The sequence below is a fragment of the Squalius cephalus genome (genome assembly GCF_949319135.1).
Source record: "Squalius cephalus genome assembly, chromosome: 3".
NCBI lineage: Eukaryota > Metazoa > Chordata > Actinopteri > Cypriniformes > Leuciscidae > Squalius > Squalius cephalus.
This window is the reverse complement of record NC_137124.1, coordinates 50,600,502-51,155,224: the sequence shown is the minus strand read 5'-3', so window position 1 is coordinate 51,155,224 and position 554,723 is coordinate 50,600,502. Positions and strand designations below refer to the sequence as shown.

At 38.8% G+C, this 554,723-nt stretch overlaps 10 protein-coding genes across 32 annotated transcripts; 5 read left to right on the top strand and 5 right to left on the bottom strand.

Annotated features, from left to right (window-relative positions):
* Positions 1–61,561: 61,561 nt before the first annotated feature.
* On the bottom strand, positions 61,562–67,536 carry slc35c1 (solute carrier family 35 member C1). Of its 2 annotated transcripts, none has more exons than XM_079866300.1 (4): positions 67,459–67,536; positions 65,806–65,938; positions 64,917–65,422; positions 61,562–63,585 (listed from the first exon to the last, which is right to left on the bottom strand). In XM_079866300.1, the coding sequence occupies exons 2-4, from the start codon at positions 65,847–65,849 to the stop codon at positions 63,014–63,016; spliced, it is 1,122 nt and encodes a 373-aa protein (XP_079722426.1). In that variant the 5' UTR covers positions 65,850–65,938; positions 67,459–67,536; the 3' UTR covers positions 61,562–63,013. The 2 variants fall into 2 exon arrangements, with proteins under 2 accessions (XP_079722426.1, XP_079722425.1); XM_079866299.1 differs by lacking the exon at positions 67,459–67,536 and adding an exon at positions 67,129–67,226.
* tollip (toll interacting protein) lies at positions 66,829–86,460 on the top strand. Its single transcript, XM_079866301.1, has 6 exons — positions 66,829–67,014; positions 75,342–75,491; positions 76,765–76,947; positions 79,525–79,677; positions 80,043–80,133; positions 85,865–86,460. Exons 1-6 carry the CDS (start codon positions 66,982–66,984, stop codon positions 86,083–86,085), a joined length of 831 nt encoding a protein of 276 aa, XP_079722427.1. The 5' UTR covers positions 66,829–66,981; the 3' UTR covers positions 86,086–86,460.
* A 693-nt stretch (positions 86,461–87,153) lies between these two features.
* On the bottom strand, positions 87,154–119,075 carry LOC307155271 (mucin-5B-like; the record flags this gene model as incomplete). The annotated part of the gene is made up of 32 exons (XM_079865833.1): positions 87,154–87,378; positions 87,959–88,079; positions 88,383–88,422; positions 88,504–88,632; positions 88,771–88,866; positions 88,996–89,121; positions 89,216–89,256; positions 89,354–89,458; positions 89,745–89,913; positions 90,382–90,644; positions 90,729–91,190; positions 91,294–91,367; positions 109,206–109,277; positions 109,672–109,819; positions 110,316–110,444; positions 110,555–110,711; positions 110,825–111,061; positions 111,246–111,425; positions 111,699–111,837; positions 111,920–112,071; positions 112,494–112,594; positions 113,238–113,531; positions 113,746–113,872; positions 113,958–114,052; positions 114,154–114,318; positions 114,500–114,640; positions 115,627–115,696; positions 116,709–116,847; positions 117,226–117,343; positions 117,851–117,976; positions 118,168–118,381; positions 119,010–119,075. The coding sequence occupies 32 exons, from the start codon at positions 119,073–119,075 to the stop codon at positions 87,177–87,179; spliced, it is 4,698 nt and encodes a 1,565-aa protein (XP_079721959.1). The 3' UTR covers positions 87,154–87,176.
* Positions 119,076–213,356: 94,281 nt separating this feature from the next.
* On the bottom strand, positions 213,357–247,104 carry rph3ab (rabphilin 3A homolog (mouse), b). Its single transcript, XM_079865412.1, has 16 exons — positions 246,842–247,104; positions 243,553–243,715; positions 242,505–242,634; positions 241,723–241,806; positions 241,490–241,640; positions 237,880–238,065; positions 236,387–236,572; positions 235,086–235,165; positions 234,676–234,750; positions 231,544–231,653; positions 230,679–230,805; positions 230,504–230,560; positions 227,733–227,887; positions 227,477–227,558; positions 222,449–222,545; positions 213,357–217,436 (listed from the first exon to the last, which is right to left on the bottom strand). Exons 2-16 carry the CDS (start codon positions 243,696–243,698, stop codon positions 217,306–217,308), a joined length of 1,797 nt encoding a protein of 598 aa, XP_079721538.1. The 5' UTR covers positions 243,699–243,715; positions 246,842–247,104; the 3' UTR covers positions 213,357–217,305.
* A 15,606-nt stretch (positions 247,105–262,710) lies between these two features.
* Positions 262,711–268,743, top strand: LOC307155270 (group 3 secretory phospholipase A2; the record flags this gene model as incomplete). Its single annotated transcript, XM_079865832.1, has 4 exons — positions 262,711–263,327; positions 266,169–266,301; positions 267,072–267,206; positions 268,104–268,743. Exons 1-4 carry the CDS (start codon positions 262,799–262,801, stop codon positions 268,741–268,743), a joined length of 1,437 nt encoding a protein of 478 aa, XP_079721958.1. The 5' UTR covers positions 262,711–262,798.
* A 13,388-nt stretch (positions 268,744–282,131) lies between these two features.
* Positions 282,132–377,281, top strand: hectd4 (HECT domain E3 ubiquitin protein ligase 4). 4 transcript variants are annotated; one of them, XM_079865509.1, is made up of 76 exons: positions 282,132–282,467; positions 287,921–288,519; positions 295,024–295,113; positions 295,974–296,101; positions 297,644–297,752; positions 298,855–298,993; positions 300,332–300,502; positions 302,600–302,792; positions 305,138–305,299; positions 305,679–305,792; positions 307,537–307,677; positions 308,755–308,984; positions 309,257–309,399; positions 309,804–309,874; positions 310,014–310,119; positions 310,737–310,857; positions 312,303–312,431; positions 313,841–313,965; positions 314,069–314,222; positions 318,105–318,193; positions 318,284–318,488; positions 318,577–318,696; positions 319,285–319,389; positions 320,097–320,260; positions 321,610–321,855; positions 322,623–322,815; positions 322,916–323,020; positions 324,179–324,267; positions 324,599–324,768; positions 324,856–324,991; positions 326,413–326,557; positions 326,659–326,825; positions 327,667–327,813; positions 329,489–329,673; positions 329,748–329,901; positions 330,367–330,647; positions 331,798–331,987; positions 332,135–332,216; positions 332,304–332,506; positions 333,188–333,323; positions 333,447–333,629; positions 335,847–336,011; positions 336,995–337,164; positions 337,290–337,405; positions 338,732–338,835; positions 339,125–339,286; positions 339,790–339,938; positions 340,084–340,163; positions 342,728–342,891; positions 343,422–343,659; positions 343,861–343,997; positions 344,130–344,256; positions 346,515–346,652; positions 346,816–346,952; positions 347,484–347,644; positions 347,788–347,969; positions 350,079–350,284; positions 351,591–351,721; positions 351,929–352,134; positions 354,159–354,338; positions 354,568–355,904; positions 356,424–356,631; positions 356,758–356,981; positions 357,409–357,554; positions 357,749–357,852; positions 358,576–358,699; positions 359,443–359,633; positions 359,762–359,908; positions 362,283–362,402; positions 362,481–362,636; positions 363,468–363,571; positions 363,669–363,890; positions 370,490–370,656; positions 370,819–371,014; positions 373,645–373,867; positions 376,578–377,281. In XM_079865509.1, exons 1-76 carry the CDS (start codon positions 282,321–282,323, stop codon positions 376,712–376,714), a joined length of 13,326 nt encoding a protein of 4,441 aa, XP_079721635.1. In that variant the 5' UTR covers positions 282,132–282,320; the 3' UTR covers positions 376,715–377,281. The 4 variants fall into 4 exon arrangements, with proteins under 4 accessions (XP_079721635.1, XP_079721634.1, XP_079721633.1 ...); XM_079865508.1 differs by having other exon boundaries at positions 358,573–358,699; XM_079865507.1 differs by having other exon boundaries at positions 354,156–354,338; positions 358,573–358,699.
* Positions 377,282–380,611: 3,330 nt separating this feature from the next.
* mrpl21 (mitochondrial ribosomal protein L21) lies at positions 380,612–385,488 on the top strand. The gene is made up of 7 exons (XM_079867852.1): positions 380,612–380,744; positions 381,511–381,571; positions 382,161–382,246; positions 383,246–383,409; positions 383,811–383,863; positions 385,144–385,247; positions 385,341–385,488. The coding sequence occupies exons 1-7, from the start codon at positions 380,654–380,656 to the stop codon at positions 385,400–385,402; spliced, it is 621 nt and encodes a 206-aa protein (XP_079723978.1). The 5' UTR covers positions 380,612–380,653; the 3' UTR covers positions 385,403–385,488.
* A 620-nt stretch (positions 385,489–386,108) lies between these two features.
* mapk8ip1b (mitogen-activated protein kinase 8 interacting protein 1b) lies at positions 386,109–408,272 on the bottom strand. The gene is made up of 12 exons (XM_079867851.1): positions 407,845–408,272; positions 406,049–406,160; positions 399,215–399,454; positions 394,743–394,824; positions 392,345–393,196; positions 391,194–391,269; positions 390,302–390,477; positions 389,189–389,292; positions 388,398–388,505; positions 387,999–388,069; positions 387,553–387,651; positions 386,109–387,463 (listed from the first exon to the last, which is right to left on the bottom strand). Exons 1-12 carry the CDS (start codon positions 407,898–407,900, stop codon positions 387,391–387,393), a joined length of 2,049 nt encoding a protein of 682 aa, XP_079723977.1. The 5' UTR covers positions 407,901–408,272; the 3' UTR covers positions 386,109–387,390.
* A 5,473-nt stretch (positions 408,273–413,745) lies between these two features.
* Positions 413,746–440,440, top strand: LOC307156472 (equilibrative nucleoside transporter 2). Of its 2 annotated transcripts, none has more exons than XM_079867849.1 (13): positions 413,746–414,130; positions 420,066–420,120; positions 420,868–420,949; positions 423,580–423,725; positions 423,814–423,953; positions 425,290–425,424; positions 426,289–426,386; positions 426,481–426,556; positions 427,603–427,781; positions 427,893–427,995; positions 435,409–435,494; positions 438,040–438,239; positions 439,608–440,440. In XM_079867849.1, exons 2-13 carry the CDS (start codon positions 420,089–420,091, stop codon positions 439,717–439,719), a joined length of 1,389 nt encoding a protein of 462 aa, XP_079723975.1. In that variant the 5' UTR covers positions 413,746–414,130; positions 420,066–420,088; the 3' UTR covers positions 439,720–440,440. The 2 variants fall into 2 exon arrangements, with proteins under 2 accessions (XP_079723975.1, XP_079723976.1); XM_079867850.1 differs by lacking the exon at positions 413,746–414,130 and adding an exon at positions 419,599–419,774 and having other exon boundaries at positions 439,608–440,101.
* Positions 440,441–444,852: 4,412 nt separating this feature from the next.
* On the bottom strand, positions 444,853–550,080 carry mpdz (multiple PDZ domain crumbs cell polarity complex component). 18 transcript variants are annotated; one of them, XM_079867843.1, is made up of 48 exons: positions 550,004–550,080; positions 546,648–546,722; positions 522,298–522,467; positions 518,091–518,201; positions 517,735–517,874; positions 515,078–515,291; positions 513,305–513,433; positions 512,720–512,908; positions 512,190–512,292; positions 507,145–507,233; positions 506,514–506,715; positions 494,369–494,455; positions 494,202–494,284; positions 493,056–493,202; positions 492,085–492,252; positions 491,154–491,327; positions 489,244–489,453; positions 487,121–487,228; positions 486,682–486,840; positions 482,887–482,998; positions 481,179–481,377; positions 478,960–479,001; positions 475,929–476,021; positions 475,729–475,824; positions 474,348–474,525; positions 470,903–471,013; positions 469,122–469,211; positions 467,540–467,602; positions 464,448–464,519; positions 462,942–463,113; positions 461,946–462,142; positions 460,954–461,045; positions 460,802–460,874; positions 458,789–458,842; positions 458,583–458,675; positions 457,960–458,053; positions 457,720–457,865; positions 455,972–456,055; positions 455,668–455,861; positions 452,477–452,624; positions 451,483–451,569; positions 450,775–450,844; positions 450,659–450,696; positions 448,491–448,613; positions 448,242–448,346; positions 447,531–447,619; positions 446,308–446,431; positions 444,853–446,231 (listed from the first exon to the last, which is right to left on the bottom strand). In XM_079867843.1, exons 2-48 carry the CDS (start codon positions 546,661–546,663, stop codon positions 446,085–446,087), a joined length of 5,685 nt encoding a protein of 1,894 aa, XP_079723969.1. In that variant the 5' UTR covers positions 546,664–546,722; positions 550,004–550,080; the 3' UTR covers positions 444,853–446,084. The 18 variants fall into 18 exon arrangements, with proteins under 18 accessions (XP_079723969.1, XP_079723957.1, XP_079723972.1 ...); XM_079867831.1 differs by having other exon boundaries at positions 450,659–450,844; XM_079867846.1 differs by lacking the exon at positions 464,448–464,519.
* Between the last annotated feature and the right edge of the window lie 4,643 nt (positions 550,081–554,723).

The following is a 554,723-nucleotide window of genomic DNA, read 5'->3' as shown; positions in this document are numbered from 1 at the left end:
ATTTACAGTAAAAAAAAACAAAAAAAAACAAAAAAAAAAAAAACAAGCAGAAATGGATGTTGCCAGAAATTCACCATAAAAAAATACTGACAATGTTTCCGGTATTACAATAGAGCATATTTGTGACTGTATATTTTACAACTGTTTTACAACACTTGTAATTGTTTTTTGTTTGTTTTTTACCTTAAAATGTACAGACCGCTTGGCCTAACTGAAAGCCACATGATGAATCATAGTTCATCATAAGCCAATATTGTAGATGGCCCACAATGTGCATGTTGCACATTTTCTCAAAACACAATCAGCATTACACACATATGACACATACATTATGCTATAAACCTTAACTATAAAAATTAGCAATAAAAATAAGCAAAACTATTTAAATAAAATAAATGTGATTTGTCATAGGGACTTCTGGAAATGTTTATTTATTTATTTATTTTTACTATTTTTCACTGTAAATTTTACAGTTATAAATAGTTTTTACTTGCAAAACATACATAAATTTGATTATTTTTTTTTAGTAATCTTTTAAACCATTTACAGTTTTTCACTAGTAAGGTAAATTACATTTAACCCTTAAATACATACCTCGGGTATTTATAATAACTATATAATGAACAATTCATTCATCAAGGTGTAGATGTCTGATACACATTGATGAAGTAACGTTTCACTAGTTACTGCAGCCAGAAAACAAAAGAACAGGAAGTATCATCAGCAAAACTTGAAATGGCTCAGCGATTTACCGCAGAGCAAGTACTGAATGCAATCAAATATTAATATCACTGTCACTTGATGGTGGATCTGGTGAAGAAGCAGTCAGCGATCAAAATATTAATTTTGAAGATGTTGAAAATGATAAGACTTTGTCGAGAATTCCCAGGGAAGATAAGATTATTCTCCTAGGAGACTTCAATGCCAGGGTTGGCCAGGATCAACACATCTGGAAGGGCACTATAGGAAAGGAAGGCATCGGGAACATCAACTCTAATGGAGTTATGCTTCTCAGCAAGTGTGCTCAGTATGACCTCACCATCACTAACACTCTCTTTCGCCAGAAAAACAAATTGAAAGCATCTTGGAGACACCCCCGCTCCAAACAGTGACATCTCATTGACTATGTCATTGTACGAGCCAGGGACTGCCGTGATGTGAACATCTCAAGGGCCATGGTCAATGCCGATGACTACTGGACAGATCATCGCCTCATCCGCTCCACAATGTCAATCAAACTCAAGAGGAAGAGGAGAGCTTAAAAGAAACAGATCTGACCGAGAAAGAACCTTGATAGCCTGGATGAAACTAGTTTGAGAATATGTTTGAGATTGTAAATATGAGCCAGATGCTGAATGTACTGGGAAATGAGCTCTGACAAAGACAGTGATGATGGTATAAAACATATCAAACGGAACCCATCCAAGCTCCAAAATATGCTTTATTTTATCCTTCTGTAATTGTTATTCGAACATCAGGAGAGTTTTATATTATCGCAACAGGTCGCTAAAGACCCGAATATGTAATAATGATTGGTGAAACATTCATGCATTTAAGGGTTAACCAATTAAAAGGTTTAGTATTTTTACTTTTTCTGTTAAAAATACAAACATTTTTTCAATATAATCTGTTTAGAACAATTAAAATGAAACAGACATAGACTGTTATGCACAATGGTATGTTTGTTTCATTTGTATTGTTAACTGCTTTCTTGAAGTCATTAAATAAGTGTAAAGTTTTGAGAGTTTGAGAGTCAATAAAGTCTTTGTAAAATGACCTTGTGGCTTCAGAAGACATGGGATATGCCAGAGTCACAATTGATGTCATGCAAACTTTACACCCTTTTTGGAGCTTGAAAGTCCTTGACCCTGTTGACTTTGTATGTACAAAAGCTGAAACATTCTTCAAAATATGTTCTTTTGTGAACATCATATTTGTATATTGACATACAGTATATAAAAGTGTAATAGATTTTTTTTTTTAATTTGTGGACAGCGGACAAAACCAAATGAGTTGCATGAACAGGAACAATCTCAACTAAAACTATTATCTTATTATACAGAGCTACTTCTCCGGAGTGCCAACTTGTCGTGGTGGAGAGGCTTGTGTGGTCCTGTGATTCCAAGAGCAATGCCGTCTGGAGCTATGCTCCTGGTAGGGCCACCCATGGTGGTAAAGTCAAGGAGGGGTCCCTGACAAAGAGCAATCCAACCAACCAAGACCTCAATGGTGGAACAGGCGAAGGATGATGATGACAGCATCACAACGGCTGGGAAGACGGATGAAGGCTGCAGCAGAAAAGGGCCCCCAGTTGTCTTGGACTCCATGCCACTGGATTCTGACCCAGATCTGTCAAGGACCGTGTGGTGGCTGTCTGTGCACCAGTCTCCCCACGCTAAACAAAATCACACACAGGCGTCCTCTTTGGGAAACCACCCTAACACCCCGGTTTAAGTCCTATGGCGACCAGAAACTGGCGACAGGGGCAGGATTGTGAGATCTGGAAGCCCCTAGTCATAAACTGGCACATTAGGTGGTGAGTGCTAGACTCAGTCGCTAGGCTCTTGGAACGAGGCAGAAAGAGCCCTCCGATGACTGAGCAGCCCTCTTTAGGATCCACTCTGCTCACCCCACATGGGGAAGGGGCTTAAAAAGGTGCCCTAAAAATAGCCTTCCTCAAACCTCCCAACTGGATTACCACGTCCAGAGGGATCACCATTTGCGGTCAGAAACACAAAACTATGAACTTTGGAACCTGGAATGTGCGCACACTGATGGATAGTGCAACCAGTGATAGACCGGTGAGGAGAACTGCAATCATCACTAGAGAACTGAACAGATACCGGATTGTATCAAGCCGCCCTCTCTGAAACCCGACTAGCAGACGAAGGACAACTGAAAGAGGAGAAGGGTGGCTACACTTTCTTCTGGAAAGGAAAAGCTGCTGATGGTGTTGGAATTGCCATTAGGAACCAGCTTATCAGCCACCTCTATGAACTTCCTGTGGGAATTATTGAGCATCTCATGGCCATCTGGTGCTTGCCAACAACTCTGGTATCACCCAAGTCTGCCAGTCTCTGGATCTCCAGAGCCTTCCCTCTCCACCAAGCTAATGGACTAATGGACTAACTAATGGAGTTATGCTTCTCAGCAAGTGTGCTCAGTATGACCTCATAATCACTAACGCTCTCTTTCTCCAGAAAAACAAATTGAAAGCATCTTGGAGACACCCCCACTCCAAACAGTGGCATCTCACTGACTATGTCATTGTACGAGCCAGGAAGAGGAGAGCTCAAAAGAAACAGATCTGACCAAGACTGAACCTTGATAGCCTGCATCAAACTGCCATCCAGCAGCGACTTCAGGCCTCTCTTGGGGAAAGCCTCCGACAAGAATACCATGATGACATCAAAGGACACTGGAGTCTGCTTAAGTCTACCATCCTTGCTACCTGCAAAACCATTATTAGGTACAAGTCCAGAAAACACCAGGACTGGTTTGATGAAAATGACACAGAGATAGAACAACTCATCTCAAAGAAAAGGAAAGCCTTTTGTGCCTGGCAAAACGATGTAACCTGCAAGGCAAAAGGTTGGCTCAGTCCAGGGCCAAGGCGGATGTCCAGAGACGGGTGAGGGAGTTAAATAACTCTTGGTGGAGAGGGAAGGCTCTGGAGATCCAGAGACTGGCAGACTTGGGTGATACCAGAGGCTTTTTCAGTGCTACCAAGGCCGTCTATGGTCCAAGTTACCGCGGCCTAAACCTCCTGTGTACAAAGGATGGTCTGGAGCTGCTGAAGGACAACGAGTCCATTAATGCCCGATGGAAGGAGCACTTCCAAGAACTCCTCAACAGTGACAGCACAAAGGAAATAGACATTATCAAACACATTCCCCAAAGTCCCATCAGAGAAGACATGGGGGAACCTCCAACTATAACAGAGGTGCAAGACGCCATCAGGAGCCTAAAGAACAACAAGGCTGCCGGTCCAGATGGGATCCCAGCTGAGATCTTAAAGGAAAGTGTATCAGAGCTCCTATACCACATTCATGCCCTACTCCTCAAAGTCTGGGAAAAATAAGTACTTCCCTCAGAGCTCAGGGACGCCCTAATAGTGACCATATTCAAAAAGGGGGACAAGGCTGAATGTGAAAATTACAGGGGCATATTGCTCCTGTCGACAATAGGCAAAGTCCTTGCTCATGTCCTTTCAAACCGACTGCTACCACTGTCTGAGGGAGTACTCCCAGAATCACAGTGTGGATTTCGCTCATCCAGAGGTACAGCAGACATGATATTCACAGCATGGCAACTACAGGAAAAGTGCCGTAAACAAAGGCAGCCTTTGTACATGGCCTTTATAGACCTGACAAAGGCTTTTGACATGGTGGACCGCCAGGCCTTGTGGAGCATACTATCAAGGTACGGCTGTCATGACAAGTCTATCAGAATATTAAGGCTTCTACATGATGGCATGTCGATCACAGTGCTCAGCAATGGTGGCTCCAAGTCTGAGCCTTTCACAGTGGAAACAGGGGTCAAACAGCATCGCACCCACCCTGTTTGCAATCTTCATTGCAGCCATACTCCACCTCATTGGCGAAGAGCTGCCACAGGGGATTCCAATGTATAGAACCGATGGCAGACTTTTCAACCTTAACAGGTTCAAGGGCCAAGAGCAAAGTCAACTACACTACCATCACAGAGCTTCAGTACGTGGATGATAACGTCATCGCAGCACACTCCGAAGAAGACCTCCAGGGCATTCTGAATGCCTTTCCCTAGGCATACAAAGCCTTGGGCCTAAAATTAAACATCAAGAAGACCCAGGTCCTATATCAATTTCAACCCAACCAGCCAGCTACCCAGCCCACCATAAAAGTGGACAACACCACTTTTGAAAACATGGGCCACTTCTCCTACCTTGGCAGCCTTCTTTCCGCAAAAGCTAACATAGACTCTGAAGTAGTGTTGTCACGATACTAGAATTTCTAACTTCGATACGATACCTTGAAAAATGTCGATATTCGATACCATTTTCGATATTATGGAGAAAAAAACTGCCACAATATTAAGGGGGTATTTTTTTTTATTTAAAGCTAAATATAACAAGACATGACAGTGAGGTATATTTTACATGAACAAACATGTCCTGAGGTAGTGCACTTGTTCAAAAGCATAAAAGCTGGTTAATACATTAACATTATTTGATGAACAGATTGAAACGCAAATGTGCGTGCATCACACGCAAAAACAATGCTCACTGGATCGACATGAAGTCAAGTCACCTTTATTTATATAGTGCTTTTAACAATACAGATTGTGTCAAAGCACTTAACAGTATCAAATTGGAGGAAGAGTTACCAACCTCTCAAAATTATTTATATCGATCCGGGTGTCAGTCTTTCAGGTGCTTTGCTATATTAGGCCCCGATCACACCTAAGGGGCCGATCACACCTGACACGTTTTTTGCAGTGAGAGGCGCCTATTTTCAATTGGTTTCCTATGGCAGCGAGCGTTCTGCGCACTGTTTATGCGCCTGCTGCGCCTCACGTTTTAGCGCCTGCTGCACCTCGCGTTTTTGAAGTTGAAAAAAAAGCAACTCCGAGCGGAAAAAACGCTGGACGTCATCGCGTTTTTTTCCACTGTCCAATCGACTGAATGGAGAGGCAGGCCTTCCGTTTTAGTGATGAAAGCTAGTTACTTGCTTGAACGCCGGGAGAGTGCGATGATGGAGGATAAACTTGTGGTGCTCTCGCGGGTTACCAGGAGCTTAACGACTTCACGAACCGTAACTACCACAATGTTAACAGAAAGTAAATAAAGTTAATAAAAGGCTGATTTGATGTTTACTTGACAGACAGGACAGCTGTCTGTCAAGAAAATATTTCCAGATAGCACTCTTGCTGTGTTCTTTATCAACCAAAGCCGGGCGCGGGGGCGCCGCACTCGCCATCTTTCCATTCACTTAACTTTTGCTATTTAACCTGAGCGAATGAGACGAGTGCACGTGTTGTGTTTGTCAACGCACCTTTGGAGAGAAGTGAAAGTGACAGCTCAGCTAGTATTGGTGTATCGATACTTTGGGAAATTAGTATTGGTACCGTTCAGATATTTCAGTATCGATATTTATCGAAATATCTATATTTTTGACAACACTACTCTGAAGTTAACCATCACCTGAGTTGTGCCAGTGGAGCCTACGCCAGACTTAGGAAAAGAGTCTTTGAAGTCCGAGACCTAACAGCCCAAACCAAATTCTAGGTCTACAAATCCATTGTCCTCCCCACCCTGCTGTATGGAGCCGAGTCATGGACCACCTACAGTAGGCACCTGAGAGCCCTGGAACAATACCATCAAAGATCCTTACGAAAGATTCTGAGGATCAGCTGGGAGGACAGACACACCAACATCAGCGTCTTGGAGGAAGCCAACATGACCAGCATCACCACTACAATAATGCAGTACCAACTTCGATGGACAGGCCATGTCATCTGCATGCCCAATACACATCTCCCCAAAAAGATCCTGTACTCCCAGCTGAAGAAAGGTACTCGAGCAACTGGTGGGCAAAAGAAACGTTACAAGGACAATATCAAGGCCATTCTGAAGAAATTCCATATCACATCAAGCAACTGGGAACGCATTGCACTGGACAGGAGCTCCTGGAAGAAATCCGTGCAGGAAGGTGCAGCATGCCATGAAACAGAACTCGACAGCTTCACAAGGAGAAAGACAAAAAGGCTCAACCACCAACAACAATCACCACTTTCTCCTGCCCACACTGCACCGAAGTATGTGGATCACGGATTGGCCTCTACAGCCATCTGAAGACCCACAAGTAGACGACCCAATGGGGAGGACAGTCATACTCACTTCGAGTGACCGCCGATGATCATGACTGGCCTTATTCAGAGCTGTACTACTCTTGCCTTGATGACATTCAGAGAAGCCAGCTATAGACATGATAGGTTCTCTTGAAATTTCAAACCAGAATTTTTACACCTTTAACCTTCTCGGATCTCTATGTGAACACTGTTGACAGCTAATAAAACTTTTAAAACAAGGCATCAACAGGCTGTCCATTACTCACTCCAAACAAACATAATACAGTGAGATTTATGAATAGGTTTTTAAAAACATTTTGCTTTGCTTTACTTTATAAAAAAAAAGGTATTTATACTGGACTGCTCAAATAGATTATGAGAACACACACTGTGGACACACATCTGTGTTCAAACACCTTATAAAAGTGAATTTTACATAGGTCCCCTTTAAAGAAAGTTTACCCCTTTAAAGTTCTCTTGTCCTCTCTCTGCCCTGGAGGTAATCACTAGTTTCATGCATTGCAACTGTTTGAAGTCTATATAAGTTTGATCTGCTCTGAATGACTGTATAAAATGATTATTATATCCTCATGTTATTGTTCCACCTGAATGAAGCTAATGTTTTAGGTGGGTCCTGATCAAATGTAACCTTGGGGGAAGGTTGTTTGTTCTTTGTAATGGTGCAATTGCAGGGCATGTTTGGACTTATGAAAGGTGTGTGCCTATGCTTGAAGATTTCAGGAATGTTCAGACGAGATGATGCATCCTGGATTGATGACTGACCTGAAATCAAAATTTGACACTTTCGTAGGAACAGAGGGTTTCAAAAAATCTGTTTTATTTCTCCACATCATTCACATGGCAGAAAATAACTATGTTTGCAACAATTCTGGAATTATCTGGTACTGTAGCCTATTGGAATATTAGAAATTACATTGACTGATTTTACATTTGCTAATAAAGTAATAATGTTTCCATATTGCAAATTATTCTCAGAGTTGGGTCATTGAACTCTATGGCTGTGTTTGAAACTGCATACTCAATGAGTAGGTACTTAATTTCAGTAAGTACTTACTTAACGAGCGCAAAAAGAGTAGGTACTATATAGCCAGATCTCGTTAAGTATGAATGCGATCCGACATCTGCCATGTTGACGTTAATCATTTGACCTACGACTCGTTATAACAAGCGCATAAACTTAAAAGATACAAACGAAACGTTTAATCTACCTGTAAATATCTTGATATTGATGAAACTTGCTCATATTGTGGAATTGTTGAAGAAACAGCTGCCCATTTATTTTGTGAATACATTTAGGGTTGATTTAAGTTGTTATATTTTAAACCCTGATGTGACCCACAGTTTTATCCTTAGTACGATATAATTATTTATTAAGAAACCCCAAAATCATAATCTCTTGAATATGTTGTTAATTTCTTTATTTTATATATAAAAAAAAATCTCCTTTAAGTTTTCCTCTTTTTCTTGTTTCATCCCTCAGGCATATAAATAACAAAAACAAATCATTTTTTTTATGTATTATGAAGAACAATTTAAAGATATTTAAAGATATTTATAATTTTTTTCCTGTGTATAAAATATCATATTATGATGTACACAAACCCATGATCTTTATGTTTTCTGTTTTTGTCATTATGATTGTTCATTGTTAAAGATACAACTATGGTATCTTTCCCTGATCTTCTATGTAACTAAGTTCTGCAATAAAACATTATACAAGCGACAGGCACACTAACACCTCATAACATCAGTAACTCGACAGCCCTACCTAGAATGGTTTTCCACAGCGTTTGTAATGTCTGCACAAAGGAGACAGGCAGCTGCTTGAAGATCTCGCCTTTGGAGAAAACTGTTGATTTTATACTCGAAAAATGTAAGTATCACTCCTTAAAAATTAATATTACCTCAGAATGAACAAAACAATAATAATAAATGCTGACCAATACTTAATTATATTACTTTTTTTATACTGAAAATGATATAATTTAATAAAACAAGCTAAATGTATTTTTTTTTTTTGTCATATGACATAGCTATGCATGAATACTAGATAAATGCAGTGAAACATCTCAATTTTCAGTTAATGAATTAATGCATACATTAATTAAATAATGATATTTTATATACTGACAACAATAAGAAACATGAATAAATTAGTAAAAGACCAAAAAAAAGTAACCATTACAATAAACAAATGCATATACAAGTCAACAACACATGAAACAAAGCTGTATTCAAACTACAAGCATTTATTTACAGGCACTGAACCCCAAATCCTACTGCCATCTCAACACAGCGGTTCCCATTCTGCGGCTTTATTCTGATGAATCAGCTGACCAGCAGAGGTGAGCCATGCCTTTGTGCCAGAGGTTGTTGTGTGCTGCGCTGTGCTTCACAATCTGAGGCAATAAGAGCAGGTGGAGTGACTTACTTTATTTTAGTAAAATCCCTAAAACCTTTTTTTCCAAACAAATACCGCCATCATCTTTCCTTGCAGGTAAGATCTCCACCACAAAAGATTTGCAGAAAATGCACAGAAATCAAGAATCAGAAAAGTGTTGTAAAATCTCTAGGATCTGTCTCTGCACCCCAGAAGAAATTCCACTTATGATACTCGCCCCATCATATACTTGGCCTCTGCATTTTTTAAGTGACAGACCCTTACTTTGGATGAGATCAAGGATTTTTTGTTGGAGACCCTGCTGTTGATCGGTGATATTCTGGAATCCGAGAAAACTCTCAGTGACGTTACTCTCAATCCGAGTGGATTATCATTTTCATCTTTTCGAACGGTAACGTATCTGAAAACTTGACTGAGTTGATCAACTTTGCTGATGTCCTGAGTAGTGTCCATTATGATTTAACTAAACCTCTGGTCAGAGCCTGACTCCACCCACTGGCAATATTTGAAAAATGCTGGAAAAGTGGGCAGACCCCAGCGGAGATAGAGGGGACGAACTGAGGGCGGGGCTGAGCAGGGGGGCGTGCACCTGAGACCCACAGTGACGGATTAATTGACAGCTGCTGTCAGACTCTAAAATGGAGAGTGACGTGACGCAAGTAGCTTTGCAACAGAGCTGTCATTTGAAGTCGAGGACACCTTCACCTGAAGTGGAGGAGGGTGAATTGTTTGTGGACACAGGGCCAGAGCCATATCAATTTGAGCCGCTGGCTCAAACTGCGGTCTTAACTCCCGCATCGCGATCGGCATCCGACGATGCTAGCGAAGCAGCCGCGCAAGGGAGAATGGGGCCAGTGTCTGAGTGAAAATAAATACTTCCTCACAGGGTCACAAGACGACGTAAAGTACATGCATCTGATGAGTTTTATCGAGTTGATGTCAATAGCTAGTAGCTCTGTAGGCATATTCATATTTTGCTGCTATGTGAAAAAATTCAGCAAAATGCGCCAACGCGTTTGTTGATCCCAGAGGATTAACTTTAGCCTTACCATAAATTGTGATTAATATATATATATGATAATTTACATCAAGACACCGCTGCGGTGGTGGAGTCCATGCAGGAGGAGCAGCGTTTGGCACTGCGCCGCTTTTCAGCGCAAGCTGTGTGGAGAAGCCCATTTCTACTCTATCCTGATCGTTTTCAATACTCGCAATTCCAACTTCTCCTGACTCGCTACAGTGGTTTTGACGAAACAAGATGGTTTTTATACCGCCAAGGGTGTGGTGAGCTCATACCAAGGGCGTGGTGAGCTCATACCAGGGGGCGTGGTGAGCTGGAACCTGCTTACGTCACGTAGTACCGCTTATGTCACGCAGTACCGCAAACATCCAATAGGAAAATTCAACTGCAGTAGCCACCAAAAAAGTTCCCATTGTTTGGGTCATTCAAATTTTCATTATGAATGCCAGATTACATGAGGCTAATGTCAGAGTGACGTCAGTGGTTCTCGTTAGCACATGAGTCCAAAAATTAACCTGACCCTTGTATTCGTTGTCAAGTTGTACATCAATTGTAATGGTCGTTTTTTCCACATACAGTATCATATGCAAGCTGCTATATGAGAATGTGAAGATTTGTGTTTCTTTATTTTGCCTGAAAGGCCCTACCAGTCATTAATTACCACAGTCCATGACGGATGATGGGACGGACATCTCCTGTCTCCAAAAAGTCAGCATGGCTCACAATAGGCGTAATATATATTACGTAATATTATAATATTTGGCGAGTAACACAACCCTTTTCGAGGAACCGTGCACATTTTAGAATGCTTCAAATAATAATCTTTCGAAAAGCATCTGCTATTTTTGTTTCAGGTATAGGTTCCCTCTGGTTTACATGGTCCAAGGTTAAGTATTGCCCACTTCACACTTGCATCGGTTAACTCAACGGGAAAATTCGCACTGTCTGTTGAATAATGTGTACATGTCGCTGTTAACTCCGCTGTAATATTTGCGCTGCTGTGACAGTCATCGGCTGGACTGTGAGATCTGCTTTTGGTACACGAGTCTATATCTGGTGGGTCAGTTAGCAAAGCTGCACCCATGTTAGAGGTAGTAGCATCCATGCTGACACCGTAAACATGCTAACTGCTAACTGCCAGTTGGCCTACAAATAAACGTCATACCTGCACCACCTGCACCACTAATACAATAACTAAAGCTTTTTTCACACTGGTTCCCTCAACAAAAACCCAATAGGATTTTTCCATAGGCTTTTGGATTATCACAAAAAAACAAGCTCTATGATCAACAAATGTTTATGATACTTACGTCACCATCACTAAGCTTCCGACAACTCTTTCAGTTTTTATCTAAAAACAGTTTTCCAGAACATTTAGGCCAGCGACACACTGGCTGCGTGGCGTGAGCATGGTATTTCTGTTGCGTGTCAGCTGCGTGGTGGCTGCGTGGCGTTTTCTATGTCTTTGCACACCAGAAACGTGTCTAACGCGGCGCTGCTGCTGCTTGGTGACATAATGATAAGCTTCATTGGTGATACAGTGCCTTGCGAAAGTATTCGGCCCCCTTGAACTTTTCGACCTTTTGCCACATTTCAGGCTTCAAACATAAAGATATAAAACTGTAATTTTTTGTGAAGAATCAACAACAAGTGGGACGAAATTTATTGTATATTTCAAACTTGTTTAACAAATAAAAAACTGAAAAATTGGGCGTGCAAAATTATTTAGCCCCTTTACTTTTAGTGCAGCAAACTCTCTCCAGAAGTTCAGTGAGGATCTCTGAATGATCCAATGTTGACCTAAATGACTAATGATGATAAATAGAATCCACCTGTGTGTAATCAAGTCTCCGTATAAATGCACCTGCTCTGTGATAGTCTCAGAGGTCTGTTTAAAGCACAGAGAGCATCATGAAGAACAAGGAACACACCAGGCAGGTCCGAGATACTGTTGTGGAGAACTTTAAAGCCGGATTTGGATACAGAAAGATTTCCCAAGCTTTAAACATCCCAAGGAGAACTGTGCAAGCGATAATATTGAAATGGAAGGAGTATCAGACCACTTCAAATCTACCAAGACCCGGCCGTCCCTCTAAACTTTCAGCTCATACAAGGAGAAGACTGATCAGAGATGCAGCCAAGAGGCCCATGATCACTCTGGATGAACTGCAGAGATCTACAGCTGAGGTGGGAGACTCTGTCCATAGGACAACAATCAGTTGTATACTGCACAAATCTGGCCTTTATGGAAGAGTGGCAAGAAGAAAGCCATTTCTTAAAGATATCCATAAAAAGTGTCGTTTAAAGTTTGCCACAAGCCACCTGGGAGACACACCAAACATGTGGAAGAAGGTGCTCTGGTCAGATGAAACCAAAATCGAACTTTTTGGCAACAATGCAAAACGTTATGTTTGGCGTAAAAGCAACACAGCTCATCACCCTGAACACACCATCCCCACTGTCAAACATGGTGGTGGCAGCATCATGGTTTGGGCCTGCTTTTCTTCAGCAGGGACAGGGAAGATGGTTAAAATTGATGGGAAGATGGATGGAGCCAAATACAGGACCATTCTGGAAGAAAACCTGATGGAGCCTGCAAAAGACCTGAGACTGGGACTGAGATTTGTCTTCCAACAAGACAATGATCCAAAACATAAAGCAAAATCTACAATGGAATGGTTCACAAATAAACATATCCAGGTTTTAGAATGGCCAAGTCAAAGTCCAGACCTGAATCCAATCGAGAATCTGTGGAAAGAACTGAAAACTGCTGTTCACAAACGCTCTCCATCCAACCTCACTGAGCTCGAGCTGTTTTGCAAGGAGGAATGGGCAAAAATTTCAGTCTCTCGATGTGCAAAACTGATAGAGACATACCCCAAGCGACTTACAGCTGTAATCGCAGCAAAAGATGGCGCTACAAAGTATTAACTTAAGGGGGCTGAATAATTTTGCACGCCCAATTTTTCAGTTTTTTATTTGTTAAAAAAGTTTGAAATATCCAATAAATTTCGTTCCACTTCATGATTGTGTCCCACTTGTTGTTGATTCTTCACAAAAAATTACAGTTCTTTATGTTTGAAGCCTGAAATGTGGCAAAAGGTCGAAAAGTTCAAGGGGGCCGAATACTTTCGCAAGGCACAGTATATTCGACATATGGGGAGAGAATTGTGGAAGGCCTATACTTCATGTTAAACATAAATATATAGTAGCAAAGACAATGTCGGCAGTATTGACGGCTAAATAGGCTACAGAATATTTCATTCTGTATTGACAGGTGCAATATTTGAAAATCGATCTTTTTTTTTTTTTTATTACATTTATATCTGCATTTATGTCAAAACCTAGAGATTTTCAAACATCAAAATGTCATTTATTAATATGTATTCGTGTCAAAATTACATATAAACATCTTTTTGCCTGGAAACGCTTCCAACACGCATGCGTGTCCGTGAAAAATAGGTGTCGGTTCTAGTTCTAACATGCACGTGTTTTCCGTGCGGCTCGAGCCGTGCCTGAGACGCGTGTCACGCAGGCAGTGTGTAAGCTCTAACCTGTTAACATGGGAGCCAAAATAAAAATGGACATGCCACGCAGCTGACACGCTCACGCCACGCAGCCAGTGTGTCGCCGGCCTTAGTCTAGTCTAGTTTATAAGAGCACAATTATAATCATAATTAGGCTGTAAAAGCAGATTGATCTTACCTTTTTGGCGTGATGATTTATAATCTCCTCGACAGCCTGGCATTTAGCCACTTGTTAGCAACCGCCTTTTTCAAGACACATAACAGGTTAAAAAATGTTGGGTAGGGCGAAAAACTCCATCTCATTTTCTCCTCCAACTTCAAAATCATCCGACATCATTGTTTTACCTTTTATTTATTCATTTTTTATTGTAAATGGCATTTGACTTAGTCTTTGCATGTTCGCTTTGTAAACACTAGGTGACCTTTAAATGTGATTATGTAATGTGTGGTGCATCGCAGAGCTAGTGCAAAACGAGCATTTGTGGTTAAAAAGTGCATTTTTCTTTTTTTTTTGAATATGACAGATCGTTTGGCTAGATAAGACCCTTATTCCTCGGCTGGGATCGTTAGAGCCCTTTAAAGCTGCATTGAAACTGCAATTTGGACCTTCATAGTGTTGTACCCCTCTATATGGAGAACAATCCTGGAATATTTTCCTCAAAAACCTTATTTTCTTTTCGACTGAAGAAAGAAAGACATGAATATTTTTGATGACGTGGGGGTGAGTAAATAATCAGAATTGAATTGAATTGAATTGAAGTAATCCTTTAAATGTGCATTAATTTAAAACATTTACACCATTAAATTGCTATATGCTAATGCTATTGAAAGAGCTATTTCTCCTTTCCCCTGGTTTCCATGCATTAGTTAGCCATAGTGTGGAGATTGTAAACAGTTTATTAAATATTTTTGAGTACATTTTGGCCCTGTTCAACAGATTTTATTACTAATATAGATTGTGATAAAATAGTGTTTGGGATATCAATCATTCATTTTGAAGAACTACACAACACTTTTTTTGTTCAAGATAAGATTATTCGTTGTTGTTTTTCCACAGATCACAGTCACATGGAAGGTGCACATTCCAATGTGACTAATGTTTGTTATTCTCTGTATCTGTGGTTCTGTAAACAAGAAATCATCAATTGCAAGTAGACAAACAGTGCTTGGTTTAATAATTATGGTTTTCTTTTGTCTTACCTTCTCCTTTGAGCCTTTCTAATAGGAGAGGCCCGCAAACAGGAAGCCACATATATACCGTCCTGAGGGGGAGGAGTTTAACTGAGAATGTTTCTGCATTAAATGCATATGCTTCTAAATGCTTATAGGGTTTTTTTTTTTTTTTTGTAGTTGAAATAGAGCATGATGAAGAATATGCTTGTACTGATGTTTGTAGAATAAAGTAGAAATGTTCCTAATGTTAATTTTAAACTTAGAATATCCAGTGTGTGATTGACTAAGGGGTTGTCTTTGGATTGTTTGAATTTAGGGGGAGGAGCCTGATCTATAAAAAAAGTCCAAATGTTTGATGATGGAGACAAATAGGGTGTTTGTTGGGCCTGTAGCCAACTTTTGATATTCTTTGAAATATCAAGATGACTGCTAAAGGGTATGCTGGTCCTCAACGAATTACCAGAGCACATCCTGTTTTGTTCTCAGAGGGAGAAGAGGATATAGTGGAAGCTCAGGTTGGTGATTGGTAGCTGGGGGCTGCTGCACATGAAGAAGCCATTTCAAAAATGTTCGACCAAGTGAATATTCAAGATGTTGAGACTGAACCTGTTGTAAGACCCAAGACTGGGAAAGTCTCAATCTCCTCGAGATGATACAGATAATGTTGTGGTTGGACAGGAGTTTTTGGTGAAAATGAGAGATTTTATGTGACAACAACAAAGAAATGAAAAGATTTTGTTTGAAGAACTGCATGACTTAAAGGCCAGCATTTTTCAAAAACCTAAAAATGAATGGGGATTTGAAGAACAATTCAGCCAACATACTCACCACCCCTTACCTACACCAAGGACTTTTCCACCACTGTTAAGAGGTATGTCCCAAGCTCACCCTGTTGACAGCATACAAGCTATAACCAGGGATTAAAGTGAAAAAAAATTATTCTGACTGAAAAAATTTTTCAGGCCAAGTCATATTCTTTTAACTTGACTTAAATAGTCGAGACCAATAGCGTTTTAAGGGGAGATGTTTTAAACCGCTTTAATATTGCCAGTTTACGCATTTTAAAAGCTATTTTAATCTATGAAAAAAATATACTTAGCTTGACAAATAATCATCCATCTACATAACTTTTCAGTGCATGTTTTTATTTATCTTATAAGACCAAACAATATTTTGTGAAACTCTTAATTAACAGAAAAGAAAAAGAAAAAAGTAACAGCACCACCATTAAAGTGCTATTCTTGTGCAAAAGTCTCTAGAGTGCTTTTCACTTTTTCTGCCTTTTGGCTGTGAAACCATATTCCTGAAGCTTGGCTACACCTGACACCCTTTTTAGTGTTTGACTAGCTACAGTACATGTGCAGGAGTTGCTCCAGGAGAGGTGGAGGCTGTAGCAGCAGTTTTGCCTTTAACTCCAGGGGTGGAGACTGTAGCAGCAGTGTGTTTAAGTCCAGGGGTGGAGGAGGTGGAGGCTGTAGCAGCAGCAGTTTTGCCTTTAACTCCAGGGGTGGAGGAGGTCGAGGCTGTAGCAGCAGCAGTTTTGCCTTTAACTCCAGGGGTGGAGGAGGTCGAGGCTGTAGCAGCAGTGTGTTTAAGTCCAGGGGTGGAGGAGGTCGAGGCTGTAACAGCAGCAGTTTTGCCTTTAACTCCAGGGGTGGAGGAGGTTGAGGCTGTAGCAGCAGTGCGTTTAAGTCCAGGGGTGGAGGAGGTCGAGGCTGTAGCAGCAGTGCGTTTAAGTCCAGGGGTGGAGGAGGTGAAGGCTGTAGCAGCAGCAGTTTTGCCTTTAACTCCAAGGATGGAGGAGGTGGAGGCTGAAGCAGCAGCAGTTTTGCCTTTAACTCCAAGGATGGAGGAGGTGGAGGCTGTAGCAGCAGTGCGTTTAAGTCCAGGGGTGGAGGAGGTCAAGGCTGTAGCAGCAGTTTGTTTAAGTCCAGGGGTGGAGGAGGTCAAGGCTGTAGCAGCAGTGTGCTTAAGTCCAGGGGTGGAGGAGGTGGAGGCTGTAGCAGCAGTGTGTTTAAGTCCAGGGGTGGACGTGGAGGCTGTAGCACCAGCAGTTTTGCCTTTAACTCCAAGGATAGAGGAGGTGGAGGCTGTAGCACCAGTTTTGCCTTTAACTCCAAGGATGCAGGAGGTGGAGGCTGTAGCACAAACAGAAGAGTTGGAACCTTTCTTTACTTTTTTAACCCTAACTGCTGAGAGGACCTTCACAGCTTCCCTCAGTTTCCTTTCCTTTTGCTTGTCAAGGTTCTCCTTCTTTTTCTTCAATTTATTTTGGTATGTCCCATAAGAAGACAGGCACGATCTCCTCAATGCAGGGGTAATTTGCATTTTGGAGGCAGTTTTGCCAATTACCTTCATGTGGGACTTGATAATGGCTAAGCCTTCATAAGTCTCAATGTTCAGCTTAACCCTGTCTTTCTCAATTATGTCATCCATGATGTTAAACGATCCTTCGATAAGAGGGCCAGTGAACAATGACAGAAGAGCCTTTACCAACTTCCCTAAGATGGGGAATCTCATTCCTTCTCCTGGCATCTTCATGGCAAAGATCTTACTCCACCAGTCAACATCGATTCGTGCAATGTTCTCCTCAAAACATTTGGCCAGTGCTCCTAGATCTGTATCAATCTGGTAGGCTCGCACCTCTTCATCCAGTTGACCCAACTCCTCAGACTTCACAGCATTTGGCAAGGCCTTGGCCAAAGTGTTGAATGCACCTTGAACTGATTCGTGGAGAATCAATGATGGCGTCAGCACAGATAAAGAGGTGATGATGTTGTTGTTGAGGGGAAGGTTTTTCAGGAGGAATGTTGCTGCCTTTATGTAGCCTTCTCTGAGAGAGCTGTAGACCTTCTGCACCCAGGGCTTCTTTTCCACTCTAGCCTTGTTTAAGGCAAAGAAGCTGAACTTCCCCACAGACAACCTTTTGTCAGTGTACTGCAGGTCTCTTTTGTGAACATTAAGCTTCAACAAGCCCTTTGCACTCAAGGGGATAGTTTCAGGCTTCATAAATTTGGAGAGAATTCCCTAACCAGTAGCAGCATTTCAGCATGCAGCACATGGATCATGGGCTTTTCCTGCTGCAACTTCTTCAGGAACACCTGGAAAGTTGGAAGTACACCTGAAAATCACAATAGAACCTGATTAGAAATGTGTCTGAATATTTTATACATTTATTCATTATTATATTCATAGTAATGTAACATACTCTTCCTGAAATATTAGCTTTATTGTTGTTTATTTTCATCTGTATTATTTTACTTTGTTTTGAAATGTGCTGTTTAAATAAAGTTTATTATTATTAGTAGTAGTAGTAGTAGTACACTGCTCAAAAAAATTAAAGGAACACTTTGAAAACACATCAGATCTCAATGGGGAAAAATATCATGCTGGATATCTATACTAATATGGACTGGGTAATGTGTTATGAACGAAAGGATGCCACATCGTTTGATGGAAATGAAAATGATCAACCAACAGAGGATTGAATTCAAAGACACCCCGGAAATCTAAGTGAAAAAATGATGCAGCAGGCTTGTCAATTTTGCTGAAATTTCATTGCAGCAACTCAAAATGGTACTCAGTAGTTTGTATGGCCCCCACGTGCTTGTATGCATGCCTGACAACGTCGGGGCATGCTCCTAATGAGACGACGGATGGTGTCCTGGGGTATTTCCTCCCAGATCTGGACCAGCGCATCACTGAGCTCCTGGACTGTCTGAGGTGCAACCAGGTGATGTCAGATGGACCGAAACACAATGTCCCAGAGGTGTTCTATTGGATGTAGGTCAGGTGAGCGTGGTGGCCCTTCAATGGTATCATTCCTTCATCCTCCAGGAACTGCCTGCATGCTCTCGCCACATGAGGCCGGGCATTGTTGTGCACCAGGAGGAACCCAGGACCCACTGCACCAGCATAGGGTCTGACAATGGATCCAAGGATTTCATCCCGATACCTAATGGCAGCCAGGGTGCCATTGTCTAGCCTGCAGAGGTCTGTGCGTCCCTCCATGGATATGCCTCCACAGACCATCACTGACCCACCACCAAACCGGTCATGCTGAACGATGTTACAGGCAGCATAACATTCTCCACGGCTTCTCCAAACCCTTTCCTGTCTGTCACGTGCTCAGGGTGAACCTGCTCTCATTTGTGAAAACCACAGGGCACCAGTGGCGGACCTGCCAATTCTGGTGTTCAATGGGAAATGCCAATCGAGCTCCCTGGTGCTGGGCAGTGAGCACAGGGCCCACTAGAGGACGTCGGGCCCTCAGGCCACCCTCATGAAGTCTGTTTCTGATTGTTTGGTCAGAGACATTCACACCAGTGGCCTGCTGGAGGTCATTTTGTAGGGCTCTGGCAGTGCTCATCATGTTCCTCCTCGCACAAAGGAGCAGATACCGGTCCTGCTGATGGTTAAGGACCTTCTACGGCCCTGTCCAGCTCTCCTAGAGTAGCTGTCTTTCTTCCTGGAATCTCCTCCATGCTCCTGGTGAAAAACAGTCCAAAAAGATGAGTAGGGAAAAAATGTCAGTGGCCTACACCTGTAAAACCATTCCTGTTTTGGGGGTTGTCTCACTGTTGTCCATCTAGTGCACCTGCTGTTAATTTCATTAACACTAAAGCAGCTGAAACTGATTACCAACCCCCTCTGTTACTTAACTGACCAGATCAATATCCCAGGAGTTTAACTGACTTGATGCTATTCTCTGATTAAAAAGTGTTCCCTTTATTTTTTTGAGCAGTGTATTTAATATAACCAAAGTGATCTGATTAAAAGTGATCTAAAAACTGCATTTATGGTTAATTTAGATTCCATTCCAGGATTCCAGGAAAAATAAGCATATAATAAATATACCAATAAAGGGATTTCAATACATAATAAATCTCTCTACTTTACTTTTCTTACCACTTAAAGTGAATAAAAAGTGAACATACCTCGGTATAAATCAATCATGGTTGTGAGCCTGTCAAACTCTGAAAAAAGCATACAGATGCGCATCTTCCGATTTTTGTTGACATCACTTCCGATCTTCGCAGATTTTGCCATTTGCTGTTGCAGAAAAATGATCCTGGCCTTCTCATCAGATGTAACTGCATGCTTATCAAGAAGCTGGTTTAAGAGCCATCTGCATCACAAAAAAAAACATATAGACAAGGATTAAGGAGAGAAAACAGACATTGCTATTTCTTATTGCCAATACTTCATTTGTCATGATATAATGTTTGTGTTTACAGGTCAAGGCACTTTCCATCCCTTGTATGAAGGTTATTTAATAATTTGATTGCATCTGTAATGAAGCTGAGCTTCAATATTTGTTCTAACATATTTAACCCTTTGAGTCACTACTGTATATACATTATATAACGTGATATAACCTGATTGATCATTGAGCCATCTCAAGTCAAGTCAAGTCAAGTCAAGTTTATTTATATAGCGCTTTTCACAATACAGATTGTATCAAAGCTGCTTCACAGTATTAAATTAAAATAATACATCAATGTTTGTTTTTAGTGGAAAACATCCACGTTTGGGAATGCTGATCTCTCCACCACTCAGTTTAGATTTATGTTAAAAAAAAATCCACTAAATGTCTGCACCTTTAAATATTATTTAAAATGTTATATATATATAAAATACACAAACTTTTGCACGATATTCTATATATATATTGTTTGTTTGATTATCGTCCCAAAGAAAGAAAAAAAATCCATTGATTTTTTTCTTTAACACTGAAAGGCTAAGGAGATCTTGCAAACTGGGCCTACTTGTACAGAAATTAAATAATAAAAAAAAGAGAATGCTATTGCCATGTACCTGTGTTTGTGTTGATCATGAGGAGACAGGACGCTGTAGAAGTGCACAATCAATGGATCCATAAGCTCCCGTATTCTGTTGCACACATCTAGCATTTGCAGGAACCTGCTGCTGATGGGACGTGTTAGGCTTTTATTCGCCAAATGAAGTAAGGACTGAAACTCAGAAAAAACTTCTTTCTGTGTGGGTGATTTTTCAATGTCATAGTATACATCAGAGCAAAATTGTTCCACAAATCCCTGGAAAGGATTTAAAAGGGCCTTGGCTGCATTTGAGACCATATGGACAGTGTCTCCGCTGATGTCCAGGAGTGATGGATTTTCTCTCCTGACTAGTGTCTCTACTCCAGACTTTTTCCCTCTCATTACATTGCAGTTATCCAACAGTATACCAACAACCTGATTCCAGTTCAGGCTATATGACTGGAGAATATCTGTCAATGTGTGTGTGATTGTTAAGGCATCTGCAATATTCATTTTCCTTGAGGCCAGATGCTGGGTCGCCACTTTACCCATATCCTCATCAAAGTATCGAACAAGAACATTCAGAATCCTGTCCATGTTTCCATCTGTTGACTCATCTACATTTAAAGAAAACATCTTCGTTTTTAGCTTAGATGACAATTCGTTTTTCCAATGAACAGCAATGCCATGTGTGCACAAGTAGGAGGTGTGTGCATTAGATACAGACAATCTTGAAAGTGCACTCTTGTCTTTGACAACCGATTGCATTAAATTAACTAGCGGCTGTGAGACTTTGAACGACAGGTCATGCTCCGCTATGAAAGAACATATGCGCACTTTTAGATCGCACACATGGTCGGCCATAGATGCACGAACCTCCGTTGTGGTACTTGTCGCACCAGGCAGGGGGCATGTGTATTGTAGAGCACGAACGGCAGCATTGTGACTAGGGCTGGGCTATATGGCCAAAAAAAAATATCACGATAATTTTTTTTATATCAGTCGATATCGATAATTATCACGATACAAGTCAAATCTTTATTTCTTTAAAGTTTAAAGGCAGATTTTTGCTCCTAAGTGAAAGTTGTAGAAACCAGAGCGTTAACTGTGGTTTTAAACTACTCTTTATTGTCAGAACATATCATGACAAACACTTGCCAAACTGAGGTAGAACATTCAAACATTTGTCATTTTTCCTTAACAAAATAAATATATTTATTGGACAATTTCTTAGTTTCTGCATGTGCTAATTATTATTATTTATTTATTTTATTTTTTTTTGTAAAATGTAATATTCTGACTGTTTGAGTTTTATTAAACTTAACCATTGGTCATCCAGTATCATGCATTTAGATCATGATAAACACAGATAAAACCAGGGATAGCCTATAGCACCTCACTATCATGGCAAAATGTAACTTTATGGTTTCTATGGTATTTGTATGAAAAACAGTAGTCTAAATACATTATTAAATACTGTAATTATATTCCATTAGTCCTTTAATACATTGTCTACATTTAATAATATAATACAATTCAATATGTATATCCTACATTTCATGGTGCAGTTAATATTACTAAGCTAACAGTAAATCCGTGGTAAATGATGGGAATTACAGCCTTCAGACTGTATCGTTGCGCACAGTTTGTCAGCGCTGTTTCATCTGCCTTTAAGCTGGTTTAAATCACTGAGACATTTGTGTTCCTCGCTGAATTCAAGCGCTTCTCACTGGATTTCGTGACCGAGACCGATCAGATTAAACATCTGCTCTAACCTTTTACTGTCTATGGCTCTAACTTTAGTGAGCTCGCGCTCGCGCTGCGGTTTCATAGACAGTAAAAGAAATGGACACAGCGACCCCATAGGTTTCAACGGAGACAAGTGAAGTAAATTAGAAGCACTGACTTCCTGGGGGTCGAGCGTACTGCGCAGACTCAAACTGAGCTTGACGACGTAGATGTGACGTGAGCAGCCCGTCTGTCTTCTATTAGCTGTGCCAAGAGAAATCTGAATCATTCCCTTCCGAAACTTGCAGAGACAGAGATCGTGAGTAGGAGGTGTCCATGAGCTAGGAGCAGGAGCAACTTTTGCTAAGTATTCTGATTAATTACTTTGTCATTTTGCCTCCACGTCCCCCCGATTGCCCGCGAGCTTCTCCTCCTGTCCATTAGGGGTGGGAATCTTTTACCATCTCACGATTCGATTCGATTCCGATTCTTGAGGCCACGATTCGATTCAAAATCGATTTTCGATTCAAAAAGATTTTCGATTCAAAACAATTCGATTTTATTCATAATGATTTCTAATCAGGTTTCTGATCATGATCTACTCTCATCTGCTTTGCTATACAGAATGACAAACATAATGACAGACATTAAAGTGTCTTTTTCACATTTATGAAGTTCAATTCTCAGGGAAGTGCCTTTTATCAAAAACATTGAAAAAATGTTTTTACTTGGTACTTTTAAAGCAAAGTATTTATGATGACCCATAACGAACTTACTTCCAATACTTCCTATATTAATTTTATTAATAAAACAAATGGAAGTGATTTGGCAAGTCAACTGTAAGGTTACATTTGTCAGCATATGTCCCAACATTGCTGAGAACCAACAGGAAAATAAATGTGTGCTTGTACTAGCAGCGTACTTGTAGTAAATGAATACAAACTTCAGCATATTCTGAATCTCTAGCATAGTAGCATTTAATAATAGACTTCTAACCAACATCCTCTTGTTATTTCCAATGAGCAATATAATCCTTCAGACAAAAAAAAACATTTTGCTGTAGCAAATTCACAAACAGTTTTCGTTCAAAAATATAGAATTATGTACCAGAAGCTATCATAACGTATAATGCTTGTGGACTTATGCATATTCTGAATAATTAGTAACATTCAAAGTCGCTCTTGACTTATACACAACTAAATAATAAAGAGTTATGACTTGAAATGTTTGCTGTATACCACAATCAAAAACAGCTTATACAAAGAAAGTGAATGAACATCTGCAGAGAGTAACTTACAGTCAAAATGTAACTTTTTGTGACTGGCATTGCACATTTGGCGCTCAGCCATCATGCGTCCGTTATGTGCGCGTCTCTGTTATGTGCACGCCACAGACTGTCCGCGCACGTGCACGTCCGCTTCAGAGTTCCGCCTTTTGCGTTCCGTCAATGTTACGTTATTAGAATTTTTTTTTTTTTTTAGAAAATCGATTTTTGACATTTGTGAATCGATTCAGAATCGTCCACGTCCCGAATCGCGATTCATCTAAGAATCGATTTTTTCCCCCACCCCTACTGTCCATACGGTAATTTCTCTACTGTGCGACAGAGAGTCGCAGGTTATGACGCAATCGTTAGCCTATTTTTACAAAAATTGCTTCTACGGGGCCATAACGTAAGCTACAAGGTAATGGAGCCTTTTATACATTTTCATGTTTGTTTAGAAATAAAAAATGGACAAATGGAGTCTTTAAACACCTCAGATGTAAAGTTATTCGCTGTCAAAGTGATGCCAAAATGAATGGGAGTCAATGGAATGCTAACAGCAGGTGGGGGTCCGCTAATCAATGGCGGCGCCCGGGGAACCTTCAATAAAATATTAAACCCTGCCCCCCTGTGCGGTTTGGACTTTGAGCCGAGCGGATAAATGGTCCGTGTGGCGCGCGGTTCAAATGAGTTTCGTTCCGCTTTTGGCGCATAAACATTATTGAACATTTATCGACCTCTTGATATCGTTTTATCGAGAAAAATTATATCGCGATAATTATCGTTATCGTTTTATCGCCCAGCCCTAATTGTGACTAGCTTCTGACTGATGGCGAGCAAGCACTTTTTTGCCATTATTGCAATACTGAAGTCTCCTGTGGCATACTGTGCAAAGACACGTACCTGGCTGTTTGATTTTTTTAGCCCACGAACTAAAAGGCTTGCCATTCTCCCCCATTTCGCTAAGCCAAGCCCATCTCCATTTATTTTTTACACTTTTATCAATCTACGATACATCGGAGCCTTCCTGCATTTCAAGTGTGTCCATGGTAACTGAAATATAACGTTAGTTCTATCTCAGCGCTCAGTTGTGGCTGACATGCACTTATCCAAAACTAAGATTAATTGAGTGAACACGGAGCAGTTTTTCCGTGAGCGGGAATTGAAAACCCGGAGTTTCCACGAGCGAAGTGATTACAGAATTCTTAGAGTGAAGAGAGGAACGTGCTTTTACTCCACTCCAGGCTTTGATCACATCACCCTCAGCAGGGTGAATACACCTCGTCTTTCCTTAATTTAAGACCTATTCAAACTAAAATTAAGACATTTATTACACTATTTGAGAAATGAAAGCCTATTTACGTCCTTAAAATGATGAAAAGTAAATTTAAGACATTAAGGACAGACGGGAACCCTGTAATTGACGGAAATCCGTCATAGACTCGCTGCAATTAACGGAAATCCGTCGTAGCGACGGAGAACTTTAATCCCTGTATAACTGTAACTATACAGCTGTATCACGGGCTGTACCTTATAGACGATGTCATGAACCACGAATACCTGAATTTGTAGAGGGGGAAGATGTGGAGAGTTTCTTCATTCGTTTTGAATGCATTGCAAGAACTTGGGGATGGCTAACGGATGAATGGGCGGCTCGAGTGGTCATTTTGTTGACAGGCAAGGCCTTGGAAGCATATCTTGGGATGGATGAACAAAAATCTGTTTTCTACGAGGACATCAAGGCTGCAGTACTGGCTAAGTACAACGTAACGGAGGAGACATATCGCCAACGCTTCAGGAATCTCTTGCCACACCATTAACTGATTTAACTAAAAAGAGCCCAACTAAGTTCCATTGGACGAGGGAATGTGAAGAAGCTTTGAAATCCCTTAAAGATCTGTTATGCCAAGAGCAAGTTTTGCAGAGTCCTAACTTTTCTAAGAGGTTTCTTGTGCAGGTGGATGCCTCTGACGTCGGACTAGGAGCAGTTCTGGCCCAAGCAAAATCTGGGACCGAAAAACTGGTGCTGTTTTTGAATAGAAAACTCTTTGATAGAGAGAGAAGATACTCTACCACAGAGAAGGAAGGCCTCGCTATTAAGTGGGCTGTGGACTCTATCAGATATTACTTACTCGGACGGGAATTCACATTGCAAACTGACCATAGGGCATTGAAGTGGATGCAATCAATGCAGAAGAGTAACTCCAGGATAATGTGCTGGTGTCTGGCTCTGCAACCATATAAGTTTACAATTGAGCATTGTCCAGGTAAGAAGAATATTATTACTGATTACTTATCCCGTTTACCTCACTAAGACAATCTAGAGGGGGTGAAAGGGAGAAATGGTGTGGCAAGAGATGCAGAATAAAACGGCGATACCATCAAAAAATGGTGTCAACATGGGCACTAGTTTGCACTCAAGGTACAGTTCTACAAAAATTGTGGAACACATAGCAAAAGAGATGCAGAAAAAAGTTGTTCACAGTATTGTGTCATCTTCAAGCAAGTTATCTGTTCTCATTGACGAGGCTACATCTCTCAGCCACAAATCTGCCATGATTGTCAACTTGAAAGCCTCAGTAAATGGAGCTACTCTTGGATTTGTGTTTCTGCAGCTGGTTGAGCTGGAGAGCCAAAGGGCAGAGGATATAGAAGCAGCTCTACTTAACTGTTTGTACACTACAGGCTTTAGTGAAGAGTGGCTTCAAAATAACCCAAAGGTCTCATTTGTTTCAGATGGAGCCAGTGTCATGTTAGGCAAGAACTCTGGTGTGGCAACTAGGCAGACTCCAAGGTACCCTAACCTCTTTACGTGGCCCTGCATGAACCACTGTTTGGAACTGGCCATATCTGATGCTGCAGATGAGGTTCAGGCAGTCAACAACTTCAAAGTGTTCATGGAGAAGATCCATAATCTCTATAGTCAGTCCAATAAAAATTCACGGGAGCTTCTGGAAGCAGCACAAGAAGTGGGTTCACAAGTCCTGAAAATTGGCAGAGTTTTAAATACGCAATGGGTGGCCAGCAGCTTCAACTGAACAGACACTTTGAAAATCCTGTGGGAGGCCAAACAAGAAACAACAAAGAGAACAAACTTACAAAGGCCTGGCACGTCGTATGCAAAGCAAGAAATTCCTGTGTGACCTTGGACTCATGTACAATGCACTGTCTGAACTTGCAAACCTGTCTCAGCAACTCATTCAATCACACTTTTGAGAGCAGACCAGCTTCTGAAGTGCACAGTCAGAATGCTGGCATCATTCAAAGACACCCCAGGAGGGAAATCAGAGAAGGCACTGACAGCACATTTTTGGGACATTTTGGATCGGTTCCCCTGGAGTCAAATGCAAAGCTCACACCAATCAATGCAAAGCAGTTCCTACAAAGTCTGATCAACAACATGGAGAAGCACCTCTCATTTGAAGATGAAATGCTTCATGATCTCAGCATTCTGGATACAGGCAACTGGCCATCAACACCTGGCATACGGCATAGTAAGGCACAAGTGAAATGACTGTGCAGGCGGTTCAATCTTTGTGAAGAGCAAGCAGTTAATGGTATGAGAGATTTTCTTGAGCACACAGACAGTGAGTCTGAAAGCTTAAAGGGGTGGTAAAACACCTTTTTTCGAAGGCTTGATTGTGTTTGTGGGGTGCACTGTAACTTGTTCATGTTTCGTTTTTAAAAATTTGCATTATTTTTCACATATTTAACCATTATTCTACACTGCTCTGTCCCTCCTTGTAAAAACGGTCGGATAATTTCCGGGTTCCATGAAGCCCCCCCTCCCCTCAAAAATATGCAATGGGCTCAGATTGGTTAACTGGCCCAGTATGCTGTGTTCGGAAATGTCACGCCCCTTACCTTTACCAGTAGTTTGTGCTTCGGTGTATTATAAACAATGGCGCCAATATTGCCATACCAATTTGAGCCCGAATCAGACCCAGAGAATGTTAGTGGAGATGATTGAGCAGAACCTGTTCAAGAACGGCTGTTAAAGGACGTTTCAGAATGGTATTTTTTGTTTTTGTTTTTTGACTGCAGATCTATTGTGATCGCTACTGACTATATGGCACTGTTACTTTTGTATTTTTAGAACAATTGTAGCCAAATATCTGTCGCCAGAACTATTAACCCAATACGAACACTAAACATTGGCTTTACAACAGTAGCCAAATCAAACACAAAACCATGTTTAGCATACCTGTAGATAAAGCATGTAGATAAACAATACATAAAAGCTATAATCAAAGAATAATTTACACTGATCACATAAATGACAACAACCACAAACATTCCAAGTTCGCTGTGCTGGTGATATTAAACATTAGTTTGTATGTGTTTGTCGGATAAGTATGAATTAGCATTTAACAAACTGGTTTGTGGAGCCAAACAGCATTGTCCTTCGTTTACTTCCTTGCTGAAATACGTACAATTAACAATACGAACTATTATAGGAAAACACATCAACGAAAAAATCATACTTATAGGTTGTGGCTCGTAAACAACAGCTTCTGTTTTTAGGAAAGTTGGAACCGCTCCATCTTTCAGGACAAGCCGTTGTGCGAATCCTGCATTGAACTCGCATAGATTGAGGAAGCTTTCCTCCGGAAAATGTGCAGCACAGAGAGCGACATTTAGATTATAATAATGAGGGACAGAGTTTAAAATAAAATGTAACCATTGCTCCCTAACTCCACCGTCCTTAGGAAGACTGAACAAAGTGGACCTGCAATCTGGGTGAAAATAACAGCGTTTTGATGGCATGGCGGCAACGACACTCTACTACCACAACAACTCTTCTCCAAAGCCTAAAATGGCCTCGCCCCCTTTATTTATTGTGTTCCCAGAGGAGGGGTTTATGTAAATGTTGGGGTTAGTGATGTCACTAACCCTGGAGGAATGTCTTTTAGTCCCTACCACCCATTTGCTGTAGTCCTTAGAAATTGATTTCTTTAAAAGCAAATATCTCCCTTTGTATTGAACTTTGAGCATTGTAACTTTGCAGATGTTGTTTATGCTCAAACAGCAACATTACATACTAGCTAAAGTTAAAAAAGTGAAATCACATTCAACCACCCCTTTAAAACCCCTAATACGATGCATGCAGACCATCCTTTGCAGCACTGCTGAGTGTGAAAGGGGCTTCAGTCTCAATAACAATGTATGTACGGACAAAAGATCTACACTGCTGTTGTCCAATGTTGTGAATTTGATGATGATCAGCATCAATGGGCATCAATGTACATCAATGTAAGACTTCTTGAGCCAAGGAAGTATGTTACAACATGGCTGAAAAGCCATTGCTCTGCCACACAAGCAAGGAGGCAATGCACACCTCAGATGCCTCAGAGTACAAACATATTTGGAAAGCTTTGTAGGCTACCAGGCTGTTTTTTGATTTGAAGTTTATTTGTCTTGTAACTGCTTTGCAATTCCTGGATGCTTTCTCATGCATTTAAAGGGATAGTTCACCTAAAAAAAAATTGTCGTTATTTGCTGACCCTCATGTTGTTCCAAACCTGTATACATTTCTTTCTTCTGTTGAACACAAAAGAAGAAATTTTAAAGAATGTTGGTAACCAGACAATTGACGGCATTGACTCCCATAATATTTTTTCCTACTATGGAAGTCAATGGCTAATATAAAAGGAAGAATATGTTACAGATTTTAACTAGTTAATTTATGCAAACAGTAGAAGTAGAAAATCAGTCCAGTCTCCCCAGCTGTAAATGTCATAACACATAAGGGTAACACTTTAAAATACGGATCCTTCGTTAATGAATAACTACACAGGAACAAATGAGTAACACAATATTAACAATCTAGTAACTACAATTAACTAAAAAGTAACTCTGATGACTACACTGGTCTCATTGAACTTGAGAGGTATCAAACTAAAAGAGTTTATCGCGATTTGGTTGTTATTTGTGGCATGAAAGGCATATACATTTATTGAAGTGAGCTACCTGTTTCTCATGCCGATTAACCTAATTTTGGCCTTCATATTTATTTATTTTTTCTCTTTTTTTCTTTTTTTTTTTTTTCTTTTTTATAATGATGTTGGCCATTGTATTATTCTATTTCACATTACTAACGGCTGTGAATCAGCTTGACTCAAATTATTATTTTTGTATGGAAAATGATCTAATATTTGGCTATCTATCACTTCATGTAATTTTTATGAGAAACTTGGCAGACTGTATCTGTATTTTGTTATGTTTTGGCCTAATCGGTTTTTGACTGTGTGTGTGTGTGTGTGTGTGTGTGTGTGTGTGTGTGTGTGTGTGTGTGTGTGTGTGCGCATGTGCGTGTGCGTGTGTATGCTGCTCACCCCCACTCCTTTCAACTGTTTCTTTTATGTCTCTGAATAGTCAACATGGGTAAAGGTTTATTTGTCATCCACCTGAACATAAGGAGTTTACCACATAAAATCGATCTTTTAAGGGCCTGGCTTGTCTATAATAAACCCAAAGTTATCACACTGTCTGAGACTTGGTTGAATAATAATATATTAGATGAGGAAATTAAACTGGATGGTTATGTTCTGTATAGAGCTGATAGGGGTACTCGAGGAGGAGGGGTAGCTATTTATGTTTCCTCAACTTTATCATCTGAGTCTTGTAACAACATTGGCTATCGAATCATTCGTCGTTGGTTTGAATTAACAAATTCAAATACTCTGTGTTGCTAAAAACATTTCTTCCTGAATACAAAAGCTGGTGCACTTTGAACTCGTGAGTGCAAATCAGGCTTTGGCTCCAGCTAGTCGGCCAATTGACTTTTACGACACTAATTTCACCTCAGAGACATTCCGAACCCCCCCTTTCCCCTCTCTGGACCACAGAGAGATAACGAAACTTGAAACTTTCTACACACACACAAACACACACAAACATCCCTTTGTGTTTAAATTAGGATAGAATATACTTTAATTTATGTACAATTACATTAGGCATGTGTGATTTAGTTTGGCTTTATAATAGAGGTGTGGTTTTGAAATGTATTCTTTAATCAATAGTGTTTTAGTTAGAGAATGTTCAACAATATTCTCTGGCAATTGCCTTCCCCCCACTTTGCTGTTTTATTGCCTAATGGAATGTCAACTGGGTTTTTAGGAGTGGAGCAGAATTAACGTGGTAATCTTTACCAGGGACGTGCACAGACATTTTGAGGGGCAGGGGCTCAAGTGAAATAAAGGGCACTTCTCATAATTACGTATTTTTTTTTCTCTTTTTTAAACAAAAAAGTATATATATGTACGCAACTCTAACTTCCTTTTTAAAAAATTAATTAAAAAAAAGTTAATTAATTTTATCTTCCTCAAACTCACGCAATTGTTTCATTTTCAAAAGATGTCTACAAAATAATCAGTTCACACAGAAACCATGGTCTCCTTAGTATTCACTAGGTTTATAGAGCAGCAAAGGAAACCATTCCACAATGTGCATGTTTTGAAAACATTTTCTATGCTACTAGTTTCAAGTATATATTTATTAATTGTTTAAATACTTTTTGTTTCACAAGCAAAATAACTTTTTAGCTTCACACAACCAAGCATCAGAATACTGAATTGCCTTAATGTTTTAATCAAATACATTAATATTATTATTGCTATGCATGTACACACACAGACACATACACAATAACTGATGGTGACTGACATGGACTTAGTTTCACATTTGAGGAGCAGGGAGGACTATCATCAAATAAAACCTTCAAAATCCACATTTAGATGGAGTTTGTTTTAAACCTACTACACTCTTAAAAATATTCTGTGGCTTAGTAAATATTACAGAAATATTTAACTTTATTAACTTAATAAAATCTCTGAAAATCTTACTTGATTGTTTGAATTAAACTTACCAAAATAATTGAGTAAAAATTCAATAGGCTAAAAGCCAACGTCATGTATGTATTTGTGGTTGTATGTGTAGTGGGACGTATTGTGGCGCTGTAATTAGACTAATGTGCTTGGGGTAGTGTAGGTCCAATTACGAGCAGGGTGGGACAGTATAAAAGAACATGTAGTCACCTCCTGCGTGTGCTTGGCGTTTGAGCGTCGCGTCATTGCCCGTGGGACCGCCCCTTGTTTCTGCAGCGCTTCCGCTTTGAGCTGCGTGGATGGCCCGCGGCTGTTGGCGGCTCCGGCTCTCACGTTACATGCCTCTTGCAGTCCCGTGTCTCATATGCTTTGAGCTGCGTGGATGGCCCGCGGTTTGAGTTTTGAGTGGCTGCTCTCCCTTTGCATTCCCGTGCTTCGGGGATGTTGTGTCCTGTTCCTGTGTATGCGTGGATGGGCGATGGGTTTATGAATTAAAGGAGAACATATGTTCTGAGACGCCTGGGCCCTGGTGGGCAACGTTGATTTGACGCTGCTGTTTTCATATCTCAAGATTATCCTTATAACAAACTTCTCCAACACACGTGTGTGTGTGTGCGTATGTGTGTGCGCACTGCGCAGCCTAACGTGACGCCCGTTCTCCAGTATGAACCACTCTAAACGATGAGTGTTTTCCACACTATACATTCAAATATTGCAGTATTTTCATTTATAATTGTTTGTGTATTGAGTGATCTGATTTGTTTATTTTGAGTGTTTTACAGTGTTGTATTTATTTTGATTTGTGAGTTCCTTCAAGAGGTGCTGGTAGAAGGTCAGTGAGTAATACCCAATGCCAGCACCAAACTTCGACTTTCATATTTTCATTTTCTGTAGTATTTTCTTGTTTGTTGATCTAAATGTTTATTATTTGTGCATGTTTGAGTGAGGGTGTTGTATGTTGAGACCATAAATAATTTCACACTCTTGTTACAGGAGCTGAGGCTTTGGGGCAGACCACTAGTAGGCCCGTACGTGGTGGTAGAGAGCTCGTCACAGAGTGCTGTGTGATTATTTCTTGACTTTATTGCAGTGTGTGTGCTGTTACTTGTACACGGGGTGTTGAGAGTGATATTGAAGCCTTGGGCGTGTGTCTGCCATCAAGCCTCGGCCTCCTTTGGATTATGGTCTCTCCTGCATGTGTTTGTTGATGATCCTCAGCTTTTATATATATTAAAAATGATTGTATTTAAATAAAAACTTTTGTATTATTGGTATCCACGTCTCTAGCCCTTTCTTGCTAATCACGTTCCTGTGTATCCTTTACCAATTCTTAGTAGTAACATCTATATTTCCCTATTAAATAGGGTGGCGTAGTCATGTGACGCTAGAGGCAGTGTTCCTATATGTGCCCCAAGTGTGAAGGGCCAAGGTCCCCGCTACATATGGAATACTATTTTATGAAGGTTTAGAGGAAACAAAAAAAAGTTAAATTACTCATAAATAAAAAGTTAATTTATAAATATTGTTATTTTTAATGTTTAATGTTAACTTATTTCTACTCAGTTTTATTTATTAATGTACCAGATGCAGTTACTCAGATTTACTACATTTTTGTGTGTATCCTCCATCTGTTTGCGTCTGTAGATTTCTTCTAAATTCACCAATTTAGATTTCTAAATTTCAGGGGGAAAGACTCTTGATGTAAGTCATTAACTGGGGACGTTCTGTATGCAAATTAGGCATCAACTAGTTAAAATGCGCACATTGCATCTAATTGACAGGGCAATGCAGGTAAATAGGATAAACAAAATAACTAAAGCATATCACCTGGTGGTGATATATGCTTATTTTATTACTAACTTATTTTATTACATGGCTTGGTTGAATTCCAATGCATGATTTGCGGTGTGTTATTTCTTGATAACAGACCGCTGTGCGGAGTATAACAGACCGTTGGCATGAAAAACGATACTCGGTTACTCACGTAACCTCGGTTCTCTCTAGAGAGGGAACGAGTATTGCGTAAGGAACTTACGCTACGGGAAAAGTCATCTTTTCTCGAGATACTGAAGCCAAAAAATTATCCTTAATTTTTCATAATTTGTCAACGCAGTGCAGCAGGCAGCACAGCAGAGCTAGAGCGGGCAATACTGCGTGCTCATTGGCTGCCGCGCGGCAACTGCTTAAGCCTACCAGTGAGCCCCGCGTGACGTCATGCCCAATCAGGGTGCGCGCGCCCTCGCGCGTCACAGCCCGCCAGAAGGGGCGGCGTCAGAGCATATAAAAACAGGGCTCGGAGGCTTAATTCTCTGGTTTCTGTCGAATGAAGCGACATGAGCTCGAGGCGCAAGCACGGCAGGGAACGCAATACTCGTTCCCTCTCTAGAGAGAACCGAGGTTACGTGAGTAACCGAGTATCGTTCTCTTACGAGAGGTTCTCTCGTATTGCGTAAGGAACTTACGCTACGGGAACCCTTTGTCAACGCCGTGCGCGCCATGCATCCACACACAACTCCAGGGGGAGGGGACCCGGGGAGTGAAGAGTGGGGAGAGAGGTGGCCAGCAATGCGGGCCAACACATGTACATAAGCACCCGTAGGGAGAAACAGAGCGGCGCAGCCGGTCTGTATATAAAAGCTTTCCCTGAAAGTGCGGCTCGACCAGAAGAGTCAAATCTAATATCCAGCCTGCGAAGAGCAGGGCATGAACATGATTTTAGACTGCAAGAAGTTTAGCCTGCAGGGCGGGAACTTCCAGGTTATAAAACCTAACAAATGTAGACGGGGAGGCCCAGCCTGCTGCCGTACAAATGTCATAAATGGAAATCCCACTGGACCATGCCCACGATGAGGCAACGCCTCTGGTGGAATGAGCCCGTATGCCCAGAGGGCACTGCAGGTCTTTGCAGGTATGCTGTAGCAATAGTGTCCACTATCCATCTGGATAGCGTCTGTTTCGAGGCGGCGAGACCCTTGGTGTGCCCACCAAACGAAACAAAGAGCTGCTCTGAGAGCCTGAAGGCTGCAGAGCGCGTAATATAAAGCCTTAACGCCCTGACAGGGCAAAGGAGGTTATTATCGACCTCGCTGGCTGCCGGCGGCAGGGCTGAGAGGGAGATAACCTGTGCTCTGAAAGGAGTACCCAACACTTTAGGGACATAGCCATGTCTAGGTTTGAGAATGACTAACGAGTCGTTAGGTCCAAACTCGAGACACGACGCGCTAACTGATAGCGCATGCAAGTCACCCACACGTTTTACTGAGGCGAGGGCCAGCAGAAAAACGGTTTTGAAAGTGAGGTATTTGAGACCCACAGAGTCTAGCGGCTCGAAGGGAAAAGCTTTAAGGGCCTCCAGGACCAAAGACAGATCCCATATCGGAACCGAAGGTGGCCGCGGAGGGTTCAGCCTCCTGGCGCCTCGCAGGAAACGGGTAATGAGTTCGTTTCTTCCTAGTGCGCGGCCGCGCGCCGAGTCGGCGAATGCAGCAATCGCCGCAACATATACCTTGAGCGTGGAGGGGGACCTGCCCGCGTCCAAGAGCTCTTGGAGGAAGTTCAGAACCTGTGGAACCCCACAGGACTGAGAGTTCAAACTCTTCCCTGCACACCATTTGTTAAACACTGACCATTTAGACGCATAGAGCCGCCTCGTCGAGGGGGCTCTGGACTGCGAGATCGTGTTAACTACCCCTTCTGGCAGATCAGCGAATATTCGTTGATTACCCACGCATGCAGAGACCAGCGCTCTGGATGGGGATGCAGAATTGACCCTCGGGCTTGAGAGAGACGGTTTCTCCTCGCCGGAATCGGCCACGGGGCTGTGTCTGACAGGCTCACCAGCTCCGGGAACCAGGGTTGGTTCTCCCAGTGCGGGGCTATGAGGAGCACTGCGCAGCACGTTTCCCTGATCTTTGCTAATACCTGAGGCAGCATTGAGATCGGGGGGAAAGCGTACAACGGGACACTGGGCCAAACTTGGGCCAGCGCATCCTCGCTCTTCGAAAAGAACCTTTTGCACTGAGCGTTCTTGCTTGTGGCAAAAAGGTCCAATTTCGCTTCGCCGAAGTGGCGCCACAACGTCTGTACCGTCTGGCTGTGTAACGCCCATTCCCCTGGGGGAACATTGTCCCTGGACAGTTTGTCCGGGTCGTCGTTCAGGTGCCCGGGCACGTGCGCGGCTCTCAGCGAGCGCAGCGAGCCCTGAGCCCAGACCAAAAGGCGTTCTGTTAGAGCGCGCAGGGCTCTGGATCTGAGTCCGCCCTGGCGGTTCACGTAGGACACCACTGACATGTTGTCTGAGCGAACTAGCACGTGGTGTCCCCGCAAGTATGGGAGAAAATGCTTCAAAGCCTTCTCGACCGCTAACATCTCCAGACAGTTTATATGGAGGTTCCGCTCTGGGCCCGACCAGGGGCCGCAGATTGGTCTGCCCTCGTAAAGCGCTCCCCAACCCATGTTGGACGCGTCTGTCGAGACCACTTTGCGGTGTGAGATGACTCCCATTGTCACTCCCTGTCGGTACCATTCGGGCGCTAGCCAGGGCTGCAGGGCTGAGACACAGACCTGAGTCACGCTGACTTGAGCGCTGCCCGAAACCCACGCTCCGCGGGGTATTTTCGATTTCAGCCAGCATTGAAGCGGGCGCATTCGAAGTAAACCCAGCTGTAGGACCGCTGCGGCTGATGCCATATGGCCTAACAGCTTCTGGAAACGTTTCAGAGGGAGGTATCTGCCCTTTTGGAAGGATGCGGCGAGGTGTCGAACACAGCGCGCGCGCTGTTCTGACAGCCTGGCCGTCATCGCCACCGAGTCCAGTTCTATTCCTAGGAAGGAAATTGACTGACTGGGGATAAGTGAGCTCTTGGCCCAGTTCACCGAAAGACCCAGGCTTTCCAGATGACTGAGAAGCGCTATCTTGTGAGAGATGAGTTCCTCTTTTGACTGCGCTAGAATGAGCCAATCGTCCAGATAGTTCAGAATTCGCATGCCCTGTTTTCTCAGGGGAGCGAGAGCTGAATCCATGCACTTCGTAAATGTACGGGGTGCTAGGGACAGGCCGAACGGAAGGACGGTATATTGATACACCTGGCCGTCGAAGGCGAATCTCAAGAATGGCCTGTGACGGGGTATAATCTGGATTTGAAAATATCCATATATATCTGGAGTCTTTCAGATCGAGAGATATAAACCAGTCCCTCGGGCGAATTAGCGCGAGGATCTGCCTGGTCGTAAGCATTTTGAACGGCCGTCTCATGAGAGCCCTGTTCAAATGTCTCAGATCTAATATGGGTCTGAGCCCACCGTCCTTCTTGGGCACGAGGAAATAACGGCTGTAAAAACCCGCCTCGGTCAGAGAAGGAGGAACTCTCTCTATCGCCTTTTTTCGTAGCAGCTTCGCTATTTCTGCATGAAGCAGATGGGCTGCTTCTGCATTCACTTTCGTTTCGGTCCGGGCTTGAAAGCGCGGAGGCCGACGACTGAACTGTAGCGAATAGCCCTGTATTACCGTGTCCAGCACCCATGTCGACACACCCGGAATAGCTTTCCATGCATTCGCACTCATAGCTAGGGGTCGAATGGCCTCTGAGTCCTGCCCGCTGCATAGCGCGGGACGAGGGACCTGCAGTGGCGGGCGCGCGGTGCGCGCTGAGACAGTGCTGCGAGACGGGGACTCGCTGATAGCAGTGACCGGCCGGATTGCGCTGAGAGAGCGCGCGTGAGTGTTTATAGCAGAGTGTGAACGCGGGGGAGCGGGCACAGGACTCTTTATTAAAACACGGCCGGTGGCAGTGGCGATATCTGAACCCTGAACGTGTGAGACAGAGCGAAATGGAGAATGGCCCGGCCTCAGCGGGGCTACAAACATCTCCCTCCTCATTCCGCCGGTGAGTGAGGCACGCGGGGTGCTGAGCATTACTCGTGACCGTCCGCTCTGACATCCCTGAGAACGGCGCAGTTTGCGCGGGAAGCGGGGCGAGTAGCCGGAGCGTCGTCATGTTTTGCAGGCGAGCGTGTAAGGTAACAGGCTCGTTTACTGCAATATTTCCAGCCGCCTGAACTTAGAGGGGACTGAGAAATATGTGAGAAAGGCGGAAGCCAAGCCTCGGTGGGACTCGAACGCTCTCTTTCCTCCTATCACCGGCGAGTGACGGACGCGGGGACAGTAGCTTTCTTGTAACGTAAAGAAAACTAACCCCGCGACTGTCAGCTTCTGCAATCCCTTGTGAGCGGCGCAGTCCGCGCGGCTCGAACAGAGGGAGAGAGTGCGGGGAGAGCGAGTAGCCAGAGAGCGTTATCATGTTTGCAGGCGTGCGTGTACTGTGACAGGCTCGTTTACTGCAATATTAATATTTCCAGCCGCCTGAACTTAGAGGGGACTGAGAAATATGTGAGAAAGGCGGTAGCCAAGCCTCGGTGAGACTCGAACACTCTTTTTTCTCTCCTTGTAACGTAAAGAAAGCTAGCCCCGTGACCGTACGCGTCTGCGATCCCTTGTGAGCGGCACGTTTTGCGCGGCTCGAACAGAGGGAGAGAGCGAGCCCCGTAATCATCCGCATCTCTAACACACCTTGTGAGAGGCGCAGTTGCGCGGCTCGACAGAGGGAGAGAGAGAGCGGGGAGAGAGAGTGTGTGTCGCAGCGGCGAACACACACAGCATGTAAAGATACATCAGTAAAACACATAATGAGAAAGGATATATCGCCGGATAGCTGAGCTGGCACGGCAGGCTGAAGGCGGCGAAGATTCGTCCGGCTTCCTCAGGCTGTCCTAGGCTGGCTCGTTGCTGGTTTCGACGGCGACGGCTTCTCTCAGAGAGCAGCGATGCGAAGAGCTTCGCTGAAGAGACAGAAATCAGAGAATTAAGCCTCCGAGCCCTGTTTTTATATGCTCTGACGCCGCCCCTTCTGGCGGGCTGTGACGCGCGAGGGCGCGCGCACCCTGATTGGGCATGACGTCACGCGGGGCTCACTGGTAGGCTTAAGCAGTTGCCGCGCGGCAGCCAATGAGCACGCAGTATTGCCCGCTCTAGCTCTGCTGTGCTGCCTGCTGCACTGCGTTGACAAATTATGAAAAATTAAGGATAATTTTTTGGCTTCAGTATCTCGAGAAAAGATGACTTTTCCCGTAGCGTAAGTTCCTTACGCAATACGAGAGAACCTCTCGTAAGAGAACGTTGCGTTGCTATGGACTCTAACCGTAGAGACGGGGCGTACTATTTTCTTTAGCGGAAGCAATACAATCGGGTTTTAATCGGGAGAGAGAGAGAGAGGGAGCGCTTCAGAACTCCTGCCCTGATATTTAGATATACTATTCTTCAATAAATATATTTGTTTGACAGGGAAGCTGTGCGCAAAAAGGAATATATATTATTTTTCCACAAAAAAAAAAAAAAAAAAAAAAACACCCCAGAAAAAAGGGCACTTTCTCTCCAGCAATAAAAAGGGCTGGTGCTCAAGCCCCCTTTGATGTCTATGTGTGCACGTGCCTGATCTTTACTCCTACTTAAATCCTACATTTTCTACTTAAATCCTAAATTTTCTATATGCATAACCACCGAAGAAATGTAAACATGGATGTAATTTCCCATCTCATAATTTTTCTTTTACGTGGTGTAGTTTGTGTATTCTGGTAAACTTTGGTAATAAGGTTAGACAAATCAGGTGTGTACCGTGTTTAGTTCCTCAAGCTTCATATCCATTTGTACCCTATAGGGTACAACACATTTTGGGTAAATCTTATTTCTAGACATGTAACGAACTTTAACCCTCTGGGGACCAAGGTGTTTTTGGGGCCCTTGAGAAGTTCTGACATGCCTTGACATTTGTGCTTTTTTCAGTTATTTATAAACATGTTAATGACAAAGGTGTAAATTCACTCTATATAGCACAAACAGGGCTACCATAATATGCAAGCAACTTGTATGTAGATGTTTGTATTTTTAAGAGAATAATGTTTATGCGTGGTTATTGGAAAAAATAAAAATGAAAGTTGCTGAATTAAGACCACAAAACACATATTAAATATGTGTCCACAAGACTTTTGACCAATGGATGTGGTCCCTTTGAGTTCTAGCTTCAAAATTATATGAAAATAGTCTTGCTTTATCGTTCACAAAAAAAAAAATACATTGATTTAAATGGTGTAAAACAGGTTTTGCTTGGAAAGCCAATATGCGAGGGGGAGGAGTAGTTCACACCCACTCTGCATAATGACTCTGCATAATTAGCCATTCATTCAGGTGTGACACTGACTGAGCCACAATACAAGGACAAAGGATGTATTTAGAAGAAGACTTATATTGACCATTTAAGATTTTGCTTACATCTCTCTTGTAAATATGTTTTGCTATTTTATTAAAAATGTTACAATTACAACAATAATTACAATTTCAACAATATTTCAAGTGTACTCTTTCTTTGTAAAAAAGAAAAAGAAAAAAAGATTATAGGCCTACATTTTATCATATGTATTCATTAGTTTGAATATAGCCGCATTGGAACATCTAACATCTTAGTCTATGACTTTATTTTTGACAAATATATATATATATATATATATATATATATATATATATATATATATATATATATATATATATATATATATATAAAACGTTAGATATGAGCAGAAATTGCTAAACAAAAGCTTATTTTATGTGGCAGTATATTTTACAGTAGCCTAAAAACTGTACCCAAATCTAGTCAACAAGTGACTGACTGTAGCGTTGTTTTTATGAAATATTAGGGCATATAAATGCTAATTTGCAGTTTAATACGTTGCTTGTACAAATACATTTTATTTCAACATATTCCAGTCGATTTTTACTCATCTCAGTAGGCTATAGCAAAGCAGTTTATTCTTTCACACACAGACGCGCGATTTATATTTAGGCTAAACAGTCTTTACAAATATGTACCCTTCATTCATCTCACAGAAAGGCGAGTCATATTATAGAAATGCGATTCATCTTTTTGCGGTTTGCATAGGCCTACACTAACGTTATTCCATAACGTTATTCCACACGTGAGAAAAGAAAACAGCCTACCTCACTCCTCAGCGGGATCTGCTCCTCATATCAGGATATATTGTTCCTCATATCAGCACTGTTCTGAGGAATCTTTTCTCCATAAGGTAGGCTATATTATGCCTCACTCGATCGCGACGCGCTTTGTTTACAGCTGATGTGGGCGTTTCACAGATCTTCAATAGTTCTCAGAATTTGCGTTTGAATAGCACGCGCTCTCCGTGGGCGTGTCACATTACTGTGAATTAGCTCGTAATGAGGTCGACTGGAGTCGCTCTCTTTTTATACAGATTACAGAAGCTGATAATATTTGTTTTTTATATAAATGACTTCATTTAACAGATGCGATCTCAAGCTTTATGCCCGTGGGTCTGTTTGCCTGTTTGACTGAATTTTCGCGGAGTTATAGATCATTTTCGAACGCGTTTCAAATGGGAGTTTACGGATAGAGAGAAGGCAGAAATCGCATCATGTTAAAGTTTCTTTATTTGTCAAAAAGCAAAACACTTTATTTTTATTTTGAGTATACAGAAAAAAAATAGAAACTGAACAGGATCGATTGATGTATAACACGAAAACTAAAGATCAAAATTAACAGAGCATTTTGTGTTTATTTTTCATTGCTAAAAAAAAAACCGAGCAAAACGCGCCGGCGCGTTTTTGGTCCCCAGAGGGTTAAAATGCTTGTAAATATGCATATCTTATGTAACTTGATTTTCTTAATCTTCATATGACGTGTGTGATATCGTTGAAATTCTCTCAATCTAACAGAGTCGAATTTCGATAGCAGAATGAAGTAATGTGCATTATTTTACACTTTTTCATATTTCGGGAGCCGAACAGCTCAAAGCTCATCTCCTCATGACTCATCCGAGTGGGCGTGGCCCCAGAGACAAAGACATTTTTCCCGCTTCAGACCTTTGGACGTTCATTGGTTGTTCGCGCGAACAGAGGCGTCAACCCATATTGTCCATAAAAGACCGACTCAGAAAATCCTCTCTCTCTCTCTCCTGTTTTTACGAACCCTCTTCTTCAGAAGACCCATGGCTCCCTTTTAGGGAGCATTCTTTCGTATTCGGACTCAGCGAAGCAAACGCAGCAAGCAACTTCAACTCAAAGAAAAGACTCTTTTGAAAATCCCGCGGCCGCGCTCACCTGAAGACGCATGAGAGAACAAAGGCCCATGCGCGCGCGCCTGCCTCATCCACAGACCACATGCAAGTCTCGAAATCTAAATGCTGTTTAAGGTTGCTTTCACTTTCGCTCGCTCATCCTTTCCTACTCTCTCCTTCCTCCTCCAAAACCCAAGTCCGGACCGGCTTCGGCCTGCTTCTCTTTTCTTTTTATTTATTTCTTTTATGTTTTTCTATAGTCTAGTTTCGTTTTCCTCTTCGCCTCTGTTCATTCACGAGCTGAATGAACTTAGCCTGAATCATTCCCGGCAACTTCACCACAAACTGTGCGTTGAAAGAGACTCTTTGAAGCTCCCGCGCTCGCACGCGCGCCGGAAGACAGCACGCGCACGCCTCCCCTCAGACGACTCGCGCTGCTTTTAAAGACACGCAGAACCCTGCGGTCCTACACACCTCATACAAAGAGAACCATATGCCATGCAAGTATCGATTATTGAATTGAACTTATGATGTGATTTCTTTGTTGTGTCTTAAGGGTTACTGTCTGTGACTTTTGCCATGCTGAGATCATCTCGGTGATCTCTCTCGTCCTGAAACTTTTGTTTCACTTTCTCCCTTCCTCTCCCTCTCTCATCTGTTATCCGTTTAGTCTTGTATTTTGTTTACGTGTCCTGTACATACATATTTACTCGTGTAAATTGTAGAACTTGTATTCCTTAGTTCGATGTAGTATTAGTCCAATTATTAAATTCCATATGCCCTTGACTGACTCTGATTTAATTGCCCATGTTACTTAGTCCCTGAAATGTTCGATCTTAGCTATATGCTTTATCTTGGTAGGCTACGATTTAAGTAACCTAATTTTAGTCTACAGACACCGAGAGTGTCTTTTCAAGGCCTGGAAAAGATACTCTTTCTCGTGTTTGTAAGAAGGATAATTTTCCTTGAGAGTTAATTTAATCTTACGTACAATCTGTTCGCTGGACAAACAGATTGTTTGATAACTAAATTAATTCCATTAAAGTTATCCCATAACTTCGAGCTGAAATAAGAACAATTGATGTATTAATGACGAACCATAACCCGTTATGGTAATCGTTCATATATCAATCTAGTTCAGCTGCGATAAATTAATGTAACTGTAACATACAAAATATTAATCATATTCATGATTAATTATTAAAATTCCCTATAGATCATTTGAGCTAATATTAATATTAATGTACGACCCATTGTTCTTACAGTCTATACCTCCTAAGGAAAACCCAGTATACTTTGAATGTCTTTTTGTTAAAATTAGTTTACATGTAAATAAACAGCTAATTATAGGGAACATTTACAGACCTCCAAACTCCCCAACAGAGTCAATACACTGCATAGGCACTACCATCAAATCTATGGGTAACTCAAATGAGATGATTATCCTAGGTGATTTTAACATTAACTGGTTAGATCGGTCATCTTTAAGTGATAGAAATTATTTTGAAGGTTTAAATCTGACTCAATTAATTAGAGAACCTACCAGGGTTGACCATAGATCCAAATCTTTGTTGGACTGGATTTTGGTCACCCACTCTAACAGAATTATTGAATCTGGTGTCCTACCCGATTGCTTCAGTGATCATTCCATGGTCTTCTGTGTATGGAAAATTAGATTACCTCGTCTACCACCCAAGGTGATCAGGATAAGACAGAGTAAACATCTTAACACTGACTTTTTTATCCAAGATTTATTAGAAATAAACTGGAATAGGTTCCATCTTATCCCTTTTGTTGAGGATGCTTGGAATTTTTTTTATACGGAAGTTCTCAAAGTAATTGATAAACATGCCCCTTGGATATCAGTAAAGGTTAAGGGCCGACATTTACCATGGATTGATGCTGACTTAATACATCTTTTTAAACAAAGAGATAAGGCATGGGAAAAGTACCGCCTGTCAAAGGACTCAGTTGATTTGGCTTCATATAAACAATTAAGAAATACGTGTACGACTAAAACAAGAAATGCTAAATCGAATTATTATAAAAACTCTTTGTCTAATAACTTCAATAATTCTAAGAATTTCTGGAAAAGTCTTAATTCTTTATTAAATAATTCTTCTAAAAGCATTGCTACCAAAATTAAAGTTAATAATGAGGTTATCAGTGATCCTTCCGTAGTTGCCAATGCTTTCAACCAACACTTTTCCTCTATTTGTAGCTCACAATTTTCTAATTTCCCTTTCTTTGGTTTGGCAGATGAGCCTAACAGTTCCTTTTCATTTGCTACAATATATCCTACTGACGTTCAGCAGGTAATCTATGAACTAAAGTCAGGCAATGGTACAGATCCAGATGGTCTGGAGATTAAGTTTATTAAGCTTGCGTCTCATGTACTGGCATTTCCTTTATCAGATTTATTTAATTTATCTTTATCCACCTCGGTGGTTCCATTAATGTGGAAATCTGCCAGAGTTACACCAATACATAAAGTTGGAGATACACTTGATCTCAACAACTACAGACCTATTTCTATCATTAGTAGTATAGCAAAAGTCTTCGAAAAACTATTATTTAAACAATTATTTAAATATATTAATGAATTTTCTATTTTGTCACCAAATCAATCTGGTTTCAGACCAAATTTCTCCACAACTACTGCTCTTCTAAAATTTACCAACGATGTTTCATCCTCCCTAGACAATAACATGTCAACTGGTGCAATATTCATAGATCTTACTAAGGCCTTTGATATGGTAGATCACTATTTGCTTCTTGATAAGTTATATGCGATAGGCCTTTCTAAACACTCTATACTTTGGTTTAATTCTTATCTTCACTGTAGACGTCAGTGTGTCTATGTAAATGGTTATGTATCTCAGTCCTTAATAATGGAGAAAGGTGTTCCTCAAGGCTCTTCTTTAGGGCCTCTTTTATTTTCTTTATTTATTAATGATCTTCCTCTAATTTGCTCAGATTGTTGTATTCATCTATATGCAGATGACACAGTGATTTATTCATCTAATGTGACTGTTTCTAAGATTCAATCCTCATTACAATCTAACTTCAATGCTATTCAACACTGGTTCCAATCTAACCATCTTCTATTGAATAAGAATAAATCATATAGTATATTGTTCCCCACTAGATCAGCTATACGGAAGCAAGATAATAATCTTTCAATTAAATTCTTAGATGATACTCTACTTGTACAAGTTGATGAACTTAAATATCTGGGCCTTTGGCTTGACTCCCAACTTTCATTTAGGTGTCATATTAATTCTGTAGTAAAAAAGATTAACTGTAATTTACGAATATTATATCGTTCTATTAACTGTTTTACTCAATTAATTAGGTTAAGAATTGTGTCACAATTAATATTTCCCATACTAGATTATGCAGATGTTGTCTATCAAAACGCATCCGAAGCAAATTTGAAAGCATTAAATGTTGCTTTCAATAATATATGTAGGTTTGTGTTGAGATGCCCATTTACTACTCACCATTGTGTAATGTATGACTCATTGAATTTATTATCACCAAAAGCCAGAAGACAGTATCACTGGTATCAGGTCATCTTCAAATGTATGTACTATGATTACCCCTCTTACTTGAAGGAATACTTAATTCCATATAGACCCAGTTATAGATTGAGACACACTGAATATCTCTCTTTTACTGTGCCAAACATCTCTAAAGAGAGTGGTAGATGTGCATTCAATTTTAAAGCCCCTTCAGAATGGAATAGTCTACCTGGGTCTCTAAGATCTGTTACTTCCTTTCGTTCCTTCAAAACATCTCTTTTTGTTTATTTGCAATCAAATTGTAATTGTTTTCTTTGATTTTGTTTTTTTATACCCAATATGTGGGTTGCTTTTTGTCCTTTTTTCTTATTTATGTGTATATATGTGAGTATGGGTTTGGGTGTGAGTCTGAGATATGTATATGTAAATGTTGTCATGCATCCAAACATCACAATGTGTTTTATACATGGATTTGTTTCCAATAATGACTTGTTGGGTCAGGTGAGGTGGGACGAGGGAGAGCTTTTGTGTGTGTGAATGTATATGTGTTGTATTATCTTAGTCTATGTTTCGAGGACCCCCTCGAAAACGAGATGTTTCATCTCAAGGGGTTATCCTCATCAATAAATAAATTTCAAATATATTAACGAATTAGTAAGTAATAGCACACAGATTTAAGTGGTAGTTCACTATTAACTAATCAATAACTACTATTTTTTTAATACTTCACAGAGAACTACTGATTTTTTTTACAGATTTAAGTGGTAGTTCACTAATAACTAATCAATAACTACTATTTTTCAATACTTCCCAGAGAAATAATGAAAAAAATTCACAATTCATGCAAAACTAATATCTTCACTTTAGAATACGGATCCAAATTATTTGTAATTACTATAGAAGTATGTAGTAACACTTGAGTCATTACTAGTTAGTTAACATGATCTTCACTTTAGAATACGGATCCAAATAATTAGTAATTCCTATAGAAGTATGTAGTAACACTTGAGTCATTACTAGTTAGTTAACATGATCTTCACTTTAGAATATGGATCCAAATAATTAGTAGTTCCGATAGAAGTATGTAGTAACACTTGAGTAATTACTATTTATCGTGATTCCATGCTGTAGTTACGGTAAGCCAACCCGAAAGGGTAGAATCATCTAATCATTCACAGGATATATATACACACACACACACACACACACACACACACATATATATAGGCCTATATATATATATACATATCTACATATGAGCAAAGAGACATACATAAAAGCCATTTTGAGAGGTAGGTTAAATAATAAAATAACTGGTATTTGGATGGCTGATGACTCAGTATGTTCCAGTACTCACCATGATGAGTCTAGTTATTCAAAGCCAGTCCAGAGGAATGCCGGAAAAGCGGCCACAGGTAAGTGTTCCAGACAAGTGCATTTATAAAAACAATTCTTAAAAATTATTTAGTTTATGAATAGTTCTCTAAAAGACAGCAGTGCATAGGCTAATTATTGACAGCTTTCCCAAATCATAAGTCTGCTACGCTATTACATATTTATAATTAGTGTACAGTATCTAGCAGTAATGTTAATCTAGTGCTAGTAATTTGTCCTGCATTAGTTATTAATTAGTTTTGCATGAATTGTGAATTTTTTTCATTATTTCTCTGGGAAGTATTGAAAAATAGTAGTTATTGATTAGTTATTAGTTAACTACCACTTAAATCTGTAAAAAAATTCAGTAGTTCTCTGTGAAGTATTAAAAAATAGTAGTTATTGATTAGTTAATAGTAAACTACCACTTAAATCTGTGTGCTATTACTTACTAATTCGTTAATCAGAGTTACTTGTTAGTTAATTGTAGTTACTAGATTGTTAATATTGTGTTACTCATTTGTTCCTGTGTAGTTATTCATTAACGAAGGATCCGTATTTTAAAGTGTTACCCACATAAGTAGTCTTTTACATGTAGATGGATATTGTATGCATTTGTGAGTGTTGTGGTGCTTATGGGGCGTCGCTCTGGATGAGTGAGTTAGAGTCTGGGAGGGAAAGATCACAGTATAGATACTCACTGCAAAAAAACTAGACTACACCACTGCATATAGCCTATCCATACAGATATGACCATTAATGGACATCACATGGCTTTTGGTTTAAACCAATAACATTTTATGTTTTTATAATATGAGTACTGCCTGGTCACTGAACAACCAATTACAATGAAAATATGACCCATAACTGAATCTAATTGGATTTAGGCATCTCATAATAAGCCCCGTCCACACTACTGCGTTTTAGTTTAGAAACAGAGAATTAAAACGAATACGATCTCCGTCCACACCAGCGTTTTACCTGCGTATTAGAATTGATCTCCGTCCACATTAAAACGACTGAAAACGCGGATCACGTGACCATTCACCAACACTGGGCATGCGCGTGCCGGTGTAAACACAACTTCATTGATAAAATTATCCCACCATGCGCTGGTTCTTCCCGGGTTAACCCAAAACCGACGCTCCATGTACGGTCAATACCGCCGCTGCACAAGGGAATTGTCACAGATCGCTCGAATAATAGCTTGCCTCCGGCGCATGTAGGCAGTTATAGCATTGTAAAATGCAGAATTTACTTGCACAACAGCTGCTAGCAAAGATATACGCCATGACTGATGACACCCAATCATAGAGCCGAGCGTGAGCCTCTACTACGTCATCGTTTCTAAAGTCCTCCGTTTTGACCTATGGTTTTGACCCGTCCAGACTAAAACGCCCTCCGGAGATTCAAAACGAAAAACGGGTCGGCAGCGTTTCTAAACTTCTCCGTTTTTGGGTCTCCGTTTTTGCCGTTTTAGTGTGGACGGGAGGTGCAAACGTAGCAAAAGGTCTCCGTTTTTAAACGAAAACGCAGTAGTGTGGACGGGCCTAAGACAGGCATGGTTAACCAACTAAACAGGAGGAGCTCATGGTAGCATCATCAACTTGTCTGCTAACCCCGGATCGCGGCCAAATCGGTGCTTGTTGCGCTCGCAGATTCTCGTTAGTATGAGCAGATCAGCGACCGCGACGTGATCTGAACCTGTCTCGAGCAGTCATAGACGCTGCAATATTTGAGTTTGATATTATCGCCAAGTGATATTGTAGTGTGAGCGATGAAACAATGGTAAAATGCTCATGCAGCTTAATGTACATGAATGCAAGGTGGCAATTTGATCATAATTGTTTTCACGATTTCACATGTTAATGAAATCTGATGTAATATTAAAATGCGTATTTGGCTTGCTGTCCGGGGGGAGGGCTCCGAGCTCGGAATTCAGCCCGACCCCAGAGTACTCCCCCCTATAAATGTATAGATCATAGGTATCTATGAGCAGACCCAGCCGAATGTGAGGTGATGGGGTGGTGGTGGGATGCTGAGAAATTAGTCATGAGACAGGAGGTAAGGGAAGGCTTTATTTATACTGGCTATTTCTTGTGCTGATTGGATGATTACCTGAACATGCTCCTCCCGAACTTTGTTACATAAAACTTAATTTATACTAATATACTAACAAGTAATATATTTTTAAAATGTGAATATTAAGTGGTCTTTGATCTAGTTTTAACATTATGATATATTTTATTTAGCCTACCAGTTTTTTTTTTGCTGAACAGACATGGACAGCCAGCCCGCTTGTATTTCTGCCCAGTTTTCTGCACATATATGTCTTGGACAGCGAGCATAGGCGGGTCTCTAATGTCTTGCATGAATTTATGTGATGTGAGAAAACGTTTTTTTATTTGTTGGTCTAGGGTTGCCGTTGTCCAAAGATCTAGTAATTTGTGCACGTTAAAGGCGTTGTGTTGTGTAGGGGAGCACGGGGCACATTTTAGTTTTGGCTCAATTATTAAAAAAATAAAAAAAAGATTAATCTTTTTTTTTTTTTTGCACACAAGCAACATACCCATCTCTGCTACAAATAAACAAAGTTTTTTTCTAGGACCTACCATTTTCATACAGTTGCACTGAAAGTGACAGAAGTGCAAATGTTACAACTTACCCCATATGCGGGGTTAATTGTAACAGACAGAGGGGTTAGTTGTAACACTTGTGTGTAACACACATAATTCAGTACTATTTTATCTGTATAGTTTGATATTGTTTGTACATCTGTATAGATAGATATCCATACATCCATCCCTCATTCAATCATCCTTATTATGGATCAATATCATGGATAGAGATATATGAAAGGGCTGCACAGTTTTGCAATAAATAAATAAATAAAATCATCAAATATTGTAATTGCTATTGAATTATATTTGTGTGTGGTAGCTGCATACAAAATTATTATTATTAATAAAAACGAGCTCAAAATCACATTTTAAAGGGTTTATTGCATGAAAAACAGGCTTTTTGATAAAAAAAAAAAAATAAAAAAAAGTGATCAATGCAACAAATGTGAAAAAATAAATAAATAAATCATACTTTGACATTTAAATTCCATCATTGTTTGTGAAAGTCCAACAAAATTAAATGTGGCAAAATAAATTTTTTCTTTTTTGGATATATTTAAAATAATAAATATATATATATATACACATTTATAAATTTACTTGCATGGTGTCAAAACACTCTTTGTCAAGTATCTTCACGAAATCTAATCAAAACTTTCCACAATTCAGCGGGAGACCGTCTTCTGGCAGCGAGAGAAAATAAGCGGAAACACAACCTGCTTGACCCTGACTAACTATGTGTTACATTTAACCCTGCGTTAGGTTGTGCCTCGCGCTCCCCTTGTACGAGTGCTGCTAAGACAAGAAGACGATAAACGATAAGAAAACTTGTTGTGTAGTGTGAGCACCATGGCGATTCATGTAGTATCATAGTTTTGCACTATAAGAGAGACAGTGAAGATGTTTATGATGATAATAAGGAATCCACCACACACACACTGCCATGATGCAACAACAATGCGCACAATAATATATTTTTCAAATCAACCAACAAGCACACATAAACACTCAAAAACACCTACAGACATATACACATTTTACAAATCCACAAACTAGTTTTTTTAGACTTCATCTTACAACAACCCTTTTTTCTATAATCTTAGCTTGTTACAGTATGTAGATTTCTTTCAATGTCTTCAAGAGTAAATCACATACTGTACCTGTTTAAACTCTAGTTCATAAATATGGTTAAAATACAGGTTTTTTATTCGCTTTGGTACTATTTTCACAAGTAAGGTGTACATTTTCAAAACTCTTAGTACAAAAATCTATCTATCTATCTATCTATCTATCTATCTATCTATCTATCTATCTATCTATCTATCTATCTATCTATCTATCTATCTGTCTGTCTGTCTGTCTGTCTGTCTGTCTGTCTGTCTGTCTGTCTGTCTGTCGATCTATCGCTGTGGTAATATTTAAATATTTAATATTTAGCCATATTCAAAGCCACCAGATGCCGCTGTTGTCAATACGTAGAACATGGGTCCCAAACCCTGCTCCTCGAGGGCTACCATCCTGCAGTTTATAGCTCCAACCCTAATCAAACAGCTAATGAACCAGCTAATCAAGTAATTACGTCACAACCGCTAAAAAGTATGTTCTAGTATGAGTGTCAGTAGTATGAATGTAAACAAATTATATACTGGTAGGACAATCTATTTTGCACTGTCAGATCATCCTACCTGTTTATTTTATAACTGTTACAAACTAGCTAGTACTAAGTCTCTAGTTTGGACTTTACGTTTCAGTTTAAGTAAGAACTTATGAATGGCTGGTGTAACCCTACCCTGGTGATGAGCTCATGCCGACTAAGCGTCCGCATTCCTTTCACCCAACCCTTCAGGATATTAGCCCGGCTCTTCATGCTCTCTCCTCCATGGTGGAGCTGTGAGCCGAGCACGGAGACTACAGCTAAGGGTTTTCATGTCGACACAGATCGTTGAAGATGACAAGATGAAGCAGCGCTGCTGCTGCCTTTGTGTTTCATGTGCATGGCTTTAACTATGATTATATTTTAATGCTCATTTACATGAAACACCTTCAGATACTGCTCTTGATCACGCCAGCGTTAGTATAACCCCACTTGTATTATGCTCATGACAGCACCGGCAATAGAATAATGTTGGCACATCCGCCTCCATTAACCACACAGTACGGCCAAGCTTGCCACTTGTTGCAACATTATGCGATAGTGCTGGCGTTCATGCCGTTTGCATCATTCGGCCCCAGCATACTGTGATGGGCCAGAGCTCACACTGTGGATGTCACATAATCCTCTGGGATAAACATTGGTAGGCTATAGTGCCATCAACCACATTGTTCATTCATCAAGTAAGCAGAATCGGAATCATTAAGATTCAAACAATACCCCAACCTGGCTATATCTAAATTGATTTGCAGAAGGTATTCAGCTTAAATGGTTTGCACGTGCTCGTATTTTGACTGGTGAAGTTATGTCACACTTTAATAGCTTATGACAGGTTTGAAAGAACACCACAAGACACAGTGCAATAATCACCATGGGAAAATCTCAGAGTAAAACTGGGAGCTGTGAAAAAAATTATACACCGGTGTTTTGCCAGATGAGAAGTTTATCCATGTATCATCTTTTTACTCTTTTAATTCCTTTTATAACTGTATCATCTTTATATCTCTTTTAATTCCCTTTAAAACTGTTTTAATTTTCCTTGCTTTTATTTTGTGATTATTTTAATTCTATTCTGAAGCACTTTGAGTTACCATGGTGTATGAAATGTGCTATATAAATAAACCTGCCTTGCCTTGCCTTACACTAAGAAAATACAAATCGGCATGCATGTGCGAGAGACTTAATAATATAAATATAAAATAAATACGCGTTCCATAGTTTGTGTATTTTAAGCATATTTTGAATTGCAACAACTATTATACACTCACCTAAAGGATTATTAGGAACACCTGTTCAATTTATCATTAATGCAATTATCTAATCAACCAATCACATGGCAGTTGCTTCAATGCATTTAGGGGTGTGGTCCTGGTCAAGACATTCTCCTGAACTCCAAACTGAATGTCAGAATGGGAAAGAAAGGTGATTTAAGCAATTTTGAGCGTGGCATGGTTGTTGGTGCCAGACGGGCCGGTCTGAGTATTTCACAATCTGCTCAGTTACTGGGATTTTCTCGCACAACCATTTCTAGGGTTTACAAAGTATGGTGTGAAAAGGGAAAAACATCCAGTATGCGGCAGTCCTGTGGGCGAAAATGCCTTGTTGATGCTAGAGGTCAGAGGAGAATGGGCCGACTGATTCAAGCTGATAGAAGAGCAACTTTGACTGAAATAACCACTCGTTACAACCGAGGTATGCAGCAAAGCATTTGTGAAGCCACAACACGCACAACCTTGAGGCGGATGGGCTACAACAGCAGAAGACCCCACCGGGTACCACTCATCTCCACTACAAATAGGAAAAAGAGGCTACAATTTGCACGAGCTCACCAAAATTGGATAGTTGAAGACTGGAAAAATGTTGCCTGGTCTGATGAGTCTCGATTTCTGTTGAGACATTCAGATGGTAGAGTCAGAATTTGGCGTAAACAGAATGAGAAGATGGATCCATCATGCCTTGTTACCACTGTGCAGGCTGGTGGTGGTGGTGTAATGGTGTGGGGGATGTTTTCTTGGCACACTTTAGGCCCCTTAGTGCCAATTGGGCATCGTTTAAATGCCACGGCCTACCTGAGCATTGTTTCTGACCATGTCCATCCCTTTATGACCACCATGTACCCATCCTCTGATGGCTACTTCCAGCAGGATAATGCACCATGTCACAAAGCTCGAATCATTTCAAATTGGTTTCTTGAACATGACAATGAGTTCACTGTACTAAAATGGCCCCCACAGTCACCAGATCTCAACCCAATAGAGCATCTTTGGGATGTGGTGAACGGGAGCTTCGTGCCCTGGATGTGCAACCCAGAAATCTCCATCAACTGCAAGATGCTATCCTATCAATATGGGCCAACATTTCTAAAGAATGCTTTCAGCACCTTGTTGAATCAATGCCACGTAGAATTAAGGCAGTTCTGAAGGCGAAAGGGGGTCAAACACAGTATTAGTATGGTGTTCCTAATAATCCTTTAGGTGAGTGTATAAGACTTAGCTTATAACATTACAATATTAACTAAATATGGTTTGTGAAAGATTTCTATCTTACTTTTGAACATTTTTTTTTTGTATATTTGTCACAATATCTTTGTAGTCTATATTTTATAAACACATTTTATTTATCATTTTTCCTTAATTGCAATACTATTGCAATACTACGCCGACTTTAGTCAGTAACTTACTTAAGGTGTATGTATTTACAACAAAGGTGTTGTATGCATGACATGAGTAAAATGTTTTCATATGTCTATGCCCTAGGCACTAAAAACACACATAGGTTCCCTTATTTATGGAGGTCTTAAAAGCGTGCAGCATTAATATTTTTTATTATATTTATTATTTCTTGTTTTATCTTCATCTCGACATAAGTTGTTTTCTCATGATCTAGAGTCTAGAAATAATAAAAAGTTGAGATCACGAGAAAACAAGAAAAAATAAATAATGCATGGCCTCTCAGAGCTTCTTGGATGGTTAAAAACATCTATCCAGGTTTGAAAACAGACAAAAATTGGGAAACGGCCTTTTTGTTCCATAGAGAGGGACGGGAAGTTATTCCCGTGAGGTATTTTCTCTCAAAAATTTCTCTCAAAAAATCCTGTCGTCACTGGTGCGCAATAATTTCTGGGGTAGACAAGGCCCCGAAAGATCGATCTGTTTTATCTTTTTTTTCACGGGAAACAATGGATGCATTTAGAGGCTGCATTTAAAGGATCGATCTGTTTTATCCTTCATTTCACGGGAAACAATGGATGCATTTGGAGGCTGCATTTGAAGAATGCGCCATTCGAAGGATGCAGCCGCTGAATTGGGACTTAGCATTGAAGTGGCTTTGTACAGACCAATCTGTGTATTACATCAAAGTTCAATAAAAGCTACTCGAAAATGTATGGAGCTTTATTTATTTGTGGTAAATACAACATGGGATGAACACAGCAAAATTAATTTCCAAGGCACATAAATAGCAGTATTCCATTAAAAAGTCAAGAACTGTAAATTTTGACTTCATGGTGACTTTAAAAAACAAGAAATATTTAATGTCATATAGCATTACACCATGGTCTGTCTGAATATTCTGATTAGCTTGAATGTGTGAGTTGAAACTAAGCAGTTCAGTCAGTTTAATCCCCATTTTAAATCAATGCTCTGCCTTTACGTCTCAAACGTAAGGCTGTATCCTAGTAATGAGCCTGCATATCTTAGCAGCCACGTCATCAATGCTATCTCAATTTGAAGTTCTCTTACGAGAGGTCTCTCGTATTGCGTAAGGTTAGCTTACGCATCGGGAAAGTCTTCTTTCTTCGAGATCTGAAGCCAAAAAATTATCCTTAATTTTGTATACATTGTCAACGCAGTGCAGCAGCCGACAGACCTAGGCAGGCTGTATAAGCGTGCTCATTGGCTGCTCGGCGGCAACTGCTTAAGCCTATCGGTGAGCGCTCTGAACGCGGCAACCAATGAGGGCGCTTCGCGCCCTCCACACCCTTCTAACCGTCAGAATGGGTGTGGCCAGCGTGTATATATTCAGCGCTCATAGGCTAAAATTCTGATTTTCTTGTCTTCAGCGACGCTCTTCGCATCGCTGGATCTTGAGAGCCGCCGCCGTTGAAACCAGCGACCAGCAAGCTTAGGACAGTGCCTGAGGAAGCCGGCCGTCTTCGCCGCCTTCAGCCATCCGTGCCTGCTACGCTATCCGGCGACATATCCTTTACTTTATTACTGTTTCTGTGTGTATTCTAAAAGAGCACGAGGCGTTTTTGTAAAAACGCCTCGTTTTTGTAAAAACGCCTCGATTTTGCGGCTCGTGCCGCGCCCCGCTCAGCAACGGAGACCGCCACCTCTCTGCGCTCTCCGCCTGGGCCGCGGGCACGCCGCCACCGCACTCTCCGAGTGCGAAGAGCTTTCAATGTCGACCCTGCGGGCTCGACTTGAAGCTTTCGACCAAGCTGTCGCTCCGCCTGTCCCTGCCGGGCCGCGCAATAAGAAGCGCCGCTCGCAGCGACCACCGGAGACTGTTGTGACTGAGGAGCTCGCCGGAACCTCTCCCTCGAGCTCTCTCTCGCCCTCTCCCTCCCGGCCGCTCAACCGCCGGCTCTCGCCCGCGCCGCCGCCGCGTCAGGAGATGAGGCGAATGTGATAGATACCCGTACTCTCCCTCTGTTCGAGCCGTGCAACTACGCCGCTCACAAGGGATGGCAGAAGCGGACGGTCTCGGAGCGAGTTTCCTCTCCCTCTGTTCGAGCCGCGCAAACTGAGCCGCTCACGAGGGATGGCAGGAGCGGACGGTCTCGGAGCGAGTTTCCTCTCCCTCTGTTCGAGCCGCGCAAACTGCGCCGCTCACAAGGGATGGCAGGAGCGGACGGTCTTGGAGCTCTCTTTACGTTACAAGAAAGCTACTCCGTCCTCGCGCGTCACTCACCGGTGAAAGGGGAACAGAGTGTTTTCGTCCCGCCGTGGCCTGGACTATAACCTCCATTTCTCAGTCCCCTCTTAAGTTCAGGCGACTGGAATTGTTACTATTGCAGTATACGAGCCTGTTATAAATACACGCTCGCCTGCAAGCAAACGCCGTCACAATACATGATGACGCTAACCGAGTACTAATGTATTCTCCCCTGTGGCTCAGTGGCGGAATCCTAGACTGTCAAGCCAGAGACCCGGGTTCGGTCCCCGCTCTCGCGGCAGATAAAGTTTATGCTTTTCGCTTCTCCGAGCTCGCGGCCAGTTTTTCTCATACAGAAAACAAGCCCGCTCTCTCCCTCGTTGGGCCGCGCAGATTGCGCCGTTCAAGGGATGACAAAGCGGACGGTCACGAGCAGCGTTCAGCGTGCGCGCCTCACTCACCGGCAAAAAGAGAAGAGAGTGTGTTAGTCTCGCTACGGCTGGACAACCGCCAATCCTCACACATTTCTCAGTCCCCTCTTAAGTTCAGGCGACTGGAAATATTACTATTGCAGTAAACGAGCCTGTTTTAAACACGCACGCCTGCAAACAAACGCCGACGCGACACATGAGGACTTTTTATATGCTCGCGCTAACTGAAAGCTAATGTGTTTTCCCCTGTGGCTCAGTGGCAGAATCATACGCTTTCATGCGGGAGATCCGCGTTCGAACCCAGCTCTCGGGGCAGATAAAAATTTATGCTGCTTGCTTCTCCGAGCTCGCGGCCAGTCTTTCTTACTTACAGAAAGCGAACCCGCCTCTCGCACCACACCTTCTCAGGGTGCTCGAGTATTTTGAGCGTCTAAACACGAGAGAAGAAAAGAGGGTTAAATCCCGCAGCCCTGCGGCTGGACCACCGTCGAAGCTTAACGCTCTGTCAGTCCCCGTTGCCACGGCTACTGCAGCTGTTTACCTCGCAGTCAACGAGCCGGTATCTACCCGCTCGCCTGCGCGCATCCGCCGTTCTCACGGCAACCCAGAGAAATTTCAAAAGAGCATAATGTCTGGTTGCACGGCTGACGCCGTATGTGTTTCTAGTACAGTGAATGTGCCCATGTTCTGTGCTCACCCCTGTACACAAGCACTATACATCCCGTGTCTCTCACAGAGCCCACTCTCATGAAGCAGGCAAAAGCCGCTTTAGTGTTAAAAGTAGGTCACGTGTCCACTTCTCCGTGCCCACACCTACTCACTGCCCGCTCTGTCACACGGCCTCGCACGACCGGTCATGTTTTAAATGTAAGTCCTGTGCCCGCCCTCGAGCGCTCACACATACTAACATTTTCGCCCCGACGCCGACATCGCGCGTCGCGCCTCACACTATATGTTCCCCGTCCAAAGCCACCGGGACACTGTGTGTAAAACGGCCAGCTATCGCTGCGTGCGATCCGCCGTATCTAAGCACCAAGAGCGCGCGCGCCGCGCCCGCCCCTCCGTTTCGAGCTCTCGAGCCCGCGATGCGCGGCGATCGGAGCCCGGAGGCCATTCTGCCCCTGGCTGCACACGCAAAAGCGTGGGAAGCTATTCCAGGCGCATCAGAACGGGTGCTAAGCACAGTAAAACAGGGCTATACTCTGCAGTTTGCTCGCCGCCCTCCGCGCTTTCAAGCGCGTATCGAGACCAGAGTGAATGGGGAAGTAGCACATCTACTTCGAGCAGAAATAGCTACGCTTCTGTGCAAAAGGGCTATAGAACCGGTTTCCCCTTCCATGAGCGAGTCGGGCTTTTACAGCCGTTATTTCCTCGTTCCCAAGAAGGACGGAGCTCTCAGACCAATTTTGGATCTGAGACGTTTGAACAAGGCTCTTATGAGAAGACCGTTCAAAATGCTCACAACCAGACAAATTCTCGCGCAAATTCGCCCGAGGGACTGGTTTATATCTCTCGATCTAAAAGACGCGTGCTTTTCAGATCCAGATAATACCCCGTCACAGGCCATTCTTGAGATTCGCCTTCGACGGTCAGGTATATCAGTACACGGCCCGCCTGTCGACACAGCGCGCGCGCTGCATTCGACGCCTGGCCGCATTCCTCCGGCCGGGCAGCACCGTACCTCTCAAAACATTTCAGAGGTTACTGGGTTGTATGGCCTCAGCCGCAGCAGTGCTTCGGCTGGGTCTTTTACGAATGCGCCCGCTACAACGCTGGCTGAATGCCCGAGTGCCTCACAGAGCATGGGCTTCCGGCGGTATTCGCATCAGAGTGACTCAGAGCTGCGTTTCAGCTCTGAAGCCCTGGTTAGCGGCCGACTGGTACCAGCGGGGAGTGACAATGGGAGCTATCTCACACCGCAAAGTTATCTCGACGGACGCTTCCACCTCAGGCTGGGGCGCTCTGTTCGAGGGCAAACCGGCTTTTGGCCTATGGTCAGACCGGGAAAAATGCCTCCACATAAACTGTTTGGAGATGATAGCGGTCGAGAACGCGCTCAGGCGCTTCCTCCCATTCATACGGGATCACCATGTGCTAGTCCGCTCGGACAACACGTCCGTGGTATCCTATGTGAACCGACAGGGCGGTGTCAGATCCAGGAATCTGTGCAGGCTGACAGAACGCCTTCTCGTGTGGGCTTACCGCTCGCTGCGCTCGCTGAGAGCCGTGCACGTGCCGGGCCACCTGAATGTCGGTCCAGACAGACTGTCCAGGGACAACATTCCCCCGGGAGAATGGTCTCTGCACCCCCAGACAGTCCAGTTTCTCTGGCGCCTATTCGGCAGAGCGGAAATCGACCTCTTTGCGTCGAAAGACAATGCTCAATGCCCGAAGTTTTATTCGAAGAGCGAGGACGCGCTGTCCCAGACATGGCCCAGCCTCCCGCTGTATGCTTTTCCTCCGATCTCCCTGTTGCCACAGGTCATTTCGAGGATCAGAGAAACGCACCACTCAGTGCTGCTTATAGCCCCGCGATGGGAAAACCAAACTTGGTACCCAGAGCCTAGTGAGGCTGTCGCACTCACCCCCATGGCCGATCCCGGTGAGAAAGGATCTCCTCTCCCAAGCCGGTGGATCGATCTGGCATCCCCATCCAGAGCGCTGGTCGCTGCATGCATGGGTGATCAACGGATACCCGTTGACCTGTCAGAAGGGGTCGTGAACACGATCACACAGTCGAGAGCCCCCTCCACGAGACGGCTCTACGCGTCTAAATGGTCGGTGTTTTCTAAATGGTGCGCTACTAAAAACTTGGATCCGCGCGCATGCGGGGTCCCGCGGGTGCTCTCCTTCTTACAAGAGCTGTTGGAAAAGGGCAGATCCCCTTCCACGCTCAAAGTATATGTGGCCGCTATTGCAGCGTTCGCTGAGACGACGCGCGGCCGGGCAATGGGAAGGAATGAGCTCATTATCCGCTTCCTCAGAGGAGCTAGACGGATGAATCCCCCGCGGCCCCCCTCGGTTCCCTCGTGGGATCTGTCCTTGGTCCTAGCGGCCCTAGAGGCTTTTCCCTTTGAACCGCTTGAATCCGCGGATCTAAAGTATCTGTCGCTTAAAACCGTTTTTCTGATAGCTCTGTCTTCAGTCAAACGAGTGGGTGATTTGCACGCGCTATCTGTTAGCCCTGCATGTCTTGAGTTCGGGCCGAATGACTCGAAAGTCATTCTCAGACCGAGACACGGTTACATCCCCAAAGCGATTGGAACCCCGTTTAGGGCACAAGTTATGTCCCTCTCGGCTCTGCCAGCATCCGACAGTGGGGACAGTGATAACCTCCTATGCCCTGTCCGGGCGCTGAGAGTTTACATCACGCGCTCCGCCGCTTTCAGGCGTTCAGAGCAGCTCTTTGTTTCCTTCGGCGGACGCACCAAGGGTCTTGCCGCCTTGAAGCAGAGCTTGTCCAGGTGGATAGTGGACGCGATAGCAGCAGCTTATGCCTCCAGACACCTGCAGTGCCCTCTGGGCATCAGAGCCCACTCCACTAGAGGCATGGCCTCGTCGTGGGCCTGGTCCAGCGGAATTTCTAATCACGGTATTTGTATGGCGGCGGGCTGGGCCTCCCCATCAACATTCGTGAGGTTTTATAACCTGGAAGTTCCTGCCCTACTGGTAAAAATACTGTCAGCATAAGTGACATGTATGCTCTGCCCATTTCTCGTGTGCAGACTACGTTCATATGCTGGCGCTATTCTGGTACTATACTCAGGGTGAAGTGTTTGACTCAGACCGGCTGATCCGCTCTGTTTCCTATTTCCCGTTACGCGCTGTTGTCGGTGCTGGCCCGCGCTGCTGGCCGCCCGTATTATTCTCTGTCGCGCGGGAATTTTTCCCTTCATGTGAGACCGACTATGTCGTTTTTCTCCTACCCTTATGAGTGCTTATGTACTGTATGGGCTCGCTCTGCCGGCCCTACTGTTTGTACTGTTATATGTTTATAGACCGGCCGCGCCGCTCTATTTCATATGCTGCATGAAGTGCCTGTACTGCGCTGGCCCGTCTCTCCGACCGGCCACATTTCCCAGCGAAGCGCCCTCATTGGTTGCCGCGTTCAGAGCGCTCACCGATAGGCTTAAGCAGTTGCCGCCGAGCAGCCAATGAGCACGCTTATACAGCCTGCCTAGGTCTGTCGGCTGCTGCACTGCGTTGACAATGTATACAAAATTAAGGATAATTTTTTGGCTTCAGATCTCGAAGAAAGAAGACTTTCCCGATGCGTAAGCTAACCTTACGCAATACTCGTTCCCTCTTCTAGAGAGAACCGAGGTTACATTAGTAACCGAGTACGACTCCTCGTATGGCAGTTTTTTTCATGCCACTTTAGCTCCAACACAGTTTCTAGTGATCCTGAATATCCTGATTAGCTGGTTCAGGTGTTTAATTAAGGGCTGAAGCTAAACTTCCTCGATCAACAGGTTTGAACACCCCTGAAGTAGGCTACACGTTGTATGTCAATTTGGTTAGGCGATTAAAGTATTTCCTCTTGTGACGAATGTACAACGGGGCTAAAGGCTCCATGGGGTTAAAGGCTCCTTTGGTTTTATTTTCCTCTAAACCACAAGATGGCACAAAAAATTGCCGCAGCATATTCTGAAACATCCGTTTTTTAAGAAGCATGTGGATTTTTGGCTGATCCTTGATGCGATCACGTGCAGCAGCTCAAAGTTGATTCTGCACTACTTTGACCTAATATTTTATGTTTTTAAAAATGTTGCAGATTTAAGTAGCAAATGAGAATCGCTAAAATTATTGAATAGAGAAAAAAAGGTCCTTAATGATTTTCAGTTTTGATCAAGGTATTTAAACTATAGAACGAATTTTATTTCTCGTGTCATTTATACGCCAAAAATAGTTTTCGCGTGCATATGATTTGCACTTTATGGCGTGTAATACGCACGCACTCCACACCCCTAATCCTACCCAAGCGGTTTACTGTGCGTATCATATGCACGCAAAAACTATTTTTGGTGTATAAATGGCACGATGAGTAAAATTCGTGCTATAAAGATAATCACGATATTTATAATGAAACCATCATATTTAAAACATGACGAGCACAAAAGCGCAGCTCAAATAATAAATAGGGTTTTCATATTTCTCTTGCACAGGCAGGGTTACTTGCATTTTAAGTGCTTTGCATTATGATAACATTATGATATAATGTTATTTACTGTTATAAAGTATATATATATATAAATCTGGAGACCTCATTAAAAAAACCCCATAAATATTCAATATTTGTGTCTTGTCTCATTTATCAGTATCTGTTAACTCATCCTATAAATGGCCAGAAATCCAAACCAGACATTTGTTGTATTTATAGTTTTAATGTCCTATAACAGGACACGATGCAGATGCCTGAGACAAAAGTGACAATGGCCCAGTGAATAAATAACATCATCCCAGGGAACAGGTTATTCCTGATCTGTCACTTTGTCTTTTAACCCCAAGCAATCATGTACTCACTTTCACATAGATGTGTCCTCCTTAAACAAACAAGTCTGTGCAACAAGTTTAAAGGTTTCCAAAAATGAATATTTTGTCATCAATTACTCACCCTCGTGTCATTCCAAACCCATAAGACTTTCATTCATTTTTGGAACATAAATTAACATATGAATTTAATGAAATCAGATATTTATGTCCTTCTATTGAAAACTCTGACTGTTCAACACTAACTCAAAATTCTGACTGTTCAAAACATTCATAAAGAGATTATAAAAGAAATCCATATGAATCAAGCGTTTTAATCTACGTTTTCTGAAGAGACCCGGTCCCTATATGATGAAAAGATTTAATTGAGCAATTAAACATTAAACATACATAGATCACTCAAATATGGAAACGGAAGCTCAACTGTATTTGCTTTCCTCTCGAGAAAGAACCTCGTTGGTTCTCATATGTCAAGCAAGCATGCTTGAGCTTCTGTTTACCAAATTTGAATGCTCCATGCATAGAAATGTATACATAGAATCCACATTCAACCACTCCAAACATGTCAACGTGTCTGCCATTTTGGAACGGATAACATGAGGCTGTTCATCACTCACAATTAACAAATCTATTAATTTTCATCGAAAATATCACAGCATTGTGCAGCCTATGGCTGTAAAACACTGAGCTATAAATTCCAGACGAAATGAGATAATCTTTGAGAGGTGAGAATGTGCTGGTTTGTGTTTATTGCGGTTTTGTTATAATTCTGGTGTGATGTCTCCAGATCTTCAAGCAGAAGGAACTGGATGAAATATTCTGAATGATCAATCCACAATCTGACTTGATGCAGGCTGAAATTAAACCACACCATTTTTTTCCCTCAGGCCCCCCTGACTAAGCCTGGTTTCTCACCTGAATAAATACTGTTTACATTGTATTTTTGTCATGTGCATGTAGCTTAACTGACATAAGTATTTGACACTTCAAGAATGCTGGGGCTGCATAATCCACATATTTATACATAAAAATTACTATAGTCTATAGCCTTAATTTAGAAGTATGTCTTATTGATTGATGCAATTAATACTAATATATAAAATTAAAAAAACTGTCAGATTTGTGAGTACTTAATCTGTCTGGCACAGCAACTATGTTGCTGGAAATATGGTGTTGTTAAAAAAGTTAGATAGAGTATTATTAAAAAGGTTTTAATAATAATAATTTACACTTCAAAGGAAATTTTATACATCGAATATTCAAATGCCCATAAAATATACATATATATTGATGTGCTAAACAGAAAGTCTCTACAACAAAATAATTCCCAAAATATTTTCACACCCCTGGGTCATCTTTAGTTTTCTCTGTGTTTGTGATTTGTGTTTCCACAGGCACTTGCTCTTTCTTCATCTCACGTCCTTTGACCCAGGTGTAGGCACAGGATCCACCCAGCACCATCATATTGCTTGTCCACCAGAGCCCACTCTTATTGGACGCCAAGTAGACAACTGCCAACACAGTCTGTGCACAGGATTTGGCTGTGCCGGACACATTGTGCGTCAATGGACTGGTGAATTTGATCTGAAGTCCCGTCACGTATCCAATTGCAAAGCCGAAGACTCCACCTAAAATCATCATGCCCCAAAAATGTAAATCTGTTAGTCGACCAAACTCAAACAAGCTTTTAAATTCCCCGAAAATGACCATAAGGGGAATAAAAAGTACACTAGCATTGAGGTTGTTGTAGAAGGAGAGCTTCCAGATATTTCCATCCACCAATGGCAACACTTTCTTTGTGTAGATGGCATTGAGAGATACGCAAAGGCTGGCAACTACACCAAAAATGACGCCTGTCCAAGAAAGGGATCCTGCCACAGATTCTTGGTCCACACCCAGCCAGAATCCACCTGAAGGCAAAGAACAAAGCACAAACTGTCAGCATTCCTCTTTTATAGCAGACACCATTGTGTTGATGAGCGGGATCCTCACAGTCGCTGGGAAAGTATAAAAAAAAGAAGTTTTACTTTTTAGTTTTAGACCAGTGAAGAATAACATTTTGTTTATTCTAAGGGTATATTTATGACAACGATGTATTAAGAAAGTAAAGTTTTTTCCTTTGCTTTTTTCACATACAGACAACAACATTGTTCAAACAATACCCATTCACAAGGATCCGTGAAAAGAACATGTTATGCATACCAGGCCAGTAGGCTAGTTGGATGTCACTTTAGAAACACTATGCAACTTTAGGGCCCTATCATGCACCTGTCGCAATGCAGCGTTTTTTGCTAGTTTCAGCCCGACACAGTTATCATTTTCACATCCTGCGCCACGTTGTTTAAATAGCAAATGCATTTGCGCCCATGGGCGTGCTTTCCCGTCTTTTCCCACTTGTGCCGTGCGCTTTAGACCATGTGCTTAGATCGTTAAAATAGGGCCCACTGACTGTACACGTAATACACCTGTGCATGATGTTTTCACAAATTAGCTTTTTTGTGTTCCATGGAGACAATAATGGTATCGTTTTCAAAAACTTGCACTTTTGAAACCTGATTTCAAAAGCTTGCGTTTTAGGTCACCAAAACGCTGTTGTTGTGTAAATGAACGGGAAAAAAGTTTCGTTTTTAGTTTAGTTGAAAACGGTGTCATGTAAACGGCCCATGAGTGCCCGATAAATCGTTAAAAGCTCAAGCTCTTTTAAGTCGGGTGAAATCTGATTAGCTGTCACTGTTTTTTATTATTCCTCAGTTAAAAATACATAAAATACTGAGAGTGATAATGATACTGGTCCTCTGTTTTGATATTGTCATAGCTGTGGTATAGACTCTCCTATTATCATAGCATTATAATGTTTATTAAAAGTTTATAGTTATAGTCCACACTAACGAACAAAAATATTCTGTTTATTATAATCGTGCGCTGCCATTATGTCATCTGCAGTCAAGTGCTCGACCACTTTAAAAGTCGGGTGGATTCTGATTGGCTCTCCATGCTTTTATTTGACGTTATCCTTATAGACTTGGTGCAGACTTATTTTCTTAGAATCAAAATAAATATTATTTTTATTAGAAGTATGCATCTTTACTTGCCTCGCGATTTGATTAATTATAGATGTTTTAAAACTCACATTGTTAAATGTTTTAATAATTATTTGTATTTACTTTGAAGAAACGTGTAACTTCCATTTGTGTGTTAATTTCTTTATTCATAAGAGAGATGGGAAGGGTTTGATACTCACCTAGAATGACTCCACAACACAGCACCGCGTACAAGGACGTTGATTGTTTTAGAACAGTGTAGGACAAAATAACATTAAATACGGTGGAAAGCGAGCGGCCAACCGTATAGAAAGCAACTCCCACATGTTTTAGGCACAGGTTGTTGAATGTGATCATGCTGATGAACACGATCGTCAACGGCAACATCTCTCTGGACACTCTCAAATCAAATTTTAAAGTCGGGAAATCCACGTATCCCGGACAAAAGTTTGCGAGAACGTTCATGAGCAAACATAGTCCAACGCTAACAACACACTGGAAAAATGTGATGAAGATAGGCGCATCTAGGTCCTTGTTGTCTAACAGGTCGTTGTTCAGGAATACCATGGAAATCGAAACGAACCAGTAAAGAGCCACGACCAATCCGATTTTTGTCGCTCTCATAATAAAGGTCTCTTCTTTGTCCCCCGGACGAGTGTAGTCTGTGAAGGCCATTCTTAATATTCTGGATCGTTTTAGTTGGGACCTGTTCATGTTTCAGGAATAAAGGAAGAGGAACAATGTAAATGAACATTAGTTATTTCATAATAACAGCAACATTTCGCGTCGGCTCCCTGTATATCTCTGAGCTGGACATGAGAAAAGCGACAGGCGATAGATAGCCAGAGTGGTCGACAACTTCCCTGTTCCGCGTTTCTTAAAGTGATACCCTCACCTAACAATAAAAAATAAAACCGCACAACATAGACTCTCACAATAAAACAAATACTAGGGGAGCGTTTTCAGATGCTTAGCCATATAGCCTATTTATTCTCTTACCTAAACAACAACAATAACATAACTTCGAATTTTATGTTTGTAACGTTTAAAAATGTAAAAATATGTTCGAATTTGATACTAGAGTCTTACCTTACTGGACGTCTGACTTGCTCCAAACCATTTGCATTGCACATTAGTACATCAGGAAGTGTTTTTAATTTTGAACTCCTCCTTTCCCTTAAGACAATATACCGTAGTAGGCCAACGTTTTGGATTGTTATCACTACAACAGAACAAATTTAATATCTGTCAACACAGACTTCAGTCCCATCAAAAACGATGAGATCAAAAACGATGAGAAAAAAACAAAAAACAAAAAAAAAAACCACAATTTAAAAAGTGCTATAAGTCTAACATAGAAAGCAAATTTCTGGATCTTCACCAACAAAAACCAAATTAGACAATCTCCCAAGAAATAGTGTATAGTTTTGTTATAATGATGAAAAATGTATTATTTCCTTTTTTGTACTTGATAATATCCTCAGAAATTTGTTTTTGTTCTTTTACTAACCAAATTAATGATAACAGTATCGTTTTAATAACTTTATTTTAGAGCATTTTAGAGCTTTATGGCAGAAGTTATCATAATTCAAAATATTTTTTTGTCTATGATATAGGCTATCTGCTTATAGGTTATGAACAATAGTAGCCTAAACACATTTAGAAGCTACTTCCATAATCAAAACAAAAGTGTGTAGCTTCCCTACATTATTTAGCATTCATGTAATTTTCAGATTAAGTATATAGTGCAGTTATGTGCAACACCACTAGTGTTGTAAAAATATCTTAATCCATTATTTTGTTAATTGGTATATTTATTTGCCTGGAACATCTTATAGGGAATAAGAACATCAAAACAGATTAATCACTGGCTCTGGGAAGGTAGATTCAACTTGACAGTTATTACAGGGATTTCTGTGTACAGGTTCAAATGTGGTAGGCCTATGTTTGATGAATGTTTGAATGAATGAGTGTTTGTTTGTGCGCGCGCGAGTGTGATTTGCATAATTTTATTTAAGTATTTTTTGTCATGGTGATTGAGTTTTTATTGAGAAGCCTCCGATGTAATCATTCTAATTTTAAATAGATACCAAAAGACTTTTATTCTGAAATGTACAACGGGGCGGCGCCTGAGAGGGTGGTTGGTCATTTCCGGTCGCGAGCTTCGCTAGTGCATATCGTTAGATATCAGTGCATTCTGACGTAATTATTTTTATATTTTGCTTATTTGAAAAATAAGACAACCGTTGTCTACCTTACCTCGAAATGGCAACAACAATTAGCACGCAACGGGGGCAGGTAAGAGTTCGTTTTGTTTAAATACAGTCCAATACATGTTAGCTAGCTCACGCTGCATAATAAACATTTTCCCCAATGAAAACAAACATTGAAAGTTGCGCAGTACAGAATTACCAATGTAACAATAGGCATGTGTAGATGTTACACGAAGAAGACAGCTCAAGTGGCGTCTAAACATCACAATGTTTGACGCACAAAGTATCGAAAAGTACAAAATGTATACGTATACCAGTTCTTAATTTTGTGTTGTCGAAACGTCGAGTTCTTCATAACAAGTAGGTCGTTTGTGTTAAGAAAGATGTGATGACTATACGTCATCAAATATAATTTCATGCCAGACCAAATTGTGTCCGTGTTGTAATTAAACAGACTATTTATTATTTAGTTTATTTGAACATTTTTCTTGAACGTTATTTGAGTAAAAACATACAGTTTGCGCATTACCATGATGGATGATAGTTGTTAGACGTAATTTCGTGCACGGTATTGTTGGCTACATCGGGCTCGTGATTTAGCAAGCAGTTTGTAAAGGGAAGTTGACGCATGACGTAATAACGGACACTTCTAGTCAACCTCAGTTGTTTAGGTTTGGTGATTATCAATATAGTAAAATACAGTCATAGTAAACAGATATAATAGAAGTGTATTTGGGTGAATGACGGATAATGATTTAAAATATGAAAAAAAAAAAAAAAAAATGGTTTAATAAAAGAAAGCCCAGACTTTCTATACTTATTAGAGTGTTGTGTATGTAATGCAATGACGTACACATTTCAAGAATGTAATTAACTATTTTTTTTGGTGAATCAGATCTTTTTCCCCATGAAAATGTCATTCCTGGGTAACGTAATGCATTTTTAAATTAATTACATTTCTACCATTGTTGGTATATACATATGTACTGATATCCATAATTGGAGCTCAACAAACAATTAGTGCTCGGAAAACTACATTTTAATCACAATTAATATAATCAATTTGGGATTTCACATAGACATGGGCTCATTTTTGGCTGCTGATAACTCAAAATTCAGAACCAAAAAAAAAAAAAGCAAAAATGTTTTCCAATAAATTAAATAAGACTTGTTTTATCATTAACTCAACAAAAACAGAATTGTGTAATCTAACACACAAATATGGGTTAAATTAATTTCCTGTGTCATTGCTAGCCAGAATGACATAGGCCTACTGTTAGAAGGAAGGACATTCTGCAAATATGTTTAAGTATTAGGCCTACCATAAAAACCATCCTCAGTATCATTTTTCTTTCCAACACTCAAACTTGAAACCAAGTAAGAGACTCTGATAAGTTTGGAATGATTTAAAAATCTGTAAAATTTACAGTAAATCTGTAAAATTATAATGTTTCATAAACAATGGCCAAGGAAATAGTACAAAACATTATACAGCTAAAACATTTAGGCTTATTGCAAATGACTGTGAACCTATTTCGATTAATATTTCAAGTTTGCTTGTTACTGACATGTAGTCATCACTATAATACCTTGCTCTCTTTTTTCCAAGATACTCAGCCCTAGCTTCTGCATCTGCGTTTATCCTGGCTTTGAACTGTCTCTGCTTCTCTTTATTAGACAGAGGCATCTGGAAGGACGGAATTGACCTTAAAACACCAGAGCTATACCAAAGCTTTTATAAAATGTTGATATATTAATAAATATGATTACATTGTTCATGATTTGACCATTAACATTACAAAATTCAAATCAATGATAATGACCCATGTGACTCATTGAATCATATGAAATCAAGATGAATGACAGCAAAAATATGGCACCATTTTTCTTTATAATCAGGCACTAACTTAACCACCTATGGAAAACTACAACTTAGCTATCATCACTTAAAGTAATCTTTTAGATCAAATAGATATTTTTTTAATATAAAAACATTGTAAATGTTTTATTAGTGTTATCCAAAAGGACACATGATATTGCTACAAAGTGGGACCAAAAAAGTCAAAATATCAACATTTTAAGAGACGCTTACTGATCTTTGCACATGTTCTGGTGCTCCTTCAGGGTCTTCTTTTTGGTACAATATTATGTCACATGACATACCAAAATGCATTATGGTCCAAAATGGTCATTGATGTCTGTTATCCAGGAATGACATGAGAGAAATCACAATTTGGAGACAAAAGTCTTTCTGTCATAAAAATGTAAATAAGCTTAGTATTATCACTATATTTGTAGGTATCTTTGAAAAAGTCATTACAATTATGACCAAGTAGATTTTAAATACTTTTATTTTGATTTTTTTTACATTTTTGTTGTATTTTTGTATTCAGATTTTAAGCTGGGACAGTTACCCGGAGTGACATTTTGGGACTTTTGAGTTCAGTAAGGGATAATGTAGAGCGAGGTGGTTGTTATAGCGAATACAACCCCGACAGGCTGATTCAAGACCCTGACGCGAATGTAATAAGCGGGATAATGTAGAGCGAGGCGGTTGTTATAGCGAATACAACCTTGAATTTGTAATTTGTAAAGTCTTGAATCAGCCTGAAGGGGTAGTATTCGCTATAACAACCGCCTCGCTCTACATTATCCCGCTTATTACATTCGCGTCGGGGTCTTGAATCAGCCTGAAGGGGTTGTATTCGCTATAACAACCGCCTCGCTCTACATTATCCCGCTTGTTACATGGCTACCTACCAAATAAATCAATAATTTGACACAAGTGACTTTTGAGTTCAATAGTTCCTTAAAGATTAAGTAAGGGATAATGTAAAAATTATTAAATGTAAAGGCATTTTAAAGGGATAATTCGCTTTGCAAATTCACTTCCACAAATTCAGTGGTTCAAATTCGACAGAAAACTCTACAGGAAAAGCAGTAGATTACCGAGCATACCCTTTACCTGCTGTTAGTCGACCTCACCAGCAGATGGTACAAAAGCACGTGTTGTTTACGAAGACCGAGCAACAGTTAGAGTAAGCCATTCATTCATAAAAACTCATGTCAGCAATGTAAGTGTATTTGTGATTATTATGACGGCTTTTTTATGTTAAATTCAGTGTCTTCACTATTTCTTTTCCCGTGTAGCCTACATGCATCTTTCTCTACCGTGAACGAGGTTATTATGTTATTCCCCTGATGCGGATGTATAGATCCAATGTTACATTTGAGGTTGACACATATTTCTCTTGGTTGTTTTGTTGCCTTAACTTTATATTGCAGCGATGTGCTGCATGCAGTAGGCTATTAGGGTTTACCTCAATACTTCAGGATTCCCCTGCTGGACATATAAAACGCTTAACGTAGCTTAATGGACTAATACAGTGATTTAAAAGACCAAACTCACAGGCAAGCAGATGGACTCAGAATATGAACTTAACGCGCAAAGTTTAATGCGTTTCCCAGTGATATACTGGCATAAAGTTGGCTTGACATTGGACATTCGTACATTTAGGGACCGTCTCTAAAGTTATATACAACATTGGTACACATTTCTAACTTCAATAGCATTTGAATAGAATGACTTTCAGTCATAAAACCAACTGTAAAGTGTCCATGTAGGTGTCAGGCATAATGCACACCCTTTAGATTTTTTTTTATATTTATTCAAATAAATTGAAGTTTGCTATTGAAGTTAGAAACGTGTATGCCAATGTTGTATGCAACTTTAGAGACGGCCCCTAAATGTGCGAGCAATGCAATGCATAACTTTTTCAAGTAGTGCAATTCAACAGGCTTTTTTGTTTCAAAAAACATTTGCCATTATTTTACTTCCATAAACAGACCACTGCTGTTGTCAAGTCATGTTTTTACCAACTCCGCTTTTTTTACCAACTCCGCTTTCTCAGTATAGTTAGGCTAAGCCTTTTTTATCCAGGAAAACAATTTTGCGGTGGCTTTTCTCAAAATTTGCGCCAATATTTGTGGGAGAATCTAACATTTTTATTACTTTTCTGACCTCAAGAACCATTGGACTCTGTAATTTCTAAAAGGAGAACACTGATAATAACTTAAAAATATAATGTCAACATTTTATTTAAAATGTAACATCAAATTAAAATAAATAAATAATTTAAAATGTTTTTTTTTTTCCATAGGATTTGGTGAAACTATGGGGGGATGGTCCCCATGTAGGCTAGATTTAAAGGTTTCAATCAATTTAGTATATATTATGTTTCAAATATGATACAACAAGCTTTTGAGGAATGCTTATTTCTCAGTCATCATTGTAGGACTATTGCCTTACATTGTGTTTTGCCCCAACAATGAAAATTAATGATAGAGCTTTCATCTTAAAATTAAGCATTTAAATATCATCTTAGACACATTAGGCCTACTTGGAGATATAGAGTGACAAATGATATTAAGATGCATTTTATGCAAGAAGTCTGCTAAACTGTTAGAAAAAATCATTTTATAATGGGGGCGTCACCCATGAGTGATATTCACTGTAGAGCGGCAAAGCGATTATGCGCAGAATGATGCACTTGAAGCAACGTGGAGTCACAGCGTGCAGCGCTTCGCATTGAAAAGTTCAAAGCACAAAGTGAAGACATATTAGATGCTTGGTGTATTTATATCTATGCAACAGTTTATTGAGCCTTTTCTTTTAACAGTTTTAAATTTCAGTTACAGTGCGCTCGAAGAACAATTCATTGTACTGTAATCTAACAGACACCTGGGAGAAAGGAATATGATTTAGAAAGTGCAATAAACTCCAGCAAGATAAAGTCATTTTATGCAAACCATAGACCTTTATCTATAAATAAATAAATAAAGCATAATAATGGGAACCAGGCACGGCGTTATGGGTGGGACTGACGGGCCTAGGCCCACCCACTTTTCAACAGGCCCACCCAAAACTTTTCTTAAAAAAAAAAAAAAACGTTCTAATTTTGTCAAGAACTATAAAAAATCGTCAATAAGCTCATAATTTGTGCTAAAATAGTCTAAATGTTTAGTTTTAAAAACAAATTTAAGCTGCTGGTTACGTCTATTTTGATGTTTCTGCGCAAATTCAGCAGACAGTGGTTCGGGTTTGTTCCGATCAGAGCTCGTGAGCGGAGAGCGCATTTCTGAATATTCCGCTCTGCTCGCTCATTCCGCAGGGTCGCTCGCTCAACCCAGAATGGCCTGCTTCCTGGTTCGAAAATATGTGGAATAAGGGCTGCCTCCGACTTAAAAAAAAAAAAAAATTCTAGTCGACTAGTAGCTGTTCATTTAAGCCATTCGTGGACAAATCGCCCCTGTATATTATTTTAATTAAATAGGCTATATAGCCTACACAGGATAATGAGCGTTTGTAATATCCGCACTCAAGCGCACGACCGAACGCTTAAAGCTAGCCACAAAGAACCGGTAAAAGTAATGATTATGAATGTGTCTAAAATAGCAAGGAGACATTTAATTATTGATTAATAAACTGGTGTTTTCTTTGTCGCTGCAAAGATGAAGTTGACGATGCGGACTCGCCATGAACGCCAGAGAGAAATGCACATTTCATATGGATTTCATAATCAGAGAGCCTATTTCTTTTGGTTTTGAATATTTTCGTTTAAAAGTAGACATGTCAAGCTTTCTATAATAGATATAGCCTATATTTCTCAAATCTGTGAGGCACAAGCTGAGTTTCGGCGCCCTTCAGTTCACGTGCAATGCGATCATGCCGGCGCCTTATTACATTGTCTGCTATATATTTTCTTCTTATTTTAAATACAGGCAAATGGTTGACAAAACATTGATCAAAATTAAGATACAATTTATACAAAACGAAAATCTTTTAAAAAGAGTCTTTCTACAAAACAAAACTCATTGAAGTGGTCAAAATCATGTCTTACATGTCATGTCTCCAGACATATTTGCGCATCTCATGATGTATCATATCTTTCTCGGCGACCAGCGCCGTTGCTAGGAGGGCGCCAGCGCATCTGCCTCGAGAGTGGATGATAGCCCTGAAGACGCCTAGCAATGGTATACCTTTAGTGGTAGTAGCCTATACCTTTAGTTAAGTTATAGTCAAGAGTCTTGACTATAACTTAACTAAAGGAAGAGTCTTCGTAGCGCACTAAGAGACAACGCCAGGTATGATGCGTAATGGAGATTACAAAGCGCTCTTCTTTGGTCAGAACCATGGAGAGCGATCGCGGATAGGTCCGTCCTATGCACCGACACTTTTTACAATGCAACAAAATATTTAAAGAGCATCAAGCTATTAAAATCTATATTATACGCACAGATAATATTAGTCAGTTATTTTTATTAGGTTAAACAGTGATTGGATAACGTTTTTAATTTAACGTTTTTAATTTAAGGCCCACCCACAATTGGTCTGGCCCATCCAAAACTGAAATCCTGGCGCCGTGCCTGATGGGAACATTGATCTTGGAGAGAGTGTCATCGTTTTACTGTCGTAACCGAACGCGACGCGCTGCTTGAATGCTGAATGGAGAATGACTGAGGAGAGATGAGTTTCCATCAACTTTAACTTAACAACTTAAATATTCATTTTTACCTCACATTATGCTATCGAATGACTTTAGAAGTCTTGGAATATAGTGCACGAAAACTTTATGGTGATTTACAATGTTTTTATGACTTTAGTGGGGCTTAACAATAACACAATAGTATGCACAATATCGGACCTCACTGAGAAGCTGCAGACGTGTCGGGATGATTTTTGGTGTGGCGGCCCGCCACCACAGAATGAATGTAGAGGAAACACTGTGGTTATTTAAAATATAATGGATGAACACACGCCTCGACTCATGTATTTAATAATGCACTGCCAATCGTTGTAAAACTGTTTTATGGACACTGCCATGTTTGACACTGTAGCTATGGTTAAACAAATTATTGTTAGATTTAATCAGGGAAAACAATATCGGTAGCCTAGATGAATCGATTGAAAAAATAATCGTTAGTTGCAGCCCCACTTTGAACTTGCGAACTATGCTTCCAATGGTGTCTCTTGGAACATTTAGTGCCTTCACTATCTTTTTGTGTCCTGTTCCTTGTTTGTGAACGGCGATGATATCTTCTGTTAACTTTTTGGACCATTCTTTTGACTTACACCGTGTCCTAACCAGACGCGATGCGATAAGATTCCAGCGACAAATAATTTCCCTTTCCACACTAGAGTGACGTGACGCGACTGCGAGATACGTCAAAATCAGTCAAAACCCACTGCCAATCAGAACAGCGTGAGTCTCGCGGCAAGTGCTTAGCACCAGAGAGTAATCTTGATGGCATTCGCAAGAAAATGGATAAGTAGGCTACATAATCTAATTGTTATTACAGCCATGACATCGGAGAAAAATAGAAACCGTTTCTAAAATAGAATTGTTGTGTGTTGCGGCTGGTTAAGACAAAAGCTCTGATTGACATGGAAAAGATAGGCCTACCTTTTATCACGCGTCGTTAGGGTAGTTAGGACACGGTGTTAGCCATATTTCTAACATGCAGTCAAACATGAGACTCAACAAACCTAGCCAGTTCAGATATTTCATGTGTTTTAGCTCAAGCAAACGTGGTGCAACTAATGAACTTCTTGATTTGTTGCATCAGGTGTGCATTAAACAACACCTGGTTTGCAGATTTGTGCTATTGTGAGGGATTCTATTCAGAGGGTTGAATAATTTTGAGACTGCGGAAGTCCTTAAAAGTGACATTTTCAGTTGAATTTGGGGGAAACCACTTGAAACATTTGTTGTGTTGAGCTATTGCAATTACTTTTCTTGGATTTGTTCATTGCAAACAGCTGAAAGTCTCAAATTTTGCCAATAAACCTGATTTGGAATGGGGGTTGAATAATTTCGATTACAACTGTAATAAGACATCACCCACTGATAATGATGAACAGTACACTACAAACTAAAACTGGATGGAGTTTCCTTTGGAGACTTATTAAAAGACCTATTCTATGTTAAAAGAAGCAGCAAGGTATGTTTTAATTAGTTTTTACCAATCACATTATTAAACAACGATTGCAACAACTTTTGATTCAATTAAACACCTGTTTATTTTCCATTGTTTCCATGATTTGAGTTTGGAGATACATTTGGACATACATTTCTTTTTATGCAAAATTCAAACAGTTCAATCTCTACAGTTTAACCAGGAGGCACATCAACCCGATTTTCCATCAAACGTGGGGGTTAAACAGGATTGCCCTATTTCTTCACTTCTTTTTATAATGTCTACTGAAATGCTTTGTCTTTATTAACCATACACATAGCTCCATTAGAAGTACTTGGACAACCAGTAGTCAGTGATTTGAGATGATCACATTAATGAATGACTAGTAATTACTGTTAAAACTGTATATTGTTTATGTTCTTATTCTCTGTTTAGGTCTACATTGGTGAGTTGCCTCAGGATTTTCTGAGGATCACCCCGACTCAACTACAACAGCAGGTACAGTTAGACGCCCAGGCAGCCCGCCAGCTGCAGTACGGAGGATCTTTGGGAACAGCTGGTCGCCTCAGCATCACTGTAGTACAGGTACCTTTATGTGTTATGTTAATATTAGACAGCAATAAAGTATTTTTTTAACATAGATGTAGAAATGTAGATACTTTGCTACATTGCAAAGCATAATACCTTGTGTTTTTACGTTACTACATATCAGAAAACATGTCATTTTTCATTATTGTAAAGTTAATTTAATAGTACTTCTCATTTTCCCAGTTGACTTGCTATTTAATTCAGTTCAGTTCACATTTATTTGTATAGCTTTTCACAATACATATCGTTTCAGCTTTACAGAAAATGCATGTCTATATTACAATTTAAAGTCATCTGTTATCAGATGTGACTGTCCAAGTAATGTATTTCAGAAATCTCCATATACAAATCACGCCGTTAGCTAACAATGTATTAATTTATGGCAGAAATGATTTGCTCATTGAACTAATTATTACAAGTTGTGAACATAATGATTACAATACTACAAATTATTATAGCATTGGTTATTTTTACTTATTACACAAATTATTATAGCATTGGTGCATGTTGATTCATAGTTTGCGTCATCTGAAGTCCTCAAAGGAGTTGGAGTCATCTCTTCACAGTTGTTTTTGTTTCTAAGGTAAATATATTTCCAAGAGGTCCCAGAGTGGCCTAAGCCGATCCCAAGCTAGCGTCTCTCAGTTGTGAAGTGTTTCTGATCTGTCGACTGATTATTTATTGAGCTGTTATTGACTGGAAAATGAATCAGCATCTAAGTTAAGGTGCCGTCACATTAGCAAATTCTTTCGTTGCATGGATTCCTATTGAAATTACAGAATTTTGCCTGCCAAAGTTCATTGGACAACAGTAAATGTGACTGCACCTTTAGGATTAGGGTATGCAACTTTGCCTTTTTGGGCAGTGTCAATAATTTATGTATAATTCTAGTATAATAAAAAAAAAATTATATAGAAAATATGTCTGTTTTACCACGTGTATTTTTATGTTTTATGCTGCAGGTCTTTCTCGTAAAAGTGACTAACCTGTTTAAAGGTATAATAATAATAATAGTTTAGTAATAATAACAAGTTATTTATATCGCTCACATTTTCTGTGGTTAAAACACTGATTAGGCGCTTACATGAGCAATGCATTTCAGCCAGTTGCTTTGCTTAATACTGAATTTGTACATGAATGGCTCATTGCGACTTTTTTTGTTTGTGCATCTGTGATTTTAGGTGTCCAAAAATAATACAGAATATTTGAAAGGAAATTCAAAAGCCTATAAGTTATGATATTATCTTATACCAGATTCTTATTTCAACAGGCAAAGCTTGCAAAGAACTATGGTATGACACGCATGGACCCTTACTGCAGGATTCGACTTGGGTATGCTGTCTATGAGACTCCTACTGCCCACAATGGAGCAAAGAACCCTCGCTGGAACAAGGTCATCCAGTGCACTGTCCCACCTGGGGTGGATTCCTTCTATCTGGAAATCTTTGATGAGGTCAGACTGAAATAACTTTGTATTACATATAAAACCTTTTAATTTTTGTCGAGCAACGAGCATGCCATCATTTTGTCTTACCTCATTCTTTCTACTTCATTCTTGTCTCTTTCTCATCTGAGCTATAAATAATGGAAAGCTCTCATCAATTTTTGTACATGGATTACTTCCTTGAAATAAAGCAATCTTAATAGTGTTATAATTTTTTTTTTAATATATGTATTTAATTTTGTTAACGAAAACTATGACAAAATGTTTGTTTTTTACACGGCACCACCATCATTAAACAATAACTGTGACTAAAGCAACATTCAGTATTGTTGACAAGAATTGATTAATATTTAGTTTTAATAAAAAATAGACTAAAATCTGTCTTTATATCTAACAAAAAAGAAGACAAAATAATTTAGACTTTTACAATATTACAATACAAATATCCTGTTGGAGCAGCAATTTACTTTCCTTTGTTTCCTATCATCACAGTGGGTTTGCCTTTCAAGTAGTTCAAAATAGTGAAAATTAGAAAATAGCAATAAACAAAATTAAAGAATTTTTTCATTCTTCAATGTCTTAACCATTTTTTTTTCTTAGTCAAGTTTTAGGTGACTAAGTTCAATTAGGATGTATAAGTAGCTTTTATAAATAATGTTTAGAATAAAACATTACTGCTGTGCATCTTGAGACAAAACAATGACACTGACATATTTTAAGATAAGTCAGTGCAAGTTGCTTTTAGTCTGGGATTAGGCTTATGCCTATGTAATGACTTATGTGTTTTTTTTATTTATTCAGTCAAACATAATGTGTTTGAAAGTAAAAATAATTATGTTGTAATTGAAAAATAAAAGATTGCAAATAAAAAGTCGTCTTAATGCTCTTCTTAATTACAAAAATAAAGTAATTGAGATATGACAAATTTGGCCAGGATGCTTGTGGCCAAATTGTTGCGCCAAGCGAGAGTGACCAATAGAAACAGGCCTGTCATAGTGGCGCTTAGATACCGCCCCCTGAACTGCAGCTTCACTTGAATTCAAAACTTTTCAACTCGCAAGTAAAGGTTTTAGTATTGCAAACAATGACAGCAGAACTGAGAGCAATTTTGTGTGTGCATAATAAAAACTGTACAAAGAAAATCTTTTCTTTGAGAAGAGTTTTGTTATTATTATTTTTTTTTTATTTTTTTTTTTGTAATTAAAACCGCTTTGAGACTTTTTATTTGCAATCTTTTATTTTTTAATTACAATATATTTATTTTTGCTCTCAAACACGTTGCGTTTGATTGAATAAAAAAAGACACAAAAGTAATTCTATTTAAACCTGTTATGTCTGTGAAACTGGGCATAAAGGTCTGGGTGATTTAGTCTAGTTGTAGTCATTGAAAACTGCACTTTGATGAATTACAATCACAATTATAAATCATGATTGTTGTTATTTCAGATTTTTTTTTGTTTTTTTTTTTCAGAATAATGCTCTCAACTATGGACTTGTATCAGAGAAATAGGCAGCTGTTTATGCTACTGGAACCCGAACCTTTTTCACAGCAATAAGTGAAAAGGGTTTACAGGGTCCCCACAGGTCCTTAAAAAAGTCTTATATTCAGTTAAATCAAATTTAAGGACATAAGTCTTATATAGTGTAAGAAAAGTTTTCATTATAATTTCAAGTATCTTAAGTAAATCATTAAATTTATATTCCTTTAAAAAATATGTGATAAATATAATATATTTTTTTAAATTAATATAAGCATAATAATTTGTTATTTTGATTCATCCCTTTTCTTAAAAAATGGGTTAAAGGCTAAAATGTGAGGTTTATTATTTTATAAAACACTTAGTTTTTTTTGTCAAAAATCTGTATTTGAAGTTGTTAAAATTGGGGGGTTTATGGTCATATTATGGTTTAATGCCGTCCTTCGGATGAGATGTTAAATCGAGGTGCTGACTCTCTGTGGTCATTACAAATTGCAGGATGTCCTTCGGAAAAGAGTAGGGGTGTAACCCCGGCATCCTGGCCAAATTTGCCCATTGGCCTCTGTCCATCATGGCCTCCTAATCATCCCCATATACTGATTGGCTTCATCACTCTGTCTCCTCTCTACCAATAAGCTGGTGTGTGGTGGGCATTCTGGGCGTTCTGGTGCAATATGGCTGCCGTCGCATCATCCAGGTGGATGCTGGACATTGGTGGTGGTTGAGGAGATTCCCCATTCCATGTAAAGCGCTTTGAGTACTCAGAAAAGCGCTATATAAATGTAACGAATTCTTCTTATTATTATTATAGCATAAAATAGACACTGAAAAACTACACTCATATGGTATTACTTTTATTTGTGCAAATCTTAAAAATAGGTCTTAAAAAGCCTTTAATTCGTTTTTTTTTTAATCCTGCAGATACCCTGCTTTAGAAAGCCGTTTGTCTGCTATCTATTACATCACTCACAAATATCACAAATGTCAATAGACAAACAACTTTTTTATTTTAAATCATGAAATTTTAAATTCTGAAAACCTAAATGTAATGGTAACTATTCTGGCAGTAACCTCTCCTAACTAATGGTTGTTGTGTGTTGGTGGACAGAGGGCGTTTTCCATGGATGATCGCATCGCATGGACACACGTGACTATCCCAGAGGGCCTGCGCGAGGGCACCGTAGTGGATGAGTGGTACAGTTTGAGCGGAAGACAGGGTGATGACAAAGAGGGCATGATTAATCTTGTCATGTCTTTTGCAGTAAGTCCTAAGAAATACTTCTGTGCTTGCAGTAAGTCCTAAGAAATACTTCTGTGCTTGAACTGAAAATTTTCGCATGTCTTGACCAGGTGTTATTGCAAACAAAAGATAAAAGCTGTTGCTTAATGTTGACGTTAAGTTGTAAACCAATTTGATTGTGATTGGTATATGTTCTCTTTGCTGCAATTGTGTCATTTTGCATTTTTGCTCAAATTACTTGTAATCTATACAAATTTCCTGGTCAGGACATGCTCTAAAATTCACACATGTGCTATAAATTGGGAAAAATTGTAAGAACAGTAGCTCTCTCAAGGAAAGAGCTTGTCAACTTTTGCTGAATCTTTTTTTTCTTTTCTTTGAACAAGTCAATACCAGCGGGAATGATGATGCAGCCGCAACCTGTGGTTCTGATGCCTACAGTTTATCAGCAAGGCGTTGGATATGTGCCCATAGCAGGTTTGTTTAACAATCTATCATCATAACTAGGGAAGCACCAAGCGATCAGGCAATATTCATTTTAAAACTGTAATCGAACATTGGCCGATTGTGCTTAAATTCAGGGTCTATATGATAGAGCTTCATGATTAATTGTTAAAAGATCACAATCTCGATTTCAACACCCATGTGATCTTATTCCTGAATGACAATGATTCGGCTATGTCTATTAGACCTTTGACAAGAACGATCACACTGGAACATTCAAATGCTCGTTGCAGCTGAGCCAGAGAGAGCGGTTGTCATGTTTAGGTATGAAACAACTTCACAAAAGTTTATAGTTCGGTTATAAACACTGATGTCTACGGTAGTAACTAAAATAGAGCAAATCACCTTTTGAAAGTAACTTGGCGCATCAAATAACGATTGTATCGATTGCATTGTTAAACCACTAGGTGGCGACAAGTGACTGTTAAATATGTATTTGTCATTGAATCATTCATTAAAGAGATTTGTTTAAAAACGATTCATCCAGTAATGAAACCAGTATGAAGGAATGAGTCATTCCTTCTAACCGATGTTTGTTAAAAAACAAACAAAAAAAAACGAATTCATTCAAATTATTAAACATATTTGAATAGACTGTAGCAAGTTTTAATCTCTATTTCCAGTGGCGCAATTCCCGGGGGGACAGGGAGACATGTCCCACCCCCACACTTTATGAAAGTTCCCCCCTTTACTTAATCCTGGGTTTCCCCATGCTGCCTTGCGCGCAGCGTGATTTTATTCACCTCAAAAAGGGAACCAATCACAGAACGGGGAGGGAGCAGCAAGACGATGACGGCGTCTATGCGACACACCGAAGCAGTTTGTTTATATCTATGGATCCAACATGGCATCAGACGCGAAGTTACCTTTCGATGCAGCCTTAGATAGTGTTCTAAGTAGTTTAGAACGCAAGTTTATTTCGTCTTCTTCCTCGTCGAATTTCTGTCGCTCTACATACGTCATCTGGTATAATTGAAACGATTGGCTATGAGCTACGTACAGGCGCATTTGATAGACATTCGTAGCGCCCAATAAACGACTCTGGGCATTCGAAAAAACAACGCCTCAAATACGAGAAAATGAAAATGTGACTAGGTCTGACGTTAGCCAGGCTAGCATGAAAGGGCAGCTTCATTTTCTGGATTTTTTTCAGATATCCAAAAATAAGGAAGTGTAATGATGATAATATATTTCTGATGTTGTTTTAGTCAATTATTAATTACCTTAATTATTATTTTTGGAATAGATCGGGTCTAACAGATAACTTATAGTTGTAGTAGTTTTAATATCTTATAGTAGTTTTTTGTAGCCCAGCGTAAAACTATTTCAGTATTTTTTTAAATAATAATTGTGTAATAATTATTTTATTAAATATGCTAATTATTTACAGTATATAAATATGGTATGAAGACTCTAATGAGACTAGATGACTAAACCTACAGCGTGTCGGCACTGAATAGTCGGCTAATATTGTTTCCCTTTAAACTTTTTCAATATCTTATTTACATCGCCTATGTGCTTTACTTTATTTATTTATACAATGGCTAAAATACTGTCATGACAATGTAATGGTTAAAACAACTGCAGGTTAACAAAGATTTAAAAACCTGACAACTGATTGATGCGAGTCTGGTGAAACGGGTGTTCTATTTATTTCTCAGAACTGATGAATGCAGGCTATTAACAATATTGAAAAACTGATAACTAAACTAACTAATTATCTTACATATTTACTTTTTTGGAAAGGGCCGTTGACTCACATTCTTGGCTGTGAGCTCTCTCTCTCTCTCTCTCTCTCTCTCTCTCTCTCTCTCTCTCTCTCTCACTCTCTCTCACTCTCTCTCACTCTCACTCTATCACTCACACTCTATCACTCACTCTGTCCAAATGACAGCGCATTTTAAAAATATTCGTCAGTTTAAAAATCGGTAATTGCTGAATAACAATATTTAAGCTAACTTCTACTTTGCATTCTGTTAGAATAGCAAGAAAATATGTTTGCTTTTATTGCTCCTGCACAGACTACAATAATAGTATGATTGTATTAGTGTTTGTTACAGGTATTACAGTGTATTAATACATTGACTTAGATTATAACATGCTACATGGGTCAACATTAAGAGTTATATTTCTGGTTTTTGACCTCTCAGAACAATGATTAAGAATAGTTCAGGGATAAATGTGAAAAAATTAGCAAAGAAATGCCCAGGGAGAGAGAGAAACAGGAACTTGCCAGAGCTAGAGAGAACACCCAGGGAGAGTAGTAAAAGGAGGGCAGCCAGGGAGAGTGACAGAGAAAGAAACCCCTGGAAAAAGGTAGAGATAGAAACCTGCAGAGGAATGGAAAGCAGTGAAGAATGAAATACAGACACAAACAAAAAGATATATTCAGCACAGAAAGAAACCAGCAGTGAGAGAGACTGCAGCACAGACAAAGACCAGCAGTGAGAGACAGCAACGCGGACAATGAGAAGGTTCATTTTAAACCATATCAGCCCCCTTGAAAGTTTGCTGTTGAACAGAGGCTCACAAACAAAACTCTGCAGTTTCAAGATATAAGTGGTATTGTGACTTTCCTTGGCTTTGGTTTTTTGCTTTTACTATGTAAATGAATTCAAATCTCAAACATCAGCAATGGCTATAACACAGACTAGGCCTTCATCACAGCAAGACAGGGTTCAAAAACTGGAAAAAGGCCATCGATAAACAACTGATTAGCATATGGCTAAGGTCGCTTTCAATGTTATGATGCGCTTGAATCTGCCTTTGTCTTGTCTGTGTGGACAAGCGTGTCTGGAAGAATCAAAGGAGCACTAGCCAAGAAACTAGAGCAGCAGCCACTAGCCTTGTATGTGCACTGTGGCCCTCATTGTGTGAGTCTGGTTTCCCAGGCTGCTTGCAAGTCATCAACTCTGACATGTGATGCATTGGATTGGGTCCACAGTCTTGGCTGTCTGTACAATCCTTCTGGAAAGTACAGAAATGCATTTAAAGAAATAGCAGCCACACTGGGAAATGTCCACAGCTTACAAACCCTGTGTCCCATTAGGTGGGTTAAGAGGACTCTTGCAATTATGCCTGTACCACCGCAGTATGATCATGTTACTCTGCTTAGAACAGAAGGCAGAAAATGACTCCCAATCTACCACAGGAGCAACTGCCAGGGGATTGTTGGATAGATTTGAGAGAGGCACCACAGTCCTAGGGCTCTTGATGGCTTCAGAGGTTGGAATATTCAGGAGTTGGAATGCCTCAATTGCACCTTGAGAATCTGAATAAAAAACTGCAAGACCATCTATAAACATTAGACATGGCATCTAAACCTAATGTTCAGCCCTTTACATTGCCCAACTTAAGCAGACCTCCAAAACACCTTTCAGGTAACACTGCACCTTAAAGCAGGTGGAATAGTACTGTTAACTGTTGTGTCTGGTGGAGCTCTATATGCAGAATGATGTTTCAGTGCCCCGAGACGGCTGAAAACCTGGCTCAGAAGTACCATGTCACAGTGTTGACTCAACAGTGTGGCAGTTTGTCACATACATAAAGACAAACTTGACCTACTTGACAAAGAGAAGATCTGCCAACAGTTTGTGTGTGTCTTTTTGAAAATAGAAACATGATATTTGGCTTTTCTTTAGGTCAGGAAGAGGGAGGCATCAAAAAATATGGCTTTCACTTTAGTCTACAACATCCTCCTTATTCTTTATTTCAGGTTCATCCACTAAGGCCTCGTTTACACTGTCAGTGAAATGTGAACCAATTCCGATTTTTTGCTCATATGTGACAGATCCGATGTGTTCTATGACAGTGTAAACAGGAAAAAAAACGCATGCATTCAGATATTTCGAGATCGGTTTCAGGCCTCATTCATATGTGGAAATAAATCGGATATGTGCCAATGCGACTTTCATGTAAACAGGCTGATCGGATTTTCTGAGGCATTAGGCAACGTCTCCGCGGTTTAATGACGAGAGAAACCCCGACGTGCATCTGCAAAGGGACGGATGGCCCGATGAAATGTGTCGTCGTAGGAGAGGAATGTGAAAAAACGTTGATACAACATATTGTTGTATACAACAAAATTTCGGACCCACTGCTCCTCGTTAAAGCCAATATTTAAAGACAATATGCTCCCACCAGTCCTGAGATCTCTCTCACACACAATAACTGAAGCATATGTGCAATGATGGCACTTTTCGTCCTCCTTCGCCTCAAAATCATGGTGATGTTTGGCGAACTTCGCATATATCGCACAGCTGGCATCAAGCATATTTCGTGTCTGCCCATCTGTGCAAGAGAATTTAACCCTTTAAGCATGCGCGATGTTTCAGATAGTATGGCAAGTGTAAACACATGAATCGGATATGAGTCACAGTTGAAAGAATGTGTAAACGGACGGTCAAAAAATCGGATAAAGGTAACAAATCAAAATTGGGCATCAAGACCTGCAGTGTAAACGAGGCCTTAGTGCTGTCTTCTGACTCATTTTTCATAGTTTCATACACAGAAACATGCTTGTACTTGATCTAATGCTTTGAGTAACTGTTACATAATATAGTGTTGTATACACACTCATAAAGTTTGTGTATTTCTTTTACACCTATTGTTATATAGTCCACATATTGACAACTATGAAACATTTACACAATTCTCAACAAAACTTCTGGATGCGTATATTTAGCTAACTTAAGATATGCAAATTAATTCTTGAAACAAATTAAATAAATTTGGTTACACTTTATTTTAAGGTGTCATTGTTACAGTGTAATTATATATTTAAGTACTGAGTAATAATAAGCAACTACATGTACTTACTATAGGGTTAGGGTAGGATTAGGGTTTGGTTGAGGGTTAGTTGCATGTAATTATGCGTAATTTACTGTTATTACTATGGTAAGTACATGTAACATATGTAACACTGACACTGTAAAATAAAGTGTTACCATAAATTCTATATATGATTTCCTGAAAAAATGCCATAACGTAAAAAACGTAAAATGCAGAAAAAAACGTAAATCATAAATTTGCAAAAGTTTCCAATTTATCAGTCAAAATGTATCAAAACTTTGCTGAGGAACCTGTTGTACAAAATCTTCTACATGCCTTCTGTCGCCTGCTTGAGAGTTTATACTTGTTTATCGGGTAAAAGGCCGTTTTGTATAGTCTTACTTACTGTCTTCCTTCTGGAAATAGCATCTTACTGATTTTTATGAAGTAAATGTAAGAATAACTTACATTTGTTAGTAAAATTCCAAGATAAATCTTAGAATGTGAGTGTCAAATACGATCCATCAGTCTTTTGGGGAATATTTGTTTGTTCATCTCTCAATCATCATTGTATTGCATTACATAATATGTTTTGAAACTACAGAGTTTTGATCATAACACTAAAAAGTCTGCTGTACTGCTGTGTTTTTTCCTCCTTGAGTTCGAGATCCATATTCTCACTACACCATACTATCTTAACCATAAAACTCTGATGTTTCAAATATGATGAAAAACATAAAGCATGTGTCATTTTTTTCTATTATTTCATATGTCAGGGAGGGTTATAGTGATAAAGCAAACCTATTCTGTTTTAAATAGTAAGACTCCCCAGAAGAATCCCCAAAATTGTTTCCTGTGTATATTTAAATACTTCTTTCAATTATTAAAAAAAAAAAAAAAAATTTTTTTATCTTTTGTCCAAATTTGCACCTAGGTGTCCCTGGTCTGTACAACCAAGGTGTGGTACCAATGGGAATGCCAGCTGTGCCTCCTGTTGCACCACAGAGCACCCCTTGCAGTGAAGAAGACCTTAAAGCCCTTCAGGATATGTTTCCCAACCTGGACAAGGAAGTGATTCGCACTGTTTTGGAGGCCCAACAGGGCAACAAGGATGCTGCCATAAACTCCTTGCTACAGATGGCAGAGGAGCTTTAACTGGAGAACTGCCACTCAGAGCTTAAATATTCAACTGTACCAACAATGTAAAACTTTATACCAAAAATACCTTGTAAAAATGCACACTGAAGTCTATCAACCCTTAATAGTAGCAAGTAAATCTAACAACTTGTAATTGTTTTTGCTAAATCAGCATTCAGAATGAATGTTTCTGGAATGTTATAGAGAATGTAGGATAATTTTGCAAAAGAGTATCTTGTCGTATGTCCACTGAGGGCAGTATACCATATCTGTATTGTAGTGATCCCATGTCTTAAAGATGTTTGATATTATGCTTTTATCTGTATGAATTTAGTTACATAAATGTACATGCATATAATTTATTTTGAAGATTATTAAAGAGATATCAGAGTATGTCGTTTTGATGGGTCTTTTGTATGTGCACAAACCACTTTATGACAATTACCAGAACAGGTCACTGAGAGCATCTGTTACACTAAGTGTAAAATGACAAATATCGTCACAGTATATAAGTACGTTGCCTGTCATTGCACTGCACACAAAACATTTGCAAGACCTTTCAAATTATGATAGTGTTTTTGTGGACACAAAAGGATAAAAATTGCATACTATAAATTGTGTATACTATATATTGTATATTAAAAATATTGGATCTGTGACAAATTGCTGTTCTTTTATTGTAAGTTGCTTTGAATAAAAGCATCTGCAAAATGTAAATTAAAAGGCTATACTTGCCATACCACTCTAACTTAACATGGATGTAACTTCTAATTAAAATATATAAGACCATGAGCAATGGTCATTGGTTGCCCACAATGATAATTTTGCATCCAAAATCAATACAATGCGAATCCATAATCTTTCCACCATGCCATTTGCAGATTAATTTCTATATGCAGAATTTTGAGACCATTGTAATTTTCCGGAAAAATGAAAATGTGCAAGAAAACTTCAATTTGCATTAGTTTATTAAGAGCTACTAGACAAGAAACAAAAGAGCTGTCATTCTCATGACACCATAGAGTTAATCACAAACATTTAAAATGTACAGTTTCATGCCATCAGATACATTTGAAATGGCTCTACTGTATGTTGTTAAAAAAGCAGGTTCACAATCTCCTCCGACGTCTCTTTAAGGAAGTAGATTGACCAGGGCAATCGCTGGCCTTGCAGCCACAAGAATCAATGTGAATGTATGAGTGGTTGATGTTTGACCCATCTGGGCAAGTCAGAGTCACTTCCTTTTTGGTGGTTGTCATTTCTTGACAGCACGAGCATGAATGCACAAGAGAGTTCGCTTCTACAGAATATCTGTTTTAACATACAATGAAGAGACGGTTCTGTTGTTAATTACCAGCACAGACAGTATAATTTTGTCTCTATAGTATGGAAGCTTGTTACTGCCATGGATTAAAAAAAATTGAAAATATAATTGCGACTTTTTATCTTACAATTCAGACTTTTTTTGCAATTCCGAGTCTTAATTCTCAGAATTGCGAAATATAAACTCACAAAAATGTCAAATGTCAGATATGAACACCACAGCAAGAAAAGTCAGAATTGTGAAATAAAAAGTCACAATTACCTGACTTTGCCATGGATTAAAAAAAATTGAAAATATAATTGCGACTTTTTATCTTACAATTCAGACTTTTTTTGCAATTCCGAGTCTTAATTCTCCGAATTGCGAAATATAAACTCACAAAAATGTCAAATGTCAGATATGAACACCACAGCAAGAAAAGTCAGAATTGTGAAATAAAAAGTCACAATTACCTTTTTTAAAATGTTTATTCTGTGGCAGAAACAAGCTTCCATACTATGTGGAGCAGTGGCATGGCACAAAATGTACATATATTTAGAAATTAATGATTCTGATTTTGATACTCACATTGATGAGGTACCACACAAGCCTGCACAAGACGTTATTTCCACAGGTGTGCTGCTTATACAGCCATTGCTGACCAAGATGGTGCTGTTCTTCTGGACATTACATTTGCTCTCCAGTATACCTAATAGAAATGAGAAACACATTAGGTAAGTGTTACAAAATATACTTCTACATCTTTTATGTCCTGGAAAAAATTTAAAAAGTACTATTATCTTCCCTCTCAAAATATTATTTTGCTCCCAAAAACAATATGGGCATCAGATGTATATGAGTGGCATTAACTGTCAATTTTATAAATCACAAATCATGATTCAAATGGTACATAAATGTTTCTAAAAGTGAAAATCGATTCTCATATGCAATTGTTGAATAATTATTTTTATATAATTCTTTTCCGTAATAAATTGTCTCAGCTGAGTCTCACATGTTTTACAGCAGCCATCTGCGTCTGTTGTCTCTGTTCCCTGTAGAAAATGAAAAAGCATTGACCATTACAAAGACTTAATTTTAACATTTAAATACCAACAGTTGAAAAAGCCACTTACAGGGATACAATCTTCAGCATTAAAGACAGGACAAGCAGTCTTAATCTCAACTGCCGATGATTTACCGCCGATTCGTTCACACTTGTATTTCACACATTTGTCATTAGTTGGTTGCCATGTCTGGTCAACCTGTTAGTGAAGAAATATATAGATTATAGACATATTAAAAGGTTTCTTCATGCAGAAATGAATGTCCTTTAGTTTGATGTAATAAGATGTGTTTTACAATACAGTTGTTAAAATGCTAGAAAGAATGTAAGAACTTACTGAAATCGTAACTGTGATGTTGTCATGCATAACCACACAATCAGTGCTAACACACTCTCCACAGCACTGACCAGGAATAAATTGGTACTCCTGATTCTATAGGAAAAGAGGAGAAATTGATACCTAACTGGGCATTGTGTTCTTTTAAAGCTGTCTTTGTTTATTATTCACATGTATAACCCAACTGAGCTAGTCTTCATTACAGGAATAAATAGACCTCTGTACCTCTGGACAGTTATAGTTGCAATCAGCTATCACACACTCTGGAGAAAGAAGTTTTGTTTCAGGGTCTACATTCCAACCACAGTAACAAAGTGTACAGGGATCATCATTTGGAATAGGTGAGCCAGGCTAGAGAGGAAAATAATGAGAGGGAATAAATGAGCACATAAGTTGTTTAGATATTTGATATGGTATTTATTTATACACAAAAATCAAATTTTACCTGATACACTGTGGTATTATGGACACAAACTTCCGCGGGTGCTGTAAAGAATAAGAAATGAATTGAGTGCACACCTGTGCATTGCACAATACTGAAACAGTAAATTATCATTCATTGAGAACTGTTTTTTATACTGACAGCAAACAAACTCTGGACAGCAGTTATCTGGAGTTACACTGAAGGATGGTATAAAGCCCAGTGGACATTGTAGTGTGGGAATAGGGCACAGATTTATATCGCAACCTGTAGAACAATATAAAACATTTTTGCTTAGCATTTCATTTTAAGTGTACAGACATTTCTACAATAAATGTTTAGACCACAAATGTGCTGTTTAACTTTTACAAGTCAAAGAGGCTCATCAGTTGAAAACCAGTTTAACAGTAAATATATACAAATAAATAGATGAAATATATAAAAGTAAATATATAAAATAAATAGTACTTAAATTAATTCTTATATGCACTTATGGAACCATATGTTTTAAAATGCCTGTCTCTCCAATCTTTGTTGTGTTCAGATCACTTACTGCATTCATAGATCTCACAGCAGTCAATTGTTTTGTTGACAAGCACTTGTCCAGGCTTATCACAAGTAACAGGTGGTGAAACAGGACAAGTAACAGGCTGGCAAAGGACCCTCAGTGTTTCACTCTCACACTGACACATTTGACATCCACTCTGCCAAGTATCATTGGGCTGCAAAACCAATAAAATTGGTCAGGTTCAACCCGTTTTCGTAGATGAGAAGCTGACATGGTTTACTTAATTCTGTTAACTTAATTATGTGAATGACCAATTGTTAATTTTGTGACTTTGCTTGATTTAAAGATGTTCATTGGTCCCCTACACCTGAGACTCCATTCATATTTTAATGAATGGTTCAGCAATCTTTCCATCAAAATATGCAAATCTACTATGCATATTCAAGAGGCTGCTTAACATCCATTTGCATTAGCTTGCCAACATGTTATTATTAAATATGATTAATTAATTATTAATCCAGAAGTACTTATCCAATGCAATGTAAGTTGCTTTGGATAAAAATGCCTGTCAAATGTAAACATGCTAATTTAATTTTTTTTTCCGGCTGAAATGGAGGGCCATGGGCCTACTGATCATACAACCTATGAAACAAAGGACCAAGTTATTTAAAGTAGGATGTACCTGTCTTGGTGGATCAAGAGCATCACACTTAGGCCCAAAGGTTGTAGTTATTACTTCTGTGTTTGTATTAGTTGTGGATATTAATGTGACTGGTTGTTTTGTGCCTATTGTTGATGCGCTCGAATATGTGGTTGTTTCAGGAGAAATGGATGGTGATGGAGAGGTTCCACAAGATGTTGAAATCTTTACGATATGACAAGTTGCATTACAGTGTGCAGTGAAGCACCAACCAAAGCCATCAGTAACATTATAAATGATATCACCTGTAAAAGACAGAAGTTACACAATTTTATACTGTCTCTCAAATATTCAATAACAATAAAAAAAAGTATGAGAAGTATTTGTACCTGATTGAAAATGTGTGCCATTCACAAGACAACAAACAATAGAAGTGGTTGAGAAAAGAGAGGATTCTGTAGTCACAGGAAGGGAAAAATGTGGTGGTGTTTGTGTAATGGGAGCAATTGAGGTCTCCATAGATGTGGATGAGTAGAAAACGTTGGTAGTGGTAATTGCTGTACTGGATGATTTGGTTGTTTCGAATGAGGTTTCCTCTTCTAAAGTGGATGTTGCTGTAGTTGTTGGTTGGCCAGTTGTTATCACCTTCGGAGGCCTGGTGGTTGACAAAGGTGTCTCAGATGTGGTCAATTCATTCTCAGTTACAGTCTCAGTTGTTGTTACTTCTCCAGTTGTTTGAGTAGCTGTAGATAATTTTGAAGTTGTGTAGACACTGCTTGGAGATGATGTTTCTGTAGGTGGCTGGACAGTGGTGCTTCCCTCCTCGACAAGAACAGTGGTGGATGAAATGGCTGGTGTGGTTGTTGAAAGAGTTGTTTCAGCTTTGACTGGTTTTGTTGTTGAAGAAAGACCCTGAGTGCTAACCTCATACCCAGTGGACGATTCAACACTCACTGTTGTTGACACAAGTGTACTGACTGGCACTGCAGTTGTCTTTGTTAGCGTTGTTGGTTGCGTAGATGTAACAACTGGTAGTGAAGTTTGTGTCACTGGGAGAGATGTGCTTGTGGATGTCGACGTTTCAGATGATGTAGCTGTTAACTCTTCTAAAGTGGTCGCGGCTGTAGTTGTTGGTAGGCTTGTTTGACCAGTTGTTACTACCTTTGGCGGCCTGGTGGTGGACAAAGGTGTCGGAGGTGTGGTCAATTCGTTCTCAGTTACAGTCTCAGTTGTTGTTACTTCACCAGTTGTTTGAGTAGCTGTAGATGATTTTGAAGTTGTGTAAACACTGCTTGGAGATGATGTTCCTGTAGGTGGCTGGACAGTGGTGCTTCCCTCCTCTACAAGGACAGTGGTGGATGAAATGGCTGGTGTGGTTGTTGAAAGAGTTGTTTCAGCTTTGACTGGTTTTGTTGTTGAAGAAAGACCCTGAGTGCTAACCTCATACCCAGTGGACGATTCAACACTCACTGTTGTTGACACAAGTGTAGTGACTGGCACTGCAGTTGTCTTTGTTAGCGTTGTTGGTTGCGTGGATGTAACAACTGGTAGTGAAGTTTGTGTCACTGGGAGAGGTGTGCTTGTGGATGTCGACGTTTCAGATGATGTAGCTGTTGACTCTTCTAAAGTGGTCGTGGCTGTAGTTGTTGGTAGGTTTGTTTGACCAGTTGTTACCACCTTTGGCGGCCTGGTGGTGGACAAAAGTGTCGGAGATGTGGTCAATTCGTTCTCAGTTACAGTCTCAGTTGTTGTTACTTCTCCAGTTGTTTGAGTAGCTGTAGATGATTTTGAAGTTGTGTAGACACTGCTTGGAGATGATGTTCCTGTAGGTGGCTGGACAGTGGTGCTTCCCTCCTCGACAAGAACAGTGGTGGATGAAATGGCTGGTGTGGTTGTTGAAAGAGTTGTTTCAGCTTTGACTGGTTTTGTTGTTGAAGAAAGACCCTGAGTGCTAACCTCATACCCAGTGGACGATTCAACACTCACTGTTGTTGACACAAATGTAGTGACTGGCACTGCAGTTGTCTTTGTTAGCGTTGTTGGTTGCGTGGATGTAACAACTGGTAGTGAAGTTTGTGTCACTGGGAGAGGTGTGCTTGTGGATGTCGACATTTCAGATGATGTAGCTGTTAACTCTTCTAAAGTGGTCGTGGCTGTAGTTGTTGGTAGGCTTGTTTGACCAGTTGTTACCACCTTTGGTGGCCTGGTGGTGGACAAAAGTGTCGGAGATGTGGTCAATTCATTCTCAGTTACAGTCTCAGTTGTTGTTACTTCTCCAGTTGTTTGAGTAGCTGTAGATGATTTTGAAGTTGTGTAGACACTGCTTGGAGATGATGTTCCTGTTGGAGGCAGGACAGTGGTGGTTCCCTCCTCGACAAGAACAGTGGTGGATGAAATGGCTGGTGTGGTTGTTGAAAGAGTTGTTTCAGCTTTGACTGGTTTTGTTGTTGAAGAAAGACCCTGAGTGCTAACCTCATACCCAGTGGACGATTCAACACTCACTGTTGTTGACACAAGTGTAGTGACTGGCACTGCAGTTGTCTTTGTTAGCGTTGTTGGTTGCGTAGATGTAACGACTGGTAGTGAAGTTTGTGTCACTGGGAGAGATGTGCTTGTGGATGTCGACGTTTCAGATGATGTAGCTGTTAACTCTTCTAAAGTGGTCGTGGCTGTAGTTGTTGGTAGGATTGTTTGACCAGTTGTTACCACCTTTGGCGGCCTGGTGGTGGACAAAGGTGTCGGTGATGTGGTCAATTCATTCTCAGTTACAGTCTCAGTTGTTGTTACTTCTACAGTTGTTTGAGTAGCTGTAGATGATTTTGAAGTTGTGTAGACACTGCTTGGAGATGATGTTCCTGTAGGTGCCTGGACAGTGGTGCTTCCCTCCTCAACAAGGACAGTAGTGGATGAGATGGCTGGTGTGGTGGTTGAAAGAGTTGTTTCAGCTTTGACTGGTTTTGTTGTTGAAGAAAGACCTTGAGTGCTAACCTCATACCCAGTGGACGATTCAACACTCACTGTTGTTGACACAAGTGTAGTGACTGGCACTGCAGTTGTCTTTGTTAGCGTTGTTGGTTGCGTGGATGTAACAACTGGTAGTGAAGTTTGTGTCACTGGGAGAGGTGTGCTTGTGGATGTCGACGTTTCAGATGATGTAGCTGTTGACTCTTCTAAAGTGGTCGTGGCTGTAGTTGTTGGTAGGTTTGTTTGACCAGTTGTTACCACCTTTGGCGGCCTGGTGGTGGACAAAAGTGTCGGAGATGTGGTCAATTCGTTCTCAGTTACAGTCTCAGTTGTTGTTACTTCTCCAGTTGTTTGAGTAGCTGTAGATGATTTTGAAGTTGTGTAGACACTGCTTGGAGATGATGTTCCTGTAGGTGGCTGGACAGTGGTGCTTCCCTCCTCGACAAGAACAGTGGTGGATGAAATGGCTGGTGTGGTTGTTGAAAGAGTTGTTTCAGCTTTGACTGGTTTTGTTGTTGAAGAAAGACCCTGAGTGCTAACCTCATACCCAGTGGACGATTCAACACTCACTGTTGTTGACACAAATGTAGTGACTGGCACTGCAGTTGTCTTTGTTAGCGTTGTTGGTTGCGTGGATGTAACAACTGGTAGTGAAGTTTGTGTCACTGGGAGAGGTGTGCTTGTGGATGTCGACGTTTCAGATGATGTAGCTGTTAACTCTTCTAAAGTGGTCGTGGCTGTAGTTGTTGGTAGGCTTGTTTGACCAGTTGTTACCACCTTTGGTGGCCTGGTGGTGGACAAAAGTGTCGGAGATGTGGTCAATTCATTCTCAGTTACAGTCTCAGTTGTTGTTACTTCTCCAGTTGTTTGAGTAGCTGTAGATGATTTTGAAGTTGTGTAGACACTGCTTGGAGATGATGTTCCTGTTGGAGGCAGGACAGTGGTGGTTCCCTCCTCGACAAGAACAGTGGTGGATGAAATGGCTGGTGTGGTTGTTGAAAGAGTTGTTTCAGCTTCGACTGGTTTTGTTGTTGAAGAAAGACCCTGAGTGCTAACCTCATACCCAGTGGACGATTCAACACTCACTGTTGTTGACACAAGTGTAGTGACTGGCACTGCAGTTGTCTTTGTTAGCGTTGTTGGTTGCGTAGATGTAACGACTGGTAGTGAAGTTTGTGTCACTGGGAGAGATGTGCTTGTGGATGTCGACGTTTCAGATGATGTAGCTGTTAACTCTTCTAAAGTGGTCGTGGCTGTAGTTGTTGGTAGGATTGTTTGACCAGTTGTTACCACCTTTGGCGGCCTGGTGGTGGACAAAGGTGTCGGAGATGTGGTCAATTCATTCTCAGTTACAGTCTCAGTTGTTGCTACTTCTACAGTTGTTTGAGTAGCTGTAGATGATTTTGAAGTTGTGTAGACACTGCTTGGAGATGATGTTCCTGTAGGTGCCTGGACAGTGGTGCTTCCCTCCTCAACAAGGACAGTAGTGGATGAGATGGCTGGTGTGGTGGTTGAAAGAGTTGTTTCAGCTTTGACTGGTTTTGTTGTTGAAGAAAGACCTTGAGTGCTAACCTCATACCCAGTGGACGATTCAACACTCACTGTTGTTGACACAAGTGTAGTGACTGGCACTGCAGTTGTCTTTGTTAGCGTTGTTGGTTGCGTGGATGTAACAACTGGTAGTGAAGTTTGTGTCACTGGGAGAGGTGTGCTTGTGGATGTCGACGTTTCAGATGATGTAGCTGTTGACTCTTCTAAAGTGGTCGTGGCTGTAGTTGTTGGTAGGTTTGTTTGACCAGTTGTTACCACCTTTGGCGGCCTGGTGGTGGACAAAAGTGTCGGAGATGTGGTCAATTCGTTCTCAGTTACAGTCTCAGTTGTTGTTACTTCTCCAGTTGTTTGAGTAGCTGTAGATGATTTTGAAGTTGTGTAGACACTGCTTGGAGATGATGTTCCTGTAGGTGGCTGGACAGTGGTGCTTCCCTCCTCGACAAGAACAGTGGTGGATGAAATGGCTGGTGTGGTTGTTGAAAGAGTTGTTTCAGCTTTGACTGGTTTTGTTGTTGAAGAAAGACCCTGAGTGCTAACCTCATACCCAGTGGACGATTCAACACTCACTGTTGTTGACACAAATGTAGTGACTGGCACTGCAGTTGTCTTTGTTAGCGTTGTTGGTTGCGTGGATGTAACAACTGGTAGTGAAGTTTGTGTCACTGGGAGAGGTGTGCTTGTGGATGTCGACGTTTCAGATGATGTAGCTGTTAACTCTTCTAAAGTGGTCGTGGCTGTAGTTGTTGGTAGGCTTGTTTGACCAGTTGTTACCACCTTTGGTGGCCTGGTGGTGGACAAAAGTGTCGGAGATGTGGTCAATTCATTCTCAGTTACAGTCTCAGTTGTTGTTACTTCTCCAGTTGTTTGAGTAGCTGTAGATGATTTTGAAGTTGTGTAGACACTGCTTGGAGATGATGTTCCTGTTGGAGGCAGGACAGTGGTGGTTCCCTCCTCGACAAGAACAGTGGTGGATGAAATGGCTGGTGTGGTTGTTGAAAGAGTTGTTTCAGCTTTGACTGGTTTTGTTGTTGAAGAAAGACCCTGAGTGCTAACCTCATACCCAGTGGACGATTCAACACTCACTGTTGTTGACACAAGTGTAGTGACTGGCACTGCAGTTGTCTTTGTTAGCGTTGTTGGTTGCGTAGATGTAACGACTGGTAGTGAAGTTTGTGTCACTGGGAGAGATGTGCTTGTGGATGTCGACGTTTCAGATGATGTAGCTGTTAACTCTTCTAAAGTGGTCGTGGCTGTAGTTGTTGGTAGGATTGTTTGACCAGTTGTTACCACCTTTGGCGGCCTGGTGGTGGACAAAGGTGTCGGAGATGTGGTCAATTCATTCTCAGTTACAGTCTCAGTTGTTGCTACTTCTACAGTTGTTTGAGTAGCTGTAGATGATTTTGAAGTTGTGTAGACACTGCTTGGAGATGATGTTCCTGTAGGTGCCTGGACAGTGGTGCTTCCCTCCTCAACAAGGACAGTAGTGGATGAGATGGCTGGTGTGGTGGTTGAAAGAGTTGTTTCAGCTTTGACTGGTTTTGTTGTTGAAGAAAGACCTTGAGTGCTAACCTCATACCCAGTGGACGATTCAACACTCACTGTTGTTGACACAAGTGTAGTGACTGGCACTGCAGTTGTCTTTGTTAGCGTTGTTGGTTGCGTGGATGTAACAACTGGTAGTGAAGTTTGTGTGACTGGGAGAGGTGTGCTTGTGGATGTCGACGTTTCAGATGATGTAGCTGTTAACTCTTCTAAAGTGGTCGTGGCTGTAGTTGTTGGTAGGCTTATTTGACCAGTTGTTACCACCTTTGGCGGCCTGGTGGTGGACAAAAGTGTCGGAGATGTGGTCAATTCGTTCTCAGTTACAGTCTCAGTTGTTGTTACTTCTCCAGTTGTTTGAGTAGCTGTAGATGATTTTGAAGTTGTGTAGACACTGCTTGGAGATGTTGTTCCTGTAGGTGGCTGGACAGTGGTGCTTCCCTCCTCGACAAGAACAGTGGTGGATGAAATGGCTGGTGTGGTTGTTGAAAGAGTTGTTTCAGCTTTGACTGGTTTTGTTGTTGAAGAAAGACCCTGAGTGCTAACCTCATACCCAGTGGACGATTCAACACTCACTGTTGTTGACACAAATGTAGTGACTGGCACTGCAGTTGTCTTTGTTAGCGTTGTTGGTTGCGTGGATGTAACAACTGGTAATGAAGTTTGTGTCACTGGGAGAGGTGTGCTTGTGGATGTCGACGTTTCAGATGATGTAGCTGTTAACTCTTCTAAAGTGGTCGTGGCTGTAGTTGTTGGTAGGCTTGTTTGACCAGTTGTTACCACCTTTGGCGGCCTGGTGGTGGAAAAAAGTGTCGGAGATGTGGTCAATTCGTTCTCAGTTATAGTCTCAGTTGTTGTTACTTCTCCAGTTGTTTGAGTAGCTGTAGATGATTTTGAAGTTGTGTAGACACTGCTTGGAGATGATGTTCCTGTAGGTGGCTGGACAGTGGTGCTTCCCTCCTCGACAAGAACAGTGGTGGATGAAATGGCTGGTGTGGTTGTTGAAAGAGTTGTTTCAGCTTTGACTGGTTTTGTTGTTGAAGAAAGACCCTGAGTGCTAACCTCATACCCAGTGGACGATTCAACACTCACTGTTGTTGACACAAGTGTAGTGACTGGCACTGCAGTTGTCTTTGTTAGCGTTGTTGGTTGCGTAGATGTAACGACTGGTAGTGAAGTTTGTGTCACTGGGAGAGATGTGCTTGTGGATGTCGACGTTTCAGATGATGTAGCTGTTAACTCTTCTAAAGTGGTCGTGGCTGTAGTTGTTGGTAGGCTTGTTTGACCAGTTGTTACCACCTTTGGCGGCCTGGTGGTGGACAAAAGTGTCGGAGATGTGGTCAATTCGTTCTCAGTTACAGTCTCAGTTGTTGTTACTTCTCCAGTTGTTTGAGTAGCTGTAGATGATTTTGAAGTTGTGTAGACACTGCTTGGAGATGATGTTCCTGTTGGAGGCTGGACAGTGGTGCTTCCCTCCTCGACAAGTTCAGTGGTGGTTGAAATGGCTGGTGTGGTTGTTGAAAGAGTTGTTTCAGCTTTGACTGGTTTTGTTGTTGAAGAAAGACCCTGAGTGCTAACCTCATACCCAGTGGACGATTCAACACTCACTGTTGTTGACACAAATGTAGTGACTGGCACTGCAGTTGTCTTTGTTAGCGTTGTTGGTTGCGTGGATGTAACAACTGGTAATGAAGTTTGTGTCACTGGGAGAGGTGTGCTTGTGGATGTCGACGTTTCAGATGATGTAGCTGTTAACTCTTCTAAAGTGGTCGTGGCTGTAGTTGTTGGTAGGCTTGTTTGACCAGTTGTTACCACCTTTGGCGGCCTGGTGGTGGAAAAAAGTGTCGGAGATGTGGTCAATTCGTTCTCAGTTATAGTCTCAGTTGTTGTTACTTCTCCAGTTGTTTGAGTAGCTGTAGATGATTTTGAAGTTGTGTAGACACTGCTTGGAGATGATGTTCCTGTAGGTGGCTGGACAGTGGTGCTTCCCTCCTCGACAAGAACAGTGGTGGATGAAATGGCTGGTGTGGTTGTTGAAAGAGTTGTTTCAGCTTTGACTGGTTTTGTTGTTGAAGAAAGACCCTGAGTGCTAACCTCATACCCAGTGGACGATTCAACACTCACTGTTGTTGACACAAGTGTAGTGACTGGCACTGCAGTTGTCTTTGTTAGCGTTGTTGGTTGCGTAGATGTAACGACTGGTAGTGAAGTTTGTGTCACTGGGAGAGATGTGCTTGTGGATGTCGACGTTTCAGATGATGTAGCTGTTAACTCTTCTAAAGTGGTCGTGGCTGTAGTTGTTGGTAGGCTTGTTTGACCAGTTGTTACCACCTTTGGCGGCCTGGTGGTGGACAAAAGTGTCGGAGATGTGGTCAATTCGTTCTCAGTTACAGTCTCAGTTGTTGTTACTTCTCCAGTTGTTTGAGTAGCTGTAGATGATTTTGAAGTTGTGTAGACACTGCTTGGAGATGATGTTCCTGTTGGAGGCTGGACAGTGGTGCTTCCCTCCTCGACAAGAACAGTGGTGGATGAAATGGCTGGTGTGGTTGTTGAAAGAGTTGTTTCAGCTTTGACTGGTTTTGTTGTTGAAGAAAGACCCTGAGTGCTAACCTCATACCCAGTGGACGATTCAACACTCACGGTTGTTGACACAAGTGTAGTGACTGGCACTGCAGTTGTCTTTGTTAGCGTTGTTGGTTGCGTGGATGTAACAACTGGTAGTGAAGTTTGTGTCACTGGGAGAGGTGTGCTTGTGGATGTCGACGTTTCAGATGATGTAGCTGTTAACTCTTCTAAAGTGGTCGTGGCTGTAGTTGTTGGTAGGCTTGTTTGACCAGTTGTTACCACCTTTGGCGGCCTGGTGGTGGACAAAGGTGTCGGAGATGTGGTCAATTCGTTCTCAGTTACAGTCTCAGTTGTTGTTACTTCTCCAGTTGTTTGAGTAGCTGTAGATGATTTTGAAGTTGTGTAGACACTGCTTGGAGATGTTGTTCCTGTAGGTGGCTGGACAGTGGTGCTTCCCTCCTCGACAAGAACAGTGGTGGATGAAATGGCTAGTGTGGTTGTTGAAAGAGTTGTTTCAGCTTTGACTGGTTTTGTTGTTGAAGAAAGACCCTGAGTGCTAACCTCATACCCAGTGGACGATTCAACACTCACTGTTGTTGACACAAGTGTAGTGACTGGCACTGCAGTTGTCTTTGTTAGCGTTGTTGGTTGAGTAGATGTAACAACTGGTAGTGAAGTTTGTGTCACTGGGACAGATGTGCTTGTGGATGTCGACGTTTCAGATGATGTAGCGGTTAACTCTTCTAAAGTGGTCGTGGCTGTAGTTGTTGGTAGGCTTGTTTGACCAGTTGTTACCACCTTTGGTGGCCTGGTGGTGGACAAAAGTGTCGGAGATGTGGTCAATTCGTTCTCAGTTACAGTCTCAGTTGTTGTTACTTCTCCAGTTGTTTGAGTAGCTGTAGATGATTTTGAAGTTGTGTAGACACTGCTTGGAGATGATGTTCCTGTAGGTGGCTGGACAGTGGTGCTTCCCTCCTCGACAAGAACAGTGGTGGATGAAATGGCTGGTGTGGTGGTTGAAAGAGTTGTTTCAGCTTTGACTGGTTTTGTTGTTGAAGAAAGACCCTGAGTGCTAACCTCATACCCAGTGGACGATTCAACACTCACGGTTGTTGACACAAGTGTAGTGACTGGCACTGCAGTTGTCTTTGTTAGCGTTGTTGGTTGCGTGGATGTAACAACTGGTAGTGAAGTTTGTGTCACTGGGAGAGGTGTGCTTGTGGATGTCGACGTTTCAGATGATGTAGCTGTTAACTCTTCTAAAGTGGTCGTGGCTGTAGTTGTTGGTAGGCTTGTTTGACCAGTTGTTACCACCTTTGGCGGCCTGGTGGTGGACAAAGGTGTCGGAGATGTGGTCAATTCGTTCTCAGTTACAGTCTCAGTTGTTGTTACTTCTCCAGTTGTTTGAGTAGCTGTAGATGATTTTGAAGTTGTGTAGACACTGCTTGGAGATGTTGTTCCTGTAGGTGGCTGGACAGTGGTGCTTCCCTCCTCGACAAGAACAGTGGTGGATGAAATGGCTGGTGTGGTTGTTGAAAGAGTTGTTTCAGCTTTGACTGGTTTTGTTGTTGAAGAAAGACCCTGAGTGCTAACCTCATACCCAGTGGACGATTCAACACTCACTGTTGTTGACACAAGTGTAGTGACTGGCACTGCAGTTGTCTTTGTTAGCGTTGTTGGTTGAGTAGATGTAACAACTGGTAGTGAAGTTTGTGTCACTGGGACAGATGTGCTTGTGGATGTCGACGTTTCAGATGATGTAGCGGTTAACTCTTCTAAAGTGGTCGTGGCTGTAGTTGTTGGTAGGCTTGTTTGACCAGTTGTTACCACCTTTGGCGGCCTGGTGGTGGACAAAAGTGTCGGAGATGTGGTCAATTCGTTCTCAGTAACAGTCTCAGTTGTTGTTACTTCTCCAGTTGTTTGAGTAGCTGTAGATGATTTTGAAGTTGTGTAGACACTGCTTGGAGATGATGTTCCTGTTGGAGGCTGGACAGTGGTGCTTCCCTCCTCGACAAGAACAGTGGTGGATGAAATGGCTGGTGTGGTTGTTGAAAGAGTTGTTTCAGCTTTGACTGGTTTTGTTGTTGAAGAAAGACCCTGAGTGCTAACCTCATACCCAGTGGACGATTCAACACTCACGGTTGTTGACACAAGTGTAGTGACTGGCACTGCAGTTGTCTTTGTTAGCGTTGTTGGTTGTGTGGATGTAACAACTGGTAGTGAAGTTTGTGTCACTGGGAGAGGTGTGCTTGTGGATGTCGACGTTTCAGATGATGTAGCTGTTAACTCTTCTAAAGTGGTCGTGGCTGTAGTTGTTGGTAGGCTTGTTTGACCAGTTGTTACCACCTTTGGCGGCCTGGTGGTGGACAAAGGTGTCGGAGATGTGGTCAATTCGTTCTCAGTTACAGTCTCAGTTGTTGTTACTTCTCCAGTTGTTTGAGTAGCTGTAGATGATTTTGAAGTTGTGAAGACACTGCTTGGAGATGATGCTTCTGTTGGAGGCTGGACAGTGGTGCTTCCCTCCTCGACAAGAACAGTGGTGGATGAAATGGCTGGTGTGGTTGTTGAAAGAGTTGTTTCAGCTTTGACTGGTTTTGTTGTTGAAGAAAGACCCTGAGTGCTAACCTCATACCCAGTGGACGATTCAACACTCACGGTTGTTGACACAAGTGTAGTGACTGGCACTGCAGTTGTCTTTGTTAGCGTTGTTGGTTGCGTGGATGTAACAACTGGTAGTGGAGTTTGTGTCACTGGGAGAGGTGTGCTTGTGGATGTCGACGTTTCAGATGATGTAGCTGTTAACTCTTCTAAAGTGGTCGTGGCTATAGTTGTTGGTAGGCTTGTTTGACCAGTTGTTACCACCTTTGGTGGCCTGGTGGTGGACAAAAGTGTCGGAGATGTGGTCAATACGTTCTCAGTTACAGTCTCAGTTGTTGTTACTTCTCCAGTTGTTTGAGTAGCTGTAGATGATTTTGAAGTTGTGTAGACACTGCTTAGAGATGATGTTCCTGTTGGAGGCTGGACAGTGGTGCTTCCCTCCTCGACAAGAACAGTGGTGGATGAAATGGCTGGTGTGGTTGTTGAAAGAGTTGTTTCAGCTTTGACTGGTTTTGTTGTTGAAGAAAGACCCTGAGTGCTAACCTCATACCCAGTGGACGATTCAACACTCACTGTTGTTGACACAAGTGTAGTGACTGGCACTGCAGTTGTCTTTGTTAGCGTTGTTGGTTGCATGGATGTAACAACTGGTAGTGAAGTTTGTGTCACTGGGAGAGGTGTGCTTGTGGATGTCGACGTTTCAGATGATGTAGCTGTTAACTCTTCTAAAGTGGTCGTGGCTTTAGTTGTTGGTAGGCTTGTTTGACCAGTTGTTACCACCTTTGGCGGCCTGGTGGTGGACAAAAGTGTCGGAGATGTGGTCAATTCGTTCTCAGTTACAGTCTCAGTTGTTGTTACTTCTCCAGTTGTTTGAGTAGCTGTAGATGATTTTGAAGTTGTGTAGACACTGCTTGGAGATGATGTTCCTGTAGGTGGCTGGACAGTGGTGCTTCCCTCCTCGACAAGAACAGTGGTGGATGAAATGGCTGGTGTGGTGGTTGAAAGAGTTGTTTCAGCTTTGACTGGTTTTGTTGTTGAAGAAAGACCCTGAGTGCTAACCTCATACCCAGTGGACGATTCAACACTCACTGTTGTTGACACAAGTGTAGTGACTGGCACTGCAGTTGTCTTTGTTAGCGTTGTTGGTTGCGTAGATGTAACAACTGGTAGTGAAGTTTGTGTCACTGGGACAGATGTGCTTGTGGATGTCGACGTTTCAGATGATGTAGCGGTTAACTCTTCTAAAGTGGTCATGGCTGTAGTTGTTGGTAGGCTTGTTTGACCAGTTGTTACCACCTTTGGCGGCCTGGTGGTGGACAAATGTGTCAGAGATGTGGTCAATTCGTTCTCAGTTACAGTCTCAGTTGTTGTTACTTCTCCAGTTGTTTGAGTAGCTGTAGATGATTTTGAAGTTGTGTAGACACTGCTTGGAGATGGTGTTCCTGTAGGTGGCTGGACACTGGTGCTTCCCTCCTCGACAAGAACAGTGGTGGATGAAATGGCTGGTGTTGTTGTTGAAAGAGTTGTTTCAGCTTTTACTGGTTTTGTTGTTGAAGAAAGATCCTGAGTGCTAACCTCATACCCAGTGGACGATTCAACACTCACGGTTGTTGACACAAGTGTAGTAACTGGCACTGCAGTTGTCTTTGTTAGCGTTGTTGGTTGCGTGGATGTAACAACTGGTAGTGGAGTTTGTGTCACTGGGAGAGGTGTGCTTGTGGATGTCGACGTTTCAGATGATGTAGCTGTTAACTCTTCTAAAGTGGTCGTGGCTGTAGTTGTTGGTAGGCTTATTTGACCAGTTGTTACCACCTTTGGCGGCCTGGTGGTGGACAAAAGTGTCGGAGATGTGGTCAATTCGTTCTCAGTTACAGTCTCAGTTGTTGTTACTTCTCCAGTTGTTTGAGTAGCTGTAGATGATTTTGAAGTTGTGTAGACACTGCTTGGAGATGTTGTTCCTGTAGGTGGCTGGACAGTGGTGCTTCCCTCCTCGACAAGAACAGTGGTGGATGAAATGGCTGGTGTGGTTGTTGAAAGAGTTGTTTCAGCTTTGACTGGTTTTGTTGTTGAAGAAAGACCCTGAGTGCTAACCTCATACCCAGTGGACGATTCAACACTCACTGTTGTTGACACAAATGTAGTGACTGGCACTGCAGTTGTCTTTGTTAGCGTTGTTGGTTGCGTGGATGTAACAACTGGTAGTGAAGTTTGTGTCACTGGGAGAGGTGTGCTTGTGGATGTCGACGTTTCAGATGATGTAGCTGTTAACTCTTCTAAAGTGGTCGTGGCTGTAGTTGTTGGTAGGCTTATTTGACCAGTTGTTACCACCTTTGGCGGCCTGGTGGTGGACAAAAGTGTCGGAGATGTGGTCAATTCGTTCTCAGTTACAGTCTCAGTTGTTGTTACTTCTCCAGTTGTTTGAGTAGCTGTAGATGATTTTGAAGTTGTGTAGACACTGCTTGGAGATGTTGTTCCTGTAGGTGGCTGGACAGTGGTGCTTCCCTCCTCGACAAGAACAGTGGTGGATGAAATGGCTGGTGTGGTTGTTGAAAGAGTTGTTTCAGCTTTGACTGGTTTTGTTGTTGAAGAAAGACCCTGAGTGCTAACCTCATACCCAGTGGACGATTCAACACTCACTGTTGTTGACACAAATGTAGTGACTGGCACTGCAGTTGTCTTTGTTAGCGTTGTTGGTTGCGTGGATGTAACAACTGGTAGTGAAGTTTGTGTCACTGGGAGAGGTGTGCTTGTGGATGTCGACGTTTCAGATGATGTAGCTGTTAACTCTTCTAAAGTGGTCGTGGCTGTAGTTGTTGGTAGGCTTATTTGACCAGTTGTTACCACCTTTGGCGGCCTGGTGGTGGACAAAAGTGTCGGAGATGTGGTCAATTCGTTCTCAGTTACAGTCTCAGTTGTTGTTACTTCTCCAGTTGTTTGAGTAGCTGTAGATGATTTTGAAGTTGTGTAGACACTGCTTGGAGATGTTGTTCCTGTAGGTGGCTGGACAGTGGTGCTTCCCTCCTCGACAAGAACAGTGGTGGATGAAATGGCTGGTGTGGTGGTTGAAAGAGTTGTTTCAGCTTTGACTGGTTTTGTTGTTGAAGAAAGACCCTGAGTGCTAACCTCATACCCAGTGGACGATTCAACACTCACTGTTGTTGACACAAGTGTAGTGACTGGCACTGCAGTTGTCTTTGTTAGCGTTGTTGGTTGCGTAGATGTAACAACTGGTAGTGAAGTTTGTGTCACTGGGACAGATGTGCTTGTGGATGTCGACGTTTCAGATGATGTAGCGGTTAACTCTTCTAAAGTGGTCATGGCTGTAGTTGTTGGTAGGCTTGTTTGACCAGTTGTTACCACCTTTGGCGGCCTGGTGGTGGACAAAGGTGTCAGAGATGTGGTCAATTCGTTCTCAGTTACAGTCTCAGTTGTTGTTACTTCTCCAGTTGTTTGAGTAGCTGTAGATGATTTTGAAGTTGTGTAGACACTGCTTGGAGATGGTGTTCCTGTAGGTGGCTGGACACTGGTGCTTCCCTCCTCGACAAGAACAGTGGTGGATGAAATGGCTGGTGTTGTTGTTGAAAGAGTTGTTTCAGCTTTGACTGGTTTTGTTGTTGAAGAAAGATCCTGAGTGCTAACCTCATACCCAGTGGACGATTCAACACTCACGGTTGTTGACACAAGTGTAGTAACTGGCACTGCAGTTGTCTTTGTTAGCGTTGTTGGTTGCGTGGATGTAACAACTGGTAGTGGAGTTTGTGTCACTGGGAGAGGTGTGCTTGTGGATGTCGACGTTTCAGATGATGTAGCTGTTAACTCTTCTAAAGTGGTCGTGGCTATAGTTGTTGGTAGGCTTGTTTGACCAGTTGTTACCACCTTTGGCGGCCTGGTGGTGGACAAAAGTGTCGGAGATGTGGTCAATTCGTTCTCAGTTACAGTCTCAGTTGTTGTTACTTCTCCAGTTGTTTGAGTAGCTGTAGATGATTTTGAAGTTGTGAAGACACTGCTTGGAGATGATGTTTCTGTTGGAGGCTGGACAGTGGTGCTTCCCTCCTCGACAAGAACAGTGGTGGATGAAATGGCTGGTGTGGTTGTTGAAAGAGTTGTTTCAGCTTTGACTGGTTTTGTTGTTGAAGAAAGACCCTGAGTGCTAACCTCATACCCAGTGGACGATTCAACACTCACGGTTGTTGACACAAGTGTAGTGACTGGCACTGCAGTTGTCTTTGTTAGCGTTGTTGGTTGCGTGGATGTAACAACTGGTAGTGGAGTTTGTGTCACTGGGAGAGGTGTGCTTGTGGATGTTGACGTTTCAGATGATGTAACTGTTGACTCTTCTAAAGTGGTCGTGGCTGTAGTTGTTGGTAGGCTTGTTTGACCAGTTGTTACCACCTTTGGTGGCCTGGTGGTGGACAAAAGTGTAGGAGATGTGGTCAATTCATTCTCAGTTACAGTCTCAGTTGTTGTTACTTCTCCAGTTGTTTGAGTTGCTGTAGATGATTTTGAAGTTGTGTAGACACTGCTTGGAGATGATGTTCCTGTAGGTGGCTGGACAGTGGTGCTTCCCTCCTCGACAAGAACAGTGGTGGATGAAATGGCTGGTGTGGTTGTTGAAAGAGTTGTTTCAGCTTTGACTGGTTTTGTTGTTGAAGAAAGACCCTGAGTGCTAACCTCATACCCAGTGGACGATTCAACACTCACGGTTGTTGACACAAGTGGAGTGACTGGCACTGCAGTTGTCTTTGTTAGCGTTGTTGGTTGCGTGGATGTAACAACTGGTAGTGAAGTTTGTGTCACTGGGACAGATGTGCTTGTGGATGTCGACGTTTCAGATGATGTAGCTGTTAACTCTTCTAAAGTGGTCGTGGCTGTAGTTGTTGGTAGGCTTGTTTGACCAGTTGTTACCACCTTTGGCGGCCTGGTGGTGGACAAAGGTGTCGGAGATGTGGTCAATTCATTCTCAGTTACAGTCTCAGTTGTTGTTACTTCTCCAGTTGTTTGAGTAGCTGTAGATGATTTTGAAGTTGTGTAGACACTGCTTGGAGATGATGTTCCTGTAGGTGCCTGGACAGTGGTGCTTCCCTCCTCAACAAGGACAGTAGTGGATGAGATGGCTGGTGTGGTGGTTGAAAGAGTTGTTTCAGCTTTGACTGGTTTTGTTGTTGAAGAAAGACCCTGAGTGCTAACCTCATACCCAGTGGACGATTCAACACTCACGGTTGTTGACACAAGTGGAGTGACTGGCACTACAGTTGTCTTTGTTAGCGTTGTTGGTTGCGTGGATGTAACAACTGGTAGTGAAGTTTGTGTCACTGGGAGAGATGTGCTTGTGGATGTCGTCGTTTCAGATGATGTAGCTGTTAACTCTTCTAAAGTGGTCGTGGCTGTAGTTGTTGGTAGGCTTGTTTGACCAGTTGTTACTACCTTTGGCGGCCTGGTGGTGGACAAAAGTGTCGGAGATGTGGTCAATTCGTTCTCAGTTACAGTCTCAGTTGTTGTTACTTCTCCAGTTGTTTGAGTAGCTGTAGATGATTTTAAAGTTGTGTAGACACTGCTTGGAGATGATGTTCCTGTAGGTGGCTGGACAGTGGTGCTTCCCTCCTCGACAAGAACAGTGGTGGATGAAATGCCTAGTGTGGTTGTTGAAATAGTTGTTTCAGCTTTGACTGGTTTTGTTGTTGAAGAAAGACCCTGAGTGCTAACCTCATACCCAGTGGACGATTCAACACTCACTGTTGTTGACACAAGTGGAGTGACTGGCACTGCAGTTGTCTTTGTTAGCGTTGTTGGTTGCGTGGATGTAACAACTGGTAGTGAAGTTTGCGTCACTGGGAGAGATGTGCTTGTGGATGTCGACGTTTCAGATGATGTAGCTGTTAACTCTTCTAAAGTGGTCGTGGCTGTAGTTGTTGGTAGGCTTGTTTGACCAGTTGTTACCACCTTTGGCGGCCTGGTGGTGGACAAACGTGTCGGAGATGTGGTCAATTCGTTCTCAGTTACAGTCTCAGTTGTTGTTACTTCTGCAGTTGTTTGAGTAGCTGTAGATGATTTTGAAGTTGTGTAGACACTGCTTGGATATGATGTTCCTGTTGGAGGCTGGACAGTGGTGCTTCCCTCCTCTACAAGAACAGTGGTGGATGAAATGCCTGGTGTGGTTGTTGAAAGAGTTGTTTCAGCTTTGACTGGTTTTGTTGTTGAAGAAAGACCCTGAGTGCTAACCTCATACCCAGTGGACGATTCAACACTCACTGTTGTTGACACAAGTTTAGTGACTGGCACTGCAGTTGTCTTTGTTAGCGTTGTTGGTTGCGTGGATGTAATGACTGGTAGTGAAGTTTGTGTCACTGGGAGAGATATACTGGTGGATGTCGACGTTTCAGATGATGTAGCTGTTAACTCTTCTAAAGTGGTCATGGCTGTAGTTGTTGGTAGGCTTGTTTGACCAGTTGTTACCACCTTTGGCGGCCTGGTGGTGGACAAAAGTGTCGGAGATGTGGTCAATTCGTTCTCAGTTACAGTCTCAGTTGTTGTTACTTCTCCAGTTGTTTGAGTAGCTGTAGATGATTTTGAAGTTGTGTAGACACTGCTTGGAGATGATGTTCCTGTAGGTGGCTGGACAGTGGTGCTTCCCTCTTCGACAAGGACAGTGGTGGTTGAGATGGCTGGTGTGGTGGTTGAAAGAGTTGTTTCAGCTTTGACTGGTTTTGTTGTTGAAGAAAGACCCTGAGTGCTAACCTCATATCCAGTGGATGATTCAGCACTCACTGTTGTAGACACAAGTGCCGTGACTGGCACAGCAGTTGTCTTTGTTAGCGTTGTTGGTTGTATGGAAGTAACAACTGGTAGTGAGGTTTGTGTAATTGGGAGGGATGTGCTTGTTGATGTTGATGTTTTAGACAACGTGGTAAATTCATACTTTGTGGTGTGATCTCCAGTCGTCTGAAGTGTGGACACAGATTGTGATTCTGTGGAAAGTGTTGTCCACACTTTACCAGTGACTGTTGGAAGTGTTTTTGTAATGGGTGCAATTGAGGTTTTTGATGTTACTGTACTTTGTGTCTCTATGGAACTTTCAGTGTCAGTTGTTTTCTTTGCTGTCGTTGATAAGGACAGTGTTGATGTTTGATCTGATGATGTTGAAGGCTTTGAAGTTACATACACCAGTTGTTCAGTTGAATGTTTAATTTCCGCAGTAGAAGCAGTTAAAATAACTACAGTTGTTGGTCCGCTTGTCAATTGTTCTGGCTTGTTGGATGTAGTTAAAACCTCATGAGTTGTGGTTGTTTCTTTTTCAGTTTCCGGTGAAGTGTATTCTGTGGTCATCAAGTAAATAAGTTATTAAATGTAAGATGAATGTAAAATAAGCATTTCAATAAGACAAATCTTAAAGTAATTAAGAATAAGAGCAAATTAATAATTTTGTGTTGTAAAATGCATGCTCAGTGTTTGAATAATATGAAAATATTTTTCAGTTCCATTGTCTGGAGAAGCTGTGATCATTTGTAATTAAATGAAAATAATCAATGTTTACTACTACAAGTCCTTCCAGTATAACTAATGCTTAATAAGCTTTGATTTCCAATGAATGAACCCTAAATATACAAGCAATATATATGGAAAAACTGTCTATTACAGAAATAACAAGGTACCTGGGGTGCTGAAGACAAAAACTGTTGTCGGGGTTGGTGTTAATTTCTGTGTTGTGGTCTGGGGGGATGTGACTGTTGGGACAGCAGTCGTTTCACAAGGTATCAAAGTCCTCTCAATAGTTCCATTGACTGAACATCTGCCTGTGATACATCCTCCCAGTCCATCCGTTGTGTGATAAATTATATCTCCAAAGTAGTACTCTACATTGTTGTATTGGCATGTACATGCTGTAAATGAAGAAAAAGTATGAAAAAAGGAGTTTAATAAAAGTAGACTTTCAACTAAGCTAAACTAATCTTCAAAACTAAACTATAACTGAAATGGCAAAAATCTTACCATTTACATCAAACTCACAGACAACACCAAATGATGAACAATAACTGCATGAAAAAAAACACAAATAGAATATTTAAAAACTATTAATGACCTATATGGAACTTGAATACGAGTAGAAAATACGCATACCATGACTGACAGTTTTCTGTGGTTGGCACCTGCTGGCCAATATCATAATGTAACATTTCAACAAAGCAGCCACAATCTTCCTGTGTCACACATTTCATGTTATCCTCATCAAAAACAGGCTGCTCAGGAGGGCATTTAGGATAGCATCCTAAAAAAGGTTCAAATGGAAAAATATAAATCAGATTAAAACAAACAAAGCATGTGATGTGCAATGTGGCAATGTGAAGTTCAATTTAAGAATAGATTTCAGTGAATAAATTGTTGTGACAAATGTTTTGAAGACAAATATAAACTATAATATAAACTAACTATTCTATAAACTTGTCCAGTTTAGGGGACATAGCCTATTATGATTTTTTATGATTCTGAACCAAGGTGATATTTGAATGATACATTTGCTTGACAAAAATCACTTTGAAATTTTTTAAGCTGAAGCAAAATCCCCCCGAAATTATGTCTAGGGTTTCTACAATAGTAAATGTACACTGATTATTATGCATTATTTAAAAATATGAATTTAATAGAATACAAAATAAGTGTGATGTGACAAAATTATTTCAATGTGTCTTCCAAATACAAGTATTTATAGTTGTTTTCTCAATAACATGCAAATGATATAACTGGTTGTAATTATGAGTTCTCACCTTCAAGCGCTGGTATCTGACTAGAGCAGTTTCCAGAAGGGTTTCTGCATGTCTGCATACAAGGAGCTCCACAAGGTTTGTAATGCCACTCACATTCACCAGGGGGGTTGTAATAATCACAGAACAATGCTGCAATGAAAAGGCAAACCTTAAACTTGTTTTAGGCTTTTGTGGTGTACAGTTTTTAATCATTCTTTACAGCATATCTGATGACAATGTGATAGTTATCAGTGACTCACGGCATATTTTAGGTGTTCTCCAGGCAACACAGGCTCCAGCCTCGTTACAGGCTTGTGCATAGGCTGTTACAGCAGTGCAAAAACATTCATAATCTCCACCACTATCACAGGCACATGCGTCTCTCACACAAGCATCATAAAAAGGAGAGGGGTCCACCTTTAAAGCAATATTCATAACAATGTGGCTGGTAAATGCGATCGATTTTTCAGACATAATATACTTAACATATGGATATTCGAGTTCCCTAAATAGCAGTTTGTTGTAACTACCTGTGAATGACAGGTTGAGAAGACATTGCTAGTAATGATGCTGCACTGCCTCTGTGCCCAGGCCTCTCTATACGGATTATGGACACATGGTTCTTGGATGAGAGTTGCGTCTGGACAACTAGAGAGCTTCCAGCTGTTTACAAAATCCAGGGCTTCGACAGCAATTGCTTGACTGCGTGTAGTGAAGTCATTGTTTGCGTTCCCATCGTAGTTTCCACATAGACCACACACGCGCCCCTGTCAATATGAATAGAACACTGTTATTATAAACATAAATACGATATATATATATATATATATATATATATATATATATATATATATATATATATATACAGTATATATATATATATATATATATATATATAATATTTAATATATTTGACAAAGATTGAGGTGATAGTCCTGCCACATTACTCACACTAAACTCTGGATTCAGTTTGATGTGTATTGTTGTTTTTCTGTCCCAAATGAGCATCAGACCATTACTGGCCTCAATCACCAAGTAAAGCCCCATGGTGCGCATCTGGTAGGGAATCTCCTCTCCTGCATCTCTGTGAACAACTTGGTAGGATCCATCTGTCAATCTAAGCTCATTGCTCTGAAATATAAATGACAAATACAATGTTCATTCTGTACTAATTTAAGGTTTTATATGCCTGCTTTGGTAAATGCAGAGAGTTAACTCACTCCAAGAAAAATCTTGATAGCCTTGGAACAAGTGGTGCCAGTGGATCCGCAGGGGATATTTTCAGTAATGACTCTAAAAGTGCCACTGGTGCTATTGCAGAAGTCCTGGGCATAACATGAAACTTTAGATTTAGATTAAGTTATAAAGAGCTTCAGGCCTCATAAGAAAGTATAAGGTTAATACCTGAACAAGGCTGTATTCACAGTTTCCGCTAAAGACGTATCTTTTCTCATCAAAGGTTCTATAATGACCATCTCCATAGATGCTGCATGTCCCACTGCACTGGTTTGTGGTACATATCCATCGTCTATTCTCACAAGCACTACAAAAAGTAATGTAAGTGCATTATAAACAATAGTATCTAAAATACAAAAAATTATTAAAAATCTCACAGTTGTACTTACCATGTATTGCAATCAGTCTTAATGCTTTCCCCAGGTTGGTAGGCAACTCCATTATGGATGCAAGGACAGAGGTCTTCAGCAATGCAGCCACCTTTCCCATCTGACACCAGCCCAGATGGGCACACACAGCCAGACACACACTCTGTGCTGATCTGCAGTAACACATTTGCAATATTTCACAACAAATTATTACTGCAGAAAGGAATAATTCACCCTTATATTGCAATTTATTGGTTATTTACTTACCCCAATGCTATTCTAAACCCATATGATGTTATTTTCTCAGTGGAACACAAAAGGAGGGAGTTTATAAAGGATCTTCACACCTCTCTTTTCTGTACAGTCTGTCTCATTTTCCATTCTGCATATTAGATCTGGTACTACTTTTGTGGTGCAATTCTGGTGTTTTATTATCCCTATTGGAGCTCTACTTTTGCAGAAGTACAGTGCACAATGACCATGTCATGTCACTTAAATGTCTTGTTTTGAATCACACAGAAACAGAAAAACTAGCATATTGGTTTAGAATAACATAAGCATGACCTACACCTTAATAAGCATTCAAGTAACTCACACAGGCCATGTCTAATGTTTTGCAGCTCTTCTGACACTCTGATCCCTTGGAACCAGGGCTAGCGCTGGAGCAGTTGAAAAACATCATTGGCTCTTTGCATTCTAAAAGTAAAGATTCAAAGAATTGGTTAAGACAATGTATTCACTTAAAGGTATAAGTGTAGCAGATGTCAAATAAAATCACTGATAAAATAAATCTCAGAAAGTTCTAAAAACACTTAACTTAGAAACATATTATTTTAACAATTTAAATATAGCCTATCTCTCTCTCTCTCTCTCTCTCTCTCTCTCTCTCTCTCTCTCTCTCTCTCACACACACACACTCACACAAACAGATACACACCTTCCCCATTTGATCCACCAGAGCAGCTCAGTTTCCCTTGTTCGCAAATACTGAAATTTAAAAGTAAGAAAAAAAAGTATTTAAATCACATTTGGGACAGTAATCTACAACAGGGTTTTTCAAACTGAAGTCCTTGGACCCCCAGCATCCCCTTGGTTAAGATTATTAAACAATTTAAGAGAAAAACAAGACTTGCAAAAAGATAGTGAAATGCTCAATACAAATTTAGTTTGGCCAGAATACAATGATGATACTAAAATCAATTCTTTATTTTTCTCAAAATTGTAACCTAACATTATTAAAAATGTGTATATACAGGTGGTTAGATTTTCATGAGTGCCTGAGAGTTTTGGGGGGTCCTTGACATCAAAAACTTTGAAAAACCCTGTATGCAAAATATACCCTGTTTAACAGAAATGTAACCAACTCCATGTCCATACCATGATCCTCCATCTTTGGAGATGGAGATCCCAGCAGGAATAATTTTGCCTGAATCATAGCATGAGCAGCTGGCAGATGCAACACAGTCACCATTCTCGTTCATGTATGTTCCTTCTGCACAGCCACAGCCATCTACTGGCACAAAGTCAACCGCGCAGGTGGTGTCTGATTGGCTGAGGGATCGGCAAGTGCGGTCACAGCTGGTCATTTGATAGGAGTAGACCGTGGTGGCGAGGCAAGTTAGGGTGTACTTTTCTGAGAAGAAGGAGAGGATATTTATTTGAGTTTAACTACAATCCACTTAATGAACATATGTGAGCAAAAACTTTTATTTGAACTCCCATCTCACATATTGTTTTTAATCAGCATGACTTTTTAAGTAAAATCCCAAAACAGCTTGTCAAGCTATCAAATATCAATATCAAAATATCAAATATTCTCAAGCCTTTCTGAGAAGAAAGCAACTCACTGCAGGCAGCATCTCTCCAGGCATCAAGGGCAATCCCTCTTGCAGCACATGCATGTACGTATGAAGACAATGCAGCACACATACAGTCCTCACTCTTCTCACAGTTGCAGCTGTCATATATACAATTCTAAAAAGTATGGAAAAGTTAGATTCAGCTTGCAAATAAATATTACAATTATATCTTATAATATATTATTATAGATTTCACTTACTGCTTTGTAGACTTCAGGGCTGATTTCAGAGTGGCAGGGGGAAAACACTGATGAAGGATCTGACAGCAGGGAGCACCAGTGCTGTGCATATTTCTCTGTGTGTTTTTAGAAAAACGATCAGTTCTAGATGACATTCCAGAGTTACAAACGCAAGTGTTGTGGAAATCACATGACAACAGTAAAAGTAAATTCATACCATTTTCAGTGCTAAGACTGCAAGGATTCTCAAAGGTTCTTTTAACATCAAGGCAACTTGCTCTTGTTTTCCAGGTGTTGGCAAAGTCCAAAGCTGTTCCTTCCCTGAGTCCGCCAATGGTTGTAAAGTCATCAGCCTCAATGTTGTTGAAATTGCCACAAAGACCTATGGATTGATTCATTAAATTAATCTAGGATATAAAATCAAATGAACCGAAGACATGTAAATATTCCCACAGGAAAAACTAAAAAATACAGAAAGCCTTCACATAAAGTAAAATAATGTTGCTTTTGTCTAGAGGATTGTACGAGAGGGTTAACGCAAAGAGGTCTGTAAAAATAAATACCACATGTTTCTCCTTGGTACGCTGAATTGACTGTGATGTAAAGTTGCATTAACGGTACAAGCTGGATCTCCAGACGAAGCCCAATCAAATGGGCCTGAATGATAATGTAGAATGAGGAGGGCTTGAAAATGCTCACATCAGCTGAAAATAAAATAAAAATACAAATTTAGAATTACAGACATTGGTGTGTGTTTAATATAAGGCAAGACATCAAGTAGTAATCAAGTAGTTCTTTACATAACCATAGTCCACATAACCATATTTTTCTCTTCATTATCAGTATTTCAAAACAAATATTCAATGCGCGCCCACACCATTTGAAATCAGATCACTGTAAAGGCTCTTCTGCATTCATCAAATTACCTTTCTCTGTTTATTAGTAACACTATGTAACTTTTTTTTTAATATAAAGAAATAACAAAAAAACGGCCCCATACACTTAGTGCACTATTTTAGGGGAAATCCACTTGTAGTGGAGTCCTAAACCAGTAAACCACTGTGGATATCAAGTGCACTCATTCGATACACCACGATAACGAGTGTATAACATGTACAGACTAGCCACTAGCTAGAGAATACATGCACTGTGAGCATCATGCCGAATGTATTCCAGCATCTTGTAACATTTGTCGGAGGTTTAGGTGGCCGGTCTCGCCATAAGATACCGACACGGCACTCATCATTGTCCTAATTCGCGCAATGGTTTTTATTCATACAGTGAACTAATATTATTGGAGTAATGTGAAAACTGACTGAGGGTATAATAGTTGATTTCAGATAGCCTACAGACGTTGTTTATTTGTTTATCCGCTCTGATAAGATGTCATAAATCCACATAGTTTACCGGTGCCTCGAACCACATTCATGCGCGCAAAGAAGCAGAGCCGAAGCACAACCAAAGCAATCTTCTTCCGCAAGACACACGTTTTAATTATTTTTAACCACTGGAGGGCCAAAGGTTACATAGTGTAGCTTTAATATCATTTAGCTATGTGATAGTAAAATTATAATAACAAAAATTGATTCGGTATACTTTACGAATGTTTAATTATATTTGTGTGCTAATTATTAATTAATGCATTTATTTATTTATCCCCCTACATTTTCTGTTGATTTGTCTACCCTACCTGTAAAAAGTGGAAGCTGGGCAATTATTCTGTTGACCTCAATATTTCCACTGGAATCCACTTTAAACACCTGTGTGCACAAATAATTTCTGTTCAGAAATGCTTTGGAAAGACATCCAGATTATTTATTTATATACGGTATATATATATATATATATATATATACAGTGACACAAAACGTTTTTTCATCCCCAATCCTTTTTAGTACTTACAGTATTTCCATTTGACAATGCCAAAGTTATTGCCTTCAAACAGGTTTCAGTGTCAGTCACACCACATTTCACCAGGTCTCCTTGAATTGTGAATTCTGTTCCTGTGCATTGCTTTCAAAAAGAAAGAAAAATGGACCAGTTAATTAATATAACCTAAAAAAATGAAGATTAAATTACCAACCATTTTAAAACACATTCACATTTATTTCCATATATGATTATCTTAAAAACGTCCATAGAACTGTGAACAGAGAGTTAATAATAAAATCAGAATAATTTTTAAGATAGGGTTTTGTTTGTGTGGGCTCACATTTTGTTTATCCTTTATAAAGCCATAATCTATTTATCTATGTCTGTACTGTTAACATAGATCTAGACAGCAATGTTTAACTTCTGTGGGTTAATTTGGTGAAAACAAAAAAACATATCCAATTAATTTCTTAAACTACAGACATGCAAATGTAATCCCTGTTTCCACCACACATCAATTTGCACCATTTGGATCTTATCATGCATATCATGTCAATCATGCAATAGCCACAATTATCCCTAATATCAGCCTCAAAACAGATTTTAATGGCTTTCTTAAAGCTCTTCAGTTGTTAAGCAGAAACTCATAATTATCATTTTTAGTTGAAGAAAAAATACATTTTATTAATAAAATGAATTGTTAAAAATAAAATAACTATTATCTGGACATTTATTATCCGACAAGTTTTTTTTTTTTTTTTTTTTAATAATATGACACTGTTTAGCACAAAACTTAGAAATCCATTGTTAATTTACTAGTAATTAGTACAAGAACAGCTCATACTGCATGTAATGTCTTCTAATGGTGTCTTATAAAGTTAATTGCATTCAAGCACATACTTTGGATAGGACGTAAGTGCAGTCTCCATGAAAGGTGTAGGCTTTTCCATCATAAGTGGTAATATGGGATCCACCCTCAACTGAACATGCACGTGGACAATCCTTTTCGTTACAATTCCACTGTCCCTGTTCACAGGTACTAAATGGGAAATAATAATGTCAATGTAAACCTATACCTTTTAAAACACTCAGGCCTGGTTTCACAGGACTAGGCTTTAGTTCAATTAGGACATTTAAGTATCTTTTTTTTATCTTTTTTGTGCCTTTAAATTGTTTTTACTGGTGTGCATCCTGAGAAAAACAATGGCACTGACATATGTCAGTGCAAGTTGCTTTCAGTTAAAACAGCTCAAACATGCATTTCAGATTGGGACTATCTTAAGCCTTGTCTGTGAAACCAGGTCAATATAGTACATAATAGGCTATAATATTAAAACATTAAATCTTCAACAGCTTATTTTTTTAAATATAATGGGTTTAGAAAATTGAGTGTGAATTTCAAACAATGGAGGCTTACCACTCTCGGCAGTTGCTTGTGTAATTCTCCCCAGAGGCAAATATTTTACCTCCAAGGATGCAGGAGCATTCACTGTGTGGAATACAGCCAGTCTTGTGTATATCATCGAAAATAGTGCCTTAAAGCGAGAGAAAAAGGAAAATTGGTTATGGCTTAGACTCACAGTGGGACTCACTTTCATTGAGAAAGAATGGACACGTTCAGAACACCAGTAAAAAAATAAAATAAAATGAACACTAATTTTAAAGCTAGCTGAGGTTAGGTGGATTTAGAAGACCATTTAAACTTTTCTAATCATGTCCAAGATTGTGTGTGTGTGTGTGTGTGTGTGTGTGTGTGTGTGTGTGTGTGTGTGTGTGTGTGTGTGTGTGTGTGTGTGTGTGTGTGTGTGTGTGTGTGTGTGTGTGTGTGTGTGTTCATACAGCAAGTGTCACAAAAGTCACCAAGTTTAGCATAAAGTAAAAAAAATAATAATAATTGGCTGTAGACCACTAGAGGATTACACAAAATAATATCAGATTAAAGACAAAAAGACATTAGATTAGGAAGGTATCAGTGAAATGATTGTAGTCAGTTACTTTAGAAGATAGTGTCAATAAGGAAAATCATAATAAAAACACTATACCAGGAGGGCAGAAGCATCCATCAATGCAGTGGCGCTCACACACTTGTCCTCTTTCAGGGTTGGTACAGGTGTCAGTACAGGGATTTCCACACTCTTGGTATACCATGCTTTCTGGGCACGGATGTGCTGCAATATAGAAAAAAAGAGCATCGGTTATCAAAAAGAATACAAAACTACAAGAAGAGACTCTAGATCAGCGGCATTGCGAGGGTGTTTAAGCCCCAGATCTTCTTTTGAAAACTCACACAATGGTAAGACAAACATTGACAAAGAACTAAAAGAATGGGCCATGCACGGCATAAACATGGCATACTTACGACAAAAATATTCTGTTCTCCATTCTTCAGGCCTTCCACCTGCATGTACACACTGTCTAGAATATTCAGCGATGGTTTTGCATAGGCAGAAGGATCCAGAGGAGCCATTGCAATGGCATAAGTCTTTCATGCAAACTTCGACAAATGAATCGATGGAAACCAGACCTCTGCAATCACTGAACACTGAACTGGAGAAGATATCACGGCAAAAATTCTGTGGAGAATGAGACAAAAAATAATCATTAACAAACAGGTACAATAATTATGACGAGAAATAAAGACAATATATATATATATATATATATATATATATATGACTTGAACCCTGATTACATATAATATGAGATTTATAATGCTGAAAATGTTCAATAAAATGTGTTCTTCATTTATCAAGTCACTTTAAATAAATGCATCTGCATTTATTTTTTCAGAAGCATTAATTTTATGTAAGTAAAAAATGGTGGGTAAAGTGGGTGAACTTTAGGACCAGAAGGACTCTGGACAAGAAGAGAGCATAAACCAACACCTTGAGCAATGCACTTTCTGGGCTGTAATAATAAGTGTGGGGTCTCTACGGATAAAAGTCACTGCTAAATGACTATTTTATACATAATATGTTCTTGTTTTTTTTAACAGCATACTACAAGAATACGTGTTAAACCTGAATTCACCCCAGTCCCAATTTCCTTGGACACCCAAAACAGGCATTTTAACCGAAACTGGCCATTTTTTTGCCCAAAATGTAATTATTACCACCCCAGTTTTAAGGGGAGTTAATTGCTTGTCATTTCTGTGTAGACAAAGGAAACGTCTAATGGAGTGTGGACAATTTCATTTCTTACCTCATCTCCACAGTTTTCATCTAGAGATATTTTGTCTTCATTACAGATTTCTGTTGGACCATCCATCTTCCAGAGGTTCCCATAATCAGAAACAGACAGCCGAGTTCCTAAAACAAGACATGCAATGATTCTTTATTGTCTCTGGACAATCATGTAAAACATGCAAGAAAATTATACATTTTTCTATAGACAGCATTGCAAAAATGAATAAATAAATGAACAAATACCATCACTGATGAATTCATTGTAAATCTGGATTCCATTGAAGTCACCACACAGTCCACATGTCTGGTTTTGATATTTTTCATCTAACTTGACCTGAAAATAGATTATATTACACCTGTATTAGTTCCCTCCTCCTGTTGGTTGGTTAAAGGGATAGTTCGCCCAAAAATGAAAATTCTGTTATCATTTATTCACCCTCAAGTTGTTCCAAACCTATTTTTGAATATTTTAATATTTTGAAGAATTTCGGTAACCAAACGGTTGATGGGCCCCATTGACTTCAATAGTATTTTTTTCAATACTATGGAATCAATGGGGCCCATCAACTGTTTGGCCCATATTCTTCAGCAGAGGAAAGAAATGCATACAGATTTGGAACAACTTGAGGGAGAGTAAATGATGACAGAATTTTCATTTTTGGGTGAACTAACACTTTAGGCTATTGGAGGCAGCTGGTTTGTTGCATAATGAAGATATCCTTACCATGAAAGAATCATCTTCATTCCACATGGCTACTAGCCCCAAAACAGCCTTGACTGCAATATAAGATGTCATCTTCTCGATGAAAACTTCAGAGTTGGTAAATGGAAGTGTCACTCTACAGACAAAGGGAAGATTGACAGCAAAGTGAAATGAAGTCAGAAGTCAACACAATTTAAGTCAGATTATATGATCTGAAAAATCACACAAACTTAATCAGAATCACTCACATTTGCCCATTTACACTGAGAGAGCCTTTAGTAAGCTCTATTGTTGTCCCCTGTAGTTTCATCATGATTTTGCTGATTGTTGGATCATTGTTCACCACCTGATGCCTCAACTGGATGTTAAAGTCTTCATAGCTGGTCGAACAGTGCGATGTAAAAATGTAGTTGCAGGAAGATGAAAGCTGGAAGTAGCTCCCATCATAGGTCTTGAAATGGTAGTTACCCCAAGCACTACAAACCAGCTCATTGTGTTGTGAAGTCAGTCCTGGTAAAAAATAGATGAATAAATAAATAAATAAATCGTTTCTTTTAAAGTTGATTATGAAAAAACCTTTGAATTTCAATGATTTCGAGATTTTTACCTGAAACAAATTCTACTGTAGCAGTTGGTTGCATGTTCATTGTTGTGAAAAACGCTGGAGGAGTTTGAGAAATATTCATAAATATTAAAACATAGGTAAGAATCATTTGTTTGACTGCTTTACAAAACGCCCAAATCTTACATTTTTCAGTTCCACTAAACATAATTTAATTACAGTAATTTTTTTCTTTATAATATCTCATAAATATTTGATAGTTATCTTCCCTTTTTAATTATTCAAATAATCTCTGCCTTTAATGATGATATTTCTGACTTACAAATTATTTCTAAATATTAGCATGACATTACATGTAACTGCATGCAATTATCTAATTATTGTATTACTACAATTTTACAATTAAAGTAAAATCCAGTATTAAGAAACACTTGTTATAAATTTGTCTTACTGGTTTGTGTTTCCGCAAGTCCAATAGACAGTGTCACCCATATCAGCACTCCTATAGATATTCTTTTTAACATCCCCATGGTGTTGGTGGAGCGTCAAGCTCTCCACAAGATCAATGAGAAAGACACAGTCCTATACTCAGAGTTTTATACTTGTCCTTCAGAAGGGACGTAAGATTGAACTAAAGGTGGGGCCAAATGTTTATCTTCCATGACAGCATAATGTAACATTTCGCTGATAGATTTCCATATCTGATTTTAGAATCCGTGACTAAAACAGGTAAAGTCAACTACATAAGAAAATACTACTAATAAGAAGAATGATCACACAGAAATTTGAAGCCACATCCATTAATATTCATTCAAAGATGTTTATGTTGATTTTTAAGTATTCTTCTTTCAACCATGCACCCTTTTGCTCATGCCATATTTATTCTATCTTTATAGTTCCTTCTTTAAAGGTTTTTTTTTTTTTTTTGATTCGCTTGGTTATAAGAATTGTAATATGTATTATTATAATACTAAGTCTTTTTTAGTAATTATGACTATATTTAGAAATTATATTTCAGCTAAACCATCTATATAAAACATCACCATGAAAGAACAATTTGATCATTTGGTTTGAACATTTTAGTTTAGTTATTGATCTATTTCCAGGACTTTTTATTTTGCATTTTGAACTCCATCTGTATACAAAAATGCTGAAAACATGTTAGAATAAAATAATAGAAATATTTGAAATAGCTGGAAATGTAACTATGTAAATGTTTGTGATTTTGGTGTGCCTTTCCTTTTTTTTTTTTTTTTTTTTTTTGTAATGCAAGAATCTTTAGAAGAGAAATGATTGTAACAATGCATGGGGTGGGGTACTTTTTTGAACTAATGATGTATAAATATTGAGTCTTTAGTACATTAATCCTCAACTTTGTGAACACTCCTTAACAAAACTTCAGGCCCTGTACTTTTGTGTAGGGGAAGGAAATGTTTTTGCATAATAGCAATTATTGCTTGTGACCAATAGTGTGAGTCATGAGATTTTTCCAGGATCTGCATCCTGATCAAAGGAAATTTAAATCTAAACACCAAAATTTAAATAATCATATTTAAAATAATTATAATATTATTAAATAAATAATTCTCGCTCATAAAGAAATAAGAAATAAAAAATAATTAATTATAGCCTATGGCTGTCATAAATATTCATATTTAGGATTTACTATCTTCCAAAGCAGAAATGTTCGACTTTTTTGTTATTATTAATTTACTGTGAATATTATTACTATTATTTTTAATCAAGACTAAGGCGATCCACTCTCCAAAACCTTACAAACCACCCTAACCACTGTTTTTTGCCTCATCAGAGGTTGTGTGCGTAGCCACCAAGCCTATGAAAAATGTTTGTTGAAACTGGGAGCTCTGGCATGTTTTCTCACAGTCTTCGTCATACTCAGCTATATGGTGCATTATCTCAGAATCACAAAGTAAACAGATGGAGCTTAATATGGTCTTTGAGGTAAACTGAATTCAGGATTCTGAAATAAGCTCAATGGCTCAACAACGTAATTCAAGCACACATTGTGATGATTGATGCTCTGCTATGGCATGGTATATGCCAGTGAAGATTAAACTTAGGTACGTTAAAGCCTTTATGTAAAGGTCATTTTCGCAATACTTGAATAAATACACTTGATGGAGAGAACAAGGAAAAAATATTTGTCTCAAATGAAAGCTATGATATATGCTTTAGCTTTTTCAGATTTAGAAATGGTTGGGTATAATCAATATTAACAACAAATTATGGTACAAATTATGTGATTTATGGTACAAGAGCCATAAAACAGATATCTTGTGACAAATAGCTTGTGATGGTCCTTATTTGTAAGTCATTTTGCTAAATGAATCAATATAAATGTTTCTCGTTGATCTGTTAATGTTGCAAAATGGATCATATATGATGACGATATATGTAATGAGTATGCACTGGATGTAGTGCATTGTATGTTCCTCTGTAAGAGTAAGTAATAAAACAATGACATTATATTTTATATATTAAATACAATTTTGGATTCAATGTATGTAAATGTTTGCTGATTTGAAACCTTATGTATTATTTGCACACTTGGTTGTGCTGATTAGAAAAGTAGGAATTGGTCAAATACAATCACATTTTTTAAACAATTCAGTTGGTTGTTCTTTTGATATATGAAGGCTATTTCATGTAATACTGTCTTGAAATAAGAAAATAAACTGGATCAAACCAGGAGAGAGTGGAGTGGACAAGATGAGGAGTACATCTGACAATCTAGTTTGAGGAACAAACCATTCATTGGTTCTCAGCTGATTCATTTAACAGCAGCTTTCCTCTGCAATATCGAAAAGAAGACTTTGGGATGTTTCAAAGAAAATCTGACACTACCAAAAAACAAACAAAAAAAAAAAACACTGAATGAGATTAAATTATAGATGAAGCAAAGTTTTACGTGTTGAGATGTTGTGGGATCTTTGTGAGAAGCACCGTACTAACCAATCACATCTATGGAGTTCATTTTCTGAAGTATACTTCAGTAAAGTTCAAGTGTATTTTATGTATACTTTATGTACTAATATCAGTGTACTAGTTGTAAACTTGTAAGTGTTCAATTCTGCTTGGGACTAAATTTGCCCACTTTTTAGTATATAAAATTATACATTTAAGTGTTCTATAAGTGTAGGATAACAGTAGTAAACTTTAAGTGCACAACTAGTTCACAACTACATTTATCATTTGTACTGAATCTGTACTACAGGTAAACTTAATAGTAGTAGTTTACTATTTTAGTACTTGTAGCACACAATTATTAGATTATGAAAGTACACTTTGAAGTATTTCAGTAAACTACTGGTTTAGTAGTTTTGTAATGCAAGTATACTTGTAAGTTTTCTTCAAGTGAATATAACATCATTCTTATAGTTTACTATTTATATATTATTTTTGTACTTTAAGTACACTGCTATGTTTCTATTAAGGTCATTTATTTATTTTTTATACTTGAACTGTTAACTGTACTTTAACTCTTTCCATTTTAAAAACATTTTTATTCTTGCATCATCCTAATAGAACCATGGCAAAATGCAAACTAAAACTCCACATAACAAAAACACAAGAAACACAAAACCAGGGAATATATAACACTATTGTTCTTACTGAACAAACCTTTCACACATCTGCCAGGTATGAGACCAAATCTTCATTTTTCTTTTATCATTATTTTATTCTGGCAATTCGTGGCTTGCCCATCCACATCACTTTGATCCCATATACATTTATCCCCCTATTATAAAAAGTCTTTCTAGAAAACAAAACAAAACATTTTCCTACGACATTACGTGAATTCTTTTGACGGAATATATCATAAAATAACTGCACCTGTTCAGCAGGTTCATTAGAGCTAGAATTAGCCTAAAAATTGCATAAGACCATTTATACAATTAATACTAAGCTTATACGATTATACTACCAGCAATTTACAGCACCACTCAGCCATTTACACCAAGAATGCTTGAGGAAGGCTCTGAAGTCACTTTCTTTTTCTTTCTTTCTTTCTTTCTTTCTTTCTTTCTTTCTTTCTTTCTTTCTTTCTTTCTTTCTTTCTACAAACAAACACACACACACACACACACACACACACACACACACACACACACACACACACACACACACACACACACACACACACACACACACACACACACACACACACACACACACACACACACATTATAACTTGTATACAGAAGACTCCTATTTTTATCTTTTCATTGTATCCTACAGGGCATGTGGAGTTCTTGCAGGGATAAAGGCTAACATCACACTCTTCAAAGCAGACAAAAAAGTTTGGATTTTTGATTGTTTGTTTTTTCAAATTAGAATTTTCAAACATTATATGTTGGTTTAATTGAGCTGTACTTTCCATGTTCTAATCCTAAATTTAAAGACTGAAATCAAAATTGACAATTGACATTTTTGTGTATTGCAATAATTTATTATGAGACTTATCCATGCCCATTTTAAAAAATAAAAGAAATAATTCATGTGTCCTCATAATCTTTAATCAAAATAACTTTGCAGTGACATCTCTTCTCTTCTCTGATAAAGTGTTACTGGCGCGAGGGTCGGACAAGCTGTCACTCACATTAGATCGACCAATAGCAAACCACAACAATCCAATAAATTCTGCATGGACAAAATCAAGTCCAGCCCTACATTTTCTCTTGTTCCAGGTGCCATGCCACTTGGAAATATGTCACAATAGGGAAGAAAAGTCAATCACAACTTCCATTTCATGCCAACTTTAATATTATAGTTTGACAAACTTCCTTTTAAATAAAATTATAGGACAATTACAGCAGAGGTTAATACACTTTTGACACTTTTGACTTTTTTTTGTTAAAAGGGTTACATAGTGTAGCTTTAAAAACAATTTCACACTAGATATTGATACAGTGACGACTGTTAGAGATTGAGAGCAAGCAATTTGGATTTTGTAGTAATTCACAGGTCACAAATATTTTATTTCTACATTTATTCAATTTGTTAAATTTAGTAAAACAAACAAACACAAAAAAATACACCACCACTGTTTACACATGCCCTTTATATTGTATGAATACACTTCTAAATACAGTATATCTTTTATACTTTTTAGTAATTTATATATTACCTACATATTAAAAAAAAAAAAAACATTTAACATTTAAAAGTAACATATTCACGTGTAACTGTTCTGTTTCATCCCTTTTTTACCGAAATTGTTCTGGTTCTCATGCTGGTGTGTTGCTGAAATTTGAGTCTGTGCTGAATGGTGTACGGTGGGGAACTGCGAACCTCAGGCCGCTGCCCCAAGTTTCTTATAGCCGAAAGAAGTTGTGACGTCCTTATAACCTGCTCATAAATAAACAGAAAACATGTTAAAACATGAAACAAAAATTCTCTCTTACTGGTGAGCACAGGCGTAACTATCAGTAAGCATGGTACGCGGTTGCTTACGGGCCCGGACCAATCAGGACCCTATCGCGTTTTACTACTTTTAGTCTGATCGCATTTTACTTTATTGCAAACTTATTTGAATAAATAATGACAACAACATATTTTACTGATCATTAAACATGTTTGAAACGAACAATGATGGATTTTGGTGTAATTTGTTTCGAATTGGGACTGGGGAATCCCCGGGTCCCAATTCGAATCCCGGATATGGTAAGTGAACATGCGTATTGCGTGCAAAACAGTAAAAACGTTGAACTTGAGACAGACAATATCGATATGGAGTCGTCCTTAAATTACAAACACAAAAGTGGCTTTCAAAAGCGAAAACGAAAAGAGGAATTGGAGAAATTAATGAGTAAATTACCAAAAATAGGAAGCTTCTTTAAAAAGATAGCACAGAAGGGGAGATTGAGCTGGTGAGTAACAATGTGTAATGTGTGCCGTCACCAGTGGTGTTTTTTTGTGGGTTTTTTTGTGGTGCGCGTAGGCTACTCCTAATTTTATTTTTTGTATTTTTTTTAAAAAAACACCATATTTTTTCACTATTCCCCTGTATCTGTATCCTGGTATTATTGTAAAAGCTCAATAAACAGATTAAAAAAAAAAAAAAAAAAATTTAAGGTAGAACTGTAGTACAGTCTGCGAGTTGTGAAATAGACATACACCTACATATGAGACATTAAAGGTGATCAAAGCATTGATATAATCAAAATTAAGTTACACTTACCACAGCTTGGAACGCAGATATTAGAATTATGTCGCAAAAGTGTGGTACCACTTGGGCAGTAACATCCCTCCCATTGCATGGATTTCAAATTACTGAATGCATTATTGTCATGTAAATATTTTAGATTAAATCTAAAATCATACAAAACAAAGTATTAATCATTTCCATCCAACTTCACTTCTCTATATTGCACATTTTAAATATATATACATTCTTAAGTGTTCAAGATTTCAAATACCTTCCATCACAGGTTGGTTCCACTTGAGGACCACATGCTACATATATCTGTGGCATTTTACACTTAAAATCTAAATGGGAAAAAAAATGGTAATGTGTGTTTATAAATACAACAATAAAAGTTATTCTGCTGCAGTTCTGTTAAGATAATAAATATACTGACCACACATTCCATTGGTAGCATCTCTCCAGTCAACACATATTCCTACCATAGCACATTTCTTAGCATAGGCCTGCAGTCTGGCACAGCCAACTGTTTCATTGTTCATGTTACACACATCAATGTTACAAGCTGACACATAGGGCTCAGGAGGGACGAACTTATGGCATTTCTCAAAAAGCCTGTTGAGTTTTTTAAATAAATTGTGTTAATAGAGAAAAGCACAACTTTTTGGAAATCTTCATTAACTACATAATATTAGAAGTTGAAAATATATTCACAAACTAGTATTACTTTCATCATATATGCAGTTATTATTGTTTTTAAAGAATAGTTTAATGACATGCTTACTTGCTTTCAATAATTTTGCATATTGCAGAAGAAGGGCATGGCACTGATGTGGACCGATGTCTTGGTGACAGAAGGGTTTTGTTGTTGTTGTTGTTGTTGTTGTTGTTGTTGTTGTTGTTGTTGTTATGAACATACCAATATGGAGCCATTTCTTGGCAAGATGATATAATGGTGCCATTTGGCAAGCGACAATCATTTGTGTGGTTATTATCACAAACACCTAAAAAGACCAAATCAGAGCTTAAAAAGTCCCTGAATACAAGACTGAGACAACATATTATATAATCCTAATATTTCATTTCTGTTTGAAATATCATTGGAAATATAAAGTACAAGAATTACACATTCACAAAATATTTACTCACTTTAAAAAAGAAGAAGAATGATTTACTGTACACCCAGACAACCTAGCAGTGTAATTTAATCTGTTCATAATCATTTTAGCAAGACTGTGAACCTACCACAATGGCCTTCGGTGTTACCATGGAACTTTTGCCATGGGAGGTTGATGGAAAACATTGTGCCATTAAAAGAGATCTGTGCACCAATCTCAGATATGACCACAAGAGACTCTTTGCCGTTCTCTGTGGCACGGACATCTTTAATTTGAAATGGCAACTTGACTTCCTTGTGGTTAACATAAATCTAAAAATATATAAAAAATAAATCAAAGCATAAACTTATATATAACATTCCATTTTATGGTACTTCTCTACATGTCTTTCTCAGAAAAAGTCAATCAATAACAATTCTCAGGGTTACATAACCCGGTTCTCAAAAAGGTACAAGACGCTCCGTCATGGTGTTGACGCTATGGGAAAGCTTCAGTGGAACTGATGTCAGAAGCACATGTGAAATCATGCCAACCTTGTTTTGGCTACGGCAGTCATATGATGTCACTGGGTGTGCTGGCATGTCTATTAAAGGGCACCCACATTAAACCAACTTGAATTGTCTAAAGAAAGACGTGCAGGCATGCCTGAAGTATGTCAAAACGACGCAGTTCTTGTTCCCTTCTGAGGAAACTGGGTTTCACATGTAGGGGAACTTGATGCTGCTTTATTGTTTTGATGCTTTGGGAACGTTTATACCCACTACAACATACTGAATAAATTTCTGTATGCCAGCTGTGAAAATAAAGTGCAGCTAAAAAATGATAGCCCAACCCAAAGGATCTGAGATGGGCAACTGACGCCTGTTTCACACATACTGCGTTTGCAGTGTGTATGAGGTGTGTATTTTGTTCCATACCCATGTTAACAGGTTAGAGCTTTCACACTGCAGGTGGATGCGGTCCGTCAATGCGTTCCAGGTGTGGTGCGTATACAGCAGTGCAGAGATCGTTTCTGCATTATTTTTGCTGTGCTGCACGCGCTGAATTAAAGTGACAGCGCATGGTTCATGGTCAAAATGAACAGGGATTGACATGAAAATATAGTAATCTCACCATAAATGCATTTAATTAAAGTGTACTACTATTTTTCACAGTCATTTTCTTTTTAGCCCGGGGTAATTAAAGCAATGAAAACTACACAGTACTTCAACAATGCGACATAATGGATGTAGCCTACTCGTCTCTTCGTGGAGGTGGAAAAACAAGTTCCCTTTCAGTTGTTCACGTTCGACGTAGTCGACGTCGACTGAATGGGATCATGCTAGGGAGCCTGTCATCTTCGAGTACTATTGAACAAGCCAATGCAATTGGCGTGCATGATTTGCATCACACACTCCGCCTCTGCGACACAGGTATAAATACAGAAGTGGATGCACACACTGGTTGCTTTTTGCTTCGGAGCCGATCGTTTTTGATGTCTCTGAAGAGTATTGTTGTATACAACGAGCGAGTGCGAGACTCTCCCAGTTTCTGGTGGTTCTACAGCGTGACTGCAGCGGTGATCGCGAGCTTTGAGCTCTCAACAGCTGTTTTAACAGCATCAAACGGTTGGTTAGAGGGCGGAAAAATGAGTGCTTCACTGTTTCAGTTCACTGTTCAGCGTTGCCGCGGTCATTCCCCTGTGTGCTCCAGCACTGGTGATGGGTCTCATTTCCTGAAAGAGCAACACGGGTGCGTTTGCATCTTTTTCAAGATGCCATTCCACCGTGCGTTTCTGGATGCGATCGTTCCCTGTCCCCCCAAAATGGACGGTCACAATAGTTGTATTACGTGTTTGTAGAATGTATAATGTTTATGTATATATATATATATATATATATATATATATACATGTGTATATATGTATAATATATATGTGTATATAATTTATGTGTATATATGCAGCACGTTGAAGCAGCTTTTGTGGATAGTTTGTGTTCTCATTGCGAGGATATGACTATCGCGGTGTTGAGATCGAGACTCGCCTTCATGCGTGAATTCACTCCTCTATCACATCGCAGCCGGTGGAGCCCCCCGTTGAGCACGCTGGTCCCTCTGTAATGGACCGACCAGCTGTTTCATTCTGGGCCTCTCCAGAGGACAGAATGCCAATTGCAGCATCGGAGGGTGAGCTGACTTCTGTAAATGATGACTTGGCTGTGTTATCTCCCTCTGGGAGTGTAACGTTGCCCGAACCAGATCCAGAAACATCAGTTATGATGAAACGGGCCGCCGAGGCTGTCGGGCTCAAGTGGAATCCTCCACCGTGGTTGGATGATTGGTATCTCGGGACAGAGCTGGTATCTTGGGCTGGTTGTCAGCTCGCCGCCCCAGTGCCTTTCTTACCTGAAGTGCATGGAGAGCTTACCAGGTCGTAGACGGCACCTTTCTCTGCCAGAAACTGCCCGAATAAGCTTTCCCCCCCTTATTACCCTTGACGGAGGAGCGGTGAAGGGTTGCGAGGCTGTCCCTCCAATAGAGCGGTCTGGCGCGACACAGGTGCACACCTGTGTCCGGCGGCCGCTGCTTTTTGGACGGGGCTCCTCAACTCCCCCCTAAAGCCTGTGAGTTCTCGCCCGTTCTGTTGGGCAGAGCTTACAAGGCCTGTGGGCAAGCCGCCTCCTCTTGCATGCCATGGCGCTGCTACAGGTCTATCAGGCCAGGGCACTCATGGACATGCACGAGGGTAGCCCAGACTGTGCGCTCATAGGTGAGCTCCGCACCGCATCCAACCTCACCCTCTGGGGCACGAGTGTCGTGGCGTGCGTGATCGGTCTGGCGATGTCCACGTTAGTGGTCCAGGAGCGCCATCGTTGGCTCAGCCTGGTTCTTATGGCGGATGCGGACAAGGTTCGGTTCCTGGTCTCCCCAATATCCCAGGTTGGGCTGGTCGGCGACGCGGCGGAGAACTGCGCCCAGCTGTTTTCTGCCGCCCAAGCGCAGACGGAGGCCATCCGGCACATCCTGCCCTGGCGGCCCGCTGCTGCCTCTACCCCGCCATCGGTGGCAGTTTCTCCACCTGCTTGTCGCCGAGGGTGTTCTCCTGCTGCCGCTCCCGCTGGACCTCTGCAGCAGCCTCCAGCCAGGCCTCAGCATAGAGCCGGCCGCAGTAGAGACGCCCAGCCCACTCTAGGCGCTGCCAAGCGTACCCTCTTTCCCAGTGGTCCTGTGGAACAGCAGCTGACTTCCCTGGCCTAAGCCTTGCCCTTCTCCACCTCAAAATTGCAGGTCAGGAGGCTTTCGTCCAGGCACTGGAAGGTGGCAGCTCTAGTGCCGCTTTCCATAGTAGATCCCATTTAGTCAATGTTGACTACATCGAACGTGAACGACTGAAAGGGAACGTCTCGGTTGCATATGCAACCCTCGTTCCCTGAAGGAGGGAACGGAGACGTAGTCCGTTAGCCACTATAGCTGGACCACCGCTGACTCTCGGCTCCTCAGCGAAAAGCAACTAGTGCGTGCATCCACTTCCGTATTTATACCCGCGCTGCGGGGGCGGAGTGTGTAATGCGAATCATGCACACCAATTGCATTGGCTCGTTCAATAGTACTCGAAGACGACAGGCTCCCTGGCGCGATCCCATTCAGTTGACGTCGACTACGCAACCGAGACGTTCTTTGTGACCCACAATATTTAATGTAAAAAAGATTTAAATGCAAAAGAAAAGGTATGAGAGAACTGTTTTTGTCAATTGTATGTTTTAATTTAAAATGTTTACGATGTTAACATAGCCTAAGGCCTACCTACATGTTTAAATGTTTTGCCACTTGCTTGAGCAACTTCATTTACAGTATAAATCTATATAGTTTTGCATTGAATATGTTTTTTAAGTGTATTGAGTTTAAATGTGAATACATCTGTGAAAGAGTGTAGACCTATAACTACTGTGTACAAATAGAAGACACTGATAATAAAACTAGTGATATGAAATAAAAAATAGAGAATAAATGTTGTGTTTGTGGTGCAGCCATAGATCAGTTGTGCACTGCAAACGCAGCATACTGTATGTGAAAACACATTAGCGCGTGCTGCTCCTGCGCCACATACACACCGCAAAATGCACCGAATACGCACTGCACATGGAGTATGTGTGAAACAGGCGTTAGTCCATCTTCTGTTCTGCCCATATCGTTTCCCTGTATCAGGGAAGAATTAAATGGCTCTATAACTAGAAGTTGGTGAGGGTGACAGACAAAAGAGTTGGATGCTAAAGGCAATTCTTTCTATTCCCTGGGCCTAAGCTCCTATGTAATGATTAAGCAGGGTTTCCACAGAGAATAATCTATGTCAGTTTCTCAATTCCCACGCCCTACAAAGGGCTGAAGAGGGCAACAAAACAGAAGTTGCTGAGCTGAGATGACTTCTTCGCCGGCACCGGCAGAAGTACCGCCCCACTTTACAATGCGACCGTACGTAGGAGGATAGTTCAAATAGTATTGTTTGCTATTATATATATAGTAATAGTATTCAGTGAATATGAATATGAATAGTATATGAATAACATTCTGATGAATATGAATAGTAGTTCAAATAGTATTGCCGGCGCCGGCGTGACCTTTCAACGTCATGACGTAGTTCCCTGTCCGTTTGTTGATCAGCTCAATCCGAACTATTGAAGGTAAAAAGTCTATAAATTATAATTTTTTTTTGAAAATGACCTATCGTTTCGCTAGATAACAACCTCTTCTTCAGCTGTGATCGCGTACAGACCGTTTAAACACTTCAAAGACTTTTGAAAGTGCATTGATTTGGACTTAAAAACGATGGTAACCAATGAAGTCCATTGTTAGAAGAAAAATCCAGAAATGTTTTCCTCAAAAAACATAATTTCTCTCCCACTGACTGAGGAAAGAAAGACATGGATATCTTGGATGGCATTGGGGTGAGTAAATTATTAGGAAATTTTCATTTTGGGGTGAACTAATCCTTTAACATTATAAATGTGTGTGCCAGATAATTTTAATGGAATATATAGCAAAGTTCTTTAAAAGGAATTTGTCACAGAAGGAATCTGAAATTGTAAAATAAAATTTAGACAAAAAAAAAAAAAAAAAAAAAGATTACCAAATTCATTACACTTCCACCAGAAAACCTCTGAGTCATGATGATCTCAGAAGATTTGTAATGAACCTTCAGGGCCTTGGGACAGGAACGACTTTCTTCAAAACCACAGATATTAACAACTACAACACTAAAATTATACTTTGTATAAATTTCTTGCACAAGCACATAAGTGGAGTTTCCTTGAAAAGGGTAATATTTTCCATCAAATGTGACATAATGTAGGTTGAGAAAGCCACTGCAGACACCTGAAACATATACAGTTTACAAATTAACATATACAGTTAATTTGTGTAGTGCAAAAAAATAAAAATAAAAAATGAGACAGTAACTCAATACTTCAAGAGAACATTAGATAGCCATTAACTCACATTGGCACTCATATTTAAAACAGCATCCAGACTCGTCAGCAACTTTTATGGGGGGAATTTTGTTATCACACACAGGATACTCTATAGGATCACAGTGTACTGGTTTATGCTCTATTGTACCATTTATGCATGTGTCTATATAGCAATTTCCCACATGAATAGATGCACCATTCTAAAAAAAGAAAGAAGAATAGTTATTAAGCGGTGTTGTAGTCTATTTGAAGTTACTCAAAGAAAGCAAAAAATCTGGATTATATAAAATATTATGCATGAACCTTAATTATACAAAGTACTTACTGTAAGGGGAGGCATATATTTATCACAGTTGTGACCTGAAGGGAATACTGTTGTTAAACAGGGTTGTGATAATTTTATCACATCACACTTCTTCTCTTCTGTTTTTACACATTTTGCAATGTAACACCATCCATCACCATCAGTTTTATTGTAAATGTCTGATTCTGTGGATTAAGAGAAAGAGGTTGAGAGATATGCATTTTATTTATTAGGACAACAAAAGAATTATAAATAAATGTATAAATATAAATATACAGTATATAAAAATAAATATATTGTATATAAAAAAGTTTTTAGAGAAGTAGAGAAGAAAAAATAAATTACCTGGCTTAAACGTATTGCCATAAATTTCACAGACACAATCTTGATGTGCAGTTTTGTGACCTCTTAATGAACCTGTGATAATTGGCAAACTTGGTGTGGTAATAATTGTGCTGTGGGAAAGATACTGATCTGTTTGTGAAATTTTTGATGATATTCCACACAATCCATGGCAACATAATACTTTAATCTCATAATCAAAACATTGCTGAGTAACACCTTGGTTCTTGTTTAAACAAACTAGTCCATCTTTAGTGTTGCATGTTACTACCTGGCCCAGTTGTGAAAGTAGTAGTCCAGGGAAAAGTTTTGCATGGCATTCAACCTCAGTTGGAGCAGAGCAGGTGTTAAGATATGTATTTGTTATTTTTTTTATAGGTACAATTTCACCACCTTCAGGCCCTGTTGTTGGGCTGCCAAAGTCCATCCAGTCGGACCACTGGCAAATACATTTAGAAGGAAATTTTTTTGAAATGGTTGTAGTCATATCTCTTGTTGTGGGTGCAGTGGTTGTGCTTGTGGAGGAATTGTGTAAAGCTAGATTCAGTGCTGCTGGTAGAGATGCGCCAACACAGTCTCGATGACAGCACAACAATCTCATCTCATAGTCAAAGCACTGCTGGGTAATATTTTGTTTTTTATTTAGGCAAACAAGTCCATCTTTAAGATTACACTTTACTGACTGGCCAAGCTTTGAAACAGGAAGTCCAGGATAATGTTTTGCACGGCATTCAATTTCATGTGGTATTGAGCTGGTGGTTGGAAAGGTGTCAGTGATGACTTTGACTGGTATTAGTTTACCTCCTTCAGGACCTACTGTTGGGCTGCCGAAGTCAAACCATTTTGACCACTGGCAAATACATTTAGAAGGAAATGTTTTTGAAATGGCTGTAGTCATAGCTCTTGTTGTGGGTGCAGTGGTTGTGCTTGTGGAGGAATTGTGTAAAGCTAGATTCAGTGCAGCGGATAGAGATGCGCCAACACAGTCTCGATGACAGCGCAACAATCTCATCTCGTAGTCAAAGCACTGCTGGGTAATATTTTGGTTTTTATTTAGGCAAACAAGTCCATCTTTAAGATTACACTTTACTGCCTGGCCAAGCTTTGAAACAGGAAGTCCAGGATAATGTTTTGCACGGCATTCAATTCCTTGTGGTATTGAGCAAGTGGTTGGATAGGTGTTAGTGATGATTTTGATTGGTATTAGTTTACCGCCTTCCTGACCTGTTGTTGGGCCACCAAAATCCAGCCATTTTGACCAATGACAAATGCATGGAGAGGTAGGAGTAAGTTGGGTTGGTTTTGATGTATTTGAAGGTGTAGAAGTTTGTGAAGGTATACTTGATGTCGTTGTTTTTGTTGAAGCTGACAACTTAGGAATAGTTGTTGGTGCCTCTGTGGAGTTGTCACATTTTCCATGACAGCATAATACTCTGATATCATAGACAAAGCATTGCTGTGTGATATCTTGGTTTTTATTCAAACACAAGAGCCCGTCTTTTGCATTACAAGTAACAACCTGTCCAAGCTGTAAAATTGAAAGATCAGGGTAAAGTTTTGCACGGCATTCTAATTCTTTTGGTGCTGAGCAGATGGAAGGATAGGAGTCAGTTATTCTTTTGATGGAAATAATTTCTCCACCTTCAGGACCGGTTGTTAAGCTGCCAAAGTCCATCCAGTCTGACCAATGGCATTTGCATCCAAGGGAAGGAGTAAGCAAAGGTATTTTTGGTGTCAGTGCTGTTGTACTGCCACAGCTTCCATCACAGCAGAATACTCTAATCTCATAGTCAAAGCATTGCTGTGTTATATCTTGATTTTTGTTAAGACACACAAGCCCATCTTTTGCATTACATATCACAACCTGGCCAAGCTGTGAAAGAGAAAGTTCAGGGTAAAGTTTTGCACGGCATTCTAATTCTTTTGGTGCTGAGCAGATGGAAGAAAAGGTGTCAGTTATTCTTTTGATGGAAATTATTTCTCCACCTTCAGGACCGGTTGTTACGCTACTGAAGTCCATCCAGTCTGACCAATGGCATTTACATCCAAGGGTAGGAGTAAGCAAAGGAATTGTTGGTGTCAGTGCTGTGGTACTGCCACAGTTTCCATCACAGCAGAATACTCTAATCTCATAGTCAAAGCATTGATGTGTAATGTCTTGGTTTTTGTTCAGGCACACAAGACCATCTTTGGCATTACATTTAACAACCTGGTTTAGCTGGGAAAGAGACAATCTGGGGTAATTTTTTGCACGACATTCAACTTCTTTTGGCACAGAGCAGATGGTAGGATAACGGTCCAAAACTTTTTTGATTGACACTGTTTCACCACCTTCAGGACCTGTTGTTGGGCCCCCAAGATCCAACCACTCTGACCAAAGACAAATGCAGCCAGGGTTAGGAGTAAGTGTGGCTGTTTCAGACAGTGGAGACGTCATTGAAGCAATGTATATGCTAGTACCACTGGAGAAATTTTGGGCTGTGTGTGTTGTAGATGGCGGGGTAGGCATGATAGGTGACAAAGTTGGTATAGAAATTATGGATGTGATTGTACCTGTAGAGAAACTCTCACTTGTTTTTTTTGTACTTGGTGATACAGATGTGGTACCTGATGAAACCATAGTGGTGGATGGACATTGTGTTGTGATGCTGCTATTGTTTCCAACACAACAAAGTACTCTGATCTCATAGTCCAAGCATTGCTGTTCAAGGCCTTGGTTTTTGTTGAAGCAAATCAGTCCATCTTTCACATTACATTTCACAACCTGCCCAAGCTGTGAAAAAGGAACTCCAGGGTAAAGTTTTGCACGGCATTCCACATCCTTTAGTGATGTGCAGATGGGAGAATAGGTGTCAGTTATTTGTTTAATATGTACTATTTCACCACCATCAGGTCCTGTTGTTGGGCCACCAAAATTAATCCATTCTGACCAACTGCAAATACACCCAGGGATAGGAGTAAGGGTCATGGAATTTGGTGTTATGGAAGTTGGAGAAATTGTTAAAGAACTTGCGGTAGATGTAACTGAAATTGTAGTTATGCTTGTATAAGCGGAGGAACTTTGGACAGTTGCCGTTTTAGTTGATGGCATAGGCAAGCTTGTTGATGAGATCCAAAAAGAAGTTGGAGTTGTGTATTTTGTTGAGAAGTTGCCACATTTGTTGTCACAACAGAATACACTAATTTCATAGTCAAAGCATTGCTGTATGAGGCCTTGGTTTTTGTTCAAGCAGACCAGTCCGTCTTTCACATTACATTTTACAACCTGACCAAGCTGTGAAAGAGGAACTCCAGGGTAAAGTTTAGCACGACACTTCACTTCTTTTGGTGCTGAGCAGATGGTAGATAAGGCAGACATAGGTATTACTTTACCACCTTTAACACCTGTTGTTGGGTGACCAAAGTCATTCCAGTCTGACCAATAGCAAATACATAGCGGGGTAGGAGTATAGTTGGTTGTTTTTAATGTTGTGAAAGTTGGGGAAGTTTTTGAAGGAGATGTAGAAAATGTTGTTGTCATTGGAGTTAGAGATATGCTTGTTACATTGTAAGAGATGCCAGCTGAAAATCCTACTGAATGTGTACCAGACGAAATTGCTGGTAGAGTTGTGGATATGCTTTTACTAGTGGTTGGACTCTGGACTGTTTTTGTAACCGGTTGTGTATAAGTACTTGTGGTATAAGTTATTGTAGATGGACTTGTGTATGTGCTTGTATTTTGGACGATTACTGTTGGAGTTGGTAGTATACTGCTGCTTGATGACAAAATTGTAGCTACTGTAGTTAAGGATTGCGTTGCCATGTTTGTAGTATTAGAGGAATTATGTACTGTTGATGTTTTAGTCTGCAGTGTAGAAATGCTAGGTGAAAATGATGGTGATGGTATACGATTAGAGATTGTTGGTAAAGTTGTGGATATGTTTTTACCAGTGGAGGAACTCTGGTCTGTTGCTGTCATAATCTGTTGTGTAAAATTGCTTGTGGAAGTTTTTGCTGTAGTTGTTGGTTGGCTCATACGAGAGGGGGAAACAAGGCCTGCTGAATATATAGTTGGTGCTTTAGGCATGCTGGTTGAAAAAGTTGCTGAATGTGTAGCAATATAAGTTATTTTAGATAGATTTGTATACATGCTTGTAACAGTGGAGGAATTTTGGACCCCTAGTGTAATATTTGGAAGTATAGTGCTGCGTGTTGATGACATCATTGTTGCTGTTGTTGTTAAGGATTGTGTTGCCATGATTGTAGTATTAGAGGAATAATGGACTTTTGGTGTTTCAGATTGTGTAGTCATGCCAGTTGAAGGTTTAGCAGTAGATGTTGTTGGAGTCGTGGATATGAGTTTACCAGTGGGGGAACTCTGGACTGTTGGTGTTGTAACTTGTGTCAACCTGCTTGTTGAAGAAATTGGAGGTGTAGCAGAAAACTTTGTTGAAGTTGTTGCTGTACTTGTTGACATGCTTGTACTTGTGGAGGAAGTAAGGCTTAATGATGTCGTAGATGAAGGTGTAGGCATGCTGGTTAAAAAAGTGTGTGAAGGTGTACCAACAGAAACTGTTGTTGATTGATTTGTAGATATGCTTGTAATGATTGAGGAACTATACAATGTAGATGTTATAGTTGGTGTTATATGCATGCTTGTTGATGACATCCTTGTAGCTGCAGTAGTTAAGGATTGTGTTGTCATGCTTGTAGTATTGGAGGAATTCTGGACTGTTAGATTTGTAGTTAATTGAGTAGTCATGAAAGTTGAAAGCAATCGGGAAGGTGTACCTGTAGAGACTGTTTTTGGAGCTGTAGATATGCTTTTACCAGTGGGGGAACTCTGGACTGTTATTGTTGTAACTTGTGTCAAACTGCTTGCTGAAGTAATTGGAGGTGTAGCAGAAAACTTTGCTGAAGTTGTTGCTGAACTTGTTGGCATGCTTGTACTTGTGGAGGAAGTAAGGCTTAATGATGTTGTGGTTGGGGGTGTAGGCATGTTGGTTGAATATGTTGGTTTACCAGCAGAAATTGCTGCTGAAGGATTTGTGGATATGCTTGTAGCAGTGGGGGAACTATGCACTGTTGATGCTGTAGTTACTGTTGTACGCATGCTTGTTGATGACATACTTGTAGCTGTTGTTGTTAAGGATTGTGTTGTCACGCTTGAAGTTTTTGGGGAATTCTGTTTGGTTGGTGTTTTAGTTGATGGTGTAGTCATGCCAGCTGAAAACGTTTGTGAAGATGTACCAGTAGATATTGTTGTTGGAGTTGTGGACATGGTTTTACCAGTGGATGAACTCTGGACTGTTGGTGTTGAAACTTGTGTAAACCTGATTGTTGATGAAATGGAAGGTGTATCAGAAAATATTGTTGAAGTTGTTGCTGAACTTGTTGGCATGCTTGTACTTGTGAAGGAAGTGAGGCTTAATGATATTGTGGTTTGGGTTGTAGGCATGCTGGTTGAATATGTTGGTTTACCAGCAGAAATTGTTGCTGAATGATTTGTGGATATGCTTGTAGGAGTGGGGGAAATATGCACTGTTGATGTTGTAGTTGCTGTTGTACGCATGCTTTTTGATGACATACTTGTAGCTGTTGTTGTTAAGGATTGTGTTGTCATGCTTGAAGGTTTTGGGGAATTCTGTTTGGTTGGTGTTTTAGTTGATGGTGTAGTCATGCCAGCTGAAAACGTTTGTGAAGATGTACCAGTAGATATTGTTGTTGGAGTTGTGGACATGGTTTTACCACTGGATGAACTCTGGACTGTTGGTGTTGAAACTTGTTGTGTAAACCTGATTGTTGATGAAATGGAAGGTGTAGCAGAAAATGTTGTTGAAGTTGTTGCTGTAGTTGTTGATGTGCTTGTATTTGTGGAGGAAATAAGGCTTGTTGATGTGGTCGATGGTGTAGTAAGTATACCAGTTGAAAACGATAGTGAAGGTGCACCTGTAGAGATTGTTTTTGGAGCTGTGGATATACTTTTACCAGTAGGGGAACTCTGGACCGTTGGCGTTGTAACTTGTTGTGTTGACGCGCTTGTTAAAGAAATGGGAGGTGTTGCAGAAATCTTTGTTGAAGTTGTTGCTGTATTTGTTGACATGATTATATTCGGGGAAGAAATGAGGCCCAATGATGTTGTAGTTGGGGGTGTAGGCTTGCTGTTTGAAAAATCTGGTGAAGGTGTACCAGTAGACTTTTTTGTTGATGGATTTGTAGATATGCTTGTAAAGATTGAGGAACTATGCACTGTTGATGTTATAGTTGGTGGTATATGCATGCTTGATGATGACATCATTGTAGCTGCTGTAGTTAAGGATTGTGTTGTCATGCTTGTAGTATTGGAGGAATTCTGGACTGTTGGATTTGTAGTTAATTGAGTAGTCATGAAAGTTGAAAGCAATCGGGAAGGTGTACCTGTAGAGATTGTTCTTGGAGCTGTAGATATGCTTTGACCAGTGGGGGAACTCTGGACTGTTATTGTTGTAACTTGTGTCAAACTGCTTGCTGAAGTAATTGGAGGTGTAGCAGAAAACTTTGCTGAAGTTGTTGTTGAACTTGTTGGCATGCTTGTACTTGTGGAGGAAGTAAGGCTTAATGATGTTGTGGTTGGTGGTGTAGGCATGCTGGTTGAATATGTTGGTTTACCAGCAGAAATTGCTGCTGAAGGATTTGTGGATATGCTTGTAGCAGTGGGGGAACTATGCACTGTTGATGTTGTAGTTACTGTTGTACGCATGCTTGTTGATGACATACTTGTAGCTGTTGTTGTTAAGGATTGTGTTGTCATGCTTGAAGTTTTGGGGAAATTCTGTTTGGTTGATGTTTTAGTTGATGGTGTAGTCATGCCAGCTGAAGACGTTTGTGAAGATGTACCAGTAGATGTTGTTGGAGTTGTGGACATGGTTTTACCAGTGGATGAACTCTGGACTGTTGGTGCTGAAACTTGTGTAAACCTGATTGTTGATGAAATGGAAGGTGTAGCAGAAAATATTGTTGAAGTTGTTGCTGAACTTGTTGGCATGCTTGTACTTGTGGAGGAAGTGAGGCTTAATGATGTTGTGGTTTGGGTTGTAGGCATGCTGGTTGAATATGTTGGTTTACCAGCAGAAATTGTTGCTGAATGATTTGTGGATATGCTTGTAGGAGTGGGGGAAATATGCACTGTTGATGTTGTAGTTGCTGTTGTACGCATGCTTTTTGATGACATACTTGTAGCTGTTGTTGTTAAGGATTGTGTTGTCATGCTTGAAGGTTTTGGGGAATTCTGTTTGGTTGGTGTTTTAGTTGATGGTGTAGTCATGCCAGCTGAAAACGTTTGTGAAGATGTACCAGTAGATATTGTTGTTGGAGTTGTGGACATGGTTTTACCACTGGATGAACTCTGGACTGTTGGTGTTGAAACTTGTTGTGTAAACCTGATTGTTGATGAAATGGAAGGTGTAGCAAAAAATGTTGTTGAAGTTGTTGCTGTAGTTGTTGATGTGCTTGTATTTGTGGAGGAAATAAGGCTTGTTGATGTGGTCGATGGTGTAGTAAGTATACCAGTTGAAAACGATAGTGAAGGTGCACCTGTAGAGATTGTTTTTGGAGCTGTGGATATACTTTTACCAGTAGGGGAACTCTGGACCGTTGGCGTTGTAACTTGTTGTGTTGACGCGCTTGTTACAGAAATGGGAGGTGTTGCAGAAATCTTTGTTGAAGTTGTTGCTGTATTTGTTGACATGATTATATTCGGGGAAGAAATGAGGCCCAATGATGTTGTAGTTGGGGGTGTAGGCTTGCTGTTTGAAAAATCTGGTGAAGGTGTACCAGTAGACTTTTTTGTTGATGGATTTGTAGATATGCTTGTAAAGATTGAGGAACTATGCACTGTTGATGTTATAGTTGGTGGTATATGCATGCTTGATGATGACATCATTGTAGCTGTTTTAATTAAGGATTGTGTTGTCATGCTTGTAGTATTGGAGGAATTCTGGACTGTTGGATTTGTAGTTAATTGAGTAGTCATGAAAGTTGAAAGCAATCTGGAAGGTGTACCTGTAGAGATTGTTCTTGGAGCTGTAGATATGCTTTGACCAGTGGGGGAACTCTGGACTGTTATTGTTGTAACTTGTGTCAAACTGCTTGCTGAAGTAATTGGAGGTGTAGCAGAAAACTTTGCTGAAGTTGTTGTTGAACTTGTTGGCATGCTTGTACTTGTGGAGGAAGTAAGGCTTAATGATGTTGTGGTTGGTGGTGTAGGCATGCTGGTTGAATATGTTGGTTTACCAGCAGAAATTGCTGCTGAAGGATTTGTGGATATGCTTGTAGCAGTGGGGGAAATATGCACTGTTGATGTTGTAGTTACTGTTGTACGCATGCTTGTTGATGACATACTTGTAGCTGTTGTTGTTAAGGATTGTGTTGTCATGCTTGAAGTTTTGGGGAAATTCTGTTTGGTTGATGTTTTAATTGATGGTGTAGTCATGCCAGCTGAAGACGTTTGTGAAGATGTACCAGTAGATGTTGTTGGAGTTGTGGACATGGTTTTACCAGTGGATGAACTCTGGACTGTTGGTGTTGAAACTTGTGTAAACCTGATTGTTGATGAAATGGAAGGTGTAGCAGAAAATATTGTTGAAGTTGTTGCTGAACTTGTTGGCATGCTTGTACTTGTGGAGGAAGTGAGGCTTAATGATGTTGTCGTTTTGGTTGTAGGCATGCTGGTTGAATATGTTGGTTTACCAGCAGAAATTGTTGCTGAAGGATTTGTGGATATGCTTGTAGCAGTGGGGGAACTATGCACTGTTGATGTTGTAGTTGCTGTTATACGCATGCTTGTTGATGACATACTTGTAGCTGTTGTTGTTAAGGATTGTGTTGTCATGCTTGAAGTTTTTGGGGAATTCTGTTTGTTTGGTGTTTTAATTGATGGTGTAGTCATGCCAGCTGAAAACGTTTGTGAAGATGTACCAGTAGATCTTGTTGTTGGAGTTGTGGACATGGTTTTACCACTGGATGAACTCTGGACTGTTGGTGTTGAAACTTGTTGTGTAAACCTGATTGTTGATGAAATGGAAGGTGTAGCAGATAATGTTGTTGAAGTTGTTGCTGTAGTTGTTGATGTGCTTGTATTTGTGGAGGAAATAAGGCTTGTTGATGTGGTCGATGGTGTAGTAAGTATACCAGTTGAAAACGATAGTGAAGGTGCACCTGTAGAGATTGTTTTTGGGGCTGTGGATATACTTTTACCAGTAGGGGAACTCTGGACCGTTGGCGTTGTAACTTGTTGTGTTGACGCGCTTGTTAAAGAAATGGGAGGTGTTGCAGAAATCTTTGTTGAAGTTGTTGCTGTATGTGTTGACATGATTATATTTGGGGAAGAAATGAGGCCCAATGATGTTGTAGTTGGGGGTGTAGGCTTGCTGGTTGAAAAATCTGGTGAAGGTGTACCAGTAGACTTTTTTGTTGATGGATTTGTAGATATGCTTGTAAAGATTGAGGAACTATGCACTGTTGATGTTATAGTTGGTGGTATATGCATGCTTGATGATGACATCATTGTAGCTGTTTTAGTTAAGGATTGTGTTGTCATGCTTGTAGTATTGGAGGAATTCTGGACTGTTGGATTTGTAGTTAATTGAGTAGTCATGAAAGTTGAAAGCAATCGGGAAGGTGTACCTGTAGAGATTGTTCTTGGAGCTGTAGATATGCTTTGACCAGTGGGGGAACTCTGGACTGTTAGTGTTGTAACTTGTGTCAAACTGCTTGCTGAAGTAATTGGAGGTGTAGCAGAAAACTTTGCGGAAGTTGTTGCTGAACTTGTTGGCATGCTTGTACTTGTGGAGGAAGTAAGGCTTAATGACGTTGTGGTTGGGGGTGTAGGCATGCCGGTTGAATATGTTGGTTTACCAGCAGAAATTGCTGCTGAAGGATTTGTGGATATGCTTGTAGCAGTGGGGGTACTATGCACTGTTGATGTTGTAGTTGCTGTTGTACGCATGCTTGTTGATGACATACTTGTAGCTGTTGTTGTTAAGGATTGTGTTGTCATGCTTGAAGTTTTTGGGGAATTCTGTTTGGTTGGTGTTTTAGTTGATGGTGTAGTCATGCCAGCTGAAAACGTTTGTGAAGATGTACCAGTAGATATTGCTGTTGGAGTTGTGGACATGGTTTTACCAGTGGATGAACTCTGGACTGTTGGTGTTGAAACTTGTTGTGTAAACCTGATTGTTGATGAAATGGAAGGTGTAGCAGAAAATGTTGTTGAAGTTGTTGCTGTAGTTGTTGATGTGCTTGTATTTGTGGAGGAAATAAGGCTTGTTGATGTGGTCGATGGTGTAGTAAGTATACCAGTTGAAAACGATAGTGAAGGTGCACCTGTTGAGATTGTTTTTGGAGCTGTGGATATACTTTTACCAGTAGGGGAACTCTGGACCGTTGGCGTTGTAACTTGTTGTGTTGACGCGCTTGTTAAAGAAATGGGAGGTGTTGCAGAAATCTTTGTTGAAGTTGTTGCTGTATTTGTTGACATGATTATATTCGGGGAAGAAATGAGGCCCAATGATGTTGTAGTTGGGGGTGTAGGCTTGCTGTTTGAAAAATCTGGTGAAGGTGTACCAGTAGACTTTTTTGTTGATGGATTTGTAGATATGCTTGTAAAGATTGAGGAACTATGCACTGTTGATGTTATAGTTGGTGGTATATGCATGCTTGATGATGACATCATTGTAGCTGTTTTAGTTAAGGATTGTGTTGTCATGCTTGTAGTATTGGAGGAATTCTGGACTGTTGGATTTGTAGTTAATTGAGTAGTCATGAAAGTTGAAAGCAATCTGGAAGGTGTACCTGTAGAGATTGTTCTTGGAGCTGTAGATATGCTTTGACCAGTGGGGGAACTCTGGACTGTTATTGTTGTAACTTGTGTCAAACTGCTTGCTGAAGTAATTGGAGGTGTAGCAGAAAACTTTGCTGAAGTTGTTGTTGAACTTGTTGGCATGCTTGTACTTGTGGAGGAAGTAAGGCTTAATGATGTTGTGGTTGGTGGTGTAGGCATGCTGGTTGAATATGTTGGTTTACCAGCAGAAATTGCTGCTGAAGGATTTGTGGATATGCTTGTAGCAGTGGGGGAAATATGCACTGTTGATGTTGTAGTTACTGTTGTACGCATGCTTGTTGATGACATACTTGTAGCTGTTGTTGTTAAGGATTGTGTTGTCATGCTTGAAGTTTTGGGGAAATTCTGTTTGGTTGATGTTTTAGTTGATGGTGTAGTCATGCCAGCTGAAGACGTTTGTGAAGATGTACCAGTAGATGTTGTTGGAGTTGTGGACATGGTTTTACCAGTGGATGAACTCTGGACTGTTGGTGTTGAAACTTGTGTAAACCTGATTGTTGATGAAATGGAAGGTGTAGCAGAAAATATTGTTGAAGTTGTTGCTGAACTTGTTGGCATGCTTGTACTTGTGGAGGAAGTGAGGCTTAATGATGTTGTGGTTTTGGTTGTAGGCATGCTGGTTGAATATGTTGGTTTACCAGCAGAAATTGTTGCTGAAGGATTTGTGGATATGCTTGTAGCAGTGGGGGAACTATGCACTGTTGATGTTGTAGTTGCTGTTATACGCATGCTTGTTGATGACATACTTGTAGCTGTTGTTGTTAAGGATTGTGTTGTCATGCTTGAAGTTTTTGGGGAATTCTGTTTGTTTGGTGTTTTAATTGATGATGTAGTCATGCCAGCTGAAAACGTTTGTGAAGATGTACCAGTAGATATTGTTGTTGGAGTTGTGGACATGGTTTTACCACTGGATGAACTCTGGACTGTTGGTGTTGAAACTTGTTGTGTAAACCTGATTGTTGATGAAATGGAAGGTGTAGCAGATAATGTTGTTGAAGTTGTTGCTGTAGTTGTTGATGTGCTTGTATTTGTGGAGGAAATAAGGCTTGTTGATGTGGTCGATGGTGTAGTAAGTATACCAGTTGAAAACGATAGTGAAGGTGCACCTGTTGAGATTGTTTTTGGGGCTGTGGATATACTTTTACCAGTAGGGGAACTCTGGACCGTTGGCGTTGTAACTTGTTGTGTTGACGCGCTTGTTAAAGAAATGGGAGGTGTTGCAGAAATCTTTGTTGAAGTTGTTGCTGTATGTGTTGACATGATTATATTTGGGGAAGAAATGAGGCCCAATGATGTTGTAGTTGGGGGTGTAGGCTTGCTGGTTGAAAAATCTGGTGAAGGTGTACCAGTAGACTTTTTTGTTGATGGATTTGTAGATATACTTGTAAAGATTGAGGAACTATGCACTGTTGATGCTATAGTTGATGGTATATGCATGCTTGATGATGACATCATTGTAGCTGTTTTAGTTAAGGATTGTGTTGTCATGCTTGTAGTATTGGAGGAATTCCGGACTGTTGGATTTGTAGTTAATTGAGTAGTCATGAAAGTTGAAAGCAATCGGGAAGGTGTACCTGTAGAGATTGTTCTTGGAGCTGTAGATATGCTTTGACCAGTGGGGGAACTCTGGACTGTTAGTGTTGTAACTTGTGTAAACCTGATTGTTGATGAAATGGAAGGTGTAGCAGAAAATATTGTTGAAGTTGTTGCTGAACTTGTTGGCATGCTTGTACTTGTGGAGGAAGTGAGGCTTAATGATGTTGTGGTTTGGGTTGTAGGCATGCTGGTTGAATATGTTGGTTTACCAGCAGAAATTGTTGCTGAAGGATTTGTGGATATGCTTATAGCAGTGGGGGAACTATGCACTGTTGATGTTGTAGTTGCTGTTATACGCATGCTTGTTGATGACATACTTGTAGCTGTTGTTGTTAAGGATTGTGTTGTCATGCTTGAAGTTTTTGGGGAATTCTGTTTGTTTGGTGTTTTAATTGATGGTGTAGTCATGCCAGCTGAAAACGTTTGTGAAGATGTACCAGTAGATATTGTTGTTGGAGTTGTGGACATGGTTTTACCACTGGATGAACTCTGGACTGTTGGTGTTGAAACTTGTTGTGTAAACCTGATTGTTGATGAAATGGAAGGTGTAGCAGATAATGTTGTTGAAGTTGTTGCTGTAGTTGTTGATGTGCTTGTATTTGTGGAGGAAATAAGGCTTGTTGATGTGGTCGATGGGTTAGTAAGTATACCAGTTGTAAACGATAGTGAAGGTGCACCTGTAGAGATTGTTTTTGGGGCTGTGGATATACTTTTACCAGTAGGGGAACTCTGGACCGTTGGCGTTGTAACTTGTTGTGTTGACGCGCTTGTTAAAGAAATGGGAGGTGTTGCAGAAATCTTTGTTGAAGTTGTTGCTGTATGTGTTGACATGATTATATTTGGGGAAGAAATGAGGCCCAATGATGTTGTAGTTGGGGGTGTAGGCTTGCTGGTTGAAAAATCTGGTGAAGGTGTACCAGTAGACTTTTTTGTTGATGGATTTGTAGATATGCTTGTAAAGATTGAGGAACTATGCACTGTTGATGCTATAGTTGATGGTATATGCATGCTTGATGATGACATCATTGTAGCTGTTTTAGTTAAGGATTGTGTTGTCATGCTTACAGTATTGGAGGAATTCTGGACTGTTGGATTTGTAGTTAATTGAGTAGTCATGAAAGTTGAAAGCAATTGGGAAGGTGTACCTGTAGAGATTGTTCTTGGAGCTGTAGATATGCTTTGACCAGTGGGGGAACTCTGGACTGTTAGTGTTGTAACTTGTGTCAAACTGCTTGCTGAAGTAATTGGAGGTGTAGCAGAAAACTTTGCTGAAGTTGTTGCTGAACTTGTTGGCATGCTTGTACTTGTGGAGGAAGTAAGGCTTAATGACGTTGTGGTTGGGGGTGTAGGCATGCTGGTTGAATATGTTGGTTTACCAGCAGAAATTGCTGCTGAAGGATTTGTGGATATGCTTGTAGCAGTGGGGGTACTATGCACTGTTGATGTTGTAGTTGCTGTTGTACGCATGCTTGTTGATGACATACTTGTAGCTGTTGTTGTTAAGGATTGTGTTGTCATGCTTGAAGTATTTGGGGAATTCTGTTTGGTTGGTGTTTTAGTTGATGGTGTAGTCATGCCAGCTGAAAACGTTTGTGAAGATGTACCAGTAGATATTGCTGTTGGAGTTGTGGACATGGTTTTACCACTGGATGAACTCTGGACTGTTGGTGTTGAAACTTGTTGTGTAAACCTGATTGTTGATGAAATGGAAGGTGTAGCAGAAAATGTTGTTGAAGTTGTTGCTGTAGTTGTTGATTTGCTTGTATTTGTGGAGGAAAAAAGGCTTGTTGATGTGGTCGATGGTGTAGTAAGTATACCAGTTGAAAACGATAGTGAAGGTGCACCTGTTGAGATTGTTTTTGGAGCTGTGGATATACTTTTACCAGTAGGGGAACTCTGGACCGTTGGCGTTGTAACTTGTTGTGTTGACGCGCTTGTTAAAGAAATGGGAGGTGTTGCAGAAATCTTTGTTGAAGTTGTTGCTGTATTTGTTGACATGATTATATTCGGGGAAGAAATGAGGCCCAATGATGTTGTAGTTGGGGGTGTAGGCTTGCTGTTTGAAAAATCTGGTGAAGGTGTACCAGTAGACTTTTTTGTTGATGGATTTGTAGATATGCTTGTAAAGATTGAGGAACTATGCACTGTTGATGTTATAGTTGGTGGTATATGCATGCTTGATGATGACATCATTGTAGCTGTTTTAGTTAAGGATTGTGTTGTCATGCTTGTAGTATTGGAGGAATTCCGGACTGTTGGATTTGTAGTTAATTGAGTAGTCATGAAAGTTGAAAGCAATCGGGAAGGTGTACCTGTAGAGATTGTTCTTGGAGCTGTAGATATGCTTTGACCAGTGGGGGAACTCTGGACTGTTAGTGTTGAAACTTGTGTAAACCTGATTGTTGATGAAATGGAAGGTGTAGCAGAAAATATTGTTGAAGTTGTTGCTGAACTTGTTGGCATGCTTGTACTTGTGGAGGAAGTGAGGCTTAATGATGTTGTGGTTTGGGTTGTAGGCATGCTGGTTGAATATGTTGGTTTACCAGCAGAAATTGTTGCTGAAGGATTTGTGGATATGCTTGTAGCAGTGGGGGAACTATGCACTGTTGATGTTGTAGTTGCTGTTATACGCATGCTTGTTGATGACATACTTGTAGCTGTTGTTGTTAAGGATTGTGATGTCATGCTTGAAGTTTTTGGGGAATTCTGTTTGTTTGGTGTTTTAATTGATGGTGTAGTCATGCCAGCTGAAAACGTTTGTGAAGATGTACCAGTAGATATTGTTGTTGGAGTTGTGGACATGGTTTTACCACTGGATGAACTCTGGACTGTTGGTGTTGAAACTTGTTGTGTAAACCTGATTGTTGATGAAATGGAAGGTGTAGCAGATAATGTTGTTGAAGTTGTTGCTGTAGTTGTTGATTTGCTTGTATTTGTGGAGGAAAAAAGGCTTGTTGATGTGGTCGATGGTGTAGTAAGTATACCAGTTGAAAACGATAGTGAAGGTGCACCTGTATAGATTGTTTTTGGGGCTGTGGATATACTTTTACCAGTAGGGGAACTCTGGACCGTTGGCGTTGTAACTTGTTGTGTTGACGCGCTTGTTAAAGAAATGGGAGGTGTTGCAGAAATCTTTGTTGAAGTTGTTGCTGTATGTGTTGACATGATTATATTTGGGGAAGAAATGAGGCCCAATGATGTTGTAGTTGGGGGTGTAGGCTTGCTGGTTGAAAAATCTGGTGAAGGTGTACCAGTAGACTTTTTTGTTGATGGATTTGTAGATATGCTTGTAAAGATTGAGGAACTATGCACTGTTGATGCTATAGTTGATGGTATATGCATGCTTGATGATGACATCATTGTAGCTGTTTTAGTTAAGGATTGTGTTGTCATGCTTACAGTATTGGAGGAATTCTGGACTGTTGGATTTGTAGTTAATTGAGTAGTCATGAAAGTTGAAAGCAATCGGGAAGGTGTACCTGTAGAGATTGTTCTTGGAGCTGTAGATATGCTTTGACCAGTGGGGGAACTCTGGACTGTTAGTGTTGTAACTTGTGTCAAACTGCTTGCTGAAGTAATTGGAGGTGTAGCAGAAAACTTTGCTGAAGTTGTTGCTGAACTTGTTGGCATGCTTGTACTTGTGGAGGAAGTAAGGCTTAATGACGTTGTGGTTGGGGGTGTAGGCATGCTGGTTGAATATGTTGGTTTACCAGCAGAAATTGCTGCTGAAGGATTTGTGGATATGCTTGTAGCAGTGGGGGTACTATGCACTGTTGATGTTGTAGTTGCTGTTGTACGCATGCTTGTTGATGACATACTTGTAGCTGTTGTTGTTAAGGATTGTGTTGTCATGCTTGAAGTTTTTGGGGAATTCTGTTTGGTTGGTGTTTTAGTTGATGGTGTAGTCATGCCAGCTGAAAACGTTTGTGAAGATGTACCAGTAGATATTGCTGTTGGAGTTGTGGACATGGTTTTACCACTGGATGAACTCTGGACTGTTGGTGTTGAAACTTGTTGTGTAAACCTGATTGTTGATGAAATGGAAGGTGTAGCAGAAAATGTTGTTGAAGTTGTTGCTGTAGTTGTTGATTTGCTTGTATTTGTGGAGGAAAAAAGGCTTGTTGATGTGGTCGATGGTGTAGTAAGTATACCAGTTGAAAACGATAGTGAAGGTGCACCTGTTGAGATTGTTTTTGGAGCTGTGGATATACTTTTACCAGTAGGGGAACTCTGGACCTTTGGCGTTGTAACTTGTTGTGTTGACACGCTTGTTAAAGAAATGGGAGGCGTAGCAGAAATCTTTGTTGAAGTTGTTGCTGTATTTGTTGACATGATTATATTAGGGGAAGAAATGAGGCCCAATGATGTTGTAGTTGGAGGTGTAGGCTTTCTGGTTGAAAAATCTGTTGAAGGTGTACCAGCAGACTTTTTTGTTGATGGATTTGTAGATATGCTTGTAAAGATTGAGGAACTATGCACTGTTGATGTTATAGTTAGTGGTATATGCATGCTTGATGATGACATCATTGTAGCTGTTTTAGTTAAGGATTGTGTTGTCATGCTTGTAGTATTGGAGGAATTCTGGACTGTTGGATTTGTAGTTAATTGAGTAGTCATGAAAGTTGTAAGCAATCGGGAAGGTGTACCTGTAGAGATTGTTTTTGGAGCTGTAGATATGCTTTTACCAGTGGGGGAACTCTGGACTGTTAGTGTTGTAACTTGTGTCAAACTGCTTGCTGAAGTAATTGGAGGTGTAGCAGAAAACTTTGCTGAAGTTGTTGCTGAACTTGTTGGCATGCTTGTACTTGTGGAGGAAGTAAGGCTAAATGATGTTGTGGTTGGGGGTGTAGGCATGCTGGTTGAATATGTTGGTTTACCAGTAGAAATTGTTGCTGAAGGATTTGTGGATATGCTTGTAGCAGTGGGGGAACTATGCACTGTTGATGTTGCAGTTTCTGTTGTACGCATGCTTGTTGATGACATACTTGTAGCTGTTGTTGTTAAGGATTGTGTTGTCATGATTGAAGTTTTTGGGGAATTCTGTTTGGTTGGTGTTTTAGTTGATGGTGTAGTCATGCCAGATGAAAACGTTTGTGAAGATGTACCAGTAGATATTGTTGATGGAATTGTGGATATGGTTTTACCAGTGGGGGAACTCTGGACTTTTGGTGTCGTAAATTGTTGTGTCAACCTGCTTGTGGAAGAACCTGAAGGTATTGAAGAAAACATTGTTGACGTTGTTACAGTAGTTGTTGATATGCTTGTACTTTCTGAGGAAATGAGATTTGTTGGTGTCTTAGTTAGTGGTGCAGGCATGCTAGTTGAAAAAGTTGGTGAAGGTATAGCAGTAGAAATTGTTGTTGATGGATCTGTAAATATGCCCATAACGGTGGAGGAACTTTGGCCCGTTGATGTTGTACTTGGTGGTATATGTATGCTTGTTGATGATATTGTTGTAGCAGCTGTAGTTAAGGAATTTGTTGTGATGTTGCTACAGTTTTCATCACAACACAGTGCTCTAATCTCATAGTCATAACATTGCTTTACAAGGCCTTGGTGTTTGTTCAAGCAAACTAGTCCATCATTTGTATTGCATTTCACAACCTGGCCAAGCTGTGAAAGAGGAACTCCAGGATAACGTTTTGCACGGCATTGTACGTCCTTTAGTGCTGGGCAGAGGCTAGGAGAGGTGTCAATTATTCTTTCAATAGATACTATTTCACCACCTTCAAGGCCTGTTGTTGGGCCACCAAAGTCGTTCCAAACTGACCAATGGCAATTACATCCAGGGCTAAGAGTATATATGCTTGTTTGCAATGTTGTGGATGTTGGAGAAGTCATTGATGGAGTTGTAGATGTTTGTGTTGTTGGAGTTGTAGACATGCTTGTAATACGGGAGAAATTCTTGACTGTAGATGTTTCATTCATTGATGTAGTCATGCCAATTGAAAACGTTGGTGGAGGTGTAGACATTGTTGGAGTTGTGGGTATGCTTCTACCAGTAGGGGAACTGTGGACTGTTGGTGTAGTAACATTTAGTGTGAATCTGCTTGTTGAAGAAATTGAAGGTTTGGTAGAAATTATTGTGGAAGTTGCTGCTGTAGTTGTTGATATGCTTATGCTTGTGGTGGAAATGTGGCTTGTTGATGTTGTAGTTGGTGGTGTAGGCATGCTGTTTGAGAATATTTTTGAAGGTGTACTAGCAGAAATTGTTGTTGATGAATCTGTTAGTATGCTTGTAACTGTGGACGAACTTTGGACTGCTGATGTTGTACTTGGTGGCAGATGTATGCTTGTTGGTGACATCGTTGTAGCAGCTGTACTTAAGGACTGTGTTGTGATGGTGCCACAGTTTTCATCACAACACAATGCTCTAATCTCATAGTCATAGCATTGTTGTGCAAAGCCTTGGTTTTTATTCAAGCAAACTAGTCCATCTTTTGTATTGCATTTCACAACCTGGCCAAGCTGTGTAAGTGGAACTCCAGGATAACGTTTTGCACGGCATTCTACGTCCTTTAGTGTTGGGCAGATGCTAGGAGAGGTTTCAGTTATTCTTTCAATAGATACTATTTCACCACCTTCAAGGCCTGTTGTTGGACCACCAAAGTCATTCCAAACTGACCAATGGCAATTACATCCAGGGCTAAGAGTAGATATGCTTGTTTGCAATGTTGTGGATGTTGGAGAAGTCATTGATGGAGTTGTAGATGTTTGTGTTGTTGGAGTTGTTGACATGCTTGTAATACTGGAGAAATTCTTGACTGTAGATGTTTCATTCATTGATGTAGTCATGCCAGTTGAAAACATTGGTGGAGGTGTAGACATTGTTGGAGTTGTGGGTATGCTTTTACCAGTAGGGGAACTGTGGACTGTTGGTGTAGTAACATTTAGTGTGAATTTGCTTGTTGTAGAAATTGAAGGCTTGGTAGAAATTATTGTGGAAGTTTTTGCTGTAGTTGTTGATATGCTTATGCTTGTGGTAGAAATGTGGCTTGTTGATGTTGTAGCTGGTGGTGTAGGCATGCTGTCTGAGAATATTTTTGAAGGTGTAGTAGCAGAAATTCTTGTTGATGAATCTGTTAGTATGCTTGTAACTGTGGACGAACTTTGGACTGTTGATGTTGTACTTGGTGGTAGATGTATGCTTGTTGGTGACATCGTTGTAGCAGCTGTACTTAAGGACTGTGTTGTGATGTTGCCACAGTTTTCATCACAACACAATGCTCTAATTTCATAGTCATAGCATTGCTGTGCAAGGCCTTGTTGTTTGTTCAAGCAAACTAGTCCATCTTTTGTATTGCATTTCACAACCTGGCCAAGCTGTGTAAGAGGAACTCCAGGATAACGTTTTGCACGGCATTGTACGTCCTTTAGTGCTGGGCAGATGCTAGGAAAGTTGTCAGTTATTCTTTCAATTGGTACTATTTCACCACCTTCAAGACCTGTTGTTGAGCCACCAAAGTCGTTCCAATCTGACCAACGACAATTACATCCAGGGCTAAGAGCAGAGATGCTTGTTTGCAATGTTGTGGATGTTGGAGAAGTCATTGATGGAGTTGTAGATGTTTGTGTTGTTGGAGTTGTAGACATGCTTGTAATACTGGAGAAATTCTTGACTGTAGATGTTTCATTCATTGATGTAGTTATGCCAGTTGAAAACGTCGGTGGAGGTGTAGACCTTGTTGGAGTTGTGGATATGCTTTTACCAGCAGGTGAACTATGGACAGTTGGTGTAGTAACATTTAGTGTGAATCTGCTTGTTGAAGAAATTGAAGGTTTGGTAGAAATTATTGGGGAAGTTGCTGCTGTAGTTGTTGATATGCTTGTGCTTATGGTGGAAATTTGGCTTGTTGATGTTGTAGTTGGTGGTGTAGGCATGCTGTTTGAGAATATTTTTGAAGATGTACTAGCAGAAATTGTTGTTGATGAATCTGTTAGTATGCTTGTAACTGTGGACGAACTTTGGACTGCTGATGTTGTACTTGGTGGTAGATGTATGCTTGTTGGTGACATCATTGTAGCAACTATACTTAAGGACTGTGTTGTGATGTTGCCACAGTTTTCATCACAACACAATGCTCTAATCTCATAGTCATAGCATTGCTGTGCAAGGCCTTGGTGTTTGTTCAAGCAAACTAGTCCATCTTTTGTATTGCATTTCACAACCTGGCCAAGCTGTGTAAGAGGAACTCCAGGATAACGTTTTGCACGGCATTGTACGTCCTTTAGTGCTGAGCAGATGCTAGGAGAGGTGTCCGTTATTCTTTCAATTGGTACTATTTCACCACCTTCAAGACCTGTTGTTGGGCCACCAAAGTCGTTCCAATCTGACCAATGGCAATTACATCCAGGGCTCAGAGGATATATGCTTGTTTGCAATGTTGTGGATGTTGGAGAAGTTATTGATGGAGTTGTAGATGTTTGGGTTGTTGGAGTTGTTGACATGCTTGTAATACTGGAGAAATTCTTGACTGAAGATGTTTCATTCAGTGATGTAGTCATGCCAGTTGAAAACGTAGATGAAGGTGTAGACATTGTTGTTGGAGATGTGGGTATGCTTTTACCAGTAGGGGAACTGTGGACTGTTGGTGTAGTAACATTTAGTGTGAATCTGCTTGTTGAAGAAATTGAAGGTTTGGTAGAAATTATTGGGGAAGTTGCTGCTGTAGTTGTTGATATGCTTGTGCTTGTGGTGGAAATTTGGCTTGTTGATGTTGTAGTTGGTGGTGTAGGCATGCTGTTTGAGAATATTTTTGAAGGTGTACTAGCAGAAATTGTTGTTGATGAATCTGTTAGTATGCTTGTAACTGTGGATGAACTTTGGACTGCTGATGTTGTACTTGGTGGTAGATGTATGCTTGTTGATGACATCGTTGTAGCAGCTGTACTTAAGGACTGTGTTGTGATGTTGCCACAGTTTTCATCACAACACAATGCTCTAATCTCATAGTCATAGCATTGTTGTGCAAAGCCTTGGTGTTTGTTCAAGCAAACTAGTCCATCTTTTGTATTGCATTTCACAACCTGGCCAAGCTGTGTAAGAGGAACTCCAGTATAACGTTTTGCACGGCATTGTATGTCCTTTAGTGCTGAGCAGATGCTAGGAGAGGTGTCAGTTATTCTTTCAATAGATACTATTTCACCACCTTCAAGGCCTGTTGTTGGGGCACCAAAGTCGTTCCAAACTGACCAATGGCAATTACATCCAGGGCTAAGAGTATATATGCTTGTTTGCAATGTTGTGGATGTTGGAGAAGTTATTGATGGAGTTGTAGATGTTTGGGTTGTTGGAGTTGTAGACATGCTTGTAATACTGGAGAAATTCTTGACTGTAGATGTTTCATTCATTGATGTAGTCATGCCAGTTGAAAATGTTGGTGAAGGTGTAGACATTGTTGGAGTTGTGGGTATGCTTTTACCAGTAGGGGAACTGTGGACTGTTGGTGTAGTAACATTTAGTGTGAATCTGCTTGTTGAAGAAATTGAAGGTTTGGTAGAAATTATTGGGGAAGTTGCTGCTGTAGTTGTTGATATGCTTGTGCTTGTGGTGGAAATTTGGCTTGTTGATGTTGTAGTTGGTGGTGTAGGCATGCTGTTTGAGAATATTTTTGAAGGTGTACTAGCAGAAATTCTTGTTGATGAATCTGTTAGTATGCTTGTAACTGTGGATGAACTTTGGACTGCTGATGTTGTACTTGGTGGTAGATGTATGCTTGTTGATGACATCGTTGTAGCAGCTGTACTTAAGGACTGTGTTGTGATGTTGCCACAGTTTTCATCACAACACAATGCTCTAATCTCATAGTCATAGCATTGTTGTGCAAAGCCTTGGTGTTTGTTCAAGCAAACTAGTCCATCTTTTGTATTGCATTTCACAACCTGGCCAAGCTGTGTAAGAGGAACTCCAGTATAACGTTTTGCACGGCATTGTATGTCCTTTAGTGCTGAGCAGATGCTAGGAGAGGTGTCAGTTATTCTTTCAATAGATACTATTTCACCACCTTCAAGGCCTGTTGTTGGGGCACCAAAGTCGTTCCAAACTGACCAATGGCAATTACATCCAGGGCTAAGAGTATATATGCTTGTTTGCAATGTTGTGGATGTTGGAGAAGTTATTGATGGAGTTGTAGATGTTTGGGTTGTTGGAGTTGTAGACATGCTTGTAATACTGGAGAAATTCTTGACTGTAGATGTTTCATTCATTGATGTAGTCATGCCAGTTGAAAATGTTGGTGAAGGTGTAGACATTGTTGGAGTTGTGGGTATGCTTTTACCAGTAGGGGAACTGTGGACTGTAGGTGTAGTAACATTTAGTGTGAATCTGCTTGTTGAAGAAATTGAAGGTTTGGTAGAAATTATTGTGGAAGTTGCTGCTGTAGTTGTTGATATGCTTATGCTTGTGGTGGAAATGTGGCTTGTTGATGTCGTAGTTGGTAGTATAGGCATGCTGTTTGAGAATATTTTTGAAGGTGTACTAGCAGAAATTCTTGTTGATGAATCTGTTAGTATGCTTGTAACTGTGGAGGAACTTTGGACTGCTGATGTTGTACTTGGTGGTAGATGTATGCTTGTTGATGACATCGTTGTAGCAGCTGTACTTAAGGACTGTGTTGTGATGTTGCCACAGTTTTCATCACAACACAGTGCTCTAATCTCATAGTCAAAGCATTGCTGTGCAAGGCCTTGGTGTTTGTTCAAGCAAACTAGTCCATCTTTTGTATTGCATTTCACAACCTGGCCAAGCTGTGTAAGAGGAACTCCAGGATAACGTTTTGCACGGCATTGTATGTCCTTTAGTGCTGAGCAGATGCTAGGAGAGATGTCAGTTATTCTTTCAATTGGTACTATTTCACCACCTTCAAGACCTGTTGTTGGGCCACCAAAGTCGTTCCAATCTGACCAATGACAATTACATCCAGGGCTAAGAGTAGAGATGCTTGTTTGCAATGTTGTGGATGTTGGAGAAGTCATTGATGGAGTTGTAGATGCTTGTGTTGTTGGAGTTGTAGACATGCTTGTAAAACTGGAGGAATTCTGGACTGAAGATGTTTCATTCAGTGATGTAGTCATGCCAGTTGAAAACGTAGATGAAGGTGTAGTCATTGTTGTTGGAGATGTGGGTATGCTTTTACCAGTAGGGGAACTGTGGACTGTTGGTGTAGTAACATTTAGTGTGAATCTGCTTGTTGAAGAAATTGAAGGTTTGGTAGAAATTATTGGGGAAGTTGCTACTATAGTTGTTGATATGCTTGTGCTTGTGGTGGAAATTTGGCTTGTTGATGTTGTAGTTGGTGGTGTAGGCATACTGTTTGAGAATATTTTTGAAGGTGTACTAGCAGAAATTGTTGTTGATGAATCTGTTAGTATGCTTGTAACTGTGGACGAACTTTGGACTGCTGATGTTGTACTTGGTGGTAGATGTATGCTTGTTGGTGACATCGTTGTAGCAGCTATACTTAAGGACTGTGTTGTGATGTTGCCACAGTTTTCATCACAACACAATGCTCTAATCTCATAGTCATAGCATTGCTGTGCAAGGCCTTGGTGTTTGTTCAAGCAAACTAGTCCATCTTTTGTACTGCATTTCACAACCTGGCCAAGCTGTGTAAGAGGAACTCCAGGATAACGTTTTGCACGGCATTGTACGTCCTTTAGTGCTGAGCAGATGCTAGGAGAGGTGTCCATTATTCTTTCAATTGGTACTATTTCACCACCTTCAAGACCTGTTGTTGGGCCACCAAAGTCATTCCAATCTGACCAATGACAATTACATCCAGGGCTAATAGTAGAGATGCTTGTTTTCAATGTTGTGGATGTTGGAGAAGTTGCTGATGGAGTTGTAGATGTTTGTGTTGTAGACAAGCTTGTAATACTGGAGATATTCTGGACGGAAGATTTTTCAGTCAGTGGTGTAGTCATGCCAGTTGAAAATGTTGGTGAAGGTGTAGACATTGTTAGAGTTGTGGGTATGCTTTTACCAGTAGGGGAACTGTGGACTGTTGGTGTAGTAACATTTAGTGTGAATCTGCTTGTTGAAGAAATTGAAGGTTTGGCAGAAATTATTGTGGAAGTTGCTGCTTTAGTTGTTGATATGCTTATGCTTGTGGTGGAAATGTGGCTTGTTGATGTTGTAGTTGGTGGTGTAGGCATGCTGTTTGAGAAAAGTTTTGAAGGTGTACTAGCAGAAATTCTTGTTGATGAATCTGTTAGTATGCCTGTAACTGTGGAGGAACTTTGGACTGCTGATGTTGAACTTCGTGGTAGATGTATGCTTGTTGATGACATCGTTGTAGCAGCTGTACTTAAGGACTGTGTTGTGATGTTGCCACAGTTTTCATCACAACATAGTGCTCTAATCTCATAGTCATAGCATTGCTGTGCAAGGCCTTGGTGTTTGTTCAAGCAAACTAGTCCATCTTTTGTATTGCATTTCACAACCTGGCCAAGCTGTGTAAGAGGAACTCCAGGATAACGTTTTGCACGGCATTGTATGTCCTTTAGTGCTGAGCAGATGCTAGGAGAGGTGTCAGTTATTCTTTCAATTGGTACTATTTCCCCACCTTCAAGACCTGTTGTTGGGCCACCAAAGTCGTTCCAATCTGACCAATGACAATTACATCCAGGGCTAAGAGTATATATGCTTGTTTGCAATGTTGTGGATGTTGGAGAAGTCATTGATGGAGTTGTAGATGTTTGTGTTGTTGGAGTTGTAGACATGCTTGTAAAACTGGAGGAATTCTGGACTGAAGATGTTTCATTCAGTGATGTTGTCATGCCAGTTGAAAACGTAGATGAAGGTGTAGACATTATTGTTGGAGATGTGGGTATGCTTTTACCAGTAGGGGAACTGTGGACTGATGATGTAGTAACATTTAGTGTGAATCTGCTTGTTGAAGAAATTGAAGGTTTGGTAGAAATTATTGTGGAAGTTGCTGCTGTAGTTGTTGATATGATTATGCTTGTGGTGGAAATTTGGCTTGTTGATGTTGTAGTTGGTGGTGTAGGCATGCTGTTTGAGAATATTTTTGAAGGTGTACTAGCAGAAATTCTTGTTGATGAATCTGTTAGTATGCTTGTAACTGTGGACGAACTTTGGACTGCTGATGTTGTACTTGGTGGTAGATGTATGCTTGTTGGTGACATCGTTGTAGCAGCTGTACTTAAGGACTGTGTTGTGATGTTGCCACAGTTTTCATCACAACACAATGCTCTAATCTCATAGTCATAGCATTGCTGTGCAAGGCCTTGGTGTTTGTTCAAGCAAACTAGTCCATCTTTTGTACTGCATTTCACAACCTGGCCAAGCAGTGTAAGAGGAACTCCAGGATAACGTTTTGCACGGCATTGTACGTCCTTTAGTGCTGAGCAGATGCTAGGAGAGGTGTCCATTATTCTTTCAATTGGTACTATTTCACCACCTTCAAGACCTGTTGTTGGGCCACCAAAGTCATTCCAATCTGACCAATGACAATTACATCCAGGGCTAATAGTAGAGATGCTTGTTTTCAATGTTGTGGATGTTGGAGAAGTTGCTGATGGAGTTGTAGATGTTTGTGTTGTAGACAAGCTTGTAATACTGGAGATATTCTGGACGGAAGATTTTTCAGTCAGTGGTGTAGTCATGCCAGTTGAAAATGTTGGTGAAGGTGTAGACATTGTTAGAGTTGTGGGTATGCTTTTACCAGTAGGGGAACTGTGGACTGTTGGTGTAGTAACATTAAGTGTGAATCTGCTTGTTGAAGAAATTGAAGGTTTGGCAGAAATTATTGGGGAAGTTGCTGCTTTAGTTGTTGATATGCTTATGCTTGTGGTGGAAATGTGGCTTGTTGATGTTGTAGTTGGTGGTGTAGGCATGCTGTTTGAGAATAGTTTTGAAGGTGTACTAGCAGAAATTCTTGTTGATGAATCTGTTAGTATGCCTGTAACTGTGGAGGAACTTTGGACTGCTGATGTTGAACTTCGTGGTAGATGTATGCTTGTTGATGACATCGTTGTAGCAGCTGTACTTAAGGACTGTGTTGTGATGTTGCCACAGTTTTCATCACAACATAGTGCTCTAATCTCATAGTCATAGCATTGCTGTGCAAGGCCTTGGTGTTTGTTCAAGCAAACTAGTCCATCTTTTGTATTGCATTTCACAACCTGGCCAAGCTGTGTAAGAGGAACTCCAGGATAATGTTTTGCACGGCATTGTATGTCCTTTAGTGCTGAGCAGATGCTAGGAGAGGTGTCAGTTATTCTTTCAATTGGTACTATTTCACCACCTTCAAGACCTGTTGTTGGGCCACCAAAGTCGTTCCAATCTGACCAATGACAATTACATCCAGGGCTAAGAGTATATATGCTTGTTTGCAATGTTGTGGATGTTGGAGAAGTCATTGATGGAGTTGTAGATGTTTGTGTTGTTGGAGTTGTAGACATGCTTGTAAAACTGGAGGAATTCTGGACTGAAGATGTTTCATTCAGTGATGTTGTCATGCCAGTTGAAAACGTAGATGAAGGTGTAGACATTATTGTTGGAGATGTGGGTATGCTTTTACCAGTAAGGGAACTGTGGACTGATGATGTAGTAACATTTCGTGTGAATCTGCTTGTTGAAGAAATTGAAGGTTTGGTAGAAATTATTGTGGAAGTTGCTGCTGTAGTTGTTGATATGCTTATGCTTGTGGTGGAAATGTGGCTTGTTGATGTTGAAGTTGGTAGTATAGGCATGCTGTTTGAGAATATTTCTAAAGGTGTACTAGCAGAAATTCTTGTTGATGAATCTGCTAGTATGCTTGTAACTGTGGAGGAACTTTGGACTGCTGATGTTGTACTTGGTGGTAGATGTATGCTTGTTGATGACATCGTTGTAGCAGCTGTACTTAAGGACTGTGTTGTGATGTTGCCACAGTTTTCATCACAACATAGTGCTCTAATCTCATAGTCATAGCATTGCTGTGCAAGGCCTTGGTGTTTGTTCAAGCAAACTAGTCCATCTTTTGTATTGCATTTCACAACCTGGCCAAGCTGTGTAAGAGGAACTCCAGGATAACGTTTTGCACGGCATTGTATGTCCTTTAGTGCTGAGCAGATGCTAGGAGAGGTGTCAGTTATTCTTTCAATTGGTACTATTTCCCCACCTTCAAGACCTGTTGTTGGGCCACCAAAGTCGTTCCAATCTGACCAATGACAATTACATCCAGGGCTAAGAGTATATATGCTTGTTTGCAATGTTGTGGATGTTGGAGAAGTCATTGATGGAGTTGTAGATGTTTGTGTTGTTGGAGTTGTAGACATGCTTGTAAAACTGGAGGAATTCTGGACTGAAGATGTTTCATTCAGTGATGTTGTCATGCCAGTTGAAAACGTAGATGAAGGTGTAGAAATTATTGTTGGAGATGTGGGTATGCTTTTACCAGTAGGGGAACTGTGGACTGATGATGTAGTAACATTTAGTGTGAATCTGCTTGTTGAAGAAATTGAAGGTTTGGTAGAAATTATTGTGGAAGTTGCTGCTGTAGTTGTTGATATGATTATGCTTGTGGTGGAAATTTGGCTTGTTGATGTTGTAGTTGGTGGTGTAGGCATGCTGTTTGAGAATATTTTTGAAGGTGTACTAGCAGAAATTCTTGTTGATGAATCTGTTAGTATGCTTGTAACTGTGGACGAACTTTGGACTGCTGATGTTGTACTTGGTGGTAGATGTATGCTTGTTGGTGACATCGTTGTAGCAGCTATACTTAAGGACTGTGTTGTGATGTTGCCACAGTTTTCATCACAACACAATACTTTAATCTCATACTCATAGCATTGCTGTGCAAGGCCTTGGTGTTTGTTCAAGCAAACTAGTCCATCTTTTGTACTGCATTTCACAACCTGGCCAAGCAGTGTAAGAGGAACTCCAGGATAACGTTTTGCACGGCATTGTACGTCCTTTAGTGCTGAGCAGATGCTAGGAGAGGTGTCCATTATTCTTTCAATTGGTACTATTTCACCACCTTCAAGACCTGTTGTTGGGCCACCAAAGTCATTCCAATCTGACCAATGACAATTACATCCAGGGCTAATAGTAGAGATGCTTGTTTTCAATGTTGTGGATGTTGGAGAAGTTGCTGATGGAGTTGTAGATGTTTGTGTTGTAGACAAGCTTGTAATACTGGAGATATTCTGGACGGAAGATTTTTCAGTCAGTGGTGTAGTCATGCCAGTTGAAAATGTTGGTGAAGGTGTAGACATTGTTAGAGTTGTGGGTATGCTTTTACCAGTAGGGGAACTGTGGACTGTTGGTGTAGTAACATTTAGTGTGAATCTGCTTGTTGAAGAAATTGAAGGTTTGGCAGAAATTATTGGGGAAGTTGCTGCTTTAGTTGTTGATATGCTTATGCTTGTGGTGGAAATGTGGCTTGTTGATGTTGTAGTTGGTGGTGTAGGCATGCTGTTTGAGAATAGTTTTGAAGGTGTACTAGCAGAAATTCTTGTTGATGAATCTGTTAGTATGCCTGTAACTGTGGAGGAACTTTGGACTGCTGATGTTGAACTTCGTGGTAGATGTATGCTTGTTGATGCCATCGTTGTAGCAGCTGTACTTAAGGACTGTGTTGTGATGTTGCCACAGTTTTCATCACAACATAGTGCTCTAATCTCATAGTCATAGCATTGCTGTGCAAGGCCTTGGTGTTTGTTCAAGCAAACTAGTCCATCTTTTGTATTGCATTTCACAACCTGGCCAAGCTGTGTAAGAGGAACTCCAGGATAATGTTTTGCACGGCATTGTATGTCCTTTAGTGCTGAGCAGATGCTAGGAGAGGTGTCAGTTATTCTTTCAATTGGTACTATTTCACCACCTTCAAGACCTGTTGTTGGGCCACCAAAGTCATTCCAATCTGACCAATGACAATTACATCCAGGGCTAAGAGTATATATGCTTGTTTGCAATGTTGTGGATGTTGGAGAAGTCATTGATGGAGTTGTAGATGTTTGTGTTGTTGGAGTTGTAGACATGCTTGTAAAACTGGAGGAATTCTGGACTGAAGATATTTCATTCAGTGATGTTGTCATGCCAGTTGAAAACGTAGATGAAGGTGTAGACATTATTGTTGGAGATGTGGGTATGCTTTTACCAGTAAGGGAACTGTGGACTGATGATGTAGTAACATTTCGTGTGAATCTGCTTGTTGAAGAAATTGAAGGTTTGGTAGAAATTATTGTGGAAGTTGCTGCTGTAGTTGTTGATATGCTTATGCTTGTGGTGGAAATGTGGCTTGTTGATGTTGAAGTTGGTAGTATAGGCATGCTGTTTGAGAATATTTCTAAAGGTGTACTAGCAGAAATTCTTGTTGATGAATCTGCTAGTATGCTTGTAACTGTGGAGGAACTTTGGACTGCTGATGTTGTACTTGGTGGTAGATGTATGCTTGTTGATGACATCGTTGTAGCAGCTGTACTTAAGGACTGTGTTGTGATGTTGCCACAGTTTTCATCACAACACAGTGCTTTAATCTCATAGTCATAGCATTGCTGTGCAAGTCCTTGGTGTTTGTTCAAGCAAACTAGTCCATCTTTTGTATTGCATTTCACAACCTGGCCAAGCTGTGTAAGAGGAACTCCAGGATAACGTTTTGCACGGCATTGTATGTCCTTTAGTGCTGAGCAGATGCTAGGAGTGGTGTCAGTTATTCTTTCAATTGGTACTATTTCACCACCTTCAAGACCTGTTGTTGGGCCACCAAAGTCGTTCCAATCTGACCAATGACAATTACATCCAGGGTTAAGAGTAGAGATGCTTGTTTGCAATGTTGTGGATGTTGGAGAAGTCATTGATGGAGTTGTAGATGTTTGTGTTGTTGGAGTTGTAGACATGCTTGTAAAACTGGAGGAATTCTGGGCTGAAGATGTTTCATTCAGTGATGTAGTCATGCCAGTTGAAAATGTAGATGAAGGTGTAGACATTGTTGTTGGAGATGTGGGTATGCTTTTACCAGTAGGGGAACTGTGGACTGTTGGTGCAGTAACATTTAGTGTGAATCTGCTTGTTGAAGAAATTGAAGGTTTGGTAGAAATTATTGTGGAATTTTCTGCTGTAGTTGTTGATATGCTTATGCTTGTGGTGGAAATTTGGCTTGCTGATGTCGTAGTTGGTAGTGTAGGCATGCTGTTTGAGAATATTTTTGAAGGTGTACTAGCAGAAATTGTTGTTGATGAATCTGTTAGTATGCTTGTAACTGTGGACGAACTTTGGACTGCTGATGTTGTACTTGGTGGTAGATGTATGCTTGTTGGTGACATCGTTGTAGCAGCTATACTTAAGGACTGTGTTGTGATGTTGCCACAGTTTTCATCACAACACAATGCTCTAATCTCATAGTCATAGCATTGCTGTGCAAGGCCTTGGTGTTTGTTCAAGCAAACTAGTCCATCTTTTGTATTGCATTTCACAACCTGGCCAAGCTGTGTAAGAGGAACTCCAGGATAACGTTTTGCACGGCATTGTATGTCCTTTAGTGCTGAGCAGATGCTAGGAGAGATGTCCATTATTCTTTCAATTGGTACTATTTCACCACCTTCAAGACCTGTTGTTGGGCCACCAAAGTCGTTCCAATCTGACCAATGACAATTACATCCAGGGCTGATAGTAGAGATGCTTGTTTTCAATGTTGTGGATGTTGGAGAAGTTGCTGATGGAGTTGGAGATGTTTGTGTTGTAGACAAGCTTGTAATACTGGAGATATTCTGGACGGAAGATTTTTCAGTCAGTGGTGTAGTCATGCCAGTTGAAAATGTTGGTGAAGGTGTAGACATTGTTAGAGTTGTGGGTATGCTTTTACCAGTGGGGGAACTGTGGACTGTTGGTGTAGTAACATTTAGTGTGAATCTGCTTGTTGAAGAAATTGAAGGTTTGGCAGAAATTATTGTGGAAGTTGCTGCTTTAGTTGTTGATATGCTTATGCTTGTGGTGGAAATGTGGCTTGTTGATGTTGTAGTTGGTGGTGTAGGCATGCTGTTTGAGAATAGTTTTGAAGGTGTACTAGCAGAAATTCTTGTTGATGAATCTGTTAGTATGCCTGTAACTGTGGAGGAACTTTGGACTGCTGATGTTGTACTTGGTGGTAGATGTATGCTTGTTGATGACATCGTTGTAGCAGCTGTACTTAAAGACTGTGATGTGATGTTGCCACAGTTTTCATCACAACACAGTGCTCTAATCTCATAGTCATAGCATTGCTGTGCAAGGCCTTGGTGTTTGTTCAAGCAAACTAGTCCATCTTTTGTATTGCATTTCACAACCTGGCCAAGCTGTGTAAGAGGAACTCCAGGATAACGTTTTGCACGGCATTGTATGTCCTTTAGTGCTGAGCAGATGCTAGGAGAGGTGTCAGTTATTCTTTCAATTCGTACTATTTCACCACCTTCAAAACCTGTTGTTGGGCCACCAAAGTCGTTCCAATCTGACCAATGACAATTACATCCAGGGCTAAGAGTAGAGATGCTTGTTTGCAATGCTGTGGATGTTGGCGAAGTCATTGATGGAGTTGTAGATGTTTGTGTTGTTGGAGTTGTAGACATGCTTGTAAAACTGGAGGAATTCTGGACTGAAGATGTTTCATTCAGTGATGTAGTCATGCCAGTTGAAAACGTAGATGAAGGTGTTGACATTGTTGTTGGAGATATGGGTATGCTTTTACCAGTAGGGGAACTGTGGACTGTTGGTGTAGTAACATTTAGTGTGAATCTGCTTGTTGAAGAAATTGAAGGTTTGGCAGAAATTATTGTGGAAGTTGCTGCTGTAGTTGTTGATATGCTTATGCTTGTGGTGGAAATGTGGCTTGTTGATGTTGTAGTTGGTGGTGTAGGCATGCTGTTTGAGAATATTTGTGAAGGTGTACTAGCAGAAATTGTTGTTGATGAATCTGTTAGTATGCTTGTAACTGTGGAGTAACTTAGGACTGCTAATGTTGTACTTGGTGGTAGATGTATGCTTGTTGATGACATCGTTGTAGCAGCTGTACTTAAGGACTGTGTTGGGATGTTGCCACAGTTTTCATCACAACACAATACTTTAATCTCATACTCATAGCATTGCTGTGCAAGGCCTTGGTGCTTGTTAAAGCAAACTAATCCATCTTTTTTATTGCATATCACAGCCTGGCCAAGCTGTGTAAGAGGAACTCCAGGATAACGTTTTGCACGGCATTGTACGTCTTTTAGTGCTGAGCAGATGCTAGGAATGGTGTCAGTTATTCTTTCAATAGGTACTATTTCACCACCATCAAGACCTGGTGTCGGGCCACCAAAGTAATTCCAATCTGACCAATGACAGTTACATTCAGGGCTAAGAGGAAGGATGCTTGTTTTTAATGTTGTGAATGTTGGAGAAGTTGTTGATGGAGTTGTAGATGGTTGTGTTGTTGGAGTTGTAGACATGCTTGTAATACTGGAGGAATTCTGGGCTGAAGCAGTTTCATTTATTGATGTACTCATGCCATTTGTCCACATTGGTGAAGGTGTAGATACTGTTGAATTTGTGGGTATGCTTTTACCTGTAGGGGAACTATGGACTATTTGTGTTGTAACTTTTGGTGGAAATCTGCTTGTTGAAAAAACTGAAGGCATGGGAGAAATTATTGTGGAAGTTGCTTCTGTAGTTGTTGATATGCTTATTCTTGTGAAGGAAGTATTGCTTGTTGATGATATAGTTGGTGGTGTAGGCATGCTGTCTGAAAATGTTGGTAAAGTTGTTCCAGCAGAAATTGTTGAAGAATCTTCTGTGATGCTTGTAACAGCAGAGAAACTTTGGACCGCTGATGTCATACTAGGTGGTAGATGTATGCTTGTTGTTGACATTGTTGTAGCAGCTGTACTTAAGGACTGTGTTGTGTTGTTGCCACAGTTTTCATCACAACAGAATGCTCTAATCTCATAGTCATAACATTGCTGTGCAAGGCCTTGGTGTTTGTTCAAGCAAACTAGTCCATCTTTCATACTGCAATTCACAACCTGGCCAAGCTGTGAAAGAGGAACTCCAGGATAACGTTTCGCACGGCATTCTACTTCCTTTAGTGCTGAACATATCCTAGGAGAGGTATCAGTTATTCTTTCAATAGGTACGACTTCACCACCTCCAGGACCTGTTGTTGGGGCACCAAAGTCATTCCAATCTGACCAATGGCAAATACATCCAGGGTTAGGAGTAAGAGTGGTTGTTTTCAATGTTGTGGATGTTGGAGAAGCTGTTGAAGCACTTGTAGTAAATGCTTTTGTTGACGGAGGTGTTGATTTGCTGGTAACAGTGAGGGATTTTTTAACTGTTGGTGTTGTTGGTGGTATAGGTGTGCTAATTGACAAAGTTGGTGAAGGTGTAGAAGTAGAAGTTGTTGTTTTTGGAGTTGTAGATATGCTTGTAGTAGTGGTGGATGTACTTAATGAAAATAAGGTTTCTGCAGTGTATTTTTTTTGAACAGTTGTCTCTGCAACAATATATTCAAAATTAAAATAATTAATGTAATAAGAACACTTGATTATACAAAGATAATTAAAACAATTACACTTTATGACACTTTAACAATCATTAAGCCGTTTGCTGCAATGAATTGCAAGCGGTGATGCAGCATCTGCTTTCTCAAGTCGTATTATTGGCGTATGACTCACAAACACTGTGGATGGTAAACGGTACGGTACATTTTAAAGAACCATTTTACCCTTATTACACACCAAACTATCAACATTATCAAAGTTATATACTTTATTTTTTTTTAAATCAGTGCCAACAAAATATATCAGATTGGCCTTTTTCAAAAATATCAACTCATGAAGTACTTGTTTTAACTCAGGGAGACATATAAGTACATAAAGACTAAAAACTTGTTGTACTTGAGAAGATAGAAGTATAATAGTTACCTGTTGTTTTACTGGAGAAGTCAAATATAGGTGTTGGACTATAGGTTGTTGTTGGATGTGATGTTTGACAAGTGTATGAAACTTTTTTAATTATTCCATGTTCTTCACAGACAGCTGTCATGCAGCTGCCAAGTCCATCTGTAGTATTGTATATTGTATCACCATATGGATATTTTTTCCCTTTGAATATGCAGGTGCAAGCTGCAAATTTGGGAATAAAGACATGTTCTCAACCAGTTAAGTGCCTAATTAAAGACAAAAGAAACTAGAGGTGTAAAAAAAAAAAAATTCTTACCTGTTGCATTGTATTTGCAGTTGATCTCCATAGAATCGCAGTAGCTATAGAATAAACCATTTTAAAATTAAAACTATATTTTATGACAGTAGGCGTAATTCTTGACATGAAATGAAAGCATACCATATTTGACAGTTTTCTGTTGAAGGAACTCTCTCATGATTGCTGTAATGTTCCCCCTGTTTATCATAGCAGCCACATTGCTCACTTTTAACACATTTCATTGTATCCTCATCAAAGTAAGGATGTCCAGAGGGACATTTGGGGTAACAACCTTATAAAAAAAGGAAAAATGTGCAAAAAATACAAAACACAGAATTAATTATGTTACCTCTATGTGACATAGATTGCTAGGCAGGGGCACTGTAAGGCTCATCGGGCCCCATATTATTTTATATATTATGAATTATATATACTTTAAATTTAAATTTGCTGTCTGAGAAGCCGTCCAAAGGAGCAATTTTCTAAAATAAGACAACCTAGGCTAATATGGACAATAATGACAATGAAAATATCTCAACAGGACAATACTGACAATGAAAATATCTCAAGCTTCTTTGGCCAAAAAATATTTAAGGGCAAGGGGGTGACATTTCTTGCAGAATTCACACAGTGAACACATAGACCGTCTGGTAGAACAAAAGAATTAAGACGAAACTGACATTTTTATCCTCTACGGTTATAGCTAAAATGTATATTAGGGGGTAGGGGGTAGATAAGCAATGTTATAGTACATGTTAACAAATTGTACCAAGGGGTGAATAGAAATGTTTACATAAATGATATAGAATTTTATAGTAAATAATCAGGCACCAGTATCTGTTTGACACTCCAACAAAGTAGATGACAGTATTGCACCTTAATGCTGGTTGTCACCCGCCAGACAACAAAATGAAATAAAAAAAGTTAAAGATTATCACAGTAATGTCGTGTCATCATGTCTTGTTTAGTTTAATAGTTTCATTGTCATGTTCTGTTTCAAGATCATGGTTTTCTTTGTCATAGTCTTTGCCTAAGTTCTCATTCATTTGTTACTATGGTTTCTGATTAGTGTACACCTGTTCCCTGTCTCTTTGATTACCATTCTCAATGTATTTAATACTGCATTCACACCATGTCTTAATTACCGTAGTCTAAAGATGACAACATGTGACGTTCTGTTCAGAACTGCTCACATCCTCGGACTGGGAATTATGCATTTCTATAGAACCACTATCAACTCTTAAAGGAATCTGCAGCGGTCAGGTGGTATAGCCGTCACATGGTACAAGTCATTGTGACTCACTGTTCACCATCTGCCCCATTAATGAGGACATCGCTAGCCCCGAATCCACCACAGACCCAGAGCCCAGCCAGCCTTCAGCCATGCCCGAAATGGAACAGATGAGGTTTAATCCTCAGTTCCCAGCCCCATCCATTCATCTGAAGGAATGTGGTAATAGGAACCCTTTGAAACGACAGTTTCCACAAGATGAGAAAGGACATGGTAGAGGATGATAAGGGGTATTGATATCTCACTGAAGTTAGCCTGCAGTACTGACTGAATCACACACTCATACAGTTGTGGTCAAAAGTTTACATCATATTTTCATGTAGAAATTCAGCCACAGATGCTTCCCGCATGAGCTGAGGTGCGGTCGTAGATGGCCGTCCAGCCCAAGGAATCTGGAGAGGTCATCATCTCAATTGGCACATCACTGATTTTAGACATATGTCTTTGAAAAGCTTGAAGTCTTTATTTTGAAATGATGTAAATTCTATCAAAAACAAATATTCTCTGTTTAAGTAATCTGTATGAAAGCAACGACATGTACAGTTTCTTCAGTCCGTGCTCTTTATCTCTAATGTGACCACGCCCACGCGCACAAGAGCAATTGACATGCAAATCGTCCACGTGAAGGAACGCAGACCTGAAAACTCCCTCATTACCTCAAAAACAAAGAATTGTTCTGTGCTGTCCTGTTTACCTTGGATTTACCTCAGAAGAATTAGAAGAACGCGATTTGAAGATGAGAAAGATTTTTAAGGTAAGACATGTCCACTCATAATAGTAAGCATGTTATTGTTATATAAACTTTACATTGTAGCAACTAGTCAAACTGGTGCCAGACTAAAATGTACGTTATGAAATGAGATTGGAGTAAAAACATGAAGCCTAATTCTAAATTTATATACATGTACAACACAAGGATGTTTTTATGTTCTATAATAAAACACAGCATGATATAAAAGTAGGCTAGTTTGAGTGTTTACTCTGATATGGTGAATATTATAATGTTTAGACCCATGTTTACTGTTAAATACTGGATATCTGTGGATAACTGCTCAAACGTAGATATGTATAATGTGTTAACAATAATGTTTCATAGTTTAGAGTGGCTCGCTTCAGTAAATATTCTCTGCATGCTCTGTGAGTTTGAGTCACTTGCACTGTGCGTTTGAAAAGCAAAAAGCGACAAACATTAGGCTTCATGTTTTTACTCTAATCTCATTTCATAACGTCATAACGAATGGAAACATTTGAAGTAACATATTTTTCTCTAGTGTAGTGTTACTAAAGTGTTAATTTTTAACGATTTATAGGCCGCCTGCTATAGGCTAATGTTATTATTATTTTAAGCAGCCCTACACGTATATGCCTACAAGGCACAACAAACCTTGTGTTCATTATATATACAGTGGGGAGAACAAGTATTTGATACACTGCCGATTTAGCAGGTTTTCCCACTTACAAAGCATGTAGAAGTCTGTAATTTTTGTCATAGGTACTCTTCAACTGTGAGTGACGGAATCTAAAACAAAAATCCAGAAAATCACATTGTATGATTTTTAAGTAATTAATTTGCATTTTATTGCATGGAAACATTTTGTGGATTGGCCAGCACATGCAAGTTCGGTGCGTTGCAGGACGAAATGATTCGCGACCAGTTAATTGAACATACCAACAACGAGAAAGTACGTGAAACTCTGCTATTACAACCGGATGATTTATCACTGTCCCGAGCAATCACGGTTGCATTACAAATAGAGAGTGCAGCTGCATGTGCGTCGGCGCTGACTAAACAGCAAACAATCACGGACTACCCAGCCCCCTCCCCCATGCCCCCATCAATATTACAGCCCAGCCAGAACGACACATTGGCGGCAGCAGACTCCTCTGCAGTTATGCTACTGAGACGCCCGCAGCGGTCTCAGCCACGCCCACAAACAGTAGCGTCACGGCCCTGTGATAACTGTGGATCTTCATCTCATCCGTCTAGACCACAGAACAGAACTGCCCAGCCCGTGGCCAAACGTGTCGCAACTGTGGCAAACGCAACCATTTTGCTTCAGTCTGCCGCTCGGCTCCAGTTGAGTCAGCCACTATAATTCACAATGTCTATTCTGGACCAGTCTCATTTAAAGCATGCTCAGTGCGCCTAAATGATGTGTGTATCCCACTGCTTTTGGACACTGGTGCCAGTGTGTCTCTCTTGAACATGCACACATACAGATTTTTTTTCAGTGCGCTGCCACTTTCGCCACCCTCTGCTTCACTCTGTGGCTATGGCGACTCAAAGATTGACCTAGTGGGTTCCCTGCAAGTGACTGTTGGATATGGCAACAAATTGGTACCCGGCTTTACCTTCCATGTTGCCCGTTGCGGGGCCAATCTGATGGGTCTGGATTTGTTCTCAGCTCTGGGATTCTCCCTAGTGGACACAAAGGCAGCTACGATCCTGACAGTCTCCACGCCTTGGCAGCAAATATGGCCGTCCCTGTTTGAAGGCTTGGGTTGCCTCACTGCTTTTTCCCACCAACCTCTCCTGAACCCCGCCATTAAACCAGTCATTCAACCACTTCACAGCATTCCTCTGGCTTTCCGTGATGGTGTCTCAGCTGAACTTAAGCAGCTGCTGGACGCTGGTATTATCGAACCCTGGGTGCATCGCCCTGGGTTTCAAACCTAGTCGTAGCTCAGAAGAAATCAGGGGCCCTACGGGTGTGTGTCGACCTGCGAGAATAAGGCAGTGATCCCAGACAGTTTCCACTGCCTAACTCTGACGAGCTCACTGCTCAGTTCCATGGCTCAACCGTGTTCTCTAAACTGGATCAGACAGGGCTACCTACAAGTGCCTCTCCACCCCAGCAGCAGAAACCTCACAGCCTTTGTGACCCATGCAGGTGTGTTTCGTTATACGCACATGCCGCTGCTTTCAAAAAATCATGGTGTCGGTGTTGGCTGGTATACCGGGCGTAGCCATTTACCTGGATGATGTGGTTATCCATGGGCCTTCTCCTGCGAGTCATGATGAACGCCTCAGCAGAGTTTTTGCAGCCCTAGCTGAACACAAACTAATCGTCAATGCCGATAAATGTGTTTTCTCTGCACCGACCATTGAGTATGTGGGTTTCCGACTGTCGGCGGATGGCGTCACACCACTTCAGTCAAATGTAGACATATACTGGCAATTCCCGAACCCAGCTCGGCTGCACAGGTCGCCTCCTTCTTGGGCATGACAGGCTACTATCTGAAGTTCCTACTACATTATTCTGCTACCACCGCCCCACTAAGGCGTCTGCTGCGTAAGGATGAGCCTTGGATATGGTCACGGGCATGCTCAGGCAGTGCGGGCACTCAAGGTGCAGCTAACCACAGCTCCAGTGTTGGCTCATTTCGATATCTCTAGCCCCACCTTGGTGACCTGCGATGCATCAGCTACAGCCATAGGAGCAGTATTGTCACAGACTCAGCGTGGCGTGGAGAAGCTCATCGCCTTTGCGTCGCGGGCCCCCAATCAGACGGAGCAGCGGTACTCAGTGGTGGAACGTGAAGCATTAGCCCGCATCTGGGCCTGCGAGAGGTGGCACTTGTATCTCTATGGCTGCTCCTTCACCCTGAGGACAGATCACCAGGCCCTGACTGCACTGCTTTCTACATCTGGGACAGGCCACAGACCACTGTGGCTACACCGCTGGTCCGACCGTCTTCGCCAGTATAACTTTGACCTGAAGTTTACCCCTGGCAAGGACAATGTTGTGGCTGATCTACTGTCCCGCGCTACTCCACCCCACCCTGCCATACACACATACCGACACGGACCAGGTGGAACGGGACATTGTCCAGATGTTACACACACCCCTTCAGGTCATCGTATCGTTACAAGAACTGAAGGATGCATCTGAACAGGACCCGATTCATTCTCAGCTCCATGTCTATATTCTGAATGGCTGGCCTCAGGAGATATCGGAGAGGCTGACAGCATTTTCCAGAATAAAGGAGCTGTCCTGCTGGAACGACACCTGTGTGGCACGCGGCCTTTGCACAGTCATCCCCAGCACCCTACATGCACGTGTCTTGGCAATGGCTCATGAGGGCCACCTGGGTATTGTGAAGTTGAAGCAGCGCTGCAGAGACCGGGTTTGGTGGCCAGGGATAGATAAAGACATTGAGGCCCTGGTGAAAGACTGTGTCGCCTGTCTCTTGAGCGGTAAGATGGGTCACCAGGCCCCCCCACCCTTACAACCTCTTTCTTGGCCATCACAGCCCTGGGATCACCTGCAGCTGGACATGTGTGGTGAGATACAGGGAGTTCCTCATCACCAGTGCTTCCTAGTGGTTGTCTATGACCTGGACTCGAAATGGCCTGAGCTCATTGCCACCGGCTCTGTGACCTCTCTGGTCATAATCAACATTCTGGACTCTCTGTTCTCCCGCTGGGGCCTCCCAAATACTATCACTACTGACAATGGCCCGCAGCTGATCTCGGCTGAGTTCACCTCATACCTCAAAAACAAGGGTATTCACCACATCCGCACAGCATACTATCATCCCCAAGCTAACGGTGGCGTCGAACGCTTCCACCAGTCGCTGAAAAACAGTCTCAGAGCACACCTGTTCCAAGGATGGACCTTCTCACAGGTCATCTGTCACACACTGCTGCACTACAGGGCCACCCAGCACTCTACAACGGAGGTCTCTCCAGCTTTCCTCATGCACTTCAGACACCTCAGGCACTTACAGGACTTTGTGTCAACATTTCATGTTTGAAAACCCATAGGAGGGGGGGAAATGTTGTGTTCTCTTAAGTGGGGTTTAATAATGCATTGAGTTAGTGTTCAGTAATGCATAGAGTTTGATTGTGCTGAATCATTCTGTTATGCCTGACGAATGTATGCGTTCATTTACTTGGGTCTGAAAAGACAGTGAGATGGAAGTAAAAGTTACGATAAGTTGATGCTACTCTCTGTGTCAGTGTGATCCTTACCAAACACAACACTCTCCTCATTCTTTGTGCAAGGTTCCTCATAATGATAGGGCCTGATAGCACCTGATAGGGCCATTATGGGAGGGTTTCAAGTGTGAAACACATGAATATTCATGATGATTCATGCCTCCTCGCTTAAAGCTTTCTTAAACAAAACATGTCTTTTAAATCAAATTTTAAATCAATATATTGTTTTATCTGAATGAGTATGCAGGATGATTTTCACATAGTTTTGAAGTACGGTATTTTCCGGACTATAAGTCGCTCCGGAGTATAAGTCGCATCAGTCAAAAAATGCGTCATGAAGAGGAAAAAAACATATATAAGTCGCACTGGACTATAAGTCGCATTTATTTAGAAATTTATTTCACAAAATCCAAGACCAAGAACAGACATTTAATCTGGAAAGGCAAGTTATTCAACTACACAGAACAACAGGCTGAATAACGTTAGGTGTCCGGTATGTTAACGTAACACATTAACAGTTATTCAGCTACACGATAACATTAAGAACATATACCTGGGAGGCTGAATAGGCTAAATTAACATAAGCCAGCGAGCCCAACAAGCAAGTTACCAATAAACAAGTTCACCAAGCTCCCGCGATCTCATTCCACATCATTTTCTTCATCCTTGGTGTCGCTTTTGAACAACTCCGCCAACTAGAGCGCCCTCTCACGGCTGTAGACGGTAATGTTTTCTCTTGGTTCATCTCAGTCTGAATTAATTTTGATATATAAGTCGCACCTGAATATAAGTCGCAGGACCAGCCAAACTATGAAAAAAAGTGCGACTTATAGTCCGGAAAATACGGTATATATTTTAGGCTACGTGATACAATTTTCAAAAGTCTTGTGAAGAAATAATCAGTATGGGTTTCATGACCTTATTTCAGTGATTTTTTTTCACAAACCACGCATAAACGTCATTATCTCAAAACTACAAACTTTTACATACATGCTGCTGACATATTATTGTAGCAGTGTTTGTGCTGAATACAGTGTAATCAGACTTTAGCCATGAAAATGTCACAAGTAACAGAAATAAGCACAAATGTCAGAGCATGTCAGAACACCTCCAGGACCCAGAAAACACCTCAGACCCCAGAGGGTTAATCTTGTGTTTCATCATCATTCTGCGTCACATATCTCTCTTTATTGGATTTGATACATGCAAACGTTATGAACAAAAATTTATTTGACTAATAGTGTTCTTTCTGTTTTTCCTTAATAAAATATTTACAGCTATTAGAATGAGAATAATCTCATTATTGTGAATTCTTTTGTCCAAGATAATTATGTAGAGAATATCTGTTGTTCGTGACAATCCTAGTCCAACACAACAATATCCGTAACTGTTGCTATTTTCTTTCTGAACCCCAACATACCTTTTTGAATTTAAAAAAAAGTTTTTGTTTTTTTTTCAGTTATGCTATCACTTTATTTACCTTCAAGTGCTAGTATCTGACTTGAGCACTGCCCAGTTGGATTTCTGCAGGTTTGCATACAGGGAGCTCCGCAAGGTTTGTAATGCCACTCGCATTCATCCGAAGGGTTGTAATAATCACAGAACAATGCTGTAAGAAAAAAAAGAAAGAAAAAGGAAAATAAATATATTTTGTGCTGGTCTCTTATATGTAATTTGTTTTCAGTGAATCAAATTAAACTGAGAAAATGATCAGTGACTCACGGCATATTTTAGGGGTTCTCCAGGCAATACAGTTTCCAGCCTCATTACAGGCTTGTGCATAGGCTGCTATAGCAGCACACAAACAGTCACGATCCCCACCGCTATCACAAGCACATGAGTCTCTCACACAAGCATTATAAAAATGACTGGGATCCACCTTAATGAGACAAATACAATATGACTATCTATACAAGAACAAATGGGTATTGTACAAGCTCACTATGCTGTTAACTTACTTGAGAATGACATGTTGTAAAAACTTGACTTTTAATGATACTACATTGTTTCTGAGCCCATGATTCCCTGTAAGGGTTATTTGAGCAGGGATTTCTAATTTCCCTAGCAACAGGACAGCTAGAGGACTCTTTCCAATCATTTCCAAAGTCCAAGGGTTCAATTACCACCTCCTGACTTCTCAACATGAATTCGTTGTTTGCGTTCCCATCGTAGTTCCCACAAAGACCACAAACAGTACCCTGTGATGGAACAAAATGCATATTAACTAACACATCATATATCAAATACATCCAATAGCCTTTCAAGACAACTAAATCTAACAATAAACTGTAATCTCTGAGGCATAAATATATTTGTACTTACTTTTTAGGCAGTTATTCAGTCATTGACTCTAAATTTATTTCTCACCTTAAAGTTTGGACTGAGTTTGACGAAGATATTTGTCCTTTGGTCCCACATGACAATTAGACCATTGTTTGCCTCAATGACCATGTAAATTCCTCTTATCCAAATTTGATAAGGAATGTCCACCCCCTCATCTCTATGAAGAATCTGATAACCCGCATCTGTCAATTTAATCTCCTTGTTCTAAAAGAGTAAAATGTTTATTTATCAGCCACATGTGATCTGTTCATAAATATATGTATTAACAAATCAGAAATATAACTGTAGAAATCCAAGGACTCTCACCCCAAGGAAGACTCTGACAGCCTTAGAGCAAGTGGTGCCAGTAGTTCCACATGGTATGTTTTCAGTGAGAACACTGAAAGTAGCACTGGCATTGGCATGACCACAATAATCCTGCATAAATCACACAAATTTGTCTCTGTATTTATATTAATTCTGATTATCTTATCTTATTTTTATTAATAACATTAGGGAAATCCCTGGACTAAGCTTGGGGTCTGTCATTCAGTTTCTATAGTGGCACCAACAGTTCAATTGCAGATATATTTAGTATGATGGTTATTATTATTATTTTAATAACGTTATCATAAAACATTTGTTGGCAGAAATTCATGTAAGCAAATGAAATCAAAGTGTATTGTGTTTTGTATAGGTTTATTGTGTACTTACTCTAATTAATGTGTATTCGCAGTCTCCATCAAAAGTGTATCTTTTCCCATCAAATGTATTGTAATGGCCATCTCCATAAACTGTGCAGGTTCCATGGCACAGGTTTGTGGTACATTGCCATTTCCTACCTTTACAGGTACTGCACATACAGATAAGTCTTGATGTAAGTATTCCTTAGTATTATACAAGTTGGTGATTTCATATGAATGTATATGATCCAACTTATCATTCTTTATTTTAAACTTTACTTAGTACGTAAAACGTCACCATGAAGGTCCACCCCTAAACCTAACCCTTAGGTGGGCATGAGCAGATTGTACAAATAGAAAACAGACAAGCTTGAAAAAAAAAACTCATAAGATAAGAGTATATATATAAAAAATATAATATATAAAGATGCATACAAGTGTGTTGTGTGCATACAAGTGGTAAAATTAGTATCAACAGTGCAAATTCCAAAGCAGTGTAACAGGTATGATATTTGCATATCATATATATAGCGGATGGCTTGCGTATAGCTGCCCATAAAAACAGCTGCGATAGATAGATAGATAGATAGATAGATAGATAGATAGATAGATAGATAGATAGATAGATAGATAGATAGATAGATAGATAGATAGATAGATAGATAGATAGATAGATAGATATACATTCAAAATCACACACTCTCTTGAGTAGGTAAATATTTGTAATTACTTTGTGACCACTAAAAAAGTACATTCTATAAAGCATGAATCTGTTGTATGAATGTAATCTGGGACATAGGGAATCATTTGTTTCGAACCAGCGATATGGTGTGTGTATTCAACTAGCAAAGTCACATGACTTCAGTAAACAAAGCTTCATAACGCCAACAACTGCCTCAAAATTGCAAAATTTCAATGGTTTGCTGCTAGAGGTGATCTCTGTGAACCCATGAACCAGTGTCTACATATGATTTTTACCTGATCACGGATCAATTTAATAAGTTTGTTGTTGTTTGTTGTAATAATGTTGACATTTAATGATGCATATGCATAATATAACAGAAGAGTTGTAGTTAAAAGTATCTTATTGATCTGATTAACCAAGCTTACTGTAAAACAAACAAAACAGACCCTACAATTTAATAAAATAACACATATTATTAAGACACTTTATATTTAATAGTATTAGATGATTCGTTAATTGTATGTAATAGGAAAAAACATTTGCAGTTGGTTTGTAAAAGGTGTTTATGGCGAGCAGGACGAGGCCAAGGGCTGTGAGAGGGCGGCACGAGGCCGGTGGCGTGATTACTGAAGAGCGACACCTGCGCGACGCACCGGTCTCGTATCTCTCACGGAGGAGCGGAAGCATAAAGGAGGAGCGATGACAGTGAAGAGCGAGAGAGGAACAGGCCTGAGTTTGTGTTGTGTTTTGTTTTATTTTATTGTGACAGCAGTCGTCCGTGAGGGGCTGCTGTCTTTTACTTTCATTTTGTATTTGTTTTATTTTTATCATTAAATATGTTTGAATGTTCGCCGGTTCCCGCCTCCTTCTTCCCATAACATCTGAACTGCGTTACACTGGTGCCGAAACCCGAGGAGAAGGAGGAACGCGCTGTCAAAGAGCCCTCGTCGCTGTGGGGAATCTGCGGTGCCATCGAGCATGGCGGGCACAGTGTTGCCAACTTAGCGCCTTTGTCGCTATTTTTAGCGACTTTTCAGACCCCTTTAGCGACAGTTTTTCAAAAAAGCGACTAGTGACAAATCTACTGTGACAAAGCTACTTTTTGGACAAACCTCAGTAACCTCCAAATGTTGCCAGCACAGTCCTGCGAGCGCGAGTTTTGCTTTCTCCTTGCCGTCACATACCTTTCTCTGCATCTCTGTTCAGTGAATGGCTCAGAGAGGAGCAGCAGCACGTCAGCTAACAGACGTGAATGAGCAGTGTTGTTTCCATGGACTTAACACTTTGTTTTATATTTAAAGAATTTAGTTTGACCATTTTATTTTCCTTTCTTTCTTGTGCTTATCACTTGTAATACTCAGTATCACAGTGCTTTAGTTCACCCAGTTCCCGAACTCTCTCAATTCAGATAATTTTACACATATAAAAAAATAGTCATTCAATTGCTACTCGTTCTATTGTCTGACAAAAAAATATAGTAAATGAGAACAGCTTTATTGGACATTCAGCTATATTATATTATATTATATTATATTATATTATATTATATTATATTATATTATATTATATTATATTATAATATTATATTAAAATACAGTATGTGAGCATGATTTTAATGAGAAAAAACATTAGGCAGGCAGAACGCAAGTACGCCACGATGACGTCATGAATATGCTAATTGACATATGACGTCATCTAGCGACATTTAGTGACTTTTAGGGGAGGCGTTAGCTACTTTCCTTTGAAAATAGTTGGCAACACTGGGCGGGCAGTTTCCGTCGCCATGGACGCTCGAGGCGGTGCACTGGAGTGAGTTGCCAGGGGGACGGTCGAGCTCGCTGCTGGCCGCCTGGGTGCTGGAGGGGTGGCTGCAGTCCGTTAGGGAGCGGAGGAGTTGCCGCCGTTCGCCGTGGGCCGGAGTTTTTTGAGAGCCAATGAGTTTTTGAGGGCCAGAGTTTTTTTCCATTTTGAGAGCACTGTAACAAACAGTGAATAATTTTGTATAGCAATTGACCTATCGGTAAGCCCCATCCCCCTTAGTTACTGTTGCAAACTCGGACAAACAAATGTTGTTAACTGTCATTCAATGACAACTGTCAGTGTGAAAACCTTGTCTCAGGATGTTTTTGATACATTTTGGACACAGAAGGACCACCTCTCATCGAGGAGCATTCATGTGGGCCTTAAATATGCCATGGAGGGATATATAAAAGATTCTAAAATAAATATGGTGGGTAACAAGATTAATTTGGAAGCGAGGGTTTACAGATCACAATGCAAGCGGGATAAGCCTCATGTTCGATCGCATATGACAACATCCAGGATCAACACTGTTCATACACCGCAAGGTAAGATTAAATTAATTTACATTTAATCAGTTTAATATGAAGAGACACTGAATTGTAGACCAGTCTGTACATGACATGAGAACAGTTAGATATTTAGGTTTGTACGTTAGCATGGACTCACTAATTTTAATTGTAACTTAATGAGAATATGACAACCAGAAAATTAACGTGTTCATTTTCATTGGGATTGGGGTTGAATCCTTAGGGAACCAGGTTACTGCACCTACATCAAAAGCAGACATTTTGCTCTGTCTAGTATGGGTTTAGGAAATGGAATCAAATAAATTCCATTACCAATCATCTCAGCATACCTGGAATCAGTGTTACAAGTATAATGGAGGCCAGCTAGTAGTTGCTGTGCGAGTAAACCTCACTCCTCTGATCTCAAGAGGCGCTCTAGCGACTGACGCTAGAGGCTGTAGTCTTTAGCCTCCTATATTGGTTACATTGGTGCCATGACCCAGATGGGAGTGAGGTTTAGGGGGTGAGTGTAATGGAGGGTACAGTCTTTATCCTCCTTGTTAGAGCGCCGGAGACCCGGGTTTGATGCCCGCGCAGAGCGGCCTAGTAGGACCTGGGTGAGGGGTTACATTGGTGCCGTGACCCAGATGGAAGTGAGGTTTAGGGGCGTAAGTGTAACTAATGCTGCAGTCTTTATCATCATTGTTAGAGCGCCAGAGACCCGGGTTTGAGGCCCTTGCAGAGCGGGGCGAGTACGGCCTGGGTGAGGGGTTACACAAGTACCCCAGGCAAATCGTTTTACCATTTTTGTAGCATAAACACCATCAAACCGATAAGAGCTTTGGATCTTCCAATGTTTCTCTATGGCGCTGAAACTAAAGATTTCCAAGATCCAGTCCCTGTGCAACTGATACTCAACTGCAAGTGGCTCATCTGCATTCAAGTAGAGGGGCTTACTGATAGGTCAATTGGTTTAATTTATTCAAAGTTTCAAAAAGCTTTGTTTCTCCCATTCCTATTGTTATTTAAAGTGTTTAGATGTCTGTTTATAAATAAAATAGTCACATATTTTACTACTAATATGATTACTAAGATTTTGAGCTTAAATCAATTTGATCGAAGTATTGCGCTTACATAAGGTAAAATTGAATTTCAAAATTGCCTAAATCTCTTTATAATCACATTATGAGGATGCATGTAAATGTAGTCAATGATATTGTTATCATCGTTAACATAGCTAACATTGGCAGAAGCTCAATGCTTATCTATCAAGACGAAATTAACCAAATCAGCATTTTGTTTTAAAGTCTTTCTGGGCTTTAAGGTCTCCATCTCTCAAACACAAGTATTTATCCGCATTTTAATATTCCTCTGGGTCAATGAGCTTTTATGATGGATGCTGAGGTTTTTAGATCAGATAGAATCTACGATCTCTGAACCTGTAACGATCACCAGCTGGAGTGCCCTTGAGAGCCACCAGAGGGCACTCCACATAAGACTATTATCACTCACAAACTACATTTCCCATAACTCACTGCCCGGACTCATCATCACTTATCACTGATCACATTCACCTGTACCTCATTCACTGATTGCATTCACCTGTGTCTCATCATCCTGTTAGTCTCAGTCTATTTATACCATGTTCATTCATTCACTCACCGCGAAGTCTTGTTTTAGTGTTACACTGCATTTCTGAGCATTCTCCTGGTTTTCTTGTCTCTTGGTTTTGGATATCTTGCCCTGTTTCCTGGATTACTCTCTTGCCTCTGGTCCCTGGATTACTCTCTTGCCTCTGGTCCCTGCCTGTTTTGTTTGTTTGTTTGTTTGTTTGTTTGTTTGTTTGTTTGTTTGTTTGTTTGTTTGTTTGTTTTATTTTGACTGCCTGCCTGTGTATGACCCTTGCCTGTACATTGGATTACGCCTCTGGATTGCCCCACAAAATAAAGCTGCATTTGGATCTCCTACTTCATGTCTCTGAGCAGTTCGTAACAGAACCAGTTAGTTTCCTGCCATCCATCGCTGTAATACACTGTCTTTTCCACCAACTGGCAACCCGGTTTGTCGGAAAACAAATGGGTAAATTGGCAGTGGGCGGCATCACACAGACCAAAACAAAAAGAAACATTCCGATCCGGAACGGATTCAAAAGTAGGATACAAAAAACTGAAGGTTGTGAAGATGTGCAACATATACATAAAATATATATTCACCATTCTTTACAGTTACTTCTGTAAGTTTGTCCAGGTTTGTATATTATTCCATTGTGGATGCAGGGACACTGATTATTGGCAATACAGCCTCTACCAGTGAGGTCATCAAGCAGGTATCCTATAACACAACATATCATGCAGCCATTTGCTTAATGTGGAAATAATTCTGCATTTGCATGAAAAAATTGTAAAAGCTGACAACTGTACATTTAAAATCAGATTATACCTGCAGGACAGAAACACCCATCGATACAATGGTCCTTACAAATATGACTTCTGTCAGGGTTTGAACAAGTGTTAATACAAGGGTTTCCACATTCTTGGTGCACCATATTGTGGGAAGGACATGATTTACCTAAAGAGATATATAATGTTAATGCCATTCACACTTCAAATTAAAACAGAGTTGGAACAGGCTGCTGGAAAGTTTTAACTTACCACAGAACTGCTGAGTCCTCCAAGAGTCAAGCTTTCCACCTGCTTGTTTACATTGGCGAGAGTATTCTGAGATGGTTCTGCAAAAACAAAAGGATCTGGTCCTGTTGGTGCAGTAGCGCATGTCCAATTCACAGGCTTTGATGAAGACGTTGAGAGATACGAGGTCCTTACAGCTATTGAAAGATGGGCCTGAGAGCAGCTGCTCACATACTGATGTCTAGAAAAAGCATGAAGCAAGATATGTTGAAATACATAATGAGCAACATAAACACCTGGGCTAAGCATTTGGTAAAGACTGGGTATCAGAAATAGTGGTGCTCAACTTCATAGAGATTAATTGTGCTTATCTACAACACAATTTCATGCTTTCAATTACCATTTTTTAGATGTTATTACATACTTCTTGTTTCAGACCGTTCAGAGAACATTCAAAAGTAACACTCCCATAATGTTTGCAAAATGTTCAAATAAAACATTCCCTTATTGTCTCTAACGTTCACATAACTAAGAAAAAAATATTTTGAAACATTGGAGGATAAATAAGAGAATGGGAGGCTCTCATTTGATTTTACACACTTTTAATCCTTTCACATGTTGTCAAAGGGTCGGCCAAACATGGAAAATTAGGCTTTTAACATTTCTCATTGGTAAACATGCAAAACCATCTCTTTATGTTTTAATAAGTTCCTCAAACAAAACTCTTGAATGTCTCCAATTGTTTATAACACGCTTCACATTAGCAATGGTAGATAACTGAATTTCAAAATTGTGAGATACAGCACTTATTTTGGGTCACTATCGTTCCGTTTGCAATGTATGGAAGCTTGTGTCTGCCATAGAATAATAAATAAAAAAGGTAATTGCGACTTTTTATCTCATAATTCTGACTTATTTTTCTTGAAATTGCAAGTTTACATCTAAAAATTCTGACTTTTTTCTTAGAATTGCGTGATATAAACTTGCAGTTAAGTTATAAAGTCAGAATTGTGAGATATAAACTCGCAATTGCAAGTTATAAAGCCAGTAGTGTGAGATATAAATTCCCAATTGTGAATTATAAGCATCCTGCTGTCTTTAGCATCCTTGTTAGCGCACCCACCTCCCACGCTCAGAACGGGTCGAGTAGGACCGGTTACATTTAGTGCTGTGACCCGGATGGGAGTGAGGAATGGGGGGTGAGTGTAACAGATGTAGGCCAGTGAGAACAGTGCATGTAAACCTCACTCCCCTGGCCTCCAGAGGCAATCTAGTGACTGTGTTGTCCTTGTTAGCACGCCTGCCTCCCACTCCAGAGACCCCGGTTCAAATCCTGCTCAGAGCGGGTCAAGTAGGACCAGTTACATTAACTCGCATTTCTGAGAAAAAAGTATTTTTTCCCTCAGAATTGAACTCTATATCTCGCAATTCCGCATTTATATCTCACAATTCTGACTTTATAACTCACCATACCGGCATGATGACTCCGATCTTCAACCAGATGGAACTAGATAATTATCCAATCTGACTTCTGACCTGTAATACTGCCTAAATCATAATCATACACTGTTTTGTTCGTTCGCCAGAGGAGAACTGGCGCCCCGACAGAGCCTGGTTTCTCCCAAGGTTTTTTTTTCCATTCTGTCACCTGATGGAGTTTTGGTTCCTTGCCACTGTCACCTTATAATCAACCAATAATACCTTGGTTTGCTTAATTTGGGACACTTAATATTCAACAATATTACTGATCTGCCTGCATTGACACCATTATATTAGAACTGAACTGAGCTGGACGACGACATAACTGTTTTCTCCAGAGAGGCTATATACTGTATATAAATGGACTAAATTAATAACTTTTTTAAAACAAAAATGAACCATCACTGAACATACTTAAGCTGGACTGTGACGCCACTTTCTTCTAGATCTGCTGTACAGCTGAAACAATCTTTGTTGCATTATTTTCTTGTTATCACTGTAAAGTTGCTTTGATGCAATCTGTATTGTAAAAAGTGCTATATAAATAAAGTTGACTTGACTTGACAATTGCGAGTTTATATCACACAATTCTGAGAAAGAAGTCAGAATTGTGAGATGTAAACTAGCAATTGTGAGAGAAAAAATATCAGAATCGTGAGATAAAAAGTCTCAATTTCCATTTTGATTTTTTTATTCAGTGGTGGAAACAAGCTTTCATACCAATGCCATAAGTTCTAAACAACAGCAAAAATCTAAATTCTGTTCTGTGTGGCTTGGTCTGAAAATTATCTGAGCCACTGACCAGATTTGTAGGAAAAACTTAAAGAAAAAATATTAATGTCAGACTCAAATGCTGTGGACAGTGTAACGGGCAAAGTTTAAATATAATAAAATAAATCTAGATTTTACATCTAGCTATGCTTGAAATTGTTAACAATTATAACCAGAATAAAGGTTGTTTTTTTTGTTTGTTTTTTTCTTAACTGGTGCTATAGGGTCACGCTTCAGTGGGCCATGTTTCAGTACTTTCCTATGTATGGCTAATATAGCTGCCATTGGGGAAGAAAAAATGACAAGAACAAAGACAATACCAAAACAAAAATAAAGTAACAAAAAAAACATTACGTTTTCTAATAGTGAAGACACACAAAGAACTTACCATTTTTTTGCATGCCTTTGTTGAACTGATCTGTTCCATACAACTCTCTTTTGAACTATCCATCTTTACGAAGTGTCCATAGTCATTTACAGATCTGTCTGAGTTTCATATAATTATGCATATAAAACATATTTTAGGCTTGTTGTTTTGTATACATTTTTACAAAATTCTATTTTGTGATATATATATATATATATATATATATATATATATATATATATATATATATATATACATAACTAAATAAGTATGTATGTATTTATTAGTTACCATATTTTATGAACTCATTGTGTATCTGGATGCCATTGAAGTCTCCACACAAACCGCAGGTCTTATTTTGGTACATCATGTCCAGTTCAACCTGAAAATAAGCAATTACAGCTTCTTTCTTGCTAAACTGGAAAAATCTGGAATTTTGCATATTGATATTCTACTCACTGTGAAAGAGTCATCCTCATTCCATTTGGCCACTAGTCCAAGCTTAGCAGTGACTTTGATGTAAGAGGAACTCTTATCAATAAGAACACCAGAGTGGCTAAAGGGTAGAGTCATCCTAACACAAAACATATATTGAATCACAGCCTTTCAAAAAAGTTGCTGTAACTTTCACCCTCATAAATAACTTTTACTTACAGTGATCCATTTATTCTGACAGAGTTTTTGGTGAGCTCCACTACGGTGCTGTTCAACTTCATTGAGATGTTAGAGATAGTTGGTTGGTCATTTACCACTTTTCGTCTCAGCTGAATGTTGAAATCCTCATAGGTGCTCCCACACATTGCACACATGATATAATTACAAGTGGATGGTAGGTGGAAAATGTTTCCATCAAATTTCTTGAAGTGGTAGTTACCCCATGTGCTACAGACCTGTTTGTCTAAGAGTTGGGATGACACATTTGTTTTAGATGTGTTTAGCAGTTACATTGAATGACCATTCCTGTGTTAATATATTTATGTATATTAGGGTTGGGAATCTTTTGGAATCTCACAATTCAATTTTTTATTTTTAACTTGTTTTTTATTTATTTTTTATTATTGTCCTTGAGGCCTCCCTCCAAGAAAACCTGCCCCAATTGATTGGTGTTGAATATAACTCATAGGTGTAATTAAACTTTAATTGACGTTTTGTTGAATTATTATTTTTCAACCTCATGTTATTGTTTTACTTCATCCAATCAATTTATTGGCTAATATCTAAATATTTTATATTGAACTATTTTATTTATAATAAATTACATGTCCTGCCTATATGGTAATACTACTTTATATTGTTTACATTTGTTCCCCTGGTCCAGTTTGGCATGTCTGTTTTTTTTTTTTTTTTTTTTGTTTTTTTTTTAAGGAGCTTTTGCTTTTTTGTGATATCAACCAAACTGGAGCTTTAATGAAGAGAGGAAAAAGTTCTGAACAAACACATCTTGTAACCACATTATTATTATTTTACTCAAGCCCGGTGGACACTAAGATGCCGTCGCTGCTCAGCCTTTCATATTCGCCTCTGACGGCCTGAGCACACACGCGTCTTTTGCATTAGCAAAATGTGTGATCAGCTGGTTCCGATCATTGACCAATCGTTTGGAGTTAGAAAAATATAATACGCGTTGTTGCATTCTCAACATTTAGTGATTTAGCCTCAGACAGGATATGTTCTTTTACAAACAGGTATTGCGCCTGCACGTCCATATTGAACGCGCTTCTCGTGTGTAAAAAGTACAAACTTGTGCCGGATATTATTTAATTATTTAATATTATACATTATTTAAGGCTATTTACGATTCGTTAAAATATTGATATGGAACTGTTTTAAGGCCTTTCTGTTGTCTGTGCGCTCTCTATCCAGGGTAGGGTTGCACCGGCCATTCATAAGTTCTTTCTTAAATTGGAATGTAAAGTAAAGGCTTAGTAACTACTAGCTAGTTTGTAACTAACGCTGTACTTTTTTCAGTTGCATTATTTGTTCTTTAGGCAGTAGCTACCCAGCAAACACAGAACGTTGGCACAATGTACTCAACCTTCAAACAACGTTTTAACCACATGGCCAAAAGTTTGCTATAACTACGCTGTGTGGTGAAGGTTGTTACAGCATTGTCACAGTGTTGACATTAACCCCCCGTTCTGGGCCATTGCTTAAGGTTGTGCCTAGGGTGTCTGGACAACCACTGGACGACATATGTACTCGTCACTGCCCTGAAGCGCGAAAATCAGCCTTTTAAATTTCAACTGACCGTTGGGCCGTCTCATTCTTCATCAAGCAAGGATACCTGAGAATTGCATTTAATTTTCCTCAGCTAAATAAGATACGTAATTGTTCAAACACAACCTACAACTTCCTTGTCTAATGTGACATTTATTTGAACATCTTCTGGTCAGGTATGACAAAAATTTAACTTATGCCAAAAGTATGAAGCCAAAATAGGGGAGAGCCGGGACGATTGTAACATGGGACGGATGAACCATTGAGATTTCCTTGAAAACCACTCACCTCATGTTTTAAGAAATTCAAATTTTAAGAAATTTCAAAAAACCTTTAAGAATTGAAGGATATCTGAATACTAAAAGAAATATAGCTAACGTTAGCATACACTGGTAGGCTACTGTAATTTACACAAGATCGCAAATTCTGTCCCTTCAGTTAGACTGAACAAATACATGTCACATTAGACAAGGGAGTTGTAGGTTGTTTGAATAATTACGTATATTATTTATCTGAGGTCAATTAAATGAAATACTCAAGTATCCTTACTCGATGAAGAATGAGACGGTCCAATGATCGGTTGAAATTTAAAAGGCTGATATTCGCGCTTCAGGGCAGTGACGAGTACATATGTCATCCAGTGGTTGTCCAGACCATAGACATAATATATACGTAGACGCTCTATTGGCCACTTTGGAAACTTGCTGCGATACTTCAACGCGTCCACCATATTGCTGAGGGCAAGACTGCGCTGTAAACAAATGCAAGAAAACATACTCGGTTACTAACGTAACCTCGGTTCTCTCTAGAAGAGGGAACGAGTACTGCGTAATATCTTACACTACAGGAAAAATCTCTTTTCCGCGAGATACTGAAGTAAAAAATTATCCTTAATTTTGAAATAATGTAAAACGCATTGCGGCAGCATGCAGACATAGTCAAGACGGCTTGAGCGCCTATTGGCTACCCTGCGGCAACTGCAGCAGCCTATCGAGAGAGGCCCCACATGACGTCAGATCCAATGGGGGCGCTTCGCGCCCACTGCGTCACGTCCCACCGAAACAGGCGTGGCCTGGGCCAATAATACAGCTCGACAGGCGGATAGAATCTGGTTTTTCATCGCCGAAGCGAACCAGAGTGTGTTGCAGGCACGGCAAAGATACGCAGTACACGTTCCCTCTTCTAGAGAAAACGTCTCGGGTTACGTATGTAACCCTCGTTCCCTGAGTAGGAAACGAGACGCTGCATCGATACTCGATACTTTGGGGAATGCCTTCGGCATGAAGCGTCTGAAGTCAACTATGGAACTATTCCAATCTTGATTGGTGCAACGTCACCCGTGACGTCGCATGTGACGGTGATCCGGAAGCTACAAAAGGGTCACAGGAACCAGGAAATGTTAGCTTCTAATTGGTCAAAGCAAGTCGTTCTCAGGGGCGCGAAAAGTGTGGCCGAGGGATGCAGCGTCTCGTTCCCTACTCAGGGAACGAGGGTTACATACGTAACCCGAGACGTTCCCTTTCGTAAAGGGAACTCCCGCTGCATCGATACTCGATACTTTGGGGAACGAATACCCACGCCGCCACACTGAGAGAAAAAACGCCCTGGTATAAAGCATCTGGTACACTCACGGACGATAGAATGAGTAGAGGGCAGATCCAAACTAGCTTGTCATAAGATTTGGTGCAAGAAGGGGAGGTCTGGAGCCGGAGGCTCGACTGACCTCATGGCTGGGAGCCCCAGACAGTAGAAAATATTAGATGAGAGGTGAAGGCAGAAGCGCACCTTGTACTTCATATATGAGTGGTTTTAGATAACCAACTGTACTCTTAATAAAGGGAATAGCTCCTAACCCTTGATGCGTAACTAGATGGACTGACTCCTCTCAGCCTGAGTCCTAATTTAGGAACCTCAAAGGCTACGACCTTGACCATCCGACACATGCGATGGAGGATGGAATACCTGAAGAATCTTAACATTGCCTACAAGTACCTCAGTACCGGGCAAAAATAACGTTGAGTGGCTCCCACGCTAGCAAGTAAGAGGGGGCAGCACCACCACTCTTCCAGGGAGTAAGACGAGCAGGAAGCAGACTCAATAGATTCTCCTATATATACTTATATATCTCAAATATATATTTGTATACCTCACCCACAGGACATGATGGGTGCCAGGGATAACCCATCAGCCTGATGCCAATAGGCTGGATGACAGGATTCATCCTCCAATCTACAGGAACATGGAGTTTCAGTGGGAACGTCCTTTCGAGAACACCCTTAGAGGCTTGCGGAGGGCACTGAGGCCGCCACAGAGGCCCTAAGCATGAACAGGAGATCCCGTTAGAGAGCGGGATGGAACACCAGTACTGAAGCCAGTGGGCAGTAATAAACTGGGTTCAATGCCCTCCCTAACTTAATTGTTTAGTTCCTAGTAGAGTGGGGTTCTAGTATGGATGTCCTGACCACCTCGGTGGAAAGGGCAACCTAATTATGGGTGGGACCCCCTCAGGGGCCAGACCCATAGTCTCCATAACTCTGGTCGGGGATGAAATAATATACCATCAGCCTGAGACAGAAGATCTCTCCTAATAGGAATTTTCCATGGAGGACTCTCCAAGAGACTAATAAGGTCCGAAAACCAAATTTGGGCCGGCCAGTACGGAGCTACAAGGAGTAGTCTCACTCCGTACCTCCTGACCCTTTCTAGAACCCCAGGGAGCAGAGCGATCGGGGGAAAAGCATACAGATGTGACCTCAGCCACATCTGTACCGTGGCATCCAAGCCCAAAGGAGCTGGATGTGAGAGAGAGTACCAGAGCGGGCAATGAGAGTTCTCATGAGAAGCGAACAGGTCAACCTCCGCCCGGCCAAACTCTCTCCATATAAGCTCAACCACTTCAGGGTGGAGCCACCATTCCCCGGGCCTCGGCCCCTGCCTCGACAGGATGGCTGCTCCCATATTTTCAACCCCAGGAATATAAATAGATCTGACAGAGAGAAATTTGTCCTGGGACCAAAGAAGAATTTGATGCGCCAATCTACAAAGAGGGCGAGATCTCAAACCTCCTTGGCGGTTGATATAAGAGACCACCGACATATTGTCTGTCCTAACAAGAACATGATGGCCTCTGAGGTCTACAAGGAAGTGCCTCAGGGCAAAAAATACAGCCAACATCTCCAAGCGATTAATATACAATGTGAGATGATGGTCTTTCCAAGTACCTCGGGTGTAACGGCCCTCCATAACCGCACCCCAGCCCGTGAGGGACGCATCCATGGTCAGAGTTTTTCTCTCACATGGTGCTCCCAAAACCGGGCCCTGAGACAGGAACCATGGTTTCTTCCATACGACAAGAGAACGAAGGCATCTGCGCGTAACTCTGATCGTACGAAAAGGGTTTCCCAGAGGAGAAAATCCCTTGTTCCTGAGCCACCACTGCAAGGCCCTCATATGGAGCAGACCAAAGGGTACTACCGTGGAAGCTGCAGCCATAAGACCCAAAACTCTTTGAAAGTGTTTGACAGTGATAGCCTGGCCTAACCTAATACTCTTCATTGTGTTTAAGATAGTATTCATACAAGCAGGAGACAATTGTGCCCGCATTGTGACTAAGTCCCACTCTACTCCCAGGGACGTAGTCCTCTGAAGAGGAGTTAAGGAACCTTTCTTGACATTGAGTCTCAACCCCACGCACCTCAGATGGCGCAAAACAACATCTCGATGTTGAATTGCTAGTTCTTTTTGACTGAGCCAAAATGAGCCAGTCATCTATAAGATACGGACCCCCTGAAGTCTCAATGGAGCAAGGGCCGTGTCCATACATTTAGTGAAGGTGCGAGGGGATAAGGCTAGGCCGACTGGAAGAGTCCAGAACTGATGCGCTTTCCCCCCCAAAAGCGGATCTCGGAAACTTCCTGTGATGGGGTTAGAAGGGAAAGAGGAGTTAAGGAGCTTGTGGATCTATCAAGACAGACCAGTCCTCGGAGCTGGTCTGACTGACAGTCGGTAACTTGAATCTGAACCCCCTCGGAGGTTGATCCAGTACCCTGAGATCCAAAATAAGGCCTAACTCCCCCCCCTCATAGGAACTATGAAGTGCCAGCTGTAGAACCCGGGCTCCCGTAACCAAGGAAGAGCCCACTTTGAGGTTTCCTGTGTTAAGAGGGACTAGACTTCCTGTTCCAAAAACCGACCCTGCTCGGGGCTGGCCGACATGTGAACCACCCTTAGTAGATAATATTTGTATATTAGCTCCACCATAAGCAGGACCCCCTAGGCTATATTTTGAAGAACCCTCGGGGTGTCTAAATATGCCATTATGGGGACCAGTCCCTCGAGACTGGCCTCGGCTATAAATTTCCAAATGGCTTTGGTGACCTGAAGCAGCTAACTGGCAGGAACTAACCGAAATATGCTCTCTACAGACCTCCTGAGAGGCGGCGAACTCGACAGTGCCGCAACGTCTTCGGGCAGATACTGCGATTTGTGTTCGCTGGAAGCCGATGTGTCCCGAAGCGCCATCGGCGGCGGGAAGCAAACATCGATTTCCTAAGGGCTGCATAAGGGGGCGAGACTCCTGTACTCGCTCTCCTGGGGGAACGCCCATAAGGGTCTGCGTGTTACGACAAGACCTCTTAGTTGAAGCCCTCTTAGCCCGAGAGACAGTCCTCAGACCTGTCTTCGGTATGGAGAGCTTCGTGCGAGAATGTTTCTTCTGGCCCCAAGCCTTATACGGGGAGGCACGAGAGGAAACCTTCTCAAAATATGAGGAGCTGGCGGCTGTCCCGTGAGGCTGCCCCCTGGCAGCAACCCCATGAGACCTGGACTGACAACTGGGGATAGCTGATTGTCGCTCTGCCTCCTGAAGCCTCTCGACAACGGTTCTTGCCGCGTCGCCAAAGAGGCCAGAAGGTGAAAGGGGAGCATCGAGAAGGAAAGCCCTGTCTTTCTTCCCGCTCCACAAGCGAATAAGCCATAAATGTCTCTCTGAGACGACTAGTGCTGCCATAGAACGGCCAATAGCACGGGCCGTCTCTTTAATAATACGGAGAGATAAGTCAGATACTCTACGATATTCAGTAATATAGAGTGAGACCTCCCAGTTATCATCCACCTGCTTGAGGAGGTCAGCCAGGTATGCCTGTAATAACCCCATCGTGTGTGGGCATGCACCAGCTCGACCACCGCCATATATGCTTTCCCTAACAAATTCGATGTACGAGATTTGGAGGGAAGTGTCTGAGCTATCAGGGGTGACGCAATGTCGGGGAGAAAATATTTCGCAAAATATTCCTCAACCCGAGCCATCACCTAATAACCATTTTCATTAGATTCCCTAATGGATGAGTAAATATATACATGGGGGAAAATAATTGAGATGAAAATGGATTTTTCCACGATCTTGATACCTCAGTATGGAGATCAGTGAAAAAGGGAAGGCTCTGACACGAAGATTGTGACTGGGTCTGCAGGAAGCGCTCATTCATTTTATTTTTCTTAGTCGCTTCCTGCTTATTATATGGCCATTTAACATTTAATTTAACCACTGCCCTGATTACAACCTCCAGCAACTCCTCACTAACGGGAATATGGGGTGGCGAATCCCCCTATCCACGTGATTCAGTGTTAATAGATAATATCTAACTCCTCGGAGCCAGATAAATCAAACGCTGTGTCTTTAACACGGTCGGAAGAAGCCGCAGCGCGGGCTTCCGAACCGTGCGCGAGACCAGTGGAGCTGGTTAATAAACACTGAGAAAGGGTCGCAACCGTCTCAGTATCATATGCCAGCCCCACGTGTGAATCACATGCATACAAGCGCCGCGCTGCCTCAACAGACGCGGGACCTGATGCACTGGAAACGCGAGCCTGATCTAATTGATCGAACAAGCTCAAACGGGAGCGGAGCTTTTTCATTGAAAACAGTTTGCACAGACAGCGCCCTCGAGCACCGCCCGTGCATGCTCCACTCCCAGACAAACTACACAAAGCGTGTGTGTGTCATCCTCGCTTAAATAATGTGGGCAAGGGGACGCACACTGCCTGAATAGCTTATCTTTTTTCGCCATAAATAATACTCCTTTTCACGGGACAAACAACACCAAATAGAACAGACAAGATGACATAGAGCGCTTGCTGAAGACCAGAAGCTAACATTTCCTGGTTCCTGTGACCCTTTTGTAGCTTCCGGATCACCGTCACATGCGACGTCACGGGTGACGTTGCACCAATCAAGATTGGAATAGTTCCATAGTTGACTTCAGACGCTTCATGCCGAAGGCATTCCCCAAAGTATCGAGTATCGATGCAGCGGGAGTTCCCTTTACGAAAGGGAACCGAGGTTACGTTAGTAACCGAGTACGTTCTCTTACGAGAGGTCTTTCGCACTGCGTAATATCTTACGCTAGGGGAACACAGTGTAAAACGCCGTGCGTGCTGAGATCCAACACCAAAGTCCCAAGGGCAAGTGCCCGGGGTTCATATAGTGCATGATCATCAGGGACTCACAGAGAGTCCAGGAAAGAGGGGCTGGAACAGCATCATTCCTGTAATAAGTAGCGTCCTATAAGGAGCAAATTATATCAATAGTGTTCCACACAGTCAGGGCGAAAACTCGGCCTGGTCTGATGAATACTATGGGTCTTACACACTGCCCATAGAGTTATTTAATCGATCAGCGAGTGGCGCTCGAGCAGTTTCAGTATTCTGAGCCGATAGCATCAGAACAGACAATACTGATTTTTTAGACTGAAAGCAGCTTAGCCTGCAAGGCGGGAACCTCTAGGTTATAAAACCTTATAAATGTAGACGGGGAGGCCCAGCCTGCCGCCATACAGATATCTTGCAAGGCAATCCCACTAGACCAAGCCCACGACGAGGCCATGCCTCTTGTGGAGTGCGCTCTGACACCTAACGGGCACTGCACGCCCTTAGAAGTGTAAGCCAGCGCTATAGCATCAACTATCCACCTGGATAGACTCTGTTTCGACACAGCTAGTCCCTTAGAACATCCGTTGAACGAAACAAAGAGCTGCTCCGTCTGTCTGAAGACAGTCGAGCAAGACACATAATCCCTTAATGCCCTGACCGGGCAAAGGAAGCTTGCGTCCTTCTCCTCATTAGAGACCGGCAGGGTCGACAGGGAAATCATCTGAGCCCTAAACGGTGTGTTGAGGATTTAGGAACGTACCCGTGCCTTGGTTTGAGTATGACTTTCGAGTCATTTGGCCCAAATTCCATACATGTCGCGCTCACTGAGAGCGCTTGCAAGTCCCCTATACGCTTTACTGAGGCGAGAGCCAGAAGAAACACTGTCTTGAAAGACAATTGTTTGATATCTATTGATTGGATTGGCTCGAATGGGGCACCTTTCATGGCTTCCAAAACCGTAGAAAGGTCCCACATGGGAACTAAAGGTGATGATACACAGGGCAACTTTTTGGGCAATGTTGCTGGGCAATGTTGCCGTCAACGGGGAACCAGATGAGACACAGGGCCCACAACCGATCTAAATTATCCAGATAGAAATGTATTGCCCATTTTCAATGAGAAAGTGCCCAAGCAACAATCGCTCGGCAAGATTGCCCAGCAACATTGCTCAAAAAGTTGCCCAGTATATTATCACCTTGAGGGAGGTCTGGGAGGATTCAGCCTCTTAGCTCCTCTAAGGAAGCGAATGACCAGATCGTTCCTTCCAAGTGACTGGCCAAGCGTCGGTTTAGTAAACGCTGCTATGGCCGCCATGTAAACCTTGAGCGTGGATGGGGTTCTGCCCTTATCCAGTAGCTCTTGCATGAAGGAGAGAACCTCCGTCACCCCACAGTCTGGGGGTGATATTCCGCGAGCTGTGCACCAGCTAGAGAACACAGACCATTTCGAGGAATAGAGCCGTCTAGTAGACGAGGCCCTAGCCTGCGTGATCGTGTTTAACACTCCCACCGGGAGGTTAGCGGGTACCCGTTGATGGCCCACGCATGTAGGGACCAAAGCTCTGGGCGAGGATGCCAGATCGAGCCCTTGGCCTGAGAGAGGAGGTCCCTCCTCACTGGTATCGGCCATGGGGCAGTGCTTGTCAGCTGCATCAGAACTGGGAACCAAGCCTGGTTCTTCCAGAACGGAGCCACAAGTAGCACTGAGCATCCGTTTTCCCTGATTCGCTCTAATACCTGAGGTTGGAGCGTGGTACTTTTCGCTCGTTCAGTTCCAGAAAATGCGACTGTTCCAGTGTATTTTGCAGAAAACAAGCCGGTACCACAGCCCGTTTGCTGTGGTACCGGCTTGTTTTCTGCAAAATACACTGGAACAGTCGCATTTTCTGGAACTGAACGAGCGAAAAGTTTTGGTGGAAGTCTGGCCGCAGCGAGACTTGAACACCGTTGTTTTCCTAGGCGGGCTAGGAAGACTTTGAGGCCTCAGGCTTTATCACAATCTTAGGCCGGGGCCCACGCGGAGGGGGGTGGTGGCCACCAGAGGGAGAGCGCGGTCTCGGGTCCCGGGCCTGTCGACGCTGAGAAGCAGCTGCGGGCTGAACTGAGTTTGACACCCCTGCCATAAAGGATCCATCACTTATCTTTGTTATTGTATATTTGGAGTATCTATCTGTAAATATGTTTGACACCCCTGCTTTATGGTAATACATATGACAGGGATGGGCAACTTCTGTCCTGGAGGCCCACTGTCCTACAGAGTTTAGCTCCAACCCTAATCAAACACACCTGAACAAGCTAATCAAGGTCCTCAGGATTACTAGAAAATTACAGGCAGGTGATTTTTTCAGGGTTGGAGCTAAACTCTGGGGACTGACAGGACCGAAGTTGCCCATCCCTGACATATGATATGGTACAGTGCAATGCAAATAGTAAATATAAGATAAAGTGAGAAGTAATAGTAAATATTTTAGTGTAAAGTCAATAAAATAAACAAACCGTAAACAGCAAATAAAATAGTAATGAATAGCATAATTATATAATATCAGTACAATAATATAATAATAATAAAATACTGATAGCATATAGTTTATGTATAAACTATAATAATAGCAATAGAGTATGAAATATCAATTACATATGTAGCATATGAGCAGTTCATTCATTCATTCTTTGGTTTTGAATCACATGACTCATGGCTCGTTGAATCTACAACTATGGGCATTCCTTATGAAACCCAAAGCTTTTAGCCTCTGAACTCATGTATGTAAATCAAACTCCCTGCAAGTTAACTGACCAGCCTGGTGCCAGCATGGCTGGGTTAGATGGCTCTCTAACACCTTTTATGAGCCTCTAGACACACTACAGAACAACGTTCTGCATTCCAAACCCCCTTTTCTCTCTGCACTAAAGAGATAACGAAACCTTCTAGACATTCCAAACACACACACACACACACACAAAGAGACCAACCCTTGTGTGTAACTTAGGATAAGAAATATCCTTTTAAATATATGTACAATTCCATTATGCATGTGTGGTTAGTTTGCCTTATAATAGAGGTGTGGTTTTGCTAGGGTATAGTTTTGAATTCTAAATGGTCACTGAAAGAAGGTTCCTCAATAGTGTCTTGTAACCCGACCTCGACCTGGTCATAAACTTTATGACTCCAAAGCTGCAGCTCATCCAGTTCCTCTGCAAGCCAACGTTCCAACACATTAACACACACACACACACACACACACACACACACACCATTCATGGAACTTTTCAGAGAAAAGTACCTCTAAAATGTTTGATATGTATTCCTTTGTTTCTCAGGTGTCTTCACATGCCATAATGGAAATACTGACAATTTTATTGTGTGTTAATCAAACTTTAATTGTGTGTAATCCTGCATATTAATGTAACTTTGTGTTTCTTCTACTTGTACCTGCCATCCTTGGTATCTGTCTGACCGTCCTGTTTTGACTGAACCAGTCCCACATAGGAGATTACAGTAAAATGTATTGTTCTGTGTGTACAATTTTTCTGGGTAGAAATGACTAAATTCTATACCATCATAAACTATGCAAAGAAGTTCTCCTGACAAGACAAAAGAGAATCTTCCCGCTCGGAAATCTCTGAAAGTGATTGGTCCCCGTATGCAAACTAGGCGTGAACCGATCCTTTCCATAAGAGACCCGCACAGAGCTCGCTTCCTCTCTCTCTCCTGCACTTGTCCGAACCCACTTCTTCAGAAGACCCATGGCTCCCTTTTAGGGAGCATTCTCCATTCTCCGTTTCTCTTTTATTTTTCTTTAAGTATTTTCTTTATTTTCGTCTTCGGACTTTTCCTACGTTCAGTGAAATGAACAGCCGGCAACTTTAACTTTAAGGAGACTTGAGCATCCCGAGGCCGCACGCACTCTTAAGAAAGCACGGCCGAGCCTATGGCTCTTCAGGGAGCCCTCATCTCCGTTTTTCTTTCCTTTACTAAGTTTTATTTTCATATTCGCCTCTCCCCCCACAAAGGGAGATGAACTCTGAATCATTTATTTGGTAACTTCACGTTCTGTGAACCTTTAAACCTTCGCGCGAGTCTGCTCGCACCGGAAGACACGAAAGACCGCACAGATCCAAAAGGACGACCCACGCACGCTCGTCTTTCACAAATACAAAGAGAACCATACGCAAGTATTGATTGGATTTGATTGATGTGATTTCTTGTTGTCTCTCTCAAGGTTACATTGCCTGTGATTTTGCCATGCTGAGATCATCTCGGTGATCTCTCTCATCCTGACCTTTAGTTTCACTTTCTCCCTTTCATCCTCTCCCTCTCTCATCTGTTATCCGTTTAGTCTTGTATTGTTTAACTGTATGTTATGTACATAGACATATAATCCGTGTATATTGTGTAGTCCGTATATTCTGTAGTTTTGCATTTATTAAAACCATTATATCCATGACTGCTTCTGTTTAAATGCTCGTAATTACAAAGTCAATGAGATGTCGATCCCAGCTACAAGCTTTTATTATTTACTACGTTGAGTAGTTTAATTTTATAAACACAGAAAAATTTATGTTCACGGCCAGAAAGTTAATATTCCTTGGAGTTTATAAGAAGTGATAACTTTATTGAGAAGTTGATAAGTTAATCTTACGGCCGTTTTGCTGGACAAACAGCTGTTCGATAATTACATTAATTTCCATTAAGGATATCTCATAAACGATCTGAAATAAGATTATTGATATATGAATGAGGAATTATAATTCGTTGTGATTGATTATTCATATATTCATATAATCGATTTATTTTCAACTTCGATAATTCAATTTAACTGTAATATGCAATATATTAATCATATTCATGATTAATTATTAAAATTCCCTATAGATCATTTGAGCTAAGGTTAACGTACTACCCAGAGTTGCTACACATATAGACAATAAAAAATAACAAGTTAAATAGTGACTAGTGAATAGTACAATAATTTAACAGCATAACGTCCCGGTTACGTATGTAACCCTTGTTTCCTGAGTAGCGAATGGGGTTTCGCTTAGAAAGCCTCTCACTTTCGAGAATACAAAACGAGCCAATGACAAGAAAATGAAATGGGTCTGCGGAATTTGCATAGCATAACTCGTGGGTATTTAAGGAAGTACGCTGGCAACATGCAGATTTCTTCGCTGAGGAACCGAGACTGAACTCCGGCGTTCCAGTGGTACAGCGGAAGTGGCAGGGAGACGTAACCTCTCTGTTCCCTACTCAGGGAACAAGGGTTACAAACGTAACCGAGACGTTCCCTTTCGTGGTCACTATGAGTTACGTCGTGACGACGAATGGGGTTCCCAGTCGAATCACGCCACCTCGGCTGTCTTCCAGTGCCCTGCGTAAGTCTGAGCTCCCTGTCGTGATACTGGCACGGACGAAGGACTCCTACTTAACACAGGAATACCAAGGTACACTGGGAAGCATATCTCAGTGGAAATATGCAATTATTGCCTGCCCGAAGGCGGGGGATTTACAAAATACACATATGACCCGAGAGGGGGCTGCATATGGAGAAACACTGGGCTGTCCAGCCCACATGGTGGCACCTAGCCAATTGCGAAAGCTGCCGGTGGCATAACTCTGGCGTTGATGTCAACAGTGCTGGAGGAACTCAGGGCTTCTCGGGGAGGCTCACCTGAGGAGAATATCACACGTATCCAGTCCGTGGAGTGGAATGGCGAGCAAGCAGAGACACCTGAGCAGATCCTAGTACCGGCTGGTTGAAGCGAGTACATGAGAGGACAGTGGCTCCACTCGGAGATTGTAGAATCTCGCGAAAGTGTTGAGTGTCGCCCAGCCTGCAGCTCTGAAGATGTCTGTTAGCGAGGCGCCATGCGCTAGAGCCCAAGAGGAGGCCACACTCTGGGTGGAGTGGTCCTTCACACCAAGGGGGCACGGTCGACCTTGCTGCTAGTATGCCAAAGCAATGGCGTCCACTATCCAGTGAGACAACCTTTGCTTGGAGAGAGTCTTTCCCTTTAGCTTCCCACCATAACAGACAAAGAGCTGGTCTGAGGTCCTGAAACAATGTGTTCTGTCTACATAAGCATGGAGGGCTGTACTGGACAGAGCAGTGCCAAGGCTGGGTCTGCCTCCTCCAAGGGTAGCGCTTACAGGTTCACCACCTGATCTCGAAAGGGAGTGGTGGGAACCTTGGGCACATATCCAGCACTCTGCAGGGCAGTTAAAACCACTGAGTGGTCCCAAGAGAGAACAAGAGGAGGGCGAGGAGGATTCAGTCTCCTCGCTCCTCTCAGGAACCTGATGACCAGGTCGTGCTTTCCCACGGACTTACCCTTGACTGCGTTGTGATGTGCGGCAATAGCGGCAACATACACTTTCAGGGTGGAGGGAGACAGCCTTCGCTCCAACCCTTCTTGCAGGAAGGAAAGCACGACACTGATCGAGCATTTTCTGGGGTCTTCTCGGCAAGAAGAGCACCAGGTGACGAAGAGGTTCCACTTCAACGCGTGGGCATGTCTCATGGACGATGCTCTAGCGGAAGTGATGGTAGCCACCACCGCTAGTGGTAGGGTACTCAAACCTGCCCCATCCCATCCAGGAGCCACACATGGAGGTTCCAAAGATCGGGATGAGGGTGCCATAGGGTGCCCCGTCTCTGAGAAAGGAGGTTCTTCCTCAGAGGAATTGGCCAGGGAGGTGCTGTCGCGAGGAGTACAAGTTCGGAGAACCAGGTCCGGTTGTGCCAATGAGGGGCAACTAAAATGACCTGCTCCTTGTCCTCCCTGGGGGAAACACATACTTGCAGAGGCCAGCTGTGCACCAGTGCATCCATGCTGAGCTTGCCCTCTGTCAGGGAGTAAAACTACCTGCGCGTCCCCGAACTGATCCCAAATCAGCTGAACCGTCTGGGGATGGAGTCTCCATTCTCCAGGGAGAGGCTGAAGCCGTGAGAGCTCGTCGGCTGCACAGTTTAGGTCTCCCGGGATATAAATGGCTCGAAGCGACCTCAGATGCTTCTGACTCCATAGGAGGAGGTGGAGAGCGAGTTGTGACATACAGCGGAAGCGTAGACCACCTTGTCGGTTGATGTACGCTACTGTCGCAGTATTGTCTGATCGGACTAGTACGTGTTGGTTCTTGAGCAACGCATGGAAGCGGTGCAGAGTGAGACGTACTGCCAGCAACTCGAGGCAATTTACATGCCAAAGTCGCTGGGGTCCTGTCCAGGAGCCCGCGGCAGCATGTCCATTGCACATGGCACCCCAGCCCATGGTGGAGGCATCTGTTGAGACAAAAACATGCCTGGAAACTCGTTCTAAGGGTACTCGGAGTGTGCTGTGTTGCCATGCCCACCTCAGGACTCGATCGCGAAGCCAGAGCTGAAGCGGTCTCATATGAAGCAGTCAGAGCAGCGTTACTGCGGCTGCGGATGCCATATGCCCCAGGAGCCTCTGAAATAACTTCAGTGGAACCGCACTCTTGCCCTTGAACTGTCAGGCAGTGGCGTCAGCAGTGACTGCGTGCACTCGCTCGTAAGCTGCACGCACATGACGACCGAGTTGATTTCTATACCGAGAAAAGAGATCCTCTGCACGGGGCAAAGTTTGCTCTTCTCCCGGTTGACCAGAAGGCCCAGACGGGCTAGGTGCCGGAGCACTAGGTCCCTGTGTTCGCAAACCTGGTCTCGAGAGTGAGCTAGGATCAGCCAGTCGTCGAGATAATTCAGGATGCGAACCCCGTTTTGCCGTAGCGGCACAAGGGCTGCCTCGATGACCTTCATGAAGACGCGAGGAGACAGGACTAAACCGAATGGGAGAACTGCGTACTGATATGCCCGCCCTTTGAAAGCAAACCGTAGGAACCGTAGGACGCGCAGGTCCAGGATTGGCCGTAACCCACCGGTTTTCTACGGTACAATGAAGTAGGGGCTGTAGAATCCGGACTTCATTTCGGCTGGAGGGACAATCTCGACTGCACCTTTCACCAGTAAGGTAGCAACCTCCGTACGCATGACAGGGGCATTGCCACCAACAATACTGTAACGGACTCCCCAGAAGCAGGGGGGAGTTTGTGTGAACTGAGTCGCATAGCCGAGCCTGATGGTTCTCTCGACCCAGTGGGACAGGGTGAGAAGCTCTAGCCAGGCTCCCAAGAACTGAACCAGCAGGCTCATGGAAACCACAGATGTACCCTCAGTGGGGCAGCGAAGCGGAATGACCGTCCCGGACATGGGCGGCGTAGCGACACGTTGTGGGGGCATGGTCATTTGCCACGTCCTGACAGAGGAGGCCAGGGAAGGACCAGCGTTCCTGGGGCCTGCTCTAACAGGGGTCTGGCGACAGAGGGGGACGAGAGTGGCAAGTGTAACCAGGTCTTAAAACGAAGTCTTGGCATAATAATCCCTTTCTTAAAGTTAATCTTGAGTCTTGAGATAAATGTTTTAAGTTAATTAATCAAAGTACATTTTCTATGTATTAAAAAAAAAAAAAAAAAAAAAAAGTTAAGTGATGACAATGAATAAATAAGTGTTTGTTAAAAAGGTTGGTTTAAAAAAAAAAAAAACGCCATCTACAATAAGTGATCAAATGCATAAAAAGATAGAAAAAGAGCGATTTTCCCCCTGAAAAACTGTTCGCACTACAATTCCCATGCTCCTTTTGTGAGGAGATGACCAATCACTGAGCTCCAAAGCTTCAGGCAATCGAGCTCCGCCTTCACTTCCTGTTAGCTACTTCCTGACTGAAAGACTGCATGGCTGTTTCGTTGCCTAGCTGAATTCCGAATCAATTACCATCCATAGGGTAAGGAACATAAATATCCCCTCCAACGGGATTCCATTAATTAATGAGGATGTTAAACATATGATGACGGCTATGTTGTCATGTTTACACTTTATAGAGAGCGCGATCGGCAGACGGCTGCCGCTGATCAGACAGCCAATTTAGAAAGACCCACTAATTGACTCAACGGTGAGTGGAAAAAAAAACTCTGAGACCTGTTAGGTTACCTGTAAAGGAACTAATTATGCTGGAAATGGTAACAGTTGATAAGCTGCCGTTTAGAAAGGCTGTTAACGGCTGTAATAGCTACTCAATGCTGTATCACGATGCTAATGTTGCTAATGTGAGCCTAGTTACCCTGCTAGCTTGGGTGTTCAGTGCTACATGTGCTCTTATCCTTGCAAAAATGGATCTATTTCCAGTTGGGTTTGCAAAAGATGCTGTTTTCTATATCAATATGTTTACTATGTGTGTAAAAGGAAAAAAGGTGTTAAAGCATATGTATGTGAATTTCTTGTCAGTGATTTAAGAGGTCAATTTTTTAGTGCATTCCCTCACTGTTACCGGTGCAGGGAGGGATGATAAAGCACGCTTAGCCTTACTAGTACCTCCTAGATCTCTATGAATGTTCTTGCATTATTTGTTTTGCACAAACTGTAGCTCTTATTTGTATTGTATTTGTATTGTGAGATTGTTACTACCTTGAATAGCAATAACCATTAATACTTGAAATTGGTTTTATTTAAAATGAATGAACATGGATGTAAAAGCGCTCTAGGATATATTTATAGTTCACTACTATAAACACTTGGATCTGATACTTGATATATTATTGTCGTACGACTGAACCTTCTTGAGAACATGATTTGAACCAGTTGATATAAAGTGGAATGTTATTGATTGGTGATAATTCATGAGATAGACAGAATATGAATGTAATGAGCTTTTGGATTTCCTCTGGCCAACCCATAGGTCAGGGTTTTTTTTGCCAGATTTATTCCGTTGATGCACATGGATCGGAAGTCACGCCCGACCTGGAGCTGAAGCCTTCCGGTTGGATTGGGATTGGATGTTCACACCCTGAAACCCCGAAAGATTCCCAGCATACGTTGGGTGGCGAGCCACGGACCCACGAGCATAAGTCTATGCGCAGTCTCACTTTCCCTCCTTCGCGGATTGTGTGGTAGGATCCACGAGCACTGGCATACTGATACTGTCACGACACTGATTCAACCAAAAAAAGGGCCCCAACGAGCAATAAGACTATTTTTGGAACTGGGTTTTATTTCTTTTGTTTTAAGGGAAACTTATGCCGGCTTTATTATTTTCTTATTTCTTTACATACATTCTCTGAACTAAATTGTTACACTGTTTGTTATTGTTCCTGTTGTTAAACAAAGAGTGATCACAACAACACAAATTACTGTTTTCTGTCTTTATTGATGTCAAACCACTGGCTCTTAAAGACTTAGCATCTTCTGTTACTGGTCCAAATACTGTTAAAGATAACTAATTACCTGTTACTCTGTTATTATATCGGAAAAAGGGTTACACAAGGCAGAGCGTCGCACACTGCCATCCACGGCCTCTTGGGGCTCGGAGGAAGGGGCATCAGTTCTTAGAAAAAAGATTCTCCCCTTGCCCTCCACCGGGGGAAGGAGTGGTCCTGCTACCAGCTCCTGAGCAGAACTCTGAGCCCTGACTCCAAGCTGCCCGTCTCAGAAGCAGTGTCGCCTTCTTGCGACCTCCTTCTGCTCGGGGCCGGTGAAGGCTTCACCACAGGGAGGTGGCCTCGGCGGGAAGCAGACTAAGGAAACCGCACGTATGGATTACTGTCGGTGCAGAAGTCTGCTTCTGGCAAGGTTGAAGACTGTTGGGCGCTGTCCTCAACCACACCACCAAAGAGCCCAGCCAGGGACATGGGGAAGCTGAGAAAATGAGTTCCCAGACACCCTCACATCAACCTGACTGAGCCCATTCCTGGACCACACTTGTGGACATCACCTGGCCAAGGGATCACGCAGGTACCGATGTCACCCGTAGAGCAAGGTCAGTAGTGTGCGTGGCGGATCGACCAGCCCGGACATGGGAGGCATAGCGTCCCTGCGTGGGGGCGTGGTCTAGTTTCTGCGTTTATCAGTGTTGGCCAGGGAAGGACCAGCGTTCCACGGCGGCCTGGTCTGATAGAACTCCCAGGTCAGCACTGCCTCGAAGGCGAAGACGACACACAACACTGCATGGCGGAGAACATACAGACCATGATTACCGCACCAACGAGGGCAGTGAAGGCGGAGGATGCCCGCGGGCCGTGATAAGTCACGGGAACTCTCGCAACCCGGAGGCGTCCTGATGCACGTCCGGGAAGAAAGGCACTCGGGGCGAGTGCTGGTAGTGCAGCACGCGCCGCGCCCAGGAACCAATCGCCCAGCCTACAGCGCTCGGGGGAGGGTGGCGCCACCGATGCTTTCAGCTGCCCGGGAAAGCATGGCCATCAGCTCTGGATCTGACTCGGCTAACGATGGCACTCCTGAGGGAGGGAACACAACCAAATCCTCATTTCCAGAGGAATCAAGCCCGCTGTGAGTGACATGACATCATCTGCTGGAGCCCCGAATGAAAACACTGGGTCCCCGAGAGGATCCAGGCACACACGGAAGCTCCAGGGTTTGCGATGTGGAGGGGGGCGTGGCCCGAGGAATGACTCGTCGGTTATTGTGCCACACCGTAACCCTCAGATCACCCTGGCCACCAGCCAAAGTATCCCCTCTCGAGGAAGAGATAGATTGAGGTGTAGCAGAGGGGACTCTACCCACACAGAGATCATCGAGTCTCGATCTAAACATCGCGCTGGTCATGTTCCTGCAAAGAAAGCATGACTCATCCACGAGCGCTGCCGAGCGTGATTAAGCCCAACATGCCAAACAGCGCTTGTGACCGTTAGGCAGATGAATCACGCACCCACATCCAGAAAACACACAGGCGAGTTGTCTTGAAAAAGACGTGCCACATGCAGCTCTTTTAGAGAGAGGAAAAAGCTTAGCAGAGTGCTGAAGCGCCCAAGGAGAAGCACACACACTGTCGACAGATCACTGCACAGATCAGATCAGCAGGCAATGTGATCTCGCTGGAACGGGCCATTGCACCAACACGCTGGAGAGCCGCTCGTCTCGTAGAGTGAAGATAATTCAGAATGGCGTGTGGGAGTGAAGAAAACTCCTGGCTCCGAAGCGAAAACATATCTGCATGTTGCCAGCGTACTTCCTTATATATCCACGAGGTGGGGCAGAGTTACGCTATGCAAATTCCGCAGACCCATGGCATTTTCTTGCCATTGGCTCGTTTGGAATTCTCGAAGGTGAGAGGCTTTCTAAGTGAAACCCCATTCGTCGTCACAACATAACTCGTAGTGGCCACAAAAGGAAACTATAATAGATTGATAATCGCAAGTGGTATAATATAATAATAATAATAATAATAATAGCAAATACAATGTAATATCAATTGCAGAATAATATAGACAATAATAAAAATAGTAAGTTAAATAGTGACTAGTAGGCCTACCTACCCGAAACGAGTACTTGTCATAAAAGTCGGTTTTAAGAAAATCTAGATGAATAATTCGATTTCAGGAAATTTACTTAATATAAATTATAATATAAACTAAAACTATAATATAAATCATGTCAATGTCTCATGTCTCAACTTTCACAGCTAAGTCTGACTGACCACGGTGGCCAACTAACGTTACTATTACTAATTATATAATGACCAAATACAACCAGAAACAAATGTTCAGTCTTGCTTGTGAAAGGTAATTCCCCGAGACCTGTTTTCAATTGTGTGGCAATTTGTATAGCCCCAAGCAGCACACAAAGCAGGCATTTTTCTCACTTACCGTTATGAGGGTTATGGGAAAGTTGCCCTCCATATGGCGGCGCTGTTGACGTACGATCCAGCAGCCAATAGGGCGTCTGTATTTATTATATGGTCTATGGTCCAGATACCCTTACGCATGGCCCTGAACCGTGTCAATGACCATGCTGTAACAACCTTCACCACACAACGGAATTATAGCAACCTTTTGGCCATGTCGTTATAATGTTGTTAGAAGGTTTGGTAGGCTACGTTGTGCCAACGTCCTGTGTTTGCTTGGGAAGTATCTTCTAAATGTTTTGCCTCGCGTAACTAACGGTAAAAATAAGTTTCACTTAAATGCGATACTTAATCATGAATAACATAAGTGTTTTTGTATGTAACAGTCAGAAACTGTATTTGAAATTAAATTAATATGTATTATGACTTTATTTTATTTGACATGCAAAACATGACATGTTGGTTCGTGTTGAAGAGCCGCTAACAAAGGAATCTATTCACATATGTTTTCTCTCTTAAAATGTAAGCGAGTGGCAATATAAGCATTATCATATGTCTAAAAGATTGAAATCTGTCTGGTAAAACAAGAGCTTATTGATACAGTTAAGTCTATCTGCTATTTTATTCCAACATTTAGTTTATACGTAGAGTTACGCTTCAGCTAAGTTTAATGGTGCAATGCAAAAATATTTTGTAGTGCGTAAGTTGTAACTTAGTCCCCATTTACGTCAAAACTAGCTGGTGCTGGTGCAACCGACCCCAGGTGCTGCATAGTTCTTTGTTCCGTCAACATCGCATTATTAAAGGGATAGTTCACCCATAAATTCCTACCAGTAAATATGAAATGCATTTGTATTTTATTTTTAAACACCTTAATCTAGAAAGAAAGAAAGAAAATAAGAGTAAATAATCAATGAATAATAATATAATTAATAACCTTTTATAATTTGAGACCATATATTGTGGTCGTTTGATGAATTATGTCACGCTGACATCATTGATCAATGTCAAACTAAGATTATGTACCACAATGCCTTCTAACTATTTCATAGAAATACTAATGCCTTTCTTAAGGATTGCTTATATATGAATTGTATCTCTGGCTTATAGTGTCACAATAGAAGAAGACAATAGAAAAAACTGGAAAAGCAGGGCAGGGAATTTAACTGATTAAGCAATCAAAGTCACATAAGAGAATGTACTTTCATTTACTTCACTTAACATGTAATATTTATAAAATATATATATATATATATTTACCTGTCTGTGAGGCACTTAGTCCAATGTACAGTACTATCCATTGAAGCATCCATATCAATTTTCTGGTACATCTCTCCATGCTTACCCTGTGGATTTGTGGATCCCTCCACAGGTGTTTGAGAATGTTTGAGAAACTGCTCGTGTTTTCCATTTTATACCACCCGCTTTTGTGTGAAGGTCTAGGAGGGGCTGAACATGGTTATGTGTCAAAATGTCAATAATCCTCAGAATAAAGGAATGTATGAAATGTATAACATTTTAAAGAAAACATTACAAGTTCTTGTGCTTTATGGCATTTAAAAAAAGTGAAATCAAACCGTTTCAAACAAAGTAGATTGGTTATGTGGTTTATATAAAAATGAACATAATTGTGACTCTGGATCACAAAACCAGTCACAAGTCGCACGGGTAAATTTGTGGCAATAGCCAACAATACATTGTATGGGTCATTAGGATATTAATAAAGATCATGTTCCATGTAGATATTTTGTAAATTTCCTACCGTAAATATATATAACTTTTTATTTTTGAGAGAGAATGCAGCACAATCGCAAACATAAATGGACAACTTTAAAGGCGAGTTTATCAGTGTTTCGATTTTTTTTGCACCCTCAGATTCCAGATATTTTAAATAGTTGTAACTCAGCCAAATATTGTCCTATCCTAACAAACCATACATCATCTGAAAGCTGAATAAATAAGCGTGCCATTGGTGTATAAATCTCAATTTTAAAAAATTGACCCATGTGATTGGTTTTATGGTCCACGGTCACAATTAGTATACAATGGTAGAACAGTATTTTATTAATCTCCTGAGGGGAATTAGCAGATGTCAAAAGTGTACACTGAAAAAAAAAAAGAGACATGAACGGCCAGTAACGCATTGAAATGTGAAATTTTGTAGAAGAAAAACTGAAATAGTATTTTATAACAATAATAATTTACAACTGTGAAAAAATGATTTTATTGTAGTTACAATGTGATATAACCAAAATGATGACTTTTATGTTAATGGAAGGTTAAATTTGTAGAATTTGAAACTTGAAAGAATTCAGGTGTTCTTAATATTTAAGCTCTTTTAAAATGTTTAGGTGTTTTAACTTGACACGTTTACCTCATTTTGAGGTGACATTCTAGGTGACATTCTATTTTCTATTGTGTTTCTTATCAACAGCAACCCATTTATATCAATGAGAATAGCATTAGAAGTTTGTAAATTACTAAAATTTACATTTACCCCTGTAATGTGCCCTAACATAATGGATGCATAAAGGAATAGTTTGGCCAAAAATTAAAATTCTATATTCATTTATTCACATTCATGTGGTTTCAAACCTATATGGCTTTCTTTCTTGTTTCAGCTGTTTTTTTGTTTTTTTTGTTTTTTTCAATGAAATACAAGCTTTACGAGAGTTCACAAAGCATGAAGGAAGTGTGAAATTAATCCATATGACTTGACTGATATATTTTAGGCCTTTAGAAGAAATAAAATAGATTTGTATTATGACCAGATTGAAATTTAAGCACATAAATTTGAGAGTAACACTGATCAACCCAATCAAACCTGCCTGCCATCATAGTGAAAGTTTGGAAAAACAAACCAGCAAAATAATCATAGCTCACAAGCATGTATATGTTATACATACTGTAGTTTGAATAAAATGATTTGTCTATAAACGGATCTGCTGATCTAAATAGAGTCACGACGGCTATTCTGTTGTTGTCATGTGTTGCACTGTCCAATGATCAGCACAGATAATTGGTCCACATTGTGTGGTCCTGTCTCAGTTTTAGACATTCTGTCACATTAACAATCACATGCAAGATACAAGATATGGATTTTACCATGGGAAGGTGGTAGTTTTGTCAGCTGTGTCTTTTGTTTTTAATTAACGTTAGTCCTTCTTCTTCAAGCTGTGGGAAAAAATATTTTTTTTACAGAACAAAATTATGACCAGGAGATTAGACAAAGTGAGAGACTCCCAAAAATAATTCAATTAAAATTGTAAAATGTCACCTGCATGTCATTACAAAATGCTATGTTTAGACAAAGCTGATCAAGCAGGCAGACACAATGTTGCAGCAAGCGTGTATGGATTTCACAAGCCAGGGAAAAATATTTAGCAATTAATGAAGTAAAATGGCTGCATATACTATGAAAGAATAGGTGGAGGTGTTTTTCAGCGGCAGGGACTGGGGAATGGTCAGGGTAGAAGGAAAGCTGAATGCAGCAAAATACAGAGATAATGAAATCCTGGCCCAGAGAGTCCAGGGGCCTATACCATGAAGCCGGTTTAGGTGGCTAGCCAGGCATGTTTCAGTTTAGTTTGCACCACCAACCCTGGGTTTTAGGCACCATGAAAGTGGTTTGGCTTTTAGCAGTGTTCATCACCATAGTAACTTACGCTCCACAGCTAACCTGGTCTGGGGCAGGTTAGTAATGCTTATTTAGAATAAAATTTTTGTATGATTTAAATATTATTTATGATTTATTATTATACCCTTAATCGATCACACATTTACACTTTATCAATTATTATTATGCAGTTTAAATGCATAATTTTATAAAGGTAATATAAATACGCTTTAGAATTAATAGATTAAGCTATAAAATGACTACATGTGAGCATAAATGTTCAATTCTCTCTATACCTTTATCAACTGTATAAACTAACTTCACAACTTGTTCTTGCACTGATATAGAAAGACTTTATCTTTCATAGACAGCTATTTTCTTCTTGTTGTGTAAATTTGTTTAAATTCTTAATATTTTTCAATCTCTTAATATTCTGCAGAATAGAGAAGTCAATCGCGTTGCTGTAAATAAGCGTTCGTTGCTGTAATTGCTGTCAAACTTGCTTCAGTTTTATTTAGAGGCCCAAACTGAGCAAAAATATGCAATTTAGTGCAGATGCTGATATTTATATGGCCAAAAGTAAGATGAAGTTCTGATAGTTTGTCATGTAAATTAGCCAGACCTTTATAATAGTATATTTAAATGCTTAGTTTTATGATCAAAGCTCTGTAGTTTTAAAACATATAATGCAATGCAATACATTGATTCAACTTCCTCAAAAGCCTGATGGATCTTTGATACTCATATTTTAACATGTTTTTTATAAAAATGAAGTAAACCTCAAGTAAAGTTGTAAAGTGTTCATCTTGAAATATTACTAACAATATAAAAGTTATTCTTATGTGTTAACCCAGTAAATATTTCACAGCAAAAAGATACGTGAATCACAAGCTGAATGTGGACGTTTTTACAATTATACTAAAAGGCCTTTTACTCGCTAAAATGTATAAACTATCAATCAGACGACAGAAGACATGTAGTAGATTGTGTGCAACAGGTTTTTCAAGCAAAGTTTTGATAATGTTGATCATTTAAAGGCCTTAAATTTGTCTATCAAATATAATACAGTAAGCGTTATACAGTTAAAGCATAAACAAGAAAATGGATGCATTGTCAAAGATGCAGAGATCTACCAGAGTAAATGTGTGACTTGTGCACAAAATATACACACACAAAGCCCAGCACACTCTACAAAAGGTCTACCACGCACTGGCCAGCCTCTTCTGGTTTTGAGAGGTGAGATTAATGCACTCAGAAGGCTTCCCCAGCTGAATTTCGGTCTCTCCCTCCCCTCCCTTTTATATTTGGATTTGTTTCAAATTAAATACCAGAGTAATTTTATTAGCATCTTTCTCACACATTGAGGAAGTGCCTAGATAAATGCAAAAATAGATTGGGTTGGCAGTTAATAAATAAACAGAAAAAAAAACATTAATGCATCACATTTATAAGCAATTTGTATAGGCAATAACTTCAATATACATAATAATTATATGTAAATAATACTATAGTGCCACTATCTTGTTGATTTGTGGATGGTGTTTAATTCTGTGTATTGAAAATAACCACCAAATAATAATAAAAAAGTCTATACAGAAAACTGCTTCTGAAATATTTTTTTGGCCCATAAGGGATGATTTTAAGGGAGGATTATTCTTTTATTGAGTTACTAAAATACAGTATCTGTGTGTAAAAAACACAGTTATTAAAATACAGACAGACTTCCCCACTTACACTTACATTTGTAAAGAAACATTGTGTTAAGAGAAACAATGTCATTACCGTTACAGAGATTTTTATTTATTTATTATTTTACTATTTGTATTACCTGATAAGCAAACCAATAAGCCTAAATGTAAAGATAAAAAGATTGACAATATGGTTAAATATCCATACAGATTTTATACATACATTTTTTAAATTGTATTTTTGATTGTGATTAGTGACATTTCAATACATAAACACATAAAGAGTAGCAGAACACAATTTATGTAAATTTGGAATTAAAATGAATTCTCTATATTTTCTTTGGAAAATTCATTGAAAAGGAAGGCATGTTTGATGTGAATGTTCCAGACATGGGTGGACTCATAGTATTGTAAAACTGACAATGAATTTACCAACGCAATTAGACGTCAGTATGTCAATATTTATGCAGCCTTTTCTTTAGCAAATATTTGACACGTTGAAAACTCCTATAAATAAATTGCGTAGAAACAAAACTAAATGTTCTGGTTTTCTCAATAGTATGTTTTCCTGAGTTTTCCTAAGCCAATTCAGATGCTGTGACAAGAATTACTGATAAACTGAAACAGATTTGTGGTGAGGTTTAATGGTCCAAAATTGGTTAAAAGTCTTAAAAGCAGCTACAGAAAACGTTTGGTGGAGGCTTGGTTGTTATTAAATTCATGTTTTCTCATTTTCTCCATCCTGCACTGATTTTTTTTGCAATAAAAATAAAGTGAAAAGTACAATTATTTTTGTTATTAGTCAGATTGTGTCCACATTTGTGCGTTAAACTGATATTAAACCACATTGTCTGCACTCAAAGCAGAAATACAGATATTTTCAAAGGGCTCACAAACTTATTCTTACCACAGTGACTCCAAACGGGACTGATATAAAATAAAAATAAAAATAAAAATCCAATCATTTTCTGTATTCATTCATTCACATTGGTATAGACATGAAAGAAGTGCACATAAATGAAGTAAACAAATGACAGCAGTTTATTCTGACTTTTATTGGCCTCTGTGTTTTGAACTCCAAGTAAAATCTTTACATGCAAAACACTTCCCTGCTGTGCAAGTACATGCACTATATATATATACAATTGCATCATGGATGAAAGACTAAATTTATACAATAATCATTCACAAACTAAACTGGCAAATATGGTTTTAAGTATTAGACTGGTGTGCTCTATTTTGTTTGTTTTTTGAAAATGTCATACAATCATAGATAGCTCTGTATGTGAATAAGATGTCATGAAAAATACAGCAAGATCACATTCATTTTGAAAACCTAATTGACTCATCTGGACTACAAAAGCTTAGAGTTCGTGTTCAACCCGATCTCACAGGAAAACGCAACTATTTTACAAGGTGGCAATTTCATCTGAATTTGAATGATATGTATCATACAAATGAAATCATGTGTAAACATACGAATGAGATCGTACAAATTTGCGACCAATTCGACAAAATGTAAAATAGTTACAAATTGCCATGAGATTGTGTTGGTCATGTCACGTTTTTTTTATTGTTTTTTTAAATATGATATTCATTGAGGTTCACTTATAATACTTGCTCTAAATTTAATAATAAGTGAGCATTTTTCACCAGTCTCTGACCCTACAACCAAATCACTCCACTTTGAGGACGCTTACCCTTTGAGACTTCAATATCAGCTACCACTGTTATACTTAAATATCCTAATTTCACAAAGTGCTGATTTTGCTGAGTAGTAACAATAAATGTTTGTTTTTGGAGGATGTTTTAAATGGTTTTTATAGTACAGTGACCTCTTATATATCAAAATATCAAGGAAAACTTGATTCCACATGACATGACCCTTTCAAATTTTCTGTGATGTCAAACAACAGGCAACCACACTTCTGGGTTCTTCACACAAGCAGCTTATAGTGATTGACATGAGCATTGTTGCGGTTCTAATGATCTGTTTTGGCATTATATAGTCGGAGCTGTGGCACAGACGGTGGTGCGGCCCATATATAAACAACTGGCGTGCTCATGGGGACCCAGGTTTGAGTCTGGCTCAAATCATGTCCCAGTCCCTTTCCAGTATTTTCTCCCCAAAAAATAGCTTTAACTTTATTCATTATTTCATTTGTTGGACGTATAACAGGATGTTCTAAAGCCTAAGGCATGACATAAAAGTAAAATCAGATAAGCAATGCGTCTTTATTGCTTGAATACACATTTGAAAATTTGAAAACATTCTGGAGCTTTAGTTGTGGACATTATGGGTGGGTGACATACTGGTTGACAATTTTTGGACTATCGCGGTATCGGTTATATGTCTGAGAGATGGTTTTTGAGTGCTGTCTTAAGGGCCGTTTACATGACACCATTTTCAACTAAAAATGGCCTTTCATTTACATGACAACAGTGTTTTGGGGAGCTGAAAAAGCTAACTTTTGAAAATGGGTTTCAAAGTGCAGGTTTTTGAAAATGATACTGTAATCGTCTCCGTTAAACTACAAAAACATGAATCTGTGAAAATGGTGACGGCATGCACATGCGTATTACGTGTTCAGTCTATAGATTTACATCGCCAACTACTGGCCTGGCATGCATAATACAGCGTTTTTAGTCATTTTCGCTGATCCGTGTGAGTGGAGATCTTTTTGACAACATTTGTCATCTGTACAAAGAACTTTTTTTCTGTTTTTAATACATCGTTGTTGTGTAAACATGAAGCCGCTGCTTATAGAGCATGCAGGTACTGAGTTCTTTTTGCCGCCTAATTGGGCTTCAACGATTAAATACACACACTTGTCAAAATCCCAGTCTTTGCCAGTGTCCTCATAAACACAATCATTTATGTCTTAAGTGAATGTAAACAGTTGAGAAAAAAAACTCATGTGTAACAGTATATTGGATCAGTGCATTAGGTCTTAAAGTGACAGCAGCCTAATAAACCTGCTGTCATCTGTGTCAATGCAAAAAAAGAGAAAATCTCTCAATGCTCTTGACTAAATCACTTATGTCTCACTTTAACAAAAATAAATGTATATTTTTTTACGAAGGCTAGTGTTTGTTTGTTGTGACTGAAATTGGTGAAAAGAATTCTGAAATTTCTATGGTTTTTTAAAGCAAAAATAATTACATTGTGATATATATCGTTATCATAAAATAACCTTACTCGTGATATAAGATTTTTGTCGTATCACCCACCCCTTTTTTTGTTTAAACACATATTTGATCACATAAATAATAATATTTGATATTGATTAGGATTAATAAACACTGTTTTTGATTGTACAGTTACTTCGAGCATAACAAAAACCAACTACAACATTTTCGCATTTTTCTGCTTTGAAAAGTTTTCATTCTCATATCTTTTCATAAAAAGCCAATACGTGCCACAGTAGTGCCGAGACCGTTAGATCACTGATGGTCCTTTGGTGATTTAGAATGAAACGTATTATACAAAGCATACTATCACCACAATTATGGTTTAAAATGTTAAATCAGCTGTTTGTGTGATGCCTTGGTGAAATGCAAATCTACCAAGAGCAGCAGTGGGGCAATTGGCCATAATAAAGCAGAGGTTTTGTCCAGGACCAGTGAATTCTCATAATTTGTATAAATTCCAGAGTTTGCCTTGATCCAGTAATCTTGATGAAAAGCTCCAAAAAGCTTTTGGAAACATGTTTTAGCTCTTCAATTTAGATTTTTAAGCTCAAATTGAAGTGCAACAGCTCTGTTTCTGGGATCCTGAACAGCCCGGAAGTGTCGCTTTGAAGCGTTTGTTGGTAAACAGTAATTTCATTAACAGGGAGTAAATTATACAAAGAAAACGAATTGCATTCGCAATGATCACAGACACTCTCGTGCATTAGAGCTGGTTATAATAGCAAAGAATGGAAATGCTGAGGTCATTCCATTGTAAATGTGCTTTCCTGATGCAATCCTGTGATTAGACTGCAGTCACAAGACAAACAGGCTACAGGTGACTAATTAAAGTAATATTGGCTTGCTTCACAGCCATTAAACTATTTTAGTCTATTCTTTTATGAAATAATTTAATTTGTCCATGGAAGTCGTTGTCTTCACACAAGGGCATTTGTATTTTCAGCATATTATAGACCACAAATAAGATGCATGTTTGAAATGGTTTTGTGGAATAGTGTGCTTACATAGAAGTGTTGTTATAAACCAGGCATACAGAGCAATGTGTTACAAAATTTGTATTCATTAGAAGATTATCTAACCTAAGTCATATTAAATGTATCCTTGTCAAACAGATCACATAAAATGATTTGTAATGGTTTAAAATTCTTAAACATTCTTTGGATTTAGTCTTATCTGTGCTGTGTAAACATCCCTACATGCTGTTTGCCTATTGGTTTAAAATAATTATTTAAATTTGATGTTGAAGGTGTTTAAATAAGTCAATAAAGTGTTAGTTTTGTTAAAGTGTAAATTTTAAATTTGACCTGACATTCTAAATGGCCTGTAAACATTCATAGACTGGGTAAAACTGGTTAAAATAGGGATTATATATTCTGTATCTGCCTTTTTTTTAAAGAGAAAGACTTTAATAATTATTTTTAATAAGAGGTTGCTAAGAGACATGATATTAACGCATTCCCACAACAAGGTAAATATTTGGAGTTTTTACAACTTAAACTTTAACTTAAAAAAACACAATGCTACTTTGGCCAGATAAGAGAACATGGCATGACATAACAGTGCAGTTCTTTTACTTTTACAATGCTAACCGATGGTCATTTGTATGTAAGTCACAGTGAACAGTAGAGCTCCAGACATCACATTTTGTTCTTTGAAAGCATATTGTGTGTCAGCCGGACAAGAACAATATCGGTACAGCCCAAAATATGCATTAGTGGAGGGGAATGGAGTTGGCAAATGGGCCAAGTACAACTTAAGGAAGTGAAACTGTCAAAGGCATGCACAAAGCTTTAAGAGCCTAATCACTTGAGATGTGATTCTCGTTATGAAGAGTATGCCAACGCTCAATCTTCTTGTCTTTGTTCTTTAGGCATTCATACCAGTGCTTCAAACGCTCACCTTTGGCAGTGATTCCAAGCTGGCAGCCCCCTGATCATGAAATATTAGTAGTATTAAAACATACCAATGCAATGTTTATTTTCAATAGAGGAATGAAATGAAAGTCAGTGGTGAATGGTCAATTTGAAACATAATGACAACTGTTTACACCTAGTATCAACATGTTTTCTGGTTCACAAGTAGACATTGCTAAATATATGTGCAAATGGTATCAAGATGGCGTAGATCAAAACCCAAAAATGGTTTGGTTCCATCACCCTGAATTCAATGTTTGTTTGTTTTTTTGAAAAAGTGTTTTTGGTTAAATGCTTGAAATAAGGTCTGTGGATAACACAAGCTCAAGCTATTTTCATGTTCTATGACATAAAATACATCAATATTACCCTCTTGTGATATTTTTTTTAAAGATTTACTGGTCTTGAAAAAGGCAGTTGCTAACAAGTGTCTAAATGGGACTACAGAGGTTCAGGGAAACTTTCAGAGAAAATGTTTTTTTTTGTTGTTTTTGTTTTTTAAATAAAGATTGTAAAAGTTATCAGAAGCTTAATGGTGGAGACATTGAAGTCATATGACCGTGGTGTAGTTCGTTTATATGTTACACTTTTTACTTCTTCCGAATGTATTATTCTGAATTTCAGAATTCATAAGTTGTGTTAGTTTGTGAAGATAACCATGATGAACAAAATGTGCAAGAATCTTTTGTTAGTCACAAAGCTTATTTTCTCTAATAATCCAAAAGCCAATTGAAAAATCCTATTGGTTAAAAAGTGGAATTTGGAATTTGTGGAATTTGCATGCCGAGCTACTCCCCCAAGCAAACGGGTATATAAGATGCCGGCCCACATCCACTCATTCAGATTTTGCTTCGGAGCTGAGTGGTTGCAGACAGTGGTCACTCTTTCCAGTAACAAAGCAATGATAAGAGTGTGCAATGGAGGAGATCTCTCTTGGTGGTGGAGAGGGCACATTCAGTGGGTTTTGCCATTCACAAATAGAGCAGTGCACAGTAAAGTGCAGCGAAATCCCCTTGTGCACTTTAGCACAAAAGAGCAGATTTTCCTAAAAGAGCAAGCAGGCGAGCATCTTTTTAAAGATGCCTTTCCGTCCATGTGTTTCTGGATGCGGTCGTTTCCTGTCTTCATCTGATGGCCACGATCGCTGTCTCACATGCCTGGGGCGAGAGCATGCTGAGACAGGCACTACAAGGGCATGACCATGTCGACATTGCGGTCGCGACTCTCCTTCCTTATGAAGGCTACAGTCCCCTCTGATGTTACCCAGCTTGCTGCCTCTGCTCAAAGCAGAGCCACGAGTATGGTTAACATTCTGGGAGACCTGAGGGTTACAGTGGGAGCGTTTTACCCATGCCAGTCCCCACGGACCTCCCGCTCCTCTGCAGTGCTGTGTGCCATTGAGCTGCCGAGTGATGGCACGGGGGACCCAGCATGTCATTCGGCACTCCAGGTGAGAATTAGATGTCGATAGTTGCATCGGAGTGCGGGATAATTGTCCTCTGCAGAGGAAGATAAGGCTGAGCTTCCCTCTTTGGCCGTGGTCGCTCATGCCGAGTCGGATGCAGAGTTGATGGCCATGCTTGGACACAATTGTCCTGAGCACTCAAGGTTGGATGATTGGTTCCTTGGTGCAGTGTGCGGTTCACAGCCGCGTTCTGCCTCAGTACCTTTGTTCCCGGAAGTGCATGAGGAGGTTCTGAAGTCCTGGAAGGCACCTTTTACTGCACGAAGCCACTTCGCAGCCTCCTCCACTCACACTACCTTTGAAGGTGGGGCTGCCAGGAGATTCCCCAGGTGGAGCGTGCAATTGGCAAAGTGCGCTTTCTTTCATCTCACAAGGTGGCCTCTTCGGGGAGACTGTCGAGGACTACGCCCAGCAACCAGGGGCTGCCCCCCAGTCTGCTCGTCGCTGAGGGCATCCCCCCCGGGGCGTCTACATCTGCTCTGGCGCGACCAGAAACTACATTCCAGCTGCCCCGATGAGCCTCCCAGGCCCTTCACAAGCTCCCGTTCAAGATGCTAACGCTGAAGTGCATTGTCACATGCGATCGTCCCCAAGATTGCTTCGCAGCAATCAACCGGAAGGACATGTATTTCCACATCTCGATTCTGCTTCGACACAGAACGTTTCATTGGTTTGCCTTCGAGGGTCGGTCATACCAGTACAAGGTCCTCCCCTTTGGGCTGTCCCTGTCTCCCCACATCTTTACCAATGTCGCAGAGGCTGCCTTTGCCCCACTAAGGGAAGTGGGCATTCGCATTCTAAATTATCTCGACAAATAATTAAGTTCACTCTCAGGATCTTTTGTGCAAACACAGGGACCTGGTGCTCAGGCGTCTCAGCCATCTGGGGCTTCAGGTCAACAGTAACTGCCTAGAGTTGTTCGCAGTGCTGCTCACCCTGTTCCAGTTTCGGCCAAGGCATTGTATGCTTACGTTGCATGTCACAACTCGTCCGCCATCTCCTCCCCTTGAGTTAGCAGCGGCTTAGGTCACTCTGCACCATTTACATTCCGAGCGAGCTCAATCGTGCGGCCAACGTGCTCTCATGACAGCTCACATTCCTGGGAGAATGGAGACTCCATCCCCTGGAAGTCCAACTGATCTGGGGTCAATTCAGGAATGCACAGGTAGACCTGTTTGCCTTCCAGGAGTCCTCCCACTGGTAGCAATTTTACTCCCTGATCGAGGCCCCCCTCAGCACGGACACATTGGCACACAGCTGCCCCAGGGTCCTACACAAATACGCATTTCCCCCAGAGAGCATGCTCGCACAGACACTGTGCAAGGTCAGGGAGGACGAGGAGCAGATATTGATGGTTGTGCCTTACTGGCCCACCTAGTTCCTGGTTCCTGGTCTCTGGACCTGAGGCATCCCGGCCTAGGCAGGACCTACCGCAGAGATCTTTCCATATGTAACACTGCCCCACGGGTCAGTCCATATGTGTATTTCCACATGCTCCTCCCTACGGGTAGGATGTGGCCTCCCTTTCCATTGGAATAGGTGCACTTCCCCAGCGTTAACACAATGATAATGGATGAAAAAAAGGGGGAATAAAGATCCGAAGCACTCTTTCCGTGAAACAAAACCACAAGGACAGCAGCTACGACCGTCTCCATGGTAAGCCCCATTGGCATGGATAGCTATCACTTGGGCTTACGTGGGGAGCTGGGGGAATCGGAGATGTTATGTCCCCCCTGCCAGAACCCTGAACCACCCACTGAATGGCCGGGACACAGTCTTGGCTCCACAGCATAAACCTGGATGTATGCCGCCATCTTATATACCTGTATGTACGAAGGGTGTGGCTCGGCATGCAAATTCCACTCGCCAATTCCATTGGCCATTGGCAGAGGTGATTGGGGCTTCCAAGTGAGACCCCATTTGTCAGTCAACATAATGTCTCCGTTCTCTCCATCAGGGAACGAGGGTTACGTCAGTAACCAAGAGGTTTTCAGGCATAGTTGTGCTTGGAGTTAATTGTTTTATTTGTGATAATGCAATAAAACATGCCAAATTGTGCAGAAAAATGTTTTGGCCAGGCTGTCATATAAAGTAATTATGAACACATGCAAATCAATTTATGCAAATAAATGAATATGTTGTAGTCCATGTATGCTTTTTCCTGCAAGCTTTTTTGCTTTTCTATGCCTTTTTTTGCATAGTAAAATAAAACCTGTAGTTGTAGATTGACTTTTTGCCAAATCATTTTGTCAGATAAATATCTTAAACAGGTTAAGTGTTTTGATCTTCCCTCATATGTAAAATATTTAGGAAATATAAAATATTTTCATCATATTTTGACAGTTTAATCAAACTATTAGGGTCATTTAAAACAAATATCCCTTCCTAATGTTATCTCCATATCTCCAAACCTGACCAGATCAGCCAAGACAGATGTTAATACCAGGTGTAAACATAGCTTAAGAAAAAGTGAATACAATGACATATAATAATATACAGGGCCTGAAATTAACACCCGACCACACGCCAAATGCGGGTGAATTCTGCCATTGGCGGGTAACACTGTCAATCTACCTGCCACATTGGCAGGTAGCCAATGAGAATCGACCCTTCGCGGGGAGTTTGATTGACGGCGATCTGGCCAATCATAATCCGCCGAATCCGCCTTTTTTTTTTGTCGACAAAGCAGTCAGGAGAGTTCAACGTTGGATGATTTGAACTTGAAAAAACGGAGTGTACTGAGTAGACCTACTGACATCTTTCCGCAGTTAAAACTTCATTCCTTCTTATGTTCATTCATGTTTATTTTATGCTATAAATTAACTAGAAAGAAGAGATGATCGGTTCACAAGCAGGCACCACAGCGATCTGTAAAGACACATTACAGAGCCACAAAAACGGTATTGTCTAAATTTCTTTAAAAATGACCAAATTTTAACGTTGATACTTTGTTTAAAATCAAAAGTAACCAGGACTGTCTTGTCTGTCAGCGTGTTGTCAGTGTCCTCCTCTCTGCTGCGCGATGTGTTTTTCATTGCGTGAGATCATGGTTTGGCGTGAGCGCGGTGTAGCTTGTCGGACATAGCAACAGTAACTAAAGCGGCTGGGTCTTTGCGTTTTTTTTTTTTTTTTTTTGTTTTTTTTTTGCAACTGTTGTTATTTGACATTTAAACGAAGTCAGCCATACGCACCAAACGCGAATATGCGTCTAAATTCGCGCCTGACGCGCTATTCGCGTCCGGTGCGAACGCAACATAACGGTTCCTGAACGCTGTAACTAACAGCTGCCCAGCGATCAACACAGCCGCGTGTGATTTGTTTACATAGCCTACGAGCTGCACTCGGTCTATATCTGTATTCTAAGAGTTATTATTACTTGTATGGATCTCGTTAATAACTTGACAGCACTTAAATGTGTATTCTTACAAGTTAAAGAACAAATGTTTGTGCAGTTCCTTTTTTTTCACCTTTTATGAGGCAAAAAAAAAAAAAAAAGCTGGCTGGTGGTCAAAAAAGTTAACTTCAGGCCCTGATAATATATATTACAAAATAAAAATAAATACCTATATAATCATTGGATTTGCCAATGTCGTAGTCCCATACTGAGATGTCAAGAGTCTTTTTAGCCAGCTCTGCATGCTTAATTTCATAGCTGAATTCCTGCAAAAGAACAGTTCACATGTCAAACGAGGGGAATCTTAGAAAAAATATCAAAGCAGCAGGAAAATAGCAAGCACAAAGAAGAACTCTCGGAATTGCAAAAGAACACTAACAAGGCTTCACATTGTTAAAATGTTGGACCAGATTATTCAAACACAACTACAGGAAAGAGATTACAAATGGAAATTATTGTCAGCATTGCAGTTGTGTTGCTGGCTTATTTACTCAATTAGGGTCATAAACTTAAACTAATGTTTACCTAAAATTACCAGTAGATTGAAAATATTTAATCATGATTAATCGCACAATTTTTTAGACTTAAATCACAGATTTCACACGGGCAGAAATTCGACTATACATACTTAATTTCCTATAAAAATGTAATATGTAATTAACATTTTGCACATAATTATAGACAAGCATTAAAATACCCCAAGTTTAAAATAAAATCAAGGGGAAAAAATTCCTAAGTCAGGGATTCCCAAAAATGTTTTGTCAGAGTTGATTTTATGCTCTTTGGCATAAAATATTAACTTTAAGTAAGTACCCCTGATTTTAAGTTAATATTTCAATAATTAAGTTAATATTAATCCTCTCTTTAATATGATCACCATGTTTAACTTGAACATTTATAATTACTAGTTCAGTCAGTAGATTAAAATATTTAATCAATTATTTACACGATTTTTCAAAGTGAATCACAATTAATCACAGATTTTGTTATGAAATGCAGAAATTTGTCTATATATACTTTAAAAAAAACCATCTAAGGTTACTTGACTGTAACCCTGTTCCCTGACAAAGCGGGAACGAGATGCTGCGCTGATTTAAGTGCTATGGGAAAATATCTTTGTTTGACCGGTTGTGAACACGTGTGGCAAACACACCAAGAATTTGCCTTAAATAACCTTTGATGATGATGTATATCAGAATGCACACGTCAGAGGCTATAAAAAGATGTGAAATAGGTGCGCTTTTCAGGTCACTTTGTCTGAAGAACGTCCTGAACACACCCTAAGTGTGGCAGTGCATCTCGTTTCCACTTTTTCAGGGAGCAGGTTTACGGTCAAGTAACCTGAGACATTCCCTTTCAAAAGCTACTCTAAATGCTGCACTGATTTAAGCGTTATGGGAACGAGAATACTAATCCCGCCACACTGGAAGTGTCTGGACCCCTCAAGGTGGTGTAGTGTGTGCACACAAACAAGAGAAAGGCCTCAGACATGAGTTTGGGATGTTGACTCAAGGACGTGTGAGCCCGGAGTAACATGAACATCCAAACTATAGAATCTAATAAATGTGTGCAGAGAGGACCAGCCTGGCGTATCACATACTTGCGGCAAGTCTCTCAAGCCTCTTGCTAAAGCCCTGGAGGAAGCATCACCCCTGGTAGAATGAGCCGTAACACCCAGAGTCAAAGCTTGACCATGTGCCTCATAGGCTAGGATGATGGCATCCCTAACCCAATGGTTACGGCTACTCTAGCACTGAAACAATCTGGCAGTGGACTGGGTCTGCATGAGAGAATACATACATTCTCCTAGTGGAGGGAGCCCTGGCACTCACAATTGTCTCTATTACATCCGCTGGAAGTCCAGTGTCTCTTAGCCGGTCTTTTAAAAATGTGACGCTTTGAGAAGCCCCCGCTTTCTTTTTGCCTCCCGGAACATACTGACAACGGCGTTGCCGAATAGGCAACTCCTTATCCAAAATTCCTTCTCCTTGATGCCAGTGAGGTTGATCCACAGATGTCTTTCCATGGCGACCATAGCACCCATGGAACGGCCGATGGTACGGGCCATTTGCTTGGTTGTGCGCAGAGACAGGTCTGTGGCTAGGTGCAGCTCAGTGAACACATTCTCACTAACATTTCTCCCGCTCGTGCTCAGTTCTTTGAGCAGGTCAGCCTGGTACGCCTGCAATACTGCCATGGTGTCCAGGGCAGCACCTGCCTGACCTGCCACCTGGAAAGCTTTCCACACCAACGTGGATGTAACTCTGCATGGTCTGGAGGGAAGTGCAGGCTTTTTAAGTGATGATGTGCTGCCAGGGGAGAGATATCCCGAGAGCATCTCTTCAAACTGGGGCATCATCGTATAACCCCGTGCCTTCACACCAACGATAGTCGAATAAATCGATGTCGGGGGCACAAAGACACAGAAAGAATATGGTTTACTCCATGACTTTGATAGTTCGTCATGGAGATCTTGAAGGGGAGGGACCGTCTCTCTGGTGCCTTCCCTTGGCCACCCGACAGAAATCTGTTGTCTAACTTCGATCATCTGGGGGTCTTTTGTTCCTGTGGCCAATCTAACTGAAGACTGTCCACAGCGCAAGTGACTAGCTCTAGTAGCTCATCGTATGATCTGTCATCACAACAGGAGCGCTCAGAGGCAGCGCACTCGAAATCCATTTCCCCAAGAGAACAAACGTCCTCAGCCCGGTCTGAAGAAGTGCCAGAGTGTGCTCCAGAAGTGTGCTCAAGGACCTCACGATCTGGTTAAAGAGCAAGAGAAAGGGGAGGACCAGTCTCCTGCTCTTCAGTCAGATCGACACGCGAGCCCCATGATCTTCTCATCAAGGACACGCAGGCTCGCTCTTCCCTATAGAAGGCAAGTCTGGAGCGGAGCACTTTGATGGGAAATGACTCGCAGTCCTGACACTCTGATATAGCGTGCTTCTCCCCTAGACAATCAATACAAAAGATCATCCTCCGATATGGGCTGTGAACAGGGTGGCACACATCTCTTTGTGGATTCTCGCAACATGATTCTCTTTTTTTTCCAACTCTTTTCTTTCTGTTGCAGAGAAAGAGAACGAGAGTGAGAAAGACTTTATTCCTGCCTGACAAAACTAACTCCTAGCAAAAGGGATAGTTTAAGGAGTAGCACACACGGCACACAATGCGGTTCTGAAGACAAAGGAACCTGAAAGCGCACCTGTCTCACGTCTATTTGTAGCCTCTGACATGCGCATTCCGATAACGTCATCATCAGAGGTTATTTAAGCCAAATTCTTGGCATGTTTCCCACAAGTGTTTACCACCGGTCAAACAAAGATGTTTTCCCAAAGCGCTTAAATCAGCACAGCATTGAGAGTAGGTTTTGAAAGGGAACAAAACAATTAAATGTAATTAACATTTTGCACACATAGCCATCATTTAAAGATAGAAAAGCATTAAAATAGCCAAAATTAGAAGAAAAATAAATAAATAATAAATTATTGACATAAAATATTTACTTTAAGTATGGCTGTGTTACAGGAGATCTGTGTTCTTTGTATGTTGGGGTGGGTTTTCACTAGGTTAGTTCAGTTTCTAGTGTTTTCAGTTGGTTAATCATTGTTTTTACATTCATTTTGCTGAGCAAGTTTTGCCAATCAGGTTTGTTCTGTGTATTTAAGCCTTGTGATTATTTTTGTTCTTTCTCAGTTCTCATTGTGAAATTACAGTTGTTCTTCTCCTGTTTTTGAGTTTTGTTTAATAAACATATTGACACACTGCTGCAAACAGATCCTTTCCCTCACGTTTGTACAACCGTTTGTGACACCCTGAGATTTTATGTTAATATTTCAATAATTAAGTTAATATTGATCCTGCCTTTATTTAATGAATGAGCAATGTTCCAATGTTAAACATGAACATATAATTACTAGTGCTGTCAGTAGATTAAAATATTTAATCAATCGGTTGATTGCACTTGATCACATATTTTTAAAGTGCTAAAATTTGACAGTGTATATACACTTTTATGTTTTTCCTGTCAGATTGCATTTAGTTCATTCTGAAAGAAAGAAAACAAAATAATATAATTAGCATTTTCCAAACAAAGCCTTCCACATAAAGATAGAAAAGCATTAAAATAGCCCAAATAACATTTCCCTAAGTCAGGGATTCCCAATTTTAAAGAATGTCTTTAACATAAAATATTTAATTTAAGCATCCCTGATTTTAAGTTAATATTTCAATAATTTAACAACAAATTTTCATGTTCACAGTTCTCTGATGTCGGTTAATGTCACATGACGGTAAATACAATTTTTTATTTTTTATTTTGAAATTGTTGAATTTATTGAACATATGGAATTTTAACATAAGAACGCACAGTATATCAGACAACGCAATCCAGAGATTTAATTAAATCCACCAATGCATTTGAATAGGCCTACCCAAATAAGCAACAGATGAATTATCACAATTAGAAAATCTTGGCATATGTCATAATCTCAGATGTATTAAGCAAGGCACAGTGAACAGGCTCCTGCTCCTGAACTTAAAGGGTTTGTTCACCCCCAGAAATGAAAATTCTGTCAGTAATTACTCACCCTCGTAGTGTAACAGCGCAGCGCTACGTCAGAATGTAGGCTCACTATTGGCCGACGCTGGTCATGTGTGTGATGCTGGCCAATAGTGACCCTACGTTCTGACGTGAACTCATGTCAGAGGCCCACACAGAAGAAAATGAATAGTTGAATAAAGTGGTTATTTTTGGGGGGGGTTTGCGCACAAAAAGTATTCTCGTCACTTGATAAACTTATGGTTGAGCCACTGTAGTCACTTGGACTATTTTAAACATTGTCTTTACTTTCTGGGCCGGCTATACAATAACATAGAAGCCTATGGAGGAGTGAGACAGCTCTCAGATTTCATCAGACATATCTTAATTTGTGTTCCGAAGATGAACGAAAGTCTTACGGGGTTGGAACAACATGATGGTGAGTAATTACTGACAGAATTTTCATTTTTGGGTGAACTTACCCTTTAAATAATTAGTAGTTGGGTATGAATAACCTGGTCAAACTTTTGTATTTGTGTCTGCATTTCTCTGGATCACTGTAACCTGATCCAGAGTATAGACACCTAGAAATAAACAACTATTTGATTAATTAATAAAGAAATATGTGAATAAATGCATTACAAGTGGACAACATACCTCATTAAACTCTGGGTTGAGTGTCTTCTTCTTGATCTGCGTCTTGTTCTTCGCTTTCTTCCCCATATCAGGTTTCAGACATCTATTCATAGAAATATGCACATAATTCAAAAGGTATTGGTTTAATTTTTTAGAACAGATTTAATATGAATGCTATATTTTAATGTTGTTTAATGCCTTAACTTATATAAGTGTTTCCTAAGCATATAATAAATACTGTATCATGTATATAAACATTGAGCAGAGAGAGACTTACATTTTGACAAAGGGATCAGAGTAGCCATTTGCATCCATTGCTGCTAAGTGAACACAGCGTACAACACCTACAATGAGACGACTCAGCTGGGTGTTGTACATTAGGGTAATCAGGATACGTCCTCTCTCTTCCAGCTCAGTGCCATCCTTCCCAGTCTACACAGGTACAAAAATAGAATGATAGCACAGGAGTGTTCATTGTAAATGTAGTTATTGTAGAAACACCTCATGCTACAAATAGCATGGATGTTAATTCATTCTGCTTCTGCTGGTATTTGCAGTTGACATACAAATACACAGGATGCACAAAATAATGGAATCAGTAAATGAAAATCAGTGTAAAAAGACTAGGGTTGGGCTTCTGTGTCATCTGGTCAAATCTGCAAACCTCTGTTAATGATATCCTTGAGAAAAAGAACTGCACTTAATTGTAGTGAATGTGTACATAGTGTAAATTTCAAAAGCATGTTTTTAATTGGGTCAAAAAAGCACTCTAAATTTCAGCGAATTGCATTTATATATAATTTTAAACTATAATATATTTTGATTTAATTGCACCAAAGTGCAATTGAGTGTCCAAAAAACATTACATTCAGTTTGCACTCAAGTATATTGTTTTAAAGTATATTATTTGTGTGATAAGTTATTTTAAAAGTATGCTAGCCTGTATAATAATAGTATAACTGCAAGCTGAATGTGACCTTAACCCTCAGGTGCTCCTCATTTGGCTGTAGCTCTTGTTATCGTCCCGGTCAGAAGTGACCGGACACCTAAAAATTAAACTTCCTCCACCCCAGTAAAACCAATGCAATTTATTTTTGTTCAATAATATTTTTTATTTTTTAATTAGTATTTAGTATTTTATGGTACTTATTAATATTTGTGCAATATTTATGGATAATTTTTGCCATTGAAAATAATACCAATTTTTTTTTTCTAATTTTTTAAAATATTTTTTCAATTAATTTAATTATTTATATTTCAGATTAATATAGAGACTAGGCCTTTTAAATCCAATTTTTGAAGTCAGATTAGCGCCATCTGTTGATAGAAAATAAAATAAAACATGTCGTTCCATGGTGTTACCACTAGATGCCTGTATAGCTCTCTGTGGAGAGGCATTTTGTTTTTTGTTTTTGGACAAAATTACGTACTTTTAGATGTGGATTTGAATGGTTTTTTTTTTTTAGAAATTCTCAAATAATACTTTTTGTTGTTAAGGTTTATAAAAAAAAATGTAATGTGAAGTGTACACGTTTTCTTTGCATTATCACTAGTACAGTCAAAACTGAATACAGAGAAAAACAGGTAACATTACAATTCAATAAAAAAATTACAAAAATAAACAGTATTGTTTTATCCCAGCTTATTATTATTTATCTTATTATTATTAATAATGATTATATTGATTATTATTATTTTTAATAATTATATATATATATATATATATATATATAATTATTCTATATGTAAGGGATAATGCCCGACGAGGTGTCCATAGAGCTGGTAAGTCCCGCCCATCCGTAAAACCCCAAGTGGACCTCTAGGTTGAAAAATCGTCAATGCAAGTGAATGGGAGAAAATAATTATTTTCTGGTCCCGTTTGAATTGTGCCATGAATGTGAACATATGTTGTCTGTGAATTTTTTATATAATCTTTCATGTTACGAGTTTGACAGTATATGGTATGATTCTTAGGCTAGCAGTTGTGGAAAAGACATAACGAGAAAGACTACATGTCGCCTATGTGACGTCACCCCATAAAGTTGACTTACCCGTGGTTTTCACCAACCTCAACGATTTTGTCCTCTCCCTGAAAGAAGGCGGTGAAGTGCACCAAAGACACAGCCATGTTTAGCGGGATCCGTGAGCTAGTGTCCGTGTGCTAGTGGTGTTGACGTTTCAAACGCGTCGAAAGCAGCGAAGAGTTGTAGTCCACAAAGTGCTCTCACACAAAGTCTAACCGTATCAAACTTCTACACGCTAAATTGTAGCATTCTTCACACGAAAAGTTATATAAAAAATTCACAGACAACATATGTTCACATTCATGGCAAAATTCAAACGGGACCAGAAAATAATTATTTTCTCCCATTGACTTGCATTGACGATTTTTCAACCTAGAGGTCCAGGGGGATTAGCGGAAGGGGCGGGACTTACCAGCTCTATAGTCAACACCACTAACATACATACATACATACATTATATATATATATATATATATATATATATATATATATATATACATAATTAATAATTACAATATATATATATATATATATATATATATATATATACATACATATATATATATATATATATATATATATATATATATATAAATTATAATTATTAATTATGTTATGTTTTTCACTATTGATGTTTTAGAGTTTCACCCCTCAATTGCTGAGCACTTTTCTTTCTGCATCGTGGCCGATTTGTAGAGAATTTTTGTGTTTTTGTCAATTTCCCATTCATTTCATATGGTCGGTCATTTTTGACCGAAGAGCACAAAAGGGACTATTTTTTTTTAAGACCACTTAGCCTGCTCGAAACATTCCCTCACTTTTTTTGTGTGTTCACATTCCTAATGCCATAAATGTCACCAAGTTTCGTACCATTCCAATTAAGCTGTGATTTTTAAAAATTCAAAACAGAAAATTTTCCGGTCAGAAGTGACCGAAGAGAACCTGAGGGTTCTTAATGTAAATACATTGTTAGGTGTTTTCAATAATTTAATATACCTCTATAAATATGAGTATAAATATTTACCTCATCCTCATAGAGGGCGATTCCTCGTGCACCACCTGCAGTTGATGTTCTTTTTGTCTATGCAAAGAGAGGCAAAAAAAAAAAATCATTACGTATTTGAAAGTAATATATCAATGGTTGTCAGTAATAAGCATGTCTGTTACGGGTATATGAGTATGAAGTATGAAGCACTCACTTGGACAACCCTCTCTAGACACACATTAAAGTTTTTCTTCTGATTGAACTTGAGTTTTTTCAGTGCAACTCTGGTTTCTCCGATAAACTCATTGTGGCCAAACTTGTCTTCATCACAGACAGATATTCTGCATAGACATAAGTAAAATCCCTTAAATAGTTAAACATGTATCCATGATTACTGAATGTCCAATACATAAAAATAAAACATCACTTTCAAAACACAAGAACAAAATACTTTTATAGTCTATGATTAGCTAATTAACTGGCAGTGTTGTTATTGTTAACTAAAACTAAAACTATTAAAAATAGTTTTTAGCCATTTAAATAAAGTTGCAATAAAATAAAATATAAATATAAGATGAAAAACTTAAACAACAAATTTGTAATGTTGCACTGGCAACTGGTGAAGAACTAAAATTACTAAAACGAAAACTGAAATCAAAATAAATTAAAGCTAGATTGAAATATTAAAAAAAAAATACAAAAGCAAAAAACAAATAATAAATAAATAAAAGCGAATTCAAAATATCTATAACTGGTATACATATTTAGTAATGAGATTTGATGTTGTCTTAGAGTAAAAAGAAGAAAAAACTGTTACATCATCAAATTAATTTACTATATGACCAAGTGATGAGCATTGCATTTAAGTTTCACATTTTATCAGTTCTTGCTTTCCCTGGGAATCAAACCCATGACCTTGGTGTTGCTAGCGCTATATGCTCTACTATTTGAGCTAAATCTTTCCACATCTTCCACGCAATTAGAAAATATGTCAATTTATTTTGAATGTGGCCAACATGGCAGAACTATGGCAACTGTAGAAGAGCACTGTGTGTGACTGTAACAAAGTAGACTTAAACCTGAGGGTCTTGCGCTGCATATCGTCATCTGTCAGCCCGTGGTACACCAGCGTCTCATTCCAGTTTGGGTTGCGAGTGTTGCGTAGGGTCTTGGTACGTAATTTAGTTGACTGCATTGACAACAAAGATGCTCTGTTTAACCATCATTGCTTGACCAGTATTAAGTATAACTTGCATAATTGAGGCCTTTCTCATGAAGCTATAGTGGTTCTGAGTTGACAAAACCGAACGGGATCAGTGATCTCAAAACGCCACTGTACATGCAATAAAGTTACCCTGTACATGAATGTAGTGTTAACAGCGAACAGTCAAACACATGAAACATGAAGAGTCCTTTCTCTGCTGAAGATAAAGAGATTTATGCTAGAATCAATGGAAGTGAGTTTATTTAGTTTATAATTAGTATAACGTGCAGTACATCGAGTTTAAGAGAAAACATAAGCTCAGTCATTTGAAATGCTTAAAAAACACTATGTAGATTAATTCTATAGCCATGGCCAAAAGTATTGACAGTGACAAAAATGTTTCGCAATGTTTGCAGCTTCAGTAGATTATTATTTGGTATACTTGAAAACAATAGTTTTAATGGCTTTTTTGTTAAAAACATTCAATATTTGCAAAGAGTCAATAGAGTGTTGACCCTTCTTCTACATAACCTCTACAATTCGCTCTGGCATCCTGGATATCAGCTTCTGGGCCAAATCCTGACTGATGCCGATCCATTCTTTCCTTAGTGCTCAGAGCAGATCACAATTTGTGGACTTATGCTTGTCCACATGCCTTTTGAGAATTGACCACAGGTTCTCTATGAGGTCATGATTGGGGGAATTGCCTGGCCACAGATCCAAGATTTCAATGTAATGATCTCTAAGCCACTTCATTATCACACTTTCCTTGCTCCATCATGTTGGAAAATGCAGGGATCATCACCAAATTGCTCCTGGATCAATGGGGGAAGTTGCACTTGTAGGATGTTTTGATACCATTCTTTATTCCTTTCAGAGTTTTTGGGAAGAATTGTGAGAGCCCACCCCCTTGGATAAAAAGCAACCCCACACATGGGTGGTCTCAGGATGCTTCACTGTTGGGATGACACGTAGCGTTCTCCTTTACTTCTCTGGACAATTGATTTTGAAGATGTACCAAACAGTTAGAAGGTAGCTTCATCAGAGAAAAGAACTTTGCAGCAGTCTTCTGTTGTCCAGTCTTTGTACTCCCTGCAGGATTTCAGTCCATCCTTGATGTTTTTCCTGGAGAAAAGTGGCTTCTTTGCTGCCCTTCTTGAATCTGCATGCAGAAGCACTCGAAACCATCTGCTGCCAATACTGAGAATACTGAGCAAGCTCTGCACTGGTAGTGACAATTCTGAAGCTGAATCCTAAGGAGGGGATAGTCCTGGTCCTTTCTGGCCACTCTGGGACATCCTGAACCTTATTCACGGCAGTTGAAATTCTCTCATTGAAGCTCTTATTGATCCGGTAAATGGTTCTTTTACAGGTGCAATATTCTTTGCAGCAATTTCCTTGCATGTGAGGCCATTTTGATGCAAAGTGCTTTCTTAGGAGGTAACCATTGCTAACAGAAGAACATAACTGGAAGCACTTCATTCTTCCTTTTATGGCAATCAGTCTGCTCTTATAATTCAATCAGAATTATCGAGTGATTTCACCTGACTAGCACTTGTTCACACTTTCATATATGCTGATATGATTAATAAAATTATGTTAGCTGGTCATTTTGTGTCAGGGTCAAAAAACAGTGAAATTTGGTTTGTGTTGGCCAATGAAGCTTTTTGCAATTATTTCAAATGAATCTCATCACTCTGCACATTAATCTAGAAATGTGAATCAGCACCACAACATCTGAAACCGCAAAACAAAACTTATATCACTGCCAATAATTTAGATGGACAAAAGCCATAAAGCCTTATTTAGGTTACACTTTCTTTCAATAGTCCACTTATGACATTGTCACAGAACAGAAGATTGCAAACACAGGTAAAATATGAACAGAGTTTATTGAATGACACAAAGGAATTTTGCAGGTGAGTCTCTGGATTTCAGATCATGATGGTGATACTGGTATATAAATGATAAGTCTTATCTTTTGCAGGTAGTGAAGAGAATTGGCTGGATGACTGAAAACTGGCAGACAATGACACACAGAGGACAAATGATGGGACATTTTGATGCGCAGGTAGGTATTCAGATAGAAGTTCCATGTTGAACTACGAGACCAGACACTGCTGAGTGTGTGAAGCAGGTTTAATGGAGTGGAGCTGATGAGGGTGAATGATAGCAGGTGTGGATGATGTGAAGTGTCTGCAGGTGTGAGCCAGAAGGGGTTATGGGATATGTAGTGTGAAGTGACTGGTCTGGTGACTGAGTTTGTGACAATTATACAAACTATAGGAATTTTGCAACCACATGTCAAATAACTCATTAATTTGCAACTACATGTCAAATAACTCTCATTAGAGTATTAGTAGACTGTTAGATTAGGGTTAGTAGAAGTTAACATGTTTAGTACTTTTATAGTTACTTATAGTCAGTAGAATGTCTGTTGAGCATCAAAATAAATCTTTAGCAGATATATTACACAGCCAGTCTACTAATACTCTAATGACTGGTGGTTGCAAAGATACTTATAGTTAATAGAATGTCGAAAGTGGACTTGGAATAATGTGTTACCCTTATTTGTATTATTCTTTATATTTATATTAATTTAAATATTAAGTTTAATATTATTGTTCAAATATAATTGCTCATGGTTAATGCATTATAGGTTTGTAGACTAGCATGTTGTTCTCAACATTTAACTTGAAAATGAACACAATAATAGACCAGCAATAATAATAAAAAAATACCAAAAAACGACTGGTCCAACTACAATCAAACTTAACCAGGTAGCTTCTTAAACCTGCTTGGTGAGACTGGCCTCTATAGTATTATAATGTTTTAAATATAATTTGAATAATGAACACCAGACAAATTCTGTAACTTTAGTAATATAAGTACTCTTCTATTACTTTAATAAACAATACAGACATGGTTCAAAATTATTAAGATTTGAGAATACCAATTGCAAAGGTAAAGGGCTACAAGCAGCACATTAAAAAGCCCACTATCTCACCTTACTTGCACCTGGCAGTAGATGAAGCTTAATATATGGATCTGCCAGTCCATTTGAATCCATTGGCTTTAAACCCTACAAAAAATATTAAAACAAATAAAAAAAAGCAAGCACAGTGCAATATTACTGATATAACATTTCAAATTCTGATCAAGATTGTCATTCTGGTCTATGAAGTTTAGACTCGTAAATACATAAGAAGCAAACAGTGAAAAGCCCCAGTACAAGACTATATATCAACACAATACTGCTCAGGCAATCAGATTCAAGGTCCGGAATTACTGCTGCATGATGATAACATAGTCACAATAATATTACAACATAATTAACCCACATGAATTTTATAGTTCTTTTTGTTTGTGTGCAATAATTTGACTTTTAATATTAATATGTGAAAATACTGAAGATACCTTTGCTTTAATAATGTTGCAATGGAGGCTGCTGTTCCCTTGGTCATATAGTAAAGTGAACTCCAGAGCTCCCAGAGTTGCTGAAACAAACAAAATATATTGCATTAGACATAAGCATTTCATTAGGTTTGAATGCATGAGGAAAATCTCACAGGTCAACATTTAAGTGTATGCCATAAATAATTGTGTTGCCTTTTTCCTGTTGCATTTCATTTGATTGAAATGTGCGCGCACGCACACACACACGCGCGTTTGTTTCACCATATTAGTAAGGACATTGCATAGACCCCCACTGATTTTATATCAGGTTAATGATATGAGGTAATCTCCAAGTCCAACCCCTACCCCTAAACCTATACCAATCACAGAAACATGTGCACAACACTAGATTTAAATAAAACATGTTTTGGCTGATTTATGAGCATTTTTAACTAGTGAGGATCAGTAACATGTCCTCACTAGTCGGTTGTCATAATATTATACATGTGAGGAAATTTGGCCCTCACAAGTATAGCCAAACCTATACATACACACACACACACACACACACACACACACACGTCTGGTTTGCTATCTTTGTGGGGACCCTCCATAGACGTAATGGTTTTTATACTGTACAAACTGTATATTCTATCCCCTTACACTAACCCTACCCATCACACAAAACTTTCTGCACTTTTACATTTTCAAAAAATCTCATTCTGTATGATTTATAAGCTTGTTTCCTTATGGAGACATGGTGGCATGAGTCCCTGTGAGTCTGTGTGTATTCAGGTTATGGAGACATGGTGACACAAGTCCCTGTGAGTGTGTGTGTAATCAGGTTGAAGTCCCCACCGGGATAGAAAAACATGAACACACACATGCGCACATAATATTAAAATTTTAATGCAACAGCGACATCTAATGGTGTAAAGACAAGCTGTTTTGGCAAATCCAACAGATCCAACAGAATTCTTGGTAAAAAATCATTTCAAGCACATAAAAGTGCAGCAACATTTTCTCAATTGACTTCCACTGAATTTTATACCAATGACACAACTTAAAGTTAGACATAGATCGACACATTCTGCATTAGTTATAAACTCTGCTTAATTATATTTGGTGCTACACACACTTAGTGATTAATGTGAGGATATAATAAATCCAACAGGTAACAAAATCCCACAAAGGCCTCTTTCCACCAAAAATGAGAAAATGGACAGCAACAGTCTCACAATGATTTGATGCCAGTCATTTTAAAATATGTTTCTTCCAGACAGAGACCAGGAAGAACAAGAAGTCAGTGAAAATCTGCTTACTTGCTTCATCTGAGTCATAGCTGTTGGCCTCTTCATCGTCGTCCATTGAGGGAGCCGCCTGATGCTGGCCGGGTCGAGGGATGACAGCAGACTTTTGCTCCTCCCTCTCTGCAGGATGAGCTCTTTCCTGAACATTAGATGCATTGCTAACGGTTTGGTAGGCTCCTCTCTCTGCCTCCTGAGCAACTGGTAGGGATAAAATTCTCTTTAGATTCTTTCAAGCATATTAATAAATACTCCTTGAGTAGTTGTTTAAATGGGTGGTAAAATGCCCTTTTCACAAGATGTAAAATAAGTCTCTGATGTCCCCAGAGTGTGTGTGTGTGTAAAGTTTTAGCACAAAATACCCCACATATATTTTTATATAGCATGTTAAAGTTGTCACTTTTTGAGGGTTTGCAATAAACGCACCGTTTTGTGCCTGGCCCTTTAAATGCAAATGAGCTGCTGCAGAGGGCGGGGTTTCAAGTGTGTTAGCAGCTGCGATTACCTCACGCAGACACACTAAAATGACAGAAACTGTTCTGCCTTTAATGTTAAAACGGAGTCAGACAAAGATGGAGAGACTCAAGAAGAAGTGACAACATGTAGAATGCAACAGGACGTCTCTGAATGGTTAATTGATGAATTTATGTTGCTGATGTGGAGTTAACTATCTTCAATTAGCATATTCTGTCATGGTAATCTATAAATCACTCGTATAGGAACTGTTGTGAGATGCACACAGAGACATGTGAAAAGACTGATGCTAAGTTTGAGCTGACTCACAAATGTACTCTTATACAACTTTTCCTCTTCTCAACATGGACTGCGTGTTTATGTAAATTTTAGGGTTAGTGATGTCACTAACCCTGGAGGAGGTTTGTTGTAGTCCTTTTCTTTAAGAAACTTTACTTTGAGAGTTGTAACTTTGCAGATGTTGTTTATGCTCAAACAGCAACATTACACACTAACTAAAGTTAGAAAAGTGAAATCATAATCAACCACCCCTTTAAAGACTATTTATTGTTTAACATGTTGCTACCCTTGTGAAAAAGACGTGTTTAAATGTATTGAATGTGCATTGTATTGTACTTCAAATCCCAAAAGTATATTTTTTTGTAATGAAAATGTAATGAAATAAAAGGCCATTTAATTAACACTTTAATTAAGAGAGAACACTTTCGTGACTGTTTCTTAACACACACTGTCCTTGATTATGATTGTTTGAGCCGCATTCGAAGGCGTTGTAAATTTCTCTACAAACATACACCTGTGACCGACTGCATTACATCAGTATTACTGTGCCCCTGCATCTGTGTGTTGCTTGGCAACCATTCCGCATCAGAAGAACTACATTGCTTGGCGGAAGAATAATATTTTTTTATCAATAGCATTACATTTTTGTGTCTGTGTATTTATTTTATGAAACCTTGCCAGGTAAGCACAGTGAAGCCATGATTTGCAGTGAATTTAGAACAGCTAAGGGGGTTAAAGTCAATGTTTGTTCTTACCTGGCTGGAATGTGCTGGATGAGTTTGGTCTGGCAGCATGGACATTCACAGTCTTTTTCATCATCACTGGAGTATTCTGGGGGCTTGCAGCCTCTCCATCTGCTTCTGAGTAACTCTGACTTTTAAGATAAGCAGGTTTTGGAGCCACGGGTGGTTTTGGGGTGATTGGTGGATCCGTTGTTGGTTCTGGAGCATTTACAACAAACATACACATTCAGCAGTATACATTTGAGAAACACTGATGTAGCTGCATTTATTTCACACAGTAACATTTCAAAGTCAAGTCACATTTCAGGGCTCTACATTGCGACCATTTCAGTCGCATTTGAGACTGAAAATTACTGTGTGCGACACATTTAGGTGCACCGATGCAAGTGACCTGATTGAACCTCATGAATATGAGTACAATACAGTTGGCTGGTTTTCATGACTTCAACATGAAAAGTCAACAGAGCAAGCGTGGAAAAAGTTCAGAGATTGTTTTTTTGTAATTATGTTTGTGAAACAGGTTAACATGAGCTGCTGTTGTCGGTAAATTAACTGAAAATATTACATTTGGATTATCAGAAACGGGATCGGAAATTAACGAGGACTTGGTGCAAAAATGCAACTGAAATTTTAGATACTGGGGCAAAAATTCCCCTAATAAATATATATAGTTAAGCAACATCGCATGAGCAAGACTGCTATTTTTCCAAATATCATTACACAAGGTAAGTGATAAACATTTTTTTTGACATTTCGATCTTTTTTGCTTTATTTCGCCAATGCAAATACACTATACAGACAAAAGTATTGGGACACACCTTCTAATTCTTGAATTTAGGTGTTTCAATCAGACCCATTGACACAGGTGTATAAAATCAAGCACCTGGCCATGCAGTCTGCATTTACAAACATTAGTGAAAAAAAGGTTTGTTCTGAAGAGCTCAGTGGATTCAAGTGTGGTACTGTGATAGGATGCCACCTTAGCAATAAGTCAGTTTATGAAATTTCATCCCTGATATTCATCGGTCAACTGTAAGTGTTATTTTTGGAAAGTGAAAGCATTTGGGAACAGCAGCAACTCAGCCAAGAAGTGAAAGACCAAAAGTAGTGACGGTGAAATGTAGTGACGGCTTTGTGAAGCACCGGGGCTTTCCCCCTCGACTGTATCATAAAATGGTTCATTACTCGAAGCTTTTCAACACGTTGCACACTAACGACATCTTGTGGTCAAAAAGTGGAAAAGTTGCCTTTCTGTCCCAGAAGACCGATCCAACCACAAAGCAATAAAATTAATCCTCATAATTCATGTGTTAGTGTTGATGTAGTTCTTACACAATGTATGAACAAACAACTCTATGAAGAAAAAAAATTAATAAATGGGACAAATGAACAATTCTTATGAATCTGCTTTGATCAACAAATGCAGCCTTATTCACATAAACTTTAGCCTCAGTCCTAATCGTATGAGTTAATAGGCAAGGCTGATGTAGGCATATATAATCAAAATAAAAGAAAATTAAAGTGGAATGGTGAAGTGCTTGTAAACTGGGGAGCTGACATTTTATTTTGTGGGTAATTTAAGAAATTAAAGATTTTTATTAAGGAACAGGACTTGTTCAACTGTGTGAGGGCTAAGTCTATTTCTTTGTTTATTTACTACTACCGAAGGGTATGAAACCTGCTCAAGGTGTTCGCGCTATTTTTGAATCCGAATACGAAGCAGTCACATGACTGTGTGTGGAAACGAAGCTTCGGACGTCACAGATCACGTGGTTATGGCAAAACTAATCAAGCTCCCATACACTGCTTCAATGTGAGATGTTTCGTTTTTTTGATACAAGCTATGAAGCCTCGGTGCCGAACGTCACATCACTAACCAAAAGTTAGCGAGCAGGGTCAACGAGTGCTGCAGCACATGGTGTGTAAAAGTTGCCAACTCTCTGCTGATTCCATATCTGAGCCACTGGCATTATTATCAGCACAAAAACTGTGCGGCGGGAGCTTTATGGAATGGGTTTCCATGGCCAAGCAGCTGCATGCAAGCCTCATGTCCCCAATTACAATGCCAAGCTTGGATGGAATGGTGTAAAGGACGCCGCCACTGGACTCTGAAGCAGTGGAAACATTTTTTGCACTCTGATGGGCGAGTCTGGGTTTGGAGGATGCCAGGAGAATGTTACCTACCTGACTGCATTGTGCCAACTGTAATGTTTGGTGGTGGAGGGACAATGGTGCAGTACTGTTTTTCAGGGGTTGGGCTAGGTCCCTTACTTCCAGTGAAAGGAAAGCGTCGTAATACCAAGACATTTTGGACAACACTATGCTTCCAAATTTGTTGGAACAGTTTGGGAAAGGCATTTTTCTATTCCAGCATGACTGTGCCCCAGTGTACAAGGCAAGGTCCATAAAGACATGGCTGGATGAGTTAGGTGTGGAAGAAATTGACTGGCCCACACAGACCCCTGGAAGGGACTGAAATGGAGATTGCCAGGCTTTCTCATCCAACATCAGTTCCTGACCTCACAAATGCACTACTGGATGAATGGGTAACAATTCCCACAGAAACACTATCAAATCTTGTGGAAAGCCTTCCAAGAAGAGTGGAAGCTATAGCTGTAAAGGGGGGACCAACTCCATATTAATGTCTATGTATTTAGAATGCAATGTCATTACTGTCCATTTTCAAGGTCAAGGTACTGTTTATTGTCTCCCGTAGGAGAAATTTGTCTTGGAAGAGAGAACTGCTGCAACTTAACCCACCAAAAACATACATCATTCAAACATTAATATCCATTCCACATAAAACACTCTTCCCTAAAAAAAAATAAAAAAAAATAATACCTAAAAATCATGCAACTCCTATCTTTATATTACCTCTAATCCGCCAACAATACATGCAGTTGTATCACTGGAGTTGTTTAATCAATTTTGTCAACAATGGAACAAACGAATGTTTATAGTGATTATGCTTGCATAAAGGGACCCTGTATCTCCTACCAGAGTTCATCAACACATACTCTGGATACAACACATGTGAAGGGTCCAATAAAATCTTATTGGCCTGCTGTATTATAGACATCTCAAAAATATCTTGTAACATGTTGAGTGTCTGTATTCCCAAAATGTTTTGGTGTAATGGTCAGGTGTCCCAATACTTTTGTCCATACAGTGTAATTCTAAACAAAGTCTCTGTTGCGCATCTCTGAGCAACAGCTGTGTTTTATTACTGAATGAATCAGCATTTTTGAACGAATTGAGTCAATGATTAAGTGACCCACTCATAAACACAGTCACTTGCTTCACTCCTGAATTAATCAGTTGTTTTAATTAATCGACTGAATCAATGACTCACTCATTGAGACAGTGACTTGCCGCCTGGTGATTTTAGTTTCATATTTAAAAGTATTTATTCATTTTTCATATAAAAAAAAACTATTTATTTCTATATCCAAAATATTGAAATTAAAATATTAACCTTATAACATTAGTTATGCAATTGTAACAGCAGTGTAAATTTATTCATATCACCTCTCAGCTGTATTAAAAGTCTGTGTAGATAAATCTAAAGGCCACTGCAAAGATGGATTTTATTGATACAGAAATCTCAGCTTGTCCACCTCACCTGTGACCGGTGCTTGAGATTTCTTAGTAACTGGAGGTGTTGCAGGGGTCTGCCGAGGACTGGGATCTTTAGGTCTGGAAACGGGCATAGGTGAGGGTAAGAACTGCTTAGGGAGACCTTTGAAGAACCAGGCTCCAGATCTTTTCCATACCTTTAATGGAAAAATATGCAAGCAACATTTACAGACAGTTGTACTTTAGATTACTTCCTTATGATATTGTTATTTCCCTCACCTCTCTTTGTTCACCGCAGATCTTGCAGAGCCATACAGACCGTGGCCGAGTGTTAGTCTGCACTCCACACTTGGTGCACATGTTCTGATGTAATAACAGAACATACTTTTAGAAAAACAGACTAGACGTAACATGCATTTCATTAAAACAGTTAACAACTGTAGAACAAACAGAATACTAACAATTCAAAATGTTATTTAATGTTTTAGAATCCTCCTGTATGTAGACAAATTGCATTAAAGTTGGCATGAAAAAGACATTTCGAAAGACTAATTCTTCCCTATTGTGACAAAGTCCGAGTGAAACGGCTTCTCGAATAAGAAAGAGTGAATGGCGGGACTTGATTTTGTACATCAAAAATGGGAATTGACTGGATAGTTGGATAGTTGTGATTTGCTATTGGTCGATCTCATGTGAGTGACAGGTTGTCCCGCCCTTACGTTAGTAAACGTCATCAGAGAAGAGAAGAGAAGAGAAGAGAAGAGAAGAGAAGAGAAGAGAAGAGAAGAGAAGAGAAGAGAAGAGAAGAGAAGAGAAGAGAAGAGAAGAGAAGAGAAGTTATTTTAATTAAAGAGGGATGGATCATTTAAAATAAATACTGCAATTTAATTAATCAAATTTGATTTAATTGGTGACTTTAACAAAAATGTATTGCTGTACTTGCTGTAAGTTATTTAGGAGTTTGCATGTATAAAAACAGTATATATACAATCCCATTAGAATTCAAATGATTTAAATATGAGGTTTCATTTAAATAATTATTATTTTGATTAGTTTCTCACCTTTTTACAGTCCTCACAGACCACTGATCTATCACCTCCTGCACCCAGCTGCTCGCCACATAAAAGACAGCGTGACACTCCATCCCCACAAACTGCTTTTTTCATGGTGTCCAGACGATTCACCAGACGTCTATCATAAATAACGGTATTTACATGTCAACTGCATACATACAGTATGTATTGGTCAGTATGTTAACATTAGGGCTGTCAAACGAATTAATCGCGATTAATCGCATCCAAAATAAAAGTTTGTGTTTGCATAATATATGTGTGTGTATGGAGTATAATTATTTTCTATATATAAATACACACACATGCATATATATTTAAGAAAAATGTGTTATTTATATATAAAATATTTATATATAATATAAATTATATATAATATAAATATATATACACAGTATATACATGCAAATATTTCTTAAATATATACATGCATGTGTGTGTATTTATATATAGAAAATAATGATACACCGTACACACACATATATTATGTAAAAACAAACTTTTATTTTGGATGCGATTAATCGCGATTAATCGTTTGACAGCCCTAGTTAACATATAAATATAACATACTGTATCTGTACTGTAACATGCTGTATCTGTCATTTTGAGTATGTACAATAATCAAACCTTTATTTAAAGCTATATGCCACACTTATTGGTACTGCCTCCCTTTGTCTTTACTTCATATACTGTAGTACTTCCTATAGAAAACATTGGAAGTCCTCCAAATTTAATCTCTTCAAGTGTATAAAAATGAAAGTTTAGATGTTTTGTGAATGAAAGACCAACAGAATAAACTGCTAAGACATGTTCACAGTCTGTGTTGATGCCAATATTAGTGGAGGGTGCAGCATGTAATCTCACATCATATATTAAATCTATCACACTTTAGATTTTCCTCAGGCTTTCCACACATGATAAACACTAAACTGTTCACACTGAAAATATTCAACCGAAAGCCTTGTTGAACCTTAATGTATAATTCACAAGGTGGCAGTGACAACAATGATTTGCTGTTCATCAATGAACTCTTTCTTACCCAATCCTCTCTTGCTCCATTGCCTCCATCTTTTCTGCCCGGACAATTACGCTGTTGATGATCTCCTTCTCTTCATCAGTCAGCTCAGCGCCAAGAGGCCCAGACTTCACGTGGACACCCTTTGTGCCCATCACAGCATCTGTCATTGTGAAATCACTGGAAACTGTGACACAAAAATGAATAACAGTGATGAAGATAATGAAATAATCAAAAAGTACTGTAAAAAAATAAATGGCCAACTCAGCAGTTTTAATTGGGAATTGTTTGCAATTTAAATGAGTGCAAAAATCCATCTTCACTTTACCCAAGCACACCTTAATAAACCTATAATAAAGATTTATATTTTAAAGCTGTTGGGATGTTTTTTTTTTTTTTTTTTTTTTTTGTGGAAAATTGCATACAGTACATACGTCATTCACCATGCCTGTCACATTTATTTATAATTCAATTTATAATAAATATTTAAATAAGGCACATGGATGTATATATGTGTGTGTGTGTGTGTGTGTGTGTGTGTGTGTGTGTGTGTGTGTGTGTGTGTGTGTGTGTGTGTGTGTGTGTGTGTGTGTGTGTGTGTGTGTGTGTGTGTGTGTGTGTGTGTGTGTGAGTGTGTAAGAATGGTCATTTATTTGCATTTATTTATTTATTTATTTAACCAGGAAGGTTCTGTTGAGATACTGTATCTTTTCAACCAGGGAGTCCTGGTCAAAACCACAAGCAAAAAACAAAAAAATTACAAAGAAGCACATAAAACCACCGAATAAACAAACACACCAAAATCTAATTACCAATGCAAAACGCACACAGCTAATTAAAACATTGCAATTGTTCTTTAAAAACAGATTTAAAAATATTTTTAAACATTTTATTTACAGAAGAATTATGTTTACTTTATATTTATGTAATCTTAACTCAAACTCTAATACTGTAGGCAGACTCAAATTTCATCTGTGTGATGACATTGCAGGGTTTTTGAATGAACACATTTTGTCAAGTGAAGAGAATTTCAGCAGATATCGCCTGCGCAGTGAGTAGGGAGCAGTGAACACTGCGCAGGGACCCTGTGAATCGGAATGCAGCTCAGGTCTTGAAGTGTCTGCTTGATGAGTTGAATCAGAAGTGCTAGATGTGGGAGAATTACGAAATGTGCAGAGGTGCGGAGCCTCACTGACAATTTTAAGAAGAGCTAGAGGCTTGAAACTTGGTGGGATGATGGTGCTACTGGATACTCAGGTGCAAAGACTCATTCCACACGACCAATAGAGGGCACTAAAACAAAGGCGAATGCGTTTTGGGCTGTAACTCATATGTGTACCAAAATAATTCACTAATTTATAAGATAGATAGATAGATAGATAGATAGATAGATAGATAGATAGATAGATAGATAGATAGATAGATAGATAGATAGATAGATAGATAGATAGATAGATAGATAGATAGATAGATAGATAGATAGATAGATAGATAGGAATGCCATATAGTGTTTACATGTAGCCTACCTAATAAGCCCAGTCCAGACTTTTCATATTTTCAATGTAAAAAAAAAAATATATATATATTATTTTGACAAAACATAAGGAGTTATAAGAAAGTGTTATAAGGAGAAATTTGTCTTTGATTTATTACCCAGTTTATCAGAGAGCTATTCAGATATGAGTAAGAAAACGTGCGGCTTAATAAGGTAATCTGCACTAATGTAGATTAGTAAGTCTAGACTTAGATCTCATTAAAACTCTACAAACACAGTTTTTGTTCTTAAAAAATAATTATTTTCAAACTGAGAACAGTTATAACAGTAACACTATATTTCACCTCTCACAAATGTTTTTTAACATATTCACATTAGCATGCTCTCCCTATATTTGGAACATTTCAAGAGCATAGTCCACTTTCCTGCAAATATATTGAACATTGTATATTGTACATGTTGGTTTAATATCTAATTTAGCTCATTTTATTTTATTATTCTTATTATTATATGGACTTATATGGACAGCATAGCAGGACACCATTATGCATTCCAGCAAAAAGCAAAAAATGTTACAACGTTACTCGGTCTACCCTCTACGCAATGAATCAATCTAAAAAGCCAACAATGTAACAACTTTACTTGGTCTGAACGCAATGAATCAATGAATCAATCCATGTCTAAATATAGCCTACATATTTATACCCTTCCCTCATGTCTTTCCACATCACTGCTCTATGCCACATTAATGCATCTTATAAATCATTTACCATGCTATTTCCTGATAATTTTCCTGGAAATGTACAACATAAAGTTTATTTTGAGAATAGGTAAGTGCATTACTAAAGATAACTCGCATTTATAATTAATAGCAGTCAAATTATCTCATCAAACTACAGCAGTATTTTTGTATAGTCATTTGACTGCAATAATCCACGCCTTCTGTGCACATTGAGTGTTACTGTAAAGAAAATACTTCAATTATCATTCTCAAACATAAAATAGAAGCAGATTGATTCAGAGAAAATTATTTTAAAACTCGCAACCCGCAAACAAGCAGAATGACTAAATATATGTATGCGATAAGTCTAGGTCATATCAGCAAAAATCATACAGAAAACACTTATTTGGAGACGCCTGAAAGCAAGTGCCTGGTCATATAGCCTACTCCCATTGAGGGGGAGGAGGGGGGAACGATGGTATAGTAGTATTAATTTAATTCTCTAAAATGCACGAGGGAAAATTGACTGCTGCCTTGCTGCGCAATAGGAGTCGAAGCGCTCGCGGATCATGTCTTTATTACCATTAGAGCTGCTTCGAGTGAAAGCACCTGCATCTCACAACGTAAAACAGAAGCAAACCCGCATCGAGATGACACACCTTACGCTTATCTTATAGAATACAAAAGCATGTAGGTTCTTACAGTCATACAGGATACGCATCCATCGATAGAAAGCTAATTTCTTACATAAATTCACATTTTTACAGCAAACCATTGTTCAGCCATCATGTCGATATAATTTTATATAGCCTATGGTTACGGATGACTGTGGGCAGAATACATTCAGACTTTACCGGCGGTAATATAGCTCAATTGCCATCTCATCCATGTAAAATCAAAAGATACCATTGCATTTTTGTCATGCAGGATTTTTCTGTATTAAATAAATCGCCAAAAAAGTCATCAGGATTTAGGTGAGACCCAAATGCACATAACGTGCATGTGTGTCGATTAGAAAATGCTGTCATTGTTTTAACATGTCTGAAATAGAGCTAAGTGAGAAAAATATAATTTCGAAAATTTCTTGATATCCTTACCTGATAATAACCGCCCACTCTTGAAGGAAGGCGACTGCAAACAATGCGGACTATAGTGCGGTCAGTAGTGAGAGGAATCAGCGGCTGCGCATAGAGAAGAGAGCGGGTCTAAACCAGAGGCATTAAAAACGCTTGTGCACATCAAAATCCTCATACTCTTTTCCTGATTTTCTTTTCAGCAGACGCTTCTAAGCTTTGCATAGAGCTCTCTTTAATTATTTTAACGCCCGTGATACCTTGCGGCGGAAACCCCAGTACTATCAAATGTGTTGAGAAGAGAAAGATCTGTCCCAGCTAACAGAAATAGGCTATGCCACAGGCTGTAGAACGTTTGCCTAACGTTCCCATTAAGTTATGAAAACATTATTTCTGAATGTTCTCTGGAAAGTTTTAAAACACGTTTTAAAAAGTTTTTTTTTCATGGTTATGCGAACGTTAAAGTTCACCTAAAAATAAAAATTCTGTCATAATTTACTCATCCTCAAGTTGTTCCAACCCTGTATGAATTTCTTTCATCTGCTGAACATTAACAAATATATTTGGAGGGGGGGGGGGGGGGGGGGGGACTACTGTGGAAGTTTGGTTACCGACCGACATTCTTCAAAATATCTTCTTTCGTGTTCAACAGAAGAAAGAAACACGCATAGGTTTGGAACAACTTGAGGGTGAGTAAATTATAACAGAATTTTATGGGGGGGTCTTTTTTTTGTTTGTTTGTTTGTTTGTCAATTTTGCAAACATTATGGAGTGTTTCTTTTGAATGTTCTCTGAACATTTTTAAAAAGGTAGTAGGCTAATATTTAAAAAATGTTAGTTGAACACCCAATTAAAATTTTTAGAAAAAATAATTTTCATTCCATGAACGATGTATTATGTGCTAACGTTTTGAGGTCATTATTAAAGACCAGATAACTTTGAACAAATGTTACTGGAAGAATGTTTGTCCATAACTTTAAGACAACCTTGCCAGAACATTAGGGAGCTTCTGGAGAACGTCCCCTGTTAGCTGGGATTTGTCTTCAGAACAGTTTCACTCAGCTAACCCTCCTTAATGTCTACAATAAAATAATGCACAAAAAAATCAGTAAGTCTGCTGAGTTAACAGCTAAAGAGAGCAGAATTAGTCACTTCTTGCAGCACCTTGCACAATGATGGGGAGAATCTTCAGCCAGATCTTTTGAGTATAGCTTGAAGGCCTGTGGGAAAAGCTGTCTTGAGTATTTTATCCTTGCACGGATGCTTCTGAGAGCTCCGTGCAAAACAAGGAATGGATGTTGTCCTTTACAATGTTTTTTTTTTTTTTTTTTTTTTTTTTTTTTTGTGATGGGGAAACCTGATGACATGGAACCATTTTTTCTGGCTTTCTGCACAGGAGAAGATTAACATCATGCAAGATATAATGGCATTTTTAGTTTAAGTGTGCTATGAAATGAAAAGCAGTTTTTAAGCATTCTGTTCAAATCATGCTTTGGCCGACATGCTTACACCAATGAAAGAGTGTGTATGCATGATCCAACACAGAAAAAAGAAAGATCAGAAATGAGATCTCTTTAACACCTCAAAAGTTTGTCCTTGATGGAAATTAGCATAAATTTCAAATGTAGATGTTTGCTTAAGTCTCCTCTTCTCAGAGTTTCCTCCTGAAAAAAATACTCTACCCTCTCACATTTGTCTCCTCTAAGGTTTTAGAAGAGAACTCAACATTTTTCTAACTCTGATGCTCCCATGTTTTTTGTTGTTTTTTTTTCTCTTAAAGAATTTTCAAAAAATAAAAATTCTATCATCATTTACTCAACCCCATGTCGTTCAAAACCGGTATGACTTTCCTTTTTTTTGTGTGTGGAACATAAAAGTGTGGAATATTTTGAAGAATGTTGATAACCAACAATAACAATAAAATTCAATAATAATTATTACAAACACAACTAATTGCAATTTCAGCTGAAATCCTTCCCAGATGTCCTATTTTTAGTCTATATTTACAGTAATATTTTATTTTATTTATTTATATATATATATATATATATATATATATTTTTTTTTTTTTTTTTTTTTTGGTAAATCGGGATGGCTTCAGAATGATTTTGTTTGAAAACCTGGATCAAGGAAGACACACTAGTGGGGAAAGAAGAGTGGCAGAGAGAGGGAGGACTAGAACCCTCACAGTACTTTATAGCCATCCATCCATCCCATCTATTCCATCCATCCATTTTCCAAAGCATTTGTCCTATATAGGGCCTATGGGGCCTACGTCTCGGGTCGTAGACAGGAAAACACCCTGAACAGATGGCCGGCCCGGTCCATCACAGGGATGACACACTCGCACACATTCATATTCACACTCACACCTATAGGCAAACTTACAGTCTCCATTTCACCTGTTCTTTATGTCTTTGGATTGTGGGGAAACCCAGAGGAAACCAGCGTCAACACGGAAAGAACATACAAACTCTACACAGTAAAGGCCTCCTACATAGCTGGGACTCCAATATTGCACATATGTGATTATACTATACATGTTTTTTGATATTTTATTATTATTATTTATGTATTTATTTATTTTTATTTGTAATTATTATTGCTTCAGGATTTTGTTGTTGTTTCAACTTTTCATTTTTTGCTTGTAAATTACTATATGAAAAGATATAGAAAAAAAACAAATTGCTGCATTTTTCATTCATTCTTGCTGTAATACAGTCAGTAAAAATGAAAAGATCTTATAAATGAATGTTTATTTTAAAAAAATCATTCAAACTTCAAAGATAATAGTTCATCATTAATGTAATGCTCCCTGTTGTTAGTTTTTTTTTTTTTTTTGTCAGTGTGTAATGAATGACATGTATTTTTTTCTGAATGAGAATTGTTGCCAGTGTGCTTATTTTGAGACATATGAAGTGTTTTGTTGGTCTGAGTGAGTTTTGGGGGTGAGGTTAACTGTTTGGCAACGAATGTGATGAAAATCTTGTGATGAAGAATTATGAAGAGTTTTGAAAATGTGTCTTCAAGACTGAACAATGCTTGTTAGCAAATGAAAAAACTAAAAACTAAATGTAAGCCAAATGAGATTTAAAAGAGAAAAACTTTTGCACGTAAACAAAGACAGAAAAAGTCTATGCAACTGCCATGGTACACACTGGTACACTAGTGTAACATTTATTAATGAGAAAGTATTCTCATAGACTTATTTAATCCCTTTGTAGTGCGTATAGAAAATGTGCTGTATATACAGTGCAGAGCTGCTTTATAGATTAAACAAACCAATTTAATAATTGATGATCTTTATGAACCTGAATCAACAATGAACTGACTTCAGCTGAACAATGACACTACACTTTTTAGAGCTGCTGTACAGCCGAAATTAACTGGATCATTGAATAATTTATCACAGTAAAGCTATTTTGAAACAATCTGTATTGTATAAAGCACGATATAAATAAGGTGACTTGACATGGAATTGAAGATAAATTGAACCCTTGATATTCAGATATGAAAATGCAATTTAAAGGATAGTTTCAGTATTTACAGTATTTCTCCTAAAGCACAGAGAACCTCTGTGACCCCATGACTTGCAACCACCACAGAGATGCCAGCTGCTCACAACGACATCAGCGGTGTGTCAGCCAAACTGGAAGTCAGTCCAAACACTTAGGGACCGCCTTGGTAGCTTCAGATGCAGCGTTCAGGACAGGCGGAAACACTGACGTGGCAGCCATGTTGTGAACAGGCTCTAGTGTGTGGCGGCCATGTTGTGAACAGGCTCTGATGTTGGGAGCACCATCAAAACCGGACATTTTGGAAAACATGGCGGGCTATGCTCCGTGGCCGCCGTGGTATTGGTTGAGTCCATGGCAGTAAAAGTTAATGCGTGCGAAGTCTGTGAGATACTCAATGTCCAAAAAGTCTCTGGTGTGGTACTCAAGGGAACAGTTGCCCTGACAGAGCTGGATTAAACAGACTGCTAGATCCATTGTGGTGAGGTCTTCTGTCACGAAACTGCTCTGAAACAGAGGGTTGAAGATCCAAACGCAGCTTTATTGAGGGTAATCAGGCATAAGGTCAAAACCACGGGCAAACAGTCCAAGGTCCAAGACACAGGCAAATAGGGAAATTCAAGGAGACAAGCAGAAGATCAAAACCAAGACACAAGGAATCAGGATAACACGCAGAAAAACATTGTGACACTATACAAGACTTCACAGAGAATGACTGAATAAACAGCACTGTAATTGATTTCTGTTGTTTTTACAGTAATATTACTATATTCTCAACAATTCCCTACTGTAGAATCTGAATACAGTATATTACTGTAGATTTTGTCATTTTCACTGCATTATTACTGTATTCTTAACATTTTCTTACAGTATAAGCTGTTTACAGCATGTTATTGTATATTTTAAATGCATTCTGGGAAAATTTGCCAACTGTAAATCTAAATACAGTACTGACCGCAAAAAACAACAACCACACACCTCCTCACACAATGGCTCTGTGACAGACCGTCTGACGCATCATGAAGATGAACAAGAGGTAGCCTATGGTAGGTTAACTATAATTTTTTAGACTTTTTAAATTTAATCTGATGTTATTTGCAATATATAAAGCTACGTTTTAGTTAATACGTTAATACGCTAATTTTCTGGCCTTTTCCTCATGCAGCTTTCGTAAAGATTATAAAGTCCTCCAAGGACTGGAGTAGATGTTAAATTGGTAGGTATACTTCAAAACACATGTAATCACTTTATTTGTTTTATCCAAATGTTATTTGCATGGTATAAATACGTTTGAGTTAATATATATCTGTAAGAATATTGAAGCGGGCGCTCATTTCCTATTTAAGCCGTGCTGACTATATTTTCCTCCCTCAACGGCGCTGGTAGCCTGGTTAAAACCAGACCATTCTCAGTAGTAACTGAGTTATGGTCTGGCAAAGCTCCAAAGACAAATCATTTCCAAAGGGGCGTCACCAACGGACGTCGCTCAAATGCCTCTGGGCGCAGTTGGATAGACCTAAAACTAGGGCTGGACGATTTTGGAAAATAATCTAATTGCGATTTTTTTTACCAATATTGCGATTGCGATTTAATATGCGATTATTTTTTAAGCTCTTTATCTTTTCTATTATTCAACAAAAACAAGCAATAAATCATTGTAAAATAGGGAAAGGGAATCTTTAGGCACCTCATGAGCCGATACAATTTTTTTTCTTTTATTGATCTTATTAATAAAACTTAAAATATTTAATTACATAATTATAAGTAGGCCTACTTATAATAATTACACATTAAAAAACTAAATTAATACAATTACATGTTAATAATTTTAACAAATATAGCTTCAAAACAAATAACAAAGAGGGAAAAAAATATTACAAGCAATAAACAAAGAGTGCTTTCAGTATTTAAGAGTAGGCTGTCTGAACGTGTTCATCTCTTTTGAAATGATAAGATGTGGTTTGTCCTGTTTGTTTAACTAGTGCAAAATGCCCGTGCAAAATTAGTTTTTGTGTGTGTTTTTAGTAATTGTTGGTTTGGTGCCCGTGAAAGAGACTGTGAACGCATTGAATTCAGGGAGCAGGCTAGGTTACTACAAATGATGGCTGTGAATAAACTATAATATTCAGAAGTAAACAGTGTAGCTCACTGAGTGTTTATGTATACCACCATCTTCTAAGTGCTAGTGCAAAATGCCCGTGCAAAATTAGTTTTTGATTGTGTTTTTAGTAATTGTTGGTTTGGTGTGTTTGAGTGCTCATAGTTACAATTACACAGCAAAAGTTCAGTGACATTTTTATTTGTGCATGGTAGAAAGCACACAGTGAACTCCGAGAAAACGCTGCGCTTGAGGAAACAGTTTGTGAATAGGCAACTACAAATGATGCCCGTGTAAGAGACTGTGAACGCACTGAATAGGATATGTTTAGTAGTTGGTGAATAGCATAGGCTACTATTACACAGTAGCGACAACGTTAAGCGCACCAGAATGAAATATAATATTCAGAAGTAAACAGCATAGCTGACTTACAGATTCAGTTAACATCCACAAATGAATAAGCGCCTCGATTCAGGGAGCAGTGCAAAGTGCCCGTGCAAAATCAGTTTTTGTGTGTGTTTTTAGTAATTGTTGGTTTCTTGGTAAAGAAAACACATTTTTACTCAAATTAATCAAAATGGATTTATCACGTTTTGGAACCAAACTATAATATTCAGAAGTAAACAGTGTAGCTGACAGATTGTCAGAATGTTTATTTTTAAACCACAACCTTCTTGGGGCTTCTTTGACCGATACAACTCTCTAGTGTCAGAATGTTTATTTTTAAACCACAACCTTATAAAAATGATATATTTAACGATATATTTAGCATTTCTCATCCAAACAACGTCAAACTTGGCACTGCACTTACTCGTGCCCGTAGCGAGACACCTGTCAAGTTTGAAATCCATCGGACCAACGGTTCGAGAGATATGTGGTTAACACACACACAGACAGACAGACAGACAGACAGACGGACATACAGACAGACAGACGTTTCTGTAATTTATAGATAGATAACTGACTGTGTCACATTACCGGTAAATTCGCGTCATAAAAGTATTTTGAGATGCAAACGTACATTTAACCACGTACTAGACTCGCTCACAGCCGCATGCTCAAATGCTCTTCGCAAAACGCACGTGAGTATTTGAAATTGAAAGCAGCTTCTGTCGGTGATTTTCATATTTTTAATATATAAGCCAACTGCATTCCAAGACATATGATGCCTTCGTAGAACATTTGTAAGTAAAATACCGGCGGGCGAGACCGCGCACTACTGAAGTAACATCACGCAAACCGCGCGTATCTCATATCTTGCGCAATGAAGCCCGCGAATGTCCTTGTAACTCGCTTAAACTTTTCCGAATTTTATTAAAGATTATTTCTCGTAAGGTTCGAGTGGTGTCGTGTGTGTGTGTGTGTGTGAGAGAGAGACAGAGGAATTAGAAGCAAGCAGAATACGGTTGTTTATAAAGCACGCGCGTCGTGCACGTCTGTGTTTAAAACTAAGCTCAGACATATACAATACAGAATCGTTGGAGAGAATCTATAACACAATATCACATAAATTAAACATAAACTGTTATTTCCTGTAGCCAGGTCTATATGTGTCGCGTGCCAAGTTGATGCTTCATCTGCAATACAGACTGGTTTACTCTCGCGTGTCACGTGACCAGACTATAATCGCAGCTTTGCGGTTTAAAAAATCGCATTTCATCATATCGCGATATTATCGCAAATGCAATTAATCGTTCAGCCCTACCTAAAACCAATCAGAGCGATCGTCATCATGTAAAGCCATATGCTGCGTCCCAATTCGCCTAAGTTACACTACGCCATAAAAGTATGTACTCTTTTTGTGAAGAAAAGGTATTTACTTTTGAATGTGTAGCAAAAAAGTAGGTAAGCTTTGGGACATACTACTTCGTCATCTTTATCGGACGGATCTGTCGCGTGCATCCTGTCACTTAAACTGCCCTGTCAATCATTGTGTCACAGTTAAAATCCTCTATTAAATCTAATTTCATTTTCTACCGTTTCGGAGAGAAATGTAGTAGCACGTTCATCTGCCAGTGGATCTTTCATGGAGACTGTCCTCATGTGTTTGCAATTTGAATATAATAATGCATTTAAAAGTTGAACGGACGTCGCTCAAATGCCTCTGGGCGCAATTGAATAGACCTAAAACCAATCAGAGCGATCGTGATTGTGTAAAGCCCGCCTCAACGTTTCTGATTGGTGGCGCGATTTCTAGGCCATGGAAATGGGCTTGAATGAGCTCTTTGCCAGACTACTTCTCGAGCAAATCTGAATTTGCCAGAAGTTGTCTGGGTTTTCCCAGGCTACGGCGCTGGCAGACCGACGGGGAGACTCGTTGTGAAGATGAAAAGCCTACGAGAACATTAAATTGGTACAGTAGGTCAACTTTAATACACATGTAATCGCCTTATTTGTTTTGTACCAATATTATTTGCATGGTATAAATACGTTTGAGTTGTCCGTAAGAACATCGGAGCCGGTGCTCACTCATTTCCCATTTCAGCCATGAGAGAGGCAGGAAGAGTCGTTGTGGACCTTTATCTTTAAGGCATGTGGTTTTAAACGTTTTAAGATGATATCACTGATTATTGTTGTATACTACTACTAATTAAGTAGACAACTTTAACTCTTCAGACATTTATTTTAATATTTCCCATTCCAACATTTATTTTCCACTGGACCAAAGTGTTAGACTACTGAGATTTGACTGGTAGGCCTATGGCTATAATTTTATTTTGTTCATTGATGAAATATGGCTAATATGCTGGTAAATCTATATATTCTATTCAGCAATGAAATGTAAAATATGAAACCTGAATAAAGCTGTTGATGTGAAGCACTAACATAACCTTGGTTCCCTGAGAGTAACGGGAGCGAGTATTGCGTCTGCTAGACGCTATGGGAAAACTCCTTTTCTCAAGAATATTGAAGCCTTTATTTTAAAATGCAGTGCAGCTGCACAGCCAGCACAGTGCAGAGCTGTATAGAGTGCTGATTGGTTGGGCTGCGGGAACTGCACGAAGCTATGGCGAAGCGGCGAGGACACGCAAACATATCAGGGCGCTTCCTGCCTCACGCATGCCGAAACACGCCAAAATGGGCATGGCTGCTGACTATATAAGCGGCCCAATTCGCCATAGGAATCGGGCTAAATCGAATGAAACGACAGTACCTGAACGTGAAGCTTAATAGTACAGCCGTCTACGCAATACTCGTTCCCGTTACTCTCAAGGAACCGAGGTTACGTTAGTAACCAAGTACGTTCCTTTTCGAGAACGGTTCACTCGTATTGCGTCTGCTAGATGCTATGGGTACCCATTTCAAAACGCTGTGCTATTAGCTGACGACTTCGCTCTGAACTACCGTCTGGGTCTGTGAAGCCCAAGGCTTATAGTAGAACTAAAAGTCAAAATCCAACGGGGACTGGACCAGTGTCGGAGCCTGCGAAGGGATACCTAGAGGTTTGGGTCCTTCAGGGGCCTAAATGTCTTTAATTGGTTCACCACTGGACCATGCCCATGAAGAGGCCATGCCCCTTGTGGAATGGGCCCTGACGCCTATGAGGCATTGAAGGCCCATTGAGGCGTAGGCTAAAGAGATAGCATCCACTATCCATCGTGACATTCTCTGCTTCGTGACCGGGAGCCCTTTGGTGCGACCGCTGAAGCATACAAAGAGCTGTTCCGACTGTCTGAACGGGGGGGAAATAAACTCTGAGAGCCCTAACAGGACAGAGTAGACTCGATTCTCTATCGTCTTTCGATAGGGCAAGGGCCTATAGCGAAATGACCTGGGCTCTGAACGGAGTTGAGAGCACCTTGGGTACATAGCTATGTCTTGGTTTGAGGATGACTTTGGAGTTGTTGGGCCCAAACTCAAGGCAAGAAGCATTCATGGAGAGCGCTTGTAAATCACATGTAAAGCGCTTGTAAAGAAATGTAAGTATCAGTGGTACTTCACACGAGTAGGGGTCTAGGTTCCGAGCTACACACCAGCCGGTGAACACTGACCACTTAAGGGCATAGAGGCGTCTCGTTGACGGAGCCCAAGCCTCTGTGATAGTGCTTAGGACTGTTTCCTGGAGGTCCCCGGGTACCGGTTGAGGGGCCATACATGGAGGGCTCTCAAGTTTGGACAGGGGTGCCAGACTGTCCTGTTCGCCTGTGTGAGGATGTCCTTCCTCAGTGGTATTGGCCAGGGAGCTGTCTCTAGCAGCTGCATCAACTCGGGGAACCAACTCGAAGAGAGCACGGTCTGGCATGAGCCAAGCTCTTATTTGAACAGAGTCGATAATTGTTCCCAGGAAGGTTATATGCTGACTGTGGGACAGTACACTCTTGGAGAAGTTGATCCTGAGCCCAAGGCATTCTAGATGGCTGAGGAGCCAGGATCTGTGGGTTTGTAACTCGGCCTCCGATTGGGCCAGAACGAGCCAATCATCGAGGTAGTTCAGAATGCGCATTTCCCGCTGTCTCAGGGGGGAGAGAGCTGCGTGACAGTCCGAATGATAGGACTGTGTACTGATAAGCCCGCCCCTCGAAGGCGAATCTCAAGAATGGCCTGTGATGGGAGGCTATCTGGATGTGAACATAAGCATCTTTCAGATCCACTGGCAAAAACCAGTCTCCTGGGCGAATCTGCGCGAGGATTTGTTTGGCTCTTAGCATTCTGAATGGCCGTTTCATTAGGGCCTTGTTCAGGTGCCTGAGATCTAGAATAGGCCTGAGGTCGCCATTTTTATTCGGGACGAGGAATAATGGCTGTAAAAGCCTGACTCGCTTTGTGACAGGGGAACCGTCTCGACAGCTTCTTTTGCTATTAGATTTGACACTTCAGTGCGGAGAACGTGAGCCACGTTGCTCCTTACCGATGTTTCGACCATGGCATGAAAGCGCGGAGGTCTGCGAGCGAATTGGAGCGAGTAACCTCGTTTTACCGTGTTCAGAACCCATTTTGCCACATCGGGGATGGCTTCCCAGGCCTTGGCCCAAGTGACTAGGGGCTGAATGAAGTCTAGGGGTGGGCCGCCGTGTGTCGGGGACCCGGCCAACCAGGTGTTTTGAAGAGGAAAAGAACATTTTTGTGCTTTATATTTGTTGTTGTCGAAACAGCGTTTGTTTGCAAGGGTGCGTGAACTGAAACGGGCCCGTAGGTTGCAATTGAAACATTTCCAGCCGCCTGAACTAAAGAGGGGGCTGGGGGATGCACATGAGCTCTCTTCGGGGGTGGTGCGGCCACAGCGAGACTTAACCCCTTTCTCTTCCTTCCTGTCCTTGGACCAGGAAGGCTTCCGAGGCTCAGGGTCCAGCATAACTTTAGGCCGAGGGCCCTGGCGTTGCGGGAACGGGAAGTGCTTAGCTGGCCGTGGGCGTCGATTGGTTTCACCTGCTGGATGGGGCTGAGAAACCGGCGGCGTTGGTTTGGCTGTCTGTGGGGTCGGTGTGAACTTCAGGCGACCTGAAGCCAAACTGGAGCGTTTGGGCAAGAAGTGTCGCATGGCCTGCGAAGAAAATAAATATTAAATGTATAAAAAAACAAGAATTGTCCAAGTATTGTTAATTTGGTATCTTTCACATCCACCAGCTAGAGTGCCATTGATCTCAATCATAAGGCACTCCTCACTAGTTCCTTACCATTCCATCACAAACTACATCCTCTTGGGGGTTGTCAGCTATGCCTTGGTGGTCTCCAGCCACATGGTGGTCCACAGTCTTGCTAAAGTGGTCTTTTACTCCGCCGTGGGGGTCTTTAGTCCTGTCTGATCTGCTGTGGTGGTCTTCAATCTAGCCTGTTCCACCCTGGCCTCCTGCTCAGCCTGCTCCACCCTGGCCACTTGTACTGCATGCTCCACCATGGCCACTTACTCAGCCTGCTCCTGCACTACCTCAGTCTCCAGTTGTGCTTCCACTCCATGGACCTGGCCCTCCATCCTGACCCTGGATCCGCCTCCACCCCACCTCACCTCCCTCTTGGATTTATGTTATTGTTTGAGGAGTGTCTGGAATCTACTCCTTAGGTGGGGGGCTATGTCACACATCCACCAGCTGGAGTGCCCTTGATCTCCTCCAGAGGGTACTCCTCATAAGTTATTTAGTCTCTTGGGGAAGAATAATAATTTAAGTGCATTTTCTCATTTTGCAAATTATCTGCCAATGCGGTAAGAAAAATCATCTTTGTTTCCTTTGAATTAAGATTATTTTTCTTACCCCACTGGCAGATAATTTTACTTGTTTTAAGTTAAATGCACTTATTTTAGATTATTTATCTAAATTAATAATCAAATTTTCTAATAATCCAGGTTAGTGGCATCACCAACCCTAAAATTTACATAAACCCAGCCCCCTGAACACGATTCATGGATTATCAAGACAGAATATGCTAATCAATGTATAGAAGATAACTCCACATCAGCTACATAAATTCATCAACTAACCATTCAGAAATGTCCTGTTGCTTCTACATGTTGTCACTTCTTCTTGAGTCTCTCCATCTTTGTCTGACTCCGGTTTGAATATAAAAGGCAAAATAAATGTAAATGTTCAATGTGTGTCTGTATGAGGTAAAAGGACACAAGCTCTTGAAGCTCCGCCCGCTGTGCCAGGAGCAGTAGCTCATTTGCATTTAAAGGATTCACTTTCAAAAACTTTTTTGCTGATAATTTACTCACCCCGATGTCATCCAAGATATCCATGTCTTTCTTTCTTCAGTCGAAAATAAATTAAGGTTTTTGAGGAAGACATTCCAGGATTTTTCTCCATATAATGGACTTCAATGGCTTGCTCAGTTGGGGATATTTTCGGAATATTCATTTATTTTTATCAATCAATAAATTCCACTAGAAACAAACCTTGTTGTATTATTTTAATTGAATAAAGCTGCTTTGATACAATTTGTATTGTGAAAAGCGCTACTTGACTTGACTTCAATGACAATGGTTTGAAGGTTCAAATGTCCGTCTCAATACAGCTTCAAAGTCTCTACACAATCCCAGTCGAGAAATAAGGGTCTTATCTAGTGAAACGATTGGTCATTTAAAAAATAAATGTACATATATATTTTTTTTTTTACTTTTTAACCACAAATGCTTGCCACAAATGCATGTCGTGTACCATCTCTGAGATGTGCCACGCATTGCGTCATCACGTTGGAAAGGTCACGCGTCACGTCATCTATCCAAGTTATTTGTCTGTGTACTCCGGTCCAAAAATGTAGGGAAGGGCGAAAAATTTAATCTCATTTTCTCCTCCAACTTCAAAATTGTCCGACTTCTGTTTTCAATTATTTATTTATTTATTTTCGTGACCTTTCCAACGTGATGAAGTAATACGTGGCTCATCTCAGAGATGGTACAAGACGGGCATTTGTGGTTAAAAAGTATATATATATAATTTTTTTTTTTTTTTTTTTTTGACAGAAAATGACAGATTGTTTCGCTAGATAAGACCCTTATTTCTCGACTGGGATTGTGTAGAGACTTTGAAGCTGCATTGAGACAGGCATTTGAACCTTCTTTGAACATTGGAATAGTTGGTTGCCATTGAAGTCCATTCTGTGTAGAAAAATCATGGAATGTTTTCCTCAAAAACCTTAATTTCTTTTCGACTGAAGAAAGAACGACATGGATATCTTGGACGACAACGGGGTGAGTAAATTATAAGCAAAACATTTTTTTTGAAAGTGAGCTAATCCTTTAAAGGAACACACAAAACGGTGCATTTTTGCTCACCCTCAAAAACTGACAAGTTGAACATGCTATATAAAAATATCTGTGGGGTATTTTGAGCTAAAACTTCACATACTCACTCTGGGGACATCAGAGACTTATTTTACATCTTGTGAAAAGGGCATTATACCACGTTAAAGTTTTAGTATTAGGTAGGCCTATTTTAGTTCCTCATGTTAAATTAAATGAAAATTTGAAATGTTGCTTAGTCAACTAGATTAATAAAACAAGAGCTGACGGAGAGCAAGGCAAGACATGAGCAACAACGATCCGATAACACACACACACAGAACGCCAGCCAGATAAAGACAGTGCAGAAGAGTTACACCTGTGCCCACTCTGATTAACTCATCAGGTGCGCAGTGATTAATTAACCCTGACAAGCCCAACGTGTGGACCTACACACAGACATACATGGGTGTTTCTGCAACTACGGGCACTTTTGACTATCCCAATTTTTAAAAAATCAACCTCTATGAATTTCAATTTTAACCATCACAGTCTATAATACATATAAAAATGTACACAAAATAGAATGTAGTTGTTAAGATTTTAATCTGGAACAAGTTTTTTTTATGTTTTTTATGTTTTTCGGGTCATCTTCTTAAAAAGTGTCCTTACCGCAACGTTACAATAGCGTTCATTTTATACATTTTTCTTTAGTAATTTCTATTAAAATTTAATATATTTAAATAGCTTTTTCAAATTTGATGCAGTTTTGTAAATACTGATATAAAAAAAATATATACAAATTATACGAATTTCATGTTTTTTTCTATGCCATGTAAAAAATTTACAGTAACCTTAGATGTCAATTGTTTCCATACACACAAAAGATAACATAATTAACTTTTATGACAGATGTTGCAATTTCAATGTGTTAATCATCTCAACTTACACTGTAAAAAATTTCTAACCCTCCCAAATCAAAAATTTCAAGTGACCGATAACATCTAAATTTTTCAATTGGCCCAAGTGAAATTCTGTAAATGAAAAAATTAAATGTACAGATTTTCACTTGGGCCAATTGAAATTTACAGAATTTCACTTAGGCCAATTGAAAAATTTAGATGTTATCGGTCACTTGAAATTTTTGATTTGGGAGGGTTAGAAATTTTTTACAGTGTAAGTGTAAAAATATTTTTTTGCAAATGAAAATGTGAAAAAAGAGCAGTGCTGCGGTAATGACATCTTGTGTCGGTAAGGACAAAATTACATTTTTTAATGTAAAAAAGGTCATGTTTATATATATACTAATATATATATACTAATATATACTTAACTACAAATAATATACTGAATATTTGTAATTTAATATACAGTAAACCTTGAATTTGTCTCTACCGCAACACCTAAATTTGCTGCGGAAATGACATTTTTGCTAATATTTTAGCTAATTGGCAGCTAGCAAGGCCTACCACATTAGTTTTGACTCTTAGCATCTTAATATACATGAATTCAACAGTAATATACATTTATTTTTAAAATGTAGTTAAAAAATACACAATTATTAAGCTGAAAGGTAAGGACGCACAATAAATACTAGAGCAGAAAAGGTGATGTTTACCTTATTTTTTTGGTATCTTGTGAGTGAGGTAGTGTGGTGGCCCAGTCTGTCAGCAATGTGCTCAAGTGATCATTTCTGTTTCCATAGAAACTAGACTTGTTTATGTTCGATAACATTTCATAATAAAAGGTTTTTTTCATTGTTGCGGTAAGGACTCAAAAGTGTGGGACAGGCACATTTAGTTAAAAAAAATCATAAAAATGATCAGTAAATAATACAAAGAATTTTAAGATGCTGTAAATGAATCTGTATATTAAACAATTCCATTTGAAATAATGTCATATTGTAAAAGAATGAGCTAATTTTAAGTATCTCAACATTGAAACCATGGGTGTGGGACATGAGCAAAAATGGTGTTTGGAACTATAAATGCTTCATAATTTTACATTAAATCATATTATTTATTCATTATTTTTTATGTCAAGGTGTGTATTGACACTACGTTTATATTTATGAAACATCAAATGACAAATTTTAACATAAATCAAAAATTTCACTCCTGGGACTTAAAAGTGCCAGTAGTTGCAGAAACACCCACATACACACACACACACACAGAGAGAGAGAAATGAGCATACGGATCCATGAACCGTGACAATTTGTATCAAAAGATCAGATTTATGCTGCATCGCAATGTAACAGCCAATGTCTCAAATTAGGAATCTTGCAATTGTTCTATTGCTTGGATAAGTTGGATTCAACTCGGGTCATTGGACAGCAAATCCTCGGTAAACGGAGTTCTGTTGATTTTCGAGTCATGTGACTAGTGTCATTTCAGCTCCACATTGGTTACAAGTTGTAACCTGGCTGTAGATAACTCAAATTTCAGTTCGACATCTGTTAACAGACATTCAAGAACCGGCAAATTCATTTTCATTCGACTGATCATTCACAGATCAAATTCTTCTTCATGCGGCGTCCTCATTGTGGACTAAAACAGACAGATGGTGATTATCTGCGTTTAACTGATTTTCATTTTGCATATTTTTCCTGGTATCAACGTCAATTAAACAGATTGAAAAATTAGCTACGTGCTATTTGATACTGTTTCTAACCCTAAACAAAGCGTAGAGCTAAAGGCTAAATCTAGGCAATTATGTCATTACATCTGCAAGATGCGCGTATCGTAAGTCTATTTCTTGCTGTTAAGCTTTTAGTAGTGGTTTGCTGTTGCGGTGCTGTAACGCCACAGAAACGTGCACCATTTTGCCTCCTCGTCAAATCTGAACACGGGAGTTATCAGGTTAGTTTTCTCACTCATTCACTGGACGCTTTAGCACCTCCGCTCTTTTACTGGAGCAAGTGGACATCAGAGAAACGCGTTGAAGATTGTATCATGAGTAGCGACAGGACCCTAGTTACGCGTTATTTGTCACTCTGCCGTGGAGAGCGCGCTTATGACAATGCCGAAATGTTACCTTTCCGCTTCAACATAAGTGCGCTATTGGAAGATGCCAGGCTGTGTGAAATGAACTCAAATTTCAATTTCACTTTGCTCAAAGAAGACGTCAACCAAGGTCAGTCCATGGATTCAAGAGCAAAAAGTCGCTATAAACGCGCATGGGTTTTACCGGGAACACTTTGGTGTGGACGAGGCACAAGCGCCAATGACTATGAACAGTTGGGTAGGTCTGCATCCATAAATTCCTATGCCTTCACTCTTAAAAATAATGGTTATTTATTGGCATTGATGGTTCCATAAATAACCTTTAACGTCCATGTAACCTTTCCATTGCACAAAAGGTTATAGTGAATTATTAAAATATTCGTCACACTAAGAAAAAATGGTTATTTTTGTTAAAAGTGTTGTTCAGTTCACTTATAAAAAGTTTGTCTCTCAAACTTTAATAGGCAGTAGTCACCTACAACAAATAAAACTCACTTAGACATGTACACAATCACAGATTATGTGAGTATCAAATACAGAGAGTTCTGTTGTCACAACCTACCCAACTACTGGGTTGAGTTGTAACACTAGCTTGGGATAGATGTAACAAAAACTGGTAATTTGCTGAAATAAGATCCATACTATCCAATTTATGCAATACATTTATTGAAGAACAAAGAATACTTATTAGTTTTTAATAAAGTGAACAATTGAAATGAAAAACAAAACAAAAAACATTGTATTTCTTTTAGGACTTAATTTAGCACAAAAACTATTGCTGTGTGTGTGTGTGTGTGTGTGTGTGTGTGTGTGTGTGTGTGTATTCCTGTCACATAAGGGTTCAGTAACTAGCTTGCCATCCATCTATTTTTATGTCAACTTTGAAATATCACACAAAAAAACCCTGGACGGAAACGCCAAGATGCGCATACATTCTAAAAATGTGCGCAAAAAACCTTTGAGCTCACCTGAGGCAGATCATTTTTATCCTACAATTTTTAGATAATTTTTATCCTAAACGAAAACACATTTACCACACAAATCCCTTGATGCGCAACAAAAAACTCATGTGACTGCCTCAACAGAGGATTTGATTGATAACAGTAATTTTTCATGAACTTGATCTATCCCTAGCCCAAACAGCCATAAAATGTGATTTTAATTGTTTTAACATGTGGGTTTGAAGTTAGCATGAATGCAAAGCATCAAATTAAACTAGATAAATGGATACTTTAGGTTATGAAAATAATTGTATCAATGTCTTGATAAAAAAAGTTACTTTCTTTCCTGAATGTTTTTTTTAATTTTTATTTTTATTTTTTGGGTCATAAAATCTACAATGTTTCTCACAGTCACATACCACTTCTCCTGTGAACTCAAAAAGGAGATGGGAGTGTATGATTTTTATGCCAACACCACAGCTGTTTTCTGACCTGTCAAACTGACAGTGTTAAATTGACACCGTGTTACAACACTCCCCGGTCTCCCCCTTACTAGTGAACTAATTTTGTTGTTCATACCAGTACAAAATTAAGCATTTTGCATAAAATGCTGCTGGAGCTGTTGAGTGTATCAAATATTCTGTAACACAATGCAAAGATGTATTCATGTTACAAAGGCCTTAGAGCATGGGTGTCAAACTCAGTTCCTGGAGGGACACTGTTCTTCAGAGTTCAGATCCAACCCTAATTAATCATACCTGGACCAACTAATCAAGGTCTTCAGGTTACTAGAAACCAGCGATACGGTGTGTTCTTCAATTCTTATACTATCCATCCTAAATAGTATTCGAAAATAGAATTAGTGCATCCCAAATCATATGTTGAAATGAGTATGTCCCAAAGCTTGCATACTCTTCTGCTACACACTCAAAAGTATTTACTTTTTATTCACTAAAAGTGTACATACTTTTAGGGTGCAGTATAAGTAGGCGAATTGGGACCCAGCAATAGTCTTATTATTGGGAGATACAAGGGTCCGTGGCTCTACCATTGGGGAAAAAGCAACGGCCTACTTGGATAATGTGTGCCTTGATAACCAATCACATTACAGCCTTGACGTCATTGCTTCCGTTTGAGAAACACCCAATCACTGTTTGCTGATTCCACAGAAATGAATGAGAAATGCTGTAAACTAAATCATACCTGTCGCAGCATTTTTATTTTTTTTCGGTGTAAAAATAGATCCAAAATGAATGTTTAAGAACAAGCATGTTGAAGATTAGCCGATGGGCTGTCGAGTCTTTTCTTCTTCTTTTTTTTTTTTTTTTTTTACAATTATGAATGTTATTGGTGTGAAAAAAAACTCTATTTTTGTTATTTGCTACATATTAAGCGGTTTTCCTGAGAGCGATAAATCAAAGTGCAGTTTTCATGCCAGGTTCATGGGTGGTTGTGTGGGGTCACCGTGATTTTGCCAAGTAAGACATGATCCTGGATCAACATATTTTGTTGATCCTGGAATACCATTCCTGTCCCAAAATTTTGTCCTTACCCTATCCTTACCCCTAAACCTAACCCTACCCATAACTTTTCCCTACAATCAGAGGGAAATGATAGGTGAATAACACTGATGTTGAAGGCACCTCACCCTGGTTCTAAGCCTAAACTTGTCATAAACTGTAAACTTGTCCCTCAAATCTGATTGGTTGATTGGAAAGTTGTTCCAGGATCAACAAAGATGTTGATTCAGGAACATGTGGTACTTGGTGAAATCACGTTCACCAGTTGGGTGGCTGACTGTCTGTAAATGTATGGCATGTCCTCGAAAAGACATGGGAGGTCCCTGCAACATAACCTGGTTATTACAGTTAATACTAGATATGTTGTGCATCAGTAAATCAATATAATTACAGAGGGTGTCATAGAGTTATACATGACAGTCAAGAACGGAAGAGTTACTGTGCAAAACAACGCAAAACAGAAATGTGCCCTGCGCATTACATTTTATTGAGATGTTACAAGTTGTATTCTATTACAGATAATCTACATAATAATGAGGACAGTATTATTTTACAATATTGTAAATAATCTATATTTGTTATTTGATTATTTAGACTACATTTTTCTTCTTTTATCAGGTATGTTTGTGCATGCGGATAGATGCTGCCGAGAACATGATCACTGTGAGCACATCATACGCTCCTTCTCTGTGAACTTTGGTGTCTTCAATCCCACCCTCTTCACGGTCTCCCACTGTGACTGTGACCACAGGTGAGCACAGAAGCTCTGGGGTCTTTCACATTCCACAGATGAGAGGCATTTTCAGATCCTCAGGGGAGACTCTTTAGAGTCATAACTCATCCTTTCTGTTTGTTCACCTTATGTATGTTATCCTTATATGGCTCGTATACGTTTTTTTAGGACACTGCATGTTTTAATAGAAAAAGAATATATATCTTCAGCAGGACAGCCTGTAATTCATGTAGAAAGGACTTTCTTTTGATGTGCAACACTCTAAAAATGTTGTCTCAAAAAATTAACACAGCAATCTATTTGAGGTATGACAACTTCTAACCAACAAACTACAATACACATATTAAGTTAAATAAAAGTTTTTCAACATAATTGAGTGGTGGTACGGGAATTATTAATAATTTAATGTGGTTTATTTTAACTGCTAGTATACTTAACCTAACAGATCACAACACAAAATAACACTAAATTTCAATATTGATTCTACTTATCATATGCAAAGCATGCTGGGAACTTAAAATCCACAGAAAATTCCTTTAAGTTTAAGTTCCTTTAAGTGAATTAGTTTACCGGTTTAGTCGTTGGTTCAATTCCCAGGGAACACAAATACTGATAAACTGTATGCACTGAAAGTTGCTTTAAATAAAAAAAGCAAAAACAAAATCCTAAATGCTTAAATGTAAATACATTAAGCATGTGTTTAATGGAAGGGTTAGCTGACATTGAGACACAAAAGATTTCATGCTAATCATATTTATTTCTGTCTTGTATCTTCCTATCTCTGTTAGATTTAAACAATGCCTTCTCAATGGTAATGACACCATCTCCAACATGGTGGGCTACAGTTTTTTCAACGTCCTGAAACTCCGCTGCTTTGAGCTGATTCAAAAGAGGCAATGCACACAGTACAACTGGCTTGGAATGTGAGTGCAAGAAATTAAATAATGCATTCCAAAAATGTTGCTTCATGCTTCTGTTTGCAAGCAAAAATGCAGAATGGATAAAAACACTGTAATTGTATATATAATTATATAATTCACACAGCTGTCTTCATTGACATAACCAAATTACTTCCATTGAATAATTTGTATGGCATCATTATAGTATGTTCATTCATAGTCTTTCATAGATTTTCAGCCTGTTATTCCAGTTTCTGTGTTAAATGTGAATCCTGTAACAATTAACAAAGTTTACTGGACTCATTGTCCTTGATTGTCTCCGATATATACTTATATTTGTTTGGACATTCCTTTATAATCTTGGTTTTACATTCTAGGATGAGTTTCTCTGTAATAACATTGTGCCAGAGGTGGGAGTAAGTTACCCACATTGAAGTCATAAGAAAAGAAGTCGTCGAGTCAAGTCTCAAGTTGCAGTGCACAAAATAAAACAAGTCAAGGCTATGGCTTACCTCAAGCAAGTCATGTTGAGTCCTGTGAAGAAAGTCACTCTCAAAGTACCATGCAGAGGTTACTTTTCCCAAACAGTTATGCACTCAGTTATGAACCTGAATAATACAGATCTGAGAATGATCTGATCTGAGATCAGAATAATACCTCTCTTAAAATTTTTTAGAGTAATTTACCAAGTTTAATGTGTGAAAGCAGTTATTTTGTCTATTATGCTTGCACTAATTGACAGGGCTGCTTGAAACCCTAGTTGAAAGTATAGGTCTTGTTTCCTCAGCCATTTTCCATTTACTAACTTTTTGTAGTGAATCACTTTTGAGAAAAATGTTGACAGCAGTATGTTTAGTATTGTCCTTTAGCCCAGAGTAACATTATGCTGGTGTAACTGATTTTTTTAATCTCTAACTGCAGGTGCACAATGGTTCAGCTCGCTCCTGTGGCAGTATTGAAAGATTCAACACCATACAATTCCACCAATCTAAGTAATGAGAAAAGTGGCACCGTTGACCTTCCATGCAATGAAGTGCCAATCAAATTGTCACATAGTGGCAAACAAAGAACCTCTAAATCTAAACGAATTAGACTGGCAAAGGACCAAAGAAACTGTGCTCCAGTTGACTATACAAAAGGGGGAACATCTCAGCTTAGTCAAAAGTTGGTGAACCCATTTGAAAAACGGAAGAATCTACAAACATCTAGACATCGAAAAGGAAGAACAACTGTGCAGCCAAACTCATTATTGACATTTACACTCGCTCCCCAAAGGAAGCCATCTAAAGAGAAGCAAAGAATACCTCAAAAGTTCAAAATGGGAACTATTCTTCAAAGCATCCACAGGACATCAAAAGCAAGTGTCACTCACTCACCTTCAACCTCATCTGAAACAAAATTACTCTTGGTTCAAAAGACGATAGTCAATCAGTCCAAACAAATATCTGCAAATAAATCAGGAGCAAGGACACTTCAAAATAAGAGAAAAAGAGGTAAAAACAAAACCCAGAAATCCAGAAAGAGCCAGAAGAAAAAACGAATTAAAACCCAAAAGCATTGATGCTCACTTTCAATCATCAGAAATGCAAAGGTTCTCTTAATCGGGTATCTCTTAAAGAGATCTTTAATCAGGTATTAGATTAAATTATGTGTGACATGAGAAGGGCTTTTCACACTGTGTTTTACCCTGGGTTATTGTCATTCTAAACCCCGCTTTTAACCCTGGGTTAAGGAACGTTTCACACTTGTAATTTAGAATCGGGGTTAGCACCGCTTTTTACCTGGGGTTATGAAACCCTGATCCACATTTGGCCACTCCACACACGTTGACACGTTCGCCATCTTGGAAAGGTTAACATGACGCTGTCATCACTCGCACTATACAAATCAATGAAATTTCATTGAAAATTTCACAGCATTGTGGAGCCTATGGCTGTAAAACCACAGAGCTATAAATTCCAGATGAAATGGGATAACCTTACAGAGGTGAGAATGTGCAGGTTTGTGTTTTTTATGTATAACTCAATATGCAATATCCATATGCAGAATTATCACATTAATGATAAATTAAATGCTGTGAAAATCAATATATATCTATAGATATACATGTGAATAACTAGGTTGTAGATGCACAGTCAACTTGCTTTTGAGTGGTCATGGACCGGATTTGACCGTTCCAATATGGCAGATGGCTTACGTATAACAGCCCATAGAAACAGACACTAATGAGGAATCTAAACATCAGGCTGTGTTTCCCTGTTTGAAGTAAAAAATGTCAAATAGTGACAGAAAACACGAAAATTGGAGAAGTTTCATTCTTACCTTTATAGTCTGAAGACTCCATTCAGTATAAACTTGATAGTACAGTCGGCAAAATATAATATGAGGATGCACGGTGCTAAAGTCTTTATGTAAACAGGAAATGTGAACGAGACACTGTGTCATTGCGTTGGCACTATGGGAAGGTCCGGTGTCTGAATCATGTGTACACATGCACCATTACCATTGGCCACGGACAAACACTACAAAGAACGTGACTACGTCTATAAAATGATGCCTGAACACGGCGTCGCCAGATTTATTCGTCCGAAGAAGCCAAAAGAACTTGAGATCCTGGGGTTGAATTCACATCAAGAGTGAAAAATCTTATGTGTGCAGAGAGGACCAGCCTGTCTCAGCACAAACATCTTGCAAAGGCGTGCCTTTTGCCTACGCCTTTGAGGCAGCCACACTCCGAGTAAAATGACACCTAGAGGCGAAGCGATACAGTGCATCTCGTAGGTGAGAGAAACCGCATCTGAAAAACCCAATGTCTTATAGTCTGTTTGGTAGAACCAAAACAGACATTGAGTTGATTGGCTTTAGGCCACTGGCCTGAGCGATGGACGTACTGTAAAAAGTGCCCGGACTGGACATAATCTACTCAACCTCTCCTGCTCCAAAGAGTCAAACGGTGGAGGGGAGAAGGCTTGAAGAACAACAGGATGAAATGGTGATGAAGGCACCTTTGAAACATAGTCTGACCAAGGTGCAATATCACCTTGACCAGTCCAGGGGTCAAGACAGGAGGCAACTGACAGGGCCTGCAAATCTCCTACCCTTTTAAGAGAAGTTATAGCTATTGGCAGAGCTACCTTAAGAGTCAGAAGCTTTTCTGTGGCAGACTCCAAAGGTTCAAAGTGAGCATCCGACAACCCTTCTAATACAATAGAGAGATCCCATGAAGGAACCCGCAGTCTGCAGATAGGCCTGTGCCATCTGACACCACACAGAAATTGGAACACCATGACATGCTTCCCCACAGATGCCCCATTAATGTGAATGTGGCAAGCCGAAATAGCGGCCACATACACCTTCATGGTAGCAGGGGTCAGTCCTGCTGAGAGATGTTCTTGCAGAAACTGCAGTACTGAACTAACCAGGCAGTAAACTGGTTTAAGATGACGCTGTTCACAACATTATAAAAAAGAGATGCCATTTAATAAAGTCTCCTAGTAGAGGGAGCCCTAGCATTAAGAATGGCATAAACAACTTCAGTTGAGAGACCAGAATCTATGAGCTGGTACCCCTCAGGGGCCATACCAAGATCCAAATCTCTGGTCGGGTGTGAAACATTGTCCCCCTAACCTGGGACAGAAGGTCCCTCCTGGTCGGAATCTCCAGAGAGCCTTCCAGGAGAGCCTTCCAGGAGAGCCTTCCAGAAGACACTTCCAGGAGAGACGCTAAGTTCAAGAACCATACTCGGGCCGGCCAGAACGGGGCTACTAATAGCAGGCATACCCCATTATGATGGACCCTCGCCAGAAGTGTCTGGCATTGACAGATGGAAATCTCCTGACCTAGCCTCAAGCTGCCCACCATGGTGAGAATAGACTCTACCCGAGCAGAAGACATCTGTGTCCGCATCATAGTCAAATCCCAAACTATGCAGAGACGTGGTCCTCTACTTGGACAACACACTTTTCTTGTGGTTTAATATTAAACCCAAGCACCTTAGATAAGCAAGGACGACATCTCGATGCTGAACCACCAACTCCTCCGACTGAGTCTATAGTATCCAGTCGTCTATTTAATTGAGTATATGAATGCCCTGAAGTCACAACAGAGCCAGAGCTGCATTCATGTACTTTGTGAAGGTGCGAGGAGACAAGGCTAGGCCAAAGGGAAGAACCAAATATTTGTAAACTTCACTCTTGAATGCAGACCTCAGGAGACTCCTGTGCATTCCAGGCAATATCTCTATATGAAAATATGCGCCCTTCATGTTGTAAGGGTGGATTTCCTGCAGGGGTTCAGTGTGCAAGACTGCCGAATGACTAAAGAAACATTGTCAGCAAGATGGTAGAGAACTGTACATTTCTTGTCTATTACCACCCACTGCTACTTATACCAACAACGCAAATAAGCACAGTTACAATAGCTTAATATGTGGGAGAGCATTGCTATAGAGAGTGACAATATTGTATTGCAATAAGTAGCACTTCAAAGTCAATACCAAATCAAAACTAGTTAGCACATCCTTTGTAACTGAAAAGGTTTAATGACAAAATATGTTTATGGTTACACTTAAAATAGTTACAAAATAGATGTATGAGATGATGATAACTTATACCATTAATTGTACCCAGCATATGTAAAATGTTATGAGAGAGAGAGAGAGAGCGAGAGAGAAAGAAGAGGCAGAGCATAAAAGAGACAGAGCCACAGTTACAATCTTCCTTTATCCTTTCTCTGACCATGTAACTAAAACCCAAATGTGAGACATTCAAGCTGACCAATCAGATAATTACAACTTCCCCCATTGTACTAAAGGTGTGACAATTCATAGACCCCCAAAGTACACACATCTTGGTCTACAGGCCTTGATCGCTATCAGCCCCTCTGTGCCTTTAGAAACCCCAAATGGTTCTTGTGGTAGAAAGAGGGGGTGGAAAACAGTAAAGCAAATGTCTTTGTTCATTTCAAATATCTTGGATTATTTTCAATCCTACAAAGTCTATTGGGGAGGATGGGGGTGCAGGCTGTGGGGAGCCTGAAACTTGGTGCCCTGAAACGGCTTGCTGGCAGGAGACAACTGAACTGACAACTGAAAGAGATATATGAATGGAGAGTGGCAGAGTTGGCAGAACAGTTCCAGGAATGCATAGAGACAGAGAGGAGGCATGATCTTGTTTCACCAAACCCTCTCCCCCAAAGGGGCTCGCTTTGATGGCCCTAGCATCAGGACTTCTTTTTAGCCACACGTGCAGCAATGACAGTCCTGAAATTTGCTGTTGTCCCAGATGGCTGGGACTGTGTGCTGCATCCGGGCCCCCAGTCCTTGCAAGGGGGGACACAAGTCACCACACTGGCCTTCTGTTCCTCCTCCTAGAGCTTGCCTCGGGATGGGAGGTTGAGGCTGTAGGCTGCTGGACCCGACGAGGGATGCTGGAATGCTTCAGTTTGCTTCTTCGCGTGACGGGTATCCTCCAGAAATGTTTTCTCTCTCTCCTTGATCCCTGACAAATTTAGCAACAGGTGCCTCTCCATAGCTACCGTTGCTTTCATAGAAAGGCTGATATCGTGGGTTTGTTGGCCCAAGGCCCTTGGTATCCAGCTCTTTCAGCAGGTCACCCTGTTAGGCCTGTAACACCGCCATGGTGTGCAGGGAACCACTAGCCTGATCCACTGCTTCATAGGCCTTGGCAACCAAAGCAGATTTGGTGCCACATGGCCTAGAAGGCAAGACCAGCTTTTTTATTGAAAATGCTAAGGCGGGAGAGAGATAGCCCACAAGCATATCCTTAACACGCGGGATCGACTTGTACCTATGCTCACTCAACCCCAATATAGCCGCGTAATCTGATGTTGCGGGGTTGTGAACACAGGTGAAATACGGGGATTTCCATGATCTTGTGACTTAATTATGGAGGTTGGGAAAGAAGAGGAGGTTTCGTTTTGGTGGCTGGGCCTGACCACTCTTAAGAAATCTCATCCAGTTTACTATGAAGCACTTCCCTCCTCTGACCGGGTCATTTGATGTTTAGTTTGGCCACCGCTCCAGTAAAAACCTCGACCAGCTCCTCATTCGATTTAGAATACGAGGGCTGCCCGCCAGCTGTACCCAAATCAAAGCCTCCCTCAACATTTAACTCCTCAAAGCTAGACCCCACGGAAGGCACGTCCTTGTCCAGACCAGAAGAAATCCCATCTCAGGCTCATCCAGAGTTCCATCTGTGAACCCCACGATTTAACCCTTTCGTACATATGATCACACTAGTGTGATCATTCTTGGCTGGTCCCTGGAGCATACAATCATACCGGTGTGATTAGAATTGTCAGTGCATCACGTGATTAACTGCTAAATTCAAATGTGCTTTCGCACGTTGGCTGGCGCTGAACCAGAGACGGACGCGCTCAGTGCTTGTCACAACTATTCAGTATTTTCAACCACATAATGTTTATTTTAGGTTTCAGACATAAAAAATTCACATAAGTACTAAAAAAAAACAATAGATTTACCCCTGGTTTCACAGACAGGGCTTAAGACTAGTCCTAGACTAAAATGTAAGTCTGAGCTGTTTCCACTGAAATAAACTTGCACTGACTGATCTTAAAAATATATCAGTGCCTTTTTAGTTTTAAGATGCACATCGGTAATGTTTTTTTCTAAGCATGTTTATAAAAATTACTTAAATGTCCTAATTGATCTATGGTCTAATCCTGGCTTAGTCTAAGCCCTGTCTGTGAAACCGGGCCTTAGAGTTTGTAAAATACACACTGATGTCTATGGAAGCGGCAATAATAATCCTTTCCATTATAATTAGACAACACGTTTTATTCATATCAGATTTACATTGTGAAAGTAACTTTAAGGTTTACTCTATTCTTTTCCCAGTTCACCAGCCACTTACTTTTGCAGTGAGGATAGTCCACTCCCTCGAGAGCTGACTTTGCGTGCTCCATTCCCATACATACAATACAGAATTTGTGCTCGTCATCCCCTGAAACATAGCGGTGCATGACAGAACACATCTGAACTTGTTTATTTTTTAATCAAAACTCCTGCTCTACAACACACTGAGACAGACACTTTTGACAAACAATACAGACAAGCAGCTTCTGAAGACAAAGAAGCTAGTGACGCTGTGTTCAGGTGCCATTTTATAGACGTAGTCACATACTACATAGCGTCACCTGACTTCGCCCATGGCCAATGGTATTGGCGCATGTGTACACGTGATTCAGACACTGGCGCACGCTGAAGATGTTCCCATAACACAGTGGCTCTCAAACTCAAACGCAGTGGTCCGCCCCTCCCCGCTTCAACAAATCTTGCCCCAACCACACACACACACACACCTCTGACTGCCAAATAATTTCACAAAAAAATTATAAAAACGGAAATTTCCAGAATTTTTACATTCCGGAAAAACGTTTTTTTTACAAAGTTTTTACATTGAAAAACATGCAATGAAAACACCTGCAATAGTTTCACTTTGTAATGTCATTGAATCATATAACAGTAAGACAGAAGAATAGATCAGAACTTAACTTTTAAATAATATTTTAATAAACAAAAAGCATTTCAGTGATGATTTGAATGAACAATATATAAAAGCACCAATATATAACAGCTTTTGACATCTCCTCACGAGCTCAGCTTCTTGTTCGTCTTCTCACCGGAACACGCACAGCAGCGGAGTGGAGCGTTCAAAATAGCAGCTTGTGATTCAGTCCGCTGAAGAGGTTCTTTTCTATGGCAAGCAAATTCTGTGTTGGGCTTGTTCAAACAGTGAACGGTCTGAAGAAGGCCGCTTTATAAAGGCACAGTGCCAACCGCTATTTACTCATTTGAACGGCATTGCAATGGCTGTTTTTTCTTTTTTTCTGCTGATCTCCCACACCCCCCCTGCAGTATCCATGCAACCCCCCACCCCCCGGGGGGCGCTCCACACACTTTGAGAACCACTGCCATAACGTCAATGACTCAGCGTCGAAGTTCCCTTGAAAGAGAACCCAGGAATCCGTAACTATTTCAAGTGTGAAAAGCTCTATTGTGAGGTGAAAAAATAAAATTAAATAAGGCATGAAAAGATTGAAAAAATCTTTTGAAAATTGCACAAAGTTATTTTTTTTATTACTTCAGGGGCCAATTTTAGACAATGTAGAAAAAATATATATACTGTGCAATGATAGTAAACATTTCATTTGTTTTTAAATATAACAATCCCAAAAACTTCAGTATATGCACATACTGTACACCTGTTTGCATGTTCTGTGATTAATAAAAAGCAAATATGACTCAATAAATTGTGGTACAGCTGTATTTTTACCAATTAAATATAATGTTATAGTTAAATGTAAGTTTTATTGTATCTGGACAATTTAAACATTCCTAAAACAAGAAGTCCAGAATGCGGTGGGATAGATTTGAACCACAGACCAGATTTGGGTGTCACTGACATACATTATTTTTATATTAGGTGTTTAAGTTATGCCCAGAATATATATTGGCATAGTAATATGACCAATATTCCAATAATCTATCAGTTGCTACAATAAAAGGCTTTCAGGTAAATGGTGCAATTACAGAATACTTTAGAAAATATGAATGTAATGTACTGTAGCTCTGTAATTGTGTTGAAAATTCAATGAATACACAAACTTGGCATGTGATGTACTGTCACCACTGTTAAAATGACTTACAATTAACATGAATAGAAGGAGGAATGTGATAGTTTTCCTGAAAGAAGATGTTTTTTAATTTGCATATTGAAACTCACTATGCATTGTTTGTAGGTGGTAATAATGAGAAAAACTGTAAAACAAATGTGGCAATATATTGCATATAATGTGTGGGCAGATGCATTTAGACCGTGCATGTTTATTAACAGATCCTTGTAAATAACACAAAACCTAATTTTGCTATGTTTAAATTATTTATTTTTTACATTTAATTTATTTATAATTTTTTTATGAGAAAAAGAGTTCATTGTGCATCACGGAACCACATCTATTGTTGCCACAAAGTCAATAAAAAGTCTTTGCATTGGCAGTTTGGGGATTCAACCAGCAGGTGCCAACAAAATACATGTAATTAATCTAGAGTTAAAATGATGTGCATTACAATTGCAGTTAATACTGTCCATAATGATGTGTTAGATCACTATAATTCATTTATTAAATTCTCTATAAAGTAATTCTGTGAGGTTTTGCAGCATTTTTTTGTGCATTAAAAGGTAGGAGTTACATAATTGTGTTGTGTATATAGTCCAACTTTTTTTAAAGAACAAAAAGGATTTGTCTGAATTCCAATTTCATAAATGCTTGTTTTCTCTAGCAGTGGTTTTGTTTGTCGGTTTCAAACATAGAGGCACATAATCCTAAATGAAATCCTAAACTCTTACTTTTTCAATATTATATCTTTTTGTTATGAGTCTTGGGTAAATAAGGGAACATAATAAAAGAGTCAAGTATATAATGAAGGAAATCTGTTCAAAATCTGTAAAAAAAAAAACAACTCTTAAAGGGGACACCACTATGAAACATCCAAGACACTCATTTTGCTGTTACTTCTCCAACTGTCAAGGTAACATTTAACACCCGTGAAGCAATTTTCTTCTGCTATAGAATTTGATACTTTTGATATGCTGTCTGACAGAAACTTGGCCTAAACTGGAATACTATAAGCATAATCCTCGCCTGAAGTGTCAAGAAATAAGTGTTGCTGCAATTCACTGTGGTATGCATGGCATTACTCATATAGAGCAGGCTAAACATTTTGTTCATTTGAAGTATTTTCCAGGTGGATATTCTCATTGACAGCAGATGATAACACCACAGTATTGGATTCAGTGATAAGCTTCATTTATTTACTGCTATTGTTGTGGAAATTCACCAATAAAATTATAGTCAAGTATAGTTGAAAAAATAAATCAAATATTTGTCTGAAATCGCGATCCAGGGTGTCTCTCTTACATCCGAAACATATCTTAGAGAGCAACAAAATGAGCTCTAATCAAAATCATACATATTAATTTATCATTGAACAAAGACTTTCAAAGTTAATTGGATAAGCAAATGAACAGATTATCATGAGGCATCCAACTTCCTTTTATTATATATGTACACTTGCCGGTTAATCTTCATCCACATCCCATTATATGCTCACCTGACGTACTGTACGTAAATATTTTTTAATTTGAAATATTTTACTTTGCTCCCTAGACGAACAAAGCATTATAAAAGCAGCTTACAAAATGTATTATAGCTTTAAAATTCCAAAATATGATTAATTTAAACGGTAAAGATTGCAAATCAGACTCAACACGTTTCACAGTCAAGTGAATTAAGAGAATCGTCACTTTAAAGAAATATTAGAAATGTAAGTGACATTAATTTAACTTGATTTTACCTTACAGATGTTATACATCTACTCCATATTGGAAATGAGGGGTGACATTTTAATTTAATCCACTGAACATTCTATTGCTATTTAGGTACTCGTGCACCATCTAGGTACTAATATGTACCCTTTAGGCAAGTAACATGAGTGTAATGTCTCAGTGACAGCTGTTAAACTTTTCTGACTGTCTATCTTGATAATTTTCAATAAACCGAGTTTAAAACGATCACAGATCCTCCAGCTTGTCTGAGAAAGATGATATTAGTTCCTATAAGGTAGTAGCCTGGCTATAACGTCAGACCTCGTCAGACGTGGTCTGGGAACCACGTTCATTTTCTCGTATTTGAGGCGTGGTTTACGAATGCCCAGAGCCGTTTATTGGGTGCTACGAATGTCTATCAAATGCGCCTGTACGTAGCTCATAGCCAATCGTTTCAATTATACCAGATGACGTATGTAGAGCGACAGAAATTCGACGAGGAAGAAGACGAAATAAACTTGCGTTCTAAACTACTTAGAACACTATCTAAGGCTGCATCGAAAGGTAACTTCGCGTCTGATGCCATGTTGGATCCATAGATATAAACAAACTGCTTCGGTGTGTCGCATAGACGTCGTCATCGTCTTGCTGCTCCCTCCCCGTTCTGTGATTGGTTCCCTTTTTGAGGGGAAAATCTGGTCCATGGTGTCCAGGCTGCCTAGCAGCGTGAATAAAATCGCGCTGCGCGCAAGGCAGCATAGGGAAACCCAGGCTAATAAGGTAGAACTGGTCAGTAAAACTTTTTTAAGCTGGGCAACACTATGGACCCTTACATATGTACTATCATAATTTTTTTTTTTTTTTTTTTATAGTGTGATATAGTATAGTATCCATAAATTGTTTTTTTAAAGTACCAGGATGTCCATCAAATCATGATGAACAGATTGAGCAGCATAAATAATTCTTGAGAGGCCTTATAGACCTTATTCAGAGCAGCGCCATGACAAAAGTGAGGCTGTGAGGGATGGACTTACCATGTTTTCAATGGCAACCGCTTTAAAAAAGCTCCTAGATCACTTATAATTTTCCATAGCTCATGTTGTCTGAAGTTTTTTGGAAAGATATTTTTGCAGTCTTTCATCAGCAGATCAATCCAAAAACACATTAAATAACAGTACAATCCACTGAAGAGATGTATGTTTATCCCTCACAGCCTCGCTTTCATTAGAAAAAGGTCTATAGGTGAGGAATATTCTACCTCTCAAAGACAGAGCTTTCTGTAAACAGATTTTTGTATTATTTTTTTTATATACAATCATAATCAGGGATTTGAGACCTAATGGGGAAGGCCTAATAATGGATCCTGAGGTTGTGTTGTGTTGTTTCTGCTCCATACTTGAGTAACATTGGTTTTGCTGTGTTTCACAAAAGAACCAACATGCTACAGTAATAGGACAGTTTTGAGTCACTGTTTGTCTGGAGCTGATGTGCTGCTGGCGACTAATAATGAACTCTTGCTTGTATATACTCTTGTACTGTATGTTAATTTTTTCTTCCTCTTTGTTTGTTTGTCATCTCTTAATTTTCCGTGAAGCATTATTTTGCTTTGCTTCAGCTATGATAAAGAGATATCCACTCTCGCAATGCATGTTCGTGAATTTTGGGGGTGGAGCAATGAAGGGAGGAGTGTGTTTGTTTGTGTCAACTGATTTCAAACATCAACAGTGTTTCTAAGAAATTGCTTACTGCACCTTTAAGAAAGATGCACTTTGCAGTCATGGTGTAGTTACAACCATAGGTATATATATACATAGATGCCTCATTAGTGGCTGTTTCCATGGGCCGCCCGCTATACATAAGTTGTACACCATTTTGGAACGGTCAAAGCCGGTCCGTGAACATTTAATAGCATGTTGACTGAGCATCTGCAACCGTAGTTAGACATATCTATGAATATCTATATCTGTAATAGACTTCATCAGGTGATTTTGGTAAACTAACACAATACACCTAGACAAAGGTATCAGCAACGGCAACATAACATTAAAATGTACCATAGTTAAACCGTAATATTGAGTTATATAAACACAAACCAACACACACTTACTTGTGAAAGGTTATAACATTTCTTTGGGAATTGAAATCTCGGCGGTTTCACAACCAGAATCTGCGCAATGTCGTGACTCGTGGCATTATTAATTCTTACTGTGAGTGACAACACACTGACTGTTCCAAGATGGCGGGCGCACCGACATGTCTGGAGCCATCGAATGTGGATTCTACTTATATCTATGGTTCATAGCATCTATCAGCAGGCCATGCTAACCTGTTAATTATCTTGGCATCATGTGCACTCTATGCATACTCTTTTGTGCATGTAAAAAATATAGAGTATTATTTGTTCTTCGATAACTTTACGCATACCCTAGTGTATGCGTAAATACCTAAATGTACTTTAGGCGTGATGCAAACTGTACACATGCCTAGTGTATTTGTAAAATTCGAAGAAGGACTTCACGCACATACCTAGTGTATGCAAAAAATCTATGTAGTAGAGGCTATACTCTGGGCTTAATGCGCACTGTATGCAAAAAATAATTATGTGCATGGATAAATAATTTATAATAAATAAAAAGCGACACCAGTTGTGAAACACTTGCATTGTGTAGCTTTTTTCGGCCCTGTCCCAAATGATACACTTCATATGCACTTTTGGTCTTGTGGACTTACAATGCGTGCGCATGTCCGTTAAGTCCGTGAGACCGTAGAGTGTCCCATTTGTCATTTTAGGCCTCAGAAGGGTGCTCGCAAGGGCCCCCTTTGCGGTCGATATGCGCCCTCGATGCACACTTTTGCCGAGCCCGCACTGATGCGGACTCCGCAGCAGACTTCTTCCCGACAGTCAAAGCGGCATTACGTCACAAAAGTGCGGACTCGTAGGAAGACCACGAGTGCTTAGGGTGCCATTTGGGACAGGGCTGTACAGCAAGCAGATCGCGGTTTCGCTGGATCTTTTTTCCCTGACACAAAACACAAATAAGAAGCCTCTTTAGAGTGAATCACCCCTTGTTTTCTTCTCTTCCATGCAGAAAAGGAGGAAAAAAAGGAGCATGAAACAAATTAAGTGATGGAAAATCACATTAAACAAGAAAATAGTATAAAACAGAAAACATACCTGATGTAAAATACAAATAAGCAGCCTCTCTGAGTGAATTGCACTTAATGTTTTCTATTAAATAAAGTACACTTGTCACCATGTGCTCTCATTTCCACATAATTAGGCAGAAATCTAAGGATAAAATGACAAAAAAATAATCACACAGGTTAAGTAAAATAACATTACACACATAAATTGGAGTGAAAATACAGATATAAAAGCAATAATTACAATAAAGATTAAATAGGATTATCAGGAAGTCAAAAGAAACCTCCCTCTCCCATTCAGTTACAATGCAAAAGGGAAGAGGAGGGGAAATTAAGTTGGCTTGTGACATCACAACAATTAAAGGGAAAGACCCCATTTCCATGTATGCAGTGTGCATCTCTGCAGGACAGTTATAGCAGTTACCAGATCAGTGGGCGAGGCCATGAACAGAGGGGCGTTTTCGACCATGTTACCTGATTTGGCCAATATTCAGTGAGGGTAAGGTTTAGGGGTGGGATCTGGTGAAGGCCAACATTTTCACTGGCTGCGTCCCAATGTGCTTACTATCCATCCTAAATAGTATGTGACATTAGTAATTGTCAAAACTATTTAGGGCAGATAGGGTGGATAGTATGCACATTGGGACGCAGGGTGAATGATTTATAAACACCAACCAGTTTGAAAACACCCACAAATTTAGAAACGCCCACTTTTGTTTTGCAGAGACCACATACCCCTAAGTTCAATCAGGCAGCCACATCAGGCATATCTATCTATCTATCTATCTATACACACACACACACACACACACACACACACACACACACACACACACACACATATACATACATATATATATATATTTATTTTTATTTTTATTTTTTTTACAAGTTTGTGTATATTTTGAATAAAAAAGGAAAACATATACCTGTCATGTGGCTGCATGACGCGTCGCCAAGGAAATATAGTTCTTATAATTCTAAAATACGTTCTAAATTAAAAGTCGCCTTAAAAAACTATAAGAGCCCTATAGAATATAAACAATTTTAACAATTCCATGTTACACAATATTCCATAAAAAAAGAATGCTCATTTTGATTCCATGGTGAATTTAAAAGAGGGGAGAACCCATCCAAACATTTAGATCCATCGTTGGATTTTATAAAAATAATATAAATTCAATAATACATAATTGAAGGCACTTCATGAAATCCAATGTCTATAGGCTACTCAAACCGAACTGGTTTAGTGTGGCGTCTGACTGACAGCTGGAGAAGGTTTATAAATGCGACTGAAGCGCCGTTAATTCCTTTAGAGTCAGCGCTCAGTCTCGAGTTAGTTATACGCGAATATCAATTCAGGAACTGCGCAATTGTCTCAAGTTTGGAAACCCAGCGAAATTTGTGCCTGTGTCACGCCCACCTTTCCGATAACACTGTCCTATTGAGCTGGCGAATCGATCTGCAGCGTTCAAGCGAGGCCTCGCATGGGCGTCGTACACCGTGATCGCGCCGCGCGCTCAGTGATGATGCAGGATATCTGTCGCCGGCTCAAGCTCAATCTGATCCCGTCGTACGTTCAATTTGATGTTTGACCACTTTGCATTTTGCCTCGGAGGAGAAAGAGATGGGATCAGGTGCTGTGGATTCTTCCCAGTGGCTGTCAGTGAAGGAAGAGACTATTTTCCTTCACGATGGACTAATTCGGGTCACGGACCTGGCAGAGCTGCCCAGTGAAATCGGAGTGTCTGAACAAGGGGAATCCGAGCAGGAGGTGTGCATTTATCATATTTGTTTCATTCAGAGGAACCTCTATATCGTTAGATGTGAACTTGATTAGCTTAACACTAAAGTTAACTAACTCGGTTGGGTAACGTTAATGTTCGGCCAAAACAGGCTTGTCAGGTAGCAGCATGCTAATAATAAGAGGTTGTTGTTGTATTTCTTCCAGTAAACGAAGCACGTAATTGTTTTAACACGTGCTAAATTATTTATCGTGTCATTCTGTTGATGTTAGTTCGTGTAAACATGCGCGGGCTGTTGTCAAGCCCGTTATGAGTGAAGTATCATATATTATTGCTAAACATAGATGTTAGCGGCCAAACGATTTACGTTGATGTTAATGAAGCTTATTAACCCTGCCTTGAGGTTGTTATTGCACATTTCTGTGCCGTATATAATGACAGTTACACAGTTCTTGCTTGTCTCTGATGTTTGACGCGTTAGCATAGCTTCGACAGGCTAGTAGGAGGAGTTGAATCTCTCACTGGCGTGTGGCAGGCAGCTATTGACCTGTCCGAAGGATTCATGTTACAATCGGTTACAATTCTAACACAGGACGTCAAAAATACTTACCTAATGTTAAATACAACCTATAGTTATAATAGTAACATCTAGGCTACCTCTACGTTAGGGGTTTCCTCCAAACATGTAATGTTGCTCTTGCTCACTGTTATAGTAACACAAATGTTGTCCTAACCAATGTCATTTCATCCATAAGTAATTTATTAAAGTAATAACTTAAAAATACGAATAGCCGTGTTAAATTGCGATTATTGTCGTATAGTCACGGCTAAAAGGCGTTGTTTGCAATTCACATACTATCCACCCTAAGTAGTATCCGAGATTAGAATTAGTGTGTCCCAAATAGTAGGCTGAAACGAAGGATGCCAGAATGGTTTGCTATTTATTGTGGATTTGTGTGGGCAAAGATTATTATATTAAAGGAAACCTCAGCTTCTGTATCATATTTTGTGTATCATATATAGCCTATATCATATATCGGAGGTGCAATTGTAATTTGAGTCACTAGTAGTGTCTCAAATGACGCACTGTACACTATGCACTTACACTCTGCACTTAGCCTACACTATGCACTGTACCACTGGGGTTTTAAATCTTTTAGATGCCTCGGACCCCCAAATATGATCATCCACATGTAAGGAACCCATAATAATAATTTAAAAGGCAGCTATACAGTTTACCGTAAAAAAGACCCAATTTATACTTTGAAAAATTAAAATTGTAAAAATATATTTAAAATATAATTCGGAAAGTTACATTATTACTTTTTTCTGTAATATACTGTACTGTTAGATGTATTGTTTATTCTTTTTATTTACAAGCCTAATTTATTAACCTTTTATTGTAATGAAATTGTCATTTATTTATCTTAATTTTATTATTTATTTATACATTTTTACACATTTTTTCTCAACTCAGAGAAAATGGTTGTAAAAATAAGTTACAGAATTTGACATTATGGCCGTTTTACGACTGGTCTTTAAAGGGTTAGTTCACTCAAAAATGAAATTTGTGTCATTAATTACTTGTCGTTCCAAACCCGTAAGACCTTCGTTCATCTTCGGAACACAAATTAAGATATGTTTGATGAAATTCGAGAGCTTTCTGACCCCCCATAGACTGCAATGTTATTACCACTTTCAAGGCCCAGAAAGGTAGTAAAGACATCGTTAAAATTAGGGATGCACCAATATGAAAATTTTGGCCGATACCAATAATTCATTAGCCTATATTTGAAAGCCGATAACCAATATGTTGGTCGATAAAATATTTCCAAAATAATAAATCCAATTTTTTTTTAATATATAATTTGAGAGCTTGATTACAAAAACAAAAGCCATGTCCCAAGCACACAATTATAATGTTCTCATTATAATTGTATGTAACCAATATGACAGACTTTGCATGTTGCATTTAACTGTATTTTCCTTTTTTGAAGTGATTACAATCATATTTCAAGCAATTCAAAACCATCATGGCAAACAGCGCACATCTGAAGTGTCTCAATTGAAGGAAATAATTCATTTATCTGCTTTAATATATCGGTCAAATTTTCTTATCGGTCTGATAACGATAACATTAAAAATGAAAATATATCGGCTGATACTGATATGGTGGCCAATAATGGATATTTTGTGCATCCCTAGTTAAAATAGTCTATGTAACTACAGTGGTTCAACCTTAATGTTACGAAGGGACGAAATGTATCTCTTCCGTGTCAGTCTTCGATTTTATGGCGGGTAGCACCAACGTAGAATAACTGGGATGCAAACTTGGATGCACCTACTGTCAGGGTCCGTCCCAATACCACACTTGCGGTCATTGCACTTGACAACTTGTCTACTAAAAACATATTTGCTGTATTTGGCCCAAGTGTTGTCCCAAGTTGTCCTTTTGATTACCTAATGCAACACACTTAGGGGTTGTTCACAGAGCACGTTTTTTCATTCCACTGCGCTACTTTTGTAAATGTGCTTTAGTCGGGTATGTTTTGACCATTGTGTCTTGCATCCTTTGCAGCATCTCTAAAAATGTGGCGCTCAAGTGAAAAGACGTTCAACCTTTAAAAACCGCATCTGTGGACCAATTGCTTTTTTTCGTTCTGCTAACCTGCGTCATTACGTTTTTTTTAACAGCAAAAAGCAACATGAAAGTAAAGTAGAAGTTTATTGATTTTCACAATTGAATTGATTTTCAATACTTTGCACTTTAAAATTATAAAACTTTTTCAGTAGATTGCTGTTCAGTAGTCCCCATGTAACAGACAGCGTAATTTAATTGTTGTGCTTCTAATTGAGTGATATAAACCAATAAACCCACATCTGAATTCAAAATAATGAAAAATGTACAACATTTTTAACTTATTTATGGTATCACAATGTGAAACAAACTGTGTCTTTCTGCTCACTATTTATAGATGATATATTAGGCCTATATTACATTATACAGATCAGTGTTTCTGCAATTGGTCAAATGCCCTTCCACCGTTACAACTCGGCAACTTATGTATCAACATTTGTAATTTAGAAGGGGGATTTTTCTTGTTTTTTACCCAGCTTAATTTTTGTGTTTGTTTGCTTTTTGTGGCACTGAATAGCAAAACTACAAAGCACTCCAAATACAGGCCGTGCCCATCTGAGAAACATCTCCAGAACCCCATTTCTTTTCCTTTTAGATCCATCTGCTTGTTTTGCCTCTTGTTTGTTGCCATCTTGCTGTTTCAGTGTTTGCCATACAATTGCCATTGTGCACTTACAATCTGTTGTATGCCTTTATTTTGATCACATCCAGCTTGCTGTATGCCAATTTCAAACATTTTCAAAATGTCTGTCTATTTGTTGATTCTACAAGTGAAATTCTACAGGTCGGACAGCACACAGGTAGCAATAGCGAATCTAATCAGCTTACGGCCAAAAGTGGCATTGATGAGTTTGAAGTTTGATGAATGAATACAATGCAAATTACAAGATTAGAATGGGTGATATAATGTGCAATTTCCCTATATGCAGCATTAACTTTTTCAAGATGTCAGAAAACACACAAAGAAAACGTGTTACTGAAAAATGTCTTCACAATGAATGAATTATTTTTAAAGGGCACATAAAACACACAGTTTCTGCCAATCTCATGTTGATCTTGAGTACCTATAGAGTAGTATTGCATCCTTCATATCTCCGAAGAGTCTTTAGTTTTATAAGATTTTTAAAAGACGCTGTACGGATTCTTTTTGAAAACAGCCGAGCTCCTGGAGGCGTGCTGTGGGCGGAGCTAAAGAGTCACGCACCATACATCATCGCATTATCCCTGGATAACTTTTGATTCACTATGTTCGTGTTGTTTACATTTATATGCATTTACACGCTGATTGCCAACAAAACACAGACATTTGATGTTTTTACCGCCTGCAATTCCGACTCATGACCGGGATATTTTATCGCTGGGACCGCTCCATCTTTCAGTTACAAATGATCTGCAAATCCAGCGTCGAACTGGGCCTTGTTTATAAAACATTTGTCACCGAAATGCCGTTTGCTGCCCCAGAAAAACGAACTGCATCCAGTTCTCCTAACGGTGGGTTCTTTGGGAAGCTGAACAAGGTTATCTTTCCCTCACAACCAAAAACACGCTTTGGTGACATTGATCTCGTGGTCTAAAGACAAAATGACAGGGCTGCCGATGGCCTCCGTAACCCGAACTTGTGTTAGGCTACACGTTGATGGGTGTTGCTCTTGCTCTCGCTCTGGTTGATGTGTGCAAACACTCTTCCAGGAGAAGTGCCCATACAATGAATTCTGCCCTTTATGACATCATACAGGGCCATACTCGGAAAAAACTTTGGCACAGTGTATTTGGCACAGAAATACTCCATCATACGTCCAACTAATTTTGGCCATGTTTAGCATAAGAATCCAACTCTTTAACAGTGTAAATAAGTCAGAATGCATGAAATAGTATTAGACATCCCCTTTAATAAATTGGGAGAAGCATAAATCGTGATTACTATTAATTATGCAGCTCAGTTTTGTGGTGCACATTACTGAAAGTAATGAGTCAGATGTTTATCCAGTAACAGCATAAACATCTGACTCATTACTTTCAGCGATGTCCGTCTTGAAATGAAGTACATTTTGTGTACTAAAAGTTCTTGAAACTTAAGCCAGTGTCTTTACTAAATGATGGAACCACTAAGTGTCACATTTTACTACTTATACCTGTCAAACACACTGAGCAAATTTACTTTAGGATTTATAGTGTAATATCTGGATTTATTATGCATTTATATTGAATAATTATATATAGTTGCCAGAAAGATTTTCAGTATGCCATGGAAGGCTATCCACAACCTAAAAATGGGCAGACTGTCTAATGGAGATGCTTCAGAATATAGATTTTAAATGGGCTTAAAGGGATAGTTCACCCAAAAATGAAAATTCTGTCATCATTTACTCACCCTCAATTTGTTCCAAACCTGCATGAATTTCTTTATTTTGCTGAACACAAAAGAAGATATTTTGAAGAATATGGTTAACCAAACAGTTGATGGGCCCCATTGATTACATAATATTTTTTCCCCCACATACTATGGAAGTCAATGGGGCTCATCAACTGTTTGGTTAACCATATTCTTCAAAATATCTTCTTTTGTGTTCAGCAGAATAAAGAAATTCTTGCAGGTTTGGAACAAATAAATTTTCATTTGCCCATCTTACTCGCCCATCAACTTGGGTGAGTAAGTGATGACAGAATTTTGGGTGGACTAACCCTTTAAGTTTTTCACAAAAAAAAAATCACAAAAAGTTAGATACAGTAGCCTATTTGGGTTCCATTGTGTACCTGGGGTCCAATTAGACAGCAGTGACGCAAGTAACTATCTTTGGCCAAAATAAGCTTCAACAACTAGTATCAAATTCTTTGTTCTTGCAGATCTTGACGTTTGAGACCAAGAACCCAGTGGAGCTGGCCGAGCGCCTGCGAGCAGTCTGTGGAAACCAGAGCAACGCTTACGCAAGACTTTTGGAGTACCGTCTCAATGCACTGCGTGGTCTGTGGGGAGCACAGCGACAGCTGGCCCTGGAGGAGCAGCAGGAGCATGAAGGAGTCATCCCGGGGACTGGCGGAGGGTCCGACGAGGAGGCGCTGGCCCTGCTTAAGCGACAGGGCTTCTTGCAATCTCAACATCACCACCATCCTCACCACCCTCCGATGCCCACCGGCTCTGATCAGGCACCGTTTACCTCACGGGTCGGCCTCCTGTTGGTCTTTCCGCTACTGCAGTCACAAACACGGCACGACCCTGCACTCTGTGGTGTCACCGCCGAAGTCTTGCTCGCGTGTCTGCGTGACTGCCAGCCGCTGAGCCTAGGCAAGGAGCCTGCGGACTGCCTAAATGGACTGGAGAGGTTGCTTTGCTCCTGGCTGGAGGAGAGGAATGAGCCAGAAGGTCTGGCACAGGCGAGGCTACTACTTACACAGCAGCAGAGACAGAACGCAGCTGCTGCACTAGTGGCTCTATCGTGTGCAAGGTGAGCGCAGCACAATGGCTGTTCCTTTTTTAGCCTTTATTGTTGTTTGATAAGGTAAATGTAATTGACGAAGAGTCTTTGCTGGAAGTCAGGTCAAAAGATGGAGTGGTCCAAATATGAAAATTCTGTCATCATTTACTCACCCTCATGTCATTCTAAACCTGAATGAATTTCTTTCCTCTCCTGAACTCAAAAGAAGATATTTTGAAGAATGTCGGTAACCAAACAGTTGAGGGGGACCATTGACTTCCATAGGATGGAAAAAAAAAATACAATGGAAGTCAATGGTGCCTGCAACTGTTTGGTTACAATTTAAATATGATTTAAATGATCTTCTTTTATGTTCCACATAACAAAAAAAATCATGTTTGGAACGACATGAGGTAAGCAAATGATGACAAAATTTTCATTTTTGGTCGAACTATCCTTTTAAAGCTAAGGAAAGACACTAGGCAAAATCAATGTTGTTGTTTTTTTCCATGCACTTTTTGGGCTATTTTGCGTCCATAACATGTCTTATTTCAGACTAATGGAAAAAAACATTTAAGTGTTTATTACACTCCTTCTATTTGCGTCTGGAGATTTACAATAATACAATACATATCTTTAAAGGCTGACATTTTTTTCTTTTTTTTTCTCATGCAATGCATCAGAAATCTCCACTTCAGCAGCACTTAACATACAACAAACATTGCAGTTTTATTCCTTTCTATGTTCTAAAGGTTTTATCAGAGGGGTTTGTTGGTGACATGGTGACTCTTTTTTTTTTTCTGGCTGTTGATTATGGAGCTTATAATATGACAAAATTATTTTAATTTGAATGGTGTAAATTTGAATTATTGACAAGTGTAATCTAACAAAATTGAAAATTGTGAGGAATTTTAAATAGTTCTTGAAAAGATTATTGAACATTTGAAATTTAACGAATTGAAATGTTTTTATGGCTGCATTTTATAGACATGTTTTTTTTTTTTTCAAACAGCTGTTTTTTTTTGTTATGAATTCTTAGACTGCAAATATCCAGTTTTAAAAAATACAGATTCAAGTTTTCAAGATGAAGAGGAAATTCAAATTCAGTTTTCTAAAATTCAAACCACGGAAAATTCAGATCGTACAGAAAGTAGGTCTCAGATCATCCACAGGGAAGAGTAGAGGATCTCAGAAAAGTCGAACGGAGCATTTTGGCTGCACTGCAGTAGTTTTCTGGCGCAAACGTGGTGGTGGTTCAAGAGAATCCGTGTATCATTCGTTCAGTCGTTTTTTGATTTAATATAAAGAGTTGAAAAATGAGAAGACAGCTTGAGTATTAGCCTAGATTTCTAATATTCTAATAATAGTCCTCCGCTGCTGCAGTTGCATGGATTCTTAATGCGTTTATTGCAACTACGTAGTAAAAATGTATAGGCTACATTTAATCTTTTTCTCATCAAACAACCAGACTAACCAATGGCTCGACACAACCCGTACAGGGGAAGAGCCTAGACAGGGTTCTTCTGTGTAGATATAAATTCACCTACGCTTTGCATCTGGGTATGGCAGGGTAGGCTAAATGACGGCTGTCATAGCCTATATAGTGGCCCAGTAAGTAAAAAAAAGAAAAGAAATTAAGATATAAATCAATATAATTAGTAGTAAATTAAATATTTTAAACACTAAAACAAAAAGGAAAGAATAATGCATTGACTTGGGTATATAATAGGCCTAACGTTCACACATGAACTTTCATTCAGACTGACTATCAGAGATATTAAAATACATAATCTTCTGAGTTTTATGATGTAGGCCTTGTGTTTTATTTGTATAAATTTTTTATAATTTATTTTTCAAAAGGATGCGCTTTGTGCATTCTCTGACATTACATTTATTTATTTCATTAATATTGAGCATCAATTGATGTCAAGCAAGAAAGACTATGTGTGTTATTTTCTCTGCCAGCTAAACTTCCAAAAAATAATAATAATAAAAAAAAACATAAAAACTTCCAAAGCAAAGCCATTGTGCGTTCTCTCCGCGCTGTCCAGTGCGTCCCGCAGCTTTTCCACACAGATTTTGAGAATTGGCCAGCTAAACAAAATAGGCCAAAGAAGTAGGCTAATGGCTAGTGTCCGGGAGAGGTACATTCATATTTATGAAATAAACACATATAGCCTAGCCTATATTTCTCTTACATGAGTTAGCCATAAGAGAATTTGTCTACACCAAAATAAATTTCCAAGGACCCCCTAATAATAACAGTGATTAAGCCCAAAATTAATGTGAGTGAGGGTAATGTTTTAAAGACAATGTTTTTTTTTGCCCAAATGGTCTCCTCTCCACTTTATGCATTTTGTAATAATATAGCAAGTTTTTTTAACTGACCGTATTTGCTAGAAAATAAGTCGCATGCACCTGAGTGTAAGACACACCGGATCATGTTGAGAAAGAAACACGCGTGTCACATCGTCATAAAAAACACATTTTATTATTAGCCTATTCAGCATTTGTGTTAAAGACTGGTAAATAAAATACAACATTAACATTATAAACACTATTAACATGTAGGCTATGTGTATTTTACTTTCCCTTACTTACTGTATGACAAATCCTTAAATTAATGCAGAAAACAACAAGAATGAAAAATAAGTAGCCACGTATAATAAAATAATATATACAAAGTAGCCTAGCCTATAAAAACAGCATATTGTGCCCTTTATTACAAACAACATTTAGCCTATTCTAAACACCAAGCCTATACAAATTTATTTTAATCGAAAACTGAAACTGTACCGATGTTGAGTAAGTTTGCGCATCTCTCATTCGGTCTAAAGTTTTCATATTTGCAATGTAACATTTGGATGTTGACTATTAATATAAAGAAGGCTTCATACTTCAGTCGAGTCCCAATATACATAAACTATAGGCTAAATCAGCATCTTCACAGCAAGGGAAATGTTTGGAATAGAGCCCGACCGATATATCGGCAGGCCGATATTATCGGCCGATATTAGGCATTTTCAAAACTATCGGTATCGGCATTTATAACGGCCGATAAATGAATATTTCAAAAATAAAATAAAAACGGACGAAACACCCTTCAACCATGTTATGAGTGTTGGCGTTGTATAGTTTGTCCACCAGAGGGCACTCTACACCGTCCCTGTTGGCAACACTCGTGTATAACGCGCCACACATTCTGCAACCTGCTGATCCAGCCAGAGTCGGGCAGAGAGAACCGCGAGTGAGATCATCGGTGAAGTGTGTTCATGGTGAGTTGGTAACGACTCACGAGACATACATTGCTTGAATAACAATTAAAAGAACATTCCTATCAGTTCTCTTAACTCAAATAAGGATGACAAAATTCGTGACTCATGTCCAGTTTTGCTGCGGTTAAATAAGCCGAGAGTGAAGCGGAACAACGCGACGTAGGCTATATTCACATAAAATGTTAACACTGCAGTTCACAAAAGTTCATAATGTGCATGTGCTTTAATGCTTTGTCGGTTAAACATTTAATTTTAAATGCTGATGCGCTGTTCTAACGTGTGCGTTTCTCAGCGCGTACATGTGAAGCTCACATGCACTAAAAGCCTTTCTACCAGGGCCTGGATACTGGACTAAGTTATCTTTCGAGTATTATTGTGCTAATACTGTTAAATACACACAAGATTTACATAAACAAAGTCGGTTGTCTAAAGTGAAGGCAAAATTGAGAGAAAATCTGCTTGTCAAATGCGTGTACATTAGACGTGTCGTGCTCAGCTCTTAAAGAGACAGTAGCAATTGTAAACACATTGCCGCTTGTCCTTAAAGGGATAGTTCACCCAATAATAAAAATGATCTCAATATTTACAGGCACTCTAATGTTGTTCCAACTGTATTCATTTCCTTCTAATATTTTTCTAATATTAATAGTTTGAAGAATGTGGGTAACCAAACAGTAGCTGGTCCCCATTGACTTCCAAAGGAGAAAAATATACTATTGAAGTCACTGGGGTACATCAACTGTTTGGTTACCCACATTCATCCAAATAACTTATTTTCAACAGAAGAAAAAAACAACTTGAGAGAGTAAATTATGACAATTTGAATTTGTTGTCAATTTGAATGTGAAATTGTTTTTGTTCAAAGGACTAAACGTTTAGTCTTAAAAAAAAATCTTAAGTTTGTATTTTTATACATTTTATTTATCAGAACTTTAATATATTTTGATGTTCCTCTGTTCTGTTGTGACAATAAAAGAAACAAGTTTCTTTTTAAAATGCATTATCATATTATTTTAGTTAAAACTCATAAATAACTACAAATAACTAATGTTAGGGAAATTTGTTAATGTTTTGTTGCGCGTTTCTGAAAAAAAATAAAAAAATATTGTCCGATATATCGGATTTTAAAACCAACAAATATTTGTACCGGTATCGGCCTTCAAAATCCTTTATCGGTCGGGCTCTAGTACCCATCAAAAGTTTGTACACACCAATTGTAAAGTGTGTCCAAACTTACTGTACTATAATACACATAAATAATATTGCTACTGTATTATAATATACACATAAATAATATCGGCCGATATATCGGTATCTGGCTTTTTTTTATCGGTATCGGCATCGGCGCCCAAAAATCCATATCGGTCGGGCTCTAGTTTGGAATAACAAGTTGGACTGTGCGGCACAGCCTTGCCATTTATATATATTGTACAACAGACCAATTAAATGAAGCAGAATACATTTTTATATGTTTGGTTGACTGTGTTTTATTTTGATAATGAACAGGCTGCGATGTCAAGTTAGCAATGCCAGAACTGATACTATGTTGTGTGAGCGTGCGATGCGCCGGCACCATCACTTGGATTTGTTCATCAGCAGGGGGAAATAACTTAATACTCCATCATTTAGTCATACAGATAATATGACATCATTCGAAACAGTAAAATGTATATTTTTGTTTGTGTACATTGAAAATGTCCTGTCTTGTCATGAAAAATACATAAAACAACATGATGCGCTGCTTTAGCGCGTCTCGGTCTCCTTGAAGATTTTTCTGGCGCACACCAAAAATGAACCAAAATACAACAAATAGCCTTCCTGCTGCGCCTACTTTTGAAAGTCAACATTTCGATTATTTGATGTTAAATGCATTATATATGCCTGAGTCACTTTTGAATAAATCACAGCGTGTTTCATGATAAAAAACGTGACTTTACAAGCCGGAAAATAGGCTATGGCAGGTTATAGCAAATTATTTCACGGACCTCCTGGCACTTAAGAACTGCTGGTCTACACAGAAGAAAGCCCTGTCTAGGCTCTTGCGTTGTGCCATTCGTTAGTCTAGTTGTTTGATGAGAAAATGAAATGTAGCCTAGGTAAGTTGCAATAAACGCGTTAAATTTCGAAAGCTCCGTGCAACTGCAGCAGCGGAGGACTATTATTAGAATATTACAAATCTAGGCTAATACTCGAGCTGTTTTCTTATTTTCTACTCTTAATATTAAATCAAAAAACGACTGAACGAATGATACACGGATTCTCTTGAACCACCACCACGTTTGCGGCAGAAAACTACTGCAGTGCAGCCAAAATGCTCCGTTCGACTTTTCTGAGATCCTCTACTCTTCCCTGTGGATGATCTGTGACCTACTTTCTGTACGATCTGAATTTTCCGTGGTTTGAATTTTAGAAAACTGAATTTGAATTTCCTCTTCATCTTGAAAACTTGAATCTGTATTTTTTAAAACTGACTATTTGCAGTCTAAGAATTCAGAAAAAAAATAGCTGTTTGAAAATACGTCTATAAAATTCAGCCATAAAAACAGTTAATTTCGTTAAATTTCAAATGTTCAATATTCATTTAAAGAAATCAAATTCAGAACTATTTAAAATTCCACATAAAATTCAATTTTGTTAGATTACACTTGTCAATAATTCAAATGTACACAATTCAAATTCAAATCATTTTGTCATATTATAAGCTCCATAGTAGGCCTATATGATGTTTTCTGATTTATGGAGTGATAAAAAGAGATATCCAAAATACCCTCTGTAAAAATACCCTCTGAACAAAATGAAACTAGGATTTTGAACCTGGCTTTATTCAGTGTTCAGATTTCTGTCCTGGAAATATATGCACATGCATAATTTGCATATTGAAACTTTGGAATATTTCTGAACACTTGTAATACAAAACAATTGTCTTTATGTACTGTGAATAATCAACTGGGCACATTACGGTGATTTACGTTAGTTAATTTTTCTTTGTCTCTGCACAATTGCCCCTATTGCTAAGTATGGTTCTCTCAATGTATTTCTGGCCCTGTCTCCAAATCAGTCACGAGTTGTAAGCTGAGACACATTGCTCTTTACAATTCGTACTAAAGTGTCTTAGTGCATCTCCTTCGACCACTTTTCATCTGATATGTCTAGGGGAGAGTATCTCTTGATTTCATCAGTACATACATCTCTATGTCAGTCCAAAAAATGAAAAATAACAAAGGAAACTCAAAACAATTTCTACTGTGTCTGCTTGCAGGGGCTCCCTCAAAACGTTCATTCATACTGTCCACCTGCTGCAGAAACAGACAGACTTGGGTCAACTTCCTGTGGCTGATGTTCTCTATAGGTGAGATGTGTCATACAATTAATATTTGAAGACATACACAGGGCCTAAAAAATTTACTTTTTTTTTTTTTTAATGACTGATTTGATCTTATAATCTGTGTGGATTCATTTACTCATACAACCTATGCTAAAGTGAATAAATGTTTGCGGGAATTTCCTGCGCGAGATTAAAATCAGGCACAATACCCGTTATCCCACGCCGAAATTCAAGCCCTGATACAGCGTTAAACTACTTCTGTTAACTATCAAATAGGGACGCACCGGTATGAACATTTTGGCTGATACCGATGACCGATTATTCTTTATATTTGAAAGCCGATGACCGAAATATTGGCTGATAAATCTAAATTAAAATTTGTATATATACATTTTGAGATCCTGTTTACGAAAACAAACGTCTCACCGCTAAAAGCCACGTCCCAAGCACACAATTATAATATTCTCATTATAATTCTATGTAGCCTTTATGACAGACTTGCGCTGCACATGTTGCATGTCCTTTTTTGAAGTGATTCCAATCATATTTCAAGCGATTCAAAACCGTCATGGCAAACAGCGCACATCTGAAGTGTCTCAGCTGAAGGAAATAATCCATTATTTATTGGCTTTAATATATCGGCCAAATTTTCTTATTAGGCCGATAATGATAACATTAAAATGAACTTATATCGGCTAATACCGCTCTGGTGGCGATATATTGTGCATCCCTACTATCAAATTTAATTTAATTTATTATTCACCAATTAATGCACCAATTCAGCATATTAGAACAACTCTCTTATACTCTTCACAAATGTAACCCGTATAGGATTAAAAGAGTTTGAAACTTTAAGATGTTCAATTTAATTCACTCAATTGCAGACTGCTGCTTCTTGAGGGAGGTCCAGGCTCACCCTCCTGTTTGCTAGGGGGGAAACACAGTGTGTCGTGGGGCTTCGAGGACATGCTGCCCACTCCAGAGAGCAGCGTCACTGGTCCTGAGAGTAAAGGTGTGTTTATGATGGCTGGCAAATGTTTCTACATGCATAAAGAAAGATTGTTGTAACAAAATTCTGCTTGGGAATTAATCAAATATTTTTTTATAGTCTGTCAACCTCAACACTCAGAACAACTGACACAAAACAGCATTTAAGAGATTTTTTTTTTCAGTTTCAAAATGCTACAACATGCTGTATATCAGTATAACACACTAATCCCTGCTCTTTTGCAACTCAGCGTTGCTGTCTTTTGCCTCTTCATACACTAGTGGCCTATGATTTCCATGGTGTTGAAAATGCAGATGGAATCACAGAAATCCATTGATAAAAATTGAATTTACTGTATAACGGAACGTCTCAGAATTTGGCTTTTTTTTTTAATGAATAAATCAAAAGTAGAGTTGTATACTTCAGGTGCTTTTACACTGGCACATTTGCTGCGGTCTGAGCGTGATTGTTCCCAGCGCTCCCCGAAGCGTTGGTCTGGTTTCACACTTAACTTGATTCTCTCGAACCCAGGTGCATTTGCGCATCTTACATCATCACAAACGGGCGTGCCCGCATGATAGAAAACAGTGTGCGGTCAATATTGTTTTTTTATTCATTTGGTGCTATTATGCGCAGCAGAGTACACAACACTTGGGTTCACTGTATGTGTGTCGCATGAAGGTGGATTTCTGCTGCTTGCAAATGGATTCTTTGTAAAAAGAGGAGACTGCTGATTGCCATCCATTTGCTGCCCTGATTACACTCGCTATGTTGTCCGTGTTGCTTTGTGAAAAAATTTAAATTTCATGCGAACTGTGCCACATTTCAAACTAAATTGCCAGTGTGAAAGCACCCTTAATCAAATAGCGTCATTAGTGTCTGTGAAAATTAAAGACTGCAATTGAAATCTGAAGTCCGCTTGTCCCAGTTTGGCCTACTACACAAAATCAAGCCCGTGTGACTCTCATGGTGTCTTCAGCGTCTGCTGTCTCACTATATGAGGACATGAACACATTATCTTCATCTCCAGAGCTGCTCTGAGAGTCACTTCAGCATTTTACCATTCCATTTGAGAACTATCGTCAGATAAACACAGATACTCTATAGTCTTCACTACAACCCGTTGTTTAACTTAAAAAAAAGGGCAAAAATATAGAGTAGAATGTGCTTCTCTAATCAATAATAATAATAATAATAAAAATACAGTTTATTAAAACATAATTTTTTTAAAGAATATCACACAATGTTTTTTTCTACATTTTACTTTCAAAAGTAAATCTTAATTTGTGCTGCACTTTGACCAAAAATTTAAGGAAATGTTTAAATTACATTTTGATAACATTTTAAAAGTTATATTGATTTGATTACCACCTTTTTTCATAGGGCATTTGAAAATTTTTAAATTGTTAAAGGTTTATGTATTCAACTGATTAGACATCCTTTTTAATTATTAAAATTCGATCAAGCTATTAAAATGGAATCCGTAAATATTTAAATGGAAAACACAGAATTTAGTGAAAAATTTGAACGAATTTCATCAGGCCCTAAAACATCTTTTTCTCTCAGACACAGACCTGGGACGCAGCCTTGCCACAGATGGTTTCTATCTCTACACAACAAACTCTTTTGGAAAGGGCTTAAGCAAGCTGGGTTCAGGGCAGCATGGGACGCTGAGGTAACTCTAAAACTACATAACTACCACTTAACCTCCTACCCTGCTTTTCTGTTTGTACCAGTAACCTCCAGGCTACTATTGTGCTCTTTCTACAGCCCTTGCTTTGTCCTGCTGTCTTTCTCATTTCTGCTCTGTGAGCAACTATATTTGTTGGACTTTTGAACCCTGTGAAATGTTGCTGTGTCATTGGACTTTGTTTCATTCCTCTCATAAATGTCAACTACTTGCAGTCACATGAAGAAACGTCTTGGACACTTCAACCAAAATGTAAAAAATAAGAAATCCCATTTTGCATTAAGAATTTTTAACATAATAGCGAAAACTGGGGATGTTTGTAATTGTAACACCAGTTTACGTCAATTAGAAGATAATAGAAATTACTAGAAATGCAAAACTTCATAGTGTCTAAAGCCGCGGTCACGCTAGACTTAAGGCTGATTTATACTTAAGGCTGAAATACAGTGCATGTTCACAATAACAGTTTAAATAAATAAAATAATGATTTAAACTATGTTTTCACAACATTGCATTGTTAGAATTAAACAAATTGTCAATTGGCCAACTGGTGACTGACACCGTTTCATACACTCGCCAACACCGATTCGCATTTGGCACTTGGCAAATGTTAATTTTAGGCCCTGGTTACAAGTATTACAAGTATCAGTGCTTTGAGTATGTATTTTACATCTGAGATACACATTTAGATTAAATATGTCATTCTGATTAATGGAGTTAAGCACTTAAATTACATGAAATCATTACCGAGAAGTTAAAAAATATATATATATTCTAATAAATAGAAATATTTGTTGTGGATGCAATGTAGGCACAATCTTCCGCTGACTGGGATTTATAAATGGAATTCTGCGCAGGTTCTTGCATACGTATTGTTTTATAAGTCATTTTTGGCTTTCGGGCGCACGCACACTTTTAGTAAGGATCCTACGCACAGTTTTATAAATGAGACCCCTGAGCTGGTGTGATTGAGTGGAGGTGGGGCTAATTTGCATATTCATGGCTCTGTGTTTACTAATTGAAGCAAGGATGTAGAGTTACATTCAAGACTTTAAAAGCTAAAACTTTTTTTTGGTCTTCCTCACAGGGGTTTTGTTTATTGTCGGAATGAGGAAATGGAAGCAGGGTGGGTGGTGCACAGTAGTGGCTTTTTGCTCCACCGTCCTGCCTCTTTTGACACAAAACCTCATCAGCTGTGCCAGGTCATCGACCCCTTCACACTGCAGGTATGAACTCTCCATCGCAAATGATCATCCTTCACAGTGCACTTTCAAATTTACATCGCAAGTGTTACACACAGGGCCTAAAACTATTTTTGTTCAAACTATTTTTTTTCAAACACCTGCCAATGGCTGAAATTTACCAGCCAAAAATATATATTTTTACTAGCCATGACACAAAAATCAGGCAGCTATGGCATCAAAATGTTAGGTACTAGTGAAAATTCACATTCCTCTATTTCAATTTGATACCTCAGCTAAAACTACTAGCTTAACTAATATAAATTGAATAGCCTACATTTTTAAAGACAAGTAAACAATCAATAATAAAATATGAACAAACAATCAAATTAAAAGCAAGTCTAATCAAATAAATAACACTGCATAGTCTTTACATCCTTTTTTTAAAGTTCAAGAGCAGTAATGTTTTTTCTTTGTCCTTTGTTGTCTAGGTAACATTAAAAATGCAGACAGTAGCAAAAGCACTGACCCGTCAACTGTACAGAGCGTTGTTCACATTTGTTCACGTTTGTTCATGTTCATGTTGTCACATCATTGCATTGTTACAATTAAACAAATTGTTACTGGCCAACTGGCGACTGACACCATTTCATACACTCGCCAACACCGATTTTTGCTTGCATTTGGCACTTAGCAAATGTTAATTTTAGGCCCTGGTTACAAGTATCAGTGCTTTGAGTGTATTCTGATATTTCTAATCAGAATTGTTAGTAGGCGTCTAATTTCTAAGTATGTTGTAAAATGAAAGAGTTGTATCAGCTATGGACATGATTGTCATATTACTGATGCAATATGAATTTTGGAATATGACTCCTCTTGATTTGATCATTTTGGCAAAAAAAAAAATGCTGAATGTCAACTGTAAGTTTGTTAATTTTGGACTTTCACAACATACGTCAATTTGTTATTATAGGTTATGCCTGACAATTTCATTGGTGTATATATCAACAAAACATTTTGACGAATTAAAATTATTTTGCCTTTTGTTTGGAGGCTTGTTATGACTTGGACAGGCAGTTTTGGAGTTCCAAATGGTGGAAATTTGGCTCACATCCCCTATGTGTATCTCGTTTTGTAACATTTAGTTGTCAATTATCCCCAAAAAATGTCACTGGCATCTTAGTAAAGAAGAAGAAAATCTTATTATATATATTATTATATATTATATTATTATATATATATATGACATGTTCTGGTTCCCTTAATGAATCATATCAAATGTGTAATATTTTTAATAAATCTATGAAAAGTTCTTGTATTTTAACTTCGCCCTTTCAAATGCTTTATTTGTGGATGCTTCTAATTCTCCTTTCTCTATTGAAGGTTTCTCAAGTAGTAGCAATGCCCCATCATCATTTCCCAGTGGGCAGCTGCCTGACCACCCTGCGGCTGTGTTCTGATGGTACCTACCTCTACTGGGTTTGGTCACCTGTCAGCATCAATGAGAAAACACAAAAAGGCCACTCTGTCTTCATGGATGTCTTCCAGCTAACGGTATTAACTTAAGAATGTGTCAGGATTTTTCGGTGGTGGCGGGCAAACACGGTCATTCACACACAGTACAAAGTACCCTTCCCATATGAACTGCGGGCCAAGTACTGACAATAAATCCAAAGTAAATGCAAAGAAACATTTTATAATATTAACATATCCTATTTATTAATGAAATAAAAATAATCACTGTCTGGACGGATCATAAAACAAAGTGCTTAGAACTATTTTATATTTAAAATTAAGTGACTCGTTTGAAAAGTTGGTAACACTTTAGTTTAGAGTCCAGTTCTCACTATTAACTAGTTGCTTATTAGCATGCATATTATTAGGAGATTGGCTTTTTATTAGTAGTTATAAAGCACTTATTAATGGCTTATTCTACATTATTTAATCCTACCCCATACCTTAACAACTACTTTACTAACTATTAACAAGCAGTAATTAGGAGTTTATTGAGGCAAAGGTCTGAGTTAATAGTTAGTTAATAGTGAGAATTGGACCTTAAAGTGTGACTGAAAAGTTAGTAATAAAATGAACCGCAAAATAACACATTACACAGAAAAAGTGGTAGGTCTATTATTTTGCATTTATACCCTGAGATCATTTGACATACAGTATCAGATTGTTTTGTTCCGTCCATTCCTATGGTTATCACTGTCAATCGGATTCAATCATGCATTTAAATATGAGTGTCAATCCAGACACTTTACAATGTGCAGCATGAAAAATATATATTATACACAGAAAGCAAGCAAAGATCGCTGCCATTATGACCATTATGAAGCTGTCGATTACAACGCGAGGTACACATACACAAAGCTGCGCTCTTGTGAGAACTCCCCTTATAATCAATGAAGCTGTCTACACTGTGCAATGAATCTCTTATTATTGTGTTTATACTTTGTTGGTTATAATGAAAGGATTCGTGAGCATGCAGAACTCGCGCCATTTTAAGCAGTGTTGAGCAGATTCTGACTAACTTAAACACATCTGATTGGCCATGCATTCACATGCTCAACTGCTATGTCTCTGATTGGCTACAAAGTTCAATGCTGCAAAAACACATTGTAAATAGAAACCTTTGACGCTCTTCACAGAGCTTACACAAACACGGGAGCATTTTAAAGCAGCCAGCTTTCAGTGGGTATCAGTACTGTAAAACTGCAGGTAACATTAAATGAATGGCAAGACCGATTAATTTTGGTGCCCACCAAAATATTTTCAATGCAGGAAAAACCCTCTGTCTATGTGAAGATTTTTGTAATATCATACTTGTTAATTTCATTATGTTCTCAGTGGAGTTTTTTTATTGCATGCATTGACTGGTAACCCTTGTGAAAAAGAAGTACATCTTAGCAGACTTTTAAAAAGCACTTATGGAAGAAATATACTTTACATTCAGTTCACACTAAAGTATATTCTTTTAATGTTTTTGGACACTTAATTACTTGTTAATTGCAATTACATTGCAATTACATTAGTTCACACTAAAGTATATTCTTTTAATGTTTTTGGACACTTAATTACTTTTTAATTGCAATTACATGAAAATGCATTGTTTTGAATTTAAATTTATATCAATTAGTCAAACTTTACATTGCTTTTTTTGACCCAATTAAGTAGGACTTGTATGTCACGTATTTAAATATATTTGTAAGTACACATTTGTAAAGAAGTTGCATTTCAGTACATATAAAATATATTAACTTTTAAATGTAACAGAAAAATACATTAGTTAAAATTATAATCAAGTACTTGTGCCCTTGTAAAAACATAATGATTTAAAATATACTGTAAAACTTTTAATTGACATTTATTACAAAGTGCACTTTTAAGTGTACTTAAGTGTGTTAAAAAATAGATTAAAAAATAGTCATGAAAGTGTAAAGTACACTTAAGTGGCCTTTAATGTTTTTAATAGTATATTTTCTGCAAGCACAGTTATTTTAATTAGACTAATAGTGCTCTTTAATACTACAATGAAGTACACTTCTTTTTCACAAGGGAATTAATATAAATGTAACAACTAAGAAGTCTTCCCTGAACCCTCACCCTCACGAGCTCCCATTATCTGTTTTTTTGTTGTTGTTGTTGCAGACTGAGTCTGGTCTGTGTGTGGCCAGTCCTATACAAGATCGGGTAATCCTGTCGCGAAAGGAAGGCGAGTCATCTAAGTGTTTGAATGAGCTGCTCCTGAGCCGCATGTCTCGCTTCCGTGCTTCCCACTCCTCCACACTGGCTGCCCTCACCGGCTCTGCCATCACCAACCCCGTCAAAGAGGAGCAGTCGGGTAATACTGCTGTATGTTGTTTGTGCCTCGGCTGTTCCCAAGAGACAACTTTTTTGGCTTGGTTCCTATATTAATGGGTGCCTTATGAAAAAGAAGTGCACTTCATTGTATTAAGTGTGCACTTGTAGTGTATTTCAAGTCTTAAAAGTATAGTATTACAAAACTGTACTTGCAGATAATATAATATTAATTAAATAAACGAGAGAACACTCTTATGGCTCTTTCTTAAAGGGTTAGTTCACCCAAAAGTGAGAATTCTGTCATCATTTACTCACTTTCATGTTGTTCCAAACCCGTAAGACTTTCGTTCATCTTCGGAACACAAATGAAGATATTTTTGAAATCTGAGAGATTTCTGTCCCTCCATTGACAGTCCACACAACTACAACTTTGACGCTTCAAAGCGTTCATAAAGAGATCGTAAAACTAATTCATATGAATTGAGCGGTTTAGTCCAAATTTTCTGAAGAGACTTGATCGCTTTATATGATGAACAGATTGAATGCTTGACACGCAAGAACAAACCTCTTGCAGAAGCTCAAATGTTATTCGTAACACGAGAATGATGTCTCGCATATGTCAAGCAATCATGCTTGAGCTTCTGTTTACCACAACTGATGTGCGAGTAGAGTAAGGGTTAATGCCCGACGAGGTGTCCATTGTCAGGTATTAATGGACGTGCGCGTCGGACGGTTGCCTCCGCCGAAGTCCATTAATACCTGACAATGGACACCTTGAAGGCCATTAACCCGCTTATACCATGGTCACTTGCCAAATAACACATTTTTAAAACATTAGTTTATATTTTAATTAGTTTTACAATCGAAATCTAAAGTTTTTACAAACAATAACTTGGCTTCCCTGGTTACGCCTGACGGTTTATTTAGCAACCGGAGATATTTATAGTCCTCTCGATTTATAGTCTGTATAGATACTTTGACTGCCTGTTGCTATGGTTACTCACAGCTGATGTAGCCAGTGCATTTATTTATTAATTTCGAACGGTAAACAGTCAGTTTCACCAGAACTCCTTTACTAGGTGTCCTCTATCACTTTTTAATGGACACCCTGCAGCCAATCAGAATCGAGTATTCACCCAGACCATGGTATAATGAATGTTAAAATGTGAGTAGCCTATGTTCAATCTGTTTATCATATAAAGTGATCGAGTCTCGTCATAAGATTAGGACTGAACCGCTCTATTCATAAGGATTAGTTTTACTATCTTTTTATAACATTTTTTAAAGTGGCAAAGTGGTAGTTGCGTAGATTGTCAATGGAGGGACAGAAACCTCTCAAATTTCACTAAAAATGTCTTCATTTATGTTCCGAAGATGAACGAAAGTCTTACGGGTTTGGAGCGACATGAGGGTGACTAAATGATGACAGAATTTTCACTTTTTGGATGAACTAACCCTTTAACACGCTTAAGTACACTGATTAAAAGCGCACTTAGTAATAATGCCAAATTAAAAGTTTTACGTTAAAGTACATTTTAAATCATTATGTTTTAATAATATTTTGTTGTGCTTTAAAGAAGTACTCTAATTTTGATGTGTTGACTAACAAAACAGTAAAGTACTTGATTATAATTTTAACTCTAGTGTGTTATTCAATATTACATTGAAAGTTGATATATTACATATATACTAAATTGCAACTTCATAATTAATTACAAATATATTTATATTTATATAAAATTTTCAATAGAAATCCATACTTAATGTTTGGATGCTTGGAAAGCATACCTGGTGCTGTATTAAAGGCATGGTTCGTACGCCCATGAAAAACCTTGAAAAGTCACGGAATTAAAAAATTGCAATTTCCGGGCTTGGAAAAGTTTTGAAAAAATAAATGACCCAGAAAGTTTTGAAAAAGTAATTGGAATTTATTTCACAAATATCTGTATAATAGAATATATGTTTAATTGATAATATTGGATAAACAAATGGGGCGGCACGGTAGCACTGTCAGCTCACGGCAAGAAGGTGCCCGGTTCCAGCCCCAGATGAGCCTGGAGTCCTTTCTGTGTGGAGTTTGCATGTTCTCGTGTCAGCATGGGTGTCCTATGGGTGTCCTCTGGGTGCTTTGGGTTAGATTAGATGGATTGGACATATTGACATATTGACATATTGACTGTCAGAGTGTGTGTGTGAGTCGGAAGGGCATCCGGTGTAAAACCTGTGCCACATCTAATGTCTGTGTGTGTGTGTTGATAATTCTGATGAAAGCGGAACTTATGCTAGAAAAATATATATTGACAATACTTGTCGTATTTCTTCAGTATAGTATAACTCGCAGTGTTGATCTTGGTCTCTTGTTTTGTTTGTTTTTTCTTGTCCCAGTAGTCAACACAAGTTGTGGCTTGTCTATAAAAACTCTGAGGAAAACGCCGATGTACGTGTGTGGAACGTACCTAGTGATGCTGGCACCCACTCCAGGTGTAGCTGGGAGCTCTGCCACCCGCTCGCTGTTTGGTGGTGCCAGTGGCCTTTCTTCACTTAAGAGTAAGTCATCATCTCTTATTCTGAGGGGAAAGATCTTTATACCCTAATCAAACATTTGAACATAATCTCGGTCATGGATAGTGTCCGAATAGTGATTTATCATTTAACGTTATCCATTTTTGCCGCCTCATTTATGCCACTGTTACCTAAAATCAAACATATAACAATTAAAGGGATAGTTCACCCTAAAATGAAAAGTCTTTCATCATCTATTTCACCCTCATGTTGTTCCAAACCCATATGAATTTCTTACTTCTGTGGAACAAATATGAAAACTCTTGTTAAAAAGCAACCAAGAATGTCAGCGAAAAAGTACTTTTATTTGACATTCTCAAAGTCTTCTTAACATTTTCAGTCAATCCCTTGTGTTTTTTCCTAGTCTTGGCATCTAGTTTGGTGTTTAACCTGACTGATGGTCAGTTTAGCAATCGTGCAGACCTCGTAGATGCTCCAGGAAGTTCTCTGGGTCGTGGGGCTCAGGTTGCAGGACTGGGTAAGAATCAGACATTTCCACACATCAAGCCCCTTTCACACTAAACTCGATGCATAAATCAAAACAGATCTCAGACAGAATGGACTGTATTCACCAAGAGCGAAATGAATATGCATTGGGCTTAAGGAATTTTAATACATTGTTGTTGACTATTAAAATTAAACCAAGCACATACGCACATTTAAAATGTTCATTCTTTTCCTTTTGGAAAATGGATCAATGGAGCCATTGTTCAACTTCACAGATTTTCAACCCGCTTTGTATAGTTACAATGTAGTATATGTAAATGAACAATGTTTACTCGTTCTCCATGTAACCTGTACCGAGAAATGTAAGTTTATTTGTGAGCAAAAGTCCACTGGATGATGCAGAACAGCTTTGTCTCTGTATTTACGATTCTTTGCAGCCTTTAGCCACACGCTAGATCCTTCACTGGAAACTGAAAGTAACCCATTCCCGCTAAACGTTTACTCTTTAAAATCCGGCACCCGAGAACAATACAAGTCCACAACATTATGACTAAAAGTCTGCTAAGAAGTGTTTCCTACTAAAGCAAGGCGGATTTGACTCTGGTCAAGCGTATCCATAGCAGAATGGTGGGAGTGGCCTTGGATGGCAACATGCCCAGTGCATTATGGGTGTTGAAGTTTTCCTACCTATTTGGCAAAAGGGAAGTCAACGTCCATTTTTTCTGTTTTCTCTAGTAAGGTAGAGCCTATTTATTTTTACCTTTCTATGTTATAGCCAGCCAAGTTTTATTGAAAGCCCATTTTTCCAGTGATAAAGTACCCCTTTAAATAGTAGATGTTAAAAAACTTTGTAAAAAAGGATTCTATACATTTTTGAGCTTATTTAAAACAGAATTAACAGATTTATTCAAACATACATTAAATAATTAAGACACCAATAACAGGTAAAAAAATAAATAAATATATATATATATATATATATTTAACAATATATTTACAATTTTAGTGATATGCTCTTCTCCAAAGTTCTTTTTTGTAGCTAACTAACAGGCTGTGGGCATGAAATGACTTTCCTGAGATAAATGTAACGTCATGTTCTCAAGCTGTTACTTTGACGTCTTTCTGCGGTTGAAACACTGATTGGGCGATTACATGAGAGAGATGCATTTCAATAGGTTGTACTGTATCTTTCAACATACCTTCTGATGTCCATTCATGTGGTGGTGGTTTTTTTTGCTGCAATTTAACACATTTAAGAGAAAAAAAACAACACTAACAAAAAAATATTTAAATATATATATATTTTCACTGCAACATTGACATCATTTGAAAGTAGAATTTCTTTTATCGAAATCAACAGAAGTCAACAGAAAAGTCTAAGTTTTGATCAAGTGTTTGTTTTTGTGACTGATTCTGATGGAGCACATCATATTAATGTTGTTATTTTTAACTAAAACTATTACAAATATTTTTTGTTAATTGAAATAAAGCTGAAATAAAATAATATTAAATGAGTACCTTAAATTTAAATTTAAACAAAAATTAAAAATGTTGCCTTGGCAGAAAACTAAAAGTTGAAGTACTAAAATTAAAATGAATCTAATTATAAATATAAAAGAACCTAATAAAAATCACATAACACAACTACTAAAATTTAAACTACATTTAATGTGAAAATATATATTAAAGCTAAAATATAAAAATAAAAGCTAATTCAAACTATTAACAAAAAAACACTGTGTCACATATAATTGATTGTATAATGACTGTTCTAGGGGCCTGCTATGATGCACTTAACAACTTAATCTGGACGTGCTCCAGTGACTACATGGACCAATGGTGTAACCCTGGAAACCAGGCCTTCCATCATGTGTGCCAACGACTTGGCGTCAGTCACGTCATCACCCAGCCTAAAGGTATTGAAACTGGAGCTCTAACATGTGCAACATAAAGTTTACTCGAGTTGATTTTTTTGGATGATTTTGATATTGCACAACAAAACATTTCAGAGGCTTGCATTCATTACACCACGACCCAACCAGGCACAGTCTTTAGCTATTATAGTGACAATAGCTGATTTTGCTCAAATTTCCCTTATGTAAAAGAAGTGCACTTAGCATACCTTTAAAAAGAGTACTTAAGAAATAATATACTTTAAAAGAATATACTTGTCAACTGAATACAACGTTTTCATGTTATTTGCAAATAAATGAAAATTAAATGTTGTTTAAGTTGATATTAAATGCAATTAGCTGAACTTTAGAGTGCTTTTTGACCCACTTAAGTTGGACTTAAGTACATCTTTATATATAAATTTGTAATTACTTCTATTGTCTTTGAAATATGGTTAAAGTGTACTGCTGAATGTACTGACAAGCATTTATGGTGAACTAAAATATACTTTAATGTCATTTATATTGAAACTTGTATGTTGTATACTTAAATATATTTATAATTGCAGTATTACTGATGACGTTGCAATTTAATATATACAATAATTAAATACAAAATATATTAAGTTTAAATGTATTATTAATTAACACTACAGTTCAAATTATAATCAAGCACTTTACTTGTTCTTTAGTATGTTAGTCAACACATCAAAATAAGTGTACTTTAAAGCACACAAAAAAATATTAAAACAATGATTTATAGTACAATTTTGAATTTGACATTATTACAAAATAGTCATGAATGTGTTCTCTCTTTAAGTGGCCTTTATTTTGTTAACACATTATCTGCAAGGCTAACACAGTTTTTAAAAACTTTGCTTTTATGATTTGAAGGACACTTACTACTTTCATTACGATAAAGCACACATTTTTTTTGTTTTTTTACAAGAGGTCACTTTTCATTGCTATACCTGTGCAAATATTTTTGCAAGGACTTGGTGTATAGGACACTTACTATGCAAAGTTGTTTTTTAGATGTGCTCATATACAGAAAAGGATCTGTATTGTTTTCCCCATCATGTTTTTGACTCTTTATTACAGAAGAAATGATAGACACAGGCAAAGTGATAAACCAGCTGCTCCATCATGTTGGCGCTATGTGCATCCACCAGCTCAACCTGCTAGCAGCCAGCAGTAGTTTACACCTGGGAACCTTCATAGGAAAACAACCCATGGAGGCTTGCCACTTTAGTTCTATATGTGACGTCATGGAGAAGGCCATGGTCAATGGTGACACGTGCATCATCCGATGCATTCTGGTCGTCTTTCAGGTGTGGATATAATTGGTGGGGTTTTGCTAGAATATTTGAATTACATTATAAACACTACAGTATGACTTTGTTACAATATAACTTCCTGCAAAGCTGCTTTGAAATAATGTGTATTGTGAAAAGTGTCATACCAAAATTGAATGTAATACATATGACTTAACTAAAACAGTGTAAGTGACGGCCTTTTTGCAATTGGAGATTGAGTTTGTTCATCTGCAGTGAAAAGGTTGACACTCACTTGAAGGAAGAATATTCTCTCTTGTGTTTTCCAGGTGGTGTTCCAGTTTTTTAATCCAAATTCAGAGCAGAACCGGGACTGTGTTAAGCGTTCTGGACTGTTGCTGTGGCAGTTACTTATGGCTCCTCCTGATCAGATAGAACCGGAAATACAAAGAGAAGTGTGTCTTGCCATCAGGTGAATCTCAAAAAAAAACCAATTATAATATGGAGGCGGGGAATAATTTGCTTATTCATGCACCCACATACTAAATGAAGCAAAGGTGTACATTCAAGTTACATTCAAGCTATTTTAAGGCATTAAGAAATTACTTTCACGGTGCAAAAACATTTAAATATGTCATTTTGATTATCAAAAATTGGATTTAAGGGATGTAATTTTTGACTGCAAAGTGACTTTAATTTCTTTTAATATTCTTTAAAAAATGTCTTCATTTCTCTTCCAAAGTTGAAGAAAATTCTTAAGGGATTTAGTCAAAAAAACATTTTCCTAGTTTGAAAAAATTGTTGTTGAATTTATGCAACTGGCCTCAATACCTGCAATAACTACAAACCATTTTTCTATTCTTTCTTTCTTATTAGCTCAGGTTTAAACACCTTGTACCAGAGCGAATCTGAGTTGAACAACCTGCTAAAATTTGTTTTCACTGAGGGTAAGAATTACAAATAAATACACATCGTACAGAAATCAAGTTTAACTATAAGCCGAGTTATCACTGGCTCACTGGAATTGCATAATGATAAGCAATAGTGGCAGTAATAACTCTTTTTTTTTTTTTTTTCTCTCTGCAGGGGAGAAGAACAGTGGTTTGTCTCAATTACGTGATGTTATATTAAACAACCTTGCTAATCAGTTACAGAAGAACCGCTTTGGTAGTGAGGAGGATGACCACTACAGGTAACAAGTTTCACGGCTCTTTAGATCTGTTCAATACTGTATACTTTACTAGTCATGCATAACACAAAAAATCTACATAATTCTTTTGTGATCGCAACATACAAGTTTCTCCCTTATCTCAACAAAAATGTATTACAATTAGGGCTGTCAAACGATTAATCGCATCCAAAATAAAAGTTTGTTTACATAATTTATGTCTGTGTACGGAGTATAATTATTTTCTATATATAAATATACACACACATGCATATATACATTTAAGAAAATGTGTTATTTATATATAAAATATTTATATATAATATAAATTATATATAATAAAAATATATATACACAGTATATACATGCAAATATTTCTTAAATATATACATGCATGTGTGTGTATTTATATATAGAAAATAATTATACACCGAACACACATGTATTATGTAAAAACAAACTTTTATTTTGGATGCGATTAATCGTTTGACAGCCCTAATTACAATTATTATTATTATTATTATTAAATATATATGTTCATATAAAGCAATGTTATTTACCTTGATGATAGATTGTAAATATCTGTAGATGATTTTTGGTTTATATCTGCCATTTACACTTTCTCTCATCTTCCCCTGCAGACTGAAAGATGAACTGTTGCAGTGTATCTTGAAGACTGTAGTGCGAGAGTCATGTCTCCTCATCACCAAATGTCAAACTGTTTCCAAGGAAGACCTTCAGAAGCTTCTCTCCACTGTACCTGTATGTGACTTCCACATAAATGCATTTAAACATTTCTTTGTAAAGAAACTTTTCGTCGTGACTGGTTACTCTGTATGTAGTTTTTAACTGAATTAATCTTAAAAGAGCTCTACGAGCCATTTGTTTTCATATCCCTTGCGAAAAAGAAGTACACTTTAGCATACATTAGCATTAGCAGTGTTTAATTGCAATTATAGTAAATGCAATTAGCTGAACTTTAGAGTGATTTTTTTATTTATCTTTGTAAGTAATTTCTTAATTACTAGTATTGTTTTTGAAATGGTTAAAGTGTACTGCTGAATGTACTGACAAGCATTTATGGTAAACTAAAATATATTATTTCTGTTGAAAAATGTATTTAAATATATTTGTAATTACACATTTGTAATAATTTTGATTGAGTACAAAATTGAGTAGAAATTTAGTTCAATTTTACATACAGCAATTTAATAATCAAGTACTATGTGCTTTAGTATGTTAGTCAACACATCAGCATAATTTGACTTTTTTTTAAAGTATTACAATAAGTAATAAAACATAATGATTTAAAATGTACTTTAAAGTAAAACATTTAATTTTTCAGTATTACAAAGTGTACTTTTTAAAAGTCTATTTAAGTGTGTTAAGAAACAGTCATGAAAGTCCACTCTCTTTAAGTGGCCTTTGATTTCATTAATATTACATTATCTGGAAGTACTGTTTTTTGTTTTTTTAAGTACAAGTGCACATTCAATGCAATTAAGTGCACTTCTTTTTTTACAAGGGAAATCAAACTAAATTAATTCATGAAAAAGATTAGATCAATTATCTTGAGTGCTGTTCATTAATTTTCTTGGGATGACTTTAGAATGATAGATTTTTTTTTTTCTTGCTATGAAACATGACTAATTCAAAGTATTTTACCATAACAAACAAATTATTTAACATTTTCCCTTCTGTCCAATTCACACTGAACTGACAGACGCCGACCAATGGCAACAGACACTATGTTATGCTTTGTTGGATCAGTGTATTCCCTCTGTCAGTGTCTGTTGGCATTGGTCGGCACTTGTTTTTGCCGATTGAACATGTTGAATCAGAATTTGTCAGGTCATGGAATGTCTGAGAAGTGACGTAATGTAATCTGGTGATTGTTCACATTGGTGGTGTCTGTTTTTTTACAAGCACATGATGTTTTAAGGCCAATTAACTGAACCAACAGTGTTGTTCTTACTATTCTGTTGTATGTTTACATTGAAGTTCTTAACAAAGCCATCTTGCTAGTAACAGGATCATTTTCTTGCAAAGCCAATTTTACATGTTTGGTTTGCCGAGTGTTATTTTGGACCCTGTTTATATGGTGCATCTAAATGTATACAATCAATCATAATTTGAAATAGTTGTCTGTATTATTTCATACAATTTATTGAATCACTAATTAACCCACAGCACTTCCACATCAACAGGTAGTGTCACCAAGCTTGCGTTACTTAATGGCTGTGCAGAACCATTTGCTCAGCAACACCATCCTGCTCCACCCTGATGACATTGATGATAGTGACAGCTCCCTACAAGGGGAAACAATGAAGGTACAGGTAAACATCCCCTTTAAAAACCCTATGGTCTCTGATTGGTTAGTGTGGACTGATGACGACAGCTGCTGCATTCATGAAAGATGAAACAAACAGGAATTGAAACAGTTCAATATACTGTGCTCTGTTTTGTAGCTCAAAGTGTGTGTGTGTGTATATAATATATATATCTATCTCAAGTAGGGTTAGAAGAACTGTTGCCAAACATATAACATGCTATGCTAGAAACATCATTATTGCATTGATTATTATGTTTCTAGCATGTTATATGTTTGGCAACAGTTCTTCTAACCCTAATTGATGGTGTGTGTAGCTTTTAATTTCTTAAACAAACATTTTTAATTTCCACGTCGTCAGTAGATCAGGCACTGAACTTTCCATTCCCATCGGTGCTTTTATGGAATTGCGCTCACGCTAATCTGGCCCTAAGTTTCTTAAAGGGGTAGTTCACCCAAAATTAAAATCATACCATGTTTTACTCACCCTCAAGCCATCCAAGTTGTATCTGAATAAGGATTTATTTATTTTTTTACACAAACGCATCACTTCGCTTCAGAAGGCCTTAATTAACCCCCTTGAGACGTATGGATTACTTTTATGATGGATGGATGCATTTTCTTGGGCTTCAAAATCCAGCCCCCAATTCACTCCCATTATAAAGCTTGGAAGAGACAGGATATTTTAAATGTATCTCTGATTGTGTTCGTCTGAAAAAAGATACACCCAGGATGGCTTGAGGGTGAGTAAATCATGGTATACGGGTGAACTATCCCTTTAACACACTTAAGTACACTTTTAAAAAGTACAAATGTGTAATTACAAATATATTTCAATTCATGACAAGTTTCAATAGAAATGACATTAAAGTGCTTGTAAGTACATTCAGCAGAATATATTTCAAAGACAATATAAGTAAATATGAAATTACTAAAGCACTCTAAAGTTCAGCTAATTGCACTTTTTATTTAATTTGAATTAAATTGTATGAATGTATTTTAATTACATTCAGTTAACATTCACACAGAACGCGTTTTTGCTTTGAAAAATGCAAGACGTGGGCAGTCGAATGGGGAAAAAAACGCAGACGTGTTTTTTAAAAAGTTTAACTTATTTTAACTTGAACGACGCATTTTTAGAATGTCGAGTCATGCTCGAGACGCTGCAAAAGATGCAAGATGGGAGCACAACGGTTATACACGTCCGTCTAATGCGTGATTACATAGAAAATCAGTGGAAAAATAGCGCATTGGAATGGAAAAATGTGTTCTGTGTGAATGTATATTGTTTTTAAGTATTTTATTTCTGTAATACGTAAAAGTATGCTAAAGTGTACTACTTTTTCACAAGGGTTCTGTACCAGCTTTAGATGTTCTCAAAGAAATGTGTGTGTTGAATGTGCGTGTTCCCCTCAGGAGTTGCAGACGAGCATCTTATCACTTGCCTCGAAGATCCTGGTTGGGTGTGATGAGGTTCTGGAGACCCTTCAGCAAGTCACCAGCTCCCTTATCAACAGCAACATCAGTGATCGAGAGACCAGGTGCATTACAATATTAGATATTTTTGATGATGCTTTATTTGTATGTTGTACATGTAATTAAACACTTTCTTTTATTTATCTTTTCAAATGTTTTAATGTGAAGACTGAGAGGACTGGAACAGGTAACGAAGGCCACAATGTTGGGTCACTTGCTGCCGGTTCTGTTGACCTCACTGATGCACCCAAACCTACAAACCCTCACACTAGCTGATGCTCTCATGCCACAGCTAGTCCAACTGGTCCTCTATACTAGTCAGGTGTGTATATGTGATTGTTGGATGGAAGAGCATGGTGATATAGCTAAAAAGATGTATTTTTCTTCATTTGGACAATATTTGATATACATAGCATCTCAATATTTATGTATTTGCTCTCAAATAGCATAGAAATCTAAACACTCTATTGCTAGTATCGGACAAAAGATTTTAGCATTCTCATACAGGCTTTAAGAAAAGTAATGGTCAAATAAAAAGCTAATAATCCAAAAATTAGCAGAGCTGGTTAATGTTATAACACCAGCCAAATAATAGTGAATATATTGTAAATATTATATTAACCAGCTCTAATCGATGCACACAAATGTCAATATTTTACACTATCACCAAGGCTGCATATACAGTACAGGCCAAAAGTTTGGACACATTACTATTTTTAATGTTTTTGAAAGAAGTTTCTTCTGCATTTATTTGATCAAAAATACAGAAAAAAATGTAATATTGTGATATATTATTACAATTTAAAATAATTGGTTTTCAATTTATTATACTTTAAATTATCATTTATTTCGGTGATGCAAAGCTGAATTTTCAGGATCATTACTCCAGTCTTCAGTGTCACATGTGACATCCAGTCAATCACATGATCCTTTAGAAAACATTCTAATGTTCTGATTTATTATGAGTGTTGGAAACAGTTCTGCTGCCTCTGATCATTACTGTATTTTCTTTGATATATTGATCTCTCCTGCCATTGAAGTTAGATCTGTGTCTGTCAAGAAGAGATGCCTAAATGAGAACACTAGTGTACTATTTATGAAGGCCATATCCCTAAGACCGAGCATATCTGCTGACTCGGTTGATTCTCTCCTTGATTCTTTTAACTCGAAGGTTAAAAATGTAATTGATGATATTGCTCCTGTGAAAGTCAGGAAGAATGGTAAACAAAAAGCACCTTGGAGAAACTCAACAGCAGTGCAAATTATGAAAAGACAATGCAGAAAATCAGAGCGCATGTGGCGAAAGACAAAACTTGTAATCCACTATAACATCTATAGAGACACCATTCGTGCTTTCAATATGGAACTAGGCAAAGCTAGACAGACTTTCTTCTCCGATATCATAAACAGAAACCTAAATAATACTCGAAATCTCTTCGCTACTGTCGACAGACTAACAAATCCCCCAAGCCAGATTCCCAGTGAAATGCTCTCCGACAGCAAGTGTAGTGAGTTTGCTACCTTTTTCTCTGAGAAAATCAGTAATATCAGAAAGGTGATCAGCACATCCTTGAGTTGCGCTGGGGTCAGTCAGATCAGACTACAACCTGAGAAAGTAGTTACTATGTCTGATTTTGAAGAAATTGATGGCACAATTCTGAAAGAAACCGTTCAGCACCTTAAAACATCAACCTGCGCTCTTGACACACTTCCCACATCTTTTTTTAAAAGTGTGTTAGACTGTTTAGAAGCAGATCTCCTAGAAGTGGTAAATGCCTCACTTTTCTATGGAAGTTTTCCAAACTCCCTTAAAACTGCTGTTGTCAAACCCCTCCTGAAAAAGAGCAATCTGGATAAGACTATATTAAGCAACTATAGACCGATCTCAAATCTTCCTTTCACAGGCAAAATCATTGAAAAAGTTGTCTTCAACCAGCTGAACAAATTCTTAAACTCAAATGGATACTTTGATAATTTTCAATCTGGCTTCCGATCGCATCACAGCACAGAGACGGCGCTCATTAAGATAATAAACGATATTCGCTTAAATACGGATTCAGGCAAATTATCAGTGCTGGTTCTACTCGACCTCAGTGCTGCATTTGACACTGTCGATCACAAAATACTTCTAGACAGGCTGGAAAACTGGGTGGGGCTTTCTGGGACAGTTCTAAAATGGTTCAGGTCATACTTAGATGGGAGAGGTTATTATGTGAGTATAGGTGACCATAAGTCTGAGTGGACGCCCATGACATGCGGAGTCCCTCAAGGCTCAATTCTTGCGCCACTCCTGTTCAACCTGTACATGCTCCCAATGAGCAAAATAATGAGAAAGAACCAAATCTCTTACCACAGCTATGCAGACGACACACAGATCTACTTAGCCCTATCGCCTAATGATTACAGCCCCATTGACTCTCTGCTTCAATGCATTGATGAAGTCAACAGCTGGATGTGCCAAAACTTTCTACAGTTAAACAAAGACAAAACTGAAGTCATTGTGTTTGGAAACAAAGATGAAGTTCTCAAGGTGAACGCATACCTTCACTCTAGGGGTCAAACAACTAAAAATCAGGTCAAGAATCTTGGTGTGTCTCTAGAGTCAGACCTTAGTTTCAATAGTCATGTCAAAGCAATAACTAAATCAGCATACTATCATCTGAAAAATATTGCAAGAATTAGATGCTTTGTTTCCAGTCAAGACTTAGAAAAACTAGTGCATGCTTTCATCACCAGCAGGGTGGATTATTGTAATGGACTCCTCACTGGCCTTCCCAAAAAGACCATAAAACATTTGCAGCTCATACAGAACGCTGCCGCCAGGATTCTTAGCAGAACCAGAAAATATGATCATATCACACCAGTACTCAGGTCATTACACTGGCTGCCAGTTACTTATAGGATTGATTTTAAAGTATTATTACTAGTATATAAATCATTTAATGGCCTAGGACCTCAATACATTGCAGATATGCTCACGGAATACAAACCCAACAGATTACTCAGATCATTAGGATCACATCAGCTAGAAGTTCCAAGAGTTCACTCTAAGCAAGGAGAGTCTGCTTTTAGCTATTATGCCAGCCGCAGCTGGAACCAGCTTCCAGAGGAGATCAGATGTGCTCCTACAGTAGTCACATTCAAATCCAGACTCAAAACACTTCTGTTTAGCTGTGCATTTACTGAATGAGCACTGTGTCACTGTTTGTCCGACTGTTTATACTGTGTCTTATTTTAGTCTTTATTCTAAACTGTTTTAATTATTTTTAGTTCTTTCTCGTTTCTTTATTTTAAACTGTTCTTTATTCTAAACTGTTTTAATTATTTTTAGTTCTTTCTTGTTTCTTTATTTTAAACTGTTTTGTATATTCTTATTTCTTCTGATCATTTTTAATAGTATGTAAAGCACTTTGAATTACCATTGTGTATGAAATGTGCTATATAAATAAACTTGCCTTGCCTTGCCTTGCCTTGCCTAATATATTTGATGAATAAAAGGTTAAAAAGAACGGCATTTATTCAAAATAAAAAAAATTTTTTTTTAATATAAATCTTCTTTATTATCACTTTTTATCAATTTAACACATCCTTGCTGAATAAAATTATTGATTTATTTAAAAAAAAATAAAGAAAAAAATTACTGACCCCAAATTACTGACCAGTAGTGTATATTGTTGTTATAAAAGATTTCTATCTTGAAAACATTTGCTTCTTTTTTTTTCTTTTTTCTTTTTCTTTTTTTTTATTCATCAAAGTATCCTAAAAAAGTATCACAGGTTATGAAAAAATATTAAGCAGCAGAACTGTTTCCAACTTTGATAATGAATCATCATATTAGAATGATTTCTAAAGGATCATTTGATAGACTGGAGTAATGATCCTGAAAATTCAGCTTTGCATCACCGAAATAAATGATAATTTAAAGTATAATAAATTGAAAACCAATTATTTTAAATTGTAATAATATATCACAATATTACATTTTTTTCTGTATTTTTGATCAAATAAATGCAGGCTTGATGAGCAGAAGAAACTTCTTTCAAAAACATTAAAAATAGTAATGTGTCCAAACTTTTGGCCTGTACTGTATATATAATGTTAATGACACATTAATGTGTGTTAAGTGCATTTGTAGATCAAAATAATAAATCATAAACCGTTGGTATTGTTAACATTGACTGCTCTGAATCTGTCTATCTAACAGACCGCTTTGCTGCTGAAGACACATTCGCCATTATTTTCTGAGGATTCCTCGCTAAATCAAGGCCCCAATCCACCCTCATTAAGTGATGGGTAAAAATGCTTTTTTCCATCTATCCTCGAAACTATTGGACAAAAACCTTTAGATTGCTCAAACACAAAATTATGTTGTATTTAATTCAGTTTCCAGATTCTGGAAGAGAGAGAGGAGCCAGGTTTTTTGACTGGCCTGAAGATCCCTGCCCCATGGGCTGCTGGGAAAACAGTGGAAACTGTTCATCCAGTGCGGGACAACTACAAATTTAAAGATACAGTGCACATACCTGGTGCACGCTGTCTCTACCTCCGTTTTGACCCTCGCTGCTCCTCCCAGTATGACTATGACAAGGTTTGAACTTTTGATTCTGTGAAACTTCTGTTCTCATTCATAGTGGAATGGAAGTGAATATGCATGCTCATAAACTTTCGTTATTCAGCTGGTGATTTATGCCGGGCCCAACACAAATAGTCGAAAAGTGAGTGAGTATGGAGGCAACACCATGGGTTATGGGAGCCGTAGTGTCTTGGGAACTGGATGGCCCAAAGATCTTGTCAAGGTGAGGAAAAGCACTCTCCATAACATCAGACAGTGTTCAAGAATAAAGATGAGCTGGATAAAAACATAAAATAATGTGTTAACTTGTAATAACATTTCTTGATACATGGCAAAACTGGTATATAATCTAATTCATGTGTGATTATCCATGCTCTTGATGAAGGAAATATAATTTTAATGTTGTCAATTTAAAATTCAAACCTCCATACACAGATCTGTTTGCTAAAATGTCTTAGCCGATTTTGATAAAGTAACGGTGAGCATTGCTTTTATATTTAAAGAACAAAAAAAACACACACTTTTAATTAAGATTTTTAACACTTTTAAGATTTGAATCAATAGAAATGCTTCAACAATCTTAAATGCAATGAAAAGGGTTTTTTTTTTCTTTTTGTGTGTGACTATAAAAGCATGACGCATCAAATGTGGTACATACATTTTATTTTATTTTTTAAACAAATTTTGCCTAAAGGTCCAATAGATGGATAAAATGGTGTGCTTAAAATATATTAAGACACCAGAGTGCACATTCAATATTCGCAAACAATCTTCAGATTTTTAATACACTTTTAACCGTATGTTTTTTCAGGTGGAAGGAGATACTGTGACATTCTCTTTTGAGATGAGAAGTGGACGTGAGCACAATACCCCAGATAAAGCCATGTGGGGTTTCTCATGCACTGTCCGAGCACAGGTACTAACTTAAGACTTTACATAAGCCTTTAAATAGATCCCAATCATAAAATTCACAGAGAAAATTTTAAATACTCATTAGACGTTCATTGACTTTGCTCATCTAACGTGTTTTCCTACAAATGTCTTGGTTGCAGGGTTATAGTTGTATACTAAAACGTAGATTAAAACTATTACACAAACGTGTATTTAAAAAGCAGCAAACATATAATTTAAAAGTATAATTTACATTGCTCTAAATATTTTTTTTCCGTTTTACGAAATTGTTATGAAAAGACTGTTGAAATGTGTTAGAAAAACTAACTGAAATTAAATACTAAACAAAAGTGTTATTGATATTGAGTTAATTTTGTGGACTTTCTTATAATTTTGTAAAATTCTCAAGTGATTGATAAACCAAATCACAGTGGCATGAACTGTATTTTTATATCTATGTAATGTGAATCTGTCTGTGTTTTTGTTTTGTTTTTTGTACCATTGCCTGTATAGTTATTTTATGCGTGAGCCAAAGACAATTTTTGTGTGACACACCTTGGTGGACAATAAAGACATACAATACGACATCAAAGACACACTGTGGAGCAAAAGCATTGCAGACACCAACTAATTCTAACCTGAAGTCTAAAGGACATTTTTAAAATAAATCCACTGAAATGGCAAAACTATAATTACCTTTCTTGGCTGTACTTCTAATTATGTTGATTTCAGGAGTCGTCCGAGGATGTGTCCGGCGGGCTGCCCTTCCTGGCTGATCTAGCTCTGGGTTTATCAGTGCTGGCCTGCGCTATGCTACGCATCCTCTATAATGGCCCTGATATCACACGAGAGGAGGAGGCCTGCCATGACCTTCTCTGCTCCAAACTACTGCAGAGGTGTGCTTATTATGTCAGGTTTGGTGCAGGACTTGAGGACCCAAATGCAGAGATGCACTTCAGCAATCCTTATTTATCTTTATTTACATAGAAAATTAAACAAAAAGCACAGTGTGAAATTACAAAAAAAATTATAAAAAAACAAACAAAATCAGGATTCTTTGATGACTAGAAAGTTCAAAAGTATGGAAGCTTGTTTCCGCCACAAAATAAAACATTTTAAAAGATAATTGCGACTTTTTATCTCACAATTGCGAGTTTACATCTCGCAATTCTGACTTTATTTCTCCAGAATTGGGAGATATAAAGTCAGAATTGCGTGAAATAAAGTCGCAATTGCGTGTTATAAAGTCAGAATTGCGAGATATAAAGTCAGAATTGCGAGATATAACTCGCAATTGCACGTTATAAAGTCAGAATTGCGAGATATAAAGTCAGAATTGCGAGATATAAAGTCAGAATTGCGAGATATAAAGTCAGAATTGCGAGTTTATATCTCGCAATTCTGACATCTTTTATCATATAAACTCACAATTGTGAGATATAAAGTCCAATTCTAAGGGAAAAAAAGATGGACTTTTTTTTTTTTTTTTTTTTTTTTTTACCTCAGAATAGTTTATATCTCACAATTCTGACTTTATAACACGCAATTGCGACTTTATATCGCGCAATTCTGACTTTATATCTCCCAATTGCGACTTTATTTCTCAGAATTGCCACTTTATATCTCGCAATTGGGACTTTATTTCTCAGAATTGCGACTTTATTACACGCAATTCTGACTTTATATCTCGCAATTGCGACTTTATTTCTCAGAATTGCGACTTTATTTCTCACAATTCTGACTTCATATCTCGCAATTGTGAGAAAAAAAGTCACAATTCTGACTTGATATATCGCAATTGTGAGAAAAAAAAGTCAGAATTGTGAGAGAAAAAGTCGCAATTATTATTATTTATTTATTATTCATTGGCGGAAACAAGCTTCCATACAAAAGAACAGCATTTATTTGAAATAGAAATCTTCTGTAACATTAATTATCAATGTCTTTATTGTCACTTTTGATCATATGAATGTGTCATTGCTGAATAAAAGTATTAATTTCTTTTCTTATACACACAAAAAAAGTTGCTGCCTTATTTTTAAGCACAACCAACTTGGAGATTTAAGTCATTTCAACTTGAATTACATTCAACTGATTTTTAAAAAAAAAATCTTGTATAACTTGTATAAAAAAAGCTGAAAATTGCTTAACGTATTTTAGCAATGTAAAACATGTTGTCATAACTTATTGATCATAGTGTATTTGGTTCTTATATGTTTTGCTTCTTGTTCCTGTTCTCTGTAAGGTGTCAGTGGCAAGTGGAGGCTAATGGTGCGATATCTCCTGCTCTCACACCGTCTCCGTCTCCCCTGCCGTTAACCATTGATGAGGAGAGAGAGTTCACCTATCCTTCAGACATCCTCGTCCCGCCTCCAGGCCCAATGCCCGGGGCTTGCTGTGAGCTGCCCCGCATCCACTTACCTCAGGGCATTATGGGCCGCTTGAGGGAGCTGTCTGGAAGAGCCCGGCCTCAGTTTCGCCCCAGCATCAAGTAAGCACGTGATAGGGAGTTTACCTATTAGTGGAATGCAATTACGTTAGAAGAACATTTAACCTTAATCATAAATGCATAAAAATATAAACAAAACACAAATTGACTAATACATGGACATATTTAAAGGTTTCATTTATTTTGTTTAAAAAATTTACTTAATTAAAAAATATATACTTAATTTGTTGCTTCCATATGATCAACTACAAAGTGTGTGTGTGTGTGTGTGTGTTTATGTATGTGTGTATATATATGAATTCAATAATTTTAAATACGTTGGTACATTTGTTCCATCTGCGAAGATTAGTTGCTAAAATGAACTAACAGTGACCAATGTATATTTTTACAGCATTGGTTAATGTTAGCTAAAAAATACAATTGTTCATTGTTTGTGCATGCTAATTCACAGTGTTTAACTAATGTTATGAGATGTAACTTTTAATAAAAAAAAAATGATTAGTAAGTGTTCAAAATTAACATTACTTAAAATTAAGAAGTGCTGTACAATTATTGTTCTTTTTTCTATGTTAGGTTAATTAATATAGTTTGTTAAAGTTAACAAATCAAACCTTATGAAGTCTATTTGTGTCATGATTTCTTTGCATTTTTGGTTTCAAATAAGTAGTATTTTATTTTAGTTTGATATTTTTTTTATTCACACTTCCATAAAGGTTTGACCTTTTTGGCAGCAAACCACAACATTATGACTTCTTGCATCAGAAATATAGAATAATAGTTGATTAATCGTATGTTTATTCTGTTCTCAGAGAGGTGATCCGTCCTGATGTGATGGAGGAAGTGATCGTGTCGTGTGTAATAAAGCACTTGGGTCTGGTAGATGCGCTGCAGTCGCTGGTGAACTTCCAGTACAGAGAAGTGCACAGAGAGGAACACAATCTGCTCTGCAAAATCATGGCCGAGACATTCAAGAAGATCAATGCAATGGAAAGACAGTTACAAGTATGTGTTACAAGTAGCCACAGATGTAGGGCTTTTCATAAACGTATTGTGTGATGCTGTTGAAGAGTAACACTATACTCTGTGTCTGTGTTTGTTTCAGAGTGTAGCTGAATTGGAGCAGAAGTGGCAGAATGAAGTAGATGAAGCTCAACAGGGAAAACTTGAGAACAACTCCCCCTTCTTCCACGACTATCACTTCTTTGAGGTAAGTAATGCGAGATGTAGTGTGAACCAAATGTAATGTTTTCAGACACTTAATTGCATTTATTGCAATTAAATAGATTTTTTTATAGTTTATATACAATTTTATTAAATTAACTTTAGATTTTTTTTTAATTTTTTTTTTTTAATCACATTATAAAAGTAATTTCATAATTTCTCTATTTGTCTGAAATATGGTTGTGCATGATAAATAAAAATGTTATGAGTGCAATTTGTTCCTTAACTTACTTAAAAGTGAAAGTGTGGTCTAGAGATGCACCGGTCTACCGGCCATAAATCGGAACAGGACGGTTTTTGCTCCAAACACATGATCGCCAACCAAATTTTTGTTTTATTTTGTCTGACCTCTATTCCAGACTTGCACACAAACTGCATTGCAATATTTTCCCAAAATGTCAAGTCTGTGAACAGGATGTTAACACAGGCCAGACAAGAGACAGGACAAGTAGCTCTGGGACACAAAGAAGAGAACAGAGATGCATCAGCAGAGAAAATACTGTACCAGGCACAGAAACTCTTCGCGATGCTCGAAATATTAGAAGAAAAATATAAATTTTGCATTGTAAGCGGGGGTTTATATAAATGTATCTCGGAAGGGAACTGAACTTACTTTCAATGTAACTTTCTTTTCCTCTTACGTTAGTTTTGCACTCCAGGCACAGCTTCACAATAGGCATACAAAATATGTAATAAATATCTAATTTAAATTTTCCTAGGTCGGACATCTCTTTTACCCACTGCTTTATTTACTTGGTACATTAGATAATACCATGATATTTCGACAAATGTTAAATTGGCATAAGTAGCTCAAAATTCATCATTACAAGAGCAACTTAGCTAGAAGAACATTTCTGAAATAAAAGGTATTCTTTGCATGACAAATAAGAAAGCTTCTAGTTGTAGTGTGTCCTTAAAGTTCTTTGTTCCACTGCATTTTGTTTTTATTTGATCTGATCATCACCAATGATTATTAATCTTCCAGAATCGCTAGTTTCTTTAAAGAATAATACAATCATTTGTACTGGAACAGCTGCAGGAAGTGTAGGCATTGACAAACTGTATGCAGTGATTTGTTTCCGCTTGTATTGTAGCCAGGATTAAGTCGAACATTTATTAATTTGGTGTGTCTTGTGGCTCACAGAACAAAATGAAGGAGCTGGAACTTCTGTGTTCGCTCAAGGAGGTTCCTCTGGACTGCACAGATCCAGAAAATGCAGTGATGGCTTTGAGGTATGACACCCTCATCATTCATCATAGAATCCTGTTCCCACAAAAATATGAAGCAGCACAACTGTTTTCAACATTAATAATAATAAGAAATGTTTCTTGAGCAGCAAATTAGAGAGATTTCTGAAGGATCATGTGACACTAAAGACTTTGGTGAAACTTTTTTCAAAATCCAAAAGATTTTGGAGTAACGATGGTGAAAATCACAGGATTAAATGACATTTTCAAATAGAAACATTTATTTGTAAACAACAAATTAAACCAACTTGCCAACCCCAAACTTTTGAAGAATAGTGTACTTATGAAACTATTGCCTGTGTTTTGTTTTGGACAGAGAGAAGTTTTTCCATGAGGTTAATGCCGTGCAGCAGCAAAGAAGCTCCGTTCCACTGGCTAAAACCAAAGCGCTTGTGAAGAGCTTGATAAACCGCTCTGAACTGCTGCTACATGTTACAATAGCACCACAATGCAAGAGTCTGTCTACAACACCAACATGCACACCAGGTTATTTCTGCACGCATTTACACATGCACCCACTTGCCTAAGCTTATACATGCGCTTAACAGCCCTTTTAACTTGTCCTTCTTACAGCCTGTAAGTCAGTATCGGACGCTAAATCGATGGCTCCTATAGTGAAGCAGCCTGTGTTCCTGCGCAGTATGTCCGCTCCCTCAGATTTGGAAATGATTGCCAACAGTGATGTGGAGTTTACACATGGAGCACAAAGGTACCTCTGTGACAGCAGAAGCATCAAATAACAGTTATAAAACGAAGAGGTTCAACTCTCTGATTTGTAAAATTGCCAATATGTGCACACCTGTAAGCACATATTAGTTGAATTTATATAAATGTTTAATATTTGGCAACCACAGACAGCTTACATTTAGAATAATAAACTACACTACAGTTGTTTATTATTAAAGCTGAAATCATTTATTTATTAATGCATTTATTTATTTATTTATTTTTATCTGCATGCATTTATTTATTTATACATTTCCAAATATTTATTTATGCATTCATTTTTTATGTTAAAATACTTTCTCCTATGCCAGCTTAATTTGTCCTTTTAAAAGTCATTCAAAATTTGATTTCTCAAAAAGCTTAAAAGCATGGCTCTTTTGTTCAGATGAAGGTGTGTTCAGCAAATCAATAATTGGGTGACGTTTTCTCGGTCAGAAAAAAAAAAGATTATATATATATATATATATATATATATATATATATATATATATATATATATATATATATATATATATATATATATATATATATATATATATATATATATATATATATATATATATATATATATATATATATATATATATATATATATATATATATATATATATATATATATATATATATATATATATATAATAAATGAATGAATGAATGAATGGTTCAAATTGCTCGGTTTGTATCGCGGTTTTAGGTTCACGGTTTCGTTACAGTTCGGTATGTGCTATGTTCAGGGAAAAAAGGACCACTGTCAAATAAAAGTAAAGAATAAAGGAACAAATGATCTAACTACCAGCAACCGCACAAATAAATACAAGAGAATACTGATACGGTTACATCTTTCTCAACTGTACAAGCTCACTTAATGCATGACAGACTATATCTGCTAGGATACTCATTAAGACGAGCATGTTGACACAATTTTTGTGTGAATTTATCCATTGAAGCGCTAGACTTGAAAGACGACTCAATATTTGTGCGCTGTCTGAGATGTGCGCGCGCTTTGGATGAGTGCCCACACACAAATCTTATCACAGCACCTGTGAGTTCACTTTCGAATGTTTAAATTGGCAAGGCTTAAATTGGCAAGAGTTTAGTTTAAACATAGATAGCAACATGTGCTGTTCAGGTCTTGCTTGTGCGCTATCAACACCTGAATTGAATAAAAATGTACAAAGAGTGAGCGTTTTGTTCATCAAATTTAAGATGAACCGTGGTGCAAGTGCGTGGAGAAAGGTACGATTCGACTTTTTTACAGAGAACCGTTACACCCCTAATATATGTATGTGTGTGTATATATATATATATATATATATATATATATATATATATATATATATATATAGTTAAAGTTTATATTAGGGTAAAAGTTTTACAAATTGTAGCAACTAATTGTCTGTCTAGGAGGCGCATCAACCCATCCAGTCACCGGAGCAGCTCTTTTACTCTACTACAGTCACTGGTCATTGAAGACAGCAAGGACAAGCCCACGTACAGCGTGCTCCTGGGACAGCTGTTTGCCTTCATAGGAACAACACCTGATCAAACCGTAAGATCAGACACATGCAGCAGGACACTTGTCAAACATCAACTGTAGCCATTCAGTGCTCTTCACTTGCAATGTTTCTAAACTGAGTCTTATGCCTGCAGGTGTCCAGCACCAGCTTCCTGTCAGCAGCTCAGACACGCTGGAGGAGAGGTCGCACGAGGAAGCAGGCTCTGGTTCACATGAGAGAGCTGCTCACCGCTGCTGTTCGGGTGGGAGGGGTCACACATCTTGTCGGCCCAGTTACCATGGTGCTGCAGGGTGGACCAAGGTACATTTTAAACTGGTTTAACCTCAGGTTGCTGCCAAACTACTGTTCAAACTTTGGGGTCATTAAGAATTTTCTAAGAAATAAGTACTTTAATTCAGCAATGATGCATTAAATTGTAAATACAGTTATAAAAGATTTTTAGTTAAATAAATGCTGTTCTTTTGAACATCCCAAAAAAAACAAACATCCTGAAATAATTGCATCACAGTTTCCACAAAAATATGCAAAAACAATTTTTTGGTGAAAAAATAGAATTTAAAAGAACATTTTCTATTGTAATATATGTTAAAATGTAATTTATTCCTGTGATAAAAAGAATGTTTAGAAATTAATGCTTTTATTTAGCAAGGACACATTAAAATTAATCACGACTAACAGTAAAGACATTTATATTCTTCAGTTTTTAAAAAATATGTTCTTTTTAACTTTTTATGAATCACAGAATCCTGATTTTTTAATGTATATATATATTTTTTTTACCACAGATATATTAAGCAACAAAAACGGTTTCTATCATTGATGATAAGAAGAACCATTATTAATAGAGCACTATAAAAATTGATTGCAACTGAGCAGCAAATCAGCATGTTAGAATGGTTTCTGAAGGATCATGTGACACTGAAAACTGGAGTAACGATGTTGAAAATTCAGCTTTGCATCACAGAATTACATTTTAAAATATAAAAGTTATTTTAAATGGCAATAATATGTCTCAATATTATTGTTTTACTGTATTAATGATCAAATAAATGCAGCCTTTAATTTAATATTGCTAGATGCTAGATGGATTGCATCTCTACCATGAAGCTTAAGTTGTCCATATGAATGTGCGTGTGTGTAGAGTCGAGGAACTGACCTGCGGAGGCATGATGGAGCAGGTCCAGGAGGCCTTTGGAGAGACCATGACATCAGTGGTGTCTCTCTGTGCCCGTTACCCCATAGCCTGTGCCAACAGCATCGGCCTGCTGTGCACCATCCCTTACACCAGGCAAGCATCTTCAGCCTCATGACATCCTAACCCATGTTTGCAGACCATGTAATTTCACCTAGGTGACCGCGAAGGAAAGGTTGTTTCAGAGGTATATTTTGTCTTAGTCACAGTAGTGAAATTCTGTGGGCAAAAAAGGCCTATTGTCAGTAAGTGTGGTGGTTTGACCAGCTTGAACCCGATACAAAATCTGCGTGTGGAAATCTTTTGATCTCACGCTAAACTCCCAGTAGAGCAAGTTCCTATTAAATTGACTGCATACCAAACAACAGTAAATTACATCACCTTTAAAAAATGATGTGCACCAATTAGTCTTGCACAGCGACGGTAAGAAAGTGTATTAAAAAAGTAAATGGTGCCAATTTTGATTTGTTAAACTTTAAATCCTTAAAAGCTACTGTTACAGTAGCAGTGCTAATTTAGTATTATTTATATAGCATTACAATATTCATATTTTGAATTAACTTTTATTTTTATATTTTCAGTTTTAATTTTTATTTCAGTTTTAGTAATTTTATGTCCTTTTGTAATTTTTATTAGTTTTATTAGTTTTTCTTTCCAGTATTTCTAATTTATTTTTATTTTATTCTTTATTTATTTCAGTTTTTGTTTTAATAATTTTAGTACTTCAGCTGAAACTCATTTTATTTCAGTTAGTTGGCAAGGCTACATTTCTAATTTTCCCATCTAATATTTATTTGTGTTTTATTTTATTTCAGCTTTATTCCAATCAACCAAAATGATTTTTAATAGTTTTAGTTAACAATAACAACACTGTACAGTAGGAAATACGTCAACACTAGACATAAAATAACATAGTAACACTTTACAATAAGGTTCCATTAGTTAACGTTAGTTAATGCATTAAATAACAATGAGCAATACATATGTTACAGTATTTATCAATCTTTCTTAACATTAGTTAATAAAAATACAACAGTTCCTTGTTAATTCATGTTAGTTAATATCCATTACATAATATTAACAGATACATTTTTATTTTATTTTAATAATGTATTAATAAATGTTGAAATTAAGAAGTAATTTTCATTGTTAGTTCATGTTAACTAACATACACTGCCCTGCCAAAAAAAAGTTGCTGTTTGGATTTAAATAGGCAGCTACTTAAGAGTCTATACTGGATCATTATTGCAGTGATTATTATGTTTCTAGCATGTTATATATTTGCCAACAGTTCTTCTAACCCTATCTGATGGAGTGTATAGCTTTTAATTTCTTAAACAACCATGTAGGAAGACACGATTATGGCCATATTCCAGGTTGACAATGTCAAGATTCATCAGGCTCAAATTGTGAAAGAATGGTTTGGAGGGAGCATGAAGAATCATTTGAATTGAGTTCAGACCTTAAATTCAGTGAAAGTGTTTGGGATGTGCTGGAGGAGACTTTACAGAGTGCTGGACTCTTGCATTGACAATACAAGATCTTGACCAAAAATGTATGCACCTCTTGATGGAAATAAAATCACATAATTGTGTCTTCCTACATGGTGGTTTAAGAAATGAAAAGCTACACACTCCATCAATTAGGGTTAGATGAACTGTTCCCAAACACATTCTAGAAACATAATAATGACAGATGACTTGGAGTTACATCTGAAGTCGATTTAAAATAAGAATCCTTCATCTAAAGTGTTATCTGATGGTGTCCACAGGAGTGAGGAGCAGTGTCTCGTTCGCAGTGGTTTGGTTCAGCTTATGGACAGGCTGTGTAGCCTGAGCAGTCAGAGGGACTGCAGCTCAAATGAGAAACAAACCAAAAAACAGAAAGTAGCCACAATGGCCTGGGCTGCTTTTCAGGTGCTGGCCAACCGCTGCATTGAGTGGGAAAAAGTTGAAGGTGAGGAAAGTTTACCTATCAAACCACTACAAACCTGTTTAATTACAACAGACGCTAACATTGTTGTCTAATAGGAGGCTCCACAGACGCAGTGCATTCTGGACTGGCACGACAGGTGTCTAGTTTATTAACCAATCACCTGGCTCGGGCGACAGACTGCTGCGGTAACCAAGCGGCAGGGAATGATGCCCTGCAGGATGTGCTCAGTTTGCTCAACGATCTGTCCAGGTAATTCCCGGTTTTCTCTCATTTAACTTCACTTATTTGTATATTACCTTTAAATGTAATATCGCATAATACACTACAGTGAAAATTATATTACATGTCTTTTAATATGACAATTGCTGTTTTAGCTGAAAATTTTCATTTTGGTGCATCCCTACCAGTCACTAATTGTGATTTAAGTTTCATTTCCTAAAGTGTGGTTCATAGAGGGTTAAGTACACATGAACATGGTGACTGTTATTTGTTCAGTTTGAGTGTGACATAAATAAAAGCTTCAGACGAGTTAGATACAGGTTTCATTTTGTGTGAAGCCAATGAACAAAAAAAAAGAAAGATACATTTTTAGGATTTCAAGTCCTTCAATTAAACTGTCTAACTTTCAACTAGTTACACATTAGTTAAGTTTAAATGGATTTAGTTGATTTGAACTAATTTCAACTGTTGCATGGCCCTTTCTCCTCTTCCAAGGAGCCACATAGGCAAGACCATCCTCAGCCAGCCAGCCTGTGTGTCCAAGCTTCTGTCACTGCTCCTGGACCAGCGGCCCTCGCCCAAACTGGTGCTGATTATCCTGCAGTTATGCCGTGCTGCGCTTCCACTTATGAGTGTGGAGGACTGTGGGAATGTAGCACTTCCTTCCTGGAGCTACTCAACAAATGCACTGGATGCAGAGCAGCAAGACGCCAATGATCCTGCCTTCCGCATCGCATCACTGCTGCTGGCCAAGCTGGCAGACTATGTGGTGCCAGGTATGAGAGAGTGTTTTTATTTTATTTTACGGCTGTCAATATTACACAATTAATGCAGCATCCGTTTTTTCGGTCATCCTTTGGCTAGCGTTATATTCACGCTCTTCTTCATGCAAATGCTTTTAAACCATTCAAGTGTGACAAGACAAAAGAGAACGCGCTGCCTGTGAATGTCCTAACACAGACACACACACGGGGCGCACAGAAAGAAGCGCCAGTATCGTGCGCATAGACAGCGTGCCAGAATCGAGTCTCTTTCGCGCTTGAATGAACAGTAACACACAATTATGCCAAAATGTCTGTTTTGTCGAGTATCCTCATAAGAGCAGTCTTGAATTAGTTAAAAAATGTCTTAAATGAACGTGAATGAGCTCATGTGAGATCCACGTCTCTGTCAGCACCTCTGACTTTACTGACAGGCAGCATTATTGGCTGCTGTCCCTTTAAAACCAGCTTTAAAGGGACAGCAGCCAATAATGCTGCCTGTCAGTAAAGTTAATCAAAGAACAAAGGGAACAGAGAAAATCACTCACTGCTCCTGACTAAAGAACTTTTGTAGCTTTAATAAGGATTGGTCTATATTTAATGTATAATTTATGCAGTGCAGACTGTTTGATATCTTTATTTTCATGAGACATCAGTAGCTGTATTAGTATCAGTGATACTGGCCTTCATTCATAGAAAGATGCCATTAAACAAGTATTTAAAATATACTGCCTTTATGTTGTTTCTACATTAATTTGGAGATTAATGGTGAAATGATTACATTATGAAATCTATAAAAAACTGAAGTGTTTTTAATTGCGACTAATCGCGATTAATCACAGAAAAAATGTGTGATTAATCTATTTTTTTTAATCAATTGACAGCATATATATGCATATATATATATATATAGAGAGAGAGAGAGAGATTGTAAAATTACGATTTAAAACAACTTGTTTTCTATTTGAATGTATTTTAAAATGTCATTTATTAGTGTGATGCAAAGCTGCATTTTCAGCATCATTACTCCAGTCTTCGGTGTCACATGATCCTTCAGATTTCATTATAATATAATAATTAATTATAAAATGATCATTTTTTAAAATCTGTTTCTTTCTTTCCTGCTTTACCAGCAAGTTTAATTTAATTTTCTCTCCTCGCTTAGGTTGCCAGACTTTGCTCTCCCCAAGCGCTTCTGAGCCTGACACTAGTCTGACACGGGCCTGTCCTAAGAGCAGTGCTAAGACTGATAAAGACGCTAGTGAGGAGGGTGAAGCAGTGGATGGCAAGCTGTCCATTTTCATCCATAAGAGAGAAGACCAATCATCACATGAGGTGCTTCAGCCATTACTCAGGTAATAACACTGGGCGGCCACACTACAAAACACATCAACCTCATTGTGTTCTTTGATTCTGAAAAAAAGAAACCCATTTAAAAAAAAAAGTTAATTAAACCCATTTTTATAAAAGTTATGATTGATGTCAGTATTCGCACCTTGCAGCAGCTCAGAGGGTCGTCCTTTCCGTCTCGGCACTGGAGCGAACATGGAGAAGGTGGTAAAGATGGATCGAGATATGACAAAGGTCAGCTCTGGTTTAGTGGCTGTTCACTCTTTTGGAGAGCAAAAATCTGTCATGCTGAATGTGTAAAATCTGTTCACCTTTTTGCAGAGTGGCTGCTGTGAGGTGATCACAGAAGAGGCATCCTCTGCTTTGCGGAAAGCCAATAAGTGGGCTCAGTCTGGGCTTATTGTTAGTGTGGGGCCACCAATAGAGAACACTGGCCAGGAGAACTCTGGGGTATCCAATACAGGTGACAAGAAGAAAACTGCTCAGTCTACTGTCTGCCGAGAGAGGAACGGTGAATTGGCTCGGTAAGAAAAATATACTTCGCTACCTTTTGAATATCTGAAAGGAAACTGACTGTCTTCAGGAAAGTTTTGATGGAATTTTGTGTAGGATGCATAATAAAGTAGAGTTTATAAGTGCAGCTGCTTTGTGTTCAGGGGTAACCACTGTATTTATTTATTTAAATAATAGTTTTTTTTTACAGTCATTTTACTGAACATTACAATAGACATTGATGTTGTTTAAAAAAACTTTCTCTTCTGCTCAAGTCTGCATTTATTTGTTCAAAAATACAGTTAAAACAGTAATATTGTGAAATATTATTACAATTTAAAAGAACTGTTTTCTATTTGAATCTCTTTTTTTAAAAGTTTAAAATTCCTGTGTTGCAAAGCAGCATCATTACACCAGTCTTCAGTGTCACATGATCCTTCAGAAATCATTCTAATATGCGGATTTGCATTTGGACTAAACTTTGGGAGAGATTTAGTCTTTAGATTTAGATTTAAATATTATTGCTTCTATCCAGCAAGGACATACATTTAAAATATTTTACAATAGAAAACAGTTATTTTACATTATTTTTGAGTCTTTTGGTGAGCAGGAGAGACTTCTTTCAAATACAATAAAACATCTTAATTATTCCAAACTTTTGTTTTGACCATCACTGTAGTTCTTTTCTAATATCAGAATTTTCCGAAACACAGATCAGATCCAGTGCGGCCGTTCATCAGCGGTCACGTGGCTAACAGCATGGCTGCTGAGGTCATCGCTCTGCTCCACAGTCTTCTGACTGCACCTGAATCCAACACTGCTCAAATATGGACCAGCACAGCAGAAAAGGTGAGCTGCCCTTCTTGATTCTTGCCCTAACCTGCTCTAACAACTGGCCTATTAAAATTATACTTGAGTTTCAGTGCTCAATGAAACACACAACAGTGTTGAAATCGTCCATCCTCTCCTCAGGTGTTGTCCAGGGCCTTGATGTACATCCCTCAGTTAGGCAAATATGCTGAGAGTATTCTGGAGAGCGGTAACAGCAGTGGCAGGAAGTTATCCAAACTGCAGGCGATTGGCCGACAGGCTGTGGCGGCTCTCTGTGCTCTAGGTGGATTCAAGGAGACCATCAAGATTGGTTCTGAAGTCCAGGTGACCTATTAATCTAACCTGTTAACTGTCACCCCTCCCCTATTTTGAGCACAGACCTGAAAATGCATTATCCGAACTTAAATAGTTGTAATTCATGAATGCTTTCAGATTATTTCTGAAGTGAAAGCACTTTACATTAAAATGTTATAGATGTTTAAGTTTACTGTAAAGCAAATGAACTCAACTATACATGCTTTATATCATACCAAGTAGAGGTCGATCGATTGATCGGTTTTGCTGTTTAATCAGCACCGATAACCGATAGCTGGAACTAACATACATGTTTTCAAATTCAAATCATTATAAATTAATACATTTGTCAACTAGATGCTGCATTAGTGGAGAACAGCAGTATGTTGAGGCTGAGGATGCTAACATTAGTAGCGGTTAAAACAATGTGACAAAAACACACGACCCAATATTTAATGTCAGGATAGTTACCATCTATTTGAATTAGATTATATCCATTTTTTTCGCTTTTAAAGGGGGGGTGAAATGCTCATTTTCACTCAATCTCCTGTTAATCTTGAGTACCTATAGAGTAGTATTGCATCCTTCATATCTCCAAAAAGTCTTTAGTTTTATTATATTTATAAAAGAAAGATAGGCTGTACCGAGTCTTTCCGGAAAAAACCGAGCAGCTGGAGGCGGGCCGTGTGAGCGGAGCTTAAGCTGTGCTAACGCGCTGAGCTAACAACACACAGAGACAATAGAAGCAGTTTTACTCACCGTCCGGTTCCAACGCACGACCGCGAACCTTTATCATTGTGACTGCTCGATCCTTAAGCATTAGGCGATCTGCAAATCCGTCGATCTGGGCTTTGTTTATAAAACAAGCATCGTCGAAATGCAGGGAACAAACAGTCTTGCACAACCTCCGTTGATGCTCTAAAAAAAACAAACTCCATCCACTGCTCCTTTAACGCTGGGTTCTTTGGGAATCTGTGCAGGGTTGTCTTGCCCTGGCAACCAAAAACCCACTTCTTTGGTGACATTGACTTCCCTAAAGCCGAGCAGAGCACTTTGATGGGCGTACTGCTTTCGCTCTCTTCTCTCTGGTCTATGAGTGCGCGCGCGCCCGCGGTTCTTCCGGCAGAAGTGCCCTTAGGACCCGTATAAGGAAATTCCGTTACATCTGACGTCACACATGCCCATACTCGAAAAAAACTTTCCGAAACTTGTGACAAACCGGAAGGAGCATTTTTGGAACAGAAATACTCCTTCAAACGTACAATTAAATTTTTGAAACTTTGTCCATGTTTAGCATGGGCATCCAACTCTTTAACAGTGTAAAAAACTCAGTATGCATGAAATAGCATTTCACCCCCCCTTTAAGCATTTTTTTTTTGCAGCGAAGTTGCATATTTAAAGTTGGTGGCATGAGAAAGCAAACTGTATCGTCAAGCTGCAGACCGAAACACAAACAAATCTGAAATGCATCCGATTTCTGTACTTTTTTTCTTTTCACTGTAATACATATTATGTTATTTTGATAAGATAATCAAGTGTTCTAAAATAGAAGCAAATGTATCAAAGTAAACACAATATACATATGTCTAATTTCAATGCTATGTGTAGATATTGAAAGATAGACATCTTTAAAGGGATAGTTCAGCCAAAAATGAAAATTAGCCCATGATTTACTCACCCTGAAAGCCATCCTAGGTGTATATGACATTCTTCTTTCAGACGAATACAATCAGAGTTATATTAAAAAATGTCCTGGCTCTTCCAAGCTTTATAGTGAGAGTCAATGGGTATATTTTTTTGGAAGTCCATCAAATCGCATCCATCCGCGCTAAAAGTGCTCAAAGCGGCTCTGCGTGGGTTAATAAAGGCCTTCTGAAGTGAAGTGAACTTTATAGACTAAAATAACTAGCTTCCGGCAGACGGCTATACGCAAGCTGACTTTCACCAAAAGAAGAACTTGCGTCTGAAAGAAGAATGTCATATACACCTAGGATAGCTTCAGGGTGAGTAAATCATGGGCTAATTTTCATTTTTGGGTGACCTATCCCTTTAAGCATGACTGTTTGGTTTATATGAAATGGTAACACTTTACAATTAAAACACATTAAAAAAGCATGCCAAGTGTCATGCTACCATGAAACTGACAGTTAACAGGTACACACACACAATTTAGCAGATGAATAATCTCAATGGCTTACGTTGCAAGCTGAAGTATTTGCCTCTGTCCATGTCTGTTCTCTGTGTCAGGTGGTGGGTAAAGGTGTATCGGATAGTGTTGGTGTGGTTATATCCATTAATGAACAAGAGGGCATCGCCACTGTCAAGTTTCCTTCCTGCGATTACCGCCGCACAAGCAAGGCGTCCGATATCCTCACTGTACCCATATCCCGCCTCTGCACCCCCCGCTCTGAGGTAAGCACCTCTCAAATAACTGTAAAACTGCACAATGTCATATAGTTAGCGATGCTCTTATTTTTTGCATTGAACAATTACATTTTTTCAGCTTACAGTATCATTCACAGCCCATTATTATCTACCATTTTATTCAACTGTATGACATAGATGGCCTTTTTTTTTTTACTCAGTGTTATTTCCTTTTAAAAATTAAGCAGACTTTTAAAAAGATTTCTTCTCATAATATCATAAATAATATACTTGAAAATAATATAGTTAATTGTGAACTGAATGTAATGTTTTCGGACACTTCATTGCATGTTAATTACAATTAAGTGTAAATGTTGTGGGTCATCTTAATTGGGACTGGTTGTCTTCTGTCTCTGATCACTTAAAACTGTGTCATTGCTGCTGTGAGAAACATTGCTTTTTAGACCAGTGCTGTTTTAGTATTATTATTTTTATACTACTGTAGCGTTTATTAATGTTTTGCATTAGCGTTCATTTTTATATTTTGAGTTTTCGTTTAAATTTGAGTTTTAGTACTTTTGTAATATCTTTTTTTTATTTTTTTTTTATTTTTTTTTTAGATTTGCTATTTATTTATTTTTTCGTTTTAGTACTTTCATTTTTTTAAGTTTTTCATGTTATATTTATGTTTAATTTTATTTCAATGAACAAAAAACATTTTTAATAGTCACTGTTATTAATGATGTGGAATCATCTTAGAACTTTTCCACCGTGATTTTAAGCATCTACAGTAGTTATCAAACATGCCCCAGTTCGTATATATTGAGTAACAACTCAATGTTTACTTACCAAGGAGCTGACAAATGCAAAGCCAGAAAAACAGATGCTTTGAAATGCCATGTTGAGATATGATTAAGCTTCCCTTGCCATGTCTTGCCTTTGCCTCAGGACTTATCAAGCTTGCTCATTTCTAAAGCAGCTCAGGTATCTGATGTCATGTCTTAATCTTGGAGCTCTGTGTTTGTTGTAAGGCTCTGCCGCTGCATAAGCTGTCCATCACAGAGAAGGTTGTTCAAGCAGTGCAGTCCATGTTACTGCCACAGGAGGGCAGTCTGTCCATCCACACGTCCCTCCCTGCGTCTGGAGACGGAGCCAGTCCTGTGATGGCTGTGGTGCGTCTTCTGGCCGAGATCAGAACTAGGTCAGAACCTCAGTGCATCTTATATTGTGACATAGCACAGCCAAAACAAGAATGTGGAAGAATGTGTCATTGTACAGTAGTGCTATGAACCCATATGGGATATTTATTGTGCGTGTCTCTGTCAGAGCGTGTTTGGTGATGGCGCAGCTGCTTGAGGACAGCTCATTTTGTGAAGAGTTTATTCAGCAGTGTCCAGCAGCAGTGGAGGTGCTTAACCTGATAGCTCAGGAGTGCAGTCCTGGTGAGTGCTGACAACAATAAAGCTACACTTCCTCAACACACAAAAAGTGTAAATAAAATATATATTTCTATATATTTTATTATGTAAGATGAAAATTTTTAATCGTGATTAATCGCACCCTTTTTGTGCGACTAATCGTGATTAATCCCACACTTATCGTGAAATTAAGCATACACCATTTATCTTGTTTAATATTTTCATTTTCTCATTGGCTATATCCAGCAAAGTAAACCATCAGATTGAAGGACGATTCTCACAAAACTGTATTTTTTTCAAGTTTTTTTTCAAGGTAAATTTAGGTGTCTTTCTAAAAAAGGACACCAAATAACCGAATGATATAAGTAGACTTTATAATCCCCCCCCCCCTTGATCTGACTGTGTATACCTACTACAGAACACGGATCCATTCAGAATTACTAAATACAGCAACAAAAACATGACAAATCAAAACATTATCTAGAGTCTTTGTGGAAACATGATAATGAAATGTGTCTGTGCATAAATATAGTGTGTGTTCAGTGCACCGAGAGTGCGCACACACGGTTTGTTTACGCAATATACAGTAGCGAACTCATGCATGCTTACTGTACCTTGATTGCAATCCTTGTCCATCAAAACTTTTCTAGCGAGGCGCTGGTTTGCTTTATTCAGCCGAGAAACTTAGTTTGTGTATAACGTGTTAACGGTGACAGCCCCTATATTTAAACAAAAATTATTCAAAAATGAAATTAAAGCAAAAAATATAAAAATGTATTAAAATTATTAATAAATACTATAATAGTATATAAATTATACTAAAATAACACTGCTCAGTTGGGGTGGAAATCGCCAGAGGCCCCACAATATGATATTTTCATGATCGCTTAGCCACGATACATTATTGCGATTTTAAAGTCCCCCTGTAGTCAATAGTTGTATCCCTTAAAACTTTTTTCCTGTAAAAATAAATAAATCTTCATGCCTTAAAATAGCTTGAATTTAACTCTACACCCTTGCTTCATTTAGTATTCACGGATATCTGAATATGTAAATTAGCCCCGCCTCCACTCACTCACTCCAGCTCAGAGATCCACTTTCAACTTGACTCAAGTTACTGTGGTAAACGCTGCACAATGGTATCGCTCTTTACAACATCAGTAATTAATATGATTAGCCTTTTGCTTGACTATGTTATCAAACAGCTAATAATGTGTTGCTAATGTTACACAAACCAACTCAGAGTCAGAAAGCTGCCTTCAAAAAATGAACAACCTTTCTAACACCCTAATGAACAAGTCGAAGGTGACAGTATTCAGTTATGAGATGTAATTCTGTGTGTGTTTGTAGGAGAGCGTTTAGTGATGGTTGAGGTGCAGTGTGAGAGGGTTAGGATGCTTTATCGAGACTGTGCTCGTCCTCCACCACCTCCAGTGCAAACTGATCAAAGACAGGTGAGTTGAGCCTCATTAGTGCTGATTTAACATGATCAAGAGAAGCCTTTTTTTTTTTTTCTTCTTTTTTTTAAGATTGATTAATTAAAGTGTGATATTATTATTTATCTATACCATTCTCTCCGCTTTCTGCTTGCATTATGGGGTGCCCTGTAAACACAAAACGATTGGCAGACACAAAGCTCCTCAAAGCCTTCTGATTGGATGAACAGATAATATGACCGTTTTTTATGATTTGTGAATACCTTGCTTTGCAAACGCAACACTTTTTTTTTCTCTCTCTCCACAGCCTAAAGAAATCACATGGTGTCCGTCACGCGTCTTCCCTCCGGTTCGAGCCTGCATGTTTTCTTCACACTTGACCTCTGTGACCTTTCTGGCAGATCCAAGCGCGGGTGGAGGCCTTCCCAGAGGAACTTTCATCTATGCCACTTCACCTGTGCCTGTTCAGGTAACTACAGCCTGTTACTGGCACATGCACTTAAAAAAAGATACTTTGATTCTGCAAATACACATTAATTTGATCAAAAGTGACAGTAAAGGCATTGATAATGTTACAAAATATTTCTATTTCTAATAAATGCTGTTCTTTTGAACTTTCTATTCATCCTGGGGGGAAAAAATACACGTTTTCCACAAAAATATTAACCGTTTTCAACATTGTTAATAGTAAGAAATGTTTCTTGAGCATCAAATCATCATATTAGAATGATTTCTGTAGGATCATGTGACACTGAAGACTGGAGTAATGATGCTGAAAATTCAGCTTTGCATCACAGGAATAAATTACATTTTAACATGTATTACAATAGAGAAATATGGAGATATTTTAAATTATACTATTATTTTACTGTATTTTTAACCACATGACCACAAACTTTTGAACAGTAGTGTAAGGCCAATACGAGTTGTCTGTACCTCTTTCTTATTTTCTCTCTCTTTTTTGGTTTCCAGGCTCCATCTTTTTACTGGGAGATAGAGATTGTTTCTTTTGGAGATTCGGAGGATGATAGCGGTCCTATAGTGTCGTTTGGTTTTTCCCCGGAGGCCGAGAAGAGAGACGGTGCCTGGACGAATCCTGTCGGCACCTGTCTATTCCACAAGTACTGACCCAGTCTTTTTATCCTTTCATTCAATAATCTTTCACTCGTACCGACTATCAACCTGTTCTTTCTGTTCCTCTCTGCTTCCCATCCTAACCCCTTTCTTTTTACATGTCGTCCTTGTTGTTGTTTCTCTCCCGCTCAGTAATGGGAGGGCAGTACACTATAATGGCTCCAGTTTGCTGCAGTGGAAGAGTGTGAGACTAGACGTGGCTCTACTTCCTGGTGAGACAGGACCTTGTTCCAAGCGGCCTTTATTCATTTGAGCATTCAGACTTTAACCACAAGCACATTATGTTGTTCAAGCCGACTGCCTTTATGGGCAACAGTGTTGGGGAAGCTACTTTGGAAACTGCAGCTTCCCAAGCTACAACCTCAGTTAATTATTGAACTCAAAAATGAAAATTCTGTCATCGATTACTCTCTCTCTCATTTCTTACCAAATTCTTTCTTATATTTATTTAAGTATTCAAGCGCAGGGAAACTCCAAAGCCACGCCTCCTCCAAAACACATGAACGCATAAACTCTAGCACAGCGGAGTCTGTAAAGTGTTACGAATGAGGCCGTTAAATTTCCTCATGTCTCAAAGCACATAACATTATAATGAACGTAAACAAATTACAGAGCTCTAGTTGTTCCACTTGACTGCTCGAGATTTGTTTCGGCATTGATAGTGATGACAGAAACGCATAAATCGGTGTCTGAGGACTTGAACAGCTCCGGGTCACCATCTCGTAATTACGGTTATGACATGGCGTGTGAACGCAGCATAAGATCGTTGTTTTGGTTCAGGAGGAACTGTAAAAGAGGAGGAACTCTCGGTGGCTTACAGTCTACAGCTCTGCACATCTTATGACGTGTGAGAGGTCAGGTATGGAAATACATATGTTGGCAGGACATTTATTGGTCCTGAGGCTTCCAGAGAATACATGTACATGTTTTAATATTTAGACCACCTCTATTATTGATTGCTATTAGGATGTGAAGAGAGTTTCAAACAGTTTAACAAAAAGTGTTTATAAAACAATTTGTCTACCCTACCTTTTAGCATACTTATAAAAATAGTACTTATTACTGAAATAATATACTTAACTGTGAGTGTAATGTTTTCGACACTTAATTGCATGTTAATTGCAATTAAATAAAATTGTATAATAGTTCAAAATTGAACTGTAGAGTGCTTTTTTGAACTTGAGGACTTTAGTACATTAAAGTACATACTTTAGTACTTAAAGTACATCTTTATGTCCTTTCATAATTACTTCTGTTGTCTTTAAAATATCATTAAAAATGTACTGCTGTAACTTAAAGGTGCATTGTGTAATATTTAGGAGGGTCTGTTGACAGAAATGCAATATAATATATATAACTATGTTTTCAGTGGTGTATAAAGACTTTACATAATGAACCGTTATGTTTTTATTACCTTAGAATGAGCAATTTCTATCTACATACACCGCGGGTCCCCTTACATTGAAATAGCCATTTTGCGCCACCATGATGAAGTAACAATAATATTCGCATTACCATATCGTTTTACTGAATAATTAAGTAAACATAATTTCTTAGTTTATCTTTGTAAAGAAACCTCATTGCTTTACTGGTTATTCTGTGCTGTCTCAGACGACGACATCTTTTCCTGTCGGCCACCGTAACTTCTATTGGTTGCAATTTACAACCTCACCATTAGATGCCGCTAATATTTACACACTGCACCTTTAAAATATACTTTAACTCCATTTATACTCCGTTGAAACTTGTAGGAATTGTTTGTCATGTATTCATCTGGAATGATGAAGTTGCAATTTAGTACATTTTAAAATATATGAACCAAAATGTATTAATATATCAAATGACACGTTACATAAAATTACTGTATAATCAAGTACTTTACATGTGCTGTAATGTGGTAGTTAACACGTCATAATTACAAAAGATTATTAAAACACAATGGTTTAAAATGTAAGACAAAAATGTATTTGTCAATTTAATTATAATATATGATATTTCACAGTCAGTTTTTTTCCCAAAAATGCAAGTCGGCCATGCTATTCCCTAACTCCTATAACTAATGCTTTCTGTTTGCTCCTATTGCGCTCCCTAATTACTCTTTATTTCACTTGTATTTTCCCATTGTCATTTTGTTTTCCTGAACTTGGGTGATTATTATTGAACGCAGTCGAACTTCAAACTAAAATTTGTGTTTAAAGATCTGAAATTGAGTGTTAATACTGTAGGAGCATGATGATTATTATTTATTGACTGATTTATTGACTCAACTTCCTCATCTGTAAAGTTGTGTGCATAATAAAATATCACATACTCTGCAAAAAAAAAAAAAAAAGATTCTCACGCTGTATTTTTAGCTTGTTTTCCAAAGCAAATATCAACAACAACAATAATAATTAAATCAAGATACATTTGCTTGAGAAGCAAAATAACATTGTTTTCATGGTTTTATGCTTAAATTAGGAAAGATACTGAGCAAGATAAAAAAAATTGTACTGTAAAAACCAACAATGTAGTGTTTTATTAACAGACCAATGCTTGATGGTAAAATGACCTTGTTACTGAAAAAGCTATGCTGGTTCTCTGTTGTTCTGTAGTCTATGTACAGTTAGTAGGGTTGCTATGTTTAGTTACTCCCCAACGCTGGTAGGCAACCATTTTAAAACATTATAAATGCCAGTATTTGTCATCACTCACAAAGTTTAATGACATTCTTTTGGTTTGATGAAAATTTCTCAAGCTTCCCCAGTGATGATTTGTCTTGTATGTTTTGACACAGGGGATGTTGCTGGTATAGGTTGGGAGCGTTTGGAAGGCACTCCACCTCCACCCGGTCAGCCTCCTAAAGGGAGGGTTTACTTCACTTACTGTGGTCAACGTCTCGCCCCTTATCTGGAGGATGTGGCTGGAGGGATGTGGCCTGTAGTCCACATTCAGAAGAAGGTTTGCAAACAAATGATAAATAAAAAAAGCATACCAATGGTGCACATAAAGTTCAACATAATTCATAATTGTTTCAGTCCATTTATAGGTTTACTGGATACATTTGTGAGGGGAAACAAATCCCTGCAAGAGGTTTTGCAGAAAGCATACTAATAATATGCTACTGAAAAAGGAAATGGTGTTATTTTAGGATTATTTTAATGCTATAGTCTTCATTAATATTTTGAATAAATTTTTAATCATTATTAGTTGAGGTATATTTTTAGTTTACAATTTAATAAAGTTTGTTTATATTTCTATTTAGCTTTATTTTATTTATTTTTATTTCAGTTTTAGTAATTTTCTTTTTTTTTCTGTTTTATTTTATGTATGGTTTAAGCATCCAAAAACTTATTTGAGGAGACTGTTGCTTATGTAATTGTTGGTTATAAATGTCTTTTTATTGTACACTGGTTTCCTTATTTGCCCTTTAGCCTTGTTTTATAAATAATAAAAAATTGTAATGATGATTCGTCATTGTGTAATTTCAGAATACAAAGATCCACGCAAACTTTGGCTGCCGGTTGTTTGCGTACGCAGAGGGACAGGCTCACCGAAACGCTGCTGACCTTTGCATGGACCTCTCAGAGGAGATCAGTGCCAACTTTGAGGCTCTGCCCTTTGCCATGGCCTCCGACAGCGACAATGATGCCGGCACTAGTGTGGCGTCTGATTCTGGTTCTCATGGTCCTCCGTGTCGCATTGCGGCGGTCGTCACAGCACAGCAACGTGAGTGTCGACTTAAACATTAACTAATATTAATACTTTCAGCTTGAATAGTTGTATGCATGTACTGTACATGAGGTTAGATTGCTTTTGAATGTTGTCTCTCCCTCTTCTAAATAAAACTTGCTATCTGACTGACTCAGTAATGAATATCAGATTCATGTGGGTTAAACTTTGGTTCTTGTGGTGTGATTTTATTTACAGAATACAATAGCGATGCCTCTTGTCACTACAAGGTAGAACTGAGCTATGAGAATCTGGTCGTCTCAGGGCCAAACGCCCACCCGCCACTAATTGCTGATGATGAGAGTGATGATGAAGATGATGAAGACATTCCTAGGGTATGGAGAGCTCATAACTAGGCCCTTAATTTTCTCTAAAGCATTTTGAAAGTTACACCCCCAACATAGTGTAAGCAAACTGTCTTTTCAAAGAAACCTTTTATGTTTTTCTCTCGCCGTCTCTTTGTTAAGGAGGATCACTACGCCTTGCTAGTGAAAGCGTGGGAAACCAAGGTTTTTCCAACCATTCGGCGTCGTTTCAGGAATGAAGCAGAGAGGAAGTCTGGTCTGGATCAGATCAAAGGAGCACTTCAGCTCGGTGAATGTCTCTTTTATTTATTTACAATGGCTAAAAGAGTCCCTCTCAGCCTGTTCATTTATTCAATCAGTGGTCAGTATGTCCAGCTGGGTAGACATTTCCTCATGAAAAGAAGTAACTTTAGCATACTTTAAAGGGGTCATGAACTGGATTGTTTTATTATTTTATAATGTTGCCTGGGGTGCCCTTATAATGTTAGTATGATTTTTACATCAAAAATTGTCATAATTTATAAATAAAAGCCATTTTTCCAAGCCTGATTTCAGCCTCAGGTTTGAACGCTCAGTTTTAAGGGGCGTGTCTGCTGTGAGACTGCAGTGCAAACGCCCACTGCTGTGATTGGCTGACATGCTTGCATATGAAATAGCTAGTATTACATGAACTCTCTCGAAAACTTTTACTACGTTTTTACTATTACAGCTATCAAGATTAACAAATCGTGAAAAGTATCGTTTAAAGCATTATATTTAAATCTATTACATCGCATGAAAGGTTGCAGCATGATGAGCACTGACTGAGCAGATGACAACAGTCTGTTGATCGCGTGAATAAAGATCTTATCATTGCAACGCAATTTTTGCACTCTCACAAATGCTTACACCAAATCACAATGCAAACACGATGTGAATACACAGTAAGAGCTTCGTTGTGTAGTTTAACAGTGTCAATATTTCATCACGAGTTTGGTAAGTGTCCAGATATATCTTAATATAGAGCTTAAGCTCTCGCGGCTCGCGCTGTGCTGTTTGATTGACAGGTTGGGCGAATGGAAAGGGATCGTTCTTTGATCGCTTTCTGTATATTTTAATAACAGTTTAAAAAATATTATTTTCCTAATACTACGAGAAATTATGTGAAGTTGATCGTTTAGTCACTGATGCATAAACAGTATTGAACGATTTTAAGAGAAAGATATCTGAACTTGAATAATTACACATCAGAAATCACTGATCGCAGATCAGGCATTAGAATACACATGGTTACTTACATGTTGCTGGCAGATCCGTGTCGGGAAATTGTGATTGACTGATTTAATAAAGTTTAACCATGCTGGAATCCGAAGGAAGCTTATGCAGACTGTCTTCTTCCACAAACAGGCACGCACAATATTTAGTAAACAGCATGTTTATTGCTTGGAAGTAGCTCGATCCGGTTTAGCAATCATCATGTCGTCCTATGTTATTTAGCATGTTTGGGCGAATCGGTGGGCGGGGCTAAACAGGCCGTGCTGAAGTAGGCGTTGATCTTCTTTTGTGGAGGCGGTGTTTTATCCTCTTTGACGTCATTGTTCCCCACTTTAAAAAACGAGTCGTTTGCTGAGCCTGATGTCTATAAAAGCTTTTATTGGACTAACAAGGTAGTTTTCAGTTCTGAAACTTACAGGATATTATTATAGTATGATGATCTCTTATATGTCAAAAGCTCAAGGAAAATTTGATTTCTCAGTTCATCACCCCTTTAAAAAAATAGTACTTATTACAGAAATCATATACTTTAAAAGAATATACTTAAGTGTGAAATAAATGTTATGTTTTTGGACACTTAATAGCATATTAATTGCAATTGAATGAAGATGTTTTATAGTTTAAAGGGTTAGTTTACCCAAAAATGAAAATCCTGTCATTAATTACTCACTCTCATGTCAGTTCAAACCTTTAAGACCTTCCTTCATCTTCAAAACACATATTAAGATATTTTTGATGAAATCTGAGAGCTTTCTGACCCCCCCTATAGACTGAGTGCAACATTATTACCACTTTCAAGGCCCAAAAAGGTAGTAAAGACATCGTTAAAATAGTCCATGTGCCTACAGTGGTTCAACCTTAATGTTATGAAGCGACGAGAATACTTTTTGTGTGCCAAAAAATAAAAATAACAAAAACAGCGTCAGAGACTGACACAGAAGAGAATAAAGTATTTTTGTGTGCAAAAAACTTCTCATCGCCTCATAAGGTTTAATCACTGTAGCAGCCAATGAGCGAGCAATCTCATGATGCACCTTGAGCAAGCAATCTCATTGGCTGCAGGAACAACAAAGACTAATCAGCTTGTGCCATGTGGGGATGATGTGATTGCTTGCAGATTGCATGTAAAGGACCTATCACCCTGCGGCCTCTTGATTACTGAACTGGATATTTATTTATGCTTTTAAAATTTGAAGTACACTGCAATTGCATATTCAACACAATTATGTGCACTTCTTTTTCACAAGTTTTTCTCCATGAGTTTAGGATAAATAATGCTGTTATTCCTGGCAGGAATGGTGGACATTGCACGTCAGACTGTTGAGTTCCTATATGAAGAGAATGGAGGTATTCCTCGTGACCTCTACCTTCCAACCATCGAGGACATCAAAGATGAAGCCAATAAGTTTACTATTGACAAAGTCCGCAAAGGTCTGTGTGAAAGCGCACGTTAACATGAATATTTGTCCTAGGATCTATGCATTTACTTTTGTTTGGTCTATTGTGGAGATCACACATTGGTTCTATACATACATATACTGTACATGCATATATACTGAATAACAGGTTAAAAATGTAACCATTTTCCCCACAGGCTTAACAGTGGGCATCCGCTGCCCAGAGGGAAACAACACCTGTAGCAGCACAGGTGGAACAGCCTTACCAAAGTTTGCCATCCGGGGCATGCTGAAGACTTTTGGCTTGCATGGTGTCGTGCTCGATGTAGACTCTGTGGGTATCCACATTAGTCAAATTTCAGTTTCCAAATCACTCTGTTTAAAGGGATCAAAACATTTCATGTGAAGAAAAAAAAGAAAAAAAAGAAAATAAGCCTTATTTAAATGATTTTTGCATGTTCATGACAATTGACTCTGTGCACCTTGATGTATTCTACTTAATTTTTATATTTTTTGTATTTATATTTATTACTTTGCCCATTTTAACTTTGATAACTTTATGACGTAAGGAGAATCATCCGCATCCAAGAAAAAAAAAATCTCTAATGAAATCAGCATAAATCTCTCATGATTGAGGGACAATAATGTGAAATGCTTCACATTTTAAACAAATAAATATAAATATTTGTCCCGCATTGCATTATTTTGTTCGTAAAATTAAAATGGTCCATACATATTTTTGACAGGCTATGTGATATTCATTCTTATATACACATTTAGCATTTGAACCTCTTCTAAATGCACTTGTTTCAAAATGCAACAAATCTGAAAGTTCGCTGAAATGTCTTCATTTGTGTGTATTCAGCCCAATGAACTGGTCCAGGTGGAGACATATCTCCGAAGTGAGGGTGTGTTAGTCCGGTACTGGTACCCCATTGAGATGCTAGAGAGGCCACCAGCAGGGTCCCGCAGGGCTGCAGCAAATGGCCTGGTGTCTCTGGACAGCAGCAACATCCAAATTCATCGGTAATGCATTTTTTCAAGACAGTTTCCTATTGTAGATAAAAAAAAATGTCGGAATTTTACTGAAAGAGTTCACCTTTCAAGCATCATATTTCAAAGGCAACACTAAAGCCGAATGTTCAGTACTCTGTGCTTGTGTCTTTCAGGGAGCTGCTGCGTTGTGAAAGTGCTCTCGCGCGTCTGTACTGCCGCATGGCATTGCTCAACATCTTTGCTCCCAAGAGCCCTCACACATTCACACGTCTCTTCCACATTCCCGCTGTACGAGACATCACACTTGAGCACCTGCAGCTCTTGTCCAATCAGCTGCTGGCTCCACCTTTGCCAGGTGATGTCATACAAATATTTTGAGGAACACAGGATTAGATTTGAACTTGCATAAGTAACTACTTACAGTGTTGGGGGTAACGCATTACAAGTAACATGCATTATGTAATCAGATTACTTTTTTTTTATTATTATTATATTAGCTCATGTTAACTAATGCAACCTTATTGTAAACTGTTACCTAATATACACTCACCTAAAGGATTATTAGGAACACCATACTAATACTGTGTTTGACCCCCTTTCGCCTTCAGAACTGCCTTAATTCTACGTGGCATTGATTCAACAAGGTGCTGAAAGCATTCTTTAGAAATGTTGGCCCATATTGATAGGATAGCATCTTGCAGTTGATGGAGATTTGTGGGATGCACATCCAGGGCACGAAGCTCCCGTTCCACCACATCCCAAAGATGCTCTATTGGGTTGAGATCTGGTGACTGTGGGGGCCATTTTAGTACAGTGAACTCATTGTCATGTTCAAGAAACCAATTTGAAATGATTCGAGCTTTGTGACATGGTGCATTATCCTGCTGGAAGTAGCCATCAGAGGATGGGTACATGGTGGTCATAAAGGGATGGACATGGTCAGAAACAATGCTCAGGTAGGCCGTGGCATTTAAACGATGCCCAATTGGCACTAAGGGGCCTAAAGTGTGCCAAGAAAACATCCCCCACACCATTACACCACCACCACCAGCCTGCACAGTGGTAACAAGGCATTATGGATCCATGTTCTCATTCTGTTTACGCCAAATTCTGACTCTACCATCTGAATGTCTCAACAGAAATCGAGACTCATAATAAAATTCTTTCTCAAAATTTATAAGGAAAGACAAGTACTTTGTTTAGGCTTGGCTTGTAGGGAATTCCAAACCTGCGTATATTCAAACGCACATAACTATAGAACCCATTCTAAATGCGCATGTGAATGCCATCAGCGTTTCTCACAGGTTCGCGTTTAAAGTCTGTGTAGAGGGAATGGTGTCGTCTTAGCGGCCCCTAATTTAATAACAAATGATCGTCGCGACGGAAGCAAATCAATCAAAACTAACTTTAGATGGAAAATAACTTAACTCTGCTATAAAGCCAAAACAATCTCTGTTACCTTAAATTATACGCTCATCTCTGTAAAGCTGCTTTGAAACAATCTACATTGTTAAAAGCGCTATATAAATGAAGATGACTTGATTTGACTTGACTTGACTTGACTTGACTTGACTTGACTTGACTCATCAGACCAGGCAACATTTTTCCAGTCTTCAACTGTCCAATTTTGGTGAGCTCGTGCAAATTGTAGCCTCTTTTTCCTATTTGTAGTGGAGATGAGTGGTACCCGGTGGGGTCTTCTGCTGTTGTAGTCCATCCGCCTCAAGGTTGTGCGTGTTGTGGCTTCACAAATGCTTTGCTGCATACCTCGGTTGTAACGAGTGGTTATTTCAGTCAAAGTTGCTCTTCTATCAGCTTGAATCAGTCGGCCCATTCTCCTCTGACCTCTAGCATCAACAAGGCATTTTCACCCACAGGACTGCCGCATACTGGATGTTTTTCCCTTTTCACACCATTCTTTGTAAACCCTAGAAATGGTTGTGCGTGAAAATCCCAGTAACTGAGCAGATTGTGAAATACTCAGACCGGCCCGTCTGGCACCAACAACCATGCCACGCTCAAAATTGCTTAAATCACCTTTCTTTCCCATTCTGACATTCAGTTTGGAGTTCAGGAGATTGTCTTGACCAGCACCACACCCCTAAATGCATTGAAGCAACTGCCATGTGATTGGTTGATTAGATCAGTGGTTCTCAATTCCAGTCCTCGGGACCCGCTGCTCTGCACATTTTGTATGTCTCCCTTATTTAACACACCTGAACCAGATCATCAGCTCATTAGGAGAAACTCCATGAACTGAATTGAGTGTGTCAGATAAGAGAGACATACAAAATGTGCAGAGCAAGGGGTCCCGAGGACTGGAATTGAGAACCACTGGATTAGATAACTGCATTAATGAGAAATTGAACAGGTGTTCCTAATAATCCTTTAGGTGAGTGTATATTAGGAAAACATTTTTCATTAAACTCTTGTGTATTTGTTCATTTCCCTTTGGCTTCTGTAGATGGCAGAATCAGTTCTAACTCTATTCTGCTGGCTCAGTCTGTTCTCCACGAGCTCCAGGGAAAGAGCTGTTCTCCGACTGAGCTCTTCTATCAGGGAAACGCACAGGCCATCCGTGAATGGCTGACGGTGGCCATCAGCAGAGCTCTGCACCAGGGCGAAGACAGCCTTCTTGAACTCACTAAACAGATCTGCTGTTTCCTCCAGGTACTAGTGCCTCACAACTTATTTGTGCCCATTATATCAGTATAGCAGTGTATTATTCTGAACACCATGATTTGTATACGATTAAAGTGATAGGCAGAAAGTAGAGATAAATAAGAGAACAAAATTCTGCAACAAAAATAGAACTTATACTTTTTTAAAGGGAAAATGACTATATTTTACTCTAAATATTATTTTCTTTTCTGTGATCAGAAAGACATCTATAATTTAGATATGTAGAAAATTACTCAATGCATTTTGAATCAGGCAGCTAATTACGTTATTCACTGCAAATCCACCATTATGATCTGTGATATTTAAATGTATCCAATATTCAAATTAATATAGGTTATTGACCATTTTTAAAATATAATGATTTAAAATGTACTTTAATATAAGATAATGACATTAACTTTTCAACATCGACACCGTTCTTGAACCAGGGTTATTGTAGTTAAAACTAAAACCATTAAATACATTTTTGTTACGTGAAATGAAATAAAGGTTAACTGAACCAAAATAAAATTGTTTACCTTGATATATTAAAATAACTCACACCAAAACTGAATAAAAATTAATTAAAAGTGTATAGACCTATTTAAAAAAATAATAATTGAATTTTTTTTTTTAAATGTAAAAAAAAAATGAAATTTTCATAATTTATCATTTTTACTACATTTGGTTATTTTCCTGTTTATTACTGTGAAGCTACTTTGAAACGATAAAGCGCTATAGGAATAAATGTACTTTTACGTTAAACTTTTAATGGTAACACTGTATTTTACAGTGTCCTTATTTTACATAATATGTGCTTACTGTAGAAATAACAGTAAATTACGCATAATTACATGCAACTAACCCTAAACCAAACCCTAATCCTACCCTAACCCCATAGTAAGTACATGTTGTTAATTAATTTCACTCAGTACTTAAATGTATAATTACACTGTAACAAGGACAACTTAAAATAACCTTTTAATTTGATATTATTACAAAGTGGACTTAGAAGTGTACTTAATTGTGTTAAGAAACATTGCACTTTATTATACATTCCTGTTCCCCATGTACATACTATGTAGTCTACTTATTATATTATTTGCAATAACTGGGTAATAACTAGGTACTAACCCTGAACCTCCCCCTAAACCTATCTATAATCCATGTAGTTACCTTATATTACCCAGTACTTTCTTGGGTAAGTACACTGTAAATACACACACACTGTAAAATAAAGTGCAACCAAACATGTTAAATTAGTATTGGTTGTTACAGTTTTAGTTACATTCTTTAATGTTTGCTGAAAATTCAGAGTGCACCTGAACAATTTACACTGGAAGAGTTTCCCATCACTGAGTCCAAGGTCAGCATGGATGTGAACTTCCCCGGTGCTGCCTTTGTGCTCGTCTCTTGCAAAGAGAGCCAAGCCAGCTGCCGCAAAGAGTGAGTTCATATTGATTCATAATATTAGCTAGTTATAATATTATTTCTGAATTACCTGTTTTTGCCTCTTACTTTCATTAGTCTCGTTGCACTAAGCAGGGAGCTTTGCAAAGTAAAAGTCTAAAACTACTTATTTTCAAAAGAACAAGTAAAATCTCAGTTTTCTGTTAAATATTCTATATGCTCATGAGTGTATTTTTTTCTTAGTTCCTCTCTATACAAAGCCCCTTGGACTCGTGTAATGGTGTATGGACTTGGTCACAAGGTGCGACGAAACGGCCAGCTGAATCTGATGGAAGCAGTGTGCTACCCGCTAGACGCCTCCCCGTCTAACACAGGACTCACCCCTCCACCCACAGCCAACCAGTATCCCAGCATCATCATCCCCACTGACAAAGTGCATGTCAAACTAGGCATGTCAAAAACGTGTTACATTCTTTCATACATTTTCGTATTTCAGCTACTCATAAGGTTGTACTCAGTATGTTCAATAAACATAAAAATGTCTTTGCTAATGTACAAAAGTAAGCAAAGAGGCCACTTAAATCAGCATCTGGGGTATTCCTTGTGAAAAAAAATATATATACCGGTACTTAAGTCTATTAAGATGCACTTGTAGTGTATCTTAACTCTTAACCTTAGTACACATTTATAAAGTGCATTTGATATTAAAAGTTTAACTTTAAAGTAAATTTTAAATCATTATGTTTTAATAACATTTTGTCATCCTTTAAAGAAGTACACTTATTTTGATGTGTTGACTAACATACTAAAGCACATGTAAAGTACTTAATTATAATTTTAACTGTAGTGTCGTTCAATATTAGCCTGGCAAGCCAGACCTACATCAAGATGTTAGGTCTGGAAACTCACCATAGACGCGGTTTAATCTGAGGGGCGGGACAAACGGCTGTCTTTCAAATTCCCTCTGCACGCAATAGGACAGCGCTTCAACCAACCAGAGCGTTTTCCCAACAGCGGAGCTTAGTTGATAGATTCAACTTTTGCCATATCTGGCCAGCAAAACGACGAACACATCTTCCTTTTTTTAAGAATGACTTAAGTGCCGTTCTTTGCTCTTTTCTCAAAGAAAAACTTAACTCCAAGTCCTCCAGAGTTGCGGCCAAAGCCGATACGAAAGACCGTTGTTCTCCATCAGCAGCCGTCATTCTTTGTTTTCAAGTGGCAGCCGTCGCAACTCTGTCGTCATATGTTAAGCCCGCCCCCGCCTACTCTATACACGACGTGATTGGCCTGACCCAATTTAGGTTTTTGCAGCTAGAAGGTCTATTGAGAGTTGCTAGACCCACCTGGCTGCGAAATACATTTTGCTGCCGCTAGGGTGCGTCTAGATTTCTAGGCTAGTTCAATATTACATTTAACATAAATATATACAAATATGTATTTACAAATATACTTAAATGCATATCATAAACGTTTCAATAGAAATGGCTTTAAAGTATATTTTAGTTTACCATAAAATCTTAAAGTAAATTTAGCAGTATATTTTAACCATATTTCAAAGACAATAGAAGTAATTATGAAATGACATATAAAGAAGTACTTTAGTCCTACTTCAGTGGGTCAAAATTCAGTCTATAGTTGAATATAAAATTGAACTATAATACATTTTCACTTTATTGCAGTTAACCTGCTAAGTGTCTAAATAATTACATTCAGTGCACACTAAAGTATATTCTTTTGAAGTATAATATTTCCATATTAAGTACTCTTTTTGAAAGGTATGCTAACTATTTCATTTTTCACAAGGGATGCTATATACCACATACCTGGAAAACACATTATAATCAATTATATATTCTGTATTTATATGATCTTTGCAATTGGTTTGCACCAGAGAGAAGTTTGACGTTTCACTGAAGAGTTATGACATTTTGATTAAAAATTGCTTGCTCAAATTTTTTTTTTTCAAAACTAAAACATACACAAATTAATTGTTAATTGTTCACAATAAAGGAGCAATAAAGCACAATAAAGGAATGGTTACACTACACTTTTCATTCCTTTGACTTCTAATAATATGCACGCAAATGCAAGCTCATGCCAATTTCGCTGCATTCCAAAGTTCAAGTTTGGTGAACTCTGACTTGCGTGACCTCTTAGCTGAATTAAAAGAATGCAAACTTTAAATCTGCAGGATTGCAGTGTTGCAGTAAAGTGGTGTAGATATAATACTGTAAGTCCAAAATTTCAAAATATTTAATGTTTTTTAAAAAGTCATTCTTCACACTAGTTATTCTTCTACACTCCTCAGAGTGTGACGCAATATTTCAACCTCTGCGGTGTCTGTAGAAGTCTAATCTATCGATGTCTATTGTGACCGTGGGATGAGATCAATCAGAAACACTTTTAGAAAATAGAGGGTGAATTTTCGTTTTAATGCCGACTTTAATTTATATTTTGGTCCTGTCAGCAGGTGTATCTCCCCCTCCTGGTGCAGTGCTGGTATTGCACTCGTTGCCTCTTGAGTTTCCCTTGGCTATGGCCTTTGCTGAACAGCTGCTAACCTACACTGTAGGAGAAACGATTGACCGCTCTGAGGATGAGCTGGACACTGTGCCCACTTCTGTGCTTATGCAGGTTGTGGAGTTGCTGGGTGAGAAATGTTCATTTTGCTCTGAGGATCCCAGGAAACATATTATTACAGACATTTTGAATGTAAAATTTACTGCTGTGCCAACCTGAAAGCTGGTTAGGAGAGCTGTGTGAAGAGTTTTGAAAAAGATTGAGAAATGGGTCCTAGCTATAAAGTTTTTTTTTTATGTAAAAAAAATAAAAATAAAATAAAGCTGCTTGTGTGTCACACTTGCTTTATCTTTGTTTAGGTGGCCTTTTGTGGACCACTGATCTTGCTCCGTGCATCAAGGAGCTGATCTTCCACCTGCTTGCAGAGCTTCTCCGCAAGATCCATGCCTTTGAGCGGCGCAAGACCCCTTCGGGCCTCTCCAGCCACATTACACTGCTTCTCAACCCCTGCCTAACAGTCCTTATGGTTCTTCAAACGGAACTACGAAAGCTTTACGACCATGAGACCCAAAGTTGGGGTTTAGTTAGCGGCGGTTCCTGCACTTCCGCAACGGGTAGCGGTGGAGCAGTCGCTCTCTCTGCCGAGCGGAGCCGCTTCTCAACGTACTTCCATGCTCTGATGGAGGTGTGCCTGGCAGTCGCTGAAGTGACTCTGCCTCTCAGTACGGGTGCAGGGACGTCGGTAGTAGGCGCCCCTTCGTCTACGAGCACCGCCAACTGTAGTGATTCCTCGTCCTCTTCGTCATCATCCCCAGGCCAGACGCCACAAAGTCCGAGTTTGCTTTCGAAGCGCAAAAAAGTGAAGCTAAAGCGAGAACGGGCAGCAGTCACTGTTGCTTCAGCAACTGCCATCTCAGGGAAACATGGTTCCGGAAGTGGTGCAAGACCGTCAGAATGTGATAATGCTTTACTAAACATGGCCGGAGGGAAGCCAGAAGACATGTTGTGGTTTCACCGTGGGTTGACATTACTCTTGATTTTACGCCACCTTGCTAACAAAGACCCACAAGGTCTGGGCGTCACTGGAGATGCCGTTGCAGATGCTTGCCAAGCCTTGGTCGGCTCCACTGCTCACAGCCGATTGCTCGTGCTCTCAGGAATCCCAGCTCACTTGGAGGAATCCGTGGTTCGCAATGCAATCCGAAGGGCTTGCAATGCGCACGGTGGTCTCTTCAAGGACGAGATCTTTATTCCAGTTCAGGAGGAAGACCCTAAAAAAGCCAAAGCTGAAACTCTAGCGTGTATTCCCCAAGATGCAAAGAGAGATTGCACTGCAGGAAGCCCAAATAGCAACAGTACAACGCCAGCAATGAGCGCCTCAGCTTCAGCGAGCCAGGCGTCTTTACAGGGAGCCTCCAGGGCTGCTGGGGAGCTGCTGGTAAACCAAGAGTTGGTGACCTCTCAAACAGCACCTTCCCTGCCACAAGCACCCCTGGATCCCCACACGGTGTCCAGTCAGGAGAGTCTGGATGTGTCTCTTTGTAGCACAGGGAGTCAAGGTAGTCTCGGCAGCCTTGGGGAGCAGCTGGATAGTGGTGCAACGTCAGTGTCAGATGGAAGCTCCATGTACACTGTTGCCTCGCCAGACATCCATGCCAGCGTGTCACGACCGATCAAAGGCTATGCTGTCATAGAGGTGGGTGGGACATTTGCTCTTATAAAACACCAGAAACAATAATATGAGTGTTGCTTGCAAGCATCATTATTACTATTGTTCATAGTTAGGGTTAAATTAGTTCGTTTCAAATTCATTTATTTCATGGGCTGTTCCATTTGCACAGTGTACTGTGTGACTTTAGAGTTGTCAAAAAGTACCAACTTCGGTACCAAGTCGGTACTGAAATTTAAAAATCAACACAATGGCCAATCAGAGACATATATGTTGAGCGCGTCAACACAGTGGCCAATCAGAGGTGTTAAAGAATTCGTTTAACAGCGCTTAAAATGCTAGAGGGAAATGCTGGTATCGTCACATTTTTAAAATTTCAGTACCGACTTCAGTACTTTTGACAACTCTAGTGCACTTACTATTCTGAGGCCACTTTTAAGACAGAGATATGCTTAATTTTCCGTGTTATGCTAAATCTTGCTTACAGCCTTTTTAAAAAGAAATTAGATATCCAATAATGTTACTGTTTTTGCTTTTGTTGTACAGGTAAGGGCACGGGCCCAGGTTGAGAAGATTCGGGCCAGTCTTTTCAACAGCAGTGATCTCATTGGCCTTTCCAATCTTGAAAGGGAGGAGGAGCTAATGGAGATGACCAATGAGGAGATCCTCACCGCCTCGAGTGTAAATCAGAGTTTATTTGACACTCAAGGGAGTTCTGCCCTTGAAGAGTACTTCCTTGATAAATCTATCAGAGGTTGGTTGCTTTCTTTATCTTAGAATTGTGTGTTATTTTAGACTTTCATTCTGTGATTCTTTTTGCAAGGTTTTGCTTTAACTTTATCAAGTTTGTCAGATGTTTTATTAGTTTTTGTGCTTGTAGGAGACAAACTGGTTCCTGGGGCACGTGATGTGCTAACGGACATCTTTAAGAGCTGCGTATATGCAGAGCAGGTGCTGAGCCCCATTCCAACAAAACCTGTGAAAGTATCGGACATTTATCTCAGCAAAGAGCAGATCAACTCTCAGACACCAGGCAACCTGCTCCATGTGTTTTTTACACACGTACGTCCTCCCAAGAAGGTGCTTGATGACCAGCTCACACAGGTGATGTCCTCAGAATAGTCATTCATTTAATAATATTAAATTAATAATTTATCATGAACATATTTAGTTTTTTTTTTTTATAATTATAAAGTCTGCTAAATGCATATGGTTAGTCTTTCCACATGCGTTTTGCTAAATTTGAATGATAATTGATTCATGTCATTACGATTACTGAAAATGTACTTATCCTAATGTAATCTACACATATAGTATCACGTATATAGGTACTGTTAACTTTCTGAATTTTAATTTTAAGATGCATGAAGACATGAAACATATTTATTAATAATTAAAGTCTGTTACATGCACTTGTAATCCAGACCTTTGTGTTATACCATTACATCTGTTTTAGGAAACAGTTGAACAGACAAAATTCTTGACTGGGCCAAAGTAGAAATTATTAAAACCTTGGTAATTGTGTCTGCAGATTCTCCGTAAATATGGCACAGTAAAGCCCAACAAGAACAAGCACAGCAAGGCAGGCAAAGAGCAGCACCAGGGCAAAGTGGTCAGCACAAAAAGACCCATCACCAAACCCCCGACCAAAGAGAAGTCCATGCTTAACAGTGTTAGGTGAGTACTAACATTAGGCTCATCCAGCCAGTTTCTGCTAACTTAGTAAACCACTAAAAGCTAAACAGTTTTTATAGAGAAGTTATTTAAATGGTTTAAAATGTTAAATTGTAAAAAATACCATAAAATGCATAATAAAGTTATGATTAAACTTCTTAATGGTTCTCACAACATGGTAAATGTTGTTTCTCCAGAACTGTGCTAAGTGAGAAAAAAACAGTCCTCAAGCCAAAATCTCCAGAGAAGACCAAGCCTGATGAAAAAGACCCTGAAAAGTCTCCTGCCAAAAAGCTTGAAGGTTACTACTATGACATTCTTGGTTTATGAGTTTGTGTCACAACATAAATCTAGTACATGGTTACCTTAGGAAAAAGAACTGAACTTAATTGTATTGATTGTGCACTTGTAGTGTGCTTCAAATCTTAAAAGTATATTTTTAATAAACTGTACTTGCAGATAATATAATATTAATGAAATTAAAGGCCACTTAATTGTATTTAAAGAGAGGCACTTAAGTGCACTTTTAAATCAATGTTTTAATAATTTTTTGTCATGCTTTAAAGAAGTACACTTATTTTGAAGTGTTGACTAACATACTAATGCACATGTAAAGCACATGGACTGAAATTGATTATAATTTTACTGTTGCGTGTTATTCAATATTATTTAACTTAATATATTTTAAATATGCTAAATTGTGACTTCACCATTAAACCATTTGTAATTAAAAATATATATGTAAATGTATGAAATACAAGTTTCAATAGAAATAACATTAAAGCATATTTTAGTTTATCGTAAATGTTTGCCAGTACATTCAGCAGTTCACTTTAACCATATTTCAAAGACAACAGAGAGGTAACTATAAAATATCATATAAAGATGTACTTAAGTCCTACTTAAGTTGGTAAAAAAAAAAGCTGCTATTTTCATTTCATATAAATGTAAGGTTTAATATATTTTAAGCTCTTTGATTATCTCTCATGTATCTTAACATTTCACCTTTCCTCTATCCCAGTAGTGCCAGAAGAGAAGTTTTTGACCCTGGAAGGTTTCCACAAGTTTACTCTAGACAGAGCCAAGCAGGATATTCGCAGTGTTTGGCGTGCAATCCTGGCATGCGGTTATGACCTGCACTTTGAAAGGTTTGTACCTTCTCTTTTATAAAAAATGGGCCAGATTCATGATCATTTTCTTAAGAAAGTAGTTAAGTAATTTCTTAAGATAAGATAAGTCCATAACAATATCTGAATTTCAGCTCTGGAGCTTCCTCAGCACTTGCATAGACAAACTTGTGATACAAACAGTAACAATGCTGTCTGTTTTACCAAATCAATGCGAGCCTGGCAACTTAGTCCTCATTCTTTAAAAGTGCATGTCAGCGTCTTCTCGACATGTCGACAACACAAACCAAACTCTTCTAGGCCTCAGCTACAACTACAGTGTTTGAGGGTGGATCAAAGTAGACATTGTTTGCGGGCAGCCAATGTAGACCATAGGCTGGCATTGTGCAAATTTGTTACAAACTTAAGTAGGTTCATGCAGGAAGTAAGACTGTAACTACTGACGACTCTTTCAAGCAGTTCAGAATCGGTTCTTTCTTTTGGGAGACAAGGATATTCGTCTTGGACTTTGATATTAGAAACTTTGCAGACCTTTTACATTCACAAACTGCTGTACACTATATGTTTTTATAGTTTTTTGTGAATCCCGCCTCAAAACTGCTTCCATACTACTACGTACATGTTTCTGCAGGTCTCACTCGTTCTAGTTTCTGAATAAATGGATGGAGTTTTGGAATAGTCTTTTAAAATGACTAGAATAATGAATGTAACTCTTTAAAGTTCTCAGTGGTGTCATTATAAAGTAAAAACACTTCTTGTTTTAGATGCACATGCATCGACTCCCGTCATGCTCAAAAAGCCAGTAGAAAATGGACCTTCGAGATGGACTTTGCGTTGGTCCAGTTTGTGAACCGTCTCTGCCGACATCTGGCCATCACACCTGCCCGGCTACATCCACATGAAGTTTACGTCGACGCCAAGGATGCCATTGATCCCCAAGTCGCATGCTTGTTAGGCAAGTCCATCTCCATATTATGTTATGCTGTTAGATTTGGATTATGAGATGTTTTCATGCAATTGCAGATTATACAGTCACCAAGTTTTTAGCCCGGATATACATCGAATGTAATTCTGATCACACAGGTGTTCCAGTCGAGAGTTTGCGACTGCGGTTTGCTTTACTGCAGTCACTCAACAGCACATTGGAGAGCTTCTTCCTGCCATTAGTGGAGTTAAGGCTGACGCAAACCTATCAAAACAGCATAGCAACCCTTCTGTGTGAGGCCAAAGGTCAGTCATCACATAAACATTCACTCAGGCCTTTTTGTATGGGATTGTTTCTTTAGTACCTAAATAGAAAAGTGCCAAAAAGTACTGTGTTTTTGAACAGGCTGAGGAATACACTATATTGATTATTATTTTCTTGGCCGTATGAAATGAAGCACCATTGTAAATATACATGTAATGATTTCCATGTGCTTTTTATTTGGCCTTTAAGTTTCCCTACTTCAAGACTACTTCAGTAGAGAAGTGTCATGCCCGCTTATAACTCGTGTGTTTTCTTACACCTCAGTAGCAAAAGAGTTCCATTCATTTCTATAAAGCTCAATAAATCGGTTCATCAATTTGTTTGCATTGTAAGGCCCGATATATTGGTCCAACGCCGGTTCGCCAATACACGGGGAAGGTTATCACGTGTTCTGTCCTCACTCATGCAAAGTATTGGTTGGTTAAATTTGCAATACATTTGAATATGTATTTACTATGAGAGAGAGAGAGGGAGAGCGACCACCTATTCAATTCCTGTCCAGCCAAAAAGAGACCAGAGAGAGGGAGCACACCTTCCTTTAACCTCCTGACCAGGTGACATGGGGGATGGGGGAGACCACCCTCAAATGGCTTAACCGGTTTTCTCTAAACTTCTATAAACCTTATTACCTTTTATTTTATCTATCTGGATATGAGATATCTGTACCACTCACTTTGAGACATTTCAAATGACACCAAAAACATAACAGGCAATGATAAACATTCACATTAAACCATGTTCTTGTGTGAGTTCTTAGTATTTTGTGAGAGGAAGTGAGGTTGTATGGAGGTGGTCGAATGTTAATTAGCCAGCAGGGCCCTTTTGTCTCAGACCAGGCCTCAACCAGTATTTTCAGTCTTACAGCATCATTTGAAAATGTTAATGGAAGTCCTTGTGTGGCATTTTACATGCTCTAGTACCATTGTATTCTTTAAAGTCCTTTGGAGAACCATGTTTATAAATGTCAAGTGTTAAGTACCATAGTATATTATCAAATTACGGCAACACGATATTGGAAACCGAACATTGCGATATATTGTAATATGAAAACAAATATATGAAAATTCACCAGATTACTTGAATAGCTCTATTTGGAATGAATTAATCATTCTAGAATGATTGGGGTGACTTTGAAGGGAAGTGAATCTGCATAGAAAATAAACAAATTACAAGATGCATAGATAAATACAACAGAACAAAGATAGAAAGGAAATAAACAGTGCTTTGTTTTTAAGTCTAACAGTATTCAGGTACTGAAGTTAAATAATGAAATGTAAAATAACACTGCATTAATCTTTGTTAAAGCTACAAATTTGTTTTTGTTTGATTAACATAATGACATAGACATCAGTAGATTTATTAGGCTACTGTCACTTTAAGACAATGCACAGATCCAATATAATGATACTATTATGATTCCACTTTCTTTCTTTCTTTCTTTCTTTCTTTTTCTTTCTTTCTTTCTTTCTTTCTTTCTTTCTTTCTTTCTTTCTTTCTTTCTTTCTTTCTTTCTTTCTTTCTTTCTTTCTTTCTTTCCTACTTAAGACACAAGTGACTGTGTTTGTTTATGAGGATACTCGCTGAGATGTGCCTTTTGACATAATTTTGCGTGTATGTGTCTTCAAGCACAAAAAGACGAGAGAACTGAATTCGGTGTTCGCATGCTGTCTGCACAGCTCTTTGTGCTCGCACAGAAAACAGCGCGCAAGATCTGAATTGAGTTCTTTTAAGCAATGTCTTGCGCTTGAATGCTTTAATCTCTCACTCTTTGAACTTTTACTCTATGATGGTTAAGCACATCCTGCGATGTGGCTATCATGGATGCGCACTTCACAATGTCAATGCCAAAACCATATATCGTGCAGTCATAACATGGTATTACCATATGATCCTATCGCTGTGCTGTTACCAACACAGTACTGAAATTGACATATTTTATATGTTCCCTTGTGAAAAAGCACGCTTTTAGCTTGCTTTTAAAAAAAGAGTACTTATTGCAGAAATAATATACTTAAGTGTGAAATGAATGTAATGTTTTCACTTAAAGGGTTAGTTCACCCAAAATTAAATTCAAACGTTGTCCCATAATTTACTCACCCTCAAGCCATCCTAGGTGTATGTGACTTTCTTCTTTCAACCAAACACAATCAGAGTTATATTAAAAAAAAATATCCTTCCAAGCTTTATAATGGGAGTGAATAGTGATTTTGAAGCTCCAAAAAGACATCATCTGCATCCATCCATCATAAAAGTAATCCAAACGACTCCAGGGGTCACTGCAATTGCACATTCAAAACGATTGAGCGCACTTCTTTTTCCCAAGGCTTCTTTTTTTTCACTTTATTTCATTTGTAGGCCTGATTTTTTACGACACCAAAGTGACTGTTATGAACCGGGTGCTGAATGCAACAGTACAGCGGACTGCGGACCACGCTGCCCCTGAGATCACACTCGATCCACTGGAGATAGTGGGAGGTAAACTGAATGAAGCATCACTCACACAGAAGATAGTTTGTGCTATCAGTTCTTCACACTTACACCTGTGTATTACAGGTGAGATGCGCGCAGCAGAGAACACCTACTTCTGCCAGGCTGCACGCCAGCTGTCATGTGTCCCGTCGTCTCAGCTGTGTGTCCGGATAGCCAGTGGAGGAGACCCCACCTATGCTTTCAACATCCGCTTCACTGGGGAGGAGGTCCATGGCACCAGTCAGTGTTACAGACTGCTTTCATGCAAAACACTAAATCCGAATCACTGTCCCAACATAACAAATCTTCCTTGAGTGATGTACAGTCATGCTGTTTTTTGTTTGTTTGCTTCTTACATGAGCATAACTAGTGTTGGAGAGTCTTAGTATGTATATACTATTATAGTATTTATTAATATCTTAAATTACCTTTTTATTTTCAAAATGTTATGTGATTTTGTAATTTTCTTTTTTTATATATATATATATTTCTATTTGTCTTTATTTTAATTCAGTTGTAGTTTTAGTAATTTAACTTATTTCAGTTAGTTGAAAAGGCAACTTTTAAATTTTTCATTTAAGTTGAAGTTTTTCATCTGATATTTTATTTTATTTCAGCGTTATTTCCATTATTGTTTTAGTTTATAATCATAATTTAATACTTAAACTTATTTTATTTCAGTATTATTTATATAATATTATAGTATTTATTAATATCTTAAATTACCTTTTTATTTTCATAATATTATGTGATTTATTGCTTTTATTTTTTTAATTCAGAACATATTTTTCTTTATTTTAATTCAGTTGTAGTTTTAGTAATTTAACTTATTTTATTTCAGTTAGTTGCAAAGGTACATTTTTCATTCAAGTTTAAGTTTTATCTAATATTATTTTTATTTCAGCTTTATTTAAATTATTGTTTTAGTTTATAATCATAATTTTAGTACTTCAACTCAAGCTTAACTCGTTTCAGTTTTTCATGTAATATTTATATTTTATTCTATTTCAGCTTTTTTTCCATTTATGAAAACAAAAGTTTAGATGCTTCTTACATGTCATATTTGCTCAGGTGGATCATTCAGGCATTTCTTGTGGCAAGTCTGTAAGGAGCTGCAAAGTTCAGCGCTCTCACTGCTCCTCCCTTGCCCCAGTGCTGCAGCAAATCGCAATAAGGTTTGCTTGCATGTTTGATCTGTTCCTGACCTTCCCTTGTGCTACATTCTGTGGTACATGTGAACACAGCTTGACTTTTGTTGTGGGTGTGTTTCAGGGAAAGTACATTCTGACACCGTGCCCCATCACTTATGCTGAAGAGCAGCTACTGAATTTCTTTGGCCAACTGCTTGGTATTGCTATCCGGGCAGATGTTCCTCTGCCTTTGGATCTGCTCGGCTCCTTCTGGAAGGGTCTGGTCGGTGAGGCGCTGGACCCAGAATCTGACTTTCGAGAAGCGGACCTGCTCACGTACAGCCACATTAAGAAGTTTGAGAATGTAAATTATAATTCATATTATACAATGAATAGCCTTTAATTTCTTTAAATGAAATGTGATTTCTTTATTTTTTCGTCTCTGGAGCGAGTGTGATGTGACATGGACATTGACCACAATTATGTCATTGGTTTTACAATCCCAATATCATGGTTTCTGCATTTATCCATAGCTATACCCTTTAAAAAATATGTGAGCTTAATTGTATTGAATCTGCATTTTAGTGCACTTCAAATATTAAATGTATATGTTTAAAAAACTACTTGCAGATAATATATTAATTCAATAAAAGTATACTTCATTTTCAGCTAATCGCATTTAACATGCATTTAGACTAAAATTAGTTTTAATTTAAATACAATTAACATGCAAAAAAAAAAAAACACTCTAAAGTTCAACTGTTTGCATTAAATATAAATGTAAACTATTAGTGCAGGGCCATATGTAGCAAAATAAAGTGTTTGGAACATTTCATATAGATTTTTGCAAATGATGTTTTTTGACTTCTTCAGACCCTATAGTTTGCAAAACTACCTGTTTCCGATTTTTTCCCGGGCTGCACAGGCCCAAAATCCAAGATGGCGGACATATCACCAAAAATTGCAAATAATCGCCTTTTTAAACACTTCAAATGGATATATGTTAGGTATATCATTATATACATACATTTTCTAATTAACTGATTGACTTGGGTAATAAATATGACCATGGGTAACATGAATTATCATGATTATCAACCAATGATGGGTGTAACCACCATTATGCTATTTATTGGCATACCCGGAAAAATGCATTGACTGATTAAAAGTTTCCTTCATATAACCTAATAATCATTTTAATTAAAATAATGTTCTGCGCTCACCACAATAATTCTGTTAACAATCAGATGACATGGGAAATTATTGGGGAGAATGGATTACATGAAGCCAATGGGAAAGATGGGAAAGATAGCCAGCCTTTGTTACTAGGAAACGATAAACAGAATGAAACTTTTGAGCTTTTGCAGGAAGAGGGAAATTATTTTTCCAGCCTGGGCAACTGGTGTTTTTTTACTTGCTAGGACCCCACTGAATACAAAACAACCTGTTTCCAATTTTTTTCTTCATTTTTAGTGCCAAAATTCAAGATGGCAGACAATATGCAGACAAATCACATAAAATAAAATATATAATCTTTTCCCTTCTATAAAGGCTTTAAAATGGTAAACTTTTGATGAATGTATTCCTAATAAGGCAGACAAGTGAGACAGACTATTTTCAAAATATTTATTGGATCATTGGCCAAAAAAATTGGGTGAAAAAAATAGAAAAATTGGAAAAAATGGAGAAAAAAAATCTGCATTTTGTTTCATTATTGAAGAGTTCAACAAAACAGTCAGCCATTGTCACTCAAGTATTTATCCTCATCACTCTCACTGTCACTGTCTGACTTTTCAATATTGGTGCATGTCTCCTCAGAGCCCTCACACCTGCAAAGTTGTGTGCATGGTAAGTTGTTGCTCTTGCAAGAACACCTTCTACTGCATTGGCTGGCAAGACAAGAGCACTTCACAAGCTCTTGACGCACTATCACTGGGATGGAGGCAAATTGATGATGGGCAATGGGCTCCTGTCCTGTCAAAACTTCCACCAGCACCAGAGGCTGTTGTGGAGCTTGTGAAGTGCTCTTGTCTTGCCAGCCAATGCAGTAGAAGGTGTTCTTGCAAGAGCAACAACTTACCATGCACGCAACTTTGCAGGTGTGAGGGCTCTGAGGTATGGCAAGCTGTTTTAACTTTTATTAATTTCCAGGATATGAATCCTTGATATCCAGGGCTGGACTGGTAATCTGGCATACCGGCCAACGTGCTTTTTGGGCCGATACATCTCATACTTTTTTTTTTTAACGGCCCATAAAACTTGTACATCGGCGGCCCATTCATTTTGTTTTGTTTAATTGACGGCGCTGGGTTAGTGCCGGTGTAATGCATTGGTCAAAAAAAAGTAAGCGTTAGTTTTTTTGAAACCCGTGAAAACCCGTAGATCAGCGGCCCATTGGTTGTTTTCTTGATTGACAGTGGGCTGGCCCAATCACATCTTTAAACACCTCCCCCTTTGGGCTTTGAGTGAGCGTGCAGTGTCAAGTGTGTATCTGTCAAAACAGTCTGAGAGATGGAGAAGAAACGCAAGGAATGTACAGAGAAAATAGATACAGGCCCTTCAAGCAGACGCTGTAAAATGTGTCAAAATATATGTTTTCTGCAGCAGCAGGACCTTCATCAGCTCCAGTGGCTGATGAGGAGGATCAGGAGAGAGATGAGAAAGTGTAGACTAGAGTCCGCGGTAAGCAGAACTACTTTCAAAACACTTTGGCTATGGGTGTAGGAACCCATTACCCAGTTACGCATTATTTCCACATCTGCATTGTTGACGATTACAGAAATTTACTAGAACTTTAATGAGACGCGTTTTTATCCATGTTTTCCGCCAAAATAAAAGCTTGATGCTAGAGATGCACCGATTGATCGGCTGGTGACCGGAATTGGCCGATTTTCACGTGATCGGCCGTGACCGGCGACCGGCCGGTCAGTCTGACAAACCCCCGAACCCCCCTAGAGGGACAGAGGTCCACCCACCACAGTTTTACCAAGATCCTGTGGGAAACACTGGTATTGCTATGCCAATGCAGCTTATAGCTTGTTTTTTGGATGCATCACTGTGGAGTATAGTTAATTATTATTATTATTATAGTATTAATAATGACAATTTTGTACTTATTTCATCTGTTAACTCGTTCCTACTCACTCATTACATGGCATTAGTGGTTTTAATGAATAGGAGTTGAACAAAAACATATTCAAGGGCGTGCAAAGATGGGTGATGTTTATGGTCATATGTAGTGGGCCAGTCTGGGCCAAAATGCCAGGGCCGATTTTCTGTCCCAGTCCAGCCCTGTTGATATCAACAATTCAATTTTCACTAGTTAAAATTATAATTCTTGATATCAGGAATAATGTTTCTACTAGTAACAATGGCAATTTTTGATATCAGGAATTACATTCCCACCAGTAACAATGCTAATTCTTGATATCAGCATTTACATTTTCACTAGTTAAAATTATAATTCTTGATATCAACAATTGAATTTCAACTAGTAAAAACTATAATTCTTGATATCTGTAATTGTATTTTCACTAGTGAAATGTCACCATAGGCTGCCATTCAAAATCAATTGTTGATATCAAGAATTGATTTCTTACTTGTTGAAATTCCAGTTTCACATATCAGAAATACAATTCTTACTAGTAAAAACCTTTATTTTTCATATCAAGAATTCAATTGTCACTAGTTGAAATGTCTATTCTTGATATCAACATTTGAATTGCTACTAGTAACAATGTTCATTTTTGATATCAATAATTCCATTTTCACTAGTGACAATGTTCATTTCTGATATCATGAATGTGATTGTTACTAGTAAGAAAGCCATTTTAGATATCTGAAATTATATTGATGTCAGAATTACATTTTCAGATATCAAAAATGAAAATTTTTACTAGTAGCAATTCAATTGTTGATATCAAGAAGAGACATTTCAACTAGTGACAATTTAATTATTGATATCAGTAATTGACATTTTTACTAGTAACAATGTAATTATTGATATCAAAAATTATATTTCTATTATATTCATCTTAGGATCTCAGCTTTTTAATGCATCTAATTACATTTATTAACTCCTAACGAGTGCTGAGTAATCCCTCTAAAACCGAGTGTACCGCCAGCAGGCGCCACCTAGCTGCGACAATATTCATTACCATATTTTTCTAAAATCTTGCCTTGATTAACACAAAGTTGATGTCATTTGAAAGCTTAGAGTCTGAACTTTACAGTGAATGTATACACTTTGAAAAACTCTTAAGTATTGCTGAGTTATTTGCTGATAAATAGAATTTCTTTTTTTTTCATAATCTATAAAATAATGTACTGCAATGTGTCAAAAACATCATACAGCTCATGAAACATTCACAGATAATTGAAAATTCATTTTTTACAGCATATTATTACAATTAAAATGAGTCCAAAATTAACATAATCTATTGCTTTTATGACAAGATATTCTTCATGGAGAAAAAATTGCCCATGAGGGGGTGTCAAAGATAAAAAGCCTACAAAAAGGCTCTCTTTTCCAAATGCTGTAACTTTTGATTCCTTTATCCAAATTTTTTTTATTTTTCATCCAGATGCAGCTAACATGTAGGGGGACTTCACTAAAAAATAATTTTCCTCCTACCTTATTTCCTTCCTAAATTATTCCATAACAAATAAGAAAGATATGCAAAATCATAATAAAAATTATATATATATTTTTGTCTTTTATCCGCCGTTTCTCGGCAGGACAATGTCCAAATGTAATCTAATTTATATTTTCAAAAAATGTAAAAAGAGTTCTTTCAAATGATACCTACCTTTTGACTCTCCTTGCTACAGTTTTGGAGTTATGATTATATAGTTTTTATATAGTTTGGAGCATAATTTGTTGTGTGTTTGTGGGTGTGGGTGGGTGTGTGTGTGTGGTTGGGGTGTCATATTTGCACTCTTGATGTTTTAGAGTGTCACCCCTTTATTGCTGTGCACTTTTTTTCTGCAGAGTGGCTTATTTGTAGTTTGTACCACCAAAAGTTTCTCTGAGTTTTCGTATTTTTTCGTATTTCCCATTCATTTCCTATGTTGGTCATTTTTGACCGGGAGGAAGCTAAGTGTGACTATTTTTTTTACGACCCTTTAATGATCCGAATCATGTCCATGATTTTTTTGTGTGTTCACATAGCTAATACAACAAAAGTTTTTTTTTTAAAATAAAAAAATTCAAAATGTAAAAGTTTTCATACGTTTTTGACCGAAGAAGCCCAGAGGGGTTATTAACTAGTGAAAATGTAATTCCTGATATCAAAAATTGCCATTGTTACTAGTAGAAATCTAATTTCTGATATCAATAACTATCGTTTTAACTAGTGAAAATTGAATTGTTGATATCAAGAATTCATATCCTGAAAATGAATAAAAGTTCAAACGGCTTGCCATACTGAGAAGACATGCACCAATATTGAAGTCAGACAGTGACAGTGAGAGTGATGAGGATAAATACTTTAGTGACAATGACTGACTGTTTTGTTGATCTCTTCAATAATGAAACAAAATGCAGATTTTTTTTTTTTTTTTTTTTTTTTTTTTTTCAGATTTTTTTTTTCAGATTTTTTTCCATTTTTTTTTTTTGCCCAATTTTTTGGCAAATGATCCAGTAAATATTTTTAAAATAGTCTGGGTCTCACTTGTCTGCCTTATAAGGAATACATTCATCAAAATGTTTACCATTTTAAAGCCTTCATAGAAGTGAAAAAATTATATATTTTATTTTCAGTGATTTTTCTGCATATATTGTCTGCCATCTTGAATTTTGGCACTAAAAATGAAGAAAAAAATTGGAAACAGGTTGTTTTGTATTCAGTGGGGTCCTAGCAAGTAAAAAAACACCAGTTGCAAAAATCTATATGAACCGTTCCTAAAATAACACAATTCCCCACACTATATAGCCATTTTCAGACTATAATTGTTTTCCTACGTGGATGTCTGTAAAAATAAATTTTGCATGGCAAAACTCATGCATTCAGATGGCGATTTATTCACGGTGGAGGAGCGAGTTTAGTGATCCTACGAACCCGGGAATGCGCTGTTCACATGGTCGCATGATTGTCTTCTGTAAATAAAATGTAATATGCTAATAATACGAATACATTCATATTTGATTTAATAATAGGAAAATAGTATCCTTTTTATTATGTGATTATTTTAATCGCCGGTTTAAATATAGAAGGATAGACATGCTATAGTTGAAATGGTTTTCTGTCTTGCATTTTATCTCAAAATGATGGATGTCATTTTTAACAATATGGAAATTAGCGGAAATAAGTCAATGCAGCCTCTTATTTACACGAGGTAAAGATAAAGCTGCTTAGTTTGTATTTTTTTAATGTATATAATTCTATATAATACATTTTTAAAATTGTATTGCTGTATTGGCCCATTTCATATGTTTACTTGCTTTTTTCCCCCTTTCTCCTTTCGCTGAGGTGGAGTGGTGATGATTTCAGTAATAAAAGTGCATATATTTAGAATGCATGCAAAATACAGTAAAGCGCGACAATTATTGTACTGTTTTGAATTTGAATTGATCTCCACTTGTAAACTCAGAGATGTGGATTTGGACGCCTATTAAATTACCACACGACCTAGGTGTTTGTCAAAAAAACAGTAGGAAATTCAGCCGGGGATTTTTACGCGGGTGGTGGGAGAAAAACACTGACATTCTGAATTCGGGCGGCAATAAAAATCACAGACTAGCCCCTGTAAATGTTGAAAATACCTTATGTCCCTATGAGAAACAATTACCGCCTGGATAGGGCTCATAATGCATTTTCATTTAATTGCACTTAACATGCATTTAGTTGTCTGAAAACATTACATTTATTTTTTTAACCTTACTTTATTTCAAAGATTATTTCTGTAATATTTCATCTTCCGCTTTAACGCTGAACCCTTTGCCTTGTTCTCTCGTCCTCACAGTTGGCTGATGAGGCGGAGCTGGAAGTGCTATGTGCTGATGTATCGTCGCAGAGCCACTTGGGTGAGAGTCCTGATTCACCAAGCCGCCCCTGCTGCACTTTCACCTACATCACTATGACTGGAGAGGAGGTAGAGCTGTGCCACGGTGGTCGTGACATCGCTGTCAGGTAGGAGCCATAGACCGATTTCTATAATACAGTTCATGAAGCTTACATTTATTTTGTATTAGACCCAAAAACTGGATGTTTTATTGCTTCTTGAATGCGATGGAAAGTTAACAGATTGAGCAAAATATGTCATTCATATATACGATACGTGTGTTTGTTCAGCTGGGAGAATAAAGAGGTGTACGTGCGAGCGGTGCGCGAGTTACGCCTGCGAGAGCTGCAGAATGTGGAGTGCATGTCGGCTGTGCGTGCTGGTCTGGGCTCCATCATACCCCTGCAGCTGCTGACCTTACTGAGCCCTGCAGAGGTGGAGCTGCGCACCTGCGGCCTGCCCGACATCAACCTGGAGTTCCTCAAGGTGAACCACTGAACTCTTGCTCAGAACAATCTTTTATTTAACGCTCTTGCCTTTATCTTAGACTTGAGAAGTGTGATTAATTGTTGGGAATGTGCACTTGTAGTGTACATCAAATCTTAATTTTATTTTTAAAAAGCTGTTCTCACCGATAATATAATATTAACAAATTAAAAGGCCACTTAAAGAGATTACACTTTCTTGACTCTGTTACTTAACACACTTGTTTAGACTTTTAAAAAGTGCATATTGTCAAATTAAAAGTAGATTTAAACCATTATGTTTTAATAATCTTTTGGGATGCTTTAAAGAAGTACACTTAATTTGATGTGTTGACTAGCACTCCAAAGCACATGTAAAGTGTAACATTAGTCCACTGTAGGCGAGTTGAGATGAACCCACGTACAGTTTATTTGCATAATCCAAAGTGAACAAAAGACGATGACTTGAACTAAAGAAGACTTTGAATATAACATAAAAACATGAATATAAATGTGAACTTGACTCATCGACAGCAGAATACACAAACAACAATACTTGACAAGGAAACATGAGGGCTTAAATACATGGACAATGGGAAACACAAGACAACCAATGGCAAGTTGGATCTAAAGAACATGAACCAATGAAAAGACAGAACTGATAACAAGAAAATAAACAATTTAGAACATGACACATACAGTATACTAAGGAACCAAATGACAAGATCACATGAGGGGAACAGGGACACGCATGACATTTCCTTGAAATCAAACCAAAAACAGACGTGACATAAAGGACTTGATTATAATTTTAACTGTAGTGTGTTATTCGAAATTACATTTATTATTATTTAATATTTTTTAAATTTACTAAATTCCAACTTCATTACAACTATGTAATTACAAATATTTATTTAAATACTTGATACAAGTTTTAATAGAAATGGCATTTCAATTAAAACTTGTATCAATTTCTATACAAAAGAGTATATTATAAAACGGATAGTTCCGGTCCTTGATTCTGATTGGTTGAGCCGCGTTTGAAGCCGTTATAAATGACTCTACAAACAAACAGACACCTGTGACCGCATTACATTAGTATTACTGCGCAACTGCCGTTTGTGATTCTTTGTTGCTGCACGTGTTGCTTGGCAACCTCTTTTGAACTACGTTGCTTGGCGGAGGAATAAGTAAGGGATAATGTATAGAGAGGCGGTTGTTATAGCGAATAACAAGCCCGACAGGCTGAACGAGACCCCGACGCGAAGCGGAGGGGTCTTGACAGCCTGAAGGGCTTGTTATTCGCTATAACGACCGCCTCTCTATACATTATCCCGCTTATTACATGGCTACCTACAAAATAAATAAATAATTTGACACGAATTATTGATTTAAAAAGGAGTTTATTGATTTAAAAACGATTGTATTGCTTCCGCCAAAGAAAATAGTCCGTTCCGCGTCCATAGCAACGCGCTGTTTTTCATGGCAACGGTCTGTTATACTCCGCAGCGGTCTGTTATAAAGAAATAAAAGACCGCATTCTACATTGGAATTCAGCCAAGCCATGTAATAATGTGTTATAACGTTATTGCTGGTGTTTATTTTATGAATACAATAAATATTCAAATAAATATTTTTATGGAGTAACCATTTTATAAAAGCAATAAGCCCCTTGAAGCCGTGTTTTACAGTGGATTTAGAATAGCTAAGGGGGTTAGCTTTTCTAAAAAAAAGCTAGAAAAAGCTTTCTCCGCTCCACGTCGTGTCTAACAACCCCCTTAGCCGTTCTAAATTCACTGTAAATCACGGCTTCAAGGGGCTTATTGCTTTATTTTAGTATATATATATATATATATACACATAAATTATTGTCTTTCATTCGGCAGTATATTTTAACTATATTTCAAAGATATAAAGATGTACTTAAGTTTTAGATAAGTGCATCAAAAAGCACTCTAAAGTTCAGCTAATTGCATTTAATATCAATTTAAACTATAACACATTTTCATTTAAGTGTCCGAAAACATTACATTAAATTTACACTTAATTATATTCTTTTTAAGTATATTATTTCCGTAATAAGCACTCTTTTGCTAGTATGCTAGTGTATTTGTCTTTCAGAAGGAGTAGCTTATGTGTAGAGACATATTTATCTCACACCCTTAACATACCTTTTAAACTGTTTTCACATTGCAAACTAGTTCAACATTCGATCAAATGACAGTCACACTTAAAATAAAATAAAAAAACGTAAAAAGCCTTTACAGCATTTTTACTATGATCAGTTTCCCTTTTTTGACAATTCAGTGGTAATTATAATGAAATGAACCTAGTCTTGTGTCACCCTGAAGGGGTTTATTTTGCAAACAATTAACGCTACATTATCCCACAAATTACATGGTGGCTCACCAAATAAACATTAGATGTGAAATATTGATTTGTGCATAAATTGTGTTAGAAGAGAGAGAGTGGAGAGACCAAACTAACCCAGCTACATAGAAAATCACTTGGGATGATCACTTACACTCATTAAACAGAAATATTTGACTGCGAAATTCCAGTTTGTATACTACAAACAACTGTGTGTAATTTATACAAACACCTGTGATTACTTTACTCACCAAACCCATTCTCCTCATCACGTTCATCTAGGCTCACACTATGTACCAGGTAGGACTGATGGAGACTGACCAGCACATTGAGTTCTTCTGGTCCGCACTTGAGATGTTCACGCAGGAGGAGCTCAGCAAGTTCATCAAGTTTGCTTGCAACCAGGAGCGTATACCCTTCACCTGCCCCTGTAAAGATGGCGGCCCGGACACCGCTCACGTGCCCCCCTATCCCATGAAGATCGCCCCTCCAGATGGGGCCGTGGGTAAGTGTCCCAAAAAGGGATTAAAGTTTTCCATCGCTGTGACGGATGTCCATCTATTGGATTGCAGAGAGGGCTTGTGTGAGAAATAAACAAAGGCTTAGGGCACAAATGATGTCATAATGAACAAAAGTTTCCTCCAAAATCCAAGATATGGGGGGCAAGAAATGCCTCATACAACTTTAATCCCGGAGTTTAATTGTTCAAAGGCATGTATGAGATCAGTGCAGATCAGGGTCAGAAATTGCTTGCCTTCAAAATGCCCCCCAAATTCAAGATACGGGTGCAAAAAAATAAACAAGATTAAACAAAATTGTGAAAGACACAATTAAACGAAAACGATGACTGTTGGGATTAAATTGAAATGTGAAAATGAAAAGGCACGTCATATTCTTGTAAGCTGCACAGACGTGTTTTTTTTTTTTTTTTTAATGCATTCTATTAATCAACATTAATAACGATTGTTGATTTAAATGAGTATCGGGTGTAGCCAAGCTTCAGATATGTGGTTTCACTCCCTAAAAGCAAAAAAATAAATAAAAGCACTCTAGGAGTGTTCAATCTACTTGCAGTTTTTAAATGCCCCTATTATGCTTTTTCAAATATTACCTTTCATGCAGTGTGTAATATAGCTGTCTGTGAATGTAAAAAGTCTGCAAAGTTTTAAAGATCAAAGTGTAGGACAAAGAAAATTTATTGTCTCCTAAAAGAAAGAATTGATTCTGACCTGCCAAAATAAGTCGTCAGCAATTCCAGTTTCACTTCCTGTTACATACCTACATGCCTAAAAATGCATAATGCCCACCTATGGTCTTCACTGACTGCCCGCAAACAACGTCTACTTTTACCTGCTCTCAAACACTGTTGTTGTCGCTGGGGCCTGGAAGAGTTTGGTTCGTGTTGTGGACATGTCATGTTAATGCACTTCAAAAGGATGAGGACTCGTGCTGGAATTGATACAGAAAAAACAACGCCATTGTTCATCACTCTATCAAGCACTGAGGAAGCCTCTGGAGCTGAAATTCAGATTTGCTACAAGTCGTTTAGTTTCTACAAGCACTTTTAGTCTTAGACCAATCAGAACAAACTGGGCCGACAGTGTAGGCTGGTGGTAAGTAGGGTTGGGTATCGTTTGAATTTTAACGATTCCGAATCTGCTTCGATTCCAAAATTAGGTTTAAAAAAACGTAGATATCATTCACATTTATTGTAAGTCGAAGACTTACACAAGGAACTTTTGTCTTTGGTTTAAAAATAACTTGGCAAAAACAACCAGCCTAACTAATATCAATTTTAAAGCATTATTACAGACAAGAAAACACTAATTAAAAAAAGAAATAAACAAATTAGCAATCGCACTTGTAAATACAACTGAACAAAGATACGATTGAAATAAACGGTGTTATAAGATTTTCAGGTATTCAGGTACAGAAATGACACTGCACTTTATGAATAAAATATACATTACAAATATAGTTACAAAAGTTATTCAGTCAAGAACAGCGAGTGAATTTTCTCTGTCTTTTGTAGTTTGATTAATGTTATTATAGAGACGGCAACAGGAATATTAGGCTGCTGTCACTTTAAGATCTGCACGGATCCAATACACTGTTACACATGTGTTTTCTTTGTCAACTGTTTACGTTCACTAAAGACATAACCGACTGTGTTTACGAGGACATTTTGACTTATTTTTCTGTGTATTTATCAGTTGATAATCTTTGAATTAACTGTTTGCAGACTCTGAGAAATGAGGTGATGTTCAATGTAGGCTATATTATGAGAAAATTAAAGTGTTTTTGACCTTGGATGCTTGTAAACCTATTGTAGGAGACCTCAAAAACAAATTAGGAACCATTAAAATAGCATAATAGGGGCACTTAAAGGTATAGCGGAGGATTTTCCCGAATTTTAGAAAAGAACCGCCCTCTCCACTTTTTGAAAAAATGCACATGCGCAACACTCTACCTGCTCCCGAGAGGGAACGCCTATTAAACGTGTGCACAAGCTAATCATAGCTTACATTAACTTTTACTAGCAGTGATTTTAAATGGATTTCTCCAAATAGCATGCCAAACTTTACCTGTCAAGTAGAAACTTCGCGACTGAGGCATCAGTGGGAAGCCCAACCTGTGTTTTGAGCGCACGCCATCGTGTGAATCGTGTGCACGAGCACGTACGATGGCCTTACGTAAACATATCACCAGAATGATTGACACTTAGGAGGACCAATAGTCTTGATGATCCACCCGGAAAAAGAAAATCCTCCGCTATACCTTTAAAGTGTTAAAGAGGTTCACTTAAAACAAAACATTGTTTACTGTTTTAAGATAAAAAAAAAAAAAAAAAGTTATGTAGATGGTTGACTATTTGTATAACTAAAAAGTGTATCAACCATTGCAAAAAGTATAATTTTTGAAAATGGCTTTGAAATGACAAACTGGCAATAAAGAAGCTGCTCTAAAACAACATCTTCCTTTAAAACGCTATTGGTCTCGAGTATTTAAATAAAGAAATGGTCAAAGGAATATGAAATGCTTCAAACCCTGCACAAAACTTACTTTTGAGCAACTGTTTTTGAAGGATTTTTGAAGGATTTGCAGTGATCGCAAAGGAAGTGTTTGCTCAAGCCAGTGGTCCTCCCCCTGATTAATATCACAGTATTTCCCCATGCATGAAGTTTTTTAACTGTTTGCTTTTCAATCTGTCGTAGGCTCCCCGGATTTGCGTTACATTCGTGTGGAGACCTGCATGTTCATGGTCAAGCTGCCCCAGTACTCTTCCCTTGACGTGATGCTGGAGAAGCTGCGCTATGCCATCCACTATCGCGAAGATCCTCTCAGCGGTTAAACTTCACCTGCTAGTCAACCCTGCTGTGATTTCTCAGAACCCCCGTCGGCCACGTCTGAGACTGTCACCACGCAACCTTAAGTGATTACATCAGTCCTCAGTTCTTTTTCAAGAAAGGAAAAACAAACAGTCATGAAGGAACTTGAACAGCCCAGACCAATTTGCCTTTACAAAGACTAGCGCTTTCTTGTGGAGGGCAGTGAGTTTGACAGCAGCTCGTGGTGGCAGAGAGTAAGCCACACTTTTATAAAATGATGTACATATGCTGTCCATCAACAAATTTAAAGGAAGTGGCACTGCAACTGCTTTTCTCCCTTTTTAAACATTTAATCTCTTTCTTCCTCTCATTTAACCAGTCTGTCATCTTAGCATTCCCTGTGTGCCTCAACCACTGCCTTCTCTCTGTTAGTGACAGTGATTGTTGACGCACATTCATTTAGAGAGATGCTGATTTTAGCCTTGCAACATGCGGATCAAAGTTATACTTGCATCTTTCGATAACAACATTTTGGGTGCACCTCATGAAAATGGTCAAGAACATATCCAGGTCAAAATTAGAATTTGCATAAAGATGTTTTTTTTTTTTTTGCATTTGTCCCACTCCACATCAACCCCCAATTCTCATTAACCTAATGCACCTGAGAATTTTTCCTTTCATTTTTCATTGTCCCCCATTCTCATTAATCTAATGCACATATATATATATATATATTTGCATATATATATATATATATATATATATATTATGTTTTAAATTGAAAGCATTGACCAGGCAATGCACTAGACACTTTGATTTTGCAATTAATCAATCCTCATGAATGTAATGGCAAAAAACAACAACAATGGTCTTAAATTATGCTTCATTTTCTTTATGCCAGAATATGTTCTTGACAGATTTTGTGAGATTAACCCATTTAGAGGCTTGAAAGGGTTTATGCCCCCGAAGAATCAAACATTTCATGGAAATATTGATGCTACAGGCTCTGTCCAGGGACTAAAAGTACGCATGTGGTCGAGCATATTTAAGAATCTGAACTATAAATGGCAAGATTGCTTTACGACACAAATATCTGCCTATATTATTAAAGGTGCATATGCTGTTCAGGTCTGTATCTGAGGTAAGTCATGTTCAGAAACAAGCTATATAGTAATATAAAGAGCAGTGAATTGTATCCATTTTCATTTTCAAGTGGTTTCCGATGCGGATTGCTGTAAACTGAATGCAAGATCCTACCTGCCATGCTCTTTGGTTTGGAGTGGTGCTAAGTTTATGGTCTTGTTTGCCAAAACGACATTCATTCCTTACATACTTTTAGGTTGCCAACTACATTACCCAATGGCACTGTTGCAGTCCGTTTTATTACTTTTGAGGGATGATTTTGCACCCAATACTCTAGTGCATGGAAATGTCTATTGAAGATACCCAACATTTACAGTCGAGCTGCTTTAGTTTGGCGGGGTTTTTTTTTTTTTTTTTTTTTTGGAAGGTCTATATTTTACCCCCTCCCCTCCCAAAGAGAAAATGTTTTTAAAAAAAAGCCGTTTTAATTTTTTTTAAATCTCTTTTCTGTGTCTTTAAAGATAATACTGTTTGGAAATTGAAATATAAATTGGATGTTCTTTATAGGATTTCCTATTCTTTCTTGGAAATCAGTTGTAACATTTCTAGTGAGCCATTTAATTGCGTTATGAGTTCTGTAATATATAGCCATCATTACAAACACACTTGATGCTACTATAGATGTACTTCATTGAAAATATCAGCATTTCAGCACTATAATAGGGTTTTGTGGGTGTGTGTGTATATTATTTTTATTTTTATTATTATATTAATTTTGAAATGGTTAACTGCTGCTATCAAAGGTAGTCTCTTCATTTTTCTTGCTGTCTTTTTGGAGAGGAGTTGGTGAAGTCTATGAAAAGACATCCGCACAAAAAGCTGAATGCAGTGAAATATGTGTTGTACATTTACTTGATATTTATTACAATTATTTATGACTGCATTAACTTTATCCAGTCTTACCTCTGCGCGTATGGAACGTAACACTGATGAGTGAATGAATCTGCAGAGGTGTTGAAGTTCAGGAGTTTCTGTGTCACAAAAATAAAATATTGATGTATTACAGAACAGTGGTTTCCTCTGTCTTATGTCAAACTGTGCTGTGTTTCAGTTTATCACCAATGTGAAACACATTTATCTTGGTTGATATAAATGGTTTAAAGGGATAGTTCACTTTGAAATGAAATTTTGGTATGTTTTAGCTTACCTCAAGGGCATCCAAGATGTAGGTGTCTTTGTTTCCGCAGTAGTTTCAATTTGATATTTTTAGGTCAAACCGTTCTTGTCTGTCAGTCATATAATGCAGGTCTATGGTCACCCCCTCAAAGAGCATGCACAGAGAAGTCCAAATTAAACAATTCCCCATCGCAAGTACACATTGATGGCCTAAGACACAAAACGAGCGGTTTGTGTGAGAAAACGAACAGTATTTATATAGTTTTTACCTCTACATAACCACGTCCAAGTGATCTGAGGGCGCGCGCGCTTCCTGGTGTGTGACGTGTGCGCGCGCTCTGGCTTAGTCTGCGCAAGCGCCGGAAAGTGTACAAGAGGTAAAAACGATATAAATACTGTTCGTTTTCTCACACAAACCGCTCGTTTCGTGTCTTAGGCCATCAATGTGTACTTACGATGGGGAATTGTTTAATTTGGACTTCTCTGTGCATGCTCTTTCAGATAGTGACCATAGACCTGCATTATACGACTGACAGACAAGAACGGTTTGACCTAAAAATATCAAAATTGAAACTACTGCGGAAACAAAGACACCTACATCTTGGATGCCCTTGAGGTAAGCTAAAACATACCAAAATTTAATTTCAAAGTGAACTATCCCTTTAAATAGAATGATTGTTTTCTACTTTTAGATGACTGTAATATGGCAGCTTATTTCCGCAACGGGATGAAAAATAAAAAGCTGATTGCGACTTTTTATCTCACAGTTTTGAATTTTTTTTTTTAACGATTGCGAGTTATAAAGTCAGTTGTGGTATAAAAGTCACAATTACCTTCTTTTTTTTCAGTGGCAGAAACAACCCTGCAGTTATGATATTTAGTTATTTCATTCAATGTATTTGCTACATATCTGCGAAAATTATCAGTCTCTTAGAAGTTTTCATTCTCTATTTGTAAAGCAAAGGTTCTTAATTATTAGTCTACGGCTATTATTAATATTAAATAGGTAACACTTTACAATAAGGTTCATTAGTTAACTACATTAGTTGGCATGAACTAATAATGAACTGAACTTATACAGCCTTTATTAATATTTGTTCATGTTAATTTCAACATTTACTAATACTTTATTAAAATCTTGTTAACATTAGTTAATTCATTGTGAACTAACATGAACAAACAATGAACAGCTGTATTTTGATTATCAGTAACAAATGTATTACTCATATTTAATGTTAGTTACATTACAATAAGGTTCATTATTAGTTAACATTAGTTAAATGTTAACATAAGTTTGTTACCACTGTATGTTTAAACTATTGTGTGCACATACTTGAAAAGCAACTGTGAAAATACGGATATCCAGAAACGATATTTAGCCTATATGGATAAACTGTTTTGCATAAAAAAGGAAAGATTTCAAATAATACAGATCATTTGAAATCAGTATTTTCAGTATTTAAACATTATTTCACGCCAGGTTATTTTAGGTAACAGCACAAAAAGTATGTTAATAAATTAGGCTTATTTGAAAGAACCTGGACTGGGTGTCTCTTCGAGCGCTTCACACTCCGGTCCTGTGGGCGGCGGGAAGGAACGCTCCTCTTTGGTTTGTAGCTAGGAACCTTTGTGTCCTGATTATGTGTCTGGGGGAAGGTAATTTTCATCCCTCACATTGTGCTTCCGGCACGTAGTTTCTCGCCATGGCGATGACTTTGAATCGAGGGAATATCGCGGGGATGCTGCGGCTTCTCAGGACCGCTGGAGTGCCTTTATCAAGAGCCACGACCAAACGTCTGTATGCTTTTATACATCAAGATAAATTGTCTGCACAAATCTTTTTTGTTGTTATTAATATCCATGCAATGTGCCATGTGAAGTGTTGTTTCTTCAGTTCCTTGTCAGTTTCAACTTTTTTTTGAGTTAAAACAATTTATATTGTTAGAAAAGATTTGTATTTGAATAAATGCAGTTCTTTTTAACTTTTTATTCATCAATGATCCTGAAAAAAGTATCAGTTTCCCAAAAAAATAAATATTAAGCAGCACAACTGTTTCCAACATTGATAGTAATTGAGTATCAAATCAGCATATCAGAATGATTTCTGAGGGATAATGTGAGACTGGAGAAATGGCTGATGAAAATTCAGCTTTGCATCACAGAAATTAATACAATTTTAAAGTATATTCGAATAGAAAAAACATTTTCAATTGTAATAATATTTCACAATATTACTGTTTTCTAAATTTTTGATTAAATAAATGCAGGCTTGAGCTCATTTTAGGAGATTTAAAGCTTGGTGTCATGCATGCAGTGTTATTATCAGATGCGATTCACACTGTTATATGTACAGTACACACACACTCATATATTTACACTAAAAGGGGTATCAATATCACTAATATGGTATCATTGAAGAAAACAGGAGACATTTCTAGTTAAAAACAAACATGCATATGTATAGATGTGTATATAGCATATGAGGTTGAAGTGTGTATCTACATCCTGTGTCAATGTTTTCAAGCTGTATAACTGGCTAAATGGTCACTGTAACCTACAGGTGGTTTGGTTCCTGCACTGACCCGCTTTCAAAGCTCGGCAAGCATCATTTATCCTGCAAGGTAAAACATCTTCCAGTGTGCATGTCTTTTTAGGTCCCTAAATATAAAACACAGGCCTATTCAACTGGCAGGTCAAATATGACCCATTTAAAATGATACATTCGAAAATTATGAATCAAATGTACCATCAGTACCCACTGTAGCCTATTTCTGCCAAATTGATTTCTTTGTAATGGTTATATATATATATATATATATATATATATATATATATATATATATATATATATATATTTACTTATAAACACTGCTGTTTGCTCTAAGATTATAATATCACCCCAAATAATCCTGTTATCTGTTAATAATAATAATAGCAGCCTTTCATTGACAAAAAAAAAAAAAAAGTCTGGTTCGTTCTGCATTACACAAAGAATATTTTCATTTTGTTTGACTTGTTGAAGTTGAATTGCCCTGACTTGAGATATTTTGATAAATAGCATAATATTCTTCCGGTTGACATGCATCTTATTCGAGATGTTATGTATCTTTTGTTCTCGCCCGTGTTATGTGGTTGTGTTTTGAATGATGCTGTACAGTATGTGCACTACAGTGACATCAGGGGGCCTAATCTAGTGGATTGTGCTTTCAGTTATGTACCTCCGACATCACTATCCAGACCGCCGTGGCCTGAGCTACCAGTGTTTGATCATGAAGAAGAGGCAAAAAAGCATCAAGGCAAGTGGGCTGGTCTGAGCTGAACAGTGAAAGTTGAATTTGTTGATTGTTGATGCACTTAACATTTGGTTGTTAACTTTAAAAAATTATCAAAATCGACAAAAAATGATGGATTCTTCTGATTTATATTCAGAAGTTCAGTGATGCTTTTTAATGTATCTCAAGTCTGAAAATTGACCCTGTAAAATGTCCTTAAAGGGTTAGTTCACCCAAAAATAAAACATTCACCCTTGTGTCGTTCCAAATCCGTAAGACTTTCGTTCAATCTTCGGAACGCAAATTAAGTTTTTTTTTTTTTTTATGAAATCTGCGAGATTTCTGTCCCTCCGTCAACAACTACGCAACTGAAACTTTTACGCTTCAAAAAGTTCATTAAGATTGTAAATTTTTGTAACCCATGTGAATTGAGCAGTTTATTCCAAATCTTCTGAAGAGACTCAATCGCTTTATATGAGGAACAGATTGAATTTAGGCTTTTATTCTCATATAAACATTGACCAGACAGAAGTTCAACCGAACATGCTTGACACGCGAGATCAAACCTCATTGGTTCTTGCAGAAGCTCAAACATGCTGTGTAACACGAGAATGAACCTCATTGGTTCTCACACGTCAAGCAATCGTGCTTGAGCTTCCGTTAACCACAACTGATGTGTGAGTTGATGAATGTTTATATGTGAATAAAAGCCTAAATTCAGTCTGTTCATCATAGAAAGTGATCGTGTCTCTTTAGAAAATTCAAACTAAACCACTAAATTCATATGTATACCATGATACATTTTTTTTCCAGGAATCATTAATGAATAGACTGTTCAAAAGAACAGCATTGATTTGAAATAGAAATCTTTTGTAAAACATTATAAATGTCTTTACTGTCACCTTTGATCAATTTACAGCATCCTTAATGAACACAACGATTCATTTCAGAGACCGTGATTAAGATTGAATGGGATAGTTTTTGTGATTTCCATTCATTTCCTCTTCCACCTTATTTTCACAGTGGTTGTAGAAAAGGTAAAGGGCCTGATTGAGAAGGGTGAGTACGGACGTTTGTTTGCTGTAGTTCATTTTGCTGGCCATCAGTGGAAGGTGACGAATGAAGACCTGATCCTCATCGAAAACCACATCGATGCAGCATGTGGCGACAGGATAAGAATGGAAAAGGTTCGACCTCGGCTTCACGTTTTCTCATACATTCATGCTCTGCATTCAGATATTCTTACAGACTTACATGGATTTCTGTGCAGCTTATTGAACTAGAGATGCACAGATTATTATCTTCCGTTGGACATTCTTTGGATGAAAACCTATTCTAGTTGTCCCTAAAAACTAAATCAAGACTTCATGACAGGGCATAATATGTCCTCTTTAAATCTACAGTAGCCTAGCTATAAAATCCAAACTAAAATGACACATTTTATGGAAGAAAAATGCCATTACACCCAGGCTAAATGTATTTCTTTCCTTCATTTTGTTTTTGTTAACTTTCACTTACGTGCAACACTGAAGTCAATATTTCTATGGTAATCGGATGTTTTCATAGTGCTAATGCTGCTTTTTTGCAGGTGTTATTAGTTGGAGGAAGTGATTTCACTCTTATTGGAAAGCCACTTCTTAGGTAAGATATAAAATAAAATGTATTTCTACATAGTTTGAAACAACTATGAAGTTTGTACAATCAGTCATCTTCTAAGAAATTAAAAATGTATACAGCATATAAACAAACAAAATAATGTTTGCAGAAATCATGAATGTCTGTTGAGGAATCATTGAATTCTTGCTAGAAATAACCTTTTATTTTCTGAGTTTTACACATTTTTGACATTGTTAATGTTATTTTGGATTGTGGGTGTATGCAGATATGGTAGAATGGACAGAGTCTGGTGCATTTTTCATTTTCTTGTGTTGGTGATCTTTTTTAGTGCTTTGATAAACCTGCCTAATATAGTCCTTATAATATGACTTCACACAGGGACACTGGGTATTTATAAACTACTGTAATAGAAACAATGTACTCTGATGTTCAAAAGTTTGGGATCCGTAGCCTTTTTTTTTATTATTAATTATTTTATTCAGAAGGAACACAATAAACTAATCAAAAGTTACAATAACAAAAAAGATTCTAGATCAAATAAACACTGTTTTTTTAAAACATTCTATTCATTAAAGATTCCTGGGGGGTTTTGTGCTTTTACAGAGCCATCTAAAGGGTCATGGAGGTGGGGAAAAATATGGGAGGGGTGGAAAAAATATTTTTCAAAGCTTTTGCGTAAGTCCAAGATCAAAATAAAACTCTTTGAACCGCTCTATTGTTAACGTACAGAGCTGTCTGAAACGCTGCCAGCGGGACGTTAAACAGGACGCGTTTCTCCAAACTCTAAAAAAATATTTTTTTCTCCCATCCCATATTTTTTTACACCACTATGTCCCGTTAGGGGCTCTGTATGGTTTTGACACAAACTGTTTTCAACATTGTACAACTTGTTCCCTTCAAGGGATAGAGCCGTCATCATTTACTCACCCTCAAGTTGTTCCAAACCTGTATGAATTTCTTTCTACTGCTGAATAAATTTTTTTTTGAAGAATGTCGGTAACCAAAGAGTTAATGGACCCCGTTGACTTCCATTTTTTCCCCATAATATGGAAGTCAATAGGGCCTTCAAAACATCTTGTGTTCAGCAGAAGAAAGAAATTCATACAGGTTTGTCGAAGTGTCTGTTGCCCTCTGTCGTGCGGTGTGAATTGGCCTTTAGATTTTCATTACTTGGTCTTAAAAAGCTCTTTAAAAGCTCTTAAATCTACCTCTATGAAACCCTGAGGAATATTGAAGTATTGCCCAGTTTGATCACATCAGATGTCCACACTTGTCACAGTCTACTCTGTTCTTTTGGTCCTCAGCTGTGATTTAGTTCAAGTTCACGCTACAGTCATTGAGAAGACTGAGTCTTGGCCGATGGTTCACATGAGATTCTGGAAGAGGCATCGATTCCAAAAAAAGAGAAGTATGCAGGATTTTAATTGCAAAATATTCACTCAAATAAATTTTGTGTATTATTGTTTGATATTTAATTCAACTTTTCTCTTATCTTTTACAGTCATTATTCAACCCCAGACCGTACTTAGGATCAACACCATTGATGTTTTACCAAGACTGTAAAAACATGCCATTTCTGTGAATCAGGGATGATTGTTCAGGTTTCACGCTTAAGACCATGTAAATAAAGTTTTCAAATGTTGTCTTGAGCAGTGAGTTGCTGCCTATGGTTGTATCTATTGTATGTGACGATAAATGTTTCCGTGTCATAGCATTGGTCCTTGAGTCTGTTGAGCGGTTCAGACGCGTGTTAACCGTGTGTATTTGATGATCACTAGTGATGGCAAAATAAAGCTTTCTGAAGGAGTGAACAGATTTATTGAAATGTGATCGATGCCACATTTAATTTTACACTATTCACTGGGGACTTTTTGTCATTTATCGGAAAACCTAGGGGTGGAAATTAGTTTCACTGTTGTATTTTTATTTGTCAATTATATTTGGGGATTCTTTCGCACTTTTATTTATTTTATTCAATTGAAAATAATATTTTGTAAATATTATTTCTACTGTGGATTTGTTTAATTTAAAATTATTTATTCGTTTTTTTTATTCAAATATCTTTGTTAACCCAACATAAAGATCAATGTTTTTTTGTTGTTAATAAAAAAAAATAAAAAAAGCACAGTGTTTGAGACAGAAATATACACAGAATTAGGGGATAATATTAATAACAAATGTAGATATTTATAATTGTATTGTTTTCATTAAATATATTTAGAAGTAGTTCATGGTATATCTAAATAAAACCAGTGATATACAAGCATGTCTTGTTGAACAAGTCTTTAATGAGCACATCATTCGTACATAATTTGTTCATATTAATGTAATAAGGTCTTGCTTTTACAAGAAATACCTCAGAGGAGTTTTTTTTTTTCTTCAAATAAAGGGCATGTGTCGACCTCAAACAGAAGGCAAGCCAAATATCTCTTCCAACGTCAATTACCTTCATAGTCACTCAAGCTTTAACAGGAACCCCATGGCACTGTAGTTTATTATTATGATGTTGACTATTTTCATTGAATTTATGAGTGGATGATCAAAAAAGAATACTGAAACTCCTAAAACATTTTCTAAAACTGTTAATGACTTGTGTTAATATGATCAAATTGCCATATACTGTTCATGGATATGCCTATTATTTGGTGACTAACTAGGTAACAAGTTGATGAGCCCTATTTTGCCATTTCAAATTATGAACCACTTTACAGGCAGATTTTAGGAAGGAATAATGCTGGTATACCTGTAAAATGCAGCAGACATCAAGACATCACAAACAGCTGAAATGGAAGATTTGTTATACTTTGAATGTATAGTCTGTATTTTGTGCTATGAAAAAATATTCTCTATTTAGCCTGAAGCAAACACAGAACCACAGCGCGGCAGCAAGAGCAGAGCAACGGATGAAACCCAGCTAACAAAAACATGTTCTAAGAACGTTCACATTAAGCTTTGAAAACGTTATTCTGAACCGTTCGTGAGTTTTGAAAAAAAAAAAATCTTGGTTGTGCTAACGTTAAGGGAACATTCCACGTTGCAAACATGGCAACGTTACTTTTGAATGTTCTCTGAACAGTAGTAGTAACTTTTAAAATACATTTTAGACGAAGGCCCAGCTTAAAAGATTGTTTCATGAATGATGTATAGCTAATGTTTTTATGTAGCCATTTTGAGAACATTATTAAAGACCAGAACGAACATTCTATAATGTTACTGAAAGGACGTTTGTTCATAACTTTGAGAGAACCTTGCCGGAACGTTCTGAGAACGTTCCCTGTTAGCTGGGAAACACTCATCCAAAGCATCCAAAATCCTCAACATCCATGAAAATAATTTCAGCCTTTTATACCGTACAATTTTTCGTCGTCTGACGAATTCCAACACAATATCAAGTCGTGTGCATCACCTTACAACCGTCAGTCTCTTCATCTTGTTTGGTCCTTTTTGTCAGATATATTAGTCTTTGTTTATATACACATATTATTATTTCTCATATATTCATTTAGCATAGCTGTTTTATACATTGCTGTGCAGCTCATTTTAATCAGAGATTATTCCAAGTAAATGTCTTCTGTTGGACACGAGACCTCCACAAACTCTTTATAGTACAAGTGGAATGCCTTCCTGTGAGTGAAGACAGAGAATATACTGTGACTTTTAAACAAATCGAGTCGTAGAAGAAGGAACACAAAGGAAAGGAAAATAAAACTGACCTCACAGACTCTGCAAGGGGTTTAGTGGAGTTCTCAGACACAAAGACGTGACAGGCGAATCTCTCATCGGCGGGATGTTTTGTAATAAAGCCAAAATACCTGCAGAGACACCGTACCATGTGATTATAGACTGACTGGTAAATAAAACGCACACTGGTCAAAAGTTTGAGTTCGGTAAGATTTGTAGTTTTTTGAAAGAAACCTCTTATGCTCACACCAAGGCTGCATTATTTGATCAAAAATACAGTAAAAATATTGAAATATTATTACAATTTAAAAGAACTGTTTTCTATGTGAACATATTGTATAATGTAATTTATTCCTGTGAATTGAAGAAAAACCTTACTGACCCCACACTTTTGAACAGTAGATGCAATATATTAATAAGAAAAACATCATCATTGTCAGTGAGAATTCAAAGGATGTAGATTAAATGAGTGACTTACTTCTTGTTCCTGGGATGGTAGCCACAGAATGAGACATTTTTCAAATGGAAAAAGTGACTATATTGGCCACTCTGTGGAAACAAATTTATAAAACGATTATATTGCATGTCCACAAACCTATAACCCTACACACATGCTGAAATGGCTTCAGTTCTATATGGTTCCCACGCCTTTTCACCAATGAATTCCCATGTCTTTTCTAGCTACACGTAATTATATGGAATAAAACTCAAATCCGTTTGATTCTGCTTTTCTAGCCGAGTCCATGGGTACTGACACAGTCAACAAATAAACAGTATTACTCTTCATTACTCACTTTCTTGGAAAGAAATTTAAAAAGCAGAATGTTAAGATGTTTACAGAAACGCGATCATAAAATGTTCTTGTTTGTGGTTTTACCATGTCGAAATCATCCTGCACTGTGAGTTTCAGTCCCTTCACGTTTATCTCCAGGATGCAGGATGACGGTGGATTGTAATGTACAGTCAGTCTCCTGTTCATCGCAATCTGGAATCAATCATGAAGAAGCAAGGGGACATTTAAACAACTAAAGTACGATGGACTAAAAACGTTTGCGTTTTTCGTGTTCAGACGACGTTGTCAAAATGATCTCCGTCCACACGGATCCGCGAAAACGACAAAACCCGGTGTATTCTTCATCCCAGGCCAGTAGTTGGCGATGTCACTTTGCAAAGAAACACTACGCGCATAATACGCATGCGCATGACGTCACGGTTTTCACAAATTCGCGTTCACACGGAGAAAAAAAATCGCTATCGTTTTAAGAAACTTGCACTTTGACCTGTTTTCAGGCTCCTAAAATGCCGTTGTCATGTAAAAGAAAGGCCAAAACGCATACAAATACTTTAGTTGAAAACGGTGTCATGTAATCGGCCTAATAAATAAGATTTAGCAATCTTTTGAAAACAGGTTTCAAAGTGCAAGTAAACTACAAAAACAAGAATCTGTGGAAGTGGTGACGTCATGCGTTCAGTCTATAGGCATGTAATGTTTCTTTACAATGTGACATCGTTTTGACAACATTGTCGTCTGTACATTAAAAAACGCAAACATCATTGTCATGTAAACGTACCCTGCTAGAGGATGTTTTACCATACGCTCAACTCATCTAATTCCATCAGTTCATTTGTTTTTCAGTGAGTGAAATTTTATATAAATCTTATACAAACCTTTTGCATAGCTGCACAGAGAACATCACTGCCTTTATGATTCTGCACTTGAACCGAGCCAAGGAATTTCATTGTATATTTTTCCATCCATTCAGTACTTTTTGCTAATGAGAACCGAGATATAAAGACCATATAAACAGTTAGGATTGTTAAGCAATAAAACACTGTCGATTCAAACACTACCGGTCAAAAGTTTGTAATAATTAAGATTATTTTCTCATGTTTTTAAAAGGCTGCAATTATTTTAATAAAAATACAATAAAAACAATAATATTGTGAAATATCATTAAAAAAATAAATAAAAAACTCTTTTCTATTGGGAAATCTTTTCAAATGTAATTCCTGTGATGCAAAGCTGAATTTCCAACATCATTACAAGTTCGCTCCTCTTCTCTCAGACACTGCACGGCAGCAGCGGGAAAACGTAGAGGGCGTGGTCAATCTGTCACTTCGATCCAGGGTGACCAATAGAAAAGGGCCTTTCATCCTGGTTGGTAGAGACCGCCCACTGAGACACAGCTTCATTCACAAGCAAAACTTTTTTAACTTGCAAGCAAAAGATTTAGACCCGCAAAAAAGACGGCAGAAAAGAGAACAAAATGTGTGCGTTTGTGATGAAAAGTGTTCAAAATGCACAAAGAAAAATAAAGGTTTTCAAAGATTTACATGCACTGCAAATAATTTTGTTATCAACTTCTTTATTTTTGAGCCTTAAGAAGACTTTTTTGCAATCTTTTCATTTTTTTAATTACAAAATAATTCGTTTTACTCTCAAACGCAGTATGTTTGATTAAATAAAAAAGACACAAAGGAAACTCCATAAAAATTCAGCTTTGGATCAAAGGAATATTGAAATATGTTAAAAGCAACAGTTCTTTAAAATTATAATAATATTTCAAAATATTACTATTTTACTGTATTTTTTATCAAATAAATGCAGCCTTGGCGAGCAGATGAGACTTCATTCAAAAAAGTTCAAATATATATATATATGACCTTTTTACAAACTTTTGACTGATATTGTACTCTTAACTCCAGCCCTTTTATGAAGTGAAATCTTTTCATAGATGGGGAATGGAATCAGGACATGCCATCTTAATCTCCAACTCTTACCATTTAAAGAAAGCTGTTGCTCCTTAAAGACCTCAGTGGCGTAATAGGCAGGAAAGATCCCCCGTTCTCCTGTTCTCATGTTGTATCCCTCGTACCAGTAATCCTCATCCTGCAACTCCACCAGCAGAGGGTCGTTGACCTCCAGCTCCAGCTCATCGTCGTGACGAGGGACAAATCTGGGAAAAACACATCCATGAGGTGAGGAATCTTTGGTCAGTTCTCAGATGGTGAGATGTGTGTCTTCTTTGTGTCCCACTGACTTACTACTGATATAAAATAACTAGATACTAATCTTGTTTGCATATTTAACTTTGTATGCTTAGGGTGTAGTGCAAATATTTATAATTTCTAGATATTTATTTTGTCCTATAAACCAATCTGCATGCCCCCACTAATCACTGATACATTTGGGTTGCAAGGAAGCGTAATTGAATCATTTCTCCATTTACATGTTTAAAAATGATGGTTTTATCTTTTGAAAATCAAAATTAAGAGTGGTTTAAACAGATGTAAGTGTATCTTATGATCAGAATTTCCTCCAATATAAATTTGGAAATAAATAGAATTATTATTATTATTTTTTATTTTTTTTGTATATGAAATAACAGACTGATGGGGCTGAAATAACGCACATCAAAAAACATAACCAACTGCTCATACATAATTCATATTTAGGAATTCGCATTCTTGAAAATTTAGTTCATTGCCTTTTCAAATGATATATTTTTAAAAAAACTCCTGAAAATGATGAGTCACAAATGGAGCCATTTTCTGAGAATGACCCCGTATCCACTGGCCATGCATTCATTCAGGACTTTGATCTAAAAATACAAATGCTTTCAACAGTTACACATGTGTGTAATTTTTGATAGTGGTGTCCGATCTGTTTCACCTGTAGACGGATCTGTGTGTCTGGTCCCTCTCCTCTCCATTAATCATGCAGGAAAACAAGCCAAAAGATTCTGTACCTAAAGACATAAGCAAAACGCCTATGATACAAACCCTTTCACAAAATCAATACAGTACATTCTTATGGTCGTACTGGTCTATTCTTAAACACGGTTTCAGTTAATTGCTATATACTGTAAGTCAGTGGTTCTCAACTCCAGTCCTCGGGACCCGCTGCTCTGCACATTTTGTATGTCTCCCTTATTTAACACACCTGAATCAGATCATCAGCTCGTTAAGAGAGACTCCATGAACTGAACTGAGTGTGTCAGATAAGAGAGACATACAAAATGTGCAGAGCAACGGGTCCCGAGGACTGGAGTTGAGAACCACTGCTGTAAGTTGAGTTTCCGTGGGATGAATTTAGTCATGCACACTATTATCCATGAACTTGATAAATGTTGCAGATATGTTTTACTATCCACAACCAAATGCCTTTCAACTTGCGTGTGCAAAATTCTGAAATAAATGAATGTGTAGCAATTTTAACCATTATTAATACCTGAGCATTAATAATAGGAGTAATAATAGGACTAACATGGAGTAATGAAGTCTACTGTTAATATGTTACAAACATGAGCAAACATTAACATCATCATTCAATCAGCAAAACATGCAGAAACTCTGTCAAAGGTAGATAAGAAAATAGTTTTTGTTATTTCTTTTATTTATCTAGATTTGATTGAAACAGAAAAATATACACAACTGGTCAAAAGTTTGGAATAATTCAGATTTTTTATGCTCACCAAGGCTGCATTTACTTGATCAAAATACAGTAAACACAGTAATATTGTGAAATATTATTACCATTTAAAATAACTGTTTTCTATTTGCATATATTTTAAAATTTTCTGCATCATTACTCTTTTTCATTACTTTTGGTCCTTTTAGTAATCATATTATTAGTGCTCAGGTATTAATATTATACTTTTGTTTTGCTTAACATGTTTGTGGAAACCATGATTTTTTTTTTTTTTCAGGAATATTTGATGTATTTAAAATAAAAATTTTTTTTAATGTGATCATCTTAATTATTCAAAAATTTGGACCAATAGTGTACAAGTGATAAAAACAATATAAAAGCATAGCACTTACTGGAGGAGCGTGAGCAGCCATTCATGAAAACATTAACAAATTTTCGAGAAAATGGCATGTCGGCCTCAGGGGTAGAGTCCTCTGACAGACACGTTGAAGCTTTGATCCCACTTCGTTTTCTTCCTTTGTCTTCATTCTCATCCTCCTCGTACTCTTTCTCGAGAGCCGACTCATATGGAGAGGAAACACAATTGTCATAGATGGTGGCCGAATCACTGTCATCGCTGTAGCCACGATAACACTCTCTTAAACTGACGAGTTCCAGCTGATCGTGCTCATCCACGACCAGTGTGTATTTGACCGAATCGTACGAAAGTCCACTTGCGTCTGAGTTGCTCATGGAAGTTTTCAGCGTTCCCGACAAGCTCTCGCGATGGGCATGATCCTCGCCAGCACCGCAGTCTCTATAACACAGATCTTCTGCTCCAGTTACTTCTTCACCGCTACTGTCAGCGGCCAAAGCATTCACACAAGAAAAATAGGAAGGGGGTTGCAGATCCTGCTCATGGTATGGAGGGGGGGCTTCATTGTCAGAGCTGACTGCGGTGACCTGGGAAAGCGCTGGCGGTTTCTCACTCTGCAGAGCCTCGGTGCAACGCTGTATTGGTGTCAGATAGATCTCCTCTGTAGGCTCGAGCCGAACGTCCGTATGGTAACGGATCTTCTCGCAGTGACCCAGTTCTCTGTGTACATCTCTGGCTTTACATGGGACAGATAGTACAGCAGAAGGAGCAGGAGCTTGAGTGTGTTTGGGCTTGTCAGTAGATGTGCCACAGTCTTTCCGCCCGCTGCCTGGTTGGTGCTTCTCCTCATCGCTTAGACACGTGTGCTCACGAGATGGAGTCAGTTCACCTGGTTGCCGCAGGATCAAACACAAAAAAAGTGAATTGACAGATTACCAATAGAGTCAATGCGGTATATAACAAATAAAAAAGGTAATTGTGACTTTTTATCTCACACTTCAGAATTTTTTGTTGTTCTGTGGTGAGAACAAGGGCAACAACAACAACATCATCAGAATTGCGAGATATAAACGCAGGATTCCGAATTTGCGAGATGTGAACTTGCAATTACGTATTTAGCTATAACTTGAAATTGCGAGATTTAAACTTATAAACTGGTTTACAAGGACACTTCTTGTCATTATACACATTTGTGTCCTTATAAACCATATATACAAGAACACACACACACAAATATATGGCAGTGCACTTTAATTAGTAAACATATAATTTGAGGTCAGTGATAAAAGTGTAGGCTACTAACATTCTGATGGATGGCTTGTTTTGTTCTTGAAACAGAAAGATGGACCAACAAGTTAGGTACGCCTGTGAGACCCATTGTTTGGCGAGACTGCACATGCAAACATGTTTTTGTAGATGACTAGACTAAATCAAATTCACATGACCATAGTTGGCAGCAAAACATCGATGCCCTTTTGTCACTGAGACAACAGAGCTAGGGAAGTTTGGCATAAAATGAGCTAGCTCATAATCTGTCAAATTAGGCTACTCACAAAATTGACTAATTACTGAAATTTTGTTGCTATGTAGCATATTTAAAATATATTAACTATCAAATAGTGTAAATCATAATAAATCAAATAACATACTATAGTTAAAATTATACATGTGCTTTAGTATGTTAGTCAACACATCAAAATAAGGTCTTTCAAATCACAACACAGGATAATTAAAACATTATGATTTAAAATGTGGTTAAATTAAAACTTTCAATTTCATATTACAAAGTTTTAAAAGTGTGCATAAGTGTGTTAATTTAATTGAATTAATATTACATTATCTGCAATAGTTTAAAAAAATATATACTTTAAAGATTTGAAGTACACTACAAGTGCACTACATTTTCTCATAAAATAACTTGGGCTGCGTCCGAAATCACATACTTTCTTGAGTAGGTACTTATTTCAATCAATAAGTAATTACTTCACGACCGCTAAAAAAAAGTAAGTTATATTTAGTATAAATGTGTTTGGTATGAATGTAATCCGGACGTACTGCATTGGCCATGCTGTCATTATCATGTGACCTACTACCAGCATCAGTTACATCACTTCACTGCCATTCACAAATCATCTCCCTTGGCCTCATGGGATAGTAAAGTGTGCATCGTCTGCACACTTCAGAATCTCGCCGGAAGAAGTAGATCATCCGGGTACTTTTTGCCAACTCATTAATGAGTACTGTGAATTCAGACATAGGCCTACTTCTTTTGTCACATACTGTTGTTCACCTACTATATAGTAGGGAAGTATGTGATTTCAGATGCAGCCTCGTTTTAAGTGGAGAACATTGTTGTCACTGTAATGATGTCACGCCAACTTCCCAACTAAGACTTAATAAGTGCTTACACCGTAAACAAAGATCTCTACACTCACCTGTTTTAAGCGGCGGCAAGGTCTGAGAGATTTTCTGCTGCCAGCTGTACTTCTTCGCAAATGAGTTGTTGTTTAAAGTGTCCTGTTGATGAGATGCAATAGATAAGCTATAGCATACTTTCATAGTGGTCTTACAATATAGTGTATGTAAACTGTTCACAGCATGCAAATGTTTTTGTATGCATGGAACAACCAGATGCACTGGGTACTGTACCCTGAACACTTAAAGCTAAATAAAACACCTGAATGAAGTTAAATAATACAAGAGCGTTCTGTTAATGTGTTGCATTTAGGGTTGCAAAATTCTGGGAATTTTCAAAGATGGAAACTTTCCATGGGAATTAATGGGAATTTAAGGGAATTAACAGGAATGTATGGGAATAAACGGGAATAAACTGGGAATTTTCAAAGTTGAGGGTTGGCTCTTCATAGGGAACATAAATATAGTTGAAGAAAGTATATTTTAGCATAATCTTGACTAAAACAAACAGATGCCATTCAAATACACTTGAATATCCATGCCATTCCTCAATCACATGCACATAGCACACTGCTTACTGCATGGCTACTGAGACCACACCCCCTACTGGCACTGTGCATGCCTCCATCACATGTACAGAAGCCCAAAGCACAAGACTATTGAAGGCACACATTTGAGCCTGTGGACTAAACAAAGTGAAGTAAGTTTTGATGATATTATGGGGAAATATATTTATTAAATGTTTAAATTGCAAATATCACATACAAATGTATTCATCTAGTAGATAGCAAGCTGATAAGTTAGATGCTAAATAAGCTAGCATAACTTTATTTACCACATAAGTAGGGCTGGGCGATATGACGGTATATATCGTTACCACGGAAGAAAATGTCAACCGTAACAGATTTTTTTATTCCGTGTATACGCAACATGAAAATTAGTAGGCGTGGTTAACTCACGTGCAGCGTGCGTGAGACTGAGACACTGATATTTGTCAAAGAAACATGAAGAATGACCAAGAGGATCCACAAAAGAAATTACGTTTTCAAAATTAACATGATATTTTCGGGGGGGAAGGTGCAGAAGTCAACTAGAGCAGTGCAGCACACTGAAAGTTTAGACATGCTCGCAACAGGGCTTACTTGACAAGTTCATATATCAATATTCTAACAAATAGAAATAACCTTAAATAATGTATCTATCCGTCTCTTATGTGTACAGTTACTTTCAGAGAGGTAAGCGGTTGCCGTGGTAATGAATATTTCCAAAATTCCCCAGCTTAACTTCCCATGGAAATTTACCGGAAACTTTCCGGAAATTTACCGGAAATTTTCCGCCCCTTTGCAACCCTAGTTGCATTTAAAACCAAGTCTTTTTAATGGACTCCAAAAGACCTCCCTCTCTTTCTCAGATTCTTTCTAACTCTCAATACCTCTTACACTTCTTACAATAATGCCCACTCTTTTTGTCCATACGGACCCATATTAACATTCCCCACACAGACCATGAGCTTTAAATCATTTCTCCACCATTAATAAAAGCAGAGGTGTAAAGTAACAGATTAAATATACTCATTACAAAACACTCTTAAAAATAAAGGTTTTATTTTTTTTAATTATTTTTTTGCAGCAAAGCCATAGAAGAACCATTTTGGTTCCTCAGAGAACTACTTTAAAAAAAAAAAAAAAAACTTTCCACCATAAAGTAGGGTTGCACGGTATGCCGATACTACAGTAGTGCCATGATACTAAAACGTCAAAATACTGGCAATGCCGCGGTAGTTTTAAAATGGTAGTACCACGATAGTACCATAAGTAATGTTGTATGAGCTGAGGTTACTCTATTTAAATCGCTCATTTGACCACTTCTGGAACAGGTGTAATGATTTGTTTCTAGAATTATTTTTGTGATGATGAATGCAATTAATTCCTTTCATTACAGCATTTACACTCAGTTCTTAGCAATCATTTGAGTCCTTAATGTGATTTTAACATTATCAATGAATTTATATGCTATAATATACTCTCCTCCAGTTAGTCGGATATTTCAAGATATCAATATATGGGGGCAAAATATGCTCGTGTGAGTTCTTGTTTTTTTTAATATATTTATAACATATAGCACATGTATGTCTGTTAAAGATCACTTCACCTGGAAAGCATCTGCTGTTTACTAACATCTGATAGACATCTTTAAGATGTCAGTTTTACATACATTCTAAATCATAAACATCTTAAAAGACATTTTCTAAATGTCTATTTGACATCTGACAGGAAACGTCCTATAGACGTATTGCAGATGAGCAAACACTCTAAAAAATACGTCTTTCAAATGTAAACACGCACATCAAATAGACGTCTCCGTGATGTACGTGTGCTATTTGACAATATGACAGAGTGCCGTTTTCCCGAATATCAACAGGATTGCAAATGTGATTTTACACAACAGTTCAATAAGCAAAAAGTTATTATTAAATGACAGTTAAGACACAACATTGTCAATATTGTTGTTTTCGCTTATTTCGCCAATAAAAAGTTCTAAACAAAGCAGAACTGTTTTTCGTCTCTGAATGCATCCATGTTTTTGAGCAAATCGTGCGAATCAATGATGAGTCATTCGTTCCAAAATGAATCAGCCATTTTGAATGAAGCGTTTGAATGAATGATTCAGTGACTCAATCATTAAGACATGCTGCCACCTACTGGCAGGTTTAGTTTTCCATTTAAAAGTAGGCCCTTTTTCAACATTTCATGTTTCTATATCCAGAAGTTTATATTTAAAACATTAATCTCATAACATTATTTATGCAACAGTACTTGCAGTATAGATGCATTATTACCAACTCTGAGCAGTCAACTGTCAGTGTAAATACATCTACTGTAAATGTACCTTCAGATGCAGTTTCTGTGCCACTTCTGCAGTGTTAAAATGGATTTTGTTTACAGTGATTTCATTTAATTGGTAACAGTCAGTTAATCATTCTCAGTAATAAAGTATTCAGAGGAAAATCTAGTCTAATAGTTTTCATTTACACCTATGTATTTATGAAAATTTGGTTCATTTTGTAGAGTTGAATTATGACTTATCACAATATTGCACGTTATCGTGATAATACTTGGTATTGTGATACTTCAGCTGGTGTAGTATCGTAAAATATGTTTGTGGTATCGTGACAATCCTACTATAAATAAAATTCTGTGGATTGAAAAGGTTCCATGGATGTTAAAGCCTCTTCATGGAACCATCAAAGCCAATGAAGAACTTTTTTAAGAGGGTAATTAAGTCACTTTTCTCAGGAGTTGTACTTTATTTAGTATTTATTTTAAACGCTGTACTTTTACTTTGCCGTTTTTGCTCTGTGTTCACTACTTATTTTCCTAAAAAAATAACCAACTGGTTCTGACAAAACAAAATAAGCAAATGTCAGAGGCAAACACTGTTTCTCTTTCAGCATTCCTGCTTGTGTTCTGGGGAGAGTGCTCACTCAGTGTTTATTCAAACAGATAATAACAAAGGAACGTCATCAACCCCTCTAAATAACAATGAAGTGGTAATACTTTGTTCAATGGGGGCCAAGCACTAACAAGCCCAAACACATGACTGTATTCTAGAAAGAGGACATTTATGGAAAACAAGCCCAAAGTTGTGTTGTGTTTTCATGTTTTATGGGGACTTTGCATAGACATGATTTTTATACTGTATAAACTGTATATTCTATCCCCTTTCACTAACTCTACCCCTAAACCTACCCATCACAGAAAACATTCTGCACTTTTACATTTTCAAAAAAACATCACTTAGTATGATTTATAAGCTGTTTTCCTAATGGAGACCAAAACATTTCCCCACAAGAACAAGAATTTAGGATATTGCCAGTAATATTTTGTCTCCATAATGTAGTGTTTACCAGGACACACACACACACAGTTAAAATTCAATTCTGATCATTAGTGATCAAATCCTTGGTAAATTCTGCAAAATGTCATGATGATCAGACACAGAGGTGCAGTTTTAAATTAACTGAACTGATTAATTACTAAAAGCATAGTCATTTCAAGTTAATTTAGATTCAAATGTGAAAGAACGTGATGATGACAGAACTGATGCATTAAATTAGTCAATCCATTTACACACCTTTGACCAATTTGTGCTGACCTGTTGCAAGATTGATAGGCGAGCGCTATTGCATTGAGAGTGTAATGAGTCAATCATATCGCAATGCATTCAGGCATCACCTCTTCTCAATTGACTTTTTGAAAGTGTATTATCACACCACGCTCTATCAGCTCAGTTTGCTGTATTAGAACACGATGAGCTCAAAAGAGACGCTACCTCCCTCTGAAACTTTATCGACTGGCGTCGCTATTGGATGCTATTACTGTCAATTATTTTATTTTCTTAAATTGTTTAGGAGGCACTGCTTCCCTTGCCTCATCAGAGAATATGCACCTGCAGTGTACCAACAGTCATATCTTTACATACTGTTTATTACCTGAGTCCTGGGCACCTGTGGGAATAAGTTGAGAGTGGTTGGTCTTTTTGGACGGTAGGTATCCATGGTGAAAGGAACAGCAGAATCCATAGATGCTTTGCTGTCGTATCGACAAGCCACTCTTTGGCTCCTATCGACAGCATCAGTAAGATGTAAAGGATGTGTCTCTGCCTGGATCTGACCCACTGCGCCTGCCTCCACCTTGTCCAAGCCACTATTGGGTGCTTGAATCACATGGTCCTGCAGGGATTGGAAAGATCAACTGTCAATCAGAGAAGAGAGTGAATGAAAAAGCAAGAGGGGAGATGAGGGCCACTGACCCAACCATTAGAGCAAGCAATGACATCAGACTTTGGCATTTTTGGTGCCGGCTAAGCCACGAGAACAAGAGACAGGGGGAGGGGTTTCGGACAAAGACTATTCATGTTGGTGTTTACTCACTGCATTACAATGAGACACATGCTTTCAGCTCCAGTTATATGCAAAAGTTCACAAGATTTGTACAGATTTTGATTTAGAGATGATATTATAAAAGTAAGTGCTGTGAAAAAAATCATTTGGAGTGAAAATATGAAAAGTGTACATTCAACAAAGACATAATAATATACAGCTTTTATCAGTGTCCCACTTTATATTAAGTGTATTTAACTAATATGTACTAACATTTAAATTAATAATTTGATTCAATGCACTTATTGTGTTTATATGTCTCACTTGGGAGCCCAATCACCTTTAAGTGGTAACAAAATGAGCCAATGGATATTGACCAGTGAGATTTGCATACCGATTCACTCCTACCCGGACATAAGTGTATATAAGGCCAGCTCACTCATTTTTGCTTTGCAGCCGAGCGGTTGCGTACAGTGATCGCTCTCTTCCAATATCCTATCTTGACAAAGAGCTTGTTTCCTGAATGAAAGAGCTGAATTTCCAATCTAAGAGAGCTTGTTCGAAAGGAGATCTCACTGCTGGTGTGAGGGCGCATCCAGTGGTGTTTCGCCATCTTAAAAGAGCTTTGGCACGGTTAAAGCATAACTCTCGCCAAAATGCAACCTAGTGTCTTTTTGTGAATCTACCTGAGGTAAACTTTCATTTAAAAGCATAATTAGGATGGAAACGCCACTTTTAAGATTGACCATATTTTCGTTTTCGGTCAAATTGCCTTTGAATGGGAGTGCTAGGGGCACGATAGCATCAAAATAGTCGATCTCCGAATGCAACGTAACAGGGAAGAGAGTAAAGATGGAAAGCTCCTAAAGCTTAGTTCCAGATAAATTCACAGATAATTTGTTGTTTTGTTGTTAGTGAAAATCAATATTGACCTAGTATTTGAAAAAGGATCCTCATATAAGAAACAATACTAAAATTCAGAGTCAGGTCATTCGCATTCGGAGATCGACTATTTTTGACTGACAAAATGCCGGTGGCTGGAAACAACAACAGCTAAAGTGAGTTGTTCAAAACCTTTCTTTTTAGTAAACTCTGTGTAGAACCCCTGGTGATACTTCGAGCAAAGTTTCATGTTGTGTCGAGCCTTCTTAGGGCCCTATTTTAACGATCTGAAACGCAAGTATCAAGCACGAAACGCAAGTAACTTTGTGGGCGGGTCTTGGGTGCTGTTGCTATTATACTGGCGGGATAAATGACTATTGCGCCCGACGCACATCTAAAATGGGTTGGTCTGAAGTAGCTTCATTATTCATTGGTTTATTTCACGTTACGCCCAAACCACACCTATCAGAGCGTCATCTCACATTCCCTTTAAGAGCAGACACGCTTGTTCTATGGCGGATTCCTATTATAACGGCGGATTTGCCAGGCGCACACCAGGAGCGGTTCACAGCCGAGGAGACCGACATTCTCGTCAGGGCCATAAAACACGCCTCCTCTTTTTGCTGCACCGGGAGCGCAAGTTCATTCCCTAGTTTACCGACGTGCGTCTGTGGAGGGAAAAGTCTGCTGTGCGTGGGTTCAAAATAGGAATGATACATGCGTTGATGTACAAAGTCAATTGCGCTGGGTGCAAGATAGGGCCCTTAGTGTTTTAAAAATAGCGGTTTTGATGCTATCATAGTCGTGCCCCTAGCACTAGGCAATATGACCAAAAGCGAAAATACGGTCAATCTTAAAAGTGGCATTTCCATCCTAATTATGCTTTTAAATTAAAGTTTGTCTCGGGTTGATTCACAAAAAGACCCTAGGTTGCATTTTGGCAAGAGTTACGCTTTAAGTGCAGCGATTCACCCCTTATAGCAGATTTTCCTAAAAGAGCAAGCACGGACGGCGAGCGTCTTTTTAAAGATGTCTTTCCGTCCGTGTGTTTCTGGATGCGGTCGTTTCCTGGCTTCCTCTGACAGCCAACTATTGCTGTCTCACATGTCTGGGCCGAGAGCAAGCTGGGAAAGCATTTGTGGATGGTTCATGCTCTCATTTCCCCCCTCAGGGGTGATTGCTCATCCTAATGTTCATGCTGAATCAGATTCAGAGTTGATGGCCATGCTTGTCCGGGCCACCACGGGCATCAGACTCAAGTGCAAGACTCCACCTTGTCCGAAGCGCCTGCAGTTGGTTGATGGGTTCCTGGGTGCAGAACGCGGTTCACAGCCATGTTCCGCCCCAGTACCTTTCTTCCCGGAGATGCATGGAGGATCACAAGTCACGGAAGGCACCTTTTACTGCCCGAAACTGCTCTGCAGCTTCCTCCTTTCTCACTACCCTCAATGGTGGGGTTGCCAAGGGTTACATGGAGATTCCACAGGTGGAGTGTGTAATTGCCCGAAACCGCTCTGCAGCTTCCTCCTTTCTCACTACCCTCAATGGTGGGGTTGCCAAGGGTTACATGGAGATTCCACAGGTGGAGTGTGCAATTGCGGTGCATTTATGTCCGCAAAGTGCTGCCACCTGGCAGAATCACCTGGCCTCCTGTCCAGGGTCTGTAAGACGACATCAGCCCTGACTGCTAAGGCTTACAGTGCCGCTGGGCAGGCCGCCCTCCGCCTTGCATGCCATGACCATCCTGCAGGTCCATCAGGCAAAAGCTTTCAAAGAGCTGCATGAGGGTAGTTCTGAGCCAGGGTTAATGCAGGAACTGCACATGGCAACTGACCTTGCATTCTGGGCAACGAAAGTCAAAGCCCGGGCCCTTGACCAGGCGATGTCCACCTTGGTCGTGCAGGAGAACCATCTCTGGCTGTACCTGGCATGTATGAAGGATGCCAACAAAGTTTGCTTTCTTGAGGCCCCCATCTCCCAGGCCAGCCTCTTTGATGAGACTGTCGAGGTCCTTGCCCAACAATTCTCAACAGTCCAGATACAGAGTGAGGCAATAAAGCATATCCTGCCCCGGCGTTATACCACTGCCACCAGGCAACCATGGGCTGGCCCACAGTCTGCTCATTGCCTAGGGCGTTCCTCTGTGGTGTCTACATCAGTTCAGGCGCGACCGGAGACGTCAACCCGGCCGCCCAGTTGAGCCCCTGCAGGAAGGGCTACATGGCCCATCCCTCAGGCCATGCGAAAGCCTCGAAGCATCCATTAAAGCAGCTTTGAGACCAGCATCCCAGAGATGGAGGGAGCTGCTCTTAACCAGGAGGTGGTGATTTCACCCCTCCTTCCCCTGGAGGAGGGCCAGGTGGATAATTTTCAGTTTCAGTTAAAAGAGTTTATTTCTGTTACCCACTTTTTCAATAAAAGATCAGTTTCCTCAGTCTCTGGGCCATATAGGGCTTGGTCTGGCAGTGAGCAATGCCCTGCTTTTACTGACCGTTTCTTCGGTTTGCTTTCGGCGGTTGGGCATATCAGTCACGGCACATTCCGTGAGGTCATCACACTGAACATTCAACCTCTGGTCACACCCTGCCTTTCTATGGACCAGAGTGCCCTTAGAACAAGTGTCCAGGAATGTTGTTGTTACAACAGATGCCTCCAGAACAGGCTGAGGCGCTGTGTGCAACGGGCATGCAGCTTCGGGCTCCTGGTCAGGACCTCAACTACAGTGGCAAACCAATTGCCTAGAGTTGCAGTGCAGTGGCAGACTGGCAGTGCTGCTCGCCCTGAGCCGGTTTCGACCATTGCTTCATGTCAAGCACGTGCTGATCTGCAAGAACAACTCTGCGATGGTTGCGTACATCAACCACCAAGGCGGGGTATGCTCACATTGCATGTCACAACTCGCTCACCATCTCCTCCTCTTGAGGCAGAAGCGGCTCAAGTTGCTTTGCAGCATTCATGTTCCAGGCAAGCTCAATCATGTGGCTGACACGCTGTCATGACAGCTAATGTTTCAGGGAGAATGGAAACTCCATCCCCAGGTTGTCCAGCTGATCTGGAGTTGATTCGGGGACACACAGGTAGACCCGTTTGCCTCCCAGGAGTTGTTCTATTCCCTGACCGAGGGCACCCTTGGCACGGATGCACTAGCACACAACTGGCCCTGGTACCTATGCATGTATGCCTCTCCCCCAGTGAGCCTGCTGGCACAGACACTATGCAAGTTCAGGGAGGATGAGGAGCAGGTCTTTATGGTTGCGCCTTACTAGCCCACCTGGACCTGGTTTTCGGACCTTATGCTCCTCGCAACAGCCCCTCCATGGCGAATTCCCCAGCCCTTTGCTTTGCTGTTTCCCATTTGCACACTGCGTGTTTACGTGGACTTCATGCAGAGCTTCAATAGCTCGGAGCAGCTCTTTGTCTACTTTGGAGGTCAGCAAAAGGGAGAGGCTGTCTCCAAACAGAGGTTGGGGTGTTGTTTCCTCCTGGGCATTGACGCCTCTCTGACAGACATCTGCAGAGCTGCATCCTCGGTGACACCTAATACCTTTGCGAGGTTCTACAATCTCTGTGTGGAGCCAGTTTCTTCCTGTGTGTTGGGTACAAACAGGTAATGTGCGGGAAGGCTAGCTCAGTGTCTCACTTGCAGCCCCATTCCACTCTAAGGGGGGATACGAGCACCTACTTTGCTCTTCAGTTGAGTTCCTCTCTCAGCGAACCCTGAATCGAGTTCCTCGTGTGCATGCCTGGTCGGTCAGCCCTTGTGCTGAAATAGATGCCCCCATGTCCCTAATCATGCCGATTTTGGCTATGTTCTGAGTAGTCCTGTACAAGAAAGTTATTTCCCTAAAAATTTCTTAGAATTAATAAACAATTAACACTGAGTGTTCACAAGACAAACAGGTTAGTTAAATGTCGTATTAATTCTGCTTCATCAAGTTAATTCTTACAGCTGATCTAAATATTGATTATTAATTATAATTAGTTATAACATGTTGTCTTATTTACAACATGACAATTGTCATCATATGAATGTAGCTCGAAATGGATTTGTAAAAATCACATTTCATTTTATTTTTTGCCGTTCACACAAACATCTTCTCGCTGATGTTGATGACAATTAGAGATTCACAAAACAAGGACCACCCCTTTGCATCCCCAAAGTGATGGCCTCGTTAAGAGGTTTAACAGGACACTGGCGGAACAGCTGGCCATTGTGTCTGCCAAGCATCAGCAAGATTGGGATACGCACTTGCCATTTATCCTAATGGCGTGGTGATCCGCTGTGCAAGACTCAATCTCTTGCACACTGGGAAAATGGCTTTCGGGAGGCCACCTGATGCGCCTGCTGTGCCTCCGGGCCCTGAGTATGCTAGAAAGCTTCATGACTCATTGGAAGCTGCTGATAATTTTGCAAGGAAGCAGTTGTTAAAAGCGGAGACCCGGCAGAAGCGAAATTATGACCTGAAAGCAAAAGGGTGCCATTTCACAGTGGGAGAGCTGGTGTTGGTGTACAGCCCTCAGAGAAAGAAGGGCAGGTGCCCTAAACTGGACTCCAAGTGGGTTGGGCCGTGCAGTGCTCTGGAGAGAATCTGAGAAGTTGTTTACCAAGTGCAGTTGCCTCCAAGGGGTAGGAAGGTGGCCGTGCACCGAGACAGATTGGCACCTTATAGAGGAAGAGCAGCAACAGCCCCAGGACCGGCATCCTTTACAGTTGTGCCTACCCCGGAGGGTGGACCAGGACCCTAGTTGAGCACTTCCAGTCCTCTGGCAGACCCACATGCAGCCACACCAGTTCTTGAGCTGCAAACCTCGCATTCATATAACCCAGTTCCAATTACACGAGAAGGGCAACTGTGGCTTCAGCGAGTCAGAAGGCCGCCGAGACGGTTCAGGAACTTTGTTTGTTTCCTCGAGGTTGAGGAACTTTGTGAAGGGGGAGCAGTGTAGCAAGTCTAAAGACTGTTTATGTTCAATATCAGGTGCGATGTAGATGCATGCATTTTCTTTCATGTGTTATGTGTTCTGGTTATGTGGGGCTTTAAGGCATGGGCTGTTCTTCTGAAGAAAGAGCCTGCGCAGTTATGTGAGGGTGGGGACTGTGGAAAAAGGAGTTCCAGAAGTTTGAGGTTCACTGGACTGTGTGAGGCAAGAGCATCGACCACACAGGTGCTCACGTTAATAAAAGAGCATTAAAACTGTTAAGTGAGTCTATTATTTTCTCTGATCGCTGCAATATTTAAACATTGGCTTGCTTTCTCTGTGGTGCCTGACTCTGAAAAAAATATTTTTAAAAAACTGGATGTGTCAGCAAGTACAATAACTAAAACTTGAAAAAAAGTGTAATTTCTAACAGACATAAACCTGGCAGTGATCACTGCCACCTACAAGTCTAATGATGTAGTGCACAGGACAACAGAAAAAAAAAACACACACAAAAGAACAAGAAAATGTACAAGTCAAAATCAGAACAAAAGTACACAAAGACTAGATGCATTGTAATTCCCAGTGGTTGTTTGAAATTGTTCTGTAATATTTTACACGTTAGGCAAGACCTGTTCTCACCTTGAAGTCAGAGTTGTGTCGCCTGGCCCTGAATTCAAATTCATCAGTCATTTCTGTGATTTCAGACAGGTCCTCATCTTCAAATTCATCCAACCCTATGTCATGGGTCAGCCTATTGAAAGAACAACCAAAGTTATCAGGGGCACTAGTGAGCAGTTTGTTTAATTGTTTTTAAATGTACTGCACAATATACCCTTGTGAAAGAGAAGTGTGCTTAATTGTACTGAATAGAACTTGTAGTGTACTTCAAATCTTAAAAGTCTATTAAAAAAACTACTTGTAGCCTATATAATATAATATTAATGAAATAAAAGGCCACTTAAGTGTACTTAAAGAGAGTGCACTTTCATGATTGTTACTTAACACACTTAAGTGCACTTTCTAAAAGTGCAAATTATGTCAAATTAAAAAGTTTTACTTCAAATTTGAAATCATTATTGATATCTTTTAAATGTACTAAATGGCAGCTTCATCATTACAAATGTGTCATTTCAAATATATTTAAATGCATGACATACACGTTTCAAAAGAAATGACAAAGTACATATTAGTTAGATGCTTTTCAGTACATTCAGGCACTTGTATGCACAAACTGTGCAAAAGTGGCAGCCCTTCAGGTGCAATTAGTGTCCGAATTCACTCAGTCATTTTCATTCACTCCTTCAAGTGGACTATATTATTTGTAGTATAGGGAATAGTGAATGAGGGTATTGAATGAGGGATTTCGAACACAGCCTCTGTTTTCAACTCCTCCCTCGACTGCAAGTTGCAAATCCCGCTGAGCGAATCCAGCCGCAAGCCAAAGTCGAACACACCTTTTGACTAGCTGGTTCATGCGTTTAATTTGGCTTAGAACAAAACTCTGCAAGAAAGAGGCCCCTAAAGCACAGGACCTGATGCATTTGAACAAAACTCTGCAAGAAAGAGGCCCCTAAAGCACAGGACCTGATGCATTTGTGCCACTCGCACTGGCCTAAAGATAACCCAATCGAATTATACCCAAAAACGCTGTAATAGCTGCCAAAGGTGCTTCAACTAAGTACTGCATTAAGGGTGTAAATACTTATGCCAATGTGATTTTTTTTTTAAATAAATTTGCAAAGTTATTACAAATCTGTTTTTTGCTTTGTCATGATAGGATTTGGATTGTAGATTGAAGTGCAAAATTAAATCATTTTAAGCATTTTAGCATAAGGGTGAAGTGAAGCATAAAATGTGAAAAAGGGGTGAATATTTTCAGGAACAGGCTCACGTGATAGGTCACATGACAATGTCACCATGGTGGATATATGTTTGCACTGTATTAATACTACAAACATTCATATTTTACTAACAGCTCTTCATCAAATGTAGTACCAACAGGATTACAGAAGCAGCTTGTGTCTGTATGTGAGATTCATGCTGTGCACATGCACGTTCTCATCCCCTTTCAAAATAAAAGTATTTTGTCACGGCATCAGTCTGACACTGAAATAAATAAAACCTGCATTGCAAAGTCGACTATTTAAAAATAAAAATAAAACAGCAGGTGAAGACAATAGTATGATGCCCTTACAGATTTATATAATTTTCAATCTATGAATAAAAAAATGGCAAAGGTCAAAAATCCCATTTCAATACTGTAAAACATATTGCATAAAAAATAATAGATGATCCCTGACATAATGAATGTTGATTTGCAACAAAAATAGCTTTCTACTATGTGTGCTGCATCTGCTGCTCATCAAAACACATGTATACTAACAAAGCAGTATTTTTTTATATTTTGCATATTATAGAGAAAAATAAGCTCATACCATTTCTCCCATTGCTCCTCCGTCCATTCTTCTTTGCCATCACCGTTTGAGTCCATTCTGAGAGCAGTGCAGCATGGGATTGTGTTTACATCTGGTCAAAGCTCTCTTCATATTTCAGTGCCTGCCATTCGAGCCGCTGTATTTGAAGTCAGTTTAGACTGAATTCAATGACAGCAGCACATGCAGCTCCAGTATTCTCCATTCACTGTTATGTCCAGTGTATAATGATGACGCCTTGATGAATGCTGCATTTTTCTCACTGTATCTCTCTGCCCTTGTTCATGTGTTTACCTGCATCCTCACTGTACGATCTACAACAGGAGACAAAAAATAAAATAAAGCAGAAATGGCAAAATAAAAGCTCTGCAGAGTCAGCGCTGATAGAGATGATGCATGACAGTGTCCTTCTGCTTATACATAATAATCATGCAGACGATCCAATAGCAGGAGTGTATTTCACAACATCTCTCCTCCTCTTGTTTTCAAAGTCGCCCATCCCCCATCTCTCTCTCTCTCTCTCTCTCTCTCTCTCTCTCTCTCTCTCTCTCTCTCTCTCTCTCTCTCTCTCTCTCTCTCTCTCTCTCTCTCTCTCTCTCTCTCTCTCTCAGTGTTTGAGAGATTTGTATATGAGTGGGTGGGTGCAGCCAATTCAATACCTCTCTCCAAGGCCAAACAGTAACATATGAAGAGAAACCAAAGAAAAAGTGTAAATATCTACAAATAATAAGAAAGTGGACCATATAGTGAAACACTGACTACACTCTTAAAAAACACTCTTTTCTTTTGCATTGATGTCACAGAAGAACCATTTTTGGAACATTTAGAACCTTTCAGTAAACAGTTCTTAAAATAACCTTTTTTGTTCTTAGTGTGAAGAACATTAATATGAGGAACCTTTTTTCACTATAAAGAACCTTTTGTGGAATGGAAATATTCCATGGATGTTAAAGTCTCCCTGTAGCCTATAGTCAATCATTTTACCCCTTAAAACTCATCTTTGATCACAAAAATGACTTTTTTCCTGTGAAAATATGCTTTAAAACAGATTGAATGTAACACTACACCCTTGCTAGTATTGGAATCATGAATATGCAAATTAGCTGTAGTAGTAAACGCTGCAGAGTGGAAGTGGAAATTATACAAGGTTGTCTACAAGTCGATGTATCAGAATGGTAATGCGGTTTATGTATCTCTCTCTATGTTGGACACATAATGGTAATTAATATGATTAGCCTTTTGCTTGACTACATTATCAAACAGCTAATAATGTGTTGCTAATGTTACACAAACCATGTTCCCCATTCGCCAACTCCGAGTCAGACAGCTGCCTTCTAAAACTCAGCATCCTTAGAAACGCTTTGAACAACTTAGCACGTCAGTGGAGAAAGCATATAGTTCATCATAACATCGTAATAATTCACCAGTTATATTGCTAAATGTACCCAATTTGTCATAACAACAGAAAAATATACCAGGATAACTTGGCTTCTCGAGACTCCCCTGCTTATAGCAGCAAATGATTATCGCAGTAATGAATGATATAAAGCCTGCCCGCACGTTGATGTGATTGGTTACAACATGTTTGTGACGTAGAGAACAGGTGCGATTTCAAACTGCGTTTTTGATACTGTCTTTAGCCCTATTCGGATGGGACTAGTTTAACATGGAGAGGTGGGGTAAAGTAATAATTACCAGAGCTTCTCTGTGATTTTAGTCCCGTCTGAATGTGCCATCTCAGTGATCATTACGGACAATGTCAGTAAAGATTACAGCGACTTTTACCTTCAGTAAAAAGGTCCGGAAAAATTATCTCAGGTACTACTATTCCCGTGCGAATAGACCTGCTGTAAATATGTTTCATCATTTCCTGTTTAAAAGTAGTTTTCTGTGGTTTTTCAAGTACAGAGACGCTTGGAAAAGCATTCTGTTGCGTTCAAAATTGCTGGGACAAGTCTGTGGCAAAACACAAGTGTTTTCCACATACCATGCAAAGCTGTTAGAGGCACGAAAGATCTTTTAGCGTTAGGTAAGTGCCTTTTACCAACACAATCCAATCTGAAGTTAATTAATACATCGTTCGACCGGACATAACTGTTTTATAAATATAGGTTATACAGGTGCTGGTCATAAAATTAGAATATCATCAAAAAGTTGATTTATTTCAAGAATTCAACTTAACAGGTGAAACTAATATATTATATAGACTCATTACATGCAAAGTGAGATATCTCAAGCCTTTATTTGTTATAATTTAGATGATTATGGCTTACAGCTCATAAAACCCACGAAATCAAAATCCCATAAAATTTGAATATTACATGAAATCACACAGTAATTACACAGTGATACCATGGTCATTGAACCAGGTTTTGGTTATTCTGGCAGTGTGGGCAGGTGCAAATCCTGCTGGAAAATGAAGGAAGCATGAAGTGCTCTAAAACGTCCTGGTAGACGGCTGCGTTGACTCTGGATTTAATAAAGCACAGTGGACCAAAGTCCTCTTTTCTCATGAGAGCAAATTTTGCATCTCATTTGGAAACCAAGGTCCCAGAGTCTGGAGGAAGAATGGAGAGGCACACAATCCAAGATGCTTGAAGTCCAGTGTGAAGTTTCCACAGTCTGTGTTGGTTTGGGGAGCCATGTCATCGGCTGGTGTTGGTCCACTGTGCTGTCCACTCAACGCAGCCGTCTACCAGGACATTTCCAGAGCACTTCATGCTTCCTTCAGCAGACAAGCTTTATGGAGATGCTGACTTCATTTTCCAGCAGGATTTGCACCTGCCCACACTGCCAGAATAACCAAAACCTGGTTCAATGACCATGGTATCACAGCGTGCAAGCCCTGAAAAGTGAAGCCAAAACGTCTCGATCGCCCCCCGGTGACTGGTCCTAGGTCATAAGCCCCGCCTCCCCGTCTTATTCAACGGGAGTTCACAGCAATTCGTAATGCAATTACAATTATGTCATTATTATCTATCGTAATAATCAGCACAATATGTTACAAGTACACTTTTTTTTATTAAAAGAATCATAAAATAATGTTTATTTGTGTATATTACTATTTTTCTTATTAACAGTTTAGACATTTAAATAAATGACAGAATGCGAGCTATGTTTTGTGGGTAGGCTACTTAGTATAAATATTAATTGGTTGTCTAGCCTTGACTAAAGAACAGTATAATAAAATTATGGAATCACAAATCTTAATGTAATCAATCAAACCCCTTAATGCATATAATAATCTTTTATTTTAAAGAAATAACATTTTTAAGTATGTTTTGTGACGAAGTTATTTGTTATTAATTTGCATAATATAGATCAGGCATACTAATGGGGTCCTAAGCCCGGACTCATCTCTTCAGCTGGACCCATTGCTTCAGTTCTCATCAATGGAAGAGAGTGAAGGGGCGTCGTCCACCTTTTTTTTTTTTTTTACAGTCTATGATATACGATGGCTAGTGCGCAAAGTTTGTGCATGAATGGCTAGATGTAATTACTCTTGCTATTTGTGTTTAGGCTGTAATGTGGCTTAGGTGCTATTTTGTATAGTTTAACCATCATCAGCCTTTTTTTTTTCTTTTTAAATAATATCTGAACACAATGACGGGTGGAATGGGTTGTGATGCAAGGGGCACCAGGTAAAATCTTGCCTAGGGCAGTAAATAGGTCAGGGTGGGCCTGTAAAATGTCCCCATTTTACAGTAGGCCTATGCACACTGCAAAAAGGCCAGACGGGGTGCAGAAACTACAATGAAGTACATGAAGAACTTAACCTGGGCTGCGTTTCTCAAACAACGACGCTGCTTAAGCCTATACGATCTATTATTATTTATTTATTTTTTTAATTTTTTTTACAGTTTATGTATACGATGCATCGTTGAAGAATTCAGCAAGTCACGACTGTTTCCTGAAACAATACTTGGCCTACTGTATGTTCAAGTAGGTGGTTATGGTGTTGTCACCATAGACTGTAAAAAATAGGTTGTCACGCAGGTTAATCAATCCGGTTGCGATCGAATTACGGACGTGGCATCTGAGGGCTAAATATAATTGTTCGTTGTTTTGCTTTGTTTCTAGATAGTTTGAACTTTTTAATAGGATTTAAATTATTAGTTAATTATTAGTTTTTCCCATAGACTGTAAAAAAATATGGACGTAGTGTCCGTGACGTCACCCGTAGGTTTCTGAAGAGCATTTTTGAAGCCTAAAGTGGGCGGAGCCGGCCGTCGCCATCTTGGCCTTGCGTCACTCCCGGATAACAGAAAATGGGCAAAGAGGCGGGGCGTGAGTGGAGCTGAGGAGCTCAATTAAAGGTTCCTATTTTTGCCCTTCGAAATATTATAATAGTTAAAAGACATGGCTACAAGTGAGACTGTGTATCGTGATTCTGTACTATTCTGCTAGTTGAAAATGCATTATGCAGTAACAATATTACTCTGAGAGTGTGTGTGTGTGAGACAGTGATTTATGTGCATACATGTCAGTCACTCTTTTTTTATAGTCTATGGTCCGTCAACGCGGCATCGCTCGTCAAGTTCGTAGAGAGCTTATTCAGTCCATTTTAAATTCTGATTTTGGCCACCTCTCCATAGATATAGTGCCTATGAAGTTCAAGTAAATGCGCTAGAAAATCCGCGCTCAAGGATGTGCATTTAACGTTATTGCATGGACGGAGAAAGCTCCGACGCCTGCAGGATTTCATCTGACGGTACATAAACATATTATAATCAATCTGTTCCGTGAGAGCAGAACGAACGAGCCTTTATTGACGTTTTTAAATCTGATAACTCCAAAAAGCAACGAAATTGTCAGACATCCATTAGTGCATGTTCACAGAGGAAAACAACTGAAATGCAGCGCTGGTTGTTCTCTCAAACGATACTCGACGACAACGACTGAATCCAAAGACGTGGGCGAAGTAGGCTAATGGGTGTTTTAAATTGTATGAAATAATCCCGAAAAAAAGCACAAAACACTGCAGAGATGGCAAGTTCAGCAGCTAAAATTTGCTGAGGTGAACTGACGGCTAGTAACAGCAGACAAACGGCTAGCGGCAATCCACCTGTCACTCAAGTGGCCACACCCTTGCAGAACTTTAAATATTAATCAACTAAACGGAAGAGTTATAAAAAAATTCACCCCCCTCACAGTTGTCATGAAGGGCAAAATTAGCTGTATAGACCAAAGCCACATACAGACACCAGGCTGTAAACATGTTTTTTTCTGCTGTAAAGTTGGTCATTTTAACATGGGGGAGATACAGATTTGACTCACTTCTGACAACAGCCTCAAGCGGCCAGTCAACGAATTGCAGTTTAACTCACTTCCGTGTTGGTTTCAAGCAAGCGTGCCGCACAAGCCCTGAAAAGTGAAGCCAAAACGTCTCGATCGCCCCCCGGTGTCCGGTCCTAGTATAGGTCATAAGCCCCGCCTCCCCGTGTTATTCAACGGGACGTGAGACCAACTAAACAATTAAATTACACTTCAAATATCTTTTTTCGAAAGGTGGTTTCTTTCATTTGCTGTCGTTTTTATCACGCTGATGTAAGTTCAAGTGTCTGTTTCAAAAATAAGTTGGTTTTTAGTTAGTTACGTGATGCGGTGGTGTAACGTCATGATTGACAGCTGTGATTGACAGGTTCTCTGAGCGAAGTAGTCACTGAAGCACCAACGGACATTTTTTCGGGATCTTCGGAGGATTGAGGAGATTGTATTTACTATATTTTAACAAGCCTCTTGTCGTACTGCAATCAATTTTTAAAAAAGTGTGCAGAATCCACTCTCCCTGAGTGCATTCTGCGAGAGTGAGGGCGGAGCGTTGATTTCGCGGCTTTACTTCCTCCTCACTACTGCGCAGGTCTGGTCCCGAGATCGCTACTGCGCAGACTCAAGTTCCAATATGTCAGCGCCATATCAGGACTCTGGCGGCTTCAGTTCTCATCAATGGAAGAGAGCGAAGGGGCGTCGTCCATCTTTTTTTACAGTCTATGGTTTCAAGAGAGAGACGGGGAGGTTGCCGCTTGGTTTTTCCCAATTTTCCACCTCACTCCAGCCCAGTAGTTGGCGGGAATGCACCATCGTTTGTTTGCCAACTCGCCTTAAACCGCAAAGAAGAAGAGATGCTTCTTCATCCATGTGCAACCAACACACTATAGCTGCTACTGTCTATGGCAACACACGATCTAATTGAATGAATGTGAGCTTCGCAGCGTTTGGTACTGTTGATATTATGCGTTCGAAATGGGCAGATGAAATGGAAAAATAACCAAAAGCATCGTAAAAACAGGTAAGCAGATAAAGGAAACGCGGACTTTAATTCAAATGACCTTTCCTTCTCTGGCTAAAAATAACCAATGTGTACTCTTTTGATTGTGAAAGCGCTCATGATGAAAATGACTGCCTCACTCCCTCTCTTTATGAATGAATTTGCTCTTGTTTATTCTAGTAATTTATGACATCCCACACCAACTGGAGAGAACAGAGAGGCTTTTGTCTGACGTGTCCGTCGCACACACTGCTGTTAGAACATCTTTCACACACGATATGAAAGTACGCACCGGCCAGTTGGTCGGTAATCATCCGGATTTCAGCAATACATTTCACCTTATATGGTGTAGGCCTAACTAACAGTTATGTAGGACGAGATTCGTTGCGTCTTCTTTTATTTAATTAAAAATTTTCAATTGCAAAGAAAAATTACAATTTCTCTCATTAAAACAGGTGTTCGTCTTTTCCAGCTGTAGAATTCTTGCTTAAAATGCTTCATTGTTTGAGCGACATCATTACCCATGCCTTTGAAATCAAATAACCATTCAACAAAGAAAAGTTTAAGAAGCATTTTGTTGTTGTTGAGACTTCTGATACATGGCAATAATTTCAAAATGGTAAAATATTGGCCAGGCCGATATTAGTAGTCAGTATTGTGCATATCCTTTGAATGACCTTATGTTTGACTATGCAAGCAGGGTATTTAACTATGACTGAAGGTGCCTTGAAAGAAACAGTTGAAGCAAAAAGAAATAAAAGGCCTTTCAATGAAGAAGTGGTGTGAATAGATACAGGCAATCAAAAGCTGAGCATTTATTCACCAGTCTTTTCTGAAAAAGGGGTGGACAGGTTGCCGATGTTTGTTAAATTTATTTGGAGGTTTGCTGTAGACCAAGAGATTTGTTTATGCTGGAATAAAGAATCAGACAGGATATAAATGGGTCAGTGCCAAATAAGAGTCTCCATAATAAAGAAAATGATGAATCTTTCATATACACAAAAAGCTCAATTTACCAACATATTTTTACGTTGGTTAGTACATGCAAATGAAAATTATGAAATATCGGTCATCTTATGTGGGGCTGCACGGTAACGGTTAAACTGATAATTAGGATTATTTTAAACAAAAATTATAATAATATAAATTGTAATAATCTTTTATAATAAATTGTAATAATCATAATTCTAAAGATGCCTGCACTTTGGAATGTGTTGCTATCTTTAAAATCCTTGTGAAGCATGGATATTTTAAAAAAAGGACTTGAAGACTTATTTATTTTATCAAGCGTTTGATTAGGTCTGAGAACTGTGAGTGATTGATGATTTTCTTGGTGTCACATTTTGACGTTATTTTATGTTTTATGTATTTTAGAGTTATTTACTACTTATGGACAGCATTTTGGTCCATTCTAATGGTTTTGAAAGTGCTTTATAAATAAGAGTTGAGTTGAATCACGAGTATTTTGGTAATCGAGTAATCCGATGGATTATTTGGATGATAAATCAAGTAATTGGATTATTTTTGTGGTAATACAAATAGACCCAAGTAAACAATAACCATTAAAAATGACTTAAAATATATAGGCCTGGGTATAATAACGAGGCAATAATAATTGCTTCAAATAGAGTATGAAAAGCAAGTAATCATATGGCTTTATTGAACCACACTGTAAAAAATACATGTACTCAATATAAACACATTCACCTTACGTACATTACCCATTATAACAAATGCCTGCAGAGTGTGCCAACTGCATGGTGTTATTGATCGTTGTTGTTACACATACAGCATGATCAAATACTTGTTTAATATTGGCCAGACAATATTTAATACAAAGTTTTAAAAATGTATCATCCATTTGGGGGATGTGTTCTCTTGACATCCGGCAACCAAGCAGGAAAGATAGTGGAGGCTTGTTACCAATGCAAGATAATGGAAATGTCAAACGTGAAAACGTTTTCAGGACTAATCATCAGTGGGGAAAATATCACTACGATTATTTTTAATTAATAGTTAGGCTAAAAGATTAAAATATGATTAATTGTGCAGCCCCATCCTAGACCTATATGTTTATGTCACGAAAAACATTGCAGAAAATGTGATGGTTTTTATTTTTCTAGTTTTTAACTAGATTTTGATTCATTCTTGTATTAAACATTGAGAGAGTGCAGATAGGCTATAGATGATAACATTTTCTTTCGATTTTTCTGCAACATTTGCTGTATCACACATGCTTCCCATGACCTCCTTTAACTCGGTCTCTGGTTTACTGACAACTTTTAACTCCAGTGAGACTACTGAAACTCTTACAGATGTTTTGAATGGAAGCAGACCAGTCACTAAAGGGTTAATTAGTTTGCGTTCTTGGCATAATCTGCCATCTAAATTCCCATCGTCACCTCCCTCATGTTACCCTCTGAGTGAGTGTTATGGTTTGGATAAACTGTTTGTGAATCATTACTTTGTCTCTTGTGAAGATAATTTGTGAGCTGCTGTGTTGCTGGGAATAAATGGCCTGGCTTTCACAGTGATTCTTTGTTTCCATGCATTACAAGGTTAAATGGAAAAGAAAACCCTCCAGGATACGTTTTCCTGTTATTCATTCAAGCTCCTCCTTTTGAAAAAAGTAGCCTACACTCTAGCATACTTTTAAAAAGAGAACTTATTACAAAAATAATATAAATGTATAGCCTAAGTGCAAACTGAATGTAATGTTTTCTGACACTGCTTATTAATTGCAATAGTTTCAATTAATATTAAATGCATTTAGCTGCATCGAGCTAAACTTTAGATGGTCTTGCTGAACTTGAAGCTAAAATAATCTGTAATGTAATTATTCAATCTTCTGTCAAGTATTTAAATGTTTGTAATAATGAAGCTGTAATTTAGTAGCCTACATTTAAAATATTTCAATATAGTTAATTGGATCTGTAATTAAATCCTCTTATATATCTTATACCTTTTTTAAAATACAAGACAACTTTTTAAGATCAAATCCATTCTTCATTCATTTAATTTTAAAAGTAGCCTATACCTGCTCAGTGCTTTTCAGAGTTGTAGAGAGTTGTCTTCCTTTTTTTTTTCATTCAGACATGCTAGGTGTGCTCTTTTTGGGTTAGAGTTGTTGTGAGAGATGGTAATTTATTTTATTTTTTACTATTAAACTGATCTAGGAGTTAAAAGGGTGTATCATAATACATCATTAGTGTGACCTGTCTCATGAAGGGTTTGGCAGGAAATGAGTCATGTTCACATGATTGAAGCAGATGGTGATCGGGTAAGTGTCGGGTGGCACTCTGTTGTTTCCAGTTTAGACCACAGCCCCCAGTTACGGTAATAGTACTGAGTCACTCACTTCATTTGCACGTTTATATATATAAAAATGCCGTGTAACAGGTTTTGTCATTAGCTACGTTTACGCAGCTATTGTGAAATGTATAATCTGCTGTAAAATCTCAATTTGTTCATAAGTCAGTAGAATGTTGGGACTATATGATACAGTAAAAACAAAAGTTTGATTTTACCTACAAAACGTTCTAATGTATAAGAGATTGTTGAAGTAAATTGAAGGTAAAGAATGGGTTAAATGAAAACATTCATTTTTTCTTTACTCAAAAAGCCATTCTTAAAACCATCCTTTCCTTTAGCATACTTTTTAAAGGGGTGGTATAATGACCTTTTCACAAGATGTAAAATAAGTCTCTGATGTCCCCAGAGTGTGTATGAGAAGTTTTAGCTCAAATTAATACCCCACAGATATTTTATAGCATGTTAAAATTTAAATTTTTTTAGGGTGAGCAAAAACGCACCGTTTTATGTCTGTTCCTTTAAATGCAAATGAGCTTCTGCTCCCAGCACAGAGGGCGGAGCTTCAAGAGCTTGCACTCACACAGACATGCACTGAAAATTTCAAAAACTTTTAGCCTTTTATGTTCAGACCAGATTCAGACAATGATGAACTCAAGAAGAGGTGACAACATGTAGAATGCAACAGGACGTTTCTGAATGGTTAGTTGATGAATTTATGTAGCTTATGTGTATTTATATTCTAGTCATTAATTAGCATATTCTGTTTTGATAATCTATAAATCGTGTTCCGGGGTCGGAGTTTATGTAAATTGTAGGGTTGGTGATGTCACTAACCCGGGAGGAATGTCGTGTAGTCCCTACCAGCCGTTTGTTGTAGTCCTTAAAAACGATTTATTTTAAAGCAAATATCTCCCTTTGCTTTGAACTTTGAGCGTTGTAACTTTGCAGATGTTGTTTAGGCTCAAACAGCAACATTACACACTAACTAAAGTTAAAAAAGTGAAATCATTATCAACCACCCCTTTAAAAGTGTACTACATATTACAGAAATTATATACTTTAAAGCAAAATCACTAAATACACTATTAATCACAATTTACATAGATAAAAATAAAGTTACAAATAAAGTAAGGTCTAACTATAGTATTCAGGCATAGAAATATAATTATTAGGCATGCATGTTAAATAACACTATAGTGTTCCCTGTAGAAATTTTATATTGCTTTATTTTATTGTTTGATTAGCATTAATGACATAGACAGCAGCAGGTATTATTATTACAAATTCCAAACTCTATCGCAACATTTATTGCCAAATCACTTCCATTTGTTTAATTAATAACATATTGGAAGTAAATTCATTATAGATCATATGGATCTAGAGACTCTCACCCCTATCCAATATACTGATACAGATCTGATTTCTTTCTCAACTGTTTACGTTCACTTTAGACATAACCGACTGTGTTTACGAGAGTACTTGCCGAGACTGGTATTTTGACATCATTTTGTGTATGTGTCCGGTCAAGCGCAAGGGCGTCGAAAGAGGAATCAGTTTGGCGTTTGCTCGCTATCTGAATATATTTAAAAAATAAGAATATATTTTGAAGGATGTTGGTAACCAAACAGTTTTGGTCCCCATTGACTTCCATAGTTTCCATAGTTTTTTTTTTTTGCATACTATAGAAGTCAATGGGGACCAAAACTGTTTGGTTACCAACATCCTTCAAAATATAATCTTTTGTGTTCATCAGAAGAGCAAACTCATACAGGTTTAGATAAACTTGAGGGAGAGTAAATGATAACAGAATTCTTTTTTTCTTATTTTTGTTGGTGAACTGTCCTTTTTAAGTGGCCTTTTATTTCTTCAATATTATTATCTACTAGTACAGTTATTAAAAATATATACTTTTAACAGTGTGCTTATGCACATTTATTCAATACAATTATGTGCACTTCTTTTTCGCAAGGGTTATTACCACACATTATCTCTTTTATATGCTTCTTTACGTCACCTCTAATCATAATCTCTTTTTTGTCAATATTGTCATGTGTCATTCACATTGCCAATAGCTCCAGGCCACAGCAACATAAACACCCTCTAACAGCACGATGGTTTAGTTTTGTGCATGGGAGTGTAAACGTGACGTGAATGCTCCTCCTCCTCTCTCTTCCCCAACCTGACACGCCATGTCTGTTCACGTGGAGTCATGTTTAGTTTAAACTATTTTGTTTGCTTAAACTGTAGCTAATGCAGTCATGTAAAAACATCTTTCTTTTGGACTGAGTATTTTGTGGATGGACTGCTGTTGTTGCCTAAATCTTTTCAGATTCAGTATGTGGTGTAAATGAAGGTAAAGAATGCGCATGAATATTTTACTCATTCTTTTCTACGCCATTATTAAACACACCTACGCAGTAGCTTTGATGATGGCCAGAATCAGTTTTTTTACCAACGTATGGATTGTTTTAGCGTGACGGAAGGATGTTGTGACTATATAAAGAACCAGCACTGCGGGAATCATTCAGACCGCTGTGTATTAAATGAAATCACTGTTGCAGCTGAGCAAACAACATGCCATTTGTAATGTGGAATGTAAAGCTTGAATTGCGGTTTCATGATTTTGTTTTGTTTTTTTGAACAGCTGCCAACTACACATTGGACAAAATGAACAAAAGAGAGGACACCCCTGAAGACCGGTAGGTTTCTTTTGGATTTTATTTCATTTTTATTTTTTCGCCTTCAACACACCAGATTCTCTCAAACTAAAGGACTTTTTTAATCTGAGAACCTCAATGATATATGATTTGGAAAAAAAGTACAGGGATTCAGTTTAATTGTACTGAAAGCAATCAAGTGAGTCAACAGAACGGACAGATACAGACTCTAATCAAACTAATAGCTTTCCACAATTACCTGGGGTCATATTGTTATAAGTGGACAAATAAGTAATATCTCATTTTTTTTCTCTTGATATTAAAACTGGTAATTAATTCAGCTTGAGATAATTTGCATTCAAAATTTTTTTTTTTTGTGAAGGTAGGGTTGCCATGGGCCGTTGTAAAAATGTCTTTATTTTCATTTGGTCTTAAATTTGGGAGCAGACAGGCAGGAGTCATTTAAAAAGATGGATAAATAGATGATAGATGAACACTGCTAATTTAAGATTTATTCAATTCAAAATTACAAACAATAGACCTACTTGGAGAAAGGTTTTATACGTTTGGAAAATTTGCCTGTTGGTTTGTTTTGCATGTGATCGTTATTTAAATAAAAAGCACAAAAAAACAACTTGCTCCACACTTGGTTTTGGCGTTGCAATATTTATAATATGCTGTGAAGTGAAAAAAATAATGAAATCTTAACATTTCTCAAATTCTTTTTAATTGGGGAAAATGAATGTATTGCAAATAGACATTTACTGTCATGTTGTCTCTTCTGTCTAGCGGCTGCCTGGTCGCGGTCATATTCTTCATTCTTGGCCTGGGAACACTGTTGCCATGGAACTTCTTTATGACGGCATCTATGGTAATGCAATGTGGAAAACAGCATCGAACAGGAGTTTTTCACATCTTTAAGCCAAATCTGCTGGAAAAACACAATTGTTTGCATTTTAATGGACTCTTCATTAGTCTGAGAGAAATCCCCACCCCTCAGATATTGAACTTTTTTCGATCTGAATTCCCCAACGAGTGTAATTAGTTTGCTAGTTGGCTAACAGCCAGGATTAAACCTATTAGCCTGATCACTGCTCCAGAGTTTTCTCCTATATTCCTGCAATCACTATAATTGTGATGTTATCACTGTGTTGTGGTTAATCTATATATAATATAAAATAATATAATAGAATTAATTTTCAGATTTACCAGATTACTGTGTGCTCTGTTAGTTTCAGTGTTTACTTTTTATGTTTTCTTTATCTTTATTCTCTTTCAAAGGATTCATTCTCATTTTTGTGTAAAATACATGTAAATTTCATTGCAGAAATTATGCATGTTATGTTTAAATGATAAATATTGTCTCTCTCTCTCTCTCTCTCTCTCTCTCTGTCTCTCTCTCGTCTCTCTCTCTCTCTATCTATATATATAATAGATCCAGGGGCCACAACTTAAATGATTTCAAGTATTTAGTTGTTTATTTGTACATAATTTGGGTTCCCAGCTCATAAAACCCACGAAAACAGGATTTCAAAAAATTAGAATATTACATGAAATCACACAGTAATTACACAGTGATACCATGGTCATTGAACCAGGTTTTGGTTATTTTGGCAGTGTGGGCAGGTGCAAATCCTGCTGGAAAATGAAGGAAGCATGAAGTGCTCTGAAAATGTCCTGGGGCCGTATTCACAAAGAATTTTAAGGCTAAAAGTAGCTCCTAACTGGCGAATTTAGGAGCAACTCCTAAAAATAATGGGCGTGTCACTCGTAACTTTAGGACTCCTAATTTTTTTGACTAAGAGTAATTCACGAAGCATTTTAGCCCTAAAAGTAGCACCTAAGTCTGGGACAGCTTAAAAGAAGTCGAGAGGACTCCTAACTTACTAAGACCTATTCACAAACTGCTTTTTGTGGCATTTCACGTTGCGATGTTTTGAAATGCGTTTGCGGCGGCTACAGGAGCTTCCAATCGCGAGGGAACAATTTGGCATTGTAGGCATAACGAGGGATGCAATAACGCCACCAACAACAACCAAAACTAGGCTACTCATTGCATGTAAACTAATTGTAACGTTTCATTGTGAATCAAATTAAAATGTTCTTCTCTTTGCAAACGTAGGCAGAGGCATATAGTGACAGATTAATGCAATAATGTTGCAAAGATATTGCATCAATCCATATGTTTCATTAGGCTACTAGGCTATTTGTTTTGCCTTACTTTTTTTTCATTTAGGCTATTTATTCAGTTATTCATCATCTTCCGTCCTTCGCACTACTTGTGTAGCGCATTCTCAGACCTGTCACCTGTCACTCATCATCATAGGGGAGGTGTTTGAATCATTCCCGCGTTACAATCATCAGCCAATCAAGGTGGTCACTTCAGTCAAGCTCGTGCATGAGTAATGACGTCATCCATAGCAACGAAGACTCACTCTTAGTTTAGGAGTTGTCATTTTTCTTTACTAAGAGTAGGTCTGAAAGGCGTTGTGAATAACTTCTAAGAGAAAACTCCTAGCTAATTTTTTTTAGTGCGATTTAGGAGTACTCCTAGTGGTAAGATAAAATGCTTTGTGAATACGGCCCCTGGTAGACGGCTGCGTTGACTCTGGATTTAATAAAGCACAGTGGACCAAAGTCCTCTTTTCTGATGAGAGCAAATTTTGCATCTCATTTGGAAACCAAGGTCCCAGAGTCTGGAGGAAGAATGGAGAGGCACACAATCCAAGATGCTTGAAGTCCAGTGTGAAGTTTCCACAGTCTGTGTTGGTTTGGGGAGCCATGTCATCGGCTGGTGTTGGTCCACTGTGCTGTCCACTCAACGCAGCCGTCTACCAGGACATTTCCAGAGCACTTCATGCTTCCTTCAGCAGACGAGCTTTATGGAGATGCTGACTTCATTCTCCAGCAGGATTTGCACCGGCCCACACTGCCAAAAGAACCAAAACCTGGTTCAATGACCATGGTATCACTGTGTAATTACTGTGTGATTTCATGTAATATTCAAATTTTTTGAAATCCTGTTTTCGTGGGTTTTATGAGCTGGAAGCCAAATTATATACAACTAAATACTTGAAATCGTTTAAGTTGTGGGCCCTGAATCTATAATCTATTGAAGTTTAACGTTTTGAATGGAATTATGGAAATAAATAAACTTTTCCATGATATTCTAATTTTTTGGAAAGGGTCTGTATATATATATGTATATATGTGTATGTGTATATATATATATATACTGTATGTGTATGTATATATATGTATGTATATGTATATATATATATATATATATATATATATATATATATATATATATATATATATATATATATATATATATATATATATATATATATATATATATATCGTTATCTTAGTTTGTGCCATCAAAAAAAACATATTGGTTGACCACTTAATCTGACAGGTCATAGTGTTACATTTGTTTATTTCAGTGTTGACAGTGATTGTTTAGTGTATCTAAAATCTTTGATTCGGTTTTTACAGTATTTCAACAACAGACTCAATACGTCTGAATGGAGGAACGGAACAATAACAACTAGGACGGAGTATTATTTCAATAACTGGATGACTCTGCTTTCCCAGCTGCCTTTGCTGCTGTTCACTTTGCTCAATTCTTTTCTCTATCAGTGGTAAGAGTTTATTTTTTGAGTATGTGTAGTTTAATATGCCAAATATTTACTGAAACCAGTAATATATAGCAGATCATTTGTGTTTCAGGATCTCAGAGAGGATGAGGATAGCAGGCAGTTTAGTCTTCGTCCTCATCTTCTTCATCCTCACTGCTGCCCTGGTGAAGGTCCCAATGGAGGAGGACACGTTCTTCTCCGTCACCATGGCAACTATCTGGTTTATCAATTGTTAGTGATTTTGAAACCTCATATCACCATCGCTTAGGCTATATATATTTCTACTAATAAATGCTGATATGCATAAAGATTTCTATTTCAAATAAATTCTGTTTTATTCATCAAAGAACCCTGAAAAAAAAAAATCCCACCATGGTCTCCACAAAAATATAAAACAGCACAGCTGTTTTCAACATTGATAATAATACATTTTCCTTGAGCAGCAAAGCAGCATATTAAAATATTTCTGAAGGATCATGTGACACTGAAGACTGAAGGAATGATGCTGAAAATTCAGCTTTTAATCAGAGGAATAAATTACTTTATTTACTAAACTGTATTACAATAGAAAACAGTTACTTTAAATTAATATTTAAGTTTTAAATATTTTCAAATTTAAATATGTAATTTCACAGTTTCTGTATTTTGTGATTAAAAAAATGCAGCCTTGGTGAGCATAAGAGACTTCTTTCAAAAACATTTGTAAAATGATCAACTTTCGAACTGAACTTTGTAGCTGACAAACACCCTTTTACGGTACGTTTACACGACGATGATGTACTAAAAACGAAAAGTCTTTCCTTTGCTTTTTTGAATAGTTTTGCGTACGGACGACAACATTGTCAAAACGATCCCCATTCACACGCATCTGGAAAAATGACTAAAATCTGCATGCCAGGCCAGTTGGTCGATGTCACATTGTAAAGAAACACTACGTGCCACATGACGTCACCGTTTTCACAAATTCACATTTTTATATTTTACACAGTAATGATATAATTTTCAAAGTTTGAGTAGGCCCATACTTGTTTCTGTTTGCAATAGCCCTACTGTGCTGTAACATGGTGTGGTATAGCCGTGCTGGATAACACTGGTCTTGTTCACTGATCCGCTCCCCGCTACACTCTGCTCACGTGCTCTGAAAATAATAGCTTTGTAGGACTATACATTTAGATAGTTGGTCAAAAAATAAATCTGTTAAATCTAATTGTTACGTAGAACTGAAGAATAAGCTTTATTTAATATTAATATATTTTCTGTCCAATTTTGGTGTTACTTTCAATAAAAGTGTGGTTATTTTATTGGCTTGTATTTTTTTTTTTTTTCAGTATCATTAAAATGATTGAATTTCATTTAAAATTTTCATTTTTCATTTGTACAATTATACAAAAGAAACTAGTCTAGTGCATCGCTTTTGTAAAAAGTGCATCCAGAATTTTCGGTTTCGGCCCAGAATTTTCATTTCGGTGCATCCCTAGTTTTTTGTGTGCATCACCCACTCTTGCTAAAAGGATCAGTATTGTTTTGTGTGTTCTTGATGATTGTTCTTCTGTCTGTCTCTCGGCAGCGTTTGGGGCCGTGTTACAGGGAAGTCTGTTCGGTTTGGTGGGTTTGTTGCCGCAGAAGTACAGCGCCATCTTTATGAGCGGACAGGGACTCGCAGGGACATTTGCTGCTCTTGCAATGATCTTCGCCATAGCAAGTGAGATGCATTGTTGTTTTCATATAATTGAGATACCATTATAATTTTATATAATATTTTGAATGTTTTCATTTTTATGTTTGTGTTTTCATTTTCAATTTATTTGTTAATGTAAAAAAAAAAATACATAAAAAAAATTATATATATATATATATATATAATGTATATGTGTGTATGTATAGTATATAAAGTATGTATAGTATTTATTAATTTATATTTCATTTTATTTCTATTTTATTTTTTCAAGTAACTGAAAGGTATTTTATGGTTTTATTTAATTATAATAACCCCAGTTAGACAATTGATTTCAACATTACAGTGCATTTGTGGGGACATTTCAAATAAAAAAAAGTCCCTCACATGTACACCCAAAACTCACAATAATAAATTAAAAGAATAAAATATAATGGAAGAAAATAATAGGAAAAAATATAGTAGTAGGAAAAAACAATATTCGCATAACACTTTATTTGACAGTGTTCCTGTCACACATCTTACATGTACTTACTATAGCAAATTATGCATAATTACAAGCAACTAACCCTAAACCAAACCCTAACCCTAATTTTATAGTAAGTACATGTTGTTAATTCATATTACTCAGGACTTACTTGTATAAATACAACAAGGGCACCTTAAAATAGTGTAATCTTAATAATCTTGCAAATGAGGTTTTGTGAGATTAAGCTCACTAGTAGGGACAAATTTGTCATCTCTTTCATCATCTCTGGCAATGTCAGGTCAGCACTGCATTACTTTCCTTTTTAGATTTAGCTTGTTTAACTCCACAGAGATTCACTGTTGCCAAATGAACATTCATGCATTTCTATATAGATCTGTTCACTGGATGTGTGTGTGTAACAGGTGAAGCTGACGGTGAAACGGCAGCTCTGGGTTATTTCATCACTCCGTGTGTCGGGACCCTCATCACGCTCATCAGTTACATGCTGCTACCCAAACTGGTGAGTGTGTGTGTGTTTAGGTCCTATCAGATCTGTGCTGTTCTTTAGTCAGCTTATTCTGAGACTGATCTCTGGAGTGTGTGTGTGTGTGCAGGCATTTGCTAGATTTTACCTGGACAGCAAAAGCAAGAACTACGAGGTGGAGTCGTCGAACAAGCTGCTGCCTACAGGTGAAACTTGGTGTATAAAGTTTTTGTGGAACATGCACATATTGGATTGCCATTTCACCATTATTAATAGATAAAAAGCAATATGCAGTATCTTTAAAATAATATTCATCCCAAGTGTTATTTCCCTTGGGAAAAAGAAATGCTCTTTAGCATGCTTAAAAGTGTGAACCGAATGTAATGTTTTCAGGCACTTTATAGCAAGTTAATTGCAATTAAATGAAAATGTATTATACCTGTATTTTAAATTGATATTAAATGCAATGAGCTGAACTTCAGAGCACTTTTACTGACCCACTTCAGTAGGACTTAAGGACATCTTTATATGTAATTTCATAATTCTATTGTCTTTGAAATAGGGTTCTGCTGAATGTACTGACAAGTATTAAACTAAAATGTTATATGTTCATTTTCGTAGTTGTACAAAATTAAAAATATCTAAAATCACATGTGCTTTAGGATGTTATTCAACACATCAAAATAAGTGTACTACTTTAAAGCACAGCAAAAATTATTAAAACAATGATTTACATTGCACTTTAAAATAAAACTTTTAATTTGACATTACACAGTGCACTTTTTAAAATGTGCTAAAATCAAAAGTCACAAAATACATATATTCTTAAGTACACTTAAGGCCTATTTATACTTCTGCGTCGAACTGCCGCCGTAGCTACGTCGTAGGCTGTGTGTAGCGCGCGTACCCTGACGTGCACCTCTCCAAAAATGTAACAACGCGTCAATTCTACGCGGACGCAAGTGCTGTGATTGGTCTGCCAGAACCCCTCCCTCGGGGTTTCACATCCCTAGGTGCGCGTCAACGCGGACAACGACGCAGAAGTATAAATTAAAACCAACACGTTGCCTACGGCGTATAGGCTCCGGCTTAGGTCCGACGCAGAAGTATAATGAGGCCTTTAAGGTGCCTTTTATTTCATTAATATTATATTATTAATGACATTCACTAAAAATGCACATTCAATATAATTAAGTGCACATCTTTTTCTCAAGGGAATATTTTTTTATTGAAATGAATTCTGTTCCTCCAGAAACTGTGGAAGGCTGTGAGATGACGATCGATCCGTCTAATGGCCCTGTGGTCAATGGGAATCCTAACAAAGCTGCCAACTGTGTGAGTGAAGAGGAGGGTTGCAAACAGGCCTTCGTCCCGCTACAGGCAGAAAACACGTCCACCCAGAAGAGCTCTGTCCTGCAGGTCTTCAAAAAGGTGACGTTTTATTTCACCAATCAAAGTATCAGAACGTCTCGCAGCTTGTGGTCTGTTTTGAATCTTTAACAGTGGCTTATTTTCATCATCATCATCTCTCTCTGTCTCTAGATTTGGGTTATGGCTTTCTGTGTGACGTTTGTGTTCACAGTAACACTGTCAGTTTTTCCAGCTGTAACCGTGGATGTGAAAACTGTCTATGGAGGAAACTGGGGTATGGAATACATTCACTCGCTCTTGCGCGCACACACACACACCCACCCACACACACACGTTGTGTTTTCATGTTTTATGGAGACTTTCCATAGACATAATGATTTTTATACTGTACAAACTTTATAATCTATCCCCTTACACTAACACTACCTGTAAACCTACCCATCACAGAAAAATTTCTTCACTTTTACATTTAAAAAAAAAATTTAGTCTGATTTACAAGCTGATTTACAAGCTGTTTTCCTCACGGGTACCAAAAAATGTCCTCATAACGTAGGGTTTACCTGGAACACACGCAAACACAAACTGTAAAGTTAGATGTCTGTAAAGTTGCTGAGGTAGAGATTTCTGACTCTGTTCAAAAAACTTGCAGCCTTTAAAGGTATATATTGTAAACTGAAATGATGCAAATTGATTATAAAAACTTACAGTAAATGTTAATTTTTTATGTTTTCTTGCTCAGGGTTCCCACGGGTCCTTGAAATCCTTGAAAGTTTGTGAATCTGAAAATCTTTTTTCAAGGCCCTGGAAAGTTTTTGATAATAAACAGGATACAGGTCCTTGAAAGTGCTTGAATTTTTTTTGAGAGGTTTTCTGGAAAAAAAAATCCATAGTCCGCTAATGTGTTATTTCGCCAACACTTTGTGGCCTATACATTCTAGCTTGCTTGATTTATGTTAGTTACGCTCATTTACGCGTTACGTTAAGTGTTTCCCACGTGAGACACTTTTGTGTTGTACGTTGTCATGACGTTCACCCGCGCAGGAAACTACTACGATGGGACCTCAACGTTTCAGACACACTGTGTAACATTGCAAAAATAGGCTGAAACCGCTGAAACGTGATTCCTGGAAAATGGCATTTTCAAGATATTTGGCTCACCAAATAAGATTATAAAGAATGGCTTGTCAGTTAGGGTTTCCACCCATACCGTAAAATACGTAATCGTCCCGTATTTAAAGGTAAAATGATGCGTCCCATACAGTGGCGTCGGACAGGGGGTAATAGTGGAACTGAGTAACGTTATTAGCACGTCCTTTATCCCCCACTTTATGCTTTGCGTTGTCGTGTGGGGTTGCTGAGGCTGGTTGGTGTAGTTTAAGGTGAGAGGCTTGGACGGAGGTGTCACACTCTCCAACTTTGCTGATAGTTGCAAGATTTTTTCCTGAGATCATTTGACCTTGTTTGTGGAGTGCACCATTTCCTGGCTACTTTCACCTGTGAATGGAGACCTTAAGTATTTTTGTTAGTGACAACATGTATTAACTCATCTGCTTGTCTGGCCGGTCATCCTTTTTGGTGGGACCTGTGAAATTTCATGTGGGCTGAGGGCTGTCCTGGCTTCTTTTTGGGCTCTTATTCTTTAATTGTTATCAATACAATGAGCAGGGCTTGAACCCATGTCTTTCCTATTTTCTGTCATGCAGAATTTGGGGTTTTATCATCTGATTTGCATTCTCACTATTTACGTGTATCCACCTTGTGGATGATATTTCAAATGTATTCTTAATGATTCCTTGAGCTCACCTCACTCAGTATCATCGGCCTTTTTACCTGGAAAACACTCAACCCTTTTTACCTGGAAAACACTCAACCTACTTTGCTCATGTTAAACAGTAACAAGACTATTTATACATTTGGAACAGTATCAGTTCTGTTCGATGGGATCCATCATGACACCCTGCAAAAGGAAGAAGTTAAAGGGTTAGTTCACCCAAAAATGAAAATTCTGTCAGTAATTACTCACCCTCATGTTGTTCCAACCCCGTAAGACCTTCGTTCATCTTCGGAACACAAATTAAGATATTTTTGATTAAATCTGAGAGCTGGATCACTTCTCCATAGGCTTCTAAGTGATTGAAACTTGCTGGCCCAGAAAAGTCATCAAAGAGATCGTTAATATAGTCCAAGTGACTCCAGTGGCTCAATCTTAAGTTTATCAAGCAACGAGAATACTTTTTGTGCGCAAAAACAAACAAAAATAACGACTTTATTCCACTATTCATTTCCTTCTCTCTGAGCCTCGAGTTAGTTTACGTAGTGTTTTTGCGTCGCGCGTCTGTGTTACACGTCACCACGTATGCTCACTATTGGTCGACGCTTGTCATGTGTGTGATGCGTGATGACGTGCAACACAGACGCGCAGCGCAAAAACACTACGAGGCCCAGAGAGAAGGAAATGAAAAGTGGAATAAAGTCGTTATTTTTGTTTGTTTTTGCGCACAAAAAGTATTCTCGTCGCTTGATATACTTAAGATTGAGCCACTGGAGTCACTTGGACTATATTAACGATCTATTTAATAACTTTTCTGGGCCAGCAAGTTTCGGTCCCTCTGAAAGCCTATGGAGGAGTGAGACAACTCTCAGATTTAATCAAAAATATCTTAATTTATGTTCCGAAGATGAACGAAGGTCTTACGGGGTTGGAACAACATGAGGGTGAGTAATTACTGACAGAATTTTCATTTTTGGGTGAACTAATCCTTTAAGTATGGGGTGGACAGGGTAAGCTTGCTTGCTCTCTGCCTTCCCAAGTTATGCGCTGCGCAGGTGTGGCACTGTTTCTTTTTGCCACAACAATAACCCAGGCTAGGATAGTTAGCCAAAATCATCCATGGCCGTTATTTTATTGGGCATATTTTACCTTGTGGGCCCATTTTATAAATTTAGACACAGCTGTTTTGATTGAAATAATTTATTTGTCTTGGTGTCTCTCAGAACACCATCTTTCACACACTCACTTTCACACACTTCACACCCCTCTCTGGCCAGAGAATCATACCTTTTTGTCTACCATAGCAGATTATGAACTAAATGGGGAACACATATGAAGAGTTCAGATGCAAAAGCCTCTAAGTGCCATCTGAAATTTTCTTCTAGAATTATCATTTTTATCAAGCTCGTATATTTAAGTTCAGTAATTTCACTTAAATGACAGTTAATAGGTAATTTTCTTTGCCATTTAAGTGAAATTACTGAACTTAAATATACAAGCTTGATAAAAATGATCATTCTAGAAGAAAATGTCAGATGGCACTTAGAGGCTTTTGCATCTGAACTCTTCATATATTATTAGGGGTGGAATACTACCAAATCTGAAGGGTAACAACTTTGACGACGACAGAAACTACTGAACATAGACACACTGTGGCATTCCCCTTGTGACAGTGTCTAAACGTTTGGATATCAATTTTCAATTGTCCCATGCAGTCGTCATGTGTTTGAGTTTAACACCGTGAACGTAAAGCTAACTTTTCAAAATCAAATAGATTAAACACTTTAAAATAATAATCGTATAGACCTACAGTTGCAGTTGAGAAGAGACAGTTTTAGTTTCTCAAATGCAATTTGTCATTCATTGCACAATTTCAATTTTTTCCAACTTTTTGTTGTTGCTCATAAGCTATTTAAAAGAAGATTTGGAGATCTCCACACAATCTTGGATCCATGGACAAAAAGAAAAAACATTTCCATCTCGTACCCCTGGTGATGACAGCATGTGATTTCAAAAGTTGAGAATTAGAGTCATTGTTTTTATTGAATCTAGAAAATGAGCTTTAAACGAAATGGAGTGACCAATATTGTTGCTTTTCTAGACACAATTTCTCTTTAGACGCCTAGGCCATAAGGCCTACATTTCCTTTTCCAGAGAATTCTGCATAGTCAATAATCTATTTATGCTTTTACCACTAGTTGGTTAATGTCATAACCCTCACTGCCAAATCCAGCCCCAGTTTTAACTGATTGGTGAGTCAAGCTCCCACTTCTGCTATTGAACTTCCTGCAGTAGGGCTGGACTGGGACCTATTGAAAGCAGATTCAGAATGTTAGTTTAAAAGAGGATATGAAGAATTGCTGTGAAACCAGTGAATAATCAAAAAATAATCACGTTAATAATAACTAAATTTGAAGCTGTCTCTGTAGTGATCATTGAAAATGCAGCAGGTGGAAGTCTTTCTGTGTGGATTGTCATTCAGTTGAACTTGTTGGGCTGATGCGTTGGATCATGTGTCTGTGATGGCACTCAAAGGCCTGGTGTTGTGGTATATGGGCTCCGTTGTTTCTCTCCTCAGTCTGGCTTTTGATCCATCCTGCCACAAAATTGCATAATGCATGGCGAAATTGTCAAGTGAAATTTTCACCTTTTCCTGCACTGAATCAGTCTCTTTCCATGCTGACCCCTCAGAAGTGTCAACTTCCTCTTTCAGGAGGGGGGCTGAAGGCCCATCAGCAACTTCCTCTTCTTTTTTCTGCAGTCATCCCTTCAGTGTTTCGATTCGCCCCCATTTGTCAAGGCAGCTGTCTGAAATTGGAATACTCAGAGAACCGCAAAACTCAAACTTAATTCCACAAGTCTCTTCTGGTTAACAAACAACACAACAGCAGTTCCTCATTTTATTAAAAAGCTTAGTCCTTTTTTTGCAGGGAAAAAGCAAGCATTCTTCTTTGCAAAACGCAGGTAAAAAGCAAGAAAACTACTCTAATTAGAATATAGTGTATAACGTAAACGTAAAATCTTTTGTCTTTTTTTTTTTTATAAGAAACCAAAATAAAATGACTGTAAGATGTCTGTTATGTGCCTGTTCAAATCACCCAATCTCATTATCATACAATGCACAAAAATGATCTTAGTCAACATAAACCAAAATCTTAGAATCTCTGCAATGGATCAGTTTCTTCACACTGTCTCCCAGGGATAACGGGATACACATTCTAGACACCTTCAGATAGAAAGTATAATATTTAAACACGTGCAGTTAATATTGTACAATTTATTCATCACTTTAAGAGCACCGATTGCTCGGTTTTATATCTCATCTGAGCTAAAACATAAATAAATCAAATTCTAACTCATAAAAGTCCTTCATGATTCAAAATTGCCTAATTATCACAGGTGCATTTTCTTATTTATAATTTAAAAAATGTCTGTTTTATTTTATTGATTTCAAAATGCAAAAATTTATAAATCTCAGGATAACAATATTGATCTTGTTTCAACATTTCTCATTTCTTTTATATTCAATCAGAATTAAAGTCTCATTCAAACAAAGAGCAAGTTGCAGTACTACAGCATCTCGGGGTATTTTCCCTCCCGAATCTGGTTGCTCTTTGCAGGAACAAAGTATTTATTGACAGCTTTCTGTGAGCACTCTCAAATACAACAAATAAAATACTCAACAAATACCACTTTGGTTGAATTTAACCATAATCATTGCCCTTAATAGCCTAGGGAAAAATATATAGGCCTACAACTCTTAAATATTTTAAATGTGATCACCAGTTTTCTTCAAAAATTTACTTCAAAATACCTGTTTACATCCTGTTTTCAGTTGAAGTCCAAAGTAGTCGATTGCCGAGTTCACGCGCGTGATCATAGGTAACTAAACCTATGCGCGTGAACTCTGCAATCGACTACTTTGGGCTTCAACCGAAAACAGGATGTAAACAAGTATTTGCGCTGGCTTAAATAACATCATTTTTATACATATCTTTCACATCTACTCCAGTCAGATTCACCCGTGTTCACTCTGAAGGAATCACTCACATTTTCTGTGCACTTGTAATGACACATCAAGGATGTTAAGAGGCTAAAAGCAGGTTTAATACTTGCCCCATTGAAGTCAACAGGGTGCAAATTTTAAAAATAGAATAACTCGGTGTAGGCAACACCGATTTTTGTCGTTGTTCTCTGTATTGACAGCACTCCAAATGTACAAAAAAATTAGCTCAATGTTAAAATTCAATGTTAAAATTGACCGGAGTTCTCCTTTAAGTTTTTTTTTTTTCTCAGCCCGTCCAGTTTATTTATTTTTATTTTTGTTAACATTTTATGTTGGTATTATATTAATTTGTTGATATGTTAATAGTTTCTTTTTGACCCTCTGAATTTCACCTTGTGAAAATAAAAAAGTTTTGAATAAAAGTGGAAATAAAGCAGTCTTGGGTGTTTGGTGAGGTGGGGTTCTGTGACCGGGGCCCAACATTTGGTGCTACGCCCCTGGTCCCATATCAAATCAATGAGGGACGCGATTTGTCCCGTGTTTTACATAGACTCACACATTCATTTGCAGGTGATTGCGTGTTAGCGTCTTTGTTTCCATAGCAACAGAGTCTAGAGAACATGCGCCGTAAACGGGCGTAATGCACGGTTTTCTAAAACCATGTCGAGCTCACGTCCTCTTCAGATCTGAAAAAAGGTATCAATGTCTGTCCAGTAACTAATGATGAACTGAACAGTTTAATTTGCTCACGCGGTGCGGTGGGCTGTTTTAAAGCAGTAGCAGCTATAGACCTTATGTAGCCCCGCCCCTTTTCAGCACTGTGCTCGTTGTCTTTTGACTTCCGGTTTTATTTTCACAGCGATCTTGTGTATTTATGAATGAACGGCTCATTTTAAAATATTCCCGGTCTACTGACATTTGTTAAGACATCTGGTTTAAACATTACAATCCTCATGATAACTTTCGTTAACTTTTGTTAACTTTATATTAAGTAAATCCACTACAAAAGCTAATTACTCCTGGACAGCAATGCCATAGGAATATACAGAGCGACCGCAAGAACGGAAGTTCAAAGACAATATTCTAAAGATGGCGGCGCCCTTGTTTCTCTGGCGCATAAGGTCTATTTATTTTTTTTTGTGCAGACCTAAAACTTAAATGTGCTTTATTTAAAATGTCCCCTGACTGAGCTAGGTTTCTCCCAAGGTTTTTTTTTTTGGCTTTTGGCTTGCTTAGTTGAGGACACTTAAATAGTACACCCAAAAAATTATCCCATAATTTACTCACCCTCAAGACATCCTAGTTGTATATGACTGCCTTCTTTCAGCCGAACACAGAGTTATACTGAATAATAATCTGGCTCTTCCCAGTTTTGTAATGGAATAGTGTCCGAGTTTTTGAAGCTCCAAAAAGCGCATTCATTCTTTTTTTTTTTTTTTTTTTTTTGGGTGAACTATTCCTTTAATATTTGAGCTGCTCTTTAGATTAATTGAACTCATTCCATAATTGATAAACTTAACAATTGTTGCTGAACTGAATCAATATGAGGAAAGTATGTCATTACCTCAACATAGGTTCTCAAGGCCATGACATTATGTTTTTACGAGTTGATATGTTGTGGCCACAACAAAACTAAGTGAACTGAACATGTCTCCTCACGGTCGACGTAGATTTAAACTGAATGACTGTTTACTATTGTCGTTTTAGAGCTGCAGAATTGCAGTTTTCCGCAGAATTGAATTCTTTTTGCATCATTGACTCAGACATTGACAAATATGTACTGCATAAAGCGCTATATAGTCAAGTAAAGGTGACTTAAATAAAATGTACTTCCACACTTGCACAATGTCTCACTATTACAGATTCATACATATAAGGATGTTTTTTGTCTCTCTACTTCTTTCTCTCAGAACGATACTTCATTCCTGTTTTTTGTTTCCTCACCTTTAACGTGATGGACTTTTTGGGAAGAACTATCACGCTAAAATTGAAGCGGGTGAGTGAATTATTTTATCATTCTTTCCTTAATCCATCCCTTCGTCCCTCCATGAGCACATTTGAGTGATTCACACCAAGAGAACTGCAGATAAAAATGACAAACAAGCTGTTCACAAGCTGTTGGATGTGAGTATGTGTTGTTTTCCGTTAAATGTTTGTATAACTGTCCTGAAGGAAAGTTAATGGCACTTTGATACAAATATGATATACATCTATAATTACTTTGATGTACTTGTCCTCCACTAGGATTGGCACCACTGGCAAACATGAGCAAAACAGGCTGTGAAAAAAATATCTTTGCTTTGTATTCACTTAGATTTTTATTTAGAAAGACAAATAATGGAATAAATAAAACCTCTAACCTCTAAATATAGTGAAATAATGGGGGAAAATAATAATTTTATGAAACAAACTACCATACAAAAGTTTGGCATCAGTGCGATAATAATAATAATTATTATTTCAGTGCAATAATAATAATTATTGGTCATTATTAGTGGTCCCCCCGCAGACTCTCATAACTGCACATTATCTACCAAAACAGTACAATTGTACATAAATCTAAAATTGTGCATCTGTAAATTACATAATAAACGGTGCACTAGTGAAATAAAATATCTGTACAGTCATTACAACAGTTATATCTATATTTTTTCTCTATATGGCTACTACTGTATTATATTTTATTATACCATGGTCTGGGTGAATACACGTTTCTGATTGGCTGCAGGGTGTCCATTAAAAAGTGATAATGGACACCTAGGAAAGGCGTCCCGTCAATTTGCCTGATGAGTCCTAAATGATTGCGCTGGCTCAAACTCACTGATCAACTGCTGCGGTCGGGTCGCTGTGGCCACGTTGCTTGGCAACGCCTGTATACGTGAGATATTAAATAGTGCGCTCGACTTAATAAATAAAAACCCTCACGATTTTTACTCTAAAACACATTAAAGTATTATTAATTGATTAAATATTTCTTTCTTTCGTAAGTGACCATGGTATAAGCGGGATAATGCCCTTCGAGGTGTCCATTAACAGAAATGAATGGACTTCTGCTTCGCGTCGGACCGTTCACGCCTCCGCGTCGTCCATTAATTTCTGTTAATGGACACCTCGTCGGGCATTATCCCTTACGTATAAAAAATGTTGTTTATATTCTTTTTAGATTTTATTTCTACTGTGTAATTCCTAAGTGCAGTTGATAGTGCTGACATGATAGTGCTTTCTTCTGCACTGGAAACTCATGTCACTAAGACAAATTCCTTGTGTGTGTGTGTGTGTGTGTGTAAACATACTTGGCAAATAAAGCTCATTCTGATTCTGATGATCCAAAAGATTTCTATTTCAAATAATTGCTGTTATTTTGAACTTTCAGTAACACTTTACAACAAGGTCCCATTAGTTAATGATAATAACAATGAGCAATGCATTGGTTACCGTATTTATTCATCTTTTAATGTTAGTTAATAAAAGTACGGCTTTTCGTTGTTAGCTCAGGTCCAATAAATATTATGAACAGATACAACGTTTGGTTTTAATAATGAACTAGAAAGTAAAGTTTGTTAGGACAAACTTGACAAAGCCTCGTCTGAAAGTTTTATAAGCTTCCTAACATGATGTATCATGTTGCTTGCGTGTCTAGCGTTATTTTCCACTTTTATAGCATGTTTTTTACATTGCTAGCATGAATTAGCATTTTGCAAGCATTTTTAACGTTACTTGTATGAATTAGCATGTTTTAGCATGTTATTAGCATAGTCTTGCATGTTGCTAGCATGATTTAACACGTTGCTAGCCTTTTTTAGCACGCTGTTAGCATGTTAACACGTTGCTAGTATTTTTTTAGCACGTTGTTAGCATGTGTCAGCATGTTGCTAGCATGTCCAAGCTAGCTGCTAGGCTTTGTTAGTGATAGATACTTAATGAATGAAGCTTAAAATTAGAGTTATTGTATGTAAGTTTTGACCCGCTCAATGAAAGTCTGAGAGTTTTTTTTTTAGTTTTGATCGTCCTTAAAGCTTTAAAGCTCCACAAAGCGATACTTTTTAAATTTAGTCTCAGAAGAAGCAGCTTAAATAGTAGGTCAGTATGTTGGCTTTGTCAAGCCAAAATAATTAGTAAATGTTGAAATGAACAATACTTTTAATTTATTAATATTAGGTATTGTTCATTGTTAGGTTATCTACATTAGTTCACATGAACTATGTGAAATGAAACCTTATTGTAAAGTCTTACTGAACTTTCTATTCATCAAAGAATCCTGGAAAAAGAAATCACTGTTTCCACAAAAATCAATATATTATTTTACATTCACTTTTTTACTTTCACAATCACTTGAATGTAATTTTTTTTTTTTTTTTTTTTTTTTTTGTGGTGACATTTAAATGAGACCAAAAGGATAAACTTGCATTCAAGACATTTTCCCACAGCCCGTTAGAAAATCTGTTTTATATTGTGGTGAAATGTTCTGCTTGGTGGAGCATTATTTCATAATTTCATTGCAAAAACATGAAAGTGTCTCCTCTGTTGTGTCTCTTCCGCAGCCCTCTAAAGAGAGCCGTTTATTCCCAGCGCTGGTCGTGTCTCGTCTGATCTTCGTGCCGCTGCTCATGATGTGTAACGTGCAGGAGAGACGCAATCTGCCTGTGCTTTTCTCAAACGACTTCATGTTTGCCCCAATAATGCTGCTTTTCTCCGGGTCCAGCGGATACTTCGTGTGTCTGTCCATGACATACGCGCCACAGTGAGTACTTGCATTTCAACTCCACATATGTACAAATGGGATCAGTAAAATACAGTAGGCTAATATTGTGAAATATCATTACAATTCTAAATAACTGTTTTCCTTTTGAATATATTTTAAATTGTAACTTATTCAGGTGATTCAAAGCTGCATTTTCAGCATCATTACTCTTCAGTGTCACATGGTCCTTCAGAAATCACTAGCTATGTTTATATGGACACTCGAAATGATTTTATGAATCTGAACATAGCGTTTACATGAATAGTAAATAATGTGATTGGGTAAATATGTCACAAGCTTTAAATCGGTTTGGGCTGTGATGCTTATCTAGGGATTGAGAAATGAAGCCTCTTAAATCTCCAAATTTTTTCCTGAAACAATCAGAGAAAAGCTTCAAAGTATAAATGGTGTTGAAAACATCTTGTGGCAGGTCAAATTTATCAGCTCCGTTGTTTTATCCATGAAGCACAAATAAAAGCCTGACAACGCTAAATGTTGTTTTCTGTGTGGCAAATTAAATGTAACAATTATAATCATACCCTCAGAGTTGTTTAATGCAAGTACATGGTTGTATGGTTTCTATACTGTTTGTGGCAGAATATATATTAATATACTATATATAGGCTTTTATATAAAAAAAAAGTTTGTAAATGGACTTGAACTTCCATAAACCCTTTTAGAGAAGTGGTCTGTGTTCAAACATTCTGATACGCAAAGTGAAGCAATCACATGACTGAAAAAAAAAAAAGAAAGAAGTGAGGCTTTGTTTTTCATTGATCACGTTTCTCTGAAAACAATACGCGCTCTAGCACGGAGCTTCATGGCGATTTGTGCTGCGCACTCGATACAGTCGTTTGAAGCTTCAGTGTCGTATGTCACGTCACTAGTAAAAACACCCCTTCCAGCACCCAAAACAAAGCATCTGCAGAGGAGAGTCCGAAGCAAGCACTCGTGAGACAACATTGTCCTGCAGGATATCACAGGCGATGAGTGGAAGGAGAATTTTAGATGATTGACAAGACCGTCATTTATGACACTATATTCAACAACAAAAACTGTTTTTTCGGTGCATATGATGTCAATATGCCATTTCTACATCATTGCACGTCATGCGCAGAGCTTTCCAGTTTCAGTTTTCAATCCGATCAAGTGTTTACATGTCCGTTCGAATGGATTAGAAAAAGTTTAAACCACTGCTTACAATCCAAATGAAATTTAAATCGGATTTGGCCAAATCATTCTGATGTGGTTACATGTGACTTTTTTTTAAAATTCCGACTGTGCTATTAGGGTCCATGTAAACGCAGCTATTCATAGTTGTTTGTACACCTTGAGATCTCACGTGCTGACGTTTTTTCCTTCTTTTAGGCTTGTGGAGCCTAAAGATGCAGAGACGGCCGGCGCGTTAATGACGTTTTTTCTGGCTCTGGGTTTGTCGTTGGGAGCAGCTGTTTCGTTCCCTCTGCGCCTCCTGGTCTGACGGACAACCACACTCTCAGTCCCAAGCCGATCCGATCTCAGGGCGTCTGGATCACACACAGTGGACAAACTCAAAATGGAAGCAAAACTGAAAACTTTTTTGGCAGCTTAAAAAAAAAAATACTTGCAGATTTGGCATGCGGAACTAAAGGGAACAAACTAGGGATGATCCAATCCATGTCATCGGTATCATGCCGATACTGGCCCAGAACGCTAGATCGGAGATCGAAGGGAAGAAAAAAATATGATCCGATACCTATTAGGGGTGGAACGGTACGTACACAGTGGTGTGCCGTCAGAGCCAGCAGGGCCTTCTCTGCTGGCCCTGTCAAAACAAAAACAAAATATTTTTTCTATAATTAAATTAATGTGTGTCTGAACATGTCTAAATTCAACTACTGTCTATCAGTACGTTACGATTATATTTCCAGAAAGAATATGGTTATTTTTTGTGAGTCTGAGCTGGATTTTCCATATGTCATCTAAACGCAGCTCCGTGGACCAGCACTAGTAGTATAGCTAGCCTTCCGTTGAAGCTGCCATTTTCCATTTGATCATAACTTTGACTGACACGTTTTATCAGCCAATCAGATTGTGATGCGTATGACAGAACGCCCCAGAGGCCCAGCGATGTGTCGATGGCTAGCCCATGCTGATGTCATCGACATGGGTGGGCACTGGGCAGATACAATACATGTTTGTGTACAATAACAATTTTCAGGAAAAATAACATTACGATGTCCAGAAATCAATTTCATTAGTACATTGGGTCATTTTGGGTACATTTGTCATTCGAGATCTACTAATATTGTTAGTACCGAGAATTTCCACGTGACTAAATGCATTGATACTTATATAACATTCGTGTACTGCGAATGTCTAGTGGTAGAACTTTTGCCAAGCGTGTCAGAGGTTCTGGGTTTGAATCCACACTCGTATAAGGTTTTTTTTAGTTTTTTTTATTCCTATTCGCTTTGGACGCGCGAATGGATTCAAAATGTTCAAGCGTCAAACTAGATAGACGCGAATTTGACGCTCTATTCGCGTTTGGTGTGAACGCAGCATAATGTCTGCAGCATAAAGTCTGCGATGTCAAGATTGCAATGCTTGTGTGTGTGTGTGTGTGTGTGTGTGTGTGTGTGTGTGTGTGTGTGTGTGTGTGTGTGTGTGTGTGTGTGTGTGTGTGTGTGTGTGTGTGTGTGTGTGTGTGTGTGTGTGTGTGTGTGTGTGTGTGTGTGTGTGTGTGTGTGTGTGTGTGTGTGTGTGTGTGTGTGTGTGTGTGTGTGTGTGTGTGTGTGAGAGAGAGAGGGAGGCACGGGCGCGATTGAACAGTGGAAACATAAAAACATACTCCGTCATTTTGTTCATACAGGACATCATTAAAACTGCAAAGTGTTTAGCCTACTTATATTTGTGTAAAACACAACATTGTGTCAAACTGTCACCCAACCAAAATCTCACACACGCTGTTTAAAAGCAAAAATTATCTAATCTTTTGGACATTCATCATTGCATTGGTTTTCATTTCTTGTCCTCAAACAGAGCACTAATCTGTTTATTTTTAAGTTACACATTCTACATTGATTTAAAGAAAATCAAATGTGTTTTTAATGGTAGTATTATTTTATACAGAAATAAATTATATTTATTCAGATGAGAATAAAGTTAAAGTTAATTAATTTTAAGGAAACAAATATATTGATCTGAAATATAGCAAATTAATTTTAAATTCATTCAGGTACAATTACCAAACATATCTCAAGGTCTTTTGAATAAAGGCTGGCAGTCTTTAATTATCACCTGTTGTTGTGGACTATACTGGAGAAGTATTTGTTCTCCATTTGAGTGAGATGTTTTTATGTGGCTAATTGAGCAAAGTGCTTCCATGTATTTTATTATTATTGGTATTAGTTCAAGAATAAAATAAAAATATCGGATTGATATCGGTATCGGCAAATAGCCAAAGCTGCGGCATCGGTATCGGAAGGCAAAAAGTGGTATCGGGACATCCCTAGAACAAACTGAACAGTCAGTTTAAAGGGACAGCCCAAAATATTATTTTTCTATTATGCCTCCATTAAGAAAATCAGCATGCTAACAATAGTATTTAATCTGTGCCAGTAATTGCTAGGGCTGGTTGATGTATTAAATATTCATGGTATTTTAACAATTATTTTGTTGGTTTCTGCGAATCAGTTCAGAATGTCTTATTTGAATCAATTGCAAGGTCGGATTCAGCGGATTCAAATAAATAAAAAAAAATGTTAGCAAAACACACCTTTACATAGGGGAATATTGCTTGATGTATTGTGTGTGTGTATATATATATATATATATATATATATATATATATATATATATATATATATATATATATATATATATATATATATATATATATATATACCTGGACCAACAAACAAAGGATAATGATCAGGAGCATGTCCAAACTGACACAACTGCACTGACCAGTAAATATTGTTGAAATTTAGCTATTGCCCAGCCCTAGTTACTGGTATTATTGTTACTAATGTTAAGGGAATATTGGACGTTCTTCTCTCAGAATCATCTGTTGAATCTGCGGTTGTTAGTGGAAACTGTTATCTCGCCCAGTGGATTATACAACAAAGATTTCTTTTTTAATTAATTTATTTTTATGTGGTTTAAGGGATGTACGTTCAGGGATTACTAGTCTTGAAGGGACACACACAAAACACACACACACACACACACACACACACACACACACACACACACACACACACACACACACACAAACACACAAGCAGTGTTATTTTTTATTTGTATTTTTTTGCTCCAACTTCCCAAATCAGTCTGATAATGAGAAAAATGTTAAAATAGTGTACGGTTTCTGCATTTTTCTATTTCACCAGTAGTCTCAAACGTATGGACTCCACTGTGCATTCGTGTTTGGACTGTGTAATGCAGGTATTTAATGAAAACATTTTCAAAACGTTTTTTTTTTTTTTTGGTCCTGCAGGCGAAACATGAGTATAAAACTGACAACATTTGAGATAATTCTGTTTGCTTTTCTCTGGTTAGACCAGAAGCTTTCAATCTGGCATTTAGAGACCCACTGAACTTTTCAGAGAAAAAATGTAAAACTAAAAGACTAATATTTATCCAATTTGACGGTCTGCTTTGTAAAGACTGAGAAAAAAATATTATTTTTTTATTCTATTGACAGAACTAATAGTGGGTAGAAAAAGTAAATATTCTCAAGATATTATTTTCACAAGCCAATTATTTTGTTTTTACAAAATGATTGGCAACACTTTAAAATAAGGTCTCGTTTGTTAATGCATTTACTAGCATTAACTAACATGAACTAACAATACCAATATATTTTTTCAGCATTTATTAACCTTTGTTAATGTTACTTAATAAAAATGTGTATGTTAGTTCACAGTGCATTAACTAATGTTAACTGATTGTGAATGTTGAGATTTACATTTAACTAATACAAATAAATGGAGAAGTGCTGTTCATTGTTAGTTTGTGTTATTTAATGTAGTTAATGTTAACAAATGAAACCTTACTGTAAAGGGCTACAAACTTACTATTGTTTAGGGTTCCTTGGCATCAAACATGTTTAAAAACCTAGTTTGACCACATCCTAAGTTTTATACTTCCAGTAAAATGTAAGGCAATATCCATGTACACTTTTCTATGAGCGAAACTGGCCAGTAAACTCTTAATTAATATAGTTCATGCTCTAATAACCTGGACCTAAAAGAGCAGATCTCATCCTCTTTTATGTGAACTCAGCAACACTGCCTTAGACAGACGTAACAAGATCTTGATATGTAGTAAATTCACTCTCATGCACAGAATATGAAGCTATGTGACAGAAAACAATATGTGAAACTTTCTGTCTGTAATGCTGGAATGTTCTAAGTGCCATGTAAATGTGAGAGGTGTGTGTTTTTATAGAACCAGTGAATCTGTACAGATTGAAATGTTTTTTATTTTGTTGAAAATGCAGGTCATTATTTTGGTGTAGTTAGTTGATCAGTAGTACTTTTTATTAAATAACCTTGTTACATGATTTCACATTTTAATTCCTCCAAGAACGGATGATTCGTTAACAGTGTTCAAAGCAAGTTCAAGGAAGAATCAACATGTCATTACCTTAATCTCGACAACCACAGTCAAACGTTTGAACAGCCAGCAAATGAATGTAAACTGTGTCTTTGACTAGAGGATCCTGGGATTGTGTAATTTGTACCTTTGTGGAATCAAGGCTTCATGAAGAAAGAAGTCTTAAGAACAGATATACTTGATGAATGAAGTAAACTTTGCTTTTGTAAAATGCTTCCATTTTCATGCTTTGTTTTTGTGTAGTGAATTTTAATAATAGACAATAAACTTATTTGTGTGCTGAAGGTCACTTTTATTCATGTATTTGTAGTGAAAGCCATTATACTGTATCAGATTCAGAACAAAATGACAATATACCAAAATATAATAATATATAACAGTGGTTTGTTCTACAGCAAAAACATCAGGTGAAGGCAAAACTCCAGAAATGTCACTGAATGCACTGATGTTCCCCCCCCCCCCGAAATAAATCTTCATTAATATCATCACATAATGCTTCTACCTGCTGTCTGGTTTGTCTATGTAGTGTTTATTTCTCTCTCTCTTTTTTTCTCCTGTAAGTGTGTGCGTGTGTAAGTACTGCCACATATTCAGGACTGTCATCTTGTTGCTGTCATTGCTTACATTTTTACCATACTTTTTTTTTATATACTCACACTGAAAGACTTTATTCTTGGACAGATTTAGTAAACCACTTCGCTACTGATAGTCTATAGATGTCATCATTCTATTCAGTATAAACGTGCCTACTTTCCATGTAAATTAGGCTCATTATTGATTAATTGCACATATACACAATTGTTAGAGGTTTCCTTTCCTGGCACAACTGATGTTGAAAGTAAGCAGACCATTTACCCCTTCTGTTGTGTGTCCTATTTTATTTTCAACTGCTTGAAACACTGGTTAAACTACTAATTTCTTCTTGAAATGTGAATATTTCTGATTTAGGGAATGAGATGAATGTGCATGCAAAGTTTCGATACACAGATGTGTTTTGGAAATGCTGTACAACAACTTTTTGTGTTGGGTCAAATTGATCTTCATTGGTTTCCATACAATTTGCCAAAAATCAACACCTCAACAAAACGACAGAAAACCTTTATTTTAGCTTGCCAAAACGTGAAATACATGAAACCTTTTCAAATTTAAGACTCAAAGTTTACTCAAAATTAACGACTCGTCTTCTGAATCATCCGATGAAAAGTTTTACTGTTAAAAACATGTTGAAATTGTTTTGTTACATGTTGAAATTAAGTGAGAAACCCACGTTACCCTCACAAGGGTTCGAGAACCAGGGGCCGTTTACACGACACCATTTTCAATAAAAAAAACGGAAAACTTATGTGTTTTGGCTGTTCAATTACATGACAATACCGTTTTGGGGGCCTGAAAACAAACATCACATGCGTTCAGTCTAAAGGTGCGTAGTGTTACTTTACAAAGTAACTACATCGCCAACAACTGGCCTGGCATGCATAATACAGCAGTTTTAGTCATTTTTGTGGATCTGTGTGAACGGGGATCGCTTTGACAACGTTGTCGTCTGTGCATGGAACTATTCAAAAACGAAAAGGAAAGACTTTTCTGTTTTTAGTACATTGTTGTCGTGTAAACGTACCCTAAGACATGACATGAGGCAGATGAATACTACACTAAGTAGTACAAATAATGTAAGACACATCAGTGTGCAATAGCCACTACAAGTAGTCATTACAATTTCTTTTCTTTTTTTAAATTTTGTCTGTGCAGCTAATTTTGAATGAAAAAAAATTGGGTCAAATTACCCTTAACTCTCTCACATTTCACATTTTTCTATTCTTTGACAAGCTACAATAGTTGTTGTTGTTTTTTACATGCATCTTTAGTGTTTTTCATAGTGTACATTTTTGGCAAATTGCATGGAAACCAATGGGGGTACCCAGTTTTCTAACACAACAGGAGAGAGAGGTAAGTGTGCATTTTCTAGCAATCACAGCAGCAGGAACTGTCGAACGAAGAAGTATATTATAACCAGCCATATAATATCTGGCCATGCAGTTGTGAGCACTTTCTGCATTTTAAAGCACAAATGCAATGTAAAGTCTAAGCATAGTATGGAAGATTGTGGGGGTCTGCTGGTTTCTCCACAAACTAGCAGTAAACAATGCTATGAGTGGGCACAATTCATACTCAAGTGTGTATTCCAGTGTTCAAAACAACTAAAGGACCTAATACAAACTTATTAGACGAGCTGTGTATGTGTGTTTATGACAGCACAGTGAGTGTGACAGTTCCTTTGGTTTTCTTCAGAATACCGACGGCCTCTTCGTGAGTGACGCCCTCCAAACTCTGACCGTTAACAGCGACGATCTGATCTCCGCGCTTCAGGCGCCCGTCCTCTGACGCGGCTCCCTGAGACACACACATTAGATAATGCTTCTACAATGCATCTGTATTGTGGCATCTGTTCTTTATCTACTAAAGTTACCTTGCTGAAGACGGTTTTGACGTAGATGGGAAGGTCACCATGTGGGCTGCCAAATCCACCCACAATACTGAAGCCCAGTCCATCAGGCCCTCGCTCCAAACTAATGCTCTTACACTGCGGAGGACTGGACCAAACAGAGATATCATAAGAGCAAAGTTACATGGATAATAGATTTGAAACTAAAGTTTATGGTCATAATTTGAAGAGATCAGGGGCCAAGTTGTATAAACATAGCCACTATGTTGAGAATGTGTCTTAAGAAGAACTAGTTTGACCAACTAGCAGTTAGTTAAGAGGTAATCAGTCATACTTTTCCGATTCAAGTTAGATCAACCTACGTTTTCATGTAACCGACTTTAAAAAAGTAAAAAAAAAATTCAATTAGCAAAAATATTTGTAGTTAATGATAACACTTTTATTAATCTGTAATTAAGCAAATATTTTTGTCAAAGAGCGTAGGTCACATTCATGCTCATATACTGTACAATGCTGTGAAAAAGTTGATTTGCCCATGAATTTTTTCATATTTTTTCAATTCCATGTGGTCAGATTTGGCTGTAGTAGCATTAGATAGAGCCTGGTGTTAAAATGAACACAGAAGTTTAGGTGTCTTTCATTTATTTGGGCTAGATTTCTTCTGGAGAACTGAAACACTCAAAACTACAGGAACCTGTATCTAACATAACTATATATATTTTGGTTGAAAATCTGGAACATTTACAAAAATAATACATTTTCACAGCGCTTTATCCATCTCTCATAAAGCTGCAGTCACATTTTCACAGAAATGTGAAGCACATATCATTATTTTGTCATCATCAATGGTCAGATTATCATTCTTACAACTTAATATGAACCATTTATTTATTTACTCTCCAAAGCCAATTTTTAGTGGCATTTGTCACATGGTGAGTATTACTTTTTACATCCTGGAAGAGATTTTGTGTGCATGTGTGTGTCCTTGTAAACCCTACATTATGTGGACAAAATGTCCCCACAAAGATGCCAATATCCAAAACCCTTGTCAGAGGGAAAAAGATTAATAAACACACTAAATGATGCTTATTTGAAAATGTAAAAATGCAGAAAGTTTTCTGTAAATGGGTAGGTTTAGGGGATAGAAAAATCATTATGTCTATGGAGAGTCCCCACAAAGATACTGAAACCTAACGTGTGTGTGTGTGTGTGTGTGTGTGTGTGTGTGTGTGTGTGTGTGTACGAACCCCAGGTCATCGTGGAAAATGCTGCTGGCTGTGAGTCCTGCTGTCTGCTCTGGTGAAGGTCCAGTTACTGTTGTATCACCAGCAACTACCTACAAATACACACTTATGTGAGAAAATGCAATTCCCAATGTACACATACTTACCAGACTACTTTTATTCTGTTTAATGTTTCAATGTTTTCCTTCTTTGGGTAAATATCATGAAACAAAGTGAAGACCAGGGCAAGTTGACATGTTTTACTCCTTTGAACATTTCCAAAGGTTAGTTTATTTCCATGATTATTGTCCAGGAAAGCAAGCCATCACATTGGAAATCTGTCATTTAATAGCATCCTTTGTGAAAAAGAAGTGGGCTTAATTGTATAGAATATGCTCTTCAAGTGTACTTTAAATCTTAAAAAGAATATTTAAAAAAAAACTAGTTGCAGAGTACAGTCCTGCATTTACAGAATATAAGTATATAATATGAATGAAATAAAAGGCCACTTAAGTTTACTTAAAGTGAGTACTTTCATGACTTTCTTAACACACTTAAGTGCAAACTAAATTGAATGTTTTCTGACCCTAAATTGTACCTAAGTATATTCTTTTAAAGTATAATATTTGTTTAATAATTACTTCATACTTCAATAAAGTATGCTTAAGTGTACTTCTTTTCCACAAGGGATATTATGGGTCGAGCACTACTGGTGTGTGATGTGTCGTTGTGTACCTGTAGTTGTATGATGCCTGTCGTGTTCTTCAGCAGTGAAACGGCTTTATTGTGAGTCATTCCCTCTGTTAAGTTTCCACAGATAGACACAATCCTGTCTCCAATCTAACACACAAAGTTAATAAACATGAGAGACTGGGGTTCACAAATACACACACTTGCTTCAGTGCATCAGACCTTTTATTGGTGGACAAAAATAAAAAATAAAAATTTTCTAATAATCTTCTAACATCTTCAATTCACACGTACCAAGAGTTTCTGTGTCTGTGCTGCGAGGCCACTGGGGTTCATCATGGCGATGAATATGGGCACGTCCCCCAGAGGACTGCCCACTCCTCCAGCTATACTGATACCCAGAGAGTCTGACGGGCCCTGGGACACACACACACACACACACCATCACACAGAGAAAGCAAACTAAACCCTCAAAAGTTCAAAAGCACACACCCTAAAGTAGGGTTATTTAAAGTCACCATGAAATCAAAATGGATAATTCCTGATGTTATGGAATACAGCAGTATTTATTATAAATTATCTATGCACATCATTATTATTTTTTTAAATTCATGTGCCCTCGTAATCTTTAAAGTGCCCCATGTATGCTGTTTTGATGGCTCCTAATTTAGCTTTGGAGGTTTCCTACAACAGGTTAGCATGCAGCCGAAGTCACAAATCACTACTTTTCTCATAATATACATTGCAGCATCACCTCTTTTCTCAGTGTCTTACTCGTTCTATCAAGGATCTGGTCTCTCTAAACCCCTCCATTCCGAGAAAATACTCTGCTCTGATTGGTCAGATGGCCCTGTCTGTTGTGAATGTGATTGACTGCTTACAGCACACGTTGGAAATGAAATGCCCATTACCGTATCTGAATTTCAGCTCAGGAGGCTTCTTTAGAACTTGATACACAGTGATCCGAACAGTAATTATGGCGGCCATTTTCAACCTCGTCCTTTAAAAGTGCGTACAAAGTGGATTTTTCATGTCTTCTTGACATGTTGACAACACAAACCACACTCTTCCAGTCTCAGCTACAACTAAAGTGTTGGAGGGTGGGTCAGAGTAGATGTTGTTCACGGGCAGCCAGTGAAGACCATAGGTGAACATTATGCAAATGTATTACAAACCTACGTAGGCTCGTGCAAGAAGACTGGAATTACTGACAAATGGTTTCTGCAGTTCAGAATCAATCCTTCTTTTAGGAGACGATACATGTATTTGCTGTGCACTCTGATCTTTAAAACTTTGCAGACATTTTACATTCACAGACAGCTATATTACACACTGCATGAAAGGTAATGTTAAAAAAGCATAGAAGGGGCACTTTAATAAAAATAAATTACCCTCATTCTTGCAGTGACATCTCTTCTCTGATGACATGTTTACTAGCACAAGGGCGGGACAACCTGTCACCAATAGCAAACCACAACCTTCCAACCACCTAATCAATTCCCCACCGACAAAATCAAGCCCTGCCCTACATTTGTTCTTGTTGCAGAAGCCTTTTCACTCGGATATACGTCACAATAATTGCAACTTTAAAACTGAGGGGTTTACACTACACTGTTTTCAGCTAATAACGGAAAACTTGTTTTTGGCCATTAATTTACATTACAATGCCGTTTTGGGGGCCTGAAAATGCAAGCTTTTGAAGACAGGTTTCAAAGTGCAAGTTTTTGAAAAACGATACCATTATCATTTTCCTGGAAATTACAAAAAAAACAACATTTTTTTAAACGGTGGCGTCATGTGTATTATGCGTTCAGTCTATAGGCGCATAGGGTTTCTTTACAAAGTGATATCGCCAACTACTGGCCTGGCATCATAATACAGCATTTTTAGTTATTTTTGCAGCTCCGTGTGAAGCAAAGGAAAAACTCTTCGATTTTTAGTACATCGTTGTCATGTAAATGTACCCTAAAACCATTAATTGAAATAAAATTAAACATTAAAGAACATAATTATTTTATTTCAGCTAGTTACCAATACAACATTTCTCATTATCATTTTACATTGAAGAACTAAAATAAAATTATAATAACTATAATTGTATGTCAAAGCTACTAAAATAACACTGACCTAAAGGCCTATTGCTACAAAATGTTATATTTATCTTAAACTTTAATGTTTGGCAGAGGCTAAGTGCAAAATATGCAGTATGCAATAATAACATATTCACTGTATATTTATTAAAATCATAAATGGATGCTGCCTTTTTGGAATATCGCTTTCTGGCGCATGACCCAAAAGATCTTAATTTATTGGTCAGCGAGTTTTTTGTAAAACGTCAAATGAAAAATGTACAGATTTCATCCCTGGTCAACACCGGTCAATATAAACAGTTTGAAATCTTGGTGGATTATTGGCAAATATTTGGCTCTCTGTGTGAATAGGCCTGAATCACTGTAACTGACCTTTGTGAATTCAACCGTCCTGACGTCTTTGTCCAGCACTGCAAAGCAAGAAAGGAACGGTTGGAAATCAAGAATGAAGCTGAATATTTGTAGTTTAGCAGATGAACTTTTCTTACATTCATGTGTTTTCTCTGCATCACCCTGTACAGCTGCAGGAGTGACTTTACCGCTGCCTGTCTCGCTTATCTGCACAGAAAACACAGAGACTTTTCAGAGACATGACTAGCTCGTCACCTTTTGTGTTTGTCACGCCATGTCGTAATTACCATAATGGTTCTGAACTGTAATATGCTTGTAGAACTTGTAATAACAACGTGTAAACTCATGAGCTACGACTTGTACCACGTGGCCGCTGTACCACCTGACCACTGCAGACTTAAGGTGTGTTCGACTTGAAGCAGCGCTGTGCAGATCGATCGGTGTATGACATCAAAGTACCGCGAGAACAATTCGAAAGTGTTGTACGGAGCTTTATTTACGGTAATTACGACATGGCTTGAACGCAGCACAACCTGCACACACCCGTCAGGTGCACACCAGTGTTGTTGTTATTAAGTAAAACTTCAACATTTAACTGAATTGAGCTGAAGTTACACTATTTGTCTTCTGTAGAGCTGCTTTACTGCTGAAATTATATTAGTTTCATAACTAATTTCATAATAATAAATAAATCATGTGAGAATGTATTTTGGGATCATGGCTTCATAGGTGCAAGTTGGATATCAGGGTGTGCACCAGCACAACAAAAACACAAGTGTGAGTGTTTAATAATTGTGCGAAGGGCTAAGATCTTCAGTTTAGCAGAGTGTGGATTTGTGTCTGACCTGACTGCTCCGAGACAGGCGGCGCTCCGAGTGGAAAGGCCCCGCCTTAAAACGACCCACATCCAATCTGATTGGACCAGCACAATTCTGAGGGAAATCAAACCAGTTTATTTGATTAATATTTGTGTGTGGTAAAATGTATATTGGTTTTCACATTCACACCAGAACAATCACAACTGCCTCTTTAAACGACATGAGGAAGTGACATCACTGGGGGAGGTACATTCAGTTTAACATATGTTTGTAAAATAGACATATAAAACATGTTAGTATGTAGTTTTTTAGTTAATGAGTGTTAGATTTCACTATTTCAGATGCTATTAAATGTTTTGGAGACATTGTTAAACATTTTCAGGAGTCTATCTTGTCATTGATTCACAGCTTATAAGATAATTATTTTGAATATATGGCAACTTAGTTAAATGTAAATGGTGACTGCATTTTATTGACATCACAATGCTTTGCTAAATATTCTCATCACACATTACTCCCTCTGCTTTTCACCGCAGTTATTAACTAAAACTAAAACCATAAAAAGCATTTCGATACTTCAATCAAAATGAACTGAAATAACATAAAAAAAGCTTCAACTTATTTTTTAAAGCTAGTTGCCAAGGCAACATTTCTCCTTTTCATTTAAAGCACTGAAATAAGTACAATTAAAACGTATAAATAAAAATGAATAAAAAACTATATAGACACTTAAAAAACAAACAATAAAAATGACAAATACACAAAACATTACTAAAACTTTAACTAAAATTAAAGTGAAAACAAAATATAGAAATAAAATCTAATTGGAAATATCATGTTCATAATGTTTACACAAAAAACTATAAAAATGTATGTACAAAAACAAAGATTAAACCTTTAACAGCCCATTAAATCACCCAGTGGTATGCCAGATATGACTGAAAGTTTTATATCTTTCAATAAATTTGCCAAAAAGGAAAAGGCACAGACACCCATTTAACAGAATGACCTTGACATTCACCTTCAGCAGCGAGGCCACATACTCTTGTGTGGCTGAACGAACGTCCTCCCCATTAACCGCAAGGATCTGATCTCCCTGCATGAGACGTCCGTCAGTCTCCACGACTCCACCCTTCACGATGTCTGACACGAAGACTCCTGTGTCGTTCCTGAGACAGAGACAGTCGGGAATACAGAGCTGAATATTCATTTATGGACCCTTGTAAAAAAGAAGTGCGCTTAATTGTAGTGAATGTACTTGTAGTGTACTTCAAATCTTAAAAGCATAATTTTACTTGCAGATAATATAATAATAATTAAGAAATACATAAAAGTCCAGTTAAAGGTCCCATGACTGTCACGATCCACACACAAAGGAACGGGAAAAGGGAAGATCCAAATGCAGTAGATATTTATTAGGGTAATCCAAAATCGTATCCAGTCCAGGCAGGGGTCAAAATCCAAATAATCAATCCAACAACAAGAACACAAACAGGAAATACAGGGAACAGAAGTGGCGTGATATAAGACAAGGAATCCGTGACAAACACTAGACTGGCAGGGTATATATAACAAGAACTAACAATGAATAACAGGGAACAGCTGGGTACAATGATGACGGGGAACAGCTGAGTGCAATGAACAGTGATTGGTACAGACAAGGATCGTGGGGAATGCAGTTCATGAACAGGATGACACCGTGGAGACGAGGACCTCTAGTGGACACCAGTGATACACAAACAGACACTGTGACATAACCCCCCCTCAACAGAGCGGCTACCAGACACTCCAAGACGTGACAACAGACAACACAAGAGTCCAGGCGGGAGGTGGAATGGTGGAGGATCAGGGGGAGGGATGGAGGGCCAGGTCCATGAAGGGGAACAAGGACAAGGGTTGACGGCTTAGCCAACGGCCAGGGCAAAACAGACGACTCGTCGGACGGCCATGGCGGAGACGACCCTTCAGGCGGCCAGGGCAGAGCAGACAGTCCATCGGGCGGCCAGGGCGGAGACGACCCTTCAGGTGGCCATGGTGGAGACGACCCCTCGGGCGGCCACGGCGGAGACTTCCACTCAGGCGGCCAGGGCGGAGCAGACAGTCCATCGGGCGGCCAGGGTGGAGGCAACACTTCGGGCGGCCATGGTGGAGACGACCCCTCGGGCGGCCATGGTGGAGACAACCCCTCGGGCGGCCATGGCACATGGCACGGAACAGGAACAGGCACCCGCTCAGGAACAGGCACCAGCTCAGGAACCGACACAGACCCCGACACCGGCTCAGGCACAGGAACAGATACCGGCTCAGGCACAGGAACAGACACCGGCTCAGGCACAGGAACAGACACCGGCTCAGGCTCAAGCACAGGAACAGGCACCGGCTCAGGCACAGACACAGGCTCAGGAACAGACACCGGCTCAGGAACAGACAATGGCTCAGGAACAGACACCGGCTCAGGAACAGACACCGGCTCAGGAACAGACCCTGGCTCGGTGGCGGCCATCTTGTCCTGGAGACACAGGCTCGGTGGCGGCCATCTTGTCCGGAGACACAGGCTCGGCGGCGGCCATCTTGTCCAGAGACACAGGCTCGGCGGCGGCCATCTTGTCCGGAGACACAAGCTCGGCGGCGGCCATCTTGTCCGGAGACACTGGATCGGCAGACGTGACGTGAACAGACTCGGGATCGGCAGACGTGTGTCTCCTCCATGCATGCAGTACAGCCAGTGCATAGAAAAGGAAAACAGCCCTCTTGGCTGTGGCAGGACTGATGGTGGGCAGCCCCGGGTCAACCTCCTGGACGACAGTGGGCTGTTCGGGGATGGCCTCCGGGACAACACCGGGCTGTGTTGGGGGACGATCTCCGGAATGACAGCAGGCTGCTTGGGAACGGCCTCCGGGATGACCTCTGGGTTAGGAGCCACCGGACAAGTCGTTGAGGGGTTTCTCCTCCTCAGTCTCCGGACCACCGGACTCGGGACCACCAGAACTGGGACCACCAGAACTGGGACCACCGGAACTGGGACCACCGGACTCGGGGCCACCGGAACAGGGACCACCGGAACAGGGACCACCGGACTCGGGGCCACCGGAGCAGGAACCACAGGAACTGGGACCACCGGACTCGGGACCACCGGAGCAGGAACCACCGGAACTGGGACCACTGGACTCGGGACCACCGGACTCGGGACCACCGGAGCAGGGACCACCGGAGCAGGAACCACCGGAACCGACGGTGAAGGACGCTCGGGGCTGAACCTCACCGGCCCATGGTCAGAGAATGACCGAACTGGAGAATGCTGTCGGTGCTCACCTCTAGTATCTCCTCCCCTACGTCCTCCACGAGTTCCCCTAAACTTGACAAGACGGGTTCCCCTAAAAGTCTCTCTGTTCCAGGTGGAAGGCTGCTCAGGGGACTTGACCGCCATGGCCTCCTCCGTCTGGCGTGCCCATAACGCCAGACACTGAAAGATGTTCATTCGAGGGGGAACTTCTTCAACTCTTGAACTCCCCCTCTGCTGCCTCCTGTCTGATCTCGTGGTTGAGGAAAACCCGCGAACATCCATACTGCTGGATCTTGAAGTTGACGGATTCCTTCTGTCACGATCCACACACAAAGGAACAGGAAAAGGGAAGATCCAAATGCAGTAGATATTTATTAGGGTAATCCAAAATCGTATCCAGTCCAGGCAGGGGTCAAAATCCAAATAATCAATCCAACAACAAGAAGAACACAAACAGGAAATACAGGGAACAGAAGTGGCGTGATATAAGACAAGGAATCCGTGACAAACACTAGACTGGCAGGGTATATATAACAAGAACTAACAATGAATAACAGGGAACAGCTGGGTACAATGATGACGGGGAACAGCTGAGTGCAATGAACAGTGATTGGTACAGACAAGGATTGTGGGGAATGCAGTTCATGAACAGGATGACACCGTGGAGACGAGGACCTCTAGTGGACACCAGTGATACACAAACAGACACTGTGACAATGACATGAAAATTTCACTTTATAAGGTTTTTTTAACAATAACATGAGTTCCCCTAAGCCTGCCTATGGTCCTTTGCCTTTTATTTCTAGTAAAAATCATACTAACATTATAAGTGCACCCCAGGAAACATCATGAAACAATAAAACAATGCAGTTCATGACCCCTTTAAATCACACTTTACTGGTTTATACCTTCAACTAGTGTTCTAGTACCTTCTCCCGATGATGCTGAGTCCAAGACCACGGCCTGGTTTCTTCTGAAGCTCAATGGTCAGTGCATCCCACAGTTCTTCTTCCTTATACTGACCCTCGTCTCTGAAGACTGACAGACGAACGTGTTGCGGAGTCTGGCGCAAAACATTGATCGCCTCATCGTGCGTCGCCACACGCAGGTCTATACCATTCACCTGTTGAAAGAGAGTGGGTTACAAGAGAGAGGAAGAGAATGGCTGAAATGAAGTTGACATGAAATCAAGCCTAGTCTAGTCAGAAGAGTGTCTGATGGTCATGATTTTACCTCCAGAATCTGATCTCCTGCCCACAGTCGGCCATCTTTAGAGGCGGCTCCCTCCTCGTACACCTCATGAATTATTATAGTTCCCTGAACACAGACAAATTCAGGCTTTATATATGTTCTTATAAATGAGTTCCTAAACCCTTGTGAAAAGAAGTGTTTGATTGTATTGAATGTGCAATTGTAGTGTACTTCTAACCTTTAAAGTATATATATTTTTTTTAAACTACAAAAACATATAATATATGAATAAAATAAAAGGCCACTTAAATGTCCTTAAAGAGAGAACACTTACACGACTATGGCCGTTTACACCTGGTATTAACTTACCAACAATGATTTGGAGACCATTTGAATTTAAAGATTCATGGTGAAAGCTGATTTGTATTAGTTATGAATAAAATTTAAAGGGGTCATGAATTGAGAAATACAATTTTCCTTGATCTTTTGAAATGTAATAGGTCATTGTATTATAAAACATCCTGTAAGTTTTAAAAACTTAAAACTTCATTGTTAGTCCAAAAAGAGATTTTATTGAAACCAAGGTCAGATTCTGTCACATTATCATGTAATAGTGATAAGAGAGACCACCTCTACAAAAGAAAATCAATGCCTACTTCTACATCATCACATGTTTGGCCCCACCCTCTGGTGCATTAGTGAGATGAAAGGAAAGCGATTATTTATTTTCAGCTATGTAAATTTCTCAGTTGAACATTATTTGCTCTGTAAATTTCACTGTGGATACTTTGGTAAATCAGTAGCAATTTCGGCGCAGGCTTTGTAAACAGACTTTTACTGTAAGATATGGATTCGACAGTAATGCCACAACATGTAAGTAACTGTTAATTTTAATGCCTAATCTGTGGTCCATGATTTCTGATAATGATTCATGTACAGTCAGACGTTCTTTGCCTCAAAATCATTTATTGCTGTTTATGCGTCAGTAAATCAAGCCATTGACTAAACGGTCAACTTCATATTGTTTCTCTTAGTAGCATTAAAATAATCTGTTATTTAAATCGTGATAAAATTATACTGTATACAGAAAGCGATCAAATAACTTTCCCTTAATAATCGCTGGAGCTGTCAATCACACAGCATGAGTTTAGCAGTGACTGAGTTCTGGAGTCTTGTTATAATCAATAACGCTGTCTACACTGCACAATGAATCTCTTATTTACAAGGTGTTTGCACTGTTACGATGAAAGCATTTGTGAGAGTGCAAAAACCAGAGTGACGAGATCACTGCATTCATGCCTGTTATAAGCTAAAGCTCATTGCTGTAACCTTTCATGCAATGGGAGAAGATCTAAATATAATGCTATAATCAACACTTTTCACGATTAGTTAATCTCAACAGCTGTAATAGTAAAAACATAGTAAAAGTTTAAAAGAGAGTTCTACCTATGTAATACTTATTTCATATTCAAAGATGTTAGCCAATCAAAAAAAGTGGGCATTTACATTGAAGTCCCAGAGCAGACAAAAATACTAAAATCAGGGTAGAAAATGGCCTTTTATTTCTAAATTATGACCATTTTTTTAATGTAAAATTCATACATCATAAGTGCATCTCAAGAAACATAAAATAATAACAAAAATGCAGTTCATGACCCCTTTAAATTTTGACTGTACAAGTTTGTATACATTTTGGTAATCTCCAGTGTAATAGTGCACAAGTTTATGTCAGTCCACTGGGAAAAAAATTCTCACAAAAACATACTTTAAACGTTAGTGAGGTTATTCACCAGTAAAGTGTCACAGCCGCCCACGATGCTGAGCCCCAGTCCTGTTCTCCCCTTGGAGATCTCTATAGTGGTCTCACAGCCGGGGATGATGGGACACGTAGCTGGATCAGACGCCAAGGTCCCCGGTGTGGAACATCTGCTCGAATCTGCAACACGCAATCATCATGATGACAAAGATCAGGTTCAGATTTATTCATGAACAAGTTTTCCTTTAATAACTCCCAGGCCCCTCCCTCTTACTCCTGATTGGCTCTGTCTCTGAAGATGTCACAGAAACATGCACCATCTCATCATCTACTGCAAGCAGCCTGTGTCCCACAGCAATCATGCCATCCTGAAACACACACACACAGGTTTGACACACTCTCGGTAGGCAGCTAACTAGGTTTTGAGAGACAGCCAAACAGTACAGAAACTAGCAAAGATGCACATAAAAAGTCAAGTCAAAATATTTTTATAGCGCTTCTTACAATACACAGTCAATACATATATATATGCATTAGAGCCAACATGAAATCAAAATTGACCCAATTTAGTTTCCTAATACACTTTACTATTTTTATTGTTTGTTCACAATTAATCATGTGCATGTTACTTGCAAAAAGTAAATTTTTGTAATCATTCAAATGTCATAAAATGCTCCACCTCTGACACGACTTTCATTTTCAGCTAACATCACAAAAGTCAATATTTCATTCTTGTCCCACCAACATGTCAAACAGGCACCACTTTTCCCAACATTTCAAACCCTATATTGTTCTTTGGTTGAATATCAGAAATGTGGCGCATTACAAAAGTGAAATGGGTTGTGGACATCATTTCTGTTGTCTTTAATTTTGCACCTAGACAATAGTAATTCATACCCTTCCAGATGCTCCATTCTCATCTACACTGTGAATGATGCATCCGTTCCTGCTGTCATCCTCCTTCAGGACAATACCCACCCCTCCATCCTCCTTCATCCATGAGATCGATAAAGAGACAAAGAAATTACACACTTAACATCTCCAGGACAGAGAGAGAAACTGCACAAACACAGAGTCAAAAGAGAAGTGAAGAACTGTCTTACCACAGGAAGAGTTATGTGTTGGATCATGTCTAGTGTTGAGCCGGGTGTCTCCGACTGGGGCGGAAATAAAAAATAACACATTAAACATGATGATGACTGAAGAAATGAATGGATAAACGTGAATGGATAAAAATACAGTGTGAATGAATGAATGACCAAACAAACAAACAAACAAACCAAATGTTGAGGGCATGGCTGTTTAGATTCAGATGTTAGTCCCTACTGGAAGATTGTGTAACTACAACATCATGCGGCCAAAAGGCTTCAGTGAAAATCTTTCTCCATTGAAGACCATTTGAAAAATTATTTATATATTCTGATAAAATACATGTTATGTTTTTGCGAGAAACATTTAAATAGCAAATATTTCATAATAGTATAGTATTAGTATATGTTTTTAGAGGGCTCTTAAAGGAACACGCTGACTTTTTGGGACTTAAGCTTATTCACCATATCCCCCAGAGTTAGATACCCTTTTCATCTCCGTGTGTGCTATTTGTATAGTCAGAGCGTGTACAAATAACAAGGTCACATGAGACACAACCATCTTCTAACCATATACATACTGGGAACTATATTCTCAGAAGGCGAAGCACTGCTACTTCTGTGGAGTGATTTACTCCAACTCTGAGCGAACTCTCTGCTCCTCACCACGGGGCTTCTCTGGTGCTGCGAGCAAATCACTCCGCCCAAGTAGCAGTGCCTTACCTTCTGAGAATATAGTTCCCAGTATGTATACGGTTAGAAGATGGCTGTGTCTCATGTGACCTTGTTATTTGTACACGCTCTGACTATACAAATCACAACATGTAAATAGGAAAATGTTGGCGTTATTTTGTCACTTATTGGGAGCAGTATGCTAGCTGGAGCCGTTTACCTCCAGTATTTGTGCTAAGCTAGGCTATCGGTGGGTGTGTCAGACAGAGTTACGGCACGCACAGAAATGAAAAGGGTATGTATGAACTCTGGGGGATACGGTGAATAAGCTAAAGTCCCAAAAAGTCGGCGTGTTCCTTTAATAGCAGGAAATTGATTTATTGAGATGAACAGGAATGCTAACGGATAGCTATATCTTAGGAATGTATGAATGAATAAATAAAAAAGAAACAAAGTGTTTAAACTAATAAACGAAAATTCTTTTTTACATACTTTGGTGATGTTTAATGTATGCCTGTTTGCCTCCCTTGTGAAAACGAAGTACACTTAAGCATACTTTTAAAAAGAGTATTATTACGGGAAATAATATAGTGAGAACTGAATGTAATGTTTTCTGACAGTTAACTGCATATTAATTGCAATTAAATGAAAATGTATTATAGTTTAAATTTTAAATGCAATTACCTGAAATTTTGAGAGCTTTTGACCCACTTAAAATAAACTTAAGTCCATCTTTATATTGTTTTTGAAATATGGTTAAAGTGTACTGCTGAATGTACTGACAAGCATTTATGGTAAAATAAAATAATTTCAATTGAAACTTGTATGTCATGTATTTAAATATATTTGTAATTAATCCTTTGTAATGATGAAGTTGCAGTTTAGTACATTTAAAATATATTAACGTTCCTTGCAATACCAAATAACACAGTACAGTACTTTAAATGTGCTTTAGTATGCTATTCAACACATACCAATCAGTGCACTTGTTAAAAGGCTGACCAAAAATTAAAACATTTAAAATTCACTTAAAAAAATTAATCTTTTACATTTTAAACATTTAAGATTTGAAGTACACTATAAGCGCACATTCAATACAATTCATACAATTAAGCACACTTCTTTTTCACTTATTTTTTTTTAAATGCGTTTGTGGGTTCCCTTCGCTATAGTTTGGGGATAACTACAATATAATTGTCCCCAGAAGTTCTTACATAATCTTACATAAGCTTCTTCTTTTTTTTTAGTCTTTTAGAGTTAGGGTTTGTGTTAGTATGTAGTAATAATAATCATATGTCATATGTTATATGGTATAAGCACATGAAGATAGCTAGACACAGGTGAGTGTGAGTTTACCTCTGTGTGTGTGTCTGGTGAGTCTATCTCCTTCATTGGTCCGACAGCCATCTGACTCAAAGCATCTCCGTTTCTGAAACACACCACATGGTGTCAGCAGGAAACAGGCTTCAAAATTCCTTCATATCTACACAATAAAACCTTTGACATACCGGATGAAGATGATCTTGACTTTTGAGGGAGCGCTTTTAATAATGGCAGAGGCGTTTTGATGACTGCGGCCGTACAGAACCTGACCATTTATCTGCAAAGGCGACAAGATGAATCAGCACTTGTAGTTTTACTTAAAACACTGGAATTGCAGATAATATAATATTAATAAAAATAAAAGGACATTTAATTGTACTTAAAGAGAGAACACTTTAGAAACTATGTCTCTTAACACACTTAAGTACACTTTTAAAAAGTACACTGTATTAATGTCAAATTAAAAGTTTAAAAGTACATTTTAAATCATTATGTTTTATAATATTTTCTTGTGCTTTAAAGAAGTACACATATTTTGATGTGTTGACTAACATACTAAAGCACATGTAAAGTACTTGATTATAATTTTAACTGTAGTGTCACTCAATATTACATTTAAAATAAATATTTTAAATGTAGTAAATTACAGTTTTATCATTACAAATGTGTAATTACAAATATGTTTAAGCCGATGACCTACAAGTTTCAACAGAATTTACGGTAACACTTTATTGTAAGGTGTCGTAGTTACAAGTTACAAAATGTACTTACTATAGTAATAACAGTAAAATATGACCATAACCAAACCCTATAGTAAGTACATGTAGTTAATTAATATTACTAAAGTAAGTAAAATGTAAGTAAAGTGAGTAAGTAAAATGTAACAACGTCACCTTAAAATAAAGAGTAGCCGAAATTACATTAAAGCATAATTTAATTAAGTCTTACTTAAGTTGGTCAAAAAAGCACTCTAAAGTTTAGCTAATTGTATGTAATATAAAATTGGACTATAATACATATTATAATGCAATTAAGTGTCCGATACGATAACATTCAGTTCACACATAAGCATATTATTTTAAAGTATATCTTTATGTAATAAGTGCACTTTTTTAAAAGTATGCTAAAGTGCAGTTCTTTTCACAATGGGTCAAACTGATGCGTTACACACACTCACCTCCAACAGTTCATCGCCCACCACGATGTGTCCGTCTCGCCCGGCGGCCCCATTGGGGTCAATGCCCACCACAAACACACTCATGCGTGAACGGTCCCGGTTCCCTGCCAGGCTCAAACCCAAACCTGTGCGGCCCTTCTCCAACTCTATCATGTGGAGTTGACCCGGTAAACGGCCGTACCGCTCCGTTACCTTCTCTTCTCACACACACACACACACAAACATAAATTAATACTGTATGTGAGAGAAACTGAATCAAAGAGCATTTCTGAAGTGGTGCTGAGGCCTGCAGTTAAATGCTTTACTTGTAAATTAAACCTGTAATCTCTAGTGTCACTACATTATTGCTGCAGATCTTTTCTGTCTTATTGCCACCCCATAAAAGGTTTACAGTTCAATAAAGTGAACCCCTTGTGAAAAATAAGTAACAGTTTTTAAAAATTGCCTACACAATTTCTAAAACTATGACTCCATTTCTCGAAACTCTACACACAAACCATGCACACAAGATGCAAAACATCACACATATCTTGCAAAAGCACAACAATGCAAAAACTCTTCTAAAAATTGTGTTTTTGTATAGTAACTCTACACACAAGCATAAAATGGTTAGCCATAAACATGTCAAACTACAGACGGATGTGTAAAATGTAATAGCACTCACACATACATGTATGTGCACAAATGCTGTATGTATGCACAATTGTTGCACAATTTATGAAATTGTTTTGCACACTTTGTCTGAAGATTTGGTATTTGAGTGAATGGTTTCTCAAGTACCACTTTAAGCGTGAAAGCAATTAAAAAAATAACTGTAATAGCATTGAACGTGCATTTGTAGTGTATTCACATATTCACAAAAGTACATTAACAAAACTGCACAGATGAAATTAATGTTAATGTATTCTAAATGTACTAAATTGCAACTTCATCATTGCCAGTGTGAAATTACAAATATATGTAAATACATGACACAAGTTGTATTGTGAGACTCACTCCAGCTGTATCCGTACTCATCCTCCTCTTCGTCATCAGGACCGTTGTCATGAAGAACGAGTCTGTCGGGAATCTCAGTCAGAGTGTCCGAATCTGTTTCTCCAACATGTGGAACGACCGGCAGTGACAGGAAGGGTGTCGCCAGGATGATTTTCCCCTCCTCTCGATTCAGCTGCCGCACAGATTTAATAGTGGTTTTTACTCAAAAATAAAACGCATTAAAAACTAATATACTTTATATCCAATTAGCATATCATCCGTCAACACGAACACGGCATCCTTCATTAAACCCATGAAATATGAAGCTTAATGTAATCAAATCACATTCAACACATTAACATGTTCTTCATTTCTCAGCATGAAGAACCAACAAACCAAGACATGCTGCTGTTCTTTAAAAGCTTTGTTAATCATTTGATAGGTCTGGTAAATTAATGTTTAATGAATGAAAAGTAAAAAAAAAAAAAAAAAAATGGGTTACTTATCACACTATAAACAATATTACATTTGTTACATACAGTACGTCTCAAATGTTGTTCCAAATTTGTATGACTTTATTCTGTCAAACAAACAAAAAGGAGATGTTGAGCAGAATGTTCATGCTACTCCTTAAAATTCAGTCTGTTCCTCATACAAAACTCTTCTTATGATGTGTCACAAATGTAAAGGCTTTGTAGTAACACACATGACGAAGATGAATAAACAGGAACTGACTTTGCAAATAGATTCAAGAATGATAACAACTCAAACGTATAAACGTAACGAGAATGAGCATAACAGGGATATATATACAGTACTGTGCAAAAGTCTTAGGCATGTTAATAAACTAAACTAAACATAACTGTGACATGATGCTTTTTAGTCCTTTTTTGAGTTGGACAACTCTTGTGATTTCACTGTATGGAAAAAGAACAGCATCTGCTAAACATCTCCTTTTCTATGCCACAGAATAATGAAAATCATGAAGATTTATAGGTAAACGGTAAGTAAATGACAAATCTTTTTTTGTGTAAAAAAAACCTATTCCTTTTAAATTGATTTTAATTCAGCCTTTTTTAAATTGTGCTAATATCTGCATATTTATATATTTAGTAGTCATCATACAATAAGGACAATTTTTATTTTATATGTATACGCATTTATTATGAAATTTTCTTCAAGAGTGATCATTTTTATCAAGCTTGTATATTCAAGTTCAGCAATTTCACTTAAATGTCAATGAAAATTACCTATTAATTATCATTTAAGTGAAATTACTGAACTTAAACATACGAGCTTGATAAAAATGATCATTCTAGAAGAAAATTGCAGATGGCACTTAGAGGCTTTTGCATCTGAACTCTTCATATATATATATAATTATAAACACAAATTAAGATAAAAAACAAAGAACAAAAAGAGGGTTTTAGGGTCATATATATGCAAATGTTATGAAATTAAGTTCCATAACTGCATATGGATGGGAGAGGAAACACATACACACCCACACCCACACAAAACACAAACCTTAAACGGTGTAGGAGTGAAAGGATTAGTCGAACATAGACGAAGGAAAGGTCTACTTTGAGTGTCAACGGCCTACAGAAAACAGAGAATAACCAGCACCAGTGAGACAGAGACAGAGAGAGGGAGAGAAGGAAAGAGGGAGGTCAAGTACTCATACAGACTATACAGCAGTGCACAATACAAAACATTATCTACACTACAACTGCTGTTCTTAAGTCGGCATGTGAACAGGGCATGTCACAAGCTGGCCTGAAACTAAGCTGGTCATCTTTACTGTTGATCTTTGAGAGCCTACAGTCTTTCTGCCTCTAATGAAATAGAATACTAGCCAAAGTCTCTTTTAAGGAAAGTCTGTTCACTTGGCGGCCATATTTGCAAAGCCTCCTTGCAACTATCTTGGGCATCTGAGACCAAGACCTCTCTACTTGAATGAGGGAATCCTGAAATCAACAACTGCTTGCCAAACTCACACATATTTCAAATCAACAACAAAATCTAACATAAACTGTCCCATAAATGTTGTTTCTTTTACTCAAACAGAATTAAAAAAAGCTTATTTTTCAGGCTAGACAAGAAAATGTGAATGTGCAGTCCTAAGCGCACATCTTAGAACACTATTTCTATAGCAACTGGAGTTTCTAATGGCATTTCTCAATCAGCGATTGGTTCTTTTATTTAGAAAGTGGGACTTGTTCCGCCATATTGCACGTTGCACTTTCATTCATAAGTAACGTGAGTGCACCGTCTTTCTATATATAAAGTCTTTTTACTAGCTTAGTACGTACTGTGTAATATTGAATATTGTGTAGTATACACTATACTGCCTGCTAGTTTTGAAAAATATTGAAACAGTAGGCACTATGGGCAGATTGGGATTGGGATTGGGAACATTAGTATCCAATATCATCGTCACAAGATTTTATCACATTGCATGTATATGGCATTAATTTTGAAATGATTTTTCTTTTTAATGTTAATTACATTTTATGTAAAAATTGTATAGTACAATCAAATAAATGAGTCAAGAAAACATGATACAAATCATGCCTGTAATTATTTCACATTCATCTGTTGCATTGGAAATGGAATGTCAAACTAAGCATGTTGCATTGTGGGATATAGTAGTCCCAACAATGTACTTTACTTACTGTATATGGCACATTTGGGAAAATAGGCCTATAGTATGTCAGTGTTGTTGTTGGTGACTAAATCTAAAGCAAACTAAATATTTCAATTTTTAAAATTGAAATAATGCTGAGATAAATAAAAAATGGCTTGATTCTAATGAAAAAAAAAAAAAAAAATCAGAATTTCATAACTTTAATTCAAAATATTAATTAATACCGTAGTAGTATATAAATAACACTGGTATGTAGTCCTATTATATGCATACAGAAATTCACATACTATATACAGACATAGTAGAAGAAGTTGCTAGTATGCTATTCTGAACACTGCCTCAAGTCTCAGATGGCACAGCTAGGGAGCCTTCAAAGACGCCTAAAGCATTCTGCATGCAAAAAGCTTACGAGTTGGTTAAATATGCATTGCCCATCACATTGGCTGGCTTCTGCACAACTTCTGAGAGTCTGGCTGCCCAGGGTTTTATCAGTTCACAAGTCTTGCTTACGATGTAGTGGGCTGCAAGATTATCTTAGTGTCTAAGCTCCATCTTATTTTACCAATGAATTCTGATGGTTTTTCCAGTTGTTTGTTATTAGCTACTAGATAAAATCATTGTAGCTTAGTGGGGTGCATTTCCATTTTTGGATTCTAGATGTCAGGAAACAATCCTTAGAATTTAGCGATTTAAACAATTATTTATATTAGTGTGCAAATGTATGTTTTGCTAAAGGGGACATATCATGAAATCTGACTTTTTCCGTGTTTAAGTGCTTTAAACGGGTCCCTGGTGCATCTACCATCCCAGAAAACGTGAAAAGTGACAACCTAGTAACTTTGTTTTGGTCAGCCTTTCTCTGCAAGCATGTCAAAAAATAAGCCGATCAGATTTCATTATAATATTACAGTGATCTCACAGATCTTATTATAATATTACCATCCCTTAATCTGCACGTTTCCACCCACGGCGCCACCATTTGGTTTTCGCAACTACTAGTGTGTTATTACTACTCATACGTGTAACCAGTTCTAACGCAATGGCAAAAGTTCGAGCAAAGCATGCAAACTGTTCTGTCGTTGGATGCACAGACGAGCACAGAACACTATTTGACCAAAACATGTCACAGCTGGAAACTCTGTCAACTTGTGTAAAAGTCGATGAGATGAATCAATGCAACTCCACAACAACTACATAAATGTATCCACTAACCATTCAGAAACGTCCAGGTGCGTCTAAAAGTTGCAACCTCTCCCTGAGTCTCTCCGTAAGACTGCACTCCGCTACTGGTTATTTCTGAGATTTTGGATGAGTGAGATTATTCGGCCGATCCTTGTGTAAAGGATCGGCCGTCTTCTGAATGGGAGCGGGGAGCAGCAGCTCATTTGCATTTGCATTCAATTCTCTCACTCTTCATGGCGATCCAAGTATATATATATACTTATACTTTAAGTTTAAGCACTAAAATGACTGAAATAACTGTAATAAAAATGAAGTAAAACTAAAGAGAAATATAAAAACCTAATAAAAATGACAATTTAAATGAAAACTGAAAATATAAAAATAAAAAGCCAATTCAATAATCAATACTATAGTACAGTAAATAATACTAAAACAACATGGTTAAAATAACATCAGTGAATCGGTTCTGTTCCTCGTATAAATCTATCTTGAAATCAAAAGACTAGGTCTTTTTTATAGTGCTTTTTAAATGTTTTTATTTTATTTTATATAGATTGACAGCCATGGTCTCTATGAACTGTTGTGGTAATGAAAGACAGTACCATATTATTTTGTTACACTGAAGACAATCATACAGGTTTAGGAACGACCTAAGAGTTAGAAAACAAAGACAAACACAATTTTTGGCGAACTATTTAAAATCCAGAGAAGTAATAGAGTCATGTCTGTGATTAAGTCACACAGTACCACAGTTTAATAAAACACCGATTTCACTCTGGTTTGTACTCACCTTCTCACTGCTGGTCTTCAAGTTGAAGGCTGAAACTTCTTCCACTGCATCCAGCGCAGATGTCTGCCGTTATTAAAAATTAAAGAACAGCCCTCATCAAACACAGCTAAAGAAGTCCCACAAAAACCTCTCTTCATGACCTCAGCAATGTCATTAAACTCTAACATCATTTACAAAGCTCTCTATTGGTCTAGAAGATTCAAACTAAAGTCCTCCACAGTAATGAATGTCTGTCCTTACGGCCGTGAGCCAGCTGTGGATTCCCCCTCGTGTTTTGTACTTGTTGTTCAGTACCATTGAAACAAAGCTAGTTTTAAGAGCCATCTGCAGAGAGACATCTGCTGGGCGGGAATGAGGCATGGATCATTAACCCACATCTGGACACAGAGAGTTGATAAAGGTCTGATGAAGAGCAGGACAGGCCACAGGGAGCCAAACTTTAAAGGTGCCTTGATACAAGGCAGTGGCCAGTTAGAAATATACCAGAGCTTGGACATGTTATTGAGATGAGTTCAACATTATTACAACACATTCAATTCTGGATGGGGTGATAAAATGGTTCATGGTGTAGTTTTTGGATCTTTTGCAGATTGATATTTCAGCAAAAACAGTCATGATGTGTGATATCTTGATTAAAAACAGAGATGTTTTGCATCAGATCATGGAACCCCTTCTGAAAAAGCAGCACACTTCAGCATACTTTTAAAAAGAGTACTTAAGTGCAAAAGGAATCTATGAATGGAATGTTTTCGGACACTTAACTGCATGTCAATTGGAATTAAATATGTATTACAGTTGAACATTAGAGTGCTTTTTTGAGAGTATTTAAGTAGGACTTTTTATATGTAAATTCATAATTACTTATATTGTTGATGAAATATGGTTAAAGCGTATTGCCAAATCTACTGAAATTACTAAAATATGTTTTAATGCCATGCATTTCCATTTGAACTTTCTATTGAAACTATTTGAATTTGCACTGATAAAGCTGCAATTTAGAACATTTCAAATATATTAAATATAAATGTAATATCAAACAAAACACGACATTTAAAATTAAAATCAAATACTTCACGTGCTTTAGTATGTTAGTCAATGCATCAAAATAAGTGTTAAAATACTTTAAAGCATTACAAAAGATGAAAACAATGACTTATGAAGTAAAGCTTTTAATTTGACATCACAAAGTGCACTTTTTAAAAGTGTACTTAAGTGTGTAAAGAAAAATACATGAAAGTGTACTCTCTTTAAGTACACTTAAGTGGCATTTTATTCGTTATTATTATATTATCTGTAGTTCATTTTGAAAAAAAATATAGATTTGATGTACACTACAAATGCAAATTCAATACAATTAAGTGCACTTCTTTTTCACAAGGGATGTTTTCATTCTATTTTATTGCACAAAAATGCCATCAATATTTGTTTTTCACAAAGAACGCTAGCATATAGTAGAACTAAAAGCCACAAAATTGCATCAACATGCTTATAACCATGGCAAACCACGGAAGAGTTTTCCAAAATGTGCCATTTGATAACCATAAAACACATCAGACACACATACAGGACGTCTCAGTCTAACCTGTAGCGGTTTGTATGTAAAGCAGGATTCAGGATAAGGATGCAGAGTTTGCTCTGAGCGGTTCAGCTGTAGGAGGGCTACGGGAGGCTTCTAGAAGCACAACACAGATGTTAGCAAGCTAGTATATCAGCCTAAACACATTTAATCCTGGGAGACAGATCATTAAAAAATCCCAATATTTAAACTAAATGTGGCGTTATTGAAAAAGGAGCACATGGCTTGGGACATTAACAGCAAAATTTGGAGAGACATAACAGGAGCATTACTTATTTAATCACATTTGATTGTGTTCCCTTGTAAATGTGTTTTAAGTTGATTTAGAGGCAAATTTTAAGGCTAAGCAGATGCCAATGGAAAGAAGGAATGCTGGAAGCAGAGATAAGACTGTCAGCTGAGGGCCGAACAGAAATTACCTGACACTTTGGCATTGGGAAGCATTTTAAAGTCGCCCCATATTTCTCTATGACAGGAGGTGAATCAAAACTATACAGAGAGTCAGACTGAGAGACAGACAGATGTTGTGAGGATCAAGAGCAGACAGACATATAAATGAGGAGGAGGGTGAGAGACAGATGCAAAGTAGTCGAGTACATCTTTCTGAGCACTAAATGGTGATGAAAGCGGTTTGTTAATATTTGTGCTGGTTGATATAGAAGAGATTCACAATGTACTCACAATGATTCTGCTGACAATATCAAATTAAGCAACACTGTACATTGCAGTGATTTTAATATGCTTCTTATTTGGTCATTAGGTTTCTCAAAGAGCATGTCATTAAACTAGTTTCATGATTCTTGTGAGTAGCATTAAGAAAGCATTTTTTTAACAGTCTTTCTGCTTTAAACTTCAGTAACCAAACTGGTGTCCAAGTTGGTAAGCTTGATTCATTTCTATTGATCTAAACTGTTTCAATTAATTGACTTAAAACATTAAATAATTTTGTTGTACTAAAATGTTTGTATTAATATATGTAGGTACATGTCACTGTTTATTACTACCCTTGCGAAAAAGAAAAGTGCACTTGTATTTAATCATTGCTTTAAAGAAGTACACTTATTTTGATGTGTTGACTAACATACTAAAGCACATGTAAAGTACTTGATTATAATTTTAACTGAATTGTGTTATTCAATATTACATTTAAAGTTGATATATGTATTTTAAAGTTCTAAAGTATTCTAAAGTTATCTAAAGTAAAACATATTCTAATTAAATGCAATTAGTGTAGCTAATTGCATTTAATATAAATTTAAACTACAATACATTTTCATTTAATTGCAGTATATTCTTTCTAAGTATATTTTTTCTTAATAAGTATGCTAAAGTGTACTTTTTCACAAAGGTATATATTGTTATATTGGTGCATTTAAATAAACATGTGTGGATGATTATGTGTGTTTGATGAGTGGAAGATTTTTTTCTAACTATATTTTTACTGCATTTTGAATTGTTGGCATGCAGACATTCATTAATACATATCAGGCTGAACAATTTTGAGGTTATCAACAGAATGTAAACAGTCATTGTTTTAATTTAATTTGTAAAATGTATATGATATGAATGTATATATACTTTCTAAATAAATGTTTGTGTTATGGCATATCAGGTTTAGAAATTTCAGTATTGTCACAACACACATAAGAGATTTAAGCTATACTGCCCAGCCATAGTTAGTATGCAACTCATATAAATGTTATAAACACGCACACGTGTTAAGCAGCAAATAAAAGGATCTTGTCATTTCCCATGATCAGTAGATGCTTGAATTATGTGATACTGACTTTGTCTTTGTGAATGATGCTCTGGACTAGGAACACCACTGGGTTTGCAGCATTACGGATGGCCTCCACTGCCTGCTCATGACTGGCATCACGCAGATCTACTCCTCCCACCTATCTCACACACACACACACACACACACGCACACACACAGAGAGTCATTACTGGTCTATATGAGCATGTGTGGAGCTCTGTCCAAAACCCGCCAAAAGTTTGCCTAACCAGGCTGGGCTGCATGACAGTATATACAATGCCACAGTAAAAATGCATGAATCGATTTTGCTAAATAATTTATACCACATTACATTTTAAAAAGTACCAAGCAGAAAACTGTGCAATGGCCACTTCCAGTGAAGACAGCTTCTCTGATGATAAAGGAAACGTCTTGGTTATTACTGTAAACTTCATTCCCTGATGGAGGGAACGAGAAGTCGTGTCGATGTACTGACACTAGAGGTCACACTTGGGAGCCCCAAACACCTCTGATACTTTGAGAAAAGGCCAATGAGAATTGGCAAGTTGAATTTGCATGCACCACTCCCCCACACATATGGGTATAAAAAGAGATGCCATGCATCTACTCATTCAGGTTTGTGCTGAGGAGCCGAGAGCGTGTCCTAGCCATTCAGCGGGCAGTTCAGTGTTGTGGCAGGAGAGATCCATCTTGTTCACTCCATCAGGGAGCAGAGGTTACAATAGTAACCAAGACGTTTCCTATCTGTCAGTCACTTCGATGTTGTGTCGATGTACTGACACTAGGGTTCCCTATGGAAAATGACACAAAAAGCTGAACCGTGATACGGTTTTAGCGGTGCAGATGTCAGCAAGCTACTGTGTGCCGGGTAACAAGTACACTCAAAACTTCGTAACCTTCCCAACACCCCATCTAAGCCGTGTAGTCCTTTGTACCACAAGTGGACAGAAAGGACAGTACTTATAAAGGGTCACTTCAACTGTTTTTTTTAACTTTTTTTTTTAAAAACCTTAAAGCTGTGCAGACCAAAAGATATTGCTGGGGAAGCATTTATTTCTCTCTGCTGAAAAAAGAACACTACATCACATGCACTTGTCAACTGGGAAGTACCTCACAAGTCTCTGCAGTAGATCCTACCTGAAACGGAAGGAGGTCTACAACACAGTGGCTGGCAAAGGGAAGACAAAGGTTTACCATCAGGGAAACCATACTATGGCAAATACATAATATGGGATTACCACCAGGAAATCATGGGCTGTACATGGGCTAACCTGAAAGGGCATACATCACGAGTACTGGGATTGGCATCGAATTCTTCCACCGAATTCGACTGCCGCAGGGTGCTCAAGGGTAAAACACGTAGCCCGGCCGGGATTTCAGGATCATGTCAGAGTATGCCAGACTGATCTCTGGGCACATTTCGCTGACAGAGAACATCTGCAGGTCCCAAACCCTCTTGAATGGAAGTGAGCGTGGTCAGGAGGACCATCTTCAAAAAGAGGAGCCATAGCCCGACTGACTCCAGGGGCATAAAAGGAGCTCTCTGTAGGCCCAGCAAGACTACATAGTGGTCCCAAGAGAGAATAATACCACTGTGGCAATCACACATCACCTTCAAGGTGGAGGGGGACAGCCATCCCTCCAACCTCTCCTGCAGGAAGGAAAACACTGACCAGACTACACATCTCTGTGGGTCTTCACCTTAGGAAGAACACCAACTAGGGAACAGACTCCACTTCAAAGCATTCGCCTGCCTCACAGAGTGGGATCTAGCCTGAGTGATAGTATCCATCACCGCTTGTGATCGTCCACTTAAGTCTTCTGTGTCTCATCAAGGGGCGAGATGTGGAGCTTCCAGAGGTCTGGGCATGGGTGCCAAAGAAGGTCCTTCCAAAGGAGGATTCGCCAGGGAGGGGCTATCGCAAGCGGCAGAAGCTCCAAGAACAAAGTCCGGATGGGTCAATACGGCGCAACCAGCAGGACCTGTTCTCCATCATCCCTGAATTTGCACAACGTCTGTGCAGTCAGGCTCACTGGGGGAAACGCATATTTGCACAGGACCTGGGGCCAGTTGTGTGGTAGCGCGTCAGTGCCAAAGGGGGCCTCGGTCAGGGAATATCACAGCGGGCAGTGTGAGGATTCTTGAGAAGCAAACTTGTCTACCTGTGCTTTGGAGAATGGACTCCAGATCAGCTAGACCACCTGGGGATGGAGTCTCCACTCTCCCACTGTCACTTGTTGCTACTGGGATGTGAGTGGCCCACAGTGTCTTCAAACTGAATCGCCTAGCTGAGTCTGACTGTCCTGGTGAGCCAGTCTGAATTTCCTGCGGGCAGATCTCTTAAAGCCTTGGCCTGATGCTTGGCCTGGTGCCTTCAATGACTTTGTGACTTCCTCGTGCACCTCCGGGAAGAAAGGCACTGGGGTGGGACATGACTGAGAGTCACGCTCCGAACCCAGATACCAATTATCCAGCTGCGAAAACTCAGACCACTCTAGCCCAATGTTTGTAGCAGCTCTGGCAAACATGGCAATAAACTCTGCATCGCACTCAGACTGAGCTACTGCACCAGAGGGTGGGAGTCCAGCCAAGTCCTCCGTATTGGAAGGTGTAAGCCCATCCTCCAATGCTGCAAAGAACAGTGTGAGAAATTAGGCTAGCCATAAGACGAGCCACCTAACTTATCTGTGACCTCCCCTGGAAGGTCCGTGGGGATTGACCTGGTGAAAACGCTCACATTGTTGCCCTCATATTGCCCTTGTGCATTGTAGGAGGACCAGGATAGGGGAGTGGCTGAAGTTACTCCTTCTCTTGACTAGAAAAGAGTCGCGACTGCAGCATTGCCATGGTCATGTTCTCACAATGAGGACATGAACCATCCACGAACGCTTTCTCAGCATGGGTATGATCCGAACACGAGGCAGAGATTGTGGCCAGCCGAGGACAACAGATATTGACCACATCCAAAAACAACCAGTCGGAAAGGCATCTTTGAAAAGAGACTCTCCGTCTGTGCTTGCTCTTTTAGAGGAAACTGCACTTTCAATGAAGCACCCAGGGGAGCTCTCAGCACTTATCCGTGTGTAGAGATGAGAGAGACCACTGAATGCGGCGTCAACACCAGCTTTAACAGCTTCCTTCTTGGCAGAGGTGAATGGAATGAGCTCATGTGATAAACACAACCACTCTGCTCCAAAGAACAAATCTGAATGAGGGGAATGCACGCCATCTCCTTTTATACCCGTATGTCCGGGGGAGTGGCGCATGCAAATTCCACTCAGCAATTCTCATTGGCCTTATCTCGAAGCATCAGGTTTTTTTAGAAGTATTTTTTTTTTATTATTATTATAAAAATGCAGAAAGTTTTCTGAAGGTTAGGGTTAAATTACAGTATTTATAACTAGCAGTATATAAAACCATTATTATTATTAACAATTTCCCCATTTAGAAAAATAAACGTGTGTATGTGTACCTCTACAATCCTGTCTCCTGTCTTTAGTGTGCCGTTGCGTCCTGCTGGACTGTCCTCCAAGATGTGTTTAATAAAGATACCCCGCATCACTTCCCCGTTGCTAAGGCGACTGCCCATGCCCCGACCACCAACAATACTGATCCCCAGAGATTTCCCGGCTTCCCTGTGCAACTCCACTCTGAACAAACACACACATAACATTAAATTAACAAGAAGTAATGGCAATTTTCCAAACATTCTAAACAATACATTTACATGACTTTCTACAGTTGCCCTTACTGATTAGATGTACAATTAATTTGATCAATTAAAATTCAAGGTCTGTAGATTATACAAGCCTAGTTAAAAAGAACATGAGTTTCACATATATATAGTAAAATAATAATTGATCTCTTTTTAACAATATTTATAGTTTATGCACTATAACACATTCATTCAATGCAGTCAAGGGCATTTTCACATTTCTTACTCTTATAAAGCCACCTTCTGTGTGTTTTCTCTGCATATTTTCCAAGTTTTGTTAAAAAACAAAATTTAGTGGCATGTGGGATCTGACTCTTTGATTGCAGGCCAAGAGCTTTAACCACAGAACCAGTGATTAAGTTTAAAGTTTATGTTTAATAACTTCAGTCTGGCATTTTAAAATCCAATATTTGATCCAATACTGAGCCAATATTTTGTGAGTCGGACAAAGTTTTGCCAATATAAAGTCCCACAACTGATGAACATTTTCACGGTCAACTTTGTTGCTGTGTTACAGTTAAATCATTTGGCATATGAAAAATCTTTTGTTAAATTTCGCCAGCTGGGTCATAAGATAATCAGGCCAAAATTTGAGACTGAGATGAGATTGAAATGATATACTGTATGGCAATGAAAATCCCATTTTTTTTACATTTAGGTCAAGTTAAATGTAGTTAAATATTTGGTTAAATTTTTCATGAGCTGAACTCAAAGATCTAAGACTTTTTCTATGTACACAAAAGGTCTATTTCTCTCAAATATTGTTCACAAATCTGTCTAAATCTGTGTTAGTGAGGACTTCTCCTTTGCCGAGATAATCCATCCACCTCACAGGTGTGGCTGATTAGATGCTGATTAGACGGTATGATTATTGCACAGGTGTGCCTTAGGCTGGCCACAATAAAAATATTGTATATATTGGCCCATTTCAAAAACATACAGAATTTTTTGTCAAAATTAAAAAATAGTGGTATAATATGTTGAAGATCTTAAAGGGTTTGAGAGTGAGATCCTAAAATTGGTCAGATTGATGTTCAGACCCTCCGTAATGAATGCATCAAACTTTGCTCCAAACGGATTTAAGGAATAATAATAAGAATACTAACAATGTTAGTGTAACTTTTATATTTGTACTTACCTCCTCGGTAGATTCCAGTTGTTGGATGCTGCTGTCTGTCGTTCACTCTCCTGTCCCTCTCCATCTTCTCTCTCTGGAAGATCTGAGACTGTCTGACTAAACACACAAACACAAAACTCTCAATTTTTGTCCATTTTACGGCATTTTACCATGAGTCAATGAAGCTGACATGAGACAGTGTGTGAGTCAGGTATACGTACTGTTGAGTGTTTTTGCCATCAGCGAGATCATCACTCTGGAGCTGCTGGCTTGCCCTGTATTCCTCTAAATATTCTGCAGGTACATACGTGATTCTGCACACACAATCACATGACTCATAAGGTAGTGCTAATATTTCACTCATCAGACCTGTCATCAATACTACTGGAATAAAACTTTAAAGAAATGCCCTGAGCTCAATCAACAGCATTATGCAACATTATGCAATAAATGCTTTCAATTGAGCCTAAATTGCATTTATTGCCTTTTGGTTTATCATAATTATGGGTAATGTGCAATGTTTTCTGCCTATCTCTGCCCAAGGTGAAATCATAATGAAATCTAGTAATGTGATTGTCAACAACAGCCACTGGTTTATTGGTTAGTAAATGAATGTGTAACAGCAAAACAATTTTCTAATTTTTCTTTTGCATTATCCAAGAATTCAAATCAAATAAAATCAGACTCAACAGCAAGACTGATAATTTAGCTTTAGATAATTATATATATTTCCTTCATAAGTTCACTGTAGAACTGTGATTTATTTATTTGAAATAGAAATTGTTACATTATAAATGTCTTTTTTGATCAATTTAATGCATCCTTGCTGAATAAAAGCATTCGTTTCTTTTTTTGTGATTGTCAACAACAGCCAGTGTTTTATTTGTTAAATGAATGTGCCACAGCAAGACGTTTATTTATTTTTGTATTACGTCCAAAAATTAAAACCAAATAAAATCAGAATCAACAGCAAGCCTATAATTTTGTGGTGTTTGTGTGTGTGTTTTTCTGATCAGGAGTAAAAGCAGAAATAGTTTATTTGCTTCATCATTGTAAGTGAAGATGACAGATCTAATGTAGGTAAATCAAACCTTGTTTTGAACAATTCATGCATGCAGGCAGAGAGATCAAGACATTAGGAACCATGGCACATCGATGTGAATCAAATATTCATTATCTCCACGTTCATTGAAATGCTTCATTAATGAACGAGAATCGATGGCTGGAAATCAAATCATTACCATGAGAGAGAGAGAGATGTTAGTCAAAGATGAACAACACAATACACATGATGTTAGATAGAAATGACGGCCTGGAATGTTAACGATGGAAAAATAGCCTCTTGTGAACAAGTATGCATGTTACCAAGGAAACTACGACCTGCTCTAACACTGCTTGTTACAGATGTAGCATTCTTGAGTTTGACTAAAATGTGAGTGTTTAACTCTTTCCCCATCAGAATTTTTTTTAAGTTGCCAGCCACCAGAAGTGTTTCTGATCATTTTCACAAAAATGTCATGGCCCCCAGAATATTTTGTTGTATGAATATCTGAACATGCAATATACTAAAAAAAAAGAAAGATTTTTTTTTTTTTTCTAGTTTCATGCATTCTTTTTTATCAACACTTGAATTTTAAAAAAGCAACATTTTGAACAAAAAAACATTTTGAGAAAATCGTGTTTAAAAAAAAAAAAAGATTACAAAGTGCATAAGCAATGCTTTAATCGTTTGTTTCTGCTCCTTTTTTGTCTCTGTTTTGATCTGGAGATTCTTTACTTTTTCAGAAGATGCGTGATAGCGCCCCTACCATATGACGGTGAAAACACAGAAAGCCGGGGAAAGAGTTAACATTAGTAGGGTCAAATCCATTATACAGTACAATTATGTCTGTATCAAAATTTGTCTTCATGCGCTTGTTAAAATTTCAGTAAAAAATGAATTATTCTCCAAGCCCAGCTTAATGTGAAGATAAAACTATAAGAAAGCCATGAACTTTCTTTAAAGGTTGACTTCCTCAAAAAGTGTAACCACTGTGATGACAATCACTATTTTTGAACTTCTGTTTAGTGATGCTAGTGGTGTAGACCTTACACACTTCAGCTTTAAGTTAACGAGGTGAACTGTAAATCATTTTGCTACTTTGGTGTGAATAAATGTTGCCATGTTCACAGGTGCTGAACTAACTGGCAATGTATTAAGAAATATTTTCAGGCGTTTCTTCATCATTTCATTTTTCAAGTTAAAATGTTTTGAAGAAAACAAGTTTTTGGAAATTTGTTTTAATTGTGTTCAGTGTCACATGATCCTTCAGAAATCATTCTAATATGCTGATTTGCTGATTATTATCAATGTTGAAAACAGTTGTTTCATATTTTCGTGGAAACCTTGTTACATTATTTCAGGATTCCTTGATGAATAGAGAGCTAAAAAAACAGCATTTATTTGTAATAGAACATAAATGTAACATTATAAATGCCTTTATTGTCACTTTTTTATGTGTATGCATCATTTAATGCATGTCAAATGCATTCTTGCTGAATAAAAAGGTTTTTTTTGTACAAAAAAGTATAATATTTCAATGATTACAAAAGTGATTATTATTTTATTGATCCTTACTAAATTGTAAGCAGGAAGACTTTGAATTTGTGTACTTGATGATAAGATTATTATTTTAACATTTTTATTTCCATCATGTCCATTAAAGTAGATGAAGTGGGTCGTCTTCTCTTCGGTGTCATTTCATAATGGCAAATATTAAAAAAAGTGAAACCAGAAGTGAAACAAATCAAAGTGAAACAATTTACAGTAATCATAGTTATCTCGTATAATTTGCTCAAATAATAGTGAAAGGCCTTTTTACAAAAATATAAAGTAAAAAAAAAAAAAAATCTATACACTAAATATAATATGATTTTAAATATAATATAATGTAACATTTTAAAAACAAAAAAAAAACTAAAATAAAGGTACTGCATAATAGAAATGACCCAGTAATGATCATTTGCACTCAGCAGAAGAAAGTCATACAGGTTTGGAAAGACATGAAGGTAAGTAAATTATGACAGAACTATCCCTTTAATGCGGTTGTCAGTTATTAAAATTGAGTGCAATTACAACAGAATGGAAGGTGGAACAATCAGACTTTTTAGATAAACCTCTGTAGCGACAGCCCTAAATGCAGAACGGAACGAATGCAAGCAGGGAGTGAGGACAGACAGAGTAAATCAAGCCCAGATGAAGGGAGTACTCACACAGAGATGGGACTGTGTTCTTCCCCCGCAGCACCTGTGGATCTGGAAACGTGAAGAGCAGTTTACGGACGGCAGCCGACACAGATGCGGCTGCCATCAGGATGCAAAATAAAGCAACTTACTAGTTACTACAACTAGTACAAGCTCTCTGCTGCGAAACGAGTTCTGCGACGGGTTCTCTCATAAAAAAGAAGTGCACTTAAGTGTATTTTAGAGAGCATTTTTAGTGTACTTCATATCTAAAAAGTATGTTTTTAAAAAACTGCTATTGCAGATAAAATGTATTAAATAAAAGGCCGCTTAAGTGTACTTAAAGAGTGTACACTCTCATGACTATGTTTCTTAACACACTTAAGTACACTTTTAAAAAGTGCACTGTAATAATGTCAAATTAAAAAAACATTCTTTTAAAGTATTTCAAATCATGTTTTAATAATCCTTTGTCGTGCTTTAAAGTAGTACACTTATTTTGATGTGTTGACTAACATGCTAAAGTACTTGCTTAGAATTTTAATTGTATTGTGTCGATATCACATTTAAAGTTAATATATTCTAAATGTAATAAATTGCAGTATCATCATTACAAATATGTAATTACAATCAATTCTATTATAATAATAAACATATATTAAACATGACATTTTAATAGAAATTAAATTAAGATGTATTTTAGTTTACCATAAATGCTTGTCAGTACATACAGTAGTATACTTTACCAATATTACACATTTTCAAAAAATAACAGAATTATGAAATTACTTAAGCACTTACATAAAAAGGACTTTTAATATAAACGTATTTATAATTCATTTTCATATAATTGAAATTAATGTTCAATTAAGTGTTTGAAAACATAAAATTCAGTTTGCACTTAAGTATATTCTTTCAAAGTATGCTAAAGTGTACTTCTTTTTCACAAGGGTTCTGGATCACCATTGGGCACTGATAAGCCTGTGCTGGTTTGTGAGTAATGTTTTATGAATGTTTGTTTAACCTTTTATTGTATTTGTAAATTCTGGAGTTCTGGTGAAGTTAATGGCTCTATTAAATTGGCAGTACTCATAAAAAGCAATCAACCATAACCCCTGACCATTCATAAACTTCATTGTAACAAATTTTTCCATGCAATTCAAAATTAAAGTAACATCAGAATGCAACACAGCTGACATGCCGTCTCAAAATGTTTTTCCAGACACAGAAAGAACAGCAAGATGCGCAGTAACATCAAATTACGCCTGTCTGCATGTGTGGCAAGTTCTCCTGTGACACTGAAGTTTATTCTGTCGTCCCTCTGTCATTCTTAATCGTGTGTGTGTAACAGACTAGACCTGATAGACTCAAGGCCCGTTCACACCAAGAACAATAACTATAAAGATAATTATATTAGCGTCCACACCAGCGGATGATATCGTTCTGTTTATTATAAGCGTGTGCTTGTCTGCTGCTTTAAATGCACAAGCTCATTACAGCGGGATGGATTCTGATTGGCCGTTCATCAGCTGGATAAAATCGTTCTGAAAGTGATTCCAAAAATATTGTTTCTCTGTGTCGTTATCATTATAGCACTGGTGTGAACTCTGCTATTCTTTAATATTGTAACATTTTTTTTTAACTATATCTTTATCGTTATCGTTCTTGGTGTGAACAGGCCTTTACACTACTGTTCAAACATTTCTTATTACTATCAATGTTGAAAAGAGTTTTTGTCAAGATTCTTTGATGAATAAAAAAAGTTTAAAAGTGCTGCATTTATTTGGAATATAAATCATTTGTAACATTATAAATGTCTTTACTGTCACTTTTGATCAATTTTTTCAATCAGTAATTTATTCGACTACAATTTTACGCATCTCAAACTTTTGAGCAGTAGTGTATGTTCAGTAATATGGAAATAAACAACATGCTGCCTTTTAAAGCAAAGCAAACATTGATAAATGTGATTTATTAAATGATTAATCAGTATATGTTATAATTCATGAGATTCTTTTAATTAAAGAATTAATAGCACCAGAATTTTTCTTCTTTTTTTTTTCTTTCAAAAAGACAAATGAAATCCTCTGTTTCGATGATGTAAAACAATAAAACACAAACCCTTTCTGAAGGGAATGTAATTAGCCATGTGTCAAGAAACAAAAATAGAGAGAGGTTGATTTCTACCTGAGAAGTTGAACAGAAGCTAAACTGGAATGCCTGAATCAGGGTTTGTTTGAACATCTCACCCCATGTCTGGTCCGATCAGAGAGTGTCTGCGCAGCATGGCTCGCGCCTGCGCGTTGGTCAGATTTCCTGTCAGTTCTCCGTTGATGGCCAGAATAAGATCTCCGACCCCGAGTCGTCCATCCCGGCTGATGGAGCCACCATGAATGATGCTGCGGATCAGCATTCCTGCTCCATCCTTCAGTGCACACACGGTCATTCCTGAAACACACGCGAGTATAAAATTTGCTCTCTTTTAATCCATAAAATGGATTAAATAAATAGGTCACATGCCCTATTTGAATTTTAGTATCATAGTAGTTACTACTACTATAATACTAATAGTGTTTAGTATTATAGTAGTAGTAAGTATAGTATTATTGTCACGTGGGTGGTTGTATAAACACACATAAAGATAAAGATATATGCAAAAGGCAATATTTAATAAATCCACAGGTAAATCCACAAGAACAGAGTAACACACAACACATCCATTAACTGATGACACCAAACACTGAACTGAAACAGAACCAAACATACAAGTGATAAAGATGATGATAATGAATGAACAGCTGAACATAATTAGTGTGCGTGACAAGTAATGAGTGACGAAGGCAGACAATGATGAAACACAAAGAAAACTTATTTAAAAAAAATAAAATAAATAATAATAATAAAAGTATCACTTTGCAATGCAAAGGCAGACATTTTAGTGGGAATTATGAACCCCTTACACATAGATGCTCTGCTCCAAAACCCATTGAGCTGCCTACAGATGCGGCATTGTAGTTAAGTGTATTTAAAATGAACCATTTTGCCTGATATTTGTGTGCTTAAATGTTCTGCTTATGAGGGTATTGCATGGCTATCTTGGTCTCATTTGAGCAACACTTAGTAGTGGGTGTTAAGTCAGCATGGTAAAAAATCCTCTGCCAGGAATGTAAATGTACTTTAATTTAAAATCTTCCTAGATCAAGAAATAGAGAGCATTAACACCTGTGACATTAAAAAACAAGTCCAGTTCCAAATGAATGCGAGAGATTAAAATGTAATAACCTAATAGTGTATTTTGGCAAAGCAGACTGCTTTGGATTGCTGCTCTGGGATAAAGCTGTCCCTAACTGCTAGTGTACGATCCAACAGCCAAAATCACTGTAGATCAGTGGCTGGGGAAAACTTCCTATTTTCAGCTTGTATTTGACCTTTGCACAGCAAAATTTTGCGGGTAAATTGTAGGCATCTCAAAAAAATCCATGCTCTCTTGAATTTCGCATGATGTCCAAAAAAAATTCTCCATGCACATTTTGCATTAGGTTCAAGTTTGTTGAATATTGACGCACAAAATCACTGTGTTGACCAATTAGAAAGCAACTTGGTTTGGAAGTGACCTCTGTGTGAGTGGTGCTTTGTTCATTGTTACACTATTTACAGTGTACAGTGGAGCTTTACTAATAAGCTAACAGATAATAACTGTAACTGTGTTTTTGCCATTTCAAAAGAGGGTGCTTCTGAAACTGGGGACATATTCATTTACATTCATTTACACACAACATAACAGCCCTTGTGAAAAAGAAGTGCGCTTAATTTTACTTTTACACTATTGAGTGTGAACTTTTAGTGTACTTAAAATCTTGAAAGTAAATTTGAAATCTGTAATAAGTACTCTTTAAAAAAAAAAAAATGCTGGTGTACTTCTATTTCACAAGGGACTACTCATTCCCATTCTCATACCTAGACTGGAGCTGCCTTTGACCACAGTGATGGTCCTCTCAAAAGTGCTCCCCGCAGTGACGTTTAGCTGCTGGGTCTCATCTGCGGTGTTAGTTGGAATGAAATCCTCTTCCTGTGAGGAAAAAAGGTTAGAATCCTCATCAAAAACAACATCAAAGACTGAAGTCAAGGACACAGTGTGATGAAAGACGTTAGTGGGATGAGGTCGGATTGTAAGGGTCTTGTGGGGAAGCAAGAAGGATGGGAACAGAATGGCAATACTAGATTAGCAATAATGAGTGGTGCTTGACTTGACTTTCAAAACTCTCCACCACAATGTCGGAGTAGGTCTGGTCACTTTTCCAGTATTTACTATTACTAAGGTATTTTGAGTGGGTTCAAAGGTTTGATGGCAGTAGTAGGGCAGAACGATTTGGGGGAAATCTAATTGTGATTCTTCTGATAAAATTGTGAAATATTAAGCAATTTTTTTAAGCTTCAGGGTAGTTTGTAGGCCAAGCATTATGTAATTATGTATCAGTAGGGATAAAATAATAATAATTACAAAAAAAAAAAAGAAAGAAATATTGCTATTGTAATATTTCACTCAAAAATAAAATTGAGTATTTAATAATAATAATAATAATAATTGTATATTATTATACTTTATATATTTTAAATAACTTTATATTATATTTTTAATATTATAAAAATATTACTATTATTATTATTACTAAAAATGTAATAAGAAATACTGTTATTGTAACTCATTTATTTAATTCATTTATCACATCAATTTGAATAGGATAATCCTGTACCATATTGATATAAAAATACAAAGAGAAAGAAAATATATTCCATTTTTTGCTATCAACAACATGAAGTGTATTAAATACACTGCATAAATATGAAATGACGTGAATTTGTACATTTGAGTGTGTTTGAAAGACAAAAGCCTTCTAAAGACAGTAATACAAGGTTAAATGACTCATTGAGTGATAATACAAATAATAATTAATGTGTTTGTAAGGAGCTGATTAGATATGCAGTGTTTAAATGCTGAGAAAATACTTTTTAAAAGTGAAATGATTTCTGTAAATCCAGTGAGCAAATGCGGTGGCTCTCAGTTTTCAGTGATAGGCTCATGACTAGTGGCTGGTCTGTGTTTGCAATTCCACAAACCTGGAAGACCCTCTGAACATATATAAGCAGTAGACTTTTATAGAAAGGAAAATTTACAAGACAAAAAAGAAGTAGAATCAATGAATTACGAATAATTTACTGCCACTGTGACAATAACATGTAATAGAATAGAAAAGTAATTGTAGTCTGATTACTAAAGTATTTTAAAATGTAATATAATCGAATTTGATATTTTTGGAATATGATTACTTAATCCAGATTACATGTACCGGTAATCAATTACTACCCAGCACTGTGTATAGATAATCCATGAAAGATTCTGTTCAAGAAAAACCCTGGTAAGACAAACATCTGCAGTTTTCCTTACACAAATTATCAATTGATTTATATCCACAATTAGAGTCAAATCAGCGGCAGATAATCTCCTGATAAACAGTGGTGTTAATGACCTGCTGAAGTGCAATAATGCCAGAGAGCAATCATTGGTGAGAGCCAGGGGAGAGTATTTCTGAATGTAGCCATGCTTCATACTGCTGTAATTGAGTTTGCTCGTGCAGAATGATTCAAGAGGGACTGAATCACTCAGCTATGAATCTGAGCAGAGACATCCCAAAGCAGGAGCCATAAAAACGCAGATAAAGCACAACTGATGGGACTCGAAATAATAAAGTCGCAAATTACAGAACAGAGTACAGTTGGGCCTGTGGCATGCTGGTCTGGAGAGAGTTTTCCTTAACAATGGGAGTGAATGGAGCTGTTAAGCAAATGACACGCGAGGAGGTATCGGGGTAATTTACCATCAGAAATTTATCTGGGAAAAATATAAATTAGCAAGATTTTTCCTTCCACATCATAATGTGAAAGCACATGCTGTATGATCTCCAAGCATACTTGAATGGCTTTTAAATGCCACAGGGTCAAAAGCGACACGAAATATGGGTACACATTTTTATATTCTATTTATATGCTATTAGCAGGGGTGGTGAATTTAGAAAAAAATGTGGAACTTCTATATGTCGCTTAGGCCGTGTGTCCACCAAAGCGTTTTTTCACGCGGCTGGCGTATTTTTGCAATTTGTATTTATTGTTTTCAATGGGAGCACCGCATTTTTAAAACGGCATGAGCGTAACGAGGCGCTGAGCGTTTTTTACGGGTCGCCGAGAGTTGAAGAATGTTCAACTTTGGGTAAAATGCAGCGCTCATCACTGTCACTTTTTACCTAGCCGCCCAATCACAGTGGAGGAGGGGCGGGACAATATACCACACCGACCAACCGCCACATTCTGCTTGTACAACGTCAACAGATGACAACAACAAGCATAATAATGGAACAAAATAATTTAAAACAAGAGCCAGAGAAAATACATTACATTGTATCGGCATTTTAATATAGAATCAACACAGAAACAAAATATGTGTGAAATGAGATACTAGTAACACTTTCGCGGATATTCCGTATCATAACAAGCAAAGCGTCAAAACGCTCTCAAGCGCCCATAGCTAGGCGTTTTCAGCAGAGCGCCCAGCGTTTTCCGCTGGCTAAAAACGCTTTAGTGGACACACGGCCTTGAGGTGAAAACACTCAATTTAGAATTTACTAATTGTCATTGTTTTATATGTTTATTATGTTTCTTGTCACTGTATTAGTTGCATTTTATTTTATTTATGTCGAGAAACATTCACTCCTTCCTTCTCAAGATCTGTGATAAGTCCTACTCTTGTGAAAATGAAGTGTTCTTAATTGTATTGAATGTGCACTATTAAATGTGCACATAAATGTATATTTTTTAAAAACAGTACATGCAGATAATATAATATTATTGAAATAAATTGCCACCTAAGTGGACTTGGGGGGGTGGTGATGGCGCAGTGGATAAGACACAAGCCTTTGGTGTGAGAGACCCGGGTTCGAATCCACTGTGAGACACCAATGTGTCCCTGAGCAAGACACTTAACCCCTAGTTGCTCCAGAGGCGTGCGACCTCTGACATGTATAGCAATTGTAAGTCGCTTTGGATAAAAGCGTCAGCTAAATGAATAAATGTAAAAATGTAAATGTAAATGACTTAAAGAGAGTACACTTTCATGACCATGTTTCTTAAAACATTTAAAAAGGGCACTGTCACATGAACATTCTTTTGTGCTGTATTTGGTTTTGTTTTCTCTCTGTCTGCTAGTACCACTGTTTTCTTGTTTGTCTCCTAGGTTCTCATTACCCTCTTGTTTGTTACTATGGTAACTCATTAGTTCCCTCATTTGCTACACCTGTGTTTATCCAATTATTTCTGCTTGCTCTTAGGGGCTGTTTACACGACACCATTTTTAACTAAAAATGTAAAACTTTCTATGCATTTTGGACGTACATATACACGACAACGGCGTTTTGGGTGCCTGAAAACGCAAACTTTTGAAAACGGGTTTCAAAGTGGGCGTTTTTGAAAACGGCCTCCGTGTAAACAACAAAAATGCGAATCTCTGAATATGATGACGTCATGCACATACATATTACATGTTCAGTCTATAGTGTTTCATCGCCATCTAATGGCCAAGCATTAGAATACAGCGTTTTAGTTGTTTTTTTGTGGATCCGTGTGAATGGGGATCATTATTACAATGGTGATATTACATGAAATGTGCATGTTTGAATCTGATTGGTTGCTGAATCTATATACCTTAGGTGTGGAGGCCTGTCTGGTCATCTGATAGGTCAGATCAGTGCTGCAGAAACTGCCATGTTCAGCGATCATTGACTGCAGCAGCTCGTCCTCCTCCTCGAGAAAATTACGCTCAAACGCCTTTTCGTCAGACAGGTCTAAATCACTGGAGTCGATCTGGAAGGGTTGTTATGTAGATAAAAATGATTATAGCATCAGAGAATGATAGTTCAAACAGTTTGGGATGACACCCATGGATTTAGCAATATTCTTTCTGTATTTGAATGAGTTTTCAATGCTGCCATGTGCATCTCTTGCTAGAAGTTAATAATAAATGTTACTCATCTAAAAAGAGGTGCCTGCATCCTTTAAACACTGACATATCGCTCCCACAAGAACGTTGCACTAATAACATGCTTTGAAAAAAATGGTTTTGTTGTGTTTTATAAGCACTGACCACTGCAGGCTCAGCACGAAACACAACTTCCTCCTCATCATCATCACAGCCCTCCGTCAGGACTAGAGCCGAAAAGATAAAGGAGGAAGAGCCATCCTCATCCTCAGTCTGTAAAGACAGGGAAGTGTCACCTTTCTAGACATGTGACCATCCACTCAATGATCATGTTTATACCACACTAAGGTTGGGCGTTGCGACCAGAATCTGGTATATCATGGTAACTGTATAATTCCGATATGTATACATGTATATACACAAACACTACAATTTGGGGTAAGAAATTATTACTTTTAATCAGCAAGGATGCATTAAATTAATCAAAACTGACATTTATAATGTTACAAAAGATTTCGCTTTCAAATAAATGCTATGAAAATATGAAAATATGAACCAGCACTACAGCAAATCAGCATATTAGAATGATTTCTGAAGGATCATGTGACACTGAAGACTAGAGTAATGATGCTGAAAATTCAGCTTTTCATCACAGGAATAAATAGCATATTACAATATGTTACAATAGAAAACAGTTACTGTATTTTTGATCAAATAAATGCAGCCCTGGTCAGCATAAAGGACTTCTTTCAAAAAAAGCGAAAAAAAATCGTACCAACCCCAAAATCTCAAACTTGGTAGAATGTACATGTACAGTACTGTGCAAAAGTCTTAGGCATGTTAATATCCCCCCCCCCAACTGACAACAGCCTGTATGATCTGATCTCACCATCATCGAGTCCGTCTGTGATTACATGAAGAAACAGAAAAAACTGAGACAAACTAAGTCCAGAAGAACTGCGGGAACATCTCCAAGATGCTTGAAGAAACCATCCTGCAAAGCTACCTGAAAAACTATGCGCAAGTGTACCTGGACAAAAGCCGTTTTAAACGCAAAGTGTCGTTACACCAAATATTGATTTGAATTCGTTAATAGAAGTTAAATCATAAATAAATTCAATTTATGATTTTATTTTTGAAAGCATTCTCATTTTACAGCATTTTAACACAAGTGCCAGTACTTTTCACAGTACTGTAGCTTTGCTGATAGGTTTCTTCAAGCATCTCGGAGACGTTCCCGGGGGATTATTAACATGCCTAAGACTTTTGCACAGTACTGTATATGTGTGTGTATGCAAATGTAAGCAATGGTTTCAGAAGACTTGAAATAATATATTGCAAACAATACTATGACAGTTCTTTTATATGTTTGTTTTAGAGCTTGACATACATGTTGAAATTTATAAACATTAACAAAAATTTCTACTTTGTATTTTCATATTATTCTTTGTATTTATGATACTTTTTGCAAAAATGTAAATAGGCCCCGCATACTGATGCCATGCAGATTTATCTACTGTGTCATAGCAGATTCTTTTGCATGGCACATAACACCCAGACCAAGATCAGAATAAAATAATTAATTTGATTTGATTTGGTTAGAAATCACTGTCATTTTGCATGTTAGTAGTGCAAGGTTGGTAAGCTAGCTGAATTGTTTGATTAGACATTTTAACATCATTGATATTTATGATCACGTCACAGATTTGATTGTACACTGTTTTTCCAAAGGCAAGAGGAAGAAATGCTTTCTCTGTTTCATTGCAGTTCTTGGAAGTGAGTCATTTGAACCATATTAAGAGGTGATGTTACCCAATCGCACTTGTGAGAGCAGAACAAAAGGGTTTCGACGCACTCATGCAGTCTAAAGGCCTCTCACAAGATTAAATCAACAGAAAAAAAGACTCGATCAGATGACCCATAGTGCACTTGACAACCCACCATACACGCTCCAAACTTATGCCCCGAACCTCAAGGCCTTGGGAGAGGAAAAAAAGGAAAGATGCCAAAATGTGCACACAATCCCAGAATAATGGAGCCGAGATAACAGCCTTGGAAAGTTGAAGAGTTTAAGATAAACTACAGCCCCTGAGAGCTCTTCACAAAGATACAGACACACTCCTCTAAGAAGATTTCATTTCCTGAGGCCTTAAAGGACAGCAGACCTGTTTCATGAAATATTCAAAGATCCTGCAAAGGAATCCTGTTACTGCAACCACAGGTTTCAATAACACAGAAATGTACAGAGGAAAAAGCTGCTTTAGAAAGTAGAGTCTGGTATTTCTTACGGGCAGTGGTTTGGCCACCCCGATGCGGACATCACCCATGTTTGCTCCCTTCAGAGCCTGCACCGCCTCCTCCAAAGTGGCACTCTCCAGGTTGATATTGTTGACGTACATGAGGCGGTCTCCCGGCAACAAGCGACCGTCTCGCTCGGCTACACCGTCGGGAACTAACGACCTAATCACAATCACCGTCTTAAGCGAGTCCATTGGGTCCTGCACACATATGAACACACACGCATACACAGAGAGTACAACATTAACATTATAATTATATTAGACCTGCACAATGATGCATTTAATTAGAATGGGAATTGATGTTTCAGTTTTTGTTTTAAAAATATTGGAAGCACATTGATTGATTTTCTTGATATTCACCTTAGTTAAAAGTTCTTTAAAGAACCCTCGTGTCATTCCTTTCTCATATTCAGTTATACTAGACGAAGATAAAATGCATAGGTCTGTTGGCATACTTTAATGCTTTTAAAATATATTTTTTTAATGCTTTTATTTACTTTTAATCATTTTTATACTTTTTCATTTTTGGAGCTTGATAGTATACAACACTATTCAATTTCATTGTATTTCAGTTCATGTCGCACATTCTGCTAAACAAAGAAAATTTAAGTCGGAATAACAACAGGGTGAGTAAGGACTATATTTATTTTTCTGCTAAATAGAAGTGTCAAGGGAATAAATAATGTAGTCAGAATTTAATATTAATATTTTATATTATACATTTAAATATATTCATATTTAAAATAAACAACCCTCGTGAAAAAGAAGTACATTTTAGCATACTTTTAAATAAGTTATTACGGAAATATTATACTTTAATATAATATATTTAAGAGCGAACTGAATTTAATGTTTTCAGACATGTTAATTGCAATAAAATAAAATAATATAATTTGAATTTGTATTAAACGCACAGTACAGTAGTTTTCAGGGATTTCCTGACAAAAATTAGGAAATTTAATTATAATAATTTAACATTATATAATAAAACCTTAGACCTTTCTTATGATTTATAGTTAAAAGCCCCCTGCATGTTTACAGGTCACCCTGCAGTTTTCCAAAAAATAAAGGCTTTCTGTAAAATATAATGATATATTGTTATTGTTAAGCTAACTGTTATTATTAGATTTATTCTTAAATACTGTTTTGTATTTTATTTTACTTTCTCCTTTACTTTTACTCAAAAATGGTAACAGACGTTTATTCTTGTGCTACAAAACTTTCAACCTCTATAGTACCAGAGCTATGTGCAAAAATGGTTAACATACAGCCCTGGTTGTGTACTGCCGAATGTACTGACAAGCATTTATGGTAAACTAAAATATACTTTAATGTCATTTCTATTGAAACTTGCATGGCATGTATTTAAATATATTTGTAGTTACACATTTGTAATGATGAAGTTGCAATTTAGTAAAATATATTAACCTTAAATGTAATCGCTTAACACACTGCAGTTGAAATTATAATCAAGTGCTTTACATGCGCTTTAGTATGATAGTCAACACATCAAATGTTTATGTTTAATTTGTAAAATGTAAAATGAAGTAAAATGTTTAATTTGACATTATTACTAAGCACACATTTCAAAAGTGTAGGCCTATGTAAGTGTTGAGAAACAGTCATGAAAGTGTGTTCTCTTTAAATGCAATTAAGTGGCCTTTTATTTAATTAATATTATATTATCTGCAAGTGCATTTTTAAAATATACTTAATATCTGATTCACAAACAGATGCCTTTCATGAGCCAGTTCTTTCAATGGATCAGTAAAAAAGACTCACAATTCAATATCAAACCCATGAGTTCCTACTTTAGTTTTGACTTGTGAAATTGGAGTTGAGATCCTTCCTTTCTCATGTGATGATGTAAATTTTGGAAGGTCCTCCAACTTTCTCACCTGGTAATCCAGAATGCTGAAGCCCAGCCCACTCTCCCCTTTCTCTAGTTCAATGTCCTGAATCTCCGTCTCCCACATAGCTAAAGGCGTTCCGGTGGGCTCTTCAGTCACATGATCTTTCAGGCTGTCCTCTGATTTGCCAGAGACCAGGAAATCCTCAAAATCATCCTGCACCTACACAAAGTGAACACAACCTTTGTTTCTCATTAAGTCCCTAATAATTGTTCAGAAGCATAAAAGATAATAGTAATCTACCTCATGTAACTGGGTGGATGCAAAAGCCCACACCTTTTATTGATAGCTAAACTGTGTCATGCATTTGAGCATGAAAGTCTATCCACTGAGAGCGACCCGAGATGTCCAGAGATTATAACGGGTAATCTGATATAATCCCAACAAAGGAAAGTCTGACTGAACTACTCCGGCTTGTGGAAGACAATAACTTTATCAATATAAAAGAACAATTATAAAACAGATTTGGGTTAACAGAAGATCAATTCGATTCACAATTCAGTGAATTTTTATTTAATAATTTTGTTTGTGATTTGATTAACAACAATTTGAATAATCAGTATTACATTTATATTTATATATATATATATATATATATATATATATATATATATATATATATATATATATATATATATATATATTTAGGACAAACTACTAAAAGTCTTTAAGTACCTAAATACTTAATATGGTCCATGTATGACAATATGAAAACAGGTAATTAAAAACATTATTAATAACTGCACTTATGGCTGTTTAATTTAATTCTATTTTAATTTTGTTTTCTTGGTGGAAAGAAAAGACCACAAACACACTGTTTTGCAATAATGTTGAAGTGATTGTGCATTATCCTTTACGCATGTAGTCTTACATATTAAATCTACACAGGATTTGACATTTATTGAAAGATTTAATGTACCTGAACTATTGAATCTGTGGCCACATCATCTGGCTGTGGTTGGTCAGTTTGGCTGTCAGTCATTATAGGGGCGGGTCTACAGCAGATCATGGTCACAGATACAGGAAGTTCTTTCAGTATGTCAACAACCTCTTTATGATTCTCTCCTCTGAGAGGAATGCCATTCACCTGAACAAACACACACACAATGTATGAATATTCAGAGAATAATGAAGAGATGCATACATTATTATTGGTGTCAATCTGTGTATTTATGCTTTATTAAAAATATTCAACATTTTTGTTATTCATCAAAGAATCCAGAAAAATAATATCACGGTTTCCACAAAAATATCAAGCAGCACAACTGTTTTCAACGCTGATAATAAGAAATGTTTCTTGAGCAGCAAATCAGCATATTAGAATGATTTCTGAAGGATCATGTGATACTGAAGACTCGAGTAACGATGCTGAAAATTCAGCTTTGCATCACAGGAATAAATTACATTTTAAAATAAATATATACATTACAATAACAAATATTATTTTAAATTGTAATATTTCATAATATGACTATATTGGACTTTTGATCAAGTAAATGCAGCATTGGTCAGCAGAAAAGACTTCTATTAGAAAACATTAAAAACTCTTAAGACTCCAAACTTTTGAACGGTACTGTATATTTCTGATTAAGGTCTATATTGTGGTTAAGCCCTTATTCCAAAAAAGACATTTACATGCCTCGTAGCTATTGGAATATTCCAGGATATACAGGATAATACAGTTAATACAGGCATAAGCCTACTGTCTTGTTCGGATTTCTAGAAATGAAAATCTCGGCTTAATTTAGTTTAGCTTATTTGATTAATTAAAGACATATGACACATACGCAATCAAAATTGGGCCAAATTCCAAAAATAATTAGAATTTTTTACGCATATTGGTGGTCATTTGTTTCTTATGGTGGTGACCCTGTTGTGTGCTGGTTTTACCTCTAGCAGTTCGTCTCCACTACAGATCTTTCCAGATCGTCCGACAGGTCCTTCAGGAAGTATGGAGCTAAGGAAGTGATGGCCAGCACATGCATCCAGACTGATCCCTAAACCGCTGTTCTCACTAAACTTCTCCACTTGAGCCACCTGCACATACACAGAATGACTGAATCGTTCAAAAAACATTACAAACCTTAAAAAAGCCCTCATTTACTCCAGCATGAGCCACAGGTGTAGTCTACTTAAAAAAAACTAAAAAAAACACCTTCACTCCAAATATACAAACAGATTTTGATGTTAGTGGTATCAGATTAAGTATGTTCAAGAACATTACATTCAGTTTGAACATTACATTCAGTTTGCAGTTTGCAAATATATTATTTCCATAATAAGTACTCTTTTTTTTTTAAAGTATACTAAAGTGTACTTTTTCACAATGGTAAATATAGGGGCAATAAGAGGCACTCTGAAGTTATATGATCTTGAAATTTAAATTAAATGTTTTCAAACTATTCTTCATGTAAAAAAAAAAAAAATAAAAAATCCAGGCATAAAGATCTGACCATGGTCTGAATCAAAACTGGATTGGTTTTAGTATAGTGTGTGATTGTGTGGATTTTTTTATGTGTGATGGTAATGAAATTATTCACTTTTCTGCAAAAACTTTACAACAAGTTAGCTAACGCAACAAGTTAACTGGCAGAAAATTTACTTTGAATAATTAATAAATAATTAGATTTCACAAGTGCCTACTGGTTAAGTACATCTAATATAAATCTAAATCTAAAAATGAATCAAATTTCTGATCATTGAACTGCACATGCCATGTGCTCCAGTCACTTCTCATTTACATAATAATAAATAACCTATTCTGTGACAGCAGTATTGGGAACAACAATTATCTGTTATAAATAAATGACAAACTTTACACATAAATACCAAATTAATTAAAATACCTATCAATTAAATTAGTTAATAACTGTTAACAGTATTAGTTAATAACATAGGGCAACATTATTAACTATGAAAAGGAAATTAAAGAGACACAATAAAAATGTATAAAGGCATTCATTTTATTTATTTTAAATCATACTCAGTGACAAAGTCCTAATAAAAAAAAAAAACAGGCATAAACGAGTTACTCACAATGACTTCACTGCAGACGCTGAGCTCATTCTGCCACTTCTGCAAAAGTTTGTGTTCCTCCTCCGAGCTCAGCTTAACAGGACCTGAGAGAGACATGACAACATTATCTGCCAGTCTCTGCATGTCAATTCACGGATATCAGTCGCAAAATGGCAAAAGTCTCTCACCGTCACGTCTTTCTGGAGTTCTGACGGGTTGAACTGTGACAGACTGAGGTTTGGCGTTTTCCTCTGGTGTGAGAAACAGTCTCTCATCTACACACACAGACAAAGACAAAAACACAGTGGCATCAGTGATGTGTGACCCTGTAGGTTTGAACTCGCTTTATATAATAACAGGCTTCTTAGGATTGTGATGAAAGGATGAGTGAGGATTTTTTCTCTAAATATGGTGCAGCGGTTGCGGGGCTTGCACACACAAAGAGGATCAACCAAACTTTCTTTCTCTTTCTTATTGGGTTAAAGTTAGATCTCAGTTCTGGCTTTACATTTCTGTTGTAATATCTTCAAGTATTCTCTCCATATTTATGTATTTATCAGGAAAGGGTTTGCCACATTTTATGACCCCTGGATTTGCACCAATATCCAGAACACAACAGAGCACACTGTAAGGAATATTGTACTGTACGTGTTCACAGCTACACTATACCTTGCATTTCCAGTGTGATGAATAAATTGGAAGAGATTTTTAAGATCTCTCTTCTGAATCTTCATTTGAGCAGATTGCCAAAGTTATTACACACGTTTCTGAGGAATCTTAGCCCATTCCTCATAAGCAATGGCCTCCAGTTCAGTAATATTCTTGGGTTTGCGTGCTGCAACCGCCTTCTTCAAATCCCACCAGAGATTTTTTATGGGGTTCAAATCAGGTGACCAAATCAGGTGACTATGTGAATCTTCCAAGACTTCTTCTGCAACCAAGCCTTGGTGGAATTTGAGGTATGCTTGGGATCATTGTCCTGTTGGAAGGTCCAATGACGCTTCAAGCTTCAGCTTCCTAACTGATGGCATGACGTTTTCTGAATGGATTTCCTGATACTTCAATGAATCCATCTTGGATACTTCCACTCAATGATACTTCCACACTCAATGATACTTCCACACATTGCAGGTTTCCATCGGATTTGTTCATTGCAAACAGTTGAAAGTCTGTCAAGTTTGCCAGTAAACCTGATTTGCAATTTGCAATGGGGGTTGAATAATTTCGATTACAACTGTAGCTTTTATAAACATGCCTTAGAAAATAAATAAATACATAAATACTGGTGTGCATTTTGAGACAAAACAATGGCACTGACATATTATAACATAACACAGAACATAACAGATGCAGACTTTCTTGCTCTTGCGTCTCATGAGGTGGAGGAAAGGCTACTGGCTGACCAGAACATTTGTAATATAGTTTGGTCTGGGGTGCAGTATAGCTCTGAAATCACCTGGAGCAAAGTCTAAGCAGAAAGAGGCTACTGACAGGGCCTGAAAGTCTCCTACTCTCATAAGCGAAGTCAATGTTGGTAAGAGAGCCACCTTAAGGGTCAGCATTTTCTCAGAGACTGACTCCAATGGCTGAAATGGTGCTTCTGCTAATGCTCCCGGGATCAATGCTAGATCCCAGGAAGGAACTCGCGACCCGCAGCTACCGTGTGGCACTGTGCAAGAACCAAGACACCAGAGGATGTCCTCCAACAGAAGCTCCATCTAAAGGTATGTGGCTAGCTGAAATGGCTGCCACATAGACCTTTAGAGTAGCTGGGGTCAAACTCATTGAAGACATTCTTGAAAAAAATACAGCACTAAACCAACACGGGTTGAAGTGGCACTGCTCGCACCATGATCCATTTTAAGGCATTCAGCTTCCTGGTGGAAGGAGCTCTAGAACTCAGAACAGTCTCAACAACCTTGGTTGAGAGACCAGAATATATTAGCTTTGTAACAACTGAAACAAGTCAGACACAATTATTTGTTATAGTTTAACAAATGGAATTTAAAACTCACTCTGGGATCTGTGGCCCCATCCCCCAAACAGGGCAAGAAGGTCTTAGGCCGTGTGTCCACCAAAGCGTTTTTACTCGCGGCTGGCGTGTTTTTTCAATTGTTTTCAATGGGAGCGCCGCGTTTTTAAAACGCCATGAGCGTAACGAGGCGCTGAGCGTCTTTTTCACGCTGAAGCGCTGAGCGTTCGGCGTTTTTTACTGGTCGCCGAGAGTTGAAGAATGTTCAACTTTTGGTAAAACGCAGCGCTCATCACTGTCACTTTTTACCCAACCGTCCAATCACAGTGGAGGAGGGGCGGGACTAATACCACACGGACCAACCGCGTCCGCCACATGATTCTGCTTGTACAACGTCAACAGATGACAACAACAAGCATAATAACGGAACAAAATCAAGAGCCAGATAAAATACATTACATTGTATTGACATTTTAATATAGAATCAACACAGAAACAAAATATGTGTGAAATGAGATACTAGTAAGACTTTCGCGGATATTCCGTATCATAACAAGCAAAGTGTCTCGGTCTCAACCGTCTCAACTGAAAAAACGCTGCGCTGCCAAAACGCTCTCAAGTGCCCACAGCTGAGCGTTTATAGCAGAGCGCCTAGCGTTTTCAGCTGGCTAATAACGCTTTGGTGGACACACGGCCTTAGTGACCATGACCACGATCAGATAAGTTGTTTTTATGACTGTTAGCAATGTGAGCAGGGCCCCTGCCACAAGACCTACAGACATTAGAACAGACTTTCCTGCATTCATTTATCGATGAACTGATTAACATGAAATTATCTGCATCCCAGAACATTTTGTGAATGATTTACTGTCTTGTGTTGTGTCTTTTAATACTATTATCTTTTGATACTATTATCTCTTTGATACTATGTATTTTAGTAGAGAACCAACGGTCAATGTAACTTCACCTATACCATGTTTGGTCTCTATAAATTGGTACTTTGAAGATCGAAATGATTGAGTACATGATATGCCGATAGCTGCGCAACATATTAGTATAACAAGAATCTTTCTTAGTTTCGTCATCAGAAACCAATCCAGCTGCCATTGCAAATGAGCACGCTTAGAACAAAGATTCATAAATCAACCACAGAGGAATCTTCCCGCTTGGAAATTCCACCCTTCTCATTGGTCAAGCAAACCCAGAGAGGTGGGGCCTTTCTCAGGCTTTATTAGAGACAAATCCACAGTGACCTCTTCTCTTCTGGCCTCTACTGCTGTTTCTTCAAGTTGATACTGTAGGAGATGGAGATGGAGGTGGGAAGGTAGCTCTCGGCCAGATGTTAAATATCGATTTTCTTAGATGGAGAGACTTTCTTTTTATCGGGCCACTCCAGACTCAAATTGGCCACAGCAAGAATAACACCCTCAAGCAGATCCTCGAACGCGACACCTGAATGAGAGGACTGCTCAGCCGAAGCATCCATCATCTATCTGGAGCTTCAAGAGCTTGTGATCTGCTATCAGGATGCACTGAAAATGTCAGAAACTCTCAGTAGCGGCGTTCAGTTCAAACCGGAGTCGGACAATAATACCTACAGAGCCAGAGAATATATGCTGCATGGAGATAGAACAGGTATAGTTTAGTTTAATTACGGTTAACTTATGTTGTCATCTTCTTTTTATCCACTACAAGTTTGCTGTAGCGGACCCGGTCCGAATGATGGCAAAAACTTTGCCACACGTCACACAAAACATGAAGTGATCGTTGTCACTCCAGAAAATCACCGCAAGAGTTGAATAAACAGTACAAGAAGTGCGCATTAAAGTCTTATCCACAAACTCTCTCTCTCTCTCTCCCTTGCATTATCATCAACATACACAGTGAATTACACAGAAACACTTGTTACAACTAACAGTACTTATGTTTTTTCGGGGGTGCTTAATAAACTGGTAAACTTTATGTCCTTAATACAACTCCTATGAACTGTAATAAAGTGCGCACTCTCCCTTTCATTACTGCCATGACCAGTAGCCTATCGCTCCAGAGACTGTAAGCTGGATCACAAACTGATCCATCCTCGAGTAACAACTTCAACCACGGTGTTCTCAGTGACTCAGATCCTGGGAGTCTATGGAGACTCTTATGTTCCCTATCGTCCGGTCACTACGACGTACGTCGAGGTGAACGACGAATAGGAATCTCGCTAGAGAGGCCAATCTACTTCGAGTGAAACTAAAACAAGCCAATACACATTGGCGTGCAATCATTTGCATCAGCTGTGCAGCCTCGCAGCGCGGGTATTTAACGAGCAGCTGGTGCGATTGCACTTCAGCTTTTTGCTTCGGAGCCAAGCACTTCGATGCGTTCTACAGAGAGTGTGACTTCAAAGACGAGCCTTATTTGGACCTCTCCTTCCCGGTGCGGGCGTTACAGCACAGCAGTGCGAGCAGTCTTCTTTTCTTTCTCTCTTCTTTTTCTCTCTTTTTTGTTTTACATATACTGAGCAAACAAAAAAGCTGTTATAACAGCTGGTAAGGTGCGCCACCAGAGTGCTCAAAAGCTGCTCTTACAGCTGGTAAGACCTGCCAGCAAGAGAGAGAGACAGCGCACAGACAGGTGCACATTCCTGTCTGTGTTCGCAGTGACTGTTCCCCTGCGTGTTTCAGCACCAGTGAGAGCAGTCCCTAAAAGAGCTTACACAGATAGAGAGCGTCTTTTTAAAGATGACTTTCTATCTGTGTGTTTCTGGATGCGGTCGTTACCTGGGCTCACGGGATGGTCACAAACGCTGCCTCGTGTGTCTGGGCATTAAACACGCTGAGGCAGCGTTGGTGGATGAGTCATGTACCCATTGTGGGAAGATGACCATCGCAGAGCTGCGGTCGAGACTCACGTTCCTGCAAAGGGGCGGAGTCCCCGTGCCTCTGCCTCGATCCAATCCTCCTCAGAGGGTTGCTTTGGGCAGTGACATGGGTGACCTGAGGATCACGGTGAGCGCGTCTCCTTCGGGGAACCAACCCCCTAGGAGCCCTCACCGCTCTCATGCTCCGCAGCCAGTTGAGCCCCCATTGGAGAAAGCTGGACCATCCTCGCGGTGTGTACCGGTTGTTTCCTTTGGGGCTCGCTGTGAGGATCAGATGTCGATCGCTGCATCGGAGGGTGGGTCAGACTTCTCCGCGGATGACGACTCGGCGCCGTTACCTCCTTCGGGTGTGTCAACAGTGCCTGAGACGGACCCGGAGATGATGGCCATGCTTTCCCGGGCCGCCAACGGGGTCAGGCTCGTGTGGAATCCTCCACCGTGTCCCGAACCCTCGAGGTTGGACGATTGGTATCTCGGGGTGGCGCGCGCTGGTTCTCAGCAACCCACCTCAGTGGCTTTCTTCCCGGAAGTGCATGAGGAGCTTACGGGGACGTGGACGGCACCTTTTACTGCCAGAAACCGTTCCGGTGGCTCCTCCTCCCTCACCACCCTTGATGGCGGGGCGGCTAAGGGATACACGCGTATCCCGCCAGTGGAACGGGCCGTTGCCATGCAACTGTGCCCTAACTCCACTTGGCGCGGAGAACCGTGTCTTCCTTCCCGGGCCTGTAAGTACTCGTCGGATCTAACCAGCAAGGCTTACAAGGCCTGTGGGGAAGCTGCCTCTGCCATGAACGCCATGGCGTTGCTGCAGGTTCAGGTTTACTGAAGAACCTGCACGAGGGTGGTCACGATCCCCAAGTTCTTCAGGAACTTCGCATCGCGACGGACCTCGCGCTTCGTGCGACGAAGGTGACCGCGCGGTCGGTGGGTCGTGCGATGTCTACCTTGGTGGTCCAGGAATGCCATCTCTGGCTGTGTCTGGCCGACATGAGGGAGACCGACAAGCTCCAGTTCCTTAACTCCCCCGTGTCCCAGACCGGCCTCTTCGGCAACGCGGTCGAGAACTTCGCCCAGCAGTTCTCGGCTGTACAAAAGCAGACTGAGGCCATCAGACATATCCTGCCGTGGTGGCCAGCTGCTGCCACCACCCCACCGCCTGCGGCCCCTCAGTCTGCTCGTCGCCGAGGGCGGCCTCCTGCGTCTGCCCCTGATCCCGCGCCGCCGCAGCAGCCTCCATCTAAACGGCGCCGTGGAGCCAGTCGCAGACGGGCCGCCCCGTCCGTCCAGGACCCCGCTAAGAAGGGCGGCAAAGCCAGGAACAAGCGGCCCTAGGACGGGTGACCCAGAGATGGCAGGGACTGCTCTCCAGGAGACGATGACCGCATCGCTACATCCCCCGGAAGAGGGCCGGGTGGAAAATCCTTGTTTTCCTTTTGTTTTTGTTCCGCCGCTGGCCTCAAAAGAATCCTCACCACTCTCATCCGCCTCTTCTATCGACAGCAGGCAGCAGTGTGCAGTTCGAGAACGCAACCAAGCCGCCTCCTGCACCTCCGGCCTCCTGGAACCAGGTAAGTGTTGCACAGCACACTCAGACTCCGCTATGGGCCGCCTCCCAGAGAGAGCCTCCCAAGCCGAGCCCCTGTGTTCCACCTCGCTGCCCCACTTCGGGTACACCTACGGTCCCTTTGGTCCCGCTTGTAGGGTCTCTGTGAGCCTGGCTAGCGCTCCCCAGTCTGTCTCGCTGGCTCATTCGGACCATCAGGCTCGGCTATGCGATTCAGTTCGCCCGGTGTCCCCCAAAGTTTCGGGCCATCCACTCCACTACAGTGAGAGCAGCCGATGCCCATGTCTTGCGCGCGGAGATCGCAGTCCTACTGGCGAAGGACGTGATAGAGCCGGTCTCTCCAGTCGATATGAGGTCAGGGCACTACAGTCCCTACTTCATTTTACCCAAGAAAGGTGGTGGGTTACGACCGATCTTGGACCTGCGAGTTTTGAATCGGAGCCTTCACAAGCTACCGTTCAAAATGCTCACGCAGAAACGCATTTTCGAATGCATCCGTCCCCAAGATTGGTTTGCAGTGATCGACCTGAAGGACGCGTACTTTCATGTCTCGATTCTTCCTCGACACAGGCCGTTTCTGTGCTTTGCGTTCGAGGGTCGAGCATATCAGTACAAGGTCCTGCCCTTCGGGCTGGCCCTGTCTCCCCGTGTCTTCACGAAAGTCATGGAGGGGGCCCTTGTTCCCATGAGAGAACAGGGCGTTCGCATTCTCAACTATCTCGACGACTGGCTCATACTAGCACACTCTCGAGATCAGTTACGCGAACACAGGGACCTCGTGCTCAGGCACCTCAGCCAGCTGGGCCTTCAGATCAACTGGGAAAAGAGCAAACTCGCCCCCGTGCAGAGGATCTCTTTTCTCGGTATGGAGTTGGATTCGGTCGCACAGACAGCGCACCTCACAGAGCAACGCGCTCAGTCGGTGCTGAACTGCTTGAACACATTCAAAGGCAGGATAGCGGTCCCACTGAAATTCTTTCAGAGGCTCCTGGGGCATATGGCAGTGGCAGCAGCGGTAACTCCGCTCGGGCTGCTCCATATGAGACCGCTTCAGCACTGGCTTCACGGCCGAGTCCCGAGATGGGCGTGGCGTCACAGCACTCACCGGGTGGCAATCACACCGGAGTGCCGCCAGACCTTCAGTCCGTGGTCAGACCCCTCGTTCCTCCGGGCAGGAGTCCCCTTGGAACAGGTGTCCAGGCATGCTGTGGTTTTCACAGATGCCTCTGCCACCGGCTGGGGTGCCACGTACAACGGGATGCCCAACTGCATTGGCACATCAACTGCCTCGAGTTGCTAGCAGTACGCCTCGCTCTGAGCCGCCTAAAGAGGCCGCTACAGGGCAGAGACGTGCTGGTCCGTACGGACAACACTGCGACCGTTGCGTACATCAACCGTCAAGGTGGTCTACCCTCCCGTCGCATGTCGCAACTCGCCCGCCATCTCCTCCTTTGGAGTCAGAAGCATCTGAGGTCGCTTCGAGCCATGTATGTCCCCGGTGCGCTCAACCGTGTGGCCGACGAGCAATCACGAGCTGTGCTCCCGGGAGAATGGCGACTCCACCCCCAGGCGGTTCAGCTGATCTGGAGAGAGTTCGGAGAGGCTCAGGTAGACCTGTTTGCCTCCTCAGAGACCTCCCACTCCCAGTTGTTTTACTCCCTGACCAAGGGAACACTCGGCACGGATGCACTGGCACACAGCTGGCCCCGGGGCCTCCGCAAATATGCATTTCCCCCAGTGAGCCTACTTGCACAGACCCTGTGCAAAGTCAAGGAGGACGAGGAGCAGGTCCTTCTGGTGGCTCCCTATTGGCCCACCCGGACTTGGTTCCCAGAACTCCTCGTGACAGTCCCTCCCTGGCCCATTCCTCTGAGGAAGGATCTTCTGACTCAAAGACGGGGCACCCTTTGGCACCCGCGTCCAGACCTCTGGAAACTCCATGTCTGGTCCCTGGATGGGACGCGGAGGTTCTAGGTGACTTACCCCCAGAGGTACTTAACACCATCACTTCTGCGCGAGCGCTGTCTACGAGACGTGCGTACGCCTTTTAGTGGAACCTGTTCATCTAGTGGTGTTCCTCCCGCAGAGAGGACCCCCGAAGATGTTCGATAGGGTCAGTGCTTTCCTTCTTGCAGCAAGGGTTGGAGCGAAGGCTGTCTCCCTCCACCCTTAAAGTACATGCTGCTGCTATTTCAGCATATCATGACCATATAGATGGCAAAACAGTTGGAAAGCACGACCTGGTCGTCAGGTTCCTTAGGGGGGCGAGACGATTAAATCCTCCTCGTCCTCCCTCCATACCCTCTTGGGACCTTTCCCTGGTGCTTCGAGCACTTCAGGATGCTCCCTTTGAGCCTTTGCAGTCAGCAGATTTAAAGCTTCTCTCCTTGAAGACTTTGCTGCTGATTGCACTGGCCTCGATCAAGAGGGTAGGGGACCTGCAAGCATTTTCGGTCGACGAATCGTGCCTAGAGTTTGGGCCGGGTGACAACCATGTTGTACTGAGACCCCGGCCTGGCTATGTGCCCAAGGTTCCTACCACTCCCTTTAGAGATCAGGTAGTGAACCTGCAAGCGCTGCCCCTGGAGGAGGCAGACCCAGCCCTGGCTTTGCTCTGTCCCGTTCACGCTCTTCGTATGTACGTGGACAGAACTCAAAGCGTCAGGACCTCAGACCAGCTCTTTGTCTGTTATGGAGGCCAGCAGAAGGGAAAGGCTGTCTCCAAGCAGAGGATGGCCCACTGGGCTTTCCCTTGGGCTAAGTCCCATTATTCATATGCAGTACAACCCTCGGGTTAGTCCATATGTCTATTCCCACATAATTCTCCTTAAGAATGTGGCTCCCGCAGCGTTCCCCTCCCTCAGATCGGGCACGCTTTCCCAGTGTTATCCAATAATTTCTCTGTATGGGTTATAACGGAACAACAGTGACGGATACTCTCGGTGTAAGACCTCTCCTATCGTCCTTCCAGGCAAGGTGTGGAGGCTTACACAGGGCGCTGGATGGGGTGCAGCAGCTGTGGCGCTTTGGTAGGGATTCCTATTCGTCGTTCACCACGACGTACGTCGTAGTGACCGGACGATAGGGAATGTCTCGGATACATATGGTAACCCTCGTTCCCTGAGGGAGGGAACGGAGACGTACGTCCATCTGCGGCTACCCGCCGGGGCGACCAGCTTTCAGGCTTGGCTCCTCAGCAAAAAACTGATGTGCAATCGCACCAGCTGCTCGTTAAATACCCGCGCTGCGAGGCTGCACAGCTGATGCAAATGATTGCACGCCAATGTGTATTGGCTTGTTTTAGTTTCACTCGAAGTAGATTGGCCTCTCTAGCGAGATTCCTATTCGTCGTTCACCATGACGTACGTCTCCGTTCCCTCCCTCAGGGAACGAGGGTTACCATATGTAACAGAGACGTTCGTTGGTACATCCAACAACAGTACGTAATGTTTTTTGGCACAGACATTGTATATCCCCAGCTGCTACAGCGAGTAAACAGAAATAGCGGAGGGCTGCGGCTCACTCAGGGCGGGATCTATACTAATAGGACAGATTGTTACCGATCATGGGCAGGGCTTCCCTGAAATCTGAAACCACGAGTTTGGAGAGATTGTTAATTATTTATGGGGATTATAAAAAAAAAAACTGCTTGTTTACACACACTGTAGACACACATCGGTGATCAAACACCTTACAAAAATGAATTTTGCATAATAGGTCCCCTTTAAAGCACACAGCTCATACAGACTATATATTAATTTAATTAAATTGCAGCCTTTTGCACTAAGCCATATCGTGGTGTAGATTTTATTTCATTTTAATTGTGCAACCTTAACCCTTGTGCATCAATTTAAAAAAGTTACTCATAGGTCCAAAGAGGACAAAAATGTCCATGTCAAAAAACGGTCATAAAAAGTTGAAGCTTGGGAGCACAGACTTAACTTTGGTATCATTTTAAAGAATACCCTTGGCAGATTATTGCTGAAGTTAAATTTTTTTTATAAGTAAATCCAAAAAAAAGTTATATAGGTTTAAGTTTATGAAAATTATTTATGAATATTATTTTATATAAAATATATATTTTATGAAACAAGTTGAACTCTAAAACGGCTAGAAAATCAAAGCCATAAATCTAAATAAGTTGTGTTCCAAATTTGAGGTTGATATCTCAAAAAATGAGCTTTCAGTAAGATTTTGTTTGGGCGCAGTACCAAACTTTCCCCATTGGATCCCAGCAAAACTCCTCTGGTCACACAGTGATTGGCTTTGTTATTTGCAGTTGAGTTTTTCTCTATCAATACTACAAACACACAAACACATTTTTTTTTATATAACACACATACCAACCACACTCTGACATCCATACCAACACACCCACACAATTATCATTGCATAATTTATCCAGTTGGCTCTATAATAGCTCAAAATTCATGCAGTTAACAGTAACAAAAAACAAAAACTTACTCATAGGTCCAAAAGGGACAAAAATGTCCATGTCAAAAAACTCTCATAAAAATGTTATGCTTGGGAGCAAAAACTTAAGTTTGGTCTCATTTTAAAGAAGACCCTTTGCAGATTGTTGTTGAAGTGAAAAAAGTGAAAAACGTGCAACCAAATTTTTTTTATAGAAGTTTAAGTTTACGAAAAATATTTATGAACATTAAAATTAATATTTTATATAAAATATATACAAGTATTTTGTATAACTAGTGCAACATTTTTTTTTTCAAATGAAATGGGGGTGAAATAGTAAAATTACAATAAAAATAGACACCTGTGCCAAAATTTTATGCAGTAAACATTAAAAAAAAACAAAAACTTACACATAGGTCCAAAAGGGACAAAAATGTCCAAGTCAAAAAACTCTCATAAAAATGTTATGCTTGGGAGCAAATACTTAAGTTTGGTCTCATTTTAAAGATGACCCTTGGCAGATTGTTGTTGAAGTGAAAAAATTAAAAAAAGTGCAACCAAAAAAATGTTATAGAAGTTTAAGTTTATGAAAAATATTTATGAACATTATAATCAATATTTTATATAAAAAAATATATTTTATAAAACATTTGGAACTCTAAAACTGATATAAATTCAAAGCCATAAATCTAAACAGGTTGTGTTCCGAATTTGAGGATGATATCTCAAAAAATGAGCTTTCAGTAAGATTTTGTTTGGGCGCAGTACCAGACTTTCCCCATTGGATGCCAGCAAAACTCCACTGGTGAACACAGTGATTGGATTTTCGATTTGCAGTTGAGTTTTTCTCTCTCAAATATTACAAGCACACAAACACACTTTTTATTTTATTACACACATACAAACCACACTTAGACATCCATACCAACAAACCCACACAATTATCGTTGCATAATTTATCCAGTTGGCTCTATAATATGCCGAAGCAGAAAACAGGAATAAAGCGAGTATTTGCTTTATAGGCCTAACCTGAAAAAATGGCACCATCTGATAAAAAATGGTAAAAATGTCAATTTTGAAGCCTTGCCAACAGAATGAAAGCCTATTAAAAAAGATTGCATCATTTTATAGTTAAACGGCACAGGGATTAAAAAATGCAGTTTTAATGGGTTTCAATGGGGACATTTTTGTCCAAAAGGCGCTGAGAGGAAGTATTTTGTGTAACTAGTGCAAAATAGATTTTTTAAAGGAAATGGTGATGAAATAGTAAAATTCCAATAAAAATACACACCTGTGCCAAATTTTATGCAGTTAGCATTAACACAGGCAAAGTGATCCAAAAAACAAAACTGAAAAGGACAAAAATGTCCTCAAGGATGCACAAGGGTTAATATTAGCTACTTAAAAATGTCCTGCTCCAAGGAAAGAAAACTGCATTTGTGGAGTGTTTAAACAGATGTGAATGACCGATGTAAGCAGCTTAATTCAAACACTCAGTTTTTGGGCATGTGGTACCGTGCTTGGTATTTGTTCGCTCCATTGTTGAGTTTCTTGATGCACTGGGAGTAGTCTCCACAGTGACAGGTATGATTGATGGGCATGCGTCCTCTGGTTTAAAGCCGCGTCGGACAAGTTTCAGGTTTACTGTCTGACCAGTGTGTCTCAGAATCTCCACAGCCTGCTGGTTGGTGTAATCCTGGATATTCACACCATCTACCTGCACACACACACACGCACACAAGATTACAATTAAGACTTTAATACATTCCAATCTCATGTTGAGATCATTTACGACCCTTGACAGTCCAAGTCACACAGATCAATATATATGGGAGGGATTTTCATTAACAAACTGATGGGAATTAATTCATTTTCAATAAATGAGAAAAGTTTAACTTTATGCAAATGATTAATGACTAGAATAAAATATCTCAAACCGCTATTTCAAACACCCCAATGCATATACACCCAAGCACACATTAACACACACACACACACACACACACACACACACACACACAATAACACACAGAAGCACTTTCACCTGTAAGCATTAAAACCTTTTGACGTTGATAAGCGCTCCAACATAAAACATCTGTATACAAGAGTTTTATATGACACATTCTGTTGGAAATAAATAACTCACAGCTATGATCTGATCTCCAACATGAATTCGCCCATCTTGCTCCACCGCGCTGTCCCTCGAAATGCTCTTCACGAATATCCCAGAGGGCTCTGCAACAGGAAATTACAGTCAGCAAAGGTTAAACGCTGCCTAAAATGAAGCACGCTAGAATGAGAATACGCATTTGAGCTGAAATTTGCCCAGAGTAAGAAAGAGAAACAGTAAATATCAAGCCTGTCACTGTCAGACACAGAAACGTTAGAATACTTGAAATCAGGAGTCAGGACTGATATTTTCTGCACATGCAGGCTTTACATAATAAAATCTCTTTTTAATAGAGTAGGAAACACAAAATATCACATGTAACTTACACTGAAAGTTAAACCTAAATAAAACCCATTGTGAAAAAGAAGAGTGCATAATTGTTTTGAATGTGCACTGGTAGCAGTGGCGAGAGGTGACTTCTTTAACTGGGTATGCTGAGCAGTGCCTTTGAAATGAGACGCATGCAGTGTTTTTGAACGAATCTCTTGAATGAATTATTCAATGACAAAACATTCACTTGTCACCACCTACAGGTGTAACAATGCAGTCGAAACAATCTTTATTTGAAGAGTCAAGTTAATTTCGAAAGGTGCTTTACTGTTTTTTTTATTCACTGCTGCCGTAGTATTTAGATCTGAACTATAAACTTGTATAATTTTCTGTGATAATCTGAATGTTTGTAATACAGAAATAACGACACTGTGTGGATGAAAAGACTGCTTGTGAAGTTGTTTCATACCTATACATGACAACTGCTCTCTTTCGGTCAGCGGCAGCGCCAAAGCAGATCTGAATGTTTGCTGTGATCGTACTTGTCAAAGAAAGTTTTAATAGACAGCCGAATCGCTGATATTTAGGAATACGATTGTGTCAGTGTTTGAATCGAGATTGCAATCTTTTATTGAATAATTGTGCAGCTCTAACTTATAGTATAATATAACAAATAGTAAAATACTAATTAAAATAAATATGTGACCCTGGATCACAAATGGTCACATGTTGCATGGGTATATTTGTTACCCTGGAAATCCAGAGTTCTTGCGAGAGCACAAGTTTGATTTGATTTGATTAGCCTTTATTGTCTCCTAGCGGAGAAATTCATCTTGGGCAATCGGGACAACAGATGCAGCACAACGTGAACACATCCCACCTTCCTAGCACCTTCTGCTAACGCATACTGTAATCACTAGCCTCTATACCTAATTACAGCTTGCCCACACCCTATTTGTTTAAGTTGAATCTGCTCAGCGAGTTACTCTGGCATTGAGTAATGATGCCCATTAAATATGCCCTTGTATCCGAGCTGCACCAATCACATTGGGTTATCTGATATAGGCGGGCCAGAGGCGAGCTAAACAGATGACGACAGCGCTGTGACGTCGAAGTCATTAGCAAACATTGCAAGATGGCTATGGATGAACACCGTTTGTTTTTAGCGGCTTTGGCCGCTACAATGAATGAGTTAGACTTGGCTTTTTATCTAAAAGAGGAACAGAAGACAGCACTCGATTCGTTCCTTTGCAAGAAGGGCGTTTTTGCTGTTTTGCCGAACAGATACGGTAAGAGTCTAATCTACCAGTTAGCGATAACTTGTTGTGATTGGTCGTAGTGTTATCCAATTGCGTGCAGTGAGATTTTCAAATGCATGCTTGGTGCCGCCCCTCGAGCTGGCCGATTTTCATTAGTTGATGCCAGACCATTAATCTTTCAGATTTAGATCTGGATTTCCAGGCTATATATTTGTGGCAATAGCCAACAATATTGTATGGGTCAAAATGATTGATTTTTATTTTATGCCAAAAATCATTAGGATATTAAGTAAAGATCAAGTTCCATGAAGATATTTAGTAAATTTCCTACCATAAATATATAAAACATTTCAGCTTTCAAGTGATATATATATCTCAAATTAAAATAAAATTACCCATGTGATTGGTTTTGTGGTCCAGGGTCACATATAAGTATAATACATAAAAAAAGTAAAAGTATTCTTAAATAATAAGATGAGATTTAAAGGGGACATATCATTAAAATCTGACTTTTTCAGTGTTTAAGTGCTATAAACGGGTCCCCGGTGCATCTACCAACCCAGAAAATGTGAAAAATGACAACCTGGTAACTTTGTTTTGGTCAGCCTTTCTCTGCAAGCATGTAAAAAAATAAGCCGATCAAATTTCACTCCCCTTCTGAAGTAGGAAGGGGATCTAATTATAATATTACCATCCCTTAATCTGCACGTTTCCACCCACGGCGCCATCATTTGGTTTTCGCAACTACTAGTACGTTATTACTACTCATACGTGTAACCAGTTCTAACTTCTAAAGCAATGGCAAAAGTTCGAGCAAAGGTGCATCCAAAAGTTGCAACCTCTCCCTGAGTCTCTCCGTAAGACTGCACTCCGCTACTGGTTATTTCTGAGATTTTGGATGAGTGAGATTATTCGCATGTTTTGTTATTGCCGGAGTATCCGAAGCTTGTGAAAAGGATCGGCTCTCTTCTGAATGGGGGCAGGGAGAAGCAGCCATTTGCATTTAAAGGGACACCCCCAAAACGGGGCAAATTTGACAAGCTATAATAAATTAACTGGGGGGTATTTTGAGCTGAAATTTCACAGACACATTCTGGGGACACCATAGATTTATATTACATCTTGTGAAAAGGGGCATAATATGTCACCTTTAATGCAAATTGATGACTTTATAGGCCTAAAGGCATATACTATCATTAACAACCTTGGATACAGTAGGTCTACTTACAGTCGGTCTTTAACAGTCTTTAAAGTTTTCGTTAAAAAAAAAAAAAATTCCTTTGGAGAAAATGAAATACTACTGTATGAAAATAGTTTCAGTTATGACTTTCTTATAGCAACAGCACATTTTTTCACTTTGTGGAGCGATTCGCGGACAGCTTTCCCTGAGCATGAAATCCTTCATATGCCAGCAAATCAATGAGAACGCGGAACAATGATAACGATGCAAAACAACAAAGCACAGGCGCCGAAGCTGTTATGGATCCGCTGTAACTGGCACAGATTTAAAGAAAATTACAGTCATTTGGCAAATAAATAAATGACAGACAGTTACATTACCAACATTTTATTACGTAAGAGCATTCGAAGCTTATATGGGCAACTGACTTGTAGTGTCCTTCAAATCTTATAAAAGCAATATAAGAGCTTTTAATATACTATATAATATTTATTTTTACTAATATAAAAGCAAACGCTATAATACTTTTTCATATACCATTCACTTTCTTTGTTTTACAGTTTTAGTAATAACGTATTAGATAGGACTGTTAAACAGAGACCGTAAACTAATGAAGATAGAGAATGGGCACGCTGTGTTTTTGGTGCTGTCAAAATAAAAGTCCAACTTCCAACACATTAGCCAAAAAGAAAAAAATTCCCATAATGCCTTGGCGATATATCAGTCGACCACTAATAGAAATTACATTAAAGTAAATTTTTATTTACCATAAATGTTTGTCAGTACATTCATTCGATTGATATTAAACATGCAATTAAGCGCCCGAGAACATTACATTCAGTTTACAGTAGAGTTGTCGAGAAGTACCGACTTTGGTACCAAGTCGGTACTGAAATAAAAAAATGTGACGATACCAGCATTTCCCTCTAGCATTTTGAGCGCTGTTGAACGGATTCTTAAACACCTCTGATTGACCATTGTGTTGAAACGTTCAATATACGTCTCTGGTTGGCCATTGTGTGGACGCGCTCAACATACAGTATATGTCTGTGATTGGCTACAATGATCAACAATAACATCTTTGACGTTCTTCACCGAGCGCTTACATGGATATACACAGGAGACCACTGCGTTGCTTACACAGATACAACTCCCGTGTGTATCTGTGTAAGCGCTCGATGAAGAGCGTCAAAGATGTCATTGTTGATCATTGTAGCCAATCACACATATAAGTTGAGCACGTCAACACAATGGCCAATCAGAGACATACTGTATATGTTGAGCGCGTAAACACAATGGCCAATCAGAGGTGTTTAAGAAAGTACTTTTGACAACTCTAGTTTACACTTAAGTATGCTCTTTTAAAGTTTATTAATTCTGTACTAAGTATTCATTTGCTAAATAAACTGTAAGCTAAAACAGTGGTTCCCAAACTGAGGGGTGCCTTATAAAAATATAAATAAATGATGCATGATTCTGCACTAAGCATGGACAAGTATGTGAAAGGATTGTCAGTGCCAGGTAAAAGTAAAGCAGAAGATGAATCTACCTCAAACGTTACAACTACCAAAACAATGTGTCCACACCAGACGCAAGCGCGATGCGACAAAAGCTAATATAACCCATTATAATCAGTGATGCTGTCAACACTTGATGCGGCGTGACATGACAAATCCCCAACAGTAAACTGATGCCCCTTTCTGTTTCTGATGCACTCCAGTGCTGACACAAAGGACAAATGGATTTGCAACGTTCGCTTTGTCGCATCCAGCGTAGATAGCCTCAAGACAAGAAAATATGATGAGGCATATCTCGCCCACGGATTCACCAGTACAATCGTGGATAATGAAGAGAGGTCACGGTGTGTTGCATGCCTCAAAATATTAGCTTCTGACAGTATGAAGCTGAACTAATGCCACGAACACAAAGAGAAGCCTGTTGATGTTGATAAGTAGTACTGTACTTGTAGTACTGTATTAATTAAAATGTTTCAAGTAAATCCTATAGGATTTTGCAAGCAAGGTCATGTTTGAGAGTCATTAAGTGCGTGCATGAAAATATTTTTTTCTACAAAAGGGGGGGCCTGGCAGAAAAAAGTTTGGGAACCACTGAGCTAAAGAGTACTTATTTTACACAAGGGACTGTCACATCTATATACAGCAAATCATAACACCAAATGAATATTTAACAAGCCACATTCAAGGTCTCATTCAAGTTTAAGACTTAAGTTCTGGGCAAGAGCAATAGTTACAGTGCCTACTAAATACAATATTCATATGGTAATGTAATTTGGTGTATGATTTAAAGTTCACCTGAGGTTTTGTCCCCAACATATCCAGCAATGGTGATGCCCAATCCCTGAGCATTCTTCGTTAAGCTAACATCAAAAGCGCCCTGTTCCTCTTCCTCAAAACCCTAAAAGCAGAAAACATTGCAGTGAGAACAGAATGAAAAAGAAACCTCTTAATTTAAATTCTATACATTTTATTACCAATTATAACAATATTCTCAAGAAAACATTTTTGTTTGAACTATTATGTATTATTAGATAAAGGAAAAAATAAGAAACACATGCAATATTTCTTAAGACCAAAGTATCTGAGTTGTACTATCCACACTGATATTCTCTTATGTTCTCACTGTACAGAATGTCAGTTGTTCTATTTGTTTCAATTTCTTCTAATGACATAAGTGAGCACTTCTGAGTAAGTCTCGTGAGTCATGAAAGAGCAACCACTGAGCAATAACATATACCTCTAGGTGAGTCAGTTACCACACTTAAACAAACAGTTCAGTGTTTTACATGTTGATCAGACTGATCTGTATATGAACGGCGCTGTACCTGTTGCTCAGTGACAGTTGGCAAGGAGACAGGAGCGGGCGGAGCATCGTCTGCTGTCCCACGACTGATGAGGAGTCGAACTCGGTTGCCACATTGTTTCAAAACTTGAGCAACTTGCTCACTGCTTAGACCAAACAAATCTGTATCACCGATTCGCAAAACGTGATCCCCACTTCGTAAGCGACCATCCTAGAAGCAATGAGAAAGACAGTGAACTTGTTTATTTTTCCTTTATTAACATTCACTGTTTTCGTTCTAGGGTTAAATTAACAAGACTCCTCACAGGGTTATTAGACAATTATTTAATTTATGTCATAATGTTGACTTAAGTCTTGTTTTTTACATGTCTTTTTAAGGAAAGTCTTTTCATGTCATGTCTTTCCTTGCTTGAAAAGAAAGCAAAAAGTTTAAGGTTGAGGAGAGGATAAAAGGTCAGAGAAAGAGACATATTAAGAGGAACAGACAGACAAAAACACCCCAGGTTGTAATAATGCATAAAAAAGTCAACATGAACTGAAAAAGTCACCCAGGAGCAGAGGAAAACAAAACAAAACATGGATGATCTGATTTCCACTGAGTGTTTACCTGTTCAGCGATGCCTCCAGGTAGGATGGTTTTGACGATAACACCTGTGGTTTTACCGCCAACAATCCCAAAGCCCAAACCAGTTCCATCGTTCACCAGCTCAATTGTCTCCACGTGAGTCCAATGGGTCTAAAAACACAAAAAGAGATAAATGAACACGCAAGATGGTCAAAGACAAATAATGTTGCCCATCTTGATGATAAACAAATCACGCATGTGGTAAGTTCATAATTTTTGTATTCATACCAGTTTCATTTGTTTCCAAAAAATGTGAGATAAGAACGTAACAGCGATTCTATCATTGACACATGATGAACACAAGAGTGCCACAAAAAAATGTGGATGTTACTGCCTCACGTAACGGGGATTAAAATACAATACCAACAAAAAATATGTGATGCAGCCACCCCTATAAGAGAACGCCCCTGCTCCCCCTCTTTGGAAAACTTCTCATTAATAATGCTAGTTGTTCAAGTGAACATTAACTGCTAGTCATTTGACATTGTTACTGCTGTATTTGTAATTCAAGTTCTAATTCATGATTCCTGATTGACTAAATCAGTGGATCACCAATATCAATAGTGTCCTGGAGGCAACTCACCCACATCAAGGCAGATGACCACATTGCTGCTGCAAAGACGTCTGTGACAGAGACTACTTTAGGAGTGGCTTGTGACACAGTTACACTCCTGATGGAATGACACACCAGTGGACATGATTGTGGACTATCAAGTATCACATAGGCACCAGAGATCACCTCTGTCACTCAATGTGACAGCCGTTGTTTTGCAAGTAGTGATCCCCGTGCTCCACACTAGTTGATGGTGCTATTTAATGTATTCTTAATTGCAACATTTACACCATAGACCCTGCCCTAATAGTCAATTAGCAAAGTGTATTGTCAATTTCTTATAAAAATTTTCAGAATGAGTGGAATCGATAGTAAAACATATTTGTGCTAATTAAGTTAATTAAGACATTAAAGTTTTTGTCTACTGAAATGTTTTTTGGAAAGACATGCTTTTATCCAAAGACAGATCCTTTTATCTAAAGCGACTTACAAAAGAGGAATACAAGTGATTCATCTTAAGAAGGCAAAAACACTGTGCTGGGTGAGCCACCACAAATCTCAAGATTTAGAAAATGTTTATATACCAACTATTTCTGTTTTTTAACTATTAACAACTTTGAGTGCTTTGTCCAGTTCACAGATGTTGATAGCTTGAAGCTCAAACACACTACATAATCTGCAATCCCAAAAGGAAAGCAGTAGGGGGTCGTATCCTTTTAAAAAAGGGACTGTCACATGCATGTCTCCCTCCCCACTATGCGCAGCAGGAATATTCACATGTTTAGCAGTCGCTTGGCAGTTGGAACTTGGAAGACATGAAATAGAACTTTAATATCACTTTCAACAATTTTTTTTTGTCATTCTAGTGGTATAACCTTCCAAAAAAAGTAGTATATTTCCCTTGAATAGAATAATACACTGCAATCAATTTCCTATTATAAATTATGATACAGCTTAGTTTTTTGGTCGGATTGCTTTCTCACCACAAGCAAACCACTCCAGAGTTCATTTTCAATCTGGCCGAGACCACCTTGTTCAGGCAATCTTGGACCGATTTTTTAGGCACGGATTCGAGCTTCATATGTGTTCATATATTCCTAAATGAACCAAGCTAAAGGGAAAAATGCATCAGGTTCTGAAACTAACACTCCTAAGAAACCAGGAGTGAGGTTTATTTATGTATGTGTGTGTGTTAGTCTCACCGCACTGGAGTGTGCTGAAAGTGTGCTAGCAGCACTGGGGGTCCTGGACACGACTGGGCTGGAAAGCTGTGGTACGGGCCCACGGGCAACAGTGAGGTTCACACAGTCTGATGCTCGCTGAAGAAGCACGATGGCCTGCTGATGACTGACGCTCTGATCCAATGGCTGACAATTAATTGCCAATATCTGATCTCCCTCCTTCAGTTTTCCATCGCTAGGGTAAAGTAGAGAACATATGCTTAACAACCAAAGCTCACCATCACTACAGAGCAAAGAATGTGAAAGTTTCAAGCTTAAATAAGTAATAACACTAACACTAGTGTAAAAGTAAAGAAATTCGATCACTTTGTAACATCAAACCTCACTGGTTTTTGCGTGTCATGTGACATCAAGTCTTGGAATAAACCACCGAAGCTGTATGGATTCATTTTACACTACTTATCTCCTTTTTGGAGCTTTTTGGAACTTTTGTAACACATTGACTGTTACTGTATAACTGTATTCTTTAAAAATCTTTTGTGCTCTTCAAAAAGAAAATGAGTTTAGAACAACATAAGGGGTGAGTACATGATGACAGGATTTTGGGGGGTACTATACCTTTAAATCCAACATTCCTGTAAATCAACTAATCCCTTGTGAAAAAGAAGCATGCTTAATTGTACTGAATGTGTACTTGTACGGAGCAAGGGTATTTCATGGACATATTTCATATACTTTAGTGTTCCAAACATGAACCAGTAGTGTATGCGCACATATTTCATCATGTCTTCTTCAAATGAAATACATATGTGCAAATAAAGACACTGATACAGATGTATTCTGATAGAAGATAATGATCCAGACCAAAAATTCAAAGAAGAATGGGCAAAAAAGTAACTATGCTTTTATTCCATCCGTGTTAAACTGATGTGCTTCAGTTGTTCAGAGATTTTTGTGCTCGTAAACGTAAAATATTATTATAGACCATCTTCCTAATTTTTCATATAGACCAATAGCTCTGCAAAGTTATAATGCTGATTTGTTTATATTTCTAATAATAATTTATCAGAATGCATTTGATTTGTCCATGATAGTTGTTAGTCCTCTCTAATGATAATATTATTATGAGTTTGTTGTCATGGGGTCATATATATTTTTTTAAAACATCAAGTTGCCCAAGTTATTGCCAAGTTATATATATATAAAAAAATAGATGCAATGCAAATGCATTAACATTGCCATGCCAATCTCTCAGAGAGTTGTCAAGACAAAAATAGTCTTTTGCTGTGCTTTAAAGAAGAATGATTTAGCTGGCCACGGTAGTCTGTGTTATACAGTGGTATGGTGTTACACAGTGTTCGGCCATTCACTGATTAAATCACTTCCCCCCCAAGGCATCGCCCCCACAGTCATTTTGCCTTTTTACAGAAATAAAAACCATTTCGTTATGTAGACAATGAATGCTACAATTATAAACTGAGAGGGTCTGCTCTGCTCCATACAACACAAGCTGCAGTGTCCCAGCCCAGTGCAGCATAAGTCCAATTTCAATTATCATGTGACGAGTGTAAGGAGAGATGACTGACAAGACGATGGCGGAGGATTTGGTGTCAAAGCGTAAAAGTAAGCACAACAGATCCTGAGCATCACTGACAAAATCTTTTCTTATAAATTGTGTGAAAAGCAAGCGCACATTTAAAAGCAATTTCACTAAAACTTTACAATAAGGTTTCTTTAGTTAACATTAGTTAATTACATTAGTTAACATGAACTAGGAATGAACAAGACTTCTACAGCATTTAAAAATCTTATTTAATGTAAATTTCAACATTTACTATTACATCGTTAAAATCAAAAGTTGTATTTGTTAACAATGCACTAGTTATTGCACTGTGAACTAACATGAACAAATAATAAGCAGTTGTATTTTTATTAACTAATGTTAACAAAGATTAATAAACACTGTAACAAATATATTGCAATTTTTTTAGATAATGTTAGTTAATATAGTAACTAATGTTAACAAATGAGACCTTACTGTAAAGTATTACTGCAATTTCAATTCCCCACATATTGATAGTGGCTCCCTGACACCCGCAAATTATATACAATATAACAGTACACTTCTTTTGATGTGTTGACCAACATTCTAAAGCACAAGTAAAATTAACATGCAGAAATGTCTCTGAAAACATTGCATTCAGTTCATTCTCAAGTATATTCTTTTATAGTATATTATTTCCATAATAACTACTCTTTTTAAAAGTGTGTTAAAGTGTTCTTCTTTTTTCACAAGGGGTTGACAATAAATGACAATGTGAATGGTGACCTAATCACTGACCTAAGAATAATTATCTAACACTGTTTTTGTAGTATAAAGTGTTTTCTATCTGACACATATTGAGCAGGCAGAAATTTCTTCTCACAAAGACACACCAATTTGCTAAAAAGCACCAACATGTCAGCAAACTTGCTTTTGCAGTGACTTTTGGCTGGAAAATGCTGACATGATATGAACTGGTGACACATTTGTGATTAGGAGGGAAGAAATGAAAATTGCAGCAGATCTTCAAAATAGGAGTGATCCTTATTTTTAAAATGTGAACGAACAAGAACTGTTGCATGCACAAATCACTGATCATCTGACAGCATGTGTGAGTGTGTGTACATATTCTGACCTGTATGCCACACTTCCAGCCTGAATCTCCTGAATGAAGATGCCGAGTTCTCCGCGGTTCTCACTACACAATCCAACAACACTGAAGCCCAAACCGCCTGATACCGGCTTCTGTAGGTCGATGTTAGTCACGTACCGACCCTACACACACAACATCACACCCATATAATCACACTGTTTGTATGCTCTCAGAAAGTAAATGACTAATTGTGTGGTCTCTTATTGCTTTATTTACTGAGGACACAACTTCAAAAGAAAAAATAGATATATTTGGCTCGCATATCTTATATCTCTTATATCAATGCGATATGAGAGTTTGAAATGCTCTATAGAAATAAAAAACAATATATGTGTTACCTGAGCCATGGAACGGATGATGTGTTTGTACTCTTCAGATGAAGGCTGTCCATTGAGCTGCGCTGAGAAGCCTTCATGGCTGCTCTTGAGATCGGAGTTAATATATGGAGTCTACGAGAGAAAGATTAACAGAAAAACAGTGGAAGTGTAAATTACTCCTCATTTGTGTGTTCCAAGTATTTAGCTTTACTTCTTTCACCGAGCATCTAAAAATATAAATAGCTCTGAAAGAGCATGGAAAACTCATTTGTTTTGATAATTTCTGGTGATAATTTGTCCTCCCAGCCATCTGTGCACACATGTTTTTCATTACATTCAGGAGCTGCTTAATTAACTTTTTATTTCCCTCCCTGACTCGAGCGCACATTCCTGATGAAGTACAAACCATTTCATATCAATTACCCAGACAAAACGTGTCCCAAAAAAGCATCTCTCTGTGAGAAAAATAGCATGCACCTCACATTGCAATGTGTGAAGTCATTTCCTTAAAACATTTGTTGTTTGTTTGAAATTAATTGCTTAATAAACCATTGTCTTTCCAGCTTGGTTTCACAGATCTGCACTCTAGTGATTTACAACTCTGTCCTTGCTGTTATATCAGTGTCTGTATGTCTTTTCCACATCGCAAGTTACCGATTTATAAAAGAAATTGTTCTGAAATTGTTTTTGTCATACAATGAAAGTCAATCCCTTGTGAAAAAGAAGTATATTTTAGCATACTTCTAATAATTGTACATATTATGGAAAAAAATAGATAAAGATTATAATAAAAGAATATGCTTAAGTGTGAACTGAATGTAATTGCTTGTTAATTGCAATTAAATTAAAACGTATTTTAGTTTAAATTGTACATCGAATGCAATTAGCTGAATTTTAGAGATTGACAGTTAGCCTACAGTTTGGATTGGTGGTATGGTTCTGTTCTGGGCAAGAACTCCCTTTCCATCCATGCAGCCTAGCATGGATAAGAGAAAGGAGAGCTGCGATGACCCCCTTAGTGTAAACAGAACAGAACCAACATAAATGTATTATAGATATCATTCATTTTCAATAATTTAATGTACAACATAATTCAAGAAAAATGAGTCTGATTCGAAGAGGAATATCAGAAGGCCAAGTCCTGAGTGTACGAGAGGAGAAGCTAGGGGTTTCTCCTGAGCAACGTGATAAAGCTGCTGATAATACTGAATGGGCTTTAATATAGGATGCTGTGCTAGGCGTCATATTCCTATACAGACGTGGGTCAGCTGAGGATCATCTGATGCGAGCTTGACTGACATGACCTGCCAGAACTAACGCAACGCTTGATATCTTTATATGTATTATTCATAATTACTTGAAATATGGTTAAAGTGTTCTGCTGAATGTACTGACAAGCATTTATGGTCAAATAAAATATAATTTAATACAATTTTTATTGAACATATATTAACTTTAAATGAAATATAGAATAGAACACACTACATTTTAAATTATAATAAAGTACTTTACATGTGCTTTAGTGTGAGCACATCAAAATAAGTGTACTGTCTTAAAGCAAGCAAGATTATTAAAACATGATTTAAAATGTACTTTAAAGTAAAACTTTAAAAAATAAGCAAAAAAGAAGATATTTTGAAGAATATGGGTAACCAAACAGCTGATGGTCCCCATTGGCTTCCATAGTATGGAGAAAAAAAATACTTTGGAAGTCAGTAGGGTCCATCAACTGTTTGATTACCGACATTGTTCAAAAAAAAAAAATGTTTGTGTTCAGCAGAAGAATGAAACTCATACAGGTTTGGAACAACTCGAGGGCGAGTAAATGATGACAGAATTGTCATTTTGGGGTTAACTGTCCCTTTAAGTACACTTCAGTGGCTTTTTTAAAATTGTTATTATGTTATCTCCAAGTGCAGTTTAAAAAAAAAAAATATGTTTTTAAGATTTGAATTACACTACAAGTGTACATTGAATACAATAAAATAAACTTATTTTTCACAAGGAAATAGGGTTTAATGTTTTTTTGGATTCCAATGTTATCTTCTGTTACATTGCGCAAAAGAAAGAAAGTCATAGAAAAAACGATGACAGAAATTTAATTAGGTAAACAGTTCCTTTAACAAACTATGTCGAAAGCCACGGTGACACTTTTGGCAGGTTTTATACAGCTCTTCTGTGCATAAATGGGCCCACTTCAGCCTGCTGCAGTAAACATTAATGTACATAAACGTCTCCCAGAGGCCCTTCAGATTAAGCGCTGTAGAGTCTCGGCTCGGTTGCTGATCGTGCACAAGCTTTGAACGCACACCAAACTATGTCAGCTCTGAGAGAGCGTGTATTTGTTAGTCTTCCTGTGTAAGAGGATTAGGTCTCTAGTTTGGCTCGTCCACATTTCAGAAATTACTTCTGCTCCACTTCACACATGAACTCATGTCTCTCTCTCTTGGTCGTTCCTGCTTTGTGGTAACCATAGCAACACAGACAAAGCCATACTCACCAGTTGGCATAAACACCCTTGCAGTTTAGTGTGGAGAGACACCAACAGACCAAAATTAATTAGTCTCAGGTTATTAAAGGTGTTTGCTTTATTGTGTTTACTTTTGCCTAAGTAACAGATTTCCCTCCCAAACACCATAGCACAGCAACTGCATAGCAACACCCTGGCTACCACTTTTCTTTTGAAAATGTAAAAATCTTCTTCTTGTGTGTGTATCCCTTGTTAAAAATTAGGTACACTTTAGTATACTTAAAAAAAAAAAACTGAGTATTTATTGCATAAAGAATACACTTTAAACCAATATACTTGAGTGCATATTGAATGTAATGGTTTCAGACACATAACTGCATGTTATTTACAATTTAATGAAAATGTATTATATTAAATCCAATTACCTAAACTTAGGAATGCTTTTTCTACCCACTTTAAATTGGTTTTAAGTACATCTTTAAATGCAATTTCATAATTCAGTTGTCTTTGAAATATGGTATGGCCGAATGTACTGACAATCATTTAAATTATTAACTTCAAATGTAATATCAAATAAACTTATAAATCAAGTATATTACATGTACTTAAGTATGTTAGTCAACACATCAAAATAAGTGTACTTCTTTAAAGCACGAGAAAAAAATATTAAAACAATCATTTAAAATGTCCCTATTGAAAAATAAACGTACCAAAATGTATTTGAAATGCATTTATTTTTATGCTAAGTATACTACAAATACATTTATTTATGTACTTAAAATACAGTGATCATACTATCCTTACTAAGAGTTATATTAATATACATTTTAGGCTTAAGTAGACTTTTTTAAGTCTATTTAAGTGTGTTAAGAAACTGTACTCTCTTTAAGTGCACATAAGTGCCCTTTTTCACTAATATTGTATTAATGCATGTACAGTTTTAAAAAAATATATACTTTTAAGATTTGAAGTACACTGCAAGGTCACGTTTAATACAAATAAGCACACTTCTTTTCCACAAGGGTAACCAGCTCTAGTCTAAGAGTCTTACTTTTAGACTGACATTAGATTTCGTTAAGGTTTTCTTTTTCCACACAGGCTGTTAACAATGTTACGCTCTGCGGTTCAGAAGTATGTGACTGAACTGAGCGAGAGGGAATGCCGGTGGGGATTTGATAATCTCCATTCCTCTGTTCCAGCCTCCCCAGCATAACTCGCATACTTTAGACAGAACGGCTGCCAGTGCAAAACTCTCCATGTCCACACAGAGCTCGAAAAACCTTGAAATATGCCCAACTAATAAAGCATTTTCCCCCTGACTAATTAAGCTGTGAATATTTTCCAGTGTTTGCATTGTTTTTGAATAATCATGTAATCTCAATCATCTCAGATCAGGGCAGCAAAGATTCAAAGCAGACAATGTCAAAACACATCATTGCATAATCAACTTAGACACAAATCCTAAGATTAACTGTGACAGCATGTCTGAAACGACCTCAGACATAAGGCAGTATACTGCTATTTGCATACTTTGATATATACGGTTTACAAAAACATTTGTTTTAAGATATTAGTATTTTATATATTTTGCTTTAGCACGACATTAGGAAATATCAGTTTTATATTTCCAAATATGTATTTTAAGGTTTGGGTTGGGTTTAAATAAATCCAAATCCAAAATCCATCACTCTGTTTGAAATGTTTTGGTGTTTGTCTAAATGAAAGGAGTTTTTTCCAGTGTTGTGCGTTTTTTCTTACATGCTCCTTCAGGTGTTGCACTGATTTCTGCAGGGCGAGGATCTGGTGAAATAGAGGACTCTGCAGGACTGCTTTCAGAAGATTCAGCTTCTCCTCAGCAGGAACATCTGCTCCCTTTTCTTTCAATCGAGACTGTAACCTCTCCACCGCCTGCAGACAACGCTGGGTATCTGCCACACACACACACACACACACACACACACACACACACACACACACACACACAAGCACACACACACATAAGCTCTTCAAGGTTTGGCAGCCTTTCATTTTTGTTTATTCACTAAAGTTTGAATATTGTGTCAGAAATGGCGACAGATTCGTCAGTCTCCGGCAATGATGAGCTGTAGTAGAAATGTTTTATTAAATTCACTTTCTTTATCTCACAGGTACATTATCCGTTTAAATATTCAGGGAATATTTAAATAATTGAGAGGAGAGTATCTTCGAATACATTCATCTCCAGAGCGCCATGGAGTGTTTTCTGTGGAGGATTTGATTACCGTGAGGAGGTGCTTTATCTTCTAATCATACAGACTGATGCCTCATGGGTACAAACGCTATAGTACACATTCCTCTCACAGAACAAGAGCAACAGAGAAGACAATAATTCACTGAAGATATTCACAGTGGAAAATTGTAAAAAAAACAATTGGACATTGCTGCCTTAAAGGGGTCATGAATTGAGAAATCTTATTTTCCTTGATCTTTTGACATATAAGAGGTATGTCACGTTTATGATGAAGATAAGGAGGCTAGAGTCAAAGCGAATGTATTGGCAGCTAAAAACTTTATCAAATCAAACAAAAGAATAAAATCCAAAACAAGAAATAAACTAAACGAAATACTGTGAACCAACACAAATAACACAAGACAAGGAACTGAAAGAATTAAAGGCCTTATAAACAAGATATAGAACTCAATACAAAACAGGTGTGCACTAATCAATGAATTAGCATGACAACTAAATGAGATCAGGAAAAAACAGGAAATTAATGATAACAAACTAAAAGTCTTTGAAAATGAAACCAAAACAGCAACATAACGTAACAAGGTTATGTAGTATAAAAATTTCCTGTAAATTTTAGAACTCAACACTTCCTCATTAGTACAAAAACAGCTTTTATTGAAACCAAGCTCCCTAAATGACTTTGTCTCAGTATGACATCATAGTGTGACGGAAGACCGCCTCTGCAGAAGAAGATGAATGCCTACTTCTACATTACTGCCTCTTTAGCCTTGCCCACCATTTCAGGAATGTCATGTAGTAGTAAATAGGAGAGATGCAAACACAGAATTACTTGAGTAACAAAACAAGATGCCTCTGAGGATTACAAGACATTTTGCAGTGCCAAGTTGTTCCTTGTGATCCTAACATTAGGAAAGTGGGGATTAACTTTATTTAAAGTGCCCCTATTATGCTATTTTAAAATCTCGTAATTTTGTTTTGAAGGTCTCCTCCAACAGGTTTAATTTTCTCATAACATTGCACATCACCACATCTTTCCATGATTCCATGTCTCTCTAAATCCCTCCTTTCCATGAGCCTACTCTGCTCTGATTGGCCAGATGGCCCAGTCTGTTGTGACTGGTCTACCGCTTACAGCGTGTGGCGGAAGCTAAACTCCAATTACCATAACTGAACTTCAGCTCCATCTGGAGGCTTCATAAAGCTCAGGGATTGTACACAATGAAAGACAGATAAAGGTTGTATCAGTGATTTCAGGCCAAAAAAAAAAAAGATCACATTCATCTAATCTTTCCTAACGATCCGCTAGCTGCCCGCCCCATAAGCATGCCGTCAAATAAACGTGTCTCTGTAGACAGCCTAAGCTCTGAGATCTGCACACAAAAACAATTGGTTTCACCAACCACTCAAAACCAAAACAAATAGTGTTCCAACCAATCACCGACAAGGGGTGGGTGTTGTGAGGTTTTGAGCCAGCTTCTTCTTCAGCTCCGACTTGGCGTGCTTTTCAATTTAAATGAAAAGGTTTTTTGTTTTTTTTAATCATTTGACTTTAATTAAAGGTTAGATTTTTTTGAATATTTTGAATGAAAGACTAAGAGGAGAAACTGCAAAAACAAATTTTAACTTTTGCTCAAATTTACCAAGCGTGCCAATATTTGTGGACCCCACTGTAACTGTGGTAACTCCAAGTACTAAAACTTTAGTACAAGACTGGTTGCAGACAATTTTTAGCTTCCTTGAGCAATTCCACTTTGCTTTTGTGATTAATGAAGCTAACTATAATATTTTAGGAAAAGTATGACAAGCAGCAATGTCATTGCTTTTAATCGGCATGATGAGATTGTTGAAAATTATTTGTTGTTCTAGTGTTTGTAGTTCATGAGCCGGTGCGTCCTAACCTTTGTCAATGCTCGTCACCGCTCTGGCATTCGTTTGATGTCGTGTCTCAAATCCAGTTATTATTATATCCTCCATGCGGGTGTATTGCTCCAAGTCATCAACTTTCCTTTCCAGGTTCACGATCCATTTGTCCTTTTCTTTAATTATTGTTTTGATGAGTTTCACTTCGTCCATTAGCTCCATGAGTTTTGTTTGTTGTTTCGAGACTTTGCTCAACTCATCCGACATAAAGCTCAGTGATTTCTTAATTTCCTCCATTTCTTCGACTTTCATTTTAGGCTGCATTTTCTTTTCCTTCAGTTTGTATAACTTTGGTTCGTTTATTAATCTTTCACATTTTAATTTAAAAAGTTTGAGCAGCATCTCGCTGACATGCTGCGTCATCTGAGTGTCACGTATATAAGCTGTAACGCAGTTAATCTGGTTAATTTCTTCTTTTTTTGGCTAGTAGAAGTTCTGGATGGCTGGTAACTTAAAAATTTTGTAGCCAAAATGGCCGGTGGGTGAAGAAGTTAATTTCAAACCCTGCTAATCATATCAATGGTTGTTTACTTCCAAGTTTTGAATGAGTTTCAAAGAGAGGGTCAAGAACAGGATATAAAATAGCCTATTACTTCTAAATTAGGATGTTATAAGTGGACCTCAAAGAACATTATCCTTTTTTTTTTTTTTAAATGCAGTTCATGACTCTCTTAAAAAGTGGACAGGTAAAGCTTATTAATTAGACCAGTGGTTCTCTACTGGTTTGGCCATAGGAACCACATTGTTTTATCGTCATTAAGTATAATATGACCCATAAATATGTAAATATGACCCATATTTTTAGAAATTTGAACCAGGCAAATTTTTGTTTAAAAAATGGTTGACACAGACAAGTACCATCCGACTTTACTTAACTAGTTTTTAAAAATATAATAAAGTTAGTAAGTTGGCATGAGAAACCACAGTCCTCAAAATATAGAAAATAACACAAAGTGCAAATAAAGTGGTAGGGTTAAGGTTACGGTATGGTAAATACCCAATACTAACATGAACTGTTAATAAAACATAAGGACACTGATCCTGATGAATAGAATGAACTTTATACAGTGGGGAGAACTGCCGAATTTGCATGTTTTCCTACTTACAAAGCATGTAGAGGTCTGTAATTTTTATCATAGGTACATTTCAACTGTGAGAGACGGAATCTAAAACAAAAATCCAGAAAATCACATTGTATGATTTTTAAATAATTAATTTGCATTTTATTATTTAGGTATTTGATCACCTACCAACCAGTAAGAATTCCGGCTCTCACATACCTGTTAGTTTTTCTTTAAGAAGCCCTCCTGTTCTCCACTCATTACCTGTATTAACTGCACCTGTTTGAACTCGTTACTTGTATAAAAGACACCTGTCCACACACTCAATCAAACAGACTCCAACCTCTCCACAATGGCCAAGACCAGAGAGCTGTGCAAGGACATCAGGGATAAAATTGTAGACCTGCACAAGGCTGGGATGGGCTACAGGACAATAGGCAAGCAGCTTGGTGAGAAGGCAACAACTGTTGCCGCAATTATTAGAAAATGGATGTAGTTCAAGATGACGGTCAATCTCTCTCGGTCTGGGGCACCATGCAAGATCTCACCTCGTGGAGCATCAATGATCATGAGGAAGGTGAGGGATCAGCCCAGAACTACACGGAAGGACCTGGTCAATGACCTGAAGAGAGCTGGGACCACAGTCTCAAAGAAAACCATTAGTAACACACTACGCCGTCATGGATTAAAATCCTGCAGCGCAAGGATGCAAGGTCCCCCTGCTCAAGCCAGCGCATGTCCAGGCCCGTCTGAAGTTTTCCAGTGACCATCTGGATGATCCAGAGGAGGAATGGGAGAAGGTCATGTGGTCTGATGAGACAAAAATAGAGCTTTTTGGTCTAAACTCCACTCGCCATGTTTGGAGGAAGAAGAAGGATGAGTACAACCCCAAGAACACCATCCCAACCGTGAAGCATGGAGGCGGAAACATCATTCTTTGGGGATGCTTTTCTGCAAAGGGGACAGGACGACTGCACCGTATTGAGGGGAGGATGGATGGGGCCATGTATCGCAAAATCTTGGCCAACAACCTCCTTCCCTCAGGAAGAGCATTGAAGATGGGTCGTGGCTGGGTCTTCCAGCATGACAATGACCTGAAACACACAGCCATGGCAACTAAGGAGTGGCTCCGTAAGAAGCATCTCAAGGTCCTAGAGTGGTCTAGCCAGTCTCCAGACCTGAACCCAATAGAAAATCTTTGGAGGGAGCTGAAAGTCCGTATTGCCCAGCAACAGCCCCGAAACCTGAAGGATCTGGAGAAGGTCTGAATGGAGGACTGGGCCAAAATCCCTGCTGCAGTGTGTGCAAACCTAGTCAAGAACTACAGGAAACATATGATCTCTGTAATTGCAAACAAAGGTTTCTGTACCAAATATTAAGTTCTGCTTTTCTGATGTATCAAATACTTATGTCATGCAATAAAATGCAAATTAATTACTTAAAAATCATACAATGTGATTTTCTGGATTTTTGTTTTAGATTCCGTCACTCACAGTTGAAGAGTACCTATGATAAAAATTACAGACTTCTACATGCTTTTTAAGTGGGAAAACCTGCAAAATCGGCAGTGTATCAATTACTTGTTCTCCCCACTGTACCTACATGCAAAACTTTCCCAGCTAACACACACAACGCACCAGTTATGTAATGTATTGGTACTCTTTGGTAATTTCGAACGAAGTTGCAAGCTCGTAATTTATTTTGCGCTCTGTTAATAGTGAAGTGATATACGGTGCACCCCTCTGCATTTGTGCACGCAGGTGAGTGCACAGTAATGTCTGACAGGACAGGAAAGTTCGTTTTTCTGAGGTCAAAAGCTCAGAAAAGTCAAAGTACAATTAGAAATGTCCAAATACAAGTGTCAAACTAAAATATACTTTTAATATTATTTTTGTTGAAACTTGTATGTTACGTCTTTAAATACATTTATAACACTGAAGATGCAATTCTACATTTAAAATATATTAACTTACAATGTAATATTGCATAACAAACTACAGTTAAAATTATGATCAAGTACTTTACATGTGTGTTAGTTTATTAGTCAACGGTCACTGGGATTTTGCCAAGTAAGTCATGTTCCTGGATCAACATATTGATATATCCGGAACAACATTGCTGTCGGAAAATTTAGTCCTAACCCTATCTCTACCCCTAAACATAACCCTACCCATAACTTATCCCTAAAATCAGACGGAATTTATAGATGAATATCTGATGTAGAAGCACCTAGCCCTGGTTGTAAACCTAAACTTGACATAAACTGTAAACTTGTCCCTCAAATCTGATTAGTTGATTGGAATGTTGTTCCAGGATTAACAAAGATGCTCCTCTGGTTATCCTTGGAGAGCGTCTCAGGTTACGTATTTAACCCTGGTTCCCTGAAGAGGGAATGAGGCACTTTGCCGAGACGCTGTGGGAATGCACCTGCATGATTGCGTCATGAAGCACGTGTAGAATCAGTCCAATGGTGTGACCTGACGTCATAGGCAGGTTACGTCACAGACCAGGAAACTATAAAGCATACCCAGAAACAGACCGCGCTAGCTTCTGACAGACTGAAGCAAGTTGCTCACAGGCATGCAGGGAGTATGGCAGGGAGTATGGCAGGGCGAAGCAGCGTCTCGTTCCCTCTTCAAGGATCCAGGGTTACATACGTAACCTGAGACGTTACCTTTCAAGGGAACTTGAGCTGCGTCGAGACGCTGTGGGAACACTATACCCATGACATAATAATAACCAAAGCCTGTTTGTATGAAATCATTGCCCACACTAAGATACAAGCACCCTAGACCCTGGAGTGGAGCCTAGATCCAAGTTATAAAACCTCACAAATGTGTGCGGTGAGGACCAGCCTGCCGCATCACAAATGTCATGAAGGGAGACACCCAACAATAAAGCTTTTAATTCAGCCATAGGTGAAGGCTGACCTGCCACTTCATAAGCAAGTGAGATACCCTCAACCACCCACTTGCTCATTCTCTGCTTAGATGCAGGGTACCCTTTTCTAGGTGACCCGAAACAGAAAAAGAGTTGATCTGACTTTCGCCACAGGGCAGCTCTGTGGACATAGGCATTCAAAGCCCAAACAGGGCATAGAAGATTAAGTTTTTCCTGATCTGATGATAAGAAAGGTGGAGGACAGAAGGCCTGCAGCATAATAGGACCCGCAACATTAGTAGGGACCTTAGGGACATAACCCAGCCTAGGGTGAAGGAAAGCATTCACCATACCAGGTGCAAATTCCAGGCACGAAGGAGCAACTGACAAGGCTTTCAAGTCTCCAATTCTCTTGATAGAGGAAATAGCGAGGAGAAATAAAAAAAAATTTGTGTGAGGAACTTTTCTGAAACGTCCTTAATTGGCTCGAAGGGAGCCAGAGTCAGGCCTTCAAGTACAACGACCAAATCCCAAGCCGGTGCTCTAGTGCACAGTGCAGGCCTCAGCCTCAGAGTGCCACGAAGAAAATTAGTAATGAGAGGATCTATCCCCAATGATGCCCCACCCAAAGGAGTGTGGTAAGCAGATATAGACCCCACATACACCTTTAAGGTGGAAGGGGATAATCCAGCAGAGAAGTATTCTTGCAAATAATCAAGCACTTACCAACAGGTCAGTTGACAGGATCCAATTGAAGTTATCTACACCAAAAAGAGAATAGTCTCCACTTCAGTGCATACAGTCTTCTTGCCTAGAAATGCCTAGAAAAGTGGCCCTCTGAAGTGGAAGGAGCACACTCTTCTTGGCGTTGAGCCTCAACCCCAACTTTCTTATGTGAGACAGAACGACATCTCGATGCCGAACTGCCATCTGCTCGGATTGAGCTAAAAATCAACTAGTCATCGATGTAATTCAACACACGGATGCCCTGGAGTCTCAGTGGAGCCAGAACTGAATACGCGCATTTCGTGAAAGTGCGGGTTGATAAACCTTGGCCGTGTCACAGAGTCAGCCACACCGTCACAGCCCCAATCATCACCCAATCACCAGGACCCGCCCATTCGTTCACAATCACCAGAGTACTGACTCGCTGCACCTGCACTCCCTCAGTAACACAGCCTACATATTCCCAGTTCACCGTCCACTCTTTGTCTCGTCAAGCTTCCAGTCTTCTGTCCGTCTTTGATCCTTCATCCTTTTCCAGATCTCCTGTCTTCTTGTTCACTCATCACCTGCACAGAGAATACACGTCAATCTTCACCAGCTAAGTCACCATCATCAGTCATGTCACCATCCTATCACCATCGTCTAGTTCCCACTGTTTCTCACCACTCTGCTCAAACACTGTTATCACTATAACACCTGTCTGTTTCCTTCTGTGTTGTGACTGAAGACCAGACCACAATGCAGAGTCCTGCCAAAACCAGCGAAGAACATCCACCAGATCCATATGCCGAACTCATGCAAGCAGATCGGCAAACTCTCCCCTCTGCACCACCCACTCCTTCACCACCTGCCTCTGCCAGTCCCATGGCCAGACCAGCGATATACATCGGTGAGGCGGAGGATTGCATCAGGTTTCTACTACAATGTTCATTGTACTTTGAGATGCAGCCACAGCTTTTCTCCACCGAACGGGCACGTATCGCCTTTATGATCTCACTGTTGCCTGGACGAGCGATGCATTGGGCGCAATCCATCTGGCATGCCAAAACTTCTTGTTCCAGCGCAAGCGCTCAACAACTCCGGGTCTGCAGGGAACTTCATTCCCTGCATTCAACCTCCGTTGAGAGCTTCCAGCTTCTTTGTGGCCAAGAAGGACGGAGGCTTGCAGCCGTGCATCGACTATTGTGCACTTAACTCTCAGACCATCAAATTCAGCTATCCTCTTCTTCTGGTCCCTGCCGCCCTGGAACAGCTACATGGGGCTCGCATCTTCACCAAGCTGGACCTGCGGAGCGCCTACAAGCCTACGTGAGGGGGACAAATGGAAGATGGTGTTCATCACTCTGACAGGCCACTACGAGTACCAGGTGATGCCGTATGGCCTGTCCAACTCCCCCTCCGTATTCCAGGGGTATATGAAATAGGTGTTCCGGGAGTACTTCCGCTGCTTCGTCATCGTCTACATCGGCGACGTCCTGATCTACTCCCGGAACCTGGCCGAACATCGCCAACACGTGATGCAGGTCCTCCAATCTCAAGTTGGAGAAGTGCGAGTTCCACACACCATCCGTACAGTTCCTTGGATATATCATCGACCAACGAGGTATCCAAATGGACTAGAAGAAGGTGTACCATTCACAACTGGCCCCAACCTGTCACTATAAAGGAACTCCAATGCTTTCTAGGCTTCGCCAACTTCTACCGAAGATTCATCCAGAATTACAGTCTCCTCAGCTCATCTCTCACCTCCCTCCTCAGAAACCGACCCAAGTCTCTGTCTTCAAGAATGCCTTCATCACCGCTCCAATCCTGGTACACCCCAATCCAGAACTCCCATTCGTGGTCGAAGTTGACACCTCTACCACCGGGGTTGGACACCCAGGCAGCCAGCGAACCCTCTCACTCCTGCAAGATTGCTGGTGGCCCAACATGGTCCAGGAAATCTCCCGGTATGTCAAGGGGTGCTCAGTCTGTGCCATCACCAACACACCGAGGAAGCTACCCGAGGGAAAGTTAGTACCTCTGCCAATACCCCGACGCCCCTGGTCTCATCTGGGTATAGACTTCATGACGACCTTCCTCCATCCAACCATCACACGTGTAATCGTCGTCGTAGACCGATTCTCCAAAGCCTGCAAACTCATCCCCATCAAGCCACAGAACTCCTCTTCCAGCAAGTTTTTCGTTCATATGGCTTTCCAGAAGACATCGTATCAGACAGAGGTCCTCAGTTTATTTCCCGGGTGTGGCAGGCCTTCTTCAAACTCCTCGGCGTCTCAGTAAGTCTATCCTCAAGGTACCACCCACAGACAAACGGCCAGACTGAGTGCAAGATCCAGGAGATCGGGAGATACCTGTGGTCAAACTGCCACCAGAACCAGGACAACAGGAGCCGCTAGTGCACATTTTAAAGGGGGGGGTGAATTGCTGTTTCATGCATACTGAGTTTTTTACACTGTTAAAGAGTTGGATTCCCATGCTAAACATGGACAAAGTTTCAAAAGTTAAGTTGTACGTTTGAAGGAGTATTTTTGTTCCAAAAATACTCCTTCCGGTTTGTCACAAGTTTCGGAAAGTTTTTTTCGAGTATGGCTCTGTCTTACGTAAGATAGAGCGGAATTTCCTTATATGGGTCCTAAGGGCACTTCTCCGCGGCCGCGCGCGCACTCGCAGACCAGAGAGAGAAGAGAGCGAAAGCAGTACGTTACCTCAAAGCGCTATGCTCGGCTTTTAGGGAAGTCAATGTCACCAAAGAAGTGGGTTTTTGGTTGGCAGGGCAAGACAACCCTGCACAGATTCCCAAAGAACCCAGCGTTAAGGGAATAGTGGATGGAGTTTGTTTTTTCGAAGCATCAACGGAGGTTGTGCACGACTCTTTGTTCCCTGCATTTCGACGATGATTGTTTTATAAACAAAGCCCAGATCGACTTATTTGCAGATCGTCTAATGCTTAAGGATCGAGCAGTCACAGTGAGTAAACTACTTCAAATGTCTCTCTGTGTTGTTGTTAGATCAGTTAGCACAGCTATAGCACACCGCCCACACGGCCCGCCCCCAGCCGCTCGGTTTTTTCCGGAAAGACTCGGTACAGCCAATCTTTCACCTCTAAATATAATAAAACTAAAGACGTTTTGGAGATATGAAGGATGCAATACTACTCTATAGGTACTCAAGATTAACAGGAGATTGAGTGAAAATGAGCATTTCACCCCCCCTTTAAACAGGACACGCATTAGCTTAATAAATGTTAGCCAATACAAACATATTTATAGAAAACAGTTTAACGAATTTTAAAAACAAGGATGGATAATACAAAATGCTTTCTGACATTTTGATAGAAAAAAACACAAACAAGAACAAATGAAATGGTTCAGATCAAATGAAAGCAAAAAGGTACAAATTAACAATTTTTAAAAAGCATATTTACCTTTTTTTTATGAACTGTCAGAGAGGTATGCAGTGTGTTTGTATGCAAATGCAGTATGAGGGGACTGAGTTGTTGTGTGTGACTGGTTTGTGCAGCCATGCCTGGCTAACGCCCGGAAAAGCCCCAGAATCCTGCTATTGGGACTCGGCATTGCGCTCCTGCTGAGGGCATTAGAAAGACGTTATCGCCTCCAAGTCTGAGTGAACCAGTCGAGGTCATTTCCATTCTCACGGAGTGTGACTAAACCAGTGTGTGTGGAGTATGTGGAGCTCTGTACCTCTTCAGAAACCACTGACTGTAAACAATCCCACAACCACCAACAGGTCCAAGAAAACTTTCACGCAGAGTGAAACATTCTTTCTTTCTTTCGTTCTTTCTTTCAACTTTATTTTTCTTTCCGCTAGGACTAAACAAAACAGTTTATATCGATATACAATAGGATGATATTACGAGCACATCTGAAAAATAATGGAGGACACAAAGTGAACTGCAGCGGGGAAAGTGCATAATCCAATTTGTCCTAAAAATGAGACATGCTTTATATTAAGGGTTTCAAAATAACTCTGAATATATAGTTAACAATTAGGCCTATAGTTTAATGTGACTTGACCGTATCGCCCAGCCCTACTTTCTGCTACATACACTGCCATGTTTTTTGGACACATCAGTGGCAAGGAGAGTTACTCAAGCAAAAATGATAAATAATAAAATCTGCTCAAATATCTTGATAAATATTTTTAAAACGCATAGACTACTGTTCAAAAGTTTGGGGTTGGTAAGATTTAAAAATTGTCATAAAGAAGTCTCTTGTGCTCACCAAGGCTGCATTTATTTGATTAAAAATACAGTAAATATATATATATATATATATATATATATATATATATATATATATATATATATATATATATATACTGTATATATATTTTAAAAATGTAATTTATTCTGGTGATGTCAAAGCTGATTTTTAAAAATCATTATAATATGCTGATTTGCTTGTGTTGAAAACAGTTGTGCTGCTTCATATTTTTGTAGAAACCATTCAGTTTTAGATTTCTTTGATAAATAGAAAGCTCAAAAGAACAGCATTTAGGCTATTTGACAGAAATATTGTGTAACATTATTAATGCTTTTACAGTAATTTGTTTAATCAATATAAAAGTGTTAATTAAAAAATTATAAAATCTTACTGACCTCAAACTTATGAACAGTAGTAATGCATTTTGATTAGAACAAAAAAAAAACAATTAACATTTAAAAAAAAATTCATATATTTAAATCTTATAAAAGTCTTATAAAGGATCTTTAGATTACTTATGGCGCATTTCCACTGCATGGTACGGTACAGTACGGCTTGGTATAGCTCACTTTGGCGCTTTTCCACTGCATGGTACGGTGCGGCTCGGCTCGGTTCACTTTGTTGCGCTTTTCCATGGTACGGGTCGCTTCGGCTTGCTTTAAATGGTACCACCTCTGTTGAGGTTCCAAACGTACCATACCGATACTAAAATGTGACGTGAAAACACTACATCACTGATTGGTCAGAGAGAATCGTCACAACAGCGTCAAATCTAACCAAACGCGCTAGATTTAAATAGCAACAGCCACCGCAGTATTATTTGTCCGCAAAATTTTTATTAAACAACTTTTTAACACAAAAATAAATGGCTGAATCGTGGTGACTGGTTCAGTAGACGAGATGCAGACATTCCTTTCGTTGGTAGCTGAGGAGCAGATCCAGCGAGAGCTGGATATTGCGACCAGGAATGAAAAAGTTTTTCAGCAACTTTAATGAGCAGTCTATAATCCCACCCAATTTGAAGCGGTACTAAACTGCAGTGGAAAAACTAACCGAGCCAAAGAGAGCCGAGTCGAGCTGCGTTGAGCCGAATCGTACCACGCATTGGAAAAGCAAAGTGAGCCGCGCCGAGCCGTACCATGCAGAGAAAAAGCGCCATTACATAACCACTGTTCTCTGATAACAGAAGTGAGGTATCTCACTATGGGAAACGCCTCTGGCATGACCAATCCTAGAAGCACCAATTACACCACATTTGTCAGTAGACAGACAGTATGTGTATATATAGATCACAACAGTGATGTGGGTATCACATGAGGTTGCAGGAAGGCAGACGGAGATGAGGATATATTTCCAACACGAAGGTTTAATGGGAGTAATATACAGGACAGCAGAACAGGCAGCAACACACACTAAATACAACGGAGATCGGACAAAGCCTGACTGAACAGACGGAACACGCAAACACAGATGACACTGATTAATGGAACACAGGTGATACAGATGACGATGATTGACTAAACACAGGTGATACAGCTGAACTGATAATGACTGTGAAGATGACACGTGACATGTGAATACCAGCAGACAAGTCCAAATGAAAACAAACTAACCCAAACACCACTGTGATAGCGGGAGTCCCGCCTCCCTAAAATTCATCGCTGCTAGCGGTCCCCACATTATTCCCAGCATATCTCTTCTCCATGCAACTGCAAGGAGGGAAGTGTGGTGAGATACTTCACGTCTGTGTTCAGAGAACTGGGGTTACGCAAGTAACCTAAACTTTTCTTTCAACCATTCGTTTGGTATCTCACTATGGGATATAGACAACTCTTGTATTGCAGAAATACTGTCCGAAGCAGGCATGTCAACCAACTCAATGATTTATGTAACTAACATGAAGCTCATAACTATTCTCCGAATCTATCTATTCTCTTTTTTTTTAAACAGATTGCTGACTCACTCACTTTAGGCACAAATGCTGGATTAGTTTACTTTATTATTTACTCTTGAGTAATCCATATCAAACTGCATTCAGGAGTTATAAACCGACAAAACGTGAAGTTTACTATCCCGTTTCGTGATTGAAAGCCAATAATAAAGCAGCCTTTAGTAAAAGAAGCCTCATAACTCTTCATATGAGTGACAGTTGACCTATGGTAAAATGTGGCAAGATAAACCTTAAAAGTGTAAAAGGCTCTTCCCTTATCTAAAAGTTTCTGCAGAAAACACACAACAGAACAGAGAAAAGGAATTCTGTGTCTATGTGTGCATTGTCGCTCTAACACATTTAATTTCCGATCATATGCAAAGCGCGTTGAAGCCGCTCTCGCATTCTGAATAGTCTCAATCACCCTTGAAGGCAAACCCCTAACATTCAAGTTTAACCTCCCTTGGGCCAGGCTCAAAGAGTTGCTTCGTCCAGGGCCAGGTGAAAAAAATTTCCCGGTGCGCTTGTGAGAGGAGGTCCCTGTGCAGCGGGTTAGGCCAAGGCTGGTCACGCAGGAGAATATCTTTGTCAGCCACAATTTTTCGGGCCAGTTTGGGCGATCAGTATGACTAAGTGACCGCATTCTCTTTAAGTGCTGTACGATCAGACTCAGTGGAGGAAATGCATAAAGCAGTGAGTTTGGCCATGGGTGTGCTAGAGTATCCACACCCATAGCGTACCAACTCTAGCCAGTGATAAAGAATAGAGGGCAGTGAGTGTTTTCATGCGAGGTGAAGAGATATATGGCAGCTCCCACAACTGGCTCACTACCTGAGGGAGGAAAGTCCCTTCTCCGTACAGAGGATTCCCTCTGGACAGGAGATTTGCCCCCATATTCATTATTCCCGGGACAATCGTTGCCCATAATGAATGAAAATGCTTCATGCCCCACACAATTAGTTTTTGTACCAGACGGTGAAGCTGAGGAGAATGTGTGCCCCCTGAGATTTAAGTATGCCACCACCGTTGTGCTATCTGATCTGTTCAAAATGTGGTGGTTCCTTTGAAACTGCACAAAATGTTTCAATGCCAGAAACACTGTTAACTGTTCTTGGAAGTTTATGTGTGTGTTCTGTAGCGAGATGGGCCAATTTTTTTTGCCATCTTGCCCTCACACACTGCACCCCAACCTGTGAGCAACGTATCCATCGTCACAACCTTTCTCAGAGACTGCCCCTAGTGGAGTCCCTGATTCGATAAACGCACAATCTTTTAAAAAAAAATCTTTAAAAAAACAAAAAAACAAAAGAGCGTGCATGCAGAGTGATGATACTATCACTTTGCGGTTGAGGTGGTATTTTGGACACAAATGCTGTGCAGCTGTCTCGTGCTGAAACTCTCTCACTCACAACAGTCCCAGTGGAATAACCAAGGCAGTAGAGGCCAGGCACAGAGGAGCAGATCTTCCAAATAAGCTGACACTCTGAGACCCACTATTCTCAGCAGTGTCAGAGCTGCTTAGACACATTTGCTGAACAATCTCGGGGCTAATGAGAGCCCAAAAGGAAACATTAAATATTCATAGGCTGTGCCTTGATAGGCAAACTTGAGAAATTTTCTGTGTGCTTGGTAGATGCTTATGTGAAAATATGCATCCTTCAGATGGAAGCCAGTCTTTGGGATGAATAAAGTGAGATAACAGCCTTAAAGTCAAGTTTTGGACATCCCCAACTCCTCCATATTATGAACGTCCAGCCTAGAGAAACCTTTAACAGGCACCCTATGTGAGAATGACTTGTCCCAGGAATGTTGCATCTCTGCAACGCATGCTGGGACAGCTGGAATCAGTTGCTTGACTGCTTCCCATCATATAACTCCCTTTACATGTCCTGGCCTTCTTGCCAGTTAATAGAGAGTTAAGCAGCTGCTTTCCTATGCATTTCAATGAGGTCCAATTCCCCTGGCATGGGGGAGGGGGACTAATCTATGGAACTTCCAGGTCAAGAAAAAAGATTAGGAGGGGAGATAGCATTCTCTTAGTCTTCTTCCAAATCCTCTTCCAAGCTATCACCTCATCATCTTCCTCCTCCTCCTCCTCCTCCTCTTTGTCCCCCGCCAAGGAGTCTGATGCAAAGAGGGGGATGAAGTTCAGGAGAGATCTCATCCATCAGCTCTCACCAGTGCTGAGGAACAACCTCATCTATATCCACGGGAGGTGCTGAAAAACTTGGGTCCCCTTTAGTCGTGACTGTGACTCGTACTCTCCGTTCTAAACCCCTTAACTGGAAATTAATGCAGTGCGGGGAGCACCCGGGATTAGCAAGCGCATCCTGTGTGTGTCCAACTCCCAAACACTCAGAGGGTGCACAGAGGGTGAGAGTCTTTAGAAGAAATATGGATGTGCTCGCAGTCGTCATAACAGAGATGGGAACCCCAGGGGATTAACGAGATCACCACAACATGCCATCATGATATAGGGTCTTATTAGCAGTTATTCTCGTAATATGGCGGGATCGGCCAATCCATCACACCACTTCACATGAGGGTGTAACTGAGAAAAAGGAGCTGTAACTGCTTGAAGAAAGTGAGAACTTGATTTGCTGGTCCCCACCACAAGGAATAGAAAAACAGCAGAAAGAAGCAGCCACGTTTGGCGACATACCTAAGATATTGGCTGGTCCTTGAATAGTTTAGAGGCCACCCCTTGCGAGGTTCTGCTAAGGATAGCTTCCAAATAGGATCTTCACGGGAAAGAGAACGAAAATGAATTGGTGTAATTGGTTCTTCCAGGATTGGTCACGCCCCAGGCGTTTCCCATAGTGTGATACTGAACAAATGTTTGGTTTAAGGTTCAATCTTACAAAACAGCAAACTTGTTCAGGTCAAATTTCACTGCAAAATATTATTATTTTTATTTACTAATAATAATTATTTAAATTTTATTTTGCATAAAGGAAATGCAGCCTCCCAAATATAATTTTGAAATATGACTCGGATTTTCTTGACAGGCTCCTTGAGATTCAGCTCATTTTCTCAATCTTACTGCACTTCGCACAACAAGAATGGTTAAGATCAGACGCGCCGTCAGACGGTTTTGCCGGGGCTTCAGCCCCGAATGTTTTGAGTGTAGCCCCGAATGTATTTTGAAAAGTTGACTGACAAATATGAAACCGGACAATAGCCTATGTAAACCCCCGAAATCATAAGTTGCCTTATTTCATTGTGCTTTGGCTTTTCTGCTGTCTAATACTGGTGATTGTTGAAATCTGTCTCGCACAGAGATGCACCACGTGAGTGATTTCAGCCTATCCTAGAATATCTCCTGGATTTGCGCGCAACAGCAAACAATCTCACAGCAATTAAAAAAATAAATAAATAACGCAGTCAGCACCGCCGCACAGTCTTCTTTCAGATGAGATGTTGTCAGGCTATATATGTTGTCAGAACGGGCGAGAACTCACAGGCTTTAGGGGGAGACGAGGGGCCCCGTCCAAAAAGCAGCGGCCGCCGGACACAGGTGCACCTGTGTCGCACCAGACCGCTCTATTGGAGGGACAGCCTCGCAACACTTCACCGCTCCTCCGTGAAGGGTAGTGAGGGGGGAAAAGCTTATTCGGGCAGTTTCTGGCAGAGAAAGGTGCCGTCTACGACCTGGTAAGCTCTCCAAGCACTTAGGGAAGGAAAGGCACTGGGGCGGCGAGCTGAGAACCAGCGCAGCCCGTCCCAAGATACCAATCATCCAACCACTCGAGCCAGACAGCTTCGGCAGCCGGATTCAGCATAGCTGATGTTTCTGGATCTGGCTCAGGCAACGTTACTCTCCCAGAGGGAGATAATGCAGCCGAGTCATCATTTCCAGAGGTCATCTCACCCTCCGATGCTGCAATCGGCATCCTGTCCTCTGGAGAGGCCCTGAATGAAACAGCTGGTCGGTCCATTACAGAGGGACCAGCGCGCTCAACGGGGGGTTCCACCGGCTGCGATGTGATAGAGGAGTGAAGGGCCCACAGGGATTAGTTACCGGGGGGGGAAGCCTCACTATGATCCTCTGATCACCCATCCCACATGGCGCCGTAGCGGGGCATGGTAATGGGGACTCCACCTTCACGCATGAAGGCGAGTCTCGATCTCAACACCACGATAGTCATATCCTCGCAATGAGAACACAAACTATCCACAAAAGCTGCTTCAACGTGCTGCATATATACACATACATTATATACACATATATATATATATTATACGTTATATATATATATTAGGGCTGGTCCGAATACCATTTTTTGAGCTTCGAAGCTTCGGAAGTAATGAACATCGAATATTCGAAGTTTCGGAGAGAGGGGGCTGAACATATTCTTCTCTCTAATAAAGGCAGTATTCTCTATGTGTCTGTCTGTCCGATTGCATTTTGATTATTTCGAGAACCATTCATCCAAGCGACTTCACTCAGGAATATAGATATACACGTGAGACGCACGCGACACATTCAGAATTAATAAACTTTTAATAAACTACAGAATAACGCAAGCGGGAATCGGCGCACCTCACGCGGGTAGGGCTTATGCTCCGAGAACGGACACTGAACTGGTGATAAACACATCTTTCCCATGAACGACACAAAGTAAATACACTTGCACGTAACACACACACACAGGTCTGTTAACTTAAGCAATACACAGTAAAGGGTAGATTTAAATAAAGAAAAACGAAATTTAAATAAAGAAAAAACGAAATTTAAATGAAAAACGAAATTTAAATAAAGAAAAAAACTAAATTTAAATAAAGAAAAACAAAATTAAGTTAAATTAAAAACGAGATTAATTTAGATTGATAATAACGGGTAAAAAGCTTAATACATTTTGTTTCTATTATTCTGTTTTCCACAATGTCAAAGCAACGCAGCTTAACCCAAAATACAAGCTCAGGCATGCACTTCTGTCCATACAAACTCCGCTGTTCTGCGCTCTAGCCAGAGAATACTCCCGTTGCAGGAACACTTTAGTAGGCCAAGAAGAAGCAAATATATTTATTAAGTATAACGAGGTTGGGTTCCTTCAACTGTCCATCCTATTAAAAATGGCTATAGGCTATATAAGATAATTGTAAAAAAGAGTATTGTATTTCGTCAGATTTTATAGTGTTGAACATATTCAAGCGCGAATGAGAACTGTTTCGAGGGGGATGCCTGGTGTGCAAAAAAACAAAACAAAAAAACAAATATTCGAATGTCAAATTTTCAAATCGAATACCAACCCACCAAACGAATATTCGAGTACAGCCCTACTATATATATATATATATATATATTAGTGGTGGGCATAGATTAATTTTTTTAATCTAGATTAATCTCACTGTAATCTTGGAATTAATCTAGAGATTAATCTAGATTAAAATGGCTCATGTGAATTCTGACAAAGGCATTCATAATATGTGTGCTACCCACCCAAATAATGACTAAAGGGCACGTGTTTCTTAAATACAAAGTGACATTTAAAAGAAGATTTTTTTTTAAATTAAAACAAACATAATAAAGTATGATTTTTTTTATTTATTTATTTTTTTACTTTGAGCAATGATGGAGCTATAATAGACTCTTCTTATGAGCATATAAAACAAAACAGCTCCTTGGAAAAAATGAAATGTAGCCTAATATTTTAGTAGTTATAAACAAAGGTCTATTTTTAGTTCAGATTAACATTTGAAGGCAGCAATTTTATTCATAATGTCAAAATAAAACCAACGTAATGTTACTTGAAAGCATTATAGCCTACTATTCCTGCCAAACTTCCATGGTTGCAGTTAGTGTTACTACAGTAAATCCATGGTAAATGTTGCAGATCTGTGGACACTGGATAGTTCATTCATGGCACAATGTTTCTTCCTGGCTTCCACTGTGCTTCCTGGCACTGTTTGATCCGTTAATAACGGAGAAATGTGAATGTTTCTCACTAGATCTCGCAGCAATGTTATTACTTAAGTAGCTAATTCAAATGCTTTCTTTACTGGATCTCTTATTAGCGCTGTGTAGTAACAGTGTCGCATGATCAAGATCGGCTCGCGCTGCTTTGGTCCAAACTGATAAACAACTGTCCGTCAACCACACAATAACGAGTAGCTCAGTTTCGTTCCGCTTGCATTACGTTTGCCATTTGATGTTGGGCAATGTTGACCCGCCTACATTTGAAATAACAAAATTTTGGTCGGCAGGAAAAATGGTCCAACAAACCGGTTTGAAAATGCGTACCGAGTATACATCCACGCTAAAATATCTAGGTGAAAGTCATCATAGCTTGCGTAGTAGCCAATAGACCCAGCTCCCAACCCAACTTTGATAATAGATTAACGGCGATATTTTTTTCCGATAAGAGTCTAACGTTAACGCAGCACGTTAACGCCGATAACGGCCCACCACTAATATATACATTCTACAAACACGTGATACAACTATTGTGACCGTCCATTTGGGGGGACAGGGAATGATCGCATCCAGAAACTTACGGGTGGAATGGCATCTTGAAAAAGATGCAAACGCACCCATGTTGCTCTTTCAGGAAATGGGACCCATCACCAGTGCCGGAGCACACAGGGGAATGACCGCGGCAACACTGAACAGTGAACTGAAACAGTGAAGCACTCATTTTTCCGCCCTCTAACCAGCCGTCAACAAACACAGAAATTTGATGCTGGTAAAACAGCAGTTGAGAGCTCAAAGCTTGCAATCACCTCTGCACTCGCACTGTAGAACCACCAGCAACTGGGAGAGTCTTCCTAGAAGAACACCGACACACTCGCTCGTTGTATACAATAGTGATCGACCGATATATCGGCCGGCCGATATATCGGGCCGATATTTGCGTTTTTTACGCCGATACACGGCTGCTGCGTTCGCCGATAGTTTTTTCCCGGCATCATTTACAGACAGGCGTCCACAGGCAGCTCTGTGTTGCTGGAGACGCTGCACTGCCCCTCCCCCACTAAGTTAACAAAGTGCTGGAATCTGCTCTTCAAGACAACGATAAGTTTTAAACTTCCAAAGCATCTTTTAACTGTTTGACTTAGCTGAAATATTGCCATACACTTTGAAAGTGGAAACACGTAGCTCTATATGTACTAGCAACTATAGCTAAGCAAGTTTGTGGGTCCAAATGGAAAACGCGAATGCCGAATGCCTCTATAAAACTGCTTGCCATTGTATTTAGGGAGCTGCAAATAGCTAAGTTGCATACGGTAGCTGTTACGAACACTGGTCATAGGATTAAGTAATGCCGACGTTGTTCCGTGGTATTTGTGGGAGTTTTATTCAGCGACCACCTGGCAGAGGTTTGGACGCATGTGGTGTGTGCGTCTCTCCAGTCAGTTTCCCACACAGACTAATTCGTGGCAGTGCACCACAGAATCAACACCGGCCGCCACATATTGCGTTTTTTTTGCGGTTGCTAAAGCAAATTTTTATCCCGCCAAAGCCTTATTTGATCACTGAGTGATGTTGATGACTGAAAACTGCGCTTGTGACAGGTCGCATGTTGCTGAAAGAACGAGCAGAGAGAGAGAGAGAGCGCGCCTCTCCTTTGGCCGGGCGCGCGCACACTCTCACCGTCTTCAAACTGTCTTGCTCTCCCTCCCTCGCGCATATTAATCCAAATCAATTGAGAATTGACATGATGGTAAAAGGTCGGAAGAGCGAAGTTTCATGTGGAGGATTGGGACATTTTTTTCCTGAATTACCGCTGGATGTGATTTGTGCTAAAAAAAACGTTTCCTTATCTTCTCTGAAAAGCGTTCCGCACATTCAGCTGACACAAACCACACTTTCAATAAACCCAAAAACCTATCCAGTGATGAAATGTTTTCTGTGTTGACACAAGTCTTGTGCGATGTCCTAAACTGCCGGGATAATCACACAAACACGTCCACGTCTGCTAATGAAACCTCTGATTCACGCACTAATGACTCATTTGAACCGATTCTATTTAATGTATGGTAATACATTATAACAACTGATCTATCCAACAATGAACTCACCAGACGTCTGGATCGGTGTATAACAAATCAGTAGCACTTTATAATAAAGTTCAGTTTATTAAACTCTAGTTAACTTCATTAGTTAACATTAACTATTAATAAACTGCACTTCTACTACAGCATTTGTTAATCTTTGATAATGTTAATTTAACCATTTATAGTAGCCTTATTGAAATCAAAAGTTGTATTTGTTAACATTAGTTAGTCTAATGCACTGTGAATAACATGAACAAATGAACAGCTGTATGAACAGCTGTATTTTTATTAACTAAGATTAACAAAGATTAATAAATAATACAGTAACAAATGTACCTTTTGCTCATTTTTAATTATGCTTAAATAATTATTTTCAGTATTTTCAGCACTGAACTCTTTTTTTACTTGTTCTACCTCACCTGTTTTTACTATTTGTTAAATATAGTTTTTTTAAGTTCAATAAATGATCCTTTTTTTTAAATTGAGACTTGCAACATTTGTTATCATCATGATCATTGTGTCATTTTTATGATGTAAATTGAGGGAGCAAAAGCAGTATCGGCTCCAAATATCAGCTCAAGAAAATCGGCAGCCCGTATCGGTCATCGGCTAAGGCTGATGAAAAAAAATCGGTATCGGCATCGGCACTAAAAAATCCATATCGGTCGATCCCTAGTACACAACAATACTCTTTAGAGAAATCAAAAACGATCGGCTCCGAAGCAAAAAGCAACTAGTGCGTGCATCCACTTCCGTATTTATACCCGCGCCGCGGGGGCGGAGTGTGTGATGCGAATCACGCACGCCAATTGCACTGGCTCGTTCAATAGTACTCGAAGATGACAGGCTTCCTAGCGTGATCCCATTCAGTCAGCGTCGACTATGTTGAACATGAACGACTGAAAGGGAACCAGCGGTGCCGGCGCCTCTGATCAGAGTCTACGTGCTGCATGACCCTGTGTTAGCACAAAACAATACAGGAGTAGAGGAGAATCTACGAATATTGTTTGTTTGGATTTAAACACTTCGAAATGGACCATATTCATAAAAAGAATTTTGATGTATGCACAATTTGCAACCTGGACATGGTATGTAACGGTCTCTTATGGATAATTTCTCATAATATCTAGAGATTATGAAGATATTTGATGTTGAGTTTTTTTTGCTGTCTGAAACATAAAATAGATGGTGCTTTTCTTCAAATATCTTGCAGTTTTGCAATATTGTGTGGCACAATCTGGCTAATTTCTTGAATTTTGTGTCAAGCTAAGTGAACAATATGAGTCTCAAATTAAGTGTGTAATGTATACGTTTTCTATGAAGATAGAATTCACAGAAGTTAGCGACAAAACGTCATGACATCCAAAAACATTCTCAAATAAAAAACATAAATATAAATAGCAATATAAATAAAATATTACTAAAATGTATAATAGCCTATATATAAATAAATAATACTAAAATAACACTGGACTAATTAAGCTATTCTAAACTGTTTTTATAACATTCATATAATTTGCATGTAGTTAAACTATACGCTTTTGAAAAAGTAGCTATCTAACAGAAAGTATGGATATATGATAGTATACAATCATATATGCACAAGGCTAATTAGGCTTGGCATATTTAGATTTTGTCTATTCGCCAATGCAAATTTACTGCAAATGCTGCTATGCAAATTTAATAGGATGTGGATACAAGTTAATTCTTTTTGTATTTAATTATTAAAGTTATATTAATTAATTGTGTTAATTAATTATATGAATAATATACTTCTGCATTTGTATAAACAAGGCTGTTCTATTTATTTATTTTTGCCCAAGCATATAAGGTTGTGAGGATTTGTGTAAAGTTTATATAACCTAATGTTGAGTTTTATTATTTTTGTGAGTTGTACTCTATTCACAGATTGGATTATTTTATTTATTACAGTTTTTCACTTCTGAAAAGTGAAAAGTTAATACAAATTGAATTTGACAGTTCTTATTTACAGCATTGAATAAATGTCATTAAAAGAAGATAAGGTATCACTGTTTACTGCGGATTTTAAAGCTTACTGAACTTTACATGTTTTGGATATCTACAGTTTTACATATAAACACAACATAAGACTGACCCCTCTGTATTAATTGTGGCCCCTCTTGTGCCCCCCACTTGAAAAAATCCTAGAATCGCCCCTGTGTCAGCCATGTGCTCGCGGCACGCACTCTTAAATATCACGCGCAAATGCGCCGCGCCCTGTATCACGCAAAAGAAACTATGAGCATGTAACGTTGAGTTCTGTCGTCAATTAAGTATTGAAATAACTAAAAGGGAGATTAAAGCTGCGTCAAAACTCTGTGTCTGGGCTTTTGTATTCCTTTGTAGGCTACATAAATGTTACACATTTTGGCGTAGCCCCAACTAATTTTTCATTATTAATATTCTAACATTTTATCAATATTGCAAAGTCATCAAAACTGCCTTGTGTCATAATTCGTTTTTTTTTTCAACATTTATCATCATTCTCATGTTTAAGAATCTGTTATCTACTTGACAAATAATTTATGCTACTGCCCACTGACATGCTTTTAAAGCTACTGGTATCCAATTTTTTTGGGCCTTCAAACACCTTAAAATGCACATATGTAGGTCCTGATAAATCCAAATTTTCTCGGGGGAGCATACCCCCGAACCCACCTAACTACCTCACATTTGAATGCACGTGTCTGTGTGGTAATGTGGGCTGGTGTGGCTACAGTGTCAGGGATGAATTTTTGAACCAGTCTGCCCTCTGCATATAAGCCTACAATATACATTATTCTCTGTATCAAATCATGTTATCTTATTACCCACCCCCAGCCCCTGATGTTTTTTAAACCTAGAAACGCCCTTGGTGAAGATTTTAAACTTTTCTACCACAAATAAAAATTCACCTGCAATAAAAAGGATTTTAAATGCAATATGCAGTTTGAGTTTCAGAAACCCAGAGAGACTGTTGCTGTTGCTGAGACTGATGTGTCACGCCGTCTCATTCTACAGAGGAGCACAAATGCCCTCCTGTTCACAACCAATTACCCACAATCCTGCACAGTACAATAAGACATCAGAGGCCATATTTCCACAGAAATGTTATGACCAAAAATAAATGAACTTACCCATTGTTTCGATCATCTTGTGCCTTCGTTCCTCTCTCTAATGTCTTCCCTCATTACCTGGGTTTCAAGTTATGCCTGAAATCAACAAAAAAATCACATTTAGCTTCAAGTGCACTTGACTTACAAAACTCCATTTTTTGTCTGCCTCTATTAATTTATTGCATCTACTACATCATGTTTGATACATTAATTTCTAAGGCATCTAAATTATCAACATGATCAAAACCTGTTGCACACTATCTACTATGCCTGCTGTTGCCTGATTGACAGTTCATACTTTTTTAGTAAGTAAAAGGCCTTTTAGAATAATTGTAAAACGTCTTTTTGCAGTGAAATATTTAGGCCTACTGATTTTTATAAAGTAAACGTAAGAATTATTGTATATTGTTGGTAATATTACAAGATGAACATTTATAAGACTAAAGCACTTAGGTTTACTTGATTATCCATACACCATTTTTTTTTGTGTGAAAAAATAAAGTATCAAATATGATCCATCAGGTTTTTGAGAAACTTGTATTTGTCCATTTGTCCATCTACAAAGCTTAGATCATAAAACTAAGCATTTAAATGTCATCTTACTAAGACATATTATTAGCAGTGACAACTGGTATATTATTTTTTTGTAAGTTGTAAGTAGTCTGTTATACTGTTATAAAGATCTCACTGATTTAGCCTACATTACAAGCTATCAGAATTTCATCTTACTTTTTGTCCATATAGAATAAATATCAGCATCTGCACCAAATGTACGTATTTTTGCTCATTTTGGGCCTCTGATTAAAATTGAGGTGTTTTTTTTTTCCTCCTCGAGTGTGAACTTTATATTCTTTTATGAGCCATAAAAGCCTGACGTATCAAATATGATACAAAACATAACACATATGCACACTTTATTTTGATTTTATTTTGATAAACTATTCCATTTCAAAATTTTTGATTTTTCTTATTATTGTTTCATATGTCAGGCTTTAGAGGAATAAAATAATTTAATTGTCAAAAAGAAAACCCTAATTCAAACAGAATTAGTTCTCCAGTTTTGTCGTAAATGAACAGTGTACCAGTTCATATTCATATACCTGCATATTACAGCACTAGTCTTAAATCTCAGACAGGTCAGGTGACTCTTTCATCTGACCACCTCGTGGTTCCCATGACGATGGGACACAGAGGCTGGGTCTGGTTTCCTAAGAGACGCTTGTAAGCGACATGACTAGAGTGAATAGCTGCATTGTGGGTTTCAGCACACACTAATGTGAGTTTTTATCATCACTGACTACAATGGGAGGTAGACAAGATTTACCCATGCTGAGGTAAAACAGCCCAACATACATTATTTGCCATCGGCAGGCCCTAAGTGGTTGGCCAGAGATAAAAAAATACTTGCCCTATCAGCAGTCTGGACAGTGTCTGTAGCGTTTTGTGTTGACAAGGCACTGCTATCTTGATGCTTGGCTGTTTCTGATATGGTAGCAGCAATCACAGTAAAATATTTTTATTTCAAATAAATGCAGTTCTTTAGAACTTTCTATTCATCAAAAATAGTTTCCACAGAAATATGAAGCATCACAAATGTTTTTGACATCGAGAATAATAACTGTTTCTTGAGCAACAAATCAGCATAGAATGATTTCTGAAGGATCATGTGACACTGAATACTGAAGTAATGATCATAGGAATAAATAACATTGTGCAATATATTCAAACAGAAAACAGTTATTTTAAATTGTAATAAAATGTCACTGTTTTTACTGTATTTCTGGTGAGCATAAGAGACTTCTTTCAAAACCATTCAAAAAATCTTACCGACCAAAAACTTTTGAACTGCAGTGTAATTAAATAAAAAACAAGCCAGACTCTGTTAAATACAAGTTAATTTTCAACAAAGATATTAAACATCGTTTACTACTATTTGTTTCACCCTTTGTATTATTGGGTACCAAGAGCATAAAACCATCACAATTCAATAGATATTTAAAAAACCAAAACCATGTGAAAACCACTGCATAAGCATAGCATAGCATTAACACTGCAAACCCTATCCGCCCTCTATACATTAGCCTCGCTGCTGTCTTCATATGGACTAATGCTCTTACGTGAGGATTAACCTCTTATGTGGCGCTTCCCAACAGTTTTAATTAACGGTGACGACAACATCTACAACAAGAAGCTGAAGGAGATAAAGTCTTTTCCCTCCTACACATAGTCCCATGACAGTTTAGAGTAAGACAACATGCAGCCAGGACCAATACAAACAGCCATTTCAAACAGATGCATGTGCCATTTCTGAAAAAATTCAAAAACAGATCAAAGCTAAAATAGTAAAAAGTAGTATTTACTACCCTGCAATTACAGGGTGATAAAGCAATGAATGAGATATCACTATTTGAAGTTACACATATGTAGTTGGCATGTTTTCTGCATAAGACACTGTTCCCACAGCAGCTGTTCGCAACATTTTGGTTCATTTTATTTTTATTTATTTTTTTTTTTTTTGGCCCTGGACTTTTGGAAACACTTTGACAGTAAACTTGTTACATGCTACATGTAGTATAATTGTTGTTGTTGTTGTTGTTGTTGTTTTGCACAATTCAATAAAATTGCAGCTTCATTGTTTATAACACTAACCAAAACTGCTCACAAGTTGTTTTCTTCATGTTTTATATTTCATCTAATGTTTGTCACTGAAACAGTTGTCTCCATGGTAACCAAGTACACTAAATTTAGGGGCAAATTGTTGCTGGTCCTGGAAATGATGGGTGTAGTTTGTGTAAAAATAGATCTAAAATAGTTGAATAATTTAAATACTTTGTTCATTTAGCTCATTGTTTAGTCTTTTTCAAAATGTAATACTTATTTTATTATGAATTTCCATGTTTTAGGAATGCTAATCTGGATCTGGGACAAGGCCATTTCAAAAGTAGCTTTTGAAAATAATAATAGCTTTATTGTGCACCTCATATAGCAAAAATCCACCCTCGGTACATAAAAGTGCCTGCTTTGGGACATTGCTGTATGTCCCGTTACTCGCAGATCGCGCTGATCTCTTTGTGTCCTCAGGCCTGTCGGGAATAAAATCCGCTTTTCGTACAGTGCACCGATGAAGCAACAGGCTGCTGGCGTGACGAACTACGAGAAAAGTTTACAAAACAGAGCAAACGAAGTGCGGTAACGGCATTAAGACAACGATATACGGGCGGCTTTAATACAAGGATAGATGATGCGCGCGACATTGTTTCATTCTAACAAAAGCGTTAGTCACAATGTAGCCTATCCACAACATGATTAAATCAAAGACAGCAGCGGTATTCACAACCATTCACGGAGAATAATGAGTTTTGAAGAGCATAACTTACAAGAGCAGCGGTATCTCGCTACGGGACGGAGTCTGTCCGGTTGTGTTGTGTTAAAGATGGGCGCTGTGTTTGAAACTGGAGCCGCCCCGCGCGCGCACACACACACACACACACACACACGCACGCACACTCCTGCGCCGCTCTGTGGCTGCCAAGACCACTGAACCCCTGTAACCTTCACAAACATCTGAAGAAAATTGCACTAGAATCGTTAGGAATGGAAGTGTGTGTGTGTGTGTGTGTGTGTGTGTGTGGGGGGGGGGGGGGGGGGGGGGGGGGGGGACATTTCAGACTTCGGAACTCGCAATTCCTAGTTTATTTCTCGGAATTCTGAGGGGGGACGTCACAATTGTGAGATGTAGGCTAAATGTGAGACTGAGAGAAATAAAGTACGAATTGCGAAATATGAACTATGGCGATGGGTAAAAGTCATAATTGAGATAAAAAGTAGCAATTACTTTTTATTCCGTGGTGGAAACAGGATTCCATATAGAGAACCTACTAAAAGTTGGTTTAGGAATATTTTTATTACATTAATAAATATATTCAAAATTGTGAAACCTGTGCTAGTTGTCACATGGAAATGTTCTCATGCCAACAGCAGAACAGGAAAAGACCAACCTACAATGCTTTCACATTCCACTGGGCAAAAACTGCAGACATGCCTGTCGCTCTCTCCTTCTCCTCTTCAGTTACGCAGGTCAACAAAAGTTCACTTTACGTTTATGTCATATATAGGCCCTAATGTTCGGTGTGAGTTCGTGTTCATGTTTGGTATTGAAATTGTCCTAGTGTCTAGTGTGATTGGTAAAATGTGACCCTGGACCACAAAACCAGTCTTATGTGTAAATTTTTTTAAATTGAGATTTATACACCATCTGAAAGCTGAATACATAATCTTTCCATTGACGTATGGTTTGTTAGGATAGGACAATATTTGGTCAAGATACAACTATTTGAAAATCTGGAATCTGAGGGTACAGAAAAATCGAAATATTGAGAAAACCGCCTTTAAAGTTGTCCATTTCTATTGGCGATAGTGCTGCATCCATTCACAAAAATAAATGTTTTATATATTTAAGGTGGGAAATTTACTAAATATCTTCATGGAACATGATCTTTACTTAATATCCTAATGATTTTTAGCATAAAAGAAAAATCTATAATTTTGACCCATACAATGTTTTGTTGGCTATTGCCACAAATATACCCGTGCAACATAAGACTGGTTTTGTGATCCAGGGTCACAAATGGTCTCATTTTTGGCTAAATTCCAGTGAATGCTTTATTTATTAGCTACATTTCTTTGTTTTGATTGTGGAAGATGTAAAAAAGTCCCAGACCCAGACTTCCAGTCTCAATTTTAATTTCTATTAAGACTGTTTGTTATGTTTGAGATACTCTGCTCAGATTGCTCAGCTCAGTCTGTTGTGATTGGTTTACCGTGTAGCCTACAGCGCGTCGAAAACAAAAACTCCCATTGCCATAACAACGTAAGCTCTGCTGGTCCTGAGGCTTCCTGCACTGTAAACTAAACACAGTAACGAACAATGACGTCGATTTTACCATATCAATGCGAATGCGAGTGCGAGTACGATGATGAAACATTCATTGGAAGATCTAGTTATTCAACCCGAACATCCATCAACCTTTTATTTTTCTTGTACTAATTTATTTACAGAGTATTTTTCTAATATATTGCGGTGAACACGTGGAAACTGTATCAATAACAGTCCATGTAAGTTATGCAATACATTAGCAGAGCTCTAGCGTGAATGACAGTAACATAAACATTGGTAAAACAAATCTTGCTCCATGCTTAATCTTTACTCAAACTAGAGAACGACATACAATCTGCATTAATAGACACAGTTTGAGGTAATCGTGGCCCACAACTGATTAGCAGAAGTATTTCAGTAAGACAGTGATAACGTGAGTTAGCCAGTTAGCAGGAGACTTACACAATATAAAACTCACAATGAAGTATTTTGAACACCATCTTTCAAGAGCAAGCGGTTTGCGAATCCTGCACTGAACACTGAACGAGATTTGAGAAGTCGTCGTCAGTGAAATAAAGGGAACACAGCAAAAGTTTAGGATTATACTGCTGTGATATTGTGGTAAAGATTCACTTTAACCACTGATTCTTTACATGCTCGTCCTTGGGCAGTGAAAAAAAACAACTGGCTTTACCTTCACATTGTAGAGCACAGCGCCGTCTTCTTGACATGATGCTATCCAGTATCCACAGGAATCAGCAGCAGTGATTGAGGTTCAAGTTTTCCCTGGTGTCTGCGCGCGCAATAAGTGGGCGGGCAATATGCTAATGTTTCGTCTTGACGTCACAACGAAACAGCTTATGACTCGTTTGAAAAACAATTCATTTCATTGACTCAGAGAGTTGACTCTTACTTTTGAAAGACAATAACTTTATATACGGTGCACTTTCAGATTTAAAACTTTGCAGGATGTTTTCATTCACTTAGAGCTATGTTACACACTACATGAAAGGTAATTTTCAAAAATACATAATAGGGGCCCTTTAAAAACCACATAACTCGCCCACGGCGACATTGCCCCTCCCATTAGTGGGAGTAGGAGTGGGAGTGGGGAATTCCACTCCTAGATCCCACCGTAAGTCCGTTTCAAAAGGCCAAAGTCCAGTACGCTCTTGTACGCTCTTGCAATTCAATAGCATCAGCATTCAGCACAGTAGCGACGGCACTCCTAACTTCCCGTCCCTATATACTCTCTCCCCGCACCCGCTATCTATCTATCTTCATCGCCGGCGGCCCTAACCAACCGTGAACGACACCCCCCTCCCAAAAAGGTGAATTCTCGCCGTCCTGTTTCCTCTTACAATGTAACCGGAACCAAGCCCCCGTCCGTCGGCATTTGCGCTCCATTTAAACCTTTTTCCACCCCCATCTCTAAATACACAGCTCCTGCCCTGGTGTTTCTCATTTCTCAATCAGTCTCATTAATTAGTTGCCAAGACAATATTCCAAAACGCAACACACATTACAATATGTTAGGCTTAAGGTTTTAAATAAGCTGGTGTGTTCCAAACCAATGACAAAATTCGCATTTAGGAGATATAAGCATTAAAAACTTACAGTCATTCACTTCCGCTAAAATGGATCACTGATTTTTGACGTCACCCCGGACTTCAGCATCTCATCAAAATTTCTGTCCAATCAAATGCTCTCTAGAATCTAATGCATCCCGCCCCCTATGCTATAAATACCACCTGGCCAAAGCGACCATCGTCGACACGTCGTGGAGCAATATGGGTTTTTGCCAGGGTCAATATTGTTCCAACTACTTTTTGAAACAACTCGCGGCACGGATGTACCAATACAAATAAATAAAAAACATCTTCAGTTAACTAGCAAGGCATTCATTTCGTTCATTTGTCAAATAAGAGGCATTCTAGTGTTGAAATGTGTTGTTTTTATATCAACCTGTTGAGCTCGTTGCCGCTGCTATCAGTTGCATAGATACAGTGTTCTCGCGCACAGTCTTCACTCAGACACGCGCTTCAATCTATCGCTGTTGCAGAGCCACTTATTCGTTTTGTGATATGAAATCACAAAACAAAACGCACACCTTACAGATCTGCTAGGTTCCTGCACTACATTTCCCATCACTCTCCTCTGTTCCCACCTGCACGTCATTCCTGATCACACACACCTGCACCTCATCATCACAATCGTCACTCCAACTACTTAAGGACTCACTTCACGTTTGTATGAAGAGGACTACTTAACTTTCGTGCAACAATACCTGACTTCTCCAGCGAGCTCTCTCAAACCTCCACTCCAGTGTCATTCTCCAGCGTCTTGTAGGGATGGGCAAATGAAGCCTCATGAAGCACTGAGGCTTTCCCCTGACTGGTCCGGGAAAAGATTCTAAGCATCGAGAGTGTTGAAAACAGCGCCGTCTTGTGGCAGGTCAAATAGCAGCCATAAATTGTCATAAGCAGTGTCATTTTCCAGTCTCCTCCGTGTGATTCTTCTAGTGTCTCGTCCTTCGTGTCTCCAAAGTCTCCTGTGATCCTGTATTTCATTCTTCCACCACCATCCCTGTAAGAAGACACATTCCTTTCAATGCCAGCACAACATTCTCCAAATCATCATTGCACTTACTACTCACCTGCTCCCAGTTCACCCGCTCAGTTGTTGTCCAAATAAACATCCAGTTTGCTTAATCTGTCTTATGAGTCTGATTCCGTAACACACCTCTCCCACCCACTTTTTAAAACAAAATTATGCCACTGGTTGGATACGTGTTGGTTGCTCGAGTTTTATTCTGTTTTTCCAACTGTACGTTGGTTAGGAATGAAATGGCTACAATTTATTCACATCTCTACTATTGAATTCGCTTCCATGGTGCTGTCAAGTAGGGCTTGCAGTCTGTGAGGTAAACTAAACGCTATTGGCTATTGGCTATTTGAAAAGGGGAGGAGCCATTCAATATGTCCCGCCTTAGCTTCCTGTTTCAGTGGAAATTATGTCAATGCATCATACAAAGCTGCGCATTCCAAGGCACTTCAGTGGACCTTTAAACAGATTTAAAACCTATAAATACAAAAAAATTTATAAATAATTGGATGGGGTTTTTTACCTTCAAACTTACAACCACAACTTACAGACAAGTCTTTGTAAAGCAGACGTCTTAGGTTATATGTAACCCGGTTCCCTGAGAAAGAACGATATGC

Bases quoted from the DNA above. Each gene is read 5' to 3' on its own strand.
- tollip (XM_079866301.1), top strand. From the start codon at position 66,982: ATGGCAACAACAATTAGCACGCAACGGGGGCAG. The intron at 75,492-76,764 runs GTACCTTTATGT...TTATTTCAACAG, and splicing joins TCAGCATCACTGTAGTACAG to GCAAAGCTTGCAAAGAACTA. The intron at 79,678-80,042 runs GTAAGTCCTAAG...TCTTTGAACAAG, and splicing joins ATCTTGTCATGTCTTTTGCA to TCAATACCAGCGGGAATGAT.
- mpdz (XM_079867831.1), bottom strand. The intron at 476,022-478,959 runs GTGAGTACTCCC...TTGTGTGTGCAG, and splicing joins GAACACAGTCCCATCTCTGT to AATCACGTATGTACCTGCAG. The intron at 464,520-467,539 runs GTGAGTACAAAC...TGTTTTCTGTAG, and splicing joins TGAAGACCAGCAGTGAGAAG to GCCGTTGACACTCAAAGTAG.
- slc35c1 (XM_079866299.1), bottom strand. From the start codon at position 67,192: ATGTTTAGACGCCACTTGAGCTGTCTTCTTCGTGTAACATCTACACAT. The intron at 65,423-65,805 runs GTAAGACTCTAG...AAACATGAACAG, and splicing joins CAAGTCAGACGTCCAGTAAG to GTCCCAACTAAAACGATCCA. The intron at 63,586-64,916 runs GTGAGTATCAAA...CTTTGCCTTCAG, and splicing joins GTGTTGTGGAGTCATTCTAG to GTGGATTCTGGCTGGGTGTG.
- mrpl21 (XM_079867852.1), top strand. From the start codon at position 380,654: ATGGCGATGACTTTGAATCGAGGGAATATCGCGGGGATGCTGCGGCTT. The intron at 381,572-382,160 runs GTAAAACATCTT...TTGTGCTTTCAG, and splicing joins AGCATCATTTATCCTGCAAG to TTATGTACCTCCGACATCAC. The intron at 383,864-385,143 runs GTAAGATATAAA...TTTGGTCCTCAG, and splicing joins ATTGGAAAGCCACTTCTTAG to CTGTGATTTAGTTCAAGTTC.
- mapk8ip1b (XM_079867851.1), bottom strand. From the start codon at position 407,900: ATGGACTCAAACGGTGATGGCAAAGAAGAATGGACGGAGGAGCAATGG. The intron at 399,455-406,048 runs GTGAGAACAGGT...CAATCCCTGCAG, and splicing joins GACACAACTCTGACTTCAAG to GACCATGTGATTCAAGCACC. The intron at 388,070-388,397 runs GTAAAACCACAA...TTGTTTCCACAG, and splicing joins TGCAGGATGATTTCGACATG to AGTGGCCAATATAGTCACTT.
- rph3ab (XM_079865412.1), bottom strand. From the start codon at position 243,698: ATGACAGATGCTGTGATGGGCACAAAGGGTGTCCACGTGAAGTCTGGG. The intron at 235,166-236,386 runs GTAAGCAGATTT...TGTTTGTTTCAG, and splicing joins CTATGACTCAGATGAAGCAA to CAACTCTGGGAGCTCTGGAG. The intron at 222,546-227,476 runs GTATGTTGTCCA...GTTCTTTTGCAG, and splicing joins TCAACCCAGAGTTTAATGAG to GAATTCAGCTATGAAATTAA.
- LOC307156472 (XM_079867849.1), top strand. From the start codon at position 420,089: ATGAACAAAAGAGAGGACACCCCTGAAGACCG. The intron at 420,950-423,579 runs GTAATGCAATGT...CGGTTTTTACAG, and splicing joins TCTTTATGACGGCATCTATG to TATTTCAACAACAGACTCAA. The intron at 438,240-439,607 runs GTGAGTACTTGC...TCCTTCTTTTAG, and splicing joins TCCATGACATACGCGCCACA to GCTTGTGGAGCCTAAAGATG.
- hectd4 (XM_079865507.1), top strand. From the start codon at position 282,321: ATGGGATCAGGTGCTGTGGATTCTTCCCAGTGGCTGTCAGTGAAGGAA. The intron at 298,994-300,331 runs GTATGAACTCTC...TCTCTATTGAAG, and splicing joins TCGACCCCTTCACACTGCAG to GTTTCTCAAGTAGTAGCAAT. The intron at 309,400-309,803 runs GTGAATCTCAAA...CTTTCTTATTAG, and splicing joins GAAGTGTGTCTTGCCATCAG to CTCAGGTTTAAACACCTTGT.